This window comes from Camelus bactrianus, chromosome 4 (genome assembly GCF_048773025.1).
Source record: "Camelus bactrianus isolate YW-2024 breed Bactrian camel chromosome 4, ASM4877302v1, whole genome shotgun sequence".
In the NCBI taxonomy this organism is placed as follows: domain Eukaryota; kingdom Metazoa; phylum Chordata; class Mammalia; order Artiodactyla; family Camelidae; genus Camelus; species Camelus bactrianus.
Genome location: NC_133542.1, coordinates 44,855,480 through 45,343,066, shown reverse-complemented (window position 1 = coordinate 45,343,066; position 487,587 = coordinate 44,855,480). Strand labels below are relative to the sequence as shown.

General features: G+C 40.6%; 9 protein-coding genes, 1 long non-coding RNA gene, 2 other non-coding genes and 3 pseudogenes across 20 annotated transcripts; 10 read left to right on the top strand and 5 right to left on the bottom strand.

Annotated features, from left to right (window-relative positions):
- Positions 1 to 420: 420 nt before the first annotated feature.
- PIGO (phosphatidylinositol glycan anchor biosynthesis class O) lies at positions 421 to 7,824 on the top strand. 6 transcript variants are annotated; one of them, XM_045515171.2, is made up of 11 exons: positions 421 to 549; positions 1,279 to 1,790; positions 2,359 to 2,475; positions 2,687 to 2,810; positions 3,131 to 3,302; positions 3,500 to 3,679; positions 3,922 to 5,449; positions 6,007 to 6,210; positions 6,428 to 6,642; positions 7,252 to 7,322; positions 7,477 to 7,824. In XM_045515171.2, the coding sequence occupies exons 1-11, from the start codon at positions 455 to 457 to the stop codon at positions 7,736 to 7,738; spliced, it is 3,480 nt and encodes a 1,159-aa protein (XP_045371127.1). In that variant the 5' UTR covers positions 421 to 454; the 3' UTR covers positions 7,739 to 7,824. The 6 variants fall into 6 exon arrangements, with proteins under 6 accessions (XP_045371127.1, XP_010951113.2, XP_010951112.2 ...); XM_010952811.3 differs by having other exon boundaries at positions 2,359 to 2,502; positions 3,131 to 3,290; XM_010952810.3 differs by having other exon boundaries at positions 2,359 to 2,502.
- Positions 7,825 to 7,971: 147 nt separating this feature from the next.
- On the top strand, positions 7,972 to 14,921 carry FANCG (FA complementation group G). Of its 3 annotated transcripts, none has more exons than XM_010952807.3 (14): positions 7,972 to 9,611; positions 9,818 to 9,908; positions 10,276 to 10,407; positions 10,630 to 10,832; positions 11,346 to 11,481; positions 11,656 to 11,786; positions 11,887 to 12,033; positions 12,167 to 12,318; positions 12,686 to 12,752; positions 13,159 to 13,301; positions 13,454 to 13,500; positions 13,682 to 13,837; positions 14,289 to 14,412; positions 14,542 to 14,921. In XM_010952807.3, the coding sequence occupies exons 1-14, from the start codon at positions 9,516 to 9,518 to the stop codon at positions 14,648 to 14,650; spliced, it is 1,734 nt and encodes a 577-aa protein (XP_010951109.1). In that variant the 5' UTR covers positions 7,972 to 9,515; the 3' UTR covers positions 14,651 to 14,921. The 3 variants fall into 3 exon arrangements, with proteins under 3 accessions (XP_010951109.1, XP_074217866.1, XP_045371131.1); XM_074361765.1 differs by having other exon boundaries at positions 13,012 to 13,301; XM_045515175.2 differs by lacking the exon at positions 12,686 to 12,752 and having other exon boundaries at positions 13,161 to 13,301.
- Positions 14,922 to 16,092: 1,171 nt separating this feature from the next.
- On the top strand, positions 16,093 to 29,379 carry VCP (valosin containing protein). The gene is made up of 17 exons (XM_074361764.1): positions 16,093 to 16,393; positions 19,681 to 19,792; positions 19,982 to 20,154; positions 21,199 to 21,341; positions 21,919 to 22,049; positions 22,506 to 22,637; positions 23,503 to 23,605; positions 24,257 to 24,390; positions 24,470 to 24,605; positions 24,943 to 25,055; positions 25,464 to 25,628; positions 25,726 to 25,848; positions 26,111 to 26,323; positions 26,530 to 26,838; positions 27,123 to 27,278; positions 28,404 to 28,558; positions 28,710 to 29,379. The coding sequence occupies exons 1-17, from the start codon at positions 16,377 to 16,379 to the stop codon at positions 28,813 to 28,815; spliced, it is 2,421 nt and encodes an 806-aa protein (XP_074217865.1). The 5' UTR covers positions 16,093 to 16,376; the 3' UTR covers positions 28,816 to 29,379.
- Positions 29,380 to 34,257: 4,878 nt separating this feature from the next.
- Positions 34,258 to 38,322, bottom strand: SPATA31G1 (SPATA31 subfamily G member 1). Its single transcript, XM_010952805.2, has 3 exons — positions 38,092 to 38,322; positions 37,029 to 37,722; positions 34,258 to 36,578 (listed from the first exon to the last, which is right to left on the bottom strand). Exons 1-3 carry the CDS (start codon positions 38,320 to 38,322, stop codon positions 34,258 to 34,260), a joined length of 3,246 nt encoding a protein of 1,081 aa, XP_010951107.1.
- LOC123616264 (ras and EF-hand domain-containing protein-like) lies at positions 37,526 to 255,941 on the top strand (annotated as a pseudogene).
- DNAJB5 (DnaJ heat shock protein family (Hsp40) member B5) lies at positions 58,755 to 66,502 on the bottom strand. The gene is made up of 4 exons (XM_010952802.3): positions 66,321 to 66,502; positions 63,730 to 63,974; positions 60,282 to 60,883; positions 58,755 to 60,164 (listed from the first exon to the last, which is right to left on the bottom strand). Exons 1-4 carry the CDS (start codon positions 66,500 to 66,502, stop codon positions 59,931 to 59,933), a joined length of 1,263 nt encoding a protein of 420 aa, XP_010951104.1. The 3' UTR covers positions 58,755 to 59,930.
- On the top strand, positions 72,359 to 72,465 carry LOC123616304 (U6 spliceosomal RNA). The gene has a single exon (XR_006724292.1). It is a non-coding gene; the product is annotated as a U6 spliceosomal RNA (small nuclear RNA).
- On the bottom strand, positions 74,985 to 98,601 carry PHF24 (PHD finger protein 24). Of its 2 annotated transcripts, none has more exons than XM_010952797.2 (8): positions 98,474 to 98,601; positions 85,293 to 85,674; positions 84,446 to 84,631; positions 81,251 to 81,329; positions 80,749 to 80,954; positions 80,243 to 80,403; positions 79,831 to 79,926; positions 74,985 to 79,517 (listed from the first exon to the last, which is right to left on the bottom strand). In XM_010952797.2, exons 2-8 carry the CDS (start codon positions 85,668 to 85,670, stop codon positions 79,421 to 79,423), a joined length of 1,203 nt encoding a protein of 400 aa, XP_010951099.1. In that variant the 5' UTR covers positions 85,671 to 85,674; positions 98,474 to 98,601; the 3' UTR covers positions 74,985 to 79,420. The 2 variants fall into 2 exon arrangements, with proteins under 2 accessions (XP_010951099.1, XP_010951100.1); XM_010952798.2 differs by lacking the exon at positions 98,474 to 98,601 and adding an exon at positions 97,809 to 97,979.
- TRNAI-AAU (transfer RNA isoleucine (anticodon AAU)) lies at positions 102,860 to 102,932 on the top strand. The gene has a single exon. It is a non-coding gene; the product is annotated as a tRNA-Ile (tRNA).
- Positions 145,669 to 152,850, top strand: SPATA31F3 (SPATA31 subfamily F member 3). Its single transcript, XM_010952796.2, has 5 exons — positions 145,669 to 145,812; positions 146,313 to 146,358; positions 146,892 to 146,952; positions 151,152 to 151,654; positions 152,384 to 152,850. Exons 1-5 carry the CDS (start codon positions 145,669 to 145,671, stop codon positions 152,848 to 152,850), a joined length of 1,221 nt encoding a protein of 406 aa, XP_010951098.2.
- LOC105067538 (protein SPATA31F1-like) lies at positions 170,551 to 189,960 on the top strand. Its single transcript, XM_010953138.3, has 4 exons — positions 170,551 to 178,045; positions 178,629 to 178,674; positions 179,208 to 179,268; positions 180,271 to 189,960. Exons 1-4 carry the CDS (start codon positions 177,902 to 177,904, stop codon positions 184,001 to 184,003), a joined length of 3,984 nt encoding a protein of 1,327 aa, XP_010951440.2. The 5' UTR covers positions 170,551 to 177,901; the 3' UTR covers positions 184,004 to 189,960.
- Positions 255,942 to 299,752: 43,811 nt separating the features above from the next.
- LOC105067308 (E3 ubiquitin-protein ligase RNF113A-like) lies at positions 299,753 to 300,917 on the bottom strand. Its single transcript, XM_010952795.2, has one exon. The coding sequence runs from the start codon at positions 300,788 to 300,790 to the stop codon at positions 299,753 to 299,755; it is 1,038 nt and encodes a 345-aa protein (XP_010951097.1). The 5' UTR covers positions 300,791 to 300,917.
- Positions 300,918 to 305,707: 4,790 nt separating this feature from the next.
- Positions 305,708 to 310,346, bottom strand: LOC141577465 (ferritin light chain-like; annotated as a pseudogene).
- Positions 310,347 to 429,693: 119,347 nt separating this feature from the next.
- Positions 429,694 to 458,964, top strand: LOC123616262 (small ribosomal subunit protein eS6-like; annotated as a pseudogene).
- Positions 458,965 to 461,755: 2,791 nt separating this feature from the next.
- On the top strand, positions 461,756 to 472,958 carry LOC123616237 (uncharacterized). Its single transcript, XR_006724130.2, has 3 exons — positions 461,756 to 465,501; positions 466,567 to 466,654; positions 470,462 to 472,958. It is a non-coding gene; the product is annotated as an uncharacterized LOC123616237 (long non-coding RNA).
- Positions 472,959 to 487,587: the final 14,629 nt, after the last annotated feature.

Genomic DNA, 487,587 nt, shown 5'->3' with positions numbered 1-487,587 from the left:
CTCTCCCCCTATACCACATCTTCATCCAGTCATCTATTGATGAACATTAGGGTTGTTTCCATGTCTTCGCTATTGTAAATAGTGCTGCTATGAACATTGGGGTGCATGGATTGTCTTTTTATTATTGAGTTGTAAGATTTAGTGAAAGGCTTGGAGTGGATGAATAATAAAATCTATTAGTTGGAGTCAACAAAAAGGGGTAAATGAAAATTATCTTTATTTTACAGATAAGGTAATGTCCCATAATGACAGTGAGTGGCAGAGCTAGGATTCAAGCCAAGATTGGTTCCAGAGGCCTAGATCTTAGTCTTATCCGAGAATGGACAGTGGTTCCCTGAACTCTTCTAAATTTATTGCCTTGCCCCCAATTCTAAATTAATCTCCCGTCAAACTCCCATCTCTGGCCAGCCCTTCGTTCCTTGCCGAACTTCCTCGGAGGCGCCAGCAGGTGGCGATGAGGTCCCCGCCATGGGCCGCTCTGTCCCGCGCGTGCACTTCTGTGGTGCCCGGCCGCAGGCGCGGCCGCTGCACTTCCGGGCGCCGTTCAAGGTGAGCCAGGGTCTCCCTAAACCCCCTTACACTCCCTTTTCCCTTAAGTAAGGGACCCTCCCAGCCCACTCACAGAGCTCGCAGTCTAGCGGGCCCAGTACCCGGGTCAGGGTGCCCAGGCAGAGGCTGGGTAGCCATCCGAGGAGGCAGAGCCATCCGGACGTCCGGGTTCCAGCAAGGCCCAGCCGCCTCAAGACCCTGAGCCTCTGCCGTGCTGCGCCGGGGAAGCGGAGCAGGACTCCTTCCCTTCGTCTCCTCGGTCCCCGCCAGGCGGCGCCGTCAGCCTGGTCCGGGTTCCCCTGCGGCTGCGAGCCTTGGCCACCCCAGGGTTGTTGAAATTGGCGGAGAAACGGGCTTTCAGAAAGCAGTCTACCAACTGGAATAAGTTTCCCTCGTGGACTGTGTTTTCCATCATTAGGATCTCCTGGAGTACATGTGCAAATTCCTGTGCTCCACCCCCGAAGATTCTGATTCAGGGGATCTGGGGTGGCACCTGGAAATCAGCATTTAAAAACAGCCGTTCCAGGTTGATGCCCATAGTTTGTGCATTTCACCTTCAGAAACTCTGGTATAGCTGGTGGAGAGGAACATTGCATTGGGTTGGCTATGGCACTGTTTATCTTCAGGAAGGCTTCTAAGAGGAAGTGATTCTAGCTGGGCTTTGTATTGAGAGACTGTCCACCGATTCTTTGCCTCACAGTTATGAATTCCCTCCCCCAACACCACCAGGATGCAGAAGATCTCAGTGCTGCTCTTCCTGGCCTGGGTCTGTCTCCTCTTCTACGCCGGCATTGCTCTCTTCACCAGTGGCTTCCTGCTCACCCGTTGGGAGCTCACCAACCATAGCAGCTGCCAAGAGCCCCCAGGCCCTGAGTCCCTGCCATGGGGGAGCCGAGGGAAGCCTGGGGCCTGCTGGATGGCTTCCCGATTCTCCCGGGTTGTGTTGGTGCTGATAGATGCTCTGCGATTTGACTTTGCCCAGCCTCAGCTCTCCCACAGTTCTGGGGAGCCTCCTGTCTCCCTGCCCTTCCTGGGCAAACTGGGCTCCTTGAAAAAGATCCTGGAAATTCAGCCCCACCATGCCAGGCTCTACCAGTCGAAGGCTGATCCCCCAACTACCACCATGCAGCGCCTCAAGGCTCTCACTACTGGCTCGCTGCCTACCTTTATTGATGTTGGCAATAATTTTGCCAGCTACGCCATAGTGGAAGACAATCTCATTAAGCAGTTTGTCAGCACAGGTTAGTCTGGGCCAGTAGTAACTTGGCAGATTTCTTGTTTAGAAGTCAGAGAGCCAGAACCTCGGGTGCCCAGCTGCATGCTTGACTATGAGTACAGGGAAGGAGAAAGAGACCACGGCCCTGCATGCAGGGAGTCCAGGTCTGGGCTTCATCCTTCTGGAGTTTCTAATCTGCATGGGGTATTGGTTTTACTTTTGGGGAGTGCTCAGTAAAGGGGCAAGAGGAAGATGAAGAGAAAATGTGGGTCTGGTATCCTCACAAGTGTGGAGGAGAGTGGAGGGTCCAGGCCCTGTCCACTCAGGTGATTGGGAAAAAGCAAGATGTACCCAGGAAAAACCAGGCAGCAGAGATAACCAAGATCTGAGGACTAGCAGAGCCTTTTGTAGTAACAAGGAGTAAGAAGTATGGGTGGAGTATGCTTGTGGGAAAGATTCCTGGCAGAAAATTTTAGACCTTGAAGGATAGAGTTGTTGGATGAACTGCTTTGCCTTAGACTGCATGTTTGGGATTTCTGATAGATCTTTAAAAGGCCTCTCTTTCCCCTCCCCTGACTCTCATGTCCCTGCAGGAAAGCGTGTGGTCTTTATGGGAGATGATACCTGGAAAGATCTTTTCCCTGGAGCTTTCTCTAAAGCATTTTTCTTCCCATCCTTTGATGTCAGAGACCTACACACAGTGGACAATGGTATCCTGGAACACCTCTATCCAACCAGTGAGCACAGGGCCAGAGCCTGACTAGGACTGGGGGCTGGGGAGGGCTGCTTCAGTCCACACATTCTGAGCCTCGCATGGGTGCAATGGCCTGGGCTTGTGTCCTTGGACATAGGAGCATCAGAACCTGGCTGGGGTTGAGGAGTGGGCCTTAGTCCCCTGTGCTCAGGTTCTCTCCTTCACAGTGGATAGTGGTGAATGGGACGTGCTGATTGCTCACTTCCTGGGTGTGGATCACTGTGGCCACAAGCATGGCCCTGACCATCCTGAAATGGCCAAGAAACTTAGCCAAATGGACCAAATGATCCAGTGAGTGTGGGATATTGGCTGGGGGAGTGGGTTTGTGTCTGAGAATCTCATGATATATGGCCCCAAGAGAAAAAAAATCTTTATTTGGAGCTTCTTTCCTGGCTGAATTCTGTCTTTTCTAGGCCTTTTTCTTGAAGCTAAGGGCCTCATTCATTTTGAGTAACTCAGCATGTGGTTTTGGGCAGTAGGGTCGTGACTAAAGAGATGTCTTTTTGCCAGAGGTCTAGGTCCTACTAATGGAAGTTATGTCTGGGGGTGAAGGGGTCCCTGAGAAAAATCTTTATCCATCCCTACCTCTCAACACATTTCTTGGTCCCCAGGGGACTTGTGGAGCGTCTAGAGAATGACACACTGCTGGTGGTGACTGGGGACCATGGGATGACTGTGAGTGGGAACCATGGAGGGGACAGTGAGCTGGAGACCTCGGCTGTACTTTTTCTGTATAGTCCCACAGCCCTCTTCCCCAGCGCCCCACCAGAGGTGAGGCCTGAGGTATGCTTTGTGTGGTTTTCCCCTATTCAGCTAACATCATGATCATAGCATCCTTGTGGATCCTGCCACTTTAAGCCCACGAATTCATGACCCTGGGCATCCCCGCTCTTATTTCCTATGTAGGCCCCTATACTTCCATCCTAAACACTGACCTCAGTTCTTTGGTGAACCTATTGACCCCTGTCCTTGTTCTCTAGAAGCCAGAGGTAATTCCTCAAATCAGCCTTGTGCCTACGCTGGCCCTGCTGCTGGGCCTGCCCATCCCATTTGGGAACATCGGGGAGGTGATGGCTGAGCTGTTCTCAGAGGTCGAAGACTCCCAGCCTCACTCCTCTGCTCTGGCCCAAGCCTCAGCTCTCCATCTCAATGCCCAGCAGGTAGGTAATGGGCTGGGATTCCAGGTGACAGGGTTAGGTTGGACATAGGAGAAGCATAATGACCCACTCTGTTGTCCTTTGTTCAGTTTTAATCCCACGTTCCGTAGCCATGTCCTCCCTCTCCCCCTGTCCTGGACAGAGTTTGGGTCCCTGATTTCCAAGTACCCCATTTGGTAATACCTGTCCTTGCCTCTGTCCCACATTTATGTCTCTGAGTTTTTCCCTCTGGCCTTTTCTGCCAGGTGTTCCGATTTCTTCACACCTACTCAGCTGCTGCTCAGGACCTCCAAGTTAAGGAGCTTCATCGGCTGCAGAATCTCTTCTCCAAGGCTTCTGCCAACTACCAGCGGCTTCTGCAGAGCCCCCAGGGGGCTGAGGCAGCACTCCAGACTGTGATAACTGAGATGCAGCAGTTTCTGCGGGGAGTTCGGGCCATGTGCATTGAGTCTTGGGCTCGTTTCTCTCTGGTCCGCATGGCAGGGGGTGTTGCTCTTTTGGCTGCTACTTGCTTTCTCTGTCTACTGGTATCCCAGTGGGCAACATCCCCAGGCTTCTATTTACGCCCTCTCCTCGTAATGCCCGTGACCTGTGGTCTGACTGTGGCCACAGTGTGTACTGGACTCCTGGCAACTACTGGGCTACAGCTGGATCCAGTGGTTCTAGGGGCCATGGCTGCAGTGGGCTCACTCCTGCCTTTCCTGTGGAAAGCCTGGGCTGGCTGGGGATCCAGAAGGTCCATGGCATCCCTGCTTCCCATGCCTGGGCCTGTCCTGTTACTCCTGCTCATTCGCTTTGCTGGTCTCTTCTCTGATAGCTTTGTTGTAGCTGAGGCCAGAGCTGCTCCCTTCCTTTTGGCCTCACTCATCTTACTCCTGGTTGCCCAGCTTCACTGGGAGGGCAAGCTGCTGCCACCTAAGCTACTCACAATACCCCGCCTTGGCTTTTTGACCCCAACAGGCCCCCCACGGCACCATGGCGTGCATACCCTTGGGCTTGGAGTTGGGTTGCTTTTATGTATAAGGCTGGCTGGGCTTTTTCATCGTTGCCCTGAAGAAACACCTGCTTGCAGCTCCTCTCCCTGGCTGAGTCCGCTGGCATCCATGGTGGGTGGTCGAGCCAAGAACTTGTGGTACGGAGCTTGTGTCGGGGCGTTGGTGTCTCTGTTAGCTGCTGTGCGCCTATGGCTTCACCGCTATGGGAATCTCAAGAGCCCTGAGCCCTCTGTGCTCTTTGTGCGCTGGGGGCTGCCCCTGATGGTACTGGGCACTGCTGCCTACTGGGCATTGGCATCGGGGGCAGATGAAGCACCACCACGTCTCCGGGCCCTAGTTGCTGGGGCATCAGTGATGCTGCCTAGGGCTGTGGCAGGGTTGGCTGCTGCGGGGCTCATGCTGCTGCTTTGGAGGCCGGTGGCGGTGCTGGTGAAAGCTGCGACAGGTGCTCCAAGGACCAGGACTGTCCTCGCTCCCTTCTCAGGCCCCCCTGCTTCTCAGGCTGACCTGGATTATGTGGTTCCTCAAATCTACCGACATATGCAGGAGGAGTTCCGGGGCCGGCTAGAGAGGACCAAATCTCAGGCCCCCCTGACGGTGGCTGCCTATCAGTTGGGGAGTGTCTACTCAGCTGCTATGGTCACGGCCCTCACCCTCTTGGCCTTCCCACTTCTGCTACTGCATGCAGAGCGCATTAGCCTTGTGTTCCTGCTTCTGTTTCTGCAGAGCTTCCTTCTCCTGCATCTGCTTGCTGCTGGGATACCCGTCACCACCCCTGGTAAATACATATCTCAGCCCTGATTCATCCAAGGAGAGTAGTGACGTGAGTTCAGCCCCTCTTATTTTCAGGGAGGTGTTGCTCTTCAGGTTCTTCACCTTGACACAGGGTCTCACGTCCCGACAGTTGAGAGGGTCTTCCTGATGTCCTCTCTCTTATCTACTGTAGCCAAGCTAATGGAGCCATCCCATTGGCTTTCAGGGCCAGAGGGTTCATGGAGAAGGGAGACAAGCAGTACTCCAAGACTCAGTTCTTATGGACATGCTGCATCCTCATGAGCACATTCCCTGATTATCCTGTGATGAGAGTGGTGAATTATGAGTGTTTAATGTCATAGTGACCTGGGTGTATATGAGAGAGAGAAAGAGATGGATCACAGATTAGAGCAGTGAGGCTTTTTGCCACGGAGGGAATTAGAGATACTATAAGAAGGTTGGGGTGATGGGCATGCGCATATGTAAGAATTAGCATGGAAGTAGTTGTATATGATCTTGGGGCAGTGGGCTGTGGATTAGGGAGCAGGATGTGACTGTAAAGAGGCTTATCTCTTCCCCCAGGTCCTTTTACTGTGCCATGGCAGGCAGTCTCTGCTTGGGCCTTCATGGCCACACAGACCTTCTATTCTACGGGCCACCAGCCTGTCTTTCCAGCTATCCATTGGCATGCAGCCTTCGTGGGAGTCTCAGAGCGTCTTGAGTCTAGCAGTCTGTCTGCTTTCCTGGTGGGAGCCAACACCTTTGCCTCCCATATCCTCTTTGCAGGTACCTCCTCATTCCTCCCTTGCTTCCATTGTTTACTCTGGCTTTGTGGAAGGAAAGGAAACCCCTGGATTTGAGTGGGGAAATGTGATTTTGTTGGATCTTTGGTACCCCTTGGCCTATGCTAATTAGAGGCTGAGCCAGCTAGAATAGTTGGGGGTCAGGGTGGCCTGGTACCTAGGTCCTTCATTGATTCTAGCCCTGCCTTCCTCTGAGGCAGTAGGTTGCCCATTGCTCCTGCTCTGGCCCTTTCTGTGTGAGAGTCAAGGGTCCCGGAAGAGGCGACAGCTCCCCGGGAATGAAGCTGAGGCCAGAGTCAGACCTGAGGAGGAGGAGGAGCCACTGATGGAGATGCGGCTCCGGCAGGCACCTCACCACTTCAATGCAGCGCTGCTGCAGCTGGGCCTCAAGTACCTCTTTGTCCTTGGTATTCAGGTGGGTGCAGGGGAGAGATCACGGAGTTAGTGACCTTTTCTCATGGGTGTACATCACATTCTTTCTCATACTTTGCCAAAACCCTAGAAGAGAGCCTTGACTGAGATATAGATAAGTGAAGTGGTTGTCCAAAGGCCGGTGGCCTCGAATGGTAGTATTGAGACTTGAACCTGGTTCTCCTTCATCCTAGTCTTGGACTGTTACCTTTCTACAAGCTAGATTTGGACCCTGATGGTTGCATTTGGGGGTTACTCCCATTAGTGGACAGACTGGAAAAGCTGAAGTGATGGCCAGGATTCTTTCCTAAGCTGTGATCATGGATTCTCCTTTCGTTCAGAGGCAGAAGGTGTGACTCTGACATTCCCTCCACCCTGGGAGGCAGAGCCTGAGTGTCAGCGGCACAGATGAATAATGCTTGCCCAAGGTCACATAGCAAGTCATGGTGGGGCCAGGAAAAGAATTAGATCTCCTAACTTTTAGCCCAGGGTTTTTTCCACTGACACTGCTTTCTCCCCCTTCCATTCTTCACAGGGGCCTACAGCAGCTCTCTGTTTGACCTGCTTCCCCCTCCCCTTCCCGAATAACTTGACTCCTCCTCTCTTTCCTTAGATTCTGGCCTGTGCCTTGGCAGCCTTCATCCTCCGCAGGCATCTCATGGTCTGGAAGGTGTTTGCCCCCAAGTGAGTGGATTTGCGTGAGAAGTATTGGTGTAGGGGAGGGTGAAGCTTGGAGAAAACAGTGAACATCCAGAGTAGATGAGGTTTTTGCCTCCACAGGGAAAAGGCTGTAAACCTAATTTCTGTGTCCTTTGAGATTCTCCACCTTTCTTTGCAGGTTCATGTTTGAGGGCATGGGCTTCATTGTGAGCAGCGTGGGACTTTGCCTGGGCATAGCTTTGGTGATGCGAGTCGATGGTGCTGTGAGCTCCTGGTTCAGGCAGTTAGTTCTGGCCCAGCAGAGAGGTGGAGAACAGTCTGGCCTGGTCTTTACAGGTGCTGAATCATCCGCAGGAGAGGCTCAGCCACACCTCTTACCACTATGCAGCCAGGAGCTACTGACATCTGGAACTTCATTATTTTATAATTCAAAATTATAGTGGAGCCTAATCCCTAACTCCTGTTTTGGATACATCTGAGGGACTGGGGGAACTTTCTCCAAAGTGGAATAAAATAATAATGTAAATATGTGTGTTTGAGGTGTGGGGGTGCCCCCACTGTCCTACAGGGGATATGAGGAGGGTTGGTCTTCCCTCATCCAGGCACTGATAGGATCAGCCATCTTATGCAGACCTGAGAAGCTTTGGGAAGTGGTTGGAGTTGTCTGAATTCATTTCTCCCACCTCCTCTCAAATCGCTACTATTATTCCACCTGCAATTTTCCTTTGCCATGCCACGTACTTCATTAAATTCTTTTGCTTTGGCCAATAACAGAGATGGCTGAAAAGACAAGCCAAGGCATCATAGAGCACACAGACTTTCACTGTCTAAAGCTCCAATAGTGGAGTGTCCTCTCACTTCAGAACAACCTTGCCCTTCACTTCTGTGGCGGCCTCCCTAGTTTCCCAACCCATGATGCCTTTTAATCAGATCTACTTGCGCATCTAGCAGAGTATTCCACCTTGTCATATTGATTATTCCTGACTTGAAGCCAAAATTGTGTGAATCTAATGCTCCTCACGCATGTCTCCTGTGCCCTCCATCCACCTCACTACTCCTGTGTCATGTTGAAATGCTGGCATGAAATCCTCATGGCAGTGTCCATTAAAGGAGTGGGGAAGAGGTTCTGAGGAGAAAGGTCAGAACTGGGGTCTGAGGTTTGAGGGTGCCCAGGACAGGAGGTGATGAGGTATATGATTTGCAAATAATTTCTCCCACCTTGTGACTTTTCTTTGAATGTTATTTTTTACTGAGGTATAATTGATATCTTTGAATTTTTCCCCCAGTTTTATTGAAATATAACATACGTCAATGGATAAGTTTAAGGTGTACAGCATAATGGTTTGACTTACATCTTTGAATTTTCTTGGTGGTGTCTTTATAGAACAAGAGTTTTTAATTTTAATGAAGACCATCTTATCCATTTTGAGTTGACTTTATGGATGATGAGGGTCATACTTTGTTTCTTCTTTGCATACGGATCTCCAGTTCTCCGGCTTCCATTTGTTGGGAGTGGGCAGGTACGTCTGAGCAGTGCAGGCTGAGCAAGCACAAGGCTGTGCTGCCATCTAGTCCGACTGCATGCGTATTACCGAGGGCCTCGGTCTCTGGTCCATTCTTTTTGAAGACGCTTTTCTGCTGGGACTGGACTTTTCATGGCGGCTCCAGGCGGCACTACAACTCCCAGCATGCATCGCGCGGGCCAGCCCTCGGCGGCGGGGAACGTCCTGGAAGTGTGGCTGCGAGGGAAGGGCTGAGCCGCGGGTTCCGCTGCCGACATCCGCTTCTCAAGGCTTTTGGCTGAGCGGGCGGAGCGGCGAGAAGTACGACCTCTCTACTCAAGCACGCCCCGGCCTCGGGCCCGCCTCCGCCCCACTGTCTGGGCTGATCTCTACTTTCTTCCTCGAGTTTCCCGCGGGGAGTAACCCTTGAAGACGACCAACCGCAGCCTAGCGTTTTGCCAGCCGGGCCAACCAGAGGCGAGGGTGGAAGAGGCGGGGCTGGGCGGGGGTCGTGGAAACCCCAGCAGGCGGTGAGGCTAGAGTTTGTTTCCCCTTGAGAGGGTAGGCCGCCCCGGCTGGAACCCTGAGAGGAGCAGAGGATTCTTGGCGGGTTACGGAAGTGCACAGACCCCTCCCCGCTCAGTGGGAGCTTCGGAGGGGCCAGGCTTACCCTTCGGGAGCCCTCTTCCGGTGTCCGGGCCCACCCTGGGCCACCATGGCTCACAAGACCCCTCTGGGCTCTTCAGCACCACCCACCAGCTGCCTGGACCTGTGGAGGGAAAAGAATGACCAGCTAGTTCGACAGGCCAAGGTAATGTGGTTGCTGGGACCTTCGGTTTGCAACCCCAAAATACCAGAAAAAGGGTATGCAGTGGCTCTACCCTCGCCGATGGGGAGGGACTGAGCTTGATCTCCCCCAAAGAGCCAGAAATGGCTGGAGAATGACATCCCTTGCCACAGCTGCAAGGGGAGAGGAAAGCACTGATCTTCTGTGATACCCCACCACACATTTGGCAGGTTGCTCAAGACTTGGGTCTGTCTCTGAGGCGACAGCAATTGGCTCAAGATGCACTGGAAGGGCTCAGGGGACTCCTCCATAGCCTGCAGGGTAAGTAGGGTCCTCCCCAGAATGGTCACACCCCCACCCCCAGCCAGAGAGCAGTTCCTTTTCTGCATTTCTTGGATTGAGGTGATTACTCAGGGGGGCAAGGGGTCCTGTTTAAGGCACAGACAGGACTGCGGTGGAGTCATCTTTGTACAGGTAAATCTCTCTCCTTCTTACACACACACATATGAAAAAGTGGTTTCTTGGATTGTCTATTTGGAAAACTTTCTGCCTTTTCCAAACTCTCTGTCCAAAGGGTGGGTTCTTTATTGAGGCCATTTTGGTTGGGTGTTGTGATCTCTGAGTTGGGATCTTATTCAGGGAATCTTTCACGGAGAGTGGTCTGTAAGACCAGCATTTGTCGCTCCAGGGCTCCCTGCAGCTGTTTCTGTTCTCCCTTTGGAACTGAGTGTCATCTGCAACTTCATTACCCTGAGGGCAAGCCTGGCCCAGGGTTTCACTGAAGACCTGGCACAGGATATCCAACGGGGCCTAGAAAGAGGTGAGGGCCACAGATTGCCTTCCATGTCTCTGCCAGCCTCAGTCTGGCTTTAAGTCCTTGCAAGGGTGATAGGAGGTGCAACATACTCAGTCACCTTCATGGAGATGCCCTTCTCTGATCCTCCATGTGCTCCTCAGACCAGGAGCGCTTTTGGGCTCCTGCAGAAAAGGAAAGCCAGGAATGAGGCCCCACCTCAGCTGTATGTGTGTGTACATTCTACAGTGCTGGAGACCCAGGAGCAGCTGGAAGCCAGGCTGGAACATGGGCTCAGGGAGCTGTGGGACTTCGTCCTCCATGTTTCCTCCCTTCTGCCGGAGGTGCTCCCTGCCCTTCACCACCTGGCTGGCCTGCAGGCTGCCCTTTGGCTGAGCACTAACCATCTTGGGGACCTGACCTTTCTGCTGCAGACCCTGAATGGCAGCCAGGTAACTCGGGTAGTGACCTGGATCTAAGGGTCTCTTCCTTCCTCCCACACCTCTCAGCTGCAGTATCATCATTATGTGCTGGGAAGGCTGCTGGGTTGGTGTTCAGAAGACCCAGGTTCTCTCAGGGACTCTTAAGTGACCTTGCTCTGCTTGGTCCCTTATTGGAGAGATTCTCTTGGGAGCATTTTTTTTTTTTTTTTAAAGTAGCTTAATTATCTTGGGTAGAATTAAGGCTCTCATGACGTTGCTGAGGTCACCTCCAGTCCTCAGTGTTTTCATCAGTAACCCAGACATGGTCCCTGCTCCATGTCCTCGTGCGTGGTCTTATCCTGTGTGAGAAGACTCATTAGAATAGGTCATAACTGCCCCAGGATTTCTGCCCACAGCTATCAATCACAGTTGAGGGGACAGGAACCAGGAGGACCCTTGGGTTCAAAGTCTAGCCAGGGTAGACTGAGACAGGAGAAGGGCTAGTTACAGGCTTGGAGCCTCTGACCATCCTTCTTTCCCCAGTGCAGGGCCTCTGAGGATCTCCTCCTGCTTCTGAAAACTTGGAGGCCCCCAGCTGAGGAGTCAGATGCTCCATTGACCCTGCAGGATGCCCGGAGCTTGCGGGATGTCCTTCTGACAGCATTTGCCCATCGCCAAGGTCAGCTAGCAATCTGACTCATCCTTTCCTCCCACTCCCTGTCTTAAGGGGTCCTCCAGGCTCATGTCTTTTCTGTCATATACCTTTCAGCTAAGGAGCTTCTCTCTGCTCTTCTTCCCCATCATTCCTTTTGCCCTATTAGCATCTCTAAGCTCACACCCTGATTGCCCACAGGCCTCCAAGAGCTGATCACAGGGAGCCTACCCAGGGCACTGAGCAGCCTGCATGAAGCGGCCTCAAGTCTGTGCCCACAGACTGTGTTGGTCCAGGTGTACACAGCTCTGGGGACCTGTCTTCGTAAGATGGTAAAGAGAGTCCTATGATGGGCTGGGGAAACTATGGGTGTTACGGGCAGCTTTCTTCTTTGTGAGGGTAGCTGAGGCTTCTGTCCTCTCACCCCTTTAGGGCAGTCCACAGAAAGCTCTGCTGTACTTGATTGCAGCCTTGAAAGGGGGATCAACCTGGGGTCCCCCGCTTCTGGAGGCCTCCAGGCTATATCGGCAACTGGGGAACACAGCAGCAGAGATTGAGAGTCTGGAGCTGCTGGTTGAGGTAAGGAACTATACCAGGTGAAGATATGGGGATTGCTGAATGCTTGTGTTGGGGTGACCAGCTGAGGAATAAGTAGAAGAAAGTATAGTTCCCAAAGATTATGAGTGTACTTTCTTCTTTTTGTTCCTTTTAGGCTTTGAGTGTCTCTGATATCCCTGAAGCTCCCCAGCTTCTCATTGAGGTAGAGTTACTACTCCCACGACCTGACCCAGCCTCACCCCTTCACTGTGGCACACAGAGCCAGGCCAAGTACCTGCTAGCAAGCCGATGCCTACAGACAGGAAGGTGAGGTACCACCTTGCTCACCTGAGCTCCTCTTTCCACTTCTGACGGCTCCCCTGTGGTGTGACTCTGCTTCTGTTCTTGTGAGTTGGGATGGATGAGTCAGGGGCAGGACATGGGTCTCCACTCTCAGCCTCCTGTCTTGCTGCTGGACCCGAACTAAGGACTCTTCACCCAGACAATAACTTTCTGAATCTTGAAAACTCTAAAGTCTCCTCTTAAATCCAGTCTGTAAGTAGGGTAGATCCATGCTTAGCCAATATTGGAGTCCCAAGACCCCACCCTCCCTACTCCCCAGGACCCTTAGCTAAGAGCCCTTGGAGGGCCCTACTATGGCCTAAGGTGAGGTTCATGAGTAATGACTCTTCAGGGCAGAGGATGCTGCAGAACATTACCTGGACCTACTGGCCCTGTTGCTGGATGTCTCAGAGCCAAAGGTGGGTATGTCAAGTTTCTCTGCAATGGGGTGGGAGAGTTGGAGTCTGGTTTGGAGTAGAGCAGGACTGCTTTTTTCTGATTTTTTCTTTGCTGTTCTGTCTGTCCAATCTGGGGGACCAGACTGGGAAGTTTCCCAGAGCAAGGGAGGTCCAGGGCAGCAAGCAGTATGTGGTTTCTGCATGGTACCAAAGCCTGGTGAAGAGATTGGGAGTGGTGGCTCCTGTCTCTTCAAGATACTGCATCCTCCCCCCCCCCCAGTTATCCCCACCCCCTTGCCCCCCAGGGCCCTGTGTGCCTGAGGTGTTCTTGGAGGCGGCTGCAGCGCTGATCCAGGCAGGCCGAGCCCAGGATGCTTTAACCATATGTGAGGAGCTGCTTAGCCGCATGTCATCTCTGCTTCCCAAGAGGCCCCGGCTGTGGAAAGATGCCAGAAAAGGAGCCAGAGAGTCACCACACTGCTCACCCTGGGTCTCTGCCACCTACCTGCTTCAGGGCCAAGCTTGGGTGCAACTGGGGGCCCGAAAGGAGGCAATTAGTGAATTTAGCAGGTGAGCCCAGGAAGCCAACCAGGACACTAGGGGAAATGTGGAGGGATAATTTTCTAACTGGGACCTGAGTTGTTGGTGAGCTCCATTCTTACCCACTCACCCGAGTTTCTGAGGTTGACCCTTCTTTACCCCTGCTTTGTGTCCCACTTCAGGTGCCTTGAGCTGCTCTTCCGGGCCACACCCAAGGATAAAGAACAAGGTGATCTAGACTTTCAGTTTTCCTTTGCGGTGGTAGTGTATGTCGGTTCCCTTTCCATGTGTCCTAGCCCACTAGGAGATTTAAGAGAAAGGGACTCTGAACACAAAAAATGGAGAGGAGACTTGGGATTTTGGTGACAGTGTGGCTGGGAACACATTTTGACCTTGGAAGTGGTCCCCAGGGCCTGCTTCTAGTTGTGAGCAGGGGTGTACATCAGATGTGGCACTACAGCAGCTTCGGGCAGCCGCCCTGATTAGTCGTGGACTGGAATGGGTGGCCAGTGGCCAGGATACCAGAGCTCTACAGGACTTCCTCCTCAGTGTGCAGGTGTGCCCAGGTATGTATATGTGCAAAACATTAGCTATGCACAGGTGCCTAAGGACAGAGGGCCATGGGGAGGTACTTGGGGACTGGGAAGAGTGATGTTCCTTGACAGGAGGGGTAAATGAGGTTGTTCCTGTATATATGTAGGGCTATACCCAGGTGTGCAGACATATACAAGGCATATACAATTGTGTATGAAGGCCTCTCGGAAGTTCTCTAGTCTTCCCAATGTTCTCAGACACAAAGATCATAGCAGTGCTGAGAGTGTGTTGATCAGGAGCAGGGTCTGCTGAGCCCTTTGTCCTGGGCAGGCAGTGCCCAGGGATAAGATGGTTGGGAGTGATGTACCCCTGGTTCCACGTAGACAAGATACTTCCTTGCTCTAGGCGTCAGTTTCCCCTTTTATAAAATGATGTTTAAGTCCGTGTCAAGTTCTAAGACTGTACTTTGGGGTGGGGCTACAGGTAATCAAGATGCTTCCTTTCACCTGCTTCGGACTCTGAGGAGGCTGGATCGGAGGGATGAGGCCACTGCTCTTTGGCGGAGGCTGGAGGCCCAAACTGAGTTGCCACAGGAGAATGCTACATGGTGAGGCTGAGGGGCAGCTGGTGTCCTGGAATCCTTGTGCCTTTTGGGGGTGGTGGTAAATGAAAGGGATGGAATGGTTGCCCAACTTTCTGCCAGTCCTCCCTTATACATCACCCTTTTTGCTTTCAGGTCTCTCCCCCTGTACCTGGAAACTTGTTTGGGCTGGATCCGTCCCCCTGACTGTGAAACCCTTCTTGCAGAATTTCGGACATCTCTGCTCAAGACTTGTGACCTGTAGCTGCCACATTTCAAAGAACCTTATTAGCTGGGGCCTCAGTGGGTCATCTGTGGGGAGGGCTTTCTGCTCTACCATCCTTGGAGAATGTGGCTGGAGCTGACCATTCCTATATAAATCTGGCATTGAAGAGGTTGGTGGTGGCCCTGCAAAATTTGGTCTAGTTACTGCTATTCTGTTTCCAGAAGAATCCCCCACTTCCCCCATGACTTTGCTCATGGCACTTTTTTTTTCCTGTTTCCCTTTTCATGTATTGAGTAAAATTTCATATCTATCTCTTGTCTGCTTAGTACATATATTTGACTGGAAAGTCTCACAGCTATCTGATTCAATTGAGTGTTGGTTGTCTAAGATGCCCTTTCCCAATCTCATCTACCTTATGAGCTTCAGGAGAAAGGGCTACAGGAATCCTTACACAGGAAACAATGGCTTTAGTCTTCGTTGCCTAAAAGCAGAGCCCCAAAGCCTAGGACTGTGTGAGGTGACAGAATGAGTGGAGTTAGGTCTGGAAGGTGGTCTGGGCAGGCCTCTCAGGAGAAGCGCAGGTATTTGGTTCTTAGAGGGAAGAAACAAGCAGACCTCTGAGTCTCTCAGAATGACTCCTCACCCCCTCCCTAATCCCAGATTTGGAGTCAAATGTGTCTGTGTGGATAAAGGTTGAAGGATGAATTAAGTTAACATGCCACCACAGTTGCCTATTGAATATAATCAGGATTAGCTGGCATTTTGGGACCAAGGACTTTAAGCCTTGGCAAGTAATTTTCTTGCCGCTTTGGGCTCTATTGAATGGGCTGTGTATTCTGTGGTTGCCTTTTGACTTCTCTCTGGACTTGAGTATCCTCCCTCTTTTAGCTGTTAATGGAAATGTGTACCTCCAAGTCCTGAGGAACTGTCAAACCCCTGGGATTAGGATTACCAGAGGGTGCAATGACAATAGGGTACAGTAGATTAAGAACTGGGGTGCTACTAACAGTCCAGAGTAGAGGTGGCTAGAGCCAGCGCTTTGAAGGAGCAAGGAGAGGGGTTAGGGGGGGTTCTCAGGTTTTGGAAAAAGATGAGTGTGTAGATTATCACTACAACAGGACTAGACTAATACAGGGTTCAATCCATTGTGCCAGGTTCTACCGGCAGGATACGCTCAGGAGCCAATGAACTGGAGCCAAGTGGGAGATTACCTCCCAGGGATTAAAGGTTCTCCTTTCGCCAGTCGATCTGGTCCCATTCCTTTCGTTGATTGGTCGAGAATCCCAATCCGTCGAGGAAGTTTAACCTTGCGGCCAATTGACGTGGCGTTACTAGGCGTGTTGCATCCCTGAGGCGGGAGCCTGGCCGCAAGCGAATTTTCTGATTGGCTCTGGACCGCGGGTTGCTGGGGAGAGGCGCGGAGAGGCGGGCGGGAGTACCCAGAGCAGGCGCGGATTGGCTGAGGTGAGAGCACCTCTCCTTCCGATGATTCGGCTCTTCTAGGCTCAGTCTTAGCGAAGCGTCTGCAGCCGTCGTTTGAGTCGTCGCTGCCGCTACCCCCTAGCGGATCAGGCGCCAGCGTACCCCGCCCGCCCACCGCCCCGGTGCCTCTGGGAGGAAGCGAGAGGGAGGCCGTCTGCGGGTTTGTCGCCGCCGGTCGCCCCCCGCCCGGGAGAGCCGAGCCTCGGCCCAGTCGGTCTCCTGCCACCTCTCGTAGCCGTTACCCGTGGGCCGCCACAGCCGCCGGCCGGGAGAGGCGCGCGCCATGGCCTCTGGAGCTGAGTGAGTGTGTGCGCGCGCCCGTCCGCCCGCTGCGGGTGCGCGCACCGGGAGACCCGCGGCGCTGGGTAGGCCCGACCGGGCCTGGCTGTGGGCACGTCTAGGACGTGGAGAACGGGAAGAGAGAGAGGGAAGGAGAGGAAGGGGGAATAAGGGGCCGCGGACCCCGCTGGGCCCGGCTGCGCACCCGCGCGCCCCCTAGGCGGGGCTTGCGTTGGGCCTGGGTCGGGGCCTGGGCCAGATCGTGCTGTGTCATGCAGGCCCGAGCCGGCCTCATTGGCTCCTTTTGGACAGTCGTCCGGGCCTAGTGAAGTCTGCGGGCCAACAGTGCCGGCGCGGAGCCGCGGGGCCTTGGGGCGCCCACCTGCGATCCGGTCTGCCTCCCGCTGTAGGCCTCTGGTCCCCAAAGAGTGCAGGCCCCGCGGGCCAGACGCCCCAACTGGGCCCGGTGGGCGTGGACTTTGGGCCACGTGAAGGCCTTAGGAGCCCGGAGACCTAGGTGGAGGCCGGAGTGGGGGAAGGCCTGGCTAGCTCAGGGAAGCTCACGACGGCCCGTTTGGAGCCGGGTCGGCCTGGTGGGTGGTTGGCATCTTCTACGACCTGAGGGAGAGGGCGGGCCCAGCCTTTCGCATCTGACCTTCAAATTTAAGGCCTGTTGTTACTGATACGAGAAAGCTTTGTCAGTTTTCCTTGATGTTGTGAAATGGGCTTCGTTAGGTTCTTGCTAAAATTCGAATCTCAGTTCGTATTGTGTGGGCCTTTCTAGATTTCAGACTTTATGGGGTGAAGGTTAGGGTTGCCCTAAATTCGTCAGAGAGAGAGACACACACACACACACACACACTTTTTCCCAACCAGCTACGTTGAGAAATCTTGAGCCTTCCACTCCTCAGGAAAGCATCACATAAAACCTGGCCACTTATGCCCATTTTAGAATCGAGAGCTTTAGACACAGGAAAAGAAAAGACACTGCCATCCTATGAAAACTCTTCTATGCAGATCACCCTCCTGACTTGAGAGTTTGAGATGTGTTCCTTTTTTTGAAGTTTCTGAATTAAGACAAAGTGTTACTCAGGCGCCTAATTAAAAGGGCTATTTACTAATACTTAAAGTAGTCTTTTAGGTTATCTAGTTATTCTTTAGTTTCCAAAACGAAAAGTAAAAGTCTAAAATTCTTGGAACCTGGCATCATAGACAGTTTTTAAACTCTAGGGCATCTTGATGACTCTTGGCTGAACTCTGTCCAACTCCCTTGTGGCCCATTGGGGTTCTGGAAAGGGCCTGACTTATACAGAAGATTAGGGGATGTCTCAAAGAGCCTCCAGGACTGCTGTTAGCCCATGCTTAAGCTGAATTCCCTCATTTAGAGGTTACTTCCTTTGATCTTAGTAGATAGGTATGGAATTAAAAGTCTTTAAGGGAAGAGCATACCACTCATCTCCAGTGCCAGGATCAGATAAATGGTAGGCAGATTGAAGGTTTTCCTAGAATGCAACATTGGGGTTAAAATACAAACTATGATGACTAGAGACATCTGGCATTTTATTTTTCTCTAGCCCCAGTCCTATATATCAAGCAGGAAGGTGGGCAGCCCTTGGAGATTATTTTGATGCATGGAGGAGACGGAGAATTGATGGCCTAAAATTGCCCTCAACTCTCACATTGACCATGCTGGCTCTCCAGGGTATTAGAAGAGTATGCCTGCTCTGCAGCCGTGTGCCCAGCACTTTTGGGTTGAGGGAAGCAAGTTTAAGCTGAGGAAACTCCACTCTTGGAAGCTAGTTTAAAGGGAATGACTAAAGGTGCAGCCTACGTGAGATGGTTAGCAGAAAGCTTACAACTTTTTTAGATTAATGGGATTTATATTTCTTTTCAGCATATCAGGACCAAATGATGTAATAACCTCACACTCCCTAGCTGGTGCTCTAGAGCATAGACATCTTTCTTTCCTTGCAAATTATAAAGATGTTTCCAATAAGAACATTATTTTGTCTTGTTCTGTTGACTGATAATCCTCAGATCCTAGAACAGTGTTTGACATAAAAAAATATATATATATATGAGGGAAAAAAGAATCCATGGAAGAAGTTCCTTTTTATTTATTTCTTCACTTCTTTCGTTGTCTGGCCTCCTTATTTTGGTTAATGATCATGTTTTCCTGAGCCTTACTAAGAGGAGGTAGCTCTTCAAAGGGAGAGCCCACTGAGTCTAGTTAGTGAAGGCTGAAGATGAGCTAGGTGAGAAATTGGTATTGAGTGAATGATCTTAGGAAGTGAAATAGAAACTGTTTAGACGGTTTAAACTGAGTTCAGACTCAGGCAACCTTGATTTGGGCAAGAGAGATTTGGATTTGCCCTATGTCTCAGCATTTTTTGGTTTTGACATTTTGAACCAACACCATGGAGTTGTGTGTCTTTGCAGAGATTACTGTGAAATGCCTTTTGAGCTTGAGCTTCTTTCTCATGAATATTCCATCCAGATCTGTTAGTGTTTTGTTTTTTTCAAATATGATGGTCTTTATGCTTGGCATACCTGTGGTACATAGAATGCCCGGCCGTTCAGTAGGTTTAGCTGGTAAGGAGGGTATTGCTAATGATTTTGCTTCATTGTTCCCAGACTCCATCTGTGGGGCTTGGGGCCTTCTCGAGCCCTGCAGGAGGTTGTCTTGGCAACTTTGTTCTGCAAAAAGTTTAGCAAAGAGCTTTTGCTGTGTTTTGCAGTGCTAATCATTGTGACCATTGATACCATATGCCAAGCATTGTGTTGAACGTTTTGTGTTCATTATCTCACTTAAGACAGTGATCCTCTGAGATAGGTACTACTCTAGTCCCCATTTTACAGATGAGGCTGTCAACCTCCAGAGAGTTTAAATAACTTACCTAAGATCACAGTTACGCAGTGGCAGTATTGGAATTCAGACCTAACAGTTCTGATTTTCATAGTCCCTTTTCTTTATCACTGTTCTGTGCTGTCTAAGGCTCTGTTTCTCCAGTTACTGCTCAGCCTCCACTTTTATTTTGTCTTAGTTTTCTGACCATGGGGCAAGATCACCTGGGGCTTTATAGCTAGGATACCAGTGCTCAGAATACCAAGAGTTGCTGGAACAGGAATTGTACATATTACAAGGTATTACTCTTCTTGACCTTGGCTGAATTTCTCTTCATTTGAACTCTCTGTGTAGGGGCAGCTTCATCTATCCACTCTTTCTTTCTTAAGTGTGAATTTTAGAGACTAGTGGGGCCCCTGGGGCTGGAATATGTTTTGGAACTGACTTCATTTTCTCTTTCTAGTTCAAAAGGTGATGATTTATCAACAGCCATTCTTAAACAGAAGAACCGTCCCAATCGGTTGATTGTTGATGAAGCCATCAATGAGGACAACAGTGTGGTATCGTTGTCCCAGGTAAGTTGGGTCCACAGTCCAATCTTTGCTTATTGCACTTAACCAACCTGAGGGCTTTTCCCAGGTTTCTTTTCTCATTTTTCTTGCAGTGACCACAGATAGAATGGGGTTTACTGGGAATCCCAACCTCCAGGGCTGCTGCTTAACCCCTGGCCCAGTGACCCAAAGGCCTTAACCTTCTTTTCTCAGCCCAAGATGGATGAGCTGCAGTTGTTCCGAGGTGACACAGTGTTGCTGAAAGGAAAGAAGAGGCGGGAAGCTGTGTGCATTGTGCTTTCTGATGACACATGTTCTGATGAGAAGATTCGAATGAATAGAGTTGTTCGGAATAACCTTCGCGTACACCTAGGGGATGTCATCAGGTGTGTGTGGGGTTCTTGGCCCCTCAGGGATGGGAGGCCAGAGACAGTGTGCATTACAGGCAGTATACCCCTGCAAAGGCCTTGGCAGCTGCAGATAATGGGAACCTCCAGGCTATGGGAAGACTTATGTTTCAGGGTTGTCTTTAGGTTTTGGTTCTGCCTGTGGGACTTCAAAATCTGCCTCTGAATGATCCTTAGGACAAGTTGGCATTTCAGTGGCTTTCTTGGTAGTTTTATTTTTTTCTATCAGAGGTATAACTTATCACACCCTAGACCCTGGTTTAGGATACCATTTGAGGGTTTGTGTCTGCCAAATTATGAGATGGGAGTGTGGGCATGGAAGGTGGATTCCTAGCAGGTCTTTTAAGGGTCCAAGTTAATCTAGGAGAGAAGCATTGTTTGAGCCAGACCCAGGACAGCTCCAGTCTGAGTGATTTTGGACATTAGGCAAGAGGCTTCTCCATCTTTCAGTCATCTCTAGCCATTGCTACCCAACTATCTGTCACCTGACCAGGAACATCTCAGGCTTCTGATTCTTTTTCATGAATTCTAGGTTTCATGTAGTCTGCCTAGAGATGCTTAGTCACTTTCTCAAGGTGCTCTGATGCTCTGATCACTTGACTGAAATTATTTTTTCACTTTTGTTTCTCTGACCCTGATACTTAACAGACTGAGGTTTCCCTTGGTAATATTGGATCACCAGTATTAACCAGAATGGGTCATCCTTGGATGTCTCTCACTGAAGACCCTCCTTTCTGTGTCTTTCGGGGGGATTCCAGATGTGTGGGTCTTCCTTTTGGCTCACTGATTGGGATTGGCAGCCCCAGCAGCTCCCCTCACTATCCCACCGTGCACATGAACCTGTTCTGCTTGGCTCTTCCTTTGCCCTCACTCCCACTGTACCCTCCTGCCTCCCTTCACCTAAAGCCATCCTTGCCTTTTCTCTTTCGCTCGCCATCAGCTCTCTGTGCCAGGCCCTTTTGGACACCCAGTGCTTGGGGCTGCAGTATGGTTGGTAATGTGGAGTTTGCTTGTCATCCTCAGCATCCAGCCATGCCCTGATGTGAAGTACGGCAAACGTATCCATGTACTACCCATTGATGACACAGTGGAAGGCATTACTGGCAATCTCTTTGAGGTATACCTTAAGCCATACTTCCTGGAAGCTTATCGGCCCATCCGGAAAGGTAAGTGATGATCCTAGGGACTGAACTTAAGGATGATTGTTTGTAGGGGTACCTGGGAGTAAACCTTGGGACACCTTTGTCTCATTCTCACATATGTGTGCATACACACACATTCTGTATGTATGCTCATGTGAACTCTTTCCTTCCCTCCTTCCTCCCACTCTTCCATTTTCCCATTCCCCATCTCTGCTTTAGTAGAGTAAGCTATCTTGTATCTCTGAAGGAAGAGATAGGCCAATTTGGCTGTGTCACAAGTCCAAAGTGTGTTTAGTACTTACTATTTAGCACAGATCTACCACTGGTGGTGGTGGTGAAAGCTTGGGTTATCTATACCCCAGAAGTCAAAAACCTCATGGACTTCTGGCACATCAGGTTTTGTTTACTGTCTTGAGTGGCAGAGGGACTCTTCACAGTTTAGCTTTCTCTTTTTGCCTGATGCTTAATAAAATGGGAATGGGAAGGAGAAAGGGCAATATCTAGTGAACTGGGCATTCTAGACCCCAGGTCCTGATGAGGAATTCTCACTTGGTCTGGTAATAGACACTTCTGACTGTTCTTGTGCTGATTGCTCTCACAGGAGACATTTTCCTTGTCCGGGGTGGAATGCGTGCCGTAGAGTTCAAAGTAGTGGAGACAGATCCCAGTCCTTACTGCATTGTTGCTCCAGACACAGTGATCCACTGTGAAGGGGAGCCTATCAAACGAGAGGTGAGTTCTCTCCCTGATTCCAGTACCCTACTTTGTGATAACTCAGTGAGGCAGTCATGCAGTAGTTCCAAAGAATACCCAGACTTGATAGCTAAGCTTTCCAAAGGTGGGAAACCTAGCTATTTGCTTCTGGGCCTAGATGTTTCTTGAAAGTATCTGATTCCAATAATTTTTAAAATCTAGATTGAACCTGAAGGATCTAAGTGGTTGGAATAATTTTTAAAGATGTGATGCTAATGGCATCTAGACCCCTGCCCATTTCCCAGAGTTTCTAGCTTCAGGTCTTAGAGGAGCCCATCCCATTAAGACTAATTACAGTGTGACAGAGAAGGGCTTAGAGTTACTCTTGGAGGTATGATCCCTTTAAAGGAAAATCTTCTCAGATTTAGAGAAACTCAACTTTTGCTGATAGTAGTTTTCCTACCTTTTCCTTTTCTTTGTTTCCTTCATTTTCAGGATGAGGAAGAGTCCTTGAATGAAGTGGGCTATGATGACATTGGTGGCTGTAGGAAACAGCTGGCTCAAATAAAGGAGATGGTGGAGCTGCCCCTGAGACATCCTGCCCTCTTTAAGGCAATTGGTGTGAAGGTGAGCATCCTGGACTCTGTGGGATATAGTTTAGGGTGGTGATTAATGACTACTTGCTGTCTAATCCTGGGACTTGTCTTCATATGTGTGTTTCATCATTGCCTTGGATTAGAGAGGAAATACTTTATTTGAGTTTATAGAGGGCTTTGAAGTCATTAAAGCTACTAATGGTCTAGAACAGAGTTGGCCAATTAAGTTCTCTGTTGCATATCTTTTTTTGTTCTTAATTACAATACTTCTAAATGTTAAAGACTTTCCTTATCTAATGGACTTTATTTCCCCTTTACCTAGTATACACTGTATAAATAATTTTATCTTCTGTGTGGGCACTTTTCCATGTGCTACTTGTGGATGAGGCCACAGAAAAGACAGTTTCAAAGAGAAAAACTCGTGGTTGTTGGTAAGGGAAGGCATCCCAACATGATAATAAATCCTGGAGAGTTGTGATTAGTGGAGTCAGTGAGCCTCTAGCAACACTCTTAAATGGCTAAGCTAGTCCTTGGCTCTTGTCTGTCTCAAGTCAAGCCCTTGGCCTAATGGCCTCTTGCTTTTCCTGATTTCTAGGATTGTCAGACTCAGTCACACTAAGAGTTTCTTAGTGTGGTTTCTCTACTCTTTGTCTCCTATGCAATCATAAATGTTGTCAGCCTTCTAGCAGTATTCGCTGATAAGAGGAGTGAGTATGGTCTGAAGTAAACTGTCTTCTAGCAGCTGCTGCTTAAGGGCTCATTCTTCCTGGTGTCAGAGTTGAGCTCTGATTCTCACCCTCTCTAGATAGAGCCCTTGTCAGGCCATTTTAGGGTGGCTGGTGTTGGGAGAAGATGGAAGTCTGAACCTAATCACACCCTCTGATACTGGTCCTCAGCCTCCTCGGGGAATCCTACTCTATGGACCTCCTGGGACTGGGAAGACCCTGATTGCTCGAGCTGTGGCAAATGAGACTGGAGCCTTCTTCTTTTTGATCAATGGTAAGAGACTTGGTTCACTTTGTGTTTGGCTGGACTCAACTCTGAGCTGACCATGACCCAGTCTCATGAGCTGGAGAACTCATGGACATGTTTATATACATATCCTTGTGTATACTTTAGTATCTTTATTCTGCTGGGCTACATTGGAGACAGAAAAGAAGCAAGGGGAGGGTGTTCTACTCTGGTGTCCCGTGATCTATCCCCACTTTGCAAAAGATGGTGAACAGGCTGAAGACATTTAGGTGGAACAAGTTAGAAAGAGAACTCAAAAAGTCTGTGCTTATATATTTGAGAGGGTTTGGGAAAGACTGGCTGAGATCAGCTGGCTCTTTGAGAATGATACTTCGCTAGTAGAGGTCCAACTGGTATGCTGTTTCTGCTGCTCTGGCCGGAGGTCCCAGAGCATCTGCTGTCATCTTCATACTTCCAGCTTGACTGTGAGATAAGTATATTTAGCCCCGTGGTTTCTTTCTGTCTTGGCTTGGTGGCTATCCTGGGATAATGGTTGATAGGGGCTGTGAGAAAGTAGGCAGAGGTTACCACGTTCTCATCCAGGACCTGTTTCTGGGCTGGGCAAACAAGATAACTGATTTCTTTTGAGATTGAGGAAGGATGTAGTTTTGTGATTGCATCCATTCTGTATGGTTTCAGGTCCTGAGATCATGAGCAAGTTGGCTGGTGAGTCTGAGAGCAACCTTCGCAAAGCTTTTGAAGAGGCTGAGAAGAATGCTCCTGCTATCATTTTCATTGATGAGTTGGATGCCATCGCTCCCAAAAGAGAGAAAGTAGGAACTTACCTTAGGGGATAGTGGGGTGTTGAAAGGTCCTGACTTCACTTCTGACCAGACATTCTGTCCTTGATAGACGCATGGGGAGGTAGAGCGGCGTATTGTATCACAGTTGTTGACCCTCATGGATGGCCTAAAGCAGAGAGCACATGTGATTGTCATGGCAGCAACCAATAGACCCAACAGCATTGACCCAGCCCTACGGCGATTTGGTAAGGACCCCAAATTTCTGCTGTCCTTGCTCACAGGGAGATTATGGCTCTGCTGGGCTTAACCCTGTTGATCCCACATCTGTCCTTTATCTAAGTCACCTAATTCTGAGGATTTCATGAAGCTCCTTGCAGTGTTAGGGCCCAGGGGTCTTTTCCCTTATCCCGTGTCATGTCTAGGGTGATCAACCATGCTGGTTTGCGTGAGACTGAGGGATTTCTCAGGATATAGGGCTTTCAGTGCTAACTCCAGGACTGGGGTGGTTGTCACCTTAGGCTCGTCTCTTCTTCCCTCTGGACCAGAAATAAGCCCTGTCTATGTTTATACACTGTCCCACAGGTCGCTTTGACAGGGAGGTAGATATTGGAATTCCTGATGCTACAGGACGCTTGGAAATTCTTCAGATCCATACCAAGAACATGAAGCTGGCAGATGATGTGGACCTGGAACAGGTGGAGTGGTGATGAGAGCTGGCCAGAAGTTAGGATATCTGTTTCTAGGCAGTTGAAGGCAACTGACTAGGGACATAAGCTTAAGATGTGAGAAGACTGATTTTGATTACTGTGCAAGAGAAGGGAAGTGATCTGAGATTGAATCCAGGAAACTTGAGTTGGCATGTTCCTTGGTTGACACTGCGTTAGAGTGAACCAGAGTTTTGGGGGTAGCTTTATTTACAGGCCCCAGGTCCAGGCTTGAATACTTAAAACCCAGCTAGTGAAAGGACTGCTAGTATATATGTTCAGGGAAATGGGAGGACCCAGATAGGAATCAAGGGAAGGGAGCAGGATTCTGTTGTTTCTGAGCTTCCTAAGGCAGCTCAGTCTTAGAGACAGGATAGTATGTAGATCTTCTCTCTACAGGTGGCCAATGAAACTCATGGGCATGTGGGTGCTGACTTAGCGGCTCTGTGCTCTGAGGCTGCTCTGCAAGCCATTCGCAAGAAGATGGACCTCATTGACCTAGAGGACGAGACCATTGATGCTGAGGTCATGAACTCCCTGGCAGTTACTATGGATGACTTCCGAGTAAGGGCTGCACCCATATCTCAAATACACACACATGCGCTGCACTTTGATTTCGCTCCTGGCAAGTCTCATTCCCCAGTTTTTCTTCCCTTTTTAGTGGGCCCTGAGCCAGAGCAACCCATCAGCACTGCGGGAAACTGTGGTAGAGGTGCCACAGGTGACCTGGGAGGACATTGGGGGCCTGGAGGATGTCAAACGTGAGCTTCAGGAGCTGGTCCAGGTAAGATAATTGGTCCAGGGTGAGTCACTGCCTTAGTACATTGTACTTGAGCTGAGTGGTCTTGGGGTGTTGGCACATTCACTGCAGGAATTCTGAGCATAATTCAGGAACTTGCTGTTCTCAGAATGGAGGCGCCAAGGAGCCTGCTTTTAGGGAACCTAGATCTTAACACCATGGGGTAGTGTGGAAGGGTGCTTTTGTTTGGTTAGGTTTCTTTTAAACTATGGGGTTATGCCTGAACCCTCTTTCCCTTTCCTCCTAGTATCCTGTGGAGCACCCAGACAAATTCCTCAAATTTGGCATGACACCCTCCAAAGGAGTACTATTCTATGGACCTCCTGGCTGTGGGAAAACCTTGTTGGCCAAAGCCATCGCTAATGAGTGCCAGGCCAACTTCATCTCCATCAAGGGTCCTGAGCTGCTCACCATGTGGTTTGGGGAATCTGAGGCCAATGTCAGGGAAATCTTTGACAAGGTAAGCTGCAAGTAGCTGGGCTGTCAATTCACTTACTTGGGGACAAGTTAGTGGGGACAAGGTAGAGCCTGTTTCTTTGGGAGAGTTAAAACCATCTTGTTCTGGCAGCTCAGCTAGAGCAGTGAAGATCACTGTTTTTTCTGTTCCTTCTCAGGTCTGAGAGACCCAATTGTGCTAATGCTTGAGTCCATCTGTCCCTCACACAGGCCCGCCAAGCTGCCCCCTGTGTACTGTTCTTTGATGAGCTGGATTCCATTGCCAAGGCCCGTGGTGGCAACATTGGAGATGGTGGTGGGGCTGCTGACCGAGTCATCAACCAGATCCTGACAGAAATGGATGGCATGTCCACAAAAAAAAATGTGTTTATCATTGGCGCTACCAATCGACCTGACATCATTGATCCTGCCATCCTGCGACCTGGCCGCCTTGATCAGCTAATCTACATACCACTTCCTGATGAGAAGTCCCGTGTTGCCATTCTCAAGGCTAACCTGCGCAAGTCCCCAGTTGCCAAGGCAGGTGCAAGGTCTTGGGTCATGGGGACTTCTTTGAATCCTCAGGCAGAGCACAATGGAGTGCTTTGGTTCCTCGACAGGATTCTATTGGGGAATCCCTGGGGTTATGGTTGTAAAGGGAAGATAGAATATTTGAGGATATTAGGATAATCTAGAATAAGAAATAAAACAGAGTGGCAGAAGATTGGACAAACTGGAATTGAGAGTGCTTGGGTGGCTCAAAGATCAGCATATCCCAGGAGAGAAGAGGCTAAATGCTAAGACAGCTCTGTTGCTTCTTTTAGGATGTGGATTTGGAGTTCCTGGCTAAGATGACTAATGGCTTCTCTGGAGCTGACTTGACAGAGATTTGCCAACGTGCTTGCAAGCTGGCCATCCGTGAGTCAATCGAGAGTGAGATTAGGAGAGAACGGGAGAGGCAGACCAACCCATCAGCCATGGTGAGTCTGCATCCTTTCCCCACATGTGCCAGTCATGGGGAGCCAGTGGATAATCTCCACAGTGCCCTAGAATTAAGAATATAAGGTTTTGGAAAGATCATCTGGCTAAAATGTTTAGCAGGGGATTGAAGAGAGAATGCTGGGCAGTTAACCCGTTCAATCTAGAATTATAAACGCTGAGAAGAGCTCAGCAGAGAAATAAGCAGGGCTTAGAACCTAGGATCCATGGACCTATCCCTGGTGATCCATGAATTTCCTGAATTAAATGCAGAATTTGGGGTGTGTGTGTGTGTGTGTGTGTGTGTGTGTGTGTGTGTGTGTGTGTGTTAGTGACTGACTTAATGAGCAAATAAATAAATGAATGAATGGGTTTCTTTACCTTTTGCGGAGAATCTGTGACATCTCTCCTCCATTTCATAAAAGCTTATAAACTACTGATATTCTAATCCTATTCTAATCATAAGTCACAGCAATTGAGTGGCTTCTCACTGGAAGAGACAGGGCTTAAGCTGGGCTATGAAGAGAGAGTACAATTTGGGTAAAGAAAATAAGCCACCCAAATAACCTGTATGAGAAGTAGGATTGCAGGAATTGGGGAAACCTGAGTAGATTTAAGAGGTCATATGTTGCTGGAAGTGAGGCCAGTAGGTAAGGTGGAATCCAGATTGACATTTTCCTTTTAAAATTTAGGTTTATGAGATATGATTTACATATTGTAAAATTCACCCTTTTTAGGTATACTGTTTGCATGCTTTTGGACAATTGCATATAAGTTCTATAACTACTGCCACAGTTGAGATACACAGATTTCAGTTGTCCCAGAAAGTTTTGTCATACCACTTTAGTCAGCCTCATTTTCCCACTGTAAGCCCTTGGCAGCCACTGATGTGAATTCTGTCCCTACAGTTTTACCTTTTCTAGAATGCACTGACAGGTTTTTTAAGCAGAGTGGTGACACAGTTTTAAGAAGATTGTCCTGGCAACTCTTTTAGGTTGGACTGCAGAGGCCCAATCCACTAAGTCTCTGCCATAAGCTACTGCAGTAATGAGGGTCCAGAAGGCTGGGGAAGGAATCCAGGCTGAGCCTTAACTAGCCCTGGTGGTCTGTGTTTATCCATCCAACAGGAAGTAGAAGAGGATGATCCAGTGCCTGAGATCCGCCGAGATCACTTTGAGGAAGCCATGCGCTTTGCCCGCCGTTCTGTCAGTGATAATGACATCCGGAAGTATGAGATGTTTGCTCAGACCCTTCAGCAGAGTCGGGGCTTTGGCAGCTTCAGGTAACTAGGTCTCAGTGGGCAGTGCTTAAGTTGTCCTGGGGAACTGTACAACCAAGATAGTGGGATCCCGAAGGAGGCTAGAAGGGGTAGTTGTGAAAATCCTACATGAGCTCTGTCCTAACCCTCTTTTTTTGCCTCTGCCCTTCTGCAGATTCCCTTCAGGAAACCAAGGTGGAGCTGGCCCCAGTCAGGGCAGTGGTGGTGGCACAGGTGGCAGTGTGTACACAGAAGATAATGATGATGACCTGTATGGCTAAGTGGTGGTGGCCAGTGTACAGTGAGCTGGCCTGGCTGGACCTTGTTCCCTGAGGGTGGGGGCGCTCGCCCAGGAGGGACCAGGGGTGCACCCGCGGCCTGCTCCATTCCTCAGTCTGAACAGTTCAGCTACAGTCAGACTCTGGACAGGGGGTTACTGTTGCAAAAAAAAACAAAAAACAAAACAAAAGCGATAAAATAAAAGTGATTTTTCATTTGGGAGGTGGAGAGTGAATTACCAACAGGGAATTGGGCCTTGGGCCAACGCCATTTCTGTTGTAGTTTGGGGCAGTGCAGGGGACCTCTGTGGTGTGAACAAAGGCATTATTGCCACTCTCCACAGTAAAGCACCTGCACTTCACTCAATGCTGTCCAACCCTCCCTTCTTCCCCCTACCCAACCTGGGCAGGAGGGTGAAGGGCTACAGTTGCTGGGTGTTTATATAGAGAGTAGGTTGATTTTTATTTTACATGCTTTTGAGTTAATGTTGGAAAACTAATCACAAGCAGTTTCTAAACCAAAAATGACATGTTGTAAAAGGACAATAAACGTTGGGTCAAAATGGAGCCTGAGTCCTGGCCCCTGTGCCTGCTTCTTTTCCTGGGAAGGGCCTTGGGCTACCCCTTACTGCCAAGGCACTCTTCCAGATGTGAAATCCTGGAAGTAAGATTGTACCATCTTCCCCTCCTGATTAATATTGGTATGCTGCTGCCTCACCCAGTGTCTGCAGTATCACTGGATAGGACTGCAATGGAGGGGGAGCAGTCTGATGGAGCTCCAGGTGTGGAGAATGTGGCATTCTCCACCAACATATGAAGGGAGTGGTGAGACTAGGCCTGCAGAGCCCCTTTTCCTGACCAAGGCTGGAATGGGGTGCCCTTCAAAAATCTTAAGGTTATAGAAAGATATAGTCTGTGTCTGGAGATGAATGTTCTCTTCATGCTTCTAAAAATTCAGTACATTCATGTTCTGGTTGAGGAGCACTTCAAATGATGTCCACCTTTATGTAATTTGTATTATAAAAAATAGCTTTTTTCTAATATGAAATTCTAGTATTGAATGTGTTTTTTTCTAAACTAAACATCCTTCCCTCTCTTAGTTTTTCAGATGACTGCTTGCATAGTTTTGTCCAGGTATAGAGTATCCTCTTCGTTTAGCAAGTACCAGTGTAATCACTTAGTGCTTCTGGGATCACTACCTTGATGCTTTACTGAATGAGGAGTATGGTGCAGAGAAAATAATCCACTGAGTCAAATTTATATTAGTTGTTCTAATATTTGTACCAGGCTCTGGTCTGGTCTACATAGGTAATCTCCAAGGACTCAAGATAGTTATATTGGCTGATTAAACCGGGGCATCTCAAACTCATGTGCTATGAAATAGATATTTTTGCACTTTTGTGATTTGCATTGACTGTCCATTGTTTCCAATGGCACGTTTCTCCACTGGATCCTGTCTTTGGTCCTTCTTTGGTTTTCCCACCATTTAGGTGTCCTGATGGCTTATCTTTCAGTCTTCGTCCCACTCTCAACACTGTAACTCTGTCTCATCCCTGTAGCAGCCTACCCTCAGTGAGACCAAAGACAGGGTCTTTGGGGGAAAAGACATTTGGTACCTCTGCATCAGAACAAAAGGCAAGATCCCACAAAATATGTAGAGATACTGGTTGATATGTGATAGAAATTTGTATTGGAATGATTGCTTTGCTCTCACTTGTAATACAGTGTGTCTATAGGGAAGATGGTTAAAGGTCTATGGGTTCTTTAGGAAAAAACAAGAGCAGATTTGTGAGAGGTCTGGCTTTGCTTCTGGCACTTGTACCTATAGCAGTGTAGCATCAGACAATGAAGTTGCTCTTCTGAGGCCTCAGAATTCTTAGTCTGATAAAATGATGGACAGTGGTTTGTAAACTGTAGAAAGCAGTATGAGGCACTGTTTATTGTCAGCTTACACTTGCAGGAGCCTGCATACTTAAACCAAGAGGCAGATTATATAGGCAGCTCGTCTTTTCCCCCACAGGGTTTACAGAAAGGAGTTAGAATGTGATCTTACTATAGCTAATCTCTTCTTCACGTAGGATAAGAGCTGTGATTAGAAGATGGATTTCTAACCAAGAATATGGCATCAAAATAGGTCAGAGGACAAACAGTTTGCCACAAAGGCAGAAGCAAAGATGGAACTATAAATCTAACATCTTGAGAGTTATTTGGATCCAAGATATTGGTCCTATAAGTAGCCCTGAGAGTCTAGTGGTCACGTAATGCTGGGAAGGAATACATGCCTGCCAATCATAAGTTTGACTGAACTGTGCAAATGTTAAGTGGTTTGTTAATCTTTCTTAGCCCTCCAACCTACTGAGGGCTTAAAAACACTTAATATAGGACTTAGATTTCTCATAAAGCTATTCAGAGATTCATAGACTTTAAATGGCCCTGTGTCAAGTAGAAATTCAGAATTGCATTGTCTTGAGACTTTCCAGGTGTGGATAATCTGGTGGGGAGAAGGAAAATACTTTCAGTTCCACTCTTGGCCAGCAGGTGGTGCTTTGGACTCAGACCCTATAAGCAGGTTTGGGCTAAATAAAACTTTGGAACAGAATAGTGACATTAATGAGAGGAGGCAGAGGGACAGCATGTACCTTCTGACTGGCTGTTTTTCTTAACCAGATACACAGAGTAGAGCAAATGTTGTAGAATGGAAAGAGCACTGGTTTGGGAGTGTAGACTTGACCTCACAGAATCTCACTGCCTTTGAAGGGCTTTATAGCCATAATAGGAAACATGCTATCAACAAGGCACAACTTGTTATGGGGCTGCAAGGAAGGGGACACTGTACCAAGATAGAATCTGAGAAGGCTCTGGCGGTAGTCTGAACTGGGCATTAAAGGAAGGTGGGAGGCTTGACCTTGAGGAGTGCAAGAGAGCAAAAGACAGGATGCTTAAGAAGCATCAGGTTGATTAGTAAAGGAGTAAATTCTGAGAGGCCAAACCATGTGAAGAACCTCAAATGCTAGATGTGAACTTTATTCTAAAGATGTCGTATGTCCTCTGGGGGTTTTAGGCAGGAAAGTAACAAGATTTCAGTGCTGGACAATTCACTTTTTTTCCTTCTATTGTGGCAAAATAACAAAATTCACCCAACAATTTCCAACTGTACAGTACAGTATTGTCAACCACATGTGCATTGTGTATAGACAATTCACTCTTATTAACAATTGACATTTTAAAAAAAACTTTTAGAAAAGCAGTAATGCGTTGTAGAAATTTTGAAAAATACAAACAAATTTAAAAAATACTTCCAATAGCCAGAGATAATCATTTTAATAACTTTGGTTCATATTTTTCTGAATCTTTTTCTGTGTATGTGTATAAATGTGTGTGTGGTATTTTTTTAATCAAAATAAGGTCATACTGCTTTATAACTTTTTTAGTCAGTAATCTCCACCTTTCCCTTTTCAGTAAATTTCCATTTAATCAAGCACTCATACCATATTCAGAGTTTCCCAAGTGAACCAAAAATGTCATTCACAACTGTTGACCAAATCAAATCAACCTGTGGACCACAGGTTGCATCTGTTACGTTCCTTTACTCAAACTTTTGTGACGCTTGTTGAAGAGATTGGGTCAGTTAACCTCTAGAGAATTGTAGCCGTGTACGGAGGATGAATTAGAAGGAGTAGGATAACTAATTTAGTGAGAAATGATAACTGAACTAAGACAGTGATGGTGGAGATTGAGAGGTGAAGATGGACTTGAAGTACATTTTATAGGTGTAATTGACAGGGTTATAATTGATGATGGATTAGATTAGGGAGTGAGGAGAAGGGAGGAGTTGGGGATGGCAGTTTTCTGGCTTCAGTATTGGGGTGAGTGTGATACCCCTTCAATAAGAATAGACACACTGGAGGAAAAGATTAAAGGCAAAATGAGTAAGTTTTGGACAAGTTGAATATGAGAATGCTATTAGGTGGTTAGATATGTGGATATGAAGCCTAGAGATGGTTAAAAAATGATCCATGTTTTGAAATATGGCACTTAATAGAATGAGTTCAAAACATTTTTTAATGGTCTGGTAGAACTGGACATTTGTTTTGGGGGTGAGGAGAGTTAGATTCCCAACTCACACTTTACTCAAAAATTAGATTAACACTCTAAACATAAATCTATGAAAGTGGTAGAAGAAAGTGTTTTAGAAGCCATAAAGGAAAGTGTTGGTAGATTTAAACTTTGGCACAGTAAAAATCACCTTAAACAAAATTGGAAAATAAGGTACAGATTGGGAGAAAATATTTGCAGCATACATAACAGGTTGAGTTAATATCTGTGATAGGACGATGCCATTCCTGAATACCCCTTGCAAAAAAAAATGTCCACATCCTAACCCTGACACCTGTGAATGTATCATTTTACATGGCAAAAAGGAATTAAAGTTGCAGATGGAATTAAGGTTGCTAGCCAACTGACTTGAAGATAAGGGTATCTGATTATCCAGGTGGGCCCAATGTAATTAAGAGTGTCCTTAAAAGTGGGAGAGGTAGACAAGAGTGATGTAATGTGAGAAGAACTTAAACTTGCCTTTGTTAGCTTTGAAGATGGAGGAAGGCCAGTCAGTAGTCGAGAAATGGGGGCAGCCTCTAGAAGTTGGGAAGGATAGTGAGTTTTACCTAGTTCCCACAGAAAGGAATGCAGCCCTGCCAGCCTCTTGATTTTAGCCCTGTGGGACATATATCAGACTTCTGACAAAATTTATGTTGTTTTGTGGTCATTTGTTATGACAGCAGTAGAAAAGTAATACAACATCCGACAAACAGTGCAGTAGAAAAATGGGTATATGATATGAACAGGAAGTTATAGAAGATGTCCAGATGACCACTAAACATGAAAAAGGACTTTTGTTTTTGTGGCCTTGGAGATGCATGAGTTAAACTAGAGAGAGAAAAGAGCTGAGGGCTGACAAGAATTGGCCAGGAAGATACACAGAGAACTTGTGGATGAAGTAGGTGAAGAAGGGGACCGTACCCAGGACTAAGAACAGCTGCCTAGACCCAGACCAATTGGGCTCATGTGAACAGATGTATTTTTCTTCTGTTGACTTGCTGTGCACTATTATCCAAGGGCAGCATTGGTCTGTGCTCCACTGGCCTTAACAGCCTCACCCTGTAGAGTAGGGATGTGTGGACTCCAGGTTGATCATCTGTGATGGGCTTGAAAAGAAAATTGAGCCTGTAGAATCCTGAGCTCTCTACTTCTGGGAATTGATCCTGAGGGAATATGGCTGCAGCAGAAGTTAATAGGGAATTAACATTCCCAGCACCCCAGACTCCAAAGAAGACATGAGTAGGATTTGTCTGGTTGAGCTAGTTTATTAGGATTTCCTTGGCTTGTCTCCCCACCCCACAAATGGTTTGGCTTCAGGTCTTGAGGTACTTATATTGGGTGCCGGTACTACAAGCCTTTCCTTTGCTGACTGGATTTGGTGGGCAGGGGTTCATGGATACCCAGAAACTTGGCTAACACCCTTTGGAGACCCCTGGTAAGAGGAGCCTGAGGTGTGGGGGAGGAAAGATGTTTCCGGGCCCAAGGGCAGTTCTTACAGTGCTGTGGGGCCAGGATGTCACCAGCTCCCAGCCTTGCCCCTCGCTGATCTTGGGAGTCTGCAGCCTTGCAGTGAAGCTGCCTGGAGAGAGCAGTGTGTCGTGAACTCTTGTCCCTATGCTGAAGTCTTTGGGAAAGTCTGCTTACAGGGACCTCTGCTAGTCTTCTAGCCTGGGCTGGGTGGCTTTTTACTATAACTATGGATGACCTCAATCTTGAATCCCCTCCTCCATGGTCTGCTTTGGGTTTCCTGGGACTCTCTCTCTTTTTGGCTGAAGATGGGGCTGAAGCCTTGTCCTGTCTCTTGCCTGAGGCTGGAACCTTAGGGCCTAGGGTCTCTTCCAGGCCTGGGCAGTTCTCACCAGCCTCCATGTAAACACATGACCCCTGGGATGAGATCTGGGACACCATCTTTTTCATTCTTTGCTCTCTCTGAGAACCTTGTTCTGCCCTCCCATACTTTTGTGGCTGAGGGTGGGAAAAGGAGTGAGAGTGGTAACAGTGGGAGACCTGAACAGGCTGAGTTACTGTGCTCTGAATTTTGTGGGGATGACAGCTTGAAGAAAGGGGGCACAGATTGGGAGGATGAGTCTGCTGTGGAGGACAGGAAGAAAATCTCCGGGTGGCTTGAGTTGAGCCCAGGACAGGGGAGCTGCCAAATGATTGACTTGGGCCAAGAGATCTGGAAGCAGAGCTCTGCTGTAGTTTCTTCCGCCTGAGTTCCAACTCTCTACTCCAGTGCCAGGCCTGGATCCCAGAGTGGGTGGGCACCTGTGGGACAGCCTCTCCCTGGGAGGATGGAGTCTCTGCGTTAACCCCTGGGAAAAGCTCTCCCTTAGACAGGCCAGTCTGGTTGGGCTCAGTCTTCAGAGCTACAGCTAGGGTAGGAGGCCAGGGTATTGGCTGCAGGGGATCCACTGCTGGAAGGCTGGGGTCCTGGAGGATCCCTCTTTGTTGCATATTCCTCCACACAAACTCAAGGTCAACATGTGGATCTGGTAGAGGAGCAGAGAGTGACCTGGGGTTTGATGCTGGGAGTTCAGTGGTCCAGCAGTTCCCTCTCTGCTGCACTGTTTCCCCCTCAGGTCTACAGTTGCATTGGTCTCCAATAGGCTCACTTGTGTGAGACTTTGACATAGAGTTTGGGGACGGGCTGGGGCCCCACAGTGGCGACACAGGAACACAACAGATTTCTTTCTGCTCCTTATCCCCCCTAATAGGCTCAGAGTCAGACTGGACTCCCAAAGAGTTGGCTCTGTGTGGGTCTTGGGGTAGGCTACAGTCTGGGAGCTCAGAGGCCCAGCAGTTCTTTCTCCTTTGTATGTCCCCACATCTAGCTTCCGAATCAAACAGGACCCCCATGGGGCTAACTCTAAGAGAATCTAGTATAAGAGGTGGGGGTGGGCTGAATGCCAGAGATGGAGATTCAGAAGCCCAGGAATTTCTGGAATGATCAGTGTCCTTCCATGTAGCTTCTGACCCAATGAGGCCTCCCAAAGGAGTGATTTTGTGTGGTTCTAGAATGGGAGCTAGAGATGGGCTATGGGCAGGGGCTGCGGACTCTGAGATCGAGAGTTCTTCTCTCTGCCTCATGGCCTCTCCTAAAGCTTTGGACTCAGACAAGACTGCCTGGGCACCCATTCCTAGGGGCTCCGGCAGAGAGGCTGAGGGAAGGCTGGGAGATGAACCTGTGTTTGCAGAGGCCCAAAGATTATCTCTAGTCTGCATGCCCTTGCATGGAGTCTCAGATCCTGATGGGGCACATGCAGGCCTGGTTCCGTAGTGTCCTGGGTCGAGGTCCCAGGGTGGGGGCTCAAAGGCCCAAGGGTTTGCTGAATTTTCTCTGCATCCCTGCTGGGGCATGTATTCAGATGGATCTCCCAGGGAACTGCCTCCTTGGAGTTTTGGTAGGGGATGGGGGGAAAGGAAGGGGGCTGGCATTGGAGACCCAGAGGCCAGAGGGTTCTCTCTGTGCCCCAAGTTTCCCCAGAAGTCCTTGTTTGCAGAAGGTTCCCCTTCAGGGCTGACTTTCTGGGATTCTGACAGAGAATCTGGGGATTGGCAGGGGGCTGGCATTGGAGGCTGAAAGGCTTGAGGATTCTCTTTATGTCCTGTGGTTCCCCACTGAATCTCATATACAGGTGGAGCTCCCAGGGTGCTAGTTCCTTGAGGTTCTATCATGGGGGCTACAGATTGGCAAGGGACTGGGACTGGAGGCTCAGAAATCTGAAAATTCTCTCTTTGCCTTGTGGTTTCCCAGAGGGCCTTAGATTCAGACAGGCCTCCTATTGGGCTGACTCCCTGGCATTCTGGCAGAGAAGCTAGGGTTGGGCTGGGAGCTGGCATTGCTGGCTCAGAGGCTTTGGGGTCCTCCTTTTGCCCCATGGTCCTCCATGGGGCCTCAAACCTAGTTAGGGCTTCTAGAAGGCTAGAGGGATACTCTCCTAGAGAGGCAGAGAATGAATCTGGAATGTGTTGTTGGAGGCTAGGATCCGGTGGCACCTTCCACCAGACCTCAGATGAATGGAAGAGCTTGGAGGGTCTGGTTCTTTGGATTTTAAGCTGTGGGTGCAGGGCTTGATCCTCAGAGACCCAAGGGACCTCTCTCTGCAGTGTAAGCCACTGTGTATTTGCCTCAGTGCCAGATAGGTCTTTCTTATGGTCCATGGGAAAGGGTTTAAGAGGGAGGGGTAGTGATGGGACACAAGGGGAAGATGGAGGGGGAAGTTGGTGAGGATCAGAGGGCATCTCTTTCAAATCTTCTGTAGTATGGACTTCATGGGTAGAAATCTGGCTTGAGGAGCAATACTGGGGAAGCAGCAATTCTGGGGATCTAGGCAGAAAGGCATGCTTGTTGAAGAAGACAGAAAGACTAACAGATAACTTCGGAGGAGAGCGGCCACCTGAGCTCAGGAAGATGGCCTCCAAGGACTCACTGTGCAGAGAGGGGAGACCCCAGAAGAGTTGGCTTTTTCTCTTCTGTAAACGGCTCCCTGATGCTGTCTTGTGCCTCACAGGCAGGTTGGTCAAGATCTGAAAGGTGGGGAAGGATCTGGAAGGGCTTGAGGTCCGCGTGAGTACTTCCTCTAGTGTCCCTATGGCCTTATGGAGGCCCTCAGAACAACAGGATGGCTGGGATGAGGCTATAGTGGCTTGGTCTCCAATAGGAGCTTCTTTGGGAAGAGAACATGGCTTCAGTGGATCCGGAGATGCCTCCTCTTCTTCCTCCTCTTCTTCTTCCTCTTCCTCTTCCTCCTCTGACTTCTGCTTCCACAGACGATCAAGGAAAGCCACACAGTATGGAAGTGGTAGGCTCTAGTGAGAAAGATACAATTGGACATGAAGCCTTTTTAGAGACAAGTGTGTGTCATGAAATCTTAAGTCTCTGTCCTACACTCAGGGTGAACAGTTACTCACTGGAGCCCACATCTATGGTCAGTAGTCACTTATGCATCTGGTGTTAATGGCCATTACCTAGCCACTTTTGGAGATCAGCATTCCCTTACATAGCTCTGTATCTTGCGTCAGTGATCATTAACCTGGCTTCAAGTCTAGTGTCAGTGGTCACTTACCCAGCTTTACATTTAGGGCTTATAGTCACTCCCTTGGGCCCACATCCATGTCAGTGATTCCTCACTTGAACTAACGTGGTGAATCACCCAGCTGCACATCCATGTTACCCACCTTGCCTTGCATCTTGTCCCCAGAGTACCAGGGCTGAAGCTGTCGCCATCTCCAAAGCTGCCACCACCTCCGGATCTGCCAAACCATGAACAAGAATAGTGTTACCAGAGTCCCTGGACTCTGGAGGCAGCTGTTGCCACAGTGTCTGCAGGCCAGGACATGGGTCAGCTGGCCCCAGAGAAGCTTCATGTCCTCTTGAGCCCCATGCAGGCCCTCTAGCAGCCATTCCATTTTCCTCAGCCTAGTGGCAGTTTACCCTGATGTCATCACTGCATCACAGAACAAAGAACTCCCATCCCCCACACACCTAACAGCAGTCTTCCTGAATTTAAGGCCAAAAAATTGCCCCCCACCAGACAACTCATACTTCATACAGTGAAGCCTGGGTGATCCCCTTCTGTCTCTATTGCCAAGGTCAGAATTATCTTCAGGCATTGTGCTTGAGGACATAGATTCTAGCATCAAACTGCCTTATTCACATCCCAGCTCTGCCACTTACTACCTGTGAAATCTCAAAGTACTTAATCTTTCAGTGCCTCAGTTTTCTCATCTGTAAAATGGAGATAATATCACTACTTACCACTTAGGGTTGCTTTGAGGATTAAATGATAGATTAGACTTGGTTACCAGTGGGATGGGATGAAGTACAGAGGAAGTTGAAGATGACTCCAGGGTTCCTGACTTGGGGAACTAGGTGTGTATGTTAGTGCCATTTTACTGAGATAGGTAACACAGACTTGGCACCCAATTTAGGATGAGGGGCAATGTGTTCCATTTTAAACATTTGAATTTGAAGTTCCTGTGACAAGGAAATATTAGGCATAGGACAGTTAGCTACATGGACCTGAAGCTTGGGAAAGCAGTCTATGGGGGAGATGTAAATTTGACAGCTAGCAGTATATACGTAGCATCTGAAACTATACAGAGGCTTAAAGATATATACTGATATGTAACATCTGGCCGAGACAATATGGCCAGCAGTGTTTAAAAAAAATTTTTGAATGAGTAGCCAACATTGTAAAATTAGTAGATTGTACATAAAATAATATTTCTGGCTCAAAATCTGGCAACACAGAGCTCTCATTCCCACAAAATAAAGACCATTTGGAGCTAAGTAGCAGTTGCTCCCTTAGTGGCCATGAGCTTTCCAGTTCACCGTATTCTCTTTGTTAATGCCAAGGCTAAGGGCTAGTTCCTGTTTATCATTGTGCCTATGATTTTGTTTTCTTACACTTGTCTATTTTTAGTCATTTTATTACCCGCCTGGTATTTGAGTTTGCTACCTCTGGTTGAAGAAAGTAAGTTGAGTTCTTATAGGAAATAGAGAAGGCAGTACTGAATACCTTTTCTGTGCTAGTTAATTTACATTTATGGCAGGATAACTTACCAAGTTCTTAATTGCTATCTCCTAGTCATTGCCAAAAGAGACACCCAGTAGTATAAAAAGGTAACTCTGCTCTCCTTTCTTCCAGGAATTCTAAGTTTCTTGTCTCATAGAATAGTTAGTGGATTTTGTGTTTTCTAGTCCCAAACTAAAGTTGCAATACACTGTTCTACAACCGTATCCAGGCTCTTGTGTGGGAGGAGAATTTAATTTAGCTGGGTATTCTTGAGAAGGAAACAATGGAGGAGGTGGTGGGTTGAAAGAAGGGGAGTTGCCCAAGGATAGCAGTGGGTCCAGGGACTTGAGAAAAGAGATGTTGCAATAGGTTCCATGAGTGACAGAAGTCCATTAGGAGGCAACAGGACTTCTGATGGGGAGAGCTGATTTAATGGTTAGGGCACTAAACATCTAGTACATAGTCTTGGGAACTGCAGCAGCAGGTGCTGATATATACACTTGTCAGAGAGGCTGTGGAGCCACTTGCTTTTTAATGGACTGTATGGGATTAGACAATGTGTGTTCCAGTGGCAACCATGACAGACTCAAGACCCAAGGCTTTTTTGTTTGTTTGTTTGTTTGTTTGTTGTTGTCAATGTATACTATGCCAAAGAGGGAAAAAGTCCTCCAATCATGATTAATACGTCTTCCAACCTTGATAGATGAAAGATTCAAACCAGGTTTAATTTAATTTAGAAAAATTAAGTAATGTGATGTTTCTTGTGCCTCAGTGTTGTTTCTAATCTTTACAACTCTTTGAGGTAGGTATTGTTATATTCTTTCACATAGGGGAAACTGAAGCACAAAGACATTAACATATGTAAACTATATAAAATATTATTATATCTACATATCCATAGATATATAGATATCCCAGAAGGCAGAGTCAGGGATTGAGAATCCCCTTGTATTGTGAGGAATCATTTGGATACAGGTGACAGAAAATATAATCTAAGTGGTGTAAACGAATGGGAATGTATTGACTCATCTGAACAATCCAGGAGTAGGGTTGGCTTCAGGTAATAGAATTTATGCAGGGATTCAACTTGATGTCATCAGGATTCAGTTTTCATATCTTAACTTTCTGTCTTCTGTGCTGGCTTTATTTTCAGGTTTTCTGTGGTAGCAGGTTCAAGTGAAGCTGAAAATGTGGTGTTGCTATGACAATATTGTGCTTATGATTTCCAGATGGTCAGGTATCCATCACTGAACTACTCATTGAACTGCTCACAGGGGAATAGAATGCTGCTTCTGACAGGTCTGGGTCACATACATACCATTGGAATAAGGGTAGGGAGGGAAGAGCACTCCACCTGTACATGGACTGAGACTGAAGAAGTGGGGGTGTGGTCATTCCTCCAGAGGACATAGACATACTATTTCCAGAAAGGTGTATGCATGCTGACATCAAAACAAAATAAAACAGATGTCTACTACAGCTCTTTCTAATTACCGCATTTTGTTTTCTGGCCCAGAGCCATGCCAGATCTTTTGGCACCCAAGGCTTAAGTTGAAGTGTGAATGCAGATCCTCTGAAGGTTGGGGAAGGGGCTGAATGAGGCCTAGGGCAGAGATCTTGAAGTGGGGGGAATCTATGAGAGACCCAAACATCCATGTGGACAGACTATTCAGTGACCTAGACTCTCAATTCCTAGACCTTTTCATCTCAGACTCCTTTACCTCTGTTCCAATTCAGCTATGGCCATAATCTAAAGCCTCATCATCAGGAACTACTCTGCCTTCTTAAATAATACAATCTTGCATCACCCTCTGACTTCAACCTCCAGATTTGTCCTAAAATGCCAACTCTTTAACCTTCTCAGGACGTCTAGTCGATTGACCTTTCCACTTCCTCCGGTCCATGAGCAACCTCTTGCCTTTATTTCCTCCCTTTCCAAGATAGACTTCATGGTTAATCAGCATCCACCAACTCATTCTCCTTTCATCATTTCCACCTGTCAAAATCCCAGCTCTGCCAGAACTGCCCTTTAGGAAGGCAGGGCTCAGCACTATTGGATAAAAATCACACATATAGGTAAGCTGGTGCCACCATAAACTCATGGTCTACAACTATGCCCAGCTCCACCGACACTTGAAAAGTATTTATTTGTGCATTCCGCTTATTAAGTGCCTGCTATCTCACTGTTCTAAGCATTTGGGATATATGGGTGATCAAAACAGGCAAAGCTTCCTGACCGTGGAGCTTACATCATTTATTCTTTAGTAAACTCACCCATCCCACTTAAAATCAATTCAAACCTTCTTTACTTTCCTCAACTTCTGTTTCTCCCTGCCCCTAGCAGATATGGCTGACTTCTACTTTTCAGAGGAAACAGAAGCCATCCTATGGGAACTTTTATCAAAACCCATTGCCTCCGATCTTCTTCCTGCTACAGTGAAAGTTGTTCCTCTGTGAGGCCTTCCTTTACCCTCCCAGGCTAGGACGGGTACCCTTATCCTCTTCTCCCCCACCGGCACTTTCCACACTAGATTGTAACTTGTGTCTAAATTATCTGAGGGCAGGGACCTTGTCTACTCAGTTTGCTGCTTTAATCTCAGTATCTGGTGCTTAGTATCTGGTCAGAGCTCAGTACCGTCAGGGTGAATGAGTGAATGAACGGGAGAGATTTCTGGCAGTGGGCTTGCTCCGGGGCGGGGCCTGCTCCGGGCGCGGGGGCGGGGCGGGGCCGGGGCGGCTCAAGGGCTGTCTTCCTCAGGTTTCTCGGAGTCTGCCTCGAGGCAATACCTCAGGACGCTGAAGTAAGCATCCTTGAGACTAGAGTTCACAGCCAAGATTCAGGCCGGGCTTTTCGGACGCCCCAGGGCCCTTTCCGCTACAGGACTCCCTGATCTGCGGGGCCTCTGGGTGGGACGGCTGCTCCCAGCACCAGCGGCTGAGCCCGCCGGCGTCGACGCGCGGCCGTGGCTTCCGCCCCCTAAGCGGCTCAACTCTCCAGTAGTTTTTCTCCCTTTCCCTCCGCCTTACCTCTCCCTTTCCCTACCCTCTCTCTCTTCTCCTGCCTCCATTCCTCTTCCCGCCTACCCCAGAGGGATGCGGAGTTAAGAGCCGGGCCAGCAATCCACACGGGTTTGTCCACTCACCCTGAGGTCCCCAGTGTCCTGAAAATGTCAGGACTGGTCAGGACAGTGAGAGCTGACGGAGCCGCCCTTCCGGGAGGGCCCAGCGTCCTTGGGAGGGAGATGCTCTCTGTCCCTGAGCAGCTGTCGCGAGGGTGGGGGGTTGCAGGGAACCGCGAGGCCGCGGGGCGGGGGCAGTGGGAGCCCCGCACTGGCCCGTAGGCGCCGAGTGTCAGTGGGCGGAGGTCAGTCTTGAGGGGCAGTGGTGAGGCCTCGAGCTGCCAGGCCAGGCCGCAGGCTTCTAGAAGGGAGGGAAACCCAAGATAACACCTTCAAATCTCAGGTGTTGGTGGTACTTTATTAGGGGACTACGATGTGTCAGGTCCTGTGTTTGATAGGAACTCTAGCTGTATTCCCAGTAGAGGTAAGAAGAAATGTTGCTGGTTTGTTTTTTGTTTGTTTGTTTGTTTTTTAGTTCTTCCCGTTATCGTAGTATTATATACTGAATTTAGAATATATGAAAAAAGTAGAAGGAAGAATCCCATAAACTTCCAACCTCAAAATAATTTCCATAGCAGTTTGACATATTTCTTTCCAGACTTGGCTATTCATATTTTTACATTGTTTAAATAAATGTAGGTTTTTGTAAGGGAGGTAAATGGTTAATATTTTAGCATAAGCCTTTTCTAAACACCATAAACTCTTCTAAATATCATTTTTGATGACTGTGTTATTCTCTGAAGTAGAGTCTCTGAAGTAGTGAATTAGCACTGACTTCTGTGAGCTTCATTTTCAGAAATTCCAGTTGCTTGCTAAACATCCCCAAGCTCGATTTCCCACAGGTATCCCAGGCTTAACATCTTTATAACTTAGGTCATTTTCTTTTTCTGTCCCAACGTGCTCTTCCTGTTGTATTCCCCAAAGCAATTAGTATTGCCTAGTCACCCAGGCAAGAAACATAGGGGCCATTCCACACTGCTCCCTCTTCATCTTTCCTATTAGTCATCAGTCACCAACTTTTGCTAAATAGCTACTGTTTCTCTAATCTATCTCTCTTCCCCATTGCTACTGTCACCCTAGTAGTTCAGGCCCTCATCATTTCTCCTGTAAACTGTGCAGTAGCCTCCTAGCTGATCTCCATTCCTCCAGCTTGGACATCTTAAATCCTTTTCCTTCACTACTGCCAATGCAATCTACCTAAAACAAAAATGTTCATGATACTACCCTCCTTAAAACCCTTCAGCGCGGTCATACTTTCTGCATGGTATAGAGAACCCTCCAGATGCAGATCTTTCTCTACTTCTTTGATTTCTCTTGCCATTACCTGCTGGCATTTGTTATTCTAGTAATAGAGGAATGCTTGTAGTCCCCCATACTGTTCATTGCTTCCATATCTTTGCTTTTCATGATTTTGATTTCTCTGTCTGGATTGCCCTCATCACTTTTTTCCACCTGGCTAATTCTTAATTGTCCTTCTATCTTAATTCAGGCATCATCTCCTCAGGAAATCTACCCTGAAGGTCTAGGTTGGGCTAAATGTCTCTTCTTTATGCTCTACATAGTGATTATCTCTGTCTTTTCGGTTAAAACATCTTTTAAAACACTTTAAATCTATTTACTTTATATATAATGACTTAAAATTTTAATATCAGCAGTCTGAGCATGTCTTATTTTTCAATTTGCAGTCTTTCAAGATTCTTGGTTATGGAGGTCTGTTTCCTTGTATGTTTGATATATGTTTGTAGGAGCTCACATTTGGTTAAACCTTAACTTTGTGAATCCTGAAGGGACTGGATTGAGATGATTTGTCTTGGTTTTTCCTAGGTGCTAAAAGATTCTACCAACCTGGAACTGTTGTTTCTGCTTATTTCTTGGATTGAGATTTCTCAGACTGTGAGTATAGTATAAATTCAAGTCACAGGTCTTTCTGAGCTTCGGGCTATGATTATAAATTATAAGGAAAACTTACTCAAATAAATGTTAGTTTTTCTACTGTTTTGCTATTTTGTCTGTTTCTCAAATCTGTCTCTACTCCCCATTCTTAGTGTCACCAGAGACAGATTGTTTTTTGTTGTTGTTATTGCTTCTTGTTTCCAGTATGCAGATTTTTCTGTTCATGTCTTCAAGATATAGCCCTTTTGGTTGCCTGGCTTTATGTGCAGTTCTTAGATTCAGCTCCCCTACTTTGTCAAGTCTAAATACTCTTCCTCAGTGGGGCTGATAACCAGCAAAGCTTTAGGTTTCTGGGTTGGGCATGTTTTTAGGGCAGCCCTGGTGTCTGTGTTGGCTTTCCATCTAATTTTGGCTCTAGAATTTCTTTGTTCCTCCTTTCCTCTCTCCCTGTTTCCCTTCCTCCAATCCCCTTTCTTTTTTTCCCGTCCTTCCTTCCTCCCTGCCTCTTTCTTTTCTTTCTTTCTGTCTTCTTTCCTCCTTCTTTCTTTCTGTCTTCCTTCCTTTTTCTTTCTTTCCCTTTCTTCCTTCCTTTCTTTCTTTCTTTTTCTTTCTTTCTTTCTTTCTTTCTTTCTTTCTTTCTTTCTTTCTTTCTTTCTTTCTTTCTTTCTTTCTTTCTTTCTTTCTTTCTTCCTTCCTTCCTTCCTTCCTTCCTTCCTTCCTTCCTTCCTTCCTTCCTTCCTTCCTTCCTTTCTTTCTTTCTTTCTTTCTTTCCTGCTTGCTTGCTTACTTGCTCTCTCTCTCTTCTTTCTTTCTTTTGAGAGCTTCCCTTACTTTCCTGTAAGCTCTGCAATGCCTGTAAAAGTGTATTTGCTCTAGTTTAGCCAGGATTTAGATGTTTCGCAGTAGAAGGGTATTTCATAATATTTAGCCTTGTTAAATTACTAGAAATAGAAATCTTATAAACTTCATTTAAAAAAATTGGATTCTATTTCAAACTTACTTGCAGATTTTTACCATGGAATTGCTGTGAAATACTTGTTTGATTTTTTTTTTTTTTTTGGTCATTAAAAAAATTTCTTTTTTTAAATCAGAGTAATGTATGCACATTGTTTTAAAAGTCAGGTAGTAATTTATGTCTTTTAACAAAAAGCAGGTATTTTTCTCCCACATTTTTCTACTGCAAGTTGTGCTTTCCAGAGGTAACCACTTTGAGTTCTTTTGGCTATTTTCTTTTTTTTTGTATTGTTGACATCCTTATTTTTAAAAAATAAACTTTTACCAATATTTCTTGACTTATTAATTTTAGACAGTATATATTGGTTTCTAACTATGGAAGATGAAGACTAGGCTTTCATAGTCATCTCCATTTTTCTTCCACCATACTACTAATAGAGTTAAAATTTTTGGTTAAATCAGTATTCAATGTTTTTTTAGACTGTATAAATATAATTTACCGTGTGTCAAACAGTATACCTCTATTGTGTTTCCTTTTTTATACAACTTTTTGTTTTTCCAGTACTAAGTTTTCTCATTATCTGGTTTTCTGTATATCTGTAGTCTCTCTCAAGCCTGCTTATCACATAGCTGAAAATCATCAAATAATCATTTACAGTTCCTTACTTCAAGCCCAATCTCCACTTTCTGGGTCTGTTTGAGGTTTGTAGGGTGAATTGATTTACCCTGTTCTCTTCTGCAGGTACTTAACTTGGTAGTTACTTTGCTTTGCTAAGTCAGTTACCACTCCTCCATTTGATTTCCATCTGCTACAAGTTTGTTGGCATCTTTTATTTTATTTAAAACTTTTTTTATTTTTAAATTTTTAATTCTTTGTGGAAATCTTTTATATATCCCCTCTCATTCCTGTCATTTTTAATAGTTTATTTTGTTTTTCCTTTGCTTTTAATGGAATTTTGGGTGAGAGAGGAGATAAACAAGTATGTTTGATCCACCATGTTTAACTAGAATGCAAACACTTAATTTTAATTAATTAATTTATTTTTATTGAGGTAACATTGGTTTATAACATTATGTAAGTTTCATGTGTGGAACATTATATTTCTACCTCATGCTCACAATAAAAAATTTAGTTTCTGTTCATCACTGTACAGTTGATCCCCTTTACCCATTTTGCTGTCCTCCCTGCCCCTGACCCTCTGATAACCACTACTGTATTCTTGGCATCTTTGTGTTTATTTTTGTTTGATTTTGTTTGTTCATTTATTTTATTTTTATTTTTAATATTTCACATATGAGTTAAATCATCCTTATTTGACTTTCTCCTTCCAAACACTTTATTTTAAATGTGTGACAGCACATGATCCATTTTCTCATCAATGTTTTAAAGTATGTGTATAGAAATCTCAAGTTTTTAAACAACATATATAGTTGTTTCTTTATATATTTTTTGACATGTTATAGTTACTGTGCCATTATTGTGCATATAATATTGTGTATAATGTTGTACACTAAAATTCCCTTTGTCAGATGATTTCCTTTATGTTGTGTGAAGGAAATTCACTTGAATGAATCCTCATAGTTGACAACAGAGTGAGACCCAGTGCTTAACGAGATTAATCACCAATGCTGCATAAGTCTGTTGTGAAAAAGTGTGTTTCTGAGTGATAAACACCAAAAAAATACTTGACAGTAGAGAAGAATGAAAAAGCTGTTGGTTGTGTAAAAAATTTTCACAGATAGTAAAATGGACAATATTAAGAGACATTTGACAAATATTTAGAGACATTAAGAACAAATTTTATAAGAAGTTTCCTTTAACAGTCATTTCAACATGTAAGCAATATGAACAAATTATTACTGAGACATCTTTCATCCTTTTTTGGTACTATCTTCAAATCCAGTGTATACTTTACACTTACAGCACATCTCAGTTCAGACTAGCCACACTTCAAAGTGCTTTAGCCACATGTGACTAGTGGCTACCATATGTGACAACATAGGATTAAATTATGAAGACAGTTCAAAATACTTGCAGGAGAACAGTCTTTCAACAACCATTCATCAGTGACCTTACCTTCTCAGGTATCTCTGGATCAAGAGTTTCCTTTGTGATTGAACTGATCTGGAGAGCAATGCTGAAATGCTGCAGTCTAAGCTTTATACCCAGAGGACAAATTCCTATCGAATGGAAAGTTCATGTACCTGTTGGTCTGAGATTATTTACCCTTTTTGGTAAGGACTACTGACTAAAAATCAATTGAGGATCACATACAGAAAACATTTATTTAATACTTTCAAAGAAAAACAAATAGAAAATACTTCAATTATTTAAAAATGATTTCTGGGTAAGAGCCCAGAATTTCATTAATTCCATGTAGAAAATAATATTATTCATATATAATGAATGTCTGCAAATTGCCTAGAGAGAGAAGAGTAAGAAGTGAGTCCAAACCCCTTCCTTTTTTGTTTTCAGCATCAGTGCAGAGGGAAGAAGAGGAACAGAGAGGGAGCATTTGGTAGGTAAGGGTTAAACCTTAATGTCTCCTTTCCATGAGACCCAGGTCCACATCCACAGTCTCTAAGGGCGTCAGCCACTGGAGCTCATCCCTCTTAGAAAACAAAGGCCTCAGCAGGGAGAGTCAGAGGAAGGAGTCAGATCCAAGAACGCTTCCCCAGTCCCCTGCTCGGCCCATCCACAGGAGTGGAAGAACGGTGGAGCTGGCCAGTGGGTCTTGCCCACCAGGTGGCAGTGTGAGACACGGTGGAACAGATATCTGGAGGCCGAACTTTTGGGTCCTGATTTGGGACAAACTGTTTCACGTTTTTAAGGTTCAGATTCCTTCTTGAGATACACCTGACCTTCATCCCTCACAGCGTGGTTATGAGGATCAGATGGAATAAAGTATAAAACACTATTCCAGACTTTAGCCTGTCTGTTGTCAGTGACTATTTGACCGTGTGTACTAATGCTTAGGGTCTTAGAGTCTAGTCTCCCAAGGGCCTTCCCCAGAGGACAGTTTTGTTCAGCCTCCTATAAGAGCCTTTGCTCCTACCTTCACCGCACGTGACTGAGTCTCCTGGTTTTCCGGCTGGGAGAGCTCGCCAGAAAGGAGCTCATGTAATGTGGGACCTGCTTGCTCTCCGGAAAAGCAGGTATTTAATTAATCTCTTCTCCCTCTTTCCTGTCCTCCTCTTCCTAGCATGGCTTATGTGATTCCAGGCCCCAGTGCAACTGAGGCTGACATGGGAGGATAAACCTACAGGGAAGGGAATGTGAAAGAAAGCCCCTGCTTGCGGAATAAAAGACGTATCATGAAGTCAGTGACGTGGGGAAATGTGACTCCTACCAGGCCTACTGGGCCCTCCTATCCCCATTACGCTCCTGACTGTATTTTGTATGTCCTGTCTTTTGCAGCCAGATGGCATGCTTCTTTTTTTTGGATAGAGTGGGGGCAGCTTCTTCATGAGAGCTCTTTGTAGCAAGATCCCTACTGGGAGGATCATGAGAAGAGTGACTGTAGAAGTTGATCTTTTGATGTTTGGGGAGGCTGGGGAAGGTGCCCTCTTTGTGTCCCATTGGCTTCCACAGGTTCTGTGCCTGAGCCACTCCTTCTTGCTCTGGCCTCCCCATTCTCACCAGACCCTTTAGAAAACCAATTAAGAGCCCTCTCATACTGTCCTATTTATCACCCAGTCAGCCTGAGGACCTACAGAGGCCCATCTTCCCATGCCATACCTACTTTAGCTTTCTTCATTAGCTTTCTTCCTTTAATTTTACCCCAACATTTTAGTGGGCCCCAGCCTTACATCACTCTTTTCATTCACATCACTGGCCTTCTTCCTTCCATTAGAAGTCACTCTGCAATTTGCCCCCATATTTTCACTGACCTATTTTTTTCATTCCCTGATAGCTTTATCTCCTCCATCTCTGGAGCTCTCCTTGCCACTGGTCTCTCTCTTTTCCTTTTTATTCACTTAATCTTTGACCCTACCCCTAACTTTCATCTTTGTTCAGGATCTCTGCTACTCCCCTACCTCCCCACAAATTCTCAAGACTGGGTCTCTCTTTATGACCAGTCTTTTTATTACTCTCACCACCATGTGTCTTTTGGCCACCAGCCCTTTTTGCCACTGAATCCCACTTACTTATTGGATTGTCTTTTACCTGTAACATTTGCCTTTGCCCTTCTTCCTTCAGAGCACTCTCAGATCCTATTCTCTAGCTAGACTTTGTGTCTGGACCATTTCACCTCACCTGACTCCACCTTTTCTTAGGATATCAACCTCTTATGCATGGATCCCTCTTACTCATTTTTAAAAATTTCTAAAAATTGAGAAGTAATCCCCATACTTTAGAATTCAGCCCTTTATCTATTTATTTATTTATTTATTTTTATTGAATTTTAATTGATTTACAATGTTGTGTTAGTTTCTGGTGTACAGCATAGTGTACATTTAGTTATACATTTATGTATTCTTTTTCATTATAGATTATTACAAGATACTGAATGTAGTTCCTTGTACTATACATTAGGCCCTAGTTGTTTATCTATTTTATATATACTAGTTTGTATCTGCTAATCCCAAACTCCTGGTTTATCCATCTCTCCCCCTTTCCTCTTTGGTAACCATAAGTTTGTTTTCTATGTCTGTGAGTCTCTTTGTTTTGTAAGTAAGTTCATTTGTATCTTTTTTTTAAGATTCATATATAAGTGGTATCATATATTTATCTTTCTCTGTCTGACTTACTTCACTTAGTATGACCATCTCTAGGTCCACCCATGTTGCTGCAAATGGCATTATTTCATTCTTTTTTATGGTTGAGTAGTATTCCATTATCTATCTGTCTGTCTATCTATCTATCTCTATCTATCTACCTATCTACTTATCTATCTATCTTCTTTATCCAAGATATACATCACATCTTCTTTATCCAGTCATCTGTCAATGGACATTTAGGTTGCTTCCATATCTTGGCTATTGTAAATACTGCTGCTGTGAACATTGGGGTACATGTGTCTGTTCAAATTAGAATTTTCTCTAGATAAATGTCCAGGAGTGGGATTGCTGGATTTTGTGGTAGCTCTATTTTAGTTTCTTAAGGAATCTCCATACTATTCTCCATAGTGGCTGCACCAAATTACATTCCCACCAACAATGTAGGAGAGTTCCCTTTTCTCCACACCTTCTCCAGCATTTATCATTTGTGGACTTTTTAATGATGGTTATACTGACGAGTGTGAGGTGATACCTCATTGTAGTTTTGATTTACATTTCTCTGATAGAATTCACCTCTTATAGTATACAATTCAGTAGTTTTTAGGGCATTCTCAAGGTTGTGCAAATCATCACCCTATCTAATTCCAAAACATTTTTATCATCTCAGTAAGAGGTGTGCCCATTAATACACTCCTCATTCCTCTCTTCTCTCAGCCCCTGGCAACCATTAATCTAGTTTCTGGGTAGATTGTCTCTATAGATGTGCCTGTTCTGGATATCTCATATAAATGGAATATATAATTGAACTTTTGCATCTAGCTTATTTCACATAGCATAAGATTTTGAAAGTTTATCCTTGTAGCATGTACCAGTACCTCATTCCTTTTTAATGGCTGAATAATATTCCATTGTATGAATACACCACTTTGTTTTTCAGTTTGTCTGTTGGTGGGCATATGAGTTGTTTTAATCTTTTGGTTATTATGAACAGTGCTGGTATAAACATTTGTGTATAAGTTTTTATGGGAATGTTTTCATTTCTCTTGGGTATGTACCTTGGAGTGAGATTGTTGGGTCTATGATAATTCTGTTTGAATTTTTGAAGAACCACGAAACTATTTTCTAAGTAACTGCACCATTTTACATTTCCCAGCAATGTATAATTGTTCCCTAGTGACTAATGATGTTGACATCTTCTCATGTGTTTTTTTTTTGCCATTTAAGTATCTTATACTTTGGCAAAATTTCTATTCAAGTCTTTTGCCTATTTTAAAACTGGGTAAGATTGTCTTTTTGTTTTGAGTTATAAGAGTATTTTATATATTCCGGATACCAAACCCTTATAAATATATGATTTGCGAATACTTTCTCCCATTCTTTGAGTAATCTTTTCACTCTCTTATAGTGCCCTTTAAAGCACAAAAGTTTTTAATTTTGATGAAGTCCAATTTTTCTATTTTTCCTCTGGTTGCTCACATATTTGGTGTCATATCTAAGAATCCATTGCCAAATACAAGATCATGAAGATTTACTCCTGTGTTTTCCTCTAAAAGTTTTGTGGCTTTAGCTCTTATACCTAGGTCTTTGATCCATTTTTGTGTCATTGTTGTTTCTTTTAAATCAATTAATTTTTATTGAGAGATAATTGACACATAACACTGTATTAGTTTTAGGTGTAGACTTCATTGTTTTTAGTGTGATAAAATACATATAGCATAATATTTTTCATTTTAACCATTTGTAAGTGTACAACTCAGATTTAGGCATTAGATACATTCACAATGTTGTATAATCATCACCACTATCTATTCCTAAAATTTTTTCATCATTCCCAACATAAATTCTATACCCATTAAATAATAACTCCCTCCCCCAACCCCAGATCCTGGTAACCTCTATTCTCCTTTCTGTCCCTATAGATTTGCCTACTCTAGGTACCTTATGTAAGTGGATTCATACAATATTTGTCCTGCTGTGTCTAGTTAATTTCACTTAGCCTAATGTTTTTCAGATTTATCCATGTTGTAGCATATATAAAAATTTTCACTTCTTGGCTGACTTATATTCCATTGAATGTAAATACTGCATGTTGTTTATCCAGTCATTTGTTGATGGACACTTGGGTTGTTTGCATCTTTGGCTTTTGTGAATAATGCTGCTATGCACGTTGATGTACAAATATATGTTCAAGTTCCTGCTTTCAATTCTTTTGGATATTTGGTAGAATTGCTGGATGATATGGTTGTTCCACTAAACTGTTCTCCACAGTGTCTGCACTATTTTACATTCCCATCAGCAATGCACAAGGGTTCTGATTTCTCCATATCCTTGTAAACACTTCTTATTTTCTGTTTTTTTAATTATAGCCATCTTAATAGGTAGAAGTGGTATCTGACTGTGGTTTTGATTTGCATTTCCCTCTATGCTAATGAAGTTGAGCATCTTTTCATGTGCTTATTGGCTATTTGTGTATCTTCTTTGGAGAAATGTCTATTTAAGTCCTTATGTTTGATTTAGGTTATTTGCTTTTTTTTTGTTGAGTTGTTTTTATATTCTAGATACTAATCTCTTATTAGATTTATAATTTGCAAATATTTTCCCATTCTTTTCACTTTCTTGATAGTGTCCTATGATGCATAGAAATTTTTAATTTTTATGAAGTTTAATTATCTATTTTTTTCTCTTGTTTCCTGTACTTTTGGTGTCATACCCATGAAATTGTTTACAAATCCAATGTCATAAAGTTTTTTCCCTGTGTTTTCTCCCTAAAGTTTTATAGTTTTAGCTCTTAAGTTTAGGTCTTTGATCCATTTTGAGTTAATTTTTACATGTAATGTAAATGTTCAGTTTTCTCAGCACCACTTGTTGAAAAGATGGTTCTTTCCCCATTGAATGGTATTGGAACCCTTTTAAAAAATCAATTAACATTATGCATGAGGGTTTATTTTTGGGTTCTTTACTCTATTCCATTTGTCTGTATGTTTATCCATATGTTAGTACCATACTGTTTTAATTAGTGTAGTTTTGTGGTAAGTTTTGAAGTCAGAAAGTGTGAGTCCTTCTACTTTATTCTTTTTCAAGATTGTTCTGGCGACTGGGGACTCCTTGCAATTCCATGTGATTTTGAGGATGGATTTTTCCATTTCTGCAAAACAGGTAGTTGGAATTTTGACAGGAATTGTGTTTAATCTGTAGATCACTTCGGGTAATAATGACATCTTAACAACGTTAAGTCTTCCTATCTATGGACACAGGATGTCTTTCCATTTATGTAGCCCTTCTTTAATTTCTTTCAGCAATATTTTATAGTTTTCACCATACAAGTCCTTTACTTCCTTGGTTAGATTTATTCCTAAGTATGTGATATTTTTATATTCTATTATAAATGGAATTGCTTTCATAATTTCCTTGTTGGATTGTCATTTGTGGTGCATAGAGAAACACAACTGATTTTTGTGTGTTAATCTTGTACCCCGCAACTTTGTTGAATTCATTTATTAGCTCTACTAGCTTTCTTGTGGATTCTTTGGGATTTTCTATATATAAGATCATATCATCTGTGAATATAAATAGTTTCACCATTTCCTTTTCAATTTGGATAACTTCTATTTATTTTTCTTATCTAAGAGCTCTGGTTAGAACTTCCAGTACAGTGTTGCATAGCAGTAGTAAAAGTGAGCATCTTTGTCTTCTTTCTGATCTTAGGGGAAATACTTTCAGTCTTTCACCATAGTATGATGCTAGCTGTGAGTTTAAAAATAAATGCTCATTGTCTTATTGAGGAACTTTTCTTCTATTTCTTATTTCTGAGTTTGTAGCATGAAAAGTTTGGATTTTGTCATATGTTTTTTTCTGTGTCAATGAGATGATCATGTGTTTTTTCCCCTTTATTCTATTAGTATGATGCATTACATTGATTGATTTTCTTATGTTGAACTGCCTTTGTATTCCTGAAATAAATCCCACTTAGTTATGGTGAATAATTCTTTCAATATGCTGTTGAGTTCAATTTGCTAATATTTTGTTAAGGATTTTTGCCTCTATTTTCATAATGAATGTTGGGTTGTAATTTTCCTTTCTAAGAAAAGGTCCCACAGGTCTCCTGGGCTCTGTTAATTTTTCTTCGTTACTTTTCCTTTCTGTTCTTCACATTATGTAATCTCAATTGACTTATCTTCAGATTCACTGATTTTTCTTCCACCTGCTCAGATCTGTTTTTGAGTTCCTATTGAAAATTTCATTTCAGTTATTGTACTTTTCAACTTTAGAGTTTCTATTTGGTTGTATTTAAAAGGTAGTTCCTATCTCCTATTTATTTGATGACCTATTTTTTTATCTTTGTTAGTTTTTTTAAAGACATAGTTTTCTTTACATCTTTGAACATATTTTGAATGGCTGATTTAAAGTCTTTGGTAAATCCAGTATATGTGCTTCCTCAGGGTTTCTTTTTATTGATAGTTGTTTTTTCCCCTGCATATGCATATGGGACAAACTTTTTTGTTTCTTTGCATGTTTTATAGTTTTTATTGGGAATCAGACATTTAAAATAATATAACATGGGGACTTTAGAAATCATATTCTCTCCAGAGTTTGTTGTTTTTGTTGCCATTTTGTTGTTTGCATAATGACTTTTCCTGAACTAATTCTGTAAGATCTATATTCTTTGTTGTTTGTGGCCACTAGGTCTCTGCTTGGTTAGCTTAGTGGCCAGTTAGTGATTGGACAGAGGTTTTGTTAGATCATTAGAACCAGTGAGTCTCCCTGTCTTTGCTGAGAGGATGGATTTATTTATTTATTTATTTATTTATTTATTTATTTATTTATTCATTCATTCATTCATTCATTCATTCATTCATTCATTTCTTCTGGGACTATTTTAGAGTCATTTGCTGACATGCAGGAAACCAAAGCTCCCAACCACTGTGGAACACTGATGACAAATGACATCAACTGCACAGTTTTCAGCAGCTCCTACATCCTTAAAACTGGGGGGACCATTTGTAGCACAAATGGAGCCAGCTCTTCTCGGGTCTCCCCTCTCTGCACAGTGAGTCCCTTGTGGCTACTGTCCTGGTTTGTGGTGGTTGTTCCCCACTGGAGTCTCCCTTTGTTTTATTCAGTGGTATCTCCAGTGCCTTTTCCTCTATCCCCCAAGTTTAAATGCAGGCTAAATATTTCCACTGCTTCCCCAGCTCTGAACCTTGTTTCGTTCTCAGCCCCTGCCTCAGACCTACCTTCAATCCTTGCTCCCACTCTTACTAGCTTCTTCTCCACCCCAGATTAGGGCTTTTGGAGTATCCTTACCTTGGACCAAGCATGAGGTACAGTCTCTCACTCCAGTTGAACTTTAATACATGTTACAGAAGCAGATTGAAAATTTGTGTGTTTGAACTTTTTTCAGTATAGCCTGGCATCCCAGCCCTATGTTCCAGTTTCCATTTTTTGTAGAGAATTTGCCATAAGCAATAATATTTGGAAAGCATCACCTTTGAAAGACTTCTATGTAACACTAGTGGGTCCTGGCCTGCAGGATCCAAGGGTCTCTGGCACTGATGCTGCCTCAGGGCAACTAAAAGGTAAATCTCAGCTAAGGAATGATCATAGACTTTCATAGCCCTCCGTGTTTATGGGCCAGAAACAGCAATGATCTAAGAATAATTGGATTGTGGTACCCAGATAGTTTCTATGTGAACGGCCCAGCAAAATTCCAGTTAGAGAATGACTTGGGAAGAGTATGGGACATAGCCTGAGAAATGGCCACAAAAGTAAACTGTCAAGAAATCCAGAAAGCAACCCAGTGAAGGTTTTGGAGGATAATTCTACAGAGGAGATAAAAAGTGATTTGTTGAGTCACTCTGGGAATGGATCAGAAAATGACTTACCAATGTGTTCAAAAGAGAACCTAGACTAGAAGCAACTAGAAAATGCCCTGAAGGTTTACTTGGACAAGAAGCTGGGGTAGACTTCTTAGACTGGGATCTCAATAGATGTGGATTGTTCATGGCATGCTGCCAAGTATACATTGCTCCCTCCTGGAAAGTCCTATAGCCCCTTGGAAACTGGATATTTGGTACCCTCAAATAATCAAGAACACTGCCTGAATACCTCTTGGAAGCTTTCCTTCCTTGGTCTAGGCATTAGACAGGCACTAGAAAGCCCAGATTATATGGTTTTGGGTGTGGTAGAGGTAATCTTACCTCTCAAGGTCCTTGAATCTATAAAACTGTTTAGTTGATAGAGACTCAGTCATGGCCCCTTTCTCAGTCCATCTTTCTCTCTTAGTCACCCATTGTTTCAAGGATGGCTAAGCTGAGGTTGCCTAGTTCTTTGAGAGAAACCCTTAGCTAGATTGAGAGACAGGCTGATCATTGTCCCCATCCTGGATAGTCCTCTCCCTGTCCCTCAGCTGTGAGCAAGGAAGGCGAGAGGGCCCTGAGATTTTGGTCATGGTTCACACAGGACCTTCAGTCTGAGATGAACAGACAAACTTTCTAGCTTCTCATACCCATCATCATGAACAAATTGTGGCAGAGCAGGAGTGTATAGGGGACAGGAGAGGTAGACCATAGTCACTCCAAGTCAAGCAATGGCAGGACATGACCCAAGGGATGAGAGTGGAGTTGTGTCCCAACAGAATCCAGTTATGGAGAAGCAGTGCCCCAGAGGCAGAGAATAAAGAGGAGAGTGTCTGGAGGGGATCACCACAGGGGAGAGCATCTTCTTGGAGTTTCCGCTTTAGGAAAAAGATGTTGGAGATTAATTTAGGGATTCCTTCAAAAGCCAAAGAGCCCAGGGAGATAGAGAATTACAAGAAAACTCCAACTGCTAAGCTACAATTGGTAGATGTTCTTAGAGTCAGTTAGCTGGGAGATGCCCAGAAGCTAAATGTCTGTCTGAGTGGTCAAGGGGCTCCAGTGACCAAGGAGTCCTCCACAACGAAGAGTTCTGGTTGCCCAAGATTTGGGATGGACAAGCCTTAAAGAATACATTACTGTCATATAAATGAGCAAATGATTGTCATAATACTGTCATATAAAATTACTCCCCACCACAAACACAACTACTATAAAAGGATTCAGGGGCTTGATCAAAGTGATATAACCCAGTAAGACTCCATTCCCTGGGACCTGGCTGAATTAGTCTTTTCCCCAATTTCTTTACTCCTATGATTTTTATACAGCTGTGTGTGTGTGTGTGTGTGTGTATGTGTGTGTGTATGTGTTTATGGTTACACAGGTATTAAAGTACCACAAATATCCCATGTAACCTCCATGAATGGGAAGGCTCAGAATGTAGGTAGAGCTTCTGAGCCAGCTTCAGTGCTTTCTCATTGAAGTGCCCTTGTCCTCAGATAGCCTAGCCTCTAAGATTTCATAGTCTATCCCCAAAGAGTACTCAGTGGGGACATGACATTTTCCCAGGTCCCAGACCCTCTGTGTCTACACAGAGGCCAGAGGGAGCAGTCTGGCCTAGCAGATCTATATCCCAAGGCTTCAGGCTTCAGGGAAGAGCCAGGACAAGAATTTAGCCCCAAGTGAAGAGAGGGACAACCCTAGACCTGCAACAGGGAAGCACTGAGTAGGGGATGCGGGATTAGGGATCTCCCTGCCCAGGCTGGGAGATTAGCAGACATCCTTGTGAACAGAAACCCCTTAGTTTCCGTACTGGAAGGAACAGGCTCCACCCAAAAGTACCTTCAATAAAAGAATGAGCTTTTTTCACTGCTATCGTCCCAGGAAAAGGCAAGGGCAGGAAGATCCCTGTTAAAAGCCTAGACCTTTTCAGCCTCTGTGTGGAGCCCAGGCACAGGTGAAGGCAGAGTTGTCTTCATAACACTGGGGACACTGAAGTTCAGGAGTGCATGGCCGTCATGGGTCTGATCCTGGAAAAGCATTTGGGAGGAAGTCAGCACCAGGAGGAAGTCCAGGTCCATGCAGAGCCTGCAGATGGGCAGTCATGTAACTACAGGGCTCCTCCCTACCCAGATCCAAGGAAGGTGACAAGTGCATCATGCAGTCAGCACACAGGTGCTAAGGACCAGAGTTGTCTCAGCTGGAACAGACAACTCAAAGACCTGGACAGACACACCTGGAAAATTTAGGTTTAAGTATTAGCAATAGTGTTCATGCTCCCCAGGAAGCCTGTGTCTTCAGCAAGTTCCCACCCAATGTGGGCCAAGGATGCCAGGTACCTCTAGCCGCTCTCTCCACTGCCTCAGGCTCTGTCTTTGGGAATGTGTCCCTTCTAGTCACCCAGAAAGTCCTCCACCCCTTCCTAGGAGGAAAATTTTTCTCAAAGGAAAATTACAGTCCATGTAGAGAAAAATCTGTTGGTTCTCATGCTAGCACATCCTTTGAAGAAGATGGTCTCTATTTCTCATAACCTAGGGTATTTATTCTTTCCAAATATTTTTGTTCCTTGTAATAGCTGAGTGATATCTTCTGTTTTTGCTGTGTTTTAGGTATACATTTTGGAAATCCTGGGAATCTGGGCTTAGAGGAAGGAAGGAATCAGCTTCATCTTATATTGAGGACCCGCCTGGGCTTCTCAAAGGTGAGCAAGGCTCAGGAGGGAGGTTGACAGTGGCATTACACATCCGCCCCATCACAGTTTTGTTGTTTCTGCTCAGATGCCGTATTTTTAAAATACTTTATTTTTTTTTCCATAATACTGTCATTACAAAAAAATACAAAAAAACTACTATAAAAACATTCAGGGGCTTGTCAAAGTGGGAAAACCTAAAAACCCCACCCCAGAACCTGGCTGAAGTAGTCGTACCCTAGCTCTTTCACTATTTGACCTTTATAAACTGTGGGGTGGGGTCACACAGGCATCAAAGGACTAGAAATTCCCCACGCAGCCTCCATGAAGGGTAAGAAATAAGAGCTTCATATATCACAAAAATGGGATTTGGAAGTTTAGGGGTGGCTAGGCCCTGAGTTCAGAGGTGTGGGGAGAAACCTGTGACCTTGAATCTCTTTGTAGGGAATAGCTGCCACCTGACCCCAAAGCCCTTTCACTTCCTGATGAAGGCTGGGAGATGGACCCTGCCCTCCATCTTTTAGCCTTAATACGGCAGGCCCTCTTCCCCTTCCCTACCTTTGCATACTCCTGAGAGTAGCAGAGAGGACAGAACTTCCAGCTCTGCAGGGTCTGGGCAGAGGAGCTGTCAGACAGGCTGCTGAGGGCCCCATTCACCTCCATGCCCCCAAATGAAAAGTGTCTCGTGCTCAATGGCCCAGTTCATGGGTTACGACCTTCCCTTCCTATCTCAACCCCGTAGAGGCACACATAGCTCTAAGTGTGTGCTTTGTGTGCATGAATATGTGTGTGATAACCTTGACACTGTGGACGTGGGGGGTGGGACTGGGGTGGGAAAGCAGTGTCCTTTTTATCTTCTCTCCCCTTTCCCCGATAGGAGGAAGCTGAAGGGAAGGGAAAAAAGAGGTATTAGCAAAGCTGAGAGGGGAAGGAGGACATGCTATTTACAGGCGTGGACAAGGGATCTCTATATCTTCAAGTAACACTCAGGTCATTCTCCAGCCACTGGAGTGGGAACTAGATTCAAAATTGACCCCTGGCCTGGGCTAGCTCTCCCCACCTCCCTCCCTCTCCCCCAAGGCAGCCCAGTTCTGAAAGGGATCAGGGGCAGGAACATTTTTCCTGATAACCAGTGGCTTTTTTTCTTTTTTCTTTTTTGCACTTTAGAAAAAGTTGCCAGTGTCCTGTGGACATCAAGCTGGGTGCACATTGGATGGGTTGAGTGTGGGGGGTATTGCTGTGGTAGACTCTGGGTTGGTTGGGGCAGAGCCTAGGAACACGGTAGGTGCTGCTTAAGGATCTGTCGCGTCTGTGGTGTTAATCTATCTGGGAAGCGAACTTTGAACTCGACAATGAGATCTCCCCGCTGGGTGGGCACCTTGGGGAAGGGAAGGCCCTCCCCACGGAGTCTCTTCACGGTGCCTGGCTTGATGACATCATTGCAGGGCAAAGGGATCACTCGGCCATCAATGGTGGGAATGTTTACAGTGCAGCCACACAGTGCCTGGGGAAAATGAGACAGTGAGAAAAAGGTAGGCTAGAGTGATTGGGAAGGGAAGAAAAGTTAAAGTGGAGAATGTCCCCATCACCCCCACCCAATACACTCTGATCCAGGCCTTACCTCCTTGAGGCTGATCAGGGCACTGTACAGCACGTTGGTGCCATCTCGGCGGAAGTGTGCGTGGGGCTTGTCTTTGAGCACAAAGACGATGTCGGCAGGGATGTTGTCTGGTGTGGCATCACCCTCTTTGGGGAAAGTGATCTTAGTGCCTTCCTTCCAGCCACGCTTGATGACAATGTGCAGGATCTTGTCCTCAGTGCGCACAGTTCGCCCATCAGGGTTGAGGCGCCGCCTTGTGATCTTCATGCGTTTTGTGGAGCCGTGGTAGATTTCCTCCAGGGACACCCTCAGCTCATGCACCACAGGTGGGTCCTGCACCTTGCGTCGAGGGTACAGTGGTTCTGGGGCTCGCCTTGGACCCCTGCTCAGCCCATTGAAGCCAAATCTGCCGAAGGCGCCAAATGGGTCCTCATCTTCATCCACATCCATGTCATCTGGGTCAAAGCCACTGAAGGGTCGAGTAGAGCGACTGCTGGCAAAGAAGATATCGAAGGGGTTGGAGCCTCCAAAGAAGGAGGCAAAGGTCGCGTGGGGGTCCCCATGAAAGGTGTAGTGAAAGGAGCCACTGGAGCCACCTGACGAACCACCGCCGGTCTTCAGACCTGGAGGGAGGAGAAGTTAGCGACAGAGTGGCTGGTCTCAGCCCCACTCCTGTCTCCTCCCCTTGCCCCCTAGCTCCTGGTTCATGGGCCTAGAGAAAGAAGCATCCTTTTAACTCCCACAGAGAGAACTGGCCTAAGAGACTAAGAAAAATCTCTGGCAAGATTAATTCCTATTCTTAATTATATGTTTAATAATAAGGAACATCTTGAGGTTCAAAGAGGCTGAGTTACCCAATTGGTGGAAAAGCTAAGACTGGAAGACTTGGAGAATGTGATTTTCAGTCCTGTAACCATATACCTGTGACCAAAAGATGTTTCACAAAGCCTTGAGTGGCTGGCCTGGGGTCACATTACAAGTCATACCTGGCTCTCAGATCTTTGCTTATCTCCACAGACAGGGCAAGAGGCAGTCAGATAGAATTTGACCGTACAGGGTGCTAGTAAATGACCTGTCCCAAATAAGGTAGGGATACAGTCGAAGAGGAAGTCTACTCTTACTCTACTTCTAGCATGGTTTCCTCTTTCTCTGGCTCCTACCCAAATCAGGAGGGCCCTGAAAAGCAGGAAAGATCATTAGCTTGGAGGGGAGCTATTTCTTTCCAAAAAGTTTTCAAATGCTTTATTCCCACAATCGGGGCTCACAGTGTTTCACAACTCCAAGGGGTGCCATTCATACACTGGACAGACATAGACCAAAATGGGAATGGAGCTCCTTGAAGTTATATAGCACCAAGCCCCACACCCCATACCTAATGTCAGAGCAACATGACTGAGCTGGCACATTGCAGGTGGTGGCCCCAGCTGCTCTCTCTGGAATCAGGTTCTATCTAAGGGGCTCAGATTCCTGGAGGCAGTCTTCATGTGGGATGGCAGTGGAGGTGATGGGACTAGTGGGAAGTGGGGGTGGGGAGGAATGAGGGAAGGGGTTAACACTGAGAAATGATCTAGAATATTTAGACTCAGAGTGAGGCCCAGGCTAGGGGCGGGTATTCTTCTCTTTGAGGCCTTTATCTAGAATTTCATTGGCTGTGGAAGCCTGAGCCCAAATTAGCATCTTATTTGCTGGGACCACAAGAGGAGATTTGGGTTTCATTAGAGAGGCCAAGTGGCAAGCAATTCAGAGACTTGTGGCAGCTGCCTCTTCACCCCTCCCCTAAGACTCAAGGTCTGTTCTTTCCTTCTATTGAGGGTCTGATTATTAGATGAGTTCAAGAAGCTTGGCAGAGCTCAGTGAGAGAGGGAGGTTGGACTGATGATGACAGGAGGGGGTAATTTCTCTGCAGGGATTCTGCTGTACTACCACTACCCCTTTTCAAGCTGGGAACAACTTGTCTCCAGCCAGGGCTGCACACAGAGTTTATGTGCACAACTGTTCTGGCTGGCTACTGGGGAGGGGGCAGGGCAGACAGAAATATAACCCGCATTTCCAAGGCTGCCTCTCCCTTCCCAGGCCCTGGATGTCTCCTTAAGGTTGTGCTGCATCCTCAGGAACCCTCCTGGAATCTAGATCTGCATTAGAACCAGTGCCTGGATCTAAGGGCTGAGTAGGGGCTGAGCTTTGCCCTTCACTTAGGTTCGGTCATGCAGAAAGGGGAGGTCTCCCAGCTCTGACTTTTTTCCTAAACAAAAGTGAGGCCTAGCAGAGGAATGAGTGCAATTCCTAGACAGGTCACATGGTGGCATTGTGTCTGCACTGCTTCTCTCTTCCCCACTGCTGTCCCTCCCCTCCCTCCACCCCAGGGAGAAATATTTCTTAGCTGGAGAGTGCTGGGGATTCCAGCAGATGCCTGATGAATCTGGGAATTGGCAAGTCTAGTAGGTGAGGAGGAAAAATGGAAGGAACTAGTGGCACGGAGAATAAGAAGAGGGGGTTGGGAGGACTGGGGTGCACAGAGTATAGGGGCATGGAACACCAAGCAAGGAAGAGGAGAGGAAAAGAACATTCTTTTGAGCACTTACTCTGTATCATATACAGTATGTATCATTAGCTCATCTAATTTTGAGGCCAGAATGGGAAGAATGAGGAGGAGAATGTGGAAGAAAGGTAGATGCCGTTGGGGAGGAGGGACAGTTCTTCCCGGTAAGGAGAGTCCTCAGCTGTGACAGTGTCTCTTAATATAGCCTGACAGGTGCTTGTGGCTGGCGGGTGGCAGGCAGGCCTGAGGGGCAAGCCCAGAATTAGCAGCTACATCATGCCCGTGGGATGTGCTGGGAGGAGCTGCCCTCTCAGAGGCTTTATTTGGGCTTTTCCTGCCACCCTGTGCGTGGCCACCAGCTACCCCAGGGAGGGGGCAAGATGCCAACAGCAGTTCCCCTTCCATTCTTGGATCCCTGCCACTTCCTCAGGGAGTCGGACGAAACTCTATACCTCTGTTCTGCTGGCCTGAAGTGGGCAGGAAAGGGGACAACCATCTCTAGCTCAGAGCTCCAGTGGTTAATTCCCTGGTTGCTTAAGGGCCAAACTTTCACGCTGATGATTGTAAATGTTCTGTCCTCAGAGAGCCACACACTCCCTTTCCTAACCTTCCCCATCAGCCAATGAAGCAGCAGAGACTCCAGGCAGGACTAATAAGGATGGGAGGGAAAGAAGGGCGGGGAAGGCCTCTGGCTCTAGCTTCTTTAAGGCCTGAACTTGAGGAGGGAGAGGGGCAGAAAGAGACAGGGAGAGGTATGGTGAGTTGAGGCTGGGTCGTGGGTAGTCTCTTCTCTCCTCTGGATGTCAGTACTGGGAACACTTGCCTCCCTCACCCCTCCTCAGTCTCCAGTTCTCTGCTTTGAGAACTGGGTCACCCAGGACCCCAGACAAGGACAGGAATCCAGGACAGGCTGGAGCTCTGCCCTCTTACCTTCCTCCCCATACTGGTCATACAGGCCCCGTTTCTTAGGGTCACTCAGCACATCATAGGCCTCCGCAATCTCCTTAAACTTCTCCTCCGCATTGGGCTCTTTGTTCTTGTCTGGGTGGTACTTCAAAGCCATCTTCCGATAGGCTTTCTTGATTTCATCCTCGTTGGCTCCCGATGGGATTCCAAGAATCTTGTAGTAATCCTTTCCCATCACAGCCACTGGACCGGCACTGGTCTCCTTGTTTCTGAAAGAAACCAGGGCCAATCCTTGATGCCCCTAATTCCTTGTACTCCAGTCCTGTTCCTGATGATCCTGCAATTCCTAAATGACTCACTGTGTAACTTTCAGCAGGTCATACCTGTTCTGTGGGCCTCTGTCTCCCCATCAGTAAAATGAAAGTTTTAGACTAGATGATCTCTTCCAGCTCTGACATTCTAGTATTCTGTGATTCTTTCCTTAGTTCTTGGGTTTTCCCAATAAGAAGCTGGGGGCTGTGGCCCACTTCTTGGGGCTATTCTAAGGCCCAGATCCCTGGGCCAGACCGAGGACACCCAAGAGCCTTGCTGAGTGAGGTAGCACGATGGACTGATAGACTCATGCACAGAAGCTGGCGAAGATCAACATAGTGGGTGAGGTCACCTGGGCATCATGGTCTCCTACGCCATGCCTCAGGCATGGTGCCCAGGCTTAAGGCTGGGGCAGTGGCCCAGGACTAGGGATAAGCCTGGGTCTTCAGCCAGCTGCCTTGGTCAGCCAGGCTGAGTCAGAGTGTGGGTGCTTGGATTCCTGTCTGCTATTGGAGACCCCAGGCCCCCCTGCCCCACTGCCCAGACTATGCTAAACCTCACGTGTGATTCAGATTAAAGGGTGACTCACAGCCTTTGGAAACTGCTGTTTCTAATGCCCTCATTAGCAGGAGGGTGACACTGTCCTTCCCCCAACCAGGGCAACAGTTCCCTTTACTCATTTCCCAGTGTCTACACACAAAACTGTGTGAAGACATATATCTGTGCCACTTAAGCATCAGTGTTAGTGAACAAAAGCATCCTGGGGATAGATCCTTTTTTCAACCTTAGTTGTTAGGAGACAATTGGGCACTAACTACCATTTCCTTAATGCCTTCTCTACCAGTCCCTCCCTCTCACCTGCCCCATGGTTTAGAATCTAGTCCAGTGCCAGGCCCATAGACCTCTGATGGTTCCTTCCATTTTGGGTGTAGGAGCATTTGTTATTTATATGGGGAAGAAACACAGGTCTCTAATTCTTTCACTCTAATCTACCTCCACCAAATTCTCTGTGGAGGGAAGGGGACTTTCCTGTAGCTAGAGCTATTTGGGGGAATGGCCAGAAGCCATTCTCCAACCTTTCTGAGCCTTGGCCAACCCCTGTCAAAGTCCAGGGAACCAGAGTCTTTCTAGCAATGTCCTGGGCTGGTAGCCACAGCTGAGAACTGCTTTTCTGCCTCTGACTGCTTCAGAGAAGTGTACAGGGTTTTCTGACAGGAGTGAGGGCTGTAATGGGTAAGAGGAGGCCTCAAGGCCCCAGGTAGGCAGTGATAACTGCCCTAGCTCCTGCCCCCACAGAGCCTGTTGCAGGTGGCTGGGTTGACTCATGATTCTGGGAGTCACCTCACTTTGACGAAGAGAAGGCTCCATTAAGGCGGGTACTCCCCCTTTTCTCCCTATCAGCATGTCACGCCTGGTGGGGGAGGCTGGGGATGGGGGAGGCAGAGAAGAAAGAGCATCTGGGGGAGGGCAGCCATTTTCGGAAGCAGCAGTAAAAGCCCTCTGAGAGGGCACTGGGGGTGGTCTGCCATCTCTGCCTCGGCCCACACCTTCTTTCCCCTGAAACCCTAGCACACCAAGAGGGTGCCGTTAGAGAACTATAGCAGCTTTTAGGCTGAGGGCAAGTGGAACAGTTTGCCAGTGTTCTCGCCCTCCTCTCGCTATCCCTGCATTACCTCTTCATCCAGCCAGCTTCCTTCCTGGCACCCACCTGCTAGTTCTTCTAGACCTATAATTCTCTTGCCTCCACAGACACAGGGCAAGCTCCTTCAAGAATTGCCTTTTTCCTCCTTCTTTCCTCCCTCCCTCCCTCTCCTACCCACAGGCCACGTGTTGGAATGACAAAGGAGCCCCATGGCATGGCACTGCCTTTGATGGAGAAGAATGAAGAGGATGTTAATGTAGAGGCAGGAAGGAAGAATGAGAAATGGCAAGGGGGACTGGTACAGGGAGGGGGATGGTTGATACAGAAAATGAAGTACTGATAGAGGGGGATGAAGGACGACAAATGGAAATGGCTGAGGTGGCAGATGAGTTACCAGTGTGTTTAAAGAGAGAGATGTAGAGAGTTGAAATACTAGAGGAGATGTTTGTGGAAAATGGATGCCTGAAAGATTTGGTATGGGAAATGAATGATGAGGGGTGCAATTCATTCAAATGTAAGGGTAGGGTAGAAGATAGTTCTTACATGTAATTGGAGATGAGATGAGGATGAGATGGAGGAAGTAGGTAGACAATGGAGGGGGATGTGACATGGAGAATTTGACTTGTTACAGGTATGAGTGCCCTTCTCCAGAGGGACTTACCGAAACTTTACAAACCCATTCAGCGTCCACGCTCGAAGTTTTAAGGGCTCCAGCTGAATTTTAAACATCAAGCTGGCTAAGAAGTCTTCTCCCCAGAAGTGTGGGAAGCTCCGGAAAGCTCCTCGGGCCTGTAGTGGGGGTGCTGCTGCGGATGGGCAGGAGAGCACTGTGCGCTTAAACATGCCCAGCCCAGCCCCTCACCTCTGATTGCTCCACTGGAGCCTGCTCGGAAAGCTGCAGCTCTGGAAGCCACCTCCTCAGGTTCTCGGAGGCGCTTGCCCAGCAAGGCCTGTCCGGTGCAGCAGGAGCTGAACCTGATCCCCAGGTGTGGAGAATGAAAGGATAGGGTCCAGCGGCCACCTGCTCTCAGGTGAAGGATTGTCTGGCTGATTGTGAATGGCTGTATGGCAGTGTGACAGTAAGGCTGGCAGTGCGAAGAGTGTATGCTTGTGAGTGGCAGCGTGTGTACCTGTGGCGGGTGTGATTGTCTGTGAGGGCCTAAGAGGCAGTGAGTTCCTCTTGCCTCTCCGGGGAGGACCAGACCCCAATCCCCAAGAACCTACTCAATGAAGTCACTGACGGGGAGTCTCCTCCCTCGCAGATGGGTGGGGCGGGGCGGGGAGGGGGAGAGCTCGCCGGGACAAAAGGCGCGGCGAGGAGAGGAAGGGAAGAGAGGGGAGGGGGTTCGGGCGGGGGAGGGTGGTCGGTGATGTCACCGGCACTGACTGGCAGGGCCGGCTCAGAAACGCCTCCGCCCCGCGGAACCCAATGCAACCCAGCCTGACCCTCCCCGGGCTCAGATGCCGGCTGCCCCCCACCCGCCGTAAGAGGGTCGCGGACATCGAACACATTGCAGACCCCGAGTCCCCACACCCCCACAGCAGAAGAGCCGATGGGCCTTCAGTGTCCCAACCCCCAGACACCAGGACCCCTGGCTTCGTGACGCCCCCGCTCCTGGGACCCCAAAGTCCTGGATCGACGCCCTCACCAGTGAGGAGCTGCGGGCACCGCCGCGGTCCGTCAGACAGCCGCTGCCCCCTCCCCCGACTCCGGCTCCGCCGCCTCCACTCGGGACAGGAGTCGCCTGCCCGCCGGCGGCAGACAGCGGGCCCGGGAACCCGCCCCCACGGCTCCGCCTCCGCGATGCCCATTGCGCCGTCTGCTCGTCACTCAGCTCAGCCTCTGCTTTAATTGGACAGCTTTCAACGAGTGGCTCTGTGATAGCCGCCCATTCTCCGCCCCTGTCACCCGGCCACACGCGCACACATTCTGGGCAGTGATTGGTGTGGGTCTGATTGGTGCATTCTGGGATCAGTCAACCACACCTCTTCGCTATCTCGTCGTGTCACTGGTGAAAGGGACAGAGGGAGGTAATTCCACGCGCCCTTTGATTTTATTGGTTGGTCTGTGGGGCTCAGACCCGAGTCGGGGGACAACTATTTTAGTCCAATCTCTGGTTTGAGAAGGTGGGGCGTACTGGCCACTGCTCGAATCCTGGGAGAACCTTCTGGAACCCGTGCAACGTCAAAGACAGCCTTAAAGGAAAACTGCACCTACCAGTTTGCGGTGACTCTGGGCATTCTTTACTTTCTTCATTTAGGAGGGTAGGGGAGAGGATAGTGCACTCTGGGAGGTGTAGTCCCTGGGCCAGGATCAAATGGTCACCCCTTCTTACCTGCCTTCCATTGAATTGTGAACTAACCTCTCCCTGACCTGAATGAGCTTTACCTTATCTTGACCCGGAGTTGACCTGATGTGACCTAACTGGATATCAAAACAGACCCGGGTAGACGTGCAGAGTTAAGTACCTTCCTGTCTCTTTGTAACCCGTTGTTCTCCAAAGGTTTAGCACCTCCATAATTCCTTTTCTGAGTCTCCTTTTCATCCTCTGTATAATCCCCTCATCCCTGCTTCTCCATGAGCAGCCCCTTCTCAGCAACCCCCACAGTCCCTATTAAAGTTCTACCTATAATCTTTCATCCTTCTTCCCCTTTGAGTTCCCACGTTTTAGCCCCCTTTTACTATCCCCTCTTCTTAGCCCTATATGATCTCCTGTCTTTCCCCATGATCCTCTGTCTTATCCTATTTTTAATCCTTTACTCCCATGAACTCCCCTATCCTAGTCGCCGCTTTAATCCTTCATCTCAGCTCCACATGATCTCCTTAACACCTTCAGAATCTCCTATCTCAGTACCTCCCCACCCCCATTAAATCTCAGCCCCAGTGTCCCCGATGTTCAGAGCAAGCAGGGCTGCGGAGGCGGTCGCCAGCGGAAGCCGACGCTTGAGCAGACACGGTGCCTGGCGCCCACGTCACTGTCTCCCCGGCCCATCTGTGCTAGAAGAAGCGGGGGTAGGGAGGAGGTAATCTGGGGGTGAAGAGGGGGAGGAGTTCTTGGGGGGAGGTTTGAGGACAAAGGAAGGGCCAGAGCAGAAGCTCTCACATACCTTTCTTTCTATGAGGTTTCCCAGAGACAGTTTGAACACCCATGTGGTCGTTCAAACTGAATAGAGCTGGAAACAGGCTTGGAGAGCATCAGTTCCTAGGCCACAGAGCAGAGCAGAGCAGAGCAGAGCAGGAGAAAGGTCTAGGGATCCTGAGGTCAGGTCTACATATCCTCCCTTACCTGCTTTCTTTCTAATACTCACTATGGGGATCCCAGGTGTAAAGGGGTGTGAGGTGTGAAGGAAGTGTGGTAAGAGGAGGATGGAGAGGAGGGGGGCAAGATGGGGTAGGGGATATAGAGAGGAGAGGTGGGGTGAGAGGGATCACAAGAGGTAGGAGGGAGATGGGGAGTGGAGGGGAGGTGGGATGAGGGGAGATTTGGTGGAAGGTAGTGGGAGATGAGAAGGGAAGGGGAAGTGGGGAGCAGAATAGAAGGGAGGGGAGATGGGGTGAGTAGCAAAAGGATGGGACAGAGAGATGGAGTGAGGAGGAATGGGGAAGGGAAGGGAAGTGGAGTGATGAGAGAACAGAATAGGTGATATGGAGGTGGGAAAGGGAGGATGAGGGGGCTTAGGACTGGTACTCACTCCTTATATCTGGGGGCTCTCACTCCCCCACCTCCAGACTCATGGGGGCCTGGGCTGTGAATGCTCTGCTTCTTCCTATTCCAGTTCTGTCTATTTTGCCTCCTCCAGCTTTGCCTGTGCCAACATGGAGGCTGAGTTTAGTCACCGGCCTTTACCTGGTCCCTGCTAATGCTAAAGTGTAGGCTTAGACCTTCAAGGGCACAGGGCTGTGCCTTCAGACTGTTGTTTGCCGAGTTTGCAGTTGCTGTCCTGTGTCCCATAGCTCTGGGAATCAGATGTGTGTGTAAGGAACCAGGGTACATAGTGTGGCATAGGGTGTAAGAATGTAGGCTCTGGAGGCAGACTGTTCACCTTGTGAGGTTACTTGCCACATGTGTGCTCATTTCCTCCTTTGAAAATTGGGGATAAACAACACCGGTACCTTATAGGGTTGTTGTGAGGGTTAATTAAGGTAACACATGTAATGCACCTAGTTCTGAGCTTGGCATGTTGTTAATGCTTAAGAAAGTTAACTTACTCTGTATGTTCACAGATATCTGGGTGTGTGAGTTCATCTGTAAATGTTTGGCAATTATTTGTACTGTTGTATCTGTGATACAATTTGTGAGAGTGTATTTATTTGTGTAATTACTTTTGTGTGGTAGCATGCGTGATTCTGTGTTATTTGCTGTAGGTATGTGATTTTGTGCTAATGTACATATGTGATTAAATAACTGTGTAGGCCTGTGCCTACATGATAAAGAGTGGATGAAGTGTGTCTTTATGGCTGTTGATATGCTGACACCGTGTCTGCTGGTGTATGAATGCATCTGTGATTGTATCAGTTCCAAACGCCCCCACTCACCCTCCGTCCCAGCGGAGACGTCACAACCCTAGGTGTCCCTCATTTCCTCACCCTGAGGGAACCGGAACCCGGGGGCGGGGCGGGAGTGGGTGACAGTGAGGAGGTGTTTAGACAGGAGCACATGTTCCCTCCCAGACTGTGTATGGGAGGGGGAGCCCTATCTTGCACATACCCTAAAGGCTCCAGAGGAAGTGCTCCCCCAACCCTGTTTTCAGTTCTTTGTCTTGTCACCATGGCAGCAGTTGCCAGGGGCTCCCAGGGTTGCTAAGATCTGGGTGTGGGTGGCTGCCAGGCCCTGTTGCCAGTAGAAACAGAATCCTGGGAGGAAGGCCTACCTCCATAGCTGCCAGCTTTCTGCAGTGACAAGACTGGCCCTTGGACCTCTCCTGTCCCCAAATTTTACCTGTAATTTGTATGTCGCAGTACTAGAGTTGGTGGGGGTTTTAATAGGAAGATATTTAATAGGAACTAGAATATTGAGATTCACCTTCTGAGGAGAAAGGGGGCTCTAGCTTGGCTATTACCATGTTTAAAGTTGGGAGGCCCTTAGAAGTTAGTGACTACCTTATTCTGTCCCTCAACTCTTATACTTCTCCTCTGGCAGTATCTCTTCTTGACTTCTCCAAAGGTTGGTGCTTATTACCTGGTGCTTCCACCTGGTATACGAATACTATGTTGACCCTGTTACCTTGGATGCAGACTGACTCCTTCCTGTGGTCAGACTCTTAGCATATTACCTGGTTACATACTTCATGCTGACACTTGAGCCCTAAATTCAGTCCCACACTGAGCCCCAATTTTGGCCTCAGCCTGAGACACTGACCTTGGTGTTACTCCTGGACCAGACAGTTCCCCCACACCCAGCCTCAGCCTAAGTTCTCCTAGACACAGATAAGCCCTAATCTTGATACTGATACTTGAACTCAGGCACAGAGTCTATTCTGATCCTGTACACTGATTGACCACTGATCACTGACCAGTGATCTAACTCTGTGGTACTTGCCTGGCATCTCCCTTCATGTTCTGAACCTATACTGGCCAGTACCATAAAAGTGCAAAGGTTTTTTTTTCCCCTTGCCTTGGGGTGAGAGGACAGTACTAGAAATGACCAGAAGAGGGCGTGCAACATCAGGTTCTAAAGGCACACTTCACAGAGCCCACCTGGGATGGAGATAATAGGCAGATTGAGATCTTGGATCTTTTCTCTCTGGTCAGGACCCAGAGCTGAAGGCACAGCAATTGGTCTAAGAGGTTGAACTAAAGAAATTAAGGTTCTCAACCCAGTGATGCTCATGTTTTGGGATCATGTGGGTCTGTACAAGCATGGATCTCTCTCCAGTTCAGCGGGCCTCAAGGCTGGGGCTGCTCAAGAAGGTGCTTAACCACTTACTGGCATTGCATGTCTCAGGAGGACTGGATACCTGGGAAGGCATCCCACCCTCAACTCCACATTTCTGTCATATACTCACATAGCTTCACTACCTTCCCTTGTATTCAGTTATCTTTTGGTCCTATTGAGCAGAAATCTGCCTCTCCCCACCTTTTTAAAAAAAATATATATTTTTATTGAAGTATAGTCAGTTTACAATGTTGTGTCACTCCCCCACCTTTGGTCTTAGCTCTATCCTTGAGGTCACATCGACCTCATTGGTCCCATCTGCCAGATATCAGCCATCTGCATCCCTTAAGTCTGCTCCTCACCAGGATGAACACCCCTCAGGCCTTCATGTGTTCTTCTTCTGCCTTGTTCAATTCCAGCCACTAAGACCATGTTCCTCTGGCTAGGTTTCAGTTTGTGATGCCTGGCTCTGATTAGCTTTTTCCAGGAGTGCTGGTGCAGTGTACAAACAAGCCAGCCCGCCTCCCTCCTCTGACCCTGCACTTCTTTCCATGTAGCCTCAGGTTACATCAACTTTTTTTTTTTTCACACCAAGTGAAAACTACATCCTTCGTTCTCCCTGACGTGCTAAGTCACATCTTGCCCATTTGTACCTGTTATGATTTTGAAAGGAGTGTTATTATTTATTTTAAAAAACAAAGATATTTGAAATTAATGAAATAAAAAACATTTTGGCAGTGTCTTCTGAGTTTTAGGGCAGTTTTTGGGCTTGGACATCTCTGTGTTTGATGCTTACTTGAAGGTGGGACAAGAAGGGACTAAACTGCTCATTTTAGCAGCACATATTCTAAAATTGGAACATTACAGAGAAGATTAGCATGGCTTCTGTGCAAGGATGACATGCAAATCTGTGAAGTGTTCCATATTTTTGATGAATATTAAAATATAATGTAAAGTGAATGTATATGTTAATAAATTAGTATATTACAAAAAAAAAAAAAAAAAGAGGGACTGAAGATCCTTAGCTGGCTTGGCTGTGACTTCAGCACTGTGGACAGAGGCCATTGGCAGCACCCCCAGCTATGCCTGGGACTGTGGGTGGGTGGAAGATGATACACACACAGCCTTCAGATGGGGCCAGAAATTCTTGCTGCTCACTCAGGGCCTTACAGTGTATAAAGCTCTTCCCTCTTACCAAACTTGTTCTCTCCTCACTCAATTTTCAACCCAGGAGGCAGACAAAACAGGAACTGTTTTCCAGATGAGGAAACTGAGGTTTAGCAATGTCAAACTCCAAGCAACCCTTTGGGTGCGGTAGGAGAGAGAACATAATTATTCCATGTTTAGCAACCACTATCCTGCTGTGGCTCAAGTGCATTCCTCTTTATTTCTAGGGAAAGTCAGGGTGGGTGGAATTTTTTGTGGAATCAAGGCTTCAGTCAGCCCTGGGAACAAGTGGCAGCTGGTAGGAGGAACAGTGCTGGGAGGGTCTGAAGTTCCAGTCAGGACTCCCCAGATGAAGGTGGGGAAACCCTCCTCATCATTAAGATCCACAGATGTCCAGTTTTTATACCTTTTTCCTGTCCCAATTCTTGGCTTCACTGAGCTTGGAGAGAAGAAGGGATGTGCAAGATGTTATTAAGCTGTTTCTGAGCCTGATGAACCTCCATGGGAAAACTCCAAGGAGGAGGGATATGGGAGTCTGTGAGTGAAAAGGGTGAGTTGTGTAGGTGATAAGAAATCCTGTGACATGGCTATAGGCCTGGCTACCTGTGTATGTCTATTTCTGGGGGAGAAGAGAGGTGCTGGACCACACAGCAGCTGTTTCCTTGAGGTGTACTTTGACAGGCAGCACAATATAGTGGTTAAGAACATGGGCACTGAAGCCAGACTACCTGGTTCCCCTGCTTCCTAACTGTGTAATTGTGTAAACTTGAGAAATTCTCAGCCTCTCTGCTCCTCACTTTCTCATCTATAATACAAATCACATAAGAGTTGTTTTGGAGATTAATTACTTCGTGGAAAGCACTTAGAACACCCAGTGCATAGTAACTGCTCAAAAACATTAGCTGTTATAGGTGGGAGTTAGGGGCTCTGGTGTCCCCACTGCAAAAATCCTCGTATAACTTTATAGTCGGGCCTCTGTATCCCTGGTTCCACATCTGTGGATTCAGTGAACTGAGGATTGTGTGGTACTGTAGTACATATTTACTGAAAAAAGTCTGCATACAAGTGCACCCATGCAGTTTAGACCTGTGTTGTTCAAGGGTTAATCATATTTGTATTTGCAGCTCCTATTTTTTTCTTTTACATTTCCAGAGGCTTAGATTTCTTGAAGATTTTTTTCCTTCCAACTGGCTGGAGAAATATTAGCTATTCACCAACATTTCAAAATGAAGGCCAAATTCCTACAGCAATTCTATGCCCCCATGAGTCTTTAAAATGTGAATCCTTCCTCATATATTGTTTCTTTGGGCACCGGTCATCGAGCATCCTGAGTTCCTTGCCTCAGTGAAGTGAGGCACCTGGGTAGTGGAGACCACACAGGCTCTCTCTGGGCATCAGAAGGGATGTCCTAGCAGGAACTCAACCAACAGGACTCCTTGGGTCCCCTTCAAGCCCAGGCACTGTTACAAGTGCTCATTTCGTGAGCCCAGGCACAGGAGTTTTAGTCCTTCCACACCTGTACACATGCTATTCCTTCCCCCTGGAACAGCGTCCCTTCTCCCTCTCCCTGCCGACATGCCTCACTACTCCTACCCATACTGCAGGTCTCAGCTGAAACAGCCTGTCCCCCAGTAGACCTTCCTGCCTTTGCCATCCACCCCCAAAGCATCCTTCACTTGCCTCTTGGTGGCCCTCATCATTGCGGTAATGAGCTGCTAAATTTCTTACCTTCCCTGGAAGACAAGTGGGGTTCCTATGGTTTGAAGGTAGAATATCTGCCTCTGATAAACAGAATAGGGATGTTCCTGTCTATAGGTACTGGCTCTGTTCTCACCAGGCAAAAGGGATGAATAGGGATTTTATAGTCTTCTGAAAGCCTCTCCAGACTTTAGTTTACCCAACCCTATCGTATCACAAAACAATTTGCAAAGATTGGGAGGAAACTCTCAGACTAGGAGAAAACACCCAACTACTTTTCCTACTTTGTAGCTCAGTAGAAACTAGGAAAAATGTCTAAACTGGTCCTTGGTGTATGTGTCTATATTGGGGGTGTGGGTGGGATGGCGTGTAATACATAGCAATTTCTTCAAAAATTCTGGCTCTTCTGTGCTCCCGATTCCTGTGTCCATGGTGCAACCCTTGCCTCCTGCCACCTCCACCTATCTTGTGGTATTCCTGGAGGCCACAGCTGCTCCTGTTTTAGACTCAGGAACTGGCCAATGATAGGAAACCAAACAGAAACTCGGCAGGTGCCCCAAACAACAAGAAACAAGAGGCCAAAAGAGCATCACAATCTTTTTATTATGATTTCCACTGTGCCCAGCCTCTGGGAGCATCAGCTCTTTCTGGAGTGAAGCTGAGCCATGGGGAGGAGCATGCAGCTGTTGTGATGGGAGGACAGGGCTTGGGAATGTTCCCCTGAGCTTACTGTCAAGTTACCTTCTGCAGAAAACCACATAGGAAGGGCATGAGGGACCAGAGGCCATTGGATCCTCCAGTGTTACTTGAGTGTTCTCAGAGGCTGTCCCGCAAGCCTGTGTTTGGCTGGGAGACAGATCAGAGGCCATCTCTTGTAGCCAGCTAGGCTTGAAGGCCTTTGTTTCAGCACAGATATAGAAAGGCCTTGCTATTTATACCTTGATGTTCTTATTTGTGGTCACGCCAACCCATGCTATACAAATTGGAATGTGATTGGGCTTTTTAGTCACTGGTCTGAGCAGACCTGACACCCTCTCCATGATCTGGGTCATCGGGGCATGTGGCCTAGAGGGAAGAAGGTTTTTCTTAGTGCTAGCGGGGTCTATTGGAGATTCTGTAACCTGTTCATTTTCTTTCCTTTTAAGGTTGTCAAAAGCAGTGGCAGTAGTAAAGCAACAGCAGGAAAAATACCCATTCCCAACCCACACCAGAGTGAGCTGTCAAGGAACAGGCATAATGCATTGATATCCCTTACTCGAGGAATGCTTTGTTGTCCAGGCTGCAGCTCAGGGCCAAGAGAGAAATCCTGGGCACAAACTAAGTGACGTGAAGAAAGTAGCAATTTTATTCCACTGTAAATAGAGTGGTTAAAAGGGGTTATGATTGTAGGTACCTGGATGTCCTGAAACTATGGCATCAGTTTTGTTCTGCCTTTTAAATGCCAAGTGTGTATTTGCCTTTACCCAGCTTGTTTGAAGGGGACATGCCTGCAGGATCACTAGAGCCTGCCACAGTCGTGCCTGGAGGTTACTCTTGACTCTGGGCTGGTTATGGCTGGCCTGAGGGCCTGCCAGACAGCTTCTGCTGAGCTTCCTTCTTGTGTTTAGAGCGTCTTGGCACCATTCTTACTAAGTAATGAGACCTGCAATAGTTGAGGTTGAGGCTTATAAGCCTAGGCCCAATCCTGAATCCAACCTGCAGTGAGGTACCCTCTTCCCAGGCAGTTTGATTCTGTTCTTCCCATATTGTTGACAAGAATGTGGGAACCCCAGATTTGGCCAAACAAGGCCAGGGTGACATCCCATAGGGAGCACCAGGGCCAGAAAGGCCAGTGTCTGCCCTGCAGCCCCAGTTGCTTAGGCTGAGGACAGAAAGAGGCAATGTGCTCATGGCTTCAGCCGTGGTTGTCTTCAAAGGAAGACCACTTTGAGGGGTCAGTACCTAGGAGCAAGAGGATGGCTCCATCCCTGGGATCAGAGTGGACCATTGTTCAAAAGTGCAGCGCCTGCATCTGCTGGAAGACTGGTTTCAGGGGAGGAAGCCATGGAGCAGGCCTGAAGAGCCTATCTGGCCACAGCTATTGCCTCAGCTGACTGTCTTTGCAACTCCACTATGTCACCCAGATGTCCCTGTCTTTTAACTCTAAGCATGGAGAAGAGGACTGCTGGGTGAAATACAGACTTGGGGCAAGTAGCCTTCAGAGAAGCATCTATGTAACCTCAGCTTCCCTTGGTTAGGGGGTGGGGTGGGTGGAGCTTGGGAAGAGAACTGATCTCTGCAATTCTGGGCAGCCAAGATGAAAAGATCGAAATATTTTCCTCATACCCTTATTAGAGTCAGACACTGATTTCCATTATTGGCAGAATTTCAGACAGTCACAGTGATGAAAGGGCTTGACAAGGAAAGGGAATGGGCTTTACTAGGTTTATAAAAGTTTGAATGTCTCCATATGTACTGCAGAGGGGCTCCATGGATTAGGACACTGCAAAGGGAGATCCCAGAAAGGGGCTGGGTGGACCTTCTGCAACTCTGGACTGGGGTCGTAATGGATCCTCTCCTTTGGTAAAAATCTAGATGCCCATAGAGAAGACGCTGGTTGCTTTTCCATGCTTCTCTGCTTCCTAGGACTCTTATGGACTGAGAATTCTATCCTTTTCTGGGGGCCATGTACCCTGTACCCTTCGCAGCACACCCTCATCAGGGAACTTGCCGTCCTGGACTAGAGGGAGAGGAGTGATCCCAAATAGGCCTGATCCTGTTGTGGAAGAGCTCTGAGGCCTGCTCTGCCAGGCCCTGGGATACAGCTGGCCCGATCTGGCCCAGTCTTTACCACTCATCCAAAGAAAGCTAGAAGCTGCAGCTCCAGAGAGGTAGGCATCACCTTGGTCTGTGAAGGATCAGGGAACAAGAAGATGGACTTCCAGTCCTTGTGACTGATGACGAAGCAGGAGAAATAAATCTATTTAGCTCTCAAAGCCCAGAGCTTGTTTCTACTCAAAATGCCCTGTCCGTGAGATCAAGCAGCCCAAGGCCATTGGCGCAGAAGGTGATCTGCCAGGAGAGTAAGCAACAGCCCCCGTGCTTAATGTGCTTTAATCTTCTCAGTGCAAACCCCAGGCCTGGCTGCTTCAGATGCAGTCCTTGGGCCCAAGAGTCATGTGCTTTCTTTCTTTTTGGCTAGACTGATTAATGGCCCTCTCCTACTGATTAGTCGTGGGAGTATGGCTAAGGAGCATTTACAAAGAGCTGTGGGTTTTGAAATGTTCAGAGCCATACACATGAATGTATATTCATCTTCTGTCTACTTCATTTCAGTCCTAAATCATCCAACCCCAGAAGCATCTCACTCGGCTTCTAGGTGAGGCAGTCTCTACAGGAAGAGACCATATAGTGCTCTTTCCATGCCCCTGGTTATAGCTCTCCCCTTTTCTCTGAGCAACACTGAGCTGTACGCTGCTTCTGTAGAAATGCCTTGAGCAATGCAATGTGTTAGCTTCTGTATGACTGACCCAATCTCTTATTGAATAGCTCTTGGTAGTCAGACCTTAGGCTAAACCTAAGTCAGAAACTTGAACCTCAGGGCCAGTGCTGACCCACAACATGCACTTACTAGAGAACTTGATGAGAACTTAGGAAGGACAGCGGGGGCTTGGAGACCAGACTCGGTGACTTTGTGGCAGCCTCTTCTTGCCCCAGAAGTCTTTCCACGCCAGGCCCAGGCCCTAGGCTGGTGGGGTGGGATATGCAGTAAGCAGCTGGGGAAGCAGCAGCTCAGGCTATATCTCAGTAACAGGGAGAAGGGAACACCTCCTCCTTCTGTGAAGCTTTTCTGGGACTTTTTCTGCTCAAAAGAGTTGAGATGCAAATCCTCTTCTTAGCTCCAGTCTCTTATCCTCATTGTCAGGTGGCTGAAAGGAGTCCCTGCTTAGGGCTTCTGTGGAGTTGCTCTTTCTTGGGCTATGGAAGAGGCTGGCTCTGCACTCCATACCACAGCACACTTTTCTAGGTCTACAGGTGAGTTGAGCTGGAAGGATGGAAGAGCATGAGCCTTCTCCTCTCCTCTTCCATCCAGACCTTGTTCTCATTGGAGCTCAGGCTTTGGGTCTCTGTGGTAGCTGACCTGGGTGAAGCACCTAACCCAGAGGACTGTGACTCCTGCCATCATACATGTTCTCCTTGGGTTCTGGGCCATGAGCGCCCATCTTAAAAATGGGCCAGGATGGCTCACCTTAGTTTGACTCTTTTGCTAAATAAAGACTTTTAGACTTGAATGACCTGGCTGAGATGTTTCTAGAATTCTGGATCCCTGGGAGGGGCTGCCTCCACCTTTTCTAACTTGGACTCCACATATTAGTTGTCTTCTCTGTCACCAGGAATTGGAATTTAAATAAACAATGGGCTGAAGTGCAGTGGTGGTTTTCAACCATTTCCCCACCCCAACACATCAAGGGACATAGCATACATCTACCAGTACAGTGGTTCACCCAGGAAGGGATTTTTAGTATGGGAAGAGGGAGCCTGTCAGCATCTCTACGAGAGCATGTGAGTCTGATATGCCCCCTTATTAAGAACCACTTGGCCAGAGACTGATCTATTAGAAATTAGGACTGGCTAATAGAAGGGCTGAGTAGAGACCCCCTCATCTATACCAGAGGTTTCACAAAAGAACTTTGGTCCTTTTTCAACCAAAAAGAACCAAGTCTCTGAAGGCATGGGCAGCTAGGCGTGCATGTGTGTGTGGCTGTGTGCGGTGGTAGGTCCAGTCTACGGTGTGGAGTCAGGGCGTGGTCCTGGAGTGGATGTTGCCACAGCTCCTAGGGCTTCTCCCTGTGGCAATGCATTTACTACCTCTGTTGTGAAGGGGAATGGTGATTTCAGCGCCATAAAGCTTAGTGACAAATTGACATGTGGACAGTGCTCCATCCCCGTAAGTCTCAGTACCAGAGGTTGGTAGGGGAAAGGGGGAAGGAAAGGAGGAAGAGAACGCCACTGTCCCTGAACTGAGCTTCTCTGCTCCATGCTATCCTGGGGGTTTCAGGTGAATGGCTGCACTGTTGGGGCGAGCAGCCAAGATGTAGATGACATTCTCCTGTAGGAAGGTAGGCCAGTCCACAAATCTGGAGTGGAAGTAAAGAATAGGTTTGTGAGTCTGGTTGCAGAGCCTAGAGGCTCATGAGACCTGATCGGCTTGAGCTGGGCAAAACTCAGGCAAGCCTGGGCTCGTACCTGACATGGTGATAGCTGGCTATACTTCCAAGGTGACAGACCAGCTGGCTGGTCCTATGCATCTGGGGTCAAATGTGTACTCCTGAAGCCTGGTTTCTGGGGGTGGGCACTTGCTGTTTAAGGGTGGCAGTGGGTAATGACCAACTTACTTGTGTGTATTGGGAATCAGGGGAGCAGACAGCCAGATGAGGAGGTGTCACTCACCTGGACTCAGGCTCTGAGGGCAGCAGGGCCTTGTCCTGACTCTTGCTGCTGCTGCCGGCTGGGCTGCTGTCTGCTATGGGACCCACTTGGCTGATGCTGTTGGGCACAAGGACATGTGGTTAGGAGTGGGACAGTGAAAGGTCTGGCCCCTTCCATGCTCTGGTGAACCCACAGCTCTGAATGTGCATGTCTGGGCTTGTCTGACACGGGGTGACAGGAGTTTGGAGTAGAGGCTGCCCTATGTCTGGCCAACAGAAATCACTGCCCACTGTCTAATACACAGGAGGATCCTCTCCTGGCTGCTGGAGAAACTGGCAGGAGAAACAGGCAGGTACCTTTCGTACCAAGGGCCATTTGGCATGGAAAAAGGAGGGGATATGTGAGTGTGGGCAGGGACTGGTAGGGAGCAGACCTGACACTGCAGGAAGGAGCCTCTGTGAGGCGTTTGCAGAACCAAGAGTGCTGGGCACGGTGGCACTCTGCCTCACTGATGGTGCTTCCGCTGCCCCGGGCCAGGAAGGTGGCTCGGGCTCGCTCCCGCTCCTTGACTGTCAGAAGCCTCAACAGAGAGTTCTGGGGAAGAAGAGACAAGTTAAGATCTTGGAGGTGAAAATATTTTGTAAACTGTCATGCAGTAGAGAATCCTACCTCTATTACCACCTCTGCAACCTCCCTTTGATGCTGCCTGGATCCTTTCTGGTAGCACCAACATTTGTAGTGGGGTCCAGTGCAAATCAATCTTCCTTGAGCAGTTTCCCCAGCCCAGGCACTGGATCACCTGTCACTGAACGGAACCTGGGCCCCTTCCTGGTACTGGTCCCTGTTCAGAGTACCCAGTGTTCCCCCAACCTGCCTGGCATACTTCCCAGGTCTCTGTCACCCAATATCCCATGAATGTTCACCCCAGCTGGCCCTCACCTGGGAACGCAACTGCTGCAGAAGTAGGAGGGACTCATGGGACAAGAAGTCAGGCCACTCTACATGTCCTCGGTGTTCAGGGTCCAGGGCTGCAAACTGACGAGCTGCCTGCTCTTCCTGCTCCTCACTGAGAGCCCTGTCACTGTCCCCCCGCTTCGCTGCTTGGTGGCGGTAGCGCAGGAAGTCCTCCAGTGTCAAGGAGCAATCTGTGGGGAGGCACCCCATACTAGCCATGTCCATCCTTTGCTCAGCCTGTGGAGTACCTCCCCTCACCTCTAGGGTAATCTCCAGGGCGCCCACACCCACAGTTCTTGTCGAGTCTTTGTCTCCATAGCCAGGATAACTCAGGCTGTGGCCAGGGGTGGGCCAACAGCTTGTGAATAGGGACCCATTTACTCTCTTACCCACCAAATGCCAGAATACTCCTTTCATGGTTTAGCCTAGAAAGTATGAAGGAGATATCTGCCTGGCCCTCTCCATCGGCAGCACTCTCCAGCCTTACCAGGGATGACTTTACACTGCTGAAAGGTCTCTGTGAGGCTGTACATTTCCTCCTCAGTTAGCAGCAAGTTGAGGTTGTTCTGAAAAAGAGGAAGAGCTGAGTCAGTGGCCCTATAGGCCAGTAAAAAAGAAAGCCAAGGATCAGGAGGAATGGAAATAGTATTTCAGCTGAAAGGCAATTCTGGGATCATCTAATCACAGCCTTACATTCACGAACAAGGAGACTGAGGCCCCACAAAGGGGGAAAGGACTTTCTCCGAGCTGCCCAACTCTGGGGCAGGATCTTCTCCAGAACCCAAGTATCCTGAATCCAGCCCAGAATCTCTTTTACTAAAATAGTGGTTTTGGGATGGTTCTCTGAGATAGCCTAGGGATTCCTTAGATATGCCTTAGGAAGATGTTGCAAGGGAGAAGAGGGCTAGTAAGTGGGCAGAGTTCTAGCTCCACCAACCAGGGCAGCTCCATCCTTACCTATTTTAAGTATCTGGCTACTGTGTTAGATTGTGCTCAAGGAGTATTTTAGTTAAAAAGTTTAATTCTAACTCTAGTTTCCACATTTTGTAAAACTGTTTAATTCTAAAATGTATCACTTTAAATAACTGCAGAATGGTTTTGAAAGAGACGCCATCATGGAAAAGTTCCTAAAACCAAATAAGTTTTTTGTGGGACTGTGGAAGTTTTAATTCCAAAAAAGCACTGATACGTTATTTTGCTAACATTACTTTACAGTCTTACAAGTCTTCAAATTCTCAGAGATTCTTTAAAATAGATTATTTCCCCCCCTAAAACACCAGCAAAGAACAGGAGCAGACATTTCATGACTATTCATTTGTGGATTTCATGAAGAACTCAAACCATTCTTTCAATAAACACTGAGCACCTAGTATATGCTTGGCACAATGGTGTAAACACTGTGAGATGTTCAGTGCAACTGGAGTGTGGTGTGTGTGTGTTTTATAGGAGAAAGTAGGGAGGGATGATAAAAGATAAGGAAAGGGAGGTGGACAAAAGTCTGACTGTAAAGTGTCTGAAATGCCCTTCATTGAGCCCCTCAAACTGGGCCTTTTTTCTGAGGGCAAAGGGGAATCATGAAAAGGTTTTTAAATGCAGAGTGCCACAGTCAGCTCTTTGTCTGTTGTGTGGAGAATGGATTAGAGGGGCAAAGTCTGGAGGTATGGAGGGCAGTTAGGTGGCTGTTGCAATAGTACAGGTAAGAAAAGATGAGTGGCTAAACTAAGACATAAGAATGAAGAAGCGGAGAGAGATTTGAGAGATATTAGGAGGTAGAGTCAATAGGGCCTGTTGACTTACTGGATGTGAGAGGTGAGGGAGAGCACTGAGTTGGGATTGGTAACTGGGGGTGGTATTACTATTCATAGAGATAAGGAATTTAGGGAGAACAGGTTTTGGGGAAAAGATGAGTTCATTTTGGGGCATGCTGAGTGTGAAGTATCTGTGAGACATCAAGATGGATATCAAAAGACATCAAAAGACTAGAGGAAACTGAGGTCTGGACACACAGATCTGGGAATGATTAGTGTTTAGCCACTGAAGTGGAAGAAAACTCAAGAGAGAGAGTACAGTGAGAAGAGTCTTAACAGAAACCTGAGAAACACCAGCATTTAGGACTGGGACAAGAAACTAAGGGCACTTAGAAAGAATGGTCAGAGAAAAAGCTAGGAAGAGAATCAGCAGAGGGTGATGGAAGCCAAGAAAGAGCTGCACAATGCAGGAGGCACTGTTAACAGTGGTTATACAACTAAGATGGGATTTTACTGATTTTGTATTTTCTCTAGTTTCCATATTTTATGTAATAATTCTCATAAAAAATACTCAAACCCTAAACAATATGGAAGAGCTAAATATGTCAGAGAGGTCAAGTAAGAAGATGCCTGAGAAAAGATCATTGGACTTGACAATCAGGGCTTAGGTGACCTTAGGAAGAGCCAATTCAGCAGAAGTGATGGATGCAGAAGCCAAATTACAGGTGGCTGGGGAACCACATGGAGATGCTGAACGAGGAGGAGCTTTGAAGAAACCTTTGTAAAAGGTCTAGTGGAGAGTGGTGGTAATGATGGCAGGACTGTGACAGAAAGCCAGGAAGGTAGCTGTGCATTCCTGGGGATTTAGGAAGGAGACCCCTCAACCCTGTCCCACATCAGCAGAACACTGCCAAGCAGAGTTGGTGTGGGTGAAAAGGCTGACACTTGGAGGGGTGGTGACTAGAGAAGACTGTAGACCAGGGTCTGCTGTGGCATACTCTCGCTGGGGAAAAGGTATTTAAGTGGCTCGAAATAACGATTCTACACTTTGCTTTATGGACAAGCCATAGAGAAAGTGTTATTTGTTAGAAAGTAGGACATCTTTGCTTTCTTGTAGGTGGTAGGAAGAAGAGGGGGTCAGCAGAAAATCCTTACTCTGAAATCAGTGAATAATGAAAATATCTGCAGGGCAACAGATCAATAAAACAAGACTTGAACTCTATTCAGGTATGCTGAGAAATGGCTATGAATCTAGCTTTTCATCTTTTGAAAAGTTGGAAGGCATTTATGTATAATTTATGACATTCTGAATCAATAGACCTTTGTTACTTAATTCACAAAATGATCACTTCAGAGATGAAGAACAAATGTTCTTAAGGTAGAAGGCCAAGTGAGGATATTAGCACTAAGAAGTTTTCCTAGGATAGAATCTATCCTTCCTGGAAGCAAGCCGGTTAGGATTTCAGGTTGTTTTTTCAGATGAATACGATGAATAACAACCATAGACTATGGGAGTAAGCACTGCTCCAAACAAGTACTTTTGAATAATTGGCCTCATCCTATCCATTCAGCCCTCTAGCTCAGTGGTTCTCAACTGGGATGACTTTGTCCCTCCAGGACACATTTGGTAATTTGTGGAGACATTTTTGGTTGCTCACAACTGAGGGTGGGTGCTACTGGCATCTAATGGATAGAAGTTAGGGACGCTGCTAAACATCCTACAATGCACACAGCCCCCACAACAGATTACTGTGTCCAAAATATCAACAGTACTGAGGAGGAAAAAGCCTGCCCTAACTCTAGGACCCTTGGATCTACTACAGGAAAACTCTTCAGGTCACTGCCTGGAAACTAGCGTTCTAAGACTGGCCTCCAGGAGAAGTGCCAAGTCCCCTGCAATGCAGCAGCCCACCATCCCTGCAGTCTAGGCTCACACAGTAGTGGCAGCTCCAGCCTGTTTCCGTGTGGGCAGTCTCGGTCACCTCCGCGGCACTGTCTCCTTGGATGTAGCCCATGCGGCGCAGGCAGCCATCGTGGAAAACCCTGGTGCAGATCCTGCATGGGAAGAGGCTCTCGGCCGTCCAGACCTCACAGACATCACACATGTCATCATTGACAACCTGGAGAAAGATGGCAGGAATAGGAATGTGTGAGTGCAGGCAGCAAGACTCCATAACCACCAAGGACACTGCTACCTGCATGGGGCTCAGTGTCCCTGGAGCAGCCTGGAGGAACAACTCCAAGTGAAGCCAGTGTTAAGGCAATAGAGCTTTCTCTCTGGAAGACAAGAATCAGCAGGTTCTTCCAGCTGCTCAGGCCTCTATGACCATGTTTCTGAGCAAGTATGCTACGGGCATTTTTGGAAAGAGTAATCTGTTGTGAGAGATTTTCCCAGGTACTGCAGGACACTTAGCATCCCTGTTTTTCTTGGCACCAAATACCAGGAGCAACTCCCAGTTTTGTGGTCTTCCTGAACTCCCCCAAACCCCACCCCAACATTTCCAAATACCTCCTACAGGGGGCAGTACCATCTTTAGGTGGGAGGGTTGGCAGAAGACCTGCCATGGTATCATTCCTTATTACTCACTGCCTTAAGTCTTTCACTAAGACAAATCCAGGATGTAACATTTTTATTCTTAGAGAAGAAATTCAAACTGTTCTGACTCAGCTCTGTCTTTCTGGTTTTGAGTCTCACTTCAACTATACCCAGGCCTCTCTGCCCTGCTCCCTGATCCTCAGAAGGTCTAAGACTGGAAGATTCTGCCCTTACTGGACACTCACAGGCTCTCTGGGCTCCAAGCAGATATCTGGAGGCTTGTCGTCATCCAGCTTCCGGGTGGGGCGGATGAAGGCAGGGGGTGTGAAACGACTGGTCCTGTCAAACTCCTCAGGCTCCACTCCACGCCCGTCCCGGAGCCTCTCCCAGGCGGCGCGGTTGACAGTGCTCTCTTCCTGGAGTACTGGGGTACTTGTCTCTGCTTCTTTCTCCTCCTGTACCTCCTGGACAGAGCCCTCTACTGTGCCACGGCGAGACCCTGGAAGCTCACCTGTGCGTCGGATGGAAGGCCTGTCCCGCAGCCCATCCTTGAAGGCAGACACAGCCAGGCTCACCTTCTGCACCTGCTCCACTGTCTGCCGCTTGGACATCAACACCCCCATGGCTCTGTGGACAGAGAGCAGAGGGGCCCAGACTCAGTCAGTGGCTGACCATGTCAGGCCAATCTGTTTCAACCATTCACCTAAGTGGCAAGTGCTATTAAATAGTTTCTCCCTTTTCTGGAACTCAGTAGCAATGGCAGGGTGAACGGAGTACTTATTATGGAGTCAGAAGACCTTGGTTCTATTTCTGACTGGTTCTATGACTTTGGTTTTCCCATTTATAAAATGAGGGGGATCTGCTCAGCATACTTCACAGGGCTGTCGTGACATCAGATAACATTAGAAAAGGGGCTTAACAGGGCTTATGAGACTGGAAAGCACTCTACAATGTAGAACAGTATCTCTGTCTCCCTTGCTGTCCCAAAGCCAATTAGATCCAGGGGTCCCGGGACTCTGCTACTTTAAGATAGTTGGAGACTTCAGAGCTAAAGTCTCTCTTAAAGATGACCCAAGGCTTGAAGCAAGACTGCAGCAACACATTTTGGCTTCTGACTGAAGAAATGCTCCTCCAATTAGTGATCTACATCAAATTCCTACTTTTTGAGTCAGAATGTATGAACTCCTATTTTTAGAGGACTTCTGAATTAGCATTCAGGAATCTCTACCACCTCACCCATGTGGTCGAAGTCTCAAATACTCCTTTGCTCCCTCTAATCAGTAGCTATGCCTATTTATGGGTCTGTTTGCTACCACAGATAACCTGTCCATGACAAGCGCTAAGGTGCTTCTCATACTTCTAAGCCTTCACTATGTCACTCCCACATTTTCTGCTTTGGTTCTCTGAACTGTTCAAGAAAGTTCTATATCCTTTACAGGTTAAAAAAAGAACATCCTTGTTCTTCCTCTGCAAGGTAAGCACTGGAAACGTGAGGTTACAACACTGGAGAGTGAAGGCATGACATGGTACATTGTGAAGCTGATCTGCTGTTTCCTAGCCTGAAGGGTCTTAGTGGAATTCATCTGGGGAATGTTCTAAGTAAAGTGGAGCAGAGAGTCCATTTCAGCCTGGTTCTCAATCCATCATAATCAAGGCTTATTGAACAGTACTCTGTGCAAGGCACCAACTACTTACTCATCAAAGGAAACAGAAGACTGGAGAACAGAGTCTCACAACTCAAGCTACTTAGTATCAGAACTCAAAGAAGTATAAGACACAGTGCTGGGAGTGCCTAAGGGAAGGTGAGACCACACTACTGGGAGTCAGAGTGGACCCTAAAGGGTGGGTAGGAAGTTATTCTCACCTTGTTTGGAGGAAAAGATGACAGAGGGAAGGAGGAGAGATTTGGGCCAATTAGAAGGCTACTATAACAGGCTTCTAATACTTGTCGAGGCAAGAGGTAGAGGGTTTAAACTGAAATGATAGCAGCAGGAATGATCCTGACTGAGTTGATTTGATACTATGGAAATAGAGAAATTTAGGAATAAATTGATAACTTGATTATATCAAGGGTAAAGGGAGAGAGGGCAATTTTATATTTAATTATTTCTCGGCTTTACTGAGATATAATTGACATACAACATTTAAAAAGTTTAAGGTGTACAATGTGATGATATGATACATGAATATATTGTGAAATGTGTACCACAATAAGGTTAGTTAGCACATCCTTTATCTCACATAATTACCATTTTGTTGTTCTTATTGTAAGAATATTAAAGCTCTGCTCTCACAGCACCTATCAAGTACACACTATAGTATTAACTATGGTCACCATGCTGTACTTTAGATCCCTGCAACTTACTCATTTTATAACTGAACGTCTGTGCCCTTTGGCCAATATCTCTCCATTTCCCTCACCCCTTAGCCTCTGGCAACCATCATTCTGCTCTCTGTTTCTATTGAGTTCAATAGTTTTAGATTACACACACAAGTGAAATCATACAGTGTTTCATTCAGTCTGTCTCTGCCTGACTTATAGGGAGGAAGTTTTAAATGGACCAACTAGAAGGAGGGTAGTGCCATTTACAGAAATTGGGAAATAAGAAAGAGGGATAATGAAATTGGATATTGTATGTGTTGAATTAAAGATGTCTCTGGGATATTCAGGTGGTATGTTATCCACTGTTTAAAACTTTCCAGTGGCTTTCCAAAGCTTTCAGGATAAAGTCCTCCAAATCAGCTTTTTTGTTTGTTTGTTTTACCATGGCCTGTGAAGCCCTCCTGGTTCTGGTCTCACTTCTTTACTCTGTGTTCTAACCACGCTGGTTTTCTTTCAGTCTTTGTTTGCCATGTTCCCCCCATTTTTGGGACGTTTGAAAATTCCACCCTGCTCCTCCCCTCGTTAGCACCTATTCATCTATCAGAGCTCAGTTCAAGTATTGGTTCCTTGCATAAGTTACTACTGACTCTGCAGACTGGGTCGGAGTGCTGACAGCACCATGCTCTTCTGCTCTAGAACACTTTGTCATTACATATTCAACAGGATGATTATCTAATCAATGTCAGTTTCCTCTATTAGATTGTTTTTACCCTGCTTAATACTTACCTCTACTGCCTAGCAGTGTGTCTGAAAGAGAAGAGGCATTTAATAAACATTTTCCAATTAATTGTGGATAGGTTTTTTTGATTTTCAATAAGGTCTTAATACACATAAAATCTGATTACAGCCACATCTTATTTCCAGAAATAACTACCGTATGTGCCACAGTGGTACAAATTCCTATCCTGTTTGGGTGCTTGCCCTGCCACCACTTGTTACCAAAGAAACTCAACCTATATTTTTAACTTTATAAACTTACTGATAAGGAAAGATCTCCTCTCCCCATTTGTAAAATTTGTTTGTAAAATTAAAATATATGGCTAAGGAATATTTGCTTTGAATAAGTAGCTCTCATTTATAGGATGGTGGCAAAGGAGGTTTATTGAGGAAAGAATTACTTATTTATTTATTTTTAACTTTTTTTTTTATTGAGTTATAGTCATTTTACAGAGGAAACATTTATTGATCAAATTCAGGAAACTGTTTAAGGTGTTCATGTCCCAGTGGACAATTAATGATAAATTATCATTAAAAATAATTTTTTCCTCATTTGCAAACAAATATTAGATAATAGAGGAATGGTTAAATTACGGTACAGTAGAAAATTGAATATGAAAACTACTGAGGTAGAAGTATACTGATGAAGAAAGATGTTCAAAATATATGGACATATTAATGAAAAAAGCAAGTTAAAAAATAGCATGTTATGATCTAATTTTTGTAAGAAAGAATGCATGTTTTCCATATTTTTATTAATCTGTATTTTCTAATTTTCCTACATTGTACATTAATTATATAATTTAAAAGTTACAGAGGTAACCTGGTGACTTGTTTTGGTTCTAGATCTGCTGTGACCCAGGACACACTGTTTTACTGCTTTGGGCTTCAAGTCTCTATCTGTTAATGTGTGCGTTTGGAATATGCAGTCTTAACCATTTAGAATGCTCATGTTCTTTTAAAAGTCCATGTGACCTAATGAGGGTATCCAGCCTGGGTAGAGGTGGGGCCAGGGGTGGAGAAGAGGGTGTGTGTATGTTAAAGCTTTTGCTGAGGCTGTGGGCCCAGGGGGTTCTGGAAGAGGCTGGGCCTGTAGTCTGCAGACACTGCCCACATGCCTCATGTGCACCGGCTGTGCACTACAGTTAGGTGGGTGGGAAAGCAAGTCCCCAACGTACAGAGAGAGGAACAGGCACACCACACCAAGGAGGGAGAATGCAAAACTGACACACAACCCTTCACTGCAGATCTTGCTCATGACCAATGGCAATTTCCAAAGCCACAGTGTTTTCCTCAAAAAGTTTCCATGTTGTTTCCACATTTTTTGACTGTGGCCCATAGTAAGAAATGTAGTTTATGATGTGATATATGTATACACATAGTTATAAACATGTATTCATAGATCTATAATTAAACCCAAAGTTTTGTGAAACAATCCTATTTTACCACATGTGGTGCTCCCTGATATTTTCTATCCTCTCTGTCCTACTTCATTAAAGCAGTCCTAATAGTGACTCTCTGAAATGACTTCATGACTTCCTAATGGGTTAGGGTTAGCACTTGTAATTTGAAAAACATAGCCTTAGAATCATTATACATTTTTGATTAGGAAACTACACTTTTGTCTTTTGATTAAAAGATGGTTACCTCTAAAAGACAAGGACAACATTGTGGGGTGTAAGGTAAGCTTTCCCCTTGACTGGAGTGATGCAGGAACAGAATTCTCAAGCTTGTCTTAAGAGTCTGTGTGGTTAGAAGTTCTAGCAGATCTGGACTGCTGCTAATATACCTCTGACTGAAAAAACCCTACTCTATACCAGAGGATGTCCTCTGATCGTGGACATATTTTTAAAAAATATTGGAGCAGTCTGTACAGTGATAAAAGGTAACCTTTTAATATAAAATATAATATAATATAATATAATATAATATATTATAATATAATATAATATAACCTTCATGGGAGAATTATTGAATAACCTGTGATATATTCATGCTATAAAAATAAAGAGGAAAAAACTGGTTTAATCCAATAGGAACACGAAGATCAGAATAATGATTCTCATTGGCTGGATCCTGTGGCATATAGGGGTTTATATATCAGAACTCTAGAAGGAGGGAAGAAATAGTGGATTGAAAAAGCATATCAATTATAATAAATATTTATATTTGGAAAGCAAATATTAAAAACCATCCATCACTTTTTTTTTTTGGTAACAGACTACAAAACAGCAGAGCTTGACAGTATCCTTTTGATTCATGCGGAGATACAGAAGGTGCTAGCTCTCTAAATAGTGGTGGGTGGCCCCCCTCCCAGAATCTGTATTAGAAGTTTTAGGGAGCAGTCACAAGACATTTATGTTTATCAGCAAGAAGGTATGGGTTTAAAAAAAGTTGATAAACACTTATTTGGAGACCTGGAATAACCATACAAAATTCACTTTTTCAAGAATGAGTCATTGGAGGAAAATCAATACTATGCATTTGGTTTTTATTGCCCTTTTCAGGTAATGTAATAAGAGTTCTGAACAAAGTCCAGCCAATTAGGAGGGTTACTCTGTAAATGACCTGACTCATTAAAAGTATATTGGCAAACTAACCACAAGCATATCCCAACACTGTCTTGCACAATCATTACTCTCTGTAAGGATACCAAGAATCACTATTAGGCTACTCAACTGTTAATGATGTCATTGAAGTGGATTTGGGAGTTTATCCTTAAAGGAATTTCAGTGAAGACTGAAGAAGATATCCATCAGCAAAACAAACAAACAAACATAAGAACAAATTAAAAAGTCCTTTCCAGTCCTGACCAAAGGGTCTTGAAGTACTGCTCTTCCTTTCACCTGAGGTGGTTCAGTTTTCTAGGCCACCTTATGCCCATAAAGGCAGAAAGTGTAGAGCAGAACCATTAAAAAGAAACCATCAAAATCCAAATAAGATCTCAAGTCATTTTGCATCGGTATGGCTTTGATTTTGAGAGTAAACCGTGAGAACACAACAGAATTAGGCTTCAAGAGTGAGGCTAAAATGCTTAATGCTTAATGGAGAGGATCGAACCTGTATACAAAAGACACTTTGATTAGAAGCAAGTGTGCTGAAATATCCACGATGTGCACCTGGGGTGTTTGAGAAATTAACAAAATCAGCTCTAATTTCTAGAGAAACAAGTGGTAGTGATTAGTGATGGGGAAAAACAAATGCCTGGTGAGAAAAACCTGGCCTCTCCTGTGATGGAAGGAGTCCTAGGAAGAAGAGTGAGTTAAAAGGAAATCAAGTTGCAAAGATGACACAAATTATACCTAATGATTACTTCTTTGGCTGATGGGTGGAATTTTCTGCCTCCTAACAAGTATGAAAGAGGGATAAAAAGACATTGTCCCAAGAATGATGTGACTGTCAGAGGATCTGTGGTACCTAGAGAGGGCTTGGAAAAAACCTCATGAGAGCAGGAGCAGGTGGTGGTGAATAAGAGGAACAAGAAGGTAGAATAGAGTTGATTGACTCTATGATCTGGAGTAAATGAAAACAGATGACAACTAGAAACTTCCTTCAGGGAAGAGAAGTCTGTCTAGATGTATTTATCAGGCAGTAAGACATATGTGGGCAGCTTGAAATGTGCATGTGCAAGACACTCATTCTCTTCAGAGCACACGCTTACAACGCAGTAGGATTATTTTTAAGGGCAAAGTGGTGGGAGTAAAAGGAGGAGGGCTTGCTCCACAGCAGGAGCTGGTGGAGAAATAAGAAAGAGGAAGGCAGCTAGGAACCTCTTCCAAAGCTCTCTGTAAAGATTTAGGTGTGTGAGAAGCCAGGGGAGCAACCCTCCCAACAGGCAGGAGTCTCCTCGTTGGACATGCTAAATGTAAAGTACATGTACTTGCTTTCATCTGATCCTTCGTATGGGCGTGGCAGCTGTTTGAAAAAGGCTCAAAAACAACTAAAAGTGATTGCTTGGAAGTTATGAGGGCTTCCCTAGTCAGGGACAGGGCAAAGAAAACCTCTGAGTTGGACAAGGGAAAACAACCAGAGAGTGGGTTGAGCAGGTGGAAAAAGGAATCCCAGTTTTTCATTGAAATCAAGAGGGAGAAAAAAATCTAGATGGTTCCCACTGCCTTCCACAGTGCATGTGTTCTATAACTCTTGGTTCAATGAATGTTGCAGAGATACCAAGGCAACATAAAAAGTTTGAGATCTTGGTGTCACTATTCTTTCTCTTCCTCAAAGTTGGCCAGAGAGATTAATCAGACCAAATCTTCAGAGCTCAGTTCTAGAAACTACACAGTCACCTGCTCATCTCATCACATCTACTCTGCTTCCCCGAGGAGACCCCGACTGCTGATTCGGAGCTAGCAGGGATGAGAGCAGGTAGCCATATAGTAGTTATGGGTGATTTCTTTGATCACAGGAGAGAGCTACAGAATTTTAGCATTTGGCCAGTTTCCACAACCACAGTGTTTAAAGAGAGAGAGAGAGAGACAGACAGACAGACAGACAGACAGACAGACACTAATATTACCTAAGTCAACAGTCCCCTGCATTTATGCTGTGTCTTGGGGCACTATGGCCTGACCCATAGAAGGGTAGCTGCCCTAAGGGCACATGCAGTAAACTTGAAAATATATTTTTTCCCTCCTGGGAGAGATATTTACCATGAGCAAGCATCTGCAAATAAAGGTGAAAAATTTCAAGGTGGTCAACAATTGGCTCCAGGTAGCATGTGCCTGAAATGTTGTCTGAGAGCCTCAAGGAAAGCCACACACCTAACACAGGTGACCGGCAAGAGTACGGAAAACCAGCAGAACTACGGTCTACAAAATGCAGAATGCACAGCAAAGACCCTAAGCTCGCTGTGCACATCAACATCAATCTGGAGACTTTAAACAAAAACCATCAAAAAGAGTCCCCTTACCCTCTGCTGATCTTTGAGGAAATTCAAGCCCGAAATAATCTGGCTGATCTCCAGTGTCTGGGTGTTGCTTTAGGAATCCAGCGCCTCACCACAGTGATCTTGGAGCCTGTTTCTAGTCAGCCATTCTGTTTCCTGGCAATAGCTTACAGATTACTTTTAGTTTTCATGTCTGGAGATCCTGAAGGGGTCTAAGTGGTCTCCCCTGTCTTCCCCATTCTCCCTTGTTCATCCAGTACAGCAGCACTGGCTTCAGTCAGCCCAGGAAGACAGTCACCCCCAACTGCACAGGGCTCTTCTGGGGTTTCCAAGGAGCAGAAGGGCTGAAGACTGAGTAAAACTCTCTTCTTGCACTCAGCTCAAGAGAATGAAGTGCGAAGGAGGTGCTGTTGTTGTTTAATATTTACTAAAAGCCCAAAAGTTCTAATAAACATAGGACAGAATTATGGCATGATCTTTAGCCCCTGGAGGACTGGGCTGAGTCTTCATGAAAAGCTACAGGGCTGGTTTCCCACAGAAGCAGAGCAGCAGTTAAGGAGTAGCACACCGTCAGTGATTGGCTGGTGTGACCGCACTTAGCCTGCAGAGCTTTTCAGCAAGATGGAGAGACACTCCCTGTTCTCCGCTCTGGGCCCCTGAAGCGCAGATTCATCCCTATTTATGCACTCATTACACCTTAATTATCACCACTTATTTGTTAATTGTTCAAATATTTGCTGAGTGCAACCTACTATGTGTCAGGCACAAATTAAGCACTTAGTAACTGTTGGTAGAATGAACAAAATGGAACCTCACTCAGCCTGTGAGAATGCAGTGTGAGTATGTGCATGTGTAGGGGGCATAAGTGTAGGATTTAAAAAAAAGTGTTGCTTGAGCTAAATTTTGAATTATGAGTGGGAGTTATCCCAGTGGATAAGGAGAAAAAAAAAAAAAGGCATTCCAGGAAGAGATAAAAGCACATGCCAAGGCATGGAGCTATATGGGGACTCCATCATGGCTTAGGTGGTATGAAGCCAGCTGGGTGCTGGATAGAAATAGGCAAGGAAACTTGCCTTCATATAAGAATTAGTCCAAAGAACTGGTTTGAGACAGTATGCTTAAAATATTTGTTTACAAGGGAATATGTATTTGGATTTCAGGGAGATAAAAAACATAGAGAATTGGATTTTCTGAGGCAGGAAAGCCCTGATAAAGCCCAGGGCTGACCAGTGAAGGCATTGTTTGGCCTTTGGAACCAACAAGAAACTCTTTCCCATAACCTAAGAGCTGGTAGGTAGTGACTGCAGTGAATTGTTGGGACTTTCCCTCTGGAAGACCCATAAGCCTAATTATGAGGCTCAAAGGGGGGAGGGGAGAGGGAAAGAGAGAGAGAGAGGGAGAGAGAATGGCTGCCAACCAGCATACATACTGTTGTTTTAGTCATTATTATCATAGAGAGCCAAAAGTATGGCCAGTTCACTCAAAGCATATGGGCAAAGGTAATTTTGGCAGGGCAATGACCTGGGGGCTAAGAATGTGTGGCTGCCGGAGGAGGCACGGAACAGCAGTTGCATTTCCATTATGCCTGGGAAAAGGCATACTCTATGACAATTCCTATAGATATTCGGTGAAGCTGCACTTCTCTTACTTTTCTTACTTACTAAATGATCAGAGAATTGCAGCCTGATTCTGTGTGAACTCAAGTGCAAGGAACTCCCATATTTATCTAGCACAGTACCTGGCAAGCAGGTAGCACTTAGAAAATGTATATGGTCTCTGAGGGGACTGCTGGAAAGGGAAGAAGGATAAAGGGGGATGTAATAATGGAAAAAATAATCATATCTCCAGCTGGGCACTTATAGTCTTGGTTTCTTGGTCCAAAGCTGGTAAGCAATTTCTTTCAGAACTTGGTCATTAAGATCGAGGGGTTGGAGTGGATAATATTCCCATTAGAAATGAATAAATCAATTTGGGAAATGAACATAGCAGAAACCAAGAGTACTGCTGGAGAAAAGCATGTGGGACTGGAAGATAATAGATTCTGTAGCTAAAAAGAAAGGAAACTATTTGCATAAATACGATCCACTTAGGAACAGGTGTACTGGAAAAAAATACAGGGAGTATGGGAAATGGGCCGGGAAAGGTCTTACTTACTATTCATATGCTCGAGGAAAAGGGAGGATTGTCAAAAGATGGCAAATGTAGGAGGAAGAAGACCATAAGAATGTGGTCAGAGAAGATGAGGAAGATTAAAGACTGAAAAATCCACTCATTTGTATACACTCAAGTGAAACTGGGTGAGCCATTCTCTCCTCTTTTATTTCTCTTTAGAGAGAGGGTTTTTTTGTTTTGTTTTGTTTTGTTTTGTTTTTTTAAGAAGATTAAGGCCACCTGGTGACATCCTTCACACTCAATCTGGAATGATTTAATTTGCAGACTCATGTTGTGATTAGGGGAGAGTTAGACAGCATTCTTAGGGTTTTGTAATCTTAATGTTCACCCAGTCCTGGGCTTCAAAGAGGTGATATCCAAGGTCCAATATTTGGGGAGCACCTGGAGCCATCTAACAATTTTTCCATGGTCACAAGTGGTGTGATACCAAGAACCCTTGCTGAAAAAGGCTAGTTTAGGAGTAAAACGCCACTGACAAATCTCTGAATTGGTGTAAACATCATATTTGCAGGCTTGCTCTGATTTTCTTTTTAAAAATATAACCCTATTTATTTTGGCATGTTAAGCTGATGAGATGGGTTTGAACTGAATGAAATGATAAAGAACTCTGTATCAGGGAGGTGCTTAACCATTATCAGCCTTTGTCAAAGTTTATTCCTGAGCTGTGCATGAGGTGCCACACCCTGGTTTTTCCATTTTCTCACAAGTCTGACCTCCCCTCTCACGATGTAACCGCAGATGTCCAAGGAACCCACTTCTATTATAGGAGGATGTCGCTGGGTTTGGATATGTGGAAGAAGGAAGGAAGCTGAACAGGAAAACTCTTCTAGAATGTGGTGAATTACATTGTTTAGCTCCCTCAACACTCCATTTTTTGGACAAGAAACCAGAATCTATCCTTGGTTCCAAATTCATACTCTTGGGATTCAGGTAGAATGAAGGCTACCACAGCCCAGGACACAAGATGAGGGTGCATCACTAGGGCAGGCACAGACCTTTTCCATTCCCCAGACAACAAACTCTCATAAACCTTTTCTGGCTCTGCACCTTCCCCACCCTCCTCCTCATCATCATGCAGAGGCACTGTTGGGCAAGTGTCCTGAAAGGTATCAGTGGACCAACATCTGCTAGTGCATGTGGTCAGATGGCCACAAAGACACTGGATCATGCTTCCTAAAAGTGATCCTGTCTCTCCTTCCTCTCCCTCAAGGGTTCTGCAAGCAGGGAAGGTAGTCTCAGAACACTCCATCCTCTGAAGGGTTCCTCCAGTTCCCTAGAGCAAGTCCTGTCAAAGACCACACCCAGAAGCCTCTCCCAGACCCAGTTAAGTCTGGAGCCACGGAGAGACATCATTACAGTGGGGCTGCTAGTGAAGGAAGCCACACCCTGAAATATGGGAATTCAGTGGAAATCAATTGCAGCAGCAGTCTCATCCCCAGTTAAAGGGTCTTCATGCAGTTAATTAATCATCACATTTACTGAGTATATACTATTACAAAGCCCATGCTTGGTATCTTAATGCAACTTACTAACAAATACACATTCTTGCTTTTGCATCCTCTTGATGCTTTTTCCCAAATAAACTTAGAAAAACAGATTTCATGATTCTAAGCTTTGTGACCTTGGGCAAACTGATAAACCTCTCTGAGCCTAAAGTGCCAAATGTTAAAAAGTTGATAATTTCATAAGGCTGTCGTAAGGATTCTATGGGATGTTAAATATCCCTGGTATAGTACTTGGCACATTGGTGCTCAATAACCATACATTTCCTTTCTTCTTTCCTTTAAAGGAATTTCTTTACAGGACCTGCCAGAGTCAGTTATTCTACATGATTTTACTGCTTTCTACCTGAGGGTCAAGCCCAGGGGCTCAAATCTTTTTTTTCCGCTTCAGAGGCCTCACTGGTCCTCTCCTCTCTTGTACCCTGTGCTCTTATAGATGTTCTTGCCTCCACTAAGATCCATCTTGGCGCCAACTGGGCCACCACAGAGAATACACATTCTAATGGGGTAGAAGGACGAAATGACAAAGGCGCAGTCCCACAGGGCCCTTGCCTCTCGACCATGTTAGAGGGACACAAGTTAGGACACACTGAGCTCTGAAGGAGGTCAAGGCCCAAATCCTTTGGGCATATGGGAAGTTACTCCTGGCCTGGATCCCATGACAGGATCCTCTCCTCCCAGTCAGAGGTTCCTTCCAGGCAGTTCTAGGTTCTCTGTGGGGTCCACCCCCACCGTGCTGAGGAGCCCCTGTGTTTCCGAATGGTCTTCCACCGAGACCACCCTTGCCCTCCCATAGGTACACACATGGTATCTCTCGGGATGGTGTCCTCCACACCGGGCCTCCGCGTGGCAGCAAATGCGGAGAGAGCCCTGAGAGTCTCCATTCGCACAGGGATCTTCCATGGGGGCGGCTCCGCACATCGCCTCCGGGACCCTCCCGAGGGGCAGAGGCAGAGACACGCGGGATTTAACCACTTACACAGGGACCCCCTTGTGGATGGCTCCCACACATCTCAGAGTCCCGGGAGGGTTGTCCTCTGCCCGCAGACGCGCCCCTCACGGTGCCTGCCGGGTCCCCGCCGCCCCCGCCCCCGCTTACCGGGACTGTCAGGGTGCGGGACGCGGGTCCGAGGCTGGCGGACTCTACACCCCGGGCCCCGCGCCACCCATGGTCGTTCGAGAGCCGGCGTGCTGGGGCCGAGCACCTGGAGCAGGCGGCGCGGGCGGAGCAGGAGGCTGAGGCGGCGGCGGCGCGCGCGCCCCGAGCACACCCACCCTCTCCGCCCCGCGCGGCTGCGGCGCGTGCGCCCGCGCGAGACGATCTCCTCGGGCCGGGGGCGCGCGCCCTGTCCCGCCCTCCTGCGCCTCCACGCGCGGCCCTCGCGCCTCAGCCAGCGACCTTGTGCGGGAGTGAGGAGCCGAGGGACCGCGGGAGGGCGGCGGCCCACTCTGACGAGCTGTGGGTCCAAGTGCGAGTGGGCGCCCCCAACCAGCGCCCCGCTCTGCGGCGCCGAGACTGCGGCAGCCTGGCCGCCCGCGGCAAGGTCAGTGCCCGCCCGGAGGAGGCCGCCCGGGAGGGGGCTCAGCGGGGGCTGAGGACGCTCCCAGCCCCTCCCGCGCCGGGGCGAAGCGTCTTTCCGCCCGCACCTGCCTGGGGAGGTGAGAATGACTCATCTAGCGGCCCCGGCAGGGCTCTGTCTCTCCTACCAAGGCCAGCTGCCCGCTCGGGCTTCCGGGCCCACGACGCTGGCATCGGGTACTCACCTTCGTAGTAGCCCACAGCTTAGGGTCTAAATGAGCCTTCACAAAGTTAAGCTGGCTGGCCCACCTCTTTCTGTGCGCTGTTTTCTGAGATTATTCGTCTTCCATCCCCAGCAGTAAAGTGCTTTAAATGTAACTCAGTTTTTGCTGCAGCAACCTCATCCCTCAAACTGTTCGAATAGCCAGCTTGTCAGGAGGCCATCCGTTCTGAGGGATAGAGCGTGCACTACACCAAACTACTTGCGCTGAAGAGGGCAAGAAAAAGATAAAGTCATAAAGCACCTAGCAACTAATCATAAAGAAATAACTGAAGATACAAATAATATGCCAAGAACCCTCTTATTTAAATAAACTATATTTACATTTTAACCTACCTTCATTTTCTTGTGCATTCAGTCTGTTTCTCAAATACAATTCACGTCATGTTTTGAGCCTCTGGTATTTGTTTCACTCTGCTAGGGGCTGTAGGAGATAAAAAAGAACTCATTTTGTTCTTAACATCATGAAACTTAACAATAGGGAATATAAGGAAAATATAGTACTACATATTGCTATCACTTTTAAACAAAGTACTAGGTACTATTCTAAACACTTTAATTATATTGTCATTAATTTTCACACCATCTCTTTGAGGAACTGTACTATTAGTTTCTACATTTTGCGGGTGCCTTAAGTCCCATAGCTAACGTGGTCGAGGTAAGATCGAAATCCAGCTATTCTGACCTCAGACTCCAAGTTCCTAACCATTTTACTGTAGTACTGAGAAAGAACAAGCTGTTAATCATTAATACATGGGATTCTAAAATTAGCACCTATTTCTCAGGAATCATTATCTTTTTTTTTTCCCCTTTGCTTGGGAAAGTAACACAGACGAGCAGAGAGCTTTCCATATAGCTTGGGAGCCCAAACCTTCTTTAGGAATTACATCATACTAATCATTTCACTGATAGGGTTCTCTGAACTGTTTTCAGTAAGCATTTCTAGGCTGTTTGACAGACTTATATGGATGAGGAGGCTGTAATAATGTCACCACAGAACTCTCTATTGGTTAATTTCTTCACTAAAAAAAGTGTTATTGTGCACCTATAGTACGTGAGGCTTTGTGCTAAGAACCAGAAGGGGTGCAAACAAGATTAAGACAGGGGAAACAGGTGTTGACAGAGAACCATAACAAGAGATAGAAAATGAGTTATGCTCAATAGAGGAATGAAATTCAATGGAAGTTCCAAGGAGTAGAGAGACAGATTGTTCCATGAAGGGAGGTGCTTGGGTTAAGGAAAACATATAATTATCATTTAACTTATTGTTGATATTGAAGTATTATAAACACTATAAAAATTTATCAAATTCCTTTATTTTGAAAAATTACATGCAAAAATCTCATATTCTGAAAAGGCAGCTTTTTTGTTATGTTATAAGGATTGTTTGGAGTATGGAGAGGTTAGTAAATGTTTTGAAGATGGTTTAACTTATCTCCTCAAGTTGGGAGCACAGAATAAAATGATGATGTGCAAAATAAGATTTTCAAGATCAAAGGAATAGCAGAAGAAAAAGCAAGGTGGGAGTGAACCCTGGACAGGGTCACAGTTTTCTGGGGAATAGCCTTTACTACAAAGAACTGCTTTTGCAAGGTAGAGATTGTGTTTTCAACTGTGTGTGTGTGTGTGCGTGTGTGAGAGAGAGAGAGAGAGAGAGAGAGAGAGAGAGAGAGAGAGAGCGCGAGCTTTAATTACGGCAAACATGTGCCACAAATATTCTGGGATGGTCTGAGTTCAGATATTTGATTCCATTATGCCCATAAGTTCTTATCAATAAGACTGACAAATACTGTCACTCATTCATATTAGTGTCTAGAAAGTAGAGATCATTGCATGTTCATCAGAAGTTTAATAAATAAGGACTAGGAAAAGTCAGGGAGGGGCTAAATGATAAGGAACTCCAAATACTCAGATGCTTTAATATGGTAGGTAAAAGAAAGCCCCTACAAGTTTCTGAGCAAGGTAGTAGTGTGTTAAAGATCACCCTAAACATTTAGAGGTATTACCTTTTTAGATAAAGGACTGAATGAGAATTAATTTTTCCGTAAGGTATGGATCAAGATTCATTATTTTGTATATGGATGTCTAATTGTTCTGGCACCCTTTGTTGGAAAGATTTTCATCATTGAATTGCCTTTGCACCTTTGTTGAAAATTAGTTGGCCATTTTTGTGTGGGTCATTTTCTGGACTTTCTACTCTGTTCCATTGATCTATATCTCCATCACTTCACCCATACCACATTGTCTTCTTTCTTAGTGTAGCTTTATAGTAAATCTTAAAATCAGGTAGTGTGAGTCCTCCAACTTTATTATTCTTTTTCAACATAGTTTTAGATACTCTAGTTCCTTTGTCTTTCCATATACATTTTAGAATCAGTTTGTCTATTTGTACAAAAAATCGTATTGGCATTTTAATTGGAATTGTGTTAAATCTTTAGATTAGTTTGGGGAAAATTGTCCTCTTAACAACATTGAGTCTTATAATCCATAAACATGCTGTATCTCTCCATTTATTCAGGTTTCCTTTGATTTCTTTTATTGGTGTTTATAGTTTTCAGTATATAAATCCTGCACATATTTTGTTATATTTATACCTAAGTATTTCATGTTTTTGTATAGTTTTTATAATTTTGATTTCTGATTATTCATTTCTAGTATAGAGACATACAATTGTTTTTTGTATTGACTTCGTATCCTGTGATCTTGATAGATGCACATATTAATTCTAGGAGCTTTTTTTGGTACATTCTTGGGATTTTTCATGTAGACAATCGTGTTGTCTGTGAATAGAAATGGTTTCATTTATTACTTTCTAATCTGTATGCTTTTTATTTGTTTTTCTTCCCTATTTCAGTGGCTAGGATTTAGGATGGTGTTGAATAGGGTGGTGACAGCAGATATACAATCTTATGAGAAAAGCATTTAGTTATTCAACATTAAGTATGCTAACTATAGTAGGGTTTTTGTAGAAGTTCTTTATCAGTTTAAGAGGGCCTCTTGGAGCTGAGGATGGCCTCCAGCTAACAGACAGCAAGAATACAGGGTCTTCAGTCTTATAGCCAAGGGAAATTGATTCTGCCAGTAGTCTAAGTGAGCTTGGAAGTGTATTCTTCCTCAGTGATATTAATTTCCTATTGCTGCTGTAACAAATTTTCACAAATTTAGTGCCTTAAAAATACAAAATTTTAATCTCATAATCCTGAAGATGAATCCAAAATGAATCTTAAGGGGCTAAACATCAAGGTTGGCAGGGCTGTATTCCTTCTGAAGATTCTGGGAAAGAATCTATTCCTTGCGTTTTCCAGTGTCTAGAAGCCACCTGTACCTTTGGCTTGTGGCCTCTTCCTTTGTCTTCAAAGCCAGCAACGAGTGGTCAAATCTTTCTCACATTGCATTACTCTGTTTCCATTGTCACATCTCCTTCTCTGACTCTTATAAGGACTCTTGTGATTACATTGAGCCCACTCAGATAATCCAGAATAACCCTCATTTTAAGATCCTTAATTTAATTGCATCTGCAAAGATGCTTTGCCATGTAACATAGTTACAGATTCTGGGGATTAGAATTCCCTAATCCTAATAATAGATTGGCATATTTTGAGGACAATTTTTCTGTCTACCAACTAATCAAACCTCCATATGAGAGTACAGCCCAGACAACACCTTGATTGCAGCCTAATGGGACCCTAAACATAGCATCCAGCTAAACCACGTGGGAACTCTTAACCCATAGAAAGTGTGAGATATAAATGTATTGTTTTAAACCACTGTATTTCTGGTAATTTGTTAAACAGCACAGAAAACGAATACAGTGGGCATATAGTTGTTCATAATGTTTTCTCATTATCCTTTTTAACATCTGTATTTTCTGTAGTGGTTTCCCTTATTTCATTCCAGATATTGGGAATTTGTGTTTCTCCCTGACCACCTTGGTCAATCTGGCTGGAGGTTTGTCAGTTTTATTGATCATTTATAAGAACCAGCTTTTGTTTTCATTGATTTTCTCTATTGTTTTTCTGTTTATAATTTTTAAAACCTCTGCTCTTACCTTTATTATTTTCTTTTTGTTTCCTTTGGGTTTAATTTGCTCTTCTGTTTTTAGTAGGTGGAAGCTTAGTTTTTTTGGTCTAAGACCTTTCTTCTTCCTTTTATGTTTTTAAATTGAGACATAACTCGCATATTATAAAATTCACCTTTTTAAAGTGTACACTTCGGTGGTTTTCAGTATATTCACAGTGTTGTACAATCATCACCATTATCTAATTTCAGAACATTCTTCTTTACTGATATGTGTCCCCAAATTTTGATATGTTGTATTTTCATTTCCATTCAATTAAACATTTTTTTGGGGGGAGGTTATAGCTCAGTGGTAGAGCACATGCCTAATGTGCATAAGGTCCTGGGTTCAATCCTCAGTACCTCTATAAATAAGAAACAAAGAAACAAACAAACAAAAAAACAAACCTAACTACCTCCCACCTCAAAAAATACTAAATTTTTTTCCTCATTTCCATTGAGACTTAACACTGTGATGCATGGGTTATTTGTAGTATCCTGTTTAGTTTTCAGCTGTTTTAGGATTTTCCCACATATCTGTCATTGATTTTTATTTCACTATAGTCCATTACATATGGTCTATATGTTTTCAAATATTTTAAATTCATTTAAGTTTTATTTTATGGCCTAGAGATGTGGTGTACCTTGATGATCTGTTCATGTACACTTTATAAGAATTTTGTTAGCTGGATTACGCTATAAATGTCACTTAGGTCAAACTGGTTGATAGTGTTGTTCAGGTCTTCTGTATCCTTATGGTTTTCTATTGTTCTATTGATTACTGAGAGAGTAGTATTTACTTGTGAATTTGACTTTTAGTAAGTAAAATACAAGTTTTTGATTTGTGTATTTTGAGCAACTATTGATAGGTGTGTTCACCTTTAGGACTGTGATGCTACCTTTATGAATTAACCCTTTAATCATTACAAAATGTGGCTCTTTATTCCTGGTAATGGTCCTCATTCTGAAATCTACTTTGTCTGAAATCTACATAGCCACTTCAGCTTTCTTTTTTTAATTAAAAAAATTTTTTTTTATTGAGTTATAGTCATTTTGCAATGTGTCAATTTCTGGTGTACAGCACAATTTTTCAGTCATACATGAATATACATATATTTGTTTTCACACTTCAGCTTTCTTTTGATTAGAGTTTCCATGGTATTTATTTTTCCACCTTTTAACTTTTTATTTATGTATATCTTGTTATTTAAAGTGTATTTCTTGTAGATAGCATATAGTTGGTTATTATTTTTATCCAATATGACAATGTCTGTTGTTTAATTGATGTATTTATACTATTTACATTCAATATAATGTTGATATGTAGATTTGTCTTTTCCTCTCCTTCATATCCCTTATTCAGTCATTCAGCAATTTTAAACACCTTTATTGAGAATTAGTTTACATACCATAGAATTCACTTAAGTGTACAGTTCAGTGATTTTTTTAGTACAGTTACAGAGTTGTGTAGCCATCACCACAATTCAGTATTAGAATAGTTTTACCACCAGAGAAAGATCCCTCCTGCCCATTTGCAGTTACTACTTGCAGTCAACCACGAATCTGCCTTCTGTCTTTATAGATTTACCTTTTCTGAACATTGATATAAATGGAATTATACAATATTTAGCCTTTTGCACCTGGCTTTTTAAATTTAGCATGTTTTTGAGGTTCATCTATGTTATAGTATGTATCATTTCTTTCCTTTTTATTGCCTAATAGTAGTCAATTGGCTTTATCATATTTTTTGTTTAACTGTTCACCAGCAAATGGAATTTGGATTATTTCAAGTTTTCGGCTATTATGAATAATGCTGCTAATAAACATTGACATACAGTATTTGTGTGGCCATATATTTTCATTTCTCCTGGATAGATACCTAGGAGTTGAATTGCTGGGCCATATGATACATATATGTTTACCTTGTTAAGAAACTGCAAACTCTTTTCTAAAGTGGCTGTATCATTCTCATCAGTAATGTATGAGGATTCCTGTTTCTTCACATCTTCTCCAACACTTTTTGTTGTCTTTTTGATTATGGACATTTTAGTGGGTAGAAAGGAGTGCCTCATTATGGTTTTAATTTTCATTTTCCTAATGGCTAAAGATGTTGAGTATCTTTTCATGTAGTTACTGGCTATACACACACTCACACACACACACACACACACACACGCACATATACATATACATCTTCTTCGATAAAATGTCTAACAAAATCTTTTGCCTGTATTAAAATTGTATTGTCTTCTTATTGAGTTGTGAGAATTCTTTATGTATTTTGGATACAAGTCCTTTATCAGCTTTTTGATTTGCAAATATTTTCTCCCAGACTGTGGCTTGTCTCTTCATTTAAAAAATGATGTCTTTTGAATTACCAAAGTTTTAAATTTTGATAAGTTCACTTTAGCATTATTTTCTCTTATGAACTGTATTTTTGGTGTTGTTATATTATTATGATTATATTTTAAGCACTTTTTACCTGACTCATGTTTATGAAGATTTTCTATAAATTTTATAACTTTAGCTTGTACATTTAGGTCTATGGTCCAAGTTGAGTTAATTTTTGTATGAGATAAAGGCATTATGTATATAAGATAAAGACGTTAATTCATCTTTTTCATTTGGCTATCCTATTGTCCCAGCACCATTTGTTGAAAAGACTACCCATTCTTCATTGAATTGCCTTGATAACTTTGTTGAAAATAAGTTGGCTGTATGTGTAGGGATTTATTTCTGGACTCCTAGTTCTGTTTTTATTGGTTTATGTGGCTGTCTTCATGCTAGTATCATACTATCTCCATTACTGTAGCTTTGTATTAAGATTAAAAAAAATTTTTGTTGGGGGGGAGGTAATTAGGTTTGTTTATTTATTTATTTTTAATGGAAGTACTGGGGATTGAACCCAGGACCTTGCGCATGCTAAGCACGCCCTCTATCACTGAGCTACCCTCTCCCCCCATATTACGTTTTGAAATCAGCAAATATTAAGTTTGTTCTTTTTTAACGTCATTTTGTGTTTTCTGGGTCCTTTGACTTTCCATGTAAAATTTAGTATCAGGTTGTCAGTGTCTGCAACAAAGGCAATTTGTGTTTTAATAGGGATTGCACTGAATCTATAGTTAGATTTAGAGAGATTGCTATGTAATTATATTAGTCTTATAATCTATGAACATGAAATATCTCTCCATTTATTTAGATCTTTCTGTCAGCAGTATTTTATACTTTCCTTTGTACAGTACTTGTATTTCTTTTGTTAAATTCCTTAGAATTGTTTTCTTAATTTGATTTTTGGATTACTCATTGCTGGTATTTAAAAATGCAATTGATTTTTGTATGTTGATCTTGAATCTGGTGACTTTACTGAACTAACTTATTAGTTCTACTAATTTTTTATTTGTTTTTTTTTTTGATTCCATAGTTTTGTTTTTTTTTTTTTTTACATACAGGATCATGTTATATTTGAATAAAGACAGTTTTACTTCTTTCTTTCTGATATGGATGCCATTTATTTCTTTTTCCTGCCTAGTTGCATTAGCTAGACTCTTCTGTACAATGTGGAATAGAAGTGGTGGGAGCTGACATCATTGCTTTGCTCTTGATTTTAGGGGAAAATCATTCACTATTTCATAGTCTCCATAAGGACAATGTTATCTATAGATTTTTCATAGATGCTGTTTATCAGGTTGAGGAAATTCCCTTCTTTTCCTAGTTTGTTGAATTTTTTTTTCATAAAGTGGTGTTGGAGTTTGTTAAATGTTTTTTCTGTATCTATTAAGGTGATCACATAGTTTCTGTCTTTTACTCTGTTAACTTGGTATGTTACATTAATTGATTTTATGTGTTAGATCAGTCTTGTATTCCTGAGATAAGTTCCACTTGATCATGTTGTTTAATCTTTTTTATATTTTGCTGCATTCAGTTTCCTATTAATTTGTTGAGAATTTTTGTGTCTATTGTGAGGAAAGTTGGTTTACGATTTGTTTTTCTTTTGATATCTTTGTCTAGCATTTGTATCATGATAATGCTGATTTAACAGAATGAATTGGGAAGTAATCCTTCCTCTACTGTTTTCTGAAGAGTTTGTGAAAGAATGGTATTATTTAAAAAAAATTTGTTGTAATTCACTGTTGAAAGTTATCTGGGTGGGGGCTTTTATTTGTCAAGAGATTTTAAATTACTTATTCAATTTCTTTACTTGTTATGGATCTATTAGGATTTTCCATTTCTTCTTGAGTTAGTTTTGGTAATATGTGTCTTTCTAGGAATTCGTCTGTTTTATATAAGTTGTTCAAATTATTGGCATGATGTTGCTTATGTCATTCCTCTATAACCCTTTTAATTTCTCTAACATTGCTAGTGAAATCTCCTCTTTCATTTCTATTTTTAGTAATTTCTCTCTCTCTCTCTCTCTTTTGGTGAGTCTAGCTGACAGTTTTTCAATTTTGTTCTTTTCAAAGAACCAACTTTTGGTTTTATTGATTTGCTTCATTGTTTTCTGTTGTCTATTTTATTGATTTCTATACTGTTCTTTATTTCCTTTCTTCTGCTAGCTTTGGGTTTAGTTTGGTCAAGTTAAAACTTAGGTTATTGATTTGGGATCATTCTTTTCCAATATAGGCATTTACCTGTATGTTTTTTCTTGCCTTATCTTCTTAGAATGCTGCCATAGTGCCTCTTTTTTAACAGTCAGCATTGGAACCTCCTTCCTATGGTTTAGGAACCACTAATTTTATGAGTCTTGAACTTTGCCAGTGGGGCAACCAGTGTCTTGCACTGTACAGTCCAGTGTCCAGTACCAGTATCCACTGCCCAGCATCTAGTATCTAGTACAGCAGCATTGGAAATTTCAGGTGAAGGATCCAGGGTTCAATGATAGCAGGACCAGCATCTTCACTGGACTGGTTCTCTGGTGTTACTTCGGCTATGTTTACTCTGAGCAGCATCTTTTTGTTCTTGTCTGTTTTAAAATCTTGGTTCTTCATTCTTCCTAGGGATTCTGTGAGCAACACAGTACCTTTTTAGCATACTCCTTTTCTAATATATCAGCCAAAGTTATTTTCTGTTGATTGATTGTTAACCTGACTGGTATATGCACCCTGCCTTAACTTGCCTCACAGTTTCGCTGTCTAAAACTTATCTTCCTTTAAAAGTCAGGCCAGATATTATTTCTTCCACACCAGGTAGCTTAGTACCCCTCCTCTGGATTTACATAGTACCCTGGGCTTGTCCCTATTGTCATTTTTGCTATTTTGTGGTATCATTATCTGCTGGATTTCTGTCTCTCTTACTAGACTACGAGATTCTTAAGGGCAGGAATCATGTTTTATTCTCCATGTCAGAGACTTATTGGGTACTCAAAGCCACAAACATATATATTTGGTAGATACTACATTTTATGTCCTTAAATTCTTTATTTGCTTCAGAACTGAATTCTTTTTAGTGTTGGGCTCATCAGTTATGCAGATCTACTGAGGCCATGGAAGCCCACAGAAACCCTTGGTCCTTTCTTAGAGCTCAGTTGCTTAGTTTCCAGCAAATGAAATTTAGCAAATTTCTAGGATATGTTATCTGTTTCTAAGATATTAAAAAGACAATTTTCTCTGTTTGAGTATGTTTACACATTTAGGAGATTAGTTGATAGGCATGCTATTTTTTGCAGTTATTTATAATTTGTGCCAGAGCATGTGACTTATTAGTGGGTCTGGTTTAAAGTCCAGTAAAACCCAGTAAAAAATAAAATGTTAAAAGCTGGAGAAAGGAAGGAAAAATAGTATAGGTAAGAAAAATTTGGCCATGGAAACACTTTTTTTTATATGTTCTTTGAGAACTGGGATCATATGGTATTCTTCTTTGTACTCCTGACAAGAGCTTGCATACACACACACACACACATACATACATACATACTCCTAAGTCCCTTATTACTTTAAATTTTTTATTATCTGATTTGGGGCAGCCCAGGAAATATTTAAACCAATAGAATATATACTTCCTCTGGGAAGCAGAGAAAGTGATTTTTTTGACCAAGAAGACTGACGATTTAGGTAGCCTTAAAGTATTATGTAAACTGAGTGAGAAAGCCAGAAAGAATTTTTCTAAGTCTGGACTCTGGATCTGATCCTTGTACATGTGACAGTTTCTATTGTAAACAGTTTTGAAATCCTTTGGTAATTGTTGGGAACAATCTTGTACATGTTCTTAATCTTCTGCAAGAGGTCCTGTGCCTGATGAGAATAGACTGAAAACTAATTGAAGTGTCTGAAAGTCCCTGGAGAGCCAGTGAGTGGTCCTCTGAGAGGATTCCTACTTCCAGTAAAGCATGTAAGAGTTGGAATGAAGTGTTATAATTATGATCCTGTAGCTCAAGTGCAAGCATCAGGGCATTTCTACCCATAAGAGAAGACAGGTAGGTAGAGCTCCTAGGAAAGATTCTTGTTCTGTAGTTGCCTTTGTGAGCAAGCAGTAAACAAAGATAATAGACTTGGGAGAAAGGACTCTCTGAGCTGGCATAGAGTGTGACTATAGGGTGGGGATATAGAAATGAACAGTTCACAGTCTAGTGGGAAAGGCAGGTAGATAGGAATAGATTTACCAAGACGTGACTTGCACGTGCCCTTTCCAAGGCCCTAGAAAGGGCTCAGCAATGTTAGTAATATTTTTTCTTGAAGATGCCCCCTCTCACACATAAAATCAAATTCCATAAGCTTCAGGGCTCATAAAATATTTTTTTTAAATTTAAGTGTAGTTAATTCACAATGTTGTGTTAGTTACTAGTGTATAGCATAGTGATTCAGTTATACCTTTATATTCTTTTTCATTATAAGTTACTACAAGCTATTGAATATAGTTCCCTGTGCTATACAGTAGACCTTGCTGTTTATCTATTTTATATACAGTAGTTTATATCTGCTAATCCCAAGCTCCTAATTTATCCCTCCCCTCTTTTCCCCTTTGGTAACCATAAGTTTGTTTTCTATGTCTTGAGTCTCTTTCTGTTTTGTAAATAAGTTCATTTGTGTCATTTTTTAAGATTTCACATATAAGTGATATCATATGGTATTTATCTTTCTCTTTCTGCTTAATTCACTTAGTATGATAATCTCTAGGCCCATCTGTGTTGCTGCAAATGGCATTATTTCATTCTTTTTTATCTCTGAGTAGTATTCCATTGTATATATATACCACATCTTCTTTATGCAGTCATCTGTCGATGGACATTTAGGTTGCTTCCATATCTTGGATATTGTAAATAGTGCTGCAGTGAACATTGGTGTGCATGCATCTTTTCAAATTAGAGTTTTTTTCCAGATATATGCTCAGGAGTGGGATTGCTGGATCATATGATAACTCCATTCTTAGTTTTTGAAGGAGTTTCCATACTGTTTTCCATAGTGGCTGCACCAAATTACATTCCTACCAACTGTGTAGGAGGGTTCCCTTTTCTCCATACCTTCTCCAGCATTTATCATTTATGGACTTTTTAATGATGGCCTTTCTGACCGGTGTGAGGTAATAATACCTCATTGTAGTTTTGATTGCATTCCTCTGATAATTATTGAACAAATATTGAACATCTTTTCTTGTGCCTCTTGGCTATCTGAATGTCTCCATTGAAGAAATGTCTGTTTAGGTCTTCTGCAGGGTTCATAAAATCTTGACCTACCCTTGCCTTCAAATGTATCAGCAATTATAACATGTGATAAAGTATCCTGAAGATATTCTTCTAGTTCTGTGGAAGCACTAAAGAAAGGAATCTTGTTCAAGGTGGCATTTGAGTAGGAGAGAATTCATGTACCAGGAAAGCAGGAATTTTTGTCTTTTTATTCATTACATAGTCTCTAGTACCTAGAACATTGGCTGGCACATATCAAGTGGTCAGTAGACATTTTGTCACAAGAATAGGAGTAAGTCAGGGTAGTTAGGGGTAGTGCATATGTGAAGGGACTAGCAGCCTGATGAGGTAGACGCCTGTTGGAGACTTGGTGAGTGATGTGGCTGGAGAATAGGTAGGCAAGAGCCAAAGCATGGAGGTTTCTGTTATACCCTGCTCAAGTTTGGAACTGTCTTGTAGGCCGCAGTGAAGTCTTTAAGCTTGAGAGTGGTATGATCTAATTTGATTTTAGAAAGATCATTCTGGAAACTGTGTGAAGGATAGAGCAGAGAGGACTGCAGTTTGAGTTAGGAAACTGCAGTAGCCTAGTCAAGAAATTATTGAAATCTGAGCCAAGACAGTGGCATTATGGATAACATAAGGGAACATACGCAATAAACAACATAGGAAATAAAATGGCACATGATAGGCACAGTACATATTGAACTGTGAACAGTCTTGAACTGTTGGACCCAGCTTAAGACTTAGTGATTCATTTGTTTACTCTTTCAACAAATATTTAATTAATGCCTACTATGTGCCAGGGATTGTGTTAGATATTGAGGATATGACAGTGAGTAATTTAGATAAGGCCCCTTCTTAGAGTCTGAAAGATACAGACAAGTAACCTGGCAATTGTAATACTATATTGTGTTAAGTGTTGTGAGAGGAAATTTAAGGTGTTATAGGAACACATAGAAGGAGTATCTTACCCAGGCTTGTGGGGTTGGTGAAAGGTTCCTGGGGGGAATGTTGTCCATGCTGAAACAAGAAGAATGAGTAGAAGTTAGATGAGTGAAGAAATGTGGGTGAGATGGAGGAAAGAGGGGAAAGGCTCTGGAATGACTCCTTGAGGCCAGGTTGAGATGACTGTGTACCATGAGATCTTAATGGAGATAGAGAGGGAAGGTGAATGTCCGAGTACTGCTGAGAAGATGAGTTCAGTTATGCTGTGTTGGATTTGAGATGCCTATGGGACATCCAGATAGAGATGAAGGATATATAGGTTGAAAGTTTGCAGGACAGGTCAGGGTTGGAGATAAAGATTTGAGAGTCATCAGGGTAGTTCTTGAAACCATAGACAGAGTTGAGATCATGCAGGGAGACTGAATAGAGAGAACGTAGGGAGACTAGGGACAAATTAAGGTGCCAGAAAAAGAAGAAAAGTCTTAGAAAGAGACTTAAGGAGTGACTGGATAGAAAGAAGAAAGAACTGGGAGAGAAAGAAGACAGAACAAGGAGCTCAAAGAAGGCAGAGGAGAACAGAGCAAGAAGTGACCAGCTCAGGAATGTTGCTGAGCTCCAGAATGATAAACATTAAAAGTAGTCATTGGATTAGGCAATGTGAGTGTTGCTGGGGATTTAGCAAGAGCAGTTTCAGTGGAGAAGTTGGTGGCAGGAAACAGACTGGACTGGTTCTAGGAGGTAACGGAGAATTCTGAGATGTATACTGCCAGTGTTGAGCAGCATGATAAATGGCCATGTTAGAGGGAGTTGGTAAGCACATCATGCTCAGCCAAGGTTTTCCACATGCTCAATGAATTGTCGTATGGAAAATGTCTCTCACTGAGACTATAAATGACACAGAGGATTTATACTGTGTCTTGGAGACAGAAGAAAATAAAGAGCCTTTTATTTACCATACTCTGCCTATTGAAGACTTTCATTTGTTTCTGGGTTTTCCTTTGTTTTACATAAATTTCCTTTTGATACCTTGGACAAAATTATTGCAAAGGGCAGAGAAAGGGGAACTATCTGTTTTCTTTCTGGGTGGGAATTCTGATGAAAAAATACGGGATAAATTCCCCGGAAGATAATTAAAACATTTGTGTTCCTGGTGCCCTTACACAAGATTTACCATTTGTATCAAGTCCGTTTGCACTGCTGTGTAAAATCATCAATATTAGACTTAAGGAGGAGTGGAAGCTCCATATTCTAGCCTGCAAAGGTACTAAATGTAGCCAGAAATTTTATTGTCTGAAAGACAGATATTCATATTTACTCAGTACTTTTCAAAAACTCCAGTGAGTAGAGGAATTATGAATGTTAATAAAATGACATCTGTTAATTTTAAAGCATTTTAGCCTCATGTAATAGACAAATATTGACTTCAAGGGAGGCCATATAATAATGTTGGGAAAGTGTATGGGTTCTGGAGTCAGAGAGGTCTGAATTGAGATCCCAGACTGCATTTAGTAGATATATGCCTTTGGGGATGGTTTCTTAATATTTCTGAGTCTCAGTCTTCTCACATGTGAAATGGTAGTTAAATAAAGTAACACTTATGGGGGTGTATAGCTCAGGGGTAGAGCGTGTGCTTAGCATGTATGAGGTCCTGGGTTCAATTCCCAGTATGTTCATTAAAAAAGTAAAATAAAATAACAGATATAAAGCTCTTAGTATAACAGTTGGCATAAAATATGCACTTAAATAAATCTCAGTTATTGCCCAAGATTGCAAAATTATTTAGTGCTGGAATCCAAATTTCACAAACATTGCTATGCCCTTTATGTAATATTTTTTTAAACCTACACCCACATGGACATAGTAGGGGTGGTATGTACTTTTATGTACTGTATGTGATTATCTGTTAATTTGGAAATACAGTCTTTCTTATTCTGCCATTGACTCACTCCTTTTAATCTTCCTCCCATCACCTCAGACTTTTTCATCACATCAGTTCTGTCCTCAGGTATCTGAACTCTTTTTCACTTACAAAGACAGAAACCCGATTCAAGCAAATTTGAGCAAAGGAAAACAAATTCTAGCAAAGGTTCACGTAATTGGCATGTTGGGAATGGAACTGAATGTAGCTTCTTTAAAAATGTTGTCTCTGAGGTCTGGTTTTTCTCTCCGTGTGGCCCCTTCCACTCCCACTTTCATTCCTACTGCAGCTTGGCTTCTTGCATACAGCAAGAAGATAGTGGGAACGTGGCTGGGGGAGCATGGGGAAGAGTTTCAGGATTATGTTTCAGGAATATGTCCTCCCAGTTTAGCACCCCTAGAGAAAAGAAAAAACATCTCTCTCCTGGTGTCTGTATATAAAATCTAAGGTAAGGAAGTGAAGTGAAATGCTGTGTCATGTGCCCATTCCTGGGACAACTACTGTGGCCAGAAGGACAGGACTCCACATGGCTAGGTCTGGGTCTCACGCCCACCCTATGGCTAGGAAGTGGAGTTCTATAATTGGCAGCCCCATGAGAACCATGGAGTGGAGGGAGGGAAGTTCTTGGAAGAAGAGGGGAAAGGAATGACAGGCAGAGCAAAAACAAAAACAAATGTCCACTCAACCCTGTCAGATGATCAACCTCCTTACTTAGGACTCTGGAACCTTTGATTTCTCTTCATTTCGCTTCTCTTCCTCATCCATTGGAGCAAATTAATTAATTTCTGATGATCTTCCCTTCCAAATGTTTCTCATGTTTCTCATTCTGTCCATTACAAATGTCATCATCCTAGCCCAGAACTTTGTGACTTCACATCTGTTTGTGTTAATGAATTCCAAATTGACTTCCCTGCCTTGTCTCTGTAAAACCAGTTCCCCCTGATTCTGTATCTGAATGTAACTTCATAAGCCTCTCAATGAGGTAGGCTGAGAACTAGTAACAATAGTAATAATTATCATAACAACAACAACAACTAACAAAATGCATGTGTTAGGCACTTGTTATATGCTAGGAATAGTTAAGCCTTTTACACATTTTATTTTATTCTCAAAATAATCCTGCAAGGTGTTGTGGTGGCCATGAAAAAGTGCCTCTCATGTCTCCTACTGCAGAGTATAAATGATTGGCAACCCAAGCTGTTGCACTCTGAACCCATCACTGCATTTGCACTAACGTCACAGTTCCCACAGCCTGTGCTCCACCAGTGACTGAGCATAGCAGGGCTGCAAAGGCAGGCCATTCCTAGTAGTTATAGGACTCCTTTGACAGGCTACTTTGGCTTGAGAATTTCCCATTGGCCTTGCTGAAATTTTCTTTGAATTACATGAAAGTCTTAAGACTCTTCCTACCTAACTTTCTTTCTTTCCCTCTCTGCTACATGGAGGTCAGACCTGCATCATGTTCTGATAACTCTCCCAGCCTTTTCTGATTCCCTCCCCATTTTCCCTCACAGGAGCTCACCTTGCCCCCACCATGAATTTCTTGTGTATCTAATTTCATCTTGAAATCTGCTTCTTAGATGATTCAACCAGTACACATGGGCCAAGAAAATAGGTTGAACTGGCTGTGCTTCAGCCATTCCCCAGTGGACAAAGATTATTCCTGCCTGGGCACTATGTGAAGCATGAATAGTGGGCACACTTGGCACATGGTGGTGGTCCAGTTGCTAAAGATTTCATTCGTGGTTGAGAGGATTGACTTTGCTGGTCCAGTGATTCAATCACTAGAAGATATGAGATACGAGAACAATGTATACAAAGACAGCAGAGTTGGCTTGCTATTGCTAAGCTGAATTGATGCTTGTCTGGCAGAGGGATAATGAGAGTCAGAGGGCTATTAACAAATTGTTGAAGTCTAAGTATGAGAGCCCTTATATATTGCAGTGGAAGAGATGACATGAATGAGTGGCAAACAGATAATCTGATTAGATCTCCAGAGACATTTAAAAACAGGTCTGTTATGCTAAGGTCAGGGTCCTGGCTGGGAAAACCTGGGACCCTGACTTATGGGTTAGGGACATCTGGATGGATGCTTCTAAGGATTTTAGCTCTGAAGATGCCCCTCAACCCTAAGAATTTGCAGAAATGAACTACTCTTTCACAGTTGGAACTAGTACTTTTGTATTGAAAGACATTGTAATATAAGTTGTAGAATCCCTCCTTCCATAGGTTAACAAGTACCCCATCAGGAGCCCTACCAACTCCCATGGCTGCTAGGCCACTAATTTAGGGTTAAATACCAGCGTAACCTCTTATAAGAGAGGGAAGATGTTATACACTGAATGATCTGCAAGAATTAGTTAGCATGTACTGTCAGAAGCAAGGTGGTATGTGTGGTATTGTATTTTGAAGGTGCTTTATCTGGGGAACTGGAATATAAGATTGGGTAAGCAAGAATTTATTGACTTATGGACAGTTTTTTGGGATACAGGACTTAATACCCTTGTAAGAACCCTAGGGGATGAGGTGGTTCTTAGAGTCTTTAAGAAAGTGATAGCCAATGTTGACTGAAGTATTTGAGCTATCCTGATACACAGTAGAAGGCTGAGGAAACTAGGCAAACAGGAATGGCCATGTTATGTGAGGCCACAAAGCATACCAGTTGACTGTATTCAATGAGAGAGCTCAGAAGACACACCATTCACCAAGGGCATCAGGAAAGCACTAGTGAGAGTAGCACCAGCATCATAGTGGTAGCTCTTCTCCACAGGTCAGGGCTAGTTGTGGGAGAGGTGGTTACAGAGCTGGGCTCATTAATATCCATGGGGATGAGCATCAGTGTAATAGAGGTCACAGTTGCAATGACTTTCAAGGTCTGAGGGAACAGCCAAGAGACTTAAGCTGCATGGAGTTGTGGAGATGGTAATAGAGCATGATGTCCCTAGCAGAAAAATTGGTAGCAACAGCATGACAGGTGTATTATGATGATTCTCCTAGTGCTTTTCCCAAAGGGACCACAGGCAGTTTATCTGGGTGATTGTATATTAGGGAAGGGAAAATAACCCAGACATTTTGAGACCCACACTCTGAGTCTAAAAATGTTTGAGATTGGTACCTGGAGACCCAAAGCATCATCATAGTTCTAATACAGTGGACCTCCAGTAGGTCTACAGACACCAGGTAGTAAATAAATCCTCAATAAAGTCTGCCTTAGAGTGGGCCTGTCAGGTTTGTGGATATATCCAGTGGCCATATCTCCTGTTCCTGATTGCATTGATACACTTGGATGTTAGAATAACCCTCACATTGCTATCTTAGTCTATGGAGTAAAAGATATAGTGAGGAAGGCCAAGGAGGAACCTTTGAAACTGTTCCTTCATCTTCCTTCCTCTCCCAGCCAGGATAGTAAGTCAGAAGCAATACCACATCCCTGGAGAATGACTGGCTTAAACAAGCAGTAGCCTTCACTATAGCTGCTGTGCCAGATATGGTCTAATTGCTAGAGCAGAACAGTAAAGCTTCAGGTACATGGTATATGGCCATTGACCTGACAAAAGCATTCTTTTCAATTCCAATTAGGAAAGGGGATTGGGAACAGTTTGTACTCACAGGGATGGCCAATAATATTCATTTACATTTTGGCCTCAAGGCTGTGTCAACTTGCCTCCCCAGTCATAATATAGTTTGATGAAATCTGGACTGCCCGGCCGTTCCACAGACCATCACACTGATCCATTTCATTAATGGCATGCTGATGTACTCTAGAGGGTGGGAGAAAAACCCTATGAAGACTCAGGAACCTGCCATTTCACTGAAGTTTTTAGGAGTCCAATGGTCAGGAGTATGTTGGGATAGCTCCCCAGAGTAAAAAGCAGATTGTTGCATCTTATATCCCATACCACAAAGTAGTCCTCTTTGGGTTCTGGAAGCAATATATTTTACAGCTAGGATCATTGCTCTGGCTCATATACAGTGACATGGAAGGCTGCCAGCTTTGAGTGAGACCTAGAAAAGTCAAGTCTCTGCCAGTAGAATCTGGAGGACCCTATAATGTTGAAAGTGTCCATGGTAGGAAATGATACAGTATGGAGCTTATGTTAAGCTCCAGTGGGAGAATCACAATACAGGCCCTTGGAATTCTTGTTCCTGCTGCCTCTGAATGTTCAACCTGTCAGCAGTAGAGACCAATGCTGAGCCCTTGATAGGGCACTATTTCTTGAGGAGACCAACCAGCTACTTGGTGGCAAGCCAACTATACTGGGCGTCTCCCACAATGGCAGGGCCAGTGGTTTATCGTCACAGGGATAGATGACTTATCTGGGGTATGGGTTTGTATTTCCTACCTATAGTGCCTCAGCCAGCATCACTATTTAGGGGCTTATGGAATGCCTGATCTGCAGGGATTCTCACCCAGCTTAGAATCCAAACATGGGACCCTCTTCACAGTGAAGGATGTGTGAAGTGGGCCCACGATTGTGGGTCCACTGGTCATATCACACACTGTACCATTCAGGGGCAGCTGGTTTCAGAAAATCTTGAACAGCCTTTTAAAGGCACAGCTAAAATGTCAGCAGTGGTGGCAGCAATTTGAAAGGATGGGGCACCATCCTTCAGGATGCAGTATACATGTAGGAAACATTATATGGTGCTAGGTCCTCAATAGAAAGAATACATGGGTCTGGGAACCAAAGGGTACAAGCAGGAGTAAACTCACAGTGACCCAATGGGGGATTTTGTACTTCCTGTCCCTGCATCTCTGAGCTTTGAAGATTTGGAGGTTCTGATCTCTAAAGAAGGTGTGTTCTTGCCAGGGCACACAGCAAGGATCACACTGAACTATAAGCGATGGCTGCCACCAGGGCATTTTGGACTCCTGTGTCCAGGGACCAGCCTGAGAGAAGAAGGGTCACCATATTGGCAGAAGTAATTGACCCTGATCAGCAGGAGAAGGTAAGGCTGTTTTTACCCAGTGGGGACAGAGAGGGAATATGTATGGAATCTGTGTGACTCAATTGGGCATCTCCTGGTGTTTCTTTGCCCTCTTGAATGGACACATGTAGCAACTCCAGCCTGCGAAGGATATGGTTACCCACTGCATGATTACCAGACCCCTCAGGAATGAAGGCTCAGGTCACAGTACCAGGGGAGTCACCAAGATAAGCCAAAGTGATAGAGGACAGTGAGGGGAACTTAGAATGGAGAAGGTAGAGTGCAAGTACCAGTTGCAGGCGTGAGATCAACAGCAGTGACAAGGGCTGTTGTTTGTTCCACTCACTGGGCCCTTCCTCACGAAGAGAGACCCCGTGGAACTATGGAGGAGCTGCTCCCCAGTTCCTGCAGAGAAAGAGCTGTGTGCAATCATGGACATGTGTCTCTCAGATCCCCTACTGTGGGCAGCATAATTGATGCCCCCAGCTTCTGTGTTCTACACACGACCGCATTTGCTCCGAGGCCATGTTTCCTGTGATCTGTTTCCACATAGTGATGGTACACAGCAGGCCCATTCCTGGGAGATAGAGGATGCCCCTAACAGATGATCTTGGCCTGAGGATTCTACATTGGCTTTGTGGAAACTCTCTGAAAGCTTTTTGACATTCTAAGTCCCTTCATATCTTACCTTCCTCCTTTCCCTTTCTGCTTCTCATGGGTCAGATGTGCATCACTGTCTGGCAGATCTCAGTCTTCTCCAGCTTCCTCCCCATTTTCTTTCAGAGGTGTTTCCCCCAATTTCTTGCAAGTATAATCTGATCTTGGTGTCTACTTCTTGGTAGACTAGAACTAACACAGGTAGGTATAAATTTACTCATTTCAGAGATGAAGAGACTATGCTTCAGGGAGGTTAAGTAACCTGTATAAGGTTATACAGCCAGTAAGTGGCAGAGCCATGATTTACATCAAGGATCATCTGGCTTCAAAGCCTATGTGCCTAGATTTCACATTCCTGTTTTCCTGTTTCTGCAGTTTCCATTGGCTTGTTTCTCCCCTAGTCTCCTGGAAAGGCTTTTGAATATTCTGGTCTGTCTCTACACTGCAAAGGCAGGAGTTTTGACAATACTTGTAATGTGAAACGAAGAACATTGTACTCTTGGGGTTGGTTACAGTTCTTGAGGTTAAAGAGCCCCCCTGAGAAGAATAAACTCAGAGGATGGGGTTGGCACAGCATTGCTGAACTTCCCTCCCTGCCTGGAGAGTCTGCCTGGAGATTCCCCCTGGAGAGTTAAACCGTGAAAGTTCAGAGTTTTGTTTTGTAAGAGAAACTGTATGCCTTTTACCCATGATCTTACTAGTGCATGTCCCTCTTTCACCCAGAATTTTCTCTGAATTTGGAAGGTTTCCTCTTCTTAATTAAATAAGACACAAAATTTCTAAGGAGTGAAAATCTAGAGCTCTGTGGATTTTGTGGCCCAGCCACTTCCTGTGGAATTCATTCACCCTTTCCTGAGCACAGTTTTCCTTACCGCCGTGGCCTCAAGGAGACTGTGCTCTTACATCATTCTGATTCTTGAGTGCGCACGGAGCTTTTGTGAGACTCTCTATTGAAAGCTGGAACATCTGAATGAGATGTTAGAAAAGGATAGCAAAAGAGAAACCAACATAGGGAGTGCCATCTGTCTATTGCAGGCAATAAGGCTTGCAAGCAGCTTTGTTTTCAGAGTCTGCAGGATGCTTTCCATCCCTGGGCAGCTCACCCAAGATCTTCCCTTGTTGGCTCTTGGTGGGCCTCCGTTAGGTGAAAACCACTACCTTTTAACAAGAGTGAGGCTAGATAGCTTTCTGCCTTAGGGCCTGCCTTAATTATTCTGTTTCAAATAAATTGTTCCCTTTCTTTTTTGAGGAACCTTGCTCACCTTAGATGTTTGACACGGAATCACTTCACCTGACTTCTGAAAAACCTATCCCTTTCCAATAGGGATGCAGCTTCCACAGCATATCTGTGTCATAATTTAACCTCTTCTCCTCACCCATTTCATCTTCATCATCATTCTCACCTCTGCTGGATCATTCCTGTATTGTCATCAGCACACAAACATGCTGTGATATACCATCTTAACAAAAAACAAACCACAGAACAAATGTACTCAATTCTACAACCATTTTCAGTTTATGGCTCTTTTCTACTTTCTAGCATAACTCTTATCTGTTTCCACTGCCTCTCTCCCCATTTTTTCTGAACCCACCACATCAATTAGACTTTCATTCCTACCATTCCACTGAGAATGCTCTTGTGAGGGTCCCCAGTGGCCTCTAGGTTATGAAATCCAGCATTTAATCCTCAGTCCCTATCTTGCTTGTCCTCTAGGCAACATTAACATAATTGATCACTCCCTCAGACCTTCAAAATGATCTTCACTTGACTTTGGAGACACTGCACTCCCCTGGTTTCCTGCCTATATCATGAACTACTCTTCCTCATATTTCTTATCTCATATTTCCTATCATGTTGGAGTGCCCTAGGACTCTGGCCTCAGACCTTTTCTCTACCTATATTCACATCCTATCAGGAGTTGGCAAACCACTTCTATAAAGAACCAGATAGTAAATATTGGTTTTGTGGGCCATATGGTCTTTTATAACTATACTCAAGAAGCTATAGACAGTACATTCATGAATGTTGAATTGATGATTGTCATGATTGCTAAATGTGTTCAGTACTTATTAATTATGAGCCTTACAGTGTTAAATAAACAGTAGCTTTAGGAGTTACCTGAGCTTTATTGGAGCTCAGAGGGAGGAAAATTCCCTACCTATGTAGGGGAGGGCAGGGAATTCTATTTTGAAACGTCTGTATATTTCTCCAGGTCCTTGTGCCCAGTTTTGTTTAAAATTCAGGAGTTTTAAAAGGCTCAAGGCTCAATCCGAACTCTTTTCTTATTAATGTCAGCATTCATCCTTTGCTGATCACCTGGGAGAAGGAACTGTGTAGGGGTTGGGGTGGCTGGGGGGGCAGGAAGCGGTGGCTTGGGCATGGCTGGGGGAGGAATGAGGGACAGCTTCTTACTAGGGTCTAAGAAAGAGGGAGGCTACTTTATTTGTTGAGATGTGGTGATTAAACTCCCAAAATGAATTTTGAGGGACAGCTGCACACAGAAAAGAGATGGTGATTAGAACTAATTACTGTTGTTGTAGATGTTTTGCATTTCTGTGGCGCTTTGTATTTACAAAGAATTCTGCCATCACTTATTAACTTCCTCCCCCGCAGAGCCTTGTGACATGGGCAACACTACCACAGATGTTTGTGTTTGTTTTCTGGGAAGAAATATGAGCTGCTTTGGCTACATACTAGGATTAAGGAATCAAAATCCTTATTGCAGCTCTTTTACTTCCTATGTGACTTTGAGAATCCAAATAAGAAGAATTTGAACACTGTCTTATTCTATAATTTTATTATGAAGACTAACTCATGAAGATGGTTCAGTACTTTGCTAAGTTAAAAAAGATACTATATGCAGGTACATAATAACAATACTAACCTCTATAAAATTAAGCTTCCTCCAGGTTTTTAAAAAATAACAGTAGTGTCTGTATCATATTTTTACATATCAAGTGCTTAGCATAGTACCTAGCATATTTACCTAATAAGTGCTAAAAAGCACTACCCATTATCAGTACCGTAACAAGATCCATGTAACATATGCATTCTTACTGCTTCTACTTGATTGCTTTAGTATTCCTGTCTTTGGGTAAAGATGCATGCAGATGAATTCACTAATTCAGCAATATTTATCGAGTGACTACTATTTATCAGGCATTGTTCTTGGAGCTAGGGATACAGTGGTGAACAGAAAAGGAGTGCCTGCTCACACGAAGCTTATATTCTGGCAGGAGGGGGACGACTCACATTATCGTGGTGGAGGGGTTTACATCCTAGTGGGAGTTAGGCTGGGATAGACAGGCTAGAAGCATGACTAGGGTATATTTAGAATATGAATGGAAAAACTTCCTGAATTTTTACATAAAAATAGTGTCTTTTTTACTGCAGTAGTTTAAGTATGTATTTATTGATAAGCCATTCATTTTCATAAAAGTATTTAAATATATACTAGTATATTCTATTTTAAGAACAGATATACTTATGAATTTATAAAATAGTTAAAGAAAATGTTATTTTATTTATTATAATATAAATAATAATACCACTATACTGAAATTTTTTTAAATAGAAAAAATATCCATAATTTCATTACAATATTACTCCTTTTAAATTGCCTGCTTCAGTATGGGGAAAATGGACTCAGTTTTCTGACGTTTGAGCATGGCTTGGAGTTGGAGGCAGCTCAGTCAGATGGCAGGCTTGGGAGAGAATATCACATAAAGAAAGGCATTCTGAACGCCTAACTTAGCCCAGGGCCTGCCTTAAAGGGATGGCATAAAGGGAGAGGAATATTGGCCATGCTGAAAAAGAGCCAGTAAAGATGAGTAAACTGAATCAGGATTAAATCCCTGGGACATGCCAGGCTCCAGAAGACCAAAGAGAAGGTTCTGGAGGCAGAGAGGAGCCCCAGGGTCTCACTGTTGCCTTTTCAACCTCAGGTGACTTTTGGGGAATCAGATGATTTTTGCCCCTACTCTCACAACATACAGAGATACACTTCTCTTTCTGTTAGGGTATTAGGGCTATGGGCTGAAATGCAAGCCAGAGTCCCTGCCAAGATAACCTTGAAACAAGTTAATTTTGAGTTCTACAGGCTGTGAGTTTGGCCTCTTGCCCTCTTTTCCAGCTGCCACCAATGTCTTCTCAGTCTGGGTTCTTGCCTGGATACATCTAAATTGGGATACAGTTTCCCAATTTATTCCTCATTCTTCAGACACAGAAATGAGTTTATGAACATTGTGTAGATTTTTAAGTTTAGAATTAGAGTTATAAAATTGAAAAAGGTGTCAAAAAGTTCATCTGGGAAATTTCTCTCCATGTCCCCAACCCTGTCTGAGAAGTTTGTTGGTTTCTTTGTCCTGCTTTAAAATGTTAGTTTTCTGATAGCAGGGTTACATAAAATAAGACCAACAGTCACAGAATTACTAGAAATCTCTATGAATACCAGGAGCAAATGTCCCTGATCTTGATGGAAGTGTGTTGGGGGCTCTTCTGCCTTCTTCTAGGTCCCTTCCTGAGACACTCCCTTGATTATGCTCTGAATGTGAGCACTAGCCACAGAGCCCTTAAGCTTTCTTTATTCTGGACACTAAGCCCTCTGGATTCCTATTTCCTCCTTTAATGTTGAGGCCTCCATGCTGTGCCCCTCGGGGAAAATCCTGTAAGGGTAAAGTACAGAGATGTTAAATAATTTCAGGAGAAAACTCCTCTCTGATCTCAGGTTCCTTGTGTTTTACCAAAGGAAAAAGTCAGCCAGGTCACCCTCTGACATGAAGGGACTGAGGCATGAGTCCACAGCAGCACTTCAGTGCACCGAGAAACCTTCACAAATGGCTCATCTCAGGTGCTGAGAATTTAAACTTCAGGCTTGGATGAAGCCCCTAGACACATTAGGGAGACAACCAACAGTTTTTCTATTTCACATGAAATGTTAATTTCACTTTCAAAAGAGAAGTACTAAAATAGTATTATGATTTTAACAGTAGAAATGTAGGAGTATGGAATTTGTAATGTTATAGACAAATTAAGCATGAAATGCAAATACCACACTGGAGTGGGCTGGGTATCCAGATCTCAGCTGAAATTCTCTGAAGGGGTTACAATGGCTAGCTATTGCAGCTGGCTGAAGGGCCCCAGTGTGAGGAGATGGAGGAGGTGAAAATAGAGGATGCAGAGAGAGGAGGAGGCAGTCTTAGGTTTGTGACGTCTCCTTAGCTCTTCTTAGGAAGTTGTTCATAGATCTGAATATTTACAGTAATGAACTCTCCCATAGAAATATATATACTTGAGAGTTAATTTAGTAACTGTTGCTTGGGGTGATAATATAGATTGCTGCCTATGATGACGTGACAGCTTGAAGACTGTCTTAGTACGTTTGAGCTTCTATAACAATACCATAGACCAGGTGGCTTATAAACAACAGAAATTATTTCTCATGGCTCTAGAGGCTGGGAATTCCAAGATCAAGGTTCTAGTCAGTAGATTTAGTGTCTGGTGAGGACCTGCTTCCAGGTTAATAGATGGCCATCCTTTTTTTTTTTTTTTTTTGTAACCTCAGTTGGTGGAAAATAGAGAGGGGAAGCAAGCTCTACTGTGATCCTTATAAGGGCACAAATCCCATTCATGAGGACTCCACCCTCATGACCTCATCTAATCCTAATGACCTCCCAAAAGCCATACTTCCTGACACCATCACATTGGGGTTAGGGCTTCAACATATGAATTTGTGGGGGAACACAGACATTCAGTCCATACAAAGGCATTTGATAACCTGCAAATTTGATTGCTTCAAATCATCTGCTCAGAATCTACCAGTGGATCCCAGTGCCAGTAGCACAAATCACTCATTATTTATTGGCTTGCTTATATTATTTTTTCATTCTTTCCACAAATACTTATTGAGTAGCAGGATTTGTGCTGGGGCTGGAGATGTTGCAGTATAGAAGACAGACAAGGGAGACCACCCCTCTTGGAGCTTGTATCTAGTGGTAGACACAGATAATAAACAAATTTAAATGGAGGTGATATTTTGACAATACACTAACATGGATTTGTTTCATAGACATCCTAACCACAGTCATGTTTCCAAATCCAATTCTATTCCCTTGCACCCATTCCACCAATATGGTCCCCACCTAAAGAAGAAACATATGATAGAGGGGAAACTCCCTCCAGAGAAGCAGATAAAGTAAAAGGAAGCATTTTTGTTGAGAGTAGGGATGTGGAGGTGGGAGGATGTAACAGAAATATTCAGATAGAGAGGATGGTGGCCTGAGACCTTTTGAGCCTGGTGGGCAGGCACAAGCCTTAGAGAAGCTCTATGTTTGACATGGAGGTGGGGAAGGGAGAGTAGGCAATGAGGGAACATCTGTGAAGTCTAGTGTCTGTGTAGAACTCCGCAAATAATGCTGCTGGTTCCCAGTGGTCTGTATTTAGGATGCAGAGATTCAACAGTCCTGTGTGGCCCTAAAGTACTGTGAGGACAGCAAGACCAAGGGACTCCTGAGCCACTGAGATGATGGCAACAATGAAGGTTGGTGGCCCCGGAGTTTTGATGGTAGTGTTTGTTCATCCCAAGTGGATTCCGGAAGGACAGAAGCCACCAGTCAGGGGTGGATTAGAGATAAGTGGGGTGAAACAGCTCAGTTGAAGACCAGCAGAAAAAGAGCACAGAGATCAGCTGTATTTCCTGGTTTCCAGGGAAGAGTAGTAAACTCTCCCTTACCCTGGGACACCGCTTGAGAAGCAGGAGGGGGAAAGGCAGAACACTCCTATCAGGGCTGCACTTTGAATTGACTTAATACTTACCAGAAAGTGACTGTCTGATGAAAAGATCAAGGGGCAAAGGAGAGACTGAAAAGAAGCCTGACTGATAGGAAAAGTTTAGTTCACAAGAGTCATTTTTGCCACAAAACAGAAGTATAATATTTTAATCAATCGATGAATTTTTTAAAACGCAAATTTCATGATGTCACATCTCTACTTAAAATCCTTCAATAGCTTTCCATTCCATTTAGAATGAATCCTGAATCTTTAATAAAGCCTAAAAACCTCTATGATACTGTGGCCCTGCCTACCTCTTCAACATCTTGTAGCACTACTTCATTCTAATCTCACCACTCACAATAATAATAAGCTAATATTTATTAAACAATCACAATACCCCATCAGGTAGGTGTAAATGAGGAAACCAAGGTCCAGAGAGGTTATGTAACTTTTCCAAGGTCACAAAGCAAGTCAGGGCATAGCTGGGATTCAAACCCAGGCCATTTGACTTTGGAACCTGGGCGCTTCTCCAGCACACTGTAATGCCTGTTTCAGTTCCTCATAGTGCAGGCTCTTTCCCACTTCAGCACCCTTGTGTACATTATTCCCTCAAATAAACTCATTCTTTCAGTCTCAGCCTAAATATCACTTCCTCTGCAAAGCTTTCCCTGACAGCCATATCCCCAAGGTTAGACTATATTCCAGTCCTATACATAATCAGAATACTCTTTAACCTAAGTAGCACTTTTTGTGATCTTATGTTTATTTGTGTGATAATACAGTGCTGGTGGAAGGTCAGGTCAAAATTTTTAAACTTGAACACATATACCAAAAAAAGTAGCTTTAAAAAACAGCTGATCGAATCTTGCTTTTGAATCCCTGCCCCCTTGTTTGTATTTCTGACTTGTTTTAAACAGCATTGGGAAAGTTGTTATACATACAGATAAGTGGTTATAAAATGTAACAATTTATTTTTATGAACTGTCTTGCAATCTCAGGATTTTCTTTAGTTAGAGCCATTAAAGGAGAAATTTTTTTACAATTTTTGTGGAAATTCATAGTTTGTTAGTTTCCATTGTGTTAAAAATTAGTAGAGGGCCCATTAGAGAGTATGTGCTATTGTGTATTCATTTAAAAAAAATAGTTACTATGAGATGAAAATGTCACTTTATCTGTGTAATATTCCTCCCCAAACCCTATAATCCCAGTCTAATTATTAGGAAAACAATGGACAAATTCCAATAGAGGGACATCTTACAGTATACCAGACCCGTCATCCTCAAAACTGTCAAAGTCCTCAAAAACAGGGGAGGTCTTGTGACAGCCAAGAGGAGCCTAAGGAGACATGACAAGTAAATGTAACATGGTATCTTGGGTGGGATCCAGAAACAGAAAAGGAGCATTAGGTAAAAGCAATGAAAATTGAATACAATGTGGATTTTAATAATAATAATAATAATAATAATAATATAATTATTATTATTTAATATTGGTTAATTAATTATAACAAATATGCCACACTATTCTTATAATAATAATTAATGATAAGGGAAACTGACTAGGGGAGGGAAGGAAAGTAAATGGGAACTTTTAGCACTGTCTGCTCAATTTTTCAGTAAATCTAAAACTTCTAAAAAATAGTATATTAATTAACAAATAAACTACATTTAAAAAATGAAATTAAACCCAAACACTTTTGAAAGATTTGGAAGCCCTGAAACACTTTGCTGGAACCCAGGATTTTGCCTAGCACAACATGAAAACTACTGGTCTAATCAATAGAAATGATTCTTAAGGTAGTTCAGTTTCCAGCACAGGCAGTTCTTACTTTGCACGGTTGTGTGGCACCAAAAAAGGACTATGCAAGCTGAAACTGTGCAAAGCAATCTTAATAATCAATGGGAAAAATTATGATTGTTTAGTGACCTTTAAATTTTTTTGTCAAAACATTAAAAAAAATCTATTATTGTTAGTAGTAATGAATAAGGAAGTGAAAAAAGTAGTAAAACTAATATTTAGTACACTGTAATTAGAAATATTGAGACTAAGTTTTGTGTTTTTTTGTAAGAAAACTTACCAAGATACTACTCCTAAGACTTTTCCCTTCCTCTGTCTCTAAATTCTTAACTAAAATCTTGAGGCATACAGATTGACCTTTCCTACTTAAGAGATTTTTTGGAGGGTGTATTTTATATCTTTTTCCCCAACACTGTAGACTTTTGTAAGTGTGAATACTTCAATGAGTTCATTAAATTAACCCCCCCACTATGATTTTTGTTCATAAATGCTCTAGTATTCAAAAGCTTCTGAGTTTTAAAGTCAAACCACTCAGTGATATTTTCAAGTTTTCTAAGTTATGGGAGTAATTTATATAAGAAAGGATGTCTCTTTTTACAAGTTATTGTCCATATACATGGAAAGTTTGTGTTTCTCTTTGAAAAACTATTCTTTTAAGAAGGATGCTTGGTGTAACAGTGGAGATAATGCTCTCACACAGTCTCTGAACTGTCTTGCTAAGATATGATAAAACACTTTCTACCAAAAGAAAAAAAAATTGTCAAGAATGGTTTGAATAGCGCTTGCCTTCTTGTAACATAACTCAGGGTATGGAGTGAGCATCTCTTCTATGCCTTTGCAATTTATCATACTCCTTTCTAAGTCTGGATCAACTTCCAACATTTTGTCCTTTTCGTTTTCAACATTATGAAATATCTGAGAGTTACTTTAATAAGGTACTTCCTCTGGGACATGATCATCCTTCCCTCATTTTTGTTAAAAAGTTCACTGTTTTCCTCTTTCTGCATTTCTAGGGTCTTTCAAACCGTGGCAGTGTCACCCATGGTCAGCTGTCTCTTCTATAACTTCATTTATGTTTGATTCAGATTTCATCTACAGCATTATCACTTTTTGTTTCTCTGTTGTACTTTCACCGTTGTTGGCTAATTCTCTCTTTTGAGTATCTGTTTTCGTAAAGAGCTGCATGGTTTGTCACCTGGAGATACGGAGATGACACATCTGTATTCTCTTTGTTGTCTGTGTGTGGACTGAATAACTCATGTACAGTGATTGATCACTGACAGACTTTGAAAGAAGTGATGCATTGGGCACTGACCATAATGCTCATCTGTTATTTATGTAGTGATTTGTGTACTACAAGGTTAGCAGTGAAGTTTGTACTTCATGCAGTTACTCACAGTTAATATACTATGGTAACTGAAATTTGTTTGTGAACTGTTATTATTTGTTCTTCCTTTTTAAATGGAGGTACTGGGGATTGAACCCAAGACCTCATGGATGCTAAGCGTGCACTCTACCACTGAGCTATACCCTCCCTTCCTGAACTGGTATTATTTAACTAAACTGTGGTAACTGTAATTTATGCATATTGGAACTATGCCAAGTGAGGACTGCCTATATCCTATATGTCTATGAAATTAGTCCTGATCCTTTTACTGTTTATAATTTGATTAGCTATTATAAAAATACTATGACTAATTGAGAGGATATATACTCATTTTGAAGGGATGCTGGAAAATGAGAGGGTTCACTTGGTGTCATACTTTTTTTTTTTTTGGTGTCATACTTGTGTTCATTGCTAACACTTAAAAATTCAGAGCACAAGTACAGGACAGTGAAAGTTATCATCAAATAAATTTATCTTAAGAGCTAGCGCTACATGATGCTGTGGTGGACATAGAAGATGAAAGGTCAGGAAATGGAAACTTTTAGATCATAAGAGCTTGAACTGTGTGTAAACCAAGATGCCTCCCTGCACTTACCATACCATCTTCTGGTTCTTGTAGAGGCTGAACCCTGTTCAAAAGAGGGACTGGGCTAAGTAACCTTTTGTAATTTGAGAGAATCCCTATTACTCTTAACTAGGAAAAAACTAGGGAAAAAAAAAGAATCTATTATTTTAACATGTAGGTCTAATATATTTAAGTTTTTTTCCTAGTTTGTGAGGTCCAAGCTGGTACAGTAAACAACCATTTCCTTCTCTCTGAAGCGTCAACTCTTTTTTCCCCCCTTTTTCAGTTTTATTAGGTAGAATTATTGCAGTTCGACTGCACATACACACTGAAGCATGAACTCTTAGCTAAGATTGTCACTGACAAGTTGGGCCCACACCCACTCACCTGTGTTGTAAGTGCTTTCACTTGTGTACATACAAAATCATGCAACTTGCCAAGAAAACCCAGTCACAAGGCAGGATACCCCTTCTGGCTGCAAAACCAGGTCCATTTGTAAATACTCCACCCCAGAGAATATTTTAGGTTAAGAGATGTTTGCCAGGCAGGGAGTTCACCCATAAAGGCTGCTCTGTTGCTGACTTAAGTGCAGAAAAGACAATTGTCAAATCTACTAATTGCTGGCTTCTTGGAGGGAGTGTAAAAAAGTTCTGAGAGTTTTTTTTTTTAATGTATTTTGGGTACAAGTCCTTTATCAAATATCTGATTTGGAAATATTTTCTCCCAATTTGTGGCTTGTCTTTTCATTCTCTTAACAATATTTCTCAAAGAGCAGAAGCTTAGAATGTTGATGAAGTACAGTTTATCAGTGTGTTCTTTTATACATCTTGCTTGAATGGTATATCCAAAAACTCTACCTAGCTCAAAGTCATAAAGATTTTCTTGTGTTTTCTTCTGAGTTGTAGTTTTATACTTTGCATTTAGATCTCTGACCAATCTTGAGTTAATTTGGAGTGTGTGGGATGTAAGTCAAGATTCAGGAAGTCAAGATTCTTTTTTTGGAGGTGCATGCAAATGGATGCTGAATTATTCTGGCTCCATTTATTAAAAAGATTATCATTTCTCCATTGATTTGACTTTTCACTTCAATCAAAAATCTCTTGGCCATTTATGTGTTGAGTCTGTTTCTGGACTCTTTATTTCAGGAGTTAACTCTTTTATTTTCTTTAAAGGGCCAAATATTAAATAGTTTAGATTTTGTAGGTCACATGGTCTCTGTACCAACTACTCAACTTAGCTTTTGTAGCATAAAAGTAGCCATAGACAATATGTAAACAAATGAGCATGACTCATGTTCCAAAAAACTTTACTTACAAAAATAGGCAGTGGGTCAGATTTGACCCACAGGCTTCAGTTGGCAACCCCTGCTCTATTGTGTTCCATTGAGTTTTGTGTCTCTCTCTTCTCCAGTACCACACTGTGTTGATTATTGTTGTAAGCCTTGAAATTGGGTAACATGAGTCCTCCACTTTACTCTTCTTTTCTTCAGTTGTTTTGGGCATTCTGCTTTCTTTGCCTTTCCATATAAACCTGCAAGAAATCCTGCTGGAAATAAGCAGACCAATTTGGAGAACATTGAAACATTAACTAAATTAATTTTTCCAGTCTTTGTACTTAATGTATCTCTTTGTTTATTCAGGTCTTCTATGATTTTGTTCATCAGCATTTTTTTTTTCATCAGCGGTTTTTTCATTGGCATTTTGTAATTTCCAAATATTGGGGGATTTTCCAGAAAAATGCCTAGTCATTAAGTTATGGCCTGTAGTTTAATTCTGTTATGATCAGACAATATACTTTGTACAATTTCAATTTTTTAAAAAAATTGTTGAGGTTTGTTTTATGGCCCAGAATATGGTCTGTCTTAATGAATATTCCATGTTGCACTTGAAATGAATGTGTATTCTGCTCTTGTTGGGTGGAATGCTCTATAAATGTCAATGTGATCAAGTTGGTTGATAGTATTGTTCAGGTCTTCTATATCCTTGCTAATTTTTTGTCTAACTATTACAGAGAGAGGGGTGTTGAAGTGTCCAGGTGTACTTGAGAATTTGTCTCTATCTCTCTCTTTTTTTTTAAATCAGTTTTTGCTTCATGTATTCTGGACCTCTGTTCTTAGGAGCATATACATTTAAAATTGTTATATCTTCTTGGGTAGTTGCTCCACCCATCACTATATAAATTTCCTCTTTACTGCTGGTAATTTTCCTTGTTCTGAAGTCTGGTTTTTCTGACATTGAAATAGCCAATCCAGCTTTTTTCTGATTAGCATTTGCATTATCTATCTATCTATCATCTATCTATCTATCTATCTATCTATCTATCTATCTTTAAAGAAGGTTTCTTGAAAGCAGCATATTGTTATATAGTTTGGTTTTTTAAAAATTGAATGTGAGAATTTCTGTGTTTTAATGGACCATTTGGATTTAGTTGTACATTATATTATTTTCCTGTTTGTCTTCTCTGTTTCTTATTCCTCTTTCTCTCTTACTGTCTTCTTTTGGAATTTTTGTGTATTTATTAATATTTCATTTTAACTTATATATTGGCTTTTGTCCATATAGCTTTGCATCATTTTTTAGTGGTTGCTCCAGTGATTATAATATACATACCTAGCTCTCACAGTCTATTTAGATTTAATATTTTATCATTTCAAGTGAAACACAGAAGACTTAGAACCACAAAGTTCTCTTTATCATCTCCTTTTATAAGTGTCTCATGTATTACATATATAAATGCAATGTTATAATTGTTGCTTTCAACATTCATACATATTTAAAAGTTCTTAAGAGTAGAAAAATAGTCTATTTATCCTGATGTTTACCCTTTCTGCTATTCTTCCTTAATTCCTGAAGTTCCATGTTTCCTTCTGGGATCATGTCCCTTCAGCCCAAAGAACTTCCTTTAGCATTTCTTTTAGTGCAGGTCTTCTGGTAACAAATTTTCTTAGTTATCTATCAAATGAGAGTATTTTTAGTTCATCTTTTTTCGCCTATTTTTTAATTGAGGTGTAATCGATGTACAATGTTGTATAAGTTACAGGTGTACAACAGCGATTTACAATTTTTTTAGAGTTATACTCCATTTATAGTTATTGTAAAATATTGGCTATATTCCCGGTGTTATACAATATATACTTGTAGCTTATTTAGTTTGTACATGATAGTTTTTACCTATTAATCCCCTATCCCTATCTTTTCCCTGCTCCCTTCCCTCTCCCCACTGGTAACCACTAGTTTGTTCTCTATATCGGTGAGTCTGTTTCCTTTTTGTTACATTCACTAGTTTATTTTTTATATTCCCATGTAAGTAACATCATACAGTATTTATCTTTTTCTGTCTGATTTATTTCACTTAGCATAAATACTCTCCAAATCCATCCATTTTGCAAATGGCAAAATTTCATTCTTCTTGTTTTTGTCCCAGCAGAGGCCAAAAACATTTATTATTTTTTTGTTGTTTAACCACTTTTATTGTGGTATAATTACTGTACAGTAGACTACACATATTTCAGATGTACAATTTGATGAATTTTGATAGATGTATACACCTATGGAATCACCACCACAATCAAGCTAACATTTCCATTACTCCCCAAGAGATGCAATTTTGATTTCCCAATTTATCCCATCCTACCCCCTTTACCGCCTGGTAACCATAAGTTTATTCTCTATGCTGTGAGTCTGTTTCTGTTTTGTAGAAAACTTCATTTGTGTCTTTTTTTTTTTAGATTCCGCATATAAGTGTTATCATATGGTACTTTTCTTTCTCTTTTTGGCTTACTTCACTTAGAATGACATTCTCCAGGTCCATCCATTTTGCTGCAAATGGCATTATTTTATTCTTTTTTATGGCTGAGCAGTGTTCCGTTGTATATGTGTGTGTGTGTGTTTGTGTGTGTGTGTATATATATATACACACACACATATATATATATGTATATATATATACCACATCTTCTGTATCCATTCATCTGTTGATGGACACTTAGGTTCCTTCCATATCTTGGCAATTATAAAATAATGCTCCTGTGAACCTTGTGCATGTTAGTTCATCTTCATTTTTGAAGGACTTTTTAGCTGGCCATAACATTGTGGATTTTTAACATTTTAAAGATGTTACACTGTTTTCTGGACTATAGGTTTTTGATGAGAAATCCACAGTGATTTTAACTGTAACATTGTATTTTTCTTTTGTTGTTTTCAAGATTTCTTTATTTTTGGTTTTATGAAGCTTGGTTATGGTGTGTCTTGCAATTGTTTTCTTTTTAATTTTTGAGCATTTTGAATTTTTAAATTTATGATTTTCATTAAATTTGGGCAATTTCAAGTCATTATGTCCGAAATTATTACGAAATCGTTACAATTCTAGAACTCATAAGGATATATTAGCTAAAATTATATTTCTAGATCCTTAACTAACCTTGAGAGCTTAGTCATTAAACAAGTGATTAAGTTAATTAATAAAGCATCTTTGGATACCTGAATTATTTCTAAGAAACAGATGCAAAAGTACTGCTCACTAAACATAATTTTGATTTACCCCTATTTCTTAGAATAGCACTATATTAAAAAATGTGAAAAGTATGCAAATTCACTGGATAATTATTTGCTACCTCAATTTTCTTAAGATAATATGTAATGCCCATGAAAAAACTAGCTAAATCACTCTTGCTTTTCTGTCTTCTAATTTTCTCCTATGTCTGGAGAAAAGAAAAGCTGATTACTTTAGTTAAAGATGATCATTAATATAATCAGGTGACTATGCTAGGCATTTTTTCCTGTTTCTTCAGTAACTGGAACAGTACACCAAAGCACCCAATTAAAATTTGTTGAATTGACAGTGGCAGTGAAGAGAAAAGCCCAAGATTGGGCCTAAAATATCTTTACAACAAGAAGTACCACCTCTCCCAACTTAAAAAATTTGTTTTCTGCATTATGGGTAGGTTATGGTATTAGCTCCAAAAGTTAGAAGACAAAGGAAAAACTTTGTTACAGAAAGACAAAATTCTAATAAAGAAATGGGAGGAAAAGAAAAGAAGACACCAAAAGAAAAAAAAAAATCCAGAAAGAGGGTTAAATTGGATGAAAGGAAGGACAAGTGAAGAGAAAAGACATAGAATGTGACGGATAAAAGATAGCATTTTGAAACACTAGCCTTTTACCAATAAATGTTTTATTATTAGAAAAAGAACTTCTGAGGTCAGTGGGACAACCAATTGTCAAATACTTAAAATACTAACGATGTGTGGGAAGTTCACATTTGGCTTCAGACAGAGGTTTACCTCAACAGCTTCTCACTCCCATTCCCTTCATTCTTCTCCTCCTCACCTCTAATCCTTTCTCTCTCTCCTTCTCATTCCCTCAGGACTGCATGTGCGCACACCCACAAAGACCAAAAAATCTGTGGAGAAGTGCACCCACGCAGATGTTTATACCTGGAAACACATATGGTCAGATTCAGGAGACCCATCTCCACAGTGCATATCCATGTGATACAAAAAATATACCCTCAAGGAGATATCCACAACCTCAGTTTCCATATGAAGACATAATGAAATCTAAACCTCACTCACTTAGATTGAATATATACAAAATAAAATGTACCCAGAGTAAAATAAGTATTTCAAGAATCCTCCTGTTATTTCTGCATACCTTTACACAGAAGCACCAGCAGCTTTATGCATGCTGACTTCTGCATGTGGATCACTCTCTCTTCCAGTTCCACATGTTAAAATCCTTTCTCTGCTTTGAGCACCAGTTTAAATGCCATTTTCTACATAAAGCTTTCCCAGCTCTCTTCAACCAAAAATAATCTCTCTCTTTTTTACAGGAGATTTATATAGCAGTTTATCTGTACCAAGTACACTGAGTATTTTTGTATAACTCACTGTTAGTTCCTACTTTTAAGTTACCAGCATTCACTTCTAGATAACATTTGTCTCTCCCTAACCAAGTGCTTTATTCAATAAGTAGCCTTTAATAGATACTACTCTAAACTAATGGGAGAAAACTGAGGCACACAAGAGGAAAACAGCTTAGATTAAAAAATAGAGGTACTATTCTCCTCTATGAGGAGGCTGGAGATTGTGGTCATGGCAGGAGCCTGGTGTTTAGAATTGCCCTCCCTGCCTCTGCAAGCTGGTTAGGAGGGTGGAGACCAACTAGGAGAAACAGAAAGGAGGGAAAACTTGGAGTCTGTGTTCCTCAGCTTTATAGGTAGAAAGACTCCATCTTGTCAAGGTTCTCCGAGCCAATTAGTTTCTTTAGGAAACCAACTGTATTGTACTGAATTACCAACTGAAAAGAGTCTGAGGCATAAATCATCATGCTAATTTACTAATTTATACTAAGAAATATAATCCTAAGAGACCTGGCATACTCCCATCTGCTAGTTATGGCATTCTCTTTATATAGGTCTGTTTACATTGAAAGTTACATGCTTGATGAGTCTGTAATCAAGCCAAGAGTGTGAATGGGACAATCTCAGATGCTAATGTCTCTGGACTGTGACAGCCTGATGCCTGCTGCCCCTGGGGGACCTTCCTGATGAGAAGAAGTAGGTATGTACCTGGATGACGCTGGACACCTTTGGACCCAGCCTTGCTCTTTGGCTTATATTTTAGATTCCTTTTATTACTATGGCCCTTCTTTTAAAAAACAACTGGGCATGCAAGTACTCTGCAATTTCAGACATCTTATAATCATACAATGTGTGTATATCCTCTCAACTTGATTGAAATGGAGGTTTCAAGGCTTAGAAACAAACTTATCCATCATTAAGTTGCTGTGTGACATCATGCTACTTACTTTATTTGTAGGTGATTCAGTTTCCTCATATATAACATGGAATAAGGATACCTGGTTATGGTTGATAGATAAGGACTGATTGAGGTGATGGGTGTAAAAGGCCTGGCACATAGTAATTTTTCTCAGGGTTAATTCCCCGTTCTTCCTTGTGTTCCTGAATTCTTATCCTCCATTTATAGATCACTGTCTAAGTTAGGTCATTGCTGGAGATGGCCAAACTCACCTGCTGTGGGAGGGCTTTTCATATGTCATCCACAGAGAGTTGCTTTAAATTTTATGGCTCTTTTGCTGTCACCTCTGTTCACCATCCTCCCTTGAGAGCACTTTTCCTTTTCTTAACTGAAATCTGTCATAAATAGGAATTATATGTCAGAACATTTAGAAGCATTTCTTTAAATGGGAAAAAACGATGTAGATCCTGAAACATTTTTGACAACACGACTGAAATTTCATTTTTGCAGAAGTTTCTCTTAGATGAATTATTAAAGGCAGATGGAAATGTAATTATTTTTGTTGGTTGAATGGGTAACTTTCATTAATGTTTAATAGAATAATGCATTTTTAATAAGAATAAAAGTTCATTTTTGTAATCAGAGTAACATAACATATGCTGTTTGTAAGACATGAATAAACTAGTCATTTCAATAGAAAAGCTTTATAAGTATATAAATTCAAAAGCATTTTTACTTGTGTTTATGTTTATTTATTTACATATCTCCTTGTGACAGTTTTCAGTTGTTAGTAAGTTATTTTAAGACATTTTATTTTGGAAGATTCTGTTTTTAATTATCTTTTATTAAGAAAAATTTCAAATATATTTACAATTGTTGAAAGAATGACATTCCTTCATGTGTCTATCACCCCACTTCAACAGTTAACATTTATGGGGGATATGAGTTGTTTCTTCTGTACCCTCACACTATTCCAATCTCATTATTTTGAAGTAAACCCCAGACATCAGGCAGTTATTTCAGTTTGTATCTAAAAACACACAAACTTAGAAAACTACTGCACTACCATTATCAAACCTAGACGTTTACAATAATTTTTTTTTTTTAGTTGAAGTAAAGTCAGTTTACAATGTGTCAGTTTCTGACATACAACATAATGTTTTAGTCAGACATATGCATACATACATTTGTTTTCATATTCTTTTTTATTATGCAGTACTTTCTCAATATCATCAAATATCCAATCAGTGTTTAAATTCCCTTCGTTGACTCATAAGTGTTATTTTTATTTTTCAGTTTACTTGTTGGAATTAGAATACAAATACAATTCCATAAATGGCAATTTATTGAAATGTCCCTTAAGCCTCTTTCAGTACATAGATTGTGCCTCATTGCTCTCACTTTTTTTCCTTATAATTTTTTGGTTGAAGAAATTAGATCAATTTACTATAGTCTTGATTCTGGTGATTGTATCCCTACGGTTTAGCATGTTTCTTTGTCCTCTATATTTCCTCTTAATTGGTAGTTAGATTCAGAGTTTTGATCAAATTTAAGTTCCATTGTTTTAGGCAAGAACACTTCATAAGTGGTGTTGTGAACTTCCTTTAGAAAACACATAATATTTGGTTACCTGCTTATGCTGTCAGTAGTGTTTGATGATTAATGACTAGAACCATTAATTCATTAGAGTTTTTAAAATGTTGATTGTGAAGCTTTTAGTTTTGATGAAGACCAATTTGTCAACTTACTCTTTTATAGATCATATGTTCGATGTAATATCTGAGAAATCTTTGCCTAACCCGAGGTTACAAAGAGTTTCTCATATATTTTCTTCTGGATGATTTAATAGATTTAGGTTTTATTTTAGTTCTTTAATTCTTTAAAAAAATTTTTTTTGCAAACACTTATTTGAAGGGCTGCATCCAATTGAATTTTCTATTCTGACAAAATGCTAATTTACCTCTGTTAATACAACATCTCAGCAAATGCAAATGGCATTATATGAATAATTCTATAAAAAATTGGAACTAAACTAAATGTTTCAATTCTAAGTGACATTTGCAGAGACCCCTTCATTCATATATTTAATCTTGATTTTTTAAAAGAGTATATCCTGTATTTCCTAACGAAAAACTGTGTAGATTCTAAAAAAACAATGAAGATAATATTAAAAATGAATTGTAAATACTGTCTCTTATTCTGCTATACTGTGCAAGTAAGTCTTAGCACAAGAATAGCCACAAATCATGTATATTTGTAAAGACTTTTTCCACCATCAAATGCCTTCTTTTAATTATGGTAAAATATGCATAACACAAAACTTATCATTTTAATCATTTTAAGTGTACAGTTCAATGGTATTAAGTACATTCATATTGTTGTGTCCCTAATCGATTTAAAATTAATGTTTCTTTGTGTTCAGAGTAATGGACTGAAATGAATTACTTTTGCATATTGATATCAATTGTTCCAAAATCATTTGTTGAAAAAACTGTTCTTTCCCCACTGAGTTGCTTTTGTACCTTTATCAAAAATCACTTGTCCACATATGTATGGGTATATTTATGGCCTCTGTTCTGTTCCACTGATTTATTTATCAATGTTTATTTATGCCAGTACCACATTGTGTTGATTACTATAGCTTTATAATAAAAGAAGTCTTCAAATCAGGTAGTGTTAGCCTTCTGTATTAGTCAAGGTTCTCCAGAAAAAAGAACTAATCATGGATATATATAAAAGAGACTATAAGAAATTGCCTCTTGTGATAATGAGGGCTGAGAAGTCCCACAACCTGCTGTCTACAAGCTGGAGACCCAGGAGAGCAGGTGGTGTTGTTCCAGTCTCAGTGCAGGAGAAGACTGATTTCCCAGCTCAAAAGTGATCTGGAAGAGAGCAAATTCACCCTCACCTCACCTTTTATTTCTATTCAGGCCTCGAACAGATTGGATGAGGCTCGCCCATAATGGGGAGGGCAATCTGCTTTACTCAGTCTACCAATTCAAATGTTAATCTTACCAGAAACACTCTCATAAACATACCCAGAATAACATTTAACCAATTATTTCGGGCACACCATGTCCTAGTCAAGTTAACACATAAAATTAACAGTCACACCTTCTAAACTGTATTCTTTATCAAAGTTGATTTTCTAATCAAGGGCCTCTGTACTACTATATAAATTTTGGAGTCAGATTATCAGTTTCCACAAAAGAGCCCACCAGGATGGCATTGAATTTGTAGATTAATTTGGGGAGAAATGACATCTTAACAATATTAAGCCTTCTGACCCATGAAAGAAGCATCTCTCTCTGTTTATGGGCTCTCTAAATTGTCTCAGAAGTATTTTGTAGTTTAAAGTGTATGTCTCTTACATCTTCTGATTGACTTATTCCTAAATTTATTAGATTTTTTGGTATTTAAAATTTTTTCAATTTCTGATTGTTGCAAGTACATAAAAATCCAGTTGAGTTTTGTACATTGATCTTGTATCTGTCAGCCTTGCTTAACTCGCTTATTAGTTCTAGTAGCTTTTAAAATAGATTCCATAACATTTTCTAAATAAACAATCATGCTATTTGCAAATTGGGGCAGTTTCATGTCTTCCTTTTCAGTACGGATGATTTTATTTTCTGTCTTTCCTTATGAAACTGGCAAGAACCTCCAGTGCAATGTTGAAAAGAATTATTGAGAGCAAGCCTCTTTGTCTTGTTCCTGATCTTGAAGTGGAAAGCATTCAATCTTTCACCATTAGCTATATATATATTTTTGTAGATGCTCTTTATCAGTCTCTGGAATTTTGCTTCTGTTTAAAGCTTGCTAACAGTTTTTATGAGGAATGGATGTTGGATTTTGTCAGATACTTTTTCTGCATTGATTGAGCTAATCATGTGGTTTTTCGTTTTTAGTTTGTTAACATGGAGAATGTCAGTGATCAATTTTTGAGTTTTAAACCAACCCTGCATTCCTGGGATCAAGTCCCCTGGTCATGACGTATTATACATTTTATATATTGTTGGATTCAATTTGCTAAAATATTGATAAGAATTTTGACACATGTTCACGAAAAATATTGATCTGTAGTTTTCTATTCTTATAATAATGTCTTTGGATTTGATATCAAGGCGATTTGGCGTCAATGAATTGAAAAGTATTCCCTTCTCTTCACATTTTTGGAAGAATTTGTATATAATTTCTATTATTTCTTCCTTAAATACTTGGTAGAATTCACCAATGAAGAAATATGGGCTTGGAGTTTTCTTTGTGACAAGAGTTATTTGTGGTAAAATTGTAACCACAAATCCTCTTTAAATATATATAAGTCTATTCAGGTTATCTATTTCTTATTGAGTAGATTTTGATAGCGTGTGTCTTTCAAAGAATTTGTCTATTTTATCTGAGTTGTCAATTTGTAGACATTAAATTTTTCATATACTAATTTATTATCCTTTTAATATCTGTAGAATTCATATTGAATCACTTCTATCATTCATAATATTGGTAATTTTTATCATCTCTTGTTTTCCCTTATTTTCCTATAACTTCTCAGAGTATGGAGGACTCTGACGTTGTTGGAGACCCCCAACTCTGAACTATGGTCTTTGGCTTGACACAAACCACAGCCAAGTTTCTTAACCAGTCTCCTTGGGATCCACAGAGTGTCCATAAATGAAGTTCATAAATCCTGAAACTTTATCAAATTTTGAGTGTAAGAAAAGGGGCATAGTTTCATCAGAGTCTCACCAAGTTCTATTAGAATATAAGAACAATTGCTCTGGGATAAAAACAGACACACATAGATCAATGGAACAGAATAAAAAGTGCAGACATAAACCCATGCATATACGATCAATTAATTTATGATGGAGGAGCCAAGAATATACAATAGGGAAAGAATAGTCTCTTTAATAAATGGTATTGGGAAAACTGGACAATGACATGCAAAAGGAAACTGGAACCCTATCTTACACGAAATACAAAAATCAACTCAAAATGGATTAAAGACTTGAATGTAAGACCTGAAACCATGAAAATCCTAGAAGAAAACATAGTGGGTAAGCTTCTTGATATCAATCGTGGTAATGAATTTTTTGCATTTGATACCTGAAGCAAAGGAAACAAAAGCAAAAATAAACAAGAAGGACTATATAAAAGTACAAAGCTTCTGCATAGCAAAGGAAACCATTAACAAGATGAAAAGGCAACGAGAGAAAAGTATTTGTAAATCATATATCTGATAAGGTGTTAATATCCAAAAGTATTTAAAGAACTCATATAACTAAATAGCAAAACCAAACAACTCAATTGAAAAATGGGCAGATGACCTGAATAGGTATTTTTCCAAAGAAGACATACAAATATACAAATGACTAACAGGTATATGAAAGGTGCTCAACATCACCAATCACTGGAGAACGCAAATCAAACCCACGATGAGACAGCAGCTCAAGCCTGTTGGAATGGCTTTCATCAAAAAGACAAGAGGTAACAAATGCTCATGAGGATACGGGCAAAAGGGAGCCCTTGTGCCCTGTTGGGGATGTAAATTGATGCAGCCACTATGGAAAACAGTATGGAGGCTCCTCAAAAAGTTAAAAATAGAACTCCTGTATGATCCAGCAATCCCATTTCTGGGTATTTATCTGAAGGAAATGAAATCATTGTCTCCAAGAGATACCTATACACCGATGTTCACTGCAGCATTATTTATAATAGCCAAAACATGGAAACAACCTAAGCATCCATTGACAGATGAATGGATATAGAAGATGATATGGGATATTTTTCAGCCTTTAAAGAGAAGGAAATAGTGCCATTTGCAACATGGATGGACCTTGACAGCATTATGCTAAGTGAAATAGAGAAAGACAAATACTATGTGGTCTCACTTATACATGGAAAATGGAAAAAAATACAAATGCATACAGAGAACAGATCGCTGGTTGCCAGTGGCAGAGGGTGGGGATGGGGGAAATTGGTGAAGGTGGTCAAAAGGGACAAAATTTCAGTTATAAGGTTAGTAAGTTCTATATAGCATGTGACTATAGTTAACAATATTGTATACTTGAAAGCTGCTAAGAGAGTAGTTCTTTTTTAGCCACTGTTTTCTTTCCACAACTTAACTGTTCATTTTATTTATTTATTCTTTGTTTAGAGGGAGGTAATTAGGTTTATTTATTTATTTTTTGATGGAGGTACTGGGGATTGAACCCAGGACCTTGTGCATGCTAGGCAGGCACTCTACCAGTGAGCTGCACCCTCCCCACCAAGAGAGTAGATCTTAAAAGTTCTTTTTACAAGAAAAAAATTATGACTATGTGAGGTGATAGATGTTAACGAAACTTATTGTGGTAATCATTTCACAATATCTACATACATTAGATTATTATGTTGTTCACCTTAAACTAATACAGTTATATGCCAGTTATATCTCAATACAAATGGGGTTTGAGGGAAAGAACTGTTGCTCTTTGGAGGCCACTTGTTCCCAAACACACACCCAGATCCCAGTGCTCTATTGCTTGAAAATTATTTTTGACATTTATTTAATATATGGATTGCAAGACCCTGCCCCTGGAGATTCTGATTCATCAAGCCTGGGGTGAGGCCAGGAAATCTGTATTTTTACAATCCTCCTGATGATTCTGATGTAAGGCCAGGATTGAGAGCCACTGGAACAGATGGCCCTTTGACGTTCCTGTTGCTAAGTCCTCGAGACTCATTGGGTGGGCATGTGCTGCCCTCTAGCGCCTCTGGCTGCTTGCTACAGTTCTGCATCGTGTAGTGACCTGCTGGGTGAGCACTGGTGGTCTTGCTGCCTGACACTAGCCTGGGCTTCCTGCCCAACTCCCTGTCCAACTCTCGGACCTTAATAAAAATGCTCGTGTATAAAAACGTTACTTCTGAATGACAGCAGCTGTACCGCTGTGTCCCCAGCACCTGAGACATCTTAGGGTATTCACTAGTGTTTCCTGAGAATGAGACACAGCAAAACTCCTTTGTGAGGCCACTGCTGTAATATTGTCCCTCCAAAGGACAAAATCCTCACAGGATTTTTCTTTATAGGGTTATGATACGACTCATGGTACATATGAATTGGTAACTGTGAACAATTATCGGAAGAAATTCTACTATTACAACAGTTGCAGTGCTGTAGCATTATCATGGAAGCAGGGTCCGGCTTTAGCAAGTTTTCTGAAAACAGATGAATCTGAATCTTTTATCCTTTTGTGTAGTCCTCCAGAGTCCACGGAGGCCTTTGATGTCCTTCATCTCCCTTGTTTGCTGTTCACTGTAAACCATGAGGCAGGAAGGGCAAATGTGAAGGTCCATGCCCATATCATTAAAATGACTATGTGTTCATTATGTGAAGGTGACCTTGTTTAAGAAGATGCTGATCCCACTGTCCTATCCACACAAGTACCCTCCGTCAGTGGGTACCAAATCAATAAATAAGCCTGTACTAAAAGCCTACTCTGCACAAAGGTGTAAGATTGTCTTTGACTCTTAACTCCAGCTCTGAGACAGAGGAGCAAGGGCTTGGGAAATTGCTGTAGTGGAGTTTGCAGCAGATGGTTTTTTATGGCTTAGTGGGATGACAGTGGCTGTGGATTACCTGTAAGGAAATAGTATTCTGGTTGAAGCTGGTGCCTAGTTTGCCAAATTTGATGATTTTGTCTGGGGCAAGAGGTCAGGCTAGTAGGAGCCTGAGAACTGTTGCAGCAGCAGCTACAGGAAGCAGGAGCTGGTTGGGTAGGAATAATAACAGTAATAAAAGATTCAAGCCACTTTTTAGGTATCTTGACCTGCTGCTAAAAAGCTGATGCAAGCTGCTTTTTACTTGATTATTGTTAACCTGTCATTCAGTGCTCTTTAGTTGGAAAAGTCTTCTCATTCCTGTATTATGGAACTTAAAAGTTCAGGAAGGATGTTGAAATGGCTCAAATTCATCCCATCATCAGCGTGAGACTCTTCAGTTATTTTAAATGTAAGGATCTGTTTTGTTTTTATTTTGTTTTATTAAAAAAGGACATTTAAGAAAAACATTTATTAATCCATTTCTTTGCAAAATCATTTTCTGAATATTATTCCTCATAGATGGTAAAAAAAAAAACCTCATGCTAATGATTGGTGTGTTTTTTTGCCTTTTGTTTTTTAAGTTGTGGTAAGATATACTCAACATAAACTTTACTATTTTAACCAGTTTTAAGTGTCCATATCAGTGACATTAAGTACGTTCACAGTGTTGTGCAACCATCACCACTATCCATTTTCAGAACTTTTTCATCATTTCATACAGAAACTTTGTACCCATTAAATAACTCCCTACACCTCTCTTTCCCAGCTTCTAGTAAGGCTGGTTCTGGATTCAATTTTTAATAAGGTGGATTCTTGATTGTGAATCAATCTTGTCTTTAAAACTAGATTTTTAAGTGTCTTGAGAACAGGCAGGTTACAAAAACACAAAACAACTCAAATGTTTTTGTACCTTTGACACTGTCCAGCTTAGGGATGAGCACAGATCGTTGGCTCACCACACCTGTTCATTGGTGGACTGGATGCTGGAGGAAGGTTCAAATAGCCTCTTCGGAGGTTTTTAGCTGAAGAATTTGGGGACTGTGGGACCACTCTCATCAGGCAAGAACTTCTTAAGAGATTCAGAAATCTTGGAGTTTTGGTGGCATATCATAGTGTCAACAGGGACCATGAAATTAACATTAATACGTGAATCAGTGGACATAAGGGTGGTTGGTACTGAGGTTGAACAGGAAAAAGCTTGCCCTACCTGAAGGTGTTCAAACAGATTTCCGTAAACATTTCATCTAAACACTGGTGGATTCAACCAAAGAGCCCCAAGTTTGTGGCCCTTAATCGAAAGTCTTGCCAAGTCGGGGAGGGTATAGCTGAAACCTAATTTTCTCCCCTCTTCCCACCTCAGAAAAAGTCTTGCCAATAATTCATCTCCATGAATAGGCAGGATGCTAATAAGAGCTGTAAAGTCCTTTCTGGAAACTCTTAACTCCAGAAGTGAGCCTCTTTCACATGCCTTCATGGATGGCACTACTTACAGTTTCTTCTCATCTATCTTAAGTGAAACCACAAAGACTGGGAAGACTCCTTTAACTGTTAGAAAGTTATTTAAAAGACTAGAAGCTATGTTCTTTCCTTGCCACATTAGACATGATCTTTTTTCTGAACCTCTTGATACTGATCACCTATTGCTTATGACATCAGCACCATCATTTTCTAACACTTAACAAGACAATGTATGCCCTGTCCTCTTGTGTGTTTTCTAGTTGTCTTCCCATTACAGGTGGTATAGTTCATGGAGCTCCCCTGACCTAGCCACTCTCCCTCTTTTAGGGCGTGCAGTGTACACAGAGACTCAGTTATCTGGGGATAGATGCCAGACTGTTATCGAAAAGAGGAAGGCTGAGTCATCAGGGTACAGAGAATAGAGAGAGCCTGAAAGACTGTATGCATTCTGTGACCGTGGCACCTTTAGGCTCAGACTCTACGACCATACAGACTACCAGACACCCTCATCTGAATACCATGTCACGTGTCCAGCTTCTCCTGGACAAATGAAGGTCTGTGATGCTATCCATGACTTGGGAAACAGTAGGGCTTTGTGATGCAGTCTAGTGGTCTGGTTCTGTCCTCTATGAGGCAGAGATGACAGGTCTAGAATTTGTAGGCATTAAGTTCTAAGACCCTGAAAGCCTAGGAAGCCTAGGAAGAGTGATGGCTCGTGAGGTTTAGATTATGTTGAACCCTACCTTTATTCTGTGGGATGTTGGATATCCCTTGTACACTTATGGCTCCATTATCATTATTGCATTAATTATTTGGCAAGTGAGAAAGACTCACCAAGATTTAAGGTTGGGACCTAACAGGAGCTGCTGCCGGGTAGGGAAACACTATGACCACGACTGAACCGGTTAAGCCTCAAACAAGAAGGTTTTATCCCCTCACTTTCTCTTGTTATCCTTACCCCTGCTTTTTTTTTTTTTAATGGAAGAAATTTCCTCAGTGGATCCCATAACAGCTTTGAATTTGGGTGATTCTTCTGGTTGGTAGATATTTAGGGCCTTGGATGACTGAAGCCCTTTGGCTACTAGACCACCCATCCTTTATTCTGTTCCTGTTTTCTCCTGTCTCTTTCTGGTCTCCATACTTCATCAGGGCATGGGGGTGGAGGTATGGAGTAAGGAAGAGCCTTGAAATGAATCAGAAATAAGAAGAGAAAGGAAATGGGGTGAAAAAGGTAGAGTAGGGAAAAGAAAGGCAGAAGAATATAAAATTGGAATGCATAAAAAGATTGGGAAGTATTTGCAGGTTTTGTCTCAGTTTAGATATGAAAAGAGAAGCGTGCCTCAGCTTCACACTCTAAATCTTTTGTCTTTAAGCGTCACCGGAAAGTCAAACAAAAGGCGAAAGATAAAACATCAAGAGGTAAAGTCCCAGGCTGTGCTCTGACTTCCCTCCACAGTGGGCCAGGTTCCCATGGACCCTGAAGTTCCTTTATGACCCCTGGTGCCAGGAGCCAGGTGCTCTAACCACTGGAGGCTCCAATTCCCCAGGTTGACAAGTTCTCCCAGAAGATGTGTGTGGGTGGGAAATCAGAACCTGGGAATATTCCAAAATTCTCCACCTTACCCCTGGGAGTGAAGAATGAGGAAGTAGGGGAGAAGTCCTTAACTGTGTCATTTACTAGTTGTCTGACCCTGTTGAAGTCACTTTATCTCTCAGTCTTGCTACCATGAGATGGGCATCTGATGATCCTGCCTCACTCGCAGTGTGGTTGTGAAGGTCAAATGAGATCAGGCCCAGGAGAGCACATCATGCCTGGCTAAGCTGTACACAGGCGTGCCTTAGAGCACTACGGTGGGGTTTGCAATCTTCTCTCCTTCAAAGGCCTTGAGCTTCCTGTAGGATGTGCCTGAATCCTCTCCCGTTCCATGTAACACTGTCTCCTGGTCTCTCAGCGAGGAAACTTTCCTGGAAAGAAGCTGAGAAGCCGTGGGAGCTGCTCTCTGTCATGAGAAGGTGATCTCTTGCTCTTTTCAGTCTCCTAAGTTCGGGCCTGGCCTGTGCTGATTTCTCTCCTTGGCCTGGGGCAGAGTTGGGGAGAAGGACAAGGGCCTGGAGCACTGGTTGAGAGGGTGGCCAGAGGAGAGGGTGGGGTTAGATGGCTCAGGAGAGTGGAGTCTTCCAGTTCTGCTGGAAGGTTTTGTCTCAGCTTAGATATGAAAAGAATATTTCTCTAGGCTCACAGTGGTCCTAGAATTCAGGATTTTTAAAAAATTAATAGACTTTAATTTTTAGAGTAGTTTCAGGTTCACAGCAGAATTTAGCAGAAAATACAGAGTTTGCACATAGCCCTCCCCATCCACACATATATACTCCCCTACCCTGAATATCCCTCATCAGTGTGGCATATTTGGTACAATCGATGAACCAACATGGACACATTATTATCAACCAAAGTCCAAGTTTACATTAGGGTTCACTCTTGATGTTGTACATTCTGTGGGTTTTGACAAATGCATAATGACACGTAGCCACCACTATAGTATCATACAGAATAATTTCATTGCCCTAAAAATCCCTTGTGCTCCATCTATTCATCTCTCCCTCCCTCCCTCCCTCTCCCCAAACCCCTGGAAACCATGATCTTTTTATTGTTTCTGTAGCGGTGCCTTTTCCAGAATGTCATTTGGTTGGAATCGTACAGTTTGTAGCCTTTTCAGACTTGCTTCTTTCATTTAGTAATATGTCTTTTAAGTTTCTTCCATGTCTTTCATGGCTTGATAGCTCATTTCTTTTTTTTTTTTGCTGCACATATATTTTAAAATTTACATATATGTACTATTCATTGTTTCTAAGAATGTTTAGAGCTTTAGCTTTTTAAATTTACATAGTTATCAAAGGAATAAAACCAACCACAAAATAAGAATTAATTCAAAAATATACATACACCCTGCTATTAGCATCAACATTATTTACAATTGCCAAGATATGGAAGCATCCTAAGTGCATGTCAATAGTTGAATGGATAAAGAAGATGCAGCATATATATATATGAATACAAGTCACCCGTAAGAAAATGGCATATTTTGTCATTTGTGGCCCTTCATGCACTTTTTTTTTCACTTCAAAAACCAGAATTTTGTAACTGGCATAAACATTTCCATTGCATCTAAAACAACAAAACACCTAGAAATAAACTTAACCAAGGAGGTTACCTATATTCTGAAAACCGAAACGACACAAAGAAATAGAGAGATTTCTTGTGCTCTTGGACTGGAAGAATCAACACTATCAAAATGGCCACACTACCCAAAGCAATCCACAGACCCAGTACCAACCACGTCAAAATACTCTCAACATTCCTCACAGAACTAGAACAAACAATTCCAAAATATATAAGGAACCACAAAAGACCTCGAACCGCCAAAGCAATCTTTTGTAGGTCTTTTTTTTTTCTTTCTTCTTTTTGTTCTCTTTTCTTATGGTTTGATGACTAAAGAAGGTCCTTTAAGATCTGCTGTAAAGCTGGTCTGGTGGTGCTGAAATCTTTTAGCTTTTGTTTATCTGTGAAGCTTTTGATTTCTCCCTCAAGTCTGAACGAAAGTCTTGCTGGATAGAGTATTCTTGGTTGTAGGTTTCCCACTTTCATCACTTTAAATACGTCATGCCACTGCCTCTGGCCTGTAGAGTTTCTCCTGAAAAATCAGCTGATAACCTTATGGGAGTTCCCGTGTGCATTACTTGTTGCTTTTCTCTTGCTAATTTTAATATTTTCTCTTTATCCTTTATTTTTGTCAATTTGATGACTATGTGCCTTGGTGTGTTCCTCTTTGGGTTGATCCTGTGTTCTATTCTATGCGCTTTCTGGACTTGGGTGACTGTTTCCTTTCCCAAGTTGGGGAAGTTTTTGGTGATTATCTCTCCTAAAATTTTCTCAGGTCCTTTCTCTCTCTCTTCTCTTTCTGGGACCCCTGTAATGTGAATATTAGTGCACTTACTGTTGTCCCAGAGTTCTCTAAAATTATCCTCATTTCTTTTCATTCTTTTTTGTTTTTTTCTGTTCTGCAGTAGTGATTTCCACTAATCTGTCTTCTAGCTCACTGATCTGTTCTTCTGCCTCATTTAGTCTATTCTTGGTTCCTTCTAGTGTGTTATTCACTTCAGTAATTTTATTCTTCAACTCTGTCTGGGTATTCTTTATATTTTCCAACTCTTTGCTAAAAACTTCGCTCTGTGCATTTGTACTCCTCTTGAATTCTCTGAACATCTTGGCCATAATTACTTTCAACTCTTTCTCAGATGAATTGCCTATCTCCTTATCACTTATTTCTTCTTCTAGGATTTTATCTTGTGCCTTGGCCTGGGAGATATTCCTTTGCCGCCTCATATGTCTATCTTTCTATTTTTATTCTTAGGTAGATTACTTAAGTTTCTTGACCTTGGAGAAGTGGCCCTCTGTGGGAGATGTCCTATGCGTCCCAGCAGTACACTCCTATCTTGTCACCCAAGGGTCAAGGTCCAGCCAGTCCCAGTGTAGAGTCTGGCCTGTGTTTGTGGATTCCTTCCATAGGCTTTGGGATTCTTGTTTTCTTATTTCTAGTATCTGCCCCCTGGTGGGTGAGGCTGGACTAGAGGCTTATGCAGGTTTCCTGGCAGGAGGAGCAGGTGCCTGCCCACTGCTGGGTGAAGCTTGGTCCTGGACCTCTGGTGGGTAGGGCTGTGTCTAGAGGCCTTTGGCTTAGGAAGTCCGCTGATGGGTGGGGCTGTGTTCCCACCCTGTATGTTGTTTGGCCTGAGGCTTCCCTACAGGCTGTTGGGTGGGGCTACTTCTTGGTGCTAATGATCCAATCAAGATGTCAGCCTCCAGGAAATCTCATGTAGATGAACACTCCTGGAATGTCCTCCACCAGCTTTTATGTCCTCTGGATGAGCCACAGCTGCCCCCTATGTCCCCAGGAGATCCTCTGGCCTGGCCCATGTTCCTATGAAATCACTGTCTCTGCCCTTGGACCTGGCGCACGGGAGTTTCCGTGTACGCTTCCCAAGTGAATGAAATCTCCATTTCCCCCAGTCCTGTGGGGCTCCCGGAGCCAAGCCCTGTTGGCCTTCAAAACCAAATGTCCTGGGGTCTCCTTCTCCTCCCAATGCCGAGACCCGAGCTGGGGAGCCTGATGTGGAGCTTAGAGCTCTCTCTCCTGTGGGACAGCCTCTGTGGCTTAACTATTCTTCAGCTTGTGGGTCGCCCACCTGGGGTGTATGGGGCCCAATTGTATCGCGAGCACACCCCCTCCTACCATCCTGCTGTGGTTCCCTCTTGGTGTTTCCAGTTGTGGAAGATCTTTTTGCTAGGTTTCAGTCTTTTTTTAAAATCAATGGTTGTTTAGCATTCAGTTGCAGTTTTGTTGTAGTCATGAGGAGAGGTCCTAGAATTCAGGGTTTGACTAGTGCAGGATATAACTACATGGGTTTGCACTCAACCACAAGACAAGTTATCCAGTCAGAAGAATGGATAATGAAGTGCATAAATAAGTCATCATTTTCATATTCTCTTTACAACTCTACCCTTTCAAGGGCAGACCCCTGGACCCTGCTGACATTACCTCCTCTGGTTCTGTCTTCAGGGAGGCCAGTTCCTGGGACAGTCCTCAGGCAGGAGCTTGTCATATCATCCCCTTCTTAAGATCTCTAGAGAATGGGCATGGGCTCCCAAGAGACACTGTGCACACTCTGTAATCCCCAGAACACAGAGTTCCCACAAGGATCTCCTTTTCCACAGTTTGGGAAAACTGAATACCAGGCTGTGGCCTTCTTAGCACCTAGCAAGACTGACTCCAGGTTCTCCCTGGTGATGTTCCTGGTGCTGCCCCCTCAGATAACCATTGGCTTTTCCATCTGCCTGGTTGCCTTCTCCTAGTTCAGCTTCTCAGCACAGGACAGCAGAGAACTTACTCACCTCCCAGGCTCTCAAGGCCCTGTGTTCCCATTAGTTGTCTGAGACCTTGCCCAGCAAGCCCCAGGCCCTCAGCCTGGTGCATCATAACTTGCTGATGGCGTTTCCCAGGGAAGAAAAGGTGATGAGTAAACACCCAGGAGGTGCAGCCCCAGGGCTTACAGGACTAGGGGAAGTGGGCAGGGCCAGTCTCCAGGCCACACACTTGCAGAGAGGCGGATGTCACTCCATCAGTAACAAATGGTTGCCCTGTTTCCCTTCCCAGCCAGGGCTGGCTTCCTCAGGAGGGGAGTGTGCGGCGGCTCCTATGTGCAGATCCATGCTGCCACATCTGCAATGCTGTGGCTCTGGAGATTCAGCAGTTGCTATCGGGTGAGACCACCCACACCACCCCAGCTTCATCAGGGCCATCTCAGGGATCCTCTTGCCTAGAGATTATGTCCATGTCTAGTCTCTCTTTTGATCAGAGTCAGGATTCTGTGCACTCCAAAGAGCTTTCACTTCCACCAGCAACCTGCACAGTGTCACAGCTAACACATCAGAAATCCTTAACCCAGTCAGTTGCCAAGACAGCTGCCAAGTCAGCCAGTGCAGTCAGCATCCATGATTACTGGGCTGACCACCGGCAACTAAGGCAGGGATTTCAAGGGCCAGAGGTGTCCTGGGATGCCGGAGTTCTGTCTTCTTCAAGCCTTGAAGAGCGTAGGATTCCTGTGAACCAGCAAGACAAGAAGAAGAGGAATTCTGAATGTGTCCCAGAGAAACAAGGTCAGCAGCTCTTGAATATCTGATTCCTTTTCTATCCCTGAACCCAAAGCTCACAAACCGAAAATACCCAGTGGCCTTTCATTCCCTTTATCTGATATTCCTGTGTCCCCAGATCCCTGAGGTATCTTTAAGTACTCGTATATAAATGTCTCAACCCAACCAGAGAGAACAACTTCTCTGCTAATGTTCCAGTAGGGGCACTTCTAGGTAGAACCCCCAGAGCCCCTGAGTTCCCAAATGTGTCTCCAGGATCTTTCTCAGCTAAAATTTTACTTTGGCCAGGGTGGTTGCCTTGAGTGAGTAGGGACTAGCAAGGATCTGTCTGGATCTTTAGAGCCACCATCTCCATCCTCTTAGCTTAGTGTCCCTTGTCAGTTACTTTACCAGCTTCTCCCTTACCTTGAGTTCCTAGAGCATCCTCCAGGATTCCTTGAGGGCAAAAGGACCAGATAAGAACGGTCTGTCAGGCTGTTAGAGCAAGTTGAATGACCTCACCCAAACAAGGATTCCTGAGAGTGCCGTATCTGGAGTGTCCAGAGCTTAAAGGGCAAGACCTTACAGGACCAACTTGCTGGGCCACATTTTACAAGTCCAGCATTTGAAGGAGCCACATTTTTTAGATTCAAACTTTGCAGAGCCAAAATTTGTAGGGCCACACTTTCCAGGGCCTCCAAGAGCTGCAGGGTCTGGTAAAGACAGCGCATACTCACAAGAGCCCTGCCCTTCCAGAAGCTGCAGAAGCTGGCTTGGGAGACAAGACGAAGCACTTTACACACCGGATTCGCCCGAAGGTGAAAGTTCAAGGGCATAAGGAATCCGCTCACCTCTCTAAGGATGAGAAAGTGGCCAAAACCAAGACAGAAAAGGTTGAGAAGAGTCCACCACCCACCAAACACCCTGTGAAGGGAGCTAAGTCGGAGAAGACAACAGAGGAGGAGGGCATGACCTTCTTTGATGCCCTCCAGTGCCTTGACAACGAGTTCCAGCAACGCTCCGTTCAGTCCAGCCATTCCTGGACCCTGTGCCTTTCCCGCAACAGCTCAAAGCACTGTCCTCAGCTGACTTGTTCTACACATTCAAAAAACCCACCCCATGTCTCAACTCTCACCTCAGCAGAAGCCACTTGTCTACACAAGGAGAATACCCAGTCCAGGAAAAAGGAGTTCACAGGTTCCCAAACTTCTGCATCCTCCTGAAAAAGGCTGTCATCATCATTTCCATTAATATATAGGTGAGGCAGGACCCTCTCCAAATATACTCAGTACCTCTAAGCAAAGAACCACCTGTCTGTGCCTCTCATTTTCAATGTGGTGTGTGAGGGAGAGAGTAGAGGAGGTAGATTGTATTTCCCATATGGTAGGGAATCTTAAGCCCATATTTTAGATAGGTCAGCATTCTACATAACTCTTTCGGTTCCACCCTGGACTGTGGATAAAGGGATTTGAGCAGAGAAGGAAGACCCTCATCTAAGGTTCATTGAAGGTAAAGATCAGACCTGACTTCCATGGCTTTGTATGTTGTCTTTGGGCCCCAGAGGAGCAAAGTGTTCATGTTGATAGTACAAAGAAGTGATGGCTGGGAATCTAGTGCATTTTTGACCCAGGGCACAATTCATCAGTAACTTCTATATGTGCCCACAATCTGGAGGGAAGATTTTTAGAGGAGTGTTACATTGCTCTCTCCTTGAGGAGGTACTTTCTGTGTATCAAAAGCCTGTAGCTAATATGACCAGACGTTAAAAGCAAATGATAGAATCTCCTCTCTCTGCACCCTGTTGTGTTATTGATTAGATTTTAAGGGGTAAATCATCTGGGAGCTTGCTGTAGCCCTGTTGCCCATCTGACCCCCACTGCCTTTCAGCTGCATGGAATAAATGCCTCCTAGAATGAAGATCAGTTGATGAGAATGTCCCCAAAAGAGTCACAATAAAAGTGACTTTGAGGGCATCCTGCATTCAACAATGAACATATTTGAGTACTTACTGTGTGTCAGGAACTATGCCAGACACAACAGTAACCTAGACACAGGCCTTGCCTCCACAGGAAGCATGAAAGGAGAGCAGTTGGTGATAGTGAGTGCAATCAATTCAAGGAGGTTTGTTTCACAGAAGTGCGGAAAAGTGGGGATAGAGCTGTAGGAGGAAGTGGGCCCCAGAGAGTTTGTTTTTTTTAAAAAAGAGAGAGACATAACATGTTGGATGTTGACAGAAATGATGCAGTTGAGGAGGGATAAGTGATGATGCGGGAGAGAATGCTGGTGGTGGTAAATGGTGAGGGAGTGGGAACAAATGTCCAAGGCCATCATGGCCTTGGAAAAAGCACAGACACTTTGCTGGTGGTTAATAGAGAGAAGGAAGTATTAATGAGGTAAGACTCTGTGTATCAGGAGACAAAAGATTGCTCTCATACGTAAGAGAGTTTGGGCAAAGACTCAAAAGGGTAAGTGAATTTCTGGGAAGATACCAGGGCTGGGGGTGGAGGGAGTGGTATGGAGAAGCAAAGTTGAAAGCAGAGGTGGAGATGGATTCTGGAAGTTACCATGGCAAGTTCCTATTAGGGCCTAAGTTGTTGGTGGCCAACAGAGCCCAGGTGGGTGTAAAAAGGTGGTCAAATGTCCTCTTGGAACACTGGAGCAGCAAGAAAGATCACAGAGAAACTCTGGACACACAGAACATGAAGGAAAGAATGGGGCTAGGGACAGAGAAAGGGGGCAGGTATGGCACCCTGGTGTTTAGCCAGGGATGAGGGAGTTTTGGGGATGGGAGGACAGAGCTGGGAAGCAGAAAGACAGAGAGGCTGCCCTGAGTGGATGGGAGGAACCTCCGTTCTGGACACCTCATTTCTCCCAGAAGGTGGCACCTCTGCATTCCCACCTTCTGACCTACCACAGAGGAGCTGAGAGCTGCAGTAAGGGCAGGAAGTGCTGTGGCTTCTTCATGATGTGGTGTGGGGGCCTGTGGGATGCCCCCGCCTCCCTGTTTCCTGAGGAAACCCAGGATGACTCCACTTACCATCAAACCAGGAGGTTGGGGCAGGAATCTCTTCCTCTGATAGGAACCAGCACTTAGCACAAAGTGTCCACTGCTAGCAGGATGCAGAGAAGCCCAGGTGAGAGGAAGCATGAATGTGTCCCTCCTCTGAATGTTGATTCTGTGCCTAAGGGGTGGGGGCCCAGCCCTTGTTGTTGTCTCCAGGGCGAGGAGGCATGAGGCCTAGGTGTGCTGAGCCACCCCCTCCAGGTGTTTTCCTAAAGCATCCCCAAAGGTCATAGGAGGTCTTGGAGCAGGCACATCTTCCCTGTCTGGTGGGAGCTGGGCCAAGAGCCACAGAGCAAGATGAGAAGGAGGTCCAGAATGAAGGGAATTGACTCAGAAGGGTCACAGCAGCGTCAGGTGGGAAGCCGAGGTTAATGTGTGCATATCCTGGCTTAGGTGGAGCAGTTCCTTCCCGTGGCCCCCCACAGGCTTCCACCTGCTCCACATTTCTATTACAGAAATTTCAGACAACTGACCATCATGGTTGCTTGTCTTGTACCTGCTCACTGCACCCTAGCAGGAAGGTCGTAGAATATGCTGAGCTAAGAAGTGAGTTGTGAGACTTTATCTCCTTGCTCTTGCTCAATCCTGTCACGCCAGCCTCTTGCCAGCAGGGCACTGAGACTCCATGAGCAGGAACCAAAACTCGATGCCCTGCTAGAGTTCCCAGCCTGTTGGAGATGCTCAGACTCAAGGGCTCAGTTATCTCTGCTTGTCCACTCAAATTCTCGTCCCTCTCCTTTGTGGGTCTTTGAGTAAAACATCCCCTGCCCCTAAATTCCCATGTCTTCTGACTCGCATCCTCCTTCCACAGCCTCATCTCTATCCTGACTGACTTTCCCATCGTCACCCTGTGCATGTCCCTGCCTGTCCAGGCTGTCCCTGGAAAGATGTTAATAATGTATGAACATAGTAGTGGAAAAAAGCAACTTACTAACATATTTATGTTACACTTTAATTTAAAAATAATGTTACTAGAATATTTTAAAGAGCTGTTTTAGGTTTGCAGAAATATTAAGCAGTAAGTACAGAGTTTTCATATACTTTCTCATCCTTGGTCACATACACAGTTTCCCCTGTTACTAACATCTTGCATTTAGCATGGTACATTTGTTGAAACTGATAAGACAGTACCATTAAGTTATTATTAACTAGTGTTCATAGTTTACATTAGGGTTCACTATTTGTGTTATACATGCTATGAGTTTTGACCAGTGTATAATGACACATACCCACCATTATAGTATCAGAAGAGTTTCATTGCCCTAAACATCCTCCCCCCCCCACCTAGTCATCCCTTTCTCCCTTACCCCAAACACCTGGAAACCACTGAACTTTAAAAAAAAATTGTGGTAAAATACATATACCATTTTAACCATTTTAAAGTGTACAATTCAGCAACATTACGTACATTCACAATGTTGTAAATAACCATTACCACTATCTATTTTCAAAACTTTTTCATCAACTCAAGCAGAAACTCTGTACCATTAAACAGTAAGTCCCCATTTCCTTCACCCTACCCCAGAACCTGCTAACCTCTATTCTACTTTCTGTGTCTTATCACTTTCCTTATTTTAGATACTTCGTATAAGTGGAGTCATAAAATATTTGTCCTTTTGTGTCTGGCTTATTTCACTTAGCATAATGCATTCAACATTCATCCATGTTGTAGCATGTATCGGAATTCAATTACTCTTTATGGCTAAATAATATTCCATTGCATGTATATATTGGATTTTGTTTATCCATTTATCTCTTGATGGACATTTGAGTTGTTCCCACCTTTTGGCTATTGCAAAAAATGCTGCTATTGAACTTTGGTGTGCAAGTGTCTGTTTGAGGCCCTGCTTTCAATTCCTTTGGGTATATACCTAGGAGAGGAATTGCTGGATCATATGGTAATTTTATGTGTAACTTTCAGAGGAACCACTGCTAAATTGTTTTCCACAGCAGCTGTACCACTAGCAATGCACAAAGTTCCAGTTTTTCCACATCCTCACCAACACTTGTTTTGTTTTTGTTTTTTTAACTAATAGCTCATGGGTTTGGAATGGTAGCTCATTGTGGTTTTGATTTTCATTTCTCTAATGATTGATGTTGAGCATCTTCTCATGTGCTTAATAGTGATTTGCATATCTTCTTCAGAGAAATGTCTGTTCAAGTCCATTACTCATTTTTGATTTGGAGTTTTTGTTTGTAATTTGTTGACCACTGATCTTTTTTATTGTTTCTGTAGTTTTGTGTTTTCCAGAAAATTGTATAGTTGGAATCATATAGTATGTCACCTTTTCAGTTTTGCTTCTTTCACTTAGCAATATGTATTTCCTCCATGTCTTAAATGGCTTGATAGCTCATTTCTTTTTAATGCTAAATAATAATCCATTGTATAGATTTACCACAGTTTGATTATCCATTCACCTATTGAAGGATATACTTGTTGCTTCTAAGTTTTGCAATTATGAATAAAGCTATTATAAAAATTTGTGTGCAGGTTTTTTCATGCACATAAATTTTCAATTAATTTGGGTAAATAGCAAGAAATAGAATTGCTGGATCATATAGTAAGAGTATGTTTAGTTTTGCAAGAAACTACCAAACTGTCTTTTAAACTGGCAGTACCATTTTGCATTCCTACCAGCAATGAATGAGAGTTCCTGTTGCTTCACGTCCTTACCAGCATTTGGTGTTGTCAGTGTTCTGGAATTTGAATATTCTAATAGGTATATAGTGGTATCTCATAGTTGTTTTAATTTTCAGTTCTCTATGACATATGATGTTGAGTATTTTTTGATATGCTTACTTGCCAGCGTATATCTTCTTTGGTGAGGTGTTCGGGTCTTGCCTGTTTTAAAATTGGGTAGTTCATTTTCTTAATGTTGAGCATTAAGAGTTCTTTGTATATTTTGGATACCAGTTCTTTATCAGATATGTGTTTTGCAGAGTTTCTCCACCTGTGGTGTATCTTTTCATTCTCTTAACAGTGGCTTTTAGAGCGCAAAATGTTTTAATTTTAACCAAGTCCAACTTAATTTTTTTTCATGGATTGTGCTTTTGGTGATGTATCTAAAAAGTAATCATCAGACCCAAAGTCATACAGATTTTCTCATAATCTCATTATTGAAAAAAAAGTATATATGTTTGTGTTTTTAATTTTTTCACTAATCTGTACTTTCTACTTTTCCTACATTGCAAATTAATGACATACTTCATTATATAATTTTTGTAAATCCCAGGGTTGGCAACATGGTAGCTTCTTTAATTTTACAAATAACATTCTGTGACCCAGATGACATAGCTTTACTGCTCTAGGTTCAGTTTCCCTGGTTTCCCTGTCTATCAGTGAGTATTGGAACAGAGAGTCACCGAGTTCCCTTTCTGTCATAAACACATAGAATGATAATGTTTATTTTCAAATTCTTTTAAAAGTTCAAGGACTTAATTGCAACATCTAGCCATGGGGCATCCAGCCATGGGGCAGGGGAGGAGTATGTGTGTATGTATAAATTTTCTTTAGACCATTCACCTAGGAATTTCTTGAAGTGCAAGGCTAGGCCTTAGTCTGCAGACACTGCCCACATGCCTTGTGCACACTGGCTGTGCTCTACACTTTGGTAGGTGAGAAAGCAAGTCCCCAACTTACAGAGAGAGGAACAGTCACACCACACCACGAAGGAGAATGCAAAACTGACACCCAGCCCCTCACTGCAGACCTTCCTCATGGTTAGTTACCATTTCCAAGGCCATGGTGTTTTCCTCAGAAACCTTCTGTGGTATGTTTTGCACATTTTTTAACTGTGGCCCATAGTAAGAAATGTAGTTTATGATGTGACCCTGTACACACATAGTTATAAACATGTATTCATAGATCTATAATTAAACCCAAAGTTTTGTGAAACAATCCTAATTTTACCACATGTGGTGCTCCCTGATATTTTCTATCCTCTCTGTCCTACTTCATTAAAGCAGTCCTAATAGTGACTCTCTGAAATGACTTCCTGGCTTCCTAATGGGTTAGGGTTAGCACTTGTAATTTGAAAAACATAGCCTTAGAATCATTATACATTTTTGATTAGGGAACTACACTTTTGTCTTTTGATTAAAAGATGGTTACCTCTAAAAGACAAGGACAACATTGTGGGGTGTAAGGTAAGCTTTCCCCTTGACTGGAGTGATGCAGGAACAGAATTCTCAAGCTTGTCTTAAGAGTCTGTGTGGTTAGAAGTTCTAGCAGATCTGGACTGCTGCTAATATACCTCTGACTGAAGAAAACCCTGCTGTATACTAGAGGCCGATCATCTATAAAGAGGCACATTTGTAAAGAAGTAATTATTTGTGCATTGTTTATAATAACATGGACAGGAAGTGTAGAGCAGTGATTCTTAAATGATGAACTGGCTGGATCCTAGGTAGATGGGAAGTGTATGTAAGAAACGCTGGAAAGTGCTGGGGGATGAGTGGATTGAAGAAGCATACCCATTACAGTATATGTATTTATGTTTGGAAAACAAATATTAAAAAGCTATTTTTTTTTGGTAACATAGACTACAGAACAGCAAAAGATTACAGTATCTTCTTGGCTTTTGGGGATGCATAGAAGGTACTAGCTCTCTAGTTTTGGAAAGCCTCCTCCCAGAAGTTGTATCAAAAGTTTTAGGGAGCAGCTGTAGGATTTTTATGTTAAAAAATTTAGAAACACTGTTCAAAGGCCTGGAATAAATATACTTGAAAAATTAATTTTTTCAAGAATGATTCCTTGGAGGAAAATCAATGATACATATTTGGTTCTTATTGACTTTTTCAGACAACACAATAAGAGTTATTGAACAAGAGCCAACCAATTAGTAGGGTTACTGTATAAGTGAAATGACTCATTAACAGTATATCAGCAAACTAACCACAGGCACCTCCTAATACACTGTAGTCTTGCTACCATGATTGTTCTCTAAGGATAACAAAAATCGCTATTAAACCACTCAATTGTTAATCATGTCATTGCAGTGGTTTTGGAGTCTGTCTTTAGAGGACTTTAATGAACTAAAGCTGACATCCACCAGTAAACCAAACAAACCACCCTTAAACACACCCAGATGAAAACACCGTAACACTTCCCAGCCCTAACCACAAACTCTAAGAGCACTTCTGTTCCTTTTACCTGAGGCGGCTCCATTTTCTTGGCCAATTTTTTTTCCCTCTAAAGACAGAAAATGTAAAGTACAACCTTAAAAAGAGTACATCACAATCCAAACAAGAATCCCAAGTCATTTTAAATTGATGTGGCTTTGATTCTGAGAGTAAACTGTGAGGCACAACAGAAATAGGCTTAATGAATGAGGCCAAAACCTTTAATGGTTAGTGGAGGAGACAAACCTGTGTACAAAAGACACCTTGATTAAAAGTGAGCATTCCTAGATATCACTGAGCATCAAGTGTTTGAGAAATTAACAGAGTCAGCTCTGATTTCCAGAGAAATAAGGGGTAGTAGTTAGTAAAAGGTAAAAACGAGTGTTTGGGAAGTCCAAACTAATATAATGAGACATAAAAAAGGAAATAAAAGGTATAAAAACTGGGAAGGAAGATATCAAACTGTTTTTGTTCACAGGTGACATGTCTGTCTATGTAGAAAATCCAAAAGAATTAACAAAACTGGAACCAGTAAGCGATTATAACAAGGTTGCAGGATACAGGGTTAACATACACAGTTTTATTGCTTTGCTATATAACAGTAATGAACAAGTGGCATTTGAAATGAAAAACAATCCCATTTGCATTAGCATCTCTAAAAGTTACTAGGTATAAATATGACAGAATATATATAAGATATATAGGAGGAAAATGACAAAACTCTTACGAACGATATCAAAGAAATACCAAATAAATGGAGAAATAGTCCATATTCAAGGAAAGGAAGGCTTATTATTATCAAGATGTCACTTCTTGCCAATTGATCTATAGATTCAATGCAGTCCCAATCAAAATTTCAGCAAATTATTTTGTAGATATCAACAAACTGAGCCTAAAGTTTATGTAAAGAAAACAAAAGACCCAGACTAGCTAACTCAAGTTTGAAGGAGAAGAACAAGTCAGAGAGACAAAAAGTGGGACAAAAAGTTATATCTAATATAGCCATCTGGCTCTCTGAACTAGAGGAAATCAGATGATAGCATGAATCTTTCCCAGGTACTGCTGCAGCCAAAAAGGCTGTCTAGATGTGTCTGTAAGGTAGTAAGATACATGTGGTAAGTTGGGTTGTGTGTGTATGTATGCACAAAGCATATATTCTCTGCAGAGAACTTCTTTATAAGAGCAAAGCTGTGTGTGTGTGTGTGTGTATGCTCTGCAGCAGGGGAAGGGAAAGGGAATCAGAAGGCTGTTTCGGAACCTCTCTCTGCAGGGAAAAGCTGCTGAGAAAGTCTGAGGAGCAGCCTCCTATCAGCAGCGACCAGAGGTGTCTCGTCCTGCTACGTTAAATGCAGGTGTAAAAGACGAGCTTTTGCTTTCAGTTGATTCTTGACGTGAGAGTGACAGCTGTTTGGAAAAGACTCAAAAGTAAGTAACAGTCATCTCCTGAAAAGTGAGAAGGCTTCATTAGGCAAAAACAAAGCAAAAGATACCTCTGAAAAGGAGGACGGGTGGAAGCAACCAAAGAGAGTTCCAAAGGTGGGCAAGGAAGCCCCAGCCTTTCTCTGAGATCAGGAGACAGAGGAAAATAAACCTAGATGGCTCTCGCTGCCCTCCATGGAGCACGTGTTGTGTATACCTTTGTGGAATGAATGTTGCATCAATGACTTGGCAACAAGAAAGTTTGAGATCATGGTGTCAGTACCTTTTCTTTTCCTCAGAATGGACCAGAAAGACTGAGCAGACCAAATCTTCAAAACTCAGTTCTAGAAAATAACGCAGTCATCAGCTCAACACGTCCATTTTGCTTCCCCAGAGGTAGAGCCTGAATGGTGAGTCAGGACTAGGAGAGAAGGGGCAACACATAGAGTAGCTACAGATGATTTCTCTGACCACAGAGGAGACTACAAAATTTTGGAATTTAGCCAGTTTCCGCAACCACAATGATAAGAAAAGACCAAAGTTACTGAAGTCAAAAGTCCCCTGCATTTATCCTACATTCTGGGGCACTGTGGCCTGGCCCACAGGAGGGTAGCTGCCCTACAGGCATGTTCAGGAAACTTAAAAATGCATCTCCTCTGTCCTGGTTTTGAGCTGGGGAAATTCAGCATGAGCAGCATCTGCACATAAGGGTGAAAATTTTCAGAGTGTTTGATAATTGGCTCCTGGAAACATGTGCCTGGAAGATTGTTTGAGAGCCCCTAGGAAAGCCACATACTAATGTAGAAAGTGGAAAACCAGCAGAACCAGGGCCTGTAAAAAAACGCAGAATGCACATCCCAACACCAGTGCACATCTGGGTGTTATCAACCCAGATGAGACTCTGAGCATAACCAAAATAACAAGAAAAGGTCTTTTTACCCACTCCACGAGACTCTTGTTCTTTGAGGAAATCTAAGCCCTAAGTGATCTGGCTGATCTCCAGTGACTGACTGTTGCTTTAGGAATCGAGTGCCTCACCACAGTGCTTTTGGAGCAGAATCATTTTTAGCCAGAGTCATTTGGCAGTAGCCTGTATGCTCCTTTTAGTTTCCACCTCTGTAGATACAGTGTCCCTCTGTTCACCCCTGTTTATACAGTACAGCAGCACTGGCTTCAGTCAGCCCAGGAAAACTTGGCCATCCTAAATTAACTGAATTATTTTGCGGTTTCCAAGGACTGAAACCAAGTCTTCCTGGACTCAGTTCAAGAGAATGAGGTGTGAGGGAGGTGCTACTGTTGTTTAATATTAACTGAAATTTCCCAAAGCTCTAATAAACCTGAGGACAAAATTATGGCATGATCTTTAGCCCCTGGAGGACTGGGATGAGTCTTCATGAAAAGCTACATGGCTGGCTTCCCACAGACTCAGAGCAGCAGTTAAGGAGTAGCACACCGTCAGCGCTTGGCTGGTGTGACCACACTTAGCCTGCAGAGCTTTTCAGCAAGATGGAGAGACACTCCCTGTTCTCCATTCTGGGCCCCTGAAGCGCAGATTCATCCCTATTTATGCACTCATTACACCCTATTTATCACCATTCACTTGTTCGTTGATTCTACAGATATTTGTTGAGTGCACTAGTTTGTGACAGGCACAGATTAGCCTCTCAATAAATGTTGGTAAATGAATAAATGGAACCTTACTCACCCTATAGAATGCAGTGTGTTTATGTATGTTTAGGGGGCAATATTGGAGGATTTTTAAAAAAGGTATTGCATAAGTTAAATCCTATAAGATGATTAAGAGTTTCCAATATGGTAAAGGAAGAAGAGTTATTCCAGAAGGAGATAAAAGTACACACAAAGGCAGGTGCGTAGATCTACAGGGACCCTACTGTGACTTAGACAAAGTGAAAACAGACTGGATGCTAGGTAGAAATAGGCAAGGAAACCTGCTTTCATATAGGATTATCAGTACAAAGAATTGATTTGAAACAGTATGCTTAAAGTGATTAGAAGGAAATATGTCCTTGGATTTCAGGAATTAAAAATAAACCGACCTAGAGAACTGCATTTTCTGAGACCCGTGAGGTGGGCAGCCTCTGAGATGGCTCCCATCAAGCTCTGCCTCCTGACACTCGTGGCATCCTATAACCTCCTCCCCTTCGGTACCTTGCTTTTTGGCCAATAGATTACAGCAGCATTGAGAAGTATCGCTTTCCATGATTAGGTTACTTCTATCTTGTTAACAACTCTATTGCCTTCTTGGTGTGCACACTTTTTATGAAGTAAACTGCCATATTGGAGAGGTCCACATGGCAAGGCACTGAAGGTGGCCTGTGACAAACAACCAGTGAGGAAAAGAAGGTCTTAGTCCAGAAAAGCCTGGGGAACTGATTTATGCCAACAACTACTAAGTGAGCTTGGAAGCAGATCCCCAGTTGAAACTTTGGATATCAGACCCTGGGCTGATACTTTGATTTTGGCCTTACAAGAGACTACGCGGTGGAGGATCCAGAATCCAAAAATCCATGTCTGGATTCTTGACCCACAGATGCCATGAGATAATAAATATGTGCTGTTATAAATGCCTAAGTTTTGGGGTAATTTGTCATGCAGCAGTAGTAATAGAGACAGGAAGTGGGGAAGCTCTGATAAATTCCAGGGCTCTCGATGTATGCACTGAAGTTATGGCAAAGGCCTTGGACGCAACATTCCTGTGCCTCACCAGCTCTGTGGGGAAGGATGTGTTCAAATCCTTTACTCTTTTTAAAAATGGGTTGTTTGCTTTCTTATTGCTGAGTCTTAAGAGTTCTTTATATATTCTGGATATGAGTCCTTTCCCAGATGTATGATATACAAATATTTTCTCCCGCTATGTGACTTATATTCTCATTCTCTTAACATTGTCTTTCAGAGGGCAGATGTTTAAAATTTTTTATGAAGTACAACTTACCAATTTATGGATCATACTTTTGGAGTTATATCTAAGAACTCTTTGCCTAACTTGTGTTCATGGGATTTCTTCTATAAATTTATTTTAACTTTCTTTTTTAAAAAATTTATTTATATTTATTTATTTACTTTTTAGCTGAAGTACAGTCAGTTACAATGTGTCAGTTTCCGGTGTACAGCAGTGTCCCAGTTATGCATATACATACATATATTCATTTTCAGATTCTTTTTCATTAAAGGTTATTACAAGATATTGAACATAGTTGCCTGTGCTATACAGAAGAAAATTTTTTTAAATCTATTTTTTATATATAGTGGCTAACATTTGCAAATCTCAAACTCCCAAATTTATCCCTTCCCACCCCCTTTCCCCAGTAACCATAAGATTGTTTACTATGTCTGTGAGTCTGTTTCTGTTTTGTAGATGAGTTTATAGTGTCCTTTTTCTTCTTTTTTTTTAGATTCCACATATGAGTGATATCATATGATAGTTTTCTTTCTCTTTCTGGCTTCACTTAGAATGATGATCTTTAGGTCCATACACGTTGCTGCATATGGTATTATTTTATTCTTTTTATGGCTGAGTAGTATTCCATTGTGTAAATATACCACAACTCCTTTATACAGTCATCTGTCGATGGACATTTAGGTCGCTTCCATGTCTTGGCTATTGTAAATAGTGCTGCTCTGAACATTGGAGTGCATGTATCTTTTCAAATTAGAGTTCCCTCTAGATATATACCCAGGAGTGCGATTGCTGGATCATATGGTAAGTCTATTTTTAGTTTTTTGAGACATCTCCATATTGTTTTTCATAATGGATTCACCAAACTACATTCCCACCAGCAGTGTAGGAGGGTTCCCTTTTCTATAAACCCTTTCCAGCATTTATCATTCATGGACTTTTGAATGATGGCCATTCTGACTGGTGTGAGGTGATACCTCATTATAGTTTTGATTTACATTTCTCTGATAATTAGTGATATTGAGCATTTTTTTTCATATGTCTATTGGCCATTTGTATGTCTTCATTAGAGAACTGCTTGTTTAGGTTTTCTGTCCATTTTTGGATTGGGTTTGGTTTTTTTTGTTATTAAGTTGTGTGAGCTGTTTATATATTCTGGAAATTAAGCCTTTGTCAGTCGCATCATTTGCAAATATTTTCTCCCATTCCGTAGGTTGTCGTTTTGTTTTGCTTATGTTTTCCTTTTTCTGTGCAAAAGCTTATAAGTTTAATTAGGTCCTATATATATGTGTGTATATGTGTGTGTGTGTGTGTGTGTGTGTGTGTGTATAAATTTTATACTTTTAGGCTTTACATTCAATCTGTGATCCATTTTGAATATATTTTTGTATGTATTGTGAAAAAGGATTGCAATTCATTTTCTTGGATATTGATAAACAATTATTCCAGCACCATTTGTTGAAATGATTTTGCTCCTTTGCTGAAAACCATCTGTCTGTACATGAATGGGTCTATGTCTAGATTCTCTGTTCTGTTTCATTGATATATTTAAGCCAATACCACACTGTCTTGATTGCTGTTGCTTTATAGTAAGTCACTTAGTATATAATACTCACTTAGTATTACTCCTCAAACTTTATTCTTTTGTAAAGTTTTTTTTGCTATTTTGGATCCTGTGTATTTCCACATGAATTTTAGAATGAGCCTGTTGATTTCTTAAAAAAAACTTGCTGTGATTTTTTATTGGGATTGACTTTAATGTGTAAATCAATTAGGGAGAGGTGACATAATAATATTGGGTCTTCTCACTCATGGACATAGTATATCTCTCTATTTTTAAAGATCTTTTAAAATTTCTATCAGTAATGTTTTAAAGATGCAGTGGATTATTCTTACATTTTTGCTATATTTATCCTTAACTATTTCATGTTTATGCTATTTTCAATGGTATTGATTTTTTAAAAATATAATTTCCATCTGTTAATTATCAGTATACAGAAGTACAAGTGAATCTGTATATCAGCTTTATATCTTACAACCTTGCTAAATTCACTTATAGTTCTAATAGCATTTTCCCCGAAATTCCACAGGATTTTGTACATAGGCAATCATGTTGTTTGTGAATAAGGGCAATTTTTCTTCTTTTTTTCCAACCTGGATGCCTTTCATTTCTTTCCCTTACTTCATAGCCCTTGCTGGGCCCTCTAGAACAATGTTGAATACAAGTTCTAAAAATAGATATCCTTGTATTGTTACTACTCTTAGAAGACTTTAAGCATCCAGTATCTCACCATTAAGTATGATCTTAGCATTGGGGTTTTCATAGGTCAGGTGGAAGAATTCCTTTCCTAGTTTGCTGAGATTTGAAAAACTAGGAAAGCATGTTGGATTTTGTCAAATGTTTTTTCTACATCTGTTGAAATGATCATGTTTTTCTTTTTTAGTTTGTTTATGATTAATGACATCACTATGATGATTTTCAAATGTTAAACCAAATTTGCTTTCCTGTGATAACCCCACTCGGTCATGATGTATTATCTTTTTTTTTTGGTTTCAATTTGCTGAAATTTTGCTTAGAAGTTTTGCATCTATACTCATGAGGGATATTTGTACCTTTTTTTTTCTTGTAATTTCTTTTTCTGGTTTTGGCATCAAGGTAGTGCTGGCCTTATGGAACAAATATTTCCTTCTCTTCAATTTTATGAAATAGTTTGTGGAGAATCGGTATTCTTTCTTCTTTAACTGTTTGGTAGAAATAATCAATAAAGATCAATAAAGATACCTGGGTCTGGAGTTTTCTTTGTGGGAAAGTCTTTGACTAAAAATTCAATTTCTTTTTTAGACATAGGGCTACTAAGTTGTTTATTTCTTCTTGAATGAGCCTTAATAGTTTCTATTTTTCAAGGAATTTGTCATTTTCATCTAAGTTGTTGAATTTATTGGTATAAAGTTGTTCATCAATCTTTTGTTATTATTTTATTATCTCTAGGGTTGGTGGAGATATCATCTCTTTCATTCCTTGCATTGGTAATTTCAATTCTATTTTTTCCCTGGTCATCCTGGCTGGAGTTTATCAATTTTAGATAATCTCAAAGAAACAGCTTTTGAAATTCTCAATTTTCTCTATTGTATTTCTGTTTTCTCTTTCATATATTTCTTTTCTCTTATTTATTATTTCCTTTTTTCTCCTTACTTTGAATTTTACTTGATCTTTTTCTCTTGCTTCTTAAGGTAGAAACTGAAATTGTTCATTTGAGATTTTTCCTTTTGAATATACCTGATTAGTGTTATATATATCTCTCTCCCTGCACCCCACAAATTTTATTCTAACTTTCATTCAAAATATATTTAGAAACTCAGTTTAAAATACTTCTGTCTTTGATTTTCCTTTAACTGGTGATTTGTTTAGAAGTGTATTATTTGGTTTCCAAATATTTGGTGATTTCCAGATGTATTTCGTAGTTGATTTCTAATTTAATTCCACTGTGATCAGAGGACATATTTTGTGTAACTTGAATTATTTTAAATTCATTGAGATTTGTATTATGATTCAGAATTTTTAAAATCTTGGTAAATGTCCCATGTGCTCTTGAAAAAAAATGTATATTCTGCTGTTATTAGGTAGAACATTCCTATAAATGTCATTTATATAAAGTTTATTAGTAGTATTGTTCAAGTCTTTTATATTTTACTGATTTTCTTTTATTTGGTCTATCAGTTATTGAGAAAGCATATTTAAATCTCTGAATATAGCAGTGGATTTATTTCCCCTTCTGTCCTATAAGCTTTCCTTTTATTTATTTTAAAGCTGTGTTATTAGGAACATTTAGGACTTTTATGCCCTCTTGATTAATTGACCCAGTTATTATTATGAAGTTATAATAATAATAATCCTTATTGCTGGTCATACTTTTTGCTCTGAAATCTTTGTGTAATGTTAATATGGCCACTGCAGCTCTTTTTTAAATTAGAATTAGCGTGGGATATATTTTTCTGTTCATTTAACCAGTTAGTGTCTTTACATTTAAAGTGTGTTTTTTATAGTCAGCCAACAGTTGGGTCTTGCTTTTCCAATCAGACAACTTCTGCCTTTTTATTGAGATGTTTAAACCACTTACATTTAATGTTGTTATTGATATGGTTGGGTTTATGTCTGTCATCTTACTATTCATTTTCTGTGTCCTTTGTACCATTTTACTCTTTTTCTGCCTTCTTTTGGATTGTTTCCTATGATTCCATCTTATCTCATTTGTTGCATTTTCTGTAAATACTTGTTTTGTTATTTTGATGGTTGTGTTACTGTTTATAGTTTAACTCTTTAACTTATTACTGACTACCTTCAAGTGATACTATACCTGTTCATGTATAGTAGACCTTAACAGTAGTATATTTTTATTTCTCCATTCTGTGCCTTTGTGGTATTGTCATACATTTTGCTTATCCATATATTTAAAAACAATGTGTTACTGTTATTTCTCTTAAAACAGTCAGTTATCTTCAAAGGATATAAAAAATAGGGAAATACATGTTTACTTATGTTCTTACCATTTGTAGTTCATTCCTTTTTATAATTCTTATTCTCATCTGGTATCATCTTCCTTCTGCCTAAATGATTTTCTTTAAATTTTTTTGTGATCCTTGATGATGAATTCTTTCAGCTTTTGTAAGTGTAAAGTCTTTACTTCACATGAAAAAGTAACTTTATTGAGATATACTTCATATACCATACAATTCACCCATTTAAAGTTTATAATTCAATACTTTTTAGTATATTCAGAATTGTGTAACATCACAATATCGATTTCAGAATTTTGTTATTACTCCAATAAGAAACCATCAGCATACCCCATCCCTGTTTCCTGCTTCCCCTCACTGCCTCTAGGCTTAGGAAACTAATATACTGTTTATGTATATTTGCCTTTTCTGGACATTTCATATAAATAGAATAATGCAATATGTGGCCTTTTGCAACTGGCTTCTTTCACTTTATATAATTTTTTCATGGTTCATCCATGTCGTAGCATATATCAATACTCCATTTCTTTTTATTGCCAAATATTCCATCTTATGGATATGGCATATTTTTTTTATCCATTCATCAATTGATGGACAGCTGGATTGTTTCCATTTTTGGCTATTATGACTTTCAGTTCAATGGCTAAACTCTTTCGTTATCCTACACCTTTATCATATGCTCACCTTCCTTCCTAGCCAGCCTAAAGTCCATGACCTAGCACTGAAAATGGTCTTTTTGAAAATACCTAAACCCCCTTACTCTTCTTTTTTGTCCATAATTCTTGCTAACTAAAACTCACACTCTGGCTAAACTAAATCATCTGTTTAGTTCACACAGCTGCTGAACCTTGCAGGAGAAAATTACTTAACAGTGCTGACTGGACTCATATTTATTACCATAAGTCTTAAATGGGCACTTGTACTAACAGATACTTTTTTACTTCCAAGCCAGCCATTTCACACTCCCATTTTATTTACATCTGCACCATCCAGCCCCCAACACTCAGGTAAGGAACAAATACAATTTTATATAGAAAATAAATACAATTGGAAAAGAAATGTTCTCATTTTTCCATCACAAATTCTGCCAATATTTCTCCTTCTGTATTCTCTGAACTAAACTGCATCAAATATTCCTCTTTCTGTCAGCTTCTTCCTATCTAGATCACTCTTGTCAACATAAAAATGTGGTAGTACTACCAAATCTAGCACACACACACGCATAGAAACACAACCTTGAGCCTATATTCTTTCTAGTTACCAAACAAATCTTTTGTTTTTCTTCACAGCAAAATTTCTTGAAAGTGTTGTCTATCTATATTCATTTGCCCTACTTTTTCACTTCCCATTGTTTGATGAACCTTCTCTATAAACAGGCTTTTTCTCCCACACCTCTACTGGAATGAACTTTGTCAGGGTCCTCAAATGACTCATATCTCACCAAAGCCAACAGTTATTTTCTATCTTCACCTTAATAGACCTTTCATTAGCATTTGGCACAGTTGACCATTTCCTTTTTCTTGAAACATGTACTTCTTGAAGCTTTTAGAACACCACACTCTCCTTTTTCTTCAAACTCACCATCCATCCCTTCTGATTTTCTTTGCTGGCTCCTACTCCTCTACCAAACCTTTAAGTGTTAAAGTAACCCTGGATTCTGTCTTTGGCCAGCTTAATTTATACTCCCTGTAATTATATTCCCTCAAAGGTTTTATCTGTCTACATAGCTTCAATTATGTCTAGCTAGTAACTCTCAAGTTTATATTTCTAGCTGAGATCTACACTCTGACTTCTAGGCCTGTACATCCAGATCCTTACATGATATTTCTGCTTGAAAGTGTAATAAGTACCTCAAACATAATATAGCCAAATATGAAATATTCACCTCCTACCTCCCCAAATCCATATTCCTCAGGTCTTCACCCTGTCATTAAATAGTACCATCCATCCTATTCCTCAGGCCAATAATAAACTTGGGATTTTCCTTAATTCTTTATTTTACATCCACACCCAACATTTAATCCACCAGTACATGTGTTTACAAATATAACCTAAATTGTACAAATTCTTAACAAATCCACTATTAAAAATTCAATCTAAGCCCCAATTATGTCTAGCTTGAGCTGGGTATAGCATCCTAATGCTCTTGGGCTAGACAGTGTCATCCTAATGGTCTCTTTTCTATTTTTGCTCCTATAAGTTGGCTGCTGTGTCCTTTTGATATGTCTTCATTATTTTTTGAGAACTTCTATGCTTTATGGCAAAAGATATTCTAGGCTAATCTTATACTTTCTTTGCCTTAGTCTCACAGTTACAGAATATTGAGATTTGTTCTGGCAGACAGTTAACTTACTAGCAGATCAGTAAATCTTTTTTCAAGGATTTTTCTAACCTTTGTTTGGGTGGGATGAGTGTGGCTCTTTTCAAAGTCTAGAGTAGTTTACCCTACAGTGTGGACTTTTTGGAAGGACATCTGAATGCCCATGGTGTTCAGTAAGTTCTCTCCACTTTGGTCCATTGGATTCCTAAGTCTACCAGTACTGAGAAGCCTCCACAAATTCCATTCAGCTCACAGCTCTTGCAGCTGTCCTAAGCTAGATCTTACAGGGTCTCACGTGCAGATTATCATTTGGCCAGAGACTTAATGGGCACACTATACATATTTCCATTGCTCCTTTTTTGCACAGCTGCAAAATGGCTCAATCACCAGAAATGTTGATCCATACTTCAGGAGCACAGCAATATAGCTATTCTCTGCTTGGGCCTCACATTCCTGCACTACAGCTTGCAAAGTGCCCTAGGCAGAAAGCTGGGGCAATTGTGTAGCTTTTTCACATGTTTCTCCTGTGTAAAGAATCACAGTCCATTGTTGCTTACTGTCCAAACAATTTGTGCATGTATTTTGCCTAATTTTGTATTTCTTTATAATAGGAGGGCTAATGCAGTCCAGTTACTCCTTTATTATCTGAAGTGGATTCAGCATCTATTCTTTGTAGAAACTGTGTATGAAATAGAATCCTTAACATGATAATACATACACATACACACATACCCAAAACATAACACACATACATATGCATACACATAATTTTTAAAAATCTTATTGCAAAAGTCAGCAATAGATACATTCTCATTAAAGTCAGGAGTTTGTAAATGCTATAGTAGCCAATACAATTAGACACAAGAAAAAAGAATAAAAATTAGAAGAAAAGATATAAAAAATGAATATGTGAAAATGATGGAAACCAAAAGAAATAAACTGAAGAATTTAATCCTGTTTATGAAGTTAATAAACAGAATTGATCAACATTTATTTTCAATAGCAAAAAATAAAATACATAGGAATAAACCCTAATTAAAATAAAATGGGAACTATAAAAAGAAAACTTTACAACTCTGTTGTGTCTCCCACATTCAGTCATGATGGAGTAACAGGGTCCACATTTACCCACTATCTGTAACAACCATAGAGCTAGACAAAATATGCATTGACTTTTAAGATATTAGACATCAAATAACAAATGACAGTGATCACTGAGAGATGGGAAATCAATGCAGTGAGTCCTACAATACTGTCAGCCTACGCTATTTACAGCCTAGACAAAGTTCCCAGGCCACAGTTTAAGGAGGAGGAACCCAGGTAGAATTTAGCAATCTGTGAGTTGAGACGATGGGACTAGGAGTCAGAGAAGGCCAAGGCAGCTAGAATTCCGAGGGCAGATTATCTGAGAAGAGAGGGCTGAATACAGAGAGAACTCTTGAGATCTGAAGAGGGTCCCTCTTTATTGTTCAGCAGAGCACTGGTTGGTGCATGCATCTGAGAAAAGTATCAGAGGTGGGATTAAAAAAGATACCTGAAAAGATATAAGGTCATAATACCCAGATATCACACACATAGGCAGATAGAGTGCCTATTCCAACAGTCAAAGTAGAAAACCTCATAATAAATGGGACATTGATAGAGTACCAATAAAGGCTTTGTTTCAATAGTAAGTAAAAATTAATCCTGGACTAAATGTTGATGGGTTCTGCCTAATAAGGCTTTTAAGGAATACCTGAAATGATTAAACTGTTTCTAAGTAACTTAACTGAATTGCAAAGCAAAGCTAAAGAATATTTATAGAGAAAAATGGTGGACTAGGAAACTCCAAGCCCTTGTTCTTCTATGGAAACACCGAAAAATAACCAGAAACTGACAACTACAATAACCTTATAAAATCTCTGGAAAAGAGTCAAAGGTCTATAGCAACCAAGTGAATATTCAATTAAGAAAAAGTCACATTCAAAACAGTAGACTATTTCATGATGTTTTTACTCACTACTGCCCCACCCCCTCCCCAGTGTGCTGTAGTTTTGGTCTAGAGGAAGTAGCAGCCCAATCCCCAGTTCCCTCCCTTGAAACAAAGGGAGCAGAGCAGACCTTATTTGAAAGTTATAACCAGCTTGGGGCTGCCTAAGGACGGGTCTCTGTATCCCCTAATTCAGACCTTAGGCAGAGAGAAGTGGTGGATGCTGCCCATGAAAGTTACAAGGGATCTATAGACCTCCTGAGTCTATAGATCATGTCTATAGACCTCCTGGGTCTATAGATCATGGGTAGAGACATAAAATAGACCATTGAAGGCCCCAAGGAGAGTCTGAGATGAGATTCTTTGGGAGGCTGAGGCATTCAAAAGCAGCCATGTGTATGGGAGAATTGAAAAAGCCATAAACAGGCCTAGCCAAGACACCTGTTTAAAAGAAACCTGAGAAGACCTTAAACTTCTCCCTTGAGCTGATTCCTAGGCTCAGAGCATGCTCAACTAATTGGAGGACTGCCCCAGCATAGAGCCAGTCTGCAAAGACTGAGTGAGATGATTGCTTTTACAAATGCCCAATCTTCTAAAAAAATCACAAGGGATATAAAGAAACAGGAGATCATGGCCCATTTAAAGGAAGAAAATAAACCCTCAGAAACTGTCCCTGAGGAAGAATAGGCATTAGACTTACTAAACAAAGACATTAGACCAACTCTGCGAAATATGTTCCAATAACCAAAGGAAAACAGACAAAGAACTAAATAAAATAAGAAACATCATGTATGAACAAAATGAGAATGTCAACAAAGAAATAGAAATTATAAAAAGCAACTGAATAGAAATTCTGGGAAATACATAAGTGAATGGAAAGATTACTAGAAGGAGATTTGTGTAAGCAGAAGAAATAACCAGCAGGCTTAAAGATAGGACATTTGAAATGATCAAGTCTGAGGAGTAAAAGAGAAAAGGACTACTTTCCCCCTAAGATCATTAACAAGGCAGATATGTCTGCTCTCACCATTTCTATTCAACATTATACTATATGTTCTAGTCAGTGCAATAAGGTAACAAAGAGAAATAAAAGGCATTCAGATTGGAAAGAAGATGTGAAATTGTCAGATAACATGTCAGACAACATTATCATTAATTTGGAAAATACTAAAGAATTTACAAAAAAACAGCTACAACCAACAAGTGAAGTTAGCAAGATTGCAGCATATAAGATAAATATTCAAATAATTTCTCTTTCTATATACTAGCAACAAACATTAGAAATTAAAATTAAAAAGCAATATCATTTAGAATAGCATCATAAAATTTGAAATAGGGATTTATTCACAAAATATGTACAAAACTTGCACAAAAAAACTATCGAACATTTCTGAGAAAAATTAGACACACCCTAAAAATGGAGAGATGTACCATATCCATGGACCAAAAGACAATATTGTTATGTTGGAGAGGATGTGGAGAAAAGTGAACCCTCCTATTCTATTGGTGGGAATGTAAATTGGTGCAGCCACTGTGGATAGCAGTATGGAGATTTCTCAGAAAACTAAAAATGGAACCTACCATGTGACCCAGCAATTCCACTTTGGAATATCTATCCGAAATAAACAGAAACACTAATTTGAAAAGATACATATAACCCCAGTGTTCATAGCAGTGTTATTTATAATTGCTAAGGTAAGGAAACGGTCTAAGTATCCATCACCAGATGAATGGATATAGAAGATGAAATACTACTCAGTCATAAAAAGAATGAAAATTTGCCATTTGCAGCAACATGGATGGACTTGGAGGGCATTATGCTAAGTGAAATAAGTCAGATAGAGAGCGACAAATACTGTATGATATAACTTATATGTAGAGTCTAAAAAATACAACAGACTAGTGAATAAAACAAAAAAGCAGACTCAGAGATGTAGAGAACAAATTAGTGGTTACTGGTGTGGCAGGTGGCGGGGGAGGGTCAATATAGGAGTAGAGGATTCTCAAAAAGGTTATTATGGGATTATAGGAAGTCATGTGTGAAACTCTGGAAAATTGTAAAGCACTATAGAATTTAAAGAATCTTACATTCAATAAAAAAAGTAAAAAAACTCAAAAGACAGTATTGTTAAGATGTCAAGTCACTCATAGGAATTTTCCCTACATATATATGTGTATATGTGTATAAAGATTTATATATATAAGGTTTTATTCAGAGCAGAAGACTATACATAACTGAGTATCCTTGAATAGAGAATTGAAGATGAGTTGTGTTATAGTCACAGCCATTTTTAAAAATGGTATGCACAAGATTTATTCAATTACTAATGAAATAAGAGAGAAAACTGCCTATACTGTACATCCATTTGTAAAGAAAAACATAAAAATCCATTTGTTTTTGGCTCAATTAGACTAGTTTGGAAAGATACACAGGAATCTGATAGAAATGACTTTCTCAAGGAAATAAAAATGGGAGATGAAAGACAGGTTGAGGAGACATATTTACTACATACATTATTCTGCCTATTGAATTTTGTACCATGTATGTATGCCTACTTAAAAAAATAATTTTGGTGATTGAAATCAATTAAGTGCATCAGTCCTTCATCAAGCAGCCTACTTCTGTGCCTCCAATCTTTCCCCAGAAGTCCTCCCCAATCTACTTGCCTACACCTCTGTTAGAGATGGATGACATTTCTTACTGATAAATGCACTTGTGGCCCATTCCTCAGTGTTCTGCATTTGTTGGTTAATCTCTCTCCCACCTGGAACATACTCCTTTCTCCCACAGCCTGCACTTACAGACCCAAGTCCAGTGTCACTCTACCCAGGAGCCCTCTCTCACCACCTTGATCCTCACTATGCTTTCTTTCCTCTGAAATGGGATGTTTGTGACCTAAGCCTCACAAATGAATATAGGATTGCATTTGTTTTGGATGGTTGGTTCTTGTTTTGTGTGAATTCGTCTTATCTTGGAAACTGGATTGTCTTGAGAACAGAAAGGCAACATGACTCAAATGTCTTTGTACTCTTGACATTGCCTGGGTTAAGACTGAGCATAGATTGAGGGTCACCATGCCAGATGAGTGGAAGACTGGATGCTGTAGGAAGGACCAAGGATTTTGAGCTTAAGGATTTTTGGCTGTGAGACCACTGTCACCAGGGAAAGGCTTTTCTCAAGGAAATTCAGAAATCTTAGAGTGTTAGAGAAAGGTGACAATATCCACAGAGGTCAGGCAGGTAACATAAATGTTTAAATAAATGGGCAGAGTATAGGAGCCCTGGTGATAAATTAGAAAACAACTGGCTTGCTTAAACTTTTTTAAAAAATCCAAGTTAATAAAAACAATAAAACAAGCAAATTAAAAAACTTCCTTTTTTCCAAACAGCAAACATCCAGAGTAGATGAGTAGATGTAACCACAATCAGCAACTACTTTATGACCTTAAGTTAGAAGTGCCCACTAACCCATCTCTGCAGGTACTCATCTCCATGAGCAGACAGAATTCTGTAACGTGGTAAAAACAGCTCTAGAAAACCACCTCTTAAAAGAGCTCCATACAAAAGTCTCATTAGTGTGTCTTGGTGGAAGGCAGTGTTTATAATCTCTTTTCACCCATCTGCAAGCTTAAGGTCACATGGTCTGTGAGGCATTCCTTCCTGACTCCCATAGTGTCATTTAAAGATGCTACCACCTTAGACTCCTTAAAAAACTAAAAATAGACTTACCATATGATCCAACAGTGCCACTCCTGGGCTTATATCCAGAGGGAACTCTAACTCAAAAAGATGCATGTACCCCAGTGTTCACGCAGCACTATTCACAATAGCCAAGACATAGAAATAACCTAAATGTCCATTAACAGATGATTGGATAAAGGAGTTGTGGTATATTTATACAATGGAATACTACTCAGCCATAAAAAGGAATAAAACAATGCCATTTGCAGCAATATGAACTGGAGATCAAAATTCTAAGTGAAGTTAGAAAGAAAAGTACTATATCACTTATGTGTGGAATCTAAAAAAAAACACACAAATGAACTTATTTACAGAACAGAAACAAACTCACAGACACAGAAAACAAAATTATGGTTACCAGAGGGGAAGGGGAGGAAGGGATAAATTGGGAGTTCAAGATTTTCAGATAGTAACTACTATATATAAAACTGATTAACAATAAGCTTATACTGTATAGCACAGGGAACTATAGTCAATATCTTATAGTAACCTATAATGAAAAAGAATATGAAAAGGAATATATGTATGTGTATGTATGACTGAAACACTATGCTATACACCAGAAATGATGCAACACTGTGAACTGACTACAATAAAAAAAAAAGATGATACCACCTTGGCCTTTCCATGCCACATCAGCCACGGCCCCCTTTATGCACCTCTGATTTCCCATCACCCATTGCCTGTAATATTGAAGCACTCCATTCTCAAGCCATAACCAGACTCTGCCATCCCTAAACTTGTGTGTGCTTCTCGAATATATATTCCAGGTGGGGGAGTTGATAGAGGTTCCTCTGTCCCAGCCATTCTTCCTAAAAAGGTACCCTGTGTCCCTAAACACTCAGTTTTCTGGGGATGAGTGAGTAGAGATAGCTGTTGTGAAGAGCCAAGCCATCAGGCTGGTGGAGGGTGTGGAGAGTGAAGACAAAGTGGGAGCACAGACACTCCCTGTTAGTGGCACCTTCAGTCTTTACAGACAACCAGACATCCTCATCTACAGACTGGATCACCACATGAGTTTCCCTAGACAGATGGAGGTCTTTGACACCACCTCTTATGAAACAGGAGGGCTTTGTGATGCAGTCTGCTGGCCTGGTTCCGTCATCTGTGAGGCGGAGACAACAAGCATTGGGAGTCATTAGGCACCAGAACCTTGAATGCCTACATAGAGGGATGGTTGGTCTCCTTGTGCTAATAAGGTTTAGACCATGCTGAGTCCAACTTTTGTTCTGTGGGATTTGGAATATTCCTTATATACCTATGGCTCCATCTTCATTATTATCCTAATTATCTGGCTAGTGAAAAAGAATTACCATGGATTAACATTGGAACCTAAAAGGAGCTGCTGTCAGGTAGGGAAATACTATGACCACGACTCAACTAATTAAGCCTCAGGTCTCTACTTTTATCCTTCCCCTCCCCTTCTCTCTCTCTCTCTCTCTCTAAATATATGTGTATATGTATATATATATATTTTTTTCTTTTTTTAAACCACCCATTAGTTACTCTTACATGGTATTTCTCTTCTCAGAGCCTAGAAAAAGTTCTTACTGGATCATCTTTGCAGTGTATTCTAATTGAAAAATCAAGAACATCTCTTTCTGGCTTGGGTTGAGACCTAGATCACTGGATCTCAGACCTTCCATCATGTGTTATTTTTCTGGTTTGTGATCCATTAAGGCATTTGTAAGAAGAACTCCTTTGGTTATTAGAACTACCCACCTTTTATTCTGTTTTACTCTTTCTCTTGTTTCATAAGCTTAATGTGGAACTTCTCTTAGGAAATAAATGGGAGGTATAGAAAGTTAGGAAAGTGAAAACAAAAATACAGATAAATATAAAGGAATGGGGAAATTTATATTAGCCTTGTCTCATTTTGGACATGAAAAAAAAAATGGTGTCCCAGCTTGATATTCTAACTCTTTTATCTTTAAGCGTCACCGGAAAGTCAGACAAAGGGCTAAAGATGCAGCATCAAAAGGTAAAGTCCCAGGCTGTGCTCTGACTTCCCTCCACAGTGGGCCAGGTTCCCATGGACCCTGAAGTTCCTTTATGACCCCTGGTGCCAGGAGCCAGGTGCTCTAACCACTGGAGGCTCCAATTCCCCAAGTTGACAAATTCTCCCAGAAGATGTGTGTGGGTGGGAAATCAGAACCTGGGAATATTCCAAAATTCTTCACCTTACCCCTGGGAGTGAAGAATGAGGAATTAGGGGAGAAGTCCTTAACTGTGTCATTTACTAGTTGTCTGACCCTGTTGAAGTCACTTTATCTCTCAGTCTTGCTACCATGAGATGGGCATCTGATGATCCTGCCTCACTCGCAGTGTGGTTGTGAAGGTCAAATGAGATCAGGCCCAGGAGAGCACATCATGCCTGGCTAAGCTGTACACAGGCGTGCCTTAGAGCACTACGGTGGGGTTTGCAATCTTCTCTCCTTCAAAGGCCTTGAGCTTCCTGTAGGATGTGCCTGAATCCTCTCCCGTTCCATGTAACACTGTCTCCTGGTCTCTCAGCAAGGAGACTTTCCTGGAAAGAAGCTGAGAAGCCGTGGGAGCTGCTCTCTGTCATGAGAAGGTGATCTCTTGCTCTTTTCAGTCTCCTATGTTCGGGCCTGGCCTGTGCTGATTTGTCTCCTTGGCCTGGGGCAGGTCTGGGGAGAAGGATAATGGCTGCGAGGTGAGCCTGGAGCACTGGTTGAGAGGGTGGCCAGAGGGGAAGTTGGGGTTAGATGGCTCAGGAGAGAGGAGTCTTCCATTTCTTATCTGAGCTAGGCTCACAGTGGTCCTAGAAGTCAAGATTTGACTAGTGCAGGATATAACTACATGGGTTTGCACTCAACCACAAGACAAGTTATCCAGTCAGAAGAATGGATAATGAAGTGCATAAATAAGTCATCATTTTCATATTCTCTTTACAACTCTACCCTTTCAAGGGCAGACCCCTGGACCCTGCTGACATTACCTCCTCTGGTTCTGTCTTCAGGGAGGCCAGTTCCTGGGACAGTCCTCAGGCAGGAGCTTGTCATATCATCCCCTTCTTAAGATCTCTAGAGAATGGGCATGGGCTCCCAAGAGACACTGTGCACACTCTGTAATCCCCAGAACACAGAGTTCCCACAAGGATCTCCTTTTCCACAGTTTGGGAAAACTGAATACCAGGCTGTGGCCTTCTTAGCACCTAGCAAGACTGACTCCAGGTTCTCCCTGGTGATGTTCCTGGTGCTGCCCCCTCAGATAACCATTGGCTTTTCCATCTGCCTGGTTGCCTTCTCCTAGTTCAGCTTCTCAGCACAGGACAGCAGAGAACTTACTCACCTCCCAGGCTCTCAAGGCCCTGTGTTCCCATTAGTTGTCTGAGACCTTGCCCAGCAAGCCCCAGGCCCTCAGCCTGGTGCATCATAACTTGCTGATGGCGTTTCCCAGGGAAGAAAAGGTGATGAGTAAACACCCAGGAGGTGCAGCCCCAGGGCTTACAGGACTAGGGGAAGTGGGCAGGGCCAGTCTCCAGGCCACACACTTGCAGAGAGGCGGATGTCACTCCATCAGTAACAAATGGTTGCCCTGTTTCCCTTCCCAGCCAGGGCTGGCTTCCTCAGGAGGGGAGTGTGCGGCAGCTCCTGTGTGCAGATCCCTACTGCCAAACCTGCAATGCCATGGCTCTGGAGATTCAGCAGTTGGTGGTGGGTGAGAACACCTTGGTCTCTCCCACTTCAACCCGGCCATCGCAGGGCTCTTCTTGTCTAGAGATTTTGTCCACATCTAATGTGTCTTTTGAGCAGAGTCTGGAGCATTGTTCCCCACACTTCGAAGGCCTTTCCCTTCCATCTGCAACCCTCACAGTGTCACAGAAATCCTTAACCCAGTCAGCTGCCCAGTCAGCTGGTGTGGTCAGCATCCATGATTACTCGGCTGAACACCTCAAGCTAAGGCAGGGTTTTCAAGGGCCAGAGGTACCCAGGGGCCCAGAGACTATGTTTTCATCAAGGATTGAGGAACCTGTGGTTTCCGTGAACCTGCAGGAGATGATGCAGAACAACCCCGGCCTTGTCTGTGGAAACCAAGGCCAACAGCCTGTGAATTCTCAGGTCTCTCTGCTGACCCTGAACCAAGAAATCACTACCCTGACACATCCTATGGCCTTGCAAATGGTAACTGTCCTTGCTGCCCACCTGCCATTCCTCAGTCCTGAAGTCTTGAGGCTTCTTGAGGTACATGTTAAAAAATGGATGCATTTCCAGAGGTGGGGGCTCCCCAGACGTGTGGAAGAGTCCCTGAGGCAGTTTATGCCAAATCCGCCATTATCTTACCAACCTGTACATAATCAACCAGTTTCTCAGTTCTCTGTTGAGACGTTTGGAAACATTTCATACCAGAACTGGGGTTCATGTATGGCAGGCCAACCTACTCAGGCCTTCTGGGTTTCTGAATGGTCCATTATAGACCCAGAACAAAGACACTACTACCAGCAAGCCCCGAACCATATGGCTCTAGCCTTGTCCTCTCCAGCCCTTAAAGAATTAAGTGGCCTCTATCTAATGCCTGGGAAACAGTCTAATGATTCAGTGGCCCATGTGCAGCAGGAATACAGCCAGCTATTCTGTGGCCTCCCTTCACTGCACAGCGAGTCCTTGGTTAACACCTTCTTGGGTTCTCAAGGCCTCTCCATGAATGACAGCATGTCCAAACCCCCTTTGAATGATCCTTTTCTCTTCAAGGATCTCTCCTTCCTCCCTCTGCTGCCTAAAAATCCACCCCAATCAGCTCCGCCCTCTACTCTGACTTCCCAAAATTGGATTGCTCCATCTGACCACCAGAAGGCTCAGATCAATGTCCCGTTCCTGACTCTGGACGAGTGTGAGGCCTTGGAGTGGCACCTGCTGCAGAGGCAGCTCCAGCTTCAGTGGGGCTCGCCAGGTGGTTTCCAGAGAGATCAGCATGCCCAGAGCCCTGTGCAGTATAAGACCTGTGACAATGCCCAGCCTTCTGAGACTGTGAAGACTTCTTGGCCAGGGCAGCCCGTCTCAGTCTTCACAAGGGAACTACTCTTCCCACAGCATGCCAGGAGGCTGCTGGATTTCCACCTCCAGAGGCAGTTGATTCACCATCGCTGGGGCCTGCCCCAGAAGATCCAGCAGTCCATCCAGTTGCTCCTGTCCCCCGCTGACCAGCAGACTATGTCCTGGAGCAGCACAGCACTGGACAGTGTGAATATCCCCCAACTTACAGCTCTAGAGGCCACTGGGGCTGAAGATCCATTCTCACCCCCTGTGGACCCAGTGTCAGTCCCTAGGCCACACATGTTTGACCAGGCCAAGGCAATACTGCAGAGCCACATCGACTCCAAATGTGGGCAGATTCACCAGTGCAATGTCCCTGCCTATGTATGTAACTCTTGGGAGTGCATAATTCCTGGGGGCCTGGAAGTGGCTCCCTTCACCTGCATCCCAGAAAGCAAGCCCCTGGAACTGCCAGCAGCCGCTGACCCGGACCTACAACAGAAAGTTATGCCCTTGATGCCAGCAGCCCTTGATCAGCAGCAACAGGCCTCACCTGTTGTCATTGAACATTCTAAGCTGCCCCGAAAGCTGTCCGAGGGAGCCATTGAGAAACTGGAGACAACTTTACGGCACAAGTATCTGGCCTTCTTGTCAGGGCTGCCCACTCTTTATTATGTGGCTCTCTCCAGGGCCATGGCCCCAGCAATCACTTGCCAAGCTATGATCACAGAGACGGTGCCTGGGCCTGTCCAATTCCCAACAGAACCTCTAACTCAGATGACCTCACCTGAAGAGCAGAGTCTAAGTCCTAGGCCAGGCTTTCAAGATGCCAATGAGGCTTGTGCAGACATTGCAGATGAATTCCAGGCTGACATGCAGGTGGAAGGATTAATCGAGATAGTGCCACCAGAAAGCCAGACAGAGCCTGCGAGGCCCTACTTATTCAGGGAACCTGTCTTGGCCAAACTAAATTTCCATCTGAGAAAGAAGATCCTCGAGATACAACTGGGAATTCCCTTAAAGGCAAGGGAGTCCAGGGAACAAATGGTAGCAATCCCGGAGAACATATGCACACAGGAGTCTCCTGGGAGTCTGAACCACCAAGGAGAAGCACTGCTCCAGGAACTCCCGATCCCACCAGATACACCATGTGCCCCAGATCCAGAATGGCTCCGCTTCAAAGAACAGCTGGCCACTGAGTTGAAGGCAGTGCATCAGAAACAGAAGCAACTTGGTTCCAGTACAGTACCCCATGGTTCTGTCCACTGGGCCTCCAAAATCTCCCAACCCAGTGGGAACATGACAGAGGCCCAGGTGCTTTGTGTTCAGCTGGAGGCCAGTCTGAACAACCCCAGCCTGGAGGAGCCCTGTAGCCCCAAGCCCCAAAGCCCTGACAAGAGCAAGGACTCAGCCCAAGTACCCACACTGGCAGAAAAGAAAGAGAAGCCAAGCAAACCCAAATCGGCCGGGGACCATGGAGAAGGGGATGCCGGGCTTGCGTTCTCCTCCACAAGAGAAAAAAGCTGCTCTGCTGAAGCCCAGAGACCAGAAGGGGTGCTTCTGAACAGGACACCCCGCAGCCCCTGGCAACGGAGACATCGCTTTCACCTTGGTGCTCCCTGTCAACACAGTCCCCAGCATCGCCCCCAGCCTAAACTCCCAGAACTATCTCCTGGAGTCCCCCGGGGGAAAGACTCTGAGAAGAATGACCTGAAAGACAGCCAAGCCAAGGGCAAAGTCATCCGCAAGCCAGCAAGGGTTCCTGAGAACGCCCAGCCCGTGGTGACCCACAGGTCACGGGGCCAGCCTTTCCTGGGCCAACTCACTCCAGGGAAGCCATTGCAAGGACAAACTTTACAAGGTTGGGTTTTGCAGGGGCAGGTGATGCCAGGCCCTACTCACAAGAGGCCCAGCCTTCCAGAATCTGGCCTGAGAAATAAGATGAAATCTTTTCTGCACTGTTTTAACCCCAAGACAAAAGGCAAAGGGCATAAAGAATCCATGTCCTCCACATCTGAGAAAGTGGCCAACATGAGAAAAGAAAATGTAGAAAAGAGCCTGGCTCCAGGCAAAAGTCCCAAGGGACGAACTAAGACAGAGAAGATGAGAGGAGACCCCAAGGCACAATTCTCCCCTGCTGATAAGCAGGTGGGCCTGGCCTTCTTGGATGTTCCCCATTCCCCAGACAGTAAGCTCCGGCACCGCTCCCATTCCCATCAGCCCCACTCTGCCTCAGTCCTGGGCACTCCTCGCCACTGCCCTCGACACTGTCCTCGAGTGGCTTGTGTCACCCAACCAGGGAACCCACCCTAACTCTCAACTCTCAGCTCGTAGGGAAGCACTGGTCTGTTCAAGAAGACCCAGTGCAATCAAGACTTTGTAGTCTTCCCAATGTTGGCATCCCTTGTGGAGGATGCTATGGCCATTTTCATTACTGTACAGGTGGGCAGAGCGCCACCCAAAATACACTCTATATCTCTCAGCAGAGAGTTGTCTGTCTTCTTCTCTTCATTGTGATGTGTTCAGGGAAGGCATAAGGGAGGCATAAATGTCCTTCCAATCTAGGGAAGAAGCTTTAACCCACACTTAAGCTGGGTCAGCATTCCACACAACACACACACACACACACTCACTCACTCACTCACTCACTCACTCACTGAACTGTGAATAAAGGGACTTGAGCAGAGAAGGAAGGCCCTTGTCTAAGGTGCACTGAAGGTAAAAGTTAGGCTTGAATTCTGTTATGATGTCCTTGGGCCCAGGGGAGCAATGTGGACATGAGGATAGTACTGCCAAGAAGGAGTGGCCAGGAATCCCACAGGCAAAATTCACTGGTGACATCTATATATGCCCACAATTTGGAGGGGAGGTTTTTAGGGGAGTGCCAACCTTGAGAAGGTGCTTTGTGTCTATCAACAGCATATAGCTAATATGACAAATGTCAAAGCAAATGATGGAATCTCCTCTCTCAGCTCTCTGTTGGCTATTGGTTAGATCTTTCTGGACAACACACCTGGGAGGCTGCTGTAGCTTTTTTGCCTATATGCCACCTCCACTGCCCATCAGCTGCTGCATGGAATGAATGACACCTAGAATGAAGATCAAAGTAGACAGTAGACATGGAGAGGAGCTGGTCCCCCACCCCCAAGGGTAGGCAGGGAGAGAAGCAGGGAGGGAGAGCATGTAGATGGGGGTCTGAGTACCAGGGATAGAAGCTGATGTGTCCCTGAAGAGGGCATGATAAGAGAAAAGGCTGGTTTGTTATGTACTCAAAAGAATCTTGAGCCAGGAAGCCGCACAATACCCAAGTGCTTTCAGGGAGTGGAGGTGAATAAACTGAGTTTCAATCTGTTACCTATACTGTGATGAGGAGTGGTGACTTGAGCCTCCTTTTGTCCAAAGGCAATGCAAATTAATTCAAAATTCCTGAACACTCACCCTCCACCCCACAAAACTGTTTCCTAATGTCATGGATTGGTATAACTATAAATCCATGGTTTTGCTCAGCCCAAACATGAAGTTAGGCACTGTGTTCTAATCTTGATATATCTCAACTTTGCCCCCCGCTTTTATGTTTACTGCCTCTGCTTGTTAGGTTACTCATCCATTCTTTGCCTGACGATACAATAGTGTCTCATATTCCAGGGCTTAGCATAGTGGCTGGTACATAATAATACCTTAATAGCACTGAATCCAAATTCTGGGCTGGGGAGGCAGACAAATCATTACATTAGTATGATGAGTGCTGTGGAATAGGGAATCCTGTCATGGGATTACTGAAGCACTCAGCTGATGAGGACCCCAGAAAGATTACAATGAAAATAACTTTGATTCTGCCATACACTTTAAACTTACACAGTACTGTATGTCAATTATATCTCAAAACTAGAAGAAAAAAAGAAACTTTAAAAAACCCCTTACATTTAATTAAAATATTTGCTTACTTACTATAGAAAACACAATAAAGACACAGGATTTGTACAATGGAGCTCATGATTTCATGGGACAGTCTCACATGCCCAAATTGGTCTACTCAACATATATACTTGAATGTCCAGTATTCACCTCAAACTATAGAACAGTGAAATCCTGATTCCCTGCACCCAACTGTCATCTAATTACACTTAAAAACATTGCTCCAATCACATTATTCACATCATTAGTTAATGGAAACTCCATCTTTCCAGTTTAGGACAAAAAATTTGGTGTCATCCTTGACACTTTTTCCCTAACTGTCCACATCCAATACATCCTGTTGTCTCTGCCTTCTGAAATGAATTCAGAACATGACCACTTCTCTAGCACTCTGCTGCTATGATTACTGCAGTGGCATCATAACTAATCTCCCAGCTTCTGCTTGAGACTCTACTTCCAACAGTCTATTCTCAGCAGAAGCTGGATGGACCTCAGGGAAGGTCCTGGCTGTAGATGATTAGACAGAAAGATATATAGATCAGATGATGGTGATGAAGAAGGAGGAGGAGGAGAAAGAAATAGAAAGAAAAAAGGAAGAAAGAAAGGAAGGAAGAAAGAAAATTAGAAAGATATATAGATTAGATGATGGTGAAGAAGGAGAAGAAAGAAAAAGAAACACAGACAAGGGAAGGAAAACGAAAAAAGGAAGAAGGGAAGAAGGGAAGAAAGAAAATGTAAAACCATGAGACTGGATAAGATCACTAAGGCAGTGATTATAAATGACCAGGTTCTGGGACATCCCAACATTAAGAAATTGGAGGGGAAAGTAGGAACCAAGAAGCAAAGACTGAGAAGTAGTAGCCAGTGAGACAGGAAAATCAGGAGAGTGTGGCATACTGGAAGCCAAGAGGGAAAAGTATTTCAAGGAGAAAGTGACCAACTGCAAAAAAGTTGCCGATCAGCCAAGTAAGGTGAGGACTCACAGTTAAATTAGATTAACAACAAAAAGATCATTCATGGCCTTGAGAAGAATAGACCCAGGTGAGAGACAGAGGTAAAGGTATGACTGGAGTGGGTTTGAGAGAGAGAGAGGAGGAGCAATTGGTGATAGCAAGTATATTCAACTGCTTTAGAAAGTTTTGTTCCACAGAGATGCAGAATATGAGGAAATAGCATCAGGAGAGTTTTTTAAAGGTAGATACAGCATGTTGGATGTCAATGGAAAAGATCCCGTTAAGAGGGATAAACTGATGTTACAGGAGAGAAAGGGAGAACTCTAGAACAATGCCATGGTTCAAAGTAACAAGAGTGAGTCCCTGGGTTGAGGGGTTGGCCTTGGCTAAAAGCACAGACACTTCACTGGTGGTGAGAAGAGAGGTGACAATAATGAGGAGGGGCTGTGTGTATCATGAGAAGAACGGTTTCCCTACGATTAAGAGAGCAGGGCAGATACCTAAGGGGGTGAATGAATAACAGGGAAGGACTGTGGCTGGGAGAGGGGCTGACACTGAGAGCCAAAGCCAGAGAGGAAGAATTCTGGAAGTTACCATGGGAAGGTTTTTTTAATTAGGGCCTAAGAAGTCAGTAGCAGCATGTGAGCCCAGGTGGGCAGAAAAAATATTTGAAGTTGGTGATCACAAGGGTGAAGCAGGTGTTCTTGGAATATCGGGGGCAGGGATGGCAGAGAAAGCTCTAGATGAATGGAGTATGAAGAGGATGGGGCTTAAGACTGAGAAAAGGGGCAGGTATGGCACCCTGGTGTTCAGCCAGGGACTAGGGAGTTTTAGGGGTGGGAGGACAGAGCTGGGAAGCAGAAAGACAGAGGCTGCCCTGAGTGGATGGGAGGGACCTCCGTTCTGGACACCTCATTTCTCCCAGAAGGTGGCACCTCTGCATTCCCACCTTCTGACCTACCACAGAGGAGCTGAGAGCTGCAGTAAGGGCAGGAAGTGCTGTGGCTTCTTCATGATGTGGTGTGGGGGCCTGTGGGATGCCCCCGCCTCCCTGTTTCCTGAGGAAACCCAGGATGACTCCACTTACCATCAAACCAGGAGGTTGGGGCAGGAATCTCTTCCTCTGATAGGAACCAGCACTTAGCACAAAGTGTCCACTGCTAGCAGGATGCAGAGAAGCCCAGGTGAGAGGAAGCATGAATGTGTCCCTCCTCTGAATGTTGATTCTGTGCCTAAGGGGTGGGGGCCCAGCCCCTGTTGTGGTCTCCAGGGCGAGGAGGCATGAGGCCTAGGTGTGCTGAGCCACCCCCTCCAGGTGTTTTCCTAAAGCATCCCCAAAGGTCATAGGAGGTCTTGGAGCAGGCACATCTTCCCTGACTGGTGGGAGCTGGGCCGAGAGCCACAGAGCAAGATGAGAAGGAGGTCCAGAATGAAGGGAATTGACTCAGAAGGGTCACAGCAGCGTCAGGTGGGAAGCCGAGGTTAATGTGTGCACATCCTGGCTTAAGTGGAGCAGGTCCTTCCCATGGCACCCCACAGGCTACCTGCCCTAGAAAAGCATAAATTCATAGTGCTGACCAAGCTTTGCGATAAAGGGCTGGAGGCAGAGAGATGAGCTGGAACCAAGGCCTTCAGGATTCTCAGTTCTCAGCAAAGTCAAGAGCTGAGAGCAGGCAGGGTCAGAGCCTATGACTCATGCATGATGTTGTAGTGGGGTGAAGCCTTGCTCATCTCATCCTATAACCCTAGCACAAGCCCCACCTTCCAGCCCCCCCTAAGAGATAAAATCAGAAAACTCTCATGGCAGGGCGCAAAATCAAGTAATTACTTCTCCAGAATTGGTGTTAGATGCTAGGAACATTTCAGTGCTTACTTGAGAACTTTGGAGTTCGCCTTTGCCCTCTGAGATACCATATTTCATGGTGAATGGCTTTGACCTTGTAAGCCCTCCTCTTGGTCTCTGCAGAGAGCATTTCAGAATTCTATAGAAAGAATTCCAGGCAACTGACAACCTGCAGTGGAGAAGAATGGCTTCTCCACAAAATCACTTCTCCCGTTAAACACTAAGGTCCTAGTGAATAGGGAGTGTGGCTGCTTTGTTTTTGTACCTCCTCACTGCAGCCCATGCAGGGAGGGCAGCAAACAGGATGGGCACAGGAATAAACCCCATGGAGATGCTGTTTCCTGTACCATGTGAGAGAATCACAAGGATAATCTGTCATTTTCATAAGCCAAATCCTCTTAAATTTTATAAATACTTATGACACAGATATGTACAGATTTTTACACAGAATATCATGGGCTTGATTTTCATCAGCATTTCTAGTCTTAATTTCTAGGATTGAAATCTATTTACTCAAAAAGAAAACAATTAAAAATAACAGATTATCCTTATGATTCTAACTTAAAGTGTATGATTGAGTAAATGTTATATTTATATAAGTTAGGGTTTACATCCTCACCACTCTGAGGCTGGATTTTTCTCCTGCATGCAAATACGGTAAGAAAATGATTGATTAGTGTAACTCAATTACTCACCAGTAAACAGGTGAATGCTTAATTTCTGGTGCTGTTTCCTTTTGTGCACCAGCTATCTCATTTTCCCTGGAGGTACTGTGTGCTTTCACACCTGTGTGTGTTTCTTCAGGCTTTTCCGGAAGTAAGCATGTATGGCTGTCACTTCCACCCGTTGCTTGTTTAGGTCCTCTGCCCATTTTTGGATTGGGTTGTTTGTATTTTTGTTATTAAGTTGTATGAGCTGTTTATCTATTCTGGAGATTAAGCCTTTGTCAGTCGCATCATTTGCAAATATTTTCTCCCATTCTGTAGGTTGTCGTTTTGTTTTGCTTATGGTTTCCTTTGCCGTGCAAAAGCTTATAAGTTTAATTAGGTCCCATTTGTTTATTTTTGCTCTTATTTCTATTGCCTGGGTAAACTGCGCTAGGAGGACACTGCTAAGATTTATGTCAGAGGATGTTTTGCCTATGTTTTCTTCAAGGAGATTTATTGTGTCTTGTCTTATAATTAAGTCCCAAAGCCCTGTTTTTAGATATTTACATAAATAACATTTCCAGTACAAAGTCTCTTAGTTCTATGTTAAAAAAATTATGTATAGTTGAAAAATTCCTTACATATAGAATGATACTTGTAATATACAATTTAAAAGATAATTGTAAAGTATAGACTAATTGGAAATCACTCATGTGTTTAGCAACTATCTTAAGAAGTAGCATATCATCTATTGTTTATAAACTCTCTGCACATCACTTTGCCTCTGTAATTGAGACCATCATTGGCCTGACCTTTGTGAGAATAATCATCTTGTTTTTTTTTTTTTTGAGGATATCATCATTGGATTCAATTTATTTAATAAATAGTCATCCAGTACATCATTCTGTTTTCATTTATAGTTTTACCACATATATATACATTCTTAAAAATAGCTTAATTTTGACTCTTTAAAAATTATTATCATTGGAATCATTCTGTTTATGTTATTTTGTGATTTGCTGCTTTTGTTTAATATTGTTTGTGAGATGCACTGATGTTAAAGCATATGATTATGGTGCATTCAATTTTAATTAATATATACTGTCTTATTGCATTGATATACCACATTTTTTGCATTTATCAGGTCTATTGTTGATGGACATTTACGTTTTCCAATTTTGGCTTATTGCAAATAATGCTTCTATGAAAACTTGGAAGTTAATGTTATTTGAGGAGGAAAAATTTGAGTGTATTCAAGTTTGAAGTGCTTTGGGATATATATATGGAGATGTTGAGTAGGTATAAGGATATAGGACTCTAGAGCTCAGAGCAGGAGCTGCCTGGAGATGTAAGGTGGAGAATCTAGGCCATGGCTGACATCCAGAGAGATTACAGTGTGAGGGGAGAAGAGGGTCTTGCCTTTAGCCTTGAGGAGCTCCAATAGTCAATGATCAGAAGAGAATGAGAGGGAAAGAGATATGAGGAAAACCAGAAGAAGGTCGGATTATTTTTTTAATAAATGAAAAGAATAAAACATTTTAAGAAATAGGCAGTGGTTAACAGTGTCCAGTGCTAGCTGAAGTATATAAAATCTGTGTTTGTTGGATTTAGCTACTAACACTCAGTGACCTTCATGAGAATTGTTTGGGGGAGTGACAGAGTGTAAAACCACATTGGCATGAAATGATGAATGAATGGGAAATAAAATGGAGATAGAAAATAAAAAATTTGTCTAGAAGGGCAGGAAAGAAAGATAAAGTGATGACTGGATAAGAACGTGAGGTCAAAGGAACTTTTTGGTTTTTCATTGATGAGACTCGAACATATTCATATTCTGGTGAGAAGAATCCACTTGAGACAGAATGGTTGGATATATAAGATGGAAAAAGTATAGATGACAGCATAAGGTTCTGGAAAAGGCTGGAGATGATGGGATCCAAAGATTAGAAATTGGCTTTTGAAAGGAAGAGAAATGCTCAACCAATGTAAGAGTGGAGAAAGATGAAAAAATATGTGGAACGATATGGTAGTGGAGAGTTGAGCATAAGGTAGGAGGCAAGGTCATTGGCTATGAGGAAGAGGAAGCTGAAGCTATAAGGACATGTTTAGAGAAGAGAGGCATAGGTTTGAAAGCCATTTCAGAGAGTGTAGTGTGTTGGCCAGACAAATGTAACAAGTTGTTGATCGTTTGTTTAAAATTAAGTATATTGTGTGCCTTGCTCCAGTGCAAGGCCAGAGATCATGGATGGCAATTTATGTGGATTCTGAATATGACAGACAAGTGAGACAGTACTTTGGGACACTGGCTAGATTATCAGTGAAATGGTAGATCATGAAATTTAAGCAATGAGAGAATAAAGTGAGTCTTTTGTGTACATACAGATACTTACATGATATTCTGTAGTCAACAGTGATTCCCCAAAAGGTCTTGCTGCTATCAGGTGTTAGGTACTATATCCATCATAACTGTGCTAAACACATTTCATACGTAAATAAACATGGGACATCTGGCCCTTGGGGAAAAAAGAGAATAAAATGAAGAAATTAGAAGGCGGATGGTAGGAGTGAAAGTAAAGAAGACAGGTATTTGAAGGTCCTGATGAGGTGGAAGATAGTCTCAGTGGGAGTAGGTAGAAAAGTAGTTATAACCTGAGAGGAAAAGAAGTTTAGGTCTAAATGAAGGATGCCCTAGTTAGTAGTTTAAGGGTACGACAAGGTCCAAGGCCATACTAATGGAGTGGGTGGCTGATGGTATGCAGAGAAGGTCATGAGTTATGAGGTCAAGAACCCAAGGTCAAGGTGTTAGGTGGGTCATGGAGTTGGCTGCTGATGTCACCCAGGATACTAGCAGGACTTAGGGTTAAGAGGAAGACAGTGATTGTACACTAAAGTCTTTCATGAAAGGTGGTGACTGAGGGACAAGGGAAATTGATGTCTAACTGCAAGGGTGGTAAATGACAGCTAGGAGGAAAGGGAGAGGCTGTCATGCATGATGTGAGGGAAGTGGTAATTGTTGGCAAGTGATGATGGGAAGCACAGAGGACAAAAACTCCCTGTCCTGACTTTGAGCTACATGACAGTGAGAAAATGAACAGTCTCCACTTGTGGGGGATGTGGGAAAGTATTTGTAGTGGGGTCTCCTTTAAGGCAAGGTAGAGGGATTAAGCAAAGAAACAAGTAAATTCGTAGAGAATTTGGTGTATGGAACAGTATATCCATAGAGCTCAGCTCAAGAGTTTAGATGGAGTAGGGCACGGGTGAGCTGTGCCAATGGCCCGGAAGTACCAAGCAGAAGGGATAAAGGTGGAGGAGAGAGAATGGATGGCCAGAGATGTATTCTTTGGGTATTCCTGGTGAAAATGCAAGGTGAGTTTTCAGTTAATCTCTTTGAAAAGAGGGGGGAATGGGCAATGGACTTCTAAGAGAAGTCACATCTAGATGTCTAGGTATAGACATGACTTTGCTTAGAAGATGTTGGTCTGGAGGGCTGCTATTTCTGCAATCGCTTGGCCTTGAGGGCTCTTCTGTGCTGCAGCCCTGCAGACAGGGCTTTCAACCTTATAACCAAGATTCCCGGTTATGATTGGTTTCAGATTTTATATCCTACTATCATACTTGCATGTCCTATGTTGGCTGGGATCTGTAGAAATGCAGTCATGCACTTCCATAGTGTTTACAGCTTTTAGAACAATTTTCAAGATACTGTCAGTCAAGCACATGATCCCATAAAATGCCATACATTTTACTTTTATAAATATAGTTTTTCTCATGGTTTCTTCACAATTTAGAATGAGAAAAGAGAGTTTTATTGGGGGTTAATAATTTCTGTTAGACTAATTGGTTTATCAAGTGGAAATAAAAAACACATTGAGAGGAGTTAAGATTTGAAAAATAAGCTTGGGGAGTGAGAGGCAAAGTGTACCCCTTGTCAGTTTCAGTGACCCTGAGTGGGGGAGGTTGAAGGATCATGCTGTTCTTTAGCCTTGATGGTGGCTTCCCTCTATTCTTTATTTTTTCACTTTTAACATGGTGTTCTCCAGTGCAGGAGTCTATTTCTCTCATTTAGCTTTGTGACTCTTCGAGATTGGGTGGAAGTGGCAGATATTCTGAACAGTTAGCTGGTAATGTGAAGCTCAGTTTGGCCTTGGAAGTAGCAAAAAGAGGTAGAAAGGGCATGAAATGTTGCAACTTAGCATATTACAGATGCTCAAGCTAAAGTAAACTACACAACAGCCCCTGAACCCCATTTTCCTCCCTGTTAACAATGAAAATTATGATACCCATTTACCTGGAACAAGATAGACATTGAATAAATGTGAGGCTTTCACTTCTTCCTTTTAGCCGAACTGTTGTTTACACTTGGCACCCAAGTGAAGGTTGAAAGTGTAGGAAGGATATAAAGAGGTCTTTTGTCCAAGGCAAATTAGCCTTGGTAGTGGGCAAGTCTTAAATAATGTGACTTGTTTTATTTTACATTTTCTGAATATCCTGATACTAGTTTGGGCACTTAAATGTTTTTAGAGAGCTGACAACATTTTAATCATTGTAACTATATTGAAGTACACAAAATTAAATGAGGGGTTTGACAGGTGATGCCGTCTATCAAGAATTTAATCATTTGGGAAATGCAGAATTTGGTCAGATGAAGCTAAGAGTTTTTCATTGAGATTTCTTTTTATGGGAAGAAAAAGGAAGTATTTCTTTGTAGTTTGAAGGGACTGATACCACCAAGTATAGTCGTGTAGATGCATCCTCTCTTCTTTCCTTTAGCAGACACACTGATTATCAAGTGCTCTGCATACAGCATTTTGATTAAAGGACCTTTTCTATAGTTCATCTCCTTTCATCGCACAGACTGTTTCTTGCAATCTCTCAGAGGCTTTACAGATACCATGAAAAGAAGAGGGTTGCTTCTTCTAAAATTTCCTCTGTTGTTTTATAGTTATGATGTTTCACAATTTTTTTTTTATTTAAAGGATTCTTATTTCTTCAAACAAGAATAATAAATTTGGGGAAAGTTTTATCTAGCAAAAAGTTCGTCACTTTATGGAAACTTTATGGAAATACTTATGTAAATCTAATACCTAGAATGTGCCTAAAGAAAAATCCATTGATACCATTAAGATCAATATATTTTCCTTTTCTTTCTGTTGATAAGTGTTACAGGAATTGTCACACCAACATTTCTGAGTGCTGTGTCTGGAGGATTTTTTTTTTTTTTATCAACTTGGCACAGATAGAAATGTCATCTTGACCTTGTTTCTGAAGGATGTTTTAACCTCACTAATTAAGCAACCTCCATCACTATTCAGTGAAGCTCTCTTGAGAGTGAAGGGCCTTTGATTAGGGAAATTCCCTAATTGGATAGGCCCTCTCATCATAAAATAGTCATAACATGTTGATTCTAGTTTTACCATTAGGAATTCCATTGCTTAACACAAATGGATTATAACAAGAATTTGATTAACCTAAGTCAATTTTAACCTGGAGATATATGGAACCATTGAAAAAAGATCAAGTAACCTTAGCAATCCTGGAGTCTGTGGAAAGAGGATGGGCTTTTGAATCATGATAGCAAAAATAAATACTATACAATTGAGTTTGGGTTTTAATATAATACCAATCTTCCAATGATGGCTAATACTTCTTTTCTCTGTCTCTCAAATTACATTTTAAAATTTTTATTATGAAAATAATCATGAATACACAGAAGAACTATAATGAATTCCCATGTATATCACCCAGTGTCAATAATTACCAATTTTTTTTGGTCTCCTCCACCTTTTTGTTTGTTTGCTGGGATAATTTAAAGCAAGTCCCACATATATTATTTTATCCATAAACGTTTTAGAATTTACCTCTGTCAATCTATTTTTATGCTGTTAAAATACCTATACATGCTAAAACAGTGCTTTATAATTCTAGACTGCCTTATTTCATTAGTTTATCACAACAATATGATAGATATTATATCAGTATTGAGCAGATTGAAAAAAACAGAGGTTTTGAGTGGTTAAATGCACTCTCAGGGGCAGTGGGTTTCAAATCTGGGTCTTATAAATATTTAAATCAATTTTACACTCTGTAGCAGATAATGACCAGACCAAGTAAAAGGCTATTCCTTGGGTATTTGACCTCAACTGCTCTGGGCAGAGGTTCCGTTCTTTTGGTCTTGTGATACCTGTGGACCAACTAAAGAGTGTGAGCATAGCCAGAGGAAAGTGGCCATTCGAGATGTGTATTAAACATGTCTTTTTATTCTGATGTTTTGATATCTGGGGTTTCGCTGACCCTGGAGAAACTGCTGTTCCCAGAGCTCCAGTTCCTAGAGATAGTAAAGGACTCACTTGCAAGCGTGCCTTTTGTATGCAAACTGACCAATCCAATGCCCATATTCCCCAACCACCTCCTTTACCTGGGTCTTACGCTCCAGACCACTATCTGCCAGTCCTAATTACCCCAGGGCCAGGTACCTGACAACTAGGGATAGCCCCTATGCCCTAGAGCCCACCAAAATTATTCAATGCAGCCAATCCTAAACCTGCTTTTTCTCACCCGTTCCTTCCAATAGAAGCCACAATAAAAGCTCTTGCCCACATTTCCCCCTCATTATTTTGCCGCTGGACCCTGGTACTTCCCCTGTGGCCCAGTGTGGTATGGCATGCCTCCTCGTCTTGGGAACTGTGAGTGTAACAAACTCTCTTTTCAATGACAGTCATCTCCTGATGGCCATACCTGAATAGTAATAAAACCTACATTTTAAAACAAGATGGTAAAGGCTGAGTAAAATTTCTGGGGCTTAATACCAAGGCTTGCTGCTGGAAGATCTGACAAGCTTAGTTGGAAGCAGGTGACAGTTCTGGGTCAGGTAACAGGGTTGGAGATCAAACTCTAAAAGAATAGCAATAGGGGACAGGCAATGAGGTCAACAGCATGTAAAGACATCATAATTGAATGGTAATAGTCAATCATTCGGTTATTTTGCTGGCTTCCCAAGATGGGCTAAATGCCGCAGGCAATTACATATTTTTTTAGGTATGACTATCACCTAGGACTACAGGAAGGCAGTGTTCCCTCACACCCTGATGTGGGTGCCTCCCCAATGTTTCTTCCCTTAGGCCCCCATTCCTGCTGGTCCTTCATATCCCATCCAGTCTTGCAATAGTCTACAGTGAAGGGCTATATCTGAGACTCTCAGTACCTGACTCTACTTCAGGTGTTTCCTCTTCTGAGCCTCTTGTTTTCAAGCTAACTCTTAAATTTTCAGCTCAGTTTGCATCTCAGGTAGAATTGTAGATCAGACACCACAGACCCTTCTAAATCCAACACCTTCATTTTACATATGAGGAAACTAAGCTTCAGAGAGGTAAAAGACTTGTCCTGAGAACATAGGCTGCAAAATGGTGAAGGACTTTTGACAGTAAGGTACACATTATTTTACTTATGCTGATAATATTTGGTAAAATCTGACTTCTATTATCATATCTCACAATAACAAGTTTTAGAGGACTATAAGTTACTTGGCTGTAGCACAATCAATATAACAAATATTTATTTTGATAACTGAGAAATTAATTATTCCCTTATGAAAAAAGTTTTTATAATGGTTTATGTCATATTTCATGATAATCCTTACACTGTATAATATGCTAGGTTTTCCTAACTTTTGCCTACATACACACAAATATAGTCACAAACACCCATAAACACACAACATACAAATACTGAATACTCACTCTCTTATTGCCTTTGCAAAATTCCTTAACTCAAATTAACCTATCTAGATGGATAGGGCAATACATAACAATTCATGTGTTAAAACACTTCACAATAACTCATTCATTATAGTATGAACTGCTTTTGACATAATGTCCTAAATGTATGTTGTCAGTTTAAAGAGGTATTTTATTATTTTGTACTGGTTCTGGGAAATACGTGGTTAAAGCTTCATTATTCAGTAATGAATTCACTTATCCAAGATGTAATCATGGCTTCAGGATCCATGTGCCTGTGCCAACTACTGAAGTGACCTGGGCATGTTAAGGAAGATTCCTGAGGTCAGTGATTCTCAAACTAAAGAGGCATGAGAATCACCTGGGGGGAGGGGGGGCTTGTTAAATCCACAGATCGCTGGGCCCCACCTTCAGAGGTTATGGGGTGGGCCCCAGGTATTTGCATTTCTAACAAGTTACTGCTGGTCAGGAGCCACGTTTGGAGAGCTATTGCCTTAGACAATTACTCAACTGAAGGTTATACAAAAAGAGGGGCTGGTAGGAGTTTTCTGTTTCCTTCAGAAACAACTCATGGGCTTGCAGTCTTATACCAAGCAGACTTACTATCGTCCCTGTGCCCTTATTGTGACCTGAAAGGAGCAGGCTCCAAAAACACATGCAAGTAGTAACTAAAGTCAGACAAGTATGTGTGAAACATTAGAACAGAAACACTAATACCCACAAGCCTTAATGCTTTAAAACAATCCGTCAGGTTTTACATGTCTTGTAATTTGAGGGTGAGGGATGGTTCTATATTCTTGTGCATTATCAGTTTGTAAGAAATGTGCAAAATTTTTGATAAACCTCCACTGCCATTGAGCATGGCTATCCTGTAATTTCGGTGTCTCTAGCACAAACGAAAGTAGGCTGCTTCTACTGTAAACTGCCTTTGACCACATATGTTATTGCTGATTTTACTGTGTTGATACTGTTGATCCTCATTATTTGTGAATTCCATATTTGAAAACTTTCCTACTTGTTGAAATTTATTTGTAACTTCAAAATCAATACTCGTGGTGCTTTCCTGGCCACTTGTGGGCACGTGCAGAGCAATGACAAATTTGAGTAGCCCACGTGCTCAGTCTCAGCAGAGATCCAGCAGGGTGTGGCTCTGCCTTCTTGTTTCAGCTCTCACACTGCAAAGACATGTTCTTTTCTTGGCCTATTAGTGTCATGTTTTTCACATTTTTGTGCTCTTCATTAGTGATCTTACTGTTTAAAATGGCCCCCAAACATAGTACTGGAGTGCTGTGTAGTATTCCTGAGGGCAAGAAGGCTGCCCCGTGCCTGTTAGACAAAATATGTGTCAAAGTAGCTTTGTTCAGGCATTAATTACAGTGCTGTTGGCCATGAGTTCAATGTTGATGAATCAATAATATATATTAAATAAGGTGTCTTTAAATAAAAACACACATAAAATAAAGTTATGGATTGATCAGTTGACAAACGTGTTATGACCAGATGCACCCTGGAACCTAACCTTGTATTTCGCCTAGGAGCAGTGATTGAGTATTGGCTGATCTGTGTTTGCAGTAGTTTCATAGAACATAACTATTATGAACAAGGAGAAACAGCTGTCTTGGATTTGCTGAGGACACCATGCTTAGTGAATTTTGTTCATCTGTTGATCAAATTTACCAATTCATTTCATGTTATCAGTACTATCAGGGAGCACAGTATGGTATTTCACTGATTTTTCCCCCTTCCTTAGTCTCCACAAAATATGAGTATTTGGCTGCCTTGCTCTTATCACAAGACATGTGGGCCCCCCGCCCTGCAATGTCCACACCTTTGGACCCTAAACATTGATTGGGAACGCCCCAGGGTTTCTGAGCCCAGCTGGTCAGGAGCCTGGAGAACTTAGGAGAAGTAACTGTGCTTAATATTGCTGCCCTCAAAATGGTGAGATTTCTTGGACTCAGAATGATTTTCCATTGGTTTCCATGTTCCTATGTTTTCAGAACATAATACTAATAATGCTTTCGTCTATGTCTTTTCCCACATCATCATGAAGTAATGCTCTGAAATGTGCATTTTAGGGGGGAAAGAATCCTGTGTGATAGAAAGGGTTTGGACATTGGATTATTTCTTCTACTCAAAAGAAGAAATATTTGAAACTGTTTCCCCAAGGAAACATTGCTATTTAGTTATGAAATAGTTAATAGATCTAAAAGTCAACCTATTAGCTGGATTTTTTTTACCACTTTTCTAACTGAGCGAATATTTACAATAATTTAGTAAAACTATTGAACAAGTAAGAGATAATGATGATAATAATAGTTATTATTTATTGAGCCCCTTCCATGTTCCAGGAACTGTACGAGGCACTTGTTACACTCCTTGTTTCATCAGCTTCCCATCTTCCCTGTGTGAGAAGTAGCACTGTCCCCAGTTTACAGATAGCGTCACTGAGGCTCTAAGAGTTGAAAGAGAAATAATACAGATCACAAAGCTAGTAAGCCTGGACCCTAGTTTGCTGGTTGTCCCCCACTGTATCCCACTTGGCTTCCATCTTTGTGGAAGGAGAAGGGAGTCTGACTTCTCCCTCAGATATGATTAGCCAAAAGGTAATATAACAATGGAAAAGGCTGATTTTCACAAACTGAATGTTGATTGCAAGTCTGTGAATTTGGAGTGGACAGTACTTCTGGCTGAGAATAGATTGTTGTCATGCCTTTTGATACTGGTTGATTGGAAGCCAGTGAAAGGATGTTCTGACAGCAATTGAATTAAAATTTTTATGTTCTCAGTTTTCTCTTTTACTAGATTCATCTTGGGCTCTGAAGTGTTCTTGCCTTGAACACTGCTCTGAATAAAGTAATGAGGGAACAATACTTTATTTCTTCTTCTTTTTAATCAAAATGTCATGTCCTTGAAAAGAATTCTCCCTTAAACATCAGCAATCTGCTCTTAGCTTGCTTTATGGTGTATTTATATATGTTTGGGGAAGTCTTTCACAAACTCAAAATTTCTGGAAAGAAATAAATTCTCATTCTCAGTCTCTTTTCACTCAGAACAGCAAACTCACACAGCAACAATAGCTTAATCTTATTCAATTTCTAGACATTCACTTCTAATCCATGAAGAGCTCCTAAATTAGTATTATGTTTGCCGTGTTAGATGACTTGATATCCTAAATAAGATGAGGGATGCTGTACAAGGGCAGAGCCTATTGCTTAAATTATTTGAGTCTGGTTTAGTAAATGCTGTATTACTATTGTATTTCAGGTTCCTTAGTTAATCTAAACAGTATTGAATAAGCGCTTCCGTGACTCTCTGATTTATATATTCATATGGGGATTCTGTAGATTCTAGCACTAAAATAGACATGCAAGAGCATAGATTTGGAGCCCAGTCCCAGAAGGTCTTTGGGCCTCTAGGTGTTGGTCATGAGACAAAGCACAGTTCCTGGCATGTGATCAGTGCTCTGTAAATTTATGTTGACTTAATGACTGGGCTGAGACCAGGCTATGAAGGAAGGCTACATCACTGTAAATTATGTGTCAATTGAGATTTTGTGAACCAAATCTCATTTTGAATGCATAGTAAAAGTTTGTTATATTTAGGAACTTTGCCTAGAATTATCTGTAAAATGAAGAGCTACTTCCTACTCTGTAACTTTTATTGTTTTTAAAAAAATTATTGACTGTACATTTCATAACTGTGACTCATTTATTTTGCAGTTGGGAGTTTGTAACTCTTAATCTCCCTCATCTATTTCTCTCCTCCTCTCACCCACTCCCCTCTGGCAACCACCTGTTTGTTCTCTGTATCTGTAACTGTATTCCTGTTTTGTTATATTTATTCATTTTCTTTGTTTTTAAGATTCCACATATAAGTGAAATCATACAGTATTTGTCTTTCTCTATCTGACTTATTTCACTTAGCATAATGCCTTCTAGGTCCATCCATGTTGTCACAAGTGGCAAAATGGCATTCTTTTTTATAGCTGGGTAATATTCCATTGTGTGTGTGTGTGTGTGTGTGTGTGTGTGTGTGTGTGTATAGATTCTAGCACTATATATATATATAAGAAGATATTTGTATTTATATATTTATATATGTATAAAATATCTTCTTTATGCATTCATCTATTGATAGGACTTAGATTGTTTCCATATCTTGGCTATTGTAAATAATGCTACAGTGAACATAGAGGTGCATGTATATTTTCTAATTAGTGTTTTTTCATTGTCTTTGGATAGATATTCAGGAGTGGAACTGCTGAATCATGTGATAGTTCTATTTTTAATTTTTTGAGGAATCTCCATACTGTTTTCCATAGTGGCTATACCAGTTTATATTCTCACTAACAGTGCATAAGTGTTCCCTTTTCTCCATATCCTCACCAACACTGGTTGTTTGTTGTCTTTTTGATAATAGCCATTCTGACAGGTGTGAGGTGATATACTATTGTGGTTTTGATTTGCATTTCTTTGATGATTAGTGGTGTTGAGCATCTTTCGTTCCATTCTGAAAGCTGAAGCTATTTTTGCTTTTGCAAAGATTTGACAGTGACTTCTCAAACAGCTTTTCATTTAGAAAAGTCTTTATTTTATTTCTTGATTTTCAGACTTAAAAATACTTAAATGAAAGCAGCAAAAACACTTGAGCTTTGCTTGAAATTTGATCATGGAAATCTCGTTTATATTATCTTTAACACCTTTTTTATTTCTTAAATTAAATTAGAAATTTTAAGTCGAAGTGCAGTCAGTTACAATGTGTCAATTTCTGGTATACAGCACAGTGTCCCAGCCATGCATGTGCATACATATATTTGTTTTCATACTCTTTTTCATTAGAGGTTATTACAAGATATTGAATATAGTTCCCTGTGCTCAGACACCTTTTTAAAAATAACTTTCATGATGAGAACATTCTATGAAAATCTAGATAAGGCTAAACTTGTTTAGATACTTTGAGCTCAGTACTTAACCAAGTAGATGTGGGGAGCATAGAAGACAAAGCCCTTTCTCTAGGAAATGGAGACTTGGGGAAATGCACAATGTGATTTGAAGAGCATTGGTATGTGTTTCTTTATAGCAGCAAATTACATTGAAATGGCCTCTCCTCTCCACTCATCTAGTTAATGAAATATGAAAGTAATATTTCTCCACATAGAAGCGCACCAACTCTTGTCCTGCTAGCTAGGAGAAGGGTAACAGAGTATGACAGTTTGTGAAAAGCCCCAACTAAATCCTTTCTAATTAAACTCTATAGCTATCTTGAAGTGAGTGGATGCTCACAGGTAACCAATGCAGGAATCCATGTGTTGGCAAGAAGCCGCCCCCAGCTCAAGTATCTGGACCTACACTCCACAGGGACAAGCATAAGAGGGTAGGAGTTTTACAGATTATCCTTTATTTATCCAGTGGCTTTAAGAAAATGAATCATGCTTTTAATTATCCCTTTCAGTTTATCATTTTAAGGGCACTTGCGTGTCTATAATATGGATTATGATATGGTAGACCAAAAGGAATCTCTATAGATGTTAAATGAAACTATGGATGGAGATTTATTCAGTCAACTGAAGGGAAAGTTGTTTACCAAGGGGACTATATACAAATGATACATTATGTATAGGCTGGTATGAACTACTATACAAACATAGAATTAAAATACAATAATAATTATTTACTTTTCTAATTAATTGCTCATTTAAGCAACTTCTGCCTCATTTATAGGAAATCTCTTTTCTTCTTCTTTCCTCTGCCTCTTTGTTAAATTATACTGGGATCCTGGTGGCTTACACAGTCAAAAGAGAAGGGAGGGTCTATCCAGCTTTACCCAAGTGAGGAGACTGGAAGCTTGTGAGTTCACCACTGCCCTTGCTTCCTGCTGCCACAAGGGGGAGATGCTGCAGACTCATCCTTCATGGTTCAATAGATTCCAGGGTCCCCTGCTGCAGTGATAGTTAGGGAACAGGATCTCCAGTGAAATCAGCTGGGTTCTTTGAGGGAGAATGGTCTCAATTCCTCCGTTCTATGCAGTGTTCCCCAAGACTGGGATCTCAAGATTGCACCTATTGGTGTTTAGTTCCTTCAATTCCCTTACACAGCTATCTCCCAGGTTATTAGTTGACTGATTACAGCTGGTTCTGACACCTGTCAATCATGATTCCTGAACTGTCATCTTTCTTTTCTCCCTAGTCAGCATTTCCTTCCAAACTCTCAAATCATAATCCCCCTTCCCCAGGATATTGGAACTAATAGTCCACTCTTCTGATGGAGGCTACTTTGGTCATTTCAAAGGGCCCTACATTTGCCCATCTGAGGGAGATTCTCACTTATGCTTGGGCACTGGGTTACCTCCACTAGTGTTAAGTAAAGTCAAATGTACAGTGTAAGAAACCAGCAATTATAAGTATCATTGTCAGGGTGTATGTCATTCTTGTAAGTAATGTTAATTAGCCAGAACCATTGTTCAGACAGCAATGTGTAATCAGGTATAACTGAACCATTTAAAGAACTTCAAAAATGTGCTCCTCCATCAAGGCAATGAAAAAACTGGCAACAGTTGTCAGAATCAACTTTTTCAGAACTCTGACTTGATGCAACTCCAGATACATTTATACAAAACAAAACAAAACAAAACAAAACAGCTGAATCTCTGTAGGAATAGTGAACTTTGCAGTGTTTAATTTATCCAGTTCCCATCCCCTCTTCCCCAGCTCCGTGGTCACCTTGAAAATAGAGTATTGATTATACTCTATTCAAAGTTATTATAAAATTTTGGCTACATTCCCTGTGCTGTACAATATATCCCTGTATCTTATTTATTTTATACATAATAGTCTGTATCTCTTAACCCCCTACTCTTATTTTGCCTCTTCCCCATCACTCTTCCCACTGGTAACCACTAGTTTATTCTCTGTATGTGTGAGTCTATTTCTGTTTTGCTATATACACTCATTTATTTTTTTGGATTCCATATTTAAGTGATAACATGCAGTATTTGTCTTTCTTTGTCTGACTTATTTCACTTAGCATAATACCCTCCAGATTCATCTATGTTGTTGCAAATGGCAAATTTTCATTATTTTTATAGCTGAATAAATTCTGTAGTATCTATCTTTCTATCTATCTATCTAATCAGATCTTCTTTATCCGTTCATCTGTTGATGGACACTTAGGTTACTTCTGTATCTTGGCAATTGTAAATAATGCTGCTATGAACATTGAGATACATGTATCTTTTCAAATTAGTGTCTTTGTATTTTTTTGATACATACTCAGCAGTAGAATTGCTGGATCATATGGTAGTTCTATTTTTAGTTTTTTAAGGAACCTCCATACTATTTTCCATAGTGACTGCACCAGTTTACATTTCCACCAAACATGTACTAGGGTTCCCTTTTCCCCATATCCTGATCAACATTTGTTATTTGTGGTCTTTTTGACAATGCCATTCAGACAGGTGTGAGGTGGTATCTCCTAGTGATTTTGATTTGCACTTCCCTGATGATTGGTGATACTGAACATCTTTTCATGTACTTGTTGGCCTTCTTTCCTAGTTGCTTAAAGTAGAAGGTGAGAGTATTGGTCTGAGTTCATCTTTTTTAATGTAGATACAGCTATAAATTTTCTTCTGAGCCCTGCTTTCACTGCATCCCATAAGTTTTGGTATGTTGTGTTTGCATTTTCATTGATCTTACAGTATTTTCTAATTTTCACCATAATTTCTTCTTTGGACCCCTATCTCACACCATATACGAAAGTAACTCAAAATGGATGAAAGAAGAAAATGTAATACCTAAATCTATAAACCCTTAGAAGAAAGCAAAAGTGTAAATCTTCATGATATTGGACTAAGCAATGGTTTCTTAGATATGAAAACTCAAGCACAAGCAACCAAAAAAAATTAAACTTCATCAAAATTAAAAACCTTTGGGATGACTGTGTCTCAGTCAATTGGAGCTGTGATAACAAAATGTCAGACTGGGTAGCTTATAAACAATAGATAATCATTGCTTTGTTATGGAGTTATGGAGACTGGAGTTCTGAGATCAAGTTGCCAGCATGGTTGGGTGAGGGCTCTCTTCCCCATCACAGACTTCTTGTATCCTCACATAGTGGAAGGAGCTAGGGAGCTCTGTGGGATCCCTTTTACAAGACTGATCCCATTCATGAGGACTCCACCCTCATTAATTAATTGCCTCCCAAAGGCCCTGTGTACTAATACCATCACCTTTAGGGGCTAAGATTTCAAAATATGAATTTTGGGTGGAAACAAATATTCAGACCATAACAACACTATCAAGAAAGTGAAAAGACAGCCCACAGAATACAAATCATAAATCTGATAAACTCAACTTAAAAACGTAAAAGATTCAGAAAGACTTTTCTCCAAATGAGATATATAAATGGACAATAAGCATAAGAAGATACTCAAAGTCATTAGTCATTTGGGAAATGCATCTCAAAATCACAATAAGATATCAGTTCACATCTTCTAGGATGGTAATAATAATAATAAACGGAAAATAAAATAACAAACATTAATGAGGGTGTGGAGAAATTTTAATGCTTATACATTGCTGGAAAATGGTGCAGCTGCTTTGGAAAATAGTTTTGCAATTCCTCAAAAGTTAAGCTTGATGTTACCATATGATCCAGGAATTTCACACCTAGAATTAAAAACATACATTCACACAAAAACTCATACATGAATATTTGTAGTAGCATTATTCATAATAGCCAAAAAGTCAAGATAACCTAAATGCCCATCAGTTGATGAATGGATGAACAAAATGTGATATATTCATACAATGGAATATTATTCAGCCATAAAAAGAATGAAGTAATGATACATGCCACAACGTGGGTAGACCTTAAAAACATTATGCTAAGTGAAAGAAGCCAGTCACAAAAGGCCACATATTGTATAATCCTATTTATAAGAAATGCCCAGAATAGGTCAAGCTACAGAGACAGAGAGTAGATTAGTCTTTGCCTGGGGATGGGGACAGTTTGGAATTGAAAATGACTAACATTGGATATGGGGTTTCTTCTTGTGATGATGAAATGTTCTGGAATTAAATAGTGGTGATGGTTGTACAACTCCTTGAATATACTAAAAACTACTTTATTGTATACTTTAAAATGGTGTATTTTATGAGATGTGAACTATATCTCAGTTTTTAAAATCATAAAAATAATTCCTGAGATGAATTCTTTTATATAAATATTTCCATAGTCATTTAATACAATCCCATACATTTATAGACAAAGAATAAGGTAATTGTGTCAGAAGATCATTATTGTGATGCCACTTACCACTGGGTGAGGTTTTGCAGGATATTAAGGTGAATAGGGCTCTTGGCTCCTCCATAAAATGACACAGCTGTGCATTTAGGGTAACTAGACTTGCTTTTTCAAGGCTCTTCTGTATTTTCTCAGTCAGCTGTCATTTTTAAATCACAGAGCAATGCCTCCTCTGCAAACTTGATGCTTTTATTTGGACATTGCCTGGGGAACCAGATAATGAAGTAACATCTTAATGTCCCCAATATTCTGCTAGCTGATGTCTCCCAGGAAAATTTCCTTTAACTGATTGCCCACTTACTAAGTCTGCTGAATCTGTAACTCCCACTACCAAATGGCTGCGGTCCCACTCCTCTACGTTTTGTGTCTCACAAAATAAGACCCAGTGATGTGTCCATCTCTCTGCAGATCCCAGCAGCTGCCCTTGTCTCTGCTGTCTTTCTGCTCTGGCTGCTCATGCCGTTTCTCTGCCTTTTTTCTGCTGTTTCCACTTGCCATGTGGATATGGCCACCACCATGTCTGTTGGGACACCCAAAATGAAGCCAAACTATTCAGGATTGCAGCCGCTCTGAGCTTTCTCCCTGCCATTCCTTGATGGCATTTTCTGGGCCTCTGTCACTTACTTCTTTCTCTAGATGCTTGGGGAAACCTTCCATTTCTTGGGTATAGTTTTTAAAAAGCCATTCCATTTGGCTTCATTGCATTCCTAATGATATAGCTCTTTCGGTTTGACCATCTTTTGGAGTTTCTGGAAACACTTTCTGTTTTATGTCAAATCCATCTCACCTCCAGAAAGCCGAGAAATGGGTACCAAGAAAAACTGCTGCCTGGCACAGTCTCACGTAGGCTAAACTACTCTAATTCAGGGTGTGAATAGTCTGCTTGGGCTGCCATAACAAAGTACTGTAGACTGGGTACAACAAAGCCATGAAATTTATTTCTCACCGTTTTAGAGGCTGGGAAGTTCAAGATCAGGGTGACAGCATTCTGTTCTGGTGAGAGCTCTCTTCTTGGGTTGCAGATGGCTGTCTTTGTGCAGTATTCTCACATGATGGGGAGAGAGAAAGGGGGTGGGGGCAGAGAGAGAGAAACCCCAGTGCTCGGGTGTCTTTTTCTGTAGGGGCACTAATCCTATCATGAAGGCCTCATCTTTGTGATCTCATCTAATACAATTTACCTCCCAAAGACCTCACCTTCAAATACCATCTCACTGGGAGTTAGGGTTTCAACATAGGTATTTTGGAGGGACATTATTCAGTCCATAGCAGAATGACTTTTTGATTTTTGTCTTCAGTGTTCCTGCTCTTTCTCCCTATAATCTGACTTCTACTGAAATACCCACCCCCTGATAGTCAGGTTTATCTACTTCTTTCCTATTGGGTTCCTGGACCCCAAGCAAGTTAAGGGATGTGACAAAGTACTTGTTTTAAGTGACTCCAAATATTCTGTCACAGTTACTCTTATTGGTACCCAGCTCCCAGGATAGCTCCCAATGATCCCCAGCACCTGGTATTCACACCCTATATAGTCCCTTCTGAAATTGCATTATCATTGGGCTGTGTGACTAATAGAATACAACAGAAGAGATGGTATCTCACAAATGAGATTAGGTGATAAAAGACTATCCTGGCTTCCATCTAGGGCAGATCTTTGTCTGTCTATCTGTCTCTCATCACTTCCTCTGGGGGAACCAGCTGTCATATCATAAGAATACTCAGGCAGTCTCTATAGAGTCCACATGGTGAGGAACTAAATTCTCTGGCCAACAGCCATTGTGGAACTGAGGTCTTCCTGCTAACAACACTGTGAGTGAGCCTGGAAGCAAGCTTCCCCACAGTTGAGACTTTAGATGAGACCACAGCCCTCCCAACAACAGCTTGACTGCAATCCTGTGAGGCACCTTGAGCCAGAACCACTCAGCTAAGTCATACCTAGATTCTTGACCCAGAGTAACAAGGATAATACATAGTTATTGTTTAAAAGTGCTAAGTTTTGAGGGGTAATTTGTCATGCAGCAGGTAGCTAATACACACTGAGAAGTATTATTATCCCCAATTACTGAGTAAGATGTTGATAACCTCTAGACAGTTGCTGCCTAAGCCCTTATACGTCAGGTTCTTGTCGCAATCCTGTGAGGTGCACAGGGCAGGTATTAATATTCCCACCTACTGTATAGGACATTTTAAACCAGAAAGTGACTTGAGAACTTAGCAAGTTTGTAAATGTAGGATGGAGATTGGAAAATTGTAGTCAGCTGCCTGTTTCTGGAAATGGCCTACAAGCTAAAAATGATTTAAATGTTTATGTTTTAAATGGTTATATAAGAACCTCTATTATGTTTTTGATTTTACCTCTTAGCCTGTGATCAAATACAAATTAAAATACAAATTAAAACCTACAAAGCCTAAACTATTTACAATCTGACCTTTAAGAAAAATTGTCAACCACTGACTTGGGATCTTCATAATCAAATGAAACATTTTTAGTTTATTATAATGAAATTAAGATGAGGCTTTATTACAATACCCTTAAATATAGATTATCCTGTAAATATAGTTTTGTATCTGTCTCCTTTCCATCTAAACTTGTACTATGTTCTCATTATCCATCATTTTTCAAAAACATTGTTTTGATGCTTGCTTGCTGTTCTATTATAGAAATTTGATACAATTTATTTAAATATTGTTCTGTTGTTGAACATATAGAATATATAGATTGCTTCCACTTTCACTCATGAGAAATATAGCAGTAAAAAATCCTTGCACACAAATATTTACATTTTTGATTATTTAATTGGCATAAATCCCTAGAAATAGAATTACTAGTTCAAAAGTTACAAAATAAACATTTTTAAGGATTTCAAATGAATATTGCTAAATTGCCCCCAGAAAAGCTGTACAATTTACTCTTCCAATAATAATGTATGGAAATGCTTATTTTGGCACATCACTGGAAAATCTGGTTCTCTCTTAGATACATAGCCAACATTATGTAGAGGGTGTCTTATTTTAATTTGTTTGGCCAATGATTCTTTTTAAAAAAATTTTTTTTAATTGAAATACCATGAGTTACAATGTGTCAATTTCTGGTATACAGCACCATGTCACGCATATACGTACATATATTCATTTTCATATTTTTTATTAAAGGTTATTATAAGATATTGAACATAGTTCCCTGTGCTATATTTGCTGATGATTCTTGACATTAAATTTTTAAAATATTCTTAACAGCATTTTGCATTTCTTGGTTTGTTTTCTATTTTGTGTGTGGGTACGTATGGATTTTTTTGTCCCTTTTATTATTTAACCATACATCTTATTTCATAGACTTGTACATCTTCTTTAGACATATTATGGTATTAATGCTTGGTCTTTAAAATATTTTATGGGAATTTGTCTAAGTATTTTATGAAAAGGTTTTCAGTTAATTCTCTTGGGTTTTCTTGATATAATGAGTACATTTTAAGGTAGAATATATGAGTATCTACAGAATATACACGCTTTAAAATGTGTCACAGTGATAAGCACATGAAGTTCTTAAACTTGAAAGTCTCTGACGAAAGATAATACATGAGATAATCACTTATCAGTTGGGGAGAGTCACACACTAAGCTCTTTATGGAATTCATCTGCTCTAAGGTGGCATTTAGGTTGTGACCTGTTGGTGTTCTAGAAGAAAGAAAGTGATTGTACTCAACTTCTTCCTGTGAAACTGTGTGTATATCAGATACAGGGTCTAGAAATGGATTTGATTGGGGAAAAAATCAGGTCATATTGAATAGACATAAATTAAAACTACTCAGGTGTTTTCCACTCATTTACCACAGATACTTGCTATGGATACACAGTTCTATACTTACAGATCACTGGGCTCACGAACTTCTTTTAGATTTACAAATTGACGTGTTTCCCCTCCTGTTTGCTACTTCACAAATGTCATCCCTCTTTCTAATCATACTTCTATCCATGATCTCCATCACTGATGTAGCAGTTGGTAGACCAAGTAAACTTCTCAGAGCCCTACACACTTTTATAGGAGAAAAATCAAACAATCAAAGTAAACAGGACAGAAGACATGGTAAATTTACTTCATAATAGCCTTAAAGCCTGATTTTAATTTAGGCCCACTTTGTTATTTATGTTTAAGCCCTGTTGCAGATGGAAATTCTCTTTTCCTGCCTTTCTTTTTGTCTTTTGTCAAGATTGTGATTATAGTCCCTTTGATCAGCTTGCTATATATATTTGAATTTCACTTATAAATGTCTTACCAAAATATAATGAAGAAAAAAGTGAGTATAGGGTATGCTGGGGCTAATGATAAGCCACTATTAGAATTTTACTACTGATTTTGTCTGTTGGACAAAAGTAGCTCCCTTGGGTGATTGAGAACTGACAAAAGGGTGATTCAGCTGGCACCATAGTTTTCCTGGGTAAATGATGGTGGTGGGCTTCGCTGAGTGATAGGCAGGTCAGTCAGTTCCCTAATTAGGAGGTCATCTTCATTACAGAAGGAGGCTGTATCTCTAACTACACTGATATGCAACAGAGGCTCCAGAGAGAGAGCTTCGTAAGGATAGAACGTTGCCAGCAGGAAGAATTGAAGACACTTTTTTTTTCCCCATTCTGGCTTGTTTCCAAAGGCCAGGATGACACTAATTAAAGCACAGAGGAGAGAATGACCCCTTGACTTAAGAGCTTATTTTGCTGCATTTTCAATTTCCTTCTGACATTGAGATTCTAGGCTGCGTGGCTGCTGGTAACTATGGCAACATCTCCATTTTTTAATGGGCTTTCCTGGCACTCTCTTAGAGGATTATCTGCTTCAGGCTTCCTCGGTATCTTCCATTTATATTTTACTCCCATGTCTTAAAGAAAACATTCGATCGATTCAGATGCGAATCCAGAACCAGTTACACTGCATTGTTTATCGCACCCCAGCCAGTACTTCAGTAGTTTAATTTATAGAGAGGTGATCAAGTAGGGAAATAGATGACAGGCACTTGGATTTGCCGGAGTCTCATTGTTTTACTACAACTCTTGGAGCAGTGGTACCTCTTGAGCAGAGCCTGGTTAATTTTAGCAGGATTTACTCATTTATGAGAGAACAGAATGTTCTAGTCTAAAAGTGATAGTGATGGGAAGTTCCAATGGTGGTTGAAGAATTTGAGACACGTTACAGCAATATAAAACCTGCCCTTACATTGCATTTCTCACATGAGCAAATTTGTTTTCCTAGAAGAAAACATGAAACACCATTCTTGTGCTCATTAAAACACTCAGTGGAAACCTGTGTCTGCATCCTGTGGTGCATGAGGTTTTTATATTTTCATCTAGGTTCTGCCAGAAATGAATAAGAACAATTATACAAAAACAGAGTCATGTCTATTCATTTACTAATAAACCATCAGGCGTGAGAGGCAGATCACTTTTCTGTGTGAAGCATTATGATTTCTAACTAAAATGTTTAGGATATTTCATTTCATTTCATTCTTGTGCAAGTAATATGAATCATTTGGCTCATCTGAGAGGCAGGACTGATTTTAGAGTGTGGACTCTGGAACCCAATTCCTGGGGCCAAACCCCAGGTATTTTATTAGCTGTGTGACCTTAGTGTAAGTCACTTATATCTCTCTGTGCTTTAGTTTCCTCATCAGCAACATGATGATGAAAATAATAGCAGCTACCTTAGAATCATTATGGGGATTAAGTGAGTTAACATAGGAAAGAATTTAGGGCCCTGGCACAAAGAAAGCACTCTGTAAGCATTAGGAAGTATTATTTGTTTATAATGGCATTAAGTTTTTCTTTATTCCAAATAAGTATTATTTGTTGTACATAAAAGCTCATGCTACTGATTTAAGGAAAGTTGTCTATTTCTTTTGTTAATAAGCATTTTTTTTTAAAAAAAGAAAACATTTATTAGTATTACTTGGCTTGAGTAAAACCATTATGAAGAATTTTGAATTTTCATTATTAGTACAGGGAAGACATTTCTTCAATGGCACCAGCTTAATCACTCACTGGAACCCAGTGAGATATCAGAATTTCAGTATTTATGGATAATAATGTGAAATTTAAAGTACCTCCAAGTTTTCTGTTATTAATTTGAAATTAGAGAAAATGTGCATTTTAAATATGACAGAAATGAGAGTTTTGTGCACGTATGTTTTTTAATTGAAAGGCATAGATTTCTTACTAGATATGTGTGCTCTCACCATTATGGGAACTTGGAGAGTTATTTTAGGGAAAGTCTGTGGAAGCTTTTCCTTGCCCATGTTAACATTTAGAAGCACCCTCCATGGCATCCTATGTGAAATGTTCAAAATCTCTAACCTGGGTCATCTTTGATAGTGTGCACAGGCCACATGTACTATCTGGGTCTATCATCTGGGGAGCAAAGATGATAATACTTAGGATTTAAATTAGAAAGTTACTTTGCTTTTAATGTTGGCATGGCCGTATCTATGTGGAGCTATCTTATGTTTCCGTTTATGCTCTTCTGAGATTGATGACTGTGCATCTATGCAGTAGTTCTGGGGAAGTGGAAACACGTTTGCTGCAAACCTCCTTCCTCCTGTTTCCTTCACTTTCTGCTATTCTCCCCTCTCACCTGTCTTCCTAAGTCCCCCAGTTTTTGTATTGAAACCTAGTAACTAGCCCAACAGAAGAGTTTGCAACCCACAGAAGAATTAATGCTTTTGAAGAGCATCCATAAAATATTTAGCATGGATTTTGTTAAGTCAGAATTATTATTTTTAGGAAGTCCAACCCGAAGGCCAATTAAAAATGTTAATTAGTAGAGATTTTTGATGTTTCTGCCTATAGACTTACTTTCAAGAATTTGTTTCTTAGAAGTATAATTGGTTTATGTTGGTAGAATCATTGAGAGTGATTTTCTGGCGTTGGTGTTTTTCAATCATGTCACATGTGAAACTAATATGTGGCCAAAGCTGGGAGCCACTTTTCCAGGTCAGTGTTTCTCAGAGTTTATGTGCATGAGGATCACCTGGAAGACTTAGACTGTTGAGCCCCACCTACGGAGTTTCTGATTCAGTGGGTCAGGGGTCAAGTTCCCCAGATTTCTAACACCTTTCCAGGTGATGCTGATGCTGCTGGTCTAGGAGGATGCTCTGAGAACTAGTGATTTAGGTTATACAGCAATCCTTTGTCCTGGAAGAGGCTTTTTGACTCCTGAGATCTAGGTAAACATTTGCTTAAGGTTATCAAAATTCCATGCCCACAATTTTGACAAATTCTGGGGTGAGACTTTTGCGCTCATGTTCCCTCCTGTCTTCTCTTGCCTCTTGGGCTCCTGCTTCCTCTCACATGGTCAGTGTTAACTCAGCCTCTTCTAGTTCATTTGTGAGCAAAATAAACTTCAGTAAAAATGTTTCAGGAACCCTAGGAAGGGCTTACAACACTTTCACAAGTCGTTCCACTGGCTCCCTGACAGCCTGTACCTCGCTGGCTCCAGCCTCTCTCCATCTTTCTGTCTTCTCTCTCCTCTCCATTGTCTTCCTTATTCACTTGTCAGGAGAAAGAAATATCCATCCTGTCTGTGAAAAGTGGCAGAACTATCACATGTTATTCTGCAGAGTCTTTTCTCCTGCAAGAGTGTATCAAGGTGTTTTTCCAAACAAAGATGGTTCCATTCTGGGAGTAATTCTGGTGCCAGATATTAAGATAATGATTACTTTTACTTCATTATTATTAAATACACATCCAAATGATAATACTGTAACAATTATCTGGATTTATCTACTTTTACCATTTTTCTAAGAATCTGGAAATGAAAGTCTGACGCCTTTAGATTATTGCCCCTGTCAACTTTACTTTTCTGCTCGATTTTTATGGGTCTGGAAATTTTATTAGGTGTGTTCATTGTGTTTCAGGAAGTTTCATTTACAGCCTCAGCTTGGTTGGGAAGGCAGGACCAGTAGGTGAGGAGGGATGGGGTGGGGTTAGTGGATAGGCAGGGCCACAGAAAATATGAGGGCTGAATTTTTGTAAACTTCATAAAAAGTACATTTCACAAACTATTCTAATAACTTTTTGTCCCCTTTTCCTTTCCAGGGTTTGTTCATTGGCTAATTATGGTCATACTAGTTTGGAATGTGTGAAATTCAGTTTCTGCAAGCTTGTCACCTGGAATGTGGTTAAAAAACTGTAAAAACTGTAGATGGTAAGAAAATGTTGATTTTGCCCACCTGTGTCTTTTTCAGTCTTAAATGTCATCATGAAGTGAAGAGGAAACTTGATGTTAGCTGTGCGTTGGTTTGTGCTTCTTTATAAATCCTCATGGTTGTTTCCATTTTATTAACAGAGTTCTAGCAATCATTAAATATTTCCCAGGAAACAGCTTCTGGCATCTTCTTTAAGACTAAACCAAGGTGACTTGCCGCTGACCATTTGTGGCCTCCCTTCCCTTGGTCCCAGCTCCTACTCTCCATCTTCCTGGGCTGCCCAGTGCCTGGGGTGGGGTTGGCCTAAGTAGATTTTGAAAACAAACAAATAACCTAAGCCCTTGAAAAAAAGGACAAAAAAAGAAAAAGGCTAAACCAATTTTTCATGACCTCTCAAATAGCAGAAAATATGTTATTTCCTTTACTCTGGAATTCATAAAAAAATTCAGAAAAAATATTTGGAAGAAGTTAAGTGAAATACCTTTCAGTTATTTTGGCCTCTGTCCTCGGGACACCATTTACTAGAATTATACACGCTAAGGAAATAAAAACAGTTCAGGAGTAACCAGAGTTGAAGTTACCATTTAAGTGTCCCATATTTCAAGAATTATTTTATTAGTCCTAGTCCACTCTGTGAAACCTGAGCTCTTTGAATGAAATCTAAGATTTTTGTAATAATCTTTCATGAAATGGGGGAATCTGTAGAACAAATAAGGGAATACATGGAACAAATACTTCTATATGGGGCCCTGGAACTTTTTAGGCTTCAAAACAAAATATTGGAATAGTCTGAAGAAATTCCTTTTGCCAATTGTAAATCTCTTGTAAAAATTAACTGATAATTTATTACTGGAAGACATGAATTGAGAGCTTAAAAGACATAATTAAATCTACATTGTTTTAAGAAATCATCTCTAAAGGTATGGCATTCTCAACAAATGTGTCGGTGGGCAAGAGTTCTATCTCATTGTATGGTGCACATGTGACTGCTTACTTTTTTTTTTTAACGCTAACTTAATTTTATTCATTCATCTTCTATAACATTAAAGACTTGTGAAGTAAGGAACACATATAACAACATAGAAATCCTGATTCTGTATTTCCAATTACTACATTAGTTAAAAATGAGTGTCCTAGTTCATTGCTAAGCTGAGACTCTTGGGTATTGGTGAAAAGAGCCTTATTTGAATATCTCATCCTTTGAATTCTGAATTATATGATGCTTTCCAGAGGAATAGGAATGGCTTTAGAGTTTCATAGATCTCCTTCTGACTGATCTAGTTTGTCTCATTTTGTACTTCTGGGAACAGGGGGTTTAATCTTTTTTTGGTCTAAAAAAAGGGATTAATATTTTAACATCTCTTCATATTACAGAACTGGGGACAACTTTCAGGCCACCCAAGAATGTACAATTTCTCCATTACTTTGGATGAATATAAATGTATCTCTGATCTAACAATGTACACATTTGCATTCCCAAGAGCTAAAAGTAATTTTTGAGTATTTGAAATAAAATTCATAGGCTTCCCTGGAAAAAATCCATTGTGGTCTTAGAATATGATCTGCCTATTGTTAGAATACATATCTGGGAAAAAGTTGAGTGTGTCCTGGGCAGCTCTAAAATAATTAGTAAATAGATAACAAGGAAATATTGACGTAATTATCATTCCAATATTACCAACATTAAAATGAACATAGCTGCCTAATAGTTGTGTGTAATTATTTATAATTTATTAAACCCTGCCTACTTTCAAAAAGGCTTTGGGACTTTCTATGGTTAAAAACTCTCATGACCACACAACACACGCAGCTGAGGAATTCAAAATGATACAAAAAAATTTTAATCAGAAACCAGCTTGAGAAAGAGCAGAAATGGAATTGAGGTCAAACTGAGTACCGCAGTTTAACACTAAACATAAGTTGAAATCACTGGCAGGGAAATTAGTTGGGAAACACCATGAAACCATGGTCCTCTTTGCCTTCTAAAAGGAGGCTAGGCAATTCTTCATTAAAGGCAAAATTAATACATTTTAAGCAGAATTTGTCATAGGATTCTTCTAAATTACTGAGGAGCCAAAAAACTTAACAACCAGACAAAATTGCACAAGGTTCTGGTGAGTCGATATTTTCTTATTTTAAAAAATGTTAATTAAGTTACCGTTAATAGAATTTCCACTTTCTTCCTTCATCCTATCACCAGTCCCTTGTGATGACCTTAATTCTTTCCCTGTAAGTTGAATTGTTATGTTTTTTACTGGGTTTGAAGAATTTTTAGAGGCACTGGAGCTACCTTCAGGGTGGAAGCATGGTTTGAAAATAAGGGGATTCTTTGGCATTGCATTACCTTCTTTTACTTCTTCATATAGAGCAGGGTTAGCAGACTTTTTCTGTAAGGGGTCAGAAAAAATAGGCTCTGCAGGTCACCTGTCTCTTGCAGCTGCTCAGTTGTGCTCTTGTAGCATGAAAGTGAATGGGCATGACTGTGTTCCAGTAAAACTTTATGTGTGCCCAGTGAGTCTCTCTCACAGCAGGGTCTAGCATCCTTACCATTGGAACACAGCTAGTCTTTAACTTCAGACATTCTCACTATTTCTTCACTTATGTGACAGATTTAAAAAAATGTATCTATGATTCTCAAGTTTGATGGTGTTGCTTGCCTTTGAAAAATGTGAAGTACAAGTCAAGGTTACTTTAAAGACTTTTCATTCCTTTATCACACTTAGAATCTAGGCTCACCTGTATCCACTCCACATAATCTATGGCCTGTCTTTTCCTTTTTTTAGGTTGAAGATTCTCTGTCTTCATGGCTGCACCATTACTTCTGACCTGTGCAAAATAAAAGCAGCTTACAAAAGAGTATTTCATGACATGACTGCCCGTACCTGCTAATATTTTTAGGAAAATAGAATTTCTAGCAACAAAAACTTTGAAAATATACTTAGTTAAATATGAACAGAAAATTTCCCAATTAAATTAAGGTATTAATTATTTTTGAATTTAGATTGAGATAGCTAATCAAGGGGTAATTGCGCATGAAATTTTGGCATCTCATACAAAAATAATGCATTTTTATATGCCAAACATCTTTACCCCTTCCTGCCCAAATAATGATAAATTTAAAAAGTATGAAATTTTAAATATTTGTATTTTCTTGCTTGTTTCTATTATTTATTTGTAATGCATTTAAACTTTTACCTGAGATTACTGATTGGTACACGGCAATCTACTTTTCTCTAGTCACTGAAGAATGTATTATGAGAGGAGAATAAGTTGGATAACTCTGGAAGGAATATTTTCTCCCTTATAACTCACAGTTATTTAATTGTATACACCCCGGTTTTATGTGTACTACAGCCATGTCAAATGTGTTGATTGCTGCAGGACTTGTGTCAGGGCACTGCAGCGGCTTCTAGGTAGCCCATGTATTCTGTGGAGTCCTTTCACAAACTGCAGACAATGCCACACCCTTAGACTTGAGTCTCTGTAGAGAATATTTCATGCCAAGGAAAGAGTTGTGCACTGCCTTTGGCTGGGTTACCCATACCCTAAGATGAGAATTCCCGTGGATGTGGAAGGTTAGGGGAATAGGGGAGGTAGAACCGGGAAGGGAAGTAGGACAAGCGACAGGTAATACTGACATCAAGCAATGTCACCCAGCAGCTGACTGTCTTAGTCCCACTGCTGAAAATTATGCAAGTCAACTCAGAGTTGTTCTACATAGAGAGCAAGGGAGCTTGAACACCATCCATTGTTCAAGGTCTGCTTCCAGAGGAGATACAAATTGCCAGGCACCTATGACTCTCTGGACACATAGGCAAAGCAAACTCTAGCAGCCTAAAGGCTGTTCTCCAACAAGTGACACAGGGGCCAATTGTTGGATGGAAATGCTCTGGGGATCTGAGGGGATGGGCAGAGCAAGATGACATTTGGTACATGCACTATGGAGCTATGGAGGGAAACATGCAGCTAACTTGTACCAGGACATCTGAGTTTGAATCCTAGTTCTACTAGCTGTGTGATTTTTTTTTTCTTTGTTGCTGGTAGGAATGTGTAATTCCAATCACCTTGGAAAGCACTTAGTCAGTTGCTTCTAAAGCTAAACATTACCTACCATGTGATCCAGCAATCTCATTACTAGGAATTTACCCAAGAGAAATGGACACATATGTTCCTTCACACAAAGACTTTTATTCACAATAGCCAAAGCCTGGAAATTCCCCAAATGCCAATCAACAAAATAATGGATAAACACACTGTGGTATATATGTATAATATAACCCTACTTGTTACTAGAAAGGAATGAATTCCTGAAATATACAACAATATGAATTAATCTGAAAATGCTTATGTGGAGCAAAAGAAGCTAGGCACATTACAGTACATGCTGTATGATTCTATTTACATGAAACTCTGGAAAAGACACAATTAATTATGTTAAATCTAACCTCTCAAGTCCTAGGTATGGGGCCCTCTCACAATGTGGCAGCTATTTCTTCAAGACCAGCAGGAGAATTTCATTCTAGGCTGCTCAGAGTCTTACATAACATAATGTAGTCACAAGTGTGACTGTCCCATCCTATTCACATGGCCTGGTCACTTTGAAAAGGAGGGGATTATACTGAGCATGTACATTAAGGAGTGGGAATGTGGGGACCATTGTAGAATTCTGCTTAATACAGTTGGCTTTGTCTTGATATCCAGAATTTGAACTGAGATGGATATTTTTCACTGTATTCAATCTTTTTCTCTATTTCCTGCATATATAATGTGGAATGCAAACTTTTGTCTCGACTGAGAGGTGCAAGCTGTATGAGACACATGATTCACCAGTGTGGGGAAAGGAGATGAGCTTGGTTATCACGTAATCAGAAGTTTGAAACTCAACACTTCTCATTCAGTTCTAGTACTGAACGCCGACTCTGCTCTGGTTTGTGAAATGGTGTTTGATACTGTTTGGAGCATTATAGAGGTATGTAATTTTTTTTTTTTTACAATGGAAGATTTACCGGAGTCTGACTGCCAGCACATATGCACATACAACAATGCTATATATTGATTACAGAAATAATATGTAATTGAAGAGGAGTTTCAACTGGGTCCATAATTCTCTATCTTCTAAAAAAATAGATCTGATGCAAATATGATACCATGTTCATATTGGCCACTTTTTGGGTTCATGGACGTTATTTTCTTTCTTCATATTTATTTAAAGAGTAAGTACATCACTATGATGTAAATTCGCTGACACATTGTTTTTTGTAAAATTTTCAAAAATTTCCTGTAACTTCCTTAGGAATAGTAACCCCTGAGTAGATACTCACGAGAAAACTAAGACACAAGATCTTTTGGGGCTGTGTTTGAGAGAGTTCTTGAACGTACTAATTGGTCCCTCAGTGGAATGCCATTACTTGGATATCTAGTTCCATCTTAACAAGCTTATCAGATTTTTCTGGGGCAGAATAACTTCAGTGTTAAGTCAGGCTCTGAGGAAGGCTTTTGTACCTGCAGGGACTACTATAGGGTAGATTACAATAGGCTTCCATTAAAAGCCTTTCCCATTTACTGGGTGAAGAGGAGGTTAAGGGGTGGTGCTCATTCCTTGTTACAGAAAGTTAGGTCAATTTATGATGTACTGAAAAGGATAATTTCTCATTATAAAAGGATAATGACTCATTATTCTAATCATTGTCTATCATGAGATTTCCCAAAGTATGTTCTCAAAGGCACTAACTCTGTGGAAACAAAAACAAACCCAAACCCAAAACTAAAGGCTTCCATAGTTAAATACATTTAGGAAATAATTAGATTAAACACGTATAAACAGCTTTTTTTTATCTCTTCCAAGAACCGACACAGTAGGATTCTTTTCCAAATTTATTTGTGTTTTAAAAATGTATTTGATCACAATAGTATCTTCTCACTCTTTTGAGAAACAGGCTCTAACAAGATTATCTCTGATTTTTAAAATCCTTGAGCAGCCACAAAGCAAGTTGATTTTTCTAAAGTTATGCCTTTTCTACATGTGGGGTTTTTTTGCGGGGTGGGGGGCGGTAATTAGATTTAGTTATCTATTTTTTTCCTTGGAAGTACTGGATTGAACCCAGGACCTTGTGCATGCTAGGCATGGGCTCTACCACTGAGCTATACCCTCCCCCCATGCCTTTTCTAAAAAGGTACACACTCCTTACCTAACAATTCACTGGCTCTCAAAGGCTGCTCTGTTATCTCCAATTTCTCACTAGCTGTTTCTGGATGCTAAGATAGAAAAGAAATGCCTCCTATTTCTTTCTTCTCCTCTCTTCCCTCTAATTGTTAAAAAAATTAGAGACAGATTATATAACTTGGCTTTCCTCTGCATATATTGCTGGGGGTATTCAAAAACATTCCTTAGTACCTTGTGAGGTACTTTAAACACTTAAAAACACACAAGGCCACCTAACAGGACTCCTTTAGTAATCTTTTTATAAGCTAAAGAGTCCTTTCATAATGTGAATCACTCCTCAATAGAACAGACTAGAAAGTCCAGTTCATGGAAAAGAGATGTTGAATAAACAGTGTGGAGAAAGCCAAGAAGAAATTCAGAAAAAAATAAAGTTGAGTCTGCAACTCACACCAGACCCAAAATAAATTCCAGATGAATCAGAGTTTTAACATGAAAAATAAAGTAGTGAAAAAGACTAAAAAAGAAAAGAAAAAAGCATTCCTGTGGCCTGAGCTGACCTAATACATGTTAAGCTTTGTCCTTGTAAGTGACAGGTCACAATGAAATTGTGGAAACTTTGGTAGGAAAAGCAGGATCCAACTCTTCCCCTGAGGCTGGGAAATGGTTTGGTTAGGCAGAAGAGAAAAAAGCTAAAGAATGTTTGATATTTACATTTTGTCACGATAATAAGGAGCTATCGAGTTAATCATGTAATTAAATGTGGCATATTTGAGTGACAGAGTCCTGATGGAGGCTAAAGGGAGAAATGTTTGGATATATAAGATGGGACCAGGTTTCAGAGGATTTCGGATGTCCAGATGAAGAGCTTAGCCTTGGTTCTCTTTTTGTTGGGGCACCTCTGGGGGTTGATCGGCTAGGGTGCAGGCGTTCTCAACCTCAGGGCTATTGACATTTTCAACCAGATAATTTTTTGTTCTGGGCACTGGGCCTGTGCATCATCAGATGTTTAGCAGCATCCCTGGCCTCTGCCTGCTAGATACTAGTAGCATCTACTCCTTTTCAAATTGTGACAACCAAAAATGTCTCCAGATATTACCAAATGTCTCCTGGGGAACAAATTACCCCTGATTGAGAAGCACTGACCTCCAGAGTGAGAGAATAATTGGTGTTTACAAAGGGCTGTTCAGGAGGTTGACAGGACAGGAGCCTGAGCAAATGTATTAGAAGCTAGGTATGGTCAATTGTTACAGTAAGGGTCTCCAATAGAGTACATCTCCCTGTATCCAACCTTGTATAATCCCCTCCCCCAATGACTTAGGGCTTGGCCACATGACTTGCTTTGATCAATGGAACATCAACAAACATGACACAAGCTGAGGCTGGAAGAGCATTTGTGTATAGGGACTTACTCTCTTGGAACACTGCCACTATGTGACAAAGCCAGTACATGTCCAGCTAACAGGCAGGACCAACTTCCAGACATATAAGTGAGGCACTCTAAGACCATGCAGCCACAATAAAGCTACCATGACTATATGATCTCAGGCAAGCCAGCAGGAAAACCACCTACCTGATTGATGGCAATGAAGTTATGCAAATAAAATGGCTGCTGTTATAAATCACTAGGTGTTTGTTGTATTGTGGTAAGTGCAATGAAAGGTTATAGTAGGTCTGGAGTAAATTAAAGTCAGTGGAAATGAGAAGATGTGTACACACAAGACATTTGAAATAATCCAGGTTTCCTGATGATTCTTCAATGAAGGGGCTTATCAAAGAATATAAGAATTTAGAGTTGAGTGCAAAGTTTAGAGGGAGTTAAGCTGCATGAACAGTCTTCAAGAAAGCACTTCTGCCTAAGCAGTGAAAAATATTAACTAATCTATTTTGAAAAATACAGTTGTTTCTTAATTGCTGACAGAATAATGATAATACTTCAAAGATTCAGCTTAGTAAGTACACTTGTAAAGCTTTAAAGGCATTACCAAGCTAGCCACTTTTTACTTTAAATGGAAAAATCAATCTTTAAAATAAACAGGAAATCACATAAACCCAAGATCAATAACAATTTATATTGCACTAATAAAAAATTCATTTCGTTGTATAGAACTATCTACTTGTATAGAACTATATTCATTTAGCAATTTGATTGCTAAGACCGGGGCCTCTCAATAGACTGCCTCTCGTAATTTACCAGTTAAATTTACAGATGGCTATTATCAGTGGTATTTACAGCTCGATGGGGGCTGAGAGTGTTGCCCTTATTTACTGTACTATTCAAGAAGAAACAGTTTCTCAGATGTTTAGCACTTAGCTTTCTGTTTAAGAACACCAGCTTGAGGAAATGTCAGTCAAATCCTCTATTTTTATTATATTAAAAACAATCGAAGTAATAAGCAATAAAGAGAATCCAGAATGAGAATAAATAGAATAGAGAGTCATAACTAATAGAAATGGAAACATACAAAAGCCTAAAAAGTGGAGGGAACTGATGCGAATAAAGTAAAAATCACCCATATACATTTTCACAGGCTATGAGGATCCAAAGGGAACATAGACATAAGTCATAAGGCAGAGTGAGGGTCTCGTGAAAATAAGACAAGATTAAAAAAAAAAAGATTAAAATGGATGAATTTTAAAGATCATATACCCATTATGCAGCCAGTACTAAAGCATTGTTGAAATAAGTGTTTGAGATCAAAGGGTAACACATGTATAATTTCCATAAGATTTGTTTAAAGAAAAAAAACTACCTCAGTCCTTGTTTAAAATTGCTGCCTGCCAAGGATGTTGGTTAATTTTTCTCTCAGGTTGAGGAGACAAGGACTGAGAAAATTATTTGGATTTGAAGATCTGGAAGATCTGTGTGATTGCTAATGAGCATTAACTATTTGGACCTAATGTTGGACGAACATGAAGCAAAATCAGAATGGGGTATTGTGCTAAATCTTGTACTTTGGTCTGTGAGAAAAGTTTTCCCTTTTCCGGAATCAGAAAAGAATAAAATACACATAACTAAACAGTTTGGAATCCTACCCCCACCTTCCTTTTCCCCTTTCCACAACTCCTAGGGCCCCAAACCCAGGCTCCAGAGCCCTGCACGGAAAACACAGCGGGGCTCTGGGACGCGTGGGAACCCGAGCAGGGCGCTCCTCCCAGGCTGGATGGATTCGGGCCCCGCTGGAAGGTGCTCGCGGCCGCTTGGGGCGCTGAATCGCAGGCGGCCGCTGCTGCGCGGTGCGCGCGGCCAAGGGCGCGCTGTCACCGCTTCGGGGCTGGCAGAGTCCGTCCGGGATCAGCGCGAGGAGCCGCGTCGCAGCGTGCCGTCCCGACCCAGCCACACGCCCCGCACCACCTGGACGTTCGGGTGTGTGGCGGAACCAGCCAGATTGGCCGAACTCGCCGCAGCTCCTTGGGGCAGCATGTGGCCTCAGACTCCCCGCTGTCGGTGCGGCCAGCCGAGGTGGACTGCGCGCCCCGTTGCGCCCGAAGCCCTCTCGGTCATCCCCGTCAGGCAGGATGGAGGTGGGCGGGGACATGAGGGAACTGGCTCTGCTGCGCTCCGCCTTCGTCGCCTGCGACGCAAACAGCTCGGGGCGCTTGGAGCGCGAGGAGTTGAGCAGGCTGTGCGCAGAGCTGCGCGTGCTGCGGGCGGACGCCGAGCCCGTGTTCCAGCGGCTGCACGCCGACCACGAAGGCGCCATCACATCACCTTCCCGGAGTTCGCGCGCGGCTTCCGCGGGGCCCGCCGCGGGGGACGGCTCTGGGGCCAGAGTCCGCCGCGGCCCAGGCTGTATCCGACGCCCGGGGACAGCGAGGAGGACGAGGGCGACCAGGACGCGGCGGCGGCGGCGGCGGCGGCTGTGGCCGCCCCCTGGGACCTGGCGTGCCCCAGCTGAGCTTGACAGTACTTCCAGTCCAGGCGCGACTTGGGTTCGAGGCCAAGTTCATCCCCAGGTGCGTGTGAGGTTTGGAGGGCGGGAGGTAGTGGATGTGTTTCCTGTCCTCTCTGGGGCACTGCCGTGTCTTCCTCTTACACTGCGGGACTTGCGCGCTCTGAGTTGCTTTTCTCCATTCATCGACTCACTTTAATTATTTCAAGATGAGGTCCCCTAGAGTTAAGGCAAGGGGATGCGTTCAGAGTCAGAATCTGGGGAGAAAGTTTTACTTGCTCATATATGAGCCCTGCAAAGGGCACTTAGTTAACACTGGCCAAAGTGGAATCCGCAGTGTGCGGAGATTCTTCCGTGACACGGGTTTAGGAGCGCTCCCCGCACCTTCACGGCATAATTGAATCTAACCTCCTACTCTAGGCCCCGAGGCTGCACCAAGCGGCCACCCTGAGCTTTGACCCGGACCGTTCGTTAGCCAATTTGGCTTTCTCTATAGTAGTTTTTGTATTTATTGTTTTCCTGCTACTGTGTAGAAACCAAGACGTTGTTGTGCATTTTATTGCTGCACACAAATATTCTTTGATGCCTACTGTGTGCTAGATATTTCACAAGTTCTTTCGTATAATTTTCAAAATAATCTTGAGGGCGTAGACTTTCTTATCTGAGTAATGGAGAAATTTATACCTAAAGACGTTAAGGGACTTGCCCAGTTAATAAAAGAGAAGCATTTGATTCAAGACGTTGTGAATTGAAAAACTCGCTTTTTGTACCACAGAATAAAATGATAAAACCATATGATAAACTCTCTACTCTTCTGGCTCTGACAGAAATAACATAACTTCAACATCGAGTTACTTATCTTAATTCTCAGGCGAAAAGGGGATGCCTGCAGGTTTCCCGCATGGAGGGGAAGATACTCAGGTTTTATTTAGTTTAATTTGCATCTGTCTCTGCCTGGAGTCATGGTGTTTCTTGAGCTATTTTGACTTCTTCCTCAGGCACTATAGTATGTTAATTCTATAAAATGTTTTTCTGCTTTCTGGATTTTCATTGAAATTTTATGGATTTCTGGCTGTCATTATTAGGAAGATCTGAAAGCATCGTTTTGGTTGGCAGTTCACATATCTGAGACAAAAGACCCAGAAAAGGAAATAGCCCTGGAAGGCAGCAGTGGGCTGGCTCACCCCTTCACTGCTTAGACCTGTAAGGCTGGAGTCCTCACTTCCTCCTCTGCCCAGTTTCTCCCCCAAGTTTGGAAAGTTTGGGGGATACTGGGCATGGAACGTGACTGATTGCAGTATAAGAGGGATTGTATAGGGAAGTGGGTGTAATGACCATCTTTTCTATTATTTTCAAATGAGTGAAAATGCAGTGTCTCCAGGAGGGAAGTAGAAAAATTTAAACTTTGCTATAAGCCCTATACCCCCAACCCATTTTTGTGTTGTTTTTATTTTTTTCTTTAAAATCCATTGATCATTACAAAAACCCAGGAAATTTAACTAAGGAGAAAACAAATGTTCAGCTGAGATCTAAGATCCCAGAGCTACGGAGGAGACATGGCACTAGACTGCTGGGTGTGCGGGAGGGGGTGGAGGGATGGTCCCCATGGGACAGCTTCAGTCATGAACTTTGAATCATCTTTTATCTGTAACTTGGTTGGGGTCCAGCTAGTTGAAAAAGGTAGCAGTATTAGGAATAAGGAAAGGTGAGCCCACGTCATATTTTATACACACCCGCATACACACGCACACATACACACACACTGAACTATTTTCAGTGTTGTTAAATCTCGGTAGCAAATATTTGACACTTAACCTTTAAATGATCAAAATGACCTTCTTAGTTAGGGTCAGCATACAAACCAGGACTTAATATTATTGGTGACATTATTATTACCAGGATGCCCTTCCAATTCTTGAAGTTATTAAATTTAATAGCACTGGTGTCACCTGGTAGACTTGTGTCCTGAGCCGCACCCCTGACTAATGTGAGATTGACAAGTACAGTATTTTCCTTCCGTACTTGTTCAAGTGGAAAAGGGCTAAATTGAGTTGCTTCATCTGATTGAACTGTTCTGAATGAACATGAACTGCTTTGGTAAGTTGGGTGGCTTCCGTTCCACCTCCTCATACAGCTGTTCCCCTTCTCTGCCTCCCATTTAAATGTGATAGCAATCTTTTGTTACTGACAATGCCATTGCCATTATTTCAGCCAAATTAATTCTGCAAACATTACCGAATGCCTGTTTTCTTCCAGGCACTGTCTTATGTACTGTCGTAGGTCCCTGGAGACAAAGAGAAGGAGGAGATGTGGTTCATGCCCTCAAGAAATTCAAAGTGTGGGTGAAACATTTCTCAAAAATTTCCTCAAAGAGCTTGTAAAGGCAAGAGAGTTATTTGCAGGAAATGCCATGTATTGTGGGCATAGCCCGACAGACTCCCTGTGAGCAGGAACTTCATTTGATTTTGAGTTTTTATCTTAAAAAAGTCATTTATTTGTTCATTTTACACTGTAGTATATTGGGGCTTGTTTTGTTTTTGGGGTTTATTTATTTATTTATTTATTATGATTATTATTTTTTATTTAATGGAGGTACTGGGGATTGAACCCATGACCTCATACATGCTGAGCACGCACTCTACCTCTGACAGTGGCTGTGGGGATGCAGTTTCTGTAGAGGCGCATCCCTTGTCGGAATTAATGAATGTTGCTAATTCTCATTCCACTGATTTTGCAAATGTGTGTTGGTCACATAAATGTTTTTGAGTGATAAGGATAAGGAGTTTATATCTGGTTTATGTTTGTTCATAGTTAAGTAACGGTATTTATGTCAACTCTGGAATCTATAGGAGGTACTTTCTTTTAAGAAGGTCTACATGTTAATCAAGTGTGAGAAATACTGTTCTAATAGGACTTGAATGCCTCAAGAACTATGTAAGATTGAACATATTAGTTTCTCCATTTCTCATTGCATATTGATCTCATTGGTCATTTAAATTGAGGGCATAATATTGTGGAAGAAGTTCATCTTAAATTACTCCAGTCTTAAGGATCAGCTTTGTCATTTGTCCACAAGGGAACTCTTCTTGCCCTTTTCTTATGTCATTCATTCATTCCTTTATTTAAAAACTTTTTTTTTTGATATCCACATGTACCTGGGACTGCGCTGGGAACTGGGTGCTTGAAAATCGTATCAGTCAAAAATCAGTTTCTTGGCCAGTTCCTTTCTCTCCAGAGGCGATGGAGTGTAATGAACGGAAGGAGTCACAAGGTGATGGTCTGGGTCCAGCTCTCACTGGGGGTCAGAAATCAAGCAGGCCAACTAAATTCAGGGAGTTTCTTCCTCTCTTCAATAGAGAAGTTGTTTCCATTTATTCTGTGTGATAGTATTACAGTTCCAGCAAGAGAGATTCTGAGTCTTAGTCAAATTATCTCCAGATTACCATCTTTTCCCATCCCATGGGCTGTGACTTATGTCATGGGGGGAGGCTCACAAACTCAGAGGCTCCGGGGCCAGGCAGGTAACACTGACCCGGTAGAGTGGAGTTGGGGCCCAGTACCAGCCTCTGCTTCATCTGCTGGAGGGATGGACAGATTCTAGGGTGCAGGATGTAGGCCCAGAGTTGCCAGTGATGCCAGCTTATAAAGGATGGTGAAAAATCCAGATTTTAAGTAGAAATTTCCAATTTTGCATACTCTGTGAAGGTCAAAGCATGGAGATGGGTAAAAAACTGTTTCCAGTTTGCAACCCCTGTTTCCTGCCTGTGCCTTGGTAAATCCAAGGGTCATGTGTAATCTTGCTTTGAAGATCCTTGTGGTTGTGAGCATGTGGTCTCATGGCTCCCTAATTTAGATCTTTAATCATTGCTTTCTTCCGCTTCCAAATCTGTGGGTTAGTGTTTTGACTCGAAGTTAGTCTGTCTTTATTCTTCTTTTGCTCTTGGATGTTCTTGTGCTTTTCAGAGTTACCTTGTTCAGGCTCAGCAGTTGTTGCTGTAAGATGTTTTCTACCTCCAGGTTATGCTGCCCTGATGGGTGTGTCCTTGGGGGAGAAGGGCTGAGCTCTGAAAGCACTGAGCTGCCCAGAACACCTTGGGCCCTGCTGTCTTTCTTACTCTTCATTTGAAGCTGGATGTACTTGTCTGTCACAGTTTTAAGACATGTAAAAAAAAAATTGATTGGAATGGAATGATTTCTGATGAAAAGTGAGGGGATTTGGTGATGAGAGGTCATATTTTCTGGTACCACAGTGGTATTTCCTTTCATTGTTAGAATATTTTGTCCTTCAGGGAGAAACATTTTTATGGGGGTAAAAAGATGCTCAACATCACTAATCATCAGAGAAATGCAGATCAAAACCACAATGAGATATCACCTCATATCTGTTAAGATAGGATGGCTGTTATAAAAAAAACACAGAAAGTAATAAGTGCCAGTGAAAATGTGGAGAAATTGGAGCCTTTGTACATTGTTGTTGGGAATGTAAAGTGGTGTAGCCACTGTGGGAAAGAGTAAGGAAGTTCCTCAAAAAAATTAAAACTAGAACTACCATATGATCCAGGAATCCCACTTTGGCACGTATATTCAAAAGAATTGAAATTAGGATCTTGAAGAGGTGTCTGCCCCTCCATGGTCATTGCAGACTATTCACAATAGCCATGAGGTGAAAACAGCTTAAGTGTCCATTGACAGAGGAATGAATAAAGAAAATGGGGTTTATATATACAATAGAATGTCACTCGACTTTAAAAAAAAAGAAGGAATTTCTGCGGTATGTGACAACATGGATGGACCTTGAGGACATGGGGTTAAGTGAAATAAGCCAGTCACAGAAGGAGAGATAATGTATCATTCCACTTATGTGAGGTATCTAAAGTGGCTGACTCTTAACCAGTGGTTGCTGGGGGTTGGGGGATTGGAAAATGAAGAGTCGCTGTTCAGTGGGTTCTAGAGTTTTAGTCATTCAACATGAAAAAGCTCCGGAGATCAATAACGTGCACATGGTCAACAATGCCGTCTACTTAAAAGTTTGTGAAGAAGGTAGATTTCATGTTACATGTTTCTTAACCACAGGAAAAGCAAACATCATGAAAACACGGAAATTCTTTTTTTACAGAGATAAGACATTTGGATAGCCACAAAAGCTCTGTGTCTTGTATCTTTTTGGATCAGTCCTAAATACAGGCTCTGTCCCTTACCTGTATTCACACCTGTTGTTTTTAGGTGACCAATGCAGAAACACTGGAGATAATGACACATTCTGAGAGCCCCTTCCCACCACACACATGCTGAGGGCAACCATGCTCTTCAATTTCAATTTTTTAAAAAATTTATTTTTGGGACATTTTGGGGAATGTTCAGCCATGATACCCCCTTGTGATCATTTAAACTACACAATTACGGAGCATGCCCAAGTGGCCTTGGGTAATGGTATCTCTGACCTAGAGTGTTTTTTTTTTTTTAATGTCTGAATAGGAAACAAAAAAGAGCAAATGAGTTACTCATTCTGAAATCTGAACCCCTCTTGGGGCTGCTTGGTCCTGAGGTGGAGGGGTCCGGGAAAGATGGGGCAGGATGTGCTGACTTGTTACCTATCTCCTTGGGCAGGGTGGCTGCAGAGTTCCACCACCTGATGTGACCCAGTCACCCCGTAATTCTTGCTTCTATAGAATAGAGTTACAGTCCGCTCTGGCTGAGGTGGACGAATTTCTGAGGAGTCAACCTATATTTGCTTGGAAAAATCCATGTGTTAGGATGTTCAAATGCCATGTTTTCTGACGGTCGTGCTATAAACTAGTGTTTGTGATGCAAATACTATTTCTTTTCCTCCTTGGGGATCTGGTGGCGTAGCATGTACTTCAGTCTGGCACAGGTGGTTAGCTTGGGGATATTAAAGATAAATTACAGGGCATGCATTTCTGCTCTAGTACATACATGCTGGAAAAACCTTATATTCTGCAAACACACGCAGGACATATGAAAACAAAAGTAGGGATGGGGTGGATCTCTCCATATCTATGCAGCTTTGCAACCAGAATATTCAAAAAAACAGTAACAAAAAAACCCAGAAACTCAAAAAACCTGTTGACCTCGGGGGCAAGCTCACTGATGCTGTAGGAACATGTAGTGTGGCAGAGCAGCCCTAGTCTTGAGTACCGATTCATGGGAGGCAAAAGCAAGACACCAAGCCAGAAATAGGGCTAGTTTGATGCTGTGTGTACAGATCCAGAGGTTTTATATTGGTCTGAAAAGATAATGCACGGCCTCTTTCCTCAAAGACTACAGTGAATAAACTGTCTTCAGGCTGATAAAAATCCGTCCACGAAAGTCCTCACATCTAGTAGACAGGTTGTCACAATCCTAATGAACCTGGTGAGAATTAAAATGTTTTGTTAGAGGTGAGCACTTGGGCCGTAAAAAGCGACCCACTCTGTAGAATGATATTTAAAATTAAAGTTCTTATTCAGCAGCTGAATAAGAATTCAGTTCTCATTGGATTCAACTTATTCAACTAAGTAAATTGAATAATCTTACTCAAGTCTTTTAAGCAATGCTTGGGGGTATTCACTGTGAGCCAGTACGTTTGTTTATGTGATTAACCGCAATGAAAGTACAATGATATAAATCGTTGTGTTAGTCAGGGTTCCCCAGAGAAACAGAACCAAAAAGATGTGACTGTGTGTGTGTATAGAGGTGGACGGGTGGGGTCGGTGGGTGGATTTATTTTAAGGAATTGGCTCACATGACTGTGGAGGCTGGCAAGTCTGTAATCTGCAGGGTGGGCTGGCAGAAGTCCCTCTTCCTTAGGGGTGGTCAGTCTTCATGTAAAGATCTTCAACTGATTGGATGAGGCAGGCCCACATTGTGGAGGGTAATCTGCTTTACTCAAAGTCTAACTGATTGAAATCCTCATCTCATATACAGGGGACCTTCGCAGCACCGTCCAGACATGTAGGACCAGATATTTGAGCACCTTAGCCTAGCCAAGTTGACATGTAAAATTAACCATTGCAGCTACTAAAAAAATGTTTTTCAGATACTCTGTTTTTGAGATTCCTAATGTTATGGGAATCAGTTTTGGAGAGATCAGAGAGGATTTTTTTTTCTGCTTCCATCTTATAAAATATGCACCAGAAAATGTTCAAATATTTATTTGAATCTGGAAAAATCCCTACACATATGTTATATGCTTCTTGTACCCCTTCCAAATGCCTAAACATTTCAAAACCACATACCAATTTCTGGGGCGACTTTAAAGTCATTAACATATTTCTTTCTACCAAGAAGAGGCTTGTTCTACCTGTGTTCATGGCTCTGAGATGCACCCCCTGGGGAGATGAGCGCTTATTCACCCTGGTGTCTGCCCCTCCTTTCTCACCCTACAACCTAACTCTTCATCAGAATATCCGTGGCCCCACACTGAACCCCTCGCAGAAAAGGCATCCTGGATTTAAGCAGCCTCAGCCATGGGGCACATCATGCCAGCACTTTCCCAGGCCGACTGCCTGCTTGCGTGCTCTCTGCTTGCCTCCTCCCCCACTCCCCCTCCCTGCTGCAAATGCTATGGACGGGAAAGGTACTCTGCCCAGAAGTCCAAGTCTGACGTTTTAATGAGAAAGAGTACAGAACTCCCGAGAGTAGGAACATGTTCTTACTTCACTGTCCCCAACTACTAGTTTTTGTCCCTGAGTTGGTGGTTGCTAACAGGGGTGCAATTTGAGAGGCAGAGGGAAGCCCAGGACGTTCTACCAGAGATGGTTCCTAAAACTCAGCCGTAAGAAGGCTGTGAGTTCCACGCTCATATTCCTGGGGCGAGGCATCTCTCAGCTCCCGGGAGCTCAGCTGACTCTGACTTTACAGAATGTCTTGTCTCAGGCGTTGGAGCTCGAGGCCTCAGCCCAGCAGCATGGGCAACACCTGGGGGCTTTTCTAGACCTGCAGACTCCAGGCCCGACTGCGGACCCACTGAAGCCTCTGCATTTTAGGAGGATCCCCGGGAAATTTGTGCGTGTATTAAACTCTGCCGAGGAAACGAGCAATGAGGGTTTGGGATTTGGCCACGTTTGGTTGGGAGTTGCTTTTAAAAAGGTGGAAAAGCCCCAGCAAGAGAATGTGGAACTGAAGTGGAAAAGATAAACATCACCATGTGCTTTCAGTTTTGCCTGGGGTTGCCTCTGGTGACTTGAAATCTGAACTGTGAAGTGTTCATGATTGAATGTACCATGAAGATAAGAAATTTAGACTTTACCAAGTGCATTGTGTAACATTTTGTGAATGCACTCTTCAGAGACACACACACATGCAGGAAAGGGCTCAGAGCTTGGTGTTCAGCTTGCTGAATCTTCCCAGATGGAATGCTTGCATATTTAGCATCCATGTCAAGAAACAGCCTGGTCCCCAGAAGCCCCTCTGCTCCTTGCAGTCCCTGCAGCCCCTCCCTGACCCAGTCAGGACCTCTGGCCGGTTCTTTTCCTTACTACATGGGTTTGGCTTCTTGCACTGAACATTAAGCTCGTGGGCTTATAGCTGTAGATGTGTCATTTCCATTGCTGTAGAGGATTCATTGTGTCAAGATAGCACAGTTTATCCATGTTTCTATTCATGGCCATTTGGGTCATTTCTACCTTGTGTCTATCACATATTGTGCCATGATGGGCAGTGTGTCACATGTCTTTTGTTAAGCATGTGGACTCACTGAATGCCTTGCTTTTAAGAACTGTTTGAAAAGTGACTTCCACTTTCCTTACCAACACAGGTCATCATTATGAAGCTGATTTTCATCCTGGGCTATAGTGACGTCCCCAGGATTTGTGGGGATGTTCAGCTTGCCTTTTTCAGTTCCTGTGTGCATTGTCTGTTCTTGCTGTCAGGCTGCCAGGTTGCAACTTACTACTGTCAGGTCTTCTTTCTTTCCTGGGTACCTTTGTTTACTGAAGATTCAGAAAACAAAAGGATCAGATATACTAGAATTGTGTTTTAAATCCCCTTTTGCATGCAGGTTATTCCTTTGCCAAGGAGGGGGTGTCTCACAGGCTGCTGTTCATTCTTTCCTGACTTTCAGTCTTTTTTGGTTTCTTCATGGTGCCAGATACGTGAGTTTCAGATGGCTGGAGTGCTGCCTTCATTTTGAGATTATTATTATTATTTTTTTGGTGATTTTATTCCTTTTTCATTTTTATGTATATTTTAAGTCCTTTCCCCGTTTTGTTCATTTTGAAAGTTCCCCAAAGTAGACACTGTAGTTCTAAATTATCTTTGTAGAAATGATGCCATTTAGAAAGGGAAGCACAAAATACGGATTTTTATTATTATGAATACATGTGAGAAGTAGGCATCTAGCCAAAGGGGGCATGGTCTTAGGCTGCGATGAAGCCACAGGAGTCTGGCAGGATTTGGGCTTGCGCTTAGATCTTGGGCCCCCACCCCATCGTTTGTTGTTGAAATTACTTTTAATGCTTTTTTTTTTTTTTGAGTTTTGGGGGAATGTTACAAAAACTATACATGGAAATAAACATACACTACTGCTTTGTGGGTTCTCCTTGTCCATTCATGCAGATTATTGTAATAACTTTATTATAGTTCCTTCTTTAGCACCACTTGCATTTAAAGAAACCATTCAGCATTTATTTCCATTTTGTTTAGTAGCTTTTAGGCCAGTTGTACACCCCAGGAGGGATGTTAGCCACACAGGTGAGAGAGGACAGCTCATACCTCAGGGAACCAGAACTGGAAACCAGAGCAGAGTAAAGGTTTGGGATGAAAAATGTAAATGGAGAGAGATGCAAATACACAGCTGACTGAAAGTGCTTTTTCCTTATCTGATGAGCCAGTGAGCTGACATGATGACTCAATTAAGGAAGAGTGGTTTTTCTTTTCTTTGCACTCCTGAGGGGTTGAGGTCAGATTCCTTCAGGAGATAGAGTTTGCAGATCTGAAGGTTTGCTGTCTGAGTGGTCTGTGGCTCTGGGAGCACAAAAGCGGACTAGTTTTCAGGGCACCTGATCCTGATGTAATGTGAAAAAGTCAGATTTTAATAGGATTCTTGGCTACCTTCTTTTTAAAATCACATTCCAGAAAATCACCCTTTGGTTCTTCAGAAAATCAAATGAAAAAGTAATTAAACTTTCCTGCAGGTTGCTGGGGAAGCAATGAAGTGCAAAGCTGATGAGCAGTGGAGTGCATCTCAGGAAACTTCTGCCTTGTGGAAAATACACCCCAGGTGTTATTCAATGAGACCAGGAACCTCTCAAAGGGTTTTAACTGTTGAAATGTTGAAATGAAAGATGTCAAAAATATTTTATTTTAAAGAGGAAATACGTTCAGGAAAATATTTTTGTTAGTTAATTTTGCTCTAGTTGGATATTTTTTGGTCTGTCTGCATAAACAGGAGAGACTGGAAAACCATTATTATTGGTTTGTCTTTTTGTTTGATGATTAGGTAGCAAGGTAGGTAGATAAAAACCAATGACTCAAAATTAAAAGTAGATTAAAAGATCTTCTTATGATATATTTTTTATAGTAACTAAACAGACACTAAGTTTTCAGATAGTTCAAAGATGTCATAGGAATGAAATTCTCATTTAATTACATGATTTTTCAGAGGAAACTCTTGTAATCTTTGAGAAAGACTTTTGAGAAGGCCAGAGCAGCTTGTGTACAATCTCTAAAAGATTTTGTGCCAGGACCTTATGTGCTCGAGCATAAGGTCAAGATTTAACTGTTCAAGCTAACAATTCTCCTTACACAATAGCAATAATTTAAATGCCAGTCATTCAGTAGTTAGTATTAGATGTTATATATATTAAATATGAATTCAGGAAATATGTTTGCTGCTGAGTGAACAGATGGAATGCACTTATATCCCAGAAAATGCTAATTTTGGGAGAGAAAAATGAATCCTTTACTGATACTCACGGTTCTGTAGTACATTAAGAAGTCACTGGGACCTCTTGGGAGTGATGGAAATGTTAGCTGTCTTGATTGTGGTGGTGGTTTCATTGGAACTCATCAAATTGAACATCTGAAACGTGTAGTTTACTGTACAGAAATCATACCACAATAAAAGTGTTAAAAAAATAAAATGTTTAGTTGACCTATGGAGGCAGGGGAAGAAGTCACTGGGAGGTTTTAGAAAGACAAGCAAATTCTTCTCTTCTGTAGGCGCTGATGGTGGGTTATCTTTGTAATGCAATATGTTATGTCTGTGTACATGGACATCAAATCATGTGACTTAATTTGTGTTTTTGGAACTCACAGTTGTATAATAGTATTTATAAACTTAAACATAAATAATCTTTTGTTAAAAATGCATCCCAGTTTATTATTGGAATATATTTAGGATTCCCAACATTGTTTTAGCCATTCAGCAGGAGTTGCGATTTCAGCAATCTCATCCCATTAAAAACACAAATCTGAGGTGGAAGAAGATGAAGGGGCCTCTGTGCATCAGAAACATTAGTTGCAAATCCCGCAAGACAGTTTCTTCAGGTGATGATTTTTGACTCTTCTCAGCTTTCTTAGTGTAGGTTATGTAGCAAATATTGGGCACCTCCCCTGTTAGAAACTGTGGGAGGAGAAAGGGGAAAAATAAACGAAGAAGGAGGCAGCCAGCGGGTTGAAGGGGAGTGTATGCTCTTACCCGTAGGTTTTAGATGCAGTCTGGTGTGCTCTCTAGACGCTCTCCTTGCTCACTGTATTCAGAAGGGGATTGACCCTTTTCAATTTGGCAATCAGATTTCCCACAGTTTGTCTTGTTCCTGACCCTGTGCCGGGCAAGGGTCATCTGCCCCCTCCTCACCACTCTCTCTTTTGACTTCCCTGTGGCTGTGTCCTTAGCCTGCCTCACATCCAGTACAAAGCTCTGCCTTCTCCACTTTGCTTCCCGCCAGTGTCCTCTTTCCCCAGGTTCTGGCCTCATTCATTCATTAACACGGAATCTGTTGCCGGTCAGATCTCTGGGTGCTGCAAGGAATATGGAGACTGCTAGGGTAACTGGGAAGATAAAACGTCCATAGAAAACTCAGTACACAGAGGTTCAGATAAAATGTGACAGGGGAAGGATTTCTTGTGGTTGGATCAGTCAGGGCAGGCTTCAGGGAAGAGGCAACTTTTTGGGAGAGGCTTGCCTGATGTGCAGGGTTTGATTTCCAGAGAGGAAATGCAAAAAGTTTTGGTTTTGATCATAGGCGAGTTTTAAAATATACTTTGACTGTGGAGGGATAAAGCTGTTTCCTGACTCTTTCAGTCTCAAAAATTGAAAAAAAATTAGTTAAGGGATGAGACGATGTAAAATCAACCAAGATATAACATATTTGTCTTTGTTGAAAATGTGTATCTTGTGTGTTGGGCACTGTTTAAAATATTTGAGGACAGTGAATACCTAAGAGTGTTTAGAAGATGAGAAAGTTGAAGGAAATAACATAGGAAAGCAGAGCAACTGTAGAATTGGTTCTCCAAACCAGAATTTTCTTGTGACTAAAATGAGAGGAACTGATATACTTAAAATTATCCAATTTTATTGAAATGTTCTTTTATTTTCTGACAAATTGTTTTTATTATATATGTGGTCCATAAACTAGTTCTATTTAAAATTTGTTGAAAATAAATAAAAATACAATTATTTCTAACATATATAAAACATTTATGTACATTAGCACAAAGAAAATCTTTATATCAATTATGTGAACATTTAAAAGCTACATAGGCAGAGTAGTTAGTTTTAGAAAATATTTAAGTATTTTAATAAATTGCTTTTTCATATCTATCTCTAATACTTTTCTGAAGAATATATCTTTTTTTTAAATGTGATCTTAGTATGCTTTTTTTTCCCTGTAAAATTGCTTGTAATCTTCTATAGAGTTACACTTTTTGATTATTCAATTCGAAATTGTTGACATCAGCAATTGACTCTTGTCCTTAGGTCATAGTGTTTTTAATTAAGAAAAGTCTTCTCTGTACACTGGCTGAAGAGCACTTCAAGAACAAATTCTGTGATAAGCTTAGAGCAAATTCTAATAAATGGAGGATCTTCTCAATCCTATTTTTTTGGTATTGACACGTGTACACATTGACTTTTGTAAATATGTCAGCCCATGATTGTCACAAGTCCTCTGTTTTTGTCTCCCTTGCAAGTACTTTCTTTGACACTTTGACAAGTTTCTTAGGTTTTATAAGACAAGGCATGTCAAGTTAACTGTCTCCATTTATGACTCTTGACTTTTTCCCATCCTTAGATGCTTCAGAATTGTAGGCCTTTTACATTCCACTTTATTTTGGTGCAGAATATAAATTTAAAAGATGTAGATGCTGGTGCTTCTTCAGGAGATTTGTGTCTTCTGGGTCATGTGATTAATGATATCACTCTAATCCACTGTGGTGGAGGATAAATGTTGACAAATTAAAAAAATTTTTTTTTTTGGCTGCAACCATATTTTCATTTTTTATTTTTTTTTACATTTTATTTTATATTTTTAACATTTTATTGTGGTATGTTTCCTACAGTAAAGTAAACTACACGTATTTAAGATGTGCAATTTGATGAATTTTGATAGTTGTATACACCGATGAAACCACAACAATCAAGTTAGCTAACATTTCCATCACTCCACAAGCGGTGCAATTTTCAAATTCCCAAATTATCCATTTCCCACTCCCTTTAGCCCCTGGTAACCATAAGTTTGTTCTCTATGTCTGTGAGTCTGTTTCTGTTTTGTAAATAAATTCATTTGTGTCCTTTTTTTTAGATTCCACATATAAGCAAATCGTATGGCATTTTTCTTTCTCTTTCTGGCTTACTTCACTTAGAATGACGATCTCCAGGTCCATCCATGTTGTTGCAAATGGCATTATTTCATTCTTTTTTATGGCTGAATAATTTTCCATTGTATAAAAATACTACAGCTTCTTTATCCAGTCCTCTGTTGATGGACATTTAGGTTGTTTCCATGTCTCGGCTATTGTAAATAGTGCTGCTATGAACACTGGGGTGCGTGTGTCTTTTCAAATTATATTGTTTTTCTGGGTACATGCCCAGGAATGGGATTGCTGGATCATATGGTAAGTCTATTTTCAGTTTTTTGAGGACTCTCCATACTGTTTTCCATAATGGCTGTGCCAAACTACATTCCCACCAACAGTATAGGAGGGTTCCCTTTTCTCCACACCCTCTCCAGCATTTATCATTTATGGACTTTTAAATGATGGCCATTCTGACCAGAGTGAGGTGATATCTCATTGTAGTTTTGATTTGCGTGTCTCTGGTATTAGCAATATTGCCCATTTTTTAAGTTGAGTTGTTTGAAGAGCACCTTTTGGATGAGCTGAGATGTGCATGCCTAGGGGCATTTACCAGGTCTGGGGACAGGTTGAGCTTGCCATAAGCATAGAAGATCTGCTGGAAGAAAGAGAAACCAGCAAATATTTTTATGTGGAGTGACATTAGGACTAGAATCTAAAGGATGCCTAAGTATTTGGCTGATTTTCTCTGGGTAAAATTTGCTTAGTTCTAAGGCATGATGGGGTGTTGTGGATGGGAGGCTAGACAGGCTGAGTCAAATATCCCACAGTCTCGTGGTCCACTTGATAGAGAGACCTGATCTCATGCTTATTACTACAGAGCTACAGTCATCAAAACAGTATGGTACTGGCACAAAAACAGACACATAGCTCAATGGAACAGGACAGAAAGTCCAGAAATAAACCCACACATCTGCAGTCAATTAATCTTCGACAAAGGAGACAAGAATATACAATGGAATAAGTCTCTTAGGCAAGTGATGTTGGGAAACCTGGACAGCTGCATGTAAATCAATGAAGTTAGAACACTCCCTCACACCATACACAAAAATAAACTCAAATGGCTTAAAGACTTAAATTAAGACAGGACACCATAAATCTCCTAAAAGAAAACATAGGCAAAACATTTTCTGACATAAATCATAGCAATGTTTCCTTAGGTTAGTCTCCTGAGGCAATAGAAATAAAAGCTAAAGTAAACAAATGGGACCTAATTAAACTTGTCAGCTTTTGCACAGCAGTGGAAACTGTAAATAAAATGAAAAGACAACCTATGGACTGGGAGAAAATATTTGCAAATGATGTGACTGACAAAGGCTTAACTTCTAAAATATACAAACAGCTCATACAGCTCAAAAAACAAAACAAACAAACAAAACCAATGAAAAATGGGCAGAAGACCTGAACAGACATTTCTCCAAAGAAGATGTAACAGTGGCCAAGTAAATAGGAGCAGAAAATGATAAGTCCTTCAAAACATTACTTTGGAGTCTTCTCTGCACCCATCAGTGCTTGTCTGGAACCTTAGGTAGAAATTAAGTTAATGCATGCTCAGATTGTGCTGGGAGGAAGTAAATTAAGTTGAAAGTAAGTAGGATGGTGCAGTGGAAGCCATGGGACTGGAAGATGGGAGGTCTTCTATTTAGGTACTGTTTCTCCTTTTATTAACACCATGTTGTTGGTCCAAATGAGACTCTATGAGTCTCATGGGGGCTTTCAAGTTACTTACCACCTAGTTGAGTAGGCAAGATGTATGCATGTGAACATTTAGATAATTGGACACAGAGCTGAGAGAGAAAAAAAGTATTTTTGGGGGGGGGCTTAATCTGAAGCTTCAGCCATTGTCAAGTGACACATGTCACCATATGAGACAATTGCTACATAAAACTATCTGGAACTCTTCTCAAGGAAATTTACTTATTTCCAACATTTTGGCTAATCAGTATGCTCTGCTTCCATAGAAATGTATTTATCGATCATATTAATAAAAGAAATAGAAGATATATATATATACACATATATATATATATATCTGAATCAGTGTGCTGTACACCAGAAATTAACACAACATTGTAAACCAACTATACTTCAATTAAAAAAAAAGAAACAGGAATTTTCTAAAAGGTAACTGTATCTACATTCTAGAACTTTAGGGAACTGATTAGAAATAACTTTTGATATCTCTTCTTTATTTGCCTTCTAACTATATAGCATTGTGTGTTTCATATAATAAAATTTAAAAATTATATCTAACCATCTCTTTGCCATGGAGTTGTTTTTGTTTGTTTGTTTGTTTGTTTGTTTGTTTTGCCTAGGGTTGTAGCTCAGTCATAGCACCTAAAAAGATTTTGAGAATTTATTGAGAGCCTCTCAGCAATTTGGTGTCTTTCTCTGTTCTTTGGAACAATCTAGTTTAATACCATTTTATCTACTCTATTCCATTTGTTCAATATCTAGTTTTAATGTCTCTTTACACCTAACTGGTCAGATTACCAATCTCATTTTATGATGTGGCAGGAATGGGGAATATTATTTTAAATGGTATGTTTCTCCTCATCTGTAAAATAGAGAGAGCTTGAAATAGCTGAGGTCAGAGTTTTCTCTTCATGTTCCAAGCCCAAGAGTATAATGAAAAGGTGTGCCTCCTTTAGAACTGCAGAGCCCAGGACAAGGCAGCCATGCAGTGGAGTGAGTTGGAAGAGGAAATGCATCAGAGGATTCAGGCTGCAGAGCACAAGACGGGGAAGACAGGAGTTTGTGGGCTGGGCACATTCATGCGGTGAATCCTCTTAGGCTGGACACCTGGCATCCTCGGGGTGCAGCAAGTCCAGGTGGCCAAAGTTAAAATTCTCTCTGCAGACTTTGCTGTTTTATAATGGAATATACTTTTAGTCATTGGTATAGGAACTCTCACAGTTGATTGGCTGCTACTTTCAGTGACTTCCATAGGCCAAATAATTATCTTTTTTCCTTATGAAATATATTTGAGAGATTAATGTTTACTGGAAACAGAAAATAGACCCATTTCTTTGAATAGCTAATATTAGGTTGAATTCCACCCCCCCCCCCCCCCATTTTTTTCCTATTCATTTGCCCGGTTGACTTTGAGAGGCAGAAAATTTGAGTGAGAAGGGCCTGGCTATTGGCATCGGATAGACCTTATTTTGCCTCCTGGTCCTGCCCTTGCCTAGGTTAAGTGGTCCTGGAAAAATAAGCTAACCTCTGAGCCTTTGTTCCAGCTGTGGAGTGGGACAGTGCCACTACCTGCTTTAAGGAGGGTCAAGTCTGATGACCTGTGTGCGTGCCCAGCGCGGTGCCTGCGGTCCTGTGGTGTGGTGGGGGCACCGTGGACGTTGCCATTCTACTCTTTTCCGTTGTTTTGTGTACCATGTCTTCTTTCAGATGCTTCACCTTAAACGGCTTTACTACACGTGTGCCTTCATGACTCTTTGTTGTCTTATCTTGTAATAACACGTTTAACAACTGTTTGGATGTTTTGTCCAGCAGTTGAACGATTCAGAGTCCATGGGCCAGCTTCAGTTCAATGGTTATCCCATTCTTTTGTTAGCACTTTTTCTAGTCTAGAAACAGTAAAATCCTGTTTTTTCTGCCTTTTTCCTTTCCATCCATTTCATCTGTGCATTCATTCGTTCATCAAACACTTATCCTGCACGTGTGTTATCCTGCCATCAAACCTCATTGAGCCTTCCAGCTAAGCACTTCCCAAATTGGTTGTCATGCACCCCGACCGTGGCCCCGCCCCTTATAACTTAATGCTTTGTTAATTATAACATCCTCCTTGTTTTTCTTGGCTCTGGTACAGGGGTGGCAAATACATGGCATCCACAGCATCTTTCTTCCATGGCAATAGCGTAAGTGGATGGTGAATCCCTGCCCAGACATGGTCTCTGAAACCCCAGCACACTGCTGCCACCTGAGCAGCTCTGGCTCTGGGATGACACCTAGTTGCCAGTTCGTTCCAGTCTCCTAGTCTCTCTTGAATAACACATCCAGGCCCATGCCTAGTGAAGATTTTCCTGCAAATCCGTCCAGTAAGCGTGACTCATCTCGGCTCCCCACACCCAGTTCCTCACCCCATGGCTCTAGCCAGGTTCATTGCTCTGCTTTCACTCCATTCATTTTCTCTACCTTGGTAACTCCTTTCCACTTTCCTAAATTCTGGAAAGCTCAGAGAAAGTCTTCCCCTCTCCTCAACGCCCTCCCCTAGTCCCCTAGCCCCGTTCACCTCTTCCTGACCTTGACTCCTCTTGCACGTGTAGTGTTTATCCTATTGTTTCACTTGCGGTTCTTAAAAACATATTGTAACAGCTTTATTAGCTTTATTGAGGCTTAATGCCAATAAACTGTACATACTCTAAGTGTAGAATATGAAAAGATTGGATACATGTATATACTGAGAAACCATCACCACAGCCAAGATAGTTCACATACTGTTGGATTCCTCGTTTCTCATGCCCCTGTGTTGCACCTGCCTTCTTTGACCCTCCTTGTCAGGCAACTGTTGTATGTCCTCTATGGGGAAGCGTCTGTTAAAATCTTTTGCTCATTTTTAAAATCAAGTCATTTGTTTTCCTATGCTGAGTTTTGAGAATTCTTTAGATATTCTGATCTGTAAATATTTTATTCCAGGATGTGACCTGTCTTTTCATTCTCCTAAGAGTGTCTTTTAAAAATGTATATATATTTGTATTGAAGTATAGTCAGTTTACAATGTTGTGTCAATTTCTGGTGTACAGCATAATGCTTCAGTCATATATGAAAATGCATAGGTTCATTTTCATGTTCTTTTTTGCTGTAAGTTACTGCAAGATATTGAATATAGTTCCCAGTCCTAACAGTGTCTTTAGAAGAGTAGAAATTGTTTGGATGAAGTCAAAATTGTCAGTTTTTCCTTTCATGAATCATGCTCTTGGTATTTAAGAAATCTTTGTCTAACCCAAGATTGCAAAGATTTTCTCCTATGTTTCTTCTGTAAGTTTTATTCTTTTAGGTTTCACATTTATGACCCATTTTGCAAGGTATGGATGAAAGTTTATGTATTTTTTGCACGTGCATATCTATTTGTTCCAGCCCATTTGTTGAAAAGACTGCTTTCTGCTGAATTGCCTTTGTTCACAATCAGTTTTCTGTATTTGTGTTGGATTTATTTCTGGGCCCTCCGTTCTGTTCCATTGATTGATTTGTCTGTCTTTATGCCAGTATTATTCTGTATTGATGACTATTGCTTTATTGGTAAGCCTTGAAATCAAGTATTAGTTCTTTAACTATTTTCTTTCTCTAAGTTGTTTTGACTGTTTTAGGTCAATCTCCATAGAATCAGCTTGTCAATTTCCAAAACAAAACAAAACAAAACAAAGCCCAAAACAAACAAAAAACCTGCTGGGGGTTTGATTGAACTTCATTGCATCTGTAGATCAGTTGGAGGGGAGAACTGGCATCTTAATAATAATGAATAATCCACAAACTCAGTATATTCTCTATTATTTAGGTCTTATTTCACTCAGTTCCACTGGTTATAAAGTTAAAATTTTATTTGAATACTGAACATAGGCTATAAAATTCCATAATTTGTTAAGAGAAATAAATTCAGTTAAGATACTTGGAGTCATGAGAGCTTCAGCCCCTGACCTCCTGGGGTGCCCTTCTGCCATTCTCTGTGGAAGGTTCCAGATCTAGAGGATCCCTGGTCAGCAAGAAGTGGGAGAGAACCTGCCAAGGTGAAAGCAGAGGGTGACTGGTTCTGGCCCATGCTCTGGTTGGTTTCTGCTGAGGAGGCTCCATCGCACTCAGTGGCATGCTGGTGGATGCTTGACCACAGGCTCTGGAGAGGGGAGAAGGGGAGGAGGCATGTGTAGCTTTTGACGATTTCCATGGTGTAAATACTCCCACCATTACTGATTTCAGGCTACCAGGTTGACCTCATTGAATGCAGAGTCTGGGAAGAAATACTTAAAGTCAGTAGGCTCTCGCCTGCTGGTACACGTTGGCACCGTACTGAATTCACTTCCTGCATGCAGATTGCCTCCACAACTAATGGAAATATCTTAGCTAACATGAAAATGCGTACTTAAAAAAATAATCATCCCTGAAAGTGACGTTGTGAATCTGGGCACATCACTTTGCTTTTCTGGTTGTTCTTACGCTAACCTTTAATGCTCCTTCCAGTGTTTATACTGAATGAGATTAAGTGACAATTAACTGCATTTTGTGGGTTATTGCAATTTAAGCCTCCGGAATTATTAAGAATTCTACCTAGTATCCTTCTTGGAAAATTATTGTCAATGTCAACCTTATATCTGATTTCCAGAGGTCATTAGACCATACGTACTATGCTTATATTACAGAATTTGAATGGGCAAATCCTTTGCTTTATGCTAGAGCCACAGATTCTCCTAGTCACTGTCTTTACTTATTTACATGTCATCCTAAATCTTTAGACCAAGAGAATGTTTTACAAGAGGAGACGCATAGTTTCTTGCCCTGATATGGAATATGATGAAGACCAAATAGGCACTGAACAGAGAGTCAGGAGTGGTAAGACCAGAGTCCTTATCAAGACCATGGCAATTTCTGCCTGGAACACCTGGGACAATTGGCTTCATCTTTCTAATCACTAGCTTCTCATCTGTAAAGGGGATTAATAATAAACTGTTCTGTCTAACCATAATAACTGATATTTTATTGACTTTGTAGTTTACTAGCTCTTTTTCATAATTAAAAAAATCAAATTTGCAAATTTTCTCTGAGGAAAGTACAAATTCCCCGTTTTTACAGAGGAGGACACTGAGTTCCAGGTTTAATTACTTGTTCAAAGTCACTCAGCTAATAAGCAATGGGCTGTCTTTCTGTCTTTAAGCAGTCGGTACTTTCTCACTTATACCAGACTTCCTGTCTGCCTGATGGGGCTGCTCTGCAGAGAGCAAGAGATGATTTATGTGAAAGCATGTCGAAGGCTATAAAGAACTATACAGAAGTTTACAAATGTATCATTATTATTATTTAATTGAAGTATAGTTGATTTATGATATTGTGCTAGTTTCAGTCATACATATATACACATATATATATTCTTTTTTCATTATAGATAATTACTAACTATTGAATATAGTTTCCTGTGCTATACAGTAGAAACTTGTGGCTTCTGTTCTAGGAATTTTATGGTGTCCTATCTTATATTTAAGTTTTTAAAGCCATTTTGAGTTTACTTTTGTGTATGGCGTGAGGGATTGTTCTAACTTCATTGATTTACATGCAGCTGTCCAGCTTTCCCAACACCACTTGCCTAAGAGACTGTTTTTCTATTGTATATTCTTGCCTCTTTTGTTGAAGATTAATTGACCGTAGATGTATGGGTTTATTTCTGGGCTCTCTGATCTGTTCCATTGACCCATATGTCTGTTTTTGTGCCAAGATCATGTTGTTTAGATTACTGTAGCTCTGTAGTGTTGTCTGAAGTCTGGGAGGGTTATGACTCCAACTTCATTCTTTTGCTTCAGTATTGCTTTGGCAATTCTGGGTGTTTTGAGATTCCATATAAATTTTAGAATTATTTTTTTCTAGTTTTTCTAGTTTCTAGAATTATATTTTTCTAGTGAAAATTGTCATGAGTACTTTGATAGGGAATGCATTAAATTTGTAGATTGTTTTGGGCAGTAAGGCCATTTTAACAATATTAATTCTTCTAATCCAAGAGCTCGGGATATCCTTCCATTTCTTTAATCATCTTTAATTTCCCTACTCAATGTTTTGTAGTTCTCCATGTATAAGTCTTTAACCTCTTGATAAGGTTTATTCCTAAGCATTTTATTTTTTGATGAGACTTTAAAAGGGATTACTTTTTTACTTTCCTTTTCTGACATTTCCTTGTTAGTGTGAAGAGCTGCAACAGACCTCTGTGTGTTAATCTCGTGTCCTGCTCCCTGACTGAATTTGTTGATCAGTCCTAGTAGTTTTTGTGTGGAGTCTTTAGGGTTTTCTGTATATGGCATCATGCCATCTGCATATTGTGATAATTTTATCTCTTCTCTTCCAATTTGGTTCCCTTTTATTTCTTTTTGAGTTAATAGTGGGGGCTTTGTGGAGGACACGGGTTGCTTTGCACACACTCCCAGTTTCAGCCTATACCCAACTCCAGCCCCTTCAGGCTGTCTGCATGCACCAGCCCCAGTGCTCTCCTGAGTCTGTTCTCTGAAACCAGAGCCTCAGGCCCCAGGCCCTGCATGCACCCGCAGGCTGGGGACCGCTGGGCTCCTCTGGGCCGGCTTCTCTGTGCTCTGCCTGTCTCGGAGCCGCTCCTGTGCTGTCCTCCCAGCCTCTGAAGCTCCCTGTCTGTCTGAGCTGATCTCCGCACTGGTGAAGGGGCTTCCCTGGGTGAGGGGACCTTTCCTCTTTCAAAGCTCTCTTCTGGGGGCGCAGGTCCTGTCCAATTCTTTTTTTTTTTTTTGGCTTACTCAGTTATGTGGAGATTTTTCATATAGCTTTGCTTGTGTAATTGTAGCTTTTCTTGTAGCTCTGCTTCTGCCAGACTTCCATAGGGATTCTGTGAGAATTGTTCCACATGTAGATGTGTTTTTAATGTATTTGTGGGAGGAGTTGAGCCCCACATCTGTCATCTTGATCCCACCCCTTTATACATTTTTCTTAACACAACTTGAGATTGATTGCACTTACCTCCTGGGCATTCTAATTTTTTTTGTATCAAAAAATAAAGGAGGTGATTTTTAAAAAATAGCTTCATTTATTAAATGTTCGATTTAAATGTCTTTATCTTAATGATTGTTGCATAGAATGAAGTGATATTGCTCTGAGCATTTTTTTTCCCCTGATGCTTAATCATGGACTCGTTGTGGCTCTGGGCAAGAATGAGAATATTGGTCCTCTTGATTCCATTGGTGTGTCGTTTTTGAGCATTGCCAGCCCTCAGGTACGGTGGTCCTCTCCCCTGTCATCCCGCTCTTCCTACATGGATGAGGACTGTGACTTGCTGGCCCTCTGTGATTCCATGCAGAGGATGAATTGTGACGTTGACAGCCTGCCCGAGAGCCGCATCGACAGCGGCTTGTCTACCCTCAGAGATTCCAACCAGTGCGACTGGGAGGTGGAGTACAAGCTCTGGTGGGGATTTCAGAGGTCGCACGGCACTCAGGAGAGCCTTGGGAATGATGCTTCAGACACAGACATAAGCCCCAAACTACTGCTCTCCTAGGCCTGATCTTCAGTAGAAATACGTGTATGTTTGAGTTTTATCTGCCAGGGGCATTGTTTTAAAGGTCATACTTGTGAACATAGGAGAATGTTTTTCTCTACCAAGTTAGGGAAAATGCGCACAGACTTCCTTTGGGGGCTGCTCTGTTCCATAGCAGCATTGACTGTAGATTCAGGTTCATATTTTTCTTCTCTTCACTGTGCAATGTGTATGGGTAACAAAAGATTTTGTTTTTTAACAGGTGACTTAAAAAAAAAAAACCAGATTCCTGATATAAGGAATGAAGAGATGTATGACTCAGAAGGCATGGCTTCCTTCCTGGACTGGAAGCCCCAGGGGTCTGCTAGTGAAGGCAGCATCGTTAGCAACTCAAGAAAGTCCATCTCGGCATTTTCACTGTAGGTAGGTGGTTTCAGAGACTTTTATTCATGAACACTGTTCATTTTCATGCCATATAACTTACTAGAAAGAACACTGGCTCTACCTTGTCATCCTCTGTGGCTTTCTTCCCCTGGACAGACATGGTGGGTGATAATCATGAATCTTCCGGCTCCCAGAAGGCTCCAAGATAGTGCTTACCCCGGACGCTGCAGTGGGGAAGTCCAGTTTCTTCATGAGACTTTGCAAGAAAGAATTTTAAGGAAATTCAAGTGTCACCCTGGGTATGGTTCCTTTTTTTCAGTGGATAATGGGAAAATGACCTTCTTTAGCTTGATTCTGTTTTCCTTAGGGATTATATACAGATACACGGATCTCTCACTTTCTCTCTGTATAGTACATATGTATATAGGTAGGGGTGTGTGTGTGTGTGTGTGTGTGTGTGTGTGTGTGTGTGTCCTTGTCTATAGAATAATCCTCCTCTGTTCTGCCTAAGGCCTAAATTGGGGAAAGGAAGACTAACAAAGGACTTAGATATCTACTTACCCAGTGCAATCAACCAAGCCAAATTTAGAGCCAAAGATGACAGATTCATTTAGGCAGCAAGCATTTCCTGAACCCTCCTGTGGGTCACATAATGTCATAGGCACTACAGATATACAATAAACAAAGTCTACTAAACCCCAGTCCACAAAGAACGTACATCCCAAAAAAGGGAAATGGATGAAAAGCAAATTAAAAAAATGAGGTTTGGGAGAGAGGTGCACTTTTACACAGGTGCCAGGGGAAGCCTTTCTGATCAGGTGTCATCTGATGTTGATCAAGTGATCTTACTGGTGGCCAGCTTGCCATTATGGTCAAAATCATCACCAGGTGTATGGCCTCTCTCCTTCACAACGGAATACATGATTAGTATCTCTCAGAACAAGGAAAAAATACTGTCCTGATTTCCCAAATTTGCATAATGATTAGAAAAAGGAGTTGAAGAGGAGGTTGGGGACCGCTGGGCTCCTCTTCTTATTTTTCTCCTTCATCTAAAGAGTTCTTATTTTGATAACTAGAAATGTTAGAACAGATTGATTGCCCTCTTCACAGTGGGTGTCTTTGTAAATGTATGGTTCTCTGTTATACCCTTCAAGATAACAGAATTGAAAGCTCACTTCAATTTGATTCCAAATAAGACTACAATATTTGGTTTGGTTGCTAGAGAGCATGGCATACATACAAATCATATACATGTACATATATACATATACTTACACACACGTATATACCTGCATATTTGCATATACACGTAGGCATATTTATGTGCATACACACACACAGATATGACTGAGTCTATCTAATTACATGGACAAATAGAACATAGATGTTCCCTTTGTCTGTAGGATAAATCCTTCCCCAAGTCAGCCAGCCTGCAGACATGCATCCACGCACATGTGTGTGGTCTGACTTATAATTAGTGTGTGAAGGGCAGTCTCCTTGAAGGTCAGGTTCATCCCTCTCTTCCTCGCTGAACTTTGGCTTATTGGCTCTTGTCTCATCTAAAGAGGGCTCGAGAGTAAAAAAACCAACGAAATTATTTACATTGTGCCCTCCATGTTCTCTTCTGTTCCTTTTCAGGAGTTGATTTTCAAACGAAAACTCTCATCGTAGGTGGAGAGTGACCAGTCCTGCAGCTCTGGGATATGCTGGTCAGGACAGGCAAGTGCTTTTCATGAAGTTTGGGTTCTGCAGAGGTTTGCACAGACAAACCGTTTAAAAATACGTGTGGTTGCCATGGCCGTATTTGAGATCCTGTAAAGGACTACGCGTAGTTTAGAGTTAGGACGTGTAAGTGGCGGTGTGCTCTTCCCCTGGTGAGCCCCCTTACCCCGTGTATGTGCCTTGTGGCTAGTTCTTCCACCCACAGTACTCCCTCCCCACCACCCCCAAAGTAACTCTTCTCTGGTGTGCCCCTCTTTCTGTCCTTCTCTGTGTCCCGCACATGGGATCTGGTAGCTTGTTGCTGAGGCTGAAATTTTTAGAAAATTATGCTCTCAACCTTGTCCTGGTCATGCTTTGGGGTTTGTAGACATTCCTGGGATTGTTTGGTGGAGAAGATGATGGGCTCTTCTAAATCACTAGCCTAGGTTCTTATCCCGTTACCATTCTCCAGATCATTCTAGCCCTTGGGGATGGCTACTTCACAGTAATAGGTCGCCATTAGATTCTTCTCAATTGGGGCTTATTTTAGAAGATGAGAAAAAAGTGAGCATGAAAGAGATAAAGAATGAGGCTGTACCACAAAAATTAAATAAAATCCATGATAATACAAAGGAAAATTACCAAACCACAAAAGGAAGAAGAAAGGAACAAAGAGGATATACCAATTCAACTGCAAAGATAAGTTCAAAATGGCAATAAACACACATCTGTCATTAATTACTGTAAATGTTAATGGACTAAATGCTCCAGTCAAAAGACACAGAGTGGCAGACTGGATAATAAAGCAAGAACCTTCAATATGCTGCATACAAGAGACCCACTTTAGGGAGAAGGACACATATAGATTGAGAGTGAAAGGATGGAAAAGGATATTCCATGCAAATGGAAAAGCCAAAAAAGCAGGTGTTGCAGTACTGATTTCAGACAAAACAGACTTTAAAACAAAGGCCATAAAGAAAGATAAAGAGGGACATTTTATAATGATTAAAGGAGTGATACAAGATGAGGATATTACACTCGTTAATATATATGCACCCAATATAGGAGCACCTAAGTACATACAAGAATTACTAACAGAGATAAAGGGGGATACAGATGGGAATACAATCATAGTTGGAGATTTTAACACTGCATTAACATCACTAGACAGATCTTCCAGACAGAAAATAAACAAGGCAACAGAGAAATTAAATACTACAATAGAAAAACTAGATTTGGTGGATATTTTCAGAGCATTACACCCCCCAAAAATAGGATATACATTCTTTTCAAGTGCACATGGAACATTTTCCAGGATCGATCATGTACTTGGGCACAAAAGAAACCTCAACAATTTTAAGAAGATAGAAATTATCTCAAGCATCTTTACTGACCACAATGCCATGAAACTGGAAATCAACAACAGAGAAACAAAGGAGAAAAAAAGGAAAGCATGGAGATTAAACAATATGTTATTGAAAAAACAATGGATCAATGAGGAAATCAAAGCTGAAATTAAAAAATACCTTGAGACAAATGATAATGAAAGCACAACCACTCAAAACCTATGGGACACAGCTAAGGCAGTGCTAAGAGGGAAGTTTATAGCGATACAGGCCTTCCTCAAAAAAGAAGAACAATCTCAAATAAACAATTTAACCCACCACCTGAATGAATTAGAAAAAGAAGAACAAAAAGCCCCAAAAAGCAGCAGGAGGAAGGAAATAATAAAGATCAGAGAGGAATTAAATACAATAGAGATTAACAAGACCATAGGAAAAATCAACCAAACCAAAAGCTGGTTTTTTGAAAAAGTAAACAAAATCGACAAACCTCTGGCCAAACTCACTAAGAAGAAAAAAGAGAGAGCACAAATTAGCAAAATAAGAAAGGAAAATGGAGAAATTACAACAAACAAAATAGAAATACAGAATATCATACAAGAATATTATGAAAAACTATATGGAACCAAACTGGATAGCCTAGAGGAGATGGACAAGTTTCTGGAAACATACTGTCCACCAAAACTGAATCAAGAAGACTCTGAACACTTGAACAATCCGATCACTAGAAAGGAAATAGAAATAGCAATTAAAAACCTCCCTACAAATAAAAGTCCAGGACCGGACTGCTTCACCGGGGAATTCTACCAAACATACAAAGAAGAACTCATACCAGTCCTTCTCAAACTCTTCCAGACGATTGAAAAGGAGGGATTACTCCCAAACTCATTCTATGAAGCCACCATCACCCTGATACCAAAACCAGGCAAAGACACTACAAAAAAAGAGAATTATAGGCCAATATCACTGATGAACATAGACGCCAAAATCCTCACCAAAATTTTAGCAAATAGAATCCAACAACACATAAAAAAGATTATACATCATGACCAAGTGGGGTTCATCCCAGGGACACAAGGCTGGTTCAACATACGCAAATCAATCAGTGTAATACATCACATCAACAAGAGAAAGGACAAAAACCACATGATCATCTCAATCGATGCAGAAAAAGCATTTGATAAAATTCAACACCCATTTATGATAAAAACTCTCGCCAAAGTGGGTATAGAGGGAACATATGTCAACATAATAAAAGCTATATATGACAAACCTACAGCCAGCATAGTACTCAACGGTGAAAAACTCAAAAGCTTCCCACTAAAATCTGGGACAAGACAAGGATGCCCACTATCACCACTCCTATTCAACATAGTCCTGGAAGTCCTAGCCACAGCAGTCAGGCAAGAGAAAGAAATAAAAGGGATCCAAATTGGAAAAGAAGAGGTAAAAGTGTCATATGCTGATGACATGTTACTATATATAGAAAACCCGAAAAGGTCCACACAAAAGCTACTAGAGCTGATTGAAGAATTCAGCAAGGTAGCAGGTTACAAAATTAACGTTCAAAAATCAGTTGCATTTCTTTACACTAACGATAAATCAACAGAAGAAGAAAGTAAAGAAACAATCCCCTTTAAAATAGCACCCAAAGTAATAAAATATCTGGGAATAAATCTAACCAAGGAGGTGAAAGAATTATACACAGAAAACTATAAACCATTGATGAAGGAAATTAAAGAAGACTTTAAAAAATGGAAAGATATTCCATGCTCTTGGATTGGAAGAATCAATATTGTTAAAATGGTCACACTGCCCAAGGCAATCTACAGATTTAATGCAATCCCTATCCAAGTACCCAGGACGTATTTCACAGAACTAGAAAAAATCATAATAAAATTCATATGGAACCATCAAAGACCTAGAATTGCCAAAGCATTACTGAAGAGAAAGAAAGAGGCTGGAGGAATAACTCTCCCAGACTTCAGACAATACTACAGAGCTACAGTCATCAAGACAGCATGGTATTGGTACCAAAACAGACATATAGACCAATGGAACAGAATAGAGAGCCCAGAAATGAACCCACAAACTTTTGGTCAACTCATCTTCGACAAAGGAGGCAAGAATATACATTGGAATAAAGACAGTCTCTTCAGCAAATGGTGTTGGGAAAACTGGACAGCAGCATGTAAAACAATGAAGCTAGAACACTCCCTTACACCATATACAAAAATCAACTCAAAATGGATTAAAGACTTAAACGTAAGACAAGATACAATAAACCTCCTAGAGGAAAACATAGGCAAAACATTATCTGACATACATTTCAAAAATTTTCTCCTAGAAGAAATAAAAGCAAGAAGAAACAAATGGGACCTAATGAAACTTACAAGCTTCTGCACAGCAAAGGAAACCAGAAATAAAACAAGAAGAAAACCTACGGAATGGGAGAAAATTTTTGCAAGTGAAACCGACAAAGGCTTGATCTCCAGAATATATAAGCAACTCATACGACTCAATAAGAAAAAAATAAACAACCCAATCCAAAAATGGGCAGAAGACCTAAACAAGCAATTCTCCAAGGAAGACATACAAATGATCAAAAAGCACATGAAAAAATGCTCAATATCACTAATTATCAGAGAAATGCAAATCAAAACTACAATGAGGTATCACCTCACACCAGTCAGAATGGCCGTCATTCAAAAATCCACAAATGACAAATGCTGGAGAGGCTGTGGAGAAAGGGGAACCCTCCTACACTGCTGGTGGGAATGCAGTTTGGTGCAGCCACTATGGAAAACAGTGTGGAGATTCCTCAAAAGACTAGGAATAGACTTACCATATGACCCAGGAATCCCACTCCTAGGCTTGTATCCAGAAGGAAATCTACTTCAGGATGACACCTGCACCCCAATGTTCATAGCAGCACTATTTACAATAGCCAAAACATGGAAACAGCCTAAATGTCCATCAACAGGTGACTGGATAAAGAAGAGGTGGTATATTTATACAATGGAAAAGTACTCAGCCATAAAAACCGACAACATAATGCCATTTGCAGCAACATGGATGCTCCTGGAGAATGTCATTCTAAGTGAAGTAAGCCAGAAAGAGAAAGAAAAATACCATATGAGATCGCTCATATGTGGAATCTAAAAAACAAAAACAAAAAGAAACAAACAAACAAAAACAAAGCGTAAATAAAGGACAGAAATAGACTCACAGACAGAGAATACAGACTTGTGGTTACCAGGGGGGTGGAGGGTGGGAAGGGATAGACTGGGATTTCAAAATTGTAGAATAGACTACACTGTATAGCACAGGGAAATATACACAAAATGTTATGATAACTCACAGAGAAAAAAATGTGACAATGAGTGTGTATATGTCCATGAATAACTGAAAAATTGTGCTGAACACTGGAATTTGACAACATTGTAAAATGATTATAAATCAATAAAAAATGTAAAAAAAAAAAAAAGAATGAGGCTGTACCGAACTGCCTGCCTGATTAGAACCATTACTTTTCTCTTTTCCTGATTCAGAAGTACCACCAAGTCTTATTTCAGTAGAGCACATGGTGTTTTGCTGTTGTACGATGTCACTTGCGAGAAAAGCTTTCTTAATGTATGGGAATGGATAGATATGGTTGAGGTAAGAAATCAAAACAGAGAAACAAAAAAAGTATACGAGAGAGTTACAGGCTCTGTCTCGGAAAATGCTGTTTCTCTTCCCTGTCAAAGTGAGCTTGAGGAGAAGCCACTCCAGGCTGTCAGGAGGACTGGATTGAGAGGTGGGTTCCCGATGGTACTTGGCAGTATTGGTCTCGTCCTCAGTAGCTGGGCAAGTTCCCACAGAGCCAAGGACACTGCTAAAGTGAACTTCTAGGGGAAAAAAAGCTCCTGGGTTTCCTTTTAGATAAAATCAGAACCCCATTGGCAGCAAGTGAAAATTCAGGCAACCAAGAAGCAGCAGCAGCTCTCACAAACAAGGGGGTGATGGGGCTGGGCGTATAGTGTGACTGGATGTGTAACAGGGGCCTCCGTCTGTACTAGACATGTAGGTGAAGCATCACCTGGGTGTGAGCTTGTGCCATGTCCACATTCTATACGAACTGTCTTCTCAACTTTATTCTTTCTGGTAGTGATTTGGGTCTTTACATATCCCTGGGAACCACTGAAATAACAACTGGTATTTTAATTTTAGTTTTTTTTTTTAAATGGAGGTACTGGGGATTGAACCCAGGACCTTGTGCATGCTAAGCACATGCTTTACCGCTGAGCTATACCTCTCACCCCGTCAGTATTTTAAACGTGGTAACTATCTATGCTTTCCTTTGGTCAAGTAAGATGGTATATTTCATCTGCAGAGCTTTCATATCCTTTGGTTTCATGGTAAATGCTTTCTTACAGCAGGAAATGACTTTGACCACAGTTAGTGTGCTACCAACAGTTATTAATCACCATAAAACTACAGCTCAAGCCATGGCTCAGCATACTTTCTTGGAAAAAACAAAACAAAACTAGTGGCTAATAAGACTTTTCAAGTAGGTCTATTATCTATAATTTTTTAAAGGCGTTAAGTGCAGTGGTGGCTGAACAAAGAACTGATTGCTGTCTGATCTCACATTAGCCTCTAAATTCTTCAGTTGGGCCTATTTCATACCCTGTAAAACACCAGAATGAATGTTCTCTTTCTAACCAAAGAAGTCATGTAAAAAATGACTGATTGAAATTGGCAGTAAGACTCAGACAATGATAAATAAATGTGCATTCTGTTTAACTGAAATAGCATGACTTAAAATTATTATAAATACAGTGAAAGTGTATTGACATTTATGAAGTATTTTATATCACAAAATTTTCTACGTGTTATGTTCATGTCTGTAACATACCTGAGAAAGAAAGTAAGAAATGTAATGTTACTCGCACCTTCTATGAGAAACCTGAGGCATAGAAAGGTATAACACTGGTTTTTAGTTATTTAGAGATTAGGGGTAGAAAGGGGAGTTTGATCTCTTGATTCAACACTGGGTGCTCCTTTGATAAGACACCAGAGTGAGCAGCAGATTAAGAAAAATAAAATCTTTGAATGTCAAGGAAGGATCTCTAGGGTAGGTAGTGCATAGAGCAGAGGCATCTGTTTTGGGGAACAGATGGACCTCCCTGGGTTTGACCAGTGAGTTCGGTGAATGACGAATAATCGCAACTAGCTCATACCCACAGATATTTGAGATCTGTAACAAGATCTTTTATTGTTGGAACTGTTGGACTTGGTCTTCATTTTAAGACTTTGGATTATACTCACAAAAAGGAGGCACAAAAGGCAGGGTCAGTCGTAGGGTTGAAATAGCCCCTAGTGACCAGCTGTGGCCTGTGTGGGGCCCCAGTGCCATAATTTGCTAAATAAGCACCTCCACGTGGTAAGTGATCTTCTTAGCTATTCGTATTACCTTTCACAGGGTCTGAAAAGGAAGACAACTATATTCAAGGTGACGAATTCTTGAATTTGTTATGGAGGAAAAATTAGACGCCACTTGGGCTTTGACTTTCATTTGTTCTGCTGAACCTTCGCCTTGGCTTACCTTTTTTTGTTGTTGAGGAAATTGTATCAGGACGATTTATATGGCCACTAGAAATGTGAGTAGAAATCAATGGTGAGATGGTTGGGACAGGGCAGCAGATTGAGAAGCAATAGGATGTCCATGGTGAATGGACCCGCTGAATGAATAATGAATATGCGTCGATTGAAAACCACTGAGTTACAAAATCTTTTGATAAAATTATGGCCATTTCCTTACCTGTTATGAAGAATTGATTGATTGAATATTTGGGTAAAAGTTGAATGGAAACACTTGAGACATGAGCTCTTTTCCTGACCTTTAACACATTTCAAAAATACGTCGGGCATACCTGCTTTGTGCGGGTGCTGGGCTAGTGCTGGCAGTGTATCCATTCGTAAAACAAAGAGCCCACCCTCCTGGAGCTTGTACTCCTGTAGGGGAGACATAACACGTGACAAACATAAATAAATAAAATAAATAGAGTGATAGAAAGTGATAAATGTTATAAAAACAAAAAGAGGGCGGGGTAAAAGGTCTCACGGGGAGGCAGTGGGCTGCAGGTAATGTGGCCGGGCTAGCCTCACCAGAAGGTGATATGTGCGTCAAGACTTGAAGGAGGTGCTGGTTTCCACCTGTGTGACTTTGAGAAGTCATTTAGACACTCGGATTCTTGGCTTACTTCAGCGAATTTGTGGTTAACGGCTTCCATATGACTCCGGCTTGGATCTGGAGCCGTTCTGCCCAGGACACAATTACTTAACAGGTTAATGGGTGGGGCGTCTAGTTCTGGGGAGGGCCTTTCACGTCCTTCTCCCCTTCGCTTTTACTCCGCTCTGGTGCGTTCGGTTAGAGGAAGATGGTCTGAAGAGAAAGGAAGTGGAATACAATTTCATTGTTTTTGAGGCTCATTTCTTGACGCGGATCAAAGTGGACCAGCACCTACCTGGATTTCCTACAGCCAGTGAGCGGCCAGGTGGTGGGAGGGGCGGGGTCTCAAACTTAACTCCACCTCTTGTGTCTTACCCTGCGGGCCAGCCCCGCTGTGAATGCCGGGCGTGTGGCCGAGCGCTGTGCTGGTTTGGGAGCATTATCCTGAGAATCTGCTACTTTGAATGATTGCCCATTGAGCTCCTTACAAGAAAAATGTTGACCTTCAGGGCCTTCGTGTTTTGCTTTTGTTATAAACCGGATAGCAGCAAATGCGGAACTTTCAAACTCCGTTTTTGTCGAATTTTACTGTCTGCGGGAGACAGTCATTAAACCCATGTAATCTACATGTCCCCCTAGAGATTTCATGCCTGTTCTATTCCCTCCCCACGTTCAATCCCTCTTGATTTCTCAGATTTCCCAGGGTTTGCTGACTTATGCATCTCATGACCTCCATCCTTCTGCATCCTCAAAGGAGTCTCGCTTTTACCTCATAACATCCGGGTTGTGAAACGCAGCAGCAGCACTATCCGTTTCTACCAAAAATACATTCATTTTGGGTATTTTAAAAAAGCTTTTCTATGGATTTGGGGGCTCACAGATAAGGGTTTCATAGTAGTATTTCCCTCTTGTTTAGTTCTTCCCTCTTCCCTGCTCCAGAGCTGCTCCTCCCGTCCCCCGCCTTATCCCACACAGGATCATATAACCCACACCCAGCCCCCTCCCCCAACAATTCTCCTTTCCTAAGGGGGATTGTCTCCAGCTTGTTAGACAAGGACACACAAAAATAACTTCATCAGTTACAGTTGTGGCAATTGCTATGCCAGAAAAATACATAAACCAAGAGTTTTTTAAAAAATAATTACTTTTTTATTGAAGTATAGTCAATTAAGAGGTTTTATGATAGGAAGACCTAATATTAAATTTTCAGTTAGGAAACGCTTAATCTTTACTTCAAGGGAGGATTACCTAATGGGGTCAGGGGATTACCTAGGTAGTGGAAACAGCATGTGCAAAGGTCCTGGGGTGGGAGGGAATTTGGAGTACTGGGGAAACGGAGGGACAGCCAGGGTAACTTGAGTGTTGTGAGTGAGGGAGAGTGGTGGCAGGTAAGACTAGGGGGTTGGCTGGAGCCACATACCAGCTAGGCCTTGTCAGCCGGGTAAGCATTTCACCATTACTTGAGAGGGATGGGAAGCACTGAAGGGTTTGAAGCAGGAGAGCGATATGATTGATGACAGTATGCATAACCACTTGGGGGGCTGAATAATAGACCCCAGAAAATGTCCACTGGTTTTAGCAACACAGAGGCAGCTGAATCTTGATAGGAAAAGATGATAAAGTAAAGGGGGGAGGTAGTAGTTGCTGGCCAAAAGGAGACGGGCTTTTGATGGACATTTAATTCCTTAGTGGTTACCTTAAGCTATCATTTTTCTCTCTCTCTCAAATTATTTGATAGAGAACATTTGGTATCATGTGTGACTCTTGGAAATAAGAACCTTAAAACACAAAATTTTGTATTATGAGATTTTTTTTTTGATGCAAAATAAAAATCCTCTGATGAGGAGCTGTTTCTGGAATAACTAGGCCCAAACCTTTTTTTTTTTTTTTTTAAAGTATTGAAACTTTGAACCCAATTTCTTAGCTATTGGTTTTAGCCTACTCAACAGGGGAATATTTTTGTTTTATTTTATTGGTTTTAAAAGCTAACATTCCAGGAAACCTAATTAAAAGTCTTCACTTAATGGTATATGTATATATTTTACAGACCAATGGGGCATTATTTTGTGAAATACGTGCCAAAGATGGTTCAAATATAGTGGAAGCTGTTCTCCATCTTGCTCAGTGAAGTTTAGCCTTATATTTGGAAAACTGGATGTAGGACTGAATTTTCACATAGCTGTTGTCAAATTTCTTGACCATAACATGAATCTCCATTGGAAAACACTGTCTTGTCTTTCAGTAGTGGTTGGAGAAATAATTAAACATAGTTTTTATAAAAACTGGTACTGCGGCTTATTCACCATGAACAGTGGCAGCATACCTTTATTGCCAAACAAAGCCGGTGCATCTGAGGTGTTGTTGACATTTCTGCAAAATGTCACCCCAAAGCTAATAGTTGATGTGTATGAATCACTTCCAGGAGCCAGATTTTAGCCACAAGAGACTATTATGAATGTAACTATCTATTATGAATGACATTTTCCAAGGTAAAGGGGAAAAAAAAACCTCAGCAATGCAAATTCTTCATCCTGCCAGTTGTAAGCACTTTTTAAAAATTATTACCCAGGTAATGATTAAGCTAAGGCACTGGTGTTAATAATAAATAACATTTTGGGATGTGGATTACAATGAAAATTGCATCAATGAGGAACTTGGATTTAACTGTGAATATTTTAATCTTTGAAGTATTCTTAGGAAATTATAATGCTTTCTGTTAGATTTATTTCTTCTGCCTAGCTTTCTGCCACAAATGAAAAGATGATTCTTGGCATGTCTAAAGGGATTAAATATCCAAAAAAGAAAGAGAAAAAATAAAAATGTGCTTTAACAAAATCTAAGCCAGCAATCTTTAATTGCTGACAAAGCAAACACGTAACTTTAGGCAGGTAGTTCTTTTCCTGATCATTTGTGAGTTTTATGAGAATCTTAACTTTAGTACAGTAAGGGGCTCAGTGCTACCTTAGCCTTAGGCAGGAGTGCTGAATTGCTGCCCTGGCCCTTTCTTGAGCAGGAAAGGGTGGTACAGGGCAGACTCTCAGCTTCTGCTCAACATGGTGGAGGACTATAGTGTCAGGAGGCTCAAAGTCCAATCTGAAATCTACCCAGAACAGCCGTGAGTCTTGACTAGGTCCCTGTCTTCTTCAAGCACCTGTAACCTGTAAAGTGAGGGAGAGGACTGAAGGAGATGACCCTGTCTAGTCCTGACTGTCTATAATTATATGTATAACAGCCTGGACTCCACTGGATAACATAATCACTATTTAACTCTGAAGTGTCCCGTGGAGTCATATTACAGTTATATGACTCCAAATCGCCGTGGTCACACCCAGAGTACAGAATTGATTCTCTTTATTTTTTTATTTCTATTTTAATATATTTCCAGAAAGAATGCAATTAAAAATAGTGAACTTTGATGTCTGAGGGATAACTTAATTTCACGTTTGTAAATTAGGTACAGATATGGAACAACTCTGTATGATTAGGGAGTTTTTTTGTGGACATAATCTAACATCCCTACCTCTTTCAAACCTTTCTTTATAAGAAAATACATTCTGGCATTAGATTTTAAACATGTGTTCAGGTACCTATTTAGTCTGCAGCTTCTTGAATTATTAAGTAGAATTTGATTCTCTTTATTGTATCAGCTGTCCATGCCTTTTCCCCGTCTGCTCTTGCAGGTGTGTTGGGTTAGCCTGGCAGCCTCCCTGTTTACAGTGTAGCTTCCACCCAGACTTGTGTTTCCTTTCTTAACACCTGTTTGCAGAAGCATTTTGATAGCAAGGTCACTTCTTGTGAATCACTGATGGAGGGATTTTTAAGTTGTTACTGCATTATAGCCTGGTTTGAAATCTCTGGGTTAGTTAACAATGTGTTAAATATGCAAATTAAAAACAAACAACCATGTAAAGACTTTAATTTGCTTTATACTGTGCCATCAGATTTGCTTGTCAGAGTACCCAGGTTTTACATGAAAATGGTATAGGTTCCACAGGAAAACTGACCACTTAACAAAAGTTTTTCAGCCTTTAGAATGTTATGTGTTAATGCAAAACATTAAGTTCTTGATTTGGGTCTCATAAAATAATTCCCAGCATTGTCCCTTTCATACCATGTCATGTCATAAAACTTGAACTAGAAGAGTTTATGGATTTGCACTGTCTGAAACAGAATTCATTTTTGAAGGGAGGTCACAAATGTTTGGTTAACAACCTGAACTCCTCTACTTTTTCTTGGAAAGTCTCTCCCAAGAAAAGTTTCTCCTTGAAATGCAGTTAGCCTGTAGGGCTGATAGGACACTCATCCCAACCATTGCCTATCGGTAAGTAAATCTGCCATCACTAGAGCCACAGGCTTTAAACATTTTGCAATAAATTCAAGTTCAACAGGCATTAAGTTGATCAGTAGCCTGAAATTTGAGAAAAACACAAAAAGCTCAGGCTGATGTATCAGTTCAGCGCCATTGCTGACTGAGCCCATGGGGTGTAAATCTCTCCGTAAGACCGAGTCATTTAAAATGCAGTTGTTAAGCATATGGTATTTTTTGGTGAAGTAATTTAATTTTCCCAGTCTTAAACCTGTTTTAGATGTTTGGAATTATAGCTTCCTGATTTCCTTAAAGGGGGATGTGCTTGCATTTTTGGTAGATTAAAGAAACTGAAGACCAGGTGACCAATAATGGGTACCTCCTTTTTAAAATTAAAGTATAGTCAGATTACAATGTTGTGTCAATTTCTGGTGTGCAACATGTTTCAGTTACGTATATACATATATATTCCTTTTCATATTCTTTTTCATTATAGGGTACTACAAGATATTGAATATAGTTCCCTGTGCTGTACAGTATAAACTTGTTTATTTTATATATAGTACTTAGTATCTGCAAATCTCAAACTCGCATTTTATCCCTCCTACTCTCTTTCCCCCTGGTAACCATGAGTTGGTTTTCTAAGTCTGTGAGTCTCTTTCTATTTTGTAAATAAGTTCATTTGTGTCTTTTTCTTTTCTTTTTTTAAGATTCCACATATAAGTGATATCATATGGTATTTTTCTTTCTCTTTCTGGCTTACTTCACTTAGAATGACAATCTCCAGATTCATCTATGTTGCTGTAAATGTGTTTATTTTATTCTTTTTTATGGCTGAGTAGTATTCCATTGTATAAATATAGCACAGCTTCTTTATCCAGTCATCTGTTGATGGACATCTAGGTTGTTTCCATGTCTTGGCTATTGTAAATAGTGCTGCTATGAACATTGGGGTGCATATCTTTTTGAATTAGAGTTCCCTCTGGATATATGCCCAGGAATGGGGTTGCTGGATCATATGGTATTTTTAGTTTTTTGAGGAATCTCCATACTATTTTCCATAATGGCTTCACCAAACTACATTTCCACCAGTGGTGTAGGAAGGTTCTCTTTTCTCCACACCCTCTCCAACATTTATTGTTTGTGGACTTTTTAATGATGGCCATTCTGACCAGTGTGAGGTGATACCTTATTGTAGTCTTGACTTGAATTTCTCTGATAATTAGTGATGTTAAGCATTTTTTTCATGTGCCTATTGGCCATTTGTATGTCTTCACTGAAGAATTGCTTGCATAGATCTCCTGCCCATTTTTGGATGGGGTTGTTTGTTTGTTTTTTTGTTATTAAGTTATATGAGCTGTTTATATATTCTGGAAATTAGCCCTTGTTGGTTGCATCATTTGCAAATATTTTCTCCCATTCCGTAGGTTGTCTTTTTGTTTTGCTTATGGTTTCCTTTGTTGTGCAAAAGCTTGCAAGTTTAATTAGGCCGATTTGTTTATTTTTGCTTTTATTTCTGTTGCCTGGGTAGACTGCCCTAAGAGAACATTGCTAAGATTTATGTCAGATAAAGTTTTGCCTATGTTTTCTTCTAAGAGGTTTATAGTTTCTTGTCTTATATGTAAGTCTTTAAGCCATTTTGAGTTTATTTTTGTGTATGGTGTGAGGGAGTGTTCTAATTTTGCTGATTTTACATGTGGCTGTCCAGCTTTCCCAACACCAGTTGCTGAAGAGACTGTCTTTCTCCATTGTATATTCTGGCCTCCTTTGTTGAAGATTAATTGACTGTAAGTGTGTGGATTTATTTCTGGGCTCTCTATTCTGTTCCATTGATCCATGTCTGTTTTTGTGCCAGTACCACACTGTTTTGATTACTGTATTTTTCTCCCATTAATATTTGCTTTTGGGTTCAATAATGTCTGCGTTATTATGAGTGCTCAGCGTGAAAGGCTTGTAGAGATATCAGGCCATAAAATTTAACAATAGCAAAAACAAAAGGAAGCAAAATATATGACCAGGCAGCTATATGATATGTAGCTGATAGAGGACTGTTGATGCTCCCAGAAGGGAAAGATGTGAGTTGTCTTGTGAGGATGCTGTGATTACTATACCCATTGTACAGATAAGAAAATTGAGAAATAGAATGCTTAATCCACTTGCTCCAGATGACACAGTTACTAAGTGGCAAAACTGGAACTTTTCACTGGTCTGAATCTCTGGCTTGCTTTTGAATGTTGGTAATCTCAGGATTCTACTCTGCACTCTCTTCCTCTTAACTCTTTCTCTGCCTAATGTCTTCCACTCCCATGGTTTCTAGAACTGTGTCTACCTGGTGACTTCCAATTTCTGTATTTTTAATCCCCATTAAAAAAAAATCCCATGGCCATGTTCCCATCCACCAACAAATGGAAATTCCATAGGCATGGCTGACCCAACATATCCGAATCCTACTATGTTAATTTTTCTTTAAAATTGTTCCTCATTCTACATTCTCTTTCTCAGGAAACTACCAACATTATAATTAAAAAATAGTAACCCAGAATCAGTCTTGATTCATTCTTCTCTTTCTCCATCATCTACCTAGAGTGGATTCTGGGGCCTTACTGATTCAGTGACCTCTCTGTCATCTTTCTTGAATCTGCCTATATTCCCTCTCTCTCTGTTCTGCTTCAAGCCTGAGGATTTCTTACCGCAGTTAGTGCAGGAGGCACCTAAGATTCTGCCTCAAAGTTTCTCCAACATCGGTTCAGGGTAATCTTTGTAAGTAAAGATCCAGTTAATGCTTTCTTATTTGCATCCCCAAATGGGTGTCCTACGTATAGCATGGAATCCAAGCACCTTAGCAGATGGCTAATAGTCCCTCACTACCCGATCTCACCTATCTTTCTGTTTGCTTCTCTTATCATCTTGCTTCCCTAATGAATAATAATCTATAGACTTAGCAAACTCTGCTTCAGTCATGGCCAAGTTCTTTTGTGCCTCTTTGCACACAGCTGTGGGAAATTTCTTTATTATTTTTTAAATGAATATTGACCAGGTATGTTACACACAGATTATATGTAGCCACATCATCATTTAGCTTTTCAAAACGTGCCTTCTCTGCTGATGAGGTCTTTTTTTTTTTTTTTAAACTGGAAAGTTGGTTCTGTCCTCAGTAGCTCTACAACTCTATCATGGATTCCTGTTTCCTGGTTTTTGGTCCCAGAAAAAAAAAAAGGTTACATTTTTTGACCAAAAAGAATGAGTTACTGGTAGGGAATTGTCCAGCTGAACTGGGGAGGGACTGGTGGTTATTTTTGTGCCATGGTGAGACTGCTGTTTGCCTAGGTGGCATCTACAGAGCCCGGGTTAGAATGGACCTGACACCTATGTGTTGATATGTGGTAATCATGTTTAGGTTTTTGGTGCAGTTGCACAAAACTGTGTTAGTATACATGTTGGCTTTATTTATTTTCCCCCAGAGTGTCTATACTTGTGTTAAAATCTGTATGTGAGTATACCTTTGATACAGAACTGCCATCTGAGTCTTTGCTTCGGGGTTGTATGGCCAGTACACCCAGTTGATTAGATTACACAAGTGCCTCTGGTAGACAAAGCAGTCCTTTTTATTTGAACCTGGATGGATATTTTTGCAGCTAAATCCAAATTAGAGACTTAAAGCTCCGGATAGCAATCTTATTTAAAGAAAAGCTACTTACACCTCTTTCGGTTGCCTTGCTAGGTAATCAGGATTATGACAAACATTTGATTTCATGAAGGTGTTCTCAAATTTAAAGAATATTTTTGGTAAGAACGAAAATATCTAACGTTTTTAACTTAGACTTCATTTGATCCATTTATTTGCATTGTTCTATGCATGTAACTCATCTTGGCTCCTTTTTCCCTTTGAGAGCTTTTAAAATCACAATTATATTACACTCTCTTTTATGTATCCTGGCACATTAGATAATATTTTAGTTTTGTCATGGAAAAGAACATTGGATATGGAGACATTTTTCACTGTTAACTTTTAGCCTCGTGCATTTTCATAATTTATTTTTTCCACTTGCTGCTTTATATGACATGTGTGACATTTGACTATTTAATACAAAATGTGATTTGCATGAGCCAAACCACCCAACCCTCTTGCTGAAGATAAAATCGAGGTTAAAGATAAAGATTTATTTTCCTATTTGTACAGTGATCGGTTTCAGAGTGATGGTTTTTGTGTGCTTTTATTGTATGTGTGTGTAAGAAATTTCATAGGTATATATTAAGTAGGCCTCTGAGTATTGAATAATTGTTTTATGATTTTAATTTACATGGTTTACATTTTCATAGTATCAGCTATATTTCGTTTATACTGTTTATTTCTCTTCAAACCATTAATAATTATCCCATAAAGTATCATTTTTATAGCAATGCGAGTGTCTAAGGAACTACAAATATTTTCTGCATTGTAAATTCAATAAAGCATGCTTGCTTTGGCCTTCTGGGTGTTCCCTTCAGCTTTGCTGCAGGCATCCCTGAAGTAATTTTAGTTCTAGGATATGCCTGCATGAAACCGTGCCTCTAAAAGCCTTGTCTTTTCTGGACTGGGCAGCTGGCTGAGGGGAGCAAAGAAGGAACACAAAGTGGGCGGTGCTGTGGTACAGAAGTGTGATCTTAGCCTGTTGACCAGCTTGGGCTGTGATGGCCAGGAGTAGCGAGGCTTTGTAGAAAAATTTCAGGATGTGCTCTGGCCATCCTCATGACCTCAGGGGTTGGTCCCTTTCTCTGACACCCATCCTTCTCTCTCCCTCCTCCTCCCTCCCTCTCTCCACCATCCTGGCCTAGCTAACTCCTGCTCATCCTTCTGCTCTAGCTTAAGCATCACTCCCTTCAGGAAGTTTCCGCTCTCAACCCCAAGCCAGGATGAGGTTGCCTCCTCTTACTGGAGTTGCACCCTTTCTAACTGGTCAGCATCTTACTGCCCTCATACTTGTTCACCTAGACCTACACCCTGAGTTATATTCCTGTTGTCTACCACTGCCGTTCTTCTGCTGTACACAGTGTTTTGAAGAATTAACTGTTTAAGGCAGGATTTGCAGAATTTCTGCAGGTGCACATACACAGAGACACACATACCCAATGGTCAAGGACAGTATGAATAGAGGCAGCATATTTTAGTGGCCACTGATCTGAGCTCTGTAACCAGCCTGCCTGGTTTGAACCTGGCCTTGTGAACCTACTAGTCAGTAACTGTGAACAAGGGGCATAACCCTGTATACTCCAGCTTCTTCATTGGGAAAAAAGAGGTGACACAGTAAAGTTCAAAGCTGGTAAGTCGCTCTTAGCACTCAGAGCTTTCAACCAAGGTTTTAAAAAGATCACTGGATTTTTGTGGAAAGGTGCTAATATGGAAAATGGAGACCAAACAAAATAGAAAAATATCAACTTGAGGAAATAGAAAAAAAATGCTATCATTGATATATTTAAAGATATAGATAAAACTATTGCAGCCATGAAACAAGAACAAAATACTATCAACAAGGAACATTCAGAGAGCAAATATCAGCTCTTAGAAATTAAAACATCACAGCAGAAGTTAAAAAAAGTAAACCATATAGAGTTTGGAAGACAGATTCAAGGAGTCTTCCAGAAAGAAAAGCACAAAGAAAGAGAAACCAAGAGAGGAAGGAAGTCCAATATCCAAAAATAGCTGTTCCAGAAGGCAGCAACAGAGAAAGCAGGATGTCATAAATAAATAACTCAAGACAAATTTCCAGAACTGAAAGACATGAGTTGCTTGATTGAAAGGGCCGACCTAGAACCCAGGAAATGGATGTAAATAAAGTGTACCATCATTAGGGCCCTATGCCTAGTGAAAAAAATTCTCCAAGTTTCCAGAGAGAAGAAGAAAGAAAATTAGGAAACAAGAATTAGAATGTCTGTGCACATTTCCAAAGAACGCCAGAAGCAAAAGGCAATGAAGCCATGCCTTCTAATTTCTGAAGGAAAATTATTTCTAAATTTGAATTCTATACCTAGCCAAACTATTGATAAAATGTCAATAATAATGATGTTTTCCAGATATTCAAGGTCTCAGAAAACCTTCTCTCTCATACACGATACACACTTTTAAAAGAAGCTCTTGGAGAACTCGCTCCAACAAAGGAAGACTAAGTGACACAGAATATAGGGAGTAAGAGATTCAGCACAGGAATGGTATGACGTCCAATCCCTAGAAAGACAGTGAAGGGAGAGCCCAGGATGAGAGACTCTGCCGGCTGCAGAAGATTACTGGTCCAGAGTGGAGCAGGGTGACTTAAGAGAGCTGTCATCACAAAGTGCCACTGCACCATCTTTTTATCTGAGGACAGAATGCTGGGCAGCCTGACCCGATTCTCATCTGTGCTCTCTTGTCCTCGCCTCCATGTGCTGATGAAGTTCCTGCTTCCTTTCCTTCCTGCTCTGCTGCCTGGATTAGCTGTTCATTCTACCTCGTAGGAGTATTCTGTTTTTACTTCTTGGTGGGAGGCCCTGTGGAACTATCAAATGAGAGAGGTGGGGGAGGGAGGGAGGAGGAAGATTAGTGTTACATGGAATACAGTTTTCAAACATTCTGTAATTGAGACATTTGAATTTCATTCAAAAAATTTTAAATCACTTGGCTATGTTTTTCATCACGGCAGACAAAGGGGTCTTGACAACAGGATTTTAAATGTCTTGATTAAATACTATACTGGATAATTCAGTTGTTAGACCTTGTCGTAGACATTTGTCACTTGCTGTTCTACCAGCATCTAAGTTCCCTTCTTCTGTAGGGGGAGTCCCACACCATGAATGTTGGTGGGAAGCAGAACTCCATGGATCTTGAGAGAGACAGAAAGGAGCAAATATTTCCTCTCCCATCCCCTAAAGCCTAGGCTGTAGGTATCTAACGTAGTCTTAGCACCTGTCTCTAAGCAGTGATACAGACTTGAAGGTAGTTATTATGTCACTCACACCACAGTGGTGGTAGAGGAGGTGCCTCAGTAGCTACATCTTGGTTGGACTCCAGATCCTCCAGGGCGTGGCCCTGGCTGCACTCCCGAGGGCCTAGCTTCCCTTGCTTGGTTTCTGCTTATCCATCTGTAATCTGCACTGGGTTCTCCTTGATTCTGTGTTTCCCAAGGCCTTTCGATAAGAGTATCTTCTACTAAGACTCAAAATAAAAAAGAATGTAAATGCAATTAATCCATTCATCTTTCTAGTTTGTTTACATGTAACATCTCTTAATTTTGGTATCTCCCCAATAATTAGCATGTTATATATATTATGTCTTCTTTTTCTACTTGATCTGACAAATTACCCTAAACTCTATGACTTAAAACAGCATAAACATATTATCTTACAGTTTTGGAGGCCGCAAATACAAAATGGGTCTTATGGACTAAAATCAAGGTGTTGGCAGGATGGCATTTCTTCTGGAGACTGTAGGGAGAGTCCGTTCCTTGTCTTTTCCAGCTTCTTAGAGGCTGCCTGCATCCCCTGGCTCAAGGAATGATGTCCTTCCCCCATATCCTCGGGCAATGATGTCATTCCAACTTCCTTTTCTGCCTTCACGTCTTTCTGTGCTTCTGACTCTCCTCCCTCACTCTTTCCCTTCTAAGGACACTTGTGATTTTGTTGAGATGACCTAAATAATCCAGGACATCCTCTCCATCTCAAGAGCATTAATCACATCTGCCAAGATCCTTTTGCCGATAAGGTAACATATTCAGAGGTTCTGTAGATTAATACTTTGACGGGCCATTATTCTGCCTACTGCAATGTCACAATAATTTTGAACCACCTTTTAAAATTTTTTCACAATTTCTAAGTTATTAGGTGATCAAAATTTAAAAAAGGAAGAATGCTTTAGTCTTTAATAATTTGCCTTTTAATCTTCTAATTTTGAGAACCTAAATAAGCACACAGCCATTTGAGACGTTTTTATTTTTGAATATGAGGTGATTTTTAAAAATTCAGAAGTGCTTTTTGAAACTAGAAAATGAGCATTTATCATTTCAAACATTAAGTTTATCTAAATGACCACAACTTGACATACAGTGGGCAAACTGAACATTTGTCTAGCATTGATTAGAGGAAGTACTCTCTGAAAGGCTGGGCAGAAAGAAAATCAAAAAAAGATATGCTCCTTATTCCTGAAGAACATATCATTTAGTTGACAAGATCACAAAAGAGGCCATGTCCTCAGCAACTGGGGAAAATGGAACCATTGATAAATTCCAGCTGTGCAGTGGCTGGGAGAATGTGGGTTCCTGGGGGTGCCCCTGCCAGCCACTGGGTTAATGTGTACTCTGTGCCTCTTATCATTTTAGAGGCTGTTCAAATGGCTGTAAATGAATATAGTCCCTTGAGGAGTTTATAACTCTGGAGATGGTAGACTCAGTGGAATTTCAGTGCCGGCAAATACACAGATGAATTACTAAAAATATGCATCACAGCATGTACAACTGACCCTGGGCAGATGCTCTGCCATAAAGGGTGCTGGATGTGCGACAGAGGCTACCAACAGAGCATCAGCCAGGCTTGTGGGTAGCTTAGATTCGGGCAAGACACAGAAAGGATATACATTTCTTATTTTAGTCAGAAAAACTAATATTTCCTAAGTGTTTACTGTGTCCTACATGCATTCAACATATTTTCTCATGGTATCATTGCAATAAATCCTGCTTTAACAGATGAGGAAACAGGCTTAACCAAGGTGAGTGACTTAGCTAAACTGATTGAATGCCTTTATAAATGGCAGAGGTAGGATTCAAACCTAGGTCTGTTTGAGACTTTCCACGCATCCTGTCTCAGACAATGTGTGTCTTAAAGAGCCCCCCAATTGACTGAGTCTAAATGATTTTGGAGAATAAAATATTTCATGACGTAGTGATTATTCTGTGTACCTTAAAAAATTATAGGAAACATTTTTCTTTCTATTGTCTTGACTCCTTGGAAGGACGGTTAAGACTGTAATATGTCCAGGGCTCTGATTCAGATTCAAGACAGTCATCTCAATGGCTTTTTCCCTGGGGCAGGCCAGGTCTTTCGCAGTTTTTGTTTTAGAACAACTATGGTTTCTGTAGGGTTTGTCTCCCCAAGTCTTGAGTGCTGGAAGCTCTCAAGTTCTCCTAAGAACCAGTTCATGTAAGCAGAAGAAACACTCTCCTCTCCATGGACCTAATCCAGGGAGTGCACACCCGGGATAGAATGAATGCCTGTGCCAAGGGGGATTTTAGAGATTATCTGTTCTAAGCACCTTGTATTTAATTGGCGAGGTAACTGGTATTCAGGGATGGCCTGTGACTGTCTGCATGGTTTCAGAGCTAGACCCTGAGCCCGGGTCTCTGTCTTCAAGCCAACACAGTTCCTTTTGCTTTGCAGGACTGGGAACCAAGAGAGGGGGCTGGCTGTCATCCCCTTCCTTCCTTCCTTCCTTCCTTCCTTCCTTCCTTCCTTCCTTCCTTCCTTCCTTCCTTCCTTCTTTCCTTCCTTCCATCTTTCAATTTCTGTTGAGTGCAGAGGTAAAGGCACAAGGGGTGAGGGGGTTTTGTTTCAAGGCACAGAAGGAAAGAAAGACAACCAGAGGCATATGGCCTGGTCACTAGTGACTCCCTTGTGAGGCAAGAAGTAAAATTCGTTCCCTCAAAACACATGAATAAACAAGACCTTAACCTAAGACACTTGGAGTATTTAATGCAAAGCACTCACTATCTGTTAGTTTTTTTTTTTTTAAATAAGCAACCAAGTAGGCAAAAGACTTAGGAAATTAATAACCGGTCTTCGGGGCAAAGAGCTATTCATGTGTGTCAATTACATAAAGGAATACAAATCACATAATGACTCATCAGAACATAAATTTAGAAAACTTAGTTGAGATGGCTTTTTTCCTTCTGATATTATGCTTATAAAAGTATCATATGTATCTTGTGAAAAACCCAGTTTTTTCCTTTTTTCTTTCCTTTCTCCCTCTCTTTCTTTTTTCTTTCTCCCTTCCTTCCTTTCTCTCTCTCCTTCTCTCTCTCCCTCCCTTCCCTTTCTTTCTTTCTTTCTTTCTTTCTTTCTTTCTTTCTTTCTTTCTTTCTTTCTTTCTTTCTTTTTCTTTCTTTCTTTCTTTCTTTTTCTTTCTTTCTTTCTTTCTTTCTTTCTTTCTTTCTTTCTTTCTTTCTTTCTTTCTTTCTTTCTTTCTTTCTTTCTTCCTTCCTTCCTTCCTTCCTTCCTTCCTTCCTTCCTTTCTTTCTTTCTTTCTTTCTTTCTTTCTTTCTTTCTTTCTCTCTCTCTCTCTTTCTTTCTTTCTTTCTTTCTTTCTTTCTTTCTTTCTTTCTTTCTTTCTTTCTTTCTTTCTTTCTTTCTTTCTTTCTTTCTTTCTTTCTTTCTTTCTTTCTTTCTTTCTTTCTTTCCTTAACTCACTCATTTTTTCCATTAAATCACTGTTGTGGGTTGACTTGTTCCCCCCCCCAACTCCCACAAAGATATGTTGAAATCCTAAACTTTACTATTGGTGAGTGTGGCCTTACTTGGAAAGAGGGTCTTTGTGGATGTATTTAAATTAAGATGAGGTCATACCTGGCTAGGGTGATCCCTAATCGAGTGTGACTAGTGTCCTTATCAGAAGAGGAGAGGAGAAGGCAGAGAGACAGCAGAAGGGAGAATAGCATGTGGTGATGGAGTCTGAGATTACAGTGCTGCAGCTACAGAGTCGAGGGACGCCAAGGATCCCCAGCAACACCAGAAACTAAGAGGAAGGCATGGAATATGTTCACCCTCAGAGCCTTTAGAGAGAGCCTGGCCCTGCCAACTCCTTGCTTTTGGACTTCCGGCCTCCAAAACTGACAGTGAATAAATTTGACTTGTTTTAAGCCACTCAGTTTGTGGTAATTTGTTACAGTTGGCCTAGGAAACAAATACAGACCCCAGGCATTTCTAGAATGTCTTCTACAGCCAGAAGCTTGGAGTAGCATGCGTGGTGTGGAAGAGAGAACCAAATAGGTGCATATACCAATTGTTTACCTGACTCACAGTCTAGCAGCTCCGTTAGGAACCTTGGTGATCCCCCCATTCAGAGCGAGGTCCACTTCTCAGAATAGCAGTCAAGGACAGGTGACATCCATATGTTACACTTTCAATGCAGGACGTGATAGCAGGAAACACCATGGGGAGAGGAAATGTTAACGTCTTTAGATGGAGGAGGGTATAACTCAGTGGTAGAGTGCATGCTTAGCATGCACAAGGTCCTGGGTTCTATCCCCAGTACCTTCATTAAACAAACAAACAAACAAAAAAACCGAATTACCTCCTCCCCCAGAAAAAAAAATAAGTTTTTAGAATCAGGCAATAACTGAGATCAGGCTCGGAGAACTGAGGCCAGAATTCTAAATTCTAAATTCTAAACAACTATAATATTTAGGGTTCTGTTTTGAGTTATTTTGGGGTTCTTAGCCAAGAGGCAGAAGACTGAAGAAATCAAATAGAAGAGAGTAAGATAGTTCTGTCTGAAAATAAGTTCTAGCCGAGATTCAAGGGGAAAATGTGGTGCAGAGATCACTAGTTCCCGAGGACCCACATCATGGTCCGTTTCTCCATTGTCCCTCTCATACACAGTAAAGTCCTACCATCTTGGCTTGAATTAAGCTGTGACATTTCCCCAGCTCTTATTTCATATAAAGAGTTAAGCTGGTAACAAGAAAGGAGGGGACCCACAGTGGCTCTGCTTTTTGTGCCAGTGAACTTACCCAGGCTGGTCTTGTCCTCCGAAGCCTGGTTCCAACCATTTGGTGTGTGGACTTTGGAGAACATGAAGAGAAGAGGAAGATGGAAGGAGAGACAGTGGAAAGTCTGGCGTGGGAGGGAGCAGCAAGGAACAGTCACAGTGGGATGAGGAGATGGTTTGTACCTGCCCGGTGGTGCTCGCACCTTGATAGAGCCTGACTTGAATACTTCCCAACCTACACTTTGTAAGGTAACTATGGGCTGCTTTGATTTTAAGATCAGCTGCTCACCCATGGATAATTTAATTTTAGCAGCCCTTGATTTTGAATTTTATATGTCTAATGGAAACAGCCAAATTGGCTGGACAGGAGGCAGCATGCTACAGTCGAAGGCACCGAAGACCTGTGTCAGGGATATGTCTAGATCAGTGTTTCTCAACTTTTTTTTTCCATTATCATTTCACTAAAGAGTCATTTAGGCATGTTTTCCTAGTTGCCTCCCACATGAAATTTTAATACCACCAATACCTTAGAAATCTGTTTATAGACTGTATGCATATCTATGCTTTGTGTATTTAAAAAGTAAGATCCCCTTTTCCTCCTCAAGCAGTTTCTCCCACCTGGGGCCAGTATTGCCCTGTTGAGAATTCCTGCTTTAGACGAGGACTGACTGGGACCTAGGAGTCCTCAGGAGCTGGGGCAGAAGTCACTGGGTACAGCATTGCCTGGAGAGCGTGGCCTTAGAGATCTGACAGACCCGCCTTGAATTCCACCTCTGCCTCTTCCTAGCTGTGCCCTCGAGTAGTTTACATAACTTATTTTGAGTTTTCTTTCCTCATCTATCTTATCTATATTAAGAGCGATTTAGATGAAAAGGTAAAGAACATTAAGTGCTTTGCATGTTGCTCAACACCTAGTCTGTGGTCAAAGTGGACCTTCTTTCTAGCTCTTTGCTGGGCTGTTGTCCAGTCCCCTGTGTACACCATCAATGAACAGGGTATGTAGCAGTGACGTCGGGGAGTCAGACAACTGGGAGCCGTTCATTTGCAGTTTTCCTCCTTGAAGCACTTTTCCATAACAATCATGCTGACCTTCTCTAGTGGGATTTCCTGGGCCTGGGTGGCCCGGATCCACAGGGGGCGGCGGGGGGCCAGGGGCACACTCTGCTTTTGCTTCTTCTGACCTGCCCGTTTGTACTGCCAGGAAGAGGGCTGAAGGCTGCTGCTGGCTTCCCGATGCTCGATGCTTGGGACAGATAGAGCCAGGATGTGAGAGCCTCTCCAGGGAATTCAAAAAGCCAGATGGGAGAAATACATGAAGAAACAACAACAAAAAAGAAGAGTCATAAGCCTTCAAAGTGTTTTAAGGATCCACGCACAAATGAACTATCGTCTAGAAGAAAATTTGTCTTCAGTCGTGGTTTCTAAGCATAAGGTGAGTCCCTGTCTGGGTAGAGGGAGAAGAAAAGAGAAAAAGACAAAAGTGATCGAGGAACTCTTCTAAGGAGATGAATGAAAGAGGGAAGAAGTTTCCTTTACCGGTGCTGATGGCACTTGGGATAAAGTTGAGAATGGTGCTTTGTTTCTAAATGAGGTTTTGAAGATAATCTGCTCTGAACTTTTAGGAGAGGAGGATGATGCAGTTGCATAAGCCAGGGCTTCTGCTTTTCTTTTACCTCTGGGGCATCTGAATTTTTGCCATGTTACAGGTCCGATAGGCTAAGACCTGAAAGGGCTTGAAGGTAACGACTCCAGCTTTTTGACAAATTCTTTGAGAAAGGTGACATCCTCCTCCCCCCAAGAGGTTTATCACTTACCCAAGGTCATAGCTAGTGAGTAGCAGATTGACATACCTCGGGTTCCTAACTTCAGATCTGCTGGTCTTTTTGCTCCAAGTTAGCAGTTAGTACGGCCAGGACCGAGAAAGAGCGCAGGATGTGGATACAGCTGATTTGGATGGAAATGCTAGCTCTTCCCTTTATCAACCCTGTAGCTTTAGAAAAACCATGTAACCAGCTTTTCTCAGCTCAATAATAGCACTTGGAAGAGCAAGTTTCTGCTTGTCATGAGGAGCAAGTATGTCGGTGCATAGGAGGTGCTCCATCGACAGGACCTCATCTCAAACTCCAGATCCAAGTCTCTCGGGTCCCAGTGTGTGGGCCCCATTGACCACACAGCCTGCAAAATGGGTCTAATCCTCTCTAACACATGAGATGCCAAGAAATCCTAAACTCTCAATTTTTATCATGTGAAGTTTGTGCAGCATCACTCATTATAAGAAAAATACAGGTTAAAACAATTATACTGTCTCACTTTTACTATTGGTTGGCAAGTGCTTGGGGAAACAGGCATACTCATAGTTTGGGATATTAATTGGTATCACCTCTTTGGAGAATAATTTGGCAATACCTAATTTAAAATGCACTTATTCTTTATTAACCCCCCTGTTTCACTTTTACAGATTTATTCACACACATCCAAAATGTCTATCATTGCAGCATTATCTGCTACAGCAAAGTTTGCACAGGAACAAAATATACGTTTAAAAAAACAGGACAAATAAATAGTGGTGTGTCTGCATGATGGAATATTATGCAGCCATCAAGATGAACTGGCTCTACATATACTGTTACAGAACCATTTTTAAGAAGTATTGATAAATGGAAAAGAAAGATACAGACTGGTAAGTGTAATATGATATGGCTTGTGATATATAGAATGTAGATACATATGTGCTTATATATGTGCTTAACTGGGGAAGGATCCAGAAGAAATTCAGAAGAGGAAAACTGGGGAACCGGGAGAGAAGGGTCAGAACGAGATTGCCATTTGGAATACTCTTTGGAACCTTTTGAGATTTGCTCCATGTACAGTATTACCATTTAAAAAGGACTCAAATGAACTTACCTACAAAGCAGAAACAGACTCACAGACACAGAGAACAAACTTATGGTTACCAGGGGTTAAAGGGGTGGGAAGGGATAAATTGGGAATTCAAAAATTGCACCTCGTGGGGAGTGATGGAAATGTTAGCTATCTTGATTGTGGTAGTGGTTTCATTGGTGTATACATCTATCAAAATTCACCAAACTATACATCTGAAATAGTGTAGTTTACTATACAGGAACCATACCACAATAAAGGTGTTAAAAAAAATTAAAAAAAACCCCACAGAGCAAAAATAAAGCCCAGCCAAACAAATAGAATACTTGTGGACCCCGTGCTGGCACAAACAGCCCTCCTGCCCATCTGCGTGAATCTGCTCGGCCTGTCTTCCTTGGCTCACTGGCCTCTTGGATTCTCACCTTGGCTCTCTCTTGACTCCCAATAACCCACCACCAGCCTACTTTGTTCTGACAACCCATTTCAGACAGATTCCTCTGGCTTCCATCTCTGGTGCACTCTCTCGGGCATGATGCCATGAATGCTTTCTGGCTCTGCAGAGCTCAACCTGCTGGAGCCTACCAGCTCCTGGCCAGGCAGCCAGGTCACTAGGAACATGCATCTCCTGGAAGCAGGCCCTGCCTAGGCACAAGGAGGGGACTGTCTATGTGGTCGTCCGTTGTATGAATGTACTACTAGGGCTGCCTGTGGTGACATTTTACCTCTGATTGGCCCAGGAGATCTTGGTGTCTTCACTCACATGTTTCTTCATTGGTTGATTTGTTGATTCGTTCATTCATTCATTCAGTACTTCTGAACCAGAGAAACAGAAGTGACGGTCCAATGGGATGAATATTAGGGGTGTGCCTGGGAATTTCATTTTCCTCTACTTTCCTTTTCCCCAACCCCATGGATAATTTAGATTTTATCATATCCTGATAGCACGAGACTTAATAGTTAAACTGATTGAACATGTTGCTTAAACAGTGTCAGCTTCTGGGAGTTACAGTTAAATGACCGCCCTTCCCCCTCCCTGGAAAGTAGGTACAGTAAGGAGGCATTTAGTTTAATGACATTGCAGATAAGTCTTATTTTCCTTGGCTGATTTTTTTTGGAACCAGTAAAATCCTTATCATTGAGGTTTTTCATTGTTCTAATTTTTTCAGAGGGCATCTTGGGGAGAACAGTGAATGCCTGTAGGGTATCGACCACTTTCTGTCTATAGCCATCAAGGGATCCTGGGTGAGTCAGAAGAGCTGCTGGGTCTGACTTGATTAAGCTTCGGAAATACCTCCATTGATCCTATTCAAATATTTATTGAACACCTACCTCAGACACGGTATACGAATTGACTTTAGAAAAGTCACCTTCGTCCAAGGCCTGGGAGGGGAAGGCACACTGGGACACTAGGTGGGAAAAGAAAATTCCTCCTGGGGGTGGTGACTGAGGAATGGGCCAGCTCAGCTCCAACCGGAAAAGGATCCAGGAGAAAAAATCACTAGGTCCTGAACACTGACAGGGTTTATGGTCTCTGTTTTGAGGAAGGTGGTCTGACGTGAATGGCATCTGAGCAGGACAGGAAGCCTCGAGAGGGCAGCAGCGACAGTCCCCAGGGAGGCAACTTCATCAGGTGGAGGCACCATCTTGAACAACCACAAAGGAAAAAGCAGTCCATTTCTTATGTTGTCCTGTAGAAAATGTTCTTGAATGAGACAGCTTAACAGCATGGTACTTAAAAGTACAGATTCTGGAGACAGACTGACTACCTGGGTTTTGATCTAGGCTCCACCTTTATGTTGGCAGTGAGGTCTCTAGACCTCACTGTCCTCATCTGTAAAATGGGGACCTGATAGTATCCACCACACAGGGTTGTTTGAGGACTGAGTAAAACACTAAGGTAGCTCCAGAACCATGGTAAGTACTCAAAAATGTAAACAGTTATTTTACTTGTGCTAAGTTTTGCCCTTTCGAAAATAACCATCTTCCACTGAGTGGAATTGTTAATTTGCCTAATTTTGAATCTTGTACTTGCAGGGGTAATAGGATTTTTGTGCTGCAAAATATCTATTTTTTTTTTCTTTTTTGTGACTTTGCTCTGTTGTCTTTTCAACATCAAAACTCTAGGTTTTTTGATTTCAGAGGAATGATGCAAACGAAGGTAGCCACAGTCTGTAGACACAGTCTGGGGTTTGTTACTGAATGTGCATTTGCTCCTTAAATTCAAAGGGGAGCCTGTCGTCATTGGCTCAAAATGTCATAAAGAGGTTGCAGCTGAAAATCCCCAAGCTCTTGAATGACTTGTCTGAGATTTTTGCCCCTCTTTTATCTCAGGTACCATTAGTAATGTTGACTAAATCATTACCTCTCCAAAAGCCCGCCTAAATTATCTTTTCCCTGAACTTGTGTGTTCATTGTACTGATCATTTGGAAATAACGTCCTCATGAAATACAAATTTCATGTTTATTTGAAATGGCTTGCATTTGTGTACAAGCTGACGTTGTCCGAGGAGACAAAGACCTTGTCAACAACAACAGAATTATGAGTTTGCCCTTAAAATAATGACAATTCGGAATATACCTGCCAAATTCTGTCACTTGCAGAACTTCAGGACTCAACAAGTCATCAGCAGCCATGTCCTTTTTCCATCCCCACAATGCTTCCAGGCTTCTGATTTGAGCCTGAATCACTGTCGAATAAATTTAGTTTTTGCAATCTGAGTGTAGTTCCAACCACATGGACCTACTCAGACTTTTGTAACAATCCATTTCTAAATGATTTTCCCACAGTTCAGTTCAAGCTGAAAGTCAGATCTAACTGTTGTAGTAAAAAGAACTGTGCCGAGAAAAAAACATTTTCCAAGAGCCCCTCAACCATTCTGTAAAGGATCTCCCTTAAGGCCACCGTGGGAGTGTTCAGTGAAAAATTATTATACCTTTTATGCCTGTATTTTAGAAGTATTTTGTTTAAGTGGAACTGAGGGAATCATTTCAGTTATTTTAGCCAGCCCCATGCAGCGAGACAAAGGTCCCCTTCTAACTCATCTACGGCCACTGCTCTCTCAGGAGCCGTGTGTCAGTTCCTCAGCAGTACCTCTAGATGGCAGTGCAGCCCAAGACAACGTTCTGCGTCCTGGTTTCCTCCCCTCCCCCCTTCCTGAGTTAGCAGCACAGGTTGGATTGGCATGCAGGGAAAATAATCATTAAAAATAAATGCAATCAAAAGAAGTAGGTTATTATAGTGGCACATCGGAACTGCTTCAGTTAGAAGTCTGTCAGCCTCCCGTTAGAAATGTTGGCTGGGAGGAGTTTGCCACTGGGCTGTGAAAATTTGCTAGAGGTTAAAAAGTGACACTCTCTAGGCTTCAACCTTGCAGCCTATTTAATTCCTAAGAAGTTTTACCTTAGATGGTTGAGTGGCTTTGAAGCAGCATGCAAAGATACACAGGTGCATTTGCTTTGCTTAAGGCAATTCATGCCTGTTTTTCTAACGCTCACATGCACTATGACCCAGTGACGTATGGTGGTTTCATTGGCCACGAGGGAGTGTGAGTCCTTAGTAGGATTTCAAGATAAAATTCTGAAAAATACTGTTGTGTGAGCAGAGAAAATATGATTAGAAAGTGCTGCTTAGTAAAATATTTTGATAGGTTTAGTAACAACCCCCACCCCTCACTTTATCTGAAGCCAGTCCCCACCCCCTTCACCCCTTCTGAAGCCACGGTTTCCTTCACCTTAAAGTGAGGAGTCACCCTGCATGAACATTACCATCCCAAGTGAGCCCGGTGTTCTTGGGTTATGCTATGATAACAAGCAAGCCCCAAGCTGGAGCGATTTACCACGACCAAAGTGTGTTTCTCAGCCACACAGCATGAGTAACTTGGGCAGCAGGGGACTCTCACCGAGGGGTCACAAGAGCTCGACCATCTGGTAACTGCACCAAATGGAATGTGTGTCCTTGGGCCTTCTCTTCCCCGCTCTGCTCTGGAACGGACACACATCACTTCTATCCCTGCTTTATTGCTCACGACTAGTTCCTGGGCCCCACTTAATGGCAAGGCAGTGGGAGATATTGGGTGAGCCTCACAGCCTCCATCAGCCATCACTTTTTTGTGCTTTATGGGTCTCTGATGCTGTTGGGGGCGCTATGTTACTTGCTTTTGAATGCCCTCAACCATCAACACCACGCACATGTTACTTCCTCAAAATCTAACTGTAATTGAATACCTTGATGAACTCCCAGGCCCCACTCCGGGTGCAGGCTCTGTGATTTTTTTCCTGAGGAGCCTGTTGTCTGTTTTTCTAGGCCAAATTAATTGCTTCTTCTCTGTGCTTTGGTGCCACTGTGCTCATATTGATGGCTCTGCATTTGTCACAGCCCACTTCGTTGCTACTCTATCCCCTCTGATAGAATATAGTCTCCTTGGTGGCAGGCACCCATTTTTATTCATCTTTGTATTGCTGATGACTGAGAAGATAGAGATGAAAAGAATAAATGGATGGGAAAAGTTAGTCTGTAAAAAATAATGATAAAAATAATATTTTTAAGCTCTACGTGCTCAAAATACTGATTAAGTTTTTAACATATATAATATACATTGCTGCCTGTCTTTTTCAATTCCAGTAATAATTCTATAAGGTAGGTACCTGAGAAACAGCATTTCACAGCAGTCGGATAACTTCCCCAATTTCTAAGGTAAAAAATGCTGGAGTTCAGCTTTGAATCCAGGCCTCTATCCTGATGCATGTGTTTTAATAACAGACACATAATTAAAAGTATAGTTATGATTGGTTGAAAAGTTCATCATGTAAAGTAGTGTCAGCCTGGTGTAAAGCCTCCCACGAATGACAAGGCACCTGGATTCTATTTCTCATGTAGTGGCTGTATGACTTCAGGCAAAGATCTTCATCTGCCTCATCCCAGGTTCCGTATGTGTAAGCTGAGAGTTAAGTTTGGGTCATTACTTTTCAACTTTACTGTACATACTGGAATGACTAGAGCTGCCGCGGTGGTCTCACCTTACTCCTGGGTGCATGGCAAGGTCACCCACAACAAGAAAATGGATCTAGGATATAGGGGGAGAGAAGCCAAGCCCTGGGAAGCCTTTTGAGCTTTACTTGTAAAACTGGGCTAGCTCAGCTATACATGGTTAGATACATTTGTGAACACGTGTGTGGACGTGTGTGCGCCCGTGTGCACGTGTACCATGTGTGAATGCCAGTTAAAAGCATATCAACTGTGTAGGTTCTCCTCCCAGCTGAGGGCCTTAGGCCCTGGGATCTGGGCTCAGCATTTGGGGAGTGGGCCTGAGGGATTAATCCCTGAGAATTCAAGGCTGAAGACACCACTAAAAGCCAAGCAGGAAGTATAATGAAGGCACAAACAAAGCAGAGGGGTAGGGATGGGAGGGAGGCCGCAGCACCGCTGGAGATTCAAGGCCATCGCCCAAGGGTAAGAATGGGGCCTGCAGAGGGGTCCTGAGCTGCTGGCCTCTGGCTGTGGTCCTTCCACAGGGAACCTCTGACCTCTGCAGTGGGTGAGGGAGGCGTCATGATGTGGGCAGGCCAGGAGGATACAGCAGGAGGTTGTGCTGCTCTCTCAGGCATTAAAAAGGTAAAGACACAGACTACAGATTGAAATTTGTTTTGGCTAGGAAACTGCTGCTTGCAATGCCTCTCACTCTCTCTGTGATTATTTATTTTCCGACAGAGGCAGTCATTTCAAATAGTCTCTTGAGACTGGGCAGCTCTCACGGATGTCACAGATGAACTCCTTGTAGATGGCCGACTTCACTTTGACCCGAGGCAAAGCTATTTAAATTTTATTAGGGAAGCAGGCCAACCACCCTATTAGACCTCTGGGTGATTAAAAGAAAATCATCTTATAAATTGTTCCATTGTGGAGGTCTGTTAACTGACCATGGCTTCCTGATGAATTTTAAATATCTGATAGGCAGAGACCAACACAGTAACAATTCACCTGAAGCAGACTAAACACGCTTAGTTTTATGGAATGTCATGGCATCTGTGCTTTTCCTGTTTATGAGCGATCCCCTTACTCTTCCCGTCCCCCCGAAACATGGTTGCTTCCGCATATTCCAAAATTCATGTTCCCATGATTGTTTTTGTCTTGCTTCGGTAACTCCGGAGCATTTATCCATGTAATAGCATGGTCTTCTGCTCCACTGCTTATCCAGCCCCTACGCCTCAATGAATTTGCTCGATGGGATGCAGACAAAATGCTGCTTAGTATATTTTATGTATCGAAATGAATATTTATAGCAAACAAAAGAGGCAGACATTTAAAAAGATATAATCACTTTGAGGCAAATGGCTAACTAAGGTTTTATCATGGATAATAACCTACTTTCTGTGCACCCCTCATTTGCCTTCGAGGACAGTGTGTTGTGCCCCGTTTGACTGGATGGTGGATACTGACATGTTGGTTTATTAATAAAGCAAAACACAACCTAAAATATGATTGCAAGCTCCTATCTTCATTTAATTTTTCTGTGAGAGTCATTGACATGTACAAAGATACCATGTGTTTTCTGAACAGGAAATTTGTGATTGGGGAAAATTAGACAAAAAATATTTATCAGAAGGATGCCCATGTTATGGCACAGACTCATAGAGGAATCTAATGCAATTGATGAGAAAGAATGAGACAGATTTATACTTGCTGACCAAGAAGGATTTCTAAACACAAAGACAATTTTGTAATAAGGATATATAGTTTAAATCTGTTTTCATTAAAATACTAATAGTAAAAATAATACATGTTTGTCTTCTTAGAAAACTATGCAAGAAACTGTAACCAAAGTGTTTTCACAAGAGAAGATAAAGGGTTACTGTCTTTCTAAATGCATTTCCATATAATTTTATTGTGGAGTTTATTTTATAATGAGAAGAACAAAGTAAATGTTTGCTTTGTTTCCCAACTTAGTATATAGAAGTCATTCTGGTCTACCATGGGAAATCTGACCACCAAAAAATGAGCTGTAGGGGAAAATGAAGCAGTGTCTATAGCTGTTTATGTAAAGAAAGAATAGACTCCTCCCACCGATAGAAATCCTTGAATGTCTGGCTTGGCAGGAACTTACGGACAGTGAACCCAACTCATCATTTTGGTGATGGGGAAAACGAAAGACTAGCTAGACAGTGTCTTTCCGGAGCTCAGGCAGTCGGTGCATGATGACATGGCCATGGACATGCGGTCCCAAGATTCCCCAGAGAACCCACTCAACGCTCCATGAGAATCTTCTTTCTAGTTTAAAAGTAAATAACACCCATGATTTGCAGTGTGTCTTCCAGTGCATCTGAAAGCTAAGTAATATTTTAGCTCATTAACTTAAGAATCCAAAAACACCTGTGTCTTCCTTGCTTCTGTTTTATTACTGTGCTGTACCATTCTGGTTTTGAGTGTGGGAAATGAATTAATCATGATTCTTCCTTGCAGCCCCGGGAGGCAGTGAGCCCTTATTACAGTACCTTCATTTTCCAGATGAAGGAACACGGCACCGAGAGGGTAAGTGATGTGCCCTGAGTCACACGTTGGGTCAGTGGCAAAGTTGTTAACAGTCAAGCCTGGGTGGGAGGGTTTTATCTCAGATTTGTTCTATTGTTATGCATTAAAAACAAGTTCAGAAAATCCAGGATGTTTACAGATTCTGGTATTTTGGGATTTCAAAGATTTGATTTTTACAGTCGAAAGAAAAGAAACAAAATTACAAAGTTAGGAAAATAAATATATAATGGGGGTATTAACAAAATAAAATAATTAACCCCTCATCATTGAGCCTAGATTTGCATGTCTGTGAAGAATGTAGGACTTATAAAATGCCTGTGTGTAAACAATCCGTTTCCCTTCTATGAGAAAAAAACAATCTGTTCATCTGCTTTGTTCTTTTGTAAAAGTGTGCACAGGGCCTATAGAAAGGTTTTAGATTTGCCTATCTCAGACTTGCATGATGTAGCAATGAATTTGTTTTTAGCAGATCATTCTATGCATAAGAACATTTCAATTATGTTTTTAGAAATCTAAATTAATCCTCTATTAATTCAATGGGAAGAAAGTCAAATAAGGTGAGTCACATTTTCCAGACTCTCCTGAGACCCTCACACCCTTGCTGCTCCACTGGGACTCTCAATTCATCAAATATACTTGCGAGAATGCACAAGCAGGTTTTGGGGGTTTTCCCCCCTCTGTTTTAGGTCTTTGGGGGGGATTTGTTTATACACAAAGTAACTTTAGTATCTGCTTCCATATGAAACACACACATTCTTCATTGGTGGAATGAACTGAAGCTCCCACCCCCATGACAAGGGCAGAAGTTTGGTGATGGGAGAGATGGCATGACCTGTGTTCCAGTCAGCATCTTCGTTGTCTCCAGGAGTTAATACGGGCTTCTGTCAAATGAAAACTGAGCCAGGAAAGCAGCAAGAACACTTTCAGGATAACATGACCAGGGGAAGTTACCTGGGCATTGGCTTGGAGATGACCTTATAAAATCAGTCTTATTAGTTGCTTCCTAGGTTGGGGTGGGTAGAGAGAGCAGTCTTCAGATACACAGGCCCAGGTGGCCTTCAGAACGTGATGACTTGTGATGGAGACCAGATGCATTTACAGTTAGAGGAACCACTTCCCCCACCCCAGTAATGCTGGTGTAGAGAGATGAGTGGAGTTCATCACACCCTTCCCCCCAAGAAGGACATACTCTTCCTTCCAGACTACATCTGTGAAGCCTCCATCAAAGGCAGTTCTGTACAGAGGGTGAGGAATGGGCTCTCTCATTCTGGGGTGGGTGGTGAGGGGGCTAGTTTGGTGTGTCCTGAGGGAGGGCTGGTTTGGTGTGTCCTTGAAGAAGGTGAAAGAGAATACTGCAGGAGAAGCTGGGGAAGAATTTGGGGAGAGGGGAAAGTTTAGACAGAAGAAACACATTTTGGGAGTATGTGGGGTGGGGGATGAGGGGTCCCCTCCACAGATATTTTGTCAAGGGCTAGAATGCAGAAGGGTTCTAGGCAGAGAAACTAGCATGAAATGTACCAGTTGAGGCAGACGGTGGCTTGTTGTAACTAGAAGGATGGTGGACAGTGTGGGATAATAACTCTGAAAAGGTAAATTGAGACAGATTATAAAACTTGCTTGATGTCTGTCCTTGAAAAATTGATTCTAATAAAAGTTAGCTAGAAACATTTAGAGTGACCCATTTGCCTTTTGGCCAATATTGCCTTAGGACTTTTTACTAAAAATAGAAGATTGAATCATCAATGCGAGTAGAGAGGTAGACACATTTTTCTTTTGGTGAGCATCACTTAGCTAGAATAATATTCTTTGCACAGCACTGTCTGTAAGTCTTTTTGTGCTAGTTTTGTACATTCATTGGAGGGTGGTAGAGATTGTCCATTTTATAGGTGATAAAATGGAGAGCCAGAGGGGCTGGGGCATTTCCAAAGCTACAGGGAAAATTAGTGGTGAAGCTGGGACCAAAACTCAGCCCCAGGCTGATACCATTTTCCGTTGAACTGTACTGTCTAATATTACTTTTGCTAGAATCCTTTCCCCGGCAAATATTTCTCTCCATTCTCACTCCCTTCACAAATATGGGAAGAAAATATAGATCAGTTGAGTGACAGGGTCACCTGGTTCTAACAGAAAAGACTGGATAATTTCTTCAGCCCCATCATTCTCAGTAGGACGTGTTTCCTGTCTCTCTTTTTCACTCACTCCCACCTCCTCCCCACCTCCCAGCCCCAAGAGCCAACCCTCTAAAGTTTATATAGTTATTGAGTCTGGCTTAATAGCGCATCTTGTAAAAGGTTTAGATTAGATTTATTTTATCATTAAGAGAAGAAATAATCACAGAAAACAGGAGTATTTCTTTCATTTAGGTCAGAGCTTGTCACATCCAGCCCAAAAAGCACTAGCTGAAATTATTTGTTACATCTTATCTGGGTGCTGCAAAAAAAAAAAAAGACATTGTTTCAAAACAGCATGGAATTAGATCTTTTCATTGTGGAGAGTTGTCAATAATTTATGCAATCGTCAGGACTGGCAGTCAAGCTGCTTCATCTTCAAGTATACACTCTGTAGAGTGGATTTTTTTTGGGTCTCCCAAGAGTGCAGAATTTGGAAATAATGTAACGATAGAGATGACTTGCCCTTCTATTTACTTTCTCTCTTTTGGGAGAATTTGTTATTTTAAAAAGGAAGACTGCAGTGCAATCTGTCATTCTGCTTTGATAGTAACCTTCCCTTGTACAACATGCCAGTTTTGAATGATACAAATGCCTTCCCCCAATAAATACAGAGATCTACCAAGCTCAGAGATGGCTGACAAAGCTTTAACTACTGAAAGTGATGCTATAATTAAGGAAACGTGGACTTTGGAGGTAATCATTAGTTTTTCCATAGGAACATCTAGCCTAGGATTTTGCCACCTCCTATGTTTCTTTCTTAAATGACAACGTTGGGACACTTCCGCGTAATTGAAATTGCCCCCTTTGAAGAACTGATGTGTTAAGTGATCATGTAATCTCATGATGAGCTAGCAATGGAGAGATGAAGAGAATTTATATACTGGCACAAAGTGGAAATAAGTAAATCATACAGTAAATTTCGGTATCACTCTGTAAGTTTGTGCTGTCGAATTAAAGTAGTCAGGCATTACCCACCGTTGCATAAATTTTAAAAAATGCTTCCAGACTGTTTTAGGTAGATCATAAATCCATTCCAATCACAGTCCAAGGATTCAGCCACTTGGAATGAGGGACCCTGTATATCTTAGGTGTGGGATGGGGTGTGGAGTTTATGTCTCAGCTATTTCTGCAACAGTGTTGCATTTCAAGCATCCCTCAAATTTGCTCACAGGTCTGTGGTCCTGGTGCACTTGGACTAGGCGAGGCTGGACTCTGGGTTCCAGGCTATGGGCTGTGGTTCGGGTTGGGTCTGGGTCTGCTCCGTGAGTTTCTCATCCTCCTTGGCCAGCAGCTATCCAGGGTCTTCTCTTCATAAGGCAAATTGCTGGAACACAAGAGAGCAAGTGGAAACCCGAGACACCACTGGAGTGCTCAGCCCTGAAGTCTCACACTGTCTCTTATACCCACTAGGTGCATCTCTCCTTTCTGGGAGATACTGGTGCTCTGGAGCACAGCAAAGGGAGATTGTGAAGATGGCCCCACCAGTCTCCATCCCTGGAGAGGGTTCCAGCAGGCCCCTAGATGTGTGTGTTAAATTAGGTGCCTGCCCTTCAGGTCAGCACTTTATATAAGCAGGTGATCCTCCTTCACCTTCAGTCTGGGCTTGATCTGGTGCCTCTGAGCTGGGCCCAGGGATGGGTAAATCTGAGCAGGCGGGTCCTTTAAGAGCTGTCTCTCAGATCGCTATGATCTTGTGGGTCTCAGGATGTGAGCCCCGTTGGTTTTCAAAGCTAGGACTTTTAGGGGCTCATCTCTTAGGTGCAGTGACTAAAAGTTGAGGTGCCCATTGTAGGGTTTGAACCCTTTCCTTCTTGGGAGAAGCTCTGGGTTTTGAGTTTTCTCTAGTTGTGCTGGGGGTGGGGCTTATGTCAAGATAGTATGCCTGCTCCCATGTGGTTTTCTTCTTGTTTGCCAGATGTGTAGTGATCACGCAGCCAGACTTTAGCTTTTTTTTTAAGAGAAAAATGTCCCACATGTGCTGCAGACTCAGTGAGTCTTATGATAGGGAGGAGGTGAGTTCAGGATCTTTCACTGTTACCACCTTGAACCTGAACTTTTCTAGACTGAGTTTCAAACACTCTTCAAATCATGCAAAAGGGATGAGCTTGCTGCCTATAGGTTTTTAGAGAAAGTCATAGGAAATGAACTTTTTCAGTAGCATCAATGCTAAAAGAATTATCCTGGAGGCATAAAACATTGTCAGGGTTTTTTCGAAGTGCTTCTTGAGACAGTGGGGCCTCAATGATTGAGATTTGAACTCCCATGATCTGCTTAATACTGACAAGGTTATTCTAAGGGCTTTGTGCTCTCAAACGTGAGCAGCATTTCATTACTGAAGATTTCAACAGAACTTCTGAAATGCCAAGAGTTTGCCTGCTGTTCCCAAGCTCGGAGAAATATAGCCTGGTCCAGCAGGTCAGAGGACCTTACCTTTGGAGGTGGCCCTCCGTGAATGTGAAATGCTAAGTCTTTATACCCAGAGCATTTGAAATGGCCTTTCGGTTCTTAATTAGTAGATGCTTTCTCTACCACCGACTCCCTGGGAGTGACGTAAAGAGCATTTGCCTGGTTCACAGGGGGTGCCTGGGAGAGCCATTATCGCTCACAGTGTGTTAGAAATGAAAGATTGAGGCAAAGATGATTAAAGCCCCAGCAGCTGCCTTCACAAATGAATTTCAGGAGAAAACGCAGTTTAGTGTAAATGTGGCAAGTCTGCATATTGGAGCTTGATGAAATTAAAGGCAATGTCGGGTAATATAAACCATTGTTGAGTCTTTCTTTTATTAAAACTGGGCTAAAACAAGGAGTAGGAATTTGTCAGGTGCAGGAATTACTTTGGTACTTTACTGATGCAAGCCCTCTTGGGCAAAAGCCTTCCTCTCATCTCTTCTCCATTTCCCCCTAAGTTAGACTTTCAGCTGCTGGAGGAGAATAAATATGAACCGAGGAAAGGCTAACTTCACAGCCTGTTTATGAATTAAATATTTCTAAAGGTAACACTGGTGATGTTTTTCTCACTCTTTCTGTTGCCCTGAATTACAACCTTGAGAAAACCTCTAGATGATTTGGCCAAATATATCCTCAGGAGAACAGAGAAACATACATGTTGCTGACCATAGAAACAGGGAAAAAAAACCCTGATGCATGTGAAAATGCTGTAGCACAGGTACTGCAGCTGGGGAGGGAAATGGAATGATACCAGGGTGTTAACAGTGGGATAAAAGGAACTGGTGAGGAAGAGATGGCAAGTCTGTCACCTTGCTGCTTGCAGTGTGGTCTTTGAAGCAGCATAAGCATCTCCTGGAAGCTTGTTAGAAACACAGAATCGCAGCCCTTACCCCAGAGATGCTGAGTCATAATTTGCATTTTCGTGTGATCTGCAGGTGACTCACGTGAACATTAGAGTTCAGGAAGCTCTGGTTTGTGGACAGCCCTTGAACTGCACGCTGTCAAAGCCAGGGAGACCCATGCAACCCAGGGGACCTTCACAGGTTCTCAGAAGGCATGTGCAGAGGGCGTGCTGGTGGAAGGAATTACACATTCAGTGCTGGTGAAGATAGGAAAAAAGAGTTAGAAATATTTATAGTTAAGGCAAGAAAGCTCTCTGCTTTAAGGTCTGAAATGGTGCAATAGTAGAAGGGAGTTAAAACACTTTGCAATACATTTACTTGTTATGAAAAAAGGCACTGAGTGGTCCAGACAAGGGCAGCATCGTTAAGTGTCAGACATGGAGCTACTGGAAGCAGGAGAAACACTCAGCATTAGGGAGCAAGACAGGGATGTGGTCCAGGATAAAGATCTGCTTCTCATCACTTTTTTTTTTTTTTTTTTTTTTTAGTTATTGGAAAACATTTAATATGGTTGAAACTACTTAGATGTGTGAACTGACTTTTTTAACAGTGAATTTTATGAAACCTAAATACAGATTTTTAAAATATATATTCTTTTTCATTATAGGTTACTACAAGATATTGAATATAATTCCCTGTGCTACACAGTAGGACCTTGCTGTTTATTTTATATATAGTAGTGTCTGCAAACCCTAAACTCCCAATTTATCCCTCCCCACCGTTTTCCCCCTGGTAACCATAAGTTTGCTTTCTCTATCTGTGAGTCTGTTTCCATTTTGTAAATAAGTTTGTGTCATTTTTTAGATTCCACATATAAGTGATGTCATATGATATTTGTCTTTCTCTTTCGAATCACTTTTTGCTGATAGCTTTTGTAGTGAGGTGGAGTTAACAAAAAATCCAGGCCATGGTTATCTATGTTAATTCTTTGTAATTTACTGTGTATTCTTATGTATTTCAATGTACATTTAAATTAACTCTTGATTAAATTCAACATAATTTGTTCATAAATGGACTTGGTTTCCTCACAAGCATGGGCTCATTTCCCAGCTTTTACATGCCGTGCGACTTGGACAACCTGTATCTTAGCCTCACTTGCCTCAGTTTCTTCAGCTGTAAAATGGGGATAACAGTAGTACTCACCTCATAGGTTTGTTTGAGAATGAAATGAATTTGTACATATTATTTGCTTAAAAGAGCGCCTGACACATAGTTAGGGCTTGATAATTATTAGTTATGATTATTATTTATAAAGTCGTGAAGTAAAAGTATCCATTCAGGTACTTGAAGGAGAGGCAGCTGAACCTGGAGGATTTATCCAGCATTGGCAATCACTCTGCTGGAACAGATCACGTTGGTCGGACATACAATTTTTAGGTGCTCCTGACTTAAATATGGGCGATAACATGAAAATCAGGTAGGATTTGGAGTAGTCGTAACTTAAAATGTTCTTTTATACAGCTAAGAAATGAGCTCCCTAGAAATAGAAAATCCATTACTTATCTTTGCTTCCAGAAATTTCATCCATTTTCTTGGATCCTTTTTATTCTTGCTCACTTTGAAGGCCAAGTCCACACCAGTCGTTCTTGGATAAATAGTGACAGTTGAAGTATTGTGGCTGAATTTCACTCTTTATAAATTTACTGAGGAATTGAACTTAATTTGTAGCTGTATTATGCATCTTGATCCATTGTGACAGGAATACTAGGATTCAATTAAAATGCGGTGAAATTGTAAAATATTTAAGATCAGCTGGATCTCATTGAGAATGAGCTATTTATGCTCAAAACCAGCTTTAATGAAAAACTGTTTTCCTCAACTACTTTGCAGGGGTTTTTCACGTGCACTTTGAAGATTTTCCTTCTCTTCCTGTTTCTTCTCCTTTCTTGAAGGGTATTTCTGTAAGAAAATGTCATTAAAAACACCACTTGTCAGTGGTGATGGCAGTAACCTCCGAAAGCAATGAGTGTGAATAGCTCTCCTTGAAGAGGCAGAACAAATATGTAAAGTAAATAAATTTGGCCCATGTGGTAGACTGGATATCTGAAAACTTTCCTCCTGGTCATGATTCTGCTCTGATGTTTTTATCATCTCCCTTCTCCAAGCCTTCAGTCTTGGTGAAATCTGAACTAAAATATAAAATTACATATTCAACCAAACTGAAAATTCTAGGCCTCTATGATTAGGACCCTACGCAAAGGAATTATGAAAAGCATTTCTAACCAGTTAGTTAAATTTCATCTGTTTTAGGAGACTTGTGGTCAGGAACCCACACGAGACCACCCTGGGGAGAAATGCACGTGTTTCCCTAAAGATAAAATTTTCCTTGGGTAAATGTGATTCCTGAGAATAATTTCTTTACCTGATTTTCCTTCAGTCTGGGGCCATGTTGGTCAGTCTTTTTGTAATAAGAATTTTCATTTACAAAACTGACTTTGTTGCATCTGCTCTCGCTGTACCATTGAAGATGCTGTTGACAGCCTATACGCAATCAAGAGAAAGAGGTCCTTGGGATGCTAATGCGTCACACTGAGAGTCGCTTGGCCCCTGTGGCCCAGGTTTGGCAAGAAGGATGTGGCAAAGATGCAGGGAGGTCCTGAGCCAGCAGGGATTATTGTAATTGAATTCCTGGGCAGCCCCTTGCTGCCTTCCAGCCCAGGCACACGTCTTTGCCTCTTTTCTATTTTCTTTCTGGCTTCCATAAGTAATCTGCAAAGTGGGCAATTGGCAGCCAGAAAATCAGTTGGCCCTTATATCTTCTCTAATTAATTTCTCATTGTCAAGCACTCACAAGGCATTTGTAGGGAATAAACTAACTCTTCTACCTGTTCTGGTGCTTTTGATAGGTGACGAAACAAAGATAGATTCAGGGTGGAAAAAAGAGGTAAAATTCTGTAACCGAGTACACTCTCTCTGGACTCCCTTTTACCTTGTGTATCTGTGGAGGACAGTGTTTTCCCAAATAACAAATTATATAAATAATAATTTAGATTTAAATATGTTAGCTTTTTTGAACTCTACTTTTTAAAAATTACGTTTTAGTGTTGTGTGACAAAAACCAATTCTATATAAATAAATAGAAAATGGGGATGACAAAATGAGGAATAAAATCATAAAGTACATGAACATTCCTCAGGCTCTGAAACATGGATACGAGGAGTCCAGCAGACACATACTAGATGCTTAAGAAATATTTAACGTGTGAATGGATTTTCCAAAACAGTTCTTACTTGTATTTCTGCCTACCAGCAGCTTAGGGGATAACCTATTTGTTTTATACTTGCCAATGCTGTTCAATTCTTTTCCATTTTTGAATTATTTAAAAGTAATGTATTCTTACTATACACTTACTAAAATGGCTAAAATTAAAAGGCTGAGAATACCAAATGCTGGGGAGTATGTAGAGCAACAAGAACTCTTATCCATTGCTGGTGGGAATTCAAAATTGCACAGCAGCTCTGGAAAACAGCTTGGCAATTTTATATAAAGTTAAATGTACCCTGATCATTCGGCTCAGCAAGCACACCCCTAGGCGTTTGCCCAAGAGGAATGAGACTTTGTGTTCATGCAGAAACTTTAGCTGTGAAATGATATGGTTAGACTAGGTGAATCCTAAAATTCTGCATTACCTCCATTTACAAAATGAGGACATTGGAGTCACGGAATTGAAATGATTTGCCGGTAGTCACCCAGGAAGTAGGGTGTAGAATTGAGCCTTGAGCACGTGTCTACAGATTGCAAATCACGGCTGCACCGAGCCAACCTGAGAGTAAAGGGTACACATCCTCCCTGAGCACCGGTTCCTACCATGTGTGGACGCACACAGAGGCTGGCCCAGGAGGCTGGCCCAGGAGGTCGCCTCGTGGCCCTTCCACGCCCGGCTCCCGCGGACAGAGCTGTGCTGTGGGGCGCTCCCCGCGCCGCCTCTCCCGGGCGGGGGCGGGGGCCGGGGTGCAGCTCGGGCTCGGCCGGCACCGAGGAGCTGCGCTGTACAGATGGCGGTGCGGCTGCTTGCACAGTGGTCGGGCCTCCCAGTGCCGCAGAGCAGGAGGGGCTCGTTCCGAAGTCGCTCTGACAACGTTCCTCTCCTGGCAGCCGTGTACTCTCTCCTCCCGTCTTGTGCAAGCAAATGGCTTTGCAGCTGCTCCCCTCAGTCTCGGTGTCAGCTCGGACCGAGCACCAGGCCCGTGCATTTGTACACTTCGCTTACTTGAATCTTTCCACGAGGCCTTCTCCAGATTTTACATCCTCCTTCCTTTCCAAGGATTTCCCTTTGGCTTGTATGAACACAGTTCTTTTTAGTCAATGTTAGGATTATTTTTTTTTAAATTCCCAACAAAAAACTCCAGCTCCTCCAAACACCCAAAGAAGCCAACAGAAAATCAAACCCGGAAACAAGCATCCCACAAACCCATTTAAAAGTGCTTCTTCCACATGATCATACCGGCTTCTAATTAGGGAACAGTTTGCTTGTTTCTGACATGGTTCAAGAGTCAAGCGTTGGTCAGTTGCCACACACCTTTAACTTCTTCTGGATATGAGCTTTCAGAATTCAGATTTGTAACTTTTTCTTTCTGGCAGACTTCTTCCTTCTTCATTACCTGGTTCTGTCCATTCCTCGAGTCTTAAGCAATTATACCATCTGGCCAGCCTTTTTGTTACTCCAGACCAGCCGTTCTCAACTTTGGCTGTATGTTAGAATCACTTGGGGATTTAATTTGTCTTTGTCGGATCCTAGGTGTGTTTATGTTTAGATATACCTCAAGTGACTTGTAGGTGGAGAAGAGTAAGAGATGGGTAGTATTTGTTAAAGATCAACTCCCTCCTTTCTCTACCTAGCTAATCTAGACTTTTCCTCTTTCAGTGATTCTCAGAAAATAGAAGGTTCCATTGGGTGGTTGTTGGCTTACAAGCCTCTGATCTGACAATGCATTTATCACTGTGTCTGGAAGTATAGTACCCACCCTATGGACTCATAGACACTTTTAGAGGTCACGGGATGAACACAAGGTACAGCAAGATTTTTTGCTTGCTTTTTAAATTTTCACTATATCACTGTTTCATTCATAGTTTGGAATCAGTAGATGAACGATATAGGATTTTTAGACTCCTCGATAAAATGAGGGAAAAGGGTTGCAGAAATTTGCATAGAAAGAAGGTATGCCCCAGTTACTGCACATTTCAGAATAAATGGTATCAATATTTGCAAATTATTTTGAGTCTGATTCTTTTTAAAATACTTGGGGGCATCCTGGCTATAACGACACAAGGCATTTTGCACAGGGTGTATGTTTAAGCTCATGGGAAGAGAGTCATAAAGCACGTCTTCCATGTCCACCTTCTGTTGGGTGTTGAGAAAACTCTTTTCTCTTCATCTAAGCACCTGTGTTGAATTTGGTAGCTGTGGTGTTTGGACTGATTCAGCAGTAATTAATCTCCAGGCTAATTATGAGCTCTGTTGTCATTTTGCTAGATGTAATTAAACTGCATAGCTGGAGAAAGTTGGGGAACTACGGTTTCCAAGAAAACTCTTCCCTGTAACTTGGCAAGGAGCTCAAGAGTGACAACATAATCAGCCAATTAAATATAAGCTGGAAGCCTGATGTCCTTCAGGATGAGTTTACAGGAAGAAGACAAATGTATGTTCACAGGAGGCACCTGCTGTTTTACTGCTGCCTTTTTGGAAGGAGCTTGGCGTATTCTAGAGGTTTTCTCTCATTAATCCTTTTGATAGCTTTATTAAACAGGAAGCAGAACAAACATTTTAGTCCCTTTCAAACAGATGAGATGATTAACATCGTGAAGGTCAACTGTCCTGTCAAAGAGCATAGTGCCCATGGGTCAGAAGAAATTTCAATAATGTATTTCCTTAAAAAATGTGATGATTGTCTACGTAGATTCCTAGAGTGACCATCAAATATATGACAATACTAGCCCAAAGATGTGAATTGGTGAATAAACTCTTAAAGTCTTTTGGGACCAAGGTTCTGTTTCCTTTTTTAGTCTAGGGTAAGGAGAAACAGACCTCATATGCCAACTGTAACCTAACAAAGGTGGGTGTTACTGAATCACACTGGCCTTGGTCTTGCTCAGAGGGGCCACTTTGAAGAGATGAGGAAGAAAGTATATCTGGTTCATATTTCCATAGAAATCAGTCTTGATAACCTGTTTGGCAAATAGGCAATAGTCTTCCAATGCCTGATATAGGTAGAAAGACATATTGCACATTGTAATTTTAAGTAGTTTTTAATGCTTTACTACAACTCTAAGCTGACTCTTTGCCTTGAGTATACACAGAATACATAGGCAAGGAGAAAGCATTTAAGGCATGGGACAGCTACTAACATCGCTGTGTTTCTAAAAGCATATGTGGGTGTGTATATGGGCCCCCCCAGTGACACTCAAGACCTCAGGATGATTTGGAGCGGTGCATTGACTCATATAGGAAGAGTTGTATATTGCTGGCTATTTTTCATAGTTCTATTTATGGCAAGGGACTGCTATTAAAAATAGTTAGGAATAAGTTTCCTTTTGAAAATAAATTTATCTCAGTAAAACTGTGAGCCATATAATTGTTAAATAAATAATGATATGGGGGGTAATTTGCAGGTAGAGGCACAGTTATGAAGGTGGCACTTGAATGACTAAAATTTGGGTAACAGGGACCTCTATCCATTCTCTCCTGGTAAGAGGTCTAACTTCTTTATTCCTTTGCCTCAACAATAATTCAATTTTGCAAAAGATGGGCTAGGTAAGAAAACGAATGTATAGTGTCATTAAGTCACAAACAAGTATGCCACTGCTATCACAATAATGAAAACACGAGGAAAACCACACCCAAGCTCTGCCTTGAGTCTCCCAATTAATTTTAGTGCCCAATCATTTAACTAACAAAGATTTGGGTCTTATGAACATATGACTTAGTGCCTGTAATAACCACAGATTATGATTATCCCCTGAGAGTGTTTTTATTCTTTCCCTGGTATGCTTTATGAACAGCCAAAATAAAATACCTGTCCCTTCTTAACCGTGGGCAAAGCTGTAAATGGCAAGAGACCCAGGTTTTGCATAGGGACTTTGGCTTTGAAAAATAAGGAAACCCTGAAGGACAGCATCCCAGTCCACATTTCCTGAATGACTGACACAACATGGATGAATCTCACTTCCCTTGTGCTAAGTGGAAGTAGCCAAATTAAAAAGGTTATGTACTCGCTGATTACATTTATATGACTTTCTGGACAAAGTAAAACTATGGGGACAGAAAACTTACTAGTGGTTGCCAAGGGGCTAGAGGTTGACTTCCAAGGGGCAGGGAAAATATTTCAGGATGCTAGAACTGTTCTCTGTCTTCGTTATGGTGGTGGTTGCATGACTATATCCATTTGTCAAAACTACTAGAACTGTATGCTAGAAAGGATGAATTTTCTGGCTGTAAATTATACCTCAATAAACCTGACCAAAGAACAAATAAATGTTCTTAGTGTTCCGTAAGAAGAATTACAAGTAAAATGTGAAATAATAGTCAAACCAAATGAAAGGCCAAGAAAACCTGCAAATCATTTCTTGAGGGTGGAGAAGGCAGGCTCAACTTTCAAACTGATTTACCTTGATAGACAGCCTCTTAATCGGGATGTCTCTAGTGGAAATGTCAAGTGTATGCTTTTATACAAACTGTTCCCATTCAATCATTTTGATTTGTTCATGACTAGATTCATTTCAGCCCTACTGCTCCTCATAGTTTGAAAAATGTGTCATGGCAAAGAGTGGTTTCTCGGGTTGGGTATCATGTTAGTAAATCGCTGTTAATTACTTGCCTGTAGCAGTCTTTCCACATAGAACACACAGTTTTTTGTACACTTCGGGAATTCCTAAGAGTGGAAATGATGGAGAAATTAGGAACGTATAAAGCTTTGGAGATAACGTACTCAGAATTATTTTGGGATGACTAACTTTTTTTTTTAACCTTAAATATCACAATTTATATATGTATATTTAATTATGTTTTTATATGAAAGTATAGTCGATTTATGATATGTTAATTTCTAGTGTACAAAATAGTGATTCAGTTATACATATATATGTATAACTTTTCATACTCTTTTTCATTATAGGTTATTACAAGTTACTGGATATAGTTCCCTGTGCTACACAGTAGGACCTTGTTGTTCATCTGTTTTATATATGGTAGTTAGTATCTGCAAATCCTGAGCATGATCAAGTACAAATAGAGTTTGTAGCCCTCTTACCTTGCATGTCCTTTTGTCCCACTGTGCCTCGTACTGTGTGGAGGTTTTTGCTCACCTGGGTGTCTTTAGTCCATGAGTGCCTTAGGAGCAGGAGACATATTTCGTTCATTTTTGTATCCTCCTTTCTGGCAGTGTTTGTAGGAACTAAAAATTGTTTCTGCATTAATAAGTGAAAAATGACAGGTTTCTAATTATTTTAAATGAATCATTGCCACGTAAAAATGGACTTTTGCAAGGAGTTGGGCAAGTGGCATGAATTGTGAGATGCTGAGATTGACATGTGCAGCCTTTTGTCTGTGATACTGTAGGTGTAGCTTTTCCTGGAGGCACATGGCTGGACTTGAAGTCTTCTTGAAACTTATTCTAGTTCCTGGTTGGGTAAAGTAATAATTACTCAAAGCTTTTAATGCATTAATTAAAATTTGTTTAAGGTAATATGATAATAAAAATTAAGTCATTTAAGAAAAAAGCATTGACACATTATTACACATTTTCAAAGGTTTCTCTACCTTACAAATATACTGCATTATCAAAGTTTATGTGTCTTTTTATAGGCATTGTCTTTACAAGACGAATTGATTTTTTAAGTATATATATTTTATTGAAGTATAGTCAGTTTACAATGTGTCAATTTCTGGTGTACAACATACTGCTTCAGTTATACATGAACATACATATATTCATTTTCATATTCTTTTTCACCATAGGTTACTACAAGATATTGAATATAGTTTCCTGTGCTATACAGTATAATCTTGTTGTTTATCTGTTAAATATATATATATATATATATGTGTGTGTGTGTGTGTGTATATTAGTGTCTGCAAATCTTGAACTCCCAATTTATCCCTTTCCACACTTTCCCCTCGGGTAACCATAAGTTTGTTTTCTATGTCTATAAGTCTGTTTCTGTTTTGTAAATAAGTTCATTTGTCTTTTTTTTAGATTCCACATATAAGTGATAGATACCATGTGGTATTTTTCTTTCTCTTTATGGTTTACTTCACTTAGAATGACAATCTCCAGTTCCATCCATGTTGCTGCAAATGGCATTGTTTCATTATTTTTTTATGGCTGAGTAGTATTTCATTGTTTGAATATACCACAACTTCTTTATCCAGTCATCTGTTGATGGACATTTAGGCTGTTTACATGTCTTGGCTATTGTAAATAGTGCTGCTATGAACACTGGCACACACATATCTTTTTGAATTACGGTTCCCTCTGGATATATGCCCAGGAGTGGGATTGCTGGATCATATGGTAAGTCTACTTCTAGTTTTTTGAGGAATCTCCAGACTGTTTTCCATAATGGCTGCACCAAACTACATTCCTACCAACAACGTAGGAGGGTACCCTTTTCTCCACACCCTCTCCAGCATTTATCATTTGTTGATAACTCATTGTAGTTTTGATGTACATTTCTCTGATAATTAGCAATATTGAGCATTTTTTCATGTATCTATTGGCCATTTGTATGTCTTCATTGGAGAATTGCTTGTTTAGGTCTTCTGACCATTTTTGGGTGTGTGTGTATGTGTTTTTCTTATTAAGTTGTACGAGCTGTTTATATATTCTGGAAATTAAGCCCTTGTTGGTTGAATCATTTGCAAATATTTTCTCCTATTCTTAGGTTGTCTTTTTGTTTTGTTTATGGCTTCCTTTGCTGTGCAAAAGCTTGTAAGTTTAATTAGGTCCCATTTGTTTATTTTTGCTTCTATTTCTATTGCCTGGGTAGATTGCCCTAGGGGAACATTGCTAAGATTTATTTATTTATGTTTTCTTCTGAGAGGTTTATAGTGTCTTGTCTTATGTTTAAGTCTTTAAGCCATTTTGAGTTTATTTTTGTGTGTGGTGTGAGGGAGTATTCCAACTTCATTACATGTAGCGGTCCATTTATCCCAACACTGTTTGCTGAGGAGACTGTCTTTAATCCATTGTATATTCTTGCCTCCTTTGTCAAAGATTAATTGACCAAAAGTTTCTGGGTTTATTTCTGAGCTCTCTATTCTGTTCCATTGATCCGTATGTTTGTTTTTGTTTCAATACTATGCTGTTTTGATTACTGTAGCTCTGTAGTGTTGTCTGAAGTCTAGGAGGGTTATTCTTCCAGCTTCATTCTTTACTTCAGTGTTGCTTTGGCAACACTTTGGGTCTTTTGTGATTCCATATAAATTTTAGGATTATTTGTTTTAGTTCTGTGATAAGTGTCCTGGGAAATTTGATAGGGATTGTATTAAATCTGTAGATTTCTTTGGGTAGTATGGCCATTTTAACAATATTAATTCTTCTAATCCAAGAACATGGGGTATCATTCCATTTCTTTAAGTCATCTTTAATTTCCTTTGTCAGTGTTTTGTAGCTCTCTGCATATGTCTTTCACTTCCTTGGTCAGATTATTCCTAAGTATTTTAGTTTTTTGGATGCAATTTTAAAAGAGATTGTTTCTTTACTTTCCTTTTCTGATATTTCATTTATACAGTAAAGAAATGCTACTGATTTCTCTATGTTAATCTTGTATCCTGCCACCTTGCCGAATTCTTCTTTTTTTAAGACTTCCAAAACAACAGAACATTTATTTTGAGATTTGATAATAATGGAAAACTAAATAATGGGAATTGGACCCTCATCAGGGTCTTCTGGGAAATCGGAAGCACCACCCTTTTCTGCTGCTCGATGCTTCTCCAGTTTAGCAATCAGTTCTTTCGCTGGATTGAAGACACCATTGGTCTGCTGGTCACAGACGTAGCAGCGTTGGGTGGTGCGGAAATGCTGCAGTGCACAGCTCTCACAGAAATAATGCCTGCACTTGGTGACAACTGGGTTTTGGAAGGTCTGGCGACAGATGAAACACTTGACTGGTATTTCCTCCTCATCGCTTCCCACTTCATAGTTTTCGTCCTCATAGACACCATAGCGACCCTCATCAAGCTCACGTTCGATCTGCCACCCATGCTTGTAATCTGAACGGTCATGGAGGAATTTGCAGCTGTCTCCGAAGCCACAGAAGCCAGTTTCCTTGTAGTCCTTACAAATGTCGGGCTGGTAATCCCAGCGCACCGTGGCACGTAGGTGCTTGGGAGCTCGGACGGGGCCCTTCCTCAGCATGCCAGAGGACGCATGGCTCGTAGACGTATCCCTGGGCTTCATGTATTTCTGATAATTATTGATTCCCCGGTAGATCTTGTCGTCGTCCTTGCCCCCCAGCTCCTCCTGGATCTTCCGGCTGCGCTCAAAGATGGCTTGTGCGTCTCGCTCCTTCTCTGTGTCTAGCTCGGAGACAGCAGTCGCCCCCATGTCCTCTGGCCCCACGGGTTTCGCGGAGTGAGTGGACTTGTAGACCACGCCGGGACTCTCGGGCTCGTTCTCCCCCCTCCCCGCCTCCTCGCTACTGAGGTCGCCGAAGGCCGCCTTCCGTTTACCGCTAACACGGGTCGTCTGCATCATCGGATTGTGGGTCTCCCGCTTCTTTTCCGGGTGAACCACGGTGCTGCCTTCGTCGCTGCTGCTGTCGCTGTCTCCGGACTCTCGGCCGCAGGTCGGGCGTTTTCTGCGGCCTGTAGCCCCTTTTCGCCCAGGCTTTTTGAAAAGGAAGGAGCACACCTGGTCCGTCGTCTTTTCTGGAGAAAGCTGCTCTGCCATTGTAAGAGTCTCGGGCCCCCAAACGGCTGGGGCCTGCCGGGCGGCGCCGGGCTGCACGTCACTGCACCTCGCGCGCTAGGGCGCGAGGCGGCGCAGTCAGCCCGGGAAGAGGCCTGCGGTAGCATGAGTGTCCCTTGCTGAATTCTTTCATCAACCCTAATCGTTTTTGTGCGGAGCCTTTAGGGTTTTCTACATATAGTATCATATCATCCGCATATATTGATTATTTTACCTCTTCTCTTGATTTTTTTGTTTGTTTGTTTGAAGTGTTGGTGTATCGTTGCCAATTCAGATCATCCTGTAGTTCAAATAAGAGTGACCTTTTCCTCATAGCTTTTTTAGGGAAACCCTTTAAAGTGATACACAAAAGCTTGATTAATACATAGTCTGGTTTTCATAACTGTATCTGTTGGCATCCACAGAGTGATTTTAAGATTTCTATTTCGTTTTATTTATTTTTCTTTTCTTGTGTCCTGGCCATCACAGTTAGCCATGTTCATCTTCTGGTACCTGTGATACCGTTTTCATATCACAGAAGGCAGAACTTAACTTGAGCAAACCCTCAGGGTTGTTTACTGATTACAGACTCAGTTAATCCTTCTCACACAGTGCAGACAGTGAAGATCAGCTGCGTTTTGTTGACTTATCCAGGCAGGCTACTGTCCACCTCTGTAGCTTCATTTCACAATTTATCTTGGCTGTGTTTCCCTTCACACATCGGATCTATCATCGTCTCACTTATTCCAGGCTTACTAATCAATACATCAATTAACAAATATTTGCTGAGTACTTTTTATGATGGGCACATGATGTTTGTCTTGCCTAGAAGACATTTTCTTTTCCAATGGTAACTACATTTAGGTTTCCCTTTGGGAAATCTCCCCATACAGCTCTCAGTCGTGAGCTTTGGATCCCTCACGAGCTCCAGCGGTGGGCATGTGACTCAGACTGGCCAGTCAGTGTATTCCATTCATCTGGCCCCAGCGACTTCTGTGGTGATGGACACACAACCTAAAACACTCCTTTAGGAATGAATTCCATGACTTTTGACAAACATTGGTGGGGAGAGAAACTCTCTTTCTGCCAGGATTACTCTCCAGGTGCAATATTTCTGGGGTTATTTTTAATCCCACTATTAGAGGATCTTTGAAGAATGAAGCCAATATAGAGAAAACCATATCCAAGGAATGCAGAAAGACATTCTTATGTCCTGTTCAAAAAGCCTGGCCCAGCTGTGCCTGCAGCTGATATCAGGCAACACCTGTATTTTAGATGTACCCAATGTCTGTTCTTCACTAAAAAAGACAGCTGATTTAAACACCTATATATGCAAGGTTTTGGAAAATACAAATTTCTGGTTTTCAAGGGTTTATAAGAAATTAGAAAGTATAAAATATAATCACATCAAGTTAGCATTGCTCTTCAAAACTATACCATTTTTCTCTCTATCCCTGAAATTACTGCTTGATGTCAGAATTATTTGCATATATCATTTTCTTCAGTGATAGATTTCAGAGGAGCTAGCCTGATTTTCTATTTACCTCCTCGTTCTTAATATCTAGTACCATCCTTTGCACATGGAATGTATTCAGCAAGTTTTTATTGAGTTTATCTGAAAAGATAACTAATGTTACTCAGAGATTTATGGTAAATGCCAAACGAGTAATTTAGATCATAATGTCCTACTGTTTTCAGTCAAGGGGCATTTTTTGGTCCTCTGGGCCAGGTCTTCATTCAGATTGCTACCACTAGATGATTTGTGTTTTGTTTTGTTTTATTGAGCAAAGGCACGACTCGGTCTAGACAGAGACAGCCTTGTGGAGATAGAAGAAAGGGAATTGAGAGATTAAGTATCCAAGGATTTATGTTTTACAAGGAATGTGCTTCATTATCAAAATACTGTTAAATTATCTTGTTCACTTACCAAACTTACATTCGTTAACATTTTAATTTTAATGAGAAGAAGAAAATGAAGGAAAGCTCACTCCCACGCATCAAAATATATGCAGTAATCACCATATCTTGATTGTAATCGTTGTTTTTTGACCTTCTCTAGCTCAAATGATTCAGCTAATTTTACACAGTTGCACTGTAGAACAATTTTGTTACTGGTTAATTAGAACCAAATGTCCTGATAAGGTCTGATTCTTTCTTTATTCTCAGAACTGTGAATCTTTGTTCTTCCTGGATCAAACCAAAGTGAACTTCCCTCATATTGGAGATTTCTTCATCTTCACGTGTAAAAACACCTGAAGCTTCTCGGTCCAAGGTATACAACTAGATATCTCCACCGAACACTTCTGTCTTTTAAATTTTAATCAATACAGGCAAGAGTGGTCTTATTATATGAGGATGGACATAACACAATGCTCAAAACAATGCTTTTAATTATAACGGTAGCTAAAATTCAGAGAAGGAACTGAAAATGCATGGGTGATATTCAAAACCTGTATCCTCTTCATCTTGGGGGTAATGTCATTCTGTAGGTTGGGAAATAATGATGGTTTAAGTTTAATAATTCCTTTCTGTGGTTTTATTAGATAAATAACTTCAGAGTTGTTTTTTTTTTTTTTTTTATAAGAGAGGGACCCTTGAAATCATACAGACCCAAGTATGAATCCAGCACCACCAGTTTGCCAGAGCTCTTCATTGTAGGCAAGTCACTTGCCTTTTTCAGCCTGTTTTCTCATCTGTTCCTCATGGGCTTGCTGTGAGGACTAAGTATTCTAATGTATATGACATCAAAGCACAGTGGTAGTAGTAGCAGTCATTACATTAGCTGAAATAGTATTTGTGGTACAGCTTTCCCTATATCCTTCCTAGGAAACTTGATGTAAAGGCAGTTCCATTTCTCCCCAGTGTTGAGTGGGCCATATGGCTGGCTAGGACCCCTCTTCCTTCATATTCCTCCTGTGTCCCTTCAAGGATGCAGATGGGTTTGAACTGGGGTTGTCCCTTCCAGGATGGAGGAAAGCTGTTCTTCAGTTCAGGGTACACTTCTAGGAAACAGGAGAATGACAAATAATAGAGAAGCACCAGCCCCAAATGCTGTCAAATTGTGAGAGTAAACCTAATGTTGGTTTTTGTGTAGCTGAGTTTTTTTGTTGAAGGAATTAAATTCTAACAAAACTAGCTTTGATCAAAGAAGTTGACCCAATTTCATACAAGAAATCAGGATGTTACTGAGGATTGAACGGTTTATTGCTAGAATAATAAAGACCACAAGAGGAAGAATTTTGATCTCTTTTGCTCCCTCCTGAATCGCAGCTCCTAAAGTTGTGCCTGGAATATGAGAGGTGCTCAATATATAATTATTGAGTAAATGAATGAATGCTGCAAAAGAAAGGGTGGACTTGGGCTGAATTTTAAGCCTGATAACTACAGCTGTATAAAAGAGACAGAAGCCACATGGTTAAGGCAGGAAGCTGAAGTTCCTCTTTTCTGAAAATCTCTAAGAGTAGGTTCAACTCCCATGTGTCCAAGATCATGTTAATTCTAGAACGTTCTAGACCTCTCATGGAAAGCCCCATATCTGTATGAAAGAGCTTTCCTCATCTTGGAACTTAGAGGGCTTTGCCAGGCAACACAGGCATCTACCTACAGTTAATCTTTTACCCCAATCATACCTTAAGACAGATTTCCCTGCTACAGGTCCATTTTGCTTCTTACACTATTTTCTTATCAGCTACCTGTTACCTGTGTGTACAGGTTTGGTAATGACTCCCAGTGATACTTATTCATAAAGTTCACCTTTTTCTTCACGGAAAGCAGAAAACAGTTCCTCATTAGTAGTTGGGCCGTATGTAAATAGCTGAATGACATTGTTGCTTTCTCTCCGCAAAGGAGAGAAGTTTTGCTCAAGGTTTCACAGAAAATACTGATTTTTTGTGTCCCAGATCATCTTCAGTCCAGGGTGTCATAATTCGTTGTGGTTTTACTTTCCTTTGGAAAATAGTGTAGTAGATCAAAGTACTTCTTTCCTTTATGTGAATAATGCTTTATTCATTTAAACTCCTAATATGAAACAAGAATATTTACTAAAAGATTTCATGGGAATCTTGGGTAGAAAACAGTACTTATTTTATAATCAGTTTGAAATAAAATGGTAATTACTTTGAGAAAGAGATTTCTTATTACCATGGTGGGCTACTGACCACTTTTTAGGACAAGGTAACTAATTTAATAAGTGACTATATTTCTGTTGCCAAAACCTCTGAATCTGGACAGGTTTCATGCTAAATGGTCTAATGTATATGAAGTCAAAGCGCAATTTTTGTTGTTTTTCAAATTCGGTTACTTAATAGATACAGTACCAGAAATAAACCACAGCCTGGAAGCCCCATCTTAGCTGTTATACATCTCAGGAAAGCATAATTGGAAGACAAGTTTGAACCAATGAAACCCACAGAGCAGAAAGATACCATTACAGATTTCAAGATCATACATCATCAAAAATACCTTATGATGATGTTGATGAAACCAAAGGACCAAGCTCACTAAAACCAATTTATTTTCATTGCATATGTAGATAAAAGGCAATGGGTCTGGTGAAACTGAGATGACATAGTGAAAGACTTCAGTGCTCTGCAGTTTGCTTTGAAGGTGTAATTTATGAAGATACTTTAAAGCCATATGTAATACAAATGACGGTATTTCTGGAAATATATTTGTGCTCTGTAGGACTCATGAGCAGTAATGCCTGGAGTACTCCAACAAAGGTTGTTGCATGAATTAATGAAGCAATCTGGGCATCGGTCCAATAAAAATGTTGGCTGAATGCTTCCTTGGTGGGGGGAAAGATTTTGAGAACAAGATATCTATAAGTAATTGATGCTGGTTAAATAGAACATCTTTCTTACTCTTTTCCACTCACTTCTGAACTAAGTCAGCTGTGTACCTTTGAGAGAGGAAGAAGGCTTCAAGGGGCATGTTTACTTTGATGCAAAGAGTCAATTTTCAAGTAATTTACTTCTTTTGGAATAGACCAACATTGAATATGAACACCCAGGCTTAGCAGCCCTTAGAAATAAAGTCTCTGCATTTAATGCTGGTATCTCAGATTTATGCTGCACACTTTCTGTAAGATCAAAGTACTATATGTAATTCTCAATTTCTATGCAACTGTATATTTGAATATTTATTTTGTGTTGGGAACAGTGGGAAGAAATGGAATCATATTAACTGAATCTAATAGGAAGAGTACCCTTCTCTCTTGGCTTGAGGTAGATTCTGTTTTCTACGGGGACATAAATAAAAATGCTAGGCTCCTAAGAACCTCTGTGTCCTTCTTGCCAATCAGAAGTAGAAGGGAACTGGACGTCTTTAAGTGGTTGGTAATACGCTAGGAAGAGAAGAGTATGGTGTGAAGTAGCTGAGCTGGGTGGACTGTCACTTGCTTTTTAGAAACTGGTCTGAAAGTTGCTCTCCATTCACAGCCACAGAGGATGGAGACCCAATTCAGTGTCATAATATTTTAAATCCGTCCTTATTCTATTACTCTCCAGCCACGTTACTCAAGGCAGGTCACTTAACTTCTCTAAGCACCACTTTCTTTATCTACATAATTGGAAAACTAAAAACTCTCCTCTGTGTCTCACAATCATTTCCTGAGACTCCACTGAAACCGTGTTCGCAGACGTGTTTTGCTGGCTGTGGAGAACCATGCTGCTGTGAAGTGTGGGTATTATCCTCTCTAATGGAAAGCTCCCTGAGGGTTTATACTTTTCATAAACCTCTTCCAGCTGCCTACTTTATTTCCCAAACACTCCTCCTTTGGCTCTTCCTTCTTTTTGTTCTAATTACATCCAGGAGGAAGCCTCCATTAAGAATTAATGAGCTTTAGTACATTCATTTACCATCTGCTCCCCCTCCCCCTTCTAACAAATGAAGGTGTGTCTCAGCCTCAGGACCGTATGTTGGCTGTAGCCAGGCAGATGGGAGTGATGTAGATGAGAAAGGTTCTTTATTCCGTGGTACCAAGGTCACGTTAGGATTTGGTGCTGCTTTGGGAAGCCAGATGGTGACTAGAAGGTGAGAAGACCCTCTGTTTAGAGCCCTGCTATGGAGCACACTGGCCCCACTGGTACTCATTTATTCATTCAGTTAATGTTTACCATGTGTCTGTTGTATGCCAGGCACTACGCCGGATGGTGAGCATGTAAGGTTGAATAAGACAGACTCTTTTCCTTGAATTGCTCACAGCCCACTGGAGGAGATAAATACCTGTACTCAGGTAATTATAGTGCAATATTTGATGTGCTATGTGATGTGGTATAGCACTGAGTCTAGATTTGGATATGGGGAAAGTTAGAGGAGTGGAGTTACTCTCACAATTTGGGCTTTTCAGAGAAAGGACTGTCTTCTCAGTTCCCTCCGTGTCTGTTAGCAAAGGGAACTGGTTTGTGAACTAGTGAGTATCTAGTTGATACCCTCAAGTCCACATCTCTCTTTTTCTTTATGCCTATAAATGCTGTGTCCAGCTTGGGAATCACCCAGGACATAACTGAAGCATCAGAAATATTTGTTCATGGAGTGTACAATAATCTCCCCATCTCTGTTTGGAATATCTATATGCCATCTTTGTTTAATGAAGAGCATGGTAACTAGGATCCTAACAGAAAACAGATGGCACACAAAACTATTACAGAGGTGTCAGTACAACCCCATACAAGGGCTTGTGCAGGAATCTGGGGAAAGCAGCAGCTGAGCTGAAACAACCTGTGTCCGAAGGCAACAATAGAGGGATCAGTTTTGGGAACGCAGCAGAGAAAGGTCTTGTGGAATTGGCCTTCTTGACAGGTACAGTAACCTTCAGTGGAGAGTCGTACTCAGCTCACTTTGAGACTGTCTAGTGGGGAGAGAGCCAGGGAAACAAATCCCCTGACCTCACCTTCCTCCTCCCTTCCTCACATTTCTTCGATGCTCTCCATTGTCCAGACCCAGTCAGAACCTACAGGGGCTGGGATCCTGGAAACCTCACCCTGGCAGGTCACTGGAGAAGGGTGGAGAGGGGTCCTGGAGGGGCAAACAGAAGATAACCACTTATGAGAGATCAGGATCCTCACCTGTAACATGAAGGTATAAGAATGCAGGCTTGTCTGCTCCAAAAAGTTGTGTTATATATATGTGTGTATAACACAAAGTTTCATGCACATATACTTTTATTATGCCCATAGATATATGCGTGATATATATGCAAAATTTTCTGAAAATAATAGCACACAAGTTCTGAATAACTCTTTCTTACTTGAGATGCTTACCAGACACTCTTTTTCTTTTCTTTTTCTTTTTTTTAAACTTTCTTAGTTATGGAAAATTTCAAACATACACCAAAGTGGAGAGAACAGTATAATAAATCCCTAGATGCCCACTGTTTTGCTTCAGAACTTATTGATTCATGATCAATCTCATTTCATTCATACTCTCATCCAATCTCCACAATCCTATGATTTTGAAAAAATCCCCTGTTTGGCTTTTGTTAGGCCAAAGGGCATGTTAAAACTATTTCTTAATATCAAATTAAGCATATGTGTTTAAGAGCTGAATCATAGGCAGTAATGTATTTTTTTTAAAATGTTAGTCAGCCCTACTAAACCCCAGATTATTTTAAAGTGATAAAGAAATGATTGCAAAAATACAATGAAGTCACATGATTTATATAACTATTTACTGTGTTATAGTTTAAAAATATTGGTTGGTACCTTTATTTGCCTCTTTTTCTTTTATTGTTTGGTAATTAAATAAAACTGAAGACATCTTCATTTAGGAATTTAGTTATCCCCCACCCCTATATTGGGAACCTTTTATGGGATACCATTTACTCTATAGGACATTGTTTCCCTCTGATTTGTAATGTCATATCCCCCAGATATCAATACACGAATGGACCTGTATTGGGCACCTCTTTTTATTCTGTTGGTTTATTATTTTTTAGATCATTGTGCCAATATCACACTTTATAATATACTATAAAGTATCACTTGATAATAATTCTTCATATCTGGTGTATGGAGTCTTTAAAGTATCCTGGTCCTTCTTGGCCTGCTCCTCTATATAAATAGATGCAGTTTGTCAAACCCCATGGGGAAAACAGTCCTGTTGGTATATGGCAGTTGATTTCTAAAATGATCTGCAAAACGTATTTGTTGAGAACTTTGAAAGTTTTCTGGAAGTTTATGAACTGAAGACTACATGAGGCTTAAGACAAACAGGAATAAAATATGATTTTTCTCTTGTGCGTGTTAAATCTTGATTGAAAGAAAAAGAATGTATCTTTGCAATATTTGTATTTTGAGCATAGGACCCATATATATATTTTTTTCCCTGCAAAAAGCGTTGTGTTTCTTTTTGGTCCAAGGCTTGGGAGAAGGCTCCAGGGTAGTTAAAAGGCTGCCTAAAAAAAAATAAAAAATAAAATAATTCCATGTGCAGCAACATGGATGGACCTGGAGATTGTCATTCTGTGTGAAGTAAGCCAGAAAGAGAAAGAAAAATACTATATGATATCACTTATATGTGGAATCTAAAAAATAAATAAATAAATAAATAAATAAATAAATAAATAAATAAATAAATAAATAAATAAATAAACGAACTTATTTACAAAACAGAAACAGACTCAGACATCAAAAACAAACTTATGGTTACTAGGGGAAAAAGGGGTGGGAAAGGATAAATTGGGAGTTCAAGGTTTGCAGATACTAACATATATAAAATAGGTAAACAACAAGTTCACAGTGTATAGCACAGGGAACTATATTCAATATCTTGTAGTAACTTGCAGTGAAAAAGAATATGAAAATGAATAGATGTGTGTTCATGTATGACTGAAGCATTATGCTGTACACCAGAAATTGACACAACATTGTAAACTGACTATACTTCAATTACAAAAAAAAAAAAAAAAAAAAAAAGCTGCCTAGTGGCTGCAGAGAGAGGCTTCTGGCAGAAGCCCTGACCAAAGGGGCTCCTCAAAGGCCACTGTGTTCAGAGGCTCCTAGTCGTGCTCGAGGGTGAGCTTTTTGAAGAGATACTTGCCCAGCCCAGACTGGAGACCAGCCAGCTTGAGGAGGTAAGTCAGGCGCTTGCCATCTTCTTTATGAGTTTCACCTGCTCACCCAGGAGGTCCTCGGTCTTGACGAGTTCCACCTGCTCACACAGGAAGTGGCTCTCCCGGAAGTCAGAGAGGCGGGGTCTGCGTGGGCAGAGCCCAGGGCATGCTGGTCTAGAAGGGCCTTGTTCGGTTCCGCTCCAGGAGAATGGCGGCTTCCGTAGCGTCCTGGGTTTTACCCCACTCTTCTCCGGATGGCGTCTGCACGTCATGGAAGGGGGCACGGCTGCAGTGCTGGTTTTGCATTTTCAAGAGACACTTGGCACCGCTGAGCTTCTCCTCGGCCCATTCTTGGAAAAAACAACCCACGCCTTCCAGAGCCACATCGAAGCGGTGGAAATAGAAGCCCAGCGAGAGGTAGGAGTAAGAGGCCCGCACGCACGTTGACCTGGCGGTTGACGGTGCCTCCACCTCGGCGGAATAATTCTGACGAATCTAGGAGCTCATGGTTGGTTGGTAATAAGGGTCTAAAGCTCAAAAAATGGTGTTGGCTGGTCCCGCAGGCCGTGGGTAGCTGAGTGGCTGGTTCCGAAGGTTGCGACTGGAAGACAGGTTGGAGGGTGGTCTGAGGCTAGAGGAAGGGGCGTCCCTGGGTCTGTTTGTCCAAACGCCATTGAAATGAGAGGCAGATACTTGGGACTGCCGAGCGCACAGCCGACCCGTCTCTTTGTTTAGTGTAGTTTTCCACTCACTAAGATTTTTCTTTGCAATATGGGCTGTCTCAGTGACAAAAAAAGGTATGAGAAGAAATGGTTGACAGAATATCTCAACCAGTGATCTCAAAAAATATGTACCATGGACCCAAGGGGCAATGCATTGAATAGGGGCAATTAATTGAATATTAATTGGCTGGTGATTTAAAGATACTGATGATGAGGACCATGGCTGCAATACAGCTGAATCACCAGTCATTTAAAAATGTTGGCTCTGAATGCTTAGGAATTGGCTTAGTTACTTGTTTGTTGGGTAGCAAATTAGTGGCTTTAACACAACACAGGTTTTATGGGTCAGGAGTCCAGGCACTGGGTCCTCTGCTTAGGGGCTCACCAGGCTCTGATAAACAGGCGGACCACATTTTCATCTGGACGTTGGCTTGGGGAGAAATCCACTCCTGTGCTCGTTCAGTTTGTGGGCAGAATTCATTTCCCGGTTGCTCCATGACTGGTGGCCTGGCTCTCATCGGAGGCCACCCCAGTCCTAGAGGCCATGCAGTTCCTCCCTGTGGGCTTCTTCAGCGTGGTGGCTTACTTTGTCGGGTGGGCAAGGAGGGTCTCTGACCTGTAGAGGGAAGGCCCAGTCCTTCTTTCATGAGGTTTCACTTGATTAAGGCTACCCAGGATAATCTCCCTTTTGATTTACTCTTTTGACTTGGGACCTTCATAACATCAGCAAAACCCTTTCACCTTTGCCATACTCAGTTTAGAAGAAAGTCACAGATCCTGCCCATGCTCAGATGGAGGGGCTGATCATACAGGGTGTCAACACCAGGAGGACAGGCAGTTGGAGGGCCACTTTAGGGGCTCTTTGCATAGGGATGAAATAAAATAGCAGAAAAATTGTCATCTGTGGTCACAATTCCGACCTCCTGGTTCTTTAAAAGTAAAGGGCATTTCTGGGATGAGAACTGCGAAGGTGGAGGTGTTTAGGGAGATGCGGGTCCAGCCCATTTTGTTGTGAGAAGCAGAAGGAATGCACATCACCCTCCCTGAGCTGTTCAGAAAGGCTGTGCTGTGGGGTCGGGAGCATGCTGTGGGCTGTCTCACCTTCAGAGGAGTAGATGTGGGGAGGCACGTCCGTGGCTCTGACTGGCAGGCAACAGAGATCTCCTTGCAGTCAGCAGCCCAGGAAAGAGTTAAGCCTTGACTTTTGTTCCTGAGCCAGGAGTTTTTGATTAGATGCTTAATTGCCCTGGGAAGCTTATGTGGAGGGTACACGCTTAGTGAGCTGAGACATTCGGAGACTGAATTTAGTACCTACTCTTAAGCCTGCTCCCAAGGACGAGAATAAAAGGAGTTGTGGGACGTGTGTTGTTGGCACAAACGCTGGGCAAACAATCGCCTTCCCGGCGGAGCAGCAGTTTCCCGGCGCAGGTGATTCTGTGTGTGGCATTTGTGCTGTACATCTCCCTTCACCTTTCTGGCCCTGGTCTGCAAAAAATTTCTGGCACAGCAGGGATTAGTGCCTAATGGCAAGAGAAAAGGCAATTAGCATTTCCTAACAGCTAACCAAACACAAAAGCGTCCCCCAGCCTTGCACGGAGCACCTCTGACCATCCATCCCTCCTCTGTGGCAAAGCCCTGCACCTTACAATTTGTACTTAATTATACAAGAAAAGAGAAATCTGTTTCTCTGGGAGAGACTCTGAGAACCTGTTGGGGAAAGCTTTCAATTTTAATTACAGAAGAAATAAGTGGCTGAGGGAACTTTGAAAGGGAATTACCTTTCCTTTTCTTCCGATTTTGCAAAACAGCTGGCCAAACAGAGTCCCGAGGCTCTGTTTAGGCCACCAGTGCAGGGTGGCTGCAGGCCGTGCTGGGGTTCATTTTGCAAATCAGCTGGAAAGATTTCTTTGGGGCTTAAGGAAGCTAATTTAAACATTGCCTGTGTACAGAAACTTTAATCCCTCTTAATGTGTCAGCTGTGCTGTCGGAAAAGCAGACCTCCTGTGCTGGCGTGCACGAGAAAGAAAACTAGCACCGTCTTCATTATTCAAACCATCAGCCCATAGACAAAGGGGAGAAACAAGAAACCCATCATCCCAGTGACACCCAGATCTTTCGTGTTTCATTTTGACGGCATTTGTTTCCATGTGGCGTGGGCTCCCCCCACCCCGTCCTGCCTGTTACTCTTTATGGTAATTGAAGCTGGGCCCCAAAGCCCTCAGAGGCTTGTATTTTCTTCTCACATGAGTGACGCTTCAGTGATAAACTTGAACTTAAAGTTACTGAGGCGGAACTGAGGGTTCATTTGATAGCTAGTGGTTTTCAGCAGCTCCGCGGGGCTTCGGGATGCAGCGTGAGGTAGATTGTTAATGTCCTGTGAGGGAAAACAATAACACATTTCATTAATGCGTTCATGTGTGAAGCATCCATTAGTGCACTGGTGGTATTAATGACGTTATGCTTCAAACTGACATGCGGGGCATGACAGGAATTGCAGGGTCGGATGGGAACAGATGACATGATGAACAAATATTTGAATGGCTTCATTTGCCTGCGGGTCAAATGGTGGGTGCAAGGAATGGAGGAGGTGGGGGCTCGAAAGGAATCTTTTGGTTTTGACCCAGAGCAGTGGTGGCAAAACCAAAAAAAGAGAAACCCACACATGTGTGCACGGTATGTGCCCTCCCTCCCAAAGAAAACCAGAGTCGGACGGTAGTTAAAGCACAGAAACAGATTTTACTCAGGAATGACTGCAGTCGAGGAAAAGAGACCTCAGTTTAGAGCTGGGCTCAGTTCCAAGGACAGCGTAGACAAGATAGGATTTACAGCTGAGGAGAAGGGTCGGGGGCGATGGATGGAAAATTGCTAAGAGGAAACATCAGGAGGAAGGGGCACTGTGGCTAAATAGACTGGACAGGATTCTTGCTGAAGGCTGGCCAGGTGGTCAGGGACCAAGGGTGGGGGTTGCGGAATTTGGTCAGATACTGAGGGTTGTCAGGTATGGAGGGTGGGGATTCTTTCTAAACTGACTTAAAATTCTTCCTAAAACTGGGCCATGCGGGTCTGACGAAGATGGACACTGAAGGTTGAAGCCTGGAGCCTTAGAGGAGCCTGGCAGTGAGGGAGAGAGCCTCTGACACCCAAAACACACACAGAGCTGGGGGGCTGGGGAAGGCATGCGCAGAGAATGGGCAGGACTAGCTGAAAGCCACAGGTCATACAGGAGGGGGCCAGGCAGACTCTTGACTGACAGGAGACTTTCCTCAGGCAAAAGCTTCCTCCAGAAAATGTCAGTATCGGGGCAGGTTGGAGGTAAAACGGTACATTCTCTGCCCAACCTGATAATGAAGGATGAGGAATTTGGAAACCCAAGTGCTTGTTGGATTCTTCATCTGGCGGCATGAGACAGTCACTGAATGGTCCTGGGAGAAAAAAAAAAAAAGAAACAGAATTAACACTGACCTCTAGTAGCAGGGAGTTGGTTACATATTTAGCAAATAATGCAGAATGTGACAAGTATTGGAACAGGGGTCAGTACAAAGTGCCTTGGGAAACAGACCGAATGTGACTAGTATTTACAGTAACGTACGTCTGGGTTTGTCACAGAGAACTTGGTTTATGCCTGTTGTCCCAGCATAATAACTGGGCCTCTTAAGTATCCTAGTTGGAGGTCGAATGAACCAGTGGTATTAGCAGGCAGGAGAGTGATTACCCTGGCTGTGAGGAGGAGCAGGACGGGGTCCCAGGGAGGGGGTTCTGTTCTGATTTTAATCTGGGTGCAGGTTCCACAGGAGTAGTCACTGTGCACATATGACCAGTGCCCCTCTCTATGTGTGTTATATGCATCAGTCAAAAGATTTTTGGAAGTTTCCCAGTTGGGAAATGCCCTAAACGCTCTGCCCATTACTTCCTCAACTTCCATACTCCTCACCCAAATAAGATCTTTAGCTAAAAGGAGGAGGGCATATACATCTTAGCTTGCAGTATTTTTAGCTCAGTTTAGCTGACAGAGTAGAACTGTCTACTCCTTGATCAGGGTCCCAAAGACTGAGAAAAATTGCAAAGGGAACCATGTGAGAAAGAAAGGGAGCGGAGGAGATCCTGCCATGACCACTCAGACTCCAGCCTGGGCTCCAGGTGCAAAGACCTGCCATTCTGCTCAGGGAGCCTCTGTTGCTGCCCTCTCAGTCCCAGAGATGCTAATGTTTGGATTTTTTTCCCCTCAAATTCATGGCAATGTAATTCACTGAGTTTCTTATATAAGCTGAATTGAGCAATTACTGTTCCATTTTTGCTTTAATAATGAGACGTAGAGAAAGTATTGGATTTTCTCCCTGGGGTTGCAGCAGTTGAATGCTCACTGTGGATTCTGCGTGGGTCAGGTTTGATGGCTGCAGAGGGGGTGGGAGAGGCCAGCAACACATCTCAGGGTGACAGGCGTAATTCAACATGAAAGATCTGAGTGTTTGGCAGCTTCTCTGAGGAGTGCGCCCTTTGTTTTCCTTCTCCGGATTCCAGTGGTCTTTCCCAGCCAGAGAAGACAATTCCCTAATGCTGTCCTAAAGCAGAGTGAGGGCTGACCTGCAGCTAAATTAGCAAGAGAGTGGGCTCCACTGGCTGGGAGAATGGAATGCCAGCTGGGCACTCTCAAATGGCAACCCTGCACGAGAAGGTTAGTGCAGGAGTGGATTTATGCCTTGCACTTTTTTTTTTTCCCTGAAAGTGAATTTTAGGACTGTTTTATATTATTCTAAGTGACCAGATATCAGGCACAATTTGAATGGAACTGGAAGGGATTAAAATATTTGTAGCAAGATTGAGTACCCGAAGTATTTATCTAGTCAATTCATATGAGATGGGTCCCCAGACTAAGTAGAAACAATTATGAAGCTTCAAGAGATTTTTCCTCCCCAATTAGAAGCTGAGGATGATGAATCTTTCCTGATGGTATTTTAATATTGCTGTTTACTCATTGCGACCACTGGCCTGAGTTAAAGCTGGAAAAGACAGGGTTATAATGAATCAGAGTAGGAGGAATAAGCCAGAGATGCTGTGAATGGAAACATTTTGTGCCAAACTCTTTTGGAAGCAGGACTGCTAGAAGCTGACCCTGTCCTCACCACCCCCTTCTCTCACTCTGCTGACTCTTGGACTTAAGTTTGGCTCTCCTGACTCACCCTTGAAAACCCAGCCAAGATGCTGCCTCCTCCAAGAGTCTGCTTGGACCCCTCCAGTAGAGGCTGAGTGGATCTCTGATATATTCCTGTGAACCCTGGCTTCCCTTCTGCAGATCCCTCATGACGCGTCTGTCTTTTCCATTAGAACAGGGATATCACTGGACACCCACGGCAGAACTTGGAATAGGTATTCAATTCATAGAAGTACATTTCCTTTCATTAGGCAATTGCCACAGTCTGAAATGTTTCTGCAGTAAGATATTTGGTTATTGTGTTACATGTCTCTGGGACACACTCACAGTTCAAGTCCTAGTTAAGTATGTGCCAATACTGGTGCAGACAGTCGTCTGTACTCCGTTAGTTTGAACCATATGGAATTGCTAGTAATTGACTGTCATTGGTGTAGAAAAACGGCAATTCCATGTGGCTCAACCTATGGCTTTGCTCTTTGCGTTAATTCTAATTGGAAAAGATGTGCTTTCCTTCATATGGATTTTAGTTGAGTTTTGCCAAATGGGTACAAGCATCTGCATACTTTTCTTTTGAAGGCAAGCTCAGAAGTTGTTGAGCTTTCGCCACCCCTAATTGATGATACGTGACTGTCTGATATTGACAGCGATAGCTGATGCTGGCTGGTATTGGTGCTGGAGAGGTGAATGACTTGGTGGAGGGAAGCCGGGATCCTGCCTGAACCCTGGTGTCTGTGTCATGCTCAGCACCATGACCTTTCTGCCTAGGAGATGCCTCCTGGCAGATGGTAGTGAGAGAAAGGGCAGGGTTGGCATTAATTAAGTAAAAAAACTAGGTCTGAATAATTTGAGAGGAGAACGTTATAGTGTTGCTTTTGGTGGTAAAGGGGACTTTTTTTTTTGGTGCAGAAGAGCTTTGCTTTTGCAGAATTTCTGTCATCCCATAGTTTATGCACAGCAAAGAAATTTTCGTATGTTGGAGAAAAACTTTCTGTTTTGGAAGTGGAAGAGATTAATGTGCCCTTAAAGGAGGGATAATGACCAAGTACAAGTAACTTTTGTGAAGAAGAGAGGGTCAGAGAAGTAGGGATAGATGAGCTCAGGAATTAACATCTCCGACACTCTGCTTTTTGGGTACAGCAGTCTGATTCTGTGATCAGTAGCTTGTGAAATGATCTCTTCTAGATGAACTGGTATGGAGCAGAATGGTAGGTAGGAAGGGTGTGTCCACAGCTACACTTTCCACTGTAGGGAAAGCAAAGACGTGGCAGGAGGGTAGCACTGCCTCTCCCAGTCAGACATCACTAATCAGTGGCAGCACTCCTTCCCGTTGAGCCTGAGCACAGACATGACCTCAGAATTCTTCTCAACACGGAGCTTGGGTAGCCTCTATGATGAAATCTATTTACCATTCCTGCCAACATCCTGAACAAACTCTGGGAAAAAAAAATACGGCAAACAGACAAACTGGCTGGCTCAATAGCTGAATAGCTTATCAGTTAAAAATGAATTCAAATGAATTCCTCATAGTCTTTCTCCTTATTAGTGGTCTCCTTGCAAGTGCTACAACGTTTGACATCCTGTGTGCTCTAGGATTTGCAATTTATTTTTGTCTGCTTTTCATGTAAACCTAAGAATTTAAGATAGAAGAGCACTGAACGATACTCACTTGGAATTTCTTCAAAAGATACCACATAACTTTTATCTTCAGTGTTTTGAGGATGAGATCTATCTCTTAATAGTCATTTTTTTGTTTGAATCCCAAATACTTGTAGTTAAATTCTTTTCAAATTTTATCATGTTTCCTTATGAGCAAGAAGGACATTGCCTTGATAAATATTTAAGAATTGGCTATTGAGACTGAACATTTAAAACACACATTTTTCTGAGTCTATATTTGTAATTCCTCTGTGTACTATTTTATTTTTTTCTGCTCAGAATAGGTCTGTATGGGATTATTTCCTTCTCATTTAATTGTTGAATTCTTCCCATCCAACTTCCAGTATTTGGAAATCAACATTAATTACTAATTCTGGGTGCCCCTGCTTTAATGGAAACCAACAGAACACTAAATATACTTTAAATTGATTCATATTGTATGAAACATCTTCTCTTTTTCTCTTTGGTGCATCATACAGTTGGCCTCAAAATGCATCCAGTGCAAGCAGCCAAGCTCTCTCCAGCCTAATTATTAGCCATGCCTTGAACTCAGGTGGCCAACACCAAACACAAACTATCCAAAATGGAGAAGCAGCTGACTGTTTAGCCCCAGGGTCTTTGTTGGCTAAAGCCAAACTATTTTTATGTTCTTTTTCCTCCGTGTTTGAAGGAACTCCAGAAATGTTGGTGTATGCAGAACAGAAGAGGTGAGAAAGGGCCTTTCCTGCGCTCTGTTTCGCCCTTCTGAAGTGTTCTTTTAGAACTCAACACATGGCATGTATCCCCTCATTCTGTTCTATGAAGTTGCCATCTCTTAGACCACACTGTCTATGAAAGGCATCACAGGGGCTTGTGAATTTTGTAGCCCCTGAATGTCTGGCTCACATGTTCCCCTTTGTCTGTTCAGGCATGCTTTACAGCAATTGAGGCAAACATTGGACTCACCTGGGGGCTCTGTGGTCCATCTTAAGGCTCACACAGGCACTTACATGGAACAAGTGCACTCTTGAGATTTTGGTTGTGATGCTTTCACAGCAACTCTTTGTCTAAAAAAGGTCATGTGATTTAACGTTTCTTTTAGGCCCGCTAGAATTTTTATTTACCGTACTGGTATGCTTTGATGTTCAGGCAACTTGTAACAAAGGGAAGATGTACAAAAACGGAAGTCCCGCTGTTTCGCATCTCCCGTGCCTCCACGTACTTTGTTTAGTGGGATTGTATTTCCAAGTCATTCTCACAAATGGATCTGTTATTGTCTAAGGCTGCACTTCCCAATAAAAACATAATGTGAGCCAAATATGTAATTAAAATTTTCCTAGTGGCCACAGTGAAAAAGTAGAAAGTTATACTCCATTTAAAGTTATTTCAAAATAGGGGCTGTAATTCCCTGTGCTGTACAATATATCCTTGTTGCTTATCTATTTTATGCATAAATAATCCTATAACTTATAAAAATACTGAATCACTCTGCTGTACACCTGAAGCTACTTTAATAGTGTACATTTACTCTACTCAATAAAAATAAAAAGTAAAAAACACATGAAATTAATAAATTTGGCTTAACTCAGTATATCTCACATGTAATCAATATAACATGTTAATCAACAAAAAACAATTGACATATAGCCTATATAAAACTTACTGAGATATTTTCCATTCTTTCATACTGCCTTTAAAATCTGGTGTGTGTCTTACACGTACAGCACTTAATTTAGGCTGGCCACATTTCATATGCTCAATGGCCACGTGTGGCTAGTGGCTACCACACTGAAGCATGTAGAATACTGATACATACTCATCTTGTAGTTGTCAATAGCAGTAATAACCGAGGGGAGCATGGAGTGATGAAATCCAGACATAATTTAGGTTTTTAACCTAGTCTTCCCAAGGACTAGGAAGGATCATGTCGAGTCTTATTGTCATATTTTAATTATTGGCCTAATTAAAATTAATTACTTGTATTATATGGTGCTTTTTACTTTTTCAAAGTATTTTCACATACCTTTTTTCATTTGCTGCTCTTAATAACCTTGTGAAATTGGGGGTGCAAATGGTGATTGTCGTTTTACTCTTTTGAGATGAGGATACTGAAGCACAGTTAAATGGTGACTTCACTTGTATGACAATGACAGTGACCATTTATGTGACACTAGAACCTGTGACTTCTGATCTTTCTTTCTGGTAAAGGTGCTAAAATTGTGGAACTTCCTAAAGAAAAACCTGGAAGTTTGTTGTTTGGATGATATACTCTTAAATGAATGAAAGCTGTCATTTACTAACAGGAGTCTGTGGTTTAATTACACTCATAAGTCTCATTGGTAGCATGTCTGTGAGCATAAGGCACTCTTCCAAGAACTTTACATGTGCCAATTTATTTGAACCTCTCTACAACCCTGAGTAGATACCATTATTAGCCCTATCTCATAAGTAAGGAAACCAAGGCACAGAGAGGTTAAGTAATTTACCTGAAGTCACACAGCCAAGAAGTGGCAGAGTTTGAATCAAAACCCAGACTGACCTTGTTCCAGAGCAGTGTCCAGAACCACTGTGTTGTTCTATTGCAATGTCTTATCTAGGATTAAGGAATTCAGGGTCCCAAGTTTTTCTCTAAAAAAAAACAAAGAAAATTTGTCTTTGGAACACAATGGACTGAAACATACTATCCAATGGTGGTCTTCCCCAGGTCGCCTGCTGTCCAATTCCTCCCTCCTTTCCAGGACTGTCTGTAATAACAAAATGTGATTCATATAGTGGAATATAAGGTTAAGGAGTTTTCCTTTAATGCTCTTTTCCCACTAATTTATTGTTTTTAACCTTTTATTTAACTCATGTCATTGAGTAATAGAATTGTGGTCCAGGTTGGAATTTTATTCTTCTGATACTTGAAAGATGAGCAGAGGATAGGAGTGTTATTCAAGGGTGTTGGCAGCTGGTGGTCAGTCATTAGTCCTGGGCAGGGACCAGTTTGCAAGTAGGGTGAGGAGCAGGGGCTGAAGTTTATATTTTTAAAAGAAGACCATACTTGGCATTTATTTTCTTTGTTTTTGTATCCTTCTAGAACAACATTGTTTTTCTTTTTTAATTTCAGAAGTTATAATTTCAGAAGTTCTTGCCTTAAGAAATTTATAGGAATAGAGTTCATTATAAAGAAAATAAAATCACCGGTACTTCCACCTCTCAGAGATAACTTTGATTAACATTGTGAGTGTATTTCCTCTTTACAAATCTGTCTACCTCCTGTCTGTCTGTCTATCTACCGATCTATCTGTCCATATCCTTCATGTCATATTATATCCTTTTTCACTTAATATTTTGCTATATATATATCACTATCTTGTGATATCATTGAGAATTTTTCATAAAGGAGACTTGTTTATTGAAGAGTCAGTTTTTTGGGGTCTACATGTGACACGGTTTCAGCTTCCCAGTCACTGTTTTCAACCTACATTCCTTTCCTCCTGGGGTGTTGGCTCTTAATGACATCCTGCTCAGATTCTCCAACTTTCCCATTGCTTTCTCCTTCTACAGCAGTCCTGGTTTTGGATCTTTAAGGGGGAGTGAGTCCTGCTCATTTTAATACTTGGAGTCTCAAAGCCTGGTTCATTTCATCTGCAGAACAGATAGCTCTTTGACCCGATGCTGGGGGCAGGAGGTGGGGAGAATGATGGGCTTTCATCATTTTCCCTCCTGGTTCTCAGTCTGTCACCTCCGGTACTGGGGGCAGGGAGTAACTGGTCTCAGGTATGTGGGTGGGGGCTATGTGTGGCTTCCTTGGGGTAGTGGTCAGCTTCATTACGACCCCCCGCATCCTGGGGGCCGCCTCAGAGGGACAGCTGTGTTTAGCTTCTGCATGGGCCTGTGAGCCATTCAGGACTCTGGTACCTTCTCTTGGATAAGCCTCTTATCTCCCAAGAGTCCAGTCCCTCCCCAAAGCTTGACCCCCTTCATGAGGAGCCCTGGGAATTGCAGAAGGTGACTCCTGCATACTCCAAGGCCACAGGGAACGGCATGTGGTGGACCTGCCCTGCTGGCTTCCCTGGAAAGTTGCACCTTGGGCCCTTCAAGCTTTAAAGTGTTGGCTCCTCTAGGGGGCACCCACTCCTTCAGAAATCTCCCCACCAGATGGGGCACCACTTTCTGTGCCTGTCACGTCCAGAGTGTCAGAGGGCAAACATCAGACCCTCCCACTAATTCTCACTAGCATTGGATTGGGTGCAGGCTGCTGCACCTTGGCAAGCTTCCTCAGGGAAGCAAGGTTCTCCTCCCTCCTTCAGTATATCCTGCAGCCCTTACAAGCCTTCCTCTGTGCTTCCTCTCTTGGTTTTGGGGATGAAGAAATCTTCATCCCACAGGACGGGTTGAGAGAGCGTCTCACCATGAACTCAGCACCTCTCCAAGGGCTCAGGATGACTCCCAGCCTCCGCAGGGTCTTCAGAGAGACATTGGGAAGGGAGAGGTTGGGAGGAGAAGGGCTGATTTTGCTGCCTTTGAATAAATCAAAGGAGGTGATGTCTGACCACTGACTTTATGTGGCAGCTCTGTGGTCCCTTTAGAATATCAGGGTGTATCATACCTTTGGTTTTCAGTCATAGGCATGGTCACCAACTTGAGCACTGGAACCAGCGCCAACCTGGCACATGGACATTCGTTTTTATTACTGCATATGAATTTATGCATATAGCCTAATTGTCTTACCTTGGGCTCTCCAGCTTGAGACAAGGACTTGGTAGTTTATTTGGAGCCAACCCCAGCCACCACTATTGATTAATGGGGAAAGTGAGGCAGGAAAGGGAGTAGTACATTAATGAGAGGTTTACTACAGGGTCATCGGTGGTGCACTCCCACTGGGGGCCCACTGAGACGCCACGTGGTACATCCATGGTCTCTCATCCCGCATTTCTTGAAGTGACTCCTGGAAGCGTTGACTCCTGGCCCTTCTGTGGTGCCAAAGACAGCCCTCAGATGAAAAGGAAAACACACAGGCACCCACAAGAGGAAGCTGCTAGCATGCTGGAAATTCTGGAGCAACAGCTGCTGAACTCAGTGGGAGGGGCGGGCAGGGGATTTGGAGCAGGACCCTAGGGTAGACAGTCAGCTACACTAATTTAGTGAATCACTCCCTGGATATTTAAGTTGTAACCTTTTAATTTTGCTGTTATGAATCATGCTGTACTGAGTAGACGTATTTTTATGTATGTCTTTGTTTATTTAGCATATGTTCTTAGATGTTTAATTATTTAGTCAAATGGTGTGGCATTTTGAGTTTATTGATACATCTTGGGGCAACTTAGCTTACGGACTCAAACTTACTGTTAGTAAGAGCGAATTAAAAAAAAAATTCCTCAGGCAGCCCTACTCCTGTATTCTGGGAGGTTTTGGGAACACTGCCTCATGTTGCACCTGTAGACCCTTGGTTGGAGTAAGTACTATGGCTTTGACAGATGCCCCTGTCCAACTGCAGAGGTTAAGCCTACGTGTGTGCAATATATTTCTCAGAAGGGAGTTCACTTTCATCATTGGATTCTCCCTTAGCTCTTATCCAGTCTCCAAAGAGTATTTGTAGAAAATGATGCACATGGGTGACACTGAAGGATAGGACTGGGAGAAATTAAAAGTTTAAGAGGCAGCTCTTAGTAGAGAGAGGAAAAAAAGGAAAATCTTTTCAGCAACAGTTAATTGAGCACTCACTGCATGTGAGGCACTGTACGTGGGTATTTGGGAAATGCCAAGGTTGGGAAGCATACTCTTGACTCTTGAAGAGCATCTAACCCAGCTGAAGGCATTTCTGGATCGTTTTGTTATAGAAGGTCATCTGAGTTGGAGATCATTTGACTGGAACATCTTAAGAAAGATGCTTTGCAAAAAGTGACATGCAGCGCCTGCAGGTGTCTTGTAGGTCTCTTGTTAACAGACGAGGAATCGAGGCTAGATCTTTAAGGTAAAAAACGCTAGAGAAATGCTTAGGAAGAGCAGCTCAAAAACTGCCGAGCTCATCTTGGCAAGCGTCTTTTTTTTTTTTTTTGCTGAGTCCCCTAATTGCAGTTCTGCTTCATTATGGATATTAATGATCCAGCATCTCTAACTGTTAGGAAATGAACTGAGCTGGAATTATGGTCCATAAGCATGATACATTTTTAAATAGATTCAAATGATAATTAGGATATGCATGCACATTGGGATCTGAGATGAAAGGCAAGCCTTTCAGCTTTACAGAATTAGCTGAAATTATTTTAGCTGAAATTAAACCTAGAGTTTGCCAGGCAGCCTGTCTTTCTCACTCTTCCAGGCTGTCATAGCCATACCAGTTGCACTAGGTGTCACTGTGTGAACTTCTACTGAATGAAAGATAAAATAGAAAAGGAAAAGGGAAGAAAGGTGAGAGTATTTTAATCTGGTGAGACTATTTTATATTAAGCATTCCTCTTCTCATTTACTTCTTCTTAGCACTCACTATTTTAAAGACTGTAGAACACATTCCTATACACATTTTTGAATGGCTAGGTTGTCAACTAAGAATTTTTCTCTGACTTTGGGAATTCTTGTCTCTTTAGGATACATAAAAACAGCCCTGTTTACCCATATGTTCAGAAGCCTAGTAGAAAAAGACATGGGATTTTATTTTTTAAAAATTAAGCCTTGAATGTCTTGTTCTGAGTCTTATTGTATCATTTGCACAGAATTTCATCTTACGGGCATTTTCTGCTTTTAGAGGAAAGAAAAAGGATAGTAATGGAAAAGGACAGTTAAAGAACAGGGTAGTAATGATACAATGAGTTAAAGTATTTTGACTTTAAGACTCCCCAAATGAAAACTCATTTTCAAATATTTTATTTCATTTGCAACTTTTCCTTCCCTCCAACCCATCCCATGGTAACATAATTGAAAATTTTATGGTCCTTTGGCTGTGGTCTGATATTTGTAACACACAGTGTCATCTCATACCCCAGTGCCTAACCTCAAAGAGGAGAGATCTTTAGTCTATGCAGTAATCCCATAATTGGAAGACGTGCTTGGGTCTGTGTAAAGCACCACTCATGCTTTGTATGAAGGCTGTGGGCTATTCAGACTTGGTGCTGCTTGAAGAAGAAACACAGCACACCCCTAAATACACCATAAATACTGCTGTCCCTTAAGACTGTACGATTTTTTCCTTTGCCTAAAAGCCTGGAATCTTTTATTCTCTGTTAAGTAACTCAGTAGCATCTTTCCTTAAAAATATATGGCCCATAATCAATTAGGGCCTGGAGAGACTGTTATTTTATATTTTGTGCAATGCCTACAGCATTTTGTGGTGCCAATAAATATTTTATAACAATAGCTGCATGCCAGCTATATAGTATGTCAGAGATAACCTTTACTTTCAGGCAAATGCTGGGTCTCCACCTCAGTTTTTGGACACCTGTGGCTTGCATGGTCTTCATTTCTCTAAAAATTGTGACACGTGGGAGTCCTCAACCTTTTTCTGAGTCAGATGACATTCTGTAGAGCTAATCAGTACATGTGTGATGCAAAACTGTAGAGTTAGCAGACAGGTGTTGGAAGCAGAAGTGAAGCTTCAATTTAGGGGGGTACTCTTGATGGCTTTTGTAATAATAATTGTAGCGAACACTTAACTAGCATTATCTCTATATTGTTCTACACACTTTCTATATGTTGACCAATTAATCCTCACAGCAAACCATTGAAGTAGGAACTATTACTATCCCCATTTTGCAATGGTGGCACAGAGAAGTTAGGTTACTTCTCTATGCCATGTGTCATGCAGCTGGCAGGTGGCAGAGCTGGGGATTTAGATCCAAAGGGTTGGGATCTGGAGATTCTGATATTTCAGAAAAACTGAACTGTAATGTCTGTTTTATGAACCCTCTCCCTCCAGTCCCTCGTCCCCCGGAGGTATCTTCAGGGGCTTTGCATCTTCTGATATAACCTCTCTGGGCGTCAAGGTCCTGACGGTTGAAAGGTCTGGAATGGCAAATTACCTCTTGGGGCCTTCCCTCTCCAGAGTCCTATGATTCTGTAGTCTGGAAGAGGTGTCCTAGAGAGTGTTCGATGGAATCGCCTAGATGTGGATTGGAATCTGGGTCCAGTGGGGGCAAGGGAGAGAATCAAAGGTATCTTCTTAGATGCCTGGAATTATGGTAATGCCACTAAGGGAAACAGGAACATCAAAGTCTGGCAAGTCTGTGTTTGCTTTTTATGTTTAGTTTTTGGTGGTGGAGAAGCATCGCATTGGGTTCACGAGGCAACAGCATTTCTCAAACCCTGGCTTACAAACTGCATGAATTGGAATCACTTGTGTGCTTGTAAGATGGAACTTCTGGGTTCCTCTCCAGATCTACTGAGCTAAAAACCCAGACGGGGACCCAGGGATCTGCATTTTGTCAGGCTTTCTGGGAGATACTTGGGAGTCACTGCGTGAGAACTTGAGGAGTGTCAGTTGGCGATGTCAGTTCAAAAGCTACGAAAGGTTATGAGTTCTGAGAGGGGGAGGAGTATCCCAGGAGCGTGTGCAGTGCAGACTCACCCTCTAGAGGGAGGTCAGGGGGAGGGGTGTGGGCAAATGGAAGAGCTATGTTTCAAGGAGAGAGGGATCAAAAAAAGAGGGGGAAGGGTCTTTGCAAATGTGATTCATTAAGGATCTTGAGATGAGCGAGTTATCCTGTATAATCTTAGGGGGCCCTACATGCAGTCACATGTGTTCGAATAAGAGCGCACACACACACGGAAGAGAGGAGGCGATGGCAATGTGACCACGAGGGCATAGGCTGGAGTGGTGCAGCCCTAGCCAGGGAGTACCGACAGTGCCTGGCAGCAGCAAGGGGCAAGAAACAGATTCTCCCCTAGAGCCTCTGGAGTGAGCATGGCCCTGCTGACACCTTGATTTTAGTCCTGTAACAATGACTTAGAACTTGTGGTCTCCAGAATGGGGAGGAAATAAATGTATGTTGTTTTATGCCACCAAGTTTGTGGTAATTTGTTATCGCAGCTGCAGGAAACTAAGAGCGTCCTGTTTGGGAAGGGATAACATGATGTACAAAGAAAGGATCTTTTTTTATGTGCCCCCAGCCCAGCGGCACCTTTATTTCTAGGTGGGTTAACAATATCATCCCTGACAAAGGCACTTTTAAGCGCTCCATCTCTCCCTGTCTTCTTGACAGTTTGGAAGGAATTAAAGCACTTTGCTTTCCCCACAGTGACTAATGGGGCTTGCTGTGCTATTAGAGCAGTGTTTTACTGTCCTTTTTTGGGTAAATTGTGGAACTCATTACTGTAATACTTGAACAAATTTAAACACCTAACTCACACTCCTCTTTTATTCCTTTCTCCCTATGTGACTAACTGTAGATACTGCATAATGAAACCAAATAAACTCTGTGAAGTGTGTAATACCTACTTAATTCTGTCCCTGTTCTCTACATCAAGAACTTCTCTTTCTGACTGGAGTCAGTCATTTCACACATACGTAATACTCATTTGTCTCCTGTTAGTGACCTGGAGTGTGTATATAGATGGAACTCGAGTCCAGTTAGATGGCCCGGGCCCCTAGTGATTAATGGAAACAATCTTCACGTTGGTGTAAAGATAAGAATGAGAATTCCTAATGCCCTCTGATTGCAGTCATGTGTGTCTGCCTTCTTGGAAAGTTTACTCTAAGAGGGAAACAAGGAAACACAAAAGTGATTGTAGAGATAAGTGTATACACATACGAGAACATACACTACCAGAAAATTTAAAAGACAGGTAACAAATGATACTCAATTTTTGCTCTTAGGCTGCCAGTAAGTGGTGAACTCATTGTCACTGGTAGATGAGAACAATTTGGATTGAATGTCAACTGGTTTAAAAATCTCAAGTTCATGTTTACAAAGGTTGGTGTCTCTCATTTCCTTTGTACCGCTAGTGCATAGCGGTACAATACGCTGCTGTACTGTAGTGTATACTTAATATGCTACAATACTTCATATGCAGTATTTTCTGTATTGCATATGAGACTTGAAGGAGAAAAAAATAACTGAGTGAAAGTAAAGCAGAATAATACTTGTTTCAAACTAAACATCATGCAGATCAAATTACTGTTTCTTAGAAATTAACAGGCCTACTTAAAAAAAATTTTAACCAATAATTTTAACTTAAACTTGGGGTATTTTTGAAGTTCTCTTTTTTGTCTTGATTCTTTCTTTTATACTGCTGTTTTTTGAAATACCTGGCCCAAGCCAAATTGGACTGAAGTCTGGACTATATTTTATGCAAGCCTATTCTTACAGGCTTATCCATTTGATTTTAATGGCTGGGAAGGCTGGAATTATGAGTTAGGAAGAAGAAGCCGACTGTCTGAGTATTCATGCATTCAGCCCTGAACCCTTTTAAATTTACTCATCACTATTCAGGAAGCATAATTCATGTCTCCATCAAGAAAGCAATTGCTGGGATAAATTTTACAAAAATGTGGGAGGAAAAAAAACCCCTAAAATGAATGTATGTCTCAGAACTCCATATGCTTAAATCACCAAGGCTCCATCTTTTTCTGATTACCTTTGTATCCCCAAAGCCAAAGTAACTCACCAAATAAAAATGGTCTTTAAGCTTTCTCAGTCTGATTCAGATAGCTCTTTCTCTTTCTGAATCTCTTAAGTGGTTCCTACAGCTTTGCCACAAAAACTCCTGACTTTTCTTCCCCTTCAGCTCCATTCTGAGTGGCTATGCATTATGTTGACTGCTGTGATTGGGCTCATGTAGACTTTGGATAGCTCTTTGATTGTGATTTTATTCTCTGAAACCAGGTATGCTTCCTGGCTTGGTTCCCCCTGTCTGCATCAACTCTACACTAACAGTGAATGGAGAAGTGAGGGCATTGTGCCCACTCTTTACATGGTGTATTAAAGTCAAAACTAGCAGATCCAGGTAGGTGACCACTAATTATAAGGTGCTGTAAATGAAAGACCCTTCCTCCAAGAGGAGGAAGATTACAGGAGGATCTAACCATATTTTCACCTAGTGTGGAAAGGAGAATTACCATGTGACTGAACAGACTGTCTTATGTGGAAAAGGCCACCAGGCTCTAACATTTGTGGGCCCAGAACAAGAGGATCCCAACCCTTCCCACTTTTGACTCCCTCCCAAACCCTGAGCTGCTCTGAGTGCTTGCTCAGGGACACCCCCACCTGCACTTGTCAGGCCCCCATTCATTTCTCCACCCAAGCAGTTGCTCTTTGGCCATTCCTGAAGTGGCCCAGTACATCACCACAAGTATAGACACAAGAAAAGGCCCTCACAAGCCCCACAGGCGAGTCAGGGTCTTACTGGCAGGGATTTCTGGGCTCCTGAGTATTTGCAGCATGATCTAGAAGGAGGAAGGGGGACAGGCCTCAGGTGGGCTGTCCTTTTAGACCCACAGGCTATTTCCCTTGGAGGGTTGTGACAGCTGAAAGCCTGCAGGTTGGGGGCCTCTAAGTCCCAGGGCTTGGGGCGGGCCCCCTGAATCACCAGGTGGTGGTACTGGAAAGATCACTTTTTTTCCTGGATGAAATCAGACATGTATTTTCTTCATAATTCATAGCTCATAACTCCTCTATATCCCTTCTTCTTATTTCCCCTCATTTCCCTTGCTCTTTCTTTGCTACTCTTTCTCTTTGTCATTAGTCTTCAACACCCTTTCTTCTTCGTTCCAGGAGCATTTAACAGTTTTTGTTCTAGACTCCTGCAGTTGGGATGAATACAGAGGGTTTAGCCTGAGCTCTTTCTCACCAACGTGCATCTCTAGAGTTTTTGTATTCCGTCAGCAGCCCAGGTGAACCAGGGAACAGAAGGAAGTCAGCTGGTGTAGTTTGGAGACATTTTTCCAATATACCCCATAAGACATTTCTTTTGGTCTTTAGTTTCCAAGTTGGATGAACCCAGACTCTCCCATCTGCCATGTTGCCTTTTGTTATTAATAAACTTCCTTTTTATTGGCTCAGATGCTAATGGCACAGAATCTGCTCGACAGCACGCACACACTGGGCCTGTATGTTTGTGGAGGGTGGAAGATTTAAAATGCGCGGGAGCAGAAACGTAAAGCCTTTTACTTTATAATGATAGTGAAAGGGTAAGGAGGAGGCAAAATTTTGGATAACAAAATGATAAAAGATTTAATTTCTAAATACTCTCAGTATGGTATTAAACCATGAGTTGGCTTAAGGCCAGGACATACTGGGAGAAGCAGAAGTAAAAAAAGCACAGACATGGCATGTTTCAGCTTTTTTCTCATTAGCTAAGAAATGTATTAGCTAAAATCTAACTTTTAGACATAGTATTATGCAAACTCTATAGACCTGTGCCACCGTGGTGCCCACTACCCAGACATGGCTATTGAGTCCTTGAAATACAGTTAGTCTAAACTGAGATTGCTTCAAGTATAAAAGTCACATTGGATTTTGGAGACTTACTTGAAAAAAAAGGTAAAAAGTATCTCATTAATAATTTTATATTGTTATATTTTAAAATATTAATACTTTAGATATATCAGCTTAAATAAACTGATTAATATTAATTTTACTTCCTTCCTTGGAATTTTTAATGTGGCTAGAAAATTTCAAAGCACGTATATACCTCACATTTTCTTTTTCTTGGACAGTGGTGGTGTAGATAGTTCAAAAAATTGAAAGTTGATGTGTGTCACGTGATATATATATATGTACATTATACACATATTTAAAATTTGGGGAAAGAGCAGATTTCCTTTGGGTGGGTTGGTTTGCATGCTAGCTCTACAAATTGCAGTCTCTCTGGAAGATGGGTGACAGAATGACTCTTGGCCTGTCTCCTTTCCAGGTCTTTGTGTGGGCGGCTCCGTCTTGTCATCCCCTTAGCTGCAGGGTCAGCCCCTCATGGAGGATTCCCTTTGTACTCCAGCTCAGAGGCTCAGTGCTCCCTTTGTCCTATTCCCTGATCATTCTGACACAATTTCATTTTTTTTTGGTGACACTTACATTACCAGCAATTGTCTTGCTTGTTTTCTAGTTTTCTGTCTCCCCTGCTGGGATGTAAGCCCCATGAGGACAACAGCAGGATCTAAACCGGTTATCCTTGTGTCTGATAAGGGGTTAATATCCAAAATAATATAAGGAACTCATACAGCCTTGTAGCAAATAACAAAATAATCGGTTAAAAAAGTAGGCAGAGGGCCTGATAGACATGGACGTGTTACTTGGCTTGACTGTGGTAATCATTTTCAAAATGTTTAGATGTATCAAATCATCACATTGGATACCTTAAATATGCATAATTTTTATTTGCCAATTATACTTCAATAGAGTTGAATAAAATTTTTAAGATGTGGGAAATGCTTAACAGTATACTACTGCTAAGGGGGAAAAGAAAGGGTATAGACAATATATTAATGTAATCACAATTTTGCAACAGAAGGTGTGTGCCTAAGTTTAGAAAATACTAGAAATAGATACATTAAAATGTTAATAAAATGGTTACTCTGTGTAAAAATAAATACATAAATAGACTGTCCTTGTATCCCTAGTACCTGACCTGGACAGTGATGTTCAGATGCAGAGCAGGTAGTGATGTCACTCAGTTGATTTTACAACCACCCGTGCATTAGATTGTGTCCACGTGTATTGATGGGCAAACCCAGAGATCAGCTGAAATTTTTAATGTTTTGCTTATTCCAGTGCTTATGAGATTTGCATACTTAAGACCAGGGCTGATAATATGTTTTAATAACTAGACTCAAGTTCTAGGATGGTCTTGGCTTTATCTGTGGCATTGGGCAAATCAGTAAAAGTTTTGGGTTTAATTTCCCCTCTCAAATGAAGGATTTGAAATAGATGATTGTTCAAATAGTCTCCAGCTCTGAAATTCCATGTTATGAATTTCCTCAGAAGGTTGGATTTCACTTTAGTTACTGCCTGCCTGAATCTTTACCTTCCATCATACGTGAGAAGGCAGAGCCCTGAGAGTAAGCATTACAGGAGGGGAGGGGTTTTGGTTTACTGGCTCATCACTGGGGCAATGGAAAGCGAGGCTGGGGGATGATACAAAGAAAGGGCTTGAAGCTTCAGGATTCTGGGTGTCAGAGCAGAGATCTTAAGAGGAGTCTGCTGTCTTCCAATTCACATTTATGAAGCAACTGTGTGTGCATGTGGTTGTTCCCCTCTTGCTTCTATTATATTGTGCCATTTTGCCTCTGTATACAGAGGCAGAATAAGACAAATCAGGAATAACCCTTTGCTTTGGAGAGTCATCTAGACGGATCATGGCAGGAAATGGATGAAAGACATTTAGAAAGAGAAAAACTTAGAAAAGAGGTTCAAGGATTAAAGTGACAGGCCCTTGAGACTCCCCAGGAAGTGCTGTTCAGCTTCAGAGATGACGGCATTACTGCGAAGGATGTGTCTAAGAGTCTTTCGAAAAGGACAATTTCTCTCAAAATGTGTGGAGATAAATTTCTCTGTAGCCCTGAACTTTTGGCAGCAGGTGGTCTTCTCTGTATTTCAATTTATTTTTATAGACACTTCCTGATGAAGACCTACTCTCTTTTCGTCATTGTTTATAATGGGTCGTTCAAATATCCGAATGCACAGTGATCAGGCATCTGAATCAGCAATACTCTCAGTAATTTTTAAACAAACTCTGCTGATAGGATACATAAGCCATTAAAAAAAAAAGAGAGAGAGGGTTTCCTTGTTTTGGAGGAGGTGGGATGGGGTGGGGGGAGTCTCCTGCTTCTATTTGGTAAAGTGACAGGAGGGCCAGGGGGTGGTTGAGAATCTAGATGCTGGTAAGGGAAGGGAGAAAACTTTTCGAGACTTTCATTTATCTTGTTTCTCGATGTTAGAGTTCTTGAAGAGTTCAGGTATAATCACAGCCTTCTGTTGCAACAGGAAGCACCATCTGCTGGAGCATTCTGTAAGCAATATAACATCTCTCCAGAGATAGTTTAGCATTCAATTCACAAAGAAGGATGGCAGGGACTTGTAAACAAAAGGAAACAACTGAAGCAGTGAAGGATGGGCTGTGCTCTAAACATGCAATATGTTTCTTTATAGCTGAGAAATCCTGTAATGCTACAAAACCCTGGCAGAATTCTCTGATGTATTAATTGTTTTGTTTGTTTGTGTGTGTGTGTGTGTGTGTGTGTGTGTGTGTGTGTTTAAACTCTAGGCTTTGAGACAGCCTCTTCTAAACCACTATTTCTGGTTTTGGTTTTTGTTGTGATTTTTGGTTTTGTTTTCTTTCACAATAAGCCAGTTTTCATGGAACAGCTAGGTCATGAGTTACTGGTGAAACTAAAAAATATATATATATATTAAAAAAGTTTGTAAACACTGTACTTTGTATACAGCTATGTGTTTAGGGAAGAAAAACTAATGGCACATCAAAGGCTGGGAACATTAGGCACTATAATAAGAAATGGGGTCTTAGCAGGAGAGTGTTCCTGTTTAAAGCTTTGCTCTCTAGTCATAGGGGAACAGCAGACAGTTCCCAAATTTCTGTAGGTATCAAATTAATTGAAAACACCGCATTGTACCCTAAAGGGCAGTCTTGTGGAAAATAATCTGCATTGTTAAAAGATCAAATGTCTAAGAAAAGTGGCCACAGTTTTCTACACTGCAGCCTGTCTCTGACAAAAACACACGGTGAGGGGAAATTGCGAATACTGTAGAGAGAAAAGACATCAACCTTTTGATTTAATTCAATTCTGTAAACAGAATAGGAGCTCAAAAATTAAGTGTGAATGAATGAATGATTTGGGGGCAAATTTTTACTAATAAAAGCCCTCCTCATTCAGCTTCTTCTTTCATTTGATATGCAGACCAGGAAGATTTTGATCTTTAGTGGCAGATTTCCCCCAAATATTCAATCTTATTTTATGGCTTAAATGGCCTAGAGAAATTTATAATAGCGTTGACCATGATTTAAAACCTTCACCTCAGAACCTAGACTGTAAATGTCCTGAATTGTGAAATTACAGGGGAAGAAATCCCCACTTTAAATGTCTCCCCCCTCAAACAACAAAAGTATAATTCTTATTGCTGTATCGTTTCTATAAATTAGTGGTATCGTGTGTGTGCACACGCATGCATGCACTGCACCTCAATAATTGTTTTATCTGATGGTCTTTATTACCTTGTAGAAATTATACTGTCATAATTAAAACAAGTTTCATTATTTTCCACTTCTACTCCCATATAATAGATCACTACTGTTTTTGCGGTGGGCCATTAGGCAATACAGATTGGATTGTTTTCCCCTAGATTTGTCTGTTTCCTGCTTTTAAAAGAATTAATCACCTGTCTTATAGCTTTCCTTGTAACTCCGCTGGCTTCCACTTGGAGGGAACTCTTTACTTTTTAGAATTATGGAATGTTTGGGGAGGACCTCAGACAACACCCCCTCCTGGTCTGGGTAAAGGAAATTGTTTAATATTGTTTACAGAGTCCAGGGAGGTGTTCTATTGGCTATTTTAGTTGGTTAACAGAGCATTTTAAGCGGTTGTGTATCCTTTTGACAACCTTGTGAAGTAATTGCTATTGGAGACCAGCTCTGTCTGGTTGTGAAATAAACACTTTGCAACTTTGCTTTCTGTCCTCCCTGAAGCCTGCGTTTCTTGCCTGTCTGCCCTCTGTAGGTGTGTGGTCTTAAAACTTCTGGTCTATACACGGGCATGTTTGTCCTTGATTATAGAGCAGAGCAGGATTTAGGCATTCCTTGGTTCCTAATAATGGCATTATGAAACATCATACCCAGACACATGCACGCATCATCCCATGATGTGAATATATAACTTTGTTGACATACAGCATGTTTCGTCACAGTGGCCACCGATCTTCATTAAAAATCAAGTTCCCATTTTTAGAAGTTTAAAAATATCCCATATAAAACATAATTGTGTAATTATGAGAGAAAGGGCCCCCGAACAGTATTCATTCAGCATCCTTCTTAGGCTTGTTGGGCATCCATTACGTGCTGGGTATTGAGTTCTGGCTCTGTGATGGCCCTGCATGGATTTGGTACCAGTGATCACTGTATAGTTTTGTTGACTATGGCATCAGGTGATAAAACTGACACAGTGTTTTGGGGGGATTAGCTTTAATCTGGCACCTTGTGGGGTAGTCTGTGTTCCCAATTCTCTTGTCTAATGTCGTTTCCTAGGAGATGGTCTTTAAGTTAGTTCCTGTGGGCGCTAGTTCAGTGTGTGTTCCTAAGTCTAGTTGTCTGATTTATCATCTGTGGGTCATCCATCTCTCTGAATCCTTCTGTTTTGCCTCGGTGTTCCTGGCTATGAGTTCTGAGTGTCCTGACTGTGGGAATTGGAGAGCCCTTTGGCATCCCCTTGTGTAGGAGGGGCGTTGAGTGGCTATAGCCTGACTTGCAGGAGGAACCCCCGAGGGGTGCCCTGCCAGCTTTTGTGAAATGTTGTGTCCCCTTCACCCTAGATGTTAAGTGTCCCCATACCCTGCTGGTGTAGAAGGGTAATGGTCCCCCAAACATGTCCAGGTCCTAATGCCCATACCTGTGACTGCCCCATCTCTGTGCCTCTCATCTGTGATTAAGCTATGAGAATATCAACATTATTGATTGCTCTGAAAAAAGCTGGGCCGGCAGGGGTCACAGACCCTCGGGTGGATCTGTGAGAAAAGCAGATGCAGAGCTTTCACGGCCAAGCCCATCCATCCAGGTTTTCTACACTCCAGATTTTCTCACAAATACCTTTTCTATTATGTGAACTTGTGAGATTTGCCTCAAATCCGGGTCTTCTGAGTCTTTGTCCAGTGTCCTTTCTATTACATCACGGTTGCTTCTAAGAGGACTGGAGCTGCCCAGAAGTAAGAGCCTGTGGTGAGAGTTGTCTGAAGTGCTGCTCTCCTGAGTGAGCAGGTAGCCTCAGCTTTGGGCTGTAACATCCTTCCACATCAGTGCTTCCGTCCTTAAAGGCTGTTATAGTTTTCTTGGTATCTTCTCTGTCTTCTTAATTTGTAGGGATCCCCTGACAGGGTATCATGATATCTGTCTCATAGTGAGTGATTTCTCATTGCTTGTTGAGACACGAAGGAGGGTCTGATGGCCTTGGAGTAAAATTGCTCTCGTAGGCCATTTTCCTCATCCTTCTGTCCACCCCATATCACTCATCCTTTTTGAAATGTAAGCCCAGAGAAACTTCTGGGCATCATAAGGCTGAATTAGTGATCCTACCTAGCAGATCTGGGCTTTGCAGAAATACCTTCCTGATTTTTTATGAAGGAATTCCAAAACCCCATTGGCATCTCTGAGCACCTCTATGCATGCCCTAATCCCTAAACACTAATAGTTTTGTTTCCAAATCCCAGCACTTCCTCTTGGAGTATTACTGTATTTGGGGACATTGAAATGCAAGGAAGTTAAGTGAATTTCTCATACGTGTCAAGTGGTTAATGACCCAATTTCATATGGCAGAGATCCTAGCCTGGAGTCTAGGTCTGTTGACAGAGTTGTTGGTGGATTTGGTGAAAGAATTTTCCATGGTGGTCATTAAAAGTCCACGAACAAATTTAGAAGCAACATTAGATTTTGAAAGCAACATGTCTGGAGAACTATGCATAAAACCTCTCATTTAGAAAGGAGGTCTCTGAGTTCTTATTTAGAAATAAAAGAATTGTCCACAGAGATCCAGAAAACTGTCAAATAGGTTTGTTTATTTTTTGAAATCACAAGCAGTTTTTTTTTTAACTAAAAATACTTGTAAAGCTATGTGCCAGGGGTTGTTATACTCTATGAGGTTGGTACTCTTACTATTTCCATTTTATATATGAGGAAATCAAGGCATAAGAAGGTTTCATAACTTCCCTATGTTCATGCAGCTTGCAATGGCAGAGACAGGATTTGAACCCAGGCCATCTGGCTCCAGGGAGCATGTTATTAAAGCTACATTATTCTGCATCTTAAAGACAGATATCAAGAAGAAAGTAAATCCAACAGATTTGGCCATTATCAAAGGCTGACTGCTATGGCCATGGTGGTGGTGGAAGTATATGAGGGGAAGAGAATTTATCCTTCTATTTATCTAAAGAAAACAAAAACACTAACTCAAAAAGATATTAGCACCCCCATACTCATTGCAGCATTGTTTACATAGTCAAGATATGGAAATAACCTAAGTGTCCGTTGATGGATGAATAGATAAGTGTTTGTGTTTGTGTGTGTGTGTGTGTGTGTGTGTGTGTGTGTATTTCAGCCATAAAAAAGAATAAAATCTTGCCATTTGCAGCAACATGGATGGACCTTGAAGGCATTGAAATAAGTTGGCCAAAGACAAATACTACATTATATCACTTGTATGTGGAATCTAAAAAAAAAACAAAGACAAACTGAGCTCATAAGTACAGAGAACAGAATGGTGGTTTCCAAAGACCAGGATAAGGGATGGGTGAGTGGGTGAAATGGATGAAGGAGGTCAGAAGGTACAGACTTCCAGTGGTAAAATAAATAAGGGTAAATAGATAAGGAAGTCCTGTGGATGTAATGTACAGCATGGTGACTATAGTTACTAATACTCTGTTGTATATTTGAAAGTTGCTGAGAGTAGATCCATTTTCAGAGACTGAATATTGTTGAATTCGAGGAAGCACTAGCCAGAAAAATACCTTCTACTTGTACACTGTGTGGCAGTTTATAAGCCACTTTCCCACTTGATATCTCTTTTACACCCACAATAATCCTGGGGTTTAGGAATTATCTTGACCTGACCTATGAATAGCTCTAGCTCAGTGAGGTTCAGAGGACTGATGGTCGTATTAGTCATATGCAGTATATCTGGGCTTCAACACTGGGTCTGCTCATGCAAGCCCTGGGCTCTTTGTACAACAAGGCTGCTGCCCTCATTCTCCCCTTTGCACCCCCAGGGAAGAGTGACCCATGTTTCCAGCTCTCTGCAGACAGAGGAGGCCAGTGTGGTGTGCTTTTATCCTCTCTGTGGACCCAACATACATTAAGCACGCCATAGAATAGAGTTTCATGTTTTGGTGGCCCCTCATATTCAGATTTCCTTTTGCCATAGGTGATGTGTGGCTGGGGTGAAACTCCAGCCTCGTTCAAGATTTGGTCCATGTACTCAAGGCTGACCTGAAGTTGTATTAATCTCAAAAGTAGCACGCCACGCATTTTGCCATCCATTTACTGCTATGGTTCTTGTTGAGGGATGCTTGTGGGTTTCCAAAGACCATAAGCAAAAATTCCTTGTGGCAGTTGAGGCTTGACAATATCAATCTTGTTTAATTGCTAGTCACTTATTTCTCACATTGCTACCTGTGCCTGCTGATGCAAAATGCAGGGGATATAACAGTGATAAACACACAGTCCTTGCTTTTAAATAGCTCATAATCTAAAATGAGGCTCTTACAGTCCTACTGACATAGAATTATTCCCAGAACTATAACCAAAACGGTTAAACCGTGTCTAAATTTCTTATCATGGTGTTTAGGCTTTGCTACATATTTACTGTTTGCCTCTCTAGATCAACTCTCCATTCTTCTCCTGTTCTCTGTCGTTGGGGCTGACTTTTATTGACTGAATCACTGGGCGCCCTTGCTTTCTAGCTTCTGGCTGGGTTTGCCTTTGGGAGAGAGAGAGACATCAAAGTATTTGTTCCTTTGCATTCCTCCTTGTTGGGCTAAGACCATAGCTCACTCCAGGGGACCCAAGTCTATAGCTGTCGCCACCACTTTCTCTTTAGGTTTCTGAATCTCTCCATCTTCAGTATTCTCCAGGGGCAAAAGGACTCCCTGCTCTTGGTAGCCGTAGAATATTTCCCTATCCCTTGTTAGTTTCCCTTAATCCTCCCCACACTTTTGTAAATATTCCATCATTAAACTTTTCTTGATTATCTCATTTGAATATTTGAATCCGACTCTCAAAGAACCCAGAGTCATTGAAGACTTTCTGTGGTCTGGATGTAAACTCTCAGTCCAGCCACATCTGTCAATGCATCTCATTCAGTCTCTACCCTCTCCTCAAAGGACCTGACGATGGAGTCCTACTCTGGAGGGCCTACACATCAACCAATGCTCCCCTGTTCGTGAAGATTCACAATCCCACCCCACAGTCAAAATTATTATTATTTTTAACACTTTTATTCTGGGATGGTTCCTGTACAGTAAATGACATATATTTCAAATGTACAATTTGATGAATTTTGATGTATACACCAATGAAACCACTACCACAATCAAGATAGCTAACATTTCCATTACTCCCCAAGAGGTGCAAGTTTTGAATTCCCATTTCATCCCTTCCCACTCCCTTGACCCCGTGGTAACTATACGTTTGTTCTCTGTGTCCCCACAGTCAAAATTAAACCCATACTCTCTTCTACTTCTGATACCAAATCAAAGTACTGCTTATTTCATTCAGCCATCTCACTTTTTATTTGCATGCCTATCTTCCTTATCAGGCCACTGGCTCCTGGAAGGCGGGGGCTCCATCTTTCTCACGTCTGGAAATCAGTCCACAGTGAGCAGTGACTGCATTCAGTTGATTAGGAGTGGGCTTGCTTGCGGGGTGAAATGCAGTCACTTGGTGGTTAACTGTATAATCTGGAAATAATCTAGACTACTTGCTTTTCTTTTTCTCTTCCACTACTTTGCTGTGGATGAAAGATTGGAGGAGGAGATTTGAAGTGAATCACTTGTATTTATCATGAACAATTCTGATGAAAGCATAAACTGAGAAGGCTGAAACTTTTCAAGGATAACCATGTTTTGGACTCTGTATAGAAGATGAAGGGGTTGCTCTTCTATTGACAATGATTTTCAAGTACTAGCTCTCCTGTGGGAACTCTGTGATAGCATTTGCTTTGTGAGGGGGAAATGTGGCTTAGCTTGAATTGGTGGAAATGAACAGTATGTATAGAACTCTTCTTGGAGAGGGCTTCCTTTTACCAGCCACTACCCAGTTTCCAGAGAAGACCTCCAGTACAGTGGCTATGGGCAGACAGCGGGATGAAGGGGCTGCTTGTCTCTAGGGCCGGGGCCACTCAGCTTCGGCTAGGAATGTTACTTTCCTTTTCGTTTCTCTTGCTGACTTAGCAGGCCTATGCTCCTTCTCAGTAAGATCGATGCCTTGTTTTGTCCTAAAGTCAGCCCCTTTCCTAGCCGATTCTCAGTAGTTTCCTTCCTTCTAGCTCAGTGCTGTGCAGGAAGGTTAACATTTAACTGTTTGGTTGCCGGCACCATGTGAGTTAGGGAGCAGCTGTTTGCCCCTAGAGCCCCTGGACATGAAGGCTATCCCATGGGCTTTCTTTATTACTAGATCAGCGCTGTCACCAATGCAAATCTACTCCCCCACATGAGAGCGGCATTAATTTTATGTTGTTTACGTACTCTTGCCATAAGGTTAAACAATTCCTACTATTAAGCTTGATGAAATTGCATTACCTTAATGAAATGCACTTTACTGATAAAGAAGAATGTCACTTTCACAAGTGGAAGCACTGTTAGCAAATTTTTACGAGAGAATTCCCAAAATCATATCTTAATTGCTTGGACAGCTGTATAGTTTACATAACGAGCAAACAATGCCAAGGTTTTTTATTTCCTTTGTCAGCTGTACTGGATGTTAGTATGCATGGTGGACCTTTTTTGGGCCTTTTATTACTTGATTGCAAATCATTCTTCATTGTTGCCCAAATTTATGGAAGGACATTGCTCCCTGAGGTGCCATTTCCTTTCAGGTCTGTAACTGAACATGACTGATGGCGCCAGAGTAACAGTTGCTTATTACTGCGTTCACTGAGCTGTGATTGCTCCAATACTTTATGTTGGCAGATGTGTTTCCCTGGGAACAGCATCTCCGAGACAGAGGTCATTGATCAAACCCCCTCTGGCTGTTCCATTATGTGCAAATTATTGCTAAAAGCAGAGAGGCTGCAAGGGAGGTGGTGTGTACTCCTTGCAGATATGGCAGAGGGAAGTCCAAAAAAAAAAGGCAAGTGTAATGAGGCAGGAAAAAAATTCCACCTAAACTAGAACAATGTTTTTATAATGTGAATTAATGGGAAAAGGGGGGAATTAAGTGACTTTGGGAGACACACAATGGGAGAAGAATCAGATTTTTATTGTTCTGGGATAATTCTAAAATCGGACTTGCTGACAGCATCCTTGGCGGCTGTCTGAGGCTAGAACGGGGCATGTGTGTGGGCTGTACCCAGAGCGCTGTTGTCCTAATAGGGTCAGGATTAAGGTGGTTAAGTGGCCAATACACGGCACTCTCTTATATTCATTTCCGGCCAAATATTTAGGAAATGCTGGAGACATACAGGGGACATATGCTGAGATCTCCCCTGTCCCCCAGCTTCTCAGGGCAGGGATGGAAGTGATAATGGATTGACTAACAAATGGGAAGCCCTTGAATCTAGACTGTCCTTTGCTCAGGCTTGAAAGAGTGGGACTTCTTAGTTTTCTGCTCAGCTGCAGCAGCTGCTCTTCTCAGCAGATTTCCGTTCCAGGAAAGATGTATGCTCCCCCACGTGGGGGTCTGTCTTTTGCTAAATTCAGTGAGACTGTGGGATGGCTCAGGTAGAGCATGTGGCATGGACACTCAGCAAGACTCCCCTGGTTCTGGGCCTTCCCTGCCACAGATGCCTCCCCCACACCCCCATTTCTCACACTGACTTGCTTTTTGGTTGGTTTTGGCAAGACTCATCTTTTTATTATTGCTATTCAGTTCTCCTTACCTGTAAAATCTTTCCTTATATTGAACCGGATATTTCCCAGGGCTTAAGACACTCCCTTGACACATATTAGAGACTTCAGAAACTGTGTGTGCTAATTCATGTAGCCTTCACGGGGTTGCTAGGGCCTTCCTAAATATTGTATTTACCCCCAAGGTAACTTGATGCCATAACCTCCAAGGAAAGATGAAGGTGGGTATAGAAGCTCCTTTACATGCAAACACAATGTGTGCCAGTAGGCTAAGCAAGGCTTTATGTTTGTAATTCCAAAGTGACCACTAATGTTCTCTGTAGGTGGCAGGCAGATTTGACACCCTTCTTCCCTGGTGGTAGTTGTAGTCAGGGTGATGAAAGTACCTGTTAAAGAATGCTTTTCAAAAAGAGGTAAGTACATCTCTCATATAGATATAAAATGTATGACTCTCAAAGACATTGTTTAACTCATTAATTAATTGAGGAAACTAGTAAGATGTTAAGACCAATTTAAAGGAGAATCCAATGAACAGATGCATGTATGGATTAGAAATATTGGAAATGAATTTGCAAATGGATTCAAAACTGGCTTGGGGGGACTCAAGTTATGGGAAGTTATGGACAAGAATTCTTTGCAGTGCTATGCGTTTGTAAAAGTTAAGCTTAATCTACAGAATTGTGAAGAGCTTAATATTAGGCTAAGTCATAGCTGTAATAATAAATATCATTTATGTAGTGCTGATGTTGTGTTAGAATTTTTTTTTAAACCCAATCGTTCTAATGCTATTTAAGAACAAAGAGTATTGGCTTCTTGAAAAATATGTTTGTCTTCCTCCTTCATCCAAATCCACTCACAGAACAGCTGGAGATTAAGGATAAAATAGTTTCCTAGAATAGACAGACATTTAAGTAGGTAATTTAAAATGATAAAGTAAACATTAGTACAAAGGGCACATAAAGGAGGAGGAAAAGACATTTTTCAGTTTTAACCTATCAGTATTTTTCTTCCAGCTTCAAATGATTAGAGCATGAGGACAAGTAGAATATATGACTTGAAAACAGGCTGGGGCCATATTGTAGAAGTCCTTGAACACCAGAAAGGAAGGTATGTGGTTGACAGTGGGATCCCATTGACCCATTTTGAGTAGGAGAAATTGTATTGTTAGAGCCATGCTTTTAAAAAGATGAGTCCAACAGCAGTATCTGGGATGATACAGAGAAAGAAGAGATGAGAGGGGAGGCAGTCGAGCTAGTCTAATAGCCACAATGTGTGGTCCCAAGAGTTTGAACTGAAATATAAAGTGAGTCATTACAAGTGTGACTTCAGATAGAGACATAAAATTTGGAAGATACTGGCTGTTAGACAAAGCCTGGATGTCGAAGCAAAAGGTGAGGGATGTATGGCTTGGTAACTACTTGGAGGTTTAGTTCTGTGTGACTTAAAGGATAGTAAAGAGTATTAAAAACTAGAAAATTCTGGGGTAAGGGGAAAGAAGATGTGTTCACTTTTGCAACTACTGATTTTGAGATCTAAATGGGATGTTCAAATGAAGATGTCTGGGAGGCTATTGAAAATGTTAAGAGTGAGGCAATCACTGAAGCAGAGTATGTAAAGAAAGAAAATCCCTGGGCCGAGGATAGTCATGAAGCTGCCTACACTTGGGGAGCAGGGTGAGAAAGTAGAGCTAAAAATGGGGCCGAGATTCATCAAGGGGTAGGAGGAGGGCCAGATTCTGGGGAGGCAAGAGAGAAGTTTCCATGAGGCCAGGGTTAGCAGTGTCAAATATTACAAAAGGCAGGGGGGTTGGCACTGAGACATGGTCACTGAGAAGGGAAAGCTGGTCCTAGATGGTAAGAGTTAAGTGAGTGGGAAGCCAGTGAGGGGAATGAAATTAGAATACTTGTTCAGTAAATTGTTATTGAAAAGAGAGGGTAAAAAGGAAGAGAGAGACATGGAATGATAATCTGACCCTGGTCAGAGTGGAAGAAGTGTTTTAGGATGTTGGAAAATGGAGTGTGATGCTTTCCTTAGTTGAATGAGCTCGGAGAGAGAGAGATTGAAAATGCAAAATGGAGAGGGAAAAATTCTGGGGCAAAGAGATGGAATCAAGGAGCAAAATAGAGAAATATTTGAGATCAGGTAGAGGGAAGTTGAAAGTTGAAAAATCTTCTGTCCTATGAATCGGTTGGGTGAAATTGAAGGATCCTGGATGGGTTTGGGTGTGGAGGTTTAGAACAAAGAAGTTTTGATATCATGCTCAAGAAATGGGAGAAAGATCCAACAGGGGACAAAAGGATCCCCAAGCAGCATTGGGAACTCATGTCAGGTTAATAAAGCTCATTTGCAGAAGTGTGTTTCACGAAGGGCTTGGTGGTGGGTAATGGGGCTGTATTAGGAGGGAAAGCAAAAGGTTGGAGTGTCAGTGAAGGTAGGATGGAAGAATATCAGTGATTGTGACTGTGATGAAATGACTTGCCATTGGATCCAGGCCAGTTAGAGTGTCAGGTGAGTCCAGAAGAGGGTCCTTGCACGCCTGTGATCATAATGATCATGAAAAACAGTCATTGAAAGTGTGGAAATTAGAAAAAATGGAAGGAGATGAGCTATCATCTGGGGAAAGAAATGACTGAAAGTGGAGACCTTCGAGGGGAGCAGTGTCCGGGGGTTACGGTGAGTGAGATCTGGCTACGGGGCAGGCGATTTGCTCAAGTGGAGTGGGCCCGTGCGTGGGGCTGAGATGAGGGAGAGCCATCATCACGTCCAGGGCAAAGGCTAAGGTCTGAGGCTGGTGCTTGACTTGGGTGTTTGAAGAGAGAAGATGGCTAATTGGAGGGGAGATCTCCAAAGGATGAGAGGTGGTTGTGTGATGGTAAAGGGCTTGGGAATGGTTCTACCTGTCATGTTTATGAGAAAAGTATGGGGGCACAGTTGAAAAGGGTTTTGGAGGCCAAGGACAATTCTTTAGAAGAATCTCCCTGAAATTTTTAAAAAATACAAGTGGACCAAAGCAAATTAAAAGTTAAAGGTATAAAGAATGTATTCCTATTTTAAAGTTAGGGATGGATTTGATTTAAAATTATCAGACAGGACAATAGGGTGTTTTCATAGAGTGTGTGTTTTTATGAGTGTGTACTTGGCTGTGCATCTGCACATGTTTAAAGCCAAGATACAGATGCAGGAGGTGGGCAAGTTATAGTGGTAACATTCTGTTACGAGACCACGACCAGATATTTTCCCCTCATTTTCTTGCTAGTCTTGGGCCATTTCACTGCTAATCTACACATCCATCAAACAAACAGGAAGGGGAAATGGAGAGTTGAATTACAAATCTGTCAATTTTGTTATTCTTGGCAGTTCAGGTTGAAGTTTTGGTGGAGGCAGAGTTTGAAACAAATGACAAAAATTAGATTTCCTGATTGTGGAAACATTCTTATGGATAATGAGTTCGCTACTTGAAATGCTACACAGAGGTCAGATTTATGGCTTCTTTGGGTGTTCTAGGGACTGGAAATATGTTTTTATTTCATGTAGTCTAGTCACCAAACTTGCTTTTCCTTAAAATTTTTATGCTTGTGGTGGTCTCAGGTGGAAAGCAACAACAAAAAGCCATAGGGCACCTGGGGAAGTACAGTGTAGACGGTATGAATTTCACAGGCCACAGACTCAGGGGTGCACAAATAAAACTCGGCTTCTGTTTCACACCTCTTTTGCACTTGAAAGCAGAAAACTTAACACCCTGATTCCAGATAAACTCAGTCAACTTTATTTCCCAGACTTTTAAAGATAAAATCATCAAAACCAATGTTCTTGCTTCCGCTCCTTCTCCCTGTCATAGCAGCTAGGTTCCCAGGGGCTTTGGGGCTTCGTGGTGTTGGGGAAAGGGCTCTTGGTCCATGATTGTCCTCTGTCCCCTGCTGGGACCCACAAAGATGTGTCTCACCTCAGTCACTTGCTCATTGTCCTCTATCACTGACTGGTATTCACCGTGATTACCCATCGGCCAGGGCCTCTGGCTAACATATCAGGCCATCTGTTTCCTTTCTGAACCTCTCATGAGGTCTTGCTGGTCTACAAGCCACCTTTCAGCCAGGTATGAGCCCCTCTTGTGGGGTCCTAGAGATTTTTTTTCTTTGCTTTTTAAAAATATAATGAACATATATAATGAACAATTTAATATATCAACCTATAACCAGAGAGAGGAAATTCAGAGCACTCTATGAATTTCCTTAAACAAGACCAACAATTGAGACATGATAGTAATTATTTAGAGTAATGCCTCCTAAGGCTTGGTGTTGGTGATGACTGTCTAGTGTGTGTTGTAAAAATAATCAAGTGTTAGAGCAACACTTCCTGTTGTTTCAATTAATTATTCTCCAAGAAATGTTGTGAGACTTTGGATTTTTGTGAATATAATGGGTTTTCAAATTACAGCCGTAAGAGGTAACCAGTTTTCACATTTGTAAAAAGAATTTTGTATTTCATATTACACCTGTCAATCACTTAGTGCAATACTAAAAAACTCTTTTTTTTCTGATGGAAAAAGTAATCAAGTTCCATGCAAAAAAATATACATTTAATCCCAACATTCAGAGATGAACCCTGATTTTGGTGCACACCTTTTCTTTCAAGACACGCCGTTATATAGGCACATGTACGTATTTCCCAAAAGACATCACCTTTTACATCTGTGCTGCAGAATTTAGATGGAGAAGATGGGGAAGTTACCTAGCTTGGAGGCTGCAATATCTACTGCCATGACGCTAACACACCTGACGTGTCAGAGAACTTAGTGGGCTGGTGGTCCACAAGAAGCATTTTCCATGAATTAGTCTGCATGGAGAAAGAAGGAGAAAAATGAGGTCCTAGAGATTTTCTGATGTTCTGTTCAGACTACTTGGGTTGCCTAAGTCTTTAAAGGTTGCCTTTCCTGCCTGCTTGGATCTCTTACTCAGCCTTTGACAGTCTACAGCTCTAACACCATAATGGGTACAGGGTTTCTCTCTAAGGCCTGTAGCTCCCCTTCAGCTCTGCCCTGAGATATGGTGCAAAGTACCCTCTGACCTGGTATCTCCCCAAACACATATAAGGTCTTCACAAACCTTAAACTAACTTCACGCAGAATCTTGACTTTGCTGGTCTAACATGATATCCTTTCTCAAAGACACCAATACACCCTCTTTCCCCCACTTCTCCTCCCCCATTGTATCAACTCCATTTCCTTCTATTAGAGAACTTGCTTTTACACCATCAAGTCTTCTTCCCAAATCTATTATTTATACTATGAAATTCTGTGTACTACAGTCATGTTAAAATCAAGGATTTGGGGATTCAGATAATCTTTTCTTTCTTACAATGCCTTGCAAGGGCAGACCACATGTCCATTGATTTCAGTATTTATTTATTTTCTTTATTATGGATCTTAAAATTATTTCAGAAATGAAGTGGAATTTTTTTGTTGTTGTTATTTATAGGTTCTTTCGATAGGGAACTGGCATTTAAAAGGTGAGCCATGAATAAGGCAAGAACTTAAACTTTGCCTCCCTCTTGGTCATAGGCTTTAAAGTCTACATATAATTGTTATTCCAGCTTTAAGGTCCCCTTTGACTAGGGTGACCATAAAATTTAATCTTTCAAACCAGGACAACTCTGAGAGTTAAAAGAAGCTAATAATAATTATGCCAAGAAAATAGACCCACAACAGGACTATCCCAAGAAAACTGGGGTGTGGGATCCACCTACCTTTGATCTGTGGGGACAAGCTAGGATTTAGTCAAAGATGCCTTGGTCTGCAGGGCATCATAAGCTGAAGATAACAGAATAGGTTCAGGTAACTAAATCTCACAAACTAGGTTATCTTTTTGTATGTTCTTTTTCCTGCAGAAACTTTAGCAAAGCTGGGTTTAGAGATTTAAGCCTTAGCCTTAGCTATTTTTGGGGTGTGTGTGCATGTGTGTGTAACATGGCATAGATTTCAACTGTGAAGAGTGCCTCCTAGGGCTGGCATGGAGAGGTGACAGGAAATTAGCAAGAGGAAAGAACATGTTGAAAGATAAGAGGGATGTTATCCTCCCTCCATTACCAACCAGAAAGGACTTGGACTTGACTGGATTAAGGAAGCATGTCTTACCGTTTAGCTTCTGAGCAATGATTATTTCCTCAGGCTTCCTTTGATCTCAGAAAGCAATGCTCTAGTGAGATGGCTGGAGTCTAGTGAGGTAGGGCTGAGAAAACTAGTATGATTTTATGTTATGTAACATATAGATGTAACATAATGTTCGGTGTGCTTAGTGTCAACATTTAAAAAAATTAATTGCCAAAATATAAACATTAACGTATTTCACATAAATGTATAGATTTCTGATTTTTTTTTTTGGAAAAACCAGGAAATCTGGCAACTCTGGGTCAGCAACTCCAAGAAGCAAATACTGGCTGGAGCCATATTTCATTGATTTATGTTGGCTATTGTCTATTGCAGACTTTCAATTTTGTGATCCCTATATTTTTACCATGCTGTATGTTGGAAATTTCCAAAATAAACAGGACTAAATATGGCAGATATATCAGGGTTAATGGTTTTCTAAGAAATCCCAGCTGTCATTATTCAGATCAGGTTATTGAACTATTTTAATTATTTTGAGGTAAAAGCAACATATAGTGAAATGCACAGATATTAATTGCAGGGTACAGTGATTTCCCAAATGCATATTTCCTTCTATTGAATATGCTAATCAAGATCTTGAACCTTTTCATTACCCTAGAAAAGTCCCTTTTATCCTCCAGTCAATACTCGCTCCTTCCACCCATAGGTAACTGTTGAAAGTTCTATTGCCATACTTTAACTTTGCTTATTTTAGGACTTTACATAAATAGAATCATACAGTATGAACTTCTGTGTTCAACTTCTTTCTTTTAGTTTTAGTGTAATGAAAAACATTTAGTGTAATGTTTTTCAGATTCAAGCATGTTGTCCAAAGAAGCAGTTGTTTACTCTTTCACACTGCTGAGTAGTTTTCCGTTGTATAATTATATCGTCATTTGCATTGAGGTTGTTTCCAGTTTTTGACTGTTTGGAATGAAGCAGGTGGAATATTCTTGTGCATGTCTTTTTGTGAATGGATGTCTTCACATCACTAAGGTAATCACTTGAGAGTGAAATGTTTCAATGACAGGGTGGTTATAAGTATAATTTTATCAGAAACTGCCACCATTTGTAGAGCAACCGTGCAGTTTTATACTCTTGCCAGCAGGGGATGAAAATTCCAGTTATTCCACATGCTTGGCGACAATTAATATTGCCAGTCTTAAATTTTATCTATTCCAGTGGATATGACTGGATCTTACAGTTTTAGTTTACATTTCCCTGATAACTAATGATACTGAGCATTTTTCATGTACTTCTTGGCTCTTCTACATCTTCCTTGGGGAGTGTGTAAGTCTTTTGTCCATTTTTATTGTATTTAACAACTTTTTTGATTTGTATAATTTTTTATATATTCTGCATACAAATCCTTTGCCATATATAATCGTGTGTATATATACACTGACTCATAGTACTAACCATCTAATTCTACATGGTTCTGTCTTAAACATTGTAAAAGAACCATACATAGAGGCAGATTGTAAATAATGTCAGTCTTAAAGTACATAAAGTGACAGCAGCATTGCTACAAGTTGTCTAGACTTGAAAAAATGGGCACAACACCTTCTGCTGTGATGGGCTTAAAGCTTGGAATCTGTGTCTGTAATAACAAGATAAGTCACAGGAAAGGCTTACACCTTTGTGTCTCTGCGTGTGTTTGTATGCTTGTCAGAGAGGTGGCTTCTAAAGTTTTGCCACTAAATAAAAGGAACAAGTTCAATTACGCAGCCCGTGACTGTACCTGTTCCTGGGGGCAGGCTGCTCTCCTTCGAGAGCCTTTGATCACCTTCCTGCCGTACACGAATGCAATTCACCAGAAGTGGTGTCAGCAGGACTCTTCACCCCGTGCTGATAATAGTGTCTCCTTGTAATGTTAAAAGATCATCTCCTTCTGTGGTTCTTGGGAGGGAGAAGCTGGCCTGAGGAAGCAGGCTGCAAGTTCTGCTTTGGTGAGCAAGGAAAAGCAGGAATGGGGCTGGTTTGGGTGCGTAATTGAAGAGCAAGTCCCAGAGTCTGGCAGCTCATGTCTATGAAGTGAATTCAGACTGCCACTCAATCCGTTAGTGCCATGGTCTTGCTCAAAAACTTCAGTGGTTCCCGATGTCCTAGGACATGGAGTTCATAGTCCTTCAACGTTAAGTACGGGCTGACGTCATTGGCCTCATTAACCACAGATCCAACCTCCAGACTAGATGCCACGGTTATCAGTGCTGCCTACCAAGTATTTCCACCTCTCCTCTTTCTGAACACATGGGAATTAGTGTGATCGTGTGACTTGCTTTGGTGAGTTAAACATGAGAGGAAGCGGCATCTATCACTTCTGGCAGAAATGTATGTGATTCATCAGGTCCCCTTTCCAACGGCATGTTAACTGTGGCATTCCAGTTGTGGCACTGCAGTGCGGGACACGGTGTTTCCCAGCTCTCCCAGGGGAGTGCTGAAAGTGTGCATACGATGGTGGGTAGAAAGATCAGGGGCTGGGAGTCAAGTCAGGCAGCTCTCAAGTAAAATCTGCACTCCATTACTCCTGTCTGCTGCCTTGTCTCTTTGGTTATTGAGTTCCACATCTGTAAAATGGGATAATTATATTTACTTTGTGTCTTAGTCTGTTTGGGCTGCTATAACAAAAATACCATAGACTGGGTGGCTTGAGAAAGAGACATTTATTTCTCACAGTTGTGGAGGCTGGGAAGTCCAAGATCACAGTGCCGGCAGATTCAGTGTCCATTACGGAGAGGTGGCTTCCTGATTTATAGACAGCCGTCTTCTTGCTGTGTCCTTACATGGCAGAAAAGAGCAAGGGAGCTCTCTGGGGTCTCTGTTACAAAGGCATTAATCCCGTTTGTGGTGGCTGCATTGTCATGATCTAATCACCCCAAGGGCCCCGTCTCCTCTAATACCATCACATTGTAGGGTAAGATATCAACATCTGAATTTGGGGGGGGCACATTCAGTCTATACACCTTGAAAGCACTAGAAACAGTGTTGAGGAACTCTGACGTGGTACGTTTGTGTTACACATCTGCTTTGTCAAGCAAACCAGTCGAACAGATTACTTTAAGTTGAATTTTTAAAAGGAATGATAGGCGAGGCAGGCTGAGAAAATCTGCATTTCTGATTTCCGGCTAGGGTTTTTAGTCATGATAAGAATATTTACCAAGTGTATTTTCATTTTTGAAAAGCTGTTTTTGTGAGGAGAATCCAAGATAGCATTTTATTTATCAAAAACAAAAGAAAAGTAAACAGTCTTTTATTTCCTAACAAATCATATTTGAGGCCAATAGGTTGGTAACCAAATGTAAACTGGGTGTTAACAGGACATAGTGACTGATGCCTAGGTCATGTACACTTACTAAATTGTCCCCTGGTGACTGGACTTAAAACACCTCCCCAAATCTCTAAGTTACATTGGGAGAGACACATTTTGACTTAGAGCATTTACAACTGACTTATCTTCAGCAGTTTTAATAATAAAGACAATTCTTTTTGTAGATTTTGCCTAAGAATCATGAGTTCTTCAGTGGAATTTAATCACTAAGAAAAAATTCAGTTGTTTTTGAAGTGAAGCAAACGTTTTATTTTTCTAATGTCACTAAGCAGAAAGAGATATAAAGAATTACAGTGAATTTTTAGACATTTCCAATGTAAAATATAATTATTTTATTATCAACATTAATTATCATGCTGCTCAATGACTTGACTCTCTTTTAGTGTTTACAGATTTCAGACTGTCAGGGAAATTACATATAATTTGTTTCCCAAATTAAATTATTAGGCAGTGACATGGCTTGTGCACTCAAAATTTAACTTGGAAAAGCATTTAATAATTAAAATGCCTATTATAGGGAAGAGGGAAAACATCTCCCCACATTTCCAAATTACGTTTGTTGGAAAAGCCAAGTTGAAAAAGTTTGAGCCTAACAAGAGATAAAAGGAAGGGAAGGAGGTGTTGTGGCTGAGGACTCTTTCAGAAGTCTGGCTTAGTATAAATCATTTATTTTTAGTATATAATTTAACCCTTAAAGTATAGAATATTATATCCTGAAGTCTGATGTAGTCACAAATGTGTCCTAATATTTACAAAAACTGCTGGCCTTTCAAAGAGAAGGGTTAATGGTGGTCATCTACCCAGTTCAGTTGGAGAATTGGAGGCCCACACAGAAAATTGTCTTGCTTTGCTTCGGACAGTGGCAGAGGAAAGATTAACTACCAGGTCTGTTATGTGTATTCCTGGCTTGGGGCTCTCTCAGCTGCACCAGGCCCAGGCATACCCTGAGCTGTCACGTTTCTGTAGGGCCAAAGCTATGAAAATGAATAAAGCAGGGCTCTGTTCAGGCATCAACTGAGTGACTGGTTTGCATCATCTATACAACCTCTTCTGACTACAGATGGCGTAATTTCTAGTGGAAGCTTTGTAGGATGAACACTCCATAGATTGGGCAATCTCCATCTTCTCCAGGGAACCAAACAAAAGCAAGCAACAGAGAGATGTAAAAATTAAAACCCAAAATCCATTGTCTGAGAACCTAGACAAGAGAATGAGAAATAATTTGTAAAAGGTGTCAATATCAGTTTAGTTTCATTCAAGAGACATTGGGCATGATCCGGAGAAGCAGAGGAGAGAGATGTTAGAGACAGAGATGGAGATGGGAGAGAGAACACACCCTGGAGAAGCAATTAGGTTCAGAGAAGCAGAAGATACTCTGTTACAAGCAAAACCCTACAGACCAGTTATTTGCAAAAAGCTGTGTTGCTTTGTGGCAGCTGAAGAGAAAGCCTTCTGCTATGTGAAAGGCTAGTGTGTGGCTCCTCCCCATGGACAGAAATTCCTTGAAAATAGTTGGTCCATAAAATCCCAACTCATTTAACAATGAGCAGCAAAAAAAGAACTTGCACAGCACCTATAAAAAGATATTATAAAAAATAGAAATTAGCAGTAACATTTATTGGCAAACAGTATTCACCAGAAAAATGTTACCCTGGGATAGATGAAAATTATGAATAAATATTTCAACATGAACGAAAAACCTTATGATCCAGTTGCTTCATGGAAGTAAAACCACACACACACACACACAAATCAAAGCAAAAACTCAGGGAAGAAATGATGAGACAATGAGAAGAAATACATATGAGCTAGTAGAATTCAGGAAATAAGTAGAAGAAACTATCACAAAAGAAAACAAAATTGGAAGAAGGCTAGTCTGACGTGCATTGTAGAAAACACAGTAAGATACATAGAAAGGAGAACTGAAAACAAATGGAAATAATTGAAATATGAATTAAAGAGAATTTTAAAAGGATTAAAAATATGTAGATCAAGAGGATAGGAAAAGGGGACCCAAAACAAAAGCATCACCATTAAGGAAAAAAATGATATAATAACAAAACCTAAGATGTAATTAAACAAGTCTTCCCTGAAATAAAGGAAACTTGAACCTATATGTTTGTGTCTATTTTTATTACAAAACAGTCAAAAATAACAAGTCAATAGGATAGATTTGATTTTTATATGATGCAGTGGACTGAATTGTGTTCCCTCTAAGTTCATATGTTGAAGCCACTAACCCCACAGTGTGACTGTATTTGGAGATAGCGCCTGTAGGAGGTAATTAAGGTTAAATGAGGTCATAAAGGTGGGGCCCTAAAACAATAGGATTGGCAACTTTTACAAGAAGAAGAGAGAAGTCTTTCCTTCTTCTGCACTCAAAGGAAAGGCCCCTGTAAGCCTTACCAGAAACCAAGCTGTGCCAGAACCTTGATCTTGGACTTTGCAGGCTCCAGAACTGTGAGAAAATTAATCTCTGTTGTGTAAGCCACTCAGTCTATGATATTTTGTTATGGCAGCCTGAGTGGAATAATACACATACTTTAAAAATTGGAGACTGTGTGATTTTTTCCCCCCAAATGTCCCTGGGATTGGCGTAAAAGACTATGGGGTTGGCCCTATGTTCTTGGCCACAAAATAATTTTTATGATTTCCTATAAAATTAGAAATAGTACAGACTGATAACATACTAAAGTGGGAAAGTAGCAAAAATAGAGAAGATAACGACCCTACCTTTAGAAAATTTGGAAAAAACCCCTAGACCTTAAACAATTTTCATTCAAGGAGGAGGTACAAGCCAAAAATTGTGGAGCAGCTATAAAATAATGATAATAAAAATATCACAGGATACAGCTAAACTGTTCCAAGAAGAATATACTGACTTAAATGTTAACATCAATAAAACTAGTATTAATGAAAATAAAGTATGAAATATTTGATTCAAAAAATCAGAAAAGAAACAACAAAATGAACCAAAGGAAAAAAGAAGGAGAAAATTAAATAGACGATAACAACAACAACAAACCCTCTTGAAGACAGGAAAAAATATGTAATACACAAAACTAAAAGCTGAGTGTCTGAAAAAAACTGAACCTACCAGTCATGTTTTTTAAAAAATAAAGGGCAGAAAACACAAGCATAAATAACTCGGATAATAAGGCAATTCAAGGGATCATAGGAAATGAATTTGATTCTAAGAAAACAAATATGAAAATATAGACAAAATAGATCATTTTTAAGTGAAATATAATTTATCAAAACATACCTAGATGAGACTATAAAATCTAAACAAACTGAATTTCATGGAAGGATGTAAGGGAACTTGACAAGCGGTTCTTTTCCCAAATTACTGTACCTGATGGTTTCATAGATGAAATCTATCAAAGCCATTAATAAGCGGAGATTCCAGTTTTTAAAAAAATTGTTCCAGAAAATAAAAAATGAAGAAAACTTGCAAATTATTTTAATGAAGCAAACATTATGTCAATGCCAATTCTTTAGACCAAGAATGTTTAAAAATGAAAACTGAAGAACCACCTCAGTTATAAATATTGATATAAAATGCTAAATAAAATATTAGCAAATAGAATCTAGTAGTATGTTAAAAAATACATTGAGTCCAAATGGTGTTTATTCTAAAAATGCAAGGATGATTCAATATTAGGAATTCTATGAATATAATTTATTATATAAATATTATAAAGAGAAAATATTATATCTGTAAAGTCATTTGACATCAAAAGCATTCTTATTAAAAGCTCTCAAGATCATAATAATGTCCTAGCCCAAATCTAGCATCATGCTTAGGTAGTAACAAAGTATTCTCTCTAAGAGTGAGGAAGAAGACAAAGATAGAATGTCACCACCGTTAGTTAATGCTGTCATACGGTGCCTTCACATGGAACTAAAAAAGAAAAAAAGACATAAAAATTGGAAAAAGCAGAAAAATCTCTGCCAATATATTTGTATACCTAGAAAAAATAAGAGAAACAACTAAAAAATTTCAGTGAGTGGGTGAGTTAAAAATTAACATGTACACATCAATGGCTTCTATATATACGCAAAACATTGTTAGCTGTCATTAAAGTATTACATTTTGTATTTGCAGCAGATTTTCGAATACCTGGGAAGGTTTCTGATTCTTGGAAGATGTAGTAGATGTAGTTCTTTTCCCTGTTCTTTTCACTGAGTCCCACAAAACACTCTGGCTATTATACGTAAAACACACCAGAAGGCTTCTGAGAGGTGGAGTGAAGAAGGCTGTCTGGATGAGGATCTTGGAACCATTTAGCATCCCAGTGGTGAGAGCTCAGGGATTCCTTTTTTTTTTTTTTCTGACTTGGAACAAAGAACTGGTAACCCCAAAATGCCAGATAAAATAAGGCCCCACAGAAGCCTACTCGCTCCTGCTAAAGGGTGAAGAAGGGTGTAACCTAGCGAGATGGAAAACTCTTAGATAATAACCTGTCTACTCCAGCCACCATCATATAGAAGAACTATGTCCACCCGCAACCCCCACCCGCCAGTGCCGGCAAAGACAGAGAGGAGACCCTGGATTTCCAAACTCACCAGGCTGATCTGAGCATCCAAAACTGCCCGCCCACTCCTGGCTGGGTGTAAGAGAAGACCAAACAGGGATCTGGGACTTCCATCCCCCCAGGAGATATTCTCTGCCTCCCTGCTGGGGTGCTGTCAGAGGAAGCCTCATTGAGCGAGAGTCAGGACTTTCACCTCCATCCAGTGACAGCGAGGCCACCCCCACTGCGCTGTCAGTGGAGACCAGGTGGGACCCTATTCCTAGTTTGCTGAGAATACATGTAGAATTTTGTCAAATGCTTTTCCTGCACCTATTGATATGACATGATTTTCTCATCTCTAGCCTGTTGATGTGGTGGATGACACGTACTGGTTTCTGAGTGCTGAACCAGCCTTTGATATTTGGAATAAATCCCACTTGGTTATGGTCCATATGTTGTTGGATTCAATTTGCTAAAGTTTTGTGGAGAATTTTTACGTCTGTGCTTGTGAGCGCAATTGGTCTGTAGTCTTCTTGTAATTTCTTGATCTGATTCTGGTATTAGGGTAATGCTGGCCTCATAGAACTGTTCCCTCTGCTTCTGTAATCTGGAAAAGATTGTAGAGAATTGGTATAATTTTTTTTCCCTTAAATGTGTGGTGGAATTCACCTGTGAAACCATCTGGATCTGGCACTTTTCTGTTTTGAAAAGTAATTAATTATTGATTCAACTTATATAATAGATACAGGCCTATTCAGAAAATCTATTTCACCTCGTGGCAGTTTTTTATAGATTGTCTTTCAAGGAATTGGTCCGTTTCATCTAAGAATAACCAAAAACTCTATAAAAGAAAAACAAGAAGGGGAACCAGAGCTATCACATGAAAAATAGGCCACATTACTCGAGGTATTAAACAGGATGACACTGGAAAATGAATAGTCAGGCAGACCAGTGCTATGAAACAGAAATCAAGAAATGGACTCCTTATGTGTCATAAAGGTTTAATCTCAAGTTAATGTGGAAAAGATAGACCAGGAGGGAAATAATATTGGGATAGGTGAAGATCCTAGTATATTTTACAATATTTAGCATGAAAATTGCAAAATTATTAAAGTAAGTTTGAAAAGTGAAACCCATAATAATAATAGAAAGAAAGCAAGAGAGAATTCTGTTCAGTTTGGACTGGTTAAGTCCTTCCTGCCTGGCACAAAATGAAAAGGCTGTAAAAGATTTGTAAACAAATTTAATTTGTGTACAAAGTAAAACATAATATTCTGCATGGCAAAAATGCTGAAAGTCAAAAATACAAATGACAAACCAAGAATAATATTTGCAAGTCACATCACTGATAAGTGGTTAATTTCCCAAATACAGAGTTTTTAGAAATTGGTTAAAAAAAGAGCAACAAGCCAAAAGTAAAACAGGCAGAGAAGGAGAACAGAAAGTTCACAGAAGATGACTTCCAAATGGCTTTTACACATATGCAGTGATGCACCATCTGATTCATAAAAAGAAAAATAGAAATAAAAACCAAAGGTGCCATCTTTCCCTATAGTATTGGCAAAAATCTAAAAATTTGATAACACATGATACTGGTGAGGCAGTGGAGGAAACATACCTTCCTTACTGGTGGGAATGCAAATTAGTGCAATTACTGTAGAGACAGATTTGGCAGTATATATCAAACTTACAAATGTATTTATCCTGTCACCCAGAAATTCCACATCTCAGTGTGTATCCTGTAGATACAGTCAAACATGTTCAAAATGACATCTGTACAAGATTATTCACAGCAGCATTATTTATAATAGAAATATAGAAACATCTTAATGCCATCAACAAGGGACTGATTAAATTAGTCATGCTATATACTTGTAATGGGACATTGTGTTACTATAATATGAAAAAGCTATCTAGAGATTAATGTAGAAAGGTCACTGGTATACATTATCAGGGGAAGAATTATGGCAGGGAAATAAAAATATATACACACATACACATACATATGTGTGCATGTATACGTATATACATACATGCATATAGTAAGCCACTGTTTTCTAAAAGTGTAAAAAATAGATGTGTGTGAATCTGTGTGTCTCTGTAGTATGTATAATTTCTATATTCATAGATTAATTTACAGATTATCTGGAAATAGAAATATTAAACTTATAACAACACTGTGGCAAGACAGGGAACTGGGTAAGTGGGGTGAGGGGGTAAAGCTATGTTTTACTGAATAACATTTCATATTTTTGGTGTTTGAACCATGTACGTATCTAAACACAAATTTTTAAAAAATCTACAAAATAGAATTAAAACAAATTCTAACATGACTTTCTGAGCTTCAGTTTACTCTTGAGACTGTAGTGGTGGCATTACAGCAATGCTTCTCACGTGGCATCCTGTGAAACCGTCATGCTTTTGGGTCCACCAAGAAGTCTGAGCAGTGTGGAACTCTAGACTTTTCTTCACCATTTCAACAGGAACAGCAGTGTGTGTGTTTCTGTTTGAAAGAACTGCACCGATGATTTAAATAATACTTGAAAAAACTGGACGATAGAGAACCACCATAAGAGAATTCTACTTGCTGCTTCTGACATAAGTTGGAAAATCTAAGTAAGAATGGGTGGTTTCTTAGGTCAATTGATGTACTGTCATAGACACATTGAAAATGTTTTTATAGATCTCACACGAACAAAGATAACACAACATGATGACCTCCACATCTCTTAGGGCACTTTCCACAGCTCAGAAATCCTGACTCGAACAAGCTTAAATGGTCTGGGTAGTTGTTATTTCACCTAACAGGAAATGCAGAGGATCCACAGGCATCAGGAGTGTTTCAGGCACTGGTTTAATTCTGTCTGCCTGCTCTGCCAGCCTCATGTACAGCTTCATCCTAGGACAGGGGACCCTCAGATCTTAATTGTGGTCAGGACGATGTGCTTTCTTATTATGTCCAGGGGAAAAGAGAGAAGTGTGCTTCCTGACCAGGGAGACGTGGGCGACAGTGGTTAGAGCAAAGCAAGTTGCTGGCACGTGTGCTGGGTGTATTGCTCCCTGTCGGGTCAGTTCTGTGGTTCCCTTACAAAGGGAACAAATTTAGAACAGATGTGACAGAGCTAACATCTATCATGTTTAATGGAGTTTTACAAATTGGTAAAAACAAACAAAAGAGACAGTGTAATAGAAAAATAGGTTAAAAATGAATAAGTAACTTACAAATGAACAAATACAAAAGGCCAATAAATATATAAGAACATGTTCATGTTCACCAGCAGTGAGTAAAGTATAAATTAAAGCAGCCGTTAACTTTCCCTTTATACCTATCTGATTGTCAAAAACTAAAATGAATGAGAATAATAATTTTAGGTGGGAAAGTAGGGAAATGTGTATACTCATAAACTTCTGAAATGTGAATTGCTACATACTTTTTTGGCAAGTAATTTGACAGCATCCTCTGAAATTAAAGTTACAGTCTTATGGTCTGTTGCAGCTCTCACAGTGGGTAACTTTTGTCAGTCCATGTGGGCTCCTGGAGAAAGCCAGGCCCTCAGTGTATACGTGTTAGGGCAAAGAGGGGCAGGAAATCAAAGGAAACACCAAAATTAAATTTTGGGGATCTGATCCCACCATATATCATTTCAGAGTATGTTGGGTGGTTGTCATATTGACTCAGCCTGCACATTTATCAAACCCCTGATATACACCCCGTAAACCACTCAGTTTTAGGCATAGAGTAACAAAGAGAAACTGCCTTCCCCTTCCCCGTGCCCAGGGAGTGAGTGTTTGGAGCAACGGTGTCATTTGGAAGAGGACAGATTCCACTGGGCTTGCTGTCCAGGCTCCTCAGTGGTGCCAGGGTTGGGGGCTACATCTCGGTTTCTTCTTCCCTGGACCATCTCCAGCTTCTCTGTCATTCTTTCCATGCCCTCGGTTTATACACATAGGTCTGAACCTGAAATCCCCAGGATCCTGTCATTCTTCCGTCCCTGCTCTGCAGACACCTCTGGGTTTCCGTGAAGCATCCCCCAGTCTGACTCTTCCAAAACGTAGCCCAAGTGGACTTTCAGTTTTCCCACACTGGATTTGGCCTCAGATGGTTAATTCTAGTAAAACTCTTTTAGAATGAGATTCCTTTGTGCTGTCTCCTTATCTGCTTATCATTCTTACCAGCCCATCTGAAAAACATTTTTCAACTCTACCAGAAAAAAAGATCTAAAATCCGCTTTCTTTTAAAATGCTTACTTCCCAATAGATTCTCACCCTCAGTGTGTTACTCCTAATGACAAAGAACCTTTTTAAAAAGCATGTATGTATCTCTGTTGCCACTCCTTTTATTTAAAAAATCTGTATCTCCACAGAAATACTGAACAGAATAGGTGCTGACCTATAGGCGGGTGCATTTGAGAAAGAGCTTGTTGTTACCTTTATAGTTTCCCTGACAAGTACCTCTATCCTGAAGGAATTTCAGAGAGGTGTAGGGTCATATGCCTTATTTTCTGGATACAACTGAAGAAAGGAGGCTAGAAACTCAGCAGCAACTGAGTAAGCTGTGCCGGGGTGACTTTTCCAGATGTCTTTGGGCTTTGCAGGTTGGTACTGTCTTTAGGGAATGGCTTGGATTTGATTTAACATTTTCTAAATTGGTTCACCCACCTTTGAGTTTGGAGGATGTATTGCTTCGTGCTCCCTCAGATTAATGTACTGCCAGCAGGTCCGACGCTCCCATTTCAGGAAATTCATTAACACATTGGGAAATCCGGAGACCAGGTGTGGCACCGAAAGGTTAATCTATCCTCCTTCCTTCCTCATAGCAACTTCATCATGAATTATATTCTGGTCGTTTAAAGTGAACAAATGAAGGCAGTATAACTTCCTGTGCTTAAAAGTGGAATTCACATGCTCCTCGATTTTAGTTAAGATACAGAGACATTGTATGTGTGTCTCACACATCCCATAATTCCTAAACACCTTAAATATGTGTGTATCATGATTTCTTTTAACTTTTTAAAGTGTGTACTCTTTGGTTTCAACTCACGAGTAAAGAGAAATCGTCAGGCACCACCCCAGAGGGACTTTCCAGGCCATTCCAAAGGCACAGAGGGAAGAAAAACCCTCAGAGTTTGAGGAGGAGAAATGGACTTTGCCTTGATGCCTTTGATTGGGGTGAATTTATTGCAGCACCTTAATTTTGTCTGGAGTTTCTGGCTGTCATACCCCTCATTCCTAAAGATGGTTACATTTCTTCTTGCTTTATTTTAGCACATTTTCTATCTACAGCCGAGAAACAGTGGTGACTATCTTGACCATGGGGTTCCATTATTTCTTGCTTCCCCCATGGAAGTGAACCCTGGGTCAGTACAGCACAGAGCACCCGGCTTCTTCAGCCCTCACAGACTCAGGCCTACTGCCAAGAAATGGGAATTTATTTTCTCTCCCTGTTACCTATTTCCTTCCACACCTCTTTCAAGCAGCCTCTCTCCCAGCCTTACCCAGCCTAACCTTATTTTAGAGATTATCAGGTTTACTTTTTGATTTTACTGCTTTCCATTCAAATTTTGCCCATAAAACTACTTTACTATTACAGAATGAAATATTATTTTCATTACTTTCCTACCCTAAATATGCAGAGCAATAACACACTTGTGATATATGGGAAGCCCTATATTAAAATAAATACATGATAATACCTAATAAGAATGTATCATTTTAATGAAATATTTTATTTCCTCTTTTGTTACTTACTGTAATTTGGTTTAATTTGGCTCAACTAACCTTTTTGCCCACGTGTAATTCTTAAAATGCATTCTTACGAACACTGCATATTAAAGAAAGAAAGGAAGAAAATAAACCAGTCAGCATCAACTAAGTATCAAGGTGAACATAAGGTCAGGTTCAAGTTTGGAGGGAAAGAAGAGGAAAAGTACAAAGAAATTTAATGTGAAAATCTCATCGAGGAAATGTGCACAGCATCTTGGGCAAAATGTTTTCACCAGGACAGACTGTTATCAGTGATCTCCATCTGTACTCGTGTATCCAAATTCTGCTGCTGCTGAGATTGGGGGATAAAGGAGCATGCGAGGACCCAAGAACCTGTCTTTTTCACAGACATAGAAGTATCAGAGGAAAGACCTCTCAGCTAGCCTATCTGGATAGGAGAGCTAGTTCCTTTCCTTTTCAGCCTAATCATTAAAGTGAAAAATGCTCACTCATGTAGCAGAACAACTCCACAGGCCTGGCTTATTTAATAGAGTCTTAGTAATTTATATTAGTTCTTGAATACCATCCAGGTCCTTAATGATGATATTTCTGAAGGTGACAAGCTTCTGTAGCTTGGAAAAGTTCATTGCAGTCTCTGGTGGTTGTGATTTCATCCTGATAAAATGATCATTTGTACACAGGCCTTTTAGCTATGGTCTAGTTTCTTTCAGATTCTGGAACCTGGGGCTCTGATCATGTGATTTGGAGAATCCTGTGGCCTAGAGTGCTAGCTCTCAGACTCTGGAGCAGTCAGCAGCACCCACAGGCTAGTTATGCACAGCTGCTGAAAAGGTCCCTGTCCTGATCCTGACACCTGTGAATACTCATGGCAAAGCCAACTTAAAGTTGCAGATGGAATTAAGGTTGCTAATCAGTTGACCTTAAAATAGGGAGATTCTCCTGGATTGGCCCAGTGTAATCACAGGTCTCCTTAAGAGCAGAAGAGGGAGGCAGAAGAGGAGGTCAGAGTGGTAGTATGTGAGAAGGACCTGATTCACTGCCGCTGGCTGTGAAGATGGAGGAAGGGACTGTGAGTCAAGGAAAGCAGGTGGCTTCTAGCAGCTGGAAAAAGCAGGGAATCACATTCTTTCCTAGAATCTCCAGAAAGCTTAGCTCTACTGACACCTTGATTTTAGCCAAGTGAGACATATTTTGGAATTCTAACTGATAGACTGTCAGATAACAAATCTTGGTTGTTTTAAGCCAAAACAAAGCAAAATTAATTAAAAATGCATTTGTAGAATCCCTCCCCCAGAGTTTCGGAGTTTCTGCTTTAGGGGTGGACGTGAGAATGTACATTTCTGACAAATCTCTAGGTGAAGATGATACCTATGCTAGTATCTGGAGCCAAATATTAAGACTCTAGAAAAAAAGAGGCTTCAGCTAGTCTGAGGATTTCAGAGTGAAGGATCTCACAGAAGAGCAGTGACTGCTAGCTAATTAGCTACTTACCGTGTGGAAGAAGAATGAGGTTTCAGTGTGGTGCTGGGCTAATACCACAGAAACTGTCCACCCTCCTCCCGCTGCACTCTCTGCTATGTGAGTTTTGGTTCATTTCTCTTTCCCATTCTGTGGCTTTTTTTCTCTTTTGCTTTATTATTTCCAAATCATAGAGACTTGAATTTTAATCCTGACTCTATGTGGACAGATACTAGTTATATAGCTTCTGGCAATTTACTGAATTTATGACTTGCCTTTAGCTTCCCCAAGATTGCCACATCAGGCTTTGCAGAAATTTACATATTCACTGAAGGTTTGTAGCACTTTGCAATGGGAATTATAACACAAGGTGGTCAAGTTTAAAGTTCTTGCTACATGTCTTGCCTGGGAGACCAAAGACAGCCGCCTGAGAAGTCAAGCCATTTGTTAACCTGCTCCTCTGACCAAGGTTTATGTCTTTTTATTGAAAGAGTTTATCTTCTGACAATCCTAACCCACCTTCCTGGGATCTTCATGCCCACCCATAGGAGACCAAATACTTGGAAATATTCCTTATCCCACGTCTGGACTTTGGGAGGAAGGATCAGTGGTGCCTAAAAACTCTTGCTAGTCGCAGAAGAGGGATCGAGTGGAAGCAGGAAAAACTCTGATGCAGGACCGCAGTGGTCCCCAGGTGGGAGGTCCCCCAGTGCCCAGGGGTCTTCCAGCTTGAGTTGCAAGGGTATCTATTTCTTTAAAATTAAACACATATGTTCACTCCTCTCCCAATAACAAACACTCTCCAGGACAATTCAGTCTAACTCATATTGAAAAAAGAAAATATGCTTGTACAGCCTCATAACTCTGAAGCAGGAAATAGCGTTCTACTCCCATGAAACCAATGGGTCATATTTATGCTCTGAATATTATTTGCCTCTTCGTTGCTTCTACTTGGGTGCCTACTGGAATAAGACTGGGCCCCCATTACCCTTTAACGTCTGCTTCCTTATTTCAAATTAAAAATGCCTCTTCTACCAAGGGCTGGATTGAGTTCTTGAAATGGCTTTTATTCTCATCAGTCTTTATCTGGGGATGGAGTCATTATTGCAGTTACAGGAACATTTCCCTTTCCCCAAACAAAGAGGTAAACTTACTGTGGGTACCTCGTGATGTTTTCCCTTCTACCCTTGCCCTCTATTGTTAACATACTCTCCAGAGTGATTCTTTCCATTCTTTTGAGCTATAATTTATATACATATATATACATTTAAGTGAATAGTTCAATGAGTCTTGACAAATGTATACACCCAGATTACCATCACACCACCTGTAATATACATTTCTATGGTTCCAGAAAGTTCCCTTGTGTCCCTTTGCACTCAATAACTCTTCCCTCTTGGCACCAAACAGTCATTGATTTTCTTTCACTAGAACTGGTTTTGCCTATTCTAGAACTTGTCTGACCTCTTCTGTTCAACATGTTTTAGAAAATCACCCATGTCACTGCTTATAACAGTAATTTCTTCTTTTTATTGTTGACTATGATGCCACTGTATGATCATTCTGTGATGTTTTTATCTGTTCCCTTGTTGATGTACACTTGGGTTATTTTCTCTTTGGGGCCCGTGTGAACAAAACTGTTGTGAACATTCTTGAGCATTTTTTGTGGCGGGGGGTGGGTAGACATATATTTTAATTTCTCTTGGGTAAATACCTAGAAGTGTAACTGCCAAATCATGTGATAAGTGTGTATTTAACTTTATAAAAACTGCTGAACTCCTTTCTACAGTGGTTGTACCATTTTATAATCCCACTAGGAATGTATAAGAATTTGGTTGCTCCATATCCTTGTCAATACTTAGACTTTTCATGCTTTCAGTTTTGGTCACTCTAGTGGTATCTCACTTTTGGTTCTAATGTGGTTATGATGACTTAATGATTGTGCATCATTTCATGTGCTTATTGCTATGTTATATCTTCTTTTGTAAAATATCTGTAAAAGTCTTTTGTCCATATTTGATTGTGTTATATGCATATATATTTTGTGATTATTTTATTCTAGTGAATGTGGCATGGCTTTTTATTTTCTTAACAATTTCTCTTGAAGAGGTCTTAAATTTGGATAATATCCAATTTATAACTGATTTTCATATATACTTATCTTGTATCTTGTGATCTTGCTAGATTTGCTTATTAATTCTAGTAATTTTTTTGTGGATTCCTTGGTAGTTTCAATGAGATAAACATTTGACAATACAGATGGTTTTACTTCTTTTCAATCTTTATGACTTTCCTATTTCTTGTCTCATTGCACTGGCTGAACTGCTAGTACAATATTAAATAGAAACACGAGAGTGAATATTTTTGCCTTATTCCTGCTCTTGGTGTTCAGTATCTGATCATTAAATATGATTAGCTGTTTTTATGTTTGCCCTTTATCAAGTTAAGAAAATTCCCATTTCTGGATTGCTGAGTTTTTATTATAAATGTATGAATGTTTCCAGTGCTTTTTATGAAAGTACTGAGATATTCATTTGATTATTCTCCTTTGTTCTGTCAAAATGGTGAACAACAGTGATTAATTTCCTGAAGTTTAAATAAACTTGCATTCATAGGATAAACCCCACTTAGTCATGAAGTACTATCATCTTTGGTATATATATATATATATTGCTGAATTCTATTTGCGAAGATTTTGCTGAGAATTTTTGCATAAATGTTCTTGTTGGGTAATGGTCTATTATTTTCTTCTGATATCTTTGTCTGGTTTTGTTATCAGAGCTGTACTGTCTTCATATAATGAATTGGGAAGCATTCCCTTCTCTAATATGTGAAAGATCTTGTGTAAAATCGGTGCTATTTCCTCCTTAAATGTTTGATAAAATTCAGTAGTAGAACCATCTAGCTCTGGATTTTGTTTATTGGACTAATTTTTCTTTTTATTATAAATTCAATACCCTTAATAAATATATGGCAATTTGCCATTTTATTTATTCTTGAGCTAGCTTTGGTAAATAGTACTTTTCAAATAATACGTTCATTTGATCTAAGTTATTAAGTTTATTGACATAAAGCTGTTTATTTTATTCATTTATTATCCTTTTAGTATAATTACAATCTATAGTGATAGCCCATCTTTTATTACTGACACTGAATTTATCTTCTCTTTCTTGATTAATATTTAAAGGTTTATATCAATTTCCTTATTTCAGAGAACCAACTTTGCCTATGTTATTTCCTTTATTGTTTGTTTGTTTGTTTTAATTTCATTGATTTCTATTCTTAAATTTATTGTGGTTTTTCTTCTAATTATTTTTGGTTTAATTTGCTTTTATTTTTCTAAAATATAGATGTAAATCATTTATTTTAAACTTTATATTTCTAATATAGTCTTTTAAGATTATAAAGTTTCTATTTTAAGACTATGATGTTTCTCTTATATATGTTTTAGCTTCATCTCACAAATTTTGAAATGTTGTGATTTTATTGTTATTTTGTGTAAAATATTTTGTAATTTCTGTAATGATTTCCTCTTTGGTCCATGGCTTATTTAGTGTTCTGTTACTTAATTTCAAAATATTTTGGATTTTACTATATATAACTTGATTTTGAATTTAATTCCATTGTTGTCATAGGACATGCTCTCAAGATTTCCATCTTTGGAATTTACTGAGACTTCTTTCATGAGCTAGCCTATGGTCTGTGTCAGTGAGCATTCCATGTACACTTGAAAATAATTGTATGCACTGCAGGTGCTGGGATTGTGTTCTATAAATGTCAGATCAGGTTAGCTGATCCTGTTGTTCAGATCGTCAGTATCCTTTGAGTTTTTGTCTACTTGTTCTATCAATTATGAAGAGAAAGCTGTTAAATATCTACAAGTATGATTTTGGACATTTTGATTTTTCCCTTTAGTTTTTTTTCATATATTTAGAAGTTCATTATTTAGGTATATATACATTTAGGAATATTATTTCTTACTGATGAATTGTCCCTTTCATCATTATGAAATATTCTTGGTCTTGAAGTCTACTCCTTCCTATTCTAATACAGTATGCCAGCTTTTTATACATCCTGGTTTCATGCTACATATTTTTCCATCCTTTTATTTTCACTCTATCTGTGTCTTTAAATTTAAAATTTATTTATTTATTTTCTAGGGAGCATATCATTGGGTCTTGCTTTGTTATCCAGTCTGAAAGTTTCTCCACTTTAATTGGAATGTTTAGTATATTTACATTTAATGTATTTTTTGATATTGATGAGTTTAAGTGTACTATTTTACTGTTTTTCGTTTTTGTTTCTCTGGTCATCCTTTCCTGCCAAAGTTTGGGTTCATCAATTTTTTTTTGTAATTTCAAATTATGGAACACAAATTAGGGAATATAATTTTGGAATACTTTTTTTTTTGTATTTCAATTTATGTCCTCTGTTGTCTTTATAAGTATAATTATTTTGATTATTTTCTTTAGTGGCTGCACTAAGTATGTACTAACAATACATAACCTTAACTTATCAAAAATATATTTAGTGTTAATAGTGTATCGTTTTGCATTTTATACCTCACTTTCCATTTCTACTTTCAAAGTAGCACTTCACTGTCCATAATGTAATATCCTAACAATAATATAATTCCATTTATTTGCTCCCTACTTTGTGCTTTTATGTTTACATTTTAATTTATTTAATTTCTACATGAATTACTGATTGCAGCTTAAAATATTATTTTTACTTTAATCTTTTAAGGAAATTCCAAGAATTAAAAAAACCCACACTTTTAATTTGCTCACTTATTTAGCATTTCTTTTTCAGTATGTCTCACAGGTCTAGGTTTCCTTCTGCTTTATTCCCTTAAGTTAGAAAAATATCCTTTGAATTTTTTTTTTCTGTAGTGCAGACATGCTGGTAACAAATGAAGAATACTTTATTTCTATATAGTATTCTGGGTTGAAACTTTTTCTTTCAGAATATCAAAGAAGTTGCTTCATTGTCTCTTCATTTCCCTGTGTATTCTGACGAGATGTCAAACATCATTGACATTATTCTTCTCTATGTCTTGTACCTTTTAAACTTTGGATGCTTTCATGACTTTTCTATTTTTTAAAAATGTTTTTCAGAAGTTTCACTGATACAGGGTTAGGAGTTGCATTCTTTGTATCTATTCTGCACAAAATTAGATGAACTTGTTGGATCTTTAAGTCAGTGTTTTTTTTTTTTTTCTTTAATCAAATTTAAGAAATTTATGTCCATTAATTTTCTGTAACTTATTTTTTTCTCCATTATCACCTTCTTCTTTTTCTGGGTCTCCAGTTACACACACTTTAGCCCATTTGATGTTGTCTCATAGTTACTGAAGCAGTGTTTATTTTCCTGTATCGTTGGTCCCTTTTTTCTTCAGATTGGACAGTTGCTACTGATGTGTCTTCAGTTTGTTCAAATTTTCTTGTTTTATATTCAATACACTGTTAAGCTCATCCATTAAAACTTTGATTTCAAATACTGTATAGTTCTATAGATAGTTCTATAGTATCTACCTATTTTCTTTTTTTCATTTCTCTGCTATTACCTTTTTTCCTTTGGAGCACCCACAGTTACACATTCTGTCATGGCTCTAATAGTCTCTGGCTTGTAGCAACTTTATTTTTGTTTGTTTTGCCATGGAACTGACTCTTACTCTTCTGAATGATAGTTCAACCCAATATAATCCACATTTTTACAATTATTACTTTACTAAACAAACTAAAATTTAATTTACTTTAAAAAGTGTCTGAGATACTTGGTAGGTAGGAAATTCAACGATTGTTTCAACTAGGTCTTTACCTTAATACCTTAATGCCTAGTAGGGGAATTAGACAAATTTATCAGGCATTTTCCATATCTGAGGCAACTCACCTCAGCTCCATGTATTTCTCACCAGCAGGCTAGCTTGGACTTGTTCTTGTGGTTATAGCAGACATAAGACAGCAAGCTTCACTTAGTAAGCTTTTTTCTAGCTGCTGTTTATGTCACATCTGCTAATATTTCATTGGCCAAAACAAGTCAAATGGCTATGCCCAGTGAAAAGAAATGGAGTAGATCACCCCACACGTGGGGTCAAGGTATTGCAGTTACTTGGTAAAATGTAGGGGTACTCAGAGGATAAAGAATGGAAACCATCAATACAACCTACCACTGTCTGCTCTTATGACCACAAATTTTCCCATCTTGTCTGAATGCAAAATATTCTTATCTTTATCTCAGATACACCAAAAGTATCCAATCAACACAGTGAGCTCCAAGTCCAGGATATCATTTTTATCAGGTCCAGATGTGACTCCTATTGATTCAAAAATCTTTGAGCTAAAATGATAAATTATTTACCACCATACATCCAACATATAATAATGAAACAAGTACAACATAACCAACCAAACCCTCCCATTTGAAAAAGAGATCATGAGGCACTTTGACAATGGTCCATAGAAACTTTGAAATTCCACTGGTCAAATACTGGCAGGTCTTTCTATTCTGGGACAGAAAATGTTCCTTAATCAGGCTCCAGTCTGCTTCCTGATCTAGGTTCTCAGTCCACTATTCTCCATGGTTTGTCTTTGCTCTCTGGAACATCTTCCTTTTCCATGAATGTCCTTGGCCACTTCTGAAGAGGACATTAGAGAATATACCCTTTGACCAATAATTTTTTTCAACCATCTTCCTGCCTGTAGGAAACTGGGAGCCCAGAGGCCCTTTTCTACATTGTGAACAGCTTAAGTCACTTTTACCACAAGATGGTAACTCTTTTGCCTAAAGTTGTCTCAGACTGTGGGTTTTCAATATATTTGGATTCTGTTTCACTCTGTGTGACAGACCACATCTACAGTTCTTTTTGAGACATTTCTATCGATCTAGACTCAGTTACTGTTGCTTTGGGTATTTCAGGCTATTTTGGGACAAGGAACTTAAGACTTGTAGAAGCCCTTTTATCCAGCTGAAATGATCTATTAAGCACCACCTTAAACCTTTCAGAGATCGTAAGATATCTTCTTACAGCTACATATTAGACTTCATGAGTAAATTATAACATCTTATTGAAGAACACAAAATGAAACCCAAATATATGGAGAGGTATATACCACATTCAGGGTGAAATATTTAATATTTACGAACTATTCTATAAATGCAGTGCAATTCCAATCAAAATTCCCAAATAATTTTTTTGCACTGAAGTTGTGAACAGAATTTTAAGATTCATATGAAAGGGTAGATGTTTAACTGTATGTAAGATCATTTTGAATAAGAATAATAACAGGGACCTGCCATATCAGATAACAAAACATTATTATAAAATTGTAGTAAATTATGTAACATAGTATTGGTGTAAGGATATAGAAACAAGATCAGACAAAATGATCTAAACTCACTTGTCAACATATGTGTGATTTCACTGTATGTAAGAAACGCAGAGAGTAATTGTGAGTTTAGGTAAAACTATAGCCATTCTAAATGTCAAAATGGTTTATTTCCGTAAGTATCTTTGCATAGCCAATCTCTGTATAATCTCCTTCATATATTCCACAGCAGTGAAGCTTATTGCTACATTAATTGTGGATGGCATTTAATAAATACTTGTTGAATTGAATTCAGTGTACATATCAAATGCCTCCATTTCATCACCCTTCGTTTCCCAAACTATACCTACTACTGTCACCTGTGCAGAAGAAATAAAAACAAAAAACAAATGTTACAGTTGTCTGGTTATTTTCTCTGACAAAGCTTTGCAATGGCCAAATTTTTAAAAATACACTAATATTTTATGCTAGTAAATTAGTGCAAGTACATTTGATTATTGTAAATACATGTATATACATGTATGTATACATGTATATAGATAACTATTAAAGTATTAATTTTCACATATATCAATAAATGAGAGAAAATCATGCCAAGTTTTCTTAAGTATAGGATTTTGCCATAAGTTTTATTGCTCTTTCTAAACAGATTTCCTTAAATCACTTGGAAATTAGGATAATGAATTTTGTTAAGTGTCTGTGTTCCAGAGGAATACTCTCTCCATTTTCAGCATCAAACGATTATATTTTTAATATTCAGATTAATGACAGTATTTGGTGATAAATTTGTATAAATCAATCAAGTTAAAATAGAATGCATTGTAAGAAACAAAAATGCCTTTATTTCTTAAACAGTCGAGGTCAAAGAGAAAAACTTTCCAGGTTGGTGGGAATCATGTTTTGACTACACTGAGTTTCCTACAGTAGCAAAACTGTTGCTTTATTCCTTCCTGTTCAGCAATATCTGTTAAGTCCCTAGGAGTCATTTCTAGATTTCATGTAAGAATTGGATGTATCCTGGAAAAAATCTCGTTAGGTTCACTTTATTCAAGGTGATCCAGTCCACTGGATTTAGCTCTTTACCAAAGTATTGAAGATATAAATTATTCAAGTATAAATTAAGAAAAGAAATACATGACATCCAAATATTTAAAGGACAAACTTTTGCATAAGATGCAAGTTTGAGTCCTGTTTAGCCCTGTTGTATTTAAACAGTTAATGTGTCTGGGAAACAGTATTTCAGCTACTTCATGGTATAAATATATAGACACTGAATTTTTAATTGATTTATATATATTTCCCCTCCATCAAATATGCTGTGGACAAGGTCCATCGAAGTGCAATTTACAAAGAACCAATTATCAAGTACAATTTGCTAAACACTAGAGAATTTTATTTTATTAGTGAGCCTCCAGATCTAGAGCAATTCTATTAGCTAATGAGTTTTTAAAGCCTCATGAGATTCTATGAACTCAGGCAAAAGTGAATACTGTAAGATTCCAGCTAAGAAAAGAAACTGTTTTCCAGTATTAATGGAGTAAATTTAGAATAATGAGTAATCAGTTAACAATGCTTCTGAACTGGTTTTTAGTATCTTGAAGGAAAATAAATATAATTGCCATCTCTGTTGTTGCCACCTATTTGCCAGTTTCTGTTCCTCTCTCTTTACCTGTCTCCATCTCTTCATACACCTGTGCATGTGTACACACACACAAAATCTAGACATTAGAAGAAATCTAGACTTCTGAGTCTCATTGCAGTTATGGAGGACTTTCCACTGTCTTTGTCTTAAATACCTGAAGTTAGATAATTATTCACAGCCTGAAGTGTCCATTAAACTGTAGTAGGTTCTTTATAAAAATTATTGCAAAATGTGCTTAATTTGCTTATGATGAGGACTAATAAATTTGATTTGCCTGTCTTTAAGCGTTGCTAAAGTGTTTCTAGTTTCTAGTCACTTGCCCTGGACCAGTACATACAGAGTTTTGGAAGTGGGTTTGGCAAAATTTAATTTGTAATTGGCTGCAATTCAGTTTACTTCATAATTTCTGTAGAACAATAAGCAATTATCTAATAATTTAGAAAATCAAACTCTAAACTCTGTTTACCCTCATGACTTAGTCAGAATACTGCCTCAACTTGATTCTACAAAAAACGTTCAACAAAAAATCTTTGAGGACCTATACAGTTTCTCTAGTTTATGAACCAGGCTGATAACTTGATGTTTATCGCTAGAGAAGGAAATTGCATGGGATGCAAGAGTCTACTTTGTTGTTTCTCAGATCACTTTCCCCTCTTTTGTCACTAAAATAGATTTGGATCCTGTCTAGTCATACAATGAGAAAAAAAAAAAACAACAGATGATTTGTTAGAACAGTTTTATGTGCTGTAATTAAAAAAAACTAAAATGTATAAAGTGTTTCAACAATTTGGGATAACTCTAGAGCAGACCTTTTTACTGTGCCTTTTGTTACTTAAAATACAATTAAGCACATTTTAGAAGTCAATTGATTCTGATGTGATGGATGCATGCGTTTTCTCTGATTATGTCCATTGTGTGCCAAACTTTCCCGGATATTTTCCGCTCTGTTTTTGAACATTTTACAGATGTAATACTGGCATTTTTCATCTAACAGTTACTTATCATTTAAGTAATATTTGTTAGCATCTCTGTATATTTATGTTGTATGTTTATAACTGTTAGTATTTATTAATCATATTTAGCAAATGCTTCTAACACTTTGTGATTAAATTGTTCCTTGTGGCTATGTGATAGAGGACTCCTAGGACTGTATTCATTACAGTCTTCACTTGAATAATCTTCATGTGTGAACTGGGGATGTCTGCTCCACCTGCTTCAATGGAGTTGTTAAGTTTATTAATGAAATGGCATGTATGAAAAGTGCCATGCCGATAAAGGTAATGATGTGAAGAGGGCAGGTTGGAAAGAGGCATGGAAAGCTAAGTGGACGTGACAGCTGCTCCTTTTCACTTGGTCAGCAGCCAGAGAGCTGCTGACCTTCCTGTTCTTCACTGTGTTTAATGAGGGACAGTAAAGTGTGGGTTAGGCTGGGAACTAAGCATCTGCTTCTTGCAAAACTCACTGCCTTGACACCTCCCATTGCATCTCATGCCATGAGGTTTCCCACTGATTCCTGATGATAGCCTTCTGGTTGTTACATTGCAGGCGAGGTCAACTCAGGCAGGACTGGGAAGGAGATGAAGTCTGTCTTTTGCTTTCTCCCTTCCATCCCTTGGTCCTTTCCAACATTCTGCTTCTTGGCGTCCTAAAAGCCTCTCTGAAACATTTCACTGATGGTTTTCCCACAGGGACAGGACTCCGGGACTCTGAACCTTCTCTCCTTCTCTTTATTGAAGTTCATCGCTCTTAATGCTCTTCATTCTTTGGGTGGCATAGAGGTAAACAGGGTTCTGCCCTGTCTACAAATACTGGTTAAACAAAGTTAAATATGGTTTATTTTTCTATCTCTTAATGGTACAACTTGGCAAAGCTTTTAACGCACTAAAATCACACTGGGAATATCTGAAGAGGGTTAAGACATGAGACTCTCCCTTCACTTATTTGAGTACAGTTCTCTTTTCTCCTTTCCACAGCCACTATTAACCTTTTGCTGGACTTAGAACAAAGCCCAGATTCTTAGCCTCGGCCTTCAAATTCTTTCTGATCTGGATGTTGGAAACCCTCTCCTGTACTTTATGCAAACTGAACTTCGTGAGTTGATCCCTAAACAAGCCTCAAACATTTATACCGTTTGCATTTCCCTTCTTTTTCTTCTTTTCCCTCAGAAGTGTCTTCCTAGTCCACGCCTGACCAAATCCGGCATATACCCTGGGGATCATCTCATGTGCGATGTTCTTCCTTAGCTTTCCCTAGCCCCCAGCTGGAAGCAATCTCTCCCTCTTCTTTTTTTAAACCTATTTTTATATATAGTGACTAACATTTGCAAATCTCAAACTCCCAAATTTATCCCTTCCCACTCCCTTTCCCCAGTAACCATGAGATTGTTTACTATGTCTGTGAGTCTGTTTCTGTTTGTAGATGAGTTTATAGTGTCCTTTTTTTTTTTAAGATTCCACATGTGAATGATATGGTATTTTTCTTTCTCTTTCTGGCTTTCTTCATTTAAAATGATGATCTTCAGGTCCATACATGTTGGTGCAAATGGCATCATTTTATTCTTTTTTATAACTGAGTAGTATTCTATCATATAAATATACCACAACTTCTTTATCCAGTCATCTGTTGATGGATATTTAGGTTGCTTCCATGTCTTGGCTATTGTATATAGTCCTGCTATGAACATTGGGATGCATGTATCTTTTCAAATTAGAGTTCCTTCTGGATATATGCCCAGGAATGGGATTGCTGGATCACATGGTAAATCTACTTCTAGTTTTTTGAGTAATCTCCAGACTATTTTCCATAATGGTTGCACCAGACTACATTCCTACCAACAGCGTAGGAGGGTACCCTTATCTCCACACCATCTCCAGCATTTATCGTTTGTTGATAACTCATTGTAGTTTTGATTTACATTTCTCTGATAATTAGGGATATTGAGCTTTTTTTCATGTACCTATTGGCCATTTCTATGTCTTCATTGGAGAATTGCTTATTTAGGTCTTCTCATTTTGGTTTTTTTTTTTTTTTCTTATTAAGTTGTATGAGCTGTTTATATATATTCTGGAAATTAAGCCCTTGTTGGTTGAATCATTTGCAAATATTTTCTCCTATTCTGTAGGTTGTCTTTTTGTTTTGTTTATGGCTTCCTTTGCTGTGCAAAAGCTTGTAAGTTTAATTAGGTCCCATTTGTTTATTTTTACTTTTATTTCTATTCCCTGGGTAGATTGCCCTAGGAGAACATTGCTAAGATTTATGTCAGATAAAGTTTTGCCTATGTTTTCTTCTAGGAGGTTTATAGTGTCTTGTTTTATGTTTATGTCTTCAAGCTATTTTGAGTTTATTTTTGTGTATGGTGTGAGGGAGTGTTCTAACTTCATTGATTTACATACAGCTGTCCAATTTTGCCAACACCACTTGCTAAAGAGACTGTCATTCTCCACTGTATAGTCTTGCCTCCTTTGTTGAAGATTACTTGACCATAGGTCTGTAGATTTAATTCTGAGCTCTGTTCTGTTCCATTGAGCCATATGTCTGTTTTTCTGCCAATACCATGCTGTTTTGATTACTGTAGCTCTGTACTATTGTCTGAAGTCTAGGAGGGTTATTCTTCCAGCTTCGTTCTTTTTCTTCAGTATTGCTTTGGCAATTATGGGTCTTTTGTGATTTCATATAAATTTTAGGATTATTTGTTCTAGTTCTGTGAAAAGTATCCTGGGTAATTTGATAGGGATTGCATTAAATCTGTAGACTGCCTTAGGCAGTATAGTCATTTTAATGATGTTGATTCTTCCAATCCAAGAGCATGGGATATCCTTCCATTTCCTTGTATCATCTTTAATTTCCTTAATCAGTGTTTTGTAGTTCTCCATGTATAAGTCTTTCACTTCCTTGGTCAGATTTATTCCTAAGTATTTTATTGTTTTCGATGTGATTTTAAAAGGGATTGTTTCTTTACTTACTTTTCTTGCTAATTCATTGTTAGTGTAAAGAAATGCAACTGATTTTTGTATATTACTCTCCCTCTTCTTAAAGCACATTGCTATTATTTTTTAATGGCAGCAGTTATCTTTTATATATTTACAAAAACATGTTTACTCAGTTTGCAACAAATGAACTAATCACTGAAGCAAAACTCTTAAAAAAAAAAGGCAAAAAAAAAAAGTAGAAGTCATTCATAATTCTATCACTAGGTGTAAACACTATTAGAGTATGTTGTATCTTTTCTGTTATTTTATGCCCACACAGGTAATTGTTTATATTTAAAACAAATTAATGTTATTCACCATATTCTATTTCGTTACTAGTTTTTCGGATTTAACCATAAATTCTGTTTTCTTACAGCAAAATATTCTTCTACAATGTAACTTTAATACTTGTATCCAGTTTTATTGTTACAACAATGATAACTATTAATTATGTGATGAGTACTTACTATATGCTAGAGTCTGTTCTGCATAGTATAACTAAATTATAGAATTTACTTCCCCCAGATTTCTTTTTTATAAAGTGCTGTCCCCATTTTACAGATGAGAGAATAGTTCTTAGAGAAGTTAGGTATCTTGCCCAGGATTGAACTAGTCAAGAGTGAAGCTGTCATTCCAACCCTATTACACGTGGCTCCAAAGCCTTGAATTGTTGACTCATTTGTTTTTTATCGAAATGAACTTAAATTATTTCCTGTTCTTGGACATTTAGATTATACCTACTTTTTCAGTGATTTTATTAAAAAGAAAAAACTGTGATTAACATCCTGATAGAAAAATCTTTGTGCACATCTGTGATTATTTTATTTGAATAAATTCCTAGCAGTAAAATGGTGCAGTTCTGAATTATTCCATAACTTTTGATACTTAATTAAAATTTGTCTTATATATATATTTTTGGCATTCCCCATCACAACTAACTTAGGGCTGAGGAGCTGATGTCACACATGAGAACCTGACTCTGGTGGTGGGGATTTCAGCGGAAAGGAAACTGGTGGGCCAATATTTCTGAGCCTTGAAACCATCCCTTTCTCTGATGTCACAGTTCTTCATTTTGTACAAAGAACCTTCCTTCCCACATACTTTGTCTCCCTGATCAAGCAGTTTGAAGCTGGAACCCTAATTCAGGGTAGTAGCTTTTAAAGGGAAGTAGTTAAACTTGAACAATGACAGTGTTTCCTAACAAATAGCTCTTGTGCTAGCAGTGAAATTTTTACCCAGAGAGCCTTTTTTGAATCCTCCTGCTACTGAATATTTTCTGTGCACTGTAAGCGGAGGCAGGTAGTAATTTTCTTAAGAATTACTGCACCACATTGGGAGATTACTGAAGTGAAAATTGTTAGGATTCAACCATACTGATGTTTGAGCTCCGGGGTTCACCTTCCATTACATCCCTCTTAGATTAGAGGCCACTGTAAAAGCCAAGGGCAGCCTCTGCCCTGTCACTCTTCAAAGTGCAGCATCGTAGAAACCAGGTTGCAAGGAACTGTTGGGACTATGGACTCAGCTTTAAATCTCATTCCCAGTAATACATGATCTGGGGAATCCTGCTTGGAATTGAAAGAAAATCATGTACTGTTTTAGTTGAAAGTATTTTGGATCAGGATATCTCAAGTAACTCATTTAAAGGTTTATTTAATAAGAATAACTTATAGATGGATTTAAACTTTATCCTGTTTAACAGATACAGTTTAATTTATATGAATTAATAATGTATGAAAAGGGACACCTTTCTGACAAATTAAGCTTTTTGGATTGAGAATCCTGTCTGCCAGGGTGGGACAAGTGATAAACAACTCCCACTTCAGTGGACACAGAAGAGGTTTACTTACTGCTCAGGCTTCATGGCTAAAACAGGCCGGCAGAAGCCTCTGCTGATCCTCAACTCTTGGAATTCATATTTTTTCCAGTTTTAGACAGATAATACAATATACATTATCCAACACCTCTAGGGAAATCTGGAGAAGCACCTGATTATCAAACATCCTGCTGTTTCTGTGTGGGAAGATGTAAAGAGTCACAAAAAGTGAATTATCAGAAAGGAGGGAAAGAGCTTATGGAAATGAAATTATAAGAAAAAGTTCAAACTTGGGAGGGGGAGCAGGAGTTGTTTCTGGATCCATCTCATTTAAAAAAAAAAAAAAAAGTGAACTGAGAAGGCAACAGTTTCCCTAGATGAACTGAAGGCACAAAGAAAACCAGAATGTGTTTAAAGGGAGGTAATTTCCAGCAGCTCACACCATCTGCAGGCCCACGACTAGAGAGCTCAGGACTGTATTCTGTAGTTTTCGGCACCCAAGAAGCAAGTACCCCATCACCTATGAAGTGAGTTAACTTTTTATGAGAGAGGCTTTTATGAACCACAATGTTCAACTGAGGAAATTTCTGCACTGAGTCAGTGAGCCCCCCACCATGCCATGTTCTTTTGCAGAAATAGTTGTTCCTTCTGTCCCAGTGGCCTCTTGGTGGCCCTGTGGGTGGAGGGTGTACCCACCAACATCTGCTCTACAGCACCTGCTCACCCAGAAACAACCTGAAGTGGAAAAAAATGCCTCCCTGATCGTTTCTCCAACCCCTGGATGTCAGGGAAACTGCCCAAAGCTGTGCTTGGGAGCTGATGTCAATCTGAGGCTCTGATCTTGGTCTATGTAGGTATCTTTGGCTAGAGACCTAATGTCCTGTAATGGAGAAAAAGGATAATTTTGTTACCTATTTCTATCAGCGGCCACCAGAAATACTCAGTTTGTGATCAGTTTCTAGCAAATGCATATACATGCAGAGACCATTCAGATACAAAATGGGGAATGTGTGCCAGGGGGGTTAAACTGAAGGACTCTACAATTGCTGCTTTTTGAAGCTGTAGATAAAATCAGTACCTCTTTTTCTAACACAGTGAAGATAAGGTCTAACACAGTGAAGGCAAAACTGGGAGTTAAAGGGAAAATACGACACCGGAGTTAGGAAAGGACTTTATTTTGAAGAATGTTTTGAGATGACCTATAAAACAGATCTGTGGATATCAAGACTTTGGGGTCGTTTTGGAAAGCAATTAAATGTGGCTTGAGAAAAGGGAAAAACTAAGCTAAATCAGTTATTATTTTTTAATAATTTATTTTTATTTTTATTATTTTGATTCCCAGGGCTTATTGAATGTCAGGCCTATAGCTTATGCAAAAATTGAACTTAGTCTCATTGAATTGAATTTATATAATTGTCATGTATGTTATCAGTGTGTCAAAATCCCAGCTGTATCAAGAATTAAGAAAGACTCCAACGAGATGAATGGTATTAAGGTAGTAAGGTAAACATGTTCTTGTCACGCTTTAGTATGTATTTTCATTTGATCTCAGTATACGTACTTCACATATGAAACACTACATATAAGGCAATGCACGCACATATATTCTAAACAAGTAATTACTGATTGGAATAATCATATGAAATCTGTTTATAGATCACTCTAAATGTGTTGCTAGGTATTTGTGGTACAACAAACCTGAAATGAGTGAGTTTGGCATGGGGAATGGCCGAATATATACCTAAAAGGATAAGAAAATAAAAAATTTAGTACAAGCTACATAGAAATCAAATTTTGGAATATGTAAAGACACATTTCAAATTCTTAGCTTCCTGGTTAAGCTTTCATTGAATGTACAAAATAGAGAAACAAGTAAACACCAGGAAATCGAATTTTAATTTTTTTATTGTACATTTATTTAAGGGGAATTTTAATCCATGCAAGTGGTTTTCATTTTCCAGAAGAGCTATTTGATTTCTGAGAAGACTCATTATCCATTTTCTTGCCTGCTAAGTCCTATTTGTTTAGAAATATTAAGTCCAGTTTCCCACCACATCAGTGGAACTTGTTACTGAGATTCCAAAATTGTCAGGGTTGGTTGGGAGCCTTTAAAAGCCCGCACGCTTGATGTGGATCTAAGTTTGGCGAGAACATTTAATGAAGCAAGGCTGGGTGAATATCATTGGTGCTGGTTCACATCACAGTTTGAGCTAAAGGAGAGCTGTGAAGCCCTTGAAAGCCACTGCTCAGAGTGGGTTCATTGATTGGGAAGGTCTTTTTCTGGTACTTCAGACCATGGTCAGTCAGTTGAGATCGGGTAAGCAAATATTTTCCATCACCTTCTGATCTCAAGAACTACTTGACAAGGAGGCACCTGCTCTGACCGCTTTAATTTCTGCCCCTTCCAACTGGGGTCTCGTCAACAGGGCAGTCTTTCATATGAAGCCTCCCAGGTTGCAAGGATCTTAGATACTCCAGGGTTACAATAGCAAATCGCCTTTGCTGCTGCTGCATTTGATAGCTGTTCAGCTTACTTGTTTCTTGTGTGAATCTTTGGTGTCAGTGAATCTCTCTTTATAAACCATTTTGTGTCCTGGACTTGAAAAAAATATCCTCTATCCTTCCCCCTTGATTTTTGCTCTAGAGACAATAGAAATATAACTCCCCCTGCCGCAGCAATCACAGACCTATCTCAGGGACAAAGATAAATGAGAGTTTTATATAAACTAATATTAAAAGAGAATGACACTGTTTCTCCTGCAAACATTCTACGTATTCAGGAAGGATTTGCTGAGCGCCTGCTGTGAATTAAGCCTTGTACTAGATGTACGGATAGAGCAGTGAGGGAAACAGACAAGGTCCCAGCTCTGAGAGCATCTGAAGGGGGATCTGGGTGTGGGGGCAAAGGATTATCACAGGCAAATAACAAAGAAGGAAGTAAGTAAATCAACAAAATAACTCCAGGAAGTCATCAGTGAATAAAAATATTTTAAAATGTAATGTGTAGGTGTTTACTTCTGGGGAGGCCATTCTTTTCACTGTAACAACCAGAAAGGTGTGGGGAAATCTTAAAATCATTTTTTAAAAGACACTGTAGAGTTAATGAAGCATAGAGGTACATGAACTAAACTGCCCTGGAGAAAGAAATCTTTGTTTTGTAAAGGTGAAATTCAGAAAGCATAAAAGTAAACATTTAAAAATGAACAGTGTGCTGGCATTTAGTACACTTGCAATGTTGTGCAGTCTCTACCTCGTTCTGAAACATTTTCATCATCTCCAAAGACAATCCGATGGCCATCCAGATACCGTTTCTCATTCTTCTCTTCCCTGCAGCCCCTGGAAGCAACCAGTCTGTGCTCTGTCTCTATGGATTTACTTCTTCTGGGTATTTCATATAAATGGAATTATATATTTGTCTTTTTGTATTTGACTTCTTTGACTTAGCATAATATTTCAAGGTCCACTTGCACTGTAGTATATATCAGTACTTCATTCTTTTTTAGGGCTGAATAATATTCCATATGTATACTACAATTTGTTATCCATTCATTTGTTGATGGGTATTTGGGCTGTTTCCATATTTCAGCTGTTATGAATAGTGCTGCTATGAACACACATGTACATGTATTTGTGTGAGCACCTGTTTTCAATTCCTTTGGCTCTATACCTAGGAGTGAAAGTGCTGGTAATCCTATATTAATTTTTTGAGGAACCACCAAACTGTTTTCTACAGTGGCTAAACCATTTTACATTCCTATCAGCCATGTAGAAGGGTTCCAATTTCTCCACATCCTCATCATTTGTAATCTCTTGTATTTCTGATAACAGACATCCTAATAGGTGTGAGGTGGTATCATTCTGTGGTTTAGATTTGCATTTCTCTAAGGTCTAAAGATCTTGGAAATCTTTTCATGTACTTGTTGGCCATTTATATCTATCTATCTATCTATCTATCTATCTATCTATCTTTATTTGAGACATGTCTCTTCAAGGCTTCTGCTCCCTTTTTTTTAAACAATGTATTAATTTCTGTTGTACAGCATTGTGATTCATATATATATATATATATTCCTTTTCATATTCTTTTTCATTATAGGCCATTACAAAGTATTAAATACAGTTCCCTGGACTATACAGTTAGACCTTGTTGTTTATCTATTTTATATATAGTAGTTAGTATCTACAAATCAAACTCCCAATTTACCCCCCTCCCCCCATCCCTTTCCCCGCTTGGTAACCGTAAGTTTGTTTTTTATGTCTGTGAGTCTCTTTCTATTTTAGAAATAAGTTCATTTGTATCCTTTTTTTTTTTTTTTATATTCCACATGTAAGTTATGTCATATGGTATTTTTCTTTCTTTTTCTGCCTTACCTCACTTAGTATAATTTCCAGGTCTATCCATGTTACTGCAAATGGCATTTTTTTTTTTTTATGGCTGAGTAGCATTTCATTGTATATGTAACCATAACTTCTTTATCTAGTCATCTGTCAATGGGCATTTAGGTTGTTTCCATGTCTTGGCTATTGTAAATAGTGCTGCTGTGAACATTGGGGGGCAGGTATCTTTTCAAATTAGAATTTCCTCCAGGTATATGCCCAGGAGTCAGATTGCTGGATCATAGGGTAAGTCTGTTTTCAGTTTTTTAAGGAATTCCCATACTACTTTCCACAATGGCTACACCAAACTACATTCCCACCAACAGTATAGGAGGGTTCCCTTTTCTCCACACCCTCTCCAGCATTTATCATTTATGGACTTTTAAATGATGGCCATTCTGACCGGTGTGAGGTGATACCTCATTGTAGTTTTGCTTTGCGTGTCTCTGGTATTAGCAATATTGCCCATTTTTAAAGTTGAGTTGTTTGAAGAGCACCTTTTGGATGAGCTGAGACGTGCATGCCTAGGGGCATTTACCAGGTCTGGGGACAGGTTGAGCTTGGCATAGGCATAGAAGATCTACTGGAAGAAAGAGAAACCAGCAAATATTTTTATGTGGAGTGACATTAGGACTAGAATCTAAAGGATGCCTAAGTATTTGGCTGATTTTCTCTGGGTAAAATTTGCTTAGTTCTAAGGCATGATGGGATGTTGTGGATGTGAGGCTAGACAGGCTGAGTCAAATATCCCACAGTCTCCTGGCCCACTTGATAGAGAGACCTGATCTCATGCTCATTACTACAAAGCTACAGTCATCAAAACAGTATGGTACTGGCACAAAAACAGACACATAGCTCAATGGAACAGGACAGAAAGTCCAGAAATAAACCCACACATCTGCAGTCAATTAATCTTCAACAAAGGAGACAAGAATATATAATGGAGAAAAGATAGTCTCTTCAATAAGTGGTGCTGGAAAAGCTGGACAGCTACCTGTAACAGACTGAAACTAGAACATTCTCTAACACCATATACAAAGATAAACTCAAAATGGATTAAAGACCTAAATGTGTAAGACCAGATACTATAAAACTCCTAGAGGAAAACATAGGCAGAACACTCTTGGACATAAATCACACAGTATATTTTTTGAACCAGCTCCTAGAGTAATGGAAATAAAAGTAAGAATAAACAAATGAGATTTAATTAAACTTAAAAGCTTTTTCCCAGCTAAGGATACCATCAACAAAACAAAAAGACAACCTACAGAATGGGAGAAAATATTTGCAAATGATGCATCCGACAAGGGACTAATTTCAAAAATATACAAACAGCTCATACACCTTAATATCAAAAAAAAGAGGCAACCCAATCAATAATAGGCAGAAGACCTAAATAGACATCTCTCCAAAGAAGACATCCAGATGGCCGACAAGCACATGAAAAGATGCTGAACATCACTAATTGTTAGAGAAATGCAGATCAAAACTACAATGAGATATCACCTCACACTAGCCAGAATGGCCATCATTAAAAAGTCTACAGACGATAAATGCTGGAGAGGATGTGGATTAAAAGGAACCCTCCTACACTGTTGGTGGGAATGTAAATTGGTGCAGCTGCTAAGGAGGACAGTTTGGAGGTTCCTTAAAAAAACTAAAAATAGACTTACCATATGATCTAGAAATCTGACTCCTGGGCATATACCTGGAGAAATGGATAAAGAAGATATGGCATATATTTACAGTGGAATACTACTAAGCCATAAAAAAGAATGAAATAATGCTATTTGCAGCAGCATGGATGGACCTGGAGATCATCATCCATGAAGCAAGCCAGAAAGAGAAAGAAAAATGCCATGTGATACTGCTTACTTGTGAAATCTGAAAAAAAAAAAAAAAAGGACATAAATGAACTTACAAAACAGAAACAGACTCACAGACATAGAAAACAAACTTATGGTTACCAGGGGACACAGGGAGTGGGAAGGGATAAATTGGGAGTTCAAAAATTGCACCTCTTGGGGAGTGATGGAAATGTTAGCTGTCTTGATTGTGGTGGTGGTTTCATGGGTGTATACATCTATCAAAATTCATCAAATTGTACATCTGAAATATATGTAGTTTACTGTATAGGAACCATAACACAATAAAGGTGTTTTAAAAACTTATTTTTTAGTAATTGTCTACTCACAGGAAGTTACAAAAATAGTCCATAGAGTGTCCCATGTACCCTTCAGCTATGTTCTCTTAATCGGTGACATCTTATATAACTGCAGTATAATATCAACATGAGGTAATTAACATTAATACAATTCTATTAACCAGATTCCAGATCTTACTCATTTTTCACCATTCTTTATGTGCACTCATCTACTTGTGTGTGTGTGTGGGGGTGGCACACACCCAGGTGTATGTGTAGTTCTACACTATTTGATCCATGGGTTACTTTTTAAATGCAATCTCTAAACAGCCCCAAAGCAGTAGAGCATTGCTTAATTAGCTGATGCCTTTAGGACCTTGCACTCAGCTGACCCTGTAATTTCAAGTTTAACAAGAAGAAACCCATATCTTTGTCTAAATTACCTGAATTTTCTGGGTAGACAGTCCCTAAAGTACCAGATAACTGTGTCATCTGCTAAAGTTTGACTTCTTAAGGATGACCTGAAATATTCCTATGTGGAAGAAATGCATTTATTCCTTCTAATTCCTTCTAAAGAAATGTAGGCATCTCTGTTAAGTGACTGACTGTGAAAACAAGTTAAAGTCAATACACGGTATTCAAAATAACACTGAAATGTTATTTTTTATGATATAAGCCCTTAACAGTGTGGTACTTTGATTATTAGAGGCAAATGCTGATGGGCAAGACATTTGAAAAACCTGTTTTGATAATATTTTATTTTTAACTGATAAAACAAATTTTAAGTCAATTTATCACAATCTGAATCCTGACAGAAAAGTTCTACATTGTTAAGTTTCTAAGTAACTTAAGTCTCTATTTTTGTAACTAGTTACTGTATTCCAAAATTATGGTTACTGAAACATAGTATTATGTTTATATGGGATGTGGTATATTTAATCACAAAGCATTCTGTTCCCAATTATCTGCTGGCACATGAACTACAGCGTATCTTATTTCCAATGTATTTACATTGATACTTAATCTGCTTTCTTTCTGTCTTTCCTGGACATAAGGATGAAGACTATTTGAGGACAGAACAGAGGGAGAATAGTTTAAACTAAGTTACCTAGTTTTATATTGACTTCTTCTGACCAGGTGAGGAAGTGGTTGCAGTCAGGGAAAGAAGCCAGGTTAGTTTTAGGCTAGTTCTTTGGATTAATCATGTTATGTTGTCTGTCCTATTGTGAAAGAGGAAGCTAAGTAGTGAGCTGGGAGAAACAATGGGAAATGTGTCAGTTTTACCAATTCTCCTTAATTGGATATTTTCAGCATATATCCATTATTTAGTTGTAATATCACAAATACAGAAAATTGAGTTGCTCCCAGAACTTACATCCAATTAAAGAGCAAAGTACTCATATATTTAATATAAATTGTTTTTATGATATATTCTTCTGGGTTATTCATGCCAATACTTTTCTCCATTAAAACATAGTAACTTTGACTTGATTGAAATGATAAACATCTTCTGATTACTTATTAATTGATTTTAATGTTACATTATTCAAATATATTGATTAGACATTGCATTATTTCATTACTTTATCTGTTCCTAGTGTAGCTTCTGAAGTCCAGTATTTGTGATAATTCGTATTATTAATCTGCTTTTCTTTCATTTTGATAACATATAATGAGAAATTTATTTTTCACACTTCTCATTGTGGTTCTAAAATTATACAAATGAGTTTCCAGTATCTTATATGGAAATTAAATACATCCAGCTTTGTATACATTTGTGGCCTCTGGTATTAACATTTTAAAAATGTGAAAATTTAATGAAGTAAAGCATTGGCTCCTCAAGAAGAGTTTTATATTTACCTTGCTTATGCCTACACCACTGATAGCTCATCTCTTCTAAAAGTGTAGATTGCATTTCACATGAAAAAAATTACTGCCTAGTAAGTAGTGGAAACTAATCAAAGTACAGTTACAGGAAGCAGTATGGCAATAAATTAAAATGTCAAGCTTTTAAGTTGTTTTGTTAAAAGCCTTAAAATCATCTGCAATTTTTGAAATTGACAGTGTCACTTTAGCACCCACTTTTAAAGATCATTTTGAAGCATGAGTTATTTGTCAGGTGTGATTTATTTAAGACAATAAACTTAGATTATTGAGTTGAACAAATAACTGTTTGGATGCCTGCCAAGCATTTAGAGCAGATGACTGAATGTAATGAGACTGGATCACTCAGAGGGATGAATAATCAAAAGCTGTGGGATGAAATTAACTTTGTTCAAAAAGATACATCTTTTCCTTCTCTCCTTAGTGAACACTGAGCAATGGGGGAGTGAAAAGCATCATGGGAAATGCTGTCCTCTCATTCCGAAACAACAGCAGCAAATATACCATATACTTGCATAATGCACTCCAGCTCACATGTGTTATTTTACATCCCATTAGAAATACTTCAAAGTAGTTATAATTGCAGCATTGCAGATGAGAAGACTAAGAATCCAGCAGGTTAATCGATTTGCTCAGGTTACATAGACAGTGAAGGACAGGGCTAGAATCTGAACCTAAGTTCTCCCCCACCCCCCAGTTTTTTAAATTGAAGTGTAGTCAGTTTACAATGTTGTGTCAGTTTTTGGTGTACAGCATAATGTTTCAGTCATGCATGAACATACATATATTCCTTTTCGCATTCTTTTTCATTATAGGTTACTATAAGATACTGACTATAGTTCCCTGTGCTATACAATATAAGCTTATTGTTAATCGATTTACTATCTGAAAATCTTCCTATGTCTGTGAGTCTGTTTGTAAATAAGCTCATTTGTGTCTTCTTTTTTTTATATTCCACATATAAGTGATATATGCTGTTTTTCTTTCTCTTTCTGGCTTACTCACTTAGTATGACGATCTCCAGGCCCATCCATGTTGCTACAAATGGCATTATTTCATTCTTTTTTTTATGGCTGAGTAGTATTCCATTGTATACATATACTACAACTTCTTTATTCCGTCATCTGTCAGTGGACATTTAGGTTGCTTCCATGTCTTGGCTATTGTAAATAGTGCTGCTCTGAACATTGGGGTGCATGTACCTTTTCCAATTAGAGCTTCCTCTGGATATATGCCAAGGAGTGGGGTTGCTGGATCATTTGGTAAATCTATTTTTAGTTTTTTGAGGAATCTCCATACTGTTTTCCATTATGGCTGCACCAAACTACATTCCCACCAACAGTGTAGGAGGGTTCCCTTTTCTCCACAGCCTCTCCAGCATTTATTGTTTGTGGACTTTTAACATGATGGCCATTCTGGTGTGAGATGAGACCTCATTGTAGTTATGATTTGCATTTCTCTGATAATTAGTGATACTGAGCATTTTCTCATGTGCCTATTGGCCGTTTGTATGTCTTCATTGGGGAATTGCTTGTTCAGGTCTGCCCATTTTTGGATTGGGTTGTTTGTGTTTTTGTTATGAATGAGCTGTTTGTATATTCTGGAGATTAAGCCCTTGTCAGTCCCATCATTTGCAAATATTTCCTCCCTTCCGTAGGTGTCTTTTTTTGTCTGTCTGTTTATGGTTTCCTTTGCTGTGCAAAAGCTTAGAAGTTTAATTAAGTCCCATTTGTTTATTTTTGCTTTCATTTCTATTGCCTGGGTAGACTGCCCCAGGAGAGCATTGCTAAGATTTATGTCAGAAGATGTTTTGCCTATGTTTTCTTCTAGGAGGTTTATAGTGTCTTATATTTAAATCTTTAAGCCATTTTGAGGTTAATTTTTTTTAACCTAAGTTCTAGGTCCAGATGAGCCAAAAGGGGTTAGAGGAAAAGCAAAAATGTGGAAAAACCATATCTAGTTTAATCTTGATTCTGACACTGATGAGATTCCCTTGGCTAAGCTACTAAATGTTTCATTTCTGACTTAAGTTCCCTCACTTATAAGTTCTGAATGATAGTGTCTACTTTCCTGGACCACCTGGGACATTACATGAGATGGAGTTTTAGAATAGTGATTGGTTTTGGAAGATTATTACCTATTTTCTACTCCTAGTTCCAATACTTAGTAAGTGTCTGATCCTGAGAAAATTCTGTAACCTGTTTGTATCTTATTTTCATCATCTTTAAAATAATACTTTTATAGGATTGTGGGAATGATTAGAAGAGCTGATGGATGGGGAGTACTGACCATGAGGGCTGGCACACAATAAAGCTCTCATTATCATTAACATGAGTCACTTGGGAGCTCAGAACACCCATTGCCTCCACAACTAGAAAATGTGGCTCTAGTTTCCTAGTTTCATGGCCTGTGGAAGCCCAAAGTCCCCCCTGCTCTTCCTTTCAAGACTTCGACTAATCTCTGAAGATCCTCAAGCTCTCAAGATTCTTTAGTCATCCTTCTGTTTCTTTTGCAATAGTGGCCACTATTCTGTGTCACAGAGATCCAGGGTGGCATTCCACCCTTGTTTCTTCTGAGTTTCACAAATACCCAATCACACAAATCTTGTTGATAATCCTGGGAGTTAAGAAAAAGAATCATACTGCACATCACAAAGTTTGTTTCCTGCATCTTCTCCCCCTTCTCTTCTCCTTGCTCTAGCCTGCCTAAATGACTCCTCACAAATCAAATTCTTCTCCGCCTTTTACGTAGAACAGTTATACTTATTTCAGAGGTACCTTCAGTCCTGCTTCCCCAAACCCATCCACTTGTCCATGAAATAAAGGGCCATGCAGCTTTGTGACTGGCCCTGAAATGTGAACCAATTGCTAGTTTTCATGACTGGTGTGAAAAGACCTACGAAGACATTGTTCTCCTGTGCAAAATAGATATTTTGGATAAATTAAAGATAAAATGCTAATTTGCCAGTGGCTAAGATGGGGATAGGAAGGGGTTCACGCAAATACTAGATATTGATGTAAGAAAAACAAGATGGGGAAATAGTTTCATTGTGTCTGTTTCAGGGACAGGCCTGGTGAAGGGCAGTGAGAAGTATTTCACTGGGGATTTGCAGGGGTCTCTGATGATGTCCCCCTGTATGTGAGTCTAGGCAGGGGCCCCTCAACTTCATTTTGCTCTAGGCCTGGCAGATTGCGTAGCAAGTCTTGAATGAAGGCTTACTATGCTTGGGCTTTGTTGAGTAGTATTCATAACAAAATTTTAAACTAAAAATCCTTCTTAATTCTTAGGAGTTGGTTTTTTTTGTGATGTGAGTGGATTACAGGAAGAGGCCATGGTTATTGCTGGAATTTAGCTCTTCCTTGCTGTTGGGACAAAGTGCCTTAATAATTAACATTTCCTTTAGCTAGATTCCTGGAGATATTTGGCCAGGAACTGTATTTTTTTCTTTTCTAACCGCCTCATTGGGTTTACAAGATAGTAAACTTGTAAACATCACAATTTTGGCTGTCGCTAAGAAGCCAGAAGGGTGTGTGTTTGCTGTGTGTGGAACAGAAGAGTAGGATTTAAGACATAATGCCTGACCTAGAGGGGAGTACAAAATATGTGTTACAGTTTTTAGGCAGCAGATGGGCAAGTGGAGTTTATCGTATTATGGAAACATATTGTACTCTTTGTAAAAACAAAAACAAAAACCAACCTAATAATTGGAATAAAATTCCTTATAATTTGGGGTTGATTGTTATGATATATATTTTGGTTTTGAACTAATAAATTATACAGTTCTGAAATTGCTTAGTTTAATTGCCCACTTTTTAGGAAAACAAGATTGTACAGCATGAACACTTGTCTTAATAGACCTGGAACTAGCAGACTCCCACACTGCAAAATCTGCCCCCACGGGCGGTTGTATTTGAGAAGGAAGTTAGTTTGTTAGTTTGAACACTGTTGAGCACTGCCCAAATGACAAATGTGTTTATAGTTGGGGTAGAGAATTCAGTAAAAACAAACAATGAGGATAATCTGTACAATGTGGTGTATTTAAAAAATATGCTTCTGATATAATTTTTTTTTCTGAGGAAATAATTATTCGTATAACAAGCCACAGCTGCTTAAAAATAAACTTGGAATTTTAGAGTTATTAATTGAAATACTATTGCCATCAACATTGTATTTTAGAGATTTTATAAACAGCACTGGATTAGTGAGTGAGATATCACTGATGCCATTACAAGTATAATGTTTACTCACGGGAACACAGATTGCTTTTTTTTCTTGTTGTTGTTCCTTGAGCATGAGTCTATATGCACCTCTCATCAGAGGTAACTGAAGTGAATCTTACTCTTCTTCGTGAGCTCAGAGTTAGCAGAACATCAGTACTTGAGAAAGGTAACTGCCACTATACGCGTATACTGTGTTATTCATGTCTTTTGTTCCTGTATTTTGATGCTTTGACATATTGGAGCCTTGCTGACTCTGAAGAAGACTGCGCCTCTCAGGGTTGGTTAATTCCTAGAGATAGCAAACAACTGTGTCTTTTATATGCAAACCAACTAATCTAGAGCCCGTACCCCAACCACCCCCAGTTTATCTGGGCAAAGTTAGCACTCTATTGACTTTCTCCTGCCAACAAATAAATCTTCCTTTAATTGGATAATCATTAATTCCAAGAAATTTTTTTCTAAAATCATAGCATTTGCAAAATTCTCTAGCAGAGCTACTGCAGAAATCTCATAAATTTGATTGCTCCTAAGTCCTCTTTTCATATATTTGTAGCTGAAAAAACTTTTATTTATGGGTCAGAAGCTCTGTTGTAGTTACTCTACACAGAATCACATGCCCTGAATAGACTGTATAAAGCATGCTGAAGTCCTTGTGGTTGATGTGAGCAACCTCACTAATTTGGACTGGATAATTCAGAGAATATATTAATTTGAACCTTGTCAAATGAAGTAAATCCCACCTGTATGGGGAATAGGAGAAAGAAAATATTTGAAAAGACAATTCAGAGTGTATAAAACTTGTGGAAAATGTCTTATTTAATAAACAAATAGTTTTCATTCATTTCATTTAATTCTGAAATTTAACATTTAATTCAAATAATTTTTACCTATTAATCAAAAGAGTTTCTTCAACACTGTGGTCATTATTAAAAGCATTCCTGCATCCTCTTTACAGTAACAGTGCTGGTGTGATACAATGAGAATCTTTCAGTCTTTGGACTCAGAGACGCATCAGCTCGAGTTGTGGGTGATGTAGGGCAATGCACGAAACTAGTCCTGGTTCTGAGTATTCATATGAAAACAGGGGGAAGGAGGGCAGCATCAGGCATTCGTGAGAAGCAAGTGAGCTAATTGTGTGAACGTTCCTTGGAACATGGTTGGAATGGAACAAATATTTATTGAATTAATTATTTAAGGGGTAAATTAAATTAAAATTTAACTTTCTTAATTTAGATATTAACTCCCATCCTATTTTTAATTAGCATGGTTTTATGTACGTGGGTCATACTAATAATTCCAGCTCAGGCTATCATCTAAATGAAAGGATGGCCAACTTTTTCTGTAAAGGGCTCCGTAGTAAATATTTTAGGCTCTGTGTGTTACGTGTGGTCCGTGTCTCACAGTCTTCTGTTTTGTTTTCCATAACTGTTTAAAAAGGTAAAAACCTCTCGTAGCTGTTGGGCTATACAGAAAGAGGCAAGACCAGATTTGGCCAGTGACTGAAGTTTTGCTCATTCCTGATCTAAACTTTCTGCATTTAATCTGTTTTATTTGTGCTCTTTTAATACAAATTACTAATGTGCTTACAAGATTTAGAAGGCTAAAAAAACCCAAGCTTAGATTTCTTGAATAAAATTCAGATGAAGATGTTAGAGAAAGTAAACTTTGCTTCAGGAATATTTCAGTGATTTCCAGAAAAGTACAAAGAGCATAACACAGACAGTAATTTTTCCTTCTGTCTGTGAAACAAATGAAAGACCTTTCTGAGCCTGTGTACATGTAGGGAAACAAGGAAGTTTGTATTTTGTTTGATTAGAAAATGTGAATTCTTCAAAGGTGCTTCTGTTAGTCTCATAGGTATACACATTGATTAAGATTTCTTATTAACATACAATCATCTCCAAATGTTTCCACTTAATTGCTTTTTATTTCAGTTAAGTACCAATGTTCTTTATTCTCACACGTAGTTTAATTAGCATGGAAGGTCACTGAGAGGTGTTAAGGCACAAACTTGCCCAGAGGAAGAAGTTGATGCCTGGCTGGCTCCTAATTATAGAGCATCCTCGAACAGCAGAGGGAAAGGGAGCTTAGAGGGGAGAATAATGAAAGAACTAAAAATGAAGCAGGAGCCTTCCCTGTGCAAATGATCACCTAGTCTTATTTTAAGGTCACAGGTGCATATTGTTATCAGTAGGACATAAAATACAATGTACAGTAGTTTATAGATTATTTATCAACATTCACTGAACACCTACTGTGTCCAAATACTGTGTTCAGTGCTTGTAAGGGAATCCTAAAGTGTTGAGTAAAATGCTGTTGAGAAAGATGTAATTGGTAATGATTAAATGTCACAATCATATGTGACAGGTGAGAGTATATTATTCCTTATTATTTATTAAATAAACTTTCATTAATAATATTAAGAAATTATTTTTGATTTTTACAGAATTATTGCCAAATTATACCAGAATCTATTTGGCCAGACAGTCCATAGTGTTAACCATATATAGCTGTCACTAGAAGTGTTGTTTACAGCTAATAACAATGTATCTATATATAGATGGGGTCTGTCTTAAAACTATTAAATTCCAATAATAAATCAAAGGAGGTAGCTATAAGTGCCACAAAATTATTTTTAATGTTATCAAATAATTCTCTGCGTAATTAAACAAGAGGTATATTAACAGCATTAAAATAAATGAAAGTGTTATACATTGAGTTCTATCTCCAACTTTTCAAAGTAAAACCTAAGGGATAAATGCAGGTATTCCTGTATTTTATATTAGTGCACTTCAAGATGATAATTCCACTATAAGCAACTGTGCCTTCAGCTAGCAGGGGTGATAACAGCATACAACTTTGTAGAATACTTTTAATGTTCCAGGCTTGGTTCCAAGAGCATGATAAGCATTATTCTGTTTAATGCTATCCCAATTCTGAGAGGAAAATATGTCCTATTATTGTCCCCATTTTCCAGATAAGGAAACTGAGGCCAAAAAAAAGGTAATTGCCTGAGTCATACGCTTAGAAATTGAAGAGTTGGGAATTAAACTCTGTATGAGTCTAGCATCTTTCACTAGTAATTCAGCCTCAGTGTTGGCATCTACACATCATAAAAGGTGGAGATTGGCTAACAGTCACTCGAAAGCATGAGTGAGTAAACAGCATTGTGTGTTCATTTTGTTCATTTAATAAGGAGGATTTCTTTGGTGAGAAAAGTTTAGCTGGTATCTCTGCTCATCTCTCTGGGCGTCAGTTCCTTCATATATGAAAAGAGGGGATTTGGGCTGGATGCAGTTCCTTTTTTTTTTTTTTTTTTTTTTGGTAAGTATTTTTTAAAGTTGTAAAATCATGAGTTTCTTATAAATATAAATTGAATACATGTCAAAGAGTTTATTTAACTCATTAAGTAATGAGAAAACCAGTAATATGTTATAACTGGTTCAATAAATTATAAATACCATACTTTTATAGCTGAATCAGAAATGCAGAAATTAATTTATAAATAGATGCAAAACTGGCCTTTTTGGGAGAATAGGTCAGTTGTCCCTCCACTGGATAGAATATGCATGTCTGTGGAAAAATTTGCATGACTATCAGTTATCTATAATTTAGGGAGTTGTAAAGTAGCTCTAAGATAAGGAAAGGCCCAGAGTCCGCATAGAATAGATAACTCAGAGGCTGCGTTCCACAGTGCCTTGTGTTTCACTGCAGATGCCCAGTCATCTTTTGGTCTAATTTCAAGTCTTTCACAATTTTCCCCCACACCTCAAACCAAGCCCTGTGGGAAGTCCAACATATGAAACAGGTGCAGTTTGGCTGCTTTGATGGGAGCAGTGAGAGAGCAGAAAGCTCCTGTCAATCTGCCTCAATCACCCACCAAAAATTACAAAAAGTTCCCCCTAACAGTTGCCCTTGAGGCAGCTGCTGGGACTGTGATGGCTGTATGGTCTCTCATTGTTTCCAAAGCTAATATTCTGTGTTTTCCTGATTCTTCCCTTTGGAGGCAAAAGGCTGAGTTGTCAGAGATAAATGTTTTTTTGTCATCTCACAGTGGTGCTTCATTAGGTCCCGATGAAACCAGGAGCATCTTTCTGGGTCAGGAGCCTGGGATTCCTTCTGATCAATCTTCAGAGACACTCCTAGGCTCATAAGAAATGGGCAGAAATTGCTATGCCCAGCACAAAGCCTTCTTTTTGAGGGCTGTGCCTGTTAAACCCCAGGATTATTTTTTCAGCGAGGTCCTGGAAGGTCTTTCTTCCATCCAAGGGGCCTCTGACCATAAAGCATTCATCACATTATTAGATAATGTGTGGACATTCAATGGATAATTCATTAACATAATTCCCAGGTGTGGACAAAAGAAGGGGCTGATCTGGCAAGGTTTGTTTAATTAGACTGGAAAAATTCATAGTGAGTTATAACTAATTTGTAGGAAACTCTGTGAGATCAAGGCTAGGTTTAGTGTTGACATAAATTTAAATGAGCATCTACATCATTTTCTCTCTGGTCATCATTATTGGGAATATACAGAGGTGTAGATAAAGGTTACCAAATTAGTTGGTATTTTCTTTTACTATTTCAGCTCTTTATCAATGCTATTCACAATATCCCCAGGAAGAAATTTCCTTATAGATTGATTTGGGGGTGTGGTGGGGGTTAAACAATTTATAAGCATGCCACATCTCTTCCAAATTTCCTGCAGTTTGCAACTCTCTTCTGACCACTTTTCTTTTTCACCAACCAAACCAACTTTCTTCCTGTCGTGGTTCTACCTATTCTATTAAGTACTTAAATTTCATAAAATGTATTTATTGAGTGAGAAACATAACAATAGCTGACATTTTTTATAAGAAAAATCAACTGTATCAGTTCAACAACAAATCGTTTATTTTCTTCTTTTTTTCTTATTCTTTACTATTCCTTGTCAGTAAGCCCATCTGTTTTGAAGATGCAGCCGTAGTGCAGTTGTCACTTTATTGGGATTTTTTTCTCATAAAATATCATAAACATTTTCTAGGTTGCTATATAATATTTATAATTATCTTTGTTCTTATTTTTATTTACATGAATGATTTGTATTATAGCAGACACAGACATAGATACATGGTAAACTTGAAAAAAAAAATCCAGAAAAGTACAAAGGAGAAAGTGAAAATCATCTGAAATTTCACCAACCAAAGATAATAATTACTACTTTAACATTCTTTCATTCATCTTTTTACACATACATACACATATTTAATTTTACAGAAATGGGTTCATAGATACATGCAGATATATAACCAACTTCTTTTTCTCAATAGTATGTTTGGGGCCTTTTTTTTCCTATGTAAACGAATATAGATGTGCATCATCACTTTAGGTGCCTGAAGAATACTGCATTGTAGGTGTTTGCTACCAGCTTTTTAACCAGGCTTCTCTTGCTGTACAGATGGAATGGTTCCAGATTTCTGCCAGTGTAAATAAGGCTTCTGCACACTTCTGGGACTTCTCCTTGCTGTCAGTTTTGAAGTACTATGATTATTACATCTAATGGAAGGCTCTCTTAAACTTTAAAACATAGTTTAAAAACTGTCCTTTTCAAAATTTTAACATCTTACACTCCTATCACCAGTGTGACTTATCTTTTTCACTGCACCCTGCCCCTATCCTGAATTTCAGTCATTTGTTTAATATTCTAATGTTGTGGGGGAATCTGAGAATAATACCTCAGCATTTTAAAATTTGCATTTCCATGGTGACCTGGGTGTTTGATTATCTTTATATATATATTTGTTGTCATTTGTGTATCTTCTTTTATGACTTGGCTATTCATATCCTTTGTCCGGAATTTCTACTGAAGTGATTGTCTTTTTTCTGTTTTCCCTTTTGTTTTTCTGACAATATGTCAACTTTCTCGTATATATTAAAAAAGCATCCTCATTTTTACTTTTGACTTAATTTTTATATACTAAAACGTGTTTATGGAGGTTATTTTTTGGTTGTTATTTTTGCTGATGTTCATGTATTTTAAATTTACACAAATTTATCAGTGTTTTCCTTTACTGTTTTGAGTGTTAGTGTCACAGGTGGAAAGACCTCTCACTAGATGATAAAAATATCTAATTTATTCTTCTAATGACTATGGTGTTTTATTATTTTTTAATATTCAAATTGACATATCTAGTACTTATTTTGGTGTACAGAGAACGTGAAAATCCAAGAATTTTGTTTACCTCTATAGAACACTGGAAAAATAAAGACAGGTGGACAGTCAGGTATTATTTGGACAGAAAAATATAAGTAAATTACAGATGATGTCAGATTTGAATAGAATATGCCAGAGGAAACTGATGACCAACATCATTACTGAGATTGTGGGCATAATTTTACTTGGCAATGGGGACTCAGTATATAATATTTATTATATTAGGTATGTGTGCGCTTATGAGTAAAGGAACAGTTGGAGAGAAAAAAATCAGATTTAGACATCATACAATGTTAATGAGATTAATGAAATATAGAGCATGTTTTCTATAGATTGTAACTATTTCAGCAGTATAGAGAAGTGAGCAACCACAGACAGAAGGATTCAGATTTAAGTGGGTGAAATATAAGTTTGTAAGTTTCATAGAGGATTGTGCTAAGTGAAGTATAAATTCCATCTTCATTCAAAATATATGAACTGTGAGGCCGATAAGAAAGGATTGGCCTTATGGGTAGGACTCTGAGGAATTAGAAATGTTAACAGACAATAAGTTAGTAGAATGCCTCAGGCAACTACAATTAACTAGAAAACAGGGTGGAGATAGACTTCACTGAGGATGGGACTGAGGGATTATAAAATCATAAAGGCACATTGTGTTAGTGGACCCAACTGCTAGATGGCTCTATCAGGGGCAAGTCTACTGAGAAAAATAGAGAAAGTGCCTCCATCTCAAAGTCTAAGACTCTGGTTAGCACTACAGGGAGACAGGAATGAACACAGGTAATTAGAAATGAGACCTTTAGTTCGTACTAAATTTTCATTTATTTTCACATCCATTCTCGTTCATTGATCTGTCTGCCTATTCCTCCACTCTCAATTGTTGTAACTTATATTTTAATATCTATAATAGCAGAAATTTGCTCTTTATATTTTTCAGTTTTCCTAAGTGGTTTTTATACTAATTATTACGTTTGAATTTTTGAATCAGTTTGTCAAGTATTCTATCCTCCTTCAAGTATCTGTCACTACTACTTGCCACCTAAGTTTTACTCGTAATCGGGTATATTAAACTATGGTAGCAGACAACTTCTGAATCTCAGCAGGTTAACACAACAAAAGTTTTTTTCTTACTCAGAGTTTACGTACCACATAGGTTGGTGTGAATGGGGCAGGGGAACAGATGTGCTCTGCAGAGTTTCTCAAGTGCTCAGGCTGACTGAAGTGCCCACACTTTATGGCTACACTTCCTAGAACATGTGGTCTCCTCAGCTCCCAGGCATCAGAGTAGGGAGAAAGAGCTGAAGAATTGTGCATGTGTTGAAGAGGTACATGTTTCCTCCTCTCACAACTCATTATCTAGAATGATGCGTCCAACAGAACTTTCTACTATAATGGAAGTGTTCTATCATCTGCACTGTCCGATACAGCAGCCATCAGCCATGTGCAGCTAATAAAATGTGAACACTTGAAATGTGGCTAATATGACTGAGGAATTGAATTTTAAGTTTTGGGAAAAAACTAACTCAGTATTCAATTAAGCCACATGTGGCTAGTAGCTGTGGTATGGGACAGCACAGGTCTAGTACTAGTCACCTAGTCTTGCCTGAATGCAGGGGAGCTGGGTGTCTAAGGGAGTAAATGAAATATTCTGTAAGCAGTATTTATCTCTGCCTTCATTCCTTAAGCAAAACACTAACCCCACCCCCTACATTCCCACTGGGAATTCCATTGTGATTGCAGCAAAAGCATATATTAATCTTTTCAATATAGAGTATTTCTTTTCAAGAACAAGGTAAAGCTTTCCATTAATCTTGGCATTCTTTTGTTTCTAAGCCATGTTTCTTGATTTTTTTTTTCATATAAATCCTATATATTTCTTTTAGAGCTGAATTTTGAGCTAGATAAACCCACATTGGAATTTTAGCTCTGTACTTAATCTTAAACTAATGTAACCTCTATGTACCTTTTTAAAGTGTTAGTTACCTCCTCTAGAAAATTAGGAGAATAATAGTACCTATTTACCCAGTGCTATTGAATATCAATGCTGCTAATATTAATGTTACTCTTATAACTTCTATTATGACTATTATCTTATTATTACTATTCCTTTCATGATAATTTTTATTATTATTAGGTAATAATCACTTTATGTGAATAATATTGCATAGTTTACACAAGAACCAAATGAGGTTAATACATTAAAATCTTATAAGAATGAGGTAAGCACAGTGACTGGTCCATGTTAAAAAGTGCAGTACATTTTGGCTTTTATTACTGTTGCTACTGTCAGTGTCGTCGTTGTCATCGTTGTCATCATTGTCATCATCAATTGTGGTTGCCTTCTTAATATCCCTTACATCCTACCCAATTAAGAATGAGCAGGTTTGGGTGGGATTGCCCCCATCCCCAAACCCAGAGGTGGATAATTCTACCTATTGCTACAACGACAGGTTCAGGATGGCCACATAATCCAGGCCAAACCCAATTAATACATGAAATGTCCTTAGTCACAATGACTTGTTGATAGGTTCATGGCCTAAGGTGATCCAATTAAAAAGAAGCCCAGAACTTTAGTTTAGTGGTTGGAGGAAGGGTGATCTTTCCTATAGGACATAAAAGAAAACAAAAGACCAACAGATAGAAACAAGCTATTTGTTAACACTGTGCCACTATATTGAACATCATTTGAAGTCTGCTTTACCTTTGTACATTCTGGATACATGAGTCAACAAATTCTTTTTATTGTTTAAAGTTCTTTTTTCTTTCACCTACTATTAAATTCTGATTGAAATAATGATCATTCCCCTCAGAATTCCTTAAATATACTAATTGGGTATATTCAGTGCATTGCGGAGTTATATACAATGATTCTATAATCTCTTTGTAATTGAACATCTTATCAAATTCTTTCTGTTTGTGTTACTTTTTTGGATGCTTCTTTTGGGGTTTTCTAGGCATATAATAATGTAATTTGGGAATAATACAAAATTTGTGGTCTCTTTTCCAAAATTAAATAACATTTTCTTTTTCTTATCTAATTGCATTGGCTAGAAATGCCATAAAAATGTGAAATAATAGTAGCAAATATTATTCCCTTATTTTTGCTTTTAGTAAACTTTTTTCAAGGTATATCAACTTAAAGAAATATTCTTAGCTTCCTATTTTGTTAGAATTTATAATAGCAGGGCCAGAAAAAATATAATTTCTTCAAAGATGACTAACCAGAAAATAATAACAAAGAAACATAAAATTTCCTACAGCTAAAAGACAGCAGAATGAGATGTAAAGGGAACTGAAAAGAGGGGGAGAAGTAAAGAAAATTGTTGCATTGCAGAACTTCTTCAAAGTGAATTAGAAGCAATACAGGATTACTAAAAGATAATCTGAGACATACTGAAAATTTTAAGGAGTCATTTGAGCATTTTTCAGTTTGAATTGGGCAGTGCCAAACTGGAAGTGGTTAGGAGCACTTCACTGACAGGAGATCCAGGAGGGACTTTGATAGAGAAGAGGCAGAAGCAAAGCAAAGCAAAGCGAAGCAACTACTGATTGGCTACAGCTTAAAGCCTAGGCGGCTGTTTGTGATTAGCTGTCCTTAGGTTTCAATTTTGTAACCTTGAGGCCTTTACAGGCTTAGAATTTTGGTTTGCTTATGTAGGCATCATGGCATTAAAGCTACCTCTATTTAATGACCTCCTTGTTTTAAATTAAATTAAAATTAAACAGGATCTCTATATGGCAGAAATGTAAATCAGCAAAGTGGGGACACACAACAGAATCTGAAAGAAAAGCAGGAAGAAGATAAAAGAAATACAAGAAATTTTGGAGGAAATTATAGATTATAACAAACAAAATGTAAAAATCTAACGTGTATTTGGTGTGTCTGCAAAAGAAAACAAAGACCAATTATGGACCCAAAATAATCTCAATAATATAAGAGAAAAAGGATTGCTTTAATGATGGGGAATGACTCTTCAGATAAAAATGCTTATAAGACATAAGAAATAATGATAATATAGTTATATAAAAAAATAAAACCTGTGGAACGAGATGTTGAAGTTTTATTTAACAGAAAAAATATTCTGTCATTCTGATTGGCTTTGTTCCACTACTCCTGAATTGGTTGGCAATTCTGGTAATGATTTGAGTTAGAATGAGTCCCCAAAGCCTTTGAGCTTTTCATTTTGTGCTTGAGCTTTTCAGTCACCTCTGGTATGCAGCTGCAAATTACATTCTTTTCCAGACTCCGCCCTTCAGCTAAAAACCCAATTGTGAGGAATAAAATAGGGCATAGTGTCTGCTGTGGGTTTTTTTCTCCTTCCCTCTCTTAACTGCCAATTGAGACAAGGGCTGGCGGAAACTCTAAGTTGGTTTTTCTCCATCTGGTATGCAGCCTCTGTGCAGTAATAGGCTCAGCCCCCATCCCACCCGCAGTTGAATCTCTGCCCTGGAGTCTGAAGGCAAACAGGTAAATGTGAAACACATAAAGGGCTTCCTTCCTCATTTGTGCCTTGCTCCACTGCACTATGTAACAAAGCGGGAAAGGTCTGTGATGGTTCTGGAGTTCCTTCACCATTTGGTCCAATTTGTATTGAAATAAGCTAATGTTCTCTAAAGTTGTGCAGGAGGATGGGGTCATTATGAGTTTCTGCATGAATGAAGTTTGTTTCTGCCTTTTCTCTATGTCCCACTTTCTCACTTGTTGTCCTATAGGACATGAGAGGATATTTTAAAAATATGTATTTATATTTATAAATATTTTCCTTTTGTCTTATTCCTTAATCCTATCACAAATTATATCTTTTTTATTCCCCCACCTTGGTCCAGTACCTAATCTAGACCCTCTACAGAAGAATGCTCAGGGTGCTCTTCCCTCTGATACACTTCCCGCTGTGTTTCTGTAGTCCTATGCTCTGTACAGAGAATGGTGAATAAAGTGCTCTGTGTTCCCATTTGATTTGAAGATGTCTACAACATTTCAAAGCATACATCAAGAGCCCTAGCACAGTGCATCAGGCAGGAAAACAGAGTCTATACCAGGTGGTTTATTAGATGGACTTTACCACAGGGAACTTTTAACAGAAGTCTTTGAATTGATGGCAGAGCCAACAGGCAGGAACGGCAACTGCAGGGAATTGCTCTCACTGCTAGAGATGGGAAGACAGAGATGGTGGCAGTGGTGTTATCAGAATCCGGGAGCCGGCAAAGCTCACGTGTGGAGAGCTGGAAACGCATGTGTACAGCTCAGGAGAAGCAGGGACCATGAAGGAGACACAGCCACCTCTGGATACAGTGCCCAAAGCAGAGTGAGAGAGAAACACCCTGGCATTTTTCTTCCTCTCTTGCATATACCTCCCGCTGTTGTCTCCCATTGGCTGGACCCAACTGAAAATGTAATTTTGAGCTATTAGCCCCCTAGAGTTCAGACCAGAGCAGGGAAAGACAGAGAATGGATCTGAGGGAAAAGAGAGGCAAATGTGACACATAAAAAGGACTCTGTGCAAACACAAAAGGCTCACAAAAATTTGAGGAAAATTAAAAACGAAAGAGCCAGTCTTGCTTAGATCAAGGGACTTGAGTGCTGTGCTGTGGGAACTACAGGACATGAAAGAAGATGCTGCTTCTTTCATGAAGCTACCCCACCTTCTCTTTGAAGCTTGAAATCCCTTTCATAGGAAATGAAACTTTGGTTCCTCAGATACTAAGCAAAGTACCACATACTCTCTCCTGGAGCGAGAACTCCTCTATCTTTTCCATTCTTTCTGTTCCTTTCTGCCTAGAAAAACTGGTGCCTATTTTTCAACAGACACTGCTCTAAGCTCCAGAGATTGAAAAAAATTTGAACAATGTGCTGTGAGACCAAAGAGGAAGGGATGTTCCATATAGTGAATGGTGTTCTGTACAATGAAGGGTTAACTCTATATAGTGATAACTGATGCAGGGGCGTTTTAGTTGAGTCTTGAAGAACAAATTGGAATTAATCAGTTGAAGTAGGGAAGAAAAGATAATAGGATGTAGAAAGACTGATGTATCATCAGAGCATGGTGAGGAATTCTGGGGGCCTACTGCTTATAAAGGAGAGGAACAAAATCTAAACCTCATTAATGCAGCACTGGCCTTCCATGACCTATTCTACACAGCGCCACACATATACTCACGGTATGCATTATTTTTCAGTTCCAGTACATTTGCCAAAGGAGCCTACACATACCTTGGTGCACAGGGCCTCTGACATCTGTTTCTAAGTGACCAGTGAATGTGTTGTGAAATAAATCCCTCTGCAGCAGTTTGTCATTGATGGGCAGCATGTTTTCCACGGCGAGGGCACAGGGAACTGGCAGAGGGTAGGAAGGGAGATTATGAAACAGGGAAAGGGACGCAGGACAGGGAAGCTGACAGCACTGATACTTCACAGTTCAATGTGTGACCGTAGAACAACCCTGTGATCAGACCAAAGATGGCGTGCACTGGAAGCAGCGGGGCGTCAGGCTGTGAACTTCCGCTTGGTTGTACACCCTCTGATGACCCTTTCAGGGTTCTGTCTGAGTCTGTGAGGGCTGGCCTAGGGAAGAGCGTCTGCCTGCAAAGATGGTGTGATATTTTGGATCTTTCCATACTGGGGAATGTAACTAGGTGGGCATATATGTAACAAAATAGGGTGAATAAAAATATTCTGGGTTTCCTCCTACTCCCCCAAGTGCCTCTTCTTGGGTTTCATCGTCGCACCATTTTCCTCCAGGCCTCCTAAATGTGGGTACATGACAAGGAAGCAAATCAGGGTAGTACTTTTGGCACAGTGAAGAGAACAGTCTGAATTTTAGGGCGAATTTTCTTAATCCAAGCAGATTTTCTCCTGGGATACTAGGGTTCAGAAACTTTAGGCTGTGGGGTGGCTTGAGGTCTGTAATGCTTTTGTGCCCATATATAGTCCTGCATCCGGAGATCAGCATCTCTCACTGATAATATTAAACCGATGTAATGAATAGAGCACCTCAGGGTACCTCAGGGTACATATTTTGTACTGTTTATCAAAAGCTTTAATATCTTTTTATATTAACTAGACATTAGCTGAAAAATTTTTGTACATATTATTATAAGAAAATGACTTACTGCCACCCCATGCATTTCCTGCTGATTTCTAGTGGCCTCTAACACTAAACAAAGATGCCTAAAGAACCCTGAGAAAAAGAAAATTCCAGACATGCATCAATAACCATTTCATGAATGAACCATTTCTTCCTCTCGTGTTATTATGTAGTTTCCCCACGTGTCCAAGAGGTTGAAATTTGTGTGAACCGTTTTTTTCCCACATGAGGGCATCAGTGCTCTAAGCAGGTTTAGAATTCACCATCCTAAGTTTGACTTTAAGAGCTCTATTTTGAGAAAATGAAGACACTTTATGAGCCTCATACATCTTAGACTATATAAAATTAACATTTTGTGTATCTTCCTGGAAAAAGTCATTCATTCTTTGATCATTTAGCAGTGTAACTGTACCTTCTTACATGGGGTTGGGGGCAGAAAAGATGACACATCTGTGACATGGCCACTCCCTGTGCCAATGTATACCTTCACAGGCAACTAGGGTCAATTAGTTTCTATTATATTAAAATGACTTGTAGAATTTAGATGAGCAGTAATACTATAACACATGTTCATTTGCAATGAAAATTAATCCATTTAAAAACTCTCCGAATGTGTGTTCATATTCCACAGATTTATTTTCACAGCCTAGGATACTGTCATCACACATTACCCTTGGTTAATTCTAAATTTAACACTTTTAGTTGAGAGTAGTTCCAGGTAATAATATAGATAAAACTAATATAGATAGGTCCCAGGTATATTACTCTCAGTCTAGTTATTGGCATAAGGACTAAGAGTTTGTCAGTGAGAACTTTCAGTGGCTTGACTTTTCCTTACCAATTAATAAATTAATCATCTCCGCACTGAAGTCATTCAGAATAAGCCCTGACCTGCTTTTCTAGCCTTATCTCTGCTGACTCCCATCTCAAGTGGTGAGTAAGGTCCAAAAGAACTGATCATTCACACAGCTTTCAGCACAGGGCAAAGGTATCCCTAACTTGATTGCCTTTTCTCATTCTGTCCATTCTGCCTAAAATAGCATCCTTAGCCCCCATCTGAATCTGTAGAATCCTGGCTCCCTTTTGAGGTCCATGATGCAGCCCAGATCCTCTGATTGTCATTCTGACTTCACCTTACCCATCGCCCAGGGTGTGGTCTCTAATTGGAACACTGGGCATGTTGTGGCACACTGTCTTTGATTCATTGCCGTGAGTTGGCCCCATTTTATTATTCACAAATGTACCTGATGTCCCCCTAACGTCTTATTGCAGAATGATATTGGACCATCTTTGTGTTCCTTTAAGGCAAAAGTACTTAGCTTTTTACTCAAAAAGGTGGAACAACAAGTTCCCTTCTGGGATTTTTGTGAGGTCTTTCTCTTGTCTCTTCCATGATTCTGCCCCTTCCCGCACTGTCCAGTATTTTCTGTATGATGTGGCTTTGTAACTTTTTTTGTGGCTTAAACAACAGAAATGCATTTTCTCACAGTTCTGGAATATGAAGTCCAAAATCAAGGTGTCAGCAAGGCTGATTTCTTCTAAGGACTCTCTCCTTGGTTTGCAGACGTCCACCTTCTTGCTGTGTCCCCAGATGCTCCTCTCCGGGTCTATGTATGCACATGAACGTGTCCAAATTTCCTCTTCTTACAAAGACACAGTCACATTGGATTAGGACCCACCCATATGACTTCATTTTAACTTAATTACTTCTTTAATGGCCCTATCTCCAGATACAGTCACAGTCTGAGGTACTAGGGATTAGCGCTTCAACATGTGGATTTGGGGAGGGGGGCACTTTTCAGCTCGTAAAACCATGTCACTCAATTTTGTTTCCTTTTTGAATGTTTGAATGCCTCTTTTATGGAAGTTTTTCTCAAACTGAAATCCTAGTACATTAACCCGTGTCTCTCATGCTACCAGTTCCCAGAGGGCTTTAGGGAAGAACGAAAATGGTTTGCAAACAAAAATGAATAGAACACCATTCCTTTAAAAGGCTCTGTCCTTTCCAAGCTGCTCATTGGTGCCATCAGTGAGTGTGGACTTGAGTGGAGAGAGACTAGGTGAGAGACCACAGCCTGTGGCAGCCTATGGAGAAGGGGATGAAGTGTGACTTGGATCAGTGTCAGGGAAGGGGAGGAGCAATGTTACAGAGGGATGCTCGAGTTGGAATCCATACACCTTGATGAACAGTGGGGAAGAAAGGGAGGAGTTCCATCATGACGTAGTGTGTCACATGGTTCAGCAGATTTATAATTACAGATCTCAGAGAAAAATTATGCAGTATGTCCTCCATTCGACCCATCATGTCAGGAAATAGCCATTCTCCATGCCCCCTGGGAAGTTGTCAAAATCTATCTTCCAACTTTCATGAGCTTTGATAAATAAATGTATTTTTATCTGTAACATTGTCTCCTTGTCCTCCAGTGATCCTCATGGAATGTCTTTCCTGAAGAGATGGTGGTGGGGAAGATTTGACACAGGACACAGCAGGGCTCCGTATGGTTATCACTCTGGTGCTTTTCATTCTGTCGTGTAGATCCAGCCAATATAATTATCCTTCTGTGAAAGGACTTCCTTTAACATTTCTTGTAGCGCAAGTTTGCTAGTGATGGATTCATTTATACCTCTGCAATAGAACTGAAGGGTCCAACCAGCTTTTAACTGTTGACTTTATGGATTCCTCTGTGGGGATGAATTTGTTCACTTTTTGTACATCTGCAAAAATCTTTATTTCATGTTTGTTTTTTGAAATATATTTTGTCTGGGTATAGAAGTTAGAGTTGACGATCTTTCCAGTACTTTAAAATTTTTGCTTCACTGACTTCTAGCTTCTGTTGTTTCCAAATGGGGCTCTGTAAACTGTAACATCCTCTTTGAGAGTCAAAATTAGCAGATTTTGCTTTAAGTGAATGGTATAGCCTCAGCTTGCTCAGCCCTGGAGATGTGAGGTCCGTTCCCTCTAATTCCTTCTTGTAACATTTCTATCATGTGGCTGGAGTAGGGGTGTTAGAAATCGTACCTCTAGACTTTATTGCTATGAGAGAGTTTTGAACCTATGATTTTTCTCTTCTCTTTGCTGGTGTATGGTTTTCCTTTGTAACCTAGAAATTATGACAATTGTTTTTTACCAGAAGATAGTAAGAATAGTAAACAACGGTTTCCGGAGTCCCTCAAGTCCTTTACTACATACCCTTCTTAGAACTATAATAATGACTCCTTCCCTTCGTAACTTTATAGTTCAGTCAGCAAATGATTATTGTGTACCTACTGGGTGCCAGGTCCCAAATGTTCTTGTCTGTAGGAAGCTTACATCACCAAAACTACTTTCGTGAAGTCTAAATTTAACCTTTGCCAGAATGTTCCTTTCTGGTAAAATATGTTATTCAGTCCTGGAAGAACAACTCTTTGAAATAGTGACTCTATTTGGAAAAAAAAACACACACAGAAATCACACATACATGTATGTGTGTATATGTATGCACACACACATATACACAAAGTACATGTATGTGTATACACGTATACATATATAATATACACAATGCGTACATACACACATGCATGTGCGTGTGTGTGTATACATATACATGTGTATAGGTGTATACATATTTGTGCATGTATTATATATACAATTTTTTTAAGTGAATAGAAATTTTTGAAAAAATAGTTTTAATTTCTTGTTAAAAGTAACATATATGGATGGTTAAGCCAATCTAATCTTCTACCATTTCTACCATTTAAGGTCTGAGACTGGTTATTCTGCTCAGTACTCTATTCTGAACACCTTTTGTGTGGCATCAAAGACTTCTTTAGTTTTATTCTAGGTTCAATATTTTCTGATTCAGTGTGACTGAGTTTTCTAAGAACTTTTCCTCCTTCCTTTTGAAGCTTTGAAAGATTTTGAAAATTGCTTTGGTCTATTCAGGAATAGTCATGCAGAACGATGAACTGTCTTTGTTTTATGGCCGAACAGCTTCCCTTCTTGGAGCACCTCAAGGGGAGCACATGTAACTGATGCCATCATCAACCTGTCTCATTTCTTTTCCTCCTCCTCTCTCTGCTAGTAAACGTCACAAGTTTGAGTATTTCCCAAATAACCTGGTGGTTTTATTTTCCTAAAAATGCTCATGGGTCTTTAAAAAGTGGGCAAAAGTGAGAAACAGGATATAGCAGCCAGATGTTACATATGTGGTCCTTATTGTATCCTGCTGTTTTTCATTTCCCCAATTGATTCTTTAGCTCAGCTAGAATTTAGGTCTGTCAGCAAACAGTGAACTTCAAGAATTCCGAGTTCATGGGCACGGCACTCATCCTCAGTACAAAATAACAAAGATGTATTTATGTGATGCCTGAACCCTGAATTTATGTGGTCGCTGTAGTGGAGGGGTAACTACAGCCTGGGGTTAGGTTTACACTAGTAAGACCAAATAACTGAGCAAATTCTCAGTACAGCTAATGCAAAATTCTTTTCACCTCTGTCTTAATTACCATTCTAACTAGGTTGTTACTATCAATTATTATAATACTTATCTCTTCTTTCCTCTTTGCTCTGTCATTGAGAACTGACCTTCAAGTTGTGTGGTTTTCTTTTCTGTACTTTGTTTATCTGACCTATTTGTTCACAATGAACTGATGCTTCCAACATAGTTCACTTTTAAGGGACGTGTCTCCTTTCCTTCTCCACCTCACTGCTCATTTGCTTAATAATTTCTATACTTCGTTTCCTGCTATCTGTTTTGGTTTCCCAAAGCCATTTTTTTCTTTTTATATTATTTTCTCCTGAAGCTATTTTTTCCCCTCTTTTCTTCCTGAACTTTCAGTCTTCCTTTCATCCCTTGTCTTATTTTCTTCACTTTCTGCCCTTATCTGCTTGTCTGAACCTCAGTTCAAAGGCCTCTTGCCTGGATAGTGTTCCATCTATTTGTCCATATGTTGGTCTATAAAAATGTAGAAGAGGAAAGAAAAAATGCTGTTTCCATCATTAACAATATTTACTCTTCAAAAATCTCAAATAATTAAGAACTTAAAGACTCATGAGGGTCTCTGAATCAACAGGCCATAGACAAGAAAAATTTATACACGTGATAGGCTGTGTTTTTGTAAAAGATACATTATTCAGTTCTTGCTGGTGACACTAGTGAATTTGTTTCTTAACTCTGGCCAGGAGGTCCCCTTCCACTGCATAAATATTAGAAAATATTAGTTTATTTCAGCAGAGGCAGCTGGCAGTTCATCTTATAGCTGTCTTAGCACGACTTTTTTGCCCAGTATGCTTTGTTGCTGCAAGATCGAAGGCAGGCCATATAAGACATTATCTACAGATAATGATTACTGGAGGCCTGGCCATGCTCAAATAGCGGGGGATGGGCCTTTCATTCTTGTAGCTTCAAAAATCCCCCAAGTTCAAGAGAACGTAGAATACATAGAAAGCAAGGATGCTGTATCGTAACCATGTGAATGAGTATATATCCTGGTTAGCAGCACTAAGTTTGATGGGGAACAGTATGTACTAAGAGTTTATAGAGTCTACTATGGCTACTCACTGTATCAAAGATTTGGGATACATGTGTGCATCAGTCAGGATGAGTTGAGTTATGCAAAAATAACAGATAACCTTAAAATCTTAGTAACATAAATGAACATAGGTTTATATAGCATTCATTCTGTGTGTCCATCATAGACCAGTGGAGGGCTTTGCTCATTGTATTTTGTAGTCCCTCAGGCTGGCCCTCTTGAGTCATCAGGTAGGCACCATCTTCAGTGTTGCCATTCACTGAAGGAAAAAGACCTTGTCGTGTATCAAATCAGCAGCTAAATACTGTCCTGAAAGTGACTCTCATCACATCTATTGATGATTCATTGGTCAGATGGTCACATGGGCCCACTCTACACACAGGGTGTCAGGAAGTTCAATCCCACCATGTGCCCAGAGAGGCAAATACATGGTCATATGAGGTGAATAGCAGCAACAATTATCACAGGCTGTGACAAACATGCATCTAGTTCTGCTCCCAGCAAGCTTATAGTCAGCAGTGTGTGGAAGGGTGAGAGGAAGAGGAGGGAAAGTGGTGGGAAGTAGATTCAGACACATGTACAAACAACACAGAACAGGATGATAAGGCAAACAGCCTGTGTACTTGGAGTGCGTAGATGGAGATCTGGCCCGGGGCTGCAGGTCATGAAAGGCTTCCTAGATAAATCTGAGACTTGAGGTGGAGCATGAGTCAGGCTGGCGGCAAAGCACGTTCTGTTCTGTCCTTTAATGTTTTAAACACTTTAAAATGTAGGAAAAATAATTCTTTTAAAGGCAGTGAAATCAAGGTCCACAGGGCTGATGTAGAATGAGTCAAAAGTAGAATCGAAGACCAGCTCACTCCAAAGCCCCTCCTTTTAAACACAGCTAGATCTGAAGGAGGTGCCTTTCCTGGTAAGCTATTTGAAAGAGAAAGCAATAGCAGTTATGTTTAACTTTAAAGAACCCAGGTTAAAAATACCTCAAAAGAACACCTGTGATCTCAATCTAGGTTAATTTTCCATTGCACAAATTATAACACAATTTCAAAATACTAATTGCTACATGAGGCATTACATCTATCTTGTGGGGTAAAATCCAGTGGTGCTAATTAAATAGTGTATTTCTCCAAAAGCAATAATTGAGGCTTGGAATGGAACAAAACAGTTCTGGCATTCTGCTGTTCGCAAACCTAAGTGAATGAGTACAACAATGGTCTGTTTATGTCATGCTGAAACCGTATGCTGCATGGCACCTTGCAATGCAGGAAATAGACTGAATACAAATACATGAACCTAACTGTTTATTTCTTCAGTTGACTGTGGGTTACTAGTGTTTAGAAAAGCATAGCGTCACTGAAAAAAATTTACACAGAAAGGTCGATTCAAGTCCCCACATGCAGGAGTTTATGAACAGAGAGAGCTTCGTACATCAATAAATGCATCCATCCCCTGAACAGCAATAAAGAAGGCCGGGTGGTGCGAGCAGGCTATAAAATCAAGGCAACACACAACTGAAGGTAAAAAGTGCTATATATCCTCCAACGCCTAAGAGGGCAGCCGCGTAACAACTTCCTAGAGGAAGTAGTAGATGGCGCTTGAAGGAATGCATCATCTAAGGCAGTTGCTGGGGAAAGGAAGAGAAAACAATTTCTCTTCATTTTAGCAATGAAGAAATGTGTATAAATCTTTTGTTTTCTAAGCTTTCTGGCAGGATTAAAAGCCATTTTATTGCTTTTACTTGGTTACCTACATTTTCACAGATCCGTTTCATCTTTTCATTTCTCTTGGCAAATCTTCAGAGCCAGACAGCCCAGAAGTGGGGCATCTGTTCAGTGCTTTGAGGCCCGAAGAGGATGCCTGTGATGCCATTTCAGATATTATAACTGACGACCCCAAATTCCCCTGAGTCTCTGCAGAGGCAACCACCTATTGATTTCCTAATTTCTCATCACCAGAAGGCATGGATTTCCTTTTTCACTAATTATATACTTAATTTGAAATCAGAAAAGGGCAATGGGTAATGCATGTAGTGTGCGGGTTAACCTTCTTCAGTTAACCTTCTCAAGTCCCTCTTCATGTTGAGTATGAGGAGAGAAAATTAAAGAGTACACAGAGGGAGGCAATTTACATCTCTAAGACCAACTAAGAAAGGGCTCCGATGAACTTCAGGAAGGAGCGCAGAGGCCCTTCTTTCCTCCTTCCAGTTTTGGGATTTGACATGGTTGGGAAGTTTATGATACCAGGACTGCTGGCTGTGATCTCTGCCCAAAGTCTCAGGGTGGAACTAAATTGATCTCTCATGGAATCATGGAATGGTAGCATTAGGAATGTGACTCCCTGGATCCAGAAATTGATTTTACAGTTGAATATTGTGCCTTGAACCAGGGGAACACTTTCAGAGTGTGAAGAATATTATAATTTGAATAGGGGAAAAACTGTTATTTCTCTTAAAAGAGGGGAAGAGGGACAAGGTCAGACCTGTTAAAATCAAGGAGGCGGCTGTGCCCAGGCCTGTACTCACACATTCTCTTTTTGAGTTTTGTGACAGAGTGAGAGGGAGTTTTATTCTTCTGGGTAATTTGAGTATTTCCTATTTAAATGGAAAGGAAATGGGTCAGGGGTCATGTTTTCTAAGTTTTATAGTTTCAGGAACATTGTTTGAATATATTTAAGATCGTGGTAACAGTCATTTTCGTGACTGTCATCTTACTACCATTTCTTACAGTACTTTAAGGCTTGTTTTGTAATCAGGTCACACTTTTGCATATGCAAAGGTGAAATGAGTGAATTTTTAAAATATACTTAAGCTCCAAGAATTATCCGTCCTATTTTCCTTTCAATTTGGCATTTGTGGTTTAGGAACGGAGTCAGACTATTAAAAATCTTGCCAGGTATTTGAGCTTTGAAATTTGAACAAAATTGGAGAGCACTGCTCAATTGAACATCGTAAGTCATAGGTTCGAGGACTTTTGAGACTTTCCCATTCATTCCTCTTACTTACTGCCACTACTTCTTTTTATAGCTGATCAGATTTATCTGCTTACTCCTTAACACCTTTTTAAGCTGGCCACCTGCCAGGGTGTGTGTCATCTGGGGACACATTAGCCATTGATTCTTTCCTTTACTGGGATCTGCTGTCACTGGTCACAGATGAGACACAGGAGAGTTTAACATCAATGCTGCATCTGTGCCCACGTGCAAGATTATTCTGCCTCATTAGAGAATATGATTTTTGTTTTGTAATTTTTCTGTGGCTGTCTTTATTTTTCTGAAGGCTATCTTTAAAAAACCTCTACCCAATTCTGATTTAATAGGTATTTAGAAATTGATGCCTCTCAGTGTATTAATTTTCTATGGCTACTGAAACAAATAACCACAAACTTAGGGGTTTAAACAACACAGATTGATCACTCATTTTTACAGTTCTGAAGGTCAGAAGTCTGGTGAGTTTCGCTGGGCTAAAAATCAAGGTGTCTACCAGGCTGCATTCCTTTCCGTAGGCTCTAAGTTACGTTCATATCCTTGCCTTTTCCAGCTTCTAGAAGCTGCCATATCCTTTGACGTGTGACTCTTTCCTCCATCCTAAAAGCCAGCAATGGCAGGGTGAAGTCTTCTCATGTCCTATCACAACACTGGCTGTTCTTCTGCCTCCCTCTTCCACTTTTAAGAACCTTGTGATTACATTTAGGCCACACAAGTAATCCAGGATTATCTCCCTATTTTAAGATCAGCTTATTAAGAACCTTAATTCCATCTGCGACTCCCAATTCCTTTTGTCACAGAAGACAACACATCCCAGTTTCCCATGATTAGGATGTGGATAGTTGGGAACATTTTCCTACCTACCACCCTGAGTTGGATTTTTTTTCAGATAAAAAATTATTAAAACACAGAAACTAAAAGGTTTAAAAATGATTATCATACCACTCAATGAATCTTCAAAATTCATTCATAATGTGGTCCTTTGTGACTGGCTTATTTCATTTAGCATAATGTTTTAAAAATTCATCCATGTTGTAGAATGTATCAACACTTCTTTTCTTTTATTGCTGAATAATATTCCGTTGTATAGATCTACCACATTTAAAAATACTCATGTGAATGAACATTTGGGTTGTTTTCATATTTTTTTGATTTTATGAATAGTGCTGCTACAAATAAGACTTCTGTACGAGTTTTTGTGTGGACATATGTTTTCATTTTCCTTGGGTATATTCCTAGGAGTGGAATTGCTGGATTGATCCCAGGGTAACCCTATGTTTAAACGTTTGAGGAACCACCAAACTGTTTTCCAGAGTAGGGGCACCATTTTACATTCCCACCTACAGTGTGGAAGAATTCTGATTTCTCTATGTCCTGTGATTGTCTATCTTTTCAATTATAGCTATCTTCATGGGTGTGAAATGGTATCTTATTGTGGTATTGACTTTCATTTCCCCAGTGGCTAATAACATTGCATCTTTTCATGTGTTTATTGGCTATTTGTATCTTCTTTGGAAGACTGTTTATTCAGATCCTTTGCCCACTTTTAATTTCAGTTGTCTTCTTATCACTGAGTTGTAAGTTCTTGTTATGCATTCCAGATATCTCATCAAATATATGATTTTAAAAGCTTTTCTTTCATTTTGCGGCTATCTTTTCATTTTCTTGATGGCCATTGAAGCACAAACATTTTTTAAATTTTGATGATGTCCAATTTATGTTTTCCTTCTGCTGTTGTGCTTTTGATATTGTGTTAAAAAACCACTGCCTAATCTAAGGTCATGAATATTCATGCTTCTATGTCTTTGATCTATGTTGATGTAAGTTTTGTATATGGTATGACGTAGGAGTCCAAATTTATTGTTTTGCATGTGGATATCTAGTTGTCGTAGCACCATTTGTTGAAAAAATGATTCCCATTTCACCTGTTTTTAATGAAATCAGCTACTAAATAGATTTTCTTTTTACTGGTTTCTTTCACTCAGATTTGTATTATGTGATTCATCCATATCTTTCCATGTAGTTTCTTTATTCTCATTGCCTTCTGCTTTTCTGGTATATAAATATATCATAACTTACTCATCCATTCTACCTTTGTTGGGCATTTGGGTAATGTCAGTTTGTGGCTATTATAAGTAGTGCTTCTATGAAAATTCTAACACATGTCTTTCGGTGAAAAGAAAACCTTGGGGATTCAACTAGAAATTTTTCAACTTATTCATTAATCTAGAAGAGGTGCCTTGCACCATCCAACTGCAGAGCTTTCTTGGGCAATTTCCAGGTTTGGTATAATAGCAAAAAATGGTAATAAAGGTGGTGCTGGAGACATGCATTGTTAGGATTTTTTTTTTCCAACAAAACTCTTGAGTCCCTATGTATTCAAGGTTTTGTACCAGGCACTGAGAGGAAGTCAGTGTAGGAAAAAGACATGTTAAAATGTAAATAGGAAATTGCAGGTATTGAATGGCTTGCTGAGTTCTTTGGTGTTCAGTGTACAGTTGGTGTGCAAAGTATGATATTCTTGCCCAGAACCCTGGGAGTGACTGAAAGTTCTCAGAAGAAGTGGTATATTATCCAAACTGAGATCCAAATGATGGATAGGAGTCCCCAGATGTGGGGAGGGGGGTTGGAAGAATAATGCTACAGTCAGAAAGTAATGCCCACTGTCTGTACTAGGTAGACACATTCCATTTCAAGGATGAGGCGAGTCCATGGTTTACCTAGAACTGGATTAAGTGAAAGAAGTCTAGTGTTTTCTTAGCTGGCTGGATTCCTCAGATTCCTTTATTACTGGCAGATTTAGTTCAGAGTTACTTGGAATCCTAGAAAGGCATTCTTGGCTTCTTTAAAAGTTTGCCTTTTGGTTCCTCAATTCCTGTTTACTCAGAGAACAGAGGAATGATGAGGAAGTGAAGAAGTAGAGATGAAAAAATGGAGACAGCAGAAAAAAGAGACATTAAAACATTTTGACCACTGTATTTCAGTAAGTTTGGTTTATTTTGTACTCACATGTATTGTATTCATATAACTTAATTTGTGAATTCAATAACCTTACTCTGATAAGGGACCCAAAGTCATCAGCAGACTGCTGAATAGGTCCATAGCACAGAAAGGTTCAAACCCCTTAGCTTAGAATATAAATGCAAAAGCTACTTATGCTTAGAGTCAAATGCATTATTTCTCTTTAATTTTTATGGGTAGCTTACTTTAATTATCATTATGAATTGATCTAAAAGATCAGTTCTTCTTTACCACTGTCTGAAAAAGATCATTAAGTAGGACTGATGCCAGTGACTTTCTACAGTGGAAGCACGTGGCCTGGAGGAGCAGCCCAGTGAGGGAGCATATGAATGGCTGGGGTTTACCCAGGTAACTAAGTCTTCCAGCACTCCATTTTGCTGGTCTCCAGTCCTTTGGTAATAACTTTTTCATGCACTCAGGTTCCTCTGAGTCATAGTTTAATTTTCTTTTCTTCAAGTGAAACTAAACTCTGAATAGGAGATAGAGGTCACTATGCAGTCTTACAAGGAAAAAGTCTATCTTGAATTCTCCGAAAACTCTAACCTCTAAGCCTCTAATCAGTACAAATCCAGTTTTAGCAAGAAAAGACCTGGACAGGACAAAGTAGAAGTGGGCAGATACACATCTGCTGGTTGTATTTTTCCAAGAGGATCACCTCCTTCTCCTTTAAGAAGGTGTCAAATTGGAGCCTTCCATCAGGATTACCATGGAGTCTCTGATACAGGAAGTTTGTCTTGCTGTATTACGTTAGGATATCAAATTAGCTTCTTCCTGTTACTTTTAAGCAAGGTATATAGATTCTGATTATTTGAGCATAATTAGATTTCTTATTTAGCATACTTTGCTGTGAGTTACTGGGGGTATTGCTGAAAACTGAACCGAACAAAACCTGCACTCAGATCAGTGGGACTCCACAAGAGTCATGCTGCCTCAGTGCTGCATTTTGGACCACTCTACCCTAGAGCAGGGGGTCCCTTTTGTAATTTGGCTTTAATAAAAGAAATAGTTGTGCTGTTGTTGGCATGGTGAGTAAGAGCTTAATTATTAAGATGGTAGACTTACTTTGAACGTCTTAGATTTTTGAGAATAGCATCTATTTATCTAGACCAGGGATTGGCAAACCACAGCCTATGGGCCAAATCTGGCCCACCATCTGTTTTTATAGATAAAGTTGTATTGGAACACAAGTATAGAAGAAGCACAAATCAACCAAAAATATGGTACACCCAGAAGCCAGAATCAGACTGACAGACACCTGTGGATATCCTGGGAAGGCTAGTAATTTGTTACCTTTTCAAATTAATATTCTTTAACTACTTTTGCATACAGTATGTATTATATATACATAATATGTTATATATACAGTGTGTACTACATGTGCTATGTAGTAGAAATGGGGAACAGGAGGATCCTGTTAAGAATTTTGATAGAGATACTTAACAAACTTTGCTTAGAATATGACTGAATAACTGTTGGTAAAAAGGTATTATTTATATTTTTGTCTTTGTGCCATCGTACAAGTAAAAAATTAACATGTCATGAAAAGTACCCCTTGGCATTTCTTAATGAATAAAATGTGATATGTAAAGCATATTGAGGAAGATGAAGTAAATCATAGCCTGTTTTTAGGGTGGGGATTTTTAGAGAGCCAGCAGGTTAAAAAACGAGAAAAAGTATCCTGTGAAAGTCAGAACTGAGGATTTGGGGATCTCAAGGGACCACTAATGATGAGGTCCGAAGCCAAGTTTGACTGAGAGAGCAAATCTAAGTTGGCAGAAAGGACACGTGAACTGTAAAGCTGCAAAGAGGGCTGATTTGGCACATAAATATTACTGTGATGTACTGCCTAAGTTCTCTTTAGGGTTTGGTTTATCTTCTTGGCTTAAGAAATGATAACAGGCTTTCATAGAGCTCTGATTTCTGCAGCTTACCTGAGATCTCAATGAGATATAGTGTTGGAGTAGCGGTTGGTGAGAGTTGGCTCAGGAGAACGACTCAGTTGGAGACTAAAGACAATACAAAGGATACTGACATAATGTTTATGCTTAGTTAACAGTATATCACTACCTGCCGCACACATATGACTGACATCTATTGGTGCCCGCTACTGGCAGATCGTGTGCAGGTACAGAAACATTGTGTTGCAGAAGCACAGAAACGGAAGGAAAAATCTGCTTCCTGTTATTGTCGCAACAGTAATGGGAGAGAAGGCTTATGATTACAGACTGCATGATTGATGCTATTTTAGTTGCAGGAGAGCATTATGCTAAACGTTACTCGGAGTAGGGGTATCTAAGGGAGATTCAGGAGTTTGGTGTGGAAGGTGATCAGGAGAGTCTTTCCAAAGATACTCCCATTTACATTCAAGATTCATTTCATAGTAAGTCAAGGGGATTCAGGGGGAGGGAGGCATCCTTAGTGTGTATGCATTTTAAACATGTAAGGGAGTTAATGCCTTAGAGGCAACTGTTAGCCAAAAGAAGATGGGAATTGATGGATGGATAAATGCTGGTAACTCTCATCCTTTGAATAGAGAAGTCTGGGAGCCTTTCTGTAGGCTTCTTATTAGGTACCAGTGAATTGAGTCTCTTGCTCACAGCAGTAACCATGATAATATACCCCTATTCTGGCTTTTCTTCCTTCTTTCTCTCTCTCACACATTTTGCTCACTCATTCCTAATCCCTTCCAAGAACAATAAACAGCTGTCTGAAGGCATTGAGACCACAGGTAGTGCTATGTGTTGCCCAAACTGCCAGGAAATCCCTATAGCTGGAGAGTGGTGCCTGTGGGCAAGAGGACAAGAGGTCAGCTGTGGAAGCAGGCAAGAGCTGGTTCAGAGAAGGTCTCAGGTGCCACACTAAAGGATCGGAGCTTTGTTCTGAAGGCAGTAGGGGAACCATGGAATTTTTAGTGGTAGAACAACATGATCACATTCCTATTTAAGCACATTTGCCCTAATTAAATGCTATAAATAACATGCCCTACACAGCCTTGTCCACCTGTTGCAAAGTTTGCTAGCAAAAGGCTCCATGGGTCTCAGGGCAACTCTTCCAACACACCTGGATTGTACCCAAAGCAGATTCATCATTATGTATACAAAATGCATTTGGAAAATGCAATTTAAAACATTTTAAGAAGTTTACAATAGTAAAGGAAATATATACTCTTAATAGCAAATTTAGGAAATAAAGCAAAGCAATAAAATTAAAATTAGCTATGATCCTATTGCTAGCAGGTATATTGTTACAATGTTGATACAGTGTTAATGTTTTAATTTATGTGTGTATATTTTGTGTTACATACTATACTGCACATTCAAATTTGTATCTTTTTTCACATAATCTTATACATGAACACTTCCCAATGACACTAAATATTTTTGAAGTCATGAATTATGATGAGCGTGTAATAGTCCATTACATGGATATGCCGTACTCTATCTAATGAATCACCAATTGTTGGACATTCAGTTAATTTTCAATTATATGCTATTATAAATAATAGGACTTTTTTTCCTTATGCCTTAAATCTTTGTCTGAATTTATAACTATTTCTTTAGGAAATTCTTCCTGGAAGGCTCAAAGGAGTAGTTTTGAATACTTTCCTGGGTAAGGCAAGACCCAAATAAACAGATTAGCTAGGCAGCTTTGCAGTCTAAAAATACAAACTTAGGAAATCTTAGAAAATTCTTGGTATGTATTCTTAATACACATTAATCCAATAGAAAAGTTTACCAGTTTAGACTTCCCATAATATCCGTTGTATAGTATGCAACTACTTTGCTACCCTTCTTGAATAGTGTGAATATTGTTATGCCATAAAAACTTCATTATTTAAAAAGTGAAAATTTGTTTCATTACGATTTATATTGCATTTTCAATTTGCAAATAAGGCTTAGGAAAGTAATTTTCACTTTATCATGGTTTATTTACCTCTAAGGTATCTGAATCTCTAACCAATTAATGGTGATTAAAAATCCATCATGGTTAAGACAAAACCAAAAATCTCATAGGTTCTAGATGGCCCACTCTCCCATCTGTATTTATCAGGGTAACCTAGACACTTAGAACAAGCCAAGACAAACCAAACCAAAGCCCTAAAATGCAGAGACTTGACCCAGTAAAAGCTTCTTTTTCATTCATGCTGTAGTTCAGTGTGGGCTGGGTTGGTGGCAGAGGGGTTGCTCTGCTCCACACTGTCTCTCAGCAGACACCTTGCAGGCCCCAACCCACATACTTGGGACCTCCCCTCGAATGGCCAACTATGACAGGTAGGGACTGTCCTTGCTCCAGCATGCATCATGCTCCACGTCCTCTCCCTGGGTATCTTTGAATTGCCTGGTCCTTGAGGTGGGAGTGTGTGTGTGTGTGTGTTGGAGGGGCTCACTCAACCCTAGTACTTGTGCAGTTTAGAACAGTGGGGGGGGGGGGGTTAACGCCCTGGAGGGCAGCTCTTGGTCTATGGGAGGACAGCATCTATGAGCTGATGCACAGATGCTCTCCACTCCCAACCTTTGGGCAGAAAATTCCAGGTGGCATTTTGCAGGCCTCTCAAGAAATCTCGCTAAGAAACTTTGCCCCTTTTCCCACTCCAGTGACCTGAACACCTCACCTCTTTAATAGCCTCCTTCACCCACTGTCTCACTATCTCTGCTTTCTCGTGCTTTCTGGCATCACTGTCCCAATAAACTATTAGTACTTAAGTCCCTTTCTGAGGCTGTGCTTGCAGGGAAACACAAGCTAAGATGTTCAAGGGTATCCCTAGGGTCTCTCCATCTTATGGCTCTTCCATCCTTGGAATCTTCCAAGAGAAAGTGCAAGAATGTGGAGGCCCGTATAGGAGGTGTCCATGGGTCAGACCTGGAAGGGCCAAATATCACTGCTGCCCACAGTCTATTGGCCAGAAGTCAGTCACATGGGAGGCTGAGAACTACTGCCTGTCTGTCCTCCCACGAGGAAAAGGAAATACCCATCCAGGAACACATGACATTCTCTGCCACACTACCTTAGTTAAGTTTCAAAACTCTTATTTCAGTATCCTAAGAAGAGAAACAGAACTTGTCCCTTTGTCAGTGATGTCAGGAGTGTTAGAAATTAACTATGATTTTCTGTTTATTCTGGAAATGTATAACTTATCTATTTCTTTCTCTTGTAATTATGGCTCCCAGAGGCTTTCAAAGGAGTTTGACTTTACCAAATGACTTGTCCCTTGTGATGGCAGTTTTTCTTATTGTCCTTAAGCACTCATCTAGTTACAGAAGTGATGGTCTTGATCGCAGTACCCTAGTACAGGTATAAATTCATTTGCACTGAGTATAAATTTAGTCAATTAATATTTTGAGTATCTATAAGGGACTTTGTGCCAAGCCATCTGTGAGGGATAAGCAAAATTTAGTGGCTCAAGCCCTTACCCGGTTCTTCAGCTTATTAACTGTATGGACATGTACAAGTCAGTTAACTTCTCCAGGACTCAAATTCCATCTTCTGTACAAATGAGAAAAGTAATATTAATCTTGCATTTTAATTTTTAGTTCTTCACTTACATAAAAGCATCTAGATATATAGCATGCACTCAAAAATGTAAATGTCCCTTTTGGAAGGCCTTGCCATTGTCACTAATTTATAGGAGAGAGAAAAAAAAAAAAATCAAAGTTGTTGTTAATTAGCCAACTTTCCTTTCTAATGAAGTCCTATGTTACTGAACTGGGTGCTCAAACTGAGAGAAGAACTAAATCGATAAAGGGCATTTGAGGAGATTGTAGAGAAAAAGGGAGAAGTAGTTATAAACTGGGTGATAAAGGGGAGGGAACTCTTGGGAAACAAAGATGTCTAATAAAATTGTTCTGTTAGCTTATGGCCAAGTCTGATATGTGATGTTAATTCTCCCTTACCATATAAGTTAGTAAAATTAGCATCAATTTGCCAAAGCTTTTGGAGTTGGATTTGTTTGTTCTGGTACGTTGCACACAACTGAGTCCGCTCCCAGAGGAGCGGGCTTGAGTGGTCTAAACAAAGGCTACTCAGATGGGCTGGCACCTGTGAGACGCCCTCCACGTCTCAGAAGAACTTTCTTCACTTTGAGTTTAGAAAGTCTAAGTCACACAGTCTTATTTACTGAAACTCAGATGAGAGGTGAGATGTGGAGTGATAAAACGGAAGCGGATTCATTACTTCCTTTGGTCCAAAGGCCATTAAGCCTGCAAATCCATAAGAAGCTTACAGGAAAACTAACGTACTGCATAATGGGATGTATAACAGCAAGGGATTTGGAGGTAATGAGACCTGGATTTGAACCCTAGTTCCAGCACTTATCATCTGGGTGACATTGGACAGGCTCGGTGACCTCTGTAGCCTCAAGTTCTTCATCTATAAAACTGGATAGTGATACCGACCTTACAAGGTTTGGGGGAGACTTAAATAAGTAAATATATATGCTATGCACTTGTCACAGATTTTAGCATATAATAAGTAGCGGCTTATTATTATTAATAGAGGTAAAACACTGTCGTATCAGGCTCTGTCTTGCTACATTAAGATGATGCTGGATGCTGGATAAATTCTACTCCTTCTCCCCAGGGATAACTGTAGCTATCTGTTGGCATCTGTATTCATTTTAATGTTCAAATGTATAATAAGGCCACTCTGCAGATGAATTCTTTTTGTGTGGCAAACATGGGTGTAAAAATGATTCTTGGAGGCATCAGTCTAAAAAGCATACTTGTTAACTATAAAAATGAACAATCTGGTGCATTCAGACCCACCTTGTGTGCACACTTGTCATTGCCTAGGTACTGAGGAGGTGTAGAATGTGAGCATTAAACACACAGTGCTTTCATAAATAGACTGTATTCATTATCTGGTCATCAGGGCGATACAGTTCAATGGATCGCAGCACAGAAAAATGCCAGAGTGTTTTACATAATGTCAACATGCGCTTGGTAATTATCTTTCATTTACCTAGTGTCCTGTGTTTTCAGCATGGATTGCACTTACTTAAAGTAGGCAGGTAACATTCTTCCTCCTGGAGAGCCTTGGGGAAAATAAAGACAAGATGATGTAGAAACTAGGACTGTTTCTTAGCTCCTCATGTTTCATAGTTGAGAGAACTTAGCAACTGAGGTAGAGAGGTGATAATATCTGATGATCTTTGTTCCAATATGAACTTCTTATCATCACAAAAGATGTCTTATTCTTACTCATTTCCTCTCATTAGACAGATTTCTTTGGGCCAATGTTTCATAGCCCTTTGTGCTCCAGGTTCTAAACAAAGGTGGGGAATTGGCATCAGCAAAAGTAGGTGGGAGGGAGCATACTTTTAAGATAAAGACTCACATATTTTCCATAGTAGTCTTATATATATGTCACTTGACCCCTACCACACTTAAGAGTAATAAAGGGCAGGAATTATCATCATCTCTATTCTACAGATGAAGAAACTTCATTGCAGAGAGTTAAGTGACCTGTCTAGGTCAACTTAGCTAGTTAGTAGCAGATGCCAGTCTAAAACAAAGGACTTCCAATCTTAAGATTTTGGCTCTATTACAAAATCCCTGTGCTAGCAATGTTGGTTTTGTTGAGTGATGACAGTGGAAATTACAGTGCCAGCTGATGGGTCTGCTCGTAGACAAAGCTACAGTATTCCATAGGGCAGATGTGGAAAAGGCATCCCTTCCCATGAGTGGATTCAGCCCTGCTCTAGCCAAGGTAAGTGGTCTTTGGCAAGGGGAGCGTGAGTTGAATTTTAGCCCTCACTTACCCACTCATCCAGACATGCTGGTGAAACCCTAATGGTACTACTGCTGGTGAATGAGGGGAAGGAAGGTTGTGGTAACTGGCCTCCACAGATAGTTGTCAACCCTCCAGTTTCTATATGTTCGTGATGTACTTCCATCACGAATTGGAATATATTTCTCTTTTCTTTAAATACGGGTTGGTCATCTGACTGCTTTGAGAAATAGAAATCTGTCAAACTGATACTCTAATTAAGCTCGAGCCTTAAAAGAACTGTCAGATTCTTCCTTTCTCTTGAGATGATCCTTCTTGGAATCAAGTCAGCATGCTATAATGAAGCCCAAACAACCACCGGGAGAGGCCCACCCAATGGAGAACCATGGCCTCGAGCCACAGCCCTAACTGAGCTCCAGCCAGTAGGGGTCAACTGCCAACCGTACGAGTTAGGCTGTCTGGATTTTCCAACATCCTAGCGCCCCTACCAATGCCAAATGAAATAGAAGACCCGTGTAGGCAACTCCCAGAATAATGAGAGAGAATATTACTTACGATGTTAAGTTTTGGATTGATTCGTTATACAACAGTAGATAATTAAAGAGGAATTCACATAGGTTAGTGAGAACTGAGGCATGTATGACCAGATTTAATACTTCCAGAGTTAGTCAGTGCCCATGCTTTCCGAGTTCTCAGAACACTGCTGTACAGTTCTCTATAAGCATGCTCCCCCATTTAATTTCCCACTTGAAACCACTGACTGAAATAGGGCAGGAATGGGAGAGGACACGGAATGGGCAACCACAGCATTTGCAGTCCTGGTTCAGAGTCTTGCCATCCATCATTTCCCCAGGCTTCTGCTTTCCCTTGTAATAGAGGGAGGAGGGGTGCTATTTCTAGTCTCACAACTGAATCAGCTACAGTAATAAGGTGATGGCAGGTGTGGTGGGCTGAATGGTGAAAAAGATATGTCCATGTCCTAACCCTCAGAACTTGTAAATGTTACCTTGTGTGAAACAAAAGGGTCTTTTCAAATTAAGTTAAGGATCTTGAGAGCAGGACATCATCATAGATTATATGGTTGGGCTCCAAATCCAGTGACAAGTGACCACGGAGATAGAAATTGGAGTGATGTGGTCACAAGTTAAGAAATGCCTGGAGCTACCAGAAGCTGGAAAAGGCAAGGCATGTATTCTTTGCAAGATATCCTGGAGGGACCATGACTGTTAGATTTTGAACTTCTAGCCTCCAGAACTGTCAGAGAGTAAACTTCTGTTGTTTTAAGCTATCTAGTTAGTGGCAGTTTGTTAAGCAGCCTCAGAAAATGAATACAGATTTTGGCACTAGGAGTGGGTAGCTGCTATAATAAACACCTAAAAAACGCAGAAGTGGCTTTGGAATTGGTACTGCATAGAGGCTGGAAAAATTTTGAGTTTCATGATAAGAAGAAAAGCCTAGATTGCCATGAATAGACTGTTGGTGGAAGTTTGGATGTTAAAGATTCCATCAGTGAGGGCTCAGAGGGAAATAAGGAACATGTTATTGGAAACTAGAGGAAAGGCAATCCTTGTTATATGGTAATGAAACATGGTTGGACTGTAGTCTACAGTTGTGTAGAACACAGAACGTTTAATCAATGAACCTGAATACTTTACTGGGGAGGTTTCCAAATAAAGTATTGACGGTGTGGCTTGGTTTCTTCTTGCTGCTTACAGAGGAATGGAATATAAGAGGAAAAGAGAGAAACGGAAGTAGAAACTGTTAAGCAAAAATAAACCAGCACTTGACTATTTGGGAAACTCTCAGCATATCCCCATTGCAAAAGATGCTACACTTAAGGGAATCACTATTAGGAAAATGTGCTCTTGAGGGAAGGCCAAGGATGTGGCTGGATGTCTTTTGCTGAAAAGATTAGGCGCATGTGACTCAAAGACTCAGTCAACCATCTCATCAAAAGCCAGTAGTAGAGATGAGGTTATCCAGGAAAGATCTGTGGAGAACCCTCTTGTCTAATGAAGTGGATCCTTGTGAGATATACAGGAAACTCACAAGGTTTTTGAGAATATTTTATCAGCAGATATACTGCCAGCTTGAACTGAAGGGGATAAATATAGGAAGAAGTGAAAGCGCTAAGATGGACTTCCAAAACTGAACAGGAAAGAAACAAAATGATAGAGCTGTTCAGCTCATAGTGGTCAATATACGCTACTTTTCAAGAAGAGGAAGAAATAGTAGTAGTAGCAGGGGTGGAGAAAGAAGAATGCCTTCAAAAGTAGAGCCACGTGTCCAGAGGCAGAGGCCTGCTGTGCTGTGTAAGTTCAGAGGCCAACCAAGCTGCTTCCAGCCTAGAGGGTGGAGCCACTGGCCCAGATGATAGAGCCTTGAGCAACAGAGGATTATTCCCAGTCCTTGAAACTTAATGGAATCTGCCCTTCTGGACTTCAGAATTGCTTGGGACTTATGATCCCTTTATTCCTTTCATTTATTTTCTACTTTCTGGAATGAGAGTGTATATGTCTGTCCCACCATTATATTTTGGAAGCAGGTGACTTGTGTTCTAATTTCACAGGTCCATGGATAGAGAGGAGTTTTGCCTCAGGATGGCTCATACCTGAGTCATACCCTTATATAATTTAGAAGATTTTAATGATGAGATTTGGGACTTTAGAGGTGATGATTTCATTGAGAATTTGGATTTGAATTGATGCCTTTAATGGGTTGAGACTTTGGGAGACTGGGGATGAGGTGAATGTATTTTTCATGTGGAAGTGATGTGAATATTCTGAGTGAGGCCAGAGGGTAGATTGTAGTGGGCTTATAGTGAATTCCAAAAAGATATGTCTAGTCCTAATCCCCAGAATCTGTGAATGTTACACCTTATTTTGTAGATATAATTAAATTAAGGATCTTAAAATGAGAATATCATCTTGCATTATACAGGTGAGCCCTAAATTCAATGAGAAATGACCTTATAAGAGACAGAAGAGAAGGATTTTAGGCTTCTAGCCTCTAGAACTGTGAAAGAATAAACTTACATTTTTTAAATTTGTTAGGTTACTGTAATTTGTTGCAGCAGTCTCAGGAAACTCATTCTGTGGTTGGGAGGAAGTGTTCCTGGCATAGAGATCCATACAGTGCAGAATAGACAGCTCTGGCCACGGCCACAAATGAGAATTGAGTACTTCAGTTCTTCAGTACTGCCTGTTGCCAAGCCCTTTGAAGTGTGACACTATAGCTCTTCCCATCAAGTGGTGGAGAGAATTCCCCACCCTCTGATTCTAGAATAATCCTTTGGCTAATAAAATGGTTCCAAGTGAGAGTACACTAGTGCCCAGCCTATGCCTTATTCTCTTGAATGCTTCCACTCTCTCTCAGGACCCTGTCAGCAGCTTGTGAACAAGCATACACTTACCTACTGAAGGACTGGAGACCCCAGCAAGAAGATTCCAACTGTCCAAACTAAGGCCTTTCTAGGCCAATATGGAGCCATTAGACACCCAAATATATGAGGGAGTCAGCCTACCCAATCGCAGACCCCCTAATCCAACTTCCAGGTGATGAAATCTCATGAGTAAGCCCACCTGACGTATAGACTCCTGTATAATAATTAAGCATCTAAGTTTCGGGATGGTACGTTAAGCAGCAGTTGCTAACTGATGCAGTATACAAGACGTCTTTTTCTAAAGGTTATTGAGGAAAACTCATTTCCTTGTGATCAAATGAAAGTCAGCCTGGGAAATTCTAGGGTCAGGTGACTCCCGTATCTCCATATAAGAAGGTTTTTTATAATATCTGCAACCTGAATAGAATGAGAAAGCAAGAGAACCTGCCTTGAAGTTGTATTTGCATAGCAAGCACACTGGATAGATTTCACAAGGAATTGACACTGTGAACTTCAAAAGGTAATGAATGAGTCAGCCTGAGTAACAAGGTGTAGGAGGAGTAGAGAAATGGCATTCCAAGCAGAGGTTTCAGCTTGAGCAAAGGCCCAGAGGCCTCTGTGGGTACTCAGTGTATTTTTAATAAGCAAATGTCTACATACCTTCAAGTGTTTTGCTTCATTACCGCCTTCAGAAAACACCCAAGATGCCTACTATGCCAGCTGTCAGCCTCCCCCTCAATTTCTCTCCCCTTCTTTTAACCTACAAAAACACTGCCTGCTGATGAGTTGTAAGTCATTTTGCAGAGGAAATTGGGTGTGCAAATCCTGTGATTAGACAAACATCCCTCATTAAAAGTTGTAATCCACTGGCCCTCCGTGTTGACACCTTAATTCTGAACTCTTTAACAGCCTGAGCACACTCACTGGTCCTGAACAACCCCACCTTCTTCATTCCTTCCCAGCCCCCTCCCCTCCTGGCTTGAGTCTCCACCAGAAAATGAGAGTCTTCCAGATGGGGTAACACGGCCTTCTCTTACTTGCAGTGATAATAATGTTTTCTCAGTTTTATTACAGTCTCTTGAGAGTTGGGCTGATTTGCATATTCCCTGACACTTAATTAACGATGTCACCTTCCCAGTGCCTTGAAAACAGTTTGCATTTCTTCTTCCTCCCCAGGCAGGCCTCCAACAGTTACCTCCCACATTTTCTGCTGCAGTCCTTTTTATTACTTTAATGACAAATAATTGGACAGATTCTGAGTAATGAGGGTGAGAGGCAAAGGACTGTTGCAAGGGAGACGGCTGCGAGTTACAAGACACTTTTAGTGGTCTCTAAATCAGACAGACAAGTAGAGTAATGATCATCTTGCCATAATGAGACACAATTAAGAATCACTGCAGCAAATGACAGAGCAGTTCATTGAACAGTAACCTCCTTCTTCACGTTCTCTTTCCCTTTTTTTTTTTTCCAAAGGAGATCGAAGCTTAATTATAGCATTGCCATTCGCAATGCTATTATTAAGATTGTGTCAGCACTTCCAATATAAATTGCATATTTTCAAAGGTTTATTACTTAAACATAGAAACTGGCTCCGTTTTGAAATTTAGGGTGCCAGATCTTAATCTAAGAGAATCAGAATATATAGATTCTCAGTGTTAGAAAAGGCCTTAAAGATGGTCAATTTGTATCTGATCTCTGAATGCTAGTATACATTTGATGAATCAGGGTGTTTTTTTTGCCAATATCTAAGAAAAGGCCCTTTTGTCCAGTGTTTCTCAAACTTCAGCCTGTGTCAGAAGCACCGGCAGGACTTGCTCTAGCAGACTGATGCAAGAACTTGGGGTGGGCAAGGCGGTCGATGCTGTGGGGCTGAGTCTACATTTCTAAAAAGTCCCCAGATGCTGCCACTGCTGCTGGTCCAGGCACCACACTCTGACAACCACTACATTAGTGGGGGATCAGAAACAAAACTCCAAACTACCAAACCACATACCTCAAAGGTTAGGGATGTTAATTTGTATTTAAAAGAGCAGATCCAAAGCCATGTAGGAAACAAACTGTCCCTTTCAGAAACCCACCCCCTAACCCCTCACTCTTTTCCAGTCAGTTCTTTAAAAAATAAGACAAATTAAAAACCAAATATCTACTTGATGAAGCACTACAATTTAAAATGAAATGTTCTTTTCGATTTTACTTTGCAAGTCTCTTTTCTAATAAGCAGAATGTCCTTTGGAATGTTTTCTTCTTCCCTATATAAGCTCCCTTTCTCCAGTGCTACCTGTCTCTCCCAATACAGTATGTTTGAAATGACCCAATCTATAACATTCTCAATTTTAGAGCTATAGCAATGGTAACAGAACATAAATAAGTTTGCCCAAAGTCATGGAGATTTTGTGGTAAAATCTTTCTGGATGCTTATTCTATTTGTACACACTCCATATTTTACAGTATTTATAAGTGGACGGATCCAATGCCATTATACTTAATTTCAGGTCTTCTGTGATTGGTTCATAGCAATTTGGTTTGCTATGGAATAAGACCGGTTAAGGCAATTGGAGAACAATTCATCGTTTGTATCCCAAATCCTTTTAGAAGAATGTAAGATCATAAATAAATAATAACAAAATCATCTCCATCCTCTTGTATTGGAAACCACATTGCAATTAGCCAGGTGCATTATACTGCACATTTAATAAATAATATAAAATAAATTTGGCATAGTGGAAAAATTTAGCAGTAATTCTGTAAACATGTCTGTGAAGGCACACTCATGAGTGAAGGAAAGTAACTTTTATTTCTTCTGGATTTACTAGACCAACCAATTTTTATAGCATTGTGAAGATGCAGCCTAATTCAAGTTAGTGAATTGAAGGGCTTGAATAATACAAAAAAAGTTTTCTTGGTTAACAGCATATATGCGATTCAGATGCCTCAAGTTCAGCATCTTCAGAGCTCTGTGGTTGTGTCATATGTAGAAACACAGAAGTCCCTTACAATGATCTCAGTGATTATACTAGTCAGGACAGGCTGAGTTATGTATGCTGTAGTAACAAAAATCAATAAGCAAACTCTATTGTGAATCCAAGTTACCCTCCAGGGCAGTGTTCCTCCATCTAGCAACTCATTTACCAGGTGGCTTTGATCTTTTTGTTCCAGTATCTCAACTGAGGCCTCCTCAGTCACCTTGGTAGGGGAAGAGAACGCTGGAGAGCTTTGCATTGGCAATTGAAGCTTTAGCCCAATAGAGTCAGTCAGCACTTCTGGTAACATACTGTGTTTCTTAGAACTAGTCTTGTAGCTCTGTCCAGTTCCTCTCACGTGTCCAGGAGGGGAGAGGACTGGATAAATGTAAGGAATATAAGTCACTACCATGGTGATTCAGACAAAATTTCATTTTTTTCAGTAGTCTTATACAAAATTACTTTTACTACCTAGCATCTATCTTTGCTTTCTAATTGCAAGATCTGGTATTTTTATTTGTTGGATCTGGTTGTCTCTGCTCTGCACTTTTATCATTGAAATATAATCATGTGAACATATGTGGCTTACAAAGTACTTTTATATATATTATCTCAGTTATTATAATCTTGCAGTAATATATAGAAAGGTATTGTTATTTCTTTCAGGAAATAGGCTCAGTGAGGCTTAAAAACTTCCTCACATTTTCCTAGTCATGTAAGCGCTGAAGGTAAGACCAAAACCCAGATCTTTTGACTAAAGCCTTATAGTCATTCTACGATACCATACTATTGTCTTTGTTGAAGCTCTCTGTGCATATTCCACTCAAATAAGTAATTTAAAATTATTGTTGTACCCTTAAACATGGAAGATTCTGTATCTGGTTTACTGTAGAGTTCAGAGTGTTTGTGAGTCTGGGGTAGTTTTGTCGTAAGATTGCTGCAGAAATCATTAGTCCATAATTTCTTTAGAAGTCTAAAATGTACACTGCTCTTATTCCATTTTACATGTGCTTTTAAAATTTTGGATTTATTAAATATCTGTAATTATAAGGTCTTGGCTAATGCAGTTCTGATATGTGCCATTTGTACTTCTTTACCAGCAGATTGAGATCTGTCAATTTTTATGGTGTCATTTTATAGTCCTCTTACCCCAGAACTTTAATGCTTTTTACAGAAACTAAACTCCTTGGAATTAGGTGCTTGCATTTTACCAAGGGAGAAAACGAGGCCCAGCAGGAGCCATATTGAAAATTCTCAGCTCCAGATCAGTCATTTTCCCATATTAAAGTGAACTATGAATGCAATTGTAAGGTATATAAATGTTCGTCCACAAAATCCAGTATATAAGAAATGTAACTTTCTTTCCCCTTAAGGCTAAGTATCTCTTACAAGCCCCTGTTTCACTGGGCAGTGGACACCTACCTGCAATAAATTCTGTTGGTGCCCCTACCATATCCCCTCAGCATTCACCGTTTCCATACTTGCCAACAGTGTCTTACTGCTAACTTCTATAACTCTCCACCTGAGGGCTCTCTCTCACCCACGTGGAGGGCAAAATGAAGAGGAGCCCTCAGCCATTATAGAGGCGAGCTGGAGAATAAATACTCTGACTCCCTAGCTTCTCAGGCAGAAAACTCTGAGGTATATTCCACAGTCTCTCCAAAGGTTGCTATTGGGATTGATTCAAAGTTGCCAACAGCAGTAACTTGTTCATTAATGCATGTTTGGTTTCCTGCTCTTCCCTATTTTAGGCCTTCCTGTAATCATCACCCAAATAAGCCTCTTACTTTCAGATCCTTTACTCAGGCTCCATTCTAGAGGGACTAGTCTAAGACACTCACCCTCCCAATGTTCCCAGCACTACGTCTAACTCCACTGGCTCTCAGAACGCCGCACAAGTGGAGGGACGACTATTACGTGGGACTGGGAACCACAAGGTGAAAGCAGAAGCGGCCTGCTCGTCATTACCCTCAGAGACCTGGGGGTATTTGTGCTTTCTCACAGCTTCATACTGCCCGTCTGGTGGTCCTAGTTCTTAGCTGCGGAGGTACTCCACCAGAGGACACAGCTGGAATCTCACTCAGTTTAAAGTTAAGGCTGTTACGTGGTCACTCATGCAAGTAGCAGACCAGTAGGCACAGAAAAAAATTACCAAACTGGCAGTGAGAATCTTCTCTGAGCATTGTAAGAGGTAGGAGTGCGCTACAAAGTGGGGCAGGGAAGAATATGTTTGGTATTAAGGTAATTCACTTAAGCTGAGAATAAGAATACCAAGAGATGCCTAACTGTAAATGGGCAGTTACAGCAACCATGACCTTACAAAGGCCTGACATCCCTTAGTGAAGAGGAGCTGGGTCCTCCCATCAGATAAGCTACCTAAAGTACCAGAAATTGATGGTAAAGGATGGAAATAGTAATGCCAGTTATGATCAGGGTCTAATTGTAACACCAAGTACTGTATAGTTTGACCCCCAAATTCCCTCTTATAAGTTCCCCCAGGGATTATGACCATAGAATCCTGGAGGGAAGTGTGCTTGGGTACTGGATAGACTGAATGGAATGTGAGAAATAAGTGAATTTGGGTAGTCCATGGGGTGAACTGTGTTAGACATTGTTTTGGTGCCCCACCCAATCCCTTTCAGCAGGCCATTATGAATGTTGGCTGTAACAGCTCATAGATGACCGTCTACACTGCAGAAATTGCTTTTATTTGATAGGTTCTTAAGTATCAGCTCCATCCCAAGGAAGGGCCATAGCTGATGGCTGAGTGATAAGGACTTGCCTCTAGGGAATACAACTCTGTGGTACAATTTATGTTCCACATCCTTGCTCAGTTCTTACCCTTTCTCTATCCTGCTTCACTCCCTCCCTTACAGGATATTTTCTCAAGAGAACTCCCTCAATTGATCACACATATTTAAAATCTCTGTCACAGAGCATGCTTCAAGGGAATTTGACCTAAGATATTTAATTACACAAGGTAGGTTATTTTCTGAGATTTGTATAATTTTATAATGAAAAAAGGCTTTTTCTCATTTTCTCAAAAGACAGGATAAGTCAAAGTTATGATTTATAAGGGTTTCTTTCATATAATATTTTATAATCAGTCATATTCAAGGTCATATTTGAAATGTCTTCTGTTCTTGGCTAACTATGGCCCTGCTATATGAAAACTTTAGCCAAAATAACTTCCCAGAATAGTTTTACATTTGAAAGGTAGGTTTGAGGCCATCTTGGTTGGAGATGAGAATTGGAAATAGTCAAAGACTGTAATGCACTCTGCTGGTGTTAAAATAAAAGAATGAAAAGTAGAGTGAGTACTTGGAAACCTTTTGTGTGCAAAAACTGTCTATCTTTCTGTCTGCCTTTTCTGTCTATCTGTCTCTGCCTATTTACCCATTTGTCTTGTTTTGCATGAATTTATATCCATAAAAGCTCTTTCTTCTTAAGCCAACATAACTATCTATTACAAGTATGAAAAAGCATAATCTATACCATGAAAAAACACTGAGCTACAGAATTTTAAGAAAGTACCTCAGTATCATAGTTTAGGGTTGGTAATTAGGGCAGTACTGATTGGGTGGGCTGTTCCTTCTCAATTCTTTTCAGTGCAATCTTTCTCAATTCAATTTCAGCCACAATAGCTTGGTTTTATTCTGTTGCATTTACTGGGCCAGTCAATGTTTGGTCCTGACAACCTCTCTAGTCCCATTCCTTGGCACTGTTGATTTGTATGCAGTGCTCCATCCATTTTTTGAAAAATTTTCAATACACTTTTCAGAAGGTGCCCTGCTATCTTCATCTTTGAACTTCACACAGGTCATTTGCCCCCTCTGCCTGATGCTTTCTTCCCTACCCACATTTTTGCATGACCAACTGTACTCATTCAACAAATATCCCACCCACTAGGGAATTTCTGATTACCTGTAGATCCCGTTGCATTTTGCCTATCTAGATCCTTATCTTTCAATTCATCTTTTTGCTTTTTGAGCTGTTTGCTGATGTGAAGGAATATATATTCAGTTCTGTATACATACTGCCTGACAGAGCACACATCTGAATTTTAATTAATCAAATTCCCACAGTTTCAAAAGGGCAGACATAAAACACTTTTACTGCTTAATATGGATGTGTAACCTACCTATCTCATCAAAATTTTTTTTCTTTTATTTTCCCACATTGTCTGATGTCGATAGATTGATTGTTAACAATACAGTGGAAATCAATGTGAGCTTACTGCATGGGAAATTTGCAAGTTATCTTGTAAACTATGCAGGATTTCATACAGTTGATGAAAGTGATTTTGAAGAACTACTAGATTCAATTCAAAGCCACTGAAAAACATGGCAGTTCAAATGAAGAATAAAGAAGATAAGCTTGCAAAGATGGCTCTATTGGTACTTCAAGCAAGAATAATTAGTATGATAAATATTATAAAAGATATGAAATATTGATAGTATGTTTATTATATCTCTAGACATTTTTTTGCTTCCTAAGAAAAACTAATTCTAGCTTATAGATGCAATTCTCAGCTAAATTTTATTAGTGGTAAAAGATAAATACCCTTTTTTTCTATAGTTTTAAGCTTCATTTTCAAAGTGCTGGCCCAGTCAAAACACTTTTTTCACTTTTCACCATGAGATTTTTGGTTCCCACTTGAAGTGGATTTCTTTTAAGTGGTCGTCTTTTTTGGGTACTGATTATCCTCATACAGTGAGAGTCTCTTATAGTTTCAGGGACAAAACTAGAACTAAAGTATAGCAATTATAGGTGGATGACTAAGAGACTTTTGAGAATGAAAGGGTACAGACTTAATAGTCATATCAGGATGATATATATAACCTAGAACTGCTCTGGGCAAACCAAAGCACACAGCCATCCTTATTTTAGGGAGTTCTGTGTGTTTAACTAACTCTTTATGGAAGAAATATTTCCTGGTGGTATGAGCAATCTCATACTCTCTAAATAAGGAGAAGACTATGATCACCTCAATTAAGGCAGAAAAAACATTTATCAAAATTCAGTGCACATTATTAGTATAAATTTTTTAGTAAGTTAGGAACAGAGGGGAACTACCTCAGCTTGATAAAAAATATTTATAAAAAATCTAGAATTAATATAGCCAGAGACAATGTTTTCCTTCTAAGATAAAGAATAGGCAAAGATGTTCTCTTACCATTCTTATTCAACATAGTACTGGAAGTTCTAACTATTGTAATGAAACAAGATGAAGTAAAAGGTATACAGATTGGAAAGAAAGAGATAAAATTGTCTCTTTTTGTAGATGACATGATAGTCTATATGTATAATTTCAAAGAATCTATAAAAGAACAACTAGAACTAATAACTAAGTTCAGCAAGGCCACAGTACACAAGATCAACACACACAAAATCAATCCCATTTCTACATACTACAAGAAACATTTAGAAACTTAAATAAAAAGGACAATACCATTTACAACCACTTCAAAGAAATTGAAATATTTAGATGTACACTTAACATATAGGATCTGTGTGCTGAAAATTACAAAATGCTGATAAAAGAAATCAAGGAAGACCTAAATAAATGGAGAGACATGCAGCGCTTATGAACTGGAAGACTTGACATAGTAAAGATGTAGTTCTCCCCAGATTGATCTGTCAGACTTTCTACACACAGAGACAGGCTTCTAAAATTTATATGGAAAGGCACAAGCCCCAGCATAGCTAAAACAACCTTGACGAAGAAGGAAAAAGTAGGAGGAGTCACTTCATCACATATTAAGGCTTAGTATATAGCTACAAAACCAAGACATCATGGTATCAACAATCAATGGAACAGAAAAGAGCACCCAGAAATAGACCCACGCAAATATGCCAAATTGCTTTTGGCAAAGAACCAAGAGTAATTCAGTAAAGGAGGGAGAGCCTTTTCAACAAATGGCACTGAAGCAATTGGACATTTGTAGGCAAAAAAATTAAACCTTGACTAAAACCTCATACCTTTTACAAAAATTAACTCAAATGAATCATAGACTCAATTGTAAAATGTAAGTCTATAAAAGTTTTAGAAAATAAAAACATAGGTTATAATCTTCAGGATCTAAGGATAGGCACAGATTTCTTATACGTGACACCAAAAGCATGAAAAGAGAGAAAAGGAAAAAATTGATAAATTAGAATTCATCAAAATTAAAATTTTTGCTCTGCCAAAGCTCATGTAAAGAGGCTGGAAAGGCAATCTACAGATTGGGAGAAAATTTTTGTAAACCACATATCCAATAAAAACTAATAGTCTAGTTCTTTTTATAGTCTAGAACTCCCAAAACTTAGCAGAAAAAAACAAAGAACCCAGTGAGAAAATGGGTGGAAGATATATAGAGACATTTCACTGACAAGGCTATACAAATGGTAAATAAGCATATGAAAAGATACTCAATAGCTATGAAGGAAATGCAGATTAAAAGTACAATGAGACATCACTACACACATTTCACAGTGGCTAAAATAAGAAAATAATGACAACCTAGAATGCTGGTGAAGATGTGGAGAAACCAGATCCCTTGTACACTGGTGGTGGGAACGTTTAATAACACAGCTACTTTGTAATAGTGGCAAGAGTTCCTTATGAAACCAAATATGCAAACATCATACAACCCAGCAATTGTGCTCTTGGGTATTTATCCCAGAGAAATAAACATGTACATTCACACAAAATCTGTAAGTGAACGTTCATAGCAGCTTTATTCATAATAGCCCAAAACTGGAAACAGCCCAGATGTCCTTCAGCTGGTTAAGTAGTTAAACTGTGTTACACACACATTGTGGAATACCCCTCAAAAATAAAAAGGAACAAAATATTAATATACATAACAACTTAGTGTGAATTATCTGGAAAATCATCCAAGTGGAAAAAAAGCAAATCCCCAAGTTACCGAACATATGATTTAATGTATATAGCATTTTAAAATGACAAAATTATTGAAATAGAGAACAGATTAATGGTTGTCAAATGGAGATGAAGGGAGTTGGAAGGGCAGTGGGAGGTTATAAAAAGGCAACACGAAGGATCCTTGTGGTAATAGAACTACTCAGTACCTTGGCTATGGTAAAGGATACACAAACCTGCAAAAATGATAAAGTTGTATAGAACTAAATACACACATATACACATAAATGAGTCCAAGTAACATTAGGGAAATCTCAATAAGATCAGGGGATTGTCAATATCCTGATTGTGATATTATGCTATAGTTTTGCCAATTTGGTGGGGGGGCTGAGTAAAGTATGCTTGGGATTTCTGTGTATTATTTCTTACAACTGCATATGAATCCCAATTATCTCAATAAATATTTCAATTAAAAAAACTTGAAAAATGTGATTGGTTTTCCTCAGAGAATCAAAATGGGATGTCACCTATAAAACAAGAATAAGTTGCTAAGAAATGAACAATAAGAGAAGACACAATACTCTTGGAAATGGAAAACATGATTGCCATAATTACACATTTAACAGAAAATTTGGAAGATTCCAGAATGTAGAGCAAAAAGAAAAAGAGAAAGAAAATACTAGGGGAATAGTAAAAGATACAGAGCTTGGTCCAGGAGTTCAAACCTCTTTCTAATAGGATATCCAGAGAGAGAGAAAGCAGAGGGAATGTAGAGGAAAATATTAAAGAAATAAGAGAGAAAAAAGTCTTAAGCTGTGGAGAGCGAGGAATCTCTGCAGTAAGAGTCCAGTAACCAACAAGGAGGATGAATTAAAAAAAAAAAAAAACCCAAAATTGAACAACAACAACAAAAAAAACCCTACCCACGTTGAGTCACATTCCGAACAAAACCGAATCAGTCTGAACATGCAAGAACAATGGAAGTTTACTTCATATTTACCATATCTGAAAAAATTACCTGAGGATATACTCCAGCACCCAAAGGAGGGAACTTGTTGAAATCATGAATTCAATAAAATGAAATACTAAGATAGTAGCTGAAGTAGTTGGCATACAAAGAAGAAAGTCCAAGTTAGAACAAGGGGTTAGTGGGATCCAATGGGATCAACTATCTTCAAAAGATAGGGATGTATATCAAGTAAAAGAGGAAAGTTTGCAAAACATTTGGCATATGATGAAGGTATAAATTTTTCTTTCAACTATAAAAAAGAGAAAGGTAATAAGAAATGCCAGGGAAAAAATACAACTCATGGCCCAAATACAAAAAAACCCAACTAACAATGGTTTTGATTTATTGTTAGAGAAAGGAGAAATTTGCCAGTGACTTCAAATATAGTAGGATCATTGTGATTCAAATGATGGAGGAAAATGTGATGTCATAGGAAGTGTAGACAAAGACGTTTAACTCTAGCATGTTCTTGGACTTCACAGCATGTTCTTGGACTTCACAATAGCAATATTTATATAGTTACAATCATGCTAGGATATTTAGTGGTTATAAACTTTTGCGATTAACCTGTAGTCAAACCAAGAGCTGCAATTATTAAATGTTTAAAATAGATTGGGAGGTGGGAGGATGGAGTGAGAGGGAGTGGGAAGGATAAATGCACTTAAAATTCTTATTTTTACAGATTTGAGGATTCAATCTATATTTTTTAAAATGTATAAAACATTAAATCAGGGGCTACATATTTCATTTGCAGTTTCAAAAGTAACTATTAGGAACACTAAAAATACTGCTACAACCATTAAAAATTGAGAGAAGGGAAAGAAGGTGTGGGAGACATTAGAGGGTATCCTTTTCAATCATATCAGGAAGTTAAACTGATATAAAGTATGCATATCAAAACTTAGCCCTAAAAAGAAATTATTCAGATCCATGTTGAACTCTCAAAAAAACCTAGAGACAGAAGTAAACACGATTGCCCTTGGAGAGAGGAGTAGAAAGTTGTGAGATGACAGACTCTCACTGTATTTTACACACCAGTCTATTCTATTTGATTTTCCACTACATGCATACATTACATTAATCAAGGGAAAAAAAATATACAAGATTCACTAGCTGTAACCTCATGAGAAGCCCTGACCCAGTATTCTGCAAAGCGATGTAAAGCAATACAAGGGGTGCACTCTCAGGAAACATCTGCCACTGTGGTGAAATGTTGAGACGGGAACAATAAAAGCTACAAATGAGAATCGCAACCCAAACACCACATGTAGGAACATCTGTGTTAATTCTGACAAATCCTGCTGGTCACGGTTTGACCTCATCCATCACTGAAAAACACCTAACTCGATCAGGGAAAAACAGCCTTCCATTGGAGATACTGATTCCATCTTATCAACATAGGTCCACGCACATATTGACTACATGATGGAGATTAGATATTGCTGGGGTAATTTCAGTGTGATTGCTCTGACAGTCCCAAAGGGCTCAACATTCATAATGGCTAGTTATTCTATTTATGTTCTACATCAACTCTCATGAGAGACTAGCTTAAATGATTTCTGCTCTGATGCATATACATGGTAAATTAGATTTCTAGAACATATTCATCTGTTTTTAGGCATCCTTTTAAATACATCTATTTACATTTGCAGATTCTACCTCTGTCATGGTTGCCTTCAACTCTTTCACTTCCTGCGAGAAGCTGTGAGAGACGGCAGCCTGTCTGGTCTTGGCAGCCTCCCTGATGGCTGTTCACGGAGTGGGGTCCTCAGAGCTGACTGCAGGCCCCTGGGAGCAGAGTGGGTCCTGGTTCTGGGCCGGCTGGGCTCTGGGGTTTAAAGCAACCTCAAGAAGCACAGTAGGTGGAGCTCAGGTGCCACGGTACACCCTGCCTGTGGAGGGAGCGGCTTGCTGCTGCTTTTAACCAAACAGCCGCCTCCACTGACCCTTTCCATGCAGGGGGCTTGTCTCTGAGCTGGCAGGCACACAGATGTGAATCATTACGAGAAGAGAGCAATTCCTAGGGGGAAGGCTTTTGGGCCATCCTGTCAGAAGATCAGCAAAGGCTCCCTTGGAAGCTGCTCTTAGGAGGATTTGAGGGTCATTTGGGGGAAACTACACAAGTGAAAACGGGCTTCTGGCAGCATTTACCATACCCTCCTCCCTCTCAGGAATAGACATTTATACTGTATTTTGATTAATCTGCCAAGTTATAGATCTGCAAGCTTTGTGTCTTTAGGAGTGCTTTTTGTTTTAAGTGCATGAGTCTGGATTCAAATTGCCCTGGTGTAACCACTGACTCGACCACTTAACGAGCTTGTACAGGTGAATTAACTTCTAGGTGCTAGTGGCCACATCTGTTAAACGGGATAATGATGATAATACCCTCCCTACGGACTGCTGCAAGTGCAGGAGGCAGCCTGAGTGCCGGATGCTGGTAAATACTCAGAAATTAATAGCGATGATTATTTTTTTCCACAAAACTTACACCAGGCACAGAAGGTGTGACAAGAATATCTTGAGATTGCAAGTTGAAAATGGAGACTTGGAAGTGGGAAAATGGTGAGAAAATAACTTTTCATATAAATCCTTGGGGTTTCTTTTCTGGACTTTGCTGTATATGACACTTCCAGTCATCAGCCGTCTACATTGCCTCAAGGAGAATTAAGAGTGGCAGAAATATAAAGAGAAAGGAAAGCAAATTAATGTTCCATCTTGGTCTTCCAAAATAATGTGATGCCAGCCTCAGAAATCTACTTGGACAGCCAAACTTTCCATTTTCAAGAGCTGATTTTGTGAAGAGAGGGAGAGAAAAAAGCTCTTAAGACCCCCAAGCATAATGCCGAAGAGGAGGCAAGGAATCAAGTTTGTGCTGTAACAATGGATTGCAGACAATGAACTCCCTCCCCAGCAAGACTGGACAAGATTAGGGAGACCACATAACTTAATGTCCAAATGGGTCACTGTTGAGAGTGAAAAAGAGCCTTATTATACCATTTGCAGCAGCATAGATGGAACTGGAGATTGTCATTCTAAGTGAAGTAAGCCAGAAAGAGAAAGAAAAATACCATACGATATCACTTACATGTGGAATCTTAAAAAAAAAAAGACAAATGAACTTATTTACAAAACAGAAACAGACTCACAGACAGAAAACAAACTTATGGTTATCAGAAGGGAAAGAGGGTAGGAAGAGATAAATTGGGAGTTCGAGATTTGCAGATACTGTTATATCTAAAATGGATAAACAACAGGTTTATAGCACAGGGAACTATATTCAATATCTTGTAGTAACCTATAATGAAAAAGAATATGAAAACAAACGTGTATGTATATGTATGACTGAACTATTTATTATGTTGTACACCAGAAAATACCACAACATTGTAAACTGACTATACATCAGTAAAAAGCGGGGGGCATTATTATTCATTATGCTGGGACCAAATGAGCAAGTCAGGACATGACCCAGGCAAATCAGGGCATGTGGCCGCCGCAGCCAAGGTGCATTGGGCTGAGAAAGGGGAAGAAGAGCTGGATGGTGGGGGAAAGCAGCATCAGCAGAGAGAGCTCAATACCATCTCTTGCCAGGACCAGAGAGCTGTAGGGTATCAGCTAGGACCGGGAGCCCATTCATCAACATGAGAGTACATCCCACTCATCACCTGCCTCATAAACAACATGGCCCTCTGCGGGGAGCCCTCTACCTGTACCTGCCAGTGTATTGCCTGTGTATCGTCCAGCAGAAGTGATGTCCATGCCTCCTATAGACTTTGCTGAGCCACGTTCAAACTTCCCTGCATGGAACTCTCTTTTTCAATAGCCCAGAAGCCTTTTTCAATATTCAGAAGCCTCCAGGAACAGAGAAAGGTGGATGGGGGAGTCCCCAGCATCCATAGTTGGGTAGAAGTAGTGTTGGAACCCACCTCCTATTACAATAGATTCTAGCTGAGTTTCTTCAGCAGTGGCAAACAGCCTGGGAGGATGATGGTGGGAGATGAGAAGATACAGCTTGGGGACGGGGTGGGGTGGGGGACTGAAATCTACCAGAAAAATCTTAATGTCAGTTTTCCCAGCCCCACGAGAAATGCAGCTAATTCCCTAGAGATGAACATAAAAGTTACATGTTGGTGGTTTTATTTTGGTATCAACATTGTAGGAGTCTTAATTTGACCTAAAAGGTATTTCTTACTAGACCAATAAGAATATTAATGTTCACAATCACCTACTCTTGTAACTACCAGGAACCTTTGGGAAAACATTTCTTAGAGTGAATTATGTATTTATATGTAAAATATCAGAAGACATCCTTATGGCCATAACTTTTGGGTGTTTTCAAACTGGATTATAGTAAGACAATGTATTTTATTCAGCAGATTTGTTTTAATCTAATTATGTAGGTGAATAAAAATTACAGCATGCTGGTGCATCTAATGTAAGTTATCTATTATTCACACCACATTTACTTTTAATATTCATGCAGATTCCCTTTGACATAACCTACTGTGTCACAGTTAATCCAATAAAGATAAAATATAGCTCAGCAAAACACCAGTCGATTCCAGCTTTCTGGTAATTATTAAAGACTATTTCACACTGGTTCCTTCAATCAATGTATTTCCCCTTGGATATGATGGCTTCTCCTCTTTGAAGCTTTCAATCCTCCCGATGGATTCAGAGGAATACTCAGGCCCCTTTTCAGTCTCTGGTCTCAGAGGCAGTTCAAAGAGCACAACAAGGCTTCACAGGTTTATCCTCAAAGGCTGACACTGTCTGTTTGATGTATGGTGACTTAAAAAGTCATCTCTGGCAAAGCATGTGTTTGCTACCAGTCTATCGAATCAGCCATTTATCAACTTATCTGTATTCACCCAGTGCACCTGCTAACAGCTCAAAAGAGAACACATACGGTCTCCTGATGAACTGACTATTGATTTGATTCCCTCCTCTAATTTTATATTGTTTTGCTGCCCTGTGGATGAAGCAACCTCTTTACTGGATGAAATGAACATGCAACCCGTGAACTGATGGCCTTTGCTTGTGGTGCTCAGGAACCACAACAGACTCTTCATAGGTTGAGGACAGCTGGCCTAGCAGAGTGGCTTTCCTGTCCCAGCCTGCCTTGCTTTTCACTTCCATCCACATTACAGGCATTTCATCGTATAGGCCTTGCTAGGAAACTGCAGGGAGATCGCTGGGAACTCCCAACCTTGTCATCAGAAGCTGGAAATATCCAGCATCTACCAGTGCATGCAGATAGAACCCTGGATTAAAGACAGGGATACCAACTTCCTCTCAGCTTAATGATCTCACCTTAACTATCTCCATGTTCCAAGGAAATTTTCCTCTATTCTTGGTAATCCTGAACACATGATTCCAGCTGAGACCTTCCCCTTCTAATTCTGTCATTACCTGTTTTCAATTAAAATTAAATAAGGCTACATCACTGCATCATGATAATTATTATCATTATGAATGCCTTCCTACTCAATTTATTCTTTGGTGTGGTGATTTGATTTGATTAACATTATAGGTAATGCTTCAACTATAGAAAACACTATTTTAATGGACTCTTATAGAAGAGGACAATGATCAGATCAGTATTTTTCTGTGCAGTATTATATATTTTAAGGAGAGCAGTTCTAATTTTGAGATGACAGTAATTCTATTATTGAAGAGTTAGTTGTAACATGAGGTAGGTCTAAGAGAGATTATTGTGTTTCTGATTCCCTTCCTATTTCTACATCATTCTCTCTCTCTTTTAGCATGCCCTATGGATGGTGCAGTTCACCAAGATGCTATCCACAATACTTTTATTCTTGTTTTGTATACATTCCCTGGATGATCTGATTCAATCGTAGCTCCAATTATCATCTAAATGTAGAAAACTCCCCTAAATCTATTTCCAGCTTTGATTTCTCTGTTGAGCACCAGCCTGTATTTCTCTCTGATAAATGTTTCCATTTAGATAGGTTGCAAGCAACTTAATCTCAACATACTCAATATCCAATCCATTATCTTTATACATAATTTCTCCTGAATTCTTTGTCAGGAGCATCACTAGATACTTATGTCCCCTTATCAATGGAGTCAACACCCCAGGTATAATTAATCTCCAAGTAGCATCCTTTTAATCTCTCTCACATCTACCACTTTCTCTATACCACCATTGTCACAGGCCTATCTCAGGGCCCTGTCATCTTGAGCTCTGACCACTTCAATAAACTTCAGTAAATACCCTTCTTCTTCTATGATTGTTAGTATTTTTGTTTAAAACAAGATTTAACCATGATACTCATCCATGTTATTCCAATCTAACTTCTTTATTAAAAAGCAATAAAAAATTCTAACTCCTTGCTTAAATTGTTTTACTGCCTCCTATTTGCCTTCAGGATAAATTAAAAAATTCCCTAGCAATGCATAGCAAATTGACCATAGTCAAGTAATCCATACAGTGAATCCTAGGTTCTTTACAGTAAGCTTTGGTAGTTTCAGTGGTTAGAGGCAGGTAAGAGGCCATCCTTACAAACTCCCTACCAGGTAGCACATGCCAATCAAAATCAGTCTCAGGTCAAATTTTGTCAGACGCACAATCTTGAACAAAATGCAAAGACTTTCACTATCAGATCGCTTATAATAAAGCTATAGTCATTAATAGTGTAAGGATAGAGAACTAGATCAATGGAACAAGTAGTCCAAACATAAATTCACATATACATGGCCACTGGTTGATGAAAATCTGACACCGCAGAGCAGTAGAGAAAGAGTAGTATTAACAATGAGTAGTGGATATGCACATGGAAGAATGATTCTTCAACACTTCCTCACATCCAGTGAGGAAGACTGTACGTTTAAATGTGAAACAAAACAATGAGGCTTCTAGAAGAGAGAGTCCAAGTGTGAGAAGTATTTGATGTGTTGCTGCTGGCTCTGAGATTGAAGGGCCATGTGCAGGGACTAATGAGAGACCTGGAGGAGCTAAAGGCAGCTTCCAGTTGATGGCCAACAAGGAAACAGGGACCTCAGTCCTACAACTCCAAGGAACTGTCTTCTGTCAACCACCAGAATGGGTAGGAAGCAATTTCTTTCCTAGAGACTCTGGATAAGATCCTAGGCCAGCCAACCATGTGATGTCAGCCTTGTGGGATCTGGAAGAAAGGAACTAGTGGACTTCTGGCCTACAGAACTGGGCGATAATAAATTTGTGTTGTTTTAAGTTGCTGAATTTGTAATCACTTATTATAGCAGCAATAGAAAATGAATATACTCATTAAAAAGAAAATGGAGAAATAAATTATGATAAATCCTGCAATAGAGCCGGGGTCTGTAAACTATGACCCACAGGTCAAATCTGACCTGTGCTTGCTTTTGTAAATAAAGCTTAATTGGAACAGAGCCAGCTCTATTTGTCCTTGTATCACCCAGGGTTGCTTTCGCACTCCAGTAGCAGAGTTGAGTAGTTTTGCTGGAGTCCTTCCAGCAGCCAAAGCTGAAAATATTTACTCTCTGGCTCTTCAAAGAAAAAGTTTGCTGACCCTGGTAGAGAGGAATGAAAAAACAGCAAACTATATACAGTAATGTGGATGAATATCACAAACATAATGGTGGATGAAGTTAAAAACTATTTAGACTACTTACTGCATGATTTTGGTTATATAAAGTTTATAGCAGACAAAACTAATCATTGCTTATAGGAGTCAGGATGGTTCGAGAAGGAAGAAGGGAAGAGTAGTGATTCAGATATGGGTGCGAGGAGGCATCTGGGATGCTGGCAATAGTCTCTTTCTTGGTCTGGTTGGTGGTTAAATGGCTTTGTGAAAAATCCACGAAGCATAAGTTACTCACTTATGTATGCTATCTACTTTCACAAAAAGAAATTTAAAATAGTATGACTTTATCCAGACATTAAAATATGTGTGTGTGTGTGTGTGTGTGTGTGTGTGTGTGTGTGTACGTACCTTTTGAGGTTCTTAGTAACGAAATAAAATTCAAGATATCTTGTGTCTAGAATGTCCTCTAGAGTCCGTGTGAGAATTTCACTTGTCTCTGACATCTTGCCGCTTGTCTTGGACCAGCAGCACTGACACCGCCTGGGAGCTGGTTAGAAGGGCAGAACCTCAGCCCTGCCTTCAACCTGCTGAGCCAGAACCTGTAACTCAGTAAGATCCCAGGAAATTCCTTTCCACATTAAAGCTTGAGAAGTACTGCTCCTATGGATTTGCTATTTTACTGCTGCTTATCCTTCATAAGCCATATTCCTACATGGACAAGAACACCCTTCTAGGCAGCCCACGCGCCCCACTTCTCACGTGCACCTGGACAGGGCTGCTCTGGCGGCAGACACACTTGCCCTTGCTTCCTGGGTTCAGGCTCTCTGATTTCCATGGGACTCAGGCATCAGAAGACACTAGGGCCCACATTTCTCTAATTTGCATTTGAACAGGCAGATAGACCCCAGATTTATCTTTTTTATAATAATAAAGGGAACAAACATGAGAAGTTTATCGGTAATAAATATGTCAGCCTCTTTCTCTGTCACCTTAGAATTCAGGCCTCAGGGGGAACATAAACATATCTGTGGATTATGTTTATAATCTCAAAGGGTCAGTTTTTCATCTTCAGAGAGTCACATAGAATGAGAAAAGTTGTCTCCGGGAGAATAAGATCTTCATCATGTAGGAAATAAAACGATCTTTTCTTCTCTAGAAACCTGAAGAAAGGTTATATATCACAAAATGAGATGTGGGAAATATAACAACATCATTAGGAAAGAAAAGCAAAGAAATGACCCTTGCTGGATAACAGTTCTTATGTAAATGACTCTGAGACTGTAAGGTAGAAAAGCTGTATTAGAAGTTTCTTGATAATTGTCCTATGACCTGAGGGGTCCTGATATTCCTTTCTTACACATAATACAGCTTTAAAATGGCCATTATGGTGACTGTCTTTGCTGTTTGTTGTTCCTTCCAATTCTGCAATGTCTTGTGTTGCTGGAAAAATCGCCCAATGGTACAAAATTTGAAAGCACGGGGGGTGAGGGCAGACTTTGAAGGAAAGTAGCTAACCCTGCTCTACAAAATTATGTAACTATGTCATTAAACTGGTAACGCCACCGTGGCAGAGCACGAGTAAGTAACCAGATGTGGAACCTCAGTCTGTGTGGAAGAATGGCTAAAATAAGTAGTATTCTGTTCAATTTTAGATTTTTCTATTTTGTGGCACAAAGCTCTCAATTTTGCCAAACCTTGAGTAAAGACACTCAAGGAGGGAGTCACTGAGTGAGGCAGTGACTGAGTGAGTGCAGGTGTGCATATTCTGAAAATTACCTGAGAGGAGCTAACTTCCATATTAGCGTCAAGATGATGAGAAAAACGTTTGGGACACATGGGAGCTGAACTACATGAAGTCCAGGCATCAGGCTTCATGTACTTGTCAGAGCTTGAGGGGACCTAAGTCTGAAAGGCTCCGGGAAGGTACTGAAGTTTTATGGAGGGTAACAGACTGATCTTGGCCTTTGGAATCGGGTTTTGAGCCAAACACCTAGAAGCTAGGAAGCAGAGTGACTCCCGCTGATGTGTGTTCCTGCAGCTGAAAAGGCAAGCAGGACGGCGGCTGCTCCAAATAGTAAATTGGTCATAGTGCGGGGTATGAAATTGTCTCGGAGTGGCTGGGCCTTCTTGTATTTATATAAATCATATAAACTATTCTATTTCTATTCTCTCATATTCAAGAAGAGAATATTGAATGTACTTAGCGTATAAATTGGAATGCATTTCATTTACCAGTTATTCATATTTTTAAAGAGAAAAGTTGTTTAAAAATATGATTTATCTTTTTGTTATTTGCTTATTATATACTTTAAAACACTCAACACAAGGCTAGTATAATATAAACATATGTGCTGATTTTACTACTCAAGGGGCAGTTGCTATGGATAGGAATTCACACTTCAGGGGTGGTTAACATTAGACAACAAAGGCCACACTTCAAGGATAACTCTTAAAGGCATGTTTTTCCCCCTTATCATTCATCTACACCAGTAGTCTTGTTAACAGCATAATGAAGATCTGAAATGCATTCTTACTGGAGAAACTAGCAACTTCTAGTCAGCATCATATTAGATACTACAGATGGGCTCTCACTGGCGAAATGATTGGTACTTAAGATACGTGGACTGGCTAAAATATTCAGAAGTGCCTGAAAGGACAGAGGATTAAGACTTTAAATGTAGTAAGTAGGTTGTATGAACTACTTAGTGTCAGCTTGCTAGTAAATTTTTGTTTACGAAGTCCTGGGCCACTTTGCTGAGGTATATTTTTTTAATACTTGTCTATGTATATGGCCGCGTTTTGTTTGAGATTCGGTTTGAGCATGAAAAGGAGGAATTGTCCTTCACCTACCTTCAGCATTTCAGCAACTACCATTTTTCAAAAGCAAATAACTAAGTTGTGTATGAACAACTTGCTAAAGTCAGTTCCCAGGAATTTGTTTAAACTTTCTTTACATGCATATTTCATTTGTATCAGTGTTCTTTCACCAGCCTATTGATACCTATGGGGAAGGATGTTCAGACATTGGAGCAGGGGGCCATGAGTGACATCCACTTTTAGCAATTCCCTCAGTGACAATAGCTATCATTTCCCAATTTGGTTTCCTGATGCCCTTCTGCCTACTGAGGTCTCTCCCATTAGTCTCCGTCTGTGGGGATATGAAGATTAACCTTGCTTGGTGTTATGTTGGAGATTTGAATTGGAGATCAATTTCCTTTAGGGAAGAGACCATCAATCAACGTCAACCTTTCATTTATTCAACACCCACTAAATGCACAGTACTGTTCTAAGTCCTTGGAGAATTATCAAAATTGCATATGTACTGTAGACCATGATTTTCAGAACTCGTGATCTACAGAGGCACAGAAGATAAAAGGGTGTATTTAATTTCATTATCTGAAAAAAAAAAAAAAGTCAGTGACAGCTGTCTGTAGATTCACTGCTGAGGGCTCTAATTTGTGGTGGATCCCATGTCTTTTAAAATTCTCTTTTTTCCTTTAACTCCTTTTTCCCTCCATCTCTTCCTTTCTGCCTTCATTTTTCCCCTTTCATCCTCCTTTCCCTTCCTCTTACCTCCCCCACCTTTCCTTCTTTCGTCTCTTCCTCCCTTCTCTCTCTCTCTCTTCCTTTCTTTCTTCCTCCTTTCCTTTGTCTGAATAGTTTGAGCATTTTTAACAAGACAGGAAAGCTTTTAACTCACCACTTTGTTCTCCTGTCTTCACATTATGAAGTTTAAATAGCTTCATTTAAAAACAAGTGTTCTCTCCTCTCAGAATGTGCCTGTGGGATGCTGGGTTTGGAGCATTTCCTCTGTCAGGCCATGCTGAGGGCACCTGGCCCTCTGCCTTCACTGAGCCTTGGTAAATTTCCTAATAACCCAGATTCACCCAAACCCTCCTACTCCTGAAAGTTCCTTGCCCTCATCTTGCTACTTGAGGACCCAGGCATTTTGGGACTTGAATTTTGGTTCTGCCACATTCTGACTCTGGCACTGGACAGGATGTCTAAAGTCTCTGAAACCCAATTTCTTCATCCACAAAGTAGGAGAGGAGACACAATGTGTACAAATCAATATGGAGATAATTCTATCCAACTTTGGTTACTGTCATCACTTCTGCTTTATTTTCACTCTAATTCTTGGTTTCTGATCTTACTAGACCCTGAACCCTCCACTCTACTGCACTGGGATAGCCTGCTTGCTTTCATTCACCAGGTATCAGACCCAGATGTGTCTCCTAAGCTCAGTATCCCTGTCTGCATCAAAGCATCAGGGCCTCAATGCCTGCAAACAAGGCTGAAGTGATCAGAGGCTCCTGGTTCTTTCCCTAATCTGTACCTGAATACTGAGGGCCATGCATGCCAATAGGATTCATTTTAATTAGGAAGATCAATAATTCTTCCTTTATTTTCTTTCAATAGATATAGATTTATATAATCGCCTTCCCAGAATATATTTAAGCTCCAGACTTCTACCTGCCTACATGGGAAGATTTAGAAATCCCAGTCATCCAAGTGCTGAAGAATTTAGGACCTGGAGTCAGAAAGACTGGCTTCAAATCCTAGCTTTGCTATTTAGTAGCTATGTGAATTTCAGGAAGTGTTTTAACAGTTTTTGCCTTAGTTCCAACCCTACCTATTTATCTCAAGACAGATATTTTGTGCAGAGGCAGGAGCATGTTATGGGGCAGTAGAGACATAGTTTCAAATCTTACTTCTAATGTTTATGGGATAAATGATTTTGAGAAAAATCTCTCTGCTTCTGTTTTTCATATATTGAACAGGATAATGATGCACAATAAAGGCCTGTGGAAAGACTAATGGAGGTAAGCTTCTTTTCATTTGGTCTTGGAGACTATCAGCTGCTTCAGCATCAGCTACTTCCCGGCCACTGGCTGTCAGAAGTGGATGATGAATGCAAACTTCATACCTTTATGAGAAGAATATGGACTCAAAAATTGCTATTGATACTCGTTGCAGAGTGGAAGGACTGTGTGATCCAGATTAGTGACGAGAACAGCAAACAAGGTTTCTCCATCAAGCAGGCTGTCTGGACTACAGCTGTGCCTGTCTGCCACTGAGTAAGGGACATTCATGTTATAGACCAAAGAGAACTGGAGAAAGGAGCATGAATCTGTTCAAGGTTGCATTGTAAATGCCAGTCTGAGTGGTCTCAATTTGGTTATTAAAAAAAAAAAAAAAAAAAAGATGTTCCTGCACTGATACTACCATGCCTTGAGACCTGGGGCCAAAAAGACCTGGCAGAACTGAAAATTTTCAATCTCTCTGAAGAAAGTGATGCCCACTACTGTGTTGTAAGGAAGCCCCTGAATAAAGAAGGTAAGAAACCCAGGACCAAAGTGCTCAAGACTCAGTGTCCTGTTACTCCATGTGTCCTGCAACAAACACAAACATCAGTGTATCTCTCTGAAGAGGCAGAGTGCTAAGCAAACAAAGGATAAGCCTGCAGAATATGATACACTTTTGGCCAAAGGAATGAAGGAAGCTGAAGAAAAATGCCAGGAACAGTTTGCCAAGAGACAGGGCTGTCCTGAGAGCTTCTACCTCAAAATCTGAGTCCACTCAAAAACATGACATGATTTTTCTAGGAGTAACAAATTAACAAGATGAGATATTACAAAAGATTAAATGAGATGATAAAATCCATGAATATTATATTTAACCACAAAAAGACTGAAAATGTAAATGTTCTTTCTAGCTCCCGGAAGGGTGCCCTCACATAAGAGTCATAGAGGTGCTCAAATGGGTTAAAGGAGAGAAAGACAGATTCTCAGTCTTCAACCTGCTTTCCATGGTACTCCGAATCTCTCCTACTTTCTCTGTCTTCATGCCCTCTCTCACGTATTGCTGTTGGTGTTGCCAAAACATGGCCTCTGTACCCCACTTACTGAATTGAGACTGGAAGACAGAGTTTCAGATGAAGTAGAAAGGGCAGCTTTATTTCTTTGCTAGGGAAAGGTCACTATGGGTTAATGCCTCTAAGACTGTGAGCCTGCTAGGGAGAGACGGCAAGGGGTTTTATAGTAAAAGTTCAAGAGTTCAAGGGGTGGGGCTAGTTTCCATAAAGATCACATGGTGGGTGGGGGGGGGGCGGCTAACAGATTGTTGCAAAGCTATTCTTCTTTTTGTAGATGCAGTGGTCCCCTTCCTTCTGCTAGGTATGAAATTCACCTCTAGTTTTAGGACCCTCTTAATATTCTTGTACCTAGAACAAAGGACTCATAGGAAAGGGCTCTATGGAAAAGAGCTCTAGAAAAACTCTTGTGCAGTTTAAAGTCAGGTTGATAAATGCTTTTAGCCTTTTAAGTGGGCTGAGGTCTGGGACCTCCTGCTGCATGCTGAAGTGTGCAGCTCAAACAACAGGATGCAAGGAAATCACAAGGGGTCAAGAGGAGGGCACTAAGCATGATCCCTGCACACAGCATCACAAGGGAGTTGGGCAGACTGCCCAAGCCTCCCTCCTTTCCAGCCTAACCCTGGTCAGCAAGAGCATGAGAAAAGTTTATACAGTTACAAACACCATTACAGATATCAGATGGTCACCGATGACAATAGGGTCCTGCTCAGTTTACACTGGGACTCCCTCCTTTCTCTTTTCTGGGTCAGCTGCCCAGCCCAAACCAATAAATAACAATAATAACAAAATCACCTGCCTATAAATCTCAGTTCTTACCACAGACTGCCCCTTCCTGCCTGAGGTTTTATTTCCAAGTTCTGATGCCTCTTCTCTGAGGGGCTTCTCTGTGAGGGATGCCCTCATAGGGCTGTGCTTACTGTGATAAAGTGCTGAGTAGCAGAGCATGCCTGAAAGCCCACACATCCCTGTAGCCATCCCAAGACAAGCTGCTTTTAACAGTAGGGCAGCTGGTTGAATGCGATTCTTTTGACAAAACTGCTGATGGATTGAGGAAGCCGTGTGGGAAGGGAAGAGCTCTGAAAAGATCTCTCTCTGTGTTTCTATTCAGGGTGAGCTCCCAACCAGTCCCAGAACAGAGTGCTTTTAGCATCACGTGACTTTCAAACTTTAAGAGAACATCCCTACATGGAAACCTGGAACATTTGTGACTCAGAAGGCATTCTCTTCTGATTTTGAATAAGGAAGGTGAAGAATAGATTCTTAAGTGCAAGGCAAAAGTTGTTAGAAACTGTCCCCAGACTAAAACACTGACAAATACAGAGACTATATGAACAGCCAATATTGGGAATGAGTTTGTATTAGGAGTATATCTTGTCTCAATTTAGTATCTCAGAATGTTGTAGCTGGATACTCTAGAATGTGAGTCCAGACTCAAATACTGGTAGGAGATAAGTACATTATCTCAATGAGAGAAGGTGCCTGGTGGGGACTGTGGCATCAGAAGAGGGCTCACATCTAGAGGGGCAGATGCAGCTCCACTTCTGGTGATTGTTGCTTTGATGTTTGTTGTCAGATTCTCTAATTTGTTAGGAAAAACTGGATTTTAAGATAAAATCCCTTTAAATATTTGCAGCTAATTAAACAAACAAGGTACTATGTGGGCCAAGTGGTTGCTGTGTTTTAACTGCCAATCTAGTTAATGGACTTTTATTTTTTTTAAAGAAACTAAGGCTCAGCAATGAGAAGTGACTGCTTCACAGAAAGTTGTCAGAGATAATTATTCGAGATGTGATTGTTTGTAAGCCCCTAAAATTCACTTATTAAGACCAATGAATGCCGTGGCCACTTGAACACTAAAAATATGTGGCTGGAACCTAAGGTGGTAGATCAAAAAATTAATTCTTCACTCCCCTTTAAATAGAACTGTACATTCATGCCATTACCATGGCTTGGTGGTGAGTGGAGTATATTTACCCATCCTTGACTTTGAGCTTCACCTTGTGGACTACTTTGACCAATGGGATGTTTGTGGATATGACTCAAGCATAGGCTTAAAATGTGCTAGTATGGTTGGTCTGCTCTCTGCTGCCATCACCATGAGGAGAACAAGCCCCAAGTGGATGCTGGTGCTGGAAAAATGCCACACCTGATTCTAACTTGCAGCCTGTAGCTAGGTCAAATGGAGTTCAGGCAAGATAAGCCAAACTCCAGCCAGTCTGCTGATGTGTGAGTGTGAAATATTTATTTATTTTTTTATGCCACTGGAATTTTTGTGGATCTTTGTCATACAGTGATATCTGATGAATACACCAAGGACTGTGCTCCCAGCCAACCCAGGCAAAATTTACATCCTTAGTGGAACTCCAATTACTACTTCTTCTATATAAGAAACATACAGTTAGCCACAGGCTGGGTGGCTTAAACAATGGAAACGTATTTTCTCACAATTCTGGAGGCTAGAAGTCCAATATCAAGGTGTCAGCAAGTTTGTTTCTGTTTTTGTTTTTGAGGCTTCTCTCCTTGGCTGGCAGATGGCTAACTTTTTGCTGTGTCCTCGTATGTCTCTCTTCTGTACTCATACATTTCTGGTATTTCTTAGTATGTCCAAATGTCCCCTTATAAAGATATAGACAGGCTGGTTTAGGGCCCGCCCTAACAGCCTTACTGTAACTTAATCACCTCTGTAAAGACCCTGTCCCCAACATAGTCATATTTTGAGGTACTAGGGGTTAAAGACTTCAACAGGTGAATTCTGAGGGGACACACTTAAACTATAACATAAAGGTTACCAGTTGAATAGAGTGGCCATTTCTTGTCCACACTCAGTCACATTGAGAGTGTTAAAATGCCAAACCACATCGGATTCTGGGACAACCTGCAGAAACTAATACCGGATATATATGGCCATGTCATCCTGGTGGTGCTGGTGAGGGTGGTGGGGGCGGTATTCAGCCTTCCTCACTTGGGATCAGGGTCTGCTCCAACAGTTCTGACTGCTGTTACAAAAGCTTGTCTCAGCTCTCAGGCTGAACTAAGAAAGGCCTTGGCTGACCAAGATAAAATGAGATTTAATTAACCTCCTTGAACACCATCCTCCAAAAGCAGCCTTGTCTGCTTTCTCGCATCTGCCTGCTGATCCTCTATCACCTGTCCTTAAAAATTCATGATGCACATTTGCCTGGTTCCTTGTGCAGCCTTTGTTTTCATGCTGCACGAACCCCGAAGTCAGACTCTAGTAGCACTGAATCCAGTCACATTTGAGAGCCCTATCGATTCTATTCAAGACTTTCCATGGAGAATGAGAAGGATGTTCCCCTCACTTACCCACCCATAAACACATCTAATTAGAAAATGACACTAGACTCTTCTTTTTTCTCCTTTCTCCTTGGTTTTCCCTCTCATCCTTGGATACCTCCCCAAATTATGCTCCCAGCAAGTGAGCCTCCCCATTAGGTGCCACCCTCCTTGGAAGTTTGGTCCAGTCTTTTTCTCTCCTTTTGCAGAGCGTCTATAGGACCAGCTCTTTCTATGGGGGAAGCTGGGACATGGAAAAGAAAGGCGGTCATTAATGGACCCTGGGGATGACTCAAGGAGAGTGCCTGACATCACGGAACATCCTGTGTGCTACTGATCACACAGCAGTGGTAGGAGGAGAGTGAATATCAGGTGGAAACCTAAAGCTAGAACAGGAGGATTATACAGGATGCCTTAGTACTTCAGAATGACTCACTACTGTGACCTTCCCTTGCTGAGTGTGGCTACGTGTGTGCTTACAGCATTGGAGGAGTGAGGAGAGAGACGTTTGGTTGCTGACACCACCACTGAAGATGACGCCCAGTGCAGCCCCACTTGCCCACACTGTTGGAGTTGCAGAAACACCTGAAGACTGTTTCTGTCTTTTCTCAACAGCAGTGGTCCTCAGCCTGGGCTGCACTTCAGAATCACATGCAAAGCTTTTAAAAGCCCCGAGGCTCACACAGCACTCATGGCCAATTCCATCTGAAGGTAAAACCCAGGCATTGGTATTTTTTATTGCTCTGCTGGTTACTCCTTTAAGAACTAGCTCTCTAGACCCTGGCTGCTCAGAGTGTGGTCAGTGGTCAACAGCACTACCAGCCCTTGGGAGCCTGTTGGAAATGCAGAATCTCAAGCCCCACCCCAGACCTGTGGAAGCGGAATCTGCATTTTAATGAGATCCCCAGGTGATTCCTAGACACATGAATGTCTGATGAGTGCTGAGCTGTATCATCTGTTCTCACCTTTGGCTGCACACTAGTAACGCATGGAGAGCTTTTAAAATGCTGGTGCTCTGGCTGCACAGAAACCTGATTCAGCTACAACCATGGGAGTGAGAACCAGACACCAGATTTTTTTTTTTTTTTAAGATCTCAGCAGGTGATTCAAATTGAGAACCACTTCTTTAGGCTCTGACATTTATCTGTTTGAAACAAATTTTCCAAACACTCAAATGCTGAAGGCTTAATGGGTCTGTGAGCTATCCTCTCTCCCAATGCCACAGCACCAGCCAGGAGTGATGGTCCATCAGAGGGGCTGTTGAGTAACTACAGTTTGGACTTCTCTGCTCCATTGGTGCTTGCTCATTTCGAGAATCACTGTGGCTAGTGGGACCTGGAGGGCCTTGAAGTGAATTCTAACAGAGGGTCAGAATGATGGCCCAGATATTTTATTAGGAACCTTCAGGAAAAGTTCTGCTAGAAAGAGATCCAGACCTGCTCCCATCCTGCAGTTAAGCCTGGGATGGGCTGGACCAAGCTGCATTTGTGGACAGACATCCCAAGTTGTGAGGGCCTCAGGCAACTGGAAATGACTTAGGGGTCATATCACTGTTTTTGTTGCTGTTGAATTTTCTTAGCCCCACTTTATAAATAAATAATGAAATTATTATTAAATATATAACAATAAATATATCATGGATTAATTGTGTCCCCTTCCCACAAGGATATGTTGAAGTTCTAAGCCTCTGTACCTCAGAATGTGACCTTATTTGGAAACAGGGTTTTTATCAAGGTAATCAAGTTAAAATGAGGTCATTAAGATAGGTCCTAATCCAATATGACTGGTGTCCTTAAAAGGGAGGGAAATTTGGACACACAGATAGATGTGCACAGAGGGAAGACCATGTAAAGACACACAGGGAGAAAGACAGCCATGGGACTGGAGTGATCAGTTTACAAATCCAGAAACACCAAGGATTGGTAGAAGACACTGGAAGCTAGAAGACAAAGGATTCTTCCCCTCGAGCCATCAGAGGGAGCATGGCCCTGCGGACTGCTCAGTTTTGGATCTCTAGCTTCGAGGACTATGAAACTATAGATTTCTGTTGTTTTAAGTCACTTTATTTTTGGCACTTTGTTATAGCAGCCCCAGGAAACTAGTACCACAAGTAAGACTCAAAATGAATTAAAATGAAATTCTCCAAAATGAACCTAAAGAAAGAAAAAACTGGATGAGGAAATTCTAAAATGGAACAGCTCTTTTGAAAGATTCTTTTTACTGATAAATATAAGTACACAGATGCTTAAAATAAAAAGCTGAAGAGCTCTTTGCTTAAAGATGTCATATTTTCCAGCATTCAATGAATGGAGCTTAACTTAGAACCATTTGTGGAAATGCGTTTTCCCCTCTGAAATCATTAAAACATACATTGTTGCTCTTTATGTTAGTTTTATGATGCATGTTGGGATTCCAAATTAAATATTGTTTAGATGCTTAGGCATCAAGAATTGTTGTTTCTCAAGGAAACATAACACTGGGTGGGAGAGTATCTTTTTATATCAAGGCAGTGAATCTTTAGTCAATGGTCAAAATGTACTCTACAGTAGGATTTTACTATGACATCAAAATATTTTGATAGGCCAAAAGACTAAGAATACAGAATGACCTCAGTGTTCTACCAACCCTAATAGCAAGCACATTTGCCAAGAAGTCAGACAGCGCCTTTTAAAACATGCTCATATCTTTTGTTTTATTCTTTGCTTCTGTGTCAGTAACCCTGACAGTGCTAAATCCAAGGGACCTGGAAACCTTTTCATATTTCCCCTCTCGATAGCCTCAGATGAAAGTACACATGCTAACTTGGCTGAGCTTTTTCATCAGTTCCTGAAGTTTCTACAAAAGCATGTTGCTGACCAGGAAACTGGGTCAGGCAATTGTTCTGCAATAAAGACGATCTTTTGAAGTGTCTCAGCAGCTGCCTACCTTGAACAGGAGTCCCGTGGATCAGGCTCTTCACAAATTGAGCCTCAGGGCTCAGATATTATTTCTCTTGCTTTAATAACAATGGAAAAAAAAGTTGCCCCTTTTTTCCCCTACCTTCCTTTGGGCTTTCTGATTGATGAACCTATTCACTTAAACAGAGAGTTTTAAAAATTGCTTTAAAAAATACCACCACTTCCTGAAATATGTTTGTAAAGGAAGGCTATCTCTTGAAACTATAAAGCTGGTGCATAAGAAATACCTTCATGTTGCCATAGGACACCCACCACTGACTTGGGCAGAATCTCTAAGAGGCAGTCTGATTTAGACTGGAACAGGATTTGATTTTTCAGAGTCAGAGGTGTTTTCCAGACTTTGGGATTTCCCACCTGCCCCCAACAGAGGCATTTTTTTCTCCCTGAATTTCCTCAGTCAAAAAAAGAAATAAGTTGTGGTTTTATTTTGATATCAACTGACAACGTTAGCATATTCAGAGTGAAATATGTATAGCTCATCTGATCAGATATCCTTTAATGGGAACATGAATTATGAATCAATCAAGAGCTGTCACCAGCTATGTTACCTTGATATTAATAGCATGAACAGTCAGCATGGGAAGTATCTGGGGCACATTTTCCATTAAACCCATATTGTCTTCCAAGAATGAGACAGGGACAGAGGAGGGAGAGAGGGAAGCCGGGTCGGAGAGTGGGCTGGAGAGATCGAAGGATAATATTATATATGAGGATTTCTTTTAACAGCCAACAGAATTCAAATAACTCACTTGTTAGAGTCCTAAGCTGACGCAGTTTTGCTCAGATCATGCAACCTGAGCAAAGAGATATCATCAGGAGATTAACCTGTGTTACCTATGGCCGCGCCTCTTTTTGTATGGCCTGAAGGCAAAAGTGATTTTTACATTTTGCAAGAGTTGAAGAAAATTAAAAGAGTATTACTTTGTGACATGAAAATTATATAAACCCCAAATTTCAGTGTTCACAAATAAAGTTTTATTAGAACACAGCCACAACCACTCCTTTATGTGATGTTTGTGATCCCATTACAGTGGCGGTGCTGAGTGATCGCGACAGACCGTGTGGCCCACAGAGCCTGAAATACTTGCTGTTTATCCCTCTGCACAGATAGCTCACCGACTCCCTGCGTATTCAAGTACATGCATTTATACATGTGCCCATATTCGGACATATAAATGCAAATCTCATTCGTCCATCTATATATCTAATCTGTGTAGCTAATATTTTCCTTACAAACAAAAGCAAACCTTCCCTGCAGCTTTTCTTTCTTCTAGTTTCAAAGTAGTATAAGCCCTGAAACTTAGTAACTGTACATCTCTGTCCTCTTATTCCATTTTCATTGTTAAAAACAACACTGCAGAAAGAACTGTTTTATTCTACTGTGTGTATACCTTGATAAAACTCAAAGTTTCTGATATTTACTCTGGTTTGCAGGATAGTATATACACCCAGGTTCTGGGCCGTAATGGAATCTGATACCCCTATAATAGCAACTTCAAAGGTAATATAAAAATGTTAGTAGTTAATATGCTGAAGCCTCAAATGCCCATCTGGTGTGGCAGAATACATTTCCTATCACCTGTAGTTAAAAAGAGACTTAAATTCAGGCTTTTAACTGGGGATTATTTAATCTGTGTTTTAAATGAATAGTCAAGGAAGAGCTTAAACATCATTACTTCCAGTGGGAGAACTGTGATCCTAGAATTAAAGACATCTTCATTTAATTTTTATAAAATGATTAACAGGATGCTGGAGGTAGCCAGCTCAACTGTTTGGCCAACGTACCTCAGATGATGTGATATAATAAAGAATATAACCAGTCTTTGTCCCTGGTTCCTGGCACAGAGCTCCAAAAACACTTGGAATTGTCCTGATAGGAGTGTCTGTTGTGAGTCATTACAAGCCCCTTTCCACCATACCTGAGTTTCTGTTTAGGTGATTCATGGTGGGCTCCTAGACAGTTTCCAGGGAGGGGCCGACCATGCCCAGAAAGACTAAGCACATTATTGGAACTTTCAGCAACCCTTCCACCTCCACCAGCCTCCATGGAGAAAAGTGGAACTGAAGACTGAATTCAGACATATGACTATGATTTAATCACTGCTGTCCACCTAGTGAAACCTCAATAAAAACTCTGAAAAGTGAGGTTCAGAGAGCTTCCAGCTTTATGAACATATTCATCAGTGTACCAGGAGGGCGGCACAGCCTGGGGTCCCACAGGGATGGAAGCACTGCACCTCTCTTCCCCAGACCTCGTCCTGTTCACCTCTTCCATTTGTCTGTTCTTAAGTTATAACTTTTATAATAAAAGGGTAATTGTAAGTGTAGTGCTTTCAGTGAGTTCTGTAAGTCATTCTAGTGAATTATAAAACCAAAAAGGTGATGTGAGAACCCCCAAATGTGTAGCCAACTGGGAAGAACTGCAAGTAGCCTGGGGACACCAGAGGCTAGTTCCTGGCATCTGAAGTGGGGACAGTTTTACAGGACTGAGTCCTTAACCTGTGGGGTCTGTGCTCACTCTGGTAGGTAGTTTCAGAGTATAGTTTAGTCGTATCAACTATACTTCAATTAAAAAAAAAAGGAATATAATTGAGTTGTAAGACATCCAGTTGGTGTCACAGAATTGTTGCTGGAATGTGTATGGTAACTTGGGCCGGGCCCATGCTATGTGCTGAGGGTGGAAAGATGGGTAAGTCAGTGATCGATCTCAAAGTGCTCACAACCTGGGTGTGTAACTGTTTAATAAGATCAAAATGTGATCGTAGCGAAAGAGGGTGAAACTCATCTCTTAAGAAAGGAGTGAGAGGAGTGGAACGTAAAGAGGAAGCAAAAGGCCTCTTTTTCAGTGTTTAAGGGTAAACACACTGTAAACTATGAAAGTTGGGGCTCTATTCCTGTGTCCATCCTGCAGTTTTATGTGTGCTCGCTCCCAGGATCTATTTGTTCCTGAGTCTGTGTTCTTGGGATCCTCTCCAGGTTTGCGTTCTTGGGGGTATTCTTCTACGAGGGATTTGTAGTGCGTGAAACTATTTGACACTAGAAAAAGGGAACATTTTCCCCAAAGTGAATGGATGCAGAAGCCCTCACTGGGGTAAGTTCTTCACTTGTAAAGAATAGTGTCCTCTCTAATGAGAAGCTGAACCTTTGGGCTGGAAAGCAAACTGAGTGGGGTGGTTTGTAACCTGGAGGGAATTGAGAAGCAAGAGTTACGGCCGTGGACTCTAACTTCCTTCTGAAGAAAGGCAACATGGTTAAATCAGTTTCTAGTAAAGGACGGGAAGGGTTGGAGGGAGGAGGATGGGGAGCCAGGAAAAGGGGAGTTACCAGCTAGAGAATAAAATGACCACAGCAACAACAAAACTGCAAAGGAAAGCTGCCAAGGGGATTGTATCAGTATTATTCTAGTTATTTTAAGCAAGAAAGAATTTAATACCAGGACTTAGGTTTTTACAAAATTGTGGTTGGGCTAGAGGGAGCGGGCTCTAGACTGGGCCTCACAGTAGTGATTTTCAGCACAACAGAAATAACACACCCTAGTCATGGCTGCCTTTGTTGCCATAAGACAGCTGGGACATTGGGCATCAGCAGCCGAGTCCTGGCTCCAGGAGCACCGTGCTCCAGCTGCGGTCCAGGGCTGAGGGAGGCCGCACATGTCTGACAGAGCTTTAGTCTTGCTGGCAGAATGGATACTGTCGAAACCATCCCCTCTCTCTCCACCTTCTCCCCACTTACTTCAGTGCTAGTGAATGGAGAACCTATTTTGCATTTGCAACCCAATTCCCATCTGGGAAACGTTCGTATCTTTCTAACTTCTGCAGTGTAGGTGGAAATTAGAGTTATTGAACGAATGAACCAGTCCACCGTAGCTTCTATGGGATGCTGAACGGGTACTAGGACACCAGCGCTTCTTAGTCTTGTCATCCTAAACCTGTACTAGAGAAACTTGGTAGCTTTTATGTTCTTGGCAGTTTGGGACAGCTATTGTGAGAGTGTGCAAAGAATGAGATTTCAGTCCATATCTGAGGTAAGGTTTACAAGAGGGGGTGGGATTATTATTATTATTTTGGGGGAGGTCCTACGTGCTGGTTGGTGGCAGCAGAAACAATCTTACAGAGAGCTGGGAAGAGTGTAATAGAATTGAGGACCAGGCTTATAATGATCTCTTTCCACCTAGAAGCTCTAATCCTGAAGCTATTCTTTGTTTCCACATCAGATGAATTTATACTGTTTTAATAAAGAGGCCACTTTCTCATACTTCCATGTTATGGATGTGACCTATGCTCAGAATATCAAGTCAAACTTCCAACAGGTGGGCCCTCCTTTGGAGAATTTTAAAGAACCCTAGACGTGTTTAGCACAGTAATTAAATAATTGGTATATTTAGGCATGAGCATCTTATTCATTCATCAATCAGCTTTATGATTTTTAATTTTCACTCTATTTAACAGACATTTACAAAGCACCCATTGTATACTAAGCCCAAGAGAAAATAGAGACAAAAGACTAGTTCCTCACCTCAAATTGCTCACAGTTTAGTGACAGATATGACAGTAAATATGCCAAAACTATGTAGTGTTACCAACTGGTGATTATTAACATCTATGGAAAATTTATAATGATTTGGGTACTGTGCTAAGTTTTTTTACTTATGATGTTGCATTCAATCTTTACAGCAATCTTTGAATGTGGTACTATTAATACCCATCTTATAGATAAGTAAACTGAGGCAGAGGGGGGCATATAAATACTTTAAATGGACTCGGCTATTAAGTGGTTAACGGACAGTTTAAACCTTGCTACGTGACTGCAGAACTGAGCTCTTGACTACCTGCTCTGCTGTAGTCAGTGGTGAGAATACTAGCCCATACTTTTCATTCACTCTGGGTAAGATGACTCAGAGAACTGAACCAGAGAGAGGAGATACAAATGGATATTTTCAGCTGAGTTGAATGGAACTGGCTATGTAAACAGTTGAGGGACCATTTTGGGGGCAGAAGGATCAGTATGGAATGCAGGCCCACAAGAGTGAGAGGGTAAGGCATGTTCTGGAATTTGCAAGTAGTGTACATGGCACACAGTGTGGAGCTGTGTAAATCAATAGTGAGAGGAAGGCTTTGTGAGCCTTGGCAGGAGTTTTAACTAAAATCAGCAGGTATGGAAGGATTTTAAGCAAGTGAGAGCTAAGATCCTTTAGAAAGGCCTCTCTGGTAATATCTTATATGCAGGGCACTGATCTTGGAGCAAGAACTCTAAAAACAAAAGTAAAAATATTGCCTGCTATTTCTTGGCAAGGATTTAATATTATATACGTTGAATGTTAATACCAAACACCCTGGTTTTAAAATCTCATTTAAAAAGTCAGTCTCCCATTGACTCCCATTTCTAGCACTCTACAAAAACTATCCTGGAAAAGCTGATCCAGACATAAGGAAAGCTGAGAAGGATAATATAATGAGCCTGCCTTTTGAGGCTCCAGTCTCTACCTACTCCTGTATCCAGTCAGATGGGCTGACTGTTGATTCCTCTCTCATGTGCAGAAACTGAGGTGCATTGATGAGCTCTGGGATGGGCTACACTCTACTCCCTTTCTCAAAGTCCATTGTGTCCAAGTATGCTGGTGGGTTAGCCCTTCCCACTAAGATCTGTAGACTGAGAGATACCGTCCTGCAGGACATATTGATTCTGCCTGACTGCTAAGGCAACTTCAGGAACGAACAGCCCATTCTAGCTCTCTCTGCTCTACTTTTATAGATGAACCAAATAAAACACATGAGACCTGAAATTTAAAAAATGGTGGAGGAGGGTCTACTGAATGGTGGTGCTGTGCAGGAGTTACGTATGCAACCTCTGGATTCGGTAGTATCTAAATTCAAATATTAGCCTCAGCATTTAGCAGCTGTCACCTCCCTCTAAGCCTCAGTTTCTTTAACTGTATGAGGTAAAAATAGTACCTCCTTTACAACATGTGGGAAAGTAAAAGAGATAATCCATGTAAATGTTACCACAGTCCCTATCACAAAGTATCTACTCAATAAAACATGTTTATTATTGTTGTTGTTCTTCTGGACAAAGAAGGAAATGGTACATTTGGGGAAATTTCTCTTCTCGCACATTCTAACCCAGGAAGGATGTTAAGCAGATGAGATAATCTCAGAATCTTTGCATTATCTTCCCTGGAACAAATGTGGATAGCAATGGAACTACTTTGGGAGATGTCCCTCCAGCCACTTTTTGACTAGCTTTATCTAACCCCACTCTTCTGTCCATTCAAAGAAAAATGGGTTACAAATTGATCTACAGATTGAGTGCAATCCCTATCAAAATTACAATGGCATTTTTTCACAGAAATAGGAAAAACGATCCTAAATTTTGTATAGAACCACAAAGGACCCTGGATGGCCAAAGCAACCTTGAGAAAGGAGAACAAAACTAGAGACAATACACACCCTGTTTTCAAACTATATTACAAAGCTATAATAATCAAAACAGTGTGGTACTGGCATAAAAAAAGACACATAGACGAACGAAACAGAATAGAGCACCCAGAAATAAACCCAAGAATATATAGTCAACTACTCTATAACAAGAGAACCAAGAACACACAATGGGGAAAGGACAGTCTCTTCAATAAATGGTTCTGGTAAAACTGAATATCCATCTGCAAAAGAATAAAAGCTAAACCCCTATATTATACCACATACAGAACTCAACTCAAAATGGATTAGAAACTTAAATGTAAGACCTGAAGCCATAAAATGCCTAGAATAAAAGAGAGGGAAAAGCTCTTTGACATTAGTCTTGGCAATGATTTTGGGGATTTGACACCAAAAGCTTAGGCAGCAAAAGCGAAAATAGACAGGTGGGACTCTATCAAACTAAAAAATTTCTCCATAACAAAAGAAACCATCAATGAAATGAAAAGGCAACCTATGGAATGGGAGAAAAGATTTTCAAACCACATACTCAATAAGGGGTTAATATCCAAAATATACAAGGAACTCATATAACTCAATAGCATAAAAACAAAAATGGGCAAAGGACTTGAATAAACATTTTTCTAAAGAAAACATGCAAACAGTCAATGGGTACGTGAAAAGGTGCCCAATATCACTAATCATCAAAGAAATGCAAATCAAAACCACAGTGGCATGTCAGCTCACACCTGTTTGGAAATATATGATCAGAAAGATAAGAAATAGCAAATGCTGGTGAGGATGTGGAGACAAAGGAACTCCTGTACACTGTTGGTCAGAAGGTAAAATGGCATAGCCACCAAGAAAACAGTATGGAGTTTCCTCAGGAAATTAAGAATAGAACTACTGTAAGATCTAGCAATGCCAGTTCTGAGTATATATGCAAAAAACCCCACAAATCATTATCTCAAAGAGGTATCTGCACTCCCATGTTTATTGCAGCATTATTCACAGCAGCCAAGGTATGGAAATAATCTAAGTTTTGGTTAGTGGATGAATGGATAAAGAAAATGTGATAGATAGATGACAGACAGATAATTATTCTTTAAAAAAGAAGGAAATCCTGCCATTTGCAACAACATGGAGAAACCTGTAGGGCATTATGCTAAGTAAATTAAGCCATACAGATAAAAACAAACATTGCATTCCAGTTGCCAGGGGCAGGATAGACGTTAAAAGGGTACAAACTTTCAGTTGTAAACTGAGTAAGATCTGAGGATCTAATGTATCACATGGTGACTGTAGTTGATACTACTGTATTGTATAATTGAAATTTGCTGAGACAGTACATCATAACTGTTATCACATCAAAAAAGGTACCTATGTGAATTGATGGATGTGTTAACTTGATTATAATCATTTAACAGTATATATCAAACCATTACACTGCACATCTTAAATATTTACAATTTTTATTTGTCAATTATACCTCAATAAACCTTGAAAAAATAAAACTATCACTAAAGAAAATTAAACTCTTACAATACTTGCAAAAACAAAACAACCAACCAAACAAAAATATAAAGACAAATGGGTTAGTGGGGTCTCAGCACATCCTCTGAGAAGGACTTGCTGCCTATAGCAGTTCCTTTCATCCCCTGATATGAGATGTAGTCCTTGCTTAATGTTAAATAACATCCTTCTTTCCTCTCTCCTTCTGCACCCATACCTTACTCCTCCAATCAGAACACAATTGGCTGCCCATTGGCGCACTGACAATGACGCTTCCTTTTATTGGTTTATTAATTCTAAGGCCCGTGTAAAGAGTTGGCACTTCGTTAATGGACCATCTGCTTTAACTTAATTAAATCATATTAGATTGACTATTAAAAGATTAAGCAGTAAAGATTAAATAGTACTAGATTTAAAAAAAAAATGCCAAATTGCAGTGTACTGATCTGAACAAAATTATTTTTGCCTCTATTAAGTACCATACACACTAAATCAAAACCTCTCAATATCTAAACCTAAGCTTATTGTGAGTGATTTTTACTTCCTTTTTTCAAGGTGAGAGGATCATAAATAATATTTCCAGAACTCTCTCCTTCCTACCACCACTGTCCCAAGCACACCAAGGCTAATATCTGCTCTTCTTTCCTTATCTCCAGGATAAGATGGTCAGAAACCAAACTTTAGGAGATTTAAACTCACCCACATAGAACACAAGGAGGAAATGTGAAGACAATAACCAACACAGAAACAGGCAGTAAGCTGAGGTCAAAGGTCACCAAGCAGAGGAAGCCAAGGTCAGAAGAGCCAGCCTTGGCAGACACATTAAATAATTTCAGTTTGCTTTTTGGTGCTCTCTGCACCCAGTATTGTTCAACAAATAAAGACCAATGATACGCTAGATGTGTTGGGAATTTATAAGTGTCCATTTCTTCAGAGTTTATAAACCATGTTCTGTGCTTTGGTACCCTATTAAAATCAGCCAGTCCACTGCCTCACTTCCTCCATCTCAAGATGACAACAAGCTAATCTGATAGCATGCTAACATGTGACCTTCTGAGCCATCTCCTCTCTTTATTTGCAATGTAAAAGAAACCTGAATAAATTGCGATAATGTCTTAACTCCAAGGAATGCCTCTAAAGGGGTGTCAGGTTTGTGGGCAGACATTTTTGAGCAAATTCTGACTTCACTGCTTACATGCAGGGCAGACTTTGAGTTGCAGGGTAGGATGACTGGGGCTTGAGGAAGTGGTAAGGTTTCGTTCTTTTTGATCAGTCTGCAAAAGCATCATTTCAGGCACCATACAGATGTATAGATGTTAAGTTCTTCTGGACATTTTATAACTTCCTGTGAACTCAAATGCTGAATTACGCTAACTTAGAAACTGATAGAAGTGACTCTTAAGCAGTAGGGTTGAATCACAAGTCAGAATTGTAATGCTGATGGTGAAGATCAGTTAGGATGTCTCTATTTTATGGGAGCTTTATTACTTCAATCAACAATTGTTCTTTTTATTTTCAAGAAACAGAAAGAAGCAAACAACAATAAGATGCAATGGAAAGGGAGTGGATTGGAGATTGCAAAGTAAGTGGAAAATACTTGAACGTGCAGAAGATGAGAGTAGGAAGGAATACATTATAGACTTTGTGATGCTAATCTGGGTCAGGAATTACAGTATACAATTTCATCAGCATGAAGTGAAACACCCTCTCTAAAACACAGGGCATGTGCCTTTTGATAGATTGCATTTTGAGATCTTTTAAGGGAAGCCATTGACATCTACATTGTTATCTGCATAGCAGCCTGTGTGGGGATTTGAAACGTGTATGTGAGGAGAGTGGGGATAAATCATTTCCTGAAATATTGAAAATTAAATATATAGAAGGAAAGATGTAGTAGATGACCAGGTCTATAAAGGGACCTGTAAGACTAGGATTTCACGGTGAGATTTTGCATGATGTCAGACATTTGAAGGTTTTGGGTTTTGTTGTTGTTTTTTTATCTGAAGAGACACAAGACATTTACATTTTTTTTTTTTTAAATAAGCTTCCCCAGTAAAATGGGTGCAGACTTTTGAAGGAACATTCTGAGAAACAGATCTAAGATTTGTGTTGATGTTCTTGATGGTCATCACTGTTTGCTGTCACAATACTAAGCAGGGCAGTAGTGCAGAAGTTTGTCTGAGTTTTTCTCCACACTTTTCTCCTTATCACAGGCAAAGATAGCTCTGCCTTTCCCAAGTACCTGGTGTTAGGTTGAAATTTCATGTAACTCCCTGGCAACTTAGAAATTAAGCCAAGTTGGAATTTGACAATTACCTAGAATGTGGCTGTAATAAAATGGATGTGAACATAGACGGTGACTTGGGAATAATAAAATTTTAGAGCTTAATTTAGTCATAGCAAGAAAGACATCAATGTCACTTTTCAATTTGACTTCCACTTTTGGTTTAGCCCAAGTTTTCTATGAATGCTCACATCTTCTTTCTTACCCATTTTAATGACCTGTAAGCTTTGAATTTTGAGAGGATAGCTGAGATGCTTCCAACAGAATAAGAAATGGAAGTCCAAGGAACAACTGAGTTTTTCCATATAATCCTTTGCATTTTCTAAAGCTAGAAGGTACTAAATTTGAATCCCTTGCTTTCAGATGTCTTGAATGGAAGACCATAATTTTGGAAGGCTGGAAACTGCAAAAGTGAAGATTTTTGACAGTTTTCACACTGATTACCTTCAGGGTAAGAATAATGATGATATAAGCTGAGTAAAAAAAAAAAAAATGTAATTTCATAGAACTCTTAAGCTCAGTTTTCTACGAGCACTCAAAATATTGTTCTTATTTTGATGAGAAATCCCTTTGCCTTGAAGTGAAAAGAGTAGTGTAATGAAATCCAGCTATTAATGAAATAATGGAAAGAAAACTTATTAAGAAGACCCCGGGCCCAATGCATTTGCAAAAATGTCAGTTAGACAGGGGGCAGAGGTGATGTTTCTGACAAGGTCACTGGCTATCAAAGTCTGGAGAACAGACACTGAAGGTCAATAGTTGCATCCATGTAGAATAAAAATGAGCAAGGCTACACGGTACCTCAGAACTAAGTCTTGCAATAAGGGCAGCAACAATTAAGCTATTAAAATGGCAAAGACTAAGAAAAAGAAGTGTAAATAGAGCCGGTCTGTTCTGCCTCCTGCTGCTAGAGGTCCTATATCCACAATTCTGGAGAGTGATTCAGAGCTGCTATGATGTAGGACTTAAAATTTAACTCCCTCCTCCAGACATACTAGTGGGTGGATGAACGGTAAAAGTTTTCTTGGGTTTGTTCCAAACACTTGACCTTGGAAACTATGGCCTCATATTGGGACTTCCTTCCCAGAACAAATGTTTAGATTTCTAATACACTTCCTTCTATTACCAGGACCTGTATATTTGATTTTCCAGGTCTTTCTATGTTTCTCTCTAAAATTTAACCCAAAGTAAGAGAGATCCCTGGAGACAGAAATGCAGCAGTAACTTAAGGAATACAAACAAGTAGATGTGGTTTCTAAGGGGAGGCTCCAGTACTGGGAGGAGATTCACATCCTGTCTAGTTGAAGAGGAAAGAGAAGACACAGAAGTGCAAAAACCACTCTTCAAATGTCTATAAATATCTAACAGGAAATGAGTGTTGGATTCATTCTGGATGGCCTTAATGGGTCATACCAACCCATTGAAGTTTTACATAGAGATTTTTTTTTTTTTACCTCAGTATAAGGGAAAAATTTCCAAAACTTACAACATTTTAGAATTAACATTAATCTCTTTCAGAGAGAATGTTTAACCATGCAGGATGACTATTTATTGGACTGTTTTAGCAAAAAAGTTAAGATGCACTGGATGGGAAATTGGAAAAATGACCATTTCTGGTTCTTCAACCATGGGATTGTATGATTGTATTATACTATAATTCTAAAAGGCAACAAATAGTATGACCATAGAGACATTTCTCTGGATTTACAGATGATTAAAACTTCATCACTTAAATGCTGGGGAGGGTATGGAGAAAAGGGAACCTCCAACACTGTTGGTGGGAATGTAATTTGGTACAGCCACTATTGAAAACAGTATGGAGAGTCCTTAAAAAACTAAAAATAGACCTACCCTATGACCCAGTAATCCCACTCCTGGGCATGTATCTGGAGAAAACTCCAATTTGAGAAGACACACCTACTCCAATGTTCATAGCAGCACTATATACAATAACCAAGACATGGAAGCAACCTAAATATCCATCAACAGATGACTGGATAAAGAAGTTGTGGTACACATGTACACGTACACACACACACACCAGAATACTATTCAGTCATAAAAAAGAATAAAATAATGCCATTTGCAGCAACATGGATGGACCTAGAAGTTAACATACTAAGTGAAGTAAGTCAGAGAAAGACAAATATCATATGATATCACTTATATGTGGAATCTAAAATAAAATACAAATGAACTTATTTACAGAACAGAAATAGACTCACAAACATAAAAAACAAACTTATGGTTATCAAAGGGGAAAGGGAGGAGGGATAAATTAGGAGTTTGGGATTAGTAGATACAGACTACTACATACAGAATAGATAAACAACAAGGTCCTACTGTATAGCACAGGGAACTATATTCAATACCTTGTAATAGCCTATAATGAAAAAGAATATGAAAAGGAATATACACGTATAACTGAATCACTATGCTGTACACCAGAAATTAACACACTGTAAATTGACTATACTTCAATTATAAAAAAACTTCATTACTTTCTCCCAGTCTTTTGCTGCTTTACTAGTGTTAAAAATTTGTAAGAACCCCAATCATTATTTTAATTTTGACTTTATACTATTCTCAAGTAAACCATTTCATGCATAATCATTGCAATGTCCTCAGAAGTTCTATAGGATTGTTGTTGTTGTTGTTATTATTATTATTGCTGACATTGGGCTGTCATGTAGGGTCATCAGATGTTCACCTGTAAATGTCATCATGTTGCTGGCCTGGAACAGCAACATGTTTCGGTGTTCCTATATGGAAAGTCACATATTAACTCCTCTGTCTTCATGATATGCTTTTACAAATACATTTACTTGGAAAATAGCTATGATTATACCCAGAGTTGTGAGGTTGTTTGCAAAAATGAGTTTCTTTAGGGAGTGTGAAAAATAAATGAAAATTAAATTAGAAACATGACTCGTTTGACTTAAAAATGGACAGACTGGGAGATCAAAATTTGTAGATATTGACAGTCATGTATAGAATAGATAAACAAGATTATACTGTATAGCACAGGGAAATATATACAAGATCTTGTGGTAGCTCACAGCAAAAGGGAATGTGACAGTGAAAATATGTATGTTCACATATACCCGAAAAATTGTGCTGTACACTGGAAATTGACACAACATTGTAAACTGACTATAACTCAATTAAAAAAATGGTAACTTTCAATATTCATTAATCAATCAACAGATATTATTATATACTATGTAGAACATGTTGCAATATATATCATGAGGAGTATAAAGATGTGTATGCTGTGAATGTGGGGTCTCAAGAACCTTGTAATTTAGTGTGGAAAATCTGAAATTTAGTATCATAAAGCAACAAATACTAAGTGGGTAGTAAGTGACTGATTATTGAGTCTGAGTTATTAGAAAACTGATAAGGAGAGATTTTGGGTTTTTTAATAAAATATAAAATATGGTTAAAAATAATACAAAAGAACTTCCAAACAAAGAAAGTCACTTTGAAGCACCCTGAGATCTACTCCCCAGTATCAACTGCTTTTAATCACTGCTGCTTCTTTTTTCCTTTTGATGTTAATAGTATATCCTAAACACATATACATACCCTCACACAACTGATTTATTAACTTTATAGAGTTTTGTTTATTACACTTTGCTATACAGACGACGATCTAGCTCATTTACAATACCACAGGTCAGCAGTTGGTTAAGGAACAAGTACAGACTTTGGATACTGAAGCACTTTATACTGAAAAGTGAGTGAGATGGTCTATTCATTGATTTCTATCATTCTGTATGTATGGGCTTGTGGTCTATTTCCCAAAATGTCCTTTCTGGTAAAGCATTTCTTATGAACATGAAGTACAGCCTCTTCATTCTTGCATTTATTTATTAATTCACTCAATAAATCTTTATTCAGTGCTTACTATATGCCAGGAACTAGGCTGGGTGTTGGGAATAAAGTCCAGAACAACATTTTCCCTCATGAAGCTTATTTTTATTCTGAGTTGACAGCCTCTTTGCTTTTTATCTGTAGTCTGGTCACTGAGACAGATATTGAACAGATAATTATAATTGTGCTGTGTGCTATGAAGAAGTGTAGGGTAATTTGCAAGTGTAATAAAGGGGTACCTTCAAGTTACCCTGAAGGTCAGGGAATTTATAGATGATTAAACTTATTACTTTCGCCCAGCATCTTACTGCTTTCATTGGTTTTAAGAAATAAGAATTCCAATCATTATTTTAATTTTGACTTTATACTTTACTATACCCAGCCTTTATGAGAAAATGGCATTTCATTTGAAATGTGAAGGATGAAGAGGAGTGGATGACAAGTCATAGACATGCACCAGGAAGAGGATTCCAGACAGAAGGAGCCATTGTGAAGTGAGAATGAACATGGTGTGCTGGACAGACAGGAAGTGACTTCTCAATTTGACAGAACTTTAAAATCAGAGGTGCCTTCAGTTCATTCTTCAAATGCTCTTTACAATTCTTCAGATCTTTAATTTCTTTAAAATAGAACTTGCAAGTAAAGAATACCATGCCATCCTTCCACTCAGATAGGAAAGGAGGCATTAGATATTAAATACTTGTCACACATCCCTCTTAGCTCTTTTAAAAACTGTGAGATACACATCCTAGCTCCTTATTTATGGACAGCCATACCCCGGCACCTACTTACAAATGCTCTTGTTACTTTACTGTAGATAAATCCAAATATCTAATGAAAATCATCTAACTTAAGAGACCAAAACCAAGCTGTTCTAAGAATGTGTGCTGAAGCAGAAACGATAACGTGCCATTCAGAATTCAGTCGAAGGTTTTCATGTCCTTCCGCATGACATATGTGGGATCTAAGAACTGAGAGAGTTGAGTGAGCATGAAAAGAACACTTTTAAAGACTCTGTTCCTGCTTCTCCCTCCACCTCCCAGCATTGCAGAAGCACAAATAAGAGAGGGGACTTGTGGATTGAGCATGAGTACCAATACAGCACTTTTAAGTGCTATTTCCCCCTTTGAGCATCAGTGAATCTAAGAGCTAAGAAAAGGAGAGAGTGCAGGTGTATAACCTTCCACTTGTTCTCTCTCCAAAAACCCTCTGAGGTGCTTTCTTCTCCCTCTTTCCTTATGATTTCATATTTAATATATGATCAGTAGAAAGAAGGGAAAAGGCTGTCAACTCAGGATAAAAAAAAAAAACAACTAGTTCTACCTGCCTCCTTCCTTTTTTTTTTTTTTTTTCCCAGAAAATCTAGCATTTGTTTTTAGATCAAAGGCCCATGTGGAGAAAGGTATACACTAAAGAGCTGAGGGGAATGTGAGGGGTGATGTTTATGGGCAAAATCGGGCCATGTGGTTATAAGACCCATGGTATCACATAAAAATGGGGACTTAAGGTATATGTTAATGGTTAAAATGTGTAACTCCCCTATATTGCTTTACTAAATCCACATATCAACCTATGATGATTTAATCTTAGTCAATAGTGATTCATATTCATTCAGGCACATTTCTTAAATTTTTTATCAATATTAACTTAATGAAATAGAGTGGAAGGTAGTTTACTTATAATGTCTGGGAAAGGCTTGATCTAGTTAATGATATTTCTGGAGTTCAGCTGTCATAAGTCCAAAGGAACACTGTCCGGTCATATAATGTAAGCCACATATACTTTTTAAAAATGTTGTAGCCACATTAAAAATGTAACAATAAATAAATAAAATTAACTTCAAGGACATATTTTATTTCATTCCATATAGCCAAAGTGTTATTATTTCAACATGTAATCAATACGAAAAATTGAGACGCTTTACATTTTTTTTCATGCTAAGTCTTTAAAATCTGATTTGTATTGCACTCTTAAAACACACTTCAAATTGAATGCTAAGTGTTCATAGAAATACTTGATCTGTAAACTCCAGAAAATTTAGAGTTGAAAAAGTAGATCCACATGGAGAGAGTAAAAAGATCGTGGTTGCAAGGGGTTGGAGGGAAGGAGGGATAAACAGGCAGAACACGAAGAAAGTTTAAGGCAGTGACACTATTCCAGAGGACAACATAGTGGAGACATGCCATTGTACGTCTGTCCAGACCCACAGAATGGACATCATCAAGAGTGAACCCTAATGTAAATTATGAACTCTGGGGTCATCTGGTTGGTTCACCAGAGTGGTAACAAATGTCTCATTCTGGTGTCAGATACTGATAGTGGAGGAGGTTGTGTGTGTTGGGGAGAACACGGGGTATGTGGGAACTCTTTACTTTTCTGCTCAATTCCTCTGTAAACCAAAACTGCTCTAAAAAGTAAAGTCTATCAAAAATTAAATTATGAACTGACCAGCAAACTTTCTCTTCAAACTTTCATTCTAACTTCTGTTTCTTCTGAGAACTTAATATATGTTTATATAATGTACCATACAGTTTAGCACTTGCATAGTATCTTGTAATTAAAATTTTTTTCTTCCCTTTTAGTTATGTCAACTACTAGGCAACAGAAGTTTGTGCTCATGTATTGTGCTTATTACATTGAAATTTACCTTCCAATCTATTAGCAGAATAGAGTAGACATAAACATATACCTTTGAAACCATTACCACATCAAGGTAATGAACACTGCAGGCCCCAGTCACTGAACCTAAGAGAGTAGTGAGAAAAGTTCTTTTCCTCTCTTACATTTGCTTTTCTGATTATAAAGGTGTGCACTTTAAAATGGATCAGTAAAAAAATTTTCCTAATAAAAATTTTTGACTCTTGAAAGTTTATGGTATTGAGATCCCTGAGCAGAATCCTATTGCTATGACGTAAAATGGTGTTGCTCCTTCATCTGAGCCCATCACCTCTCAGAGTCTGTGGAGAGTGGTAGAAGGAATAGATTTTCCATAGCACTCCTTTAAAAATTAACATTTGTGAATCCTCACAATTTTACTCAGGGAAGTAGGTGAGGAAGTGTAGATTTAAGCAAAGAAAATGCTTTCAAAATAAGTGCATTATTACACACTTGCTTCAGGGATTAGCAATACCTCACTACAGACAAATTGGATGCCTGAATCAATAGTATATACTGTGAAGCCAAGTGCTAAGTGAGTCCTGATTTCTGGATCCTTCTGTTCTGTTACAGTGATTTCAAATACCATGACCCCTTCTATCAGGACTTTTCAGACATGGGCTGGGCAGAGCAGTAAGTATCAGGCCATTCAGTTCATTTCAGAGAGCACTGATTGGAAACATGACACATTGATTTGTGTGTAGAACAGAATAAAAAGTGCATAAGACATAGTCCTTGACTGCAAAGAGCATTGCTTGTCTGGAAGTTGAGTTCTCTAATGAAGATAGGATACTACCAATATACTATTTTATTAATAGCTTCAAATTCTAGGCTCTTGGGGAAATTCTTTTTTTCTACTTTTCTTCCTTATAATGATAAATGAAGATTAAAATGCTACCTGATGTTCTAGAACACTGTCTTCCATTTCTCATGTCCAAAAAATTCTGGGCAGAATTGAATCAGAAAAGCCCTTTCAGAACCCATAATCTCGAGTTTAAATCCAAAATCTTTGCTATTACCTCCAGGGGAACAGACTAGAAGATCTCTGACCTTCTACTAGAAGATCTACAGACCTGCTACTACATCATCTCTTTCTAGCTACATTTTGTCTCTACTCACATTGGTCTCTTGATCTTCCTCAAATGCACCAAAGGGCTCATGACCTTTGGGTTTGCTGTTCTCTCTGCCTGGAATTTCTCTTCCTATAACTGACTCTTTTATCAGTCAGTTTTGTTCCGATACGATATTTCTTCAAGGAGAGTTTCTCTGACCACTTTTTCTAAACTAACCTTCGTCATGCCCCGTTTCTCTCTACCCTCTTTCCTTTTTAATTTTCTTCACAGAACCTAACCACTCTCTTCATTTGGTTATTTTCTGTATCCTATACTGATATCTAAGGTCCCAGAAAAGGGCTTTGTCTTACCCAAAACAGCAGTAGGCATCTCATACTGGGTGCTCAACAAATAGCTATTAAATTAATGACTTTTTCTCATCTATTCACTGCTTGAGGGGTGCTGGGTAAGTCAGTTAACATCTTTTAGTCATAGTTAAATATTACACAAATATAAGTTAAGTATTGTTATTTTTCCAGCTGAAGTAAGCTGGGCCTCCAGAGAACTACCAAACTTACTTAGATTCCAAACAGAAAACACCAGTGTCTGCTTTGCACAGCAAAAATGAATCTCTACACTTCAGCTAGCAAATGGAGGTGGTGTTGTGGGAGGCATGCCATGAGGGTTTTCCACCTTCCTACAACCATAGCAAAAAGTCCTTTAAAGAAGAAACAGACTAGAATGTTTTAAGATGGTGATTCATCCCAAGGATGCCATGTCTTTTGTGAGTCTGTCTGTTGGGAAAGCAAAGACCCTTATGGCATTCTCATACACTCATCTCAGTAACTTCTTGTCCACAAAGGTATTTTGTATTTAGCCACCGTATTTTTGTCAGCTGAGGCATTATTCAGTTTCTGAAAGGCACATGTAAGAAAATTGAAAATGAAAGGCAACCAGCTAACACTATTTAGATAATGACAGTAATAATGTGGTAAATTGGTATATTCTTCAAGGAAATACGCAGGGAGACTCATTTCAAACAACCTACCTTGTATTAAATAGGATCTACTTAAAATAATCATGCAGCTCAGATGGACAGGCTATGGGCACATTAGCAGCTATATAGAAACACTTCAAAATGACGATAGCTAAATTCTAACCCTCAATCTCAACAATGTTCATATGATGTATAGGAAAGAAAATAAGGGGGTAAATTATTAGCTGACAGTGCATATTAACTGCAAAGTCACTAAAACCTTTTCAGTTGCTTAAACTGATGGTAGTACAAAGCCACGTGCTAATAAACAGAGGAGAAGCAGCTTGCTGTGTACAGTCACTCCTTAGTAAGGTTAACAAACTACATTAACCATTCACTCATCTGTAACTGGTAATTAATCACTCCTTGAAAATTACATTGTATAATAAATGAGGACAGACATGATTCATTAAAACTTCTAATTAATTCTATTTAATACTATTTCATAGTTCATTGATAAGTGCTGAGAGAAAGATTACACTGTAGGATATTTGATGCATTACTGCTGAAGAAGTAAATAGGGGGAACATTATCTAAAATGAAACACGAACACTTGCAAATGAAAATGTCAGATGTTTATCACCACAGAGCTTAGTTCTGTACTCAAGGGTCTCTCAGCATTACCAGTGGAAAACTCCATTTTCAGAGCTGTATCAATTGGTTGTAAAAGCTCTTCTGAGTTCAACCTTGATGCTCAGCATCTCATGCTGGGGATGAGCTGATTCTACTTTGTTTTTCTAATAAATATTTGTGCCTGTTTTGTGGGCTAATGGCAAGACTGTTGTTAAGCAAGTATTTCCACAAGAAAAGCAAATTTACCTAACAGGCAGTTATGGTTTGGGGTCATTTAATTGCACTCTGTGTGTGCTTGTGTTTATGTGTGTGTGCATGTCCATGTGTGTTAAACTAGACATTAAAATAGCAAGGATATTAGTGTCAAGAAAATCCCTGTGCATTAACTATAAAGTACTATTTTCCAGAGAAGAATCAGACCGTGAAGTACATAGTTTACAGCCTGGGCTGAGGAGAAGGTAATCACTGCTGATAAGTGAATAATGTATACTTTAAAATTAAATTATGGAATAATGCATTGTTAACTTTTTTTCCTTTTGCTTTACCAGCCATATAATATGCCTCAAAAATGGGTTATAGGAACCATTAGTCGTTCCATGGCATCAAGAGTGAGAACTCTTAACAGGAGAAAATATTCACAAAGCAGATACCTAAAAAAAAATTTGTATCCTGAATTTATAAAGAACTTTTACAATTTAATAATAAGGAGACAATAAACTCCATAATTTGAACAGACAAAAAAAAAAAGAGATGTCCAAATTGCCAAACACATAAATATATGCTTAACATTATTAATCACTGAGGAAATGATAATAAAGGCCAAAAGATACCAATATACACTCGTTAAACTTGTTAAAATTTAAAAGACCAATGATACCAAGTATTGGCAAAGATGTGGAGCAGTTGGAATGTTCATATGCCACTGGTGGAGTATAAAATCGAAAACCATTTGACAGTTCTTAAAAATAATAAGCATACATCCACTATACAACCCAACCATTCTACTCCAAGGTATTTACAAAAGAGTAATAAAATATTTGTTTACAATTTACTCATATGTGGATATTCAGGGAAGCTTTATTAATAATGGCCCCAAATTTTAAGCAAACCAACTGTCCATCAAGAATCAAATATATAAATCAAATGTACTATATTCATACAATGGAATACTACTCAGAAGGAAAAAAACTGTCAACATGGATGGAAAAAGTCAGACACATAAGCCTACAGAGAATATGAAAATCTAGAAAATGCAAATTAATCTAGAGTCACAAAGAGCAGACCAAGCATTGCCTGGAGCTGTGAGCTAGAGGAAAGATGAGTTATAAAGGAGCCTGAGAATTTAAAAAGATACATGTATCCCAGTGTTCACAGCAGCACCATTCACAATAGCCAAGACATGAACCCAAACTCAATGTCCATGAACAGATGAATGGATAGAGAAGAGAATTACTCAGCCATAAAAAATAAAATACTGCCATTTTCAGCAACATGGATGGAACTAGAGATTATCATACTAAGTGAAGAAAGTCAGGCAGAGAAAGACAAATACTGTATGATATTACTTATAGGTAGACTCTAAAAGAAAGTAATACAAATCAGCTTATTTACAAAACAGAAACAGACTCACAGACAAAGAAAACAAACTTATGGTTACCAAAGGGGAAAGGAGAAGAAGAGGGGTAAATTAGGAGTGTTGGATTAACAGATACACACCACTATATATAAAATAGATAAAACAACAAGGATTTACTGCATAGTACATGGAACTATATTTAGTATCTTATAATAACCTATAATGAAAGAGAATCTGAAGCTGTACACCTGAAACTAACACAATATTGTAACTCAGCTATAGTTTAATAAATAAAATTGAACAAATATAAGTTAAAAAAATAAAGGAGCCTAAGGAGTCTTTTGGAGCTGATGGCAATGTTTGTATCATGGTAATGGTGGCAGCTCACTGGTGTATGTCAAAACTCATCACATTTTATTCTTTAAATGAATGCAGTTTATTGAAAGGAAATCATTTTTTAACAAAGTTGGTATTTTAAAATGAGTTATAAATTTGGTTGAGACATATCCCACTCAAAATAACAGGACTCTTTAGTAAAACAATTACTTTAAAGCTTCAACTAAATTATACCTGCATAAGTGGCAGTAGGAGAAGTGTGCTACAGGAGAGGGAACAAGTTCTGAAAAATACAAACTCCTTTCTGATTCTGATCAGGTGGGCATCTCATCAATATGTTTCATTTTTCAGGAAAGATGATTCTGCAACTTTTCCTCAAAGTGAGTGACTTGAAAATGCTGATGTAAACGGAGCCTCCAAACATCATCCTTCCCTTTGTTTAAGGAGGAACTGGTTGAGGGAGTTGCTGCATGGAATCCAAAGAATGGCAGTTTAGGTATTAGACCCTGTGCCTGCCTCTGTCTGTGAAAAACTGTGTGATTTTAGACTTTAACATCTTTGGATACATTTCCTCATCAAAGGAAAAAGGGCTGAGCTAGTTGTTTTTTTGAAGCCCAAGGACTGTGTAGAAGTATGTGCGTACAAGCTCACTAGGGACTGTGAAAGGGGATGAGGAGAGGAGTTTGCGGGGGGTCATTCTAGGTACTAGGTCTCCAGTTTCTGAGAGAAAAACTTTGTTGTTTAAAAACTTTTTTGTTTAGTTGTAAATCACAGGACTTGATTCTTCCTAGCCCAACATTATACAGCTCAATAAGTAGGCAAACTCAAAAAAACATATGCTTCATTAATATTTTTTATTGTATGTTGGAATTACACTTGAGAATACACTGTTTCAACTAATATCATTTTTAATAATACTATCAAATTTAATTAACACTTTCCTAGAAGAAAAGCAGACAGCCTCAAAGTTCTTCACTGGTTTACTTTTCAAAACACTTTAAAGGTAAGATCTTTGCAATTCTCACAACCAGAGCCAGTGCTTATGAAAGACTAGTATAAATGTGTAGAAAGTGAAAAGACAGTAAATCTTATGTGATGCTGGATTATTAACTTCACCTATTTTTCTCTTCTTACTGGATTGACCTTTTAGTGGTCTAGATTATCCACTCATTTTCAATTAAGTTTCCATATGGCATATTGAAGCTGACCCTGTTACAATTAGAAAACTACACAGAAGGAAGGAGGCCATAAATATTGTTAGAGAAATTATATTTTGTGCATTATGTACTTAAACTTTATGAGCCAATAAAAAAGAAAGAAGGAAAAGGAAAAAAAAAAAAAGAATGAAATGGAAGGTTGTTATAGTACAGTGGATAAAACAGGCCATAAGTTAATTGCTTATATAATTATATCCTCCTCTCATATCGAGGTCTTATTTGTTCCAGTTTTATAGACAATTGATGTAATTTCCCCATACAGGCTGTGAAGACGTTTTATTTAGGTGCTAAGTAAGTATTTTAACAAATTTTAATTGTTATTAAGAGGCAACAAAGTAGAAAAATATTAAGCCTCAAAGGAGATAAACTGGCTTTTAAACTAAGTTCTGCAACTTACTAACCTGGGCAAGTCATTTATCCTTCCTAGACCTCAGTTTTCTTATCTCTAAAATACTTGTTTCTGGGGAGTCATCAGGATTAAAGAACACAATATATGTGGTGCCCTTACAATTAATATGTTGATATCAATTTTTATATTTTGATGAAATCATTTCTTACATATTGCTTCTTAGATTTCTAGTCCCTTAAAGTGCTTGAGGTAACCCAGGGGAATCCAGACCAGATGATGACAAAGGAGGCTCCTGAATTTCTCTCCTCCCATGGATGCACTGAGTGCAGTCACATGAAGCAATTCCTTCTGAGAGAAATCCAGAAGTGAGCTGTTTGACTCTTATGTATCAGGTGATAGAAAAAACCCACATCAAAACAGGTAGGAAAGGCTGAGACACACTCTTGCCATAAACCCCACCCTGGCACAGTGCCATACAATCAGGAGGGAACCCCTACTTTCAGCTTCTCCCTGAGGATTGAAGGATTTGGACTGCAATTTCTTTTGTGCACCAACTTTTGAGGCTACCACCCAAGGGACAGGTACCCAAATCACCTGGCTAAGTCCCATAGGACTATAACAAAGAAGCAGCTGTTAAAGAGCATGTAAGCACTTGTCACAGCTAAGGTCTCAGGGCTCAGTGTAGTGAAAGTAGGCAAAAACACCTACCCCCCAGTCTTCCTTGGAAAGGGTGTGACTTCATACTTCACAAACTGCTGCCTAAGGTTACCGGATGGACCTCACAAATATGTATATGTGTGTGTGTGTGTGTGTGTGCATATATGAAATTCTACACAACAGCTGCAGAATATATATTCTTGGAACACATGGAACATCCTCCAGGACAGATCACATGTTAGGCCACAAAAAAAAAGTCTTAAAAATTTAAGAAGATTGAAATCATATAAAGCATCTTCATGGACCACAATGGTATGAAACTAGAAATCAATTACAAGAAGAAAACTGGAAAATTCACAAATATGTGGATATTAAACAACATACTCCTTATCAACCAATGGGTCAAAGAAAAGAAAAGAAATCAAAGAATATCTTGAGACAAATGAAAATGGATACACAGAATACCAAAACTTATGGGATGCAGCAAGGCAGTTCTAAGAGGAAATTTTATAGTGATGAACTCCTACATTAAGAAGAAAGACAGATTTCAAATAAACAACCTAACTTACACCTCAAGGAATTAGAAAAAGAAGAACAAACTAAGCCCAAAGTTAATAGAAGGAAGCAAATAAAATGAAATAAGTGAGTAGAGACTAGAAAGGCAATGGAAAACATCAATAAAAGCAAGAGCTGTTTTTTAAAAAGATAAATAAAACTGACAATCTTTTAGCTAGGCTAACTAAGGAAAAAGAAGTAAGACTAAAAAAATAAAACCAGAGATGAAAGAAGAAATATTACAACTGATACTACAGAAATACTAAGGATCATAAGAAACTACTATGAAAATTATATGCTAACAAAGTAGATAACCTTTAAGAAATAAACTCCTAGAAACATACAACCTATAGACTAAGTCATGAATAAACAGAAAATCTGAACAGAACAATTACTAGTTAGGAGACTGAATCAGAAATCAAAAACCCTTAAACAAAGAAAATTCTAGGGCCAGATGGGCTCACCGGTGAATTCAGCTAAACATTTAATTAAGAATTAATACCAATCTTCTCAAACTCTTCCAAAAAACAAAAACAGAACAGGAGAAAACACTTCCAAACTCATTTTACAAGGCCATCATTACCCTGATATCAAAGCTAGACAAGGACAATAGTACACTACAAGAAAAGAAAAAAAAAAAAAAAAAAGGCCAAAATTCCTTATGAATCTAGATGCAAAAATCCTCAACAAAGTATTAGTAAACCAAATTCAACAATACATTCAAAGGAAAATATGCCATGATAAAGTGAGATTTATTCTTTGGATGCAAGGATGTTTTCATATATACAAATTAATAAATGTGATATAATACATGAACAAAATGAAGCCAAAAAAATCACATGATTATCTAATTAGATGCAGAAAAAGCATTTGACAAAATTTGATACTCACAATAAAAACTATTTTAACAGATTGGTTATAGAAGAAATGTTCCTCAGTATAATAAAGACCATATGTAGCAAGCCCACAGCTCACATCATACTCAATGATGAAAAGCTAAAAGCTTTTCCATTAAGATCAGGAACAAGATAAGAGCACTCATCTCATCACTTTTATTCAATATAATAATAGAAGTTTTAGCCAAGGCAATTAGACAAGAAAAAGAAATAAAAGACATCTGAAACAGAGAAGAAGCAAAACTGTTTGCTGATGACATATTATATATATAAAACCCTGAAGACACCATCAAAAATCTTTTAGAAGTAATAAATTAATTTTGTAAAGTTGAAGGAGACAAAATCAATATAAAAATTAGTTGAATTTCTATAAATTAACAACTATCAAAAAGAGAAATTAAGTAAGCAATCCCATTTATAATTGCATCAAAAAGAATAAAATATTTAGATGTAAATTTAACTAAGGAGGTGAAAGATCTATATAATGAAACTACAAAACATTGATGAAAGAAATTGAGTAAGTCATAAATAAAGATATTCATGTTTATGAATTGGAAAATTAATACTGTTGAAATGTCCATACTACCCAAAGTAATCTATAGATTCAATACAATCCCTATCAAAATTCCAATGTCTATTTCACAGATAGGAAAAATAATCCTAAAATTGGTATAAAAATCACACCCCTGAAAACTCCTGAATATCCAGAGCAATCATGAGAAGAACAAAGCTGTAGGCATCATATTTCCTTCCCTCAAACTACATTACAAAGCTATGATTAAAGAAACAGTACAGTACTGCCAAAAAACAGACACAGAGACCAATGAAACAGAAGAGAGCGCCCAGAAATAAACTCATATTTATGGTCAATTAATTTTCAACAAAAACACCAAGAATATACAATGGGGAAAGGACAGTTTCTTTAATGAATGACAATGGGAATATTAGATATCCACATGCAAAAGAATGAAACTGCATCCTTATTTTATACCTTCTCCAAGGTCTGAATTCCAGACTTGGAGAGGAGCACCTCCCCTTCTGAGTGTGCTCTTTTCTTGTGTGCTCTTGCTCAGCCGAGGGCATTTTTTGTTTTCTTTACCCCTTTGTAGTTACACCTCTGTTACAGGTAACAATTATTTGTATTAAACTTTCCCTGTTTACTGTGTGATTTCTATCTTCTGTTTGAACTTTGACTGATATAGATTGATAAGGAGAGTGGTTCCAGAATATAGAATTGAAAAGATACGGTTTTGGGATTGGCTTGTTTGTGCCCTTTGGCTTGACTACAATGCTTAGCCCTTTGCCAATAGGAAATGGGATACCAGTAACCCATGGCATGCAGGGATATCATAATAAATCAAACCAACTACCAGCATTAGATTGTGATGAAGTACACACTGCAGCAAATGCCTTGAGAACCCAAGAAGGTTGGTGCACGTGACGACTATGACAGTAATGACAACTGCAAAGACTGTGGAGTGGGGTGGATATTTTTGAGTGCACTTGAGTACACGCAGAAAGAACATGAGAGTCCCAGGTCTCTTAACATTCAGCTCAAGTCACAGTTTGAGAACCAGAGCTTCTATGATAGCCCTAAACACCCTCTAATTCTTACAGCCTCAGAGTTAATATTGCTGAAAATCAAACACAAAATTTAGTTGCACGGTTGCTGAACTACAACAGTTTTATTCAGAGTCTTGTAAGGTTTCTTATAAGAAAGTGAGAATGTAGATCGGAAAATAATGAGACCCTGAATCTTGGAAATTAGGATATATGGTTGGGTTCATAAAAAACTGGTAATTTTGACCCCCCAAGTTTATTCTGAGCTTTACTTGTCAGTGGAAATAGCTTGCTTTCCAATGTCTGAGGAAACTAGCTATCCTTCACATGAGAAGCCTCTGGTAACCTCACTGGGGAAAGATGTCTTGTTCTCCTCAAGACACAGCACAACCACCTCTTGTTGCTACTAGACTTATAGCTAGAGTCAGATACTACCAGGCTATAGGAAACAGGAATACACTATGGCCCAGGAGGAGATAGTTTACATATCAAAATAATTTTAAGACTTTCCTAATATGCACCAGGAGAAACCTGTAGAAAATACATGGAAATGGAGTCTAAGGGTCTTAGACCCAGGATGACAGAATGTAACATTAGATTGGGCTGAATTTTGTTGATATGGTACACTTACTAGAGATTTTGGATTCGTTGTGTTAGGTCATGCAGCCTTGGGTAACTAATAGTTAATTAGTTGGTGGGCAGAAAGTTGGATTCCATGGTAAATATATAGTTTTAAAGAAAATGAGATTCCAGAGCTTCCCTGTCATGTTATAGAGGAGAGAATTCAAAGACTTTGGAGAAAATCCAAACGGCAGGTTGAGTTTGTCGTGTGTGATCCCTCCACCCCCAAACTATGATCCATGAGAAACCGCAGAAGGCACCCCTTTCACTAAGCATTTAGAAATGCATTACCGGAAGGAGCACCTGGATCCTTGAAAGGTTCTACGCTACTCTCTTTTGCAGGCTAGGCATACCTGTACATATAAGCTCCTTGATTTCAATGGGGATGAGGAGAATCCAGAGTGGCAGAGACCAACAGCAGTACCTAATCACCAGAGACAAGGTGGCACATCTACCATGAGGGGCAGCAAACATGAATCAGTAATCAGAAGTTTTTTAGCCTGCAGAGATATTTGGCAAAGGGTTATTTATAGCAGTGTTTCTAGAAACACCACCAGATAAGCAGCCTATTAGAGTATTGCCGGACCCACGGAAGAGGAATACTCCAGCTCTCATAGACCAAACACCTGACCTGTGGGTAGTCATGACCTCACCAAATGAGCACAGATTGTGAGGATGTTTATGCTCCATATGAATGTCCACCAAAAGGAAATCACTATAGAGAGGATTCTTAATAACCAGGTGGATAAAATTATATTCTCAGTGGCTATCAGTCAGTCTTTTGTCACAGCCACTCAGTGCTTGCTCAAGGGTCCTTATGGACCAGAGTGGCTATGGCAGCAGGATGGAAGCTATGTGTCGACTCACAAACATAGATTTACCTTCACCAAGGTAAGTCACTGCATGACTTGGCTCATGCAGTGCTGAGTGTCTAATTTGCCAAAAGCAGTTTACATCCCATTCAAAGACATGAATGGAGGTCCCTTTAGATAGATGTTCAGCTGAGTCATTTATAAGAAATGCTATAGGCACACACACACTGGGTGTGTGTGTGTGTGTGGGGGGTTAGATTGAAGCAGTGGAAGTTTTTAAGCTTCTCCAAGATTCTACTGGGAAGCCAAGGGTTGAGAATTACTATGTTAGTAAACCCCACGACAAACATATGATTCAGTCAATTTCTTTCTCTCCCAGAAAAATAAGATTCTTTGACAATAATTGCCAATCTCTAATTATTGTTGTAGGACAAATTTAAGTCAATTCAATACATGTCAAGGTTTAAATTAATAAAGATGTTTAAATAAATGTTGAATAGATTTTACCCCTAATTTCTGCTTAATCAATTGCTACTTAACTTTGACTTTCTACTCTTAGGCAAACTTTTACTATTTAGAATCTTTTCAGCTTTGGGGGATTCATAAAACCAACCAACTAACCCTAGAATTCCCTGTCTGTTTTCTTTCTATTAAGCAGGTAGAGCAAAGATTTAAAGTTCGGGGTAAGACACAGTGCAGCTGCTGGTGCTGTGAATTTTGGATGGCTTCCTCCAGCCAGTGCATGGCGAGTAAGCCACAGAGGCTGCCTGGCTGGCTTTGAATCACAACTCTGGCTCACTTACATAGGGTTATCTCATAGCCTTGTGATCGTACAGAAAATTGATTAACCTCTCACCCCTTCAATTTCCTTATTGGTGAAATGGGAAAATAGTACTAATCATCTCATAGATTTGTTGGAAATAGTAAATGGAATATTACAGGTAAAAAAGTTAAAGCAGTACCTAGTACACGTTAAGTGCTCTGTAAATCATAGTTATGTTATCATCTCATTAATTCTTAGAAGATTTTTTAAAATACTGGTAAACCTTTAAATCACTCTACTCCCCTCTCCGTATTACTTACTATTCCAAAAGCTTTTTCCTTTTGCCTGTGGAAATAGAAATATTGAAGAATTCAGCTTACCCTACACCGTCTTCAGCTCCATCTTGCGTATTCCAGAAGGATGAGATCACTCAGACACTCCAAGAAGTTTGTTTCTAATCAGAAAACAAAATCATACTAGCAATTAGTTACTAAATTTAGCTTACTCAATTATCATTGAATCATTGCTTTGTTAAAAACTCAATTCTGCATCATGTTTGTGCCATGTCTCCAACCACTACTCACACACTTAAACACATTAAGATCAATTTCTCAATTTCAATCTATGAGAATATGCACCTTGAAAACTTGAGTTATATGGTAGCCACCATGGAGCATCAGCTATTGCTTGAGGAAGGAAATCATGGAATGGAGCACAATCTAGAGGGAGGGGCATGTACGGAAAAATTTTGGGTAAGAGGAAAACCAGAAAGGGATGCTGAAAGGCTCAACACCTAGTCTTCTTCATCTCTGTCCAGTCATCCATGGAAGCTTTCCTTTGAAAAAGTAAGTACAAAAGGAAGAAATATTAACCAGAGCTAAAAAAACCTGAGTCTCGTGTATGCTGCAAATTTTGGGGAGGAAACAAACACTGTGGTCATGGCTAAAGCATATCTAAGGAGGATACTCCACAGAAAATAAGCATCCTCAAGTCAGAGCCTCTTACGCTCCAACTTAGTACTGTCCACTAGCACTTGTGTGCTAATGGAAGTATCTATAATCCACGTTGTCCTATATGGTAGCACTAGCCATGCTTGGCTCTTGAGGACTTGAAATATGGCTAATGCAGCTGAGGAACCAGTTTTAATTGGATTTAATTTTGATTAATCAATATGTAAATATGAATAGCCATACATGGTTGACTCAACTGTTGTACAGTTGCAGTTCTAAACCCTGAAGGTAAATTGAAAGGAAAGGCAAATCTCTACCAAATTTTATAAAGCTATGAAAAGAATAGGAGGGTATGTTGCAAGTTGTGTCTGCCTCCCCAAAACCCATTCTGCCCCTCCCTCATGGCACAGCAGCCTGTGGTTTGGGTAGACTTGTCCTCACCCAAGTAATTTCTGTTCTATTCAGACAATTCATATCGAAACCAATCAGCACATGGTATCTGGTCAGGAGGACTGGTCAGATATGGTCCGGTGAGCTCAAAGCTCATTGACTGTAAGAAGCCCCTCTCGTCTTCCCACAATTAAGAACAAGAAGCAGGAGGCTTCCTTGATATAGGCAGTCATCTTGCAGTTGAGGAGGAACTTAAACTTCAGCTGACAGATGAAGGAAAAGCAGCAAGAAGAGGCATGTCCTGATCATACTTAAAGCTCATTCCCTCTGCTTTTTGCATTTTCTAATGATGTGCTGTTACTGAATTTCCTCCTCTAATGGTCCAAGTGTCACCCAATCCCTCACCTCATGCCAATCAACCAAGAATGTTCCTTATGTGAAGATCAAATGGATTTTCCTTTCCTTTCTTTTTTTTTTTTTTAACTGCATATATTGTTGAAAACCATGCTGAATTTCAGATTCATACTGGCTCTATAGTTTTCTTATACAGCATTTTCCTCCCCTGGAGTTTCTGATTGCTTTGCTTTTTTTCTTGGGAGATGATACATATACCTTTCTCATCATATCCCTAAGTAACCTCGTTTCTTATTCATTTTGTTTTTTCCTAAAATCCTTTTCTTTTTCTTGAGGATATTTTAGTTGGAGTGTACTGACTTACTGATCTAATGTGATGGTCAACTTGCCAAATACTTAAATCATTAAATAGTTGATTTTCAGGGAATTTTTGTTTACTTTTTGAAAGCTTAATATTTGTTCTTTTCATCCCCCGGCATCTTGCCCCTGCATTCACTCCTACCATTTTATAAAGGAACAAATAAACGGGCTTCCCATTAGCACTGTTTACTGGCTTTTCTATTTGTTTGAACTCATGTCCTGTCCTTGCCCCTGCTGTGGCAAAACTGCCATGACAAAGTATTTCAGACCAAGACAGTACAAGAGAAGAGTAGAAGTCAGCAAACACCCCAGGGGATTGCACTGAATGGAAAGCTCACCCAATCAAATAGGCTGGAGCAAAAGAAAGGCATCAGCCAAGAGGCAATCCTACCATTTGCAACAACACGAATAGGCCAGGAAGATTTTATGCTAAGTCAGTCACAGAAGGTCAAATAACTGCCTGATTTCACTCATATGAGATATCTAAAAGAGTCCAACTCACAGAAGCAGGAAATAGAATGGTGGTTTCCAGGGGATGAGGAGCAGGGAGTGGCGCATTGTTGTCAATGGATCTAAAGTTACGGTTATGCAAGATGAGTAAGTTCCAGAGATCTGCTATACAACATGGTGCCTACAGCTGATAATACTACCAGTATTGGGCACTTCAAAGCTTGTTAAGAGTGTAGATCTCATGCTACGTGTTCTTACCCCCACCTCCATATACCCACAGCAAGGGAACACATGAAATCTTTTGGAGGTGATAGATGAGTTTATTACCTTGTTTGTGGAGGTGATG

What these genes read in the sequence shown, in the direction of transcription:
- LOC105067308 (XM_010952795.2), bottom strand. Translation starts at nt 300,790, where the DNA reads ATGGCAGAGCAGCTTTCTCCAGAAAAGACGACGGACCAGGTGTGCTCC.
- SPATA31G1 (XM_010952805.2), bottom strand. Translation starts at nt 38,322, where the DNA reads ATGGAATGGCTGCTAGAGGGCCTGCATGGGGCTCAAGAGGACATGAAG. An exon ending in GGGACAAGATGCAAGGCAAG is followed by an intron (nt 37,723 to 38,091) that starts GTGGGTAACATG and finishes CTTTCTCACTAG; the next exon opens with AGCCTACCACTTCCATACTG. An exon ending in CACTGAGGCAAATACACAGT is followed by an intron (nt 36,579 to 37,028) that starts GGCTTACACTGC and finishes CCATGATAGAAC; the next exon opens with CTCAAGGAACTAGCACCCTG.
- PHF24 (XM_010952797.2), bottom strand. Translation starts at nt 85,670, where the DNA reads ATGGGGGTGTTGATGTCCAAGCGGCAGACAGTGGAGCAGGTGCAGAAG. An exon ending in GCTTGGAGCCCAGAGAGCCT is followed by an intron (nt 84,632 to 85,292) that starts GTGAGTGTCCAG and finishes ATCTTTCTCCAG; the next exon opens with GTTGTCAATGATGACATGTG. An exon ending in GCAGTGTAAAGTCATCCCTG is followed by an intron (nt 80,955 to 81,250) that starts GTAAGGCTGGAG and finishes GCCTCCCCACAG; the next exon opens with ATTGCTCCTTGACACTGGAG.
- LOC105067538 (XM_010953138.3), top strand. Translation starts at nt 177,902, where the DNA reads ATGCTGAGTCCAACTTTTGTTCTGTGGGATTTGGAATATTCCTTATAT. An exon ending in CTAAAAGGAGCTGCTGTCAG is followed by an intron (nt 178,046 to 178,628) that starts GTAGGGAAATAC and finishes TTTATCTTTAAG; the next exon opens with CGTCACCGGAAAGTCAGACA. An exon ending in CTGCTCTCTGTCATGAGAAG is followed by an intron (nt 179,269 to 180,270) that starts GTGATCTCTTGC and finishes TTCCCTTCCCAG; the next exon opens with CCAGGGCTGGCTTCCTCAGG.
- PIGO (XM_010952810.3), top strand. Translation starts at nt 455, where the DNA reads ATGAGGTCCCCGCCATGGGCCGCTCTGTCCCGCGCGTGCACTTCTGTG. An exon ending in ACTTCCGGGCGCCGTTCAAG is followed by an intron (nt 550 to 1,278) that starts GTGAGCCAGGGT and finishes CAACACCACCAG; the next exon opens with GATGCAGAAGATCTCAGTGC. An exon ending in GATACCCGTCACCACCCCTG is followed by an intron (nt 5,450 to 6,006) that starts GTAAATACATAT and finishes CTCTTCCCCCAG; the next exon opens with GTCCTTTTACTGTGCCATGG.
- DNAJB5 (XM_010952802.3), bottom strand. Translation starts at nt 66,502, where the DNA reads ATGTTTAAGCGCACAGTGCTCTCCTGCCCATCCGCAGCAGCACCCCCA. An exon ending in AATGGGTTTGTAAAGTTTCG is followed by an intron (nt 63,975 to 66,320) that starts GTAAGTCCCTCT and finishes GGTTTCTTTCAG; the next exon opens with AAACAAGGAGACCAGTGCCG. An exon ending in TGACCAGTATGGGGAGGAAG is followed by an intron (nt 60,884 to 63,729) that starts GTAAGAGGGCAG and finishes TCCTCCCTCCAG; the next exon opens with GTCTGAAGACCGGCGGTGGT.
- SPATA31F3 (XM_010952796.2), top strand. Translation starts at nt 145,669, where the DNA reads ATGTTGAACCCTACCTTTATTCTGTGGGATGTTGGATATCCCTTGTAC. An exon ending in CTAACAGGAGCTGCTGCCGG is followed by an intron (nt 145,813 to 146,312) that starts GTAGGGAAACAC and finishes TTTGTCTTTAAG; the next exon opens with CGTCACCGGAAAGTCAAACA. An exon ending in CTGCTCTCTGTCATGAGAAG is followed by an intron (nt 146,953 to 151,151) that starts GTGATCTCTTGC and finishes TTCCCTTCCCAG; the next exon opens with CCAGGGCTGGCTTCCTCAGG.
- FANCG (XM_074361765.1), top strand. Translation starts at nt 9,516, where the DNA reads ATGGCTCACAAGACCCCTCTGGGCTCTTCAGCACCACCCACCAGCTGC. An exon ending in GCAATTAGTGAATTTAGCAG is followed by an intron (nt 13,302 to 13,453) that starts GTGAGCCCAGGA and finishes GTCCCACTTCAG; the next exon opens with GTGCCTTGAGCTGCTCTTCC. An exon ending in CAGTGTGCAGGTGTGCCCAG is followed by an intron (nt 13,838 to 14,288) that starts GTATGTATATGT and finishes GTGGGGCTACAG; the next exon opens with GTAATCAAGATGCTTCCTTT.
- VCP (XM_074361764.1), top strand. An exon ending in CTTCTTCTTTTTGATCAATG is followed by an intron (nt 23,606 to 24,256) that starts GTAAGAGACTTG and finishes GTATGGTTTCAG; the next exon opens with GTCCTGAGATCATGAGCAAG. An exon ending in CGGGGCTTTGGCAGCTTCAG is followed by an intron (nt 28,559 to 28,709) that starts GTAACTAGGTCT and finishes GCCCTTCTGCAG; the next exon opens with ATTCCCTTCAGGAAACCAAG.